The sequence below is a fragment of the Acomys minous genome, assembly GCF_964271855.1.
Source record: "Acomys minous genome assembly, chromosome: 8".
Taxonomy (NCBI): domain Eukaryota; kingdom Metazoa; phylum Chordata; class Mammalia; order Rodentia; family Muridae; genus Acomys; species Acomys minous.
In genome coordinates this window covers 82,628,095-83,152,947 of record NC_140489.1, presented here as the reverse complement: position 1 = coordinate 83,152,947, position 524,853 = coordinate 82,628,095, and the positions used below count along the sequence as shown (strand labels likewise).

At 44.3% G+C, this 524,853-nt stretch overlaps 1 protein-coding gene, 2 long non-coding RNA genes and 1 pseudogene across 17 annotated transcripts; 3 read left to right on the top strand and 1 right to left on the bottom strand.

The window, feature by feature from the left end:
* Positions 1–10,069: 10,069 nt before the first annotated feature.
* LOC311602741 lies at positions 10,070–79,115 on the top strand. Its single transcript, XR_014780831.1, has 3 exons — positions 10,070–10,231; positions 71,621–71,791; positions 78,870–79,115. It is a non-coding gene; the product is annotated as an uncharacterized lncRNA (long non-coding RNA).
* A 27,675-nt stretch (positions 79,116–106,790) lies between these two features.
* On the top strand, positions 106,791–510,472 carry MYT1L (myelin transcription factor 1 like). Of its 13 annotated transcripts, none has more exons than XM_084791226.1 (25): positions 106,791–107,203; positions 147,109–147,204; positions 221,991–222,098; positions 312,509–312,645; positions 353,242–353,394; positions 361,587–361,641; positions 361,815–361,848; positions 362,179–362,241; positions 388,437–388,801; positions 403,816–404,787; positions 409,446–409,580; positions 413,429–413,519; positions 415,052–415,159; positions 421,504–421,718; positions 428,755–429,005; positions 431,100–431,336; positions 433,600–433,721; positions 434,581–434,649; positions 469,799–469,861; positions 477,599–477,682; positions 479,382–479,603; positions 496,011–496,102; positions 499,453–499,562; positions 507,186–507,329; positions 507,633–510,472. In XM_084791226.1, the coding sequence occupies exons 6-25, from the start codon at positions 361,587–361,589 to the stop codon at positions 507,771–507,773; spliced, it is 3,573 nt and encodes a 1,190-aa protein (XP_084647352.1). In that variant the 5' UTR covers positions 106,791–107,203; positions 147,109–147,204; positions 221,991–222,098; positions 312,509–312,645; positions 353,242–353,394; the 3' UTR covers positions 507,774–510,472. The 13 variants fall into 13 exon arrangements, with proteins under 13 accessions (XP_084647352.1, XP_084647354.1, XP_084647358.1 ...); XM_084791228.1 differs by lacking the exon at positions 106,791–107,203 and adding an exon at positions 111,766–112,033; XM_084791232.1 differs by lacking the exon at positions 106,791–107,203 and adding an exon at positions 113,306–113,731 and having other exon boundaries at positions 508,357–510,472.
* LOC311604124 (large ribosomal subunit protein eL15-like) lies at positions 113,339–166,666 on the top strand (annotated as a pseudogene). The gene is made up of 2 exons: positions 113,339–113,527; positions 165,209–166,666. The product of its transcript is annotated as a large ribosomal subunit protein eL15-like (transcript).
* On the bottom strand, positions 411,070–420,379 carry LOC311602740. Of its 2 annotated transcripts, none has more exons than XR_014780829.1 (3): positions 420,086–420,379; positions 413,933–414,156; positions 411,070–412,936 (listed from the first exon to the last, which is right to left on the bottom strand). It is a non-coding gene; the product is annotated as an uncharacterized lncRNA (long non-coding RNA). The 2 variants fall into 2 exon arrangements; XR_014780830.1 differs by having other exon boundaries at positions 411,070–412,933.
* Positions 510,473–524,853: the final 14,381 nt, after the last annotated feature.

Genomic DNA, 524,853 nt, shown 5'->3' with positions numbered 1-524,853 from the left:
AAGTGTACCTGTGATTCAGACCCAACCAGGAGTTAACAGAAGAACGAAGCAGACACAAGGATTGCCTCTAGAGAAGGGGCATGGGAAAGTGCTTTTCTCTGCAACATACTGAACTGAAGAATGACACAGAGAGGAAGAAAGAATGGGGACACTCCACAAGATTCATATTTAGAGGACCTGGATAAAGTACAGAACCAGAGACAAATAGGACATGAGTGGGTGGAGCTTGGGAGATGGGCTTGTGAGGAAGCAGAAGGGCTGTGTTCCCTAGCCACACTGATGTTTATTGTGCTATGCATCTGGAAAGTTTTCAGTAATATGAGGCACAAGTGCTGAGAATTCCAAAAGAAGACAATGAACTATCTCAAGTGACCAATACAGAATTACCCTTAAATTCTAAGAGGGGTTGTGTTTGTGAGAAAAACCTCTTCTAGAGAAGACATCAAGTCACTGACAGCTACACATTTGTGCTGAGCAGAATAAACTTGTTCTTGATCTTGAACTTGCAGACAGGCCCTTTACCCAGGCTTTGAAGGCTGCACTTGTTTTCAGTTTGGCAATCAATAGCAGCTGTGAGTGCCCATAAGCCATAGAAACCCTTGGGATTTGGGTATAGCTTCTTGGTTCACTCGCAAATCTGAAGACTTGCCCCTGGTATATGCTTCTGTTTTTTCCACGCCACGTCTGCAGCACACTGGATGTTACATTCTTTAAGTATCCTTGATCTACCTGCTGGGAAGCAGCTAAGCCAGCGATTATGTGCAATAACCACGCCAAATAAATGAGGCCTGGTGCATGCTTGTAACTCATTTGGTGAAGCCTACATGGGCAGCCAGCCATAATGGGTTATGAAATAAAGGCACTAAATGCAAGGCAGATCAATAGAGTGTGGGTGGGGAATGACAGAGGAAAAGCTGTACACATGAAGGGGTGTCTGTCTGACCTAGGCCTTATGGGAACAGAGAGAGCTACAGCAAAGCCTGGACATGGAGGAAAGCCCACCTAGCGTTTGCTTTTGACCTCCACATTAATGCCTCTGGTTTGGTTTTACACAGGCCAGCTCACCTGCCAGTCTGTAAGTCTGTGTGATGTGTAGGTGCTTAGTGGCTGCTCTTAAGTGCATGGCAGAAGAGTCATGTGACTCCTGGAGCTTGGGAAACAGATTGCTTCAGCTCTTTCAGTGTGCTGGCATCATTTCTGGGAATCGCTCCAGAAGCTTCCTAGGTGTAGATGTGCACCACCAGTCTGATGAGAGACATCAGACACCTCCCATTCTCTACACCATTAGGAATCTTTGCTGCCCAAGATGGAGGGACCTGAGCCTGAGGCACCGTGGGACTCAAGGAACCAAATGACTAAAAGAATAAGTGTGTGCGCTGGCACAACAATCCGTGCAAAAGAGTGAGGGCTGCACAGCCCTTTTTACCCCTTAATTTCTTGGCTGATCTATGGTTCCAGTTCAATTCAAACACGTAATTGAGGCTCTTGAGCCCCAGCCACTGGTCTTTTGTTCCAGGATGGTGACTCTCCGAGCAGGAAACCCATCTGTCTTTCTTGACTTCGTTGCAGGCACTCCACATAAGAGATGAAGGCAATTTGGGAGCTGCAGCTGCCAGCCTGTTGTTTGAACTCCCGGCCCATGTGACTCCTTCCGGAATGTACAGAAGATGGGCCTGTGCTTCAGCCAGCAGTGCCGCTCCACACTGTGACATCTGGCTGGATTCCTGCTCAATTTAAAGCAGCTGCCGTCATCCTCCTGTTCTAACGACCTTCCTTATTACCTGACAATCTATCTGAACTATCGACTCATTTCCGACCTGCCAGTTCTCTCAAAAGTTATGGAAATGGTCTTCAAACTGCAGCTTCAGCATCTCCTCCTCCCACAGGCTGTCTGCACACCCATAGATCCTAGCACTGACAGGCAGGGAGGCCAATCGAGCATTCCGTGCACTCACAGGTGCCGGTGATGGAGAGGAATGCCGCTGTCACAGGCTAACCCCGGAGCACCTCAACTGCCGAGGCCAAGCCAAAGAGCATTCATCACTGGGCAGCTTTCGACCTCTTTGCAGTGTTCTGCCTTCCTTTCTGCCCTTGTAAGAACCGCTCTTCTGGAAACGGCTGCTCTGGTACTTTGCCAGTTTAGGAGGGATTCCCCTTGGTGAATGCTGTGCTCTGTGTGCAACCAGCTCAGTCCAGCGCGGACATAGTAATCTTCCCAAGCCTGGACTTTTACGAAAGAGACACTGGAAGAGTGTGGGGGGTATACACTGTGATTTGGCAGGAGGCTCAGCCCTCTATGCCAGCCATTCTTACTGGGCAAACCTAGAGGTCACTGACATCTCCGCCTCTGTGTCTCTCTGGAAGAAAGCCTGCTCAGCCTCCTAGTCCTGTCTGTCTTCTGATTTAGAGGTGACCATAAGGGGGCAAGTCAGTGTGCTGACAATTACATAGGGGATGAGAAGGTGGCTCATCTGGGAAATGTGTGCCTCACAAGGATCTGAGTCCATCCACGCCCCCGCATAGTAGCTTGGAGTGATGGCATGCATTGTTAATCTTAGTGCTGGGGAGGTATAGAGACAGGGCAGATTCCTAGGGAATTAGAGAGCCCTACTTCTCGGTGACATACTCTGTTTCAGATAACAACACAGCTCCTGAGGAGTGACACCCCAAGTTGACCTCTAGCCCTCACCACCCACATACCTACCCACACACATATGTGCCCATGCCCACATGACCACTCATGAGCATGGACACAGGAATATCTAATAATACACTAAACATCTGTTCCTTTAATTTCATATTTTATGAAAGGTTCGCTCTTAACTCTCAGGAGTGACTTACTTAATAGAGAAAGCAAACTGAACATGAATAATTTTAGCAAGACTGAGTTCTGTTGACATAGGAGATAGATTAGCATTCACCTTTCAGGTTGCATGTATATGTGTGCAGTGTGCATAGGTATCTGTGTTCACACATGCAGATGTGAACATGAGACTGACATGAGAGTCTTTCTGGATCACTCTCCACTTTACTCATTGAAGCAGGGCCTCTCAATTGAGCCCAGAGCTTACCTGTATAGCGAGTCTGCCTAGTCTACTTGCTCTTGGGATTCCTTAGTCATTCTTCCAATTAGAGGCACCAGACATGCCCACATGGCACAGGAAATATGTGGCAAGCCCTTCAACTGATGAACCATTTCTCTGGGTCTGGGTTGTGCTTCGTTGCTATGTAATGCAAGACAATGGTAAATAGTGGAAAAGAAAATACAAGCTGAGCAGTTCGGCATGGCACACGGGGCTCCAGCTTGAGACACAGTGGCTTTCCTTTTGGACTCTTCTTGCACATCATGAAGTTTCACATCTCGCCTATGCTGGCTTTATTTAGACACTTCAAGTAATGTTGGTTCTGTCCTGAATCACAGCAGAGCAGTTTGTGAGTTTGTGGCAGTGTCTAGGGTTCTCCAGCTCTGCTAACTGCCTGGGCATCTTTCTCCTCTGTGTCACATGATATTTTGTGTTTCCCTGTTAGTCATTTATCATGTTCATTAAGGTTATTTTCTACAATACTATCTGCCATCTAGAATCTGCAGGACTTGAGGTGCATTTTTTTAAAAAAAATCTTGTGAAACAATGCATTAGAGCATGTTTTGTACATTGTAAACAATTGCTGAAAAGAGGGGGAAAAAGAAATGTGGGGAAAAAAGAATCTAATGAAAACAAGGAAATTATGAACCAAGGAGCAAGTAATGAGATAGGAAATAGCTCAGGCTGAAAGAATGGCAATTAGCAGGGATATTGAGGAGAACTCAGTGTGGTCTATTCCACACTTAAAAAATTAATTTTTAACATTCATCTTGAAGTAGTATAAGACAATATAAATGTTGCAAAATTATTACATGGTAGAAATTGTAAATTAAGCAAATCTGCCCTTGATTTTTAGGAATAACAGGCTTGAATTTTTTAAAAAGTTACTCAATCTAACAGACTTGAGTTAACTTTTAATTATTTGTTTCTGAAATTAAACACAAGGCTGTGATCAGATTGTTTTTATTTATCAGTAATTAGTAACTTTTGTTATTGACTAACCAATAAAGAATGTACAAAAGTTATTTGGGCTTATTTTTTAAACTAAAAAAAAAGTGTCATCTTTATGATCAGAGAGATGGAAATAAGCAACATTTAAGTAGATGCAAATGCAACGCCATTTTCCTGCCATCTAAGTCCTCTCTCCAGGTTTGAGCACTGTGCAATGCTCAAATTATTTCCCAAGTTGGCTGAGCTGTGTTATATTCCCACCCTCATAGAGGTCACATGACAGCCACATCACAGAAGTTTTGCTTGGGTCAGCATTTGCAGCAAGAAGCTACTGTGTTAGGAAAACAGAGCAATCTCAGTATGATTTTCACTGCCCTTGCCCAGTCATCCAAGTCACAGAACACCATCTATGAGTTTGTTTGCTGATGTGAGGCTTTGGGATGCTTTCTTGACTGGACAGCTGTTATTACTTCCTAGTGGGTGTCTGATTCTTCTGCATCTACTAGGGTGCTCCCTATTAAGCCATGTGGGTGATCCTTCAGTCACCCTGAGATTCTGCTGCACACTCTGGAACGCTTCCATTGCTCCCTCTGGGATGAAGACTCCTCAGCATGTGGATCTAGTCCCACCCATCTTCCAAGCTGATAGGGCTCTGTGCAACACCTAGTTAGTCATGCACAGTCTGCCGGCTGGTATTACCTTTTGGCAGTTGTGCCTCCCCCAGGGTCAGGTTCCACATATTGGTCCTTCTGCCTGTCGTCTCTGTCCTCACTTCCTTTAGCACACCCTCCAGGCCAGTGGTTTCCAACCTTCCTAATGGCGTGACCCTTTAATTCAGGTCCTCATGTTGAGGCAAACCCCGACCATAACATTATTTTTCTTGGTATTTCATAACTCTAATTGTCCTATCGTTATAAATCATAATGCAAATATCTGTGTTTTCCAATAGTCTTAGGCAACCACTGTGAAAGGGTCATTCGGCTTCCAAAAGGGTCATAACCCTTAGGTTGAGAACTGCTATTCTAGACTTTGGCACATACCATCACCACACTTATGGAAGTCTCCCCTGGCAAACAATCCTATTCTATTCTTTCTCTATCATAGATACCTTTCAGATGCCAGACTTTTACTTTTTGTGGGGTTCTTTGATTCAGGGGCTCTACTTTCTTGTAGCTATTCTGTCTGCCTTATAGGCATGGGGGATGCTGCTCTTACTGACTCTTATGTCCATGGTACCAGTAAGTAGATTAGACCTTCATTGTTCTCAGTGCACCCTTTATCAAAAAGAAGTTCAAAACTAAATTTTTATAGATGTTAGAGATGGCAGAAATGCTTAGTGTTGAACTGAGGGATAGTGGGGAACTGTTGGTGGTGGGATGTGGAGTCCCTGTAGAGAAAGCTGAAGCATCAGGGGCTGTCCCCAAAGCTGATGATGGATCAACAGTCAATGGACTTCAGACACTGGACCACCCATGTGCTTGAATGTTTGCTGACAGCATACATATCTTTCTGAACTTTTGTTGACACATATATCATACAAAACCTGTTTGTGTGTGGGGGAGGGTACATGAGTTCATGTGTGCCTAATATGAGTATAAGTATCCTATTGTGTATGTGCACAAGTGTGTCTGTAAGCCCATAAAGGAATCACATGAAGCCAGCTGAGGAGTCCAGTTGATGCAGAACAATAGCCAGGATGAAGAAGAGATGATGTCTTCTCCTACTACAGGACTCTCAGAATCACTGAGAAGAACTGGGCTTTCCTTAATGAGAGGAACCTGAACTCTGGCATGTGTATGACAGAACAGTCAGCACACCATTGATGATGGCTCCATCCTGGCAGCCAGAGGACTCTGGGGAGCATTGACACCTTCTTACTTGTGTTTGCCTTACTTCTCATACCTGGTACAATGTTTGCATATAAATGCATCTGACTCAATTGAAAATTTTAAATTTCCTCCTTATAGCACGGATCAAGGATCTCTGCTGGTTTCTTTCCCCCAAAGATGGAAATAAGGGAGTTATGGGTATTACTTTTTGATTAGTTTTTTGTGAGAAAAATACAAGATTTTATTTTGAAATTGCCACAGGCAAACTTGCCAGATGAGAAAGTAGTTTCCCTGCAGTAAGAAAGAATTGCAACTTTATCACATGTGACCAGGCCAGTGGGGTCAATGGAAGCAAGCCTGCTCGTTTCTGTTACTGGCTTTCTCTTGACTCAGTGTGGTCTTTCGACATAAATGGTGTTCATATATGGGTGGCTGTCACATCTCTGCCATTCTCAGCTCCAAAGATGATATGTGAGGATCAGCAAGCAACCTGTGTCCATGAATATGATAGAAACATGGAAAACCCCAACATGAACTACACAGTGAGCCACACACTGGGGCTGGGCTTTTCTCTGTGGGCTCCTTATACAAGTCAGCCTGTATTTTAGCTGTGCTCCTGTGGTGCCTGTCTTTGAATGTGCAGACGAAAGGAAGCCTAACTAAAAACCAAAGATTCCCAGATTTTTTTCTTGTACCACTCTTGTGTTGCCAATGGCTCAGGACAGTTCTCCACACCTGACACAAGCCCTGCCAGCCCCGTACCACTTCTTCCTCCCACATCACAGACCAGATGTGGTGCCACCTAGGCATCCCAGAATATTTGGGGCCTTATGTGGACTGTTTTCACTCCCTGCGTGAGAAGGAAGCAGGAAAGCTTGTCATTTGCCTCATGGTCTATCCTCACCAGGGTTCCAGAATGGTGCTAAGGAGATGGAAGAAAAAGGACCTGAGGAGATGCCAAGAAAGCAGACAATGCCATGTCTATTTGTAAACTCCCAGCTGTGTAGGACAAAAGGGAAAAATCTGTGTTGGATTTTGTATTAAGTGTAACACGTGCACTTGGTAAATACGGAATCTTAGTGCTAGCTTCAGCATTCTAATAGAAAACCCTTACTTTAACATCTACCTCAAACATCTGATGCAGTGCTTCAGTGGTTGAAAGGACTGGCCATCAGTGAGTTTATGGAGGGTAACCAGGACAAAATAGTCTTAGTTCTAAAGCTACTGGCAAAACAACACTCAATTCCAGTGCCTGCCATGCAGCAGTAGGAGGTGCCTAGCACCTAGAATGGAAGTGGAGGAGCTTTGAACAGCAGGCATGTGTCATCTCAAGTTGAGAGGATGGTGCCAGCCACCAGGCAGAAAGTGCAGAGTTGTGGGAAGCAAGCCAGTCAAGAACAAAGTACCTGGAACCTTGCGTAGGAGATGAAGGCTCAAGCCCAAGATCATAGCCTCCAGTTCCCCAGAGCATCACGGTAGCTCCTCGCTATGGGCTTTTTCAGTGAGACATCATGGGATATGGAAGACTCTCATTCTCTGTCACCTTTATTATTGACTCCTTCAGTGGAAGGTTGCAGGCAACAAAGTCCATGTGTTCTGTCCTCTCTGTTGTGGACTCCTTCTGCACTGAGACACTGGGTGTCACAGACAGGTCCCTCATACTCTGTCCTCCGAAGGCATCAACATGTGCTTTCCATACATCACTGATCCTCCAGCCTTCTTCTGATGCTCTGGACATCTGGCCTGAGAGCTACTCACCTCCTGTATACCCTCAAGAATCCATCCTAGCCTTTGCATTTGACATAGCAAATGCAAGCTAAAGGCTGACCCTTCTGTTTACATGGATCAAAAAGGGCAAATGTGTCTTTCATTGGGGCAAGAAATATGGACGTGTACTGTCTCTTCTTTGTTCCTGATATATCCTTAAACACCAGACCTTAAAGTCATGTGCAAGTCTCTGTCACGTTTTCATGATGCTTTTCTCCCATTCTGACTCAGTCAGTATCTAAAGGGTCTCATTTGTATATCGTGTGTAATACCTATTTAAATTACATTATCTTTCCAGATAGAGTTGCACAGACAGGCAGAGTGTAAGCCCTGGAAAGGGTAGGATAATTTTCTAAAGAAGTTAGGATATATCCTGAGGGTAGAGAGGAGCCAGTACGTAATTTTAAAGTAGAAATGTTTAATTTTTAAAGTGGAAACTCACAGGATGACACGTGTGTAGAATGTGGGGAACATGGATGAAGAGTCAAGGCTGATGTCCAGAGACTGGTGTGTACTTGTTCATCTTTGTGAGAGTTGAGGGGCCATGAATCCGGTAGTGATGGCTGAATTCAGGAGGTAACAAGTACTATCACTTACCAGGAAATATCACGAGGTTCAGAAACAGAAGCACCAGTCTAGGGAACTTACCACAGGGGTGGAGTTGCTTCTCAGTTTCTGATGAGGTCACACTCTGAGAGCCCCATTGGAAGCAAAACAGCAACAGCATAAGTAGGTATGATACACTTGAGGCACTAAACGTCACGGCTTAGCATTAGGACCCTGTGGTGTCAGGTGTTCACACTCACCACCAGAGGATTGTCTGGGAGCCCAGCTTGCTGCCATGTGTGCAACGTGAGTGGTACTGCGTTTCCCAGCCCAGAAAGACACTGATCCTCAAATTTTGAAGTGTGGTTTCTGCCGAATGTGTATGGTTTGGTATCATCTTAAACCCCAAAAGTCACAGGTTGGACAGAAATAAGTCAGGACTGTCTGGAACTACAGGAGTGACTGCAAACAAGCTTCAGAGTGGGGAGCACGGTGTTGCAGCAGTCTTCAGATGACCATAGACGAGGTGGTAGAGAGGTGCTGAGCGTGAGTCTCACTAGGGATTGAGAGGGACCTTTGCTGAGGGCGCTGGGGACAGGGCTAGAGAGTCAAGAAAATGGGGCTGGTGAAGGATGGCGGGATGGCCAATCTACACAGGCAGATTTCTCTCATTCTCCCAGTGAAAAGGAACACAATCATGATAAAGAGGATGAAGAAAGGCAGCAGCTGCCAGGCGTTGGGAGAAGCTGACGTCATGAACCCCAGCAGAGGGGAAAGGTGGGAATAGGTGTTCACCAGAGGAGGATGCAAGGTTTATATTCAAATCAGCCTCTGCGGCACCAGGAACTTGTCTGCAGGAAGGGGAAACAACATTTGGAGAGCTGTGTGAGGTTGGTACCCCAAACACTCAACAAGAGCATGAAATGGGAGAAGGCAGGATGAGGCGTAGCAGAAGTTTCCAGAAAGAGCCACCTAAGGGACCCTTTGCAAAGGAAGGGAGAGGACTCTCTAGGGATCATCTCTCAAAGGTTGGGGGAGGGGGCTTAAACCTGTAGGATGTCTGCTTTTCTAAATCAGCAAAAAAAAAAGAAAAAAAAAAACCCAAAAAAACAAAAAACCAATTGCATCATGTGTGTAACAGTCAATAGAATCATTCCTCTGGCTGACATATGATAAAGTCACCAAACCTTTGGAGAGTGACCGTCTTTGTTACTTGTTTCTTTTGTATTGTTGCAAGTGTATCAGAGGATTCGAGAGCTGTGGTGTGGTTTAGAAGCATTGCCTCTAACTCTAATATTCTGATATGTGAGCAAATTAATAAGGTCGTTTTGACATCCCGAATGTGCTATTTATTTTTAATTAATAACCTTATTTTTAGAGCAGTTTTAGATTTAAAGAAAAATTGACTAGGAAGTAGAGTTGTCACTATCCCCCCATTCCATCCCATAATTCCCACTATTATTAACATGAATTAGTGTGCTGCATTATTCCAGCTGAGAAACTAACATTGAAATATTTTTCAGTCTACAGCTTGCATTCGAGTTTAATCTTTGTGTTTCAATGTCTACAGCCCTAAACGCCCGCTGGGCCCCCCCCCCCACCAACTCCCCACCCACTCATCTCTCCTGATTTCATCTCTTGATGACCACTAACCATTTTACAGACCCCAGTTTTGTCTTTCACAGACACCATACCTAGTTTGCAGTCTTTTTAGACTGATGGTTTTTTTTCCTATCAATATACTCGTAATGTTCCCCTATCCCTGCCCTGATTAGCTTTAACTGTCACCTGAGCAGGGGATCCCAATGGAGGAATTAACCAGGTTGCCTTGTGGGCACACCTGTGGAAGATTGTCTTGATTGTTAACTGATGCAGGAGGGCCCTGCCCATTGTGGAAAACAGCATTTCGTGGAGTACATGGTGCTGGGCTGTAGGAAAGAGCTAGCTGAACGCGGGTCTGTGAGAGAGCCAGCAAGTAGCATTACTCCATAGTTTCTGCTTCAAATTCCTGCTCAAGAACCTGCTCTGATCTCCCTCAATGATGGGCTGTAACTTGTAAGTTGAAATATGCCCTTTGTTCCCTTAGTTGCTTTTGGCCAGTGTTTCTTACAACAATAGAACACAATTCTAAAGATGTCTGTTCCTTGGCTTAATATCTCATTTCTCTCTAGCGATGAATAGCACCCCATCGTCAGCCTTGACTTTGCTTATCAAGCCACTTCCTTACACAAGGGTATCTTGTATGGATCTACATTTTTCAGTTCACTCGGGGAAATGCCAAGGAAGATGGTTTCTGGACCAGGCAGTGAGACTACACATTGTATGATGACAACTCTTCCAAAGTGGTTGTAACATTGTGCATTTCCATCAGCATGAGTGAGGGCGGTGGCTGTTCTACGCTTGAGGCAGCATTTGGATCTGAACCGTTCTTAGGGGTGTTCTTTAGCATCTCACCGCTACTCCCTCGATCTGAAATTCCCCAATGTGATTTCCATCTACACACTTATTCACCATCTGTGCATTTTCTTTCAGCATCTGTTTAGACTTTGGGGGTACTTTTTTTTTTAATTACATTGGTATGCATTCTGTTTGTTGAGTTGTGTTGCTTGTATGTTGTAGATCCTACTACATTAGCATATATGTTTTTGCCAAGATTTTCTCCCTGTGCTGGTTAGCTTTTGCTGCTTAACACAAGAGTCACCTGGGCCAAGGAACCCTCAGTTGAGGAATTGTTTCCGTCATATTCATTTGTGGGGCATTTTCTTGATTGCTAACCGATGCAGGAAGGGCCAGCTAATCATGGGCAGGAGCACCCCCACCCCGGGGCAGATGGGTCTGGGCTACGTAAGAAAGGAAGCAGAACAAGCCAGAGGAAGGAAACGAGTAAGCAGCCTCCCATGGTCTGTATTTCACCTTCTGGCTCCAGCTTCCTGTCTTCAGTTCCTGCCGTGGCTTCCTTTGATGGTGGGCTGTGCCCCATAGACCAACCAAGCCCTTTCTTCCCCTGAGTTTCTTGGCCAGTGTTTCATCATAGCAACAGGGTAGCAAGCTAGGACATTCCCCCAAATGTAGCTTGTCTCTCCATTTTTCTAACAATATTTTATACAGAGCAGAAGTTGTAATTTTATCTTAAATTCTCCCATGGATCATACTTTTATGTCATCATTGCATTTAAAATAATTTTTTAAGTAATTTGGTTTGAAAAGGTCTTATTCAGGCTATCGTTTTCATGTGTGCTTAATTTGACAAGATTGAAAAATCAAGGATTGTGACTATAATTTTTGAAAGGGACAAACTTGACACTATATATATGTATATATAATCTTTTGTCATTTTGTTAAGTTTGTGTTGCATTATATTTCTGATAATGTTGTTAATGATTTTGTTGATTACACTGTTTTATGGCTGATTAGGTTGGTGGTTGTTCATGCTGATGTTGGCTGTCCTGTCCATGATGCTTTATTATGATCATCTTGTAATTGATTAAATTGCTTTGTTGATGACCAAGTTACTCATGCTATTGTTGCCTGTTGATGATAATGCTAATACTATTGGTGGTGGTGATGTGGTTGTGCTAACATTAGTGGTGATGACATTGCTTGTGTGAACATTGGTGGCGATGATATTGGTTGTGTTACCATTGATGGTGATGATGTTGGTTGTGTGGCCATTGGTGGTGATGACATTGAAGGTGAGAGTAATGATGGAGGTGGTGATGTTGGTGAATATGACATTGGTGATAATGACATTGGCAGTGATGATGTTTCTGCCTCTACTGCTATTGATCAGGTTTGTTGGTGGTGGCAATGTTGATGTTGGATGTTGTAGACTGTCCTGATTCCTTTTCCTGTTGCTATGATAAAATACCCAGGAAGAACAACTTAAGAGAGAAACTGCTGGTGGGCAAAGTGGTGTGAGCCTTTAATCCCAGCACTCAGGAGACAGAGGTGGGCAGGTCTCTGAGTTCAAGGCCAGCTTGATCTACATAGTAAGTTCTACGAAACCCAGAGCTATACAAAGAAACCTGTGCCACCATGCAGTGTAGGCAGGCAGAAGACATACCATGTGGCCTTCCCACCATAGGTACCACTACAAGATGCATGTATGTGGTGGAGAGATGAGAAAGGAAGAGAAGTAGACTAGTTTGAACACTATTATGAGAGGCAGGACTGGAGCTAAGAGGGTGATGAGGAGATATGAGGAGATATGAGGGTGGTGAGGGACACCCTGCTGTGAATAGCCTGTGCTGCCACCTGAGGCCTTGGTGAAGTCTCAGCTCATGCTGCTGTTGAGGGTTTGTTATGTCTGGATCTATTGATGTCTGTTTTGATGTCCATAGTTCATGGTACCACCAAAGGCTATACTGACATCACTGGTCAGGGCTTCCACCTGGGACCATGTCACTGTCCAAGGGATGTGCAGAGCTTGCCCCATCCCTCCCCTGCCACAGCTCTCTGGTGAGCATGCTCTGTACCTCACCTGGGCAGCACAGCAGAGCCAGCCCTGGTGGCAGGGGCATGAGTGAGATGGCCCCACCCCTTGCTGGCTTCAGAACTTGGGAGAGCAAGCAGGGGCAATGTTAGAGAGCTTGCCCACACTGGTGATGTGGGAGAGCTGATGGGCTGCCCAACTTAGCTACCACCCAGGACCAGATCCAGGCCTTTGAGTTGGCTCACTACTCCATCTGTGAACTGCTGGAGCACGTGAAGGGGCAGATCCTACAGATCCAAAGCTGCAGTATCTCCGTTACAAAGGGCAACAACAGGATATGCAGTAAGGATTCAGTATTGATAGTGTAGCAGAAGCCAGAGGGCTCAAACCAGACCAATGACTCACTGAAATTAACATTTGCAAGCAAAGATTTGTAAACAAAAGAGTATATTGTGTGATATACTGTGATACATAGCAGCTTCTTTTTTTTTCCTTTTTCTTTTTCTTTTCCTTCTTATTTATTTTTATTATTTGTTTTCTTTGTGAGGGGGAATTGTAAGGGCAAATAGTGGATACAAAGGGATGGGAGATGAGTGGGATTGGTATGCATGATGTGAAATTTACAAAGAACCAATAAAAAGTAAAAACAAACAAACAAAAAGAAAACAGAGAGGGTAGAGAGAGGGAGACTGGCTCCCAGCTAAAGGTACAGTCTTTTATAATGAGGAAGACATGTCTACAGGAGCTGGAAGCAGCTGGACATAATGTATCAACTGTTAAGAAGTAGAAGGAAGAAAGTAGTTGTGCTCAGTTCCCTTTATCCTTTGATAGATGCCAGAATCACCTGCTCAGGAAATTGTACCACCCACAGTAGACGGGTCTTTCCACCTCAATTAACTTAATATAACAAGAACAAGTATGCCCATAGTCTACCTCCCAGGTGAGTCTAGATCTTACCAAGTTGACCACTGGGATCAGCCATCATGGGGATAATGGTGATATAATAGTGCTGTTCATTATTTTATCATTGATGATGCCATTGGTAGATTGACATGATGCATTCGTGGTGATGGTCGTTGTTGTCAAGGCTTAAAGTGTTTTTGTAGACAATGGTGTTGATAATAATAAGTTTGGTTATTGTTAATGTTATTGTGATACATGGAGGTGATGGTCCGTTTAATAGTGATGATGGTGATATTGCTGCTGCTGATTTAGTTGATGCTGTCTGTATCCAGTGGATCTTTAAGCAGAGACTATGTCACTCATTTCACCTTCACCATCTAGTACTTTAAATCCTGTGAGCTAAAAAAAATTTTTGAATTTAAAAGTGTTGATTTTCATAGATCTTCTGCCTTACCTCAGTCTCTTGATGATAATACATCATCAATAAAGTCATTATGAAAACTGGTATTTTTCTGTTTTGTTGCTAAATCTACACTCCATTTGGTTTTCCCTTGCTTATGTTTTTAGTGCTGGCAGTCCTTATCCTGTTTGGATATGTGGACAACACTTAGTCTTGGCACATGTGAGGTTGTATGGCTCTTTGCTTGGAGCTGCGAGATTTACTCTCAACATTTTAAGACTCACAGAATATTAATTCTTCATTTGGTATTTCCTGAGAAGTCACATAAGAGCCTCTGATTAGATCACCCCCATCCCTGTCTCTTCATGTTTCCTCCCGTGGGGCACTATTAGGGATCTTGATGTTTCCTGCCTTCTTGTCTGTATTCCTCTGTTCACCATGTACACTTGCTAAGAGGTCAAGGAGGCCTCTCCCCAGCACAGCTGCACCACTGGCGAGGCTTTGTCTGGCTGACCCGAGGACCTGTGGATAAACGCATCAAGTTCCCTCACTAACTTACAAATGTACCAGTAGTACAGGTTGCTTCTGAATTTTATCTTGAAGACTTTAGTACCACAATACTTTTTGATAATCCAGTTGGCTATACCGTAAACTTTGGTCCAGGGCATGTATATGTACCTTCTAAATTCCATCTGAAGGAGGAAAACGAGGCTCAGTGATTTCTCTTGGTTTTGAATTATTTCCTGATACCGTGTTGCCTCCATTTAAGCTCACATGCATTTGGGAAGGAGACAGAAAGAAAGAAATCAAAGAAAATCTATACTACTATTTTCCAAAATATGTCCATAGCAAAGACCAGTGGGTTTTTTTCAGGTTACACAATTCTATCCTTACAAACAAATATTTCAATTTTCCAAGGCATTTTGAATGTTAAAAGAAATGGCAAGATTGTAGCAAACCATAATGCCCAGAGTCATTCAACTAGAAGACAATAAAAAAGTGAATGCCCCATGAACAAAACTAGGTATGTGATTGACAAGGCTACACTTTAGCACAAGACACGCAGAGAGGAGTCTGCCTCAGGGAGTTCCTATTCAGTGAATGAGACTCCAGGAGTTGAAGGTACTAAAAAAAATTTTACTTTGTCTTCATTCTCATTTGCTGGCTACAAATTTGTTTAAATTATCTTCTACTTTTCTCTCTTCAAGGACCAGTGGGTTTTTTTTGAAGTTGTGTATTTGATTTTTTTTGCTTTTGTTTTTGTTTTTTATTAATTCATTTATTCCAATTACAACTCAATTGTTCTTCCATCACTTGTATCCACCTGTTCCTCCCTCCCACCAATCCCCACCCTATTACTCTGCCCTAGGCCCTTGATCGAGGGGGATCTCTTCCCCCACTTTATGGTCACAGGCTATCAAGTCTCATCTTGGTAGCCTGCCTATTCTTTCTTTGAGTGCCACTGGGGCTCCCCACCAAGGGACCAGTGTTTTTTCACCAATAAAAGCTTAACAATTCATGAAGTCGTGTCTTGTTGGTGGATTTTTAAAATATCAGGTATTACAAACATTCTGTATGCCCACAATAGAAAAAAACAAGCAAACACAGAAAACAACAGCTCAACTTTCTTCAAGCAAGCCTTTCACAAATTCACTGTTCTATTTAGAAATAGTTTAAAAATACTTCCTTGAATATAATATTCCAAAGATGTACCCTTAAGAAAATTCTTTATTAATTTATTTGGAGAGGAAACAGAAGACAACATTAGTTCAGGGAGCTTTTCAGACTGGTTTCAGTTGAAGAAAATCATGTTCATCATTTGACGTTGGTAGCAAGGCCTCACTATAACTTTCTTGGTTATAACTCATGGAACAAAGACCTTCTTTATTAATATTTTAAGGAAAAGCAAGCACTTTATAGGAAATGCTAAGTCATTATTTTTGTGATTTCTTCTGATTCAAAATATGATTTGAAGTCAATCTTAATTAGCCCCAGCATTAATCAGGACTCCTTTCTATGCAGCAATAAGAATTCCTCCTAAGAAAGGTGTTTCTCCAGGAGAAACCCCCCCCCCTTTTTTCAGAGAGGCCACTCAAATTCCCCAGTCTTAAGTAAACAACCCCCAAATATTTTATGAACACTTGTCTCACTTTTTTAAATATAAGAAACTCCTCCTTTTTAGATATTTTATTTTCAGTTTTTCATTGTGTGTATGTGTGTGAGTTTAAGCATGTGGGTAAAGACATTGTACAGACCAGAAAAGCATGTTGTCTCTCCAGGAGCAGGGAGTTGCAGTTAGTTGTGTGCCTCCTGACATAGCTGCTGAGAACTGAACATCAGTACTCAGAAAATTTGGCAAGCAGCATTCAACTGCCGAGCTGTCTCTCCAGCTTCCTGCCTTTTTGGTTTCATAGCCGTACCAGGAGACAGTATCACAAAGGACACTTGGCTATTCGCTTGCTCACTCTCAGAGCCCATTAGCCACAGAGCAACCTCATATGAGCAATGAGGTCATCTTGCTGTATTCAGCCTGTGTAAAGGGGCCCAAAAGGTGACAGGTGCAAAGTCAACACACTTGCTTGTGTGCACAACATGATGACACAATGACATCAAGTCAGCCCCCAGTACATAAGAACCATCTAACGTTCTCAGACTGGGCAGAGCCCAAGGTAAGCATGCTGAATACACCAACAGGACTGTGGTGTGACTGTGTCCTGTGTCTCTGACGTTCAGCCCACTAAGACAGGTGCTCTTGCTACTGAGAAGTGTTTATGGAAAGCACAAAATAACCCATTAATTAACTATCAACTTTGTCCCATTTTGATGGATTTTGTCTTTGAGTTTATTGCCCAACATACCAATAATCATATAACCTAGGTCACACGTGCTGAGGTCATCGGCTCTGAGTGGGTCATGTAGGGGATTTTAGGTCCCACACCAATGGACTCCAGAAATAGTGCCTAGTTCAAGTAGATTCAGTTAGGTAGCATTTAAAATTACAAATGAATATCCCTAATCTAGGCTGCCTTTTTAAATGAAAGGTTTAATTTTTTCCCAAAAAATTGTTTTGGTTTAGTCAGTTCAAAACACATCAATCAGACTGTTCAAATTGTGTCTGCTTTTAATCAGTCAGAGATGGCAATGATCAAGAAGAAATCCCTTCTCATTTAAAAAAAAAAAAAGGGAAACAGCTGACTGGATTAAGAAAGGCCCTTAAATTATGTGTCTCTTTGTGATAGGGGATTTGGTGTGTGAGTATACCCATATAAATGGGTGTATGTAGGGGATGTGTGTTTGCCATGTGTATAGATGTGTGTTTATAGGGTAGCTATATGGGGTGTAAGTAGCTGAGTGTTCATGGGTGCCTATGGCATATGTATATGAAGGGCAGTATGTATATGGGGTATATGCCTGGCCTATATGTAAAGGATATGTATACAGGGTATTTGGGGTGTTTGTGAAGTATGGTAGTTTGAAGGAAAGTAGCCCCATAGGCTATTTGTTTGTTAGAACTGTTGAGGAAGGATTAGGGACTGTAGTCTTATTGAAGGAGGTATGTCAATGGCGCAGGCTTTGAGGTTTCAAAAGATTCATACCATTCCAAGTCTCTCTCTCTCTCTCTCTCTCTCTCTCTCTCTCTCTCTCTCTCTCTCTCTCTCTCTCTCCCTCCCTCCCTCCCTCCCTCCCTCCCTCCCACTTGCAGCTCAAGATGTGCATCCTTAGCTGTTCCATTTGCTCTGCCATCATGAACCCTTTGAAAGCATAAATCAGTGCTTTCTAATACAAAAGTAACTGAGGCATGGGGTATGTGTGTGATTGTGGAAGTGTGGAGTATTATGTGTATGGGGCATATGCTAGGGATATGGGCATGTGGGATATATGTGCGGGACGGATGCCGATGGGGGTGTACATGTGGAATGTATGTAGGTGTGTGGATGGGGTGTATGTTCGGGTCTGACTTATTGTCAGAGTACACTCTGCCCCCCATGGCTCTGAATCCACTTCCTGTTATCTGAGAGTCAGGATCTGGGGAAGCAGCAGGAGTAGGTGACAGTTCGGGAAGATCAAAGAATGAAGCAAGGCTCTGCGCCATTTCAGTGACAGATTGTGGGAAGTCTTAGGAAATCAGAAGCTGGAAAATTTTTGAAGGATTTTAAAAATCTTCACTTTGAAAGTTCATTAGTCATGAACGGTGAAGGCCTGAGTTGTGTGGATATGGACCTATGGACCTTTTAAAAGACTCTGCAAGTTAAGAGTGGCCTCACCAAGTGCCCAAAGCCACAGAAAGTAGCCATGCAAGTGTGCAGAGAAAGGTATCTGCAAGCAAGACACAGGCACAACACAGCCAGTATTAGAGACAAGCCCTTGTGTATATGGCTGTTATATCTCTTGCTTAAATTAGAATATCAGGCAGCTTTTGTTTTAAAGCTGTTCTAAATGCTGTTTTAAAATAACAGCATTTCAAGTTAGAAAATAGATCGTTTTCCTTTAATAATTAGGATCCTTTAACATTTAGACATTATGTTCCTTTGAGAGAAATGTGGGTCAACTAAAGCACTCATATCATGCTGGTAAGCATATCATATAGGCAACTTTGAAAAACAGCTCTTCATTATGCAAGTACATTGCCCAGATGTGTACACTGTACCCTACAGCTTTGCTTTTACATACATGTCTAAAATGAAACACACTGGAACACATCCACAGGAAAGGTGACATTTCTAGTATTTGTACACTCAAATAGGACATTTAGGTAACCAGTTTTGCTCTGTATGCTTGCTTCTCCAAGATGTGATGCCTCATGCCAGAGCCCTACACAGTGGGGTCAATGAGTTGCGAGTTAGAATCAATAGACTGTGGGACAAAGTGAACATCTGTTCTATATATGTTGAATATCTTAGATATGTGTTGCAGGGACACAGACGACTGTGTAGCATATCCATATAGAACAAAGGAAGACTTAAACAGTCAGCAGCATAGGAACCCAGTGTTTGGTTGATGTTGGGAAATAACGGCACAATGAGGTATAGACTCAATGCCTGGAGGAAAGCGCAGAGTCAGCATTGTGCATGACTAGATTAGCTTTGTCTTGCGGAGGATCTTGCCCCTGGGTGTGGAAGCCTGTACGTACATTTATCGCTGGACTCATCACTCTACCCACCACACCATCTTCAGAAGGTGATACGGAGAATAAGCAAAAACAGTGATTTTTTTCCCCCTACTTGATACTGTTTCATGCTTCCTTCTCAGTGGACCCTCCCTGGTGTATGTTGGTATATATTGGCAGTTCATATTTCAGATCCTTTTCTATTCAGGCCCCTTGTAGGTCATTTCCCTATGACCCACAGGAACACAGATATTCTCTGTCCATAACATGAAAAATAAGGCATATGACCTGAAGTTGAGTGTAACTCAGTGTAGACCAGGTTCATCATCATCTCAGAAGGCTTAACCCCCTTCCCCGCTCTGTGATATAGCTGCATCTATTACCTCTTGCTCCCACATCCACAGGGACTCTCATCTAGGTATCACTTGGGCTTATTCTTTCCCTTCCTCTGTCAGCTACTGTAAGTAGTGATGGATGATGTGGGAATCAAGGCTGCTTGTCCGTACAACTTCATATTGCAGTCAGTTGTTCTGAGGAAAGCAGTCCACCATACCAAGGCCATCCTGTTCATAGGTATCTTAAATCTGATGGGAAACAGATTGTGTTCATGTGGGGTTATGAGACTCTATACGCTATCTATGTTGCGTGGCCCCAATTATTTCTCTAAAGGTGATAATTCTCCGTTGTACAGGAAATGGCCTTGCATCAGACCTCCAGTCTTTTGTTGTGACTTGACTTTGACGTGGTAGTGAAGTCCACAGGATGAGAGATTGCAGCCCGCAGCTTCATTGCTAATCTCTTGACTGTATTTTCAGAAGGAGCTGGCAATTCAAGGCTTGAATGTACTACAGCCTTGAGCTTCTTCAGTTCCATTTCCTGCTTGAGTTTCTCCCAGAGCTAGAATCCTTTCATATTTCTGGGTATAATGGCCGAGATGGCGTGATGTTGATTGTGCTGGTAAACTGTCATGTGCTACTTGAATGCAAAGTTAATGTACCATGTACTTAACAGACTCACTCAGTCAAAATGGGAAGGGTGGCTATGGTTGGACCATCCAGACTCTACAGAAAAGGTGATATTCTCAAGTACAGGCAAGCATTTCCCAAGCAGGTTGTTCTGCCAAGTGCTGTGCAGAAGCAGCAGCAGCAGGCTCCTGACTTTGCAGAGAGTGTGTCTGCTATGTTCTGGAGTGCGGATGGATGACACCCATGTCTCTTGCTAGCCCCGTGAACAGAGTCACAGAGAGTTGATAGATATGATGTCGACAACCTGTATCTCTTCACATCATTTCCTGACAGAAGGTAGAAATACAATGTAGCTCAAGAGAAATTTAAATGTCTGCTGCTATCCACCACCTTTGCAGATGGTTTTTCTTACTGCTGTGGTTTAAATGTCATTCCACATCCAGCACTGAAATTTCGCTGCTGTTGTAGCAGTTTCAAGAGGCAAGATGTGTGAGAGGTGATTTGGTCATGTGTGTTCTATCTTCATGTATGGGATGGAAAAGTTTGTCTCTCTCATGACATTCTGCTTGCCATATAGTGACCCTTGCCAAATGCCAAGTCATGAACTCAAAACTCTGGGAGAATACATTTCTGTTTATCATATACTTCCCTGCCTCAAGTGTTTTGTTATAGAAGGATAAAACAATAATGTACCTCCTCACAGAGGAGACTTTTTAATTCTTAGTTTGTATTTTATTTATAAGAGTTTGTTGTTTTGTTTTGTCTTGTTTTTGCATGTATGTCTGTGTACCATGTGCATGCAGTGCCTGTGCAAGCCAGAAGAGGGCATCAGATCCCCTAGAAATGAAGTTCTAGATTGTTTTGAGCCTGCCAGGCAGGTGCTGGAAATTAAGGCCAGATCCTCTTCAAGAGCAGCTAGTGCTCATAAGCACTAAGCCATCTCTCCAGCCCTAAAGACCTCTTTATAAATGGGCTTGCAGCTTGGTTACTCTGTGTTGTTGTCGACTCCACAAATGCTCTTATGACTCTTCAACCTCAAGGCACTGAGAAACTCAGCAGAATCATCCAACAGCTGTAGCAGCTGTTAGAGTACAGTAATACATCCTGGGATGAGGCTCTGTTTATTTACTTTAGTGTTACGATGTAGCAGTGTAGTTTCAGAGTCTGCATTCTCTCCTCTGTTCTGATGTGACATGCCAACATGGAGGTGAGCATCACATTAGCTGCCCAGTGTCTTCCTACATATCCATCCAATGACTTGAAGCAATGGTAATTTGGTGAATTGTAAGACCCAATAGCTCATTGGCAAGCAGGTCATGGATCAGTAGTCTATGTGTCATCTGGTCACTTCTGCCTTGATTCTTAACAGAAGAGAGAGTTACAGAGAAATTCAGGTGGTTCTGAACAATCGTCCCCCTTTCCTGGTGTAGATGTTCCTTGAGGAAATGGCTGACATGCTTACCTTTGGAAGATGTGAGGATACAGCCATGCATCCTTGCTTTAGTGCTTCTCAACCATTCTTGAGAACATGAACCTCTTCTTCAATCAACAGATCTTGAATCCAAAACTTACCTTGTGTCTGCAAGCTGCACAAGGGGACTATTGCTTTCAGCTTCCAGGCCATGCACCCTCAATTCCTTCCCATGGTGTGTGCAGGTGAGAAGCAGCTTGATAGGCTCCTATCTATTTCATCCCCTGGGAGGGCTATGTTCTCTTCTGCATCTTCATAATAACTGAAGGTCAGGCCTGTTGCCTGCCACTCCAACCTTCGTGGGCTTGATGATAATTGCATCCACCTGGTTTCTGATCGAGACGCTCTGACATCTGGTCTCTATTTTTACAGAGTTCTGTCATCTGAATGGTTTTATTGAGCCTGATTCTGTAATCATGTAGCCCATATCCAGTCTGGTCTGTAGAGGACAATTCTAGAGAGCATTGGTGAGCCAAGTGGCCTACTTCCACACTTTCCTTATTGGTTGATAAATTGTGACTGTGACAGACCTTCCTGGTGGCCATAGCCATCTATCTGGTCAGTTCTCCAGCCTTACACAACACATCCCTTCCACTTTGCCCATTTCTGAGTCACTTGTCTCTCCATTTACAGATTGATATTTTAACTCACTTAGCACAAACTGCTGATTTGTCCATGTTTCTAAGGGGCTTCCCTATAATAATTGTCCGGCATGTCACACCCCCCCCCCCCAAGGCTCAATCGTGTATCTCCAACTCTTTCCAAATCATTTAACTTCCTTCAGATCAGATCTCACCCAGGTCCCCTTTACCAAGCATCCAAGAGTGTAGTCACTCACACTCTGCTCTGGATTCCCCCAGCGCCAGCACATTCTAGCTGGTTCTCGTGGGTATTCAGCAGGCCCGTGCTATGCTGGCTAGAGCATGTTCTGCCTTATTTTGAATGGCCAGGGGATAGTGTCAGGAAACTCAGACAGATGCACAGTGGCGTTGGATAGGACTGGAATCTGCATTTAAAGTAGGAGCAAGTGCTTACTCTTAGCCAAAAGGGTTGGATCAGTCTTTGAGCTCCAAACATTCTTAGGAACCACGAGAACATAAGTATTTTTTTAAAAAAAAAAAACAACCCCATATCTTTATCTCAAGTATCAGGCTTTACTTTCTTCTAACCATAAACATGATGAACTTTTGTACCCACCAGAGCTTGTACCAGCTCTGAAACATCTTACCACTGGGGGCATTGTCTATCATGCTGAATGCTTTTTCAGTGGAGAACTTGTAATATGCACAGCTCTCTTTCAGAAGGGTTATACAAATGTCTTTTTCTGATCCAGAATCAAAAAGTAGGTTTGGGAACACAGTGAGAGGATATTTTCAAAACACCAAAAGTAACTCTCTGCTATAATCTTGCCGTTCAGAGGGAAGTGGGCACTCAGGTCGGCTTCACACAAACACTGGCTGTCCTCCTCAAGGACATGCTTTCCAAGGTAGGAGTGTTTGATACAATAAATGAGTGAGGCACAAAGAGCCATGGAGAGCATGAAAGTGGACCCGGGCTGAATATTTTAAAGTGTAAAGTCTCCATGGTAAAACGGTCACACTGGGTGGATAAAGAGTTTAACACACTCGTCACCTGACATCACTACCTGCTGTTGTGGTGGAAGTTTCTGAAATCCTTCTTCATGAGTTGTATGCCTTTGGTATAGTTGTACTAACTGCAATCCTCCTCCACATATAAGATCCATTCATTACCTGACACGAGCAGCCTAACTGCCCGTCTATAGCATTTGACTAGTGTCTCCCCATCTCCTCCCTGCCCCCATCCCCACAGGTTCCTGCTTGACCTTTATGCATTCAACATTTATGTGTCCTAATAAGGGATCGCATAAAGTGAATCATGTGATACTTTTCTTTTTCTATCTGGATTATATGTCACTTGGCCTAATGCCCTGTGCTTTTATCCATGTTGTCTTGAATGCATTGGCATCTGCCTTTCCCATGCTGAGGCGTGTTCCCATGCTCGTGGTCATGCCATGTCTTCCCCACACATTCCTTGACTGATGGTCACTTAGGCTGTTTCCACATCTTTGTTACTGCATCAGATTCTACCATGGACATAAGTGTGCTGCTATTACTGTTTTATTTTATTCTGCTGTATATACAGAAGAAACATGAGCAATATCTCTATATTTAGTTTTTGTTTTTTCAGAATCCTCCACACTGCTTCCCCTAATAACTAAACCTATCTTTCACTCTCAAAATATACCTTCACCCACACATTTTTCTTTAATCCCTGACAGTACTGACCCGAGAGACATGAAATCATGATATCATGCTTTGCTTTTTTTTTTTAAGTTAATTTATTCTGGTTACATCTCAATGGTTATCCCATCCCTTGTATCCTCCCATTCTTCCTTCCCTCCCATTTTCCCCTTATTCCCCTCCCCTATGACTGTTCCTGAGGGGGATTTCTTCCCCCTGCATATGCTCATAGGGTATCAAGTCTCTTCTTGGTAACCTGCTGTCCTTCCTCTGAGTGCCACCAGGCCTCCCCCTCCAGGGGACATGGTCAAATGTGAGGCACCAGAGTACGTGAGAAAGTCATATTCCACTCTCCACGCAACTGTGGAGAATGTTCTGGCCGTTGGCTAGATCTGGGTAGAGGTTTAAAGTTTATTGCCTGTATTGTCCTTGGCTGGTGCCTTAGTTTGAGCGGGACCCCTGGGCCCCAATATTTTTTTGAGATAGGATCTTGCTATTTAGCTCAGGCAGTACTTAAACTCATAAACTTCTTGCCTCAGCCTCCCAAGCACTAGGATCACAGTGCTCATGCCAAGATAACTAGTGAGTCTGAGCTCACTTTCGTATGTGTTGACCCATGCTCTCATTTGAGAAATGTCTGTTGTGGAACATGGACTACTTTTAATCATGTTACTCATTTGTACTGCTGCTTTTGAGTTGTGAAGCCCCCTAGAGTTTTTGAAGTTGACCTGTACTCAAATGTACTTGTCCACCCTGCTAATTGTCCCCTGTGCTGTGCAGAAGGTGTCTATTTTGCCTTCATCCCACTTGTTGCCTGAGCCTTTGCATTGTAGCCAACAACTCTCTCCCAAGGCCAGTGTTAATTTTTTCAGATGTTACACTGAAAATTTTTATCCCGTGTTGGATCCGTTTTGTGTGTGTATGCTGTGAGATGGTGTCTACTTTCATTCTTTTAGTAGATAATAAGTGATTCAAAAGAGAAGACATTTATTTGAAAGTCTGAAAATATCCAAGGAAAGAACCAGTAAATGGGAATATGGATGGAGTCGGGTCGTAGAATTAGAGTTGACCAGGTTAAAAGTACTCCCCAACCCTGGTAAGAAGGAATGGGAATATGCATTGCCATTTTCTTCTGCTAAAAGTGAAACAACTGATATTTATTTAGGAAATAACAAGAATGAGAATATAGTGATTGATAAACAATTGAAATAAAAATAATCAATCTCAGAGAGTAGAGAGATGGCTCAGTAGTTAAGAGCTCATTCAGTTCTTGCAGAGGACTGGAGTTCGTTTCCCAGCACTGACACTATGTGCCTCAAAACCACCTGTAACTCCTGCTCCAGAGGATCTGTAGCTCTTTTTGGGCCTCCACAGTCACTGTACACACACACACACACACACACATACACACACACACACACACACACACATGCACACACACATTAAAGTAATAAAATATTTTATAAATCTCTGTCCATGTAAGTAAAGACGAGAAGAGTAGAAAAAAAATATGTGTTAAAGACAAAATAAAAAGAAAAACAATGAGCCTCACTATATCAACAGCACTACAAACATAAATATTCTGTAGTTTTATCGCAATCAAAGGACCCCAGAAGAAATTTGAAAAAATAAGATTTAGTGCATTTTTTAATGGGAGATTATGGAAAACAGGACAGAAACATTAAAAGGAAAGTGACACAAAAACGTCAAAAATAAAACAGCCACAAGTCATAAAAAAGCTTAAAGTGAAATGTTTTTAACACTATAACTTCAGAAAATTTAATAAAAAACATGCACATAAGTGGGGAGGGGCCCTATAGCATGAGCTCCACGCTTTTTACCATAATAGTCTTAAAGTAAGTACATTGGGTAAACTAGAAATAAAATGTCTTGTTTCAACTAACAGTGTTTATCTGCTATTGGTCCAGTGCGTTCTTGATAGTGGTGATTTGAATAGGAATGGTACTCAGAGGCTCATATATTTGAACGCTTGGTCATTAGGGACTGGTACTACTTGAGAAGGATTAGAAGGTGTGGCTTTGTTAGAGGAGGTGTGGCTCTGTTGGAAGAAGTGTATCACTGGAAGTGGGCTTTGGTTTTCAAAAGCTCAAGCCAGGCAACTCTCAGCTCCGTCTCTAGGAGCATGTCAGGATGCCAATTGCCATGCTTCTCAGCACAATGATAATGAACCAAACCTCTGAAACTGTAGGCCAGCCCCAATGAAATGATTTCTTTTATAAGGGTTGCTGTGGTCATGATGTCTTGTCATAGCAATAGAACATTGATCCAACTCAATAATCAAAGGGCATGTATACCATTTGTTCATTTATTTGTTTCTTGGTTGTGTGTAACTTGCTGGGTTGACCAAATTTGCCTGGAAATCAGAGATCTACCATCTTCTGCCTCTCAGTTAGGAGAAAGTCTGGTAACTGCATGGACCATGACTGGTTCTTGAGTGTGAAGAGTATCATGGGACCATAAGGGAGAATTTAAAGTGAAGGGATAGGAAGGATAACTGCCACATACAGCGTGGTGGGGCCCAGGCCTCCAGAGATGGTTTCATTCATATACTGTCTAAGCACTGCAGAAAACTCAGCTACACACATTTACCATAAATAAATTTCAACAAATGCCCAAGTAGTTCATATGGTTCAGATCACACACATGGACCAAAATTCAGTTAAGTTAAAAACTTATCGTTAAAAAGTGATTAACAAAAGCCTTCCAATGCGTTAATATATTTTTAAAATGCACGTGAAAGTGCCCATAAATCAGAGAAGAAATTACAGTGATGAGAAGACAGCAAGCCCCAGCTTTGTGCTTTGTGCCACACACTGTGTGTGCCCTGTGGCTGGGGACCTCTGACTTCTACATTTCAGTGCCAGCTCCTGAAACAACCCTCTCCAAAGAGCCCAGGCACAGACACGACTCTGCTGTTTAATTGCCCCTGAGGAATATCTGTTTCCACCTTGCATAACTTCGCTAGCACTCTCTTAGTCACACTGGCTCGGTTGGTGTCCCCAGAAGGTCACCTCCCTCCTCCATTCTCCCACAGCACTGTGTCTCCACCCACAATCAACTCAGTGTCTCTCAGACTCTCTAAGAGCCCTTCCCTCTCCATCTCCAGCTAGGGTCCTTCCTTAGTGACTCCAGGGCTCTTCTCCACCCTGGGTGCCTTATTGCTGCTATTCACTCTTCCTACCAAGGTCCACAGTAAGACCCACTTCCTGATTCCAGTACCCCAACCAAGTGTGATTCAGACTGTGGGAATCCCTTGAATGGTGCAGGCTGGGCACATGACCTAGAAAGCAGCAATAGCCATGGCTAGTGTTAATGTGAGCTCGATAGAAGTAGAACCTAGAATCACTCAGGAGAAGGGACTCGTGAGGGACAGGGACAGTATTCCAGGCATGGTGATATGTGCTTGCAATCATGGCACTAGGGAGGAAGAGACAGATCACAGGCTTTCTGGACAGCCAGCTTAGCCTGTTTAGTGAGCTCAGGCCAGTTTATAGACCCGACTCAAAGAGTGTGCAGACGCACGCGCACAAGCTCGCGCACGCGCGTGCGCACGCACACACACACACACACACACACACACACACACACACACACACACACAAAGAAATGACTGACACCTTGAGTTCTTGTGTTTGCTTCAAAGAAGGCTTACACTGAAGGGGGTATAATGTCTGGAAACCAATTAGCATGCTTCAAAATGACTGTTTTTCCCTCTGTGTGACAAGATTTTTTTTCTATTGGTTGAGGAAGGGAGGCCCTAAGCAAGGTGACCAGGAGAAAGACTAAAAATAAACGGAATCATATGGCACTCCTGAAGGAGTCTGTGGTACGCAGGATGCAGCGACAGATGAAGGCACAGGCTGGTCTGCCGCCTTCCCAGACAGTAGCTTCCTTCAGTGGCGGAGATGGAGAGAACACTATGGCTGGTAGGAGCACCTGGCGGGTGTGGCACTGGCTGAAGCAGAGAGCTGCACAGGCTCAGGGCTCTAGGTGCCGTCCATCCACCTCAAGCTTGGGACACAGAAACTATGGTCTTACCGCTGTCAGACCCGGACCTATAGGCTGCTGCTCTCCAAAGGGAGGGGCGGGGACTAAAAGCTGAGAGAGCCAGTGATGGGGTAATTAGCTTCTGTAGCCCTTGTGAGATGCTGTGTGGGGGAGGAATGCTGGGCAGTACCTTGATGTTGCCAGCGCTCTCCTGTTCTTTCCACAATAGCGCTTCCTGTTAATTATTTCCTTTCAGTTCTCTGTGCAGTAATAGCCTGCAGTGGCTTAAAATCTTTACACTTCGATGTCCATATCTAACACCATGGAATCTTGCTTCATCCCTCTCAGCAAGGCTGTTTTCCTCCCTCCCTTACAGTGGCCCATGCTCTTGACTTCTTTGAGGGGTGCATGTTTTTCAGCCATCACTGCCTTTTCCCTTCTCCCAGCTTATCTTTTACTAAATCAAAATAATAATTCTTTATATTATTGGTTTTTTTTTTTTTTTTTAGCAATAATGACATTGTTTCCTGAAAGGCACACCTGCTACCTATTTCACCTTGTGACTGATCTTCTGAGTCAGGCTTCTGCAATGGGCACCAACCACACCCCTCACATGCACATGTTAAAGGCTTGTCGGCAGTGCTTGTCTGTCCTCTTTACACTTCTGAAGGCAGGTTATGAACAGGAATGCTGTATGATGACCCCACTGACCTGGAGGCCTGCATCCTATTCGATAAGGCGTTACAGCTGTACCCTCCAGAAATACACAGTTCATTTGGGCATGCAAAAGCTGATATCAGAAGAGCCCTTCCCTCTCCATCTCCAGCTAGGGTCCTTCCTTAGTGGCTCCAGGGCTCTTCTCCACCCTGGGTACCTTATTGCTGCTATTCACTCTTCCTACCAAGGTCCACAGTAAGACCCACTTCCTGATTCCAGTACCCCAACCCAGTTCAGACGTTGTAAGCAATCTGAAGAACCGTTTAAAATATTATTTTTAAAGACAGCTAGAGACTTAGGAATATAAAGGAGGGCAAACAGCAGTTCCTGGTCTCCAAATACACTTGCCATTGGTTTTAAGTTGAACCATATCCTTTTCACCTGATAGTGCACATGTGGAAGTCCTCAGGCCCTGTACCTGGGACATGACCATATTCACACACAGGATTGCTGCTGAGTCACTGGGTTGAGGAGGTTTCCAGCCTAATGTGACTATAGCTTTTATGACAAGGAGAAGGTACACATGAGAAGTGGTACAGGTGGCCCTGATGGCAGACATTAGTACAGAGATGCAGCCCAGTGAGATCAAGGTCGCCATTCACTTCAAGCAGTAGAATGAGAAGACTTTTTCTCACAGGCATCAGAGGCAGTGCAAATTTACCTACACCAGACATGCCCAGCCTATGATTCTGAAGCCACATGCCTCTCAGGAGAGCTATGAGAGCATGTGCAGATGACAATGCCGTGTAACATTACCAAAAGGTTTGACTCTCCAAGCCCAGACCTCCGTTTTTGATCAGCTTTTAGGGCTTTGAGACAGTTGCTATTACTATAAGTTACCAGTTCTGTATCCTTGATGTGGCTGACCTAGGCTCTCACCCAAGCCTCTCACATACCATAGGCAGAATTTGGGGTGTGCTAAGTATAAGTTGTGACCTCTTCATTTCTGAAAAGCTGAACCCTGGCTCTCTCCTCTCACCAACTCCCCTGGCTTTGCGTGAGCCTCTCACCCTTTACTCAGTCAGCCCCAGCACCTCTTACGTGAAAGATGAGGAGGACCTGCCTTGTCTGTGGTTTCCAAGAATTTGAATTTGACCCTTCATCCTCCTCCATTGCAAATCAGCTCATGCACATCTATCTGGGAAAAAAATGGGACATTTGCAAGTTGTTTTCTTTCAATAAGTTGCACAATAATAGCAGCTCACAATGGCATTTTGTAGGTGAAGCTAATTTCAACCATTTTTCACTTAACTAGATAATGTTGGGTAATTCACATGAGCGTGTTAAGAACACATGTTGGCCCTGAATATTCGTGGGATCTTCTAGTTTTGCTTATGATGAGAGCTTAGCATAATAAATTCTGAAACTCTATGATTGCCTAATATCAGCCTTTGCTGAGGAGGCTGGACCTGCTAAGGAAAGTCACTGGAACCAAGACCTGTTCAGTAGGCAAGCTTGGATCAAGGCATTTAGCAGCAACTGGTAACCAACCAGTGCCCGGACTGAAGCTGCGTGGTTTGTCTGTCTCTAGTGTAGTGAGCAGCTCTTGAAAATAGGCTGACGTGCCTCGGACTTGCAGTCCTGATCACAGACAACATGCAAAGAAAGGCCTAGAGACTATGAAGACTTTCACAGGCATTACTCTAAGAGATGGGTTGTCTGTATTCCTGCCTTTAAAGAACAAGTATTACTCTAAGAGATGGGTTGTCTGTATTCCTGCCTTTAAAGAACAAGTCTTCTCATGTTACCAGTCAGCAGATAGATATTAGATAGATAGATAGATAGATAGATAGATAAATAGATGAATGTAGATAGAGATAGAGATATATTTAACCTCTGTTATGCTTACTGCTGATTCAGAGAGCTGCCAGCTTGCATGTTATCCACAGGGCCTCAGCCTGGCTTTACTGCTGAGCAGCACTAACTTTGGAGACCTAGTGGGGGGGGGGGGGGGGAGGGATTGCTCACAGTACCTTACAGCTCAGCGCAGTTCATTGAAAGAAACATAAAGCAGCCCAGGGAATTAAAAGAGATTTGATTTTCATTCAAAGTTGCATTCGCTGTAATACTTTTTTTTTATTGATGCAAAATATCTGACAAAGATGACTCAAAAACGGTTTATTTCGTCTCACAGTTTGAGGTGGTATGGTCCATCACTGCAGACATCTCTGAGCACGAGTGTGAGGCAGCTGCTCACACTGTGTGCACTCAGGACGTAAAGAATAATGAAGGCTGGTACTCTGTTTGTTTCCACCTTTTTACTCAGCGGACAGTGACAAACCCATCAGATGATGCCACACACATCTGGGTTAGTGGTCCTTTCCTCAGTTAACGCCATCTGGGAATACCCTCACAGATATACACATAGGTCTGTTTCTTAGTGATGGTAAATCTGGCCATGTTGAAAGTAAAGATTAGCTATCACAGAATATTCTAGGAATGTATTCTCCCATGTGAAAAATATTTCAACTGGAAAATATACCGAAGGAGAAGGAAGAGGAGGAATCCATATTAGAGTTATATATTCTTTAGTGATAAAACAACAAATTGCTGATTTTTTAAAAAATCCTAAGGGCTGACTTTAACCCTGCAGATTAAATTAGATAAAGGGCATTTTACCCTAGGATGCCAATCTTTTGAAGTGTGTGATCTTTTTTCCTCTGATAAACATAAAACCAACCCCTTTCTCTACATCCTTGAGATTCTTACAATTCTTAATATTAAAAGATGTAAAAGGATAAAGGTGATGGCTGACTTTTGCTTGCTCCCTCACTTTCCAAAAATTGTAAAAAAAGCACCTGGGACCAGGATGCTGTAGACAAGGAAGCTCTCCTGCACTGCAGCTTGTTTCTCTGGGTCTTCACCCAAGAGACACCAGGAACAATGAAATCAGAGAGCCACAGAGAGAGGCAGGGCTCTGTCCATGCCCTCTAAGCACACAGACAAGGATTTCCAGGTTTCTAAAGAGAAACTGTGGCATGAAAGAAAGTGAAAAGCCCCACACATGATGGAGAACATTCCCCAGGGACAGTGTGAAAAACCCTCCTCAGAGGGACAAGAGAGACACTGCACTCCTGGCATGAGAATGAGATATGAAAAGAATTGAGAGTTTGGGAAAAGCAACAAATGTGGCCATCAAATTAGATCATCTGCAGAAAAATTTAGAGTGAATGCAGCTGAGAAAAAAAAACACACCAGCTGAACAATGATTTAATGTATCGTTGTCAAAATCTGACCGTATCTTAGAGCACAGGGCAGGAGATGAGCATAAAGAGACAGCAGGAAATTCAGAGTAATACTTAATGAAGTACACACAGGGTCAGGTAAAACTCGCCTGGGTACTGATGCTTAGTTGTGGTGGCTTTGCCATACGTTCTGAATTGGGAGCTGCTGCACTTTTGGCTTTTGCTTTCTTCTCTCAAGATTTCTTGGGACATTCGGAGTCTTCTGTGGCCACAAGAGAATGTTAAGATGCTTTTTTGTGCATAAAAAATACAATTGAGATTTTTGATAATAATCTCATTTAAATCTGTAAAATGCTCAGGGTAGCATGGGCTTTGGGGCAGTATTAAGTCCATAAATATGGAATCTCTTTCAATTTATTTGGGAATACTGTAATTTTAAAAAATTGTCATTGTAGAGAATGTTCTGAAGGACGGCAGGTTACCAAGAAGAGACTTGATACCCTATGAGCATATACAGGGGGAGGTAATCCCCCTCAGGAACAGTCATAGGGGAGAGGAATAAGGGGAAAATGGGAGGGAGGGAAGAATGGGAGGATACAAGGGATGGGATAACCATTGAGATGTAACAAGAATAAATTAATAAAAAATTTTTCATTGTATCCATCCATTGCATGTGGTACTGTGTTATACACAGACATGTTCACACACCTATGCACGTATTTACTATGTGTTAATTCCACTCTTCCGCGTGCCCCTCCCTTTAGCATTGTCTCCTCTCCCTCCCCTTAGTCTCCTTGTTCCCTTAGACAGTTCTTAATCTACTTTCATGTCATAGATACATGATTTTATGAATCTATATAAAATCTAGAAAACACAAGTGAGAGAAAATAGATCATATTTTGTCTTTCTGAGATTGAGCTAATTTGCATAACATGATTGTCTCCAGTTGCATCCCTCAAATGACAGATTTCCATTCTGTATGGCTGAGGAAAACTTCCCTGTGTGTGTATCCCACATTTTCTTTATGCCCACTTGGTGGGACACCTGGGTGCGTTCCATAGCTTAGCTGTTCCACATAGGGTTGCAGTGTGAGCCTAGCTGAGAGACGTAGTATTAACTTCACAGTTTTTATGCTCCAATAAGTGAGATTGCTTTTATAAACTTTTCAGTTTTTTCACTGTGTTTGGCCCAACAATACTTTAAAAGTAGATGTCTTTTTGCTTATCTTTATGTGTATGTATATGTGTGTCTGTGTAACTGTGTAGCATGTGTATGCAGGTACCTGAGGACACCTGAAAAGGGACAGGTATCAGATTGCCTAGAGCTCGAATCATGTATTGGTGAGCTGCCATATGGACACTAAGAACCTGTGTCCTCCTCAAGGACAGCGAGTACTCTTACCCTCTCCCCTGCTCCCTAAGCTCTAATGTGATGGGGTTTGTACCCTGCAACTTTACTGAACTGAACACATTCTTCAGTTCTTTCTTAGGTACTGAGGAATTTCTTTTATTCATGTCTCCACCTAAGATTCTGTCTTTACAAATAGTTCATTTGACTTCTCTAACTTGGATAAGAGTTAGTTTTAAGTTGCCTGCTCTCTCTGGCTCGGACTTCCAGTACTGTGTTCATTAGAACTGGTAAAAGGAGGCTCCTTGCTTGAATCTGAGGCTCATTGAATATGATGTAGCCATGAACTTTTCATCTGTGACCTTTATTAGTTAAGACAATTTCCTTCCAGTTCTAGTTTTCTGAGCATTTCCTCCATGAGCCTGTGCTTAATTGTGTCAAGTATTTTTTCCTCGTTGATTGGGAAGATTGTGTGGGTTTTTTCCCTTTCATTTTATTAACATTCTTTTTCATATATTGAACCATGTTGCATCTCAGAAATAAATTGTTTAATCCTGACATATGATCATTTCAAAACATCCTTTTAATTTTAGTGTCATTTTAAAAAATATTATTCTATATATTACTTTTGTTCTTGAGAATTTGATACGTGTGCATATTGAATTTTGATCATTTTCACTACTACTGAAACTTATTTCAGTAAAATTCTACCACTTTGTGCTCTCCCCCCCCTACACACACACTGAATTTAATTGATGTTACTTTTATGAGCGTGACTTGGAGGTTACTTACTGGAATATGGACAACTTATTAGTGGCTATACCAATGGGGGGAAATGAGATCCCTCTCTTTCAATACCAATTAACTGTTCCATAGTCCTTCAATGAGGAGCAGACCCTTCCCCAAACATGGTGAACAATGGAGAAACCCAATCTAGCCCAGGACTCACGTGGTTAACCACAGCCGCAGTGAGTTCATGCCCAGTCACATGCAGAAGCCAATGTTTTGCAACGCTTCTCCACAACTTCTGACTCTTACATTTTGACACCCCCCTTCCTTTATGTTCCTTGAGCCTTGGGAAGGGTAATACTGATGTCCCATTCATGGGCAAGCACTCCACAGCTGTTTATTCTCAACACATACCACTTGGCTGTGAGCTTCTACATGGAATTCCAAGTGAGATGACCCAGGGCTCTATAGACAAACGCCACATGTACTGCCTCATATGTTGAACCTAGCTTCTAATTCTTAGGCTAGTGTGTTTACATTTGACTGCCCATAAAGATCAGGAAGCTTAGAAAGGTATTGTTTAAGAGTAAGGGATGTCGGGGGAAGGCCTTGAGGAAGAGGGTAAGGCAGAACATGTGTGAAATGAAAGTAGAAAGGAAAATGTTGTGGGTGTAAAAGTTAGTCAGACATGGGACTTGGAGATAGAAGAGAGAAGAGGGTGGGAAGAAGGGTTAATTTAACCTTAAGGACATATATAAAAGCCTTGTGGAAATCTGATATTATATATATATAGTTTTATATAAATAATATATCAAGTATACATAACTATAAACTAATACATAAAATTTTATATATTATATAACATATACATATATACATGCAATACATATTTATAAATTATATATATTTATAAAGTTTATATATACACATACACATATAAAGTTTTAATGGCAGTAACATTATGGGTAGATAGTTCTCCTCCCTGAAGCCTAAGGTTAGTAAACAAAAAACTAGTACCAGGTATAGGAAGCCTTCCTACAAGCTGTTGGACAAGGAGTCCCAGTGACTCCAAAACATTTCAGACTATTGCCAATGCCCTTGGTTGCCAGTCAGAGCTATATCACAAATCTCTATAGCTGAAGATACCACACATGTGGGCTGCAGGACAGTAGGGAATTAAGCCAAGTCTAGGTGGAGGTTTCTTCTGTGATGACTAGCTTTCATGGCCATTTTGTCCCCACCACAGCTCAGTGTCATTTATGACAGTGTCTGCCATTTGGCGTACTCTTTATTATGACATTTTGAGGAAATGAATACTTTTGGGGTGTGCATTTTGATTTGATTTTAGGGGAATATACTGTAAGATTATTTCTTATTTGTTTATTAATTCACTTAAGATATTTAGCATTTATCATGCCCAAGACTTTAGCTCATTCACAGAGTGTCCCATGGCAACAGCAATGCTATTAATCACCTGGAATTTTCTCAGAGCAAAACATTCATAAGAAATATCCAAACAGAGGGTTTCCCTCCCTTCCTCTTCATTATTACTTGTATTCTTTGTCCACCAGTCCATGGGTAATTTTTTTCTCAGTGATGACTTGTATGAGCTCCACCTTCAATGCTGGTTTCTCTAGTCTCATCTCTCTGTACTTTTCAGTCTTCTGAGGAATGATGACTCTAGAGATGTCCCCCACCCCATGACACCACAACCTCCTGGATGGCTTGTACCCAACTGGCTCTTTTGTAATCTTCTCACTAGCTTTTCCCCTCCACCCAAACCTGTATCTTAAGTTAAGCAGGATAAAATCTGGATTCTAGCTGTGCCTTTATGTACACTCTCAGACATTTGAGAGGGCTAATATTCATTGTCAATTTTCATGGCTTTTAAATCACCTGGGAAGTGAAGACTTTCATAGGACATGCCCCTTGGGCTACTATGCAGATATAAGTGAGTATATACCATTTGACTCTTTCTGCTTCTGGGTTAACTCACTCATTATGATCATTTCTAGTTCAATCCATTTGTCCACAAATTTCAGGAATTCCTTGTTTTTAATAGCTAAGTAGTATCCCATAGTGTAAATGTACCACAATTTCTTTATCCATTCTTCTACTGAGGGACACTTAGGCTGTTTCCATGTTCTGGCTATTATGAATAAGGCTGCTATGAACATGGTTGAGCAAATCTTGTTGTGTGCTGGAGCATCTTCTGGGTGTCTTCACTTATCAGGAAAGTAGGACAGAGGGAGGACATCCTATTGCAACTCTAGGTGAAAGAAGCATGGGAGAATGGGGTAATAGAAGGATCCAGAGGGTCCTAGAAACCTACAAGAAGAACATTATGACAGGCAGATCTGGGTCCACAGGTCCTGCTCAAACTATCGCACCAGCCAAGGACAATACATGCAGTAAACTTCAAACCCCTACCCAGATCTACCCAATGGACAAGACATTCTCCACAGTTGAGTGGAGAGTGGGGTCTGACTTTCACACGAACTCTGGTGCCCCATATTTGACCACATCTCCTGGATGGGGAGGCCTTGTGGCACTCAGAGGAAGTATAGCAGGCTACCAAGAAGAGACTTGATGCCCAATGAGCATATACAGGGGGAGGAAGTCCCCCTCAGTCATAGTCATAGTCATAGGGGAAGGGAGTAAGGGGAAAATGGGAGGGAGGGAGGAATGGGAGGATACAAGGGATGGGATAACAATTGAGATGTAATATGAATAAATTAATAAAATATATTAAATAAAAGAAAAATAAAAAATAAATCACCTGGGAGACTTGCAACACATGTGTGTGTGTTTGTAAGGGTGCTTCAGAGGATTAACTGATGGGGAAAAGATATGTGCCAAATAAGGGTGGCATCATACCATGGGATGGAGCTTAGAAGGAATAAAAGGAAGGTGAACAGTGGTATCATTTCTCTCTGCTTCGTGACCACTGACTCAGAAACCCCATGCTTTTACCCATGCATTCTCTGCCATGATGGATTCTTCCTTTTGTTATTCTTCTTTATTTGTTAGATTTTTATTCTTCTTTTTGTTAGATACTTGGGATGAAAATAGTAATGAGCATGGTGCTGCTCTCTGCTCCAGTAACTCTGTGGTGCCGTTTTTATGCTGATGGTTTTTAGATCCATTTGCCCACTCAGACATCTCCTCTAAAAGCAGCATTTACATGCACCCAACTGCTTACCTGACATTTGCATTCCCTACATGTATCTCAATTTAAACATGCTCAGAGCAATGTCCTAATGTTCTCTCCCTGCCTTCTCCTTAGCATCCCTATCTACCAGGAGCTGAAGGCAGAACGCTATACTCCACCTGCAAATGCCATCAGTTAGCAGAGTCTGTAGTGTTTCTGAAAGTTGTGGGTCTTACAGCTTTCATCATCTTCACATTTCAGCTTGCCTCCATCTCTCACCCAGCTGTCTGCAGCAGGCTTTTGCTCATCCATAATGCTTCCACTCACCAGTGAGAAGCATATTAGGATTCTATGGCATATCAACAGCCTTGACACCATAACCCCAATGCAAAGCCTTCTGTTTCCAGTACTGGACCATATGCCCTATTGTGTCACCCTCACCTCTGCCTCATGTCCACAGAGCAAACATCACCTTGAATTATCTGAGTTTTTAAAAATTATTTTGGATGTATTTTTAAGTGAATGAGTTTCCCCCTGTGTATATGTATGTGTAACATGGTTGTGCATGTCTCCCAATGATACCAGAAAAGTATCTTGGTTCTTCTGAAAATGGAGTTACAGAAGTTTGTAAGCTGCTATGTGTTGGGAACTGTAACTCGATCCTGTGCAAGAACAGTCAGTGCTCTTAACTGCTAAGCCATCTCTTCAGTCCCCTGCACTTTAATTTTTAAGGTATAGTTTTAACATAAAGAACACCCCTAAATTACATCTGTATATATTGTACTTTTATTGTTTACCATGAATATACTTTGAAGACCATTTATTAAATTATAACAATCATTGAGAAGAGAGTTTTGAATCCTAAGTGAGCAGCATGGATGTAAGAATAGAGCTCACTACAGTTGACAAGTGTGTGGCTAGCACGCAGCTCATCATGATGAGGCAGTGCTAGCAGCAACCAAGGCCCTTCTCATCTTCTCCAAAGTAGCCTTTGTCTGGACCTCTTACCCTTTAGATCAGCTTCAGATGCTGAATATGTTCTCCGAGCCTTGGTCATGTCACTCTGCATGTTCTATGTGAGTCTATGCTGCTGAAGCTTGTGTACCTTGTTGCTGTGTGGGATTGTACTGTGGGAATATGCCACCCTGTGCTTAACCATTCCCTTGTTGGTCCCTTGACTGAAGGCTCCAGGGACTGTTAGAGACAGTCAGTGTCTGAACACATTTGGTTCATGCCATTTGGGAGCACACATGCACATTACTCCTGGGTGAAACACAGTAGAGACATTCTGGAGTATGAATTTCTGGGAAACAAATGCTTATCTTCAGTGAACACCACTGATATGCATCCATCCCGTCATCCAACCCTTAAGTTGTCTGGGCTGCTGTGATCTCCCCACGTACTCACTGTTGTTATCTCTCTCTCCTTATCTCTCTGTGTTTCCTGCTTCAGTCCATTCCGGGGAAGAATGTAAATAGCATAGATTGTAATATAGTTTGTATTTTCTGATAAAAATTATATAGAAAACTATTTTTAAATTTTTACTTGGCTATTTTTAAGCATCTAGAGTAACATTTTAAAAGTTTTCAATGGAACTATTCACCTTTATTATTATTCTCATTGTTTTTTGAAATTATACATTTTGGTTTTTTAAAATTTTTTATTAATTTATTCTTGTTTGGTTATGGTTATCCCATCCCTTGTATCCTCCCATTCTTCCCTCCCTCTCTTTTTCCTCTTATTCCCCTCCCCTATGACGGGGATTTCCTCCCCCTGCATATGCTCATAGGGTATCAAGTCTCTTCTTGGTAACCTGCTCTCCTTCCTCTGAGTGCCACTAGGTCTACCCCTCCAGGGACATGGTCAAATTTGAATGCTTCTTATAAGACAAAATTGCATGTATTCACACATATTTATGTGTATGTGTGTGTACATACATTGTGTGATTTGATGTTCAGAGTTTTATAGTGTGACAATAGATCGTTTTTCTAAGTACTTTTAAATGTGTCTGTTTGTTTGTTTTTTCTGTATGTATTTTAGTTCTTCTTATATGGGTCTGACTATTTTGAAGCTCATCTAGCTATGGTATCAGTCAGGTTAGGCTGCTCTGACACACACACACACTGTGCTGGCTAATTTTATGTCCACTTGAAACAGGCTAGAGTCCTCTGAGAGGGAATCCCAATTGAGAAAATACCTCCATAAGACTGGGCTGTAGGCAAGCCTGCAGAGCATGATTGATATGAAGTCCCCAGCCCATTGTGCGTGGGGTCACACACTCTTCTAGATAAGAAAGCTGTCTGATCATACCATGGGGAGCAAGCCACTGAGCAGCACCCCTCCATGGCCTCTGCATCAGCTCCTGTCTCCAGGTTCCTGCCCTGTTTGAGTTGCTGTCCCGACTTCCTTCAGTGATGGACTATAATGTGGCAATAGAAGACAAACCCTGTCCTCCCCAATTTGCTTTTTGGTCATGGTCTTTAATCACAGTAATAGAAACTAAGACACAAACAATGAGAAGCTGTACAAACAACTCATTTGATTTTCAAAGTTCTGGACTGCAAGACGTACAAGATCCAGGTGTTGATGAGGTCCACTGAGGGTCTTGAGGGCCATCAGTGTTATCTGTAGTTTTTACCTGGTAAAAGGCAGGAAGAGTATCTCTGGGGATTTTTGATGGGGATGCTAATCCCATTTCAAGGGTCCCATCCTCTTGACCCAATCACCAACCAGATGCCCCCACCTCCAATAGCATAACATTCAGGGCATCTTTCATTTTAAAAATTCAATCTGCTAAGGCACAAAGGGTTTTAACATTAATGAAAGTCCATCTTATTAATTTTTATCTTGTAGTTTGTATTTTTGATGACATATCGAGCAAACTATTGCCTGCTTTAAAGCAAAAATGATATATATCCACTTTCTGAAAAGAGTTTTATAGCTTTAACTCTTGTAATAAGGTCTGTGGCCTATCTTTACTTAATTTTTATATATGATTTGAGGTGAATGTGCAATTATCTCAGGACAGCTTGTCGAGAAGACTATTTCTTCCCCATTTAATTGTTCTGGTGCTATGTCTGAAAATCAATTGACAATAAACGTGTGGATTTATTTCTGGGCCCTTGGCTCTATCCATTGATCTGGGTGTCTGTCCTTAGGCTAGCGCTGAATGCCAGCACCCACCGTCCTGATGACTGTGGCTCCATGGTTTGTTTGTAATTGATAGGTGTGAATCCAGCAAGTTTGCACCTTTTAAACATTATTTTGGACCATGTGGATTTCATGTGAATCCTATGATCAACCTGTTAACTTTAGCAGTCACTGGGACTCTGACAAGTCCTGTACTAATCCACAGGGCATGGTGTCACCTGCTAATGCTTACCTGAGCCATGGCTACATGATGTGTTTAATTTTGGCTCCTTTCGACAATTTTTATAGTTTTCAGAACATATGATTTTCTTTTGTTTCTAAGTATTGTATTTCCATGCTGTTATGAAAAGAAACGCATGCTTAATTCAGAGATTAAGATTTTCAGTGACAATAAATTGGATGCTGGTGGTGTTGACAGTATTTGGCTGTTGCCTTGGAGTCTCATTCAGACCAGATTATATCTACAAATAGAGGTGCTTCTACTTCCTCCTTTCCAAGCTGTGTGCTTCTTACTTCTATTTCGCATAACTGCCCTTGTCAAGACTCCAGTAAGATATTAAGTAGAACTGTCAAGAATAGGCCTCTTTATAGGATCTGAAGCTATAAGCCTCTTATCAAGTAGCAGGCATGCCTTTCTACACTGAAATCACAACTATAAACAGAGACTGCACCACTTGAGTTAAGTCCAGTGTATGCTTCTGCTGAGTTATTTTTAAATACCCTTGGCCAGGTGAGCAACTTCCCTTCTGCTCATAGTCTTGAGATCTTGATGTTAGGTGGTCTGTCAGAGTTCCCATCTATTTTGATGCTCAGGTCTCTTGTCCCTCATCATATTAATGAATGGCACCATTAATTTTCCACGTGTTACACAATGTTCTAGGATAAACTCTATTTGTTCACCAGACCCATTTTTAAGTATATGTTTTAATATTTAGCACGTTTTTGTTTTGTTAATATTTAAAGTTGTATAGATGGAATTTGTTTTTGTTCAATTAGGGATTTAGTGAAATCTTAATGTTTCTCTTGCTGTGATGAAACACCATAACCATAAGCAACTTGGGGAGGAAAGGGTTTATTGTGCGTATCCTTCCATATCAAAGTTCATGATTAAAGGCAGTCATGGCTTAAATTGAGGAGACAGATACACACCCAGCAACACTGGAGACATGACAAGCAGGAAGTAGAGACATGGTGCTGGATAGGGAGTCAACATAACTACTGTACCCCTTGCCTTAAAGGAACACAATACCATACCATAATGGTCATGTGTCCCCTGCAAATGAATACTAATGTAGTATTTTGAATACATTTCTTTAAAAGGGCAGGACCTAGAGGCAGGAACTTAGGTAGAACCCATAAAGGGTGCTTCTTACTGTCTTGCTTCTCATGGCATGCTAAGCCCATTTTCTTACAACACCCAGGACCACCAGCCCAGGGGTTATCCCACCAACAATGGGCTGGGCCCTCTCACATCAATCGAGAAAATACCCCACAGGCTTTCCCAGAGACCTATCTGGTAGGAGCATTTCTCTCAGTTGAGGTTCCCACATGACTTTTCGCTGGTGTTGAGTTGACATAAAGCAGCCTGCATAGGAAGGTAGAGCCAGGACTGTCCAGGCCATTTTCCGAGCTCACACATCTAGAAGGTAGATGAGAGTAATACAGAAGCCCAGCACACCATGAGTGGAGCTGACATGTGTGGCTACAAAGCCACAAATTCTGAGTGATACCAAGCTTATTGACTATGTCCATGACCTCAAAGGACCCATGACCTTCTCAGAAAGGGCATTTACTCAAAAGAGATAATCTTAAAAAAATTGTGTCAGGTTATTTAGAGAAAGCTTCACTATACTAAAAATAGTAAGCATCCTGTCCAAAGGCAGTCATCTCACAACATAAGCATGTAGAAAAAAAACCCTCTACATCTTAAAAACTTATAATTCTGAATTGTCACTATGACTCAGTAAGGGAGTGAAGAAAGTGTGGTGGGCTGAGTTGTCAGCTTTGACTCCTCTGTTATGGTTGTTACACTAGCACTTCACCAGTGACCAGGCTATGGCTCAGTGTGCTGACATCTGCCTTTACATAAAACTTCAATATAACTTTTATTTGGCTGCATTTCAGTTAGTTACACAGTTTTGCATTTTCCATTTCCCTTAATGTCTGGAACAGTGCTGAGTGTTTGTTAATGTCATTTGTTAAATGCATGTAAGATTAGTTTATCCTTTACAAACACTATACAAATATGAAATACCAATAACGATGGACACAGGATTAGACTTTCAGTGAATGTGTTAAATTTAACAACTCCTCATAGTTTTTGTTTTACCAGTTCATCTAAGGGTCATGTTTGTGTGCAAATTAGAATATACAATTATGTCCTTAATCATTTATTAAAGATCATGGTGATGTTTTAAAGGAAATATCTACCCAACATACTCTTGAGAATCTAGACTTCTAAGTGTCTGTTGGGTTTTCCTTGGTCTCTGGAGTAGCCATATCATTCACCTGTCTCCATGGCTACAGATAACAATGATTAAAGACATTATAAATGGGAAACCTGAAGTTCTTAGGAAGACTAAGGGCCCATGATCCAAGTATCTTTTGGCTAAAAGAGACTAAGTCCTATTCAGGAATGCCTATCTACATCTCAGATCTGACAGGTCAAGGCTGTACTAGACATCCCAGCACTGGCAAAGGGACTGTGAACATCAAAAGTGGCTTAAATTGAGGAGACAGATACACACCCAGCAACACTGGAGACATGACAGGCAGGAAGTAGAGACATGATGCTGGATAGAGAGTCAACATAACTACTGTGACCCTTGCCTTAAAAGAACACAATACCATACCATAATGGTCATGTGTCCCCTGCAAATGAATACTAATGTAGTATTTTGAATACATTTTTTTTTCTACCTAGAAGTTTGGTTTAGGATTTTCTTGACTCTTAGAAATAAAGATAAGCCTTAAGAATGGTAAGCATGCACCATAAAAAAAAAAAAACCATCAGTTCTGCACTGATAGCAACTTCATCTGGGGTTGAACCCTCAGCCCAATAGAACTGTTCCCCTGGGGTCCTTTCTGGTAGCAGCTGTGTTCACATTACACCTGCAGTAAATGTGCTATTCAAGCCGTGAGCATTCAGACACGATCAAACCATCATAGCTGTACCCTCCAGGACCAACACCAGGAGTCTTACACAGTAGTCACATCAGCTGCACAGGACAGAAACTCTCAAAATTGGGGAGTATGGTCGCCAGGGTGCTGTTATCACATATTTTTAAAAAATGCATGACAGATAATACTCTTCTGTAGTATTCATGAAGTGTGCCCCAGGAACACTGGTCACATCAGTGGGAGTAGCCCTGTCCTCCAGTCACTATTCATAAGTAAGAAAAGCTTATACAAAGAAACCAGAAGTCGGGGTGGTATGAGTGACCCCGCAAACGACCTGGACCTTTCCTAACATCTGTCTCAACTTAGTGACATAACTAGAAGAGAGTTGGGTGCAACTTCCAGGGATCTTGAAGAGCAGCATGGCTTCCCTCTTGATGGGTCAGACGTTTAGATCTCCCCAGACCCTGTCAGAGATTTAAGCCTATGCAGACTCTTTCTCAAAACTTGCAAATCTTTCACTTTTCTTCCCCGGACCTGCAGGCCCATGGTTAGCCCCTCTCATGCTGGCTATGCATGGCTTCAGGCTGTCTGAGGCCTCTTCAGGCACTGTGAGATGGTCACCATCACCCACAGCCTCCACCCAGTAGATGCACTGGCATCAAACAGCAACATGACCAAGGATCCCTGAGTTCTGAGAGAGAGCAGTCAGAGAGAGAACAGCATGTGCATAGCAAGAATCACAAACTCAGAAGGCAGGAAGGAGAGAGAAAGAAGCACACAGACCCCTGGCTGCTCCTTGGGAAGCTATAAAGACCACTGGGGATGGCGGCATCTTTGAGGGAGACCAGTGAGAGGAGGAGAGGGAGAGACTTTGGGGTTCAGCTCCAGGAGGCACAATGGGGAGAAATGTGTCTGGTTAAGATTCACTGGACACTATGAGAAAGGTTATTTGTTAAATGTTGTCAAAGAATAATGAATGCGTGTTAATAACTGTGCTTTCAGGATGTGCTATACGTGAATAGCATCATATAGGAAAAATTGCTACTATTAATCTAATTTTGGAGAGAAAGAAGTATGCCTCATAGGTGCAGGGAGGGTTAAGCCTCCTGAAAACTAACAGCTAATTTTGCTGGTAAAGAAGGACAGAATTTATTAGAATTTTTAAAAGGACATTAAGTCAAATAAATGAGTGTTTGGATCAATACATGATTAATAATAATTTAAAGAATGAGGTGTGTCATTTTCAATGACTTTTTATCATAACTTTCAACTTGCTATTTAATGTGTGCACTGACTTGTGAGGTATGGTATTACAAGTTAGGACCTGTCTGTACTACTCCACAGTTGAAAAAGGCAGCAGCAGTGTCTCCACTTCCTAAAGTGCTATTTCTACTGGAATCTTCAGACTCTGCTCTAGTTTCTCTTAAAGGCACAGTGAATTGTTAGTAGTCAGCTTCATCCCCCAACTATGGTGGCTTGGGGATGGGTACAAAGAGAAAGCATTTTCTGCAAGGGAAATGGTCACCCCTACAGCACAAGGGGCATGGGCTGCAGGGATAAGATAGGTCCTTAGTTGAGCTCTTCAGGATGCTTGGCTCTGGCTGGGTGTTGTAAACCCCACACCTCACTTTATACTCACAAAAGCCTGGAAGGGAAAAAAAAGCCTGGAGAGGTTTTATGCCCCTCCCCCAGTTCCCTGGATGTCCTCATGCCTGTCTTTGGGGCCATGCTCTGCCCTTAGCCTTGCTACTGAACCCCAGCGGTTTCTTGTTTACAAGCATATTTCTATATGACATAAACTCCACTTTAGACAGCAGGAATATATGCCTGTTAATATCTCTATTTTCATTTGTAGCTTACGATACATTTATAGAAAGTGCAGGAATCATTTATACCCATTGTTGGAGGTAATGCACTTCTTCTTGCTGCTCCACACCCATTCTTCGTTGTCTCAGAGGCATCTGCTGGGATGATTACCAGCATAAACTCTGCTGTGGTGGCATACACCTGTAATCCCAGTTTATGGGAAACTGAGGCAGGAGGCTTACAAATGTGGGGACAGTCTGGGCTACAGAGCAAGGCTAGCATGGACAACTTAGAACCCTGTCTCAAAAAATAAAATAAAAACCATTACTGTGTTAACCAACAACTGATTTAACAGATAAAACATTCACAATATTCCTGAGCATATAACAAGTAGCTGTTGTTGTTTGGACATTTGTTTCTTTGTGATATAAAGTATTTTACTACTAAGACACTGTAGTAACACCTCATACAATTACACAGATGTTTCTTAACTTGACAGATTCAACCATCATCTGTACATTGTATTGGTAAGGAGGAAAGAGTTTTAGGTCCTCAGCCCTCTGTGCTTCTGTTAACAAGATTATAATGAAGATTATCCAGATGAATAAATATTGATTGTTCTGTTTGATCACTTCCTGGAGCTGTGGAAACAAAGTGCCACAAACTGTGTGATGAAATCAATAGACACTAAGTCTAACCTTGTAGCTTAGATGTTCAAGGTGAAGGGCTTTGCTCCCTCTGCCAACAATGAGAGACTTCTCCTCTGCCCCAAGCTCACCCTTGAGGCTTACTGATTGTCTGTGGTCCACCCTAGCATGCAGTATAGGACAGCAAGTGCTGCTGTCGCTGCTGGTGTTTTCCTGGCATGCCTCTGTTTGCTCCTCGCTCTGTGAGGATGTGATTTATCTTGGATCATGACCTCATCTTAGCATGATGAGTTCTTATGGTGTAGCCATTTCCTCTAATTAAAACATGGGAAATTCACTAAGACTCAGGAAGTAAATAAAAGTCACAAAGCTTAAGAAGTCATAAGACAGAAGATCCACAAAGGTTGTCCCAGGGTTAAACAAGCATAGTTTCTGGGGAGGGAAACTCACCTGGCTGAGTTGCCTGCAAGTCCTGGGGCTCTAGGACAGCTTTCATGCATGTGCCCCATAGTGGGGTGGCCTTCATGTGATGCAGCTTCTTTTGAGTAGCCCATTCTTGTGAGTGGTGTCCCACCTAGGCTGCTGAAAGGAATCCCAGCAAACTACTGGTTTATTAAGCTAGAGTTGAATGGAATTGTTTTGTTTTGTTGTTTTAAGTTCACTAACTTAGATAAATAGAAATCTGTTCATGTCTCCTTAGAATAGTCACATAACATACCTCCAAAGACCATCTCTCCCTCTCTCTTCCGCCCTATTCCATCCCCCTAGACCTCTGACAGAAGGGGACCTCCTCCCCTACCATATGGCTACAGCATATCAGGTCTCATCCAGATAGCCTGCTTCCTCTTCCTCTGTGTGCCACCAGGCCTTTCCACCAGGGGGACTGACGTGAACATTGTTGTTTTCTGTTTGGTTGGTGTTTTAGATAGTATTTCACGATGTAGCCTTGGCTGGCCTGGAACTCCCTATGTAGACCAGGCTGGCTTCAAAATCATGGAGAACTGCCTGTCTCTGTCTACAGGGTGCTGGATTAAAGGTGTGTGTGTGTGTGTGTGTGTGTGTGTGTGTGTGTGTGTGTGTGTGTGTGCGCGTGCGCGCGCGGGCGGCATTGTCTCTTTATAGAAGAAGACATGGTGATCGATGTTTTGTAATTCTTGGATTTTTTTTTAAGTTGATTTTTTTTTTTGCACAATCATTTGACAACTTATCTAGGTATAGAATTCTACATAGAAATAGTTTTCCTTCCACATTTAAAGACAGGACTGTTGTTACTATATAGCATAAAGGACTTGGTTCTTCAAGTTTTGATCTCTCGTATGGAACTGAATTTTTTCATATCTGTCTCTGAGGAAGTTTAATAAATTCTCTCATGCTTTGCCCATCAGGGGACAGATCTGGAGAACATGGTTTAGTTTGACTTTCACTAATTCAATGTCTTTCCCCAATATTCTTGTCCCCATTCTCCACATCCTTTTACATGTGAAACATCTTTTCTTATCACTAAGTGCTGGAATTTATGTTTTCCTTCTTCATCTTCTGTCATATCCATTTACTCTATGCTAAACAATTATATTGTTTCTACTGAACTTTTATTCTGTGTTACAATATGTTTTTATATGCTAAGAAGTACCTAACATGCCCGCCAGCAATGAGTTATCGGGCTGACTGAGGCTTCAGGTAACGTGGGTGGGACTGGCCAGCTCCTTGGTGGTTTATTCACCTAAGACACTGTCAGTCATTCGTCTCAGGACCCTGAATGTACTTGGATGAAGGCAGGGCCAGACAACTCCAACAAAGAATCACCATCTAGTCTCCTGCTTTGTTCATGTGTTTTCACTGTACATTCCAGTGGCTAAACAGCTAACCATCATAGGAGCTGCCTTCACTGTCATATTAAAAGACCATCCTCCTTTAAGTCTTTCATTTTACCTCTTCACATAAAACAAACATATGTCCTAGTCTAAGAGGAGCTGATGAGCTGATGGGGATGTTGGGGAGGGTGATGAAGAAATAGTGATCAGGGAAAGGTCCATACAGATGCTCAGACAATGCCTCAGCTATTGTAGCCTTCACACACAGCATCTTATTTTCCTACACTTTGAGTGAGACCTATGGGTGACTTCTATGGATACTTCAGTAGATCCCACTTTCTTGTCACCCTATACAGGTATTTTATTTGGGGCTTTATTGCCTACTCATTACTACCACATCCCCACCCTCCTACCCGCCTCAATCCCACCCCTCCCTCTATCGCTTTAATAAATCATGACTTTTTTTTTACCCACATTTTGCATTCATCCGTTCAGTTTCGGTGGACTAGAGAATTTTTAATTTCCCAGTATGTAGAAAAAGAATGTTTATAGCCATGTGGTCATTCAGGCTCCATCAGGAAGAAGACATTGAGGGTTATTTTGTATTCTATTATGTTTTTAGGAACTGGAGATTTGAACATAAGATAACCACATGTTCTCCCACTGATCTGGACACCTCTATCCTACAGATTGTCAGAGTTTTCTCTCCTTTGTGGAATCTAACATAACTGGAGTGTGTTTTCAATTGGATGGAAGGCTCTGCATTTTTATTTTTGTTGTTGTGCTTGTTTTCTTTTTCCTTTTTGTTTATTTGTTTGTTGCTTCAAGTAACTCCAAGCTGACCAACAGAACTATTAAAGGAAGTTTCCCTTTCCCAGTGGCAGGGGAGACCTCTCTTAATCTGCAAAATGTGTATGTAGGGTTCAGCTCCCCGGCTTCCTATTTCTTTTCTCTGAAATAGCATCACTTCCACTTCTGTTATTAAAAATATAGCAGTCTGCCTTCTGAAACCACAACATGAAAAAAGTACAACCCATGATATCAGGAGCATGCTTTCCTTTCTACTGCAATGTGTTTGCCTTCCACATCCTACAGTGCATATCTGAACAACTGGAAGACCCAGTATATATTACTGAGCCATCTTCTTCCATCACCACATTATATAGTGAGCACTTTACCGCATTAATTTTTCCTTTACCATGTGATTTGTAATTGCTCGTGGGGATTTAATCTTACAGATATGCCATAATTCACTTCTTTAAATAGTTTGCCAACAGTGAGTATTATGTAAATTTTAACTTGTCTATTTTCCCGTGCAAAAACAATTCCTCCTTCTAATTTGTGAGTCTTGGGTGGCTGTGAATTAACTCTTCCTCGCTCCCTGTTTACTGGATGTATTATTGGTGCTATGATGATTTTTTTTCCAGGCTGTGGAGTCTTTCCATAATAATTGACCAGTAGATTCTGTGTCAGAGATGTGTTGACTCACATCTGGACTGGTATGCCATGCCTGCCAGTGCCCCACAGGCAGCTGCCCACAGTGGTCGCTTTGCTGTTTAGACAACCTGACCCACGTGCCCAGCCTTCTTCATCCTCTGCAGGATGAAGCTCCTGTGCTGCTGCTCCCCTAGCTAACTCAGTGGACTCCCTTTTCTCATTTCCTAGGACATCGCCTTCTCAGCGAGGCATGCCCTGAGTGTTCCCCACTCTTTCTTCACACCTTTGATCCCCTTTGTCCATTCTGCTAGTGGTCTTTTTTTTTTTTAGAAAATGATAACTTTCAGTTATTTATCACTTTTATGTCACAGCCCTTCTCTCTGAAGAGAGATATCTTGGGTGAGGGGCAGTACTCCACACTATTTGAGACATCAGGGTTGCTTGCTGGGTCCCCTGAATAAATAAAACACACTGTTCTAATTCTAAAATACATTTTTTAATCAGTCAGCACAAACAGTGGACTTACTATCAGGCTGTAGGCAGGGGGTGAGTTGATGTCTGCTGCCAAGGGTTTACCAGCTGTGTGAACAGATAAAAGAGGCAGAAGCCACCTTGGTGTGTGCACTCTGTGTCTGCTTCCAGGCTTCCAGGGCACCATAGGCTCCGGGAGGAGCTCAGAGAGTCCAGGGAAAGCATGCAGGACACATGAAGAGTGATGCTGAGAGGTGATCACTCCTCACGTGGACAGTCTAGGGGGAGACAGAGCAGGAATCCCACCCCTGACCACAGTGAAGCTTTCATGAGAAGTTTCCTCTTTCCTAGAAGGCCTTGGGGAAAGGGCAGTGGGGGTGGGCATTTAGTGTTTATGAAGGTGACTAGGCAGACAGATATGGAAAGGTACCTTGTGTAAATATTGCCTTCTCCAGGGTGGGAAGCACTGAGGTCCAAGAACAATTCTCAGCATAGAGGAAGAAAATGCATCATAGCAGTTCACAGTGCAGCCATCTGGGCATAAGGTTGGGTGCGGTGGCCGGGGGGGGGGGGGGGGGGCGAGAATCTGCGTGTAGAAAGAGGAGAAAATGTCTAAGATGCTCCTAGATCTCCGATTCCGGAGGCCATTTAACTGAATTAAACAATGGGTCTAAAACTTTAACCTGTTGCTTTGAACATGCAAAACTCAGAGTTAATCTCCAGTGCTACAAAAAAAAAAAAAAAAAAAAAAAAAAAAAAAAAAAAAAAAAAAAAGAAAGAAAAAGAAAAAAGAAAGAAAAAGAAAAAAGAAAGAAAGAAAGAAATGAACAAACAAGTAAATACATTTAATATGACAATATAAAAATAGATGTTTTAGATTATATAGCTTCAGGTGATGGCTGAAGCTAGGGGTGAATATGATTATCCAAGATGAACTGTGGGAAACCAATGAGCGTGAGAAGAAATTATGAAAAAGAAAGTCCTCATAAGCAGGGTAAGCAGACGGAGAAACAGGAACCTCACGAGAAAGGGACTAACTAGAAGGTAAAAGGGATGGAGATGGGAGCATGGAGGGAGGCCAGTTATCCAGACACTGGTGACTGCGTAACAAGATTAACAAATAAAAGAAGCTGCGAAGGGGAGAGGGGAAGCCCTTCCCTGCGTGGAGGTTGCACAATGAGCAGGTAACACTCAGAGCAGAGTTTGCTAAGAACGACAAAACCCTTCCTTATCCAGCTTCATCATGTAAGGAGTGGCAAGGTACACAAATGTGTGCTAATGCCCAATAAAGGGCCTCACACATTGTGACCCTGCAGTTTTATAGGCCTTTTCTTCAGCTCTCTGGCTTGCTCCTGTTCTCACGAGTGCCTTTGCGTTTCTTAATAAGCAGATTATATTTCTATTTGCAACCTTGTGTCCCCGATCCGATTCACTGGCCTCTGACACAAGAACCTCTACATTTCAACAGATGCCCCTGGAACTCAGATCTGCACCTGTTACAGAAGATGCTTGGCCTCTGGCGGGTCGAGCTAGTAGGTGACAGAGACCTTGGGAAGGCAAATCCTGTGGCATAGCAGAGAGAAAGTGGGTTACCATGGACCCTCATTTCCTTTTTTTTTTAAGTTTCTTGACTCTTCTTAATTTATTTTTGTTTTTTTCTCCTTTATTAATTTATTCTTGTTACATCTCAATGGTTATCCCATCCCTTGTATCCTCCCATTCTTCCCTCCCTCCCATTTTCCCTTTATTCCCCTCCCCTATGACTGTTCCTGAGGGGGACTTCCTCCCCCTGTATATGTTCATAGGGTATCAAGTCTCTTCTTGGTAACCTGTTGTCCTTCCTGTATTGTCCTTGGCTGGTGCCTTAGTTTGAGCGGGACTCCTGTGCCCAAATCTGCCTATCATAATGTTCTACTTGTAGGCTTCTAGGACCCTCTGGATCCTTCTACTTTGCCATTCTCCCATGCTTCTCTCATCTAGAGTCCCACTAGAATGTCCTCTCCTCTGTCTCAGTTTCCTGGTAAGTGAAGGCTTTCGTGAGACATGCCCCTTGGGCTAATATGCAGATATAAGTGAGTGTATACCATTTGAGTCTTTCTGCTTCTGGGTTAACTCACTCATTATGATCATTTCTAGCTCAATCCATTTATCCACAAATTTCGGGAATTCCTTGTTTTTAATAGCTGAATAGTATTCCATAGTGTATATGTACCACAGTTTCTTTATCCATTCTTCTATTGAGGGACACTTAGGCTGTTTCCATGTTCTGGCTATTATGAATAAGGCTGCTATGAACATGGTTGAGCAAATTTTCTTGTTGTGTGCTGGAGCATCTTCTGGGTATATTCCAAGGAGTGGAATAGCTGGGTCTTGAGGAAGCCCTATTCCCATTTTTCTGAGATAGCACCAGATCGATTTCCAAAGTGGTTGTAGTAGTTTGCATTCCCACCAGCAATGAAGGAGTGTTCCTCTCTCCCCACATACTCGCCAGCGTGTGGTGTCACTTGAATTTTTTATCTTAGCCATTCTGATGGGTGTAAGATGGAATCTCAGAGTTGTTTTGATTTGCATTTCCCTGATGATTAAGGAGGTTGAGCAAGGGTATTCAAATGGGAAAGGAGGAAGTCAAATTATCCCTATTTGCAGATGATATGATAGTCTACATAAGTGACCCTCAAAATTCCACCAGAGAACTCCTACAGCTGATAAACACCTTCAGCAAATTGGCTGGATACAAAATTAACTCAAAAAAGTCTGTAGCCTTCCTATACACAAATGATAAGCTTGCAGAGGAAGAAATTAGGAAAACTACACCCTTCACATTAGCCACAAGTAATATAAAGTACTTAGGAGTTACTCTAACTAAGCAAGTGAAGGACTTGTTTGAAAAAAAATTTCATAACTCTAAAGAAAGAGATTGAAGATGACATGAGAAGATAGAATGATCTTCCTTGCTCATGGATAGAGCATAATAAAAATGGCCATCCTACCAAAAGCAATCTACAGATTCAATGCAATTCCTATCAAAATACCTACACAATTTTTTAAAGACATTGAAAGTTCAATTCTGAACTTCATATGGAAAAACAAAAAACCCAGAATAGCTAAAACAATCTTGTACAACAAAAGGTGCTCCGGAGGAGTCTCCATAGCTGATCTCAAACTGTACTATAAAGCAATAGTAATTAAAACAGCCAGCATGGTACTGGCACAGCAACAGGCTGGTTGATCAGTGGAATCGAATCGAAGACCCAGATATGAATCCATACACATATGGTCACTTGATTTTCGACAAAGAAGCCAAATCCATTCGATGGAAAAGGGATAGCATCTTCAACAAATGGTGCTGGTCTAACTGGATATCTATGTGTAAAAAAATGCAACTGGACCCATATTTGTCACCTTGTACAAACTCAAATCCAAGTGGATTAAAGACCTCAACATAAAACCAGAGACACTAAGTCACTTAGAAGAAAAAGTGGGGAAGAGCCTGGAACATATTGGCACAGGAGACAACTTCCTGAACAGAGAACACCAACAGCCCAGACAGTGATGTCAACAATTAATAAATGGGACCTCATGAGGCTGAGAAGCTTCTGTAAGGCAGGAGACACTGTCAAGAGAACAAAGCGACAGCCTACAGACTGGGAAAAGATCTTCACCAACCCTACATTTGACAAAGGTCTAATATCCAAAATATATAAAGAACTCAAGAAATTAAACACCACCAAACCAAATAACCCAATTGAGAAATGGGGCTTGGAACTAAACAGAGACTTCTCAACAGAGGAATATCAAATGGCTGAGAAACACTTAAAGAAATTTATTTTTGTTTTGTTGAGATGGTGTCTCATACAGTCGAGCCTGGTTGAACTTGTTATGTAACTGAGGGTGACTTTTATCTGATCCTCTTGCCTCTGCCTGCCAAGTGCTGCACTTACAGGTATGTTCCACCAAGCTAACTTGGGGATTCATTAATGGCTAAGAAAGGCAAGGACAGTGATATACACAGAAAGGAACTGAAGCCTTTTATCCCATCAGTTAACTTCAGTTTCAAGGTTTTCTTAAGCAGAATCCTAGCCCATGTATTTTTAGGTGTGTGCACATGCATACGTGTTTTGTGAGCACACATCACACAGGTGGTAGTCAGAGGACAAACCCCAGTGTTGGCCCTAATGCAAGGAAGGGTCTGTTTGTTGTGTTTGGCTGTGTGGCTATTTCCCCTGACTCACAAGCTTCTGGGGATTCTATTGTCTCTGCCTCCCATCTCCTCATAGGAATGTGAGGATTAAAGATGCATGTCAGGCTCTTACATATTTTCTGGGGATTTGAACTCAGGTCCCCAAGCTTGTGTGACAAGCACTTTTAACCACAAGTCATCTTCTAAAATCTAGCATATTGATAAAGATATTTTATTCATGTATACCACCATAGAACTCATCAGTGACTTCCATGGTGGCATTTGAAGGTACATCTGTGTTTTGACCACATTCTCCTTTCCTTCCATTACCCTTTTTTGTTTCCTGATTCTCTCACTCACTAGGACCCACCCCCTTCCCAAATCATTCCTCATCTATGTTGTGTGTGCCTATGTGTGTATGTGTGTATGTGTATGTGTGTGTGTGTGTATAGAAGTGCGTTGTTTCAATGTAAGTTCTATTTTAAAGCAAATCACAGGTCTCAGCAGTGTGACATTTTGTGTCCTAGGCCATTCAGGAGAGTTCTCAGCTTCATGCTTCCCTCTTGCATATCCATTACTAGACTTATCATGGGGGTTCTGTAATAACTGAATGGCTTACAATGGAAAGCCCCTGTTGCTAAGTTCCTGGAGGTTCTCACATAACCATTCATTTAAGTCACTGTCTTTAGACAAACTGCCTGAAGAGGTGGGCTCTGCATCAGTCCATGACATCCCTCACTGTCTGGATCACTTGCAGCAGGCTGACATCAGGGGCCAAAGAGCAGCAACACTCTCTGTGCCATGAACAGAGGGCAAATGGTGTCTCCAAATGGTTTCATGGCTGCCTCCATCTGTGACCTAAATCCAGTTTGAGCAAGTTTCAAAGAAGATGGCTCTCTAGAGTTCTTGACAAGCTGGAGTGGTGATCAGTAGCTCCTTCCTGACAGATCCGTGTCACCGTAATGATGCCTTTGATGGTACTGGTTGTCTGAAAAAGCAGTGCTGGATCAAGCCTATCTGTGGCTCTGCTGAGGGAGTAGGGTACCACCACCTCTTTCAGCCAGGTCCAATTAGTCACGTGGCAGGGTCACTGCCAATCTTCCTGCTATTCTACATGCAGCCACATTGCTTCACTAACATACACTGCCAGTGGTCAGCAGGCCTGCTGAGTAGACCACTGTTAAACAGCATGCAGCTTGGGCCCCAGAGTCAGGACAGAGACTGGGAAGCAAGGTGTCTGACAAGCACTTAGCAAGCACGGGCTCCTCTGGTACTTAATGGTTAACAGCTCCTCCTCACAGAGGTAGGGCACTCTCACCTCTGGTTGTACAAGAGGAAAGCAGGCCAGGGAGAGAGGAGCCATACAATGGTGGGTATTGAGTGGAGAAGCTGAGCCCACACTAGGCATCCTGGGCCACACCTGCAGCAGTGCCACCCAGTGTCCACTGTTAAATGCCTGGATTCAGCTAACAGTACTGTTACTATCACATCACCGTTCAAGCAAGTAATCCTTTATATCTAACCTCCTGATAAAAGCCAGAGCATTTTTATACCATACTATTGATTAAAATCACTCCATCCCCTCCACACCCCAACCAGTCTAAACACAGAGGATGTCTCTTTAAGACTCACTAACCAGTCTAAACATAGAGGATGTCTCTTTAAGACTCGCTACTGGAACTGCCTTACTAACACTTCAGTGAGGAATCTGAACCATCATTAAGGAAGCTGCAGTGTCTCTGCACCCAGAACAATGCAGAAGGTCTAAGCCCTCTGCATTCACTGTAACAAAACACCCTGTGTGCTCCTGTGATCTGCGCTCGCCCCGCATGAATGGAATGTCAAAACCCCAGCTTTTGGCCTGAATATTAATTAGCATTTAAGACTCATTAAGCTGGTTTTAGTGATTTATTTCATTCTGTAATTAGATATTATAATTAGATTATATCTATCAGATTTTCAACTTTCCTTTAATAAGAAACTGTTCAATACATAGAGATATAAATTTATCAAATTATAACACCTCATTTGAACTAAATTGTAAATCCTGCTTTGAAATATTTGAGTGATAGCCTAATGGTGGTTCTGCCCTTACATATGAGTGTATATTTTCTAGGTGGTCAGTGTGCCCAAGCGGAATGTTGGGATCCTTGGTGTGTGACATAACTGTCTCCTTCAATTACATTTTGACCTTCAGAGCTCATAGAGATACGTGAGGCATGATACCATGTCATCCTTTGTAGTATTCCTAAAGCATACTTCCCTTCCTATGGAAACAGCATAGAGGGAGACATAAGACAAGCTAGAAGCTATGCTTGGGGGTGGGGCGGGGGACAGGTTCTATGAACTAATACTAAGAGTAGGAGTTTAAAGAAAAAAAACTAACATTTTACAGGACACGAGGAGGTAAATATGTTTAACAACAAGGTGAGTCTCCACTGCAAGCTGAGCAAAATTAGAGTTGGTTGCATCACACACACACACACACACCTGCACATACACTTGCACACATTTGCACACACATGCACATACATATGCACACATCTGCACATGCACAATTGCATTTTCACATACTCACATGCACAGGCATGCATACATGCACACACTCTCCCTCTTTTGGAATGGAGATAGTGCAGAGCTGCCCTGGTCTGGCTGCCCAGTAGGTAGTGCAGCCATTGTTCCTACCCAGTGCTGGTGTGGTGCCTGGTTCCTATTTGATGCTTCTTTTGGGGAGGAGAGCAAGCCCCTGCCACTGGGATCCATGCTGGAGAGAAAGGCCCCAAGGTTCAGGAGTGGCTCTTTCAGGATCAGGTCTATTTTCAGGTAAAGACACGTAAATGTGGACGTATGGTCTGAAGCATATTCTGAAAATGGGACAGAACATTTGATATTGAGCCATTCAAGACATATGGACTTTGTGCTCAGTGAGGATCTAAATAACTAACTTTCTTTTTTTTTCTTAGCAAATATATTTTATTATGGATTTATTAACTTTCTTGGTGCCCAGAGGTAGCCCTAGGAGCTCTCTAATCCTGACACAAACTGCTTGGAGCTGGCCAAGGTGCTGAAGACACCCAGCCAGTCAGTCTCTCTCTCTCTCTCTCTCTCTCTCTCTCTCTCTCTCTCTCTCTCTCTCTCTCTCTCTCTCTCTCTTCCTCTCCCTCTCCCTCCCTCCTTCCCCCTCCCTCTATCCCGCCATCCCTCTATCCCCTCACATCTCTCTCTTCTCTCTCTCTCTCCCTCTCCCCTCTCTCTCCCTCTTCCTCTCCCTGCTCCTCCCTCCCTCCTTCCCCCTCCATCCCACCTCACATCTCTCTCTTCTCTTCTCTCTCTCTCTCTCTCTCTCTCTCTCTCACACACACACACACACACCGGGGGAAGGGGAGAGAGAGAGAGAGAGAGAGAGAGAGAGAGAGAGAGAGAGAGGGCGGGGGAGGGAGGGAAGGAGGGAGGGAGGGAGGGAGGGAGGGAGATATGCTTTCTCCCAGACCCTTTTAAGGTAGGAAAGTTTATTGAGTTTAATGGCAGCTACTACTATTTTCTGTACTTTAAGGGGCACTTTTCCGGTGATTTTATATAATTAAAATGTGTATCTTGGAAAGACTATGGCATGAAATCAGAAGACATATACCAGTTCCCCTTTGGTTCTGGACAAGCCAGAGGGGTTGAACTCAGCCAGTGTGGAAGACTAAGAGAATTACTGTTGCAATTAGATTTAGTGGTATCAACAAGGAAACAATGCTGGAACCAGTAAGAATAAGAATATTGAAAAGGTGAAGGAAAAAGAGGGTGAGTGGTACAGTGTTAAGAGGAAAAACTCTAGTAATGGAACAAACCAAAGGCAAGGCTGGGTGGAGGCTCATGTGACCTGCTTGTCTAGAGCCTGTCCCTAGCAAAGACAGGAAATGGCAGGAACAGTGAAAGAATGTCTCCCAATATCAGAGAGTCAAAGGTAATAGTCCTAGAGTGTCACCACTCCTCCAGGAGACAGCTAGTCTTCTGGAGCCAGGAAGAGTCTAAAACCCACTGAGGCCAGTTATGCTGGTTCACCTTCAAAGGTTTCCTCTTAGGCCAGGAATGTTCTGGACAGAGGTTCACAGCCTAGATCAGCACCACCAAGTCCCTGAACATTGAATCCCAGAGATTTATCTAGATAAGTGTGTACCTGCACTTCACTGAGTCAGGCTTGGGTCTCACTGCAACTTGATGTTTTGGAGCCCTGTGTTACTTTCTTGAGCATATCGAAATACATTTGTCATTTTAACCCAGTTTCATCTCTAATCTCTCTGCCATTCATTGCAAGATCTGCAAAGGAATGATCATATGGACTCTATGTTTCTAAAACACCACAGATTTGCCATGCCAGTGACTATACATGAATGCACCTACCCCGTTTAGCCTCTCTGGACATCACCCTAGCTGTGTATTTGATTTTATCTTCTAAGTATGTCTAGAGATGTTTTATCCCCATTGAATATTTATTCATTATTCATGGCATGCCAGTTGATATAGCAAGCACTACCTCTACTCTCAGAAAAAAGCACCAAACACATTTAAACCTTTGGTTTATATTATCTGTCCAGGTAAGCATCAGGCCTTTGTGATACCATGTGAGTAACACAGAATGCACTTGAAGTCAGATAGGCCAGGGGTGCTGTCCTATGTAAGTTACATGATACCTTCATCATGAAGAGGAAAGAACCCTTTAAACAACAGAGATGGGAATCACATTCTAGACGGGGTGTCTGGAGCCATCTTGAAGGATGGAGAAGATGGATTCTCACAGGGCATAACAAATTGATGAGGGCTAATCTAAGGTATAGTTGTCAGAGACACAGAGCCAAGTCTTTCTGCTGTAAGAGTTGGGCTCAATTCTCACGTTATTACTTTTGATTTAAGACTGGGAGTGTGGTTAGCTTTTGAGAGCCTGATCTGTCTCATGTAGCTGCCACTAACCTTAAGTGGTTATTGTCACATTTGTGCCCCTTGGGACTTGACTAGTCAGTTGTACTTAACTAATTTAAACATAAAATGTGAGCTCCATTCACTTGTTGGAAAACTGATAGATGTGTTTAGACCATCTCTGGAATGACTCACCTTTTTAAAGTATGAGACTAAAACACAGAGACTTATTTCTGATTTTAAAAACTGGTATTCAGATTGTAGTGTGTTGAAGGTCTGCAGGACATCCTGGACTTTAAAGACTTCATATAGAAATCGAATGCACATGTCACAGGGATAGTCCTATGTGGGTCAAATGTTGACATGGCATTTTAGAAGTACTGCATTAAATAAAACATACTATTAAAATACATTTTCAATTATGTAGCTACTAAAACATTTCAAATTAAGTATGAGGTTCTTTTATGGTGGACAATGGTGGTAAAGAACTAGGTTGTCACACTTTAAGTGGATACAGTGCGAGTGTGTCACTCACAAATGTGCACTGAGGTAGACTGCAACCATGCATGGAGGTGATGGGCAAAGAAGACATCCATCACTGCTTAGGGTATGTCATGCAGCAAAGGTAGTTCCTATCCCAAGGCTGCACACCCTCTGTGCACTCCTTCTTCTGTTCACCCTCTATAGCTTTCTCTTCTGGGAACAGCCAACTTTTCCTCAGTCTTCAACCTCTATTTTTACCTCAAGCATTACCTCAAGCATCCCCCAGAGTTTGTGTCTCTGACTGAGGGATATTAGCCTCTTCTATACTGATCCCCGTTTGCCCAACATCTATTCTGTACTTTAATGTATGTGGTATGAGGCAGGCTCAGTGTCCTTGCCAGGGTCTGTGATACAGGGCCTTGCTCTTTCCTCTGTAGTGATCAAACCTTGCTGCCTGGCCTTCCCAACCTCCTCCAGCTCTCCTAACATCCAGCCTCCTGAGTCCACCCATCAGCGCTTAGATGCTGATCCCCCCGTTGGCTCATTGCTGCTTATCGGGGTGGTTGCTGGGAGGTTTCCCTGTGACTCTGAGTACCCACTCACCCTGCAGGACGTTCTCAGGCAGCTTTGCCTCTGAGCTTTCTCTGCTTCTCCAGGTACAGCCTACCTGTTAGGTGTTCCATCATCTGGCCCATCTCTCCCTGCACTGACATGAAAGCTCCTAAATCTTCCATCTCCACTCAGGGCTTAGAGAGTAGCAGAGTGTCACAAAATTCCAGAAGAGTGGTCTCAACTCTAGTCTAAATATTCTCTCTTTTTCTCTCCTGCTCCTTCCCCTCCCCTTCCCTCTTCCCCCTCCCTCCATTCTTTTCTTTTTTTCTTTTCCTTTCCTTTTTGTTTGTTTGTTAAACTGAATGTTGATATGCAATTCAGGATGGCTTCAAACATATAATACTCTTGCCTCAGGCTCCTGAGTGGTAGGATTCCTGGTACGTACCTCCCCCCCCCCCCCTGCCTGCCTCCTAGAGTAGTTTTCTGAAGGTCATTTTTCCACTGTGAAGTACCTATTTGCCAGAAGCTTGTCCTCTGGGGATGTATTCTGAAGTGACAGTTCATCACCTGACCTCAGCCAGAGTCATTGGCCAGGACACAGATGGATTAATTGTTGTCTTACAGTTTCTCCATCACCCACCCTAGCCCATGAAGCCCTTCCCAGCCCACCTATGCCTGGCTTTGGGCAGCTCCAAACTCTAGTTCTGCATGCAGGCCACAGGTAGGGCTTCATGGGCAGAATCATGGAGGGTGGGGCTGTGGCAAAAGAGGGGCATCATCAACCTCTGAGGAGTCCTGTTTTCCTAGAAGCCCCATGGCTGCCTGGCCCGGTTCTCTCTTCTGGGTTGTCTGTTACTCACACACTTGGAGTTTCTTTATATTTCCGGGAGGAGCAATGTATTAGCCCTAAGTATTGGGGTTACTTAGAATCTCTTTGATTCTGGGCTTATCTTTTCCTACTGTTTTTTATTATTATTATAACTTATTCACATTACATCCTGATTGTAGTCCCCTCATTCTTATCTTTCTATTCCCATCCTCCCTCCCTCTTCCACCCTATTCCCCTAGACCTGTGATAGGTGGGGTCCTCCTCCCCCACCTTCTGAGCATGGCTTGTATCACAGAGCTTTTGTGGGATTAATGAAGTTGAATCAACTCATGTTGGGGCCAAGGCTTTTATTGAATTATTAAAATATGCCCACTCAGGGCTAGGGAAATGGCTCAGAGGATAAAACTGCTTTCCCTCCAAGCCTAAAGACTGGAGTTCAAATCTCCAGAATCCACATTAAAGACAGACTCGGGGTGCAACTATATGTGATCTCAGCATCCCTATGGGGAGATAGGAGATGGAGACAAGAGAAGCTTTTGAGCTAGTAATCTGCCATACATAGCAGAGAACAATGAAAAATAGATACCATCTCAATCAAGGTAAAAGTGACGGTGAAGTGTGCTCTCAAACTGTGAACCAAATTAAACCCTTTCTCTAGTAACTTGCTTTTTTTGGCTGCTTCTTCTTCTTCTTTTTCTTCTTCTTTTCTTCTTCTTCTTCTTCTTCTTCTTCTTCTTCTTCTTCTTTTTCTTCATCATCATCATCTTTGTCACAGCAATGAGAAACAACATTGTAATCAGGGTGATGCTAAATGTCTAAATAAATGTAGGTGCTCTTAAGACCTTAGTCACATTGAGGCTCCTAATAACCAAGACAGATATCTTTATATATTTGAGTCCTTTAAATTGACAATGTTATGATTTTATTTATAGAATTATTGCACGTGAGGCTAGAGAGATGACTTGGGGGTTAAGAGAATATGCTGCCTTTGAAGAGGACCAGAGTCTGGTTCCCAGCACCCAAATTGTGCAGCTCACACCCACTTGCTCTAGGGAATCAGACTCCTCTGCTGTTCATGGATACTGTGCTCATGTGCTCATACTCACCCATAGACACATACGTGTGCACCTTCACGCACGCACGCACACACACACACACACACACACACACACACACACACTTAAAAATAAGAATATTAAATTTTTAAATGAATTCTTGCATGCCTTTAGAGCAATGGATCACAAGCTCCCTGGTGCTGCGTCCCTTTAATGCAGTTTCTCGTGTTGTAGTAACCCTCAACCATATCAATTTTTGTTGTTGTTGTTGTTGTTGCTTTGTAAGTGCAATTTTGCTATTGCTATGAATAGTAATGTAAATACTTTTTGGAGATAGAGGTTTGTCAAAGGCGTTGGGACTCAGAAGTTGGGAACTGCTGTTCTGAAGTTAGGTTTACTTTCTTGTCTACTGTTTTAATTTATATTTTCGTTTGGGAAGGTTGCATTGATACTGAATCTTACTGTATAGTCATGGCTGGCCTGAAACTTGTTATGGAGACCAAGACTAACCTTGAATTTGCAGAAATCCTCCTAAGTTCCCCTCCTGGGTGCTGGGATTGCAACCGTATACCACCATATTTTGTTTTACTATTTTAGTTATAAATTATGAGGACTATCAAGCCAGCTCGAGGTATAAAAGTCCTTAGGATGCACATGGTGAAAGAAAAGAACTATTAGCTGAGAAGTCAGTTACCCTCTGACCTTTCTCCCCAACACACATCATTATATACATGCACACACAAACTTACTTACAAAGTGAATAATGAAACGAATCTTTCAAATTTCTATTTTTATTCACAAAGTCACAGCAACCGAAATAACTTACTCTTCTAGCTAGAAATCCTAGTAAGATGGTAAACAGGAGCAGTGCTAAGCAGACAATTCATCTGGCTTGTGGTCCCAAGTGTGACGCTGTCTTTGATTCACTGCTCAGTATCCCAACAAATCCTTGAAGCTCTGCCAGTGGGACAGAGTCCAACCTGAACTCACAGGAGAAGGAAAGGAAGCCCATTTCCAAGTGAAATAACAACCTCAGGCTCTGTGTGATATTCAACCAGAACATAAAGCAAAAAAAAAAAAAAGTTGAGAAGAAAATCTACAAAAGGCCAACAGACAGGTAATGGTGAGACTGACACAGACACAGGGCAGGAGTGGCATTATGACAATACAGACATGAACGGGTGTGTTTCATGTGTCTTGTGTTTAAATGGTGGATACTGTGCAAGGGCAGGTAATAGATTTTTAGCAAAGATGGGAATGATAAATATAAAAATGAAATAAAAAATCCTAGATGTGAAAGGACACTGAATGATGCTGAGAGCAGACTTAGCAGAGGGACCCTCAGTGCTGGGGAGGAGTCTTTGCCTCTGAAGGGGCACGGGTGGAGTCTCCTGATGGCCAGTGGGACAAAAGAGGGCAATGGGCAATGAGCAATCAGAAGTCCCTGGGGCTCTAAGAGAGTTCACAGGTCAAAAGGCATGTGCCTAAAGCAATAGAAAAAGTAGGCAACAATAAAAGGACAAAGAAAATACCTAAGAAAGTGATGACTGAAAATATCTAAAAGTAGCATAAATACCAAAGTACAGACCTGTCACTTGAAGGAACACTCCCAAAGCAGTTCCCAAACATTGAGAAGAAAATTGAAAGGAGAAAACAAGCAATTTCCCAATCATGGTAGGGTAGCTAAGTAGAGCTCCCTTTATGACTCAATAGTCTCTCTCTCTCTCTCTCTCTCTTTTTTTTTTTACTAAAGAGAATTAATGTTTATATATCACTCAAATTTGTCATCTGCATCCCTGATATGCATGTGTTAGAGACAGTTCTCGAGGGATGATAAAGACTAGAGGAGATCACAAAGGCCTCACAAAGCTTCACCCCACCATGTGAGGCCATGCAAGAAGATAGCCATCTGGAACCCCAGCTGTGGGATTCCCACCAGAATCCAGATATGTCTGCATAGATTGTGGGGTTACCTCCTCCCTCCTGAGCTGTGAAGAATAGACGTCTATTGCTAAAGCATCCAGTATGTGCTGTTTTGTTACAGCAGTCTGAGCCAATATTAATAGGCATTTAAAAACACATCGCACATTATTGTAAAATACTCATGATTTTAAGCACTTATGATATAGATATTAAAACACCATGTCTATGAAACTATTAAGTAAGACGCACCATGTTTTATATGACCAAAATTCTATAGGATGTATGTACCAACCATAGTAGAATCGGTTGAGATATATTTTGTTAGCAAGAAAGTTCTCTTCCAGTTATTTCTGGGTGGGTGGTATGCTGCTATTAATTCTGGGTATCCTAGGACACAAAAGAATACCAGAACTCATCACTCCTCTTCAACTGGGACTTTGTGCCTATTGGCCAGCCTTCCCCTCCATTCTGCATCCATCCATCCTCTCATGTGTCTGGTTTACATGCGGAGCCCAAAAAACACCAAGTTAATTAGAAATAATCCATGCCCAGAAAGTAGCACTTTTTCCCACTGGGCTGGAGAACCCAGAACATTTTCTCACCACATAGGCTCAAGGTGTTTCTGAGAAGCTAGTTGGGAGAGGGAGCTGGCCCTGACATGTGCAGCTAAGAGAGCTTTGAGGTCAGTGATTCTTCCTGGTTTGTGCTGGCTATGATGTGCAGAAGCCGTTCTTAACAACGACGTCTCCCTGCTCTTGTCTGACATAAACCTGAAGTGCAAACAAAAACATGGTGCTGAGGAGCGAAGACAGCGAGGAAGATCTGGGAGTGAATGAAACCCATCTGATTGGCACATGTTCTCACTGGATGGCATTTGCCTCTTTGGTCACAAATTCTCCAAGGAAGCTTGCCTGGATTATTTCACCATTAGGTCCCTGAAACTTTCCAAGGGTAAGCCATGAAAGGTTATTTTATTTTTTTAATTATCAAATGAAGCTGGAAGAGATGGCCTGGACCTATAATCCCCAGATACTCAGGAGGCTGAGGCAGGAGAATTATAATTTCAAGGTCTGCCAGGGCTATGGGAAGAGTTCACAACCAGCCTAGGCGACTTAGTGGGACGCTGTTGCAAAGTAAAACAGTACAAAGAATGCTGGCGATGCATCTTGGTGATAGAGTGCTTGCCTGGCAGATGAGAGGACTAAACAGGAAGATAATTATGCTGCAAATGGGCGAATCTAAAAGCCTGAGATTCTAGAGAATTATTAAATACTAAAGACAGGCTTTTGTCTCTGTGGGAGCTAGGTCCCTCTCCCCTCCCCCACAGGCTATTCCTCCATCAATATTACTATATAAAGCCACTGTTAAACTGTGGCTATTGAGTCCATAGAACTCTGTCTTGGTTGCAGCTCATTTGCAGAGTGACATGAAGGATCTAGCTGCACCTGGTCATTGTTAGAGGTCCTGGTCACTTTTCTCCTCCTTGATAGTTCTGTGATTATTTTTTGAGCAATCTACATACAGTTTTCTTTCATGGCTGTACTGATTTTCATTGCCACCAACTTTACATTAAAGCTTCTGGTTCTCCATACCCTCCTCAGCCCTCATTTTGATGGGTAACAACCACCTCGTCGGGAGTGAGGTACATTGCATAGATGTACCAAATTGTCATACTCATCCCTGTAGAGGCAGAGATACTGTGTGTTGATAAGCATACACTCAAGTGTCCTCTCTTTGAAATACACTTTAAGAAAAACATTTAATGAGAACTAGATTTGGGGAAGGGCACCTGGAATGAAAAATTCTTCGGGTCTTACAGTTTATGTCACCTATCCTCAAAAAAATCCCAATTTTATAGCACTTCAGTCAGCTTGCTTTTCTTCTATGAAGAAACATTAATAGAGTAGAAGAAGCAAAAGGTGACAGGTTTGCTTCATCTCAAAGCAGGTCTAACCCTCTGCATGTGTATGTTGGAGAACTGCACCTGTCCTAGCTCTGCTCATTAACACCCCACTCTGAGTTCTGACTGTGCTTCTGTCTGTGTTCAGACCCAGGGACCAGAAAGAGCCAGAGTCAAGCCACTCGGAAGAAATGGGGACACAAGTCACATAGAAGCCTGACCCGCCATCGGCCACCTAAACCCAGACTTGAGTCTCTGTGGAAACTTAATGTTGAAGTACGTATTATGTGGTTCAGGGCAAGTTCAGTGGCTAATCAAGGTTACTGATTACTCATGATTGGATTATATGGAGAGGCACTGGCTCCACCTCTTTGTCTGAGAACTCCATGGAAGTTAGATGAGTGAGGGTGGATGGAGGTGCTTGCTTGTGGATCATTCTGGATGGTCCTTTTACAGACTTCAATACTTCTAAAATAACTCAGTAAGTCCTGGGTAATCAAGGGTTAATGAGATAATTTCTAAGTCTATCAAAATGGCTTACTGCTTTTTGAAAGCATGTAATGGTCTTGCTAGAGAGAATGTCAGACACCATGTGATGCACATCTCATTTTCTATAGACAGAAAAACTGAAGAATGAAGGCACTTGCTCCAGTTTATGCAGCTAATCAGAAGAGAGCTCAAATTAGACACCTGGCTTATGGCTCATAGAAGTGCACACATGCAGCCAGGGATCATGGGCAAGGAGCCCTGTAACACTGCATCATGTCACATAAGTCAGCTTGGAGGCTGTTGGGCTGATGTTGAAGAATACGTTATCCTGTGGGGACAGTGTAGTAAATGGCAAGTGTGTTCTCAAGTGTGCCACAGAGGATCATTTAAATTTAGCCTGAAATGTGGTCCAAGCACAGCAAGGATGTAGTAGCGTGTAAATCCCAGACTGTCGGATCTTGACAAAAAGGCACCCAAAATGCCTTTCAGATTCAGATTCTGATCATCCGTTCCTGTGGAGGATGTTCTGAACACTTTTGTGTACTCAGTAAAGAGCCTGGGCTCTTTACTAGGAAGCATCCATATGCAGATGCATAGAAACCCCTGCCTCAGAGGAGATGTGTCACTGAGTGAAGCACGGAAAGTAATTCTAGGAGGTGTGACAACCTAGAGAGTGCTGTGGGGAAAATAAGGCAGAGAGAAGCGACAGAGGCCAATGGAGAAGAAATGAAACTAAAGATGGCATCAAGGACATGTAAAAAGGGGAGGAATGGATATTCATGTATGTATGCACGCCTGTGTACATGTGTGCATGCCAGAGGACAGAAAGCAAGGAACATGGTCAAAAGAATGAGCCATGGTAACCAATGCTTATGGGAACTGAGAGAAAATCAGGAGGGGGCGGAGGGACACAGAAGGCCTTTTACCTCAGGTGCATTTTGATCCCTGGATTATTCTTGGGTGTGATTTCATGCCTCCTATGACAAACATTTACATTTAATTTATAAGACATGTTTGTTCTTGTTGGATGTTAGAACATGGCAATAGAACCCAATCTGGTCAGTGTACCCTGAATCTGGATATGGCCTCTGCCTCGCTTTCATGCTTTCCCACATATAATCTATGATATGTGCCAGGAAATTGTGTTTCCGTTGCTTTGTCCTGAGGAAGCTCTGGGAAAGGGCTGCTCTGTTAATGTTTAGTATGTTCTTCCTGACATTTATTTACATGTTTTCCTGAACTCAAACAACCTTCCTTGGGTCATTGCTGTTTTTCTTATATTCGTGAATAAAAGAACACTGAAACTCAAGTAAGATTGTCTACAGCATTAGACTGTAGACCACCCCATTCCTTCAGGTCCCCAGATCCCAGGTCCAGCAGACAAGATCTGCACATGTGGGCTGAGAAGTCCACAGGACATGAATTTTCACATAGGCAACAGTGCTGCAAAATGTCTTGACAGAGGAAGAGTAAGGAGCCCAGAGATTGGGATGGGATGAAAAGATCGTAAGAAGTTTTGGTTTTGACTTCTTTTCAAAAATCAAGTGTCCATAGGTATGTGGATTTGTTTCTGGCTCTTCAAATCGATTCCATTTATCAACCTGTTTGGTTTTTTTTTATGCCAATACCATGCAGTTTTTATTACCATTTCTCTGTAGTACAGCTTGAAATCAGGGATGGTGATACCTCCAGAAGTTCTTTTATTATACAGGATTGTTTTCACTATCCCAGGTTTTTTATTTTTTTCCATATGAAGTTGATGGTTGCTCTTTCAAGGTCTGTAAAGAGTGGTGTTGAAATTTTGATAGGAATTGCGTTGACTCCATAGATTACTTTTGGTAAGATGGCCATTTTAATATGTTAATCCTACCAATCCATGAACATGGGCGATCTTTCTATCTTCTCATATCATCTTTCTTTCTTCAGAGACTTCAATTTTTTGTCATACACTTGCTTGGTTAGAGTTACAGAAAGATATTTTATATACTATTTGTGGCTATTGTGAAGTGTGTTGTTAGCCTAATTTTGTTCTCAGCCTGTTTATTGTTTGTATAAAGGGGGACTACTGATTTTTTTCAAGTTAATTTTGTATCCAGTCACTTTGCTGAAGGTGTTTATCAGCTGTAGCAGTTCTATGGTAGAGTTTTGGGGGTCACTTACTTACACTATTGTATTATCTGCAAGTAGCGGTACTTTGATTTCTTCCTTTCTAATTTGTACAGATAAGATGTGCAGGGATAAAGGTGCAGCAAAGATTGAGGAAAGGACCAACCAATGACTGGCCCAACTTGAGACCCACACCACAGGAGAGAGCTAACCCCTGAGCCGATTGATGATACTCTGATATACTTGCAGACAGGAGCCTATCATAACCATTCTCTGATAGATTCCACCCAGCAGCTGGTCAAAATAGATGCAGAGCCCCACACCCAAACATTAGGCAGAGCTTAGGGAGTTTTGTGGAAGAGTTGTGATAGAGGAATCTAGAGAGGGTCAAAAACTCCACATGAGGACCAATAGAGTCAACTAACTGAGGCACATGGGCCCTCACAGAGACTGAACCACCAACCAAAGAACATGCATGGGCTGGATCTAGGCCACTTACACATATATACCTGATGGGCAGCTTAGTCTTCATGAGGGTTCCCTAGCAATTAGAGAACAGACTGTCTTAGACAAGGACTCTGTTGTCTTCTTTTGCATCACTTTCCCCTAGCTGAGTTGCCTTGTTGGGCCGCAGGGGAAGTCCCGATGTGACTTGATGCACCCAGGGCAGATTGGTAGGAGAGGCTCCTCTTTTCTGAGGAGAAGGGGAGAGAGGAAAGGAGAAAGGGGGAAAGAGGGTGAGAGGGTGGGGCCAGAAGAGGAGAGAAATAAAGCAATTACATAATGAAAAAATCAATTAATTAATGAGAGAAAAAGAATTTTAGTTTTCTCAGACGGTCTCCGTCTTCTGCAAAGAGAAGCTTCTTTGATGAAGGGTACAGGCTATGCTTATCGGCAGGTGTAAGTTTTAGAATGTAATTAGGAACTATGGCCTGGTAGACGGAGGATATAGGTGGTAAAAGAATGACCTCACTAGCCCTGGACAGTAAGCTCAAGTTTCAATACCAGGCATGACCTTCCTGCTATTGAGTGGATCCTAAGTCCAATTATGCAGCTATGGGTTACCTCTGTATATGGATGAATGACACTATTGTACCTGGTACCTTTAGAGTTATTTTGCCATGCTAGCCACTGTTTTGGTCCATGGGGATCGCAAATAAATAGGACTATTGATTACTTCCCTCTCTTAGCAGCCTGCATCATACTTTCTGCTACTATGTAGGGCAGATCACAAGAAAGAGGCTTTTAAGTTAGATCCAGCTCAAATAACCCAAGTCTTCTGTTCTAAGTCTAAAGGGTGTCTTCAGCATACTTCAACATCTGAGGCATCCAAGGGCAACATATTGTTGGGAAGTTATTTGGGCTACCTCCTCACCAACAACCCAAGCAAAGCTTTCTCATGTCTGGTATAGGGCTTTTGTTTGATAGTTGCCCTAATTAGGATTTCTTTGCTTTGACAAAATACCATGACTAAAATTAACTTGGGAAAGAAAGAGTTTATTTCAACTTACATTTTATAGTACTTACCAAGGATAGCCAAGGCAAGAACATGAAAGCAGAAACTGAAACAGAGACCATGGAGGAATACTGTTCCCTGGGTCATTCCTCATGCCTTGCTCAGCCTGCCTCTTAATCAACGCAGCTTCACATGCCCAGGGGAAACACAACTCAGTGGGCTTTGTCTGTCCCTTCCAATAACTAGTCAAGCAAGTGGTTGACAAGGTTGCCAATGGGTCAGTTTTGTGGAGGCATTTTCTTTAATTTAGGGTCCATCTTCCCAAATGGCTCCAGCTTGTGTCAAGTTGACAAAATAAAAAACAGCACAACAGTCTATAGCTCTTCTGCGGGACATTGTCCACTTAGGTGGCATAAAATTATATATACTATATAATAAAGATTTATATATTAAAGATTTTGTATATATATTTATAAATATATATCTTTAATCTTTAGCATGTACATGTGTATGCATATGTAACTAGAATCTAATATGATTCCTTAAGTATTTGTAAAGTAGTATGTTGAGTCCTTTGGGCATGTGCCATGGAGTTGTATAGCTGGGCCATATGATAGGTTTATTTTAGCATTTTGAAGATTCTGATTTCCAGATACTTATTGAGGATACTTATTTCCAGAGCAGATGAATTAGTTTGCATTCCCATCAACAGTTAATGAGAGTTGCTCTTTCCCCACATTCTTGACAGCATTTGTTGTCAGTCGTTTGGTTGATCTTTGACTGGGGTGAAATGAAATCTCAAAGTTATTTTAATTTTTATTTCCCTAATTGCTAAGGATGGTAAATACTTTTTGAGTATTTCCTGACCATTTTTATTCTGAGAACTGTCTATACAGATTCCTGGCCTATTTTTTAATTGAGTGATTTGTTTTCTTGGTTCTTTTCTTTTTAATTTCTTTGTATACTCTGGACATTAACTCTTTGTCAGACGTACAGCCTGCAGAACACCTCAACTGGACACAATGCAATTCAATGGGTGTATACATCCACAACCCAACTCCTGCACCTGGGGCTCAGGGACCATCACTGAAGAAGTGGTGGGACAATTGTAAAAGCCAGAAGATCAAGGAATCAACTATGAGACCATGACTCCTAGAAAGGGCTTCCTAAGCAAAACTTGAACAATGTCAATACCAAAAAGGATGCTAATTCAGAAGGGATAAAATCTCACAGGGTCCCACTCCTAGAGAAAGAACTACAGGCAACTAGTGACTACTGAGAGAGAGAATTAGGATGAACTAGGATGAACCCCCTAATTGGTTATCCAGTATAAAGAGGTCAGCCCTGACATGATGCATACATATACAACAAAAATGGACTTATATGTGTGTATACACATACATACATACATACAAACAATGATAATAAATAATATGAGGCTATCAACACTTGAGAAGGGGGACATGGGAAGGATTGGAGGTAGGGAATGTGGGAGGGGCTGAAGGGAGAAAAGAGGGGAAGTGATGTAATTATATTTTAATTAAAAATATTTGGATGTGCAACCAAAGAAGAAAAGAGAAACCAAGTGGCATGGGGCTTTGCAGACTACTTGTCATGTGCATCCTATGCCAGAAACATAAACACATTTGCATCTTCCCATAAATCTAGATTTATTAAATAATAATACATTCACAAATTTTAGCTATTTCAATGACAACAAACTTGCCAGCCTGGCTGAGACGAATGTGGGGTTTTTTTTTAACCAGACTTAATTATTAATATTAACTCTCACATCATATCGCATATTGTAGGTATATATACATATATGCATGAGTATATATGGGTTATAGAGTGACTACAAGTTAAAGAGCCTGCAGCAGAGTTGAAGGGGGTCCGAAGCAGTCTGAGAAGAGGTCTGTGTACATAAGACAAGAAGGCAGACCATTGTAGGAGGGAGATGCTGCTGTTCTGCTGGAGTTGGGGGTTTAAGAGAAAAGCCGTTTCAGGCCAACCCTGAGTCTGAGAACAAGGTCCAAGTGAGTGAAAAGGTGGATGATCAACAGTACAGTAGGCTGCATCAATGGAGGGAGTTGGGGTGAGGCTGAGCTGACTGAAGCTCCAGGAACAGTAGGGGAGTCCTCTGCTTATAGTCCTTGATCCATGTCCCAGGTATCTGATGATAATGCTATGGGCCATGTCACCACAGAGGTAGGTGTCTACCATTTAATGGGATCTAGATGAGAAAGCTATACCTTTTCCTTTGTCTGTAGTATTTGTTAATTCTTAAGCATAGTTTCTCGGGTATGGTTTTAATATGTCCATATGCCTCTATAGCCTTAATTCTCCCCCCAATGAACTTACAAGGTGCTTCCCTTTCTGCCATCAGAAATAACTCATTTATCAGTCTGTACTGGATGGGTGGTGCCTGACAGATGGTGTGATTTTCACCCAGGGTCCTGAAGTTCTTTCTCCTTCAAGTTGGAGTCTCCAGGAGCGAGGCTGGAGGAATGGGGGAAAACCACCATTTTTATTGTATGGAGTAACTTGGAGTAAGACACAGCATACTCTCAACAGTATACCCTCAACACCAATAATGAAGACTTTGTCTTCTGTTTTTAATGAGGTAAGCCATTTTGTAACTTTGAACAGACTGGAACATGGTTTAAGCTCTAGAGAAAAAAAATGTTTTGTTGTTTTGATGTTGAGTGGAGGTGCTTTGAGAGAGGTCAATGCAATGATGGTGACTTTCACGCTGGCAGGTCCTGAATGGGAAAAAAAAAGGCCTAGTGCTAGGGGGGTATTCCAAGATTATATTTCCTGTGCTTTGTTCTCAGTTGTGAGAAAATGGGCTTATCCCTCATGGAGGTGAGAAGGCATATAGAAATGGGAATTTTGGATAGGAGACAGAAATCATACTTAAATTTGCTTTAAGAATAATTCCATATTAGAGTGACCTCTCCAGGGCCAACCAGGAACCTACAATGAAAAATCTCTTCTTGTAAATGCCACTCAAAGTTGGTGCTTACACTAGATAGTTAGAGAGGTACTAACCGAGAGGCCATCTCTCGTGGACCACTGCAGAGGTCAATGTGGAGCCCGCAGTGTGGATACCTGGACAGGAGATGATGGACAGGAGAGAGATGATCTTTCCCAGCTTGGAGGCAGCAACAATCCTGTGTCAGGGATGAATGGAGCAAAAGTCACATAATCTAAAAGAACTGTAATTCCCTGGTTGTACGTGAATGTGTGTGTGTGTGTGTGTATGTGTGTGTGTGTGTGTGTGTGTGTGTGTACACAGAGGGACTAAGAAGGGGCTTAGGCAACACTGTGATGATACGATTCTTATTACAGGTGAAGAAGCTAGAGTCACCTGGGAAGAGGGAACCTCAGTAGGGAAAGTTGGCCTGTGGACAAGCCTATGTATATAGATATAGATATAGATAGAGATATAGATATAGATATAGATATAGATATACATATACATATACATATACATATACATATACATATACATATACGTGTGTGTGTGTGTGTGTGTGTGTGTGTGTGTGTGTGTGTGTGTGTGTAGATATCTTTGGATTGGCTCTTTGCTCTTTGGGAAGGACCCTGGACGAAACCATCCTATATAGACACTGCCAGCGCAGCAGGAAGCAACATCACTGTAGGCTTGCAACAACCTGGGGCAGCCTCAAGGGCACGTGGACAAAGGTCACTTACATGTGTCTTCCCTCCTTACTTTATCCTGGCCATTTTGCATTTATACCTTTAAAATATATTTCCTTAATAAATAATTTAAAGACAATTTAGGATGAAAATACAAAATTAGTGCAGAGTTTTCTTATTCTCTGCTTTTAAAAATGTTATTGTTGGTTTGGGTTTCTTTTTTTTAAGAATAATTAGAGGTTAGATTTTATTTATTGAGATGGATACATAGTTTTTAAATTTTAGATATTTTATTTGTTCTTATTAATTATTATTGTTTAACTACGCATATTTATGAGGCACAGTGTGATAATTAGATGCATAAATCCAATTTACAATTATTATGTCCTAACTCTTGACAGAATACAGCCTTCAGTTTGGAGTAAGTCATAGTTTATTCGTGATCCAAGTATGGGTGTGCATGACTGGAGAACACAGAATATATGTGTTCATGTGCCAGAAGACATGTCGCAACAGGGGAAGGGTCGCACATATCTTTCATAGTCACAGAACATAGGAAAGTGGCGAATCAGTGGACTTAACAGAGACAAAGGTGGGAGCCACAGCAGGAGAGAGAAAAGCAGGAAGTCTCTGCCACAGCCTCACGTGTCTGAGACAGAGATTCATGACTATGTCTGGCACCGAAGCTGTTCTTGAAATCCCGTTGACCCAATGACTTAGGCGCCATGGTTGAATAAATTCAGTAGCTTTGTGGGTTTGAATCCTAAACAAACAAAACAAGGGAAGATTAGCAGGAGCAGATGATCTGCTAAAATACATCCAACATTTATTTTCCTGGATTTTAGGTGTGCTAAGAATGGCTACTATAGGGAGCAGAAATAATTCAAGACAATATGATTCTGGATCTGCAACATCCCAACTCTCTAGTCATCATCCCAACATCCCAACATCATCTAGCCTTTTAGAATCTAAATAGTTATAATTTTTTTCCTAGGAAATTCAGTTCACATAAGACTTTCATCTCAGGAAATATTTTAAAGGTTTTTATTAATATGTAAATTTTATATTTTATATGTAATGACATGGGAATGGTTACATAAAATTGTACTTCTACAAAGTATCTAACTTGATTCTTGGTTTTGAATCATGTAAAGGTTCACATGTACAGAATTTCTCACCTATTTCCTTACCAAGATTGGGTCTTTTCATCTACCCTTGCTGGGGCATTTTGTTTTTCTTCATTTTAATTACACCTGTAGTAAATTCCAGAAGTCATCTGAGGTCACCTTCTTTCTGTGTACCCTGGGATATTCACTGTAGCTGGGGCACAGCCCCCCCCCCTGTAAGCAGGTTCTTGCCACTGCAGAAGCACACAGCTTTGACCCTGGAATTTCCTTGCAGGAGCATGCTCTAAGATACATTTCTGCAGCAACTATTACAGTTTTCTGCTTCTATTTGCAGCCATTTTTTAAAAATATTTTTTTCTGGGAATTTGGTAATTTTGTTAAAGTCTTTGCTAGTATGGCTGCTTAAGTAGGTTTTTTAAAAAGATTTATTCTCTTTATATTGAGCTATTGTAGCATCAGTCATGGCAATGTTTGTACCTCATCTCACCTTCCTTCATCATGCAAAAAAGTCTCACTTTATTTTCCATACTTTTAGTTTTAGAATTGAGTCATCGATTTCAGATTTGCTCTCGGTTATTTCTTTTTCTTTCTATTATTTTATCTTCTTCAGCTAAGGACCTTCAGGCCACCCTCCTAGACCTGCTAGCACTAAGGTTATAACCGGCCTTCAAGGCAGGTTCACCCTGGGCTTGCATCTTGTGCCATTTCCCTGGGTTCCATATGACCCCCATGGGTTTATAGGGTCCTGCTGTCCCTGGGTCCCACTTTCTGGTTGTTGTTTAGTGCTCATTGTTTGACAATGCCTGGACAGTCTTTTAGAACACCTATTTTGAGATCTTTATACTCAGTGACAGTCATGTTGGTCATAGTCATGAGCCACAAAGTTTCTGAGAACTGACCTGCCCACCCCTTTGCCTCCTAAAAAGCTGTAACCCACTTTACATGTGGTTGTAACCCTAACAAGGAACGTGGATCTTGGGCTCTCTCTTTGCTGATTTTTGCTTAGGTAGTTTGGATTGGAACTCATGATGTTACAGAATTTATGCTGAATGTGAATGCTAAGTGTTTGGACCAGGATATTTTCTGAAACACACATTGTCCCAGGCACCATTATGAATCTATAGGTCAGAATTTGTCATCAAACAAGCCAGTGAGTCCAGGGCCTTTCAGCTTTGTCCAGGGCTCACTCCTGACCTCAGCCAGCTATAACCTCATCGCCCCCAAAGGAAGAAGGCTGAAGCCTTTTCTGAAGAGGAGTTTCATGCCCCGCGTAAATGCTTGGATGTATGCAGAGGGCATCCAGGCTAACAAACAGCTGGAGCTAGGATGCTACACACCTGCTTCATTACAGACATCAAGTCTCTATGTGACTCCTGCCCAGGAGCCAAGCTGCAAGCCCTCAACCTAGGAGTGTGTCCTAAGCAAGACAGCTGATTGTACTCCCCAGAATACTTACCTGGGCCAAGTCTGCTGTTTTGCAGAAATAACGGCTGTGTTTTCATAACAGAGACTCTCAGATGGGTTGTGGGGCCACTTTGATGCTGGTCTTTGCAACATCTTACTCAACTTGAGAGCATCTGTGTGAGGCTACAGCATTTAGAGTCTTAGCAGCATGAGGGGACCCACCTGAGATCACACAGCTACTAAACTGCAGGGAGGAATCCGAAGATCCTGATTTCTTTTCATCTCCTTGTACTTCAAGTCATGTGGGATACTCGGTCATGGTTCATGCTCCCATGGTTTCTATTCAGCTGTGGTCATGGCACAGGTGCAGTGAAAATTGCTTGCTTCTGGTGGCAGACTCCTAGTTACAGCATCAGGCTCCCTTCACAGAGAGACAGTATGCTCTGTGGGAAAAAGCAGGGGTTCAGAGAGAGCCAAGCACAGGCACCCATAGACCACCATGGATACTAATCATGTTCCCCAAAACAAGAGAGAGCCAGGGAAGGCTTGGGTGAGGGGCGGCCTATGTTAAATGGCTCCTACCATGCTCTAGGGACATTCTGACTATGACGGCTATGAATGTGAGAGAACACTGGGGTACCTCCGTCCCATCCTCAAGGTCTTGTGTGAATTTGAAACTGCTCTAAAAAGCATCAAGACTTAAAAAGAAAGGTAGACCAGGACACCTTAGTGGAGGTGAAATTTAATATATGATTGGCAAACTGTGCCTATAGACAAATTACAAATGTGTCAAGTGGCAGTGAGCTGTGAAGTAAATAAAATGACATGATTTTGTTTTTCTTCGTATGAGTGAAGGCACCTGAAAATTATAAGCAAGAGTTATTTAAATAAGTTGCAAACTCCTTTGGATCTCGGACATCCTGGAAGCGCGGAAGTTCAATTCTGGTCCTAATGAGAATGTCTTGGCTCCTGAGAGTTCCACTATGGCATGAGAAGCCAAACAGGCCCTAGGTCTGTTGGTTATGTGTGTGTGTGTGTGTGTGTGTGTGTGTGTGTGTGTGTGTGTGTGTGTGTTTGTTTGTTCTCTTTTGTCTGAGTTTGCTTTGCATCTGTGAGTGGCTCAATGTTTGCCATTAGGGGCTCTGTTGCACACGTTGTCATCCCCTGTCCCTGGCCACCTGCTCTGTCTCTGTAGCCCGCAGGTCTACCACAGTGCCTGCTCTTTTGTTGTTTTTTTTTCTTTTTCTTTTTCTTTTGCCCTTTGGATTTTCCAGATGGTGTGTCTCGCACGTCTCTTAGTATTTTAGGCGGACCCCGCTTGCAGCGCTGCTTGTCACTGCTCTGTGTTTTATAGTGGAACTAAAAATAGTTTAAATCTGAGGGGAAGTCACGGTGTTGGGCCAAATCCAAGCCTCCAAAACTCACAGGAGTTCAGTCATCACTCTGAATTTTTATTTTATGTTTGTACATGACTTGGGCCTCTGTGAAGTGAAAGTGTAAAGCTGAGTCTCCCGCTAGGAACACACGACAAACCTCAGTGTGAACTGGTGAGCCCCACGCGGTGGAGCCTAGAACTTGAAGGTTCCTCTCCGCCCAGCTGTCTTGTACAGTGACTGCTGTTTGAAACCATCTTTAAGTGTTTTCTTCTGATTTCCTCTAGTCTTCTATAATTACTAAATCAAGTGATACTCCATTATTTTGATGTAGAGGTCATTAATTTCAGTCTTTACTCCCAATAATTTATCTAATTAGGTATTTCAAGACTTAGTTCATCATGGCTTTTTGTGTTGTTTTGGTTTAGGATATAACAGAAGTGATCAGGCCCCAAAATTCTGTTTAGTTTGATTGCTCAAGGTGTGGTTCCTGATTTTGCTGGTTGGATGTAGGATTGCATGATACTCCAAAGTGACTTGGTCATAAAATCACTGACTTGCTATGCTGTTTGAACCACATAGTCTGGACTGACTACTAAGCTTTCTTTGTTATAGTACCCTAATTCTGGTGAATGGTCATAAATATTTACCTTAAATATATTTTATTTCTTTTGTGAAGGAGCTTATAAAATCACCCCTGGTCTTCTATTTGTATAGTTTATTCTGCCAAAAAAAAAACATTTAAATTTGCATTTCCTGATTATTTTCAGGCAATAAATTCACTTGACTTCCTTAAGACTGCTTTAATACCAGTGAATACAGGACCAATAGTAACATGTGTGCATGTGTGTGCAAAAGTTTGTGGCAGCAGAAGTGGATTATATGTGTATATATGTGAATATGTATATATATGTACATATACATATATGTACTACTTCTTTACACAGTTGCTGCTACCAGTGCTAAAATGCTGGATGAAAATATTATATGGAAAAATCCATGAAAAGTAAATATTACTCCACATACATGCTGTTTGGAACAGTGCAATAAAATGTTTTGTCTTTCCCACAATGAAAATCTATCCCTTGTTCAGTGTATACGCCCTGCCTATGATGCTTGTGCGTTAGTGACCTGGCAGCCATCTTGGTTTATGACAGTATTCCAAAGTTTGTGTTCAAACTGTCTTTTATTTTCATTAATAATAGTTTCAAGGTTCAAGAGTGATAATGCTAGCAATGTTATGATCATATGTGGTTAATATTGAGCTATTATATTAGTATTCATTGTTGCTAATTCTTACTATACCTAAATTAAAACTTAAAATCTGAGCTAGGGAAATAGAGAAGAAGGGGAAAGTATCTGACTTCGAGTTCCTAGAATCCAAGTAAAAGGCAGCCACGTCACAGTAGCACCTGTAATCCCAGTGCTGCAATGGGAGGTTGAGGAAGGGATCATTGTGGAAGCTTGCAGCCCAGCCAGCTTATGGCAAAAAACACCAAAGGACCCTGTCTCAAACAAGGTACAAGTCAGAGACAAACATCCAAGATTTTCCTCTGACTTTAACACATGCATTCTGTCGCGTTCATGCCAGCTCTTTCTCCCTCCCTTATACCTAAAAACACCATACACACTATTAAAGTAATATAATAAGTAAAGCCTGTGCCATATTTATTTATGCAGAGAAATGGGTGTCTATTCAGTTTCAGGCACCAGGCACCCACTGCCCAGAACACTGTGTTCATTACAGTGAAAAGCTAACCAACACAGAGACACCATGCATGTCTGTATATATGCTTATGTACACATTTTTGTGTGTATATGGATCATACAACTTTATGTGTAGATGTACATTATATTGTATATATCTACATGTATATGTACATGCAGGGATGTATACGAATTATTTGTGTGTAGGTTGCTATATATATATGTTGGTATATTGATATGATATACATATATTTATATGTATTTATATGTTTTATGCACATATAGATACATGATTTTATTGGGTTTGTGTCCTCTACTATCAAACTGTTCTAGGAAATATTCCAGTGTACACTTTAATTTTCTTATTTGCACTCTGACATGCTGTAATATTAAATCCCAAGTCTATAATCTTTCACCTTTACTTCAGAGATCCGATCTCCTGGTCACATGGTGCGTCACCCAAAGTTGTCTGCCCTGAGACACCCTGCCCTGACCCAGATGCTGGACAGACACCAGGCTTCTGCAGCTGACCCCTCATCATGTGCGCTCAGCCTTCCCTGCTGTGCCTCTCCACGTGGCCCTCAGCCGCAAGATGTACGTCGGATCATCAGTTCTCTCAGACCTTTAAGTAAGTGAGGCCAGGGTCCAGCTCTCGCGCCCACATCTTCTCCGAGGTCTGAAGTTGGATCGGGTCTTGACCTGTGATTTGGGGATTGGCAATAAGTGTTTCAGCTGGCACTTTGGAGTGAAGTTGGATTGGAGGCTTCCTAAGTTGTGGTGGTGATGGTGTTTGAATATAAATAAAGAGTTGTAAATATTTAGTCAAGGTTAAAGTCCTTTCTAGAGCTATGATGAAATGTCATCCTTGTTTTGGCATCATTCCGAAAGCAGCTAACTATATTCTGAACTTGTGGGATTGTATGGTAAGTCTTTATAAAATGGAATTTCTCCTATTAGTCAAGGCTGTAGTTGATACTCTCACCTTCGGTAATAGGACAGTGGTGGGCCTAGAATGGCTGGGGATCCCAGTAAGTCCCCAGCTTTAGGCTCTCTTCTAGAAACAAGCAAGCATTCAACGTGGGGAGTAAAGAAAAATCTTCACCAATGGCTAAGATTCTGTCTGGTGCTCTTTTCAGCCCTGTGCTAACTGACCCTCTCCCCCTGTTCCTCCCAATAAGGCCCGCTGTGCCAGGGCTTGCATCCAGAGCCCTGCATGGTTCCTCAGTTAGTGAGGAATGTTTCCTAGGCTCTGTCTCTGTACAGTGCCCTTGGCAGAGGTTGAGACGCCATGTAGGCATTCACACTGTAGAAGGTGGCTGGTACATTCCGAGAAAGGAGTCTGCAGGGCAAGCATCCATCAGAGCAGAGTGCCAGGATTCTGCTACAGTAGAGGGTTTGTATCTGCAGATGCCCACACCCCTGCCTCACTGCCTCACCATTCAGGGGTTCAAGCACCGTCCTGCTATCCCGCAATTAGACCTCACTTGTCATATTGTTTTTCATCCCTGTATGCCTTCAAATGTGTGCATATGGAAGTCTATTTAATTTTTCTTTAATGGCTAACTTTAAAAAGATTAAGTGGATATGAAAGGCAGCCTAGCAGAGCTTAATTGGCCTTGCAATTTGGGGTGCAGGAGCCGGCTCCCTCCCAAGGTCGGTGCTTTAGAAGCCCTGTTGATAAGAGTGGCTGTGGGCCACTCCCAAGCTGCATGGTTAGCGGAAGAGGAGTCAGGTACTAGTAGCCCAGGTGAATATTTGATTTCTGTCATCTTTAATGCTCATTTCCATTTGTCTTTCACGTGCTAACAGTTTGCCATCTGTATTCTAATCACTGCAGCCCAGCCCAGTGCAGAGTTCGCTGGTGAGCTGTGGTGCCACTGCACATACTCAGGGTGACACTAACTTCTGTGGATAAGATAGCAAGCCCTCAAGAGCTTTGGCTGATTAGTTTGAAAATGTTAACCTCAATCCACCTAGAAGGACTTAAGGAGTACTTTCCTTTTCTACATAGTTATTTGTCATGTGACTGACCAATATTTGGGACATAGGAAATTGTTTTTTATCCCACTTGGCATCAGTGATGACCCGGAAGCAGTCCTGAGAGCCTCCCTTTCCTAAGCAGTTTTCAGCTTGGTAGTGTGTTTGCAGTCATGTTTATCTGAAGCCTGTACATATTTTAAATTTTCTTTAGTGAAGATATTAAGTGAAAGGCAGAGGCAGGGAAATGAGGTGGACAAACAAGCCTGTCAATCATGACCATGGAAAGCACTAAGAGCCACATAAAATACCCACAGAGGAAGAGAGACAGATGATCTCTGGCTGGAGGTCATGAAGAAAACGGGGCCTTGGTCCTGTGTGGCCAGGGAGGCAGCTTAGCCCACCAGGAGCTGGAAAGGGCCAGCAACTCCAGAGCTTCCAGGTATGAGCAAAGACTCTGGAGATACTTAGGCTTCACTGCTGTGTGACAGGAAGACGAAACTATGGCTCAGAATGAAAAATTTGGAGAAAAGATGTGGAGGTCATTTCTACAGTGTTTGAAATGAAGAATAGCACGGAGCTTGTGTTTCTAGGCATCCTGTGAATGTAGTCCCTGAAAACACACAATCTTGTAGTCACTTTCCATTACAGCCTTAGTTGTGAACATTTATCATGCTCTAAATTTGCAAATGTTTTACCTCAGAAAAGTCACATTGTCTGGAAGTATCTTTTTGTATTCATATATTTCAAACATAATATTTGTCCTTCAACCAGACATGCTAAAATGATAGTGACTGACAGATAGAGGTGGATCCAGATGATAAAGAAATAAAACCTTCATATTAAAAATAAATTAAGATATTAGTATGAGCCTACCTTTAAAACTTAAAAAAAAATGATGCTTTAATATTATTTAATCAAAACTAAACACTTGTTTGGATTTACAGATCAGGCAGCTACACAAGGTTTGAGCAAAACAGTGGCCATCCATCCGTCCATCCCAACCATTGCACTCACCCCGTCATTCCCATCCATTCATCCATCCATCCGTCCATCCCAACCATTGCACTCACCCCGTCATTCCCATCCATTCATCCATCCATCCGTCCATCCCAACCATTGCACTCACCCCGTCATTCCCATCCATCCATCCATCCATCCATCCATCCCAACCATTGCACTCACCCCGTCATTCCCATCCATTCATCCATCCATCCATCCCATCTATCCCATCACTCCCATCCATCTATCATCCAACCATCCCACCCATCCCATAATCCATCCCATTCCATTCATTCATCTCATCTCTTCCATCCATCCCCTCCACCCTTCCCATCCATCCCCTCCACCCTTCCCATCCATCCCCTCCATTCATCCCATCCATCCATCCATCCATCCATCCATCCATCCATCCATTTGCAAAGCTCCTCTCTCAGCTCTTATTCTAATGTGTGCCTCTGTAGTACTGAGTGGGTTCCCACATTGCTGTTTCAGTGCTCTGTGTGTGTGTGTATACGTGCGTGTGTGTGTTCATGTCTGTGCATGCATGCATGTGCATATGTGTATGTGTGTTTCTCTGTAGTGCTGGGCAAGGCTCACATATTGCTGAGTTTTTGTATATGTATAGAGGTGGAGAATAGAGGTTTGCATATGAATGCTTCTACACATGTTTATCTATGCAGAAGGCAGAGGCCTATATTGGATATCTTCTTCAGTTATAACCTCATCTTTAAAAAAAAAAAAAAGAGCTGAAGAGATGGCTCAGCCCTTAAAGGCTAGGCTTATAATCAAAAATAAAATATATCACTTTGACAAGGTTTCTCACTGAACTCAGAGGTCATGATTGGCAAGGCTAGCTAGGCAATCTGCCCCAGTCATCCAATTGTCTTCATCTTCCCAGAACAGGTTACAGATGCATGTCATGCCTGGCTTTTATATGGATGCTGGGGGATCCGAACACAAGTTGCCATGTTTGCACCGCAGGCACTGAGGATGTGCACAGGTCTCATAGGTTGTTGTTTCTGTTGGTTCTTGTTATAGTTGATCTATTGACTTTCAGGTCTGGAAGGTGTGAGGTGTTAGATTCCTTATGCCTACTCCAGATACACAAACACTTTTCCTGAAACAACTGTCCAAATCCAGTTGATTTCTAGCTTTGAGAGGAAATTCCTAGCATTTTCTCTGTCATTATCAACACCCTTCTCTTAGGATCCACAGGATTACTGGTCTAGCACAGCCATTGTCCCTCTAGACTCTTAACCTGATGCCTAGCTCATCTAGTGCTAGGAAATCTCTGCAAGCTCATGACTGCAGCCTGTACCCTGTTTTGCCTAAGCTGGCCACCCTTACTGGCTGGAGCATATTCTCTGTGGCTTTATAAAAAAAAAAGAGAATGTAAATAAATGTAAATAAATTCACATTATAGTTATCATCAGCTGTTTATGACTAAACTCCAACCTTGAAGGCACAGCTGAGGGGCTCTGCTCAAACGGGAAGGCTAGGTCTGAAACACAGTAACACTGTCAACAAGGTCTGCAGTTACTTTGTCCTCTCACCTCATCCTTGATGCTTCTCCCAAGGCCACACCTGCATTCTAAGAAGAGAGAAAGGACTACTCCCCATACCAACATTTTCTTTTTATTTTGGAAGAATAGAAACTTTCCAGTAGAATTTCACTGACTCTCATTGATCAGATTTATTCTCAGGTATTATAATTACTTCTCACACCAATAACAATTATAGTTCATGTGATGGAGAGAAGGCTGTGCAGTTAGAATATTTGCTGCTCTTGCAGAGGACCCAGATCCACTTCTCAGCACCTATGTGGCAACTCATAATCATCTGTGTGACTCCAGTTCTAAGGGATTCAATATACATCAGTTGATAAGGAGAGAATGAGGTAAATAGACCACAATGTATAATAGTGCATCATTTATGCCCAGACATACATTCACACATATTCATGTATGCACTACATGTACCTTACACACACACATTCTCTCTCTCTCTCTCTCTCTCTCTCTCTCTCTCTCTCTCTCTCTCTCTCTCTCTCTCTCTCTTCTCAGTCTCTTACTGTGTCTATCATTGATTCATCTGGTTGTCAGATTCTAGACTGAAAATGAACTTTTCTTCAATCTCTAAAACCCTGTCTTACAGCAGCCCACACAGAATGTTGATCCATAAACATGCCCTGGAGCTAGGTCCTGGCTTTCTGTGATTTCTCCCCACCCTCCCATGTGATAGCATTCCAGGGTGGCTTTGCCTTGGCTCTATTTGGCCAGCCATTTTGGCCCTTAGTGAGGCTCTTTAGTCTTTGCCCGTGTTTCTTCAGCTGTGAACACACTTTGCCTTTAATTTTCAGGCACTTCTTCACTCTTTCTTTATTCTATTTCAGTCTCCAGACACTGGACTTGTTTAACCCTTCTATTTTACTATTGTTGTATCTGTCTTCCCCCTCTTTGTCTTTTTTTTTTCCCATGTTCTACTTTCTAGGAAAATTTTGCAAGATTATATCCCAATCCTACTACTGGGATTTGGTACATCAAAATTTAATATGCAAGGGATCTTTCTGTCTCTTTGAATCTCTTTCCTTTTCATATAAACTCACATTTCTATTTTAGGCATGTATTATCTCCTCTTATGTCCCAAGACTATCATTTTCAAAGTTTTTTTTTAACTTTTATTTTCCCCGAGTATCTTGGTTTTCTTTTCTCTCATTGTGTGTGTGTGTGTGTGTGTGTGTGTGTGTGTGTGTGTGTGTGTGTGTGTGTGTTGTCTGTGTGTTTTGTGTTGGGATATTCTCAGACCTTTGGAAACCCTAGGCTCTCAAATGCTGACCTGATGCACATTCCTCCATTTGAATTTTGATACTGTCATTGTTTACTCTGTTGCTGGCCTTCTCTTCTTAGGCTTGTGTCTTCATTTAATCTTTACTCTCACTTTTGTGAGCTTTGAGAGTAACCAGCAACCCACTGAGCTGAGGAGAAGGAGGACTGTATTTACCACTTAAGTAGTGTGTTGTTTATTTCCTCTTTCCCAAGGTCATGTTGGCACCCCCTAACAATGAAACAGCCGGAGAGTATATTTTTGTGCTTATTGAAGTAGAATTCTTTCTTCCTACCCCAATGCAAATCCAGAAAGATTTACTGAGATTAGTTCACAGAACTCATTCAACCAGACTTCCTGACTGCAAACCGGTGGTCTGTGATTAACTAGATCATGGCTTTTGCCATGAGTATTTAGGAAATGGAGTTTCTGTTAGTCTATCTTCACAGTCCTTGGCCTTGAAGTCACATATTGTCCTATGCATGCTGTGGTCTCTGGAGAAGAAAGCCCTCCCCATCCTTCTCCTATCCTGCCCCGCCCCAGCCCCAGTCACAGCCTTCACCTTAGATCCACCTCAGTTTCCATGAGACCCCTTCCACCCTGAGAGCAGACATCTTTGACTAGTGTATTTCCCTGATCACATGGCGTAATTAAGACGATTAAAGACACACAGAACCTCCACAGTCCGTATGTTAAATGTCCATTTACTGCATACAAACAATGGAACAATGAGTGGGATCACAAAAGGCTGACAAATATTAATTCACAGCTACAAGGGCAGAAGACGTGATCTTAGGCAGTGCTGAGGAGTGACCACCTCATGTTCTAAGACTAAGGGAAGCACTGACACTGAGACCCACAATGGACCACGTGATCACTAGTGACATGTGTCTTTCCTACTGTGATCTCAAGTTTGGCTGGGTGAATAGATTGACACCGAAGGAGGCAGTGTATCACTGGTTGCTGCAGCTCTGTCGGCTGGAGCAGGAACCCAGGACTAGGAAGCCCCTCGGAGTGCAGACCATCTCTCTTTTTACAACTTGCTATAGAAGGATTCCCAGACTTCTCACAGAGGTGACCAGCTTCAGGTCCAGGAGGAAATGTACAAGACGAGCCTGGAGCATTGCTTAGTTCTAAAAGGAAGAATCACTTCGACATAGAACAATGGGACATATCAAGTAGACCAGGTGCCCTCTAGCGCTCTCAGTGACCAAAGCTGAGCAGATCTGAGCAACACAATAAATATCAAAGCCCTGAACAGATCTCAGAGTCCACACTGACACACATGAACATGTGAGTAAGGAAGTAGGAGGGAAGAAGCCGAGGCTGAAGAGGATCATCATCCAGAACTCTGGCCCCTTCACCTAAGCTCCTGTGAGGAACCCTTCACCCAGGCTACCGTGAGAAAGCATTCACCCACACTCCTGTGAGGAGCTGTCCTACTGTCTCTACCTACTCAGTGTTGGGGTACAGTGTACATCATCATCACACCTGGCTGTCTCCTCTAACTCTCAAGGGAAGCAACATGTGTACAGAGATTAGACTTTTCTTCAATGGGACTAGGAAGCAGAAAGTGCACTGCCCCTAGAAAAGGAATATATAAAACTCAAACATACCCTGCATATGTGGTATAAAAGGAAAATAAAGGAGTGTAATGGCAGCAAGCCAACCTCCAGGTCAGCCTGAGGGAGCACACGGGTGAGAGTAATTCAGCCATAGGCTGGGCTGGAGGGCTCAAAGCCATGGTGGAGAGGGCCAGAGATAGAAAAGACAGGGGACTGGTGACAAAAGGCAAATTTGTGTGCTTCTGGCTCAGATAGAGGAAAGAAAAGAGACCTGGACAGTAAAAGATGAAACTAAAGGTAGCTGAGGATTAAGAAGGTCACAGGAGCTCCAACCCACACTCTCAGTAAGAGAGAGGAGACTAACACCCTATTATAAAGCCACTGTGGTTGAAACACCCGGGAATTCCATGGTGGAGGGGGAGCTACATCAACAAGTACTAGGGTCTCAAGATACTAAAGACGTGGGTGTAGTGGCTGTGAGTAAATCACACACACAAAAAAAATCTCTTTTAATGTTCATATTTAATCATCCAAACACTTATAGGAAATATTATTTGAGCTAAATATCCATCAATATGGTTCAGAAAATCTACCAAACATCAGTAGAAAATAAAACATTGCAGACAAAATGAAAACCAAATTTATTTATATCATTACACATTATAAAAATTAAGAATAGAAAAAAATAAATGATAATTTGACTACAAAATATAAGTCTTGCCTAAATCTCAAGAGAAATTGCTAAAAAGAGAAGAAATATGTTTAAAGAAAATATCCCTTGTTCTCAGTACCTTCAATGTAATTTATAAAATTCAGTGAACATAATTATGAATAATGAAAAGTTGGTACATGTATGGTGATATTTAGAATGTGACAGAAATATTAAGCAACAAAAGAATGATTGTATTTTAGACTATCTTGTTAGTTGCAATAGAATGTGCAAAGCTGAACTTGGTCATGGTCTCACAGTACTACATTCTTAAGTTCTAATCTAGCTTATTTTTGAAGCATTATAAATTTATTTATTCTTGAAAACGATAAAGTACTGTAGATAAACATCAGAAAAATCCCATTATTACTGATAATAACATGGTAGGTAAGACAGAGGATTACTTGTCTGCTTCCAATATCACCTTTTGTGTGTGTGTGTGTGTGTGTGTGTGTGTGTGTGTGTGTGTGTTCTGAAATGCCTTCCTGCCCCCCTCATTTTTATTAGTTACAGGAGAATTGTGTGCAATGTATTTGTTCATATTTACCCCCCCCCCAACTCCTCCCACAGAAACCCCCCTTCCCTGCGGCTGGCCACTTTTTGTCAGTATACTAGACCCAGTTGTGAGAAAGGATGCTTAGCTGAGGAAGTGCCCCTACCAGATTGTCCTGCAGGCAATCCTGCGGGACATTTCCTTGGTTTGTGGGGGAGCAATGTGGGCAGGTGATCCTGGACTGCATAACAAAGCAAGATGAGCAAGCCATGCAGATGTATGACTGTGGTCTCCACTTCAGTTCTTGCCTCTAGATTACTACTTTGAGTTTCTGACTTGGCTCCCTTTAGTAATGGGCTATAACCAGGAAGCCAAATAAATCTTTAACTCTCAAAGTTGCTTTTGCTCAGTGTTTTACCATAGCACTAGGCTAAGACATGCATGTACCCAAGATCATGTCCTCTTATTTTAAAATATAGCCTATCAAATACAGTTTGTGTTTTTCTTATATTCTTAGGTGTGGGGTTATCTTCTGGAGTGTGGTACACCTACCAGGTATAACAGTCTTAATGAAAATGAAAGTTGTCTCTCCCAGAAGCTATCAATTGCCAAGAGATCCTCAGCTAAGGGTGGGACTTTTTGTCCATGAGTTTATGTATGCAGTTGACCTGTTGTGTCCAGAAAACCCTGTGTCCTTGTAGTCATGCACCTCTTCGGGCTCTTAAAATCTTTCCATTCCTTCTTCTGTAACGAGCCTTGGAAAGAGGAGATGTGATACAGATGTCCTGTCCAGCGATGAGTATTCCACAGCTTTTTTTTTTTCAATAGAACTCTCCTGTGTCCTTTCCAGATTATTAAGTGACCCCCTCCAGAGACAAGGAATTAAACACATCCTAATCAGAAACAGGGGACCACCAGACCAAGCGCATCCTTTCTGCCTTCACTCTAAAGACACAACACCTTGCCAACAGATCTCTAGGAATGCTTTAAAGATTTGTATGGTTTGAGTATAGAGAGCTATATAAGAAGCAAACTACTAGATCATCCGTGCTGCTAGGCTTCCTCAAAGCTATTCTGTTTCTAATGGCATGAGCAATTAGAGGACAGAGACAATTCTCCTCTGTGTCCTTGTGTGCTTACTCCCTGTAACATGCTTTACGTAGATTTAGAAAGGAAACATGGATAAATAATTTTTGCTTTGGGGAAAGTTTGCCTTTTTACAAATCATTCTAGTTTAAGTAGTCTGTTGAGAAGCATAAACAAGAAGCTTGACCCCCCTTATAAGATGGCAGAAGAGGAAAAGGTAACAGGAGCCCACCATGAAATGTGTTCAGAATAAGTCCTCTATGGAGACTTTACTACCCCCTTTCGTTCTTAGAGACACTGCCTACACACAACAAGGTAAATTAAGATTAATGGAATTTGAAGTTGTATCTAAAAATCTGTTTTTCAGAATTTCTTTAGGTTCCTCTCCTGAGTATAGTCTTCCATCTAGGTATGGTTCAATATGGTTTGGCCACTTATAAGATGTACCCTAGATATCAGTGCCAAATACTTTGCTACTCTGAAACTTTTCTTTGCCTTTTGAAAGCACCTTAGTTTGATGATGGCAGCAGCGGTGGTGGTGGTGATTTGCTTCTCAGTCAGTCAACACATTAAGTAAGCTCCTCATCATTCCATTTTAGGTTTCAGACAAATACACTAGGTAACTGTTGAATTCTCTTGGAGCCAAGAAATATGCCCACTTGACAGCTCTGCTTAGTCTGAGAAGTGTTGTGGGAAATTCAAAGAAGACCTGAGGAGCAAGGGAATGGGTGGTCCTATGGGTCTGAAAGAGAGTGGGTGTATGTGCCTCCAACCAGGTACGGAGGTGCAGAAGTGACAGGGAGGGAGGGAGGCCTTGGTATACTTGCACGTGAAAATTAGGTTATATTTATAGAATTTTCCAAGACATCTGGAACAGATATTTTTATATCTAGCACAAATGTACAGAGCTCAGGTGATAGTGAGGGCAGAAAGCATGTCCAGCTGGTGAGTGAGTCAGATGTGAATAGCTACTGTATGTACAATACAACTGTATTGAGAGTACACAACTGAAAAGTAAGGGAAGGGAGAGGATAGTGCTTAGTGGCTACCATCTCTGATTATTGTGCTATAATCCAAGTAGAAAAAAAAATAAGAATAAATGAGACAAGTAATTGTAAAGAAAAACTAAACTTTTCACAATCACATTCATCAGTAGGGTATTTAATATTGTGTCGACTAAGAAGCATTAAAAAAGACAGTGCTCATGAAATATGCCTGTTCCCCCATGTGTCCCATCCAGTATGGGTGTTGGATGCAGAGAAAGAAGATAGAGGTGTTAGCTGAGATGACACACCCACCTGCCATCATGAATCAGAAATGCCTTGATACCCTATGAACATATAGAGGGGGAGGTAATCCCCCTCAGGAACAGTCATAGGGGAGGGGAGTAAGGGGAAAATGGGAGGGAGGGAAGAATGGGAGGATACAAGGGAGGGGATAACCATTGAGATGTAACAAGAATAAATTAATAATATAAAAAAAATAACCACAGAATGAAGTATATTATACACATTGTCATTTAATAGTGTAATAAAGAGCACTTGAAGAAAAAAAAAAAGAAATGCCAGTGTAAGCTTGGAAGTTGTTCTGTGCCTTGGCCGTGCAGTGTGGAGCAGTCGGATGGATGCTGGGAGCATCTCAGCAGGAACAGTGTGTCACCAAACAGACCTCATGGCTCTTCCCAGCAGGAGTGGAGCCTCCCAAGAAGGCAGAGGAGAGACAGAGCAGAGTGGATCTGAAACTCTGGAAGCAAATAGAAGCCACTAAGATGACTAAGCTCACACCATGGGCCAGTAGGCCAGTTTGGAGAGGCCCCAACTGGCCAGGGGTCAAGCAGCTTGAACTTCCATTCTAGCATTAGCAAGTGGGACTTCCTATCTGAACTCACTTATTAAGATAATTTCAAAAGTCCAACCAGATACTCTTCAGGCTAACAACCCTCACAACAGTAAGTAAAAGGGAAAAGTGAAGGACTTGTAAATCTTTCCTATTAGGGAGCAAGTATAAAGAGGGAGCACTTCCTTTTTAAAGACATATTCCCTCTCACAGAGGAGAAATGAGTAATAAATCTAGATTGCCTTTTTCAGCCTCCACTGAATATGCATATCTCATTTCTGAGAACCAATGACCCAAGGCATCACCAGTGTGTGGCAGACATTGTAATCTTGTTGGCAGTAACACAACCCACTAGGTGCACACTGAACAACAAGTGTGTAAAGTTAGGGTGTGGCACAGGGAGATATGGGGAGAGTGAAGTGACCACAGAGGAGTATGAAGATGTTCCAGCCGACTGCCACCTTCCATTATGATCAGAGGTGACCGGTGGTTTTGCTTGTGGTGACTCATTGGCATCAGCTCTTGTTCCATGTTATTTCCTGCCTCTGTGCTTTATTATCTGTGTCTGTGATTTATCTTATAACATCAATAAGCTCAAAAGACAAAACAAGAAAAGACTTACGTACTTACATTTTGACATCTGGAAGAGATTAAGATTGAAACAAAATGGCATTAGCTCATGATGGCATGAGTTGTGTGTGTTCTAAGCTACATACATAGTTACTTACAAAGAAAAAAAAGGAAAGTGTATTACAATATGCATACCACAATGGAAATATATGCTGTTAATCAATATGTTATCCTCATTGCTTCATTTTTTTTATTTTTTATTTTTTTTTTTGTCAAACACGTTTAGCATTGGCTTTGTCTTTCTCTTGATATGCTGTTTAGGTTTTGTCAACCTGTTGTGTGGAAAAAGGGCAACCTAAGTGAGGAACTGCCCCTATCAAATTGACTTTCTCAATTGTTGATTAGTGTGAAAGGGTGCAGCTCATTATAGGTGGTGTCATCCATGGGCAGTTGGCCATGAGTTGTATAAGAAAGCAAGCTGAACAAGCCACAGGGAGCAAGCCAGTAAACAATGGTCCTCCATGGTCTCTACTTCAGTTCCTGCCTTCAAGTTTCTTTCCTGTCTTCCCTCATTAATGGACTGTTACCTGGAAATAGAAGATGAAATAAACCCTTTCTTCCTCACGTTGCTTCTAGTCAGTGTTGTATGGCAGCAATAAAAAAACACACTAGAAACAGATTCCCTCAATGTTTTTATTCTCCTTCTTTACGTTATTTCTCCAAAGAGGAAACTGCTGTTGTTGCTTGTCACCACACACCAACAGCACCTGTTGGCCTTTCTCAAGCTCTTACTATGTGCCAAGTCCGCCTCATCCCTCAGAGCTGTCTCACAAAGAGGACAGTGTTGCCCCATTGCCCAGCTGAGTCCAAGAGAGAGACATAGAGCAGCAGAATAGCTTACTTGTGGTCTTGAACTGAGTGGGCAACTGTTGAGAGACAAGGTGACCCAGCAAAGTATGTGTGGAGAGTGTCGAGACAAGCCTTTTGGAGGCCCACAGAGAATGGCAAGTGAGGCAGCAGCAGCTCCTAAGGCTCCTGGAAATATCCTGATCCACTGCACAGTGTTGATCTGCTAGGGACTCCTAGCTCACTACTGAAGTCTCAAAATGGACCTGAAGCTAGGGCAGTAACTGCTTCTTCCTTCTTTACAGAAGTCTCCTGGGGTAACGCCACCCCACTACCATACATTTCCTTCTAGCTACACCAACCTGATTGATTGCTATTGTTGCTTGGGGCTAGCATGGGATGGTCTGATTGGCCCTTCAATCTTTTAAAGGCTTTCACATTGCACAACAAAATTAGATCTGCACCTTGAGTCTGGTGTCCAGAGTCTGATTTCCAGGATTCTGCATGGGATCCATCACCATTCCACCCCCACCCCCATCCCTCACCCCCAACCCATTCCTGATCCCCACAAGTATGGAAGGGAAAACAACCCTGTTGGGTCTCTTACCCAGCAGGTAGGGCTGGAAAGGGAGAGAACTTGGACCGCTGTTTCCTCTCCCTGGGGGTTGAGCAGGATGGTGAGTGTCATCGGATCAAGGTCTCAACTTTACTGTGGCAGGTTTCTCTTCTATAGAGTATAGGGAGTGGGCAGGGCATGAGGCATCAGGAGATATGACGTCTCCCAGGGCATAAAGTGGCCTGATATTGTGGGACCAATTGGTTTGTGTTGCATGGTTGTTGGCAGTTGGGGCTTCCACCCGGATGGACCATACTGAGTCATTCCTATGTGGAAGTATTTACCAGAGACTGCTGCTGAAACTCAAGCCAGGCTCGGTTCTTTCCTCAAGGCCTCAGAGGGCTGACAGATTCAGCCATAGGGTCCAACACAATCCCCATTCATAAGTTGGCCTTCCTACCTTTCTCATAGTTCTAGGAGTTGTAGACTGTGGTAGATTCTCTACACCTGTATATTAGTGACTTTCTTCACTGCTGTGACTGAATACCTGACAGGAAGCGGCTTGAAGCAGGAAGGCTTTGTTTTGGCTCACAGTTTAAGGAACATGGCTTGTCATGGTGAGGAAGGCATGCTGGCAGCAGTGCGAGGTGATGGTCACACCGAATCCCCATGCAGGAAGCAGAGAGAGGACAAGAAATCTGGTCAGGCTATGAAACCTCAAGGTTTGTCTCAGTAGCCCACTTCCTCCAGTTGGGCTCTACCTCACAACCCTCCTAAACAATGCCACCATCTGAGCACCAAGTATTCCAGCAGTGAGCCTGTGGGCAGCATTTCATCTTCAAACCCCAGCACAGGACTATAGGGTCTGCATTGAAATCTTCTTAATAGGTAGAACCTCTAGATATATTTGAGTATAAATTGTGGACCCAAAGGGACACAGTTTGTAGACAGCCTTGCTTCCCTTGTGTTTTTAGGCCTGTTGTGTAAATAATTAAATCCTCTAAGCCCCTGACTGAAGTCAGTTACTGAATACTGTTAAAGACTATGTCTTGGCTTTTCTCAGGCCTCTTTATCAATTACAAAGATGAACAATCCTACAATATTACTGTACATCTCTTAGTTCTACTCATGGAAGTAGAGGGATGGCACTAATGGCTTTGATCACCCTTTCAGATGACTTGTGTTCAGTCACCAGCACCCAGCAGACTAATAGAAACTACCTGTAACGCCAGCTCCAGGAGTCTGATGCCCCTGGCTCTATAGGCACCTGCGCATGGATCACATACATTCACATAGACACATGCACATGTATACACACACACATGTACACACAAATAAAAAAATTTAATCCTATACATGTGTTGAAGCATTACATAGTACTTGTGTGTATGTTTTTATGTCTTAATAAATCAGAATTTTAGCTTTAAAGGCTCTATGATTCTGTTATTCCCAATCTTTACAATTATCTTTTTCAATTATAATTGACAATTCAGTTCTGGTTATATTTTGTATCTTGGGACTAAATATTACAGGAAGACAGGATTTTTTAAATGTAAAGATAAATGCACTTATGCTAGGTAAAGGCAGACAAATGGTTCATTGTCTTCTGACTAGTGTGGCTGATCTGACTAGAGAGTGGGTAAGAGTGTGTGAAGGCAACAGCATAAAACCAATTGTAGTCAAGTTGGTTATAGAATTTCATGCAGGATTTTAAATTCATGATGCATATCTGCCATTTCTAGTTGATGACAATAGGAAAAGACTTGATTATTAAGAAGATAATAATTCCTGTTGCGCAAGCATGAAAACATGAGTTTGGTTCTGCAGCACTAATGGGAAAAGAGTCAACGGTAGTACTTAACTCTCTGTGACCTGACTGCATGAGGTCTGTGGATCCCTAGATCTTTCTGGTTGCCACTCTAGCCAGCTGGTGAGTACAGCATGTATTGGCAGGCAGCTTTTCAAGAGATAAGGTAGAGAGTGATCTGATAATTGTGGAAGACACAGAATACCAAGGAACCTTTAGTCTCCACATGTACACATGCACACACACACACACACACACACACACACACACACACACACACACACACACTAAATCTAAGAGTCCTTAAGTAGTTGCACCATAGTTTTAATGCAGAGGTACCTTTTTACCCACTGAGTCTCCTCATCAGTCACCCCAGTGGCTCCTCTGGGTGCCCACTTACTGTGCACTTCCTCTTGAGCAGCCTTCTTAATGCAGGCTCCTCAGTGCCTTCCTGAAGGCACTCTCTCACAGCATCCTTTGAAGAAATGTGAAAGAGGCCAATACCTACTGAAGACCTACTCAGCATCCTCTACTAACTATAAGCAGGTCTTGATAAGGTCCATGGGCATCCCTAGGGTACCATTCCATATCCATGTGGAGCTTACATACACATTACAGTTGCCTTTTTAGGAGTCTATACTTCTGCTTTGCCAAATGCTTTAGTATCCCTAACTTTTAATCTCTTTTATAACCTCAGGGATGCAAGGATGCCAGAGAGAGTTTAGTGAGTTAGTTTTACAAGATCTAGGGTTCAATATAACCATGCTTTAAAAAATAATTTATTCAGATTTCATACCGATTGTTATCCCCTCACTTGTATCTTCCCATATATTAGTGGAATATGTGTGCTTAGGTAGTTTTGATAAGCATAAGATAACTTTCCTCCTATTACTTACCTTTTAAAACCAGTTTACTAAACATACATTGGAAAATTCTGGTTTTTTGTTTTAAAGACTTATTTTTTGATTATATGTACATAGGGAATGTATGTGACTACAGGTAACTTCAGAGGCCAGAAAATACTGTCAGATACTCTAGAATTTAAGTTATGTATGGTTGTGAGCCACCTGATATGAGTGCTGGAAACAAAAAAACTGTGTAAGAGTAATAAACAGTGTTTTTAACCACTAAGCCATCTCTCCAACTGATGATGATAATGACAATGACAGCGATGATGATGATGACGACGACGATGATGATTATGATGATTTGATATCACCAAGCTAGTAGCAAATGTAGCATCATACTGCTTTATTTACTAGGGTTAATTTTTGTTAGTGGTTTGGGCTTTAAGCATTCCATCCCCTAAGAATAGAGATGTCCATGTATAAAATATAGATATATCAGAGAGCCAGAAGGCAGGGCAGCACATCCTGAGCTACTTAAGTCTTGTTTTAAATTCATATAGACCTGATGTTTGGCCCTGTGAATAAAATTGGCCCCCATTAGGCTTATATATTTTAATGTTTAGTCATCAGGGAGTGGGGCTACTTGATAAGAATTAAGTGTAGACTTACTGGAGTAAGTGTGACCTTGTTGAAGGAAGTGTGTCACTGGGGGGTGGGCTTTGAGGTTTCAAAGCCTAAGCCAGGGCCAGAGTCTCTCTCTTCCTGCTGCCTGTGGATCCTGATATAGAACTCTCAACTCTCTCTCTCCAGCATGATGTCTGCTGCAATGCTTTCCCACCATGATGATAATGGACTAAACCTCCAAATCTGTAAACCAGCCCCAGCTAAACGCGTTCTTTGGTAAGAGTTGCCCTGGCCATGGTGTCTCTCTTCACAATACTAGAACACTGACTAAGCCACCATGGTGGAAGGGAATGGATACACTTTGGCATGTGTTAGGTTTGGGTCCTGATTGGGTCATTCACTTTACTATGCACCCATGTCTTCTGACCTTGGCAGTAGATGAGACAAATGTAGGAATGATTTGAAGAAGTGTTTCCCTCTCTGGCCACCATGCTCCCACTTGTGAGAGAGTGATGGAATCCATGAACCTCTTCAAACTCTGAAAAATCCTTGTTCCAGTTTCAGCTTGTGTCCAGTTGAGTTCTAGTGGCCTAGAGATGAAAATTTTCCATTTTCTTTTATCCATGCATTCTTAGATGTCTTCAAGTGTGGGGCAAGGGAGCATTAGAATAGGCAGGCGGGGACAAGGGAAATATCTGTCCAGAGTAGAGTGGGGTCCAGGCATGTCCAAACCCCTGGAAATATTGTTCTAAGTTCATCAGGAGTAGGACTACTGGCCCTACCCCCTGCTGCCCCAGGCCTGCATGTCCTGGTATGTAGCTCTGCACCCTCACCTTTTCCCCACTGGAGAAGGTCACATAGCTGCCTTTTTCCCTTACAAGGTCAGGCCCTATATAGCATCTGGAATTCCTCCTCGTGCAAATGAAGTATCCCCAGCACCCTGGCCCCAGCTAATGATGTACACTCTCCCTGATAGCTCCTACCTACCCCCAAAAGTTTAAGTAGCCATCATTTCCCCCAATTAAAGGAGCTGTCTCACTGAAGATGTCTCCCAAGAAGTCTCTTTCTTGTCATACTCATCACTGCCTGAGGTCTCTTTCACTTCTGCCATTCTAGCCTGCTTCCCCTCTCAGGAGCCACCAGCTGCAGTAATAGGCCTATTTTGTCTTAAAGGGCAGGGAAGCTGAGTCTGAACAACATTCAAGATGCTGTGATTATAGCAGAAAACCACTGGGTTTCTCCAAGTAGGTCAGTGTTCCACCCTCAGTGATTAGGCTACACATTAGCAGATCTTTGTCTGTCTGTCACGTCTACCTCCTTTTCCTTTCCTATCTTCCTCACCCCTTGTTTCTTCCTCATTCTTGCTCTTTAACCTTTTTGACTCTCTCTCTCTCTCTCTCTCTCTCTCTCTCTCTCTCTCTCTCTCTCTCTCTCTCTCCCCCCCCCCCCATATGGTGCCCAATCAGCTGAAAAAGCTGCACAGACGTCATTAGTTCTGGGGGTGGGGAGGGAAGGTGGAGGGAGGGAGGGAGGAAGGGAGGGAGGGGGGAGCGAGAAAGGAGAAAGCTGCAGCAGCTTGCCCCTTGTGGAGTGGAGTCCCCACCAGGGCAGCTCTATTGATTTCTGACTCACAACTGCAGCAACAGGACTGCCAAGCAGGAGGAAAAACCACGTCTCAGAAGCAGGGATTACAGGAGAAAGGAACAGAAAGGGTGGTGCTGGTGGCTCCCCCTCAGAATCACTTATCTGTTACCAAGAGAGCAGTTGAGAGAACGACACTGATATCTATGCTAGACATAAGGTGAGGTCAAGGAAAGGTAGCAGAATGAAACCCTCAGCAGTTGGACCCCTCAAACACGGGTGATAATTGTGCCTAGAAACACTCAAGGCAGAAGTAGAACACTGCACCTGCTTTAGGGAGCCATAGAAACACTAGGAGCCTGAAGTAGAGCAAGATCTCCCAGCTCCCAAATGCAGGCTATCTGAGCCTTTCCTATCCTGTGTGGCTGAAGGTCTCCAAATGTAGTCTCAGTATGTGCACTATGAGACTGAGTCCAGCCCTGGGACCTGCCTAAGGCCTCAGTCCCGCTGTTCTATCCATGGGCCTATAATTCTGAGTGGTGCCTCAGAAGCCTCGTTTGCCTTGTATTTCTCTCTCCCTTCTCTCTATGCAGCAGTCCTTAGTGTTTCCACCATCAGAATCAAGGCCCCCAGGCATTCTCTATTTGGTTACCCCACAGTGACCTAATGGCCACAAAGAAGTGAAAGTAGGGAGGACCCAGCACTCTGCCTTACCTTTCTGGCTCCAAACTCATCCTGAACCTCAGTTAAGTCCCGGTAACAGATTGCTGGCAGACACCTGTACTTAAGGAGCTCTTACTCCCCATTTCCTTGCAGGGGTCTGCCTTTTGCAGGAGTGAGGGAGGAAACTGTATCCTCTGTATAGATAAAAGATTCATCTGACATGAGACAGAGAGTGGAGACACACAGTAGTTCATAACATCTGAAGGAAAGCCAGGCTGGGGATTTGAGCCTTTTGGTGAAGGGAGTCTGTTCCCTATGGTTAGATTTCTGATGCTTTGCTTTGGAGGAGACTCTTTAGGTCAACCACATATGACATCATACTTTTGCCCAGCACTGTCTTTTGCTTCAGCCAGACTCTCATCAACCAAGAGGTAGTGAGAGGCTTACCTTCTACCTCACTACTCCTAATCCAATGGTTCAGTATTAGAGCTTCAAGGAAGAGATTCTTAGTTGTTGAAAATATCTTGTTTCATCTGTTATGAAGTAAGAAAATGCAGGAAAGACTTGAAGCACCATTGATCAAGTATCACCTACCTATCTTTTTTTTTACTTTATTAATTTATTCTTGTTACATCTCAATGGTTATCCCATCCCTTGTATCCTCCCATTCTTCCCTCCCTCCCATTTTCCCCTTATTCCCCTCCCCTATTCAGTCCCCTATGACTGAATTTAATACTATTCAGCTATTAAAAACAAGGAATTCCAGAAATTTGTGGATAAATGGATTGAGCTAGAAATGATCATAATGAGTGAGTTAACCCAGAAGCAGAAAGACTCAAATGGTATATACTCACTTATATCTGCATATTAGCCCAAGGGGCATGTCCCACGAAAGCCTTCACCTACCTATCTTTTTCATGTCTCTACTACATGGTAGTAGAGCATATGATATCCTTGTTCCTAGGAGACAAACAAGCCTGTGTCTGGTATCCACAAAGTTGGGGACCTTCCCTTTCTAGTATATCTTCTTGACACATAGCTGAAAGACTGTGTGGGACAAGATTATCTATGTTCCTGAAAAGTTTTTCCTCAGAGGAACTTTTTATTTTTTATTTGTTTGTTTGCTTGATTGTTTGTTTGTTTATTTGTTAAGGCAGGGTTTCTCTATGTAGCCTTGGCTGGCCTGGGCTTGTTTTGTAGACCACACTGGCCTCGAACTCATAGCCATCTGCCTGCCTCTGCCTCCCTGAGTCCTGGGATTACAGGCTTGTGCCACAGCACCCAGTGTGGCACTTTTTATTATAGATGATTTGGTTTAAGGATTGACTCATTTCTGTGATTTGATGGAGAACTTTGAATCATTGTTCATTCAGACCCTTCCCTGTTCACAGATACCAAGATTCTTTAGCTCTCAAAGTTGAGGATCATTCTTGGTCCAGGCCAGAAGGTCAGTCTACCTGGATATCATGGACAATTTAGTTGATTTACCTCCAAATTCCATGAGCAAGTCCCCTTCTCCCTGGGTTCCAATACTAAGTGAAAACCTTACTCTTGTCTATCTACAGAAATTTGAACTTCTATTCCTAACTTTCTTGAAGCCTCATTCTTCAGCATTGGCAGAATGAATGTGTATACTTACTTGGCATTGATGGGCAGATATGCTGGCTGACTTGAGCACTGTTATCAGGGTGACTGACGAACTTGCAGCCTCATCCACTAGAGACAATACCAAAACCATGTCACAAAGCTATATCTTCAGGACAGACACTGCTGCCCCCAGTATAAGCCCTGGAAATTATCTTCCCTCTCCAAAACCCAACTGTCCTACCCTGCCATGACTGCCACTGAAAAATCCTAGAGGACTATACTTCTTATGGTAACAAACGGATGGAAGACTATATACTCATAACCCACTAGAAGTGATGGCGAAAAACTATGTACTCAGACTTTTCATGTAAGAAGTACTCCTTACTGGTGGAGTTCAAATATCAGGAGGTTCTTGATGCAGAAAAGAGGTCCAGGCTCTGGGAACTAATGAAGAAAGAATGTTCATTGCAGAGAGGACAAGGAGCCTGTTGATATTTTCCTCTGGATTATGTCTGTCCCTTACTTTGCTAGCATGGCTTCTGTGGTTTTCTGTGTTCTCATTCCATGATGCTTTTCAGTTACTGTATCAGGTGATGTTCTCAGAACAGTGCAGAAAGACATGACATTACAGAAGTCTGAAATGATTTTCTCCCTCCTTAGTGGTGCTGCCCATACACAAGTCGAAACTCCAATGAAAATCCTATTGCAAATCACCTATTCTTCCACAGACAGTTGTATTGAGACACATCAATCCATTTCTTCATAGGGATTGATCTGTAGGGAAGTTACACTGATGATGTAGAAGGAGAAAAGAGATATGAACACCTCAAGTAAAATAAACCAGATGATAATGGTTTTTGAAGGCTTTGTAAAAACTTTTGGACAATTTAGATATTTAATTTTAGGCTCCCATGCATGAATTCAAAGTATTTTCCTTTATAAATGTATAAATAGTGTTCTTAGAACCATGGGTGTGGAAGTAGAGTGGGATTAAAGGCAATTTGATATTATAAGGTGATCTTGAGCCCCTGGGTACAAAAGCTAGATGCTGTGGCTTAAAAGTGATGTGTTTGGGGTCAATTTGATAAGGAATTACATTTTGATGTTTAGTATTAATTGTCAACTTGACAAATCTAAAATCACATGGACCTCTGAGAATGCATGTGGGGAACTATCTTGATTCTGTTAGTAGAGGTGGAAAAACTTGTCCACTGAGGGTGGTACCATTCCCTAGGCAGGGAACCTGGACTGTTGGAGTGTGGAGCATAAGCACTAACAGCACACATCCACTGCTCTCTGCTTATGACTGTGGGTGTTATATGATTGGTTGTTCCAAGCTCCTGCACCTTGACTCCCCTACTTTGCGGGGCTGTAACCTAGAACTGTGAGCTAAAATAAGCCCTAACTCCATGAAGTGGGTCTTCCTTTATTTTGCAAGTTAGCTTTTTCTTTTCTTTTCTTTTTTATACCTTATTCCTTTTGCTTTGCTGCTGACATACTCTGAAAGTGTTCCAGTTGGGATTAATTCCTTGTGATAAAATGAGGCTTCCATCTCTATCATTTGCCCTATATTAATAAAATAGTGCTTATCTCATGTTCCTAACCTGGGAAGTTATTTCCTTTGGGGGTCCCATGGCAGAGGCTGTGCTGTGCCTGTTTTTGCACCGTGCACATCTGACATAGTTGTATCTAGAGCCCAAATTTTAACCATTTATTTCCCACCTATAATAAGGCTGTATTCTTTTTTAAACCCATGTTCCCTTTAGATGTAGCAGTTCTTGATCACTGGTGTCAACTCTATTTTTTTTCTTGCAATGACAAAATGTCTGAGAAAAGAAACTTAGAGAACTATTTATTTAGGCTTACACTTAAAAAGTATGTATAGCCCACTGTGGCAGGGAAGGCATGGTAACACCAATATGAGGTAGCTGCTCCCACTGTGATCACAGCTGAGAAACTATGAAAAATGAATGCTAAAATTCTACCTGTTTTCCATTTTATTTAACTCAAGAATCCATCCCATGAAACCATGACCCTCATATTTAGCATGGGCCTTCCTGTCTCAGTTAACTCAACCTAAAATTGCCATCAAAGGCTTAGATTTTTTTCAAAACCTACTTGATTTAAGCTTCTTAAACACTTCAACCTCACTTCTAACCCACTGAATAGAGGAAGGGAAGAAACAATGTTAGTAGGAAAAAGGGATTGTGGAGCTGTTTAGATGTAGTTCCCCAGGCCAATTACACTCTAACTTGTCAGGCTAGCAGCTGCCCAGTCCAATAACCAACACCAAGCAGCAACGGGAATCTGTAGCTCTGGAATGATCCAGCAGAAACAAGAAGGCTCTGTGGAATGTGCACTTCAGAGTCCACAGAAGTGGCCAGAATCAGCTGTGGTACCATGAGAAGTTCTCTGGAATGTTTTTCTCTTTGAAGTGAAAAACCAGTGAAGACCAGAAAAGACCAGCCAAGTGTTCTACGATGTAGCAATGCAAACAGCCTCATCCCCCTGTCCATGGTACTTTTTATACTCCTTCCAACCACTCCACGCCCTCTATGGGTCTGCTCCCAGCAAAACATCACATGCCCTCTCACAAGACATCTTCCAGAAAAACATCACATGCCCTCTCACAAGACAGCTTGCAGCAAAACACCATATGACACAACTAAATCTTCAAAGAAACCAGAAAGTTCCACTTCAGACATTCCCAGAAATTTGTCATCTAAGTGACTTTAATCAATTTTAAACATTGCAAGTCCAACCCTTGTCAACTTGACACCCAGACATACCACTTTTAAACCATAACCTTCCATTCTTTGTCCCCATGAGTTCATGGCCATCTCATAAAGAAAACTACATGCATTACTTTTTTTCAGAAGTCCCCATGTTTTCAACACTGTTCAAAACGATAGTAGAGAGTCTCTTCAGAGACTCAGGCAGTGCCTCAACTGTGAGCTGCTGTATCATCTAAAAACAGGTCACATACTTCCACATATACACGTTCAGAATAAATGGTCCCATTGCAAAAGGGAGCAATGGTTACATAGCAGAAAAGAGCACACCAAAGCATGGCTGAAAAGCAGCAGACCAAGCACCAGATCCTAGAGTTCCATGCCCAGCATTTGGAGCTCAATCAGAGTTCCAACAGCACCGGAAGACACCACCCTTCTGGCTTTCCCACATGCAGCCTCTCACTTGAGCCAGATCTATGCTGCCTGCAGCTCTTTGGTGAATCTATCATCTCCAAGATCCTGGGGACCATGACAACTTAGGTTTCCCATTCACATTCTTATACAAAGAATTTCTACTGCCTTCTTTGCATGGATTCTGACTTGGCCACAAATCTCCTATCCTTAGGGTCTCTGTAGAACTGTGACATAAGTCTCCATACTCCCTACCCTTGCATCTCTCATGCCAGATTCTACTGGTATCTCAGGATCCAGCCTTAATGCCCTTGAACTGCAGTTGTAGTAGCTGCTGTGTGCTGACCTTGGGGAAACATTTCCCTGGGTTTAATTGTTAATATTTTTTATATTTTAATTAAAATATAATTATATCATTTGTTCCTTTCCACTTCCTGGCTCAAACCCTTTATATAATACCCCCCTCTCTTCCAAATTCATGTCTACATAACAGTAATAACCTAGGTTTGTTTTTTTTTTTTGTGCAGGAAACCCCTTCAGCAGCATTTCTACCTCTCCTTTCAAATGAGTTTGTATGTTCACAGCCCGAGGCTCTCCTCTGGTGAGCTGTGACCATGGGGTCATTGCAGAAGCTCCCTCATAGGCAGGCCCATAAGTTTTTCTCCTAAGTGATTCTAGATGTTGTCAAGTTGACAGTCATTATTAACCATCACACCTATATAACCGTGGACAAACATGAACTAGTTGTGAACTTCCTGCAGCAAAACCAGGTAATCCAGCATCTAGGCTTCTGTGGAAGCCGGTCCACTTCCAGTGCTCTCATCTGTGGGCAAACTGTGCATCTGAGGCAGCATGAAGGACCTTGTCTGTGCACAACATGTAGAGACCAGAGTCTGTTCAGAAGTCTGGAGAACAGAGAAGCTATCCTTCACAGCCACTGAGAGACACACTTGGTTCTTAATTGGTGCAGTATGAACATTTACCCAGCAGGTCCAAAACATGGCCTGTGGTTTACATATATCTCCTATTTTAAAATGTAAACAGTATTAGGGTCTAACTTTCTTTGTCTTAAGTTGGAGGGTATAACTGTCAGAAGGGGGCTGTATATTCAAATTTATTTTCTATTACAAATAAATAAGAACAAGTGAAAGAGGTAAGCTTTGTGTTTCCTACTGGAAGCAGGCTTTAATTTTTGAAGGAGGGTTCTAAGAGCAAGATGCACTACATTCTAAGTAATTTGAGGAAAATTTGATGCTTGAATGTGAATAGTTTTATTGTATAGTTTAACTGTAAACTGTGGGTAGGTTTTAGTTGAAATGGTCTTTTGAGTGTCCCCCAGTCTTCATGCCCCGCTGCAAGCTTTTACTGTGCACTGCAGAGTGCTTGGTGTCACTTTTGAAGATACCATGACTTGTCAGGGGCATTCACATCATAATTGCCAAACATAGGCTGGAGCACAACATAGGCGTTTTGCTCTTGCTCCATGATTTCATGCTTTATTTCCCGTTCCCCCTTCCCCTCCCCTCCCCTCCCTCCCCTCCCCTCCTTCCCCTCCCCTCCCCTCCCCTCCCCTCTTCTCTCCTCTCTTCCCCTCTCTTCTTCTCTCCTCTTCTTTTGTGATATGTGTGCTGGCCTCTCCACCTCTGAAGATATGCAGGGGTGGGTGGGAAGAACACCAGTGCTTTCCAGGGAACCTGACTAGAGAAAGGGCAGTTCCTGCTGATAAGATGAGGGTGAGGGCAACGCAGTAGCAGTATGGTCAGAGAAGAGTCTTTTTGCAGGAGACTCCAGGGACAACTCGCCTTATCAGCCTTCTGTATCAGGGAGAGACACCCAGAGCACTTGGTGACCAAACCTACCCCCCCCCCCTCTCTCTCTCTGTGTGTGTGTGTGTGTGTGTGTGTGTGTGTGCGTGCGTGCGTGTGTGCGTGTGTGTGTGTGCGCACGCGCGCGCACGTACATCTCCCTCCCTCCCCCTCTCATACACACACATACACACAGTTATACACAAGCAGTGTTCTCTTTCTATCTCACTTGCATCTGTACAGATATGTACATATGTGTTAGAAAGCATACACAGATATATACCTGTGATTTAAAATATGACAGCTCACTACATTGAGATCTCTTTCTCCATCTAAGACAGTATCGGGATGGTAAATTTGAAGTAGAAAACTAAATTCACCACTCACTCAAGTGAAAGTCAGCCAGGTGTGCATCTATGTCATTTTGTCCGTGCTCTATTTTGCCAGGCTCCCTTAGGAATGCTGTGGTCTTGGTACCCCATTTGAACCTGGAGATGGTGCCCCTCCCCGTGTCACCTGGATGTGTAAAGTTGCCTGAGATGTTATTGTGTTTATGTTCCGTAGAGGATGCTTTCCCTTTCATAGGAAGGAAAGCAAATGCTCATTGTCACTCTGTAGTGACCAAGCAACCTGTGGATGGTCTACCACCTACATGGATGCCCATGTGGGAAGAGTGAGACCAATGTTGGGGACACAAGAGAATATATGCTCCCATTTTTTTTCTACTGACTGTAAATGATTCCTATTCTTTGCTTCACAGAACATCCGATATGGTGCCCAATCAGCTGAAAAAGCTGCACAGACGTCATTAGTTCTGGGGGTGGGGAGGGGAGGTGGAGGGAGGGAGGGAGGGAGGGAGGGAGAGAGGGGGGAGCGAGAAAGGAGAAAGCTGCAGCAGCTTGCCCCTTGTGGAGTGGAGTCCCCACCAGGGCAGCTCTATTGATTTCTGACTCACAACTGCAGCAACAGGACTGCCAAGCAGGAGGAAAAACCACGTCTCAGAAGCAGGGATTACAGGAGAAAGGAACAGAAAGGGTGGTGCTGGTGGCTCCCCCTCAGAATTACTTATCTGTTACCAAGAGAGCAGTTGAGAGAACAACACTGAATAGTCCCTGAACTTGGAGTAGGACGGATAGGAAATGTACAGTATAAATGAGCTCAGAAAAAAAAAATCTGGTTTACCTTTCAAACTGTTTTTGTTGTGTGTGTGTGGGGGGGAATCTTTTTGTTGTTTGTTTTGTTTTGTTTTCTGAAAGAGAGAAGATGTAGTGCTTTCATGTACCAATGCCTTTAAAAAAGAGAATCTGAAATTTTTTTATATGAGTATTTAAAATATGGCTTATTAAACGGAATCTTCAAAGCTACACCTGAGAATTTTCAAAATAAATGAGATTTATTTTCGATAAATTTTGACCAATTGCAACACTTGGTGGCTTCTGCTTCCCACTTTTAGCCTGTATGTTGCCTGAGATCTGGGGAACAGAGACAGTCTGGTAGAAAAGCTTCAAGAGAGAGCAGGCGCCCACCTGGGCTGCTTCTAGCACTGGGCTGTGAGCCAGAGAGGCACAGCACTAGATGACCCCCTCCCCCAGCTCTGTGGCTAAGGCTTAGGCTTGAAATCTGTTTCTGGTCTTGGTTTTTTAGACAACCTCCACATCACATCTGAGATTTAACCGTCAGTCTCCTCAGAAGAAAGACAACGAAGTTCAGTTTTAAAATAACAGCGTTGTCAGGCGGGCTGTCTGCGTGTGAGCAGTGGGAAATTAGAATCGAGCAATCCGTTTCTTCCCCCCCCCCCAACCCCCCAACCCCCGTGGCACACACATGTGAGTACACTCGCGCATGCACGAGTGCACGCGAGCACGCGCGCGCGCGCACACACATATACACACACACATACACACACGTAGCAGTGGGTTAAGGGGAAAGGGTGATACCTTTTTAAAAAACCGAAAGGCAGTAAGCCATTATTAGCACGAGCTATATTGAGCTTGCTTGTCAGACAGGCAACAAAGCTGAGCTGCAGTTCCGCCCAGACATGTGCCTTGCCATTTTCATTTTAATCAGCCTGCTCAGGATGGCTGCTGATTCATTTTGCAGGATGTCCCCCTGGGAGCCAAGGTGGAAGCCTCCGGCGAGCTTCTCTTGCATCTAGGCAGGATGCGGCAGGGCACACGGAGGGGGAGAGTGAGGAGGAGGCTGTCGGGAGGGGAGCTCAGGCAAAGGCTCACTCCATAGTTCAATATGGCTAGTTAGCCGGTGCTTCATGAAACCCAGGCTACTGCAGAAAATATAATGACAGAAAGAGAAAAAGAAAAAAACCGTCAGATCGTGGGATTGTCATTTCATTTTCCAGCAACCGCCACCCCCCTCCGCAACCCTCCCCCACCCCCACCCCGACATTAAGTGGTTTGGAATGCTGACTCTCCTCATGGTCAGCATATACATATATACACATGCATGCGTGGTGTGTGTGTGTGTGTGTGTGTGTGTGTGTGTGTGTGTATTTACCTGGTAACTAGCTGGGGTGGTATACCTGATTTAGCTGCAGACTTTGATTTGTAGGACTGACAACCTTATTATGCAGTGAGCTTATTATTGATATTATTCTGCTCTCGGTTGCCATGGCCACCTTGTGAGAGACATTCAATTTTCTCTCTTCCATCATCATTATCTATGAGGCCATCTGTTGTGGAAAATGAATTCAGCCTCATTTGCATGACTGATAAGCAATTTTTTTTTTATCTATTTAACAGAAGGTCATATGCCGGGGATTTGGAGCTCATGAAAAAAAAAAAAGTGGGAAAAAAAAAAAGCCTGGGAGAGGATGAGTGGGGCTGTGTGCATTAGGGGCTGGATGTGGAGGTAAAGCAGATCTCTTAGGCCCGCTAGCCTCTCCTGCTGAATGTGTCACTCCTGCCCAGGCGACATTTTTCCCCCTAAGCTACTGCACACAAAACAGAGCGAGAAAGCTTCTCCCTGCAGTCTTCTTGGAGGCCTCCTGCTTTTTCACCCATTGTTGGTGGGTGTATTTCAATTTTTTGATTCCCTGGACTGTGGGTTATGAAATCAATGCTCGCTGAAGACAAAAGCAGCCTTCCCTGCCTCTCGGTGCTATGCGTGGTCCTCCTCGGCCTCCCACTTGTGGGGGAAAGGGTTTTCTCTTTCTGTGTTTTGAGCCAGCACAGTTACCAAAATTGAACTTGCCGTCACTTGTGAGCGGTGTGGTCATGGTGTGAGGTACGTGATGCTCGTTAGGGTAATTCTTTGGACTCAGGGGTCAGGATCTGTTTTGCTGTAGCTCAAGGCTTCTGCTGCAGCCCCTATTGTTTGCTCCTTTTTAAAGTTATTTTTATAGCATGGCTGGTGGCTGAAAGGTTTCTGAGGGGCAGGTCTTCAGTCCTCAGAAGCTTGTTTTTAGAGCAAAAATGGGTAATAGATTGCATGCCTGGACAATGATTTTGTTTATAAAAAGAAATAAAAATGAGAAAAACTTGCTGCATGTCTGGAGGTCAGTGATTTGAACAGAAGTAACTTCCTGAGAGTGGCTAACTTCACTTTACAAACAAGGGAGGATTTTATACAAGGGCTGCGGGAATATTAGCTGCTCCTGAGGCACTGTTGTATTTGTCTGATTATAAAAAGAAAGTTGATCGATGTTCACTCATCTGATAAACTCAAATAAAGATTTTTAACAATAACCTCAATGTTTGAAGTTCATAATAAAAAACAGCAATTAATTTATAACAGAAATATGCTTTTAAAAATCACTTCATAAACAAAAAGTTGTCTTCACACTCTAGCTTTCAGATAGATCTGAAGAAACAATAAATAATATAAATATTCACATGAGTGTGAAAGATACAAAATATACAGGATTGTCTGAATTTATCATTAATTTAGTGATGGCACATTTCTTATACTATTGAAACTATATATGCTATAGATCATTGTTATTTCTTTAATTAGGATAAAGTAATTGGTATAACAACTCTTTTGTTCAAGTGTTTATACTTTTACTAACACCGCAGACAAAGCACCCATAACACCTTAACAAGTAGGAGTTTTTCTAATTGTTCAAGTTCATAAAAGAGAGTACCTTTTGAAATGAAAAAGTAAGGAATGTTTTACATATAGATAGGTAGATGCTTATTTTTAAAATTAGAGTGTTGTACTCAAATTTCCTTTTGAAAACAGTATCATAAGATTCTTATAAGTTTTAAGCTCCCTAAAACTTTGAACCCAAAGTATTAATGGTACATTTTAAATAGAACTATGCAACATCCATCTCCCCCAGAGAACTTTACTGGTTTTCCTTTCTCAGTTGACCCGAAGGAACAAGAATGATTAAATTGCCTCAGTGCAGTAAGTCAATTGGTTGAAACTCTCCTTAAAGTTGTACTTTGATATTAATTTTATTTATTGTAATCCTTGTTTATGATAGGTCACTTCAGGGGTGTTTATATGATGGAGCAATACTTGGTACACTTTTTAAAAACTCTTGCTGTGACCCTCCTTCTCCTCATCAGCCATTTAAAACATATCTTAGCTTGAGTTTGGGGAAAATAAATTAATATTAAATATAAATTACACAGTTGAAAGCCTCAAACTGTAAAATTTGGGCAGTTTGTAAAGATTCTTGAAATCATCTTCCTCACAGGGTGAGCAGCAGGGAGGTGGCTGGATCCACAGTGTGCTCTGAAGGGCTGTGTGGCTGCCTTCTTTTGATTTCTACCTTCAGCCTTCAGATTTGTGAATCAGATCTGTCAACTTCTGCAAATCCCTTGGACAGAACACAGTTGATTTCCCCCTCCCCTCCCCCCCCAAAGTTAATCACCCATCTTGGTTGGCTTCCTCCTTGCCTCCCTGACATTTGACTGCTGCTAATTCACTGATTAATCTCATTAATGTGATTATAGCAGGATTTGGAGCTAGCCGCCATTGTGCTGTAGACAGTGCTATTCAGGCTGAGCACTTTCCACCCCATTCAGTTTGCTGTGATTTTTTCAAAGGCTGGTGGAGGGAGCCATTGTGATAGGGTTTCCTGGCCTCCTTTCAGCACCAGGAGCTGTCCGTGGCAGATAGCAATTGCATTCAGCAGCGACTTCCTACAGGTTCACTGCCGATGTGAAAATGGCTCACTTTCATCACCTTAATGACGGTGCTCACTGAGGTAGAAGTCGAGTGGTGTTTATGGTCACAATTGGATGTTTTGAAGATGGTGGCAGCCCAGATCTGTAGCTGATTTTTTTTTATTTTGTAAAGACATTTCAGCTGCTATTGCATACGCATGTTTATGAATATCAGACCCACAGATCAGCTAGAATAACTCATGTGCTTTTGGGGCTTTAAAACCAAAAATACTACTACTTTGGAAGTGGACACTTTTCACCTCCTCTTGTCTGGCTTTTAATACAATTTCATTTTGTAAAAGATGGGCCAGGACAGTGTTACCCCAGGGCAGGAAATACACATGGCTGCAACATTTCTATAGAGTGAAACTTGCACCCAGATCCACTAACCAATGCCAGCTTCATGGATCTATGTTTGAAGCTGAGGCCAGGGTGGAGGCCCAATAACTTGAGAATGCTTATGACTGATACACAAAAAATTCTTAAAGGGACAGGAGCCTACAAGTTTCCTTTTGACTATATAGCTTTATGAGCTTGGTTTAAAAGCATGTAGTTATGGTCATGGGATCAATGCTCATTGATGTGGCATCTTTATTAATCTGACCATGTTTTTGTACCCAGTTTAATTTAATTCTTACTCTTTAAAACATTTTTTTTACTTCTATTAATTGTTACAGGCTATCCCACTCTCTGATGATACCTGTTCGTTTCCTTTACCAACTTTCAAAAATAAATGTAAATAAAAGTTATTTTGAGATGTTAAAGATTTTTTTGAAGTCTTTCTATTTGCTACTATTACACATAGGATTTTTTTTAATAATGAATTTTTAACCTGAGTATTCATTTGCTTGATTTGCTCTACTTAGGGATGTACCACATGTACAACTTTAAAAAGACAATTACATCTGAAGGAAATTATTTTTGCTAACAAAGTAATTTTTTTAATGTCATATGTTTAAACCAAATATCCCATGTTGACGTGCAAGACAATCTACTCTGATGGAGACCTGTTGTTTCAAACACAGGTCTCTTCTAACAAATTTTGCTTGTTCGCTATGTATTTCAGTAGCCATATTTAAATTTTCAAACTACTTAAAGTTTTAGTCACTCTTCTGTTTTTAAAAAAAATCTACTTTATGGAACAAGAGGAAATAATGAGGTTGCCTTGGTAGGCAACACTCTGCCTGAACTTGAACTTGAACTCAACTGGCTGCCCATTTTCCTCAAGGGCTACATTTCCTAATCAATAACTAGTTCCTCAAATGCATCTAATATTTGGCAAGAAACTCTGAAAAGTCCCCCCAGAATCCTGTCCAGGACACAAGTGAATGGCAGGCAGGTAGGAAAGCTCCAGGCTGCATAGCTGAGCTCACTGCAGCCTTCTTTCCTTTCATATTTTTAAGAATCTCTCTCTCTCTCTCTCTCTCTCTCTCTCTCTCTCTTTCTCTTTCTCTCTCTCTCTTTCTCTCTCCTTTTAAAATTGTGTAGTATTCCTTGACAAAAGTAGCAGGAGGCAAACTTGAACAAACACTTGCAAAACATCAATGTTTCTCACAAAGCTAGGTTTCATCCCACTGTACAATACAATGCCTCAGCTGATACCCATCCCATCCAAATGTTTTCCACTCTAAAGACAGCTGATACCACAAACTTAAACAATAAAGTACCGTATATGGGGTTTGTTCTGGTGTGTGTGTGTGTGTGTGTGTGTGTGTGTGTGTGTGTGTGTGTAAGGGTGACATTTAAATAACATACATGGCTATTATTTTTAACAAACATTTTAAGTTGGCATATCCCATATATGAATACATTGCCTAAAATAGTCTTAATTTGCACTGAGAGTAGTATTAAGGACTCTACATCTTGGCATTTACTGTGTGCTCTTTTTCTGAATCAGATGATTTTTACAAAAACAGCTATATGTTTCCCCATCAATAAGCCATATTTCAATGCTATGTGACTCAATTCGAAGTATCCTTGTGTTCTCTTCCTTTCTCCTTCTCTCGCTCCCTCTGTGTCCTGGCCTCTCTTTAACTCTGCTTCTATTTCTCTCTCTTCCTCTGTGTCCTGGCCTCTCTTTAACTCTGCCCCTGTTTGTCTCTGTCTGTGCCTCTCTGTCCTGCCTCTGTCTCCTCCACACCTGTATTGTTTCAACATACACAATGACTTTTCTGTGAATGTTTTCACAATGAAAAGTGTTTTTTAGCTTTGACATCCTAATGAGCCCTCAGGGTATCTGCAGAAGTAATCAGAGATGGCAGAGAAAATGTAATCCAGGTGTTGGAAAACTAGGAAGAGAATGGATAAGTGCTTATTTATTGTATGAAAAGATACTGACTAACCTTCCTGCCTCAGGGTGCTGGGTAGGAAGTAACTGTTGTGAATGCTAATTGCTCTCTAAGACAGGAAAAGCCCCCGTGTGGGGATTACTTGGGGGGGGGCGGGTGCTAGGGAAAGGGCGGGAGGTATTCTGATGGTAGTGGACAGCGCATTGTCTATGGGAAGATGGAGGGACACTGGGTGTCCCCAGCAAACCTCCTTGTGGAGAGCTGTGGAGGTTTCCATCAGGGCACTGGAAAGGGAGCACGCAGTACCCTGTGTAGTAACCACGCGCCAGGCAGATGCTCTTCAGAGGAATTGCCTCTGAGAGCAAGAAGAGGGTGTTCCTGGGACCTAGGGACTGCTGTCAGTCTCCCTCAGAAACCAGTCTGCACTGTGCCTATGGAGGCCCCCAGTGGCTGGTCTGTGGGCTCTGCCTTGTACTCCTGTGCACAGGGCTGACAGTGCGGGTCCTGATGGGAGGGGTGGAGGGAATGCAAACACAGAGGGATCTGTGACCGCACGTGCCTGGGGCTCTCCATGGCAGCTGAGGAGCTGCATGAGTGAGACAGACTGCTGAGGAGGACTTGCTGATGGCCACCATCTCTTCTGCAGAGAGGTACTTCTTCCCTTTCATTTAAAAGTGACATGTGGCTGCTTATTTGCTTGGCTGCCGCAGCTTCCAACTCCTCTGAGTGATTTCTGATAGTCTCTTAAGTACTTCCCACAGCCGTTTCTCCACCTGCCTGGCCACCTTCCACTCTTGTTTGGTTGCACACTATGACAGAACAGCATGGTTTGGGGTACAAAGGGCCAACAATGGACTCTCTTGGCTATAGTTGCCCCTCAGGTTAACATGCCGATGAGCTGCTTGTCTGAAACCTTCCCAGAGTTGTTCTCCTCAGGAGTCTGGATAGTCATAGCTAGCTTCCAGGAGAAGGGAGGTACCAAGCAGCCTTTATGATTTAGTGTACCTTCACAGTGTGCTAAGAGGCTGGTGAGGGGAAAGGGGACAGCTACTTCCACAGAAAAGCATTTGTTGCTTGCCCAGAGAGGCCATTTATAAAATCAGCACTTTGGAAAAAAAAAAAAAAGATTGTTTTTAAGTGCTACAGAAAGTCATATAGCTAGGTTCTCTTTTGTGTTTTTGGTATCTTACTGGGTCTGTTCATTTTTTTTTTAGGATAAACTTTTTCGCTTTTATCCTCTTCTAATGATACTAATGTTGTTGTCATGGCTGGGAATGCTAAAAGTTACTCCGGAAATAGTTCTGTCTCTTGTTTTAAAGGAAAATGATAAAAGGAGCTTGTGCCGGGTAGGGATAATGTAGTGTGCCTGCAAGCCAGGGAGATGGTTGGAACCCCTCCGTTAACTCTCTGGTGTCCGTTCTCCCGGTCTTAGGAAGTGGCAGAGGAGACTCTTGTGCCTTTTTGTTTGTTTGTTTGTTTGTTTTGATGTGTAGCTGTAGTTCCAGTGAAAACACCAAGGTTTCTGCTGACTTTGGAGGGATTTCTTGGACCATGATATGCATTTACCATAACATCAACGATAGGGGAGTTTTTCTGAGACACATCACCTAGCGGGTAGCAGCCAACAGCCAGCCTGCGTATTTACAGTTCTCATCTATTACATTAAATACAGCACTGCACATCATACACTCTGCTCTAGAGATTTAGAGGCCTGTGGGTACAGTGTAGGAAGCACACAGCACACATCCCAATCTTGCCTGACTGCTGAAAGCCCAGTAAACAGGAAGGCTAGAAATTACTGGTTTTAACTCACAGCTGTTAGGTTGAGAAACATCTAGATCAGCGATGAAGTTAGGGTTTGAGAAAATGGCTGCGTTTTGTATTGCTTAAAGGACAGCAGCCCGCCCGAGCAGGGTAAGTCAGCAGGATGCTCCCGGTGTGCCTCTGCGGCAGCGATGTGGTCTCTAAGGAAACCTGTGCCTGATGCTCGCAGCCTGGGCAGTGCTGGCGGCCCAGGGCCGTCTGTCTGCTGCCTGCTGATGGAGGCTGCGCCGCATCCACCAGGCAGGGCTCTGCACGCATGCCCGTCTTCCCTGGCGTTTAGTGGTGTCAACTTATTAATTTCCATCTTCGACTTCAGGCCTGTTAGTTTCCTGTCTGAAAGCATTATTACTTTTGTCCATGTGGCAAAATAATTAGCATACAGATGAGAAGTGGCCCCGTGTCTGCGCGCCGATAGAGAGAAGATGTGCGGTTCGAAGTTGATTGGATGAATGGAGAACAAATGGTGGGCGTTCAAAAGCATTAGAAGAGTTTGTAGTCGCGGAGCAGGCTGGAGAATTTTCTGGGTGAGTCCCTAAGATGGAAGGCAGGGGTGGCTGGCTGCCGTGGGAACAATTGCTTGTCAGAGGCTGGCTTAGCTGAAGGTGCGGAGAGGGACTGCAGGCGCAGAGAATCCATTCTTCAGGTTTCTCTTTGAAATCCCCTCCAGGTAAATGCGTCCTGTTGTTTCTGGAGCCTTGGCTGCGCTTCCCAAAGTGGAGCAAAGTTCAACTCTTAAGGACAGTAACAAAAGAATAGTCTTTTGCTGGTGCTTGGGGTGGCCTCTTCATCCATCTTCCATGCATAAGTGTGAAGTGAAAATTAACTGTTTAGAGATTAGTGTTTTCAGAAATTTACAGCAGCCATTATTCAACGTATTTAATTAATATTTTCTGGGACAGTGTATGGAGACCAGCAGAATTAGCAAATGTTGTTTTGATGAAAGGCCAGATGTAATTAGTTTTGACTAGTATATATTTTTCCTAGCTGGAAGGAGATTTTTAGTTCATTTAACCAGTTACTTATTGGGGACAGTGGAAACTGAGCTGTTTTTTTTTTTTTTTTTTTTTTTTTTTTTTTTTGGTAGGTTTGTAGGATGCATAGAGGGCAGATGTTAAATGAGTACAACCTTTGATACTGAGTTCTTCTCAGAATGAGATTTTTTTTTTCAAATCAGTTGTCTGAGTTCCTAAGTAATAATGAAGCTTCCTAGAGCCCTGAGTTTCTATTGTCAACAGTGGCATAGATTTCTTATATAATTCTGGGACTAGCATGCTGGGGCATGGGTGTTTTCAAATTCAGTTCAAGATGCTTCTGGGGAGAGTCACTGATGAAAAGTGCTTTCCTGTTTTAAGGATCCCTACCCTTCTCAGGGGGAAAGGCTTGCATTTTAACTGACCTAATTATGTAGTTTGTTTTTAAAGTCAAACTTCAGTAGAGACCACGATCTTTTAACTGTATTTCTGTAGTGTCTTGGGTATTTTAGAGCATGCCATGTTCTCATTTGATTTTTTATAAAGCTTTATCCAAGTGTTGCTATACTTTAGATACGACAGTGAACATGTAAAAGAAAATACAACTTATGCGGGGGGTGGGGGTGGGGGGGCAGGGAGTGAGTAGGGTGTGTGTGATTTGTTCTGTTTCAAAAAGTATGATGCGCTTATAAAAATGAAAACAACAAATACCTTCAGTGACCCAAAGCTTCAGGTGTGACCCACCTGAAGCAGGCGTGTCTTGATTTGTAAAACTTCTCTGGTCATTTTCCTGCCTAAATTGCAAGTTTCTGAATATTCACATTAAGAATTTTTTTTTGCCTAACTAGAAAATTCTCAATTCTATGAATGCATATGTACATACAAATGTTTTTTTTCTATTGCCTTTTTAAAATTAGCTAATAAGCTAGGATGAGAGGGAAAAGAAAACAACTCAGGTTTTAAATGTCTAGCCCAAAGTAATGAATACCCAGGAGTTCTCCTTTTCATGAACTCCTATCTAGAGGGAGGCTGTGGTGCACTCCTTTTTCGATGCTACTTTCCTTTCGGAGTTGAGTATATCTTTATGTGTAAAATAGCTCTTTTGTTTTCTGATGGGTTATAACTTTCTTGGAGCGGACACCAGCCTTTCTTTTTTAACCTCTTCTTGGCCATTTAGAAGCAGGGAAGCCCATGACTGCCACTTACCCATGAGGTTTTCTTTGTGCCTGGCTGCCTCTCACAGGTAAAGTCCATTTTTTTTAAAGGGCCACAATTATGTCACAGGAGTTCCCACTTGAGGGAGTTACTTTTACCGCTTGCAGTTCTGTCAGTTTCCAAGGCTCCTTGCAGTAGATAAGGGCTTGCTCCAAAGACAATGAAATGTCTCTGAGCTGGAAATGCTCATGTGAGCAAGCCTGAAAATGTGATTTTTAAGGGGACTTTTTATTTTTATTTTATTTTTTTAACTTTACCTCTGAGGTTGGATATCAACTTTGGGAGAGATTATAACCTCCTATAGCTAAATCATGTCATTCATCGATGAGATTCCATGTGTCAGGGACCCTGCCCTGGCTGCTCTGTGGGCAGTGGTCACACTGGGGAGATCTGCATCTCAGGAGCTCTGCCCTGTGCCACATGTGCTGCCCACAGGGCTCCTACTGCCTATAAACTGAAAAAAAAATGTCAACAGTTTTCTTTCGAAATGTCATTTGACCTTATTTCCTTTAAAATCCTGTGCTGTGGTGTTTTTACACACTAAAGAGAATGTGCTTTACCCTTCCGTGGGCTTTTATAAAGTGTAAAACATGTATTTTTTTTTAATTTGCTGAGGTAAAAGTGTGCAAAGGCTGTAATATTTATGTCATTGGGTTAATACATGCACCATGTAAAGCTGCCGTAGATGTATGTGTGTACTCATTAAGACAGTTGTAAGAACTTTGTGACTCAATATTGTATGCTGCCTGCTTCCTACTGAAGTCCGATGGCTGTGCAGCACACTCCCTCAAATTGCCTTGAGAAAATCACCCCAACTGAGCATTTGCTTCAGATGTTTTCAGGTGGAGTGTCAAGCTTGGAACTCTAAATCAAACAACTCAGGGATGAATAATTTATTGGGGAGGCAGCTTCTTTTGGTACGTCGGCAAGGATTTTCATTGTAGGGTTTCCAGCTCCAACATGGCCTTGAGAAGCACCTCAGCCATTGTCTCAACTGAACCTTAGTGTGTTCTAATCTGCACTCACAGAGTGTCTTTTTACAAAAGTCAGCGCCACTTCTCAGTCCCTGGGGCTCCTACATCCCTGAATCCTATAGGCAGGGGACAATTCCCAGAGATTGACTTTGAATTTGGTGCTGCATCCTCTCCCTGGTCCACGCATCCCCCTAGCCTGTGCCATCTGAGCAGGAGCCGAATGCACCGCACACTGTCGCCATGAAACAATGCTAGCCAGACTGGTGGTGGAAATAATCCAGTCTGCAGGGCACCCCATAGAGAGCCATCAAACCGAGTCTGCTCTGGAGCTGTCTATGAGAGTGTGAACATTCAGAAATCGATGCTGCATCTGCTGGTGGACCCTCCGGTTCCCTGAAACCCCCACCTGCCTAATGCATCTGGGCAAGAGCTTTCAGAAGCCAGCTTCCTTCAGGATAAATTTAATATGTCTTGAGGGCCAGGCGCAAGCAAATTGATTCTATCTCTGCTCTGCAGCAGGAACACTCGTAAACATCTGTAAGGATACAGATTCTCAGCAACTCCAGGATGAGAGGGTGCTATTTCGTGAAATATTCTAAGCCTACTCCCTTCATGCCTCATGCCAGCATGGCATTTTTTAATTAGGAAGTTGATTAAAAAGGGCATGGCAGACCAGGATGTATGGTCTTTTGGCATTTGTCCAGCTGTTTGTCTGTTTGTTGATGGACTAGTGGAAGGGATTGCTCATCACCCATTTCAGGAAATAGGGAATTGGGACTGTTACAGGGCAGAGGTGTGGCAAGAATGGGGCAGTCCTGTGCTGTGTTCTGAAGGCAGCTGATGTTGACTATCTCTGTGCAAAGCTTTCCTGCAGACAGACTTGCTGGCTTCCTCCATGACCCAGGTCACGTGCGCTTTGCAGATACCTGGGAACGCCGGGGCAGCTCTGTGTGTTACACTGAGGAATTCTGGGCTTCTGGCTTTCCAGTAGTCAATAGGAAAAGTCATAATCATTTGCATTTTCTGGACGGACATCTCTTTTGGCCATATTTCCTGTAGGCTGCCATCAGCAGTGATAGCTCTTCTAATCTCTGTGGTGCAGCACTGTTAACCTCAATAGGAACTGGTTTTGTTTTGGCTGTTCGGTTTTTTTTTCCCTCTTCCTTTCTTTAAAGGAATTTTTTTTCTTTACAGGATCTTTTTAGAGCTTGAAGTATATTATCACAGGAATAAAATTTTATGCCTACTTGTAGTATTCCCATGGCTAATGTGGTGTGAATAAGTACCCTGTTATGAATTTAACCCTGTCCATCCTCCTCATTGTTTAAATACTTCCTGAGACCAAGTGTGCCTAAGAAAGTAGAAACAGATTGGCAGCTAAGACTGACACTGAGACCCCGGAGCTGAGGGAGAGGCCCTAGGGCTTTCACATGACCTCCAGGGAGCTGTTCAAGGCTCAAGACAGGGGACACAGGGAGATGTCTTCACTCCAGTGGGACTGATCAGCTGATTGGCAGCAAGCCTGTCTTTTGTTCTCTTCCCCCTGAAACTCCGGGCAAGTTTGCTAATTATTTTTAGATTCTGCGTTTTAGGAAAGTTCAGTGAGAGATCGCCAGCTCTCAGTAGCCATGGTGGGCAGCCCTCTCAATTTCAGCCTCTTGTAGCAACACTGACACAGTGAACACTGAAGATGAAGCCTGTGGCTTCTTAAAGTCAGTTTCTTCCTCCACTCTTATGCCACTGCATATGTTGACCTCCTACTGTGTGCAAAGCCAAGAAAGAGAGAACCTTCCTGGTAGTCAGGACCTAAGTGTCTGTCTGTCTGTCTGTCTGTCTGCCCACATGCTAACAAAAGGTGATGATATTGCTTCAGGGCAACCTTTCCTTGAATAGATTTGGAAATAGATTTTTGTTCTTTTGACCTAAACAGCATGGCCTGAACCCCTTGTTTCTGCTTCCTGGTGGTCTTCCCAAACATTAGCATAATTCATAGCATTGTGTAACTATTTCTCTAATAATTACATATTTTAGTGTCCCCCCCCCTTCTCATTGGAGCTAGAAAGAAAAATTCAGCTTTTTGGGGGGAGGGCTCTGGATAGCTGGTCTTCTTTCCCATGGTTCCTCACACATGGGGCACAGAGTTAAGATGACCAGCCTTTTCTCATTTGAGAATCTGAGACAGTAAACACAATGCCGTTTTGAGGAAGGAATGTTGGTAAATGTCAGAATATCTACTTCTCAGTTTCAGGACACTTCACAGCTGTGGGCAGTAGGGCTCAACAACAACAGCTTTGGGTGGGGTGTGGCTAAGGCCTCTACTGCTACCTGAAGCCAGCCTGCCAGCAGACAGGCAGATCTCTGGGCTATCCGCCATCCCTGTGAGATGTTCAGGATGGGCTGTCCTGCCACTGTGCAGCCAGCTGAAGAGCCATTGGCTGCAGAAGCCTTTGGCAGCAGGAGGAGGAGAATTCGAATGAGAAAGTGGTGAGGCATTTAGACACTCTGACAGGAGCTTGCTATCCAGCAGATACCCCTGGACAAATCTATAGGTTCAGGGTTAAAATCCTGCCATCACATCCTTTAACAGGCAAGTATTGTCTGAGTTAGATTCTCTCAGAGTAGGAAAAATAAGTGGCGCGGGCATCAAAAAGCCACGTATCTTTGCTTAAAGATGGAATCATATCTCATAAAGCAAGAGGTATGGGTAGCTGCTGGGTACCCCTCTAAGACAAGACAGAATTCCTAACCACGTAGATTCCAGTCCCAATTTGGCTTGTCTTTTGTCTTACATGGGATGTTTGACTCTAAATTAAAATTCATGAACTCTTCAGAACCTCTCAGCTCCCTTTCCTGTGATTCTGAGAGAAGCCATGATGGTCTTGCTGCCCAAATATTCTTCAGCTAATTTGTTGTTACTGGGATATTGTTAGCTCCAAAACAACCCTTCTCCCTCAGAGACCCATGGCGCACGCCAAGCTGTGTCATGTCAGTCCCCCAGGGACACTCTGGCACACCTGTTTACAAACGGGCTGGGCCACCTGTTCCTCTAGCTGCAGAGTTAATGATCAGAACAGGGTCTGATCACCTGGATCATGTAAGTGGTAGAGGGCCATTGTGAGGTGGCAGGACACTTCTAATGCCAATAGCTGTCTACTCAATTTTGAGTTAGGTTAGAGAATACACTCAACCTGTAATCACAGCCTGAATTAAAAACATTGTGATCCAGAGACTAGATGTGGAATGTGTGTCAGATGTGGTTCAGCCAACGAAATCTGATCATTTTGATAAGTTGCATCATTAAAATGAAGCAAATGCAGATAAAAGTTTCCTTTCATTGTAACGACATTGCTGAGGAGGAGGAGGGTGTTTGGGCCATAAGCTGTAGAAAATAGCAGCATTAATAGATATGTTAACATAGGGGGATGTCCTGGGGGGGTCTCAAAGAAAAAGAGACTATCCCTTTAAGAGTAAGGGGTGCATTAAGGGGCTAGAGGAAGAAAAGGGAAGGGAAAAGTGATACAATTATATTTTAATTGAAAATGTATTTCTTTTTTACAAAGGTCTTTAGTAAAACAAACAAAAGTATCCTTGCCTCCTTTCACAGGTTTGTCTATCTCCAGTGTGGCTTGTCTTTCACTTCCTCTGGTGATAGGGAACTTGCAGCTGGGGCCACATGCTGCCTCTGTCTGTATCATTTTTGGGTTTTATGTGTAGTCCTAGTTGCTTCTGCCCCTAGGTTTTGTTTATCATAGGGCAGGCAGGACCTGGAATGTAGTTAAATGGTTTCCTTTACTGACTTCTTTGGTCCTTATGGAGAGTCAGAGCTTCACCCATGCCTGGTTCGATTCCATCAGCAGGACCGTGTGTGTGCTGTAAGTTTCTAGCTAGTTCCTCGGGACATTAGAAATGAGTCATCAATCTCCTTGATTATTTTTCTATGAGCTTCTACTGGAAGGCCTTTTTACCAAGGACCAAACAGGTAGCCATCCTTTCTTGTTTCATTTGGTTCCACATCCCTTTTACTTTCAAAATGAAATTTCCATTTGTAGTTCACCTTGGCCTGACCTGTAGCCCATTTGGAAGGTGCTGCCTGGAAGGCCCTGTGTTGTATTCTTGCTTCCCACAAGACTTGGGGGTGACTTTGAGCACATCGACTAGCCTCCATTTCTTTGTGTGTTGTTTCAGAGGAGGGATTAGGGCCCACTGCTTCCCAAACCTCCTTCTGATCCCCACTGCTGGAAGGAAAGCAGAGGCCTGGAGCATTCCTACCAGATGTTCTTGCTGGGGATAGCCCAGTGCAGCCTCCTCAAGACCAGGGAAATGACATGTCATTAACACAACGGTGAAACTCACACATGGGCCTAACCTTTAACTTTCTCTTATGCTTCTTCCTTTGTCAATTTGATCTGCATTATTCCTGTGACTTGAAATAAAGCCACACATTTGACAAATATTTCTTTATGGCAACTGTAGATGAACGGGCTCCCTGATAGAAAGCACAGGCATCCTCACTGGGATGATGCTGGGGTCATCTCTTGGCTTCTCTTAGCTCCCTGAGTCCCATGGGTCCTACTTCTCATAAAGCAGGCAAGGCAAATAAAGTTACTGTCTTGGATGTAACAAAGCAATGTGCTGTCTTTGTGGCTTCCCAGTCTTTTCAGAGGCAGCATTTAGGGTCTGCATGTGTTAATAGGGGAACCCATTTTTAGATGAAATCAGGTGCATTCTGGGTGATATGGCTATAGATGGGGAACACATTTTTGGTAGACAAAATCCATTGCACAATCCACAGCCTAATTCTGATGGCCTGCAGTAGAAAGCACAAACAATTGTAATTACAAGCAGAACCTGTGGGTTCAAATAAACACCACTGTTTACCACCACAGCCAATGCCCTGTTCAGTAGCACCTCAACTCCTCTAGGGTGTGTCTGCAGAGTGTCCCACTGACACACCGGGCATGGTGCCTGCAGTGGGGAAGGACCACAGGAGAGATACTCCAGACCCCAGCTTCTCACTAAGGTCGTGGAACCTTTCCAGGACACTGGTATTGGTGGCTTTCTAAAATAAAACTGAATATCGTGGGGCGGGGGGTGGGGGGTGGGGGGGGTGGCGGAGCAGCATGCCTCGGTAGGGGCAACAGGCCAGATTCTTCCAGATAGTAATAAGTTACTGTATATTTCACAGTGCCTGAAGGCGTTTGAATGTTTCTGTCAGGGAGAGGGGTTTGACATCAGAGGACCAACTCCAATGTGAACTCTACTCACTGAACACCTGCCCATAAAGGTCACACACCACCTCTAATATTTCTGCATGTTTATGCATCAATTTTAAATTGGGGAGAGTTTTTAAAAATACATGTCCAGTTTCATAAAATTATCCAAACTTTCAAAAAGTCAATATGTGTCACAGAAGACTTCCCTCTGCATATTGGGGAACAAATCTCATGGTAGAAGGGGTGAGAAGGTCCAGCAAAGGAGAGTGACCCAGTGTGTATAGGAGGGACAGTAAGGAAAGACTAAACACTCTCTGCTTGAGACACAAAGCAAGGGTAAAATTTGCTGCCCATAAAGATATGCCTAAGATAGGAGTTCCCCACTCATGTTTCAGTTCTGGTTTAAAGTGGGACCAACTAGGAGCAAAAGTTCAGTACTGTTGAATGACAAGGACCCATACTTTGTGACTCAAGTCCCAGCTAGGTGCATACTACAGTAAGAAGCTAAGGAAAGGGGACTCTCAGGAAAGCAGCTGTGGGCAAAAGGAACACAGCCAGGATGTCGTTAGAAAAGTCATTACACTGAAGGTTTCTGGGGTCCTATGCAAAGGCTGTAAGAATCTTCAGGACTACTAAATTCTGTAAGATTCGCATCAAATTACTGTAGGCATTCCTGATGCCTGCCTCCTCTCTGAAAGTCACTTCTAGCTAAATATGTGGCAACCTAGGTTTATTGCTTCTGCATTACCGCTTTTTAAGTACATAGTTAAAAATGATTGAGTCTTAATCTTGCAGTCCTCATTAGCAAACTCTGTATTGTTTCTTTGTAAGTCAACTGGAAACATTTTTGAAGATATATTTATTTTTGTTTTGTGTGTGTGTGTGTGTGTGTGTGTGTGTGTGTGTGTGTGTGTGTGTGTGTGAGTGTGAGTGTGCATGCGTGCGTGTACACCATGGGCATGCCTAGTACTTGTGGAGACCACATAAAGTCATTAGACCATCGGGAGCTGGAGTTACAGATGATTGCGAGCCACCATGTAGGTGTTGGAAGCTGACCCTGGGTTCTCCCTGGAAGCAGCAAGTCCTCTTGAATGCTGAAATGTCTTTCCAAAAGCTGAGCCATCTCTCTGACTTTTAAGCTGGGGGAAAAAAAATAAGAAAATAATTAAAATGTGGATGAGGAGATGGCTTAGTCAATAATGAAACCTGCAAGCATGGGGATCTGAATTCGGGTTCCCCAGCACCCACATAAGAAGCTGAGAATGTTGGCAGGCATCGCAGAGACAGAAGAATCCCTGGGGCTAGCTGCTCAGGCATTCTACTCAACCAGAGAGCTCTGGGTCCAGTCAGAGACCCTGCCCCATTACGGTGGAAAACTACTGAGGACAGCACTTGCCGTCAGTCTCTGGCCTCTATACGCATGCTCACTGATGTGCACACATAGCAGCACACACACACACACACACACACACACACACAATATTATTTTTTTAAAATAAAGAAAACAATGGAAGCAAGTACTTTTCCTATGATCTGCAAATCTCTATGTGCACCTGTGAGTTCCCTTCATAGAGGCATGTTAGGAAGATTTGTTTTTAGTAATCCCGAGAACAGGGCAAGGGCAGAGTCCCAGCATTGCTTGCCAACTGAGGCACAGGTAGGCAAGCTGGTCAGTGCATATCTCACAACAGCTCTCAGCTTAGAAAGACCTCCTGGTTTCAAAGTAAGAACAGCTTAACACATGGCTCACAGACTAGTGGCTCCACTTATTCAATCTTTTCAGGGTCAGATGGCAGCAGTAGTGTGGGGTAGCGCCATGGTCTCTTATGCCTGGGCATATCTTCCCTCCATCTCCCAGTGAAGCATCAGACAGGCTTTCCTCTTTACACACTTGTAACTTCTTAAAAATAATAGTTATTTCAGCTGAGAATGGTGGTGCAGGTCTGTCATCCCGGTTCCTCTACTGGGGAGGCAGGCACCAGAGCATCACAAGTTCGAGGCCAACTTGGCAGCTTAGTGAGAGCGTGTCCTAAAATAAGATGTCGGCAAGAAGATGGAGACATCCCTCAGTACTGGAATATCTGCCTGGCTTGCGTGAGACCCTGGATTCAGTCTCAGTACCTCACACAAAAATAAAGGATCTCCGTCATGTTAACATAACCTTCTTCAGAGTGTCTGAATAATCTGCTTTCAGATCCTGCTTAATGTAACCAAGCATCCCCTGGACCAGACATTGGGCCCTCTTGCGGGAGCTCCTAAGTAAGCTGCCACTGTGGCCCCGTTCCTTGTGGTTCAGATAGACAGGATGGGGAGGACATGTTGGGCTCTTTGCATCACTTGCGTTGTAAAGTTAGCCAAGCCCCCCAGAAAGTGGTGTACCACATTTCATGAGCATAACTTCTGTGTATACATGTAGTGTGTGGGGTGGGGTGCGGGTGTACACATGCTCAGTGTCTCTGTACATGCTCATGCGGTCTCCATAGGCTCCAGGCTCATTGCTGCTCCCATTCCTCTCCCCTGATCCTTGGAGCCCAATCCGCCTCCAAGTCAAACTTCTTCAGCTTCATTCATTATGTGCAAATACCAGCCACTCACCTACTGGCTGACTCAGTACCAATGGCATTGCCTTTCCTGCAAAACCTGCTTCCTCTCCATCTTCTTCTTCTTCCTCTTCTCTATCTACTTCTGGCCAGAGCCTCTCCGTACTCCCACATATTAATGTCTCTCTTTCTACCTATTCCTTCCACGCCTTTAGATGAAATGTCTTTGATATAAATAAACCTCCTATCACAGGTTAGACAGAGAAGTAGATTCTTTCTGTCTCTCTGTCTCTGTCTCTGTCTTTGTCTCTGTCTCTCTGTCTCTCTGTCTTTGTCTCTGTCTCTGTCTCTGTCTGTCTGTCTGTCTGTCTGTCTGTCTGTCTCTCTCTCTCTCTCTCTCTCTCTCTCTCTCTCTCTCTCTCTCTCTCTCTTTCTCTCTCTCTCACACACACACGCAGCTACAAGCAGTGAAAATCCTCAGTAATCCCTATTTGCCCATTATGAGCCTCACATGAGGATGTGTGAGAGGGACCAGACCCAAGTGGAAGCAGGTGGGAGTGTGGCAGGGAGGCACACCAGCCTCCCAGGCGACTCTCCGCCCCCCCCCCTGCTTCCCATTAGACTTTTCTATGGACAGCTTCCTTTCCAAACCCAGGCTTCAGACTCTCCACTGCCCTCTCAAGATCAGATAGCCCCCTACCCCAGCAGCACTGTTGTATACACGGAACCTGAAGCCCTTGTAACTGACCATTAAGGTCCATACACACTGCAGGAGCTAATGGGAGGGCCTTGCCCTTATAAGGAAACACATGGAATCTAACTTGCTCGAGCATGCCCATTATCACCTGAAGCAGAGGCACACTCCTTCACTGATGACCCAAGGCATTGCAGAACTGGAACTAGGTGGAAGATTCAAACTTTTCTGATAAAATGTGGCTGCTTGCTAATCATTATGGACAGCTGTCCATCAAGCCTGATGCAAGCAGGGTGCAGCATAGATTTCACTGTACTGCATGATTCACACGCCAGGTGGAGGCTTCTCTGACTCCATCCTTGCTCTACTACCCTTTCTTCTGCCATGTGCATTTCTAAAAGCCAGTTCTAGTCAAAGAGATGAGACACTGGGACCTGCCCTTGTCTCCCATCATGCACAGCACCTGAGGGTTGGCTTATACAAACACAGTCGAACATGCCCACTCCCCTTTTTTCTCCCCGACCCTGGGGTTGTATTTTCCTCAGAGGATATCATCTGGTGATGTGCTTCATAGTAGAAACGTGGGTCTAGGGCTCTCAGCTGAGACAACCGCGGAGATCAGCTTTGCTGAGCACCTCACATCTTACAACCCCTTTCAACACTAGATAAGGAGAGCTGGGGAATGTTTATCAAAAGAGGCAGAGCAGTGGCCTCCTCCAGGACACAGCTGCCTCTGTCTAAGTATTTTAGCACAGAATCCGCAGGCTGGGTAGAGATGTGTGTGGCCAGCTCTGAGGGTGCTACTCTGGGGGAGCGGCTGTGGGGGAGCAGCAGCGTGGCTGGTGTTATCTGCCTACATGGAACAGCAGTTTCCCTTTCTGATGCCCTGCATGAGCTTGTTATCCGAATGCCAGCTTCTTCATTTGCCGTGAGTGATCTTGAAATTAGATCTTTGTGTACGTTCAAACCCAAGGCCACATGTGAGACCAGTGAGGTGTCAGGAGTGCGGAGAGACCAAATGCTAGATCTTCAGGGAGGACCTAACAGGTTCCCTGGATCTGAATGGAGCTCAAGGTTAATGTCTGTGCTTTTTTTTTTTTTTTTTTTTTTGCTTTGTTTTGCTTTGTTTTTGTTTTGTTTTGTTTGACTGTGCTATGTTGGTTTTTCTGGCTGGCTGTGGATTAGGGGCATGGCTGCAGCAACCCCTTTGATCTAAATGATTGTGGTGAAATCGTTGCTTACACAAGATCATCTTCAGGGGATACACTGTGTAAGGAGAAGACCAGGCAATGCTGCCCTTTAGTCAAGGAAGCTGTCATGCTCTGTGGGAGAAAGACACTTCTGTGGATGACCCAGCACAGTTTGCAGTGTGAAAAAGGTAGGGAAGGGTTGCCAATCAGGTGTTCTGCTTTTCTCAGAGGAGATTTTGCCCTGCTGGACTGTGGTTGGGGTAACATATAGTTGATGTGTGCCACATTCACAGAGGGGAAGTGAAGATATCTATAGCTAAAGACATGGAAAAAAGTCTGATCAGGCAAAGTGAGGTCATCAGTCTCACAAGAAGATGATTCTCTTCTCTTGGGGTAACTTAGAGAACTTTCTGGGTGAGAAGGCAGTTTCTGTATGGGGACACCAGAGAGCCACCTAGGAGACAGGTGGAGTAGGTCATCGTGGGTCAGAAGCCACCTTACAACAGTCTCTGGTGATGAGCCTGTGACTTCACTCTCCTGATAACGGGAAATTACGAAAAGCTTTTGTGTGGCTGAATGACAAGGCCAGAGCTTTTCTCTGGGATAATTAATCTGGCAGCCAGTCAGTGGCTACTTCCTGCCAATTGCATCTCTAAAATAGCTCTCCCAACTGCTGCATCCCCTCCACCCCTTGCATGCTTTCCTTGGGACTGTCACTTATCCACTCATGCTATCCATTGCACAACCTGCCAATCATCCATACTCTGTGGTGTGGGAGACTCCCGGAAAGGCTACAGTCGGCATCTCATGGTTGCATTTCTCTCATCTGTGTCAGACAGCACTGGGAGGCGGATGGCTCTGTCCGCGGTCTGTGTGTGGGCCACTTTTATTGTTCCTTCAACTCATGTGTCCTTCCTCGTTCTCTGCATCCCGTCACCCTTCAAAGACATTTCCACAAACCCTTCTGTCCTTTCCCAGTGGCATCCATCCTCTCTCCACTGAGTGCTCACAGGGAAAATTGCCTTGTATTTGTAGGTGTACGTATGATGTTGCTACCTTCCCAGAGGCCAGGACAGTTTACCAGTTCTGTGGGTATGTGTGTGTCATGGTATATGGCACGTTGGTTTGTGCTCCTGGTTCACTATATTACACCAGCAAGAGATGCAGGGCATCTCACCTCAGTGTGGATGCTGAGACTGAGGTGCTGCTATTATAGGCATCTCACTGTCCCACGTTGTCTTCTTTACTTTTCCATTTTGTGCTAAAGCATCATGATCAAGGTAACTTAGAAGAGAAAAGGTTTAATCGGGGTGTATAGTTCCAGGTGGCAAATGTATGACCATCATGGCAGCAGGCTAGCAGGCATGGCTGGCTCTGGATCAGTAGCTTTAACTGAGAATGGTGGGCTTTTGAAACCTCAGACCCTCCCCCATGCCATGATGTACCTCCTTCAACAAGACAATACCTCCTAATTCGTCCAAATAGCTCTAACCACTGGGGACCAAGTATCCAAACACGTGAGCCCATGGGGCCATTCTTCTTTTTTTTTTTTTTTTTTTTTTTTTTTTTTTTGAGACAGGGTTTCTCTGTGTAGCCTTGGCTGTCCTGGACTCACTTTGTAGACCAGGCTGGCCTTGAACTCACAGCCATCCACCTGCCTCTGCCTCCTGAGTGCTGGGATTAAAGGTGTGTGCCACCACGTCCGGCTCATGGGGCCATTCTTATTCAAACCACCACAGGCATTTGCAACCACACTGATGATTCAGATAGTAGTTACTTCCCTCAGTAGAGGACTTCCTGTGTTGGCCTCTGTTCCACTGTGCATCCTGACATTTAGAAATAGGTCACTATGGAGAAAGAAATCACAAGAGACCCTGTCGCTGCCTGCTTTGTATTACTTCACCTATCCTGTGAAGGTATTGGTAATTTTTCATCACTGTGACAAAATACCTGAAGAATCAGTAGAGGCAGAGAAAGACTTATTTTTGTCACATGGTGTCACAGGTGTCATTCCATGGCTGGCTCCATCAGTTTTAGGTTTGTGGTAAAGCAGAAACACTTGGCAAAAGGCAATGGTGGATCCAGCCTGCTCATTTCCTGTCAGCCAGTTACCTAAAGTTGTGGATCCATGGATTAACCTATCATCAGATTCTTCATTCTCCAACCACCTGGAGCTATCAGCAGCAGCAGGCAACAAGCCTTCAGTGGGTGAGCCTGGGGCCATTTGTATCTAAACCATAATATCCTTGAACTTCCTGTGTGTGATGTCTCACACAGGGAAGCCCCAGACTTCTGCACACCTTTTCTCCTTTATCTGCTGTGAGAGCCACGTGTTCTGCCTCATCCTGACCCTTTGATACCACTTAGATGATAAATATTTGCATGTCTGCCTTGGGAGAAAACACACACACACACACACACACACACACACACACACACACACACAGGGCCTTTGAGAAAAATCATGATTTTTGGGGCTTTGCCCAAGAGTGACAGAATCAGAGAGGCAGCCACCCTCTGACCTTTTGGGCAGAGGCATGACAATTAATTTTAAAGACTTATTCAAGCAGAAGGTCATCTCTGTCCTCAACACTTAGTCTGTCCTGATTAAAAGGTAGGGTGTGGGAAGCAAGGACAGACACAGAACTCAGGTGCCGCAGACCAAGGTTAGGCAGAAACTGAAGCTTCTGGCCTGAAAGAAGCTCCAGACCCCGCTGATACTAGGTCCAGACTCAGGGTCACACAGGAAAAGAAGCTGCATGTCTTCTTTCTCCAGATTCAGTAATGCCACCTTCAGAAGTCTGAACAGAAATGTCCTTGAACTTGAAGTTGAGTGCGGTGAATCCACTATCCAAAACCAGCAGTCAGCTTGACATCTTGGGAGTGGAGTGTAACTTAATGCGCAGTGCCTGTGTGGCACCACAAGGCTCTGGATTCTGCTCCCCATGCCAGAACGTCATCTCCACTCATCTTTCCTACCACAGAGGTTCCGCTCCCGAAACGTACAGCGTATCTCCTATTTTGTGATTTTTTTTTTTAAACTAAAAGCTGCTCCAATAATTGCTATAGTGGGACTGAGCTGGATTAAAGTTTTGTGTTTTTTTTTTTTTCTGGAGAATAGATCTTTAGATATCTATATCTGGAAATAGATCCTCCATATCTGTGTATTTAAACTAACAGTTGCTTTGAAGGATTCATTTCAGCCATTGAATGTGAAAGAAGTAAGTAGCTTAGTGGGACAGTGAAGTACACAGAACTCCTTCAGCTACTTGCCTCAAATGTTTCCCGGGAATCCACCATGTCTTTCTTGACTTGCCTGGCTCTGCTAAAAGGAGATGAGGTCAGGTGGGTGTGCAAAGAGTTGCAACAGAGATATGCAGCCATCACAGTCAACTTCACCTAATTTCCAAGGCAGGTCCAAACTCCAAAAGTCACAGAATAAACTTTGTAAGGGGGGGGGGGAACATGTGGTTCCAGCAAGAAAGTGCCCGCCTAATGTAAGTGCAGCTATGAGTTTGTTCATCAGCACCATATTTTTAATTAATTTATTCATATTACATCTCAATGGTTATTCCATCCCTTGTATCCTCCCATTCCTCCCTCCCTCCCACTTTTCCCCTACTCCTCTCCCCTATGACTGTGACTGAGGGGGACCTGCTCCCCCTGTATATGCTCATAGGGTATCAAGTCTCTTCTTGGTAGCCTGCTATCCTTGCTCTGAGTGGCACCAGGTTTCCCCATCCAGGGGATGTGGTCAAATATGGGGCACCAGAGTTCCTGTGAAAGTCAGACAAATGGATTGAACTAAAAATGATCATAATGAGTGAGTTAACCCAGAAGCAGTAAAAGTCAAATGGTATATACTCACTTATATCTGCACACTAGCCCAAGGGGCATGTCCCATGAAAGTCTTCACTTACCAGGAAAGTGGGACAAAGGGGAGAACATCCTATTGGGACTCTAGGTGAGAGAATCAGCACCATATTAAACCAAGCGTGATGGCATAGCACTCCAGAGATCAAGGCAGGAGGGTCAGAAGTTCACGGCTATCTTCAATCACATACAGCCTAGATTACACAGGACCCTGTTTCAAAAAACCAAACACAAAGTTTTGTCATTTTTACTTGACCATATGTAGCAAACACACTATCGTTTCTTGGTCGCATAGAATAGAACAACTGTTAGTTGGTATTTTTCATCCTAAATGCATTCCCAGCATACATCAGGTTACACTGACCATATCAACTCTATGCTCTGCCATCCTCAGAGGCCAAGCATTTCCTCCAAATGCCATGTCTGTGGTTTCGGACCCGAACTAGAGGAAACTGGAGGTGTTCACCAGCCCCAGCCCACTGCTTGTTTCTGTAAATAAAGTTTTATTGGGCATTGTCATGCTGTCCACTCGTGTACTGTTGTGACTGTTCGGGTCATGGGGTTAGCGTGCCTAAGTGTTTTGGTCAGCTATGATAGACTCACAGAGGGAACCCACTCGCTCGGTCTTAGTTACCAGGAATGAGCTTAAAAAAAAAAAAGCAAAGAGCTAGAGGGATAGGACAGTGGTGCCGAGGTCACGCTGAACTCAGAAGAGGATTCAGTGTAGAAAGTGCAATGAGATAGCACTGTGAGTGGGAGTGGGGCTCTGCTCACATTATCCTTCTCCTGGGACTGTGACCAATCTTAGAAGTCCCTTCCCTCCAGCCCCAGTAGGGGGTCTCCTCAGCCCAATTCTCTAGCTTCCTAGTTCCCCCATCTCTCAGGCTGCTGAACTTGACCACACATTCCTCTGGACCATGATGTTATGACAAGAATACTCACCCCCCCCAATAGGTCTTCACACCTGCAGGGCAGCTATCTTAGACTAGGCTTTTCTTGCAGACTTCCGTAGTGCATGAGGTTCATGCTCTTTTCATTGGGGTATGATGGCGGCTCCTTACTTGTAAGGCTGTCAGTCCTGGTATGGCTGCAGTACGTTAGTCTCCTATCTTACGTCTTCTTCTTTGTTCATTGCCTCTCAGTAACTCCAACTCAGCTATTTATTCTGGAGTAAAATAGTCTTCAGGAGATAGGAGGCAGGGCCTTTGACTCCTGTTCTTAGGGTGACTGTGGGCAAGCCAGGCCACTGCGATGCAGTAGGTAGAGTGATGTATCCTTGGGGACCACCAATACTTGATATACACTGGTTCCTGGAGTGGAGCATGGTCTTTTACACACTGCTCTAGGATACAAGGTAGCAGCCACCATTTTTATTGTTAGTGGCTTCTCTTACTCTCACAGTCATGACCTTGTGGCTGCTCCTAGGACAGACAGTGGTCTGATGGCCTTTTGTGACCACATGACTCTTCTCAGGAGATTGTCATTTGGGATGGCTTGATGAGTGCTGTCCTTGAGTGTTGTGTTTTCCTCCCTCCCCTGAGTACATCCCTTCAGTGGAGATCTGGTGGACCCAGGCATCCAAGTCTTTCTTCCCAGCTTGCATCTGGCTAGGAGTTGTGATTCTCCTCAGGAAACAGCAACATCTAAATTTAAATATTTGGGGACATTGTCCTCTATAGAGGGTAATACTATAAGGGTGCTCTTGTGAGTGAAGGAAGAATGGTTAGTGGGCCGAATGACAAGTGCAGGTGCCCAACCAGAAGAAAGGATTTGCAGCTTAGGTATGCTGAGCCATAATGACACCATTCTGGGATTAGCCTGAAGCCACGGTTTTTCTGATATCTGTGAATATCTGAATATGAAGAATTAACTTATCAAGGTGGCTATAAGGACAAGAGGTTACAGGACATGTTTCTGAGGCACAAAAGAAGTTCCGCAAACTCTAGTACTGAAGACTGTCATTTGTGATGTTTTATTGTTTTTAACATGCACCCAAGAGTGAGCCTGGTTAACACATGTAATAGTAGATACCAGGGAAATGTAAGCTGAATGGCATACAGAATGCATGAAAATAAAGGGATTTAATTCTGACAATGACTGAGAGATTTCATAAGCAGCCTTGAAACAGTCAACTGTCCCCACAAGGACTTGGCTCCCCCATCAGATCATGCTTGAGTTTACCATGTCTGTTATTTCATTTTCAACCTTGATTTCAGCAAAGTTTTAAGCAAGACAAAGATCCCATTTCAATTCTTAAAGAGTTCAAGCATTCGATCCAGTTTCTACTTTCTGTTCAGTCTCAGTCATTTGAACACATAGAGCTGTCGATCTTTCCAGGATGGAAAGAACTCATTGTTCATTGTGAGCAGACACCAGCCACGGGGATGTGCATATATCAGCATATTTAGTAGCAGGCACAGTCGCTGCAATTTGACATCTCAGTCAAGTTTGTCTTGAAGTCTGGCAGCCCCTCCTCCTCATTTCTAAGGCAAGTGGTCCCACGCTTCCAAGCTCACTGTGCACAGATACCCAGACGCATAGTGGAGAACAGACAGCATCATTGCTGCACAGATTTCATCTATTGGTCCAAAACATTCTGAATATTTAGACAACAGTTCCTGGCTGATTGGTAAGCTAATTCCTCTTTTATCGTAACCTTTGGTTCTTCAGTTGGGTGACATGTTTGCAGGAGGACTTTCTACTTCACCCTGTCATGTCTGTATTCCTATTTGTGGAGCGAATGTTGTGAAGTCTGTTGCTCCATGTGAGGATGCTCTGCAGTGCTGGTGAAGCACACGCATGTTGACACAGCAACCAAGGAGGGTAGTGTTATCCCCTTATGGACATACACTTTGGAGTAGGAAGAGGAACCTGTGCATACCCATGCCTCATTCCTAGAAGACCAAGCCATGTCTTTGCTATAATCATTACAACAGGATTTAACTTAGCACCTTAATACATGTTCAAATGCTTTTGCTTGGTTACATGTGCGTGAACTTGATATTTGGGCTCAGCTTAGGTTTCTATAATATTTCCTTATTTGATCTTCCAATTAAGAAACACGTTTAAAATGGTTAGATTTATATAGCCTCCAAATCTTGTTTTATTCCTCATCAAAAAGCCAAGTGCTGAGAACAACACACAGCACCTGGTAGGCCTCAAGTGTGAGATGAAGACTTGGCTAATGGAGTGATGAAAACTCATCTGTCCATCCATGTATGTGGCATGATGGGTACCCAGGAAACAAAGGGGGGATTTCCAACATGTCTGCTTCCAATAAATTTTCTTTACAGGGAGGAAAATTGATAGAAAAAGGAAGGAAGAAAAGAAGGAAGGAAGGAAGGAAAACAGAGGCAATCAGAGAGACCAGTAGAAGAAAAGTCAGGAAAGGGCAAACAGGGGTCAGAGCCAGGCATGTCTCACAAACACCAGTTGATAAATGTTTGATGCAAACCCAAGAAGTCCTCTCTGAGTAGAAAGAGAAGGCTTACATGTTTAGGTCCCTGTGGGTGGTCTATGCATCCAAGAATAGCCAAGAAGAAGGGTGCAGTAGCACTGCTGTACCAGATGACATATATTCCGTCAGTCCTGGTTCTGATGGTCCCTGGCACCTGTGCCTGCTTTGTATGCAGGACAAGGTGGCTTTGAATCCAGTGAACTATGAGAGAGCCACCCCTCACATGCTGCCAGATGTGAGCTAAATTATTTTTTAAAGTTAATTAATTTATTCTCTTTATATCCTGATCATAGCCCCGCTTTCTTCTCTTCCCGGTCCCACCTGCCTCCATCTTCCCCAATCCCCTCTCCCCTATACCTCAGAAAAGGGGGTTCCCTTCACCTCTCAGAAAAGGGGAGCCCCAATCCATCCACTCACCCTAGCTTATCAAGTTGCATCAGGACTGAGCACATCCTCTTCCCCTGTGGCCTGGTGAGGCAGACCCGCCATGAGGGAGCGATAAAAAATCAGGCAACTGAGTCTATGTCAGAGACAGCCCCTGTCCCCTTACTAGGAAACCCACATATAGCCTGAGCTGTCCATATGCTACATCTGTGTAGGGGGCCTAGGACCAGTCCATGCATGGTCCTTGGTTGGTGCTTCAGCCCCTCTGAGCCCTGGCTAGTTGGCTCTGTTGGTCCTGTGGTGCTCCTGTCACTTTCAGGTCCTTCTGTCCATCCCCCCACTTTCCCACAAGACTCCCTATGATCCACCCAGTGTTTGGCTATGAGTCTCAGGATCTGTTTCAATCTATTGCTGGGTATAGTCTTTCAGCAAAATTATTTAAGACCATATAAAGGAGAGAGGTATGTTTCTCACTCATGAGGAAAAAGGAAAAATATATTACAATGCTTGCTCGTAGTTGAACTTCAGCAGGATTGGTTTGTGGACAATTTTTCACAGTATTTAAAATTGATTATACAAGTCTGAGAGTTGGGCTGGACTCTTCTGCAGTCTAGTAACTGTTCAAGAAACAAAGCAATTGGTCCACATATCTATATGGCTTGCAAACACATATTTGAACATCTTCTGGTTAAAACACATGCTTTGACTTTCTATAACGTCTAAGTAGTTGTTATACAGAAGAGAAACATTTTCAGAAAAGTATTTTGAATTTTTTATTTGTACAGTTCTTGCTTTGCTGTGTTCCCGAGCCTGACAGCATCTCATATCCTAGTAGTAACCCTACTTCAGGCCAGGTTAACCACTTTGGGAACCACTCCAAGGTCATTGCTGTCCCAAATAACATTAACAGTGCCCCACCCCCTCTTTAAAGTTAATTAAAAAGGACAAAATACATCAGGAACCTAGTAAAAAAAAGTTATCTAGAACTGAAACATAACTTATGAATCTGACAAGTGAAAATTGTAGTGACATTGGGAAAGGCTGTAACTGGAAAGAAAGAAAGAAAGAAAATTGCCTGAAAAGGAAGCACTCTAGTCTCTTTGTTTAGGAACCTCCTGCTGTCATTTTTAAGGAATATATTGGTTAGTTCTAAATAAAACTGAGGAAAACTAAATGATTAGGAGCTTGAGATTTTGAACTTCCAACTTCATTGGTGATTGTGACTTCACTTGAAGGAAGCCTGGTTAGAGAGGGGGATGAGGGTGGGGGTGTTCAGAAGATGAAATCTCTATCCTGTCGCTGTGCGTTAGAATGAAACAGCAGACCTCACTTCCCAAACAGACCCAGTGCACCACACGCTCTGTGCACACAGAGACCCATGGCACGGTCATTTGCCAATCACCAACGGGGGCCTCCCTTTCCAACAGTTCCAACTGAGCTCCAGCTGAGCTCAAGGCTTGCTCTCACAGGGACCCGCCCACAGGAACCCTCTGTGAATCACTGAGCAGAGGCATGGTTTGGGGAGACCGTGGGCACGTCTGCACCACGCAGTGCCAGGACTTCCCACAGTCACTGGATGTTCTGTATCACGAAGACTCTTGGTGCCTCCATGGGCAAAAGCACACTGTCCCTGAACAGGTCGTGGCCCTTTGCAATGAGCACAGGAGTATTGGTGACAGAGTGACATGGCCGACCCTTGCTGGCTGAGTGTGGTGCAGATGCTAAGAAAGCATCTCCTGTCCTGTGAAAGTCTGTGTTTTGGTTCACAATTGTGTGGCTGATGTAGGAAGCCCTCCCCTACATGTTTGCCTCCCTTCTTGTGCCCTCCCAGAATTAAGGCCATGACAGATTTTAAGGTTTTTAATTTTAAAGTACAGAATCTGATTTATTTCAGGTATTTACACTGTGTGAAAACTTATAAAGCACTATATCATCATGGCCCTTTCCTCTATGGCAGCTGGCAAAGGCGGTCCTTAAACAGAAGCATGCCCCGTTCTCAAAGATTATTCTAGTAGATGTGTGCCCGAGGAGTACAGCTATTAAGCTTTATAGAATGATTCCATGCGGAGTTGTTTATTGCCTAGGTTTTCATTGTCCTTTGTACTCTGGTGTCACTTCTTCCAGAGGAGGGATAGCTTTAGCTGTGAGCATCAGTCTCTCACAGTTCCTCTCATTGCATTGACTCAGCAGAAGGTTACTGAAAAGTGTATGTGCCTCATCGTTTGGGAAATAAAGTGTCTCTGGTTCTGTTGTGACCCAAATTATGACTTCACTTGTGTTCGGTCCACAGGCATAGTGGCTAGGACGAATACGTGGGAGCATGTTAAGGACAGGCTGTGGGCCTTTGCTGCTCTGTGCTCCCTGTGGAGTCAGCTCAAACAGCTCTAGCTTACTTTCTTCCCACATTCTCTTGTCCTGTAGAGTGTGGAGGACTGTGGGATTAAAGTGGAAAGGAGAAAATAAACCAAGGGCTCACAAATGTGGAGCACCATTCTGGGGATGAGAGGGGTACGCTGAGATGTTATGCTTTTCCCCCCAAACTCGGGGATTCTTTTTCTTCACTTAAAAGACTCCCAAAGACAGCCACACTCCTTCTAGGCTGCCTCCCTCCCTCCCTCCCTCCCTCCCTCCCTGGGAAACCACTCATATGGTAGCAGGAAGAAGGAAGGGGGCGATAGTTCCTGCTATGCAAGGCAACACATTTGTTCTTCCTTGAGCAATCCTTGGAACCTTCTGGAGCTGAGGCCCTGGAGCATTCTGCGAGGTACAGAGCTGCTGGCATGGCAGAGGGAACGCCCGTGCTGAAGGTTAGGGATTTGAAAACCTGTCTGGAGGAAATTGGCTCAGGTGCTTTGGTTGTCTACGGAAGGCACCACATGTGTGCAAATACCATGGGTAGACTGGAGTAGAGGGGCAGTGCCCTGAGTTCCGTTCAGCTCCTCACATGGCACCTGGAAATGTCTTATCTTACATCTTTCTGGTGCTCATCCTCTTGGACACCTGTCCCAAGCAAATCTCCACCTTCACTTTGTGTTACCACATCACTGCTAGGGACATTAAAATATGACTAAATGATGCCAACTGTAGCAGGCAGGCAACCAGGACTCTATAGGTTGGGTCTAGGACAGCTGACACCAACTGCTGACTTGCAGATGTGCCTCTAGAAAGCAGAGAAGCAAAGGGATCATTGTGCTGAGGGGTAAGAGTATAGTTTGTTTAGCAAAAGCTGAGACGACATGACAATAGCATTATTCCTGTCCAACATCCCTGCCAGACACACACACACACACACACACACACACACACTCATTGAAGCCTGGGTACCACAGTTGTCTTCAGTGGAGCCTGAAATATTAGGATTTGTGAGGAGCACATGTGATGAAGTTCCCAGGATCCCCTCTGTGGGCACCACCTCTGAATGAGTTAAAAGATATAGCCCTCTCCGGGTGGGTGTGGTGGTGCACACCTTTAATCCCAGCACTTGGGAGGCAGAGGCAGGTGGAATGCTGTGAGTTCAAGGCCAGCCTAGTCTACACTGTGAGTCCAGGACAGCCAAGCTACACAGAGAAACCCTGTCTCAAAAAACCAAAAAAAGAAAAAAAAAGATATAGCCTTCCCCATGACCCAGCAGTTACCCCTGAGCTGTTGATGCTCACTGGATGAGGTATGGGGTTACTCTGGCATTGCCCGCCTGCCGGTGAAGAGATAAAGCTTCTCTAATGCCTCAGAGCACAGAAGCTGTGCTCCACCAAGAGGAGCTTCCCGAGCAGAAGCAACACAGGAGACACAGGTGTCTCCTTGTATCTGGTATCCAGACCTAATCAGCAACTACATCAAACCAGCTTCCTAACTCAGATTGCATCATTCTTCCCGGATGGAGCTTGTGACATTAGCCACATTAGCTTGGAGAAAAAGGAAAATATGTACAACCTTTGCAGACAACCATCCCAATACCAATCAAAGATTGGTTTTTGGGTTTTTGTTTTGTTTTGTTTTGTTTTTTAGTTTTTTGTTTTTGTTTTTTTTTTTAACAAAAAGGGGGAAACTCAAAATGGCTATAGCTGTTAATGTGAATTTCATTCCTTCTTTTAAAATGAATACAAGTGCTGCAGAAGGGGATCAACAAGCAAGCCACACGCTTCTCCCCTTTGTTTTGAGTGGGTCCTCCCAGGATCTCAGGTGCCCTGTGTTCCAGAAGGCTAGACAGTGGGGCCTCCAGACCCTGACCACCTACAGTGTCTCCTGGCTGGGACTCAGCTGTAGGTCTCCAAATCTGGAGCAAACTTCTCTGCATGTTCTGTCTCCTGTTGGATTTTTGCACACCTTGTTCCTGAATTTCTTGGCTCATGGTTTTTGGATTTCCACATTTTGAAAATAAAATGGCTCTGGGGATAGCATCTCTTCTCACTGCCCCTCTCTTTTCCTTACCAGATGGTTTCCCTCCCCCATGATGTGTTGCTGCTAAGTAGGATGCAGCAAGAGCTAATGATGGAAGACAGCATTTAGCTTGGTGGTCTCACAGCATGCCATTTGTTACAATGGAGCACATGGTGGTGCAAGCCTTCAATCCTAGCATGCAAGCATTTGGAAGGGAGAGAAGGTTGATTTCTGAGTTCAGCTTCATCCTGGTCTACAGAGCAAGTTCCAGGGTAGCCAGGGCTACACAGAGAAACAAAACCAAACCATGCCAAAATTTCCCAGCATGCTTTGGGCACTCTGGTATGCTGCCACTGTCCCTGCAGTATGAACCAAGGCCTGCTGTCTAAAGCAGGCTTGCCTTCTCTCACCTGGCGCAGAAGTCAGTCCTGTGAGCACTGCTCCTGCATAGCTGTAGCCATGCCTGCCACTTCCTGAGCTCATCTGTGGCAGCCTCAGACCTCAGGTAATCTGATGGATGAAGTAGCATGGCTTCACATGGCCCATTGTCAGGAGGCCACGCCCAGGGAAGGGTATTGTTCGCATCATACCCTAGTGAGCTCTAGTTCCTTCGCAGTCTGCTTCTCTGTCTGTAAGGTTAGCTTCTTCATGACAGGGTTATGATGATATGATATGATGATAGGATATGGTATGGTATGATATAATATGGTATGATATGGTATGATATCGTATGATGAGATGACATCCTATAATACCCAGCAGAATGCTATGCACATGATTAAGGCTTTCAAAAAGGACTTAACAACTGATTTGTTTACAAGGTAAATGATGCTAGAAGGCCGGACAATGTCATCACACCTCTGTTCCATGTTTCCTGATTTGAATGCTGCCACGCTCACTGATAAGAACAGATATCCTGTTAAAATGTGAAACATATTTAGACCAGTTTTTTTTGTTCTCATTTGTAAGAGAGACAATCCCGTTTGGGAGGTTGTTTTCCTCCCATCCTTCTCCTCTGTCTCTGGTTCACTGCCTTGAGCTGAGATTTTTCCAGGCTTCTTGCCCTCAGCTGAACTGATAAAGGCCGGGTATCAAGTTAGACTTCTGGATGAGGGCTTATTTTGCTCAAGTCAGAATTCGTAGGCTCTAGCTTCCTGCCAACTGGCTTCTCCCATTCTTTCTAAATTGAAACATGTCTAAAATATTCAACAAGGACAAGGGGCTGTTACTGGGTTTTGGTGCCTGAATGAGTCTGAGAACACGCAAGGTGCTCATGTTATCTCTGGACATGCTTGGATGATAAAGAGCTTCTGAAGCACAGTCACACGACCACAACAGCAGCTGGTTGCTTTCAGCATCTGTGGTCCCGGTAAGCCTCTTCCATCTCTGGGAGAGTTCCCAGTCTCCTCACCCATCCTGGCCTGAGATGTGACACTGATTTTATATTTTACAGTGGAAATGCAGATACCTAACAGAATATAGCTTGGCTTCCTCCCTTTCTTCCTTTCTCCACCCGTGTTTATCTTGCTGCTCTTTTAAGGTCTGAACCCCAGCAGAGGTTGTAGGTAGTCCTTGGCGCCTGAGGCTGACAGCTATGTGCAGAAGTGGCCTCAGCATGCTGGGATTCCTAGACCCAAGCCTTAAGAAGCTTAAGTCCTTCCTAATAACCTTGCACTACACTTTCCCCTCGGGGTTTATGCCTCAAATTAAAAAAAAAACAGTCTGACATAGGTGAGCCAGGAGAAGGCATTGTGGCCAGTTGGGTACCTGTGGGCTGGCCCTTTTGCCTGCCCTGGGCTAAGGGCAGGGGCATCCATGGTCTCCCAGGAAGGTCTGGTTAGCCTGAGGGCTAAGATTGGCTCTGCCACAGCTGAAGGAAAAAAAGAAAGAAAGAAAGAAAGAAAGAAAGAAAGAAAGAAAGAAAGAAAAGAAACATTCTCAATATGCATGTGCTTTGTTCCTGCATCCCCTTAACTCTGCTCTGTGTCTAAGAAGCCAGGGCCATGTGAAGGTAAAAATGCTCATATCCAGCTCTCTTGGCCTTCTCATTTCTGCGTCTCAGAATGACAGTGTGTGTCATCGCATAGAGTCTGTGGGCATGTCAGAAGTGAAAGCTCATTTCTCTGACAGCTGGGCTCCAGGGGCACCGCTCTGAAGTCTGTAACTCCCTTTCTTTTCTGAGATCTCTTGGTGAGCATCCCCTGAAACACACACACACACACACACACACACACACACACACACACACACACACACACGCACACACACACACACATGAGTGTTGGTTTAGCTCCTTGTCCTTATTCTCCCTCTTATGCCTTTGGATCATGAGATGACGCAGTTTCCATAGCAAGTGCAGAGCAAGGCCCATTGCATCTGATCTCAGATGTGATTCTGGAGCTGCACCGCTGAGCAGAGCTTGCATCCTCTGCACCCACTGTTTCTGGGTGACTTCTCAGCTGTGAATCTGGCTCCTGGTTCCTTGGTCTTCTCCCAGGCAGCCTTAAGCTTTTCCTGAGAGCAGGCTTCGCAAACGTTCTCACAGAGAGCAAGACTCGGTGGCGGTAATGTAGCCTGGCTCCTTCCGTTCTCTCTTGCGTCATTGGCCCCTCAAGTGCTTGGATTATAGGTGTGAGCTGCCATCTCGGGCTGAAAACAGATCTTATGCTATTGGAATGCAGGAACACTTTATAATTTTATTACTAATGTAAAAAATGCTCTCCTGGGACTTAATTACACACAATGCTTTGTAAGACAGCACCTTCAGCGGCAGCCCCTTCTCTGCATCCATTCCCACTCCCTGTCACTCTGCAGGAATTCCCTGCCTGAGGTCAGCAGCAGAGCCTTCACTTGTCTAGACACACTGTCTGTCTCCTTGCTCACTTTCAACTCAGCTCCTTACTTCCCACTCCACACCAATAGGGGGAAGCAGAGAGCAAGGCAACAGGGCAGGCTCAACAAGGATGGGGCCTCCAACTCCCCTACAAGTGTTACTCAAGGAAAGGATCTGGGCTTGATAGGGTGCTGGCCATGGATGCTGCAGTCTTAGGATCACAGCTTTACACATTTTGGGAGGTAATCCAGAAAAATCTAGACAACTCCTTGTAGTGACAATGAGAATGGTTTAGGGAAACCTTGGTCAGGGGGTGGGGGTGGGGGATGGGGGGATGCCCCTCCTCCTAGGCAGGAGTTGACACCAGGACCATAAGTTGATAGTGTGGGAGCGGGGAGCATAGGTAAGCAGCAGCCACTCACCTGGTACTGCTGTTAACTTACACACACACACACACACACACACACACACACACACACACACACACACACATTCAGCCATACAAACCTCTCTCATCAAAAACGGGCTACCTCCCATTTAATACATTGAAGGTACACCATCATCAAAAACGGGCTACCTCCCATTTAATACACTGAAGGTACACCACCCTCTAGTTTGTATTCTGGCATCTGTAATGGGCTTCTCTAGGACAAAGCCTTCCACCTTCCCCTTCCCCCGGGCTGAGCTCCTGCCTCTCAGCAAACAGTGTCACCTGCTCTCACTCTTTGTAAGAACAAGATGGTGCTAGCTAAGTCCTCTAGAATGGTGGGACAGGGGTGTACAGTGCATTTGGGCTTAGCATCTCACTGTTGTGAGCTCAGGATTCAAGCTCAAATTAAAAAATAAAAATCACCGGTGTGGTAGTCAGGAGAAAGAAGTGTGGTACTATAGCTTTGTCGATAAAACCCAAGAACAGCCAGGTGTGCTGCCTCATGCCTGCAACACAACACATGTGAGGCTGAGGCAGGAGGATTACCGTGAGTTTCAGGCCAGCCTGGGCTACAGGGCTTCTGATGTTGCTTTGTTGTCTTATGCATGCTCTGAAGTCTGCTTCTTTGAGTTTTCTTATATGTGAGTCTGCTGTAGTGTTCACTGAGAGGCCTCCTGAAGGTTGACTGTGATGCCGCAGGGTCCCAGATGTGGGGCACAGAGTGTGAGTATCCTTGGGCTTTCCTTCCTTGGGATGAAGGACTCTGCAGGTTACAGAGCTCTCTAGTGAAAGCTGCAGAACAATGACTCTCAGCCCAGTGTGTACAGTGGAACAACTGAGGAGCTTGTGTGAATGTATGTGTGCATGAGCCAAGTGAGGTGTGTGTGTGTGTGTGTGTGTGTGTGTGTGTGTGTGTGTGTGTGTATAGTGTGTGTGTGTGTATAGTGTGTGTGCTATGCACATGGAAGCCAGACATAGACATCTGGTGTCCCCAGTCTCTCTCTACCTATTAGTTTGGAACACTGTCTCTCGTCTCTCGCTGAACCTGGAGGTCGCTGCTTGGCTGGACTGGCTGAGTAGCAAGCACTAGGGTGTTTACTGCCAACCCCAAGTTTTATATCTCTGTTGAGGATCTAAACTCAGGTCCTTATGCTTGTGTGGCAAAAAAAAAAAATTATCAACTAAGCCATCTCCCCAGTCCTCTGTGTCACTTTTAAAACATATCCATCCTGGGCACCACCCTGCCCAGTCAAGTCAGATGCCTAAAATTGCTTACTGGGTGGTTTCATGGATCCCCAGGTGACTGTTCTATACCAAGTCTCAGCACTGCAGTGTGCTTCCCACCTCTTTTCCTGTGTGTGTCTGTGTGTCTCTCTGTGTGTGTGTGTTTGTGTATAGAAGGAACTTATTTGTAAGGGTAGGGCATGTGGACAGCAGTCCTCTGCCTGGTGTTGGAGTGCATAATTGTTCGGAATTAAGCTTGAATGGTTCATTTCATTGGTCTCTTTACCTCACATCTTGTTATATTTCCTTAAAGTTATGTCCTTAAGTCACACAGACCAAATCAGCATAACTGGTTCTCATTGCTGTCCTCAAACATAGCACCCTTGTAGGGCAGCAGAGAAAGGCTTCACACTCCAATGAATAAAGAGATGCTTTATCAATGGAAGCAGAGCTTCTCAGGTGCACTCTGCTCATGGGATCCTCAACAAATCTGTGTTCCATCGACCCTTCAGTGTGATCTTGGGCACTCAGGCAGAGATAAGGCTCCTTGAACAACTGCCTAAGGCTGTGAGTTGATCAGAAAATCTTGATTTATTGCTATACGTTGTGACTGTTTGCCTGGCCTTGAACCCAGACTCCTGGAGGATCCCAAATCCAAGTGGGGAATGTCTTCTCTAGGAAAGAAAGGACCTCTCAGCAGCACCTTTGTTATCTGCCTGTAGAGCAGGTTGGAGTAGAGGTCAGTAGGGGCCTGGTGTGGGCAGGAAGGGCTGCAGCTGATGGTTTCAGACTCTCTAAACTCAGAATTGGACCTAAAGCTAAAGAATTTCCCCTTTTCACATCTCCAGAAAATACTAAGAAAGTTGCGTAGCCACCCAAGATCAAATGGTGCAAACTACCATGCCGACACCCCTAGTTATTTAGAAAGGGTCTGGGGTCACCCCCTTTGCCTGCTTTTATTCTCTGGGTGGCATCAATGGGACCACTGTGCAGAAGGATAGATGCTGGAGCCCACAGGTGGAGCCACTTGGCGAGGCTTTATGGTGTTGCCATTGGCAGCTGCTCTGCACTCATATATTGGCAGATATTTTGTATTTACTTCCTCAATGCCTAAATTTTCCATAGATGTGTGTGAAATTGGCCCACTGCTATAAAACTAGCCTGAAAGAAGTCAAAATCAGTAAATATGGCATTTAAAAAAATTGTATGAGCCACTACCAAATCACCATATTTGAAATGTGGGGGAAGATAGTGTAATAGCAGGAGAAATGTGAAAAAATAAATAAACAACTTTGCAAAGAACAAGCTTCCAAGCTCAGATGCAGAGGCAGGACAGGACCTAATATAGCAGCCTGAGACAGATATACCATGACTGCCTGCCAGGCCTTATGTCAGGAGCTATAGTCCCTTTATGGCCTCCTTTTGTGGACTAAGAACACTGGGTAACAGAACACTACAGAAAAACAAGTTTAGTAAGCAAGACAGTAGTTTATGCTAAAAAGTGGAAAGTCTGTAAACGGGTGAATTTCTAGGAGAAAAAAAAAACCTTGAGGTTGTCTACTTTTTTCTGAACAAGCTAGCCATTTTAAGAGGGATACACCTACACTGCTGGGCCTGGCTAGAGGGGGGTTACATCACTGATGAACTGGGATCCCTTCAGTCTGGGCATCTATGTGTGCCTCTGTGGGAATGTGAATCTAGCTCAATGAATGTAACATGAGCCTTGTTAATGAGCCTTCAGAGTGGGGAAGGTACAGGAGAAATAAAGTATGCCATAAGATTCCATATGTTCCGAGCACCAGTCACTATCGATGGTGACAAAAACAAGATGAAATTATGCTTGTTATAACAATCACCCAGCCTCCTAACTCGACACAATGGCCTCAGATTTGGGGTGAAGAATGAGGTCTTGGGCGCTTTTTCTCTTCTGTTTCCACTGCGTCGGGAGGGCTGTAGATGACCCAAACACTTAGTAATACTTTGCTCACTTCTTTCAAAATTTTCTCTGTTGAGAAGTATGGTGCGTCATGAGGGGGTAGTGGTAAAGATGGCATAATCAGAAGGCAGACCACCAGAATTCAAAACCAGTGCTTACACTGGCAAGCTTAGTGATGGTAGCCAGTTCCTCAGGGTCTCGGGACCTCACTTCAGTCTGCTGTAGTGTCAGCATGATGATGTCCCTATCTTGCTGGGAGGACTCAGGGATGTGACACTTGGCTGGACTGGCACATAGTCTCTATTTCAGATCTCTAGCAATGGACTAGATCCTGTAGTTCTGTGGCAGTATGGCAGGCCAGTCAGAAAAAGAAACATCGTGAAGAGGTTGAAGGTTATGAGTTTTGTTAAAGGCTGTGGAGAAGGGTGAATATTTTTGCTGGCATCCACCATCAGCACCGTCTACAAGAGATCAGGTTGGTCTGGCTGCCTAGGCTTGCGGTTGTGGTCTGTCTAGAAGAGATGGGACAACCACACCTATTTTAAAGGCAGTTTGAACTGAGCACTATTCAGCCAGAATATATATGTATGTTCCGGGGAACCCAAAGCTAGTCTTCAGAGTTACATCTAAAGCTCACACTCATTTCCTCATGTCACAAATGTCAATGTTGTCTTGTGCTTTTAAATTGTGCCATTCTCCTTCTTAGGTAAACATTTTTAATTTTACATCTGTTTTTAAGAAAGACTGGGACTGACCTCTGTTCACTGGTGTTCCTTTAATTCACTATCATCATCAATGTACCAAACTCTCCCACATACACACAAACCCATACACACAGTGCTACTCTCTCACACTCTTACACATGCACCTACTGTGTACTGGGATGCTCCCAGCACTCAGTGGTAATAGCAAAGCTTAGCAGACTTGACTCAGTAACAGTGTTTAGTAAAATGTCTTCGCTTCTTCACGGCTACTTGAAGTGTATTTTATTGCATATATGTATTTCTTTGTTTATCTTTGGGGGGGGTCATCTTGGGACACATATGAAATGATATAGGTGTGAGGCCAGAAGATAGTTAAGGGGAGTTGGTGTCTTCCTGCCCCTCCCACCCCCGCTGCTATAGGGGTGAGTCCTGGGGCTCAAACTCAGGCCAGGTCTTTAGGCTTGGCAGCAAACACCTTTAGCCCACTGAGTCATCCAAGCACAGAAAGGACATTTAAATGTTATTTCAGTAAAAAAGGAAAGGAATAAACAAATGCGCAATGATATAGGAAAAAAGAGTGATTAGCAATTTATGAAGCTTATGTCCTCAGAAACAGCTCACCGGAACAAGTGTGACTTTGGGGTAGAACTGGAAGGCATGGAGTTGAGGGGGGAGATGGATCAGTTAGCAAAGCACTTGCCTTGCAAACATGAGGACCTGAGTTTGAGTGCCATATTAAAAAGCCAGGCATGGCTGCGTTGCATGCTAGTAATCATGGCACTGGGTACATAGCTCTTCTCTGACCAGCCAGCCTGGCCTACTTGGCAAATTCCTGGTTCAGTAAGAAACTTGGTCTTAAAAAATAAGGTGGACATATTCCAGAAGAACACTGGAGGTTGGCCTCTGGCCTTGCATTCATATACATATGAACACCAATTCGTGAGCACCCACACATAAAAAAAGCATGCTCATAGGGGCTGGAGAGATAGCTCAATGGTAAGAGCACTGACTGCTCTTCCAGAGGTCCTGAGTTCAATTCCCAACAACCACATGGTGGCTTACAGCCATCTGATTCCCTCTTCTGGTGGGTGTGAAGACAGAGCACTCATACATATATAAAATAAATAAATATTTGTAAAAAGCACGCACATACATGTGCAGACACATACATAGAACACAATATGGGGCATGATGGTAGATGTGAAGACTGTGCACAAAGTTGGAAATACAGAAAATGTTTCACATTTCTTTTTCCTCCCACAGAGTATCTAAAATTGGAATGAATCTAGCTAATGGTTGGAAATGTTGAATTAATGTTCCAAAATTAATTGTCCTTTCTTTGAGTGGCCTGGAGTTCCATGTAAGCCTAGAACTCAAGGCACAACAGGAACTTCCTCCCCCTACCAGGTTGCTTTGCTTTTATGTTTTCAATCCTGTTGTTTCTCTCACAGAGATGGTCTTGGCATGGCCTTAGATATACAAGCTGATCGGGGGGGGGGGGGGGAAGGGGGGGCTAGGTTAAATGTCTACCTTGTGCAGCAGGTTCAGTGTGTGTCCTGACATGATCACCTCCTGACCCGTGGCCCTCACTGAGGCACAGAGCCTCTGACCCTTTTCCCTTTGTTGGTGGCCTCACGAGGAAGCCAGAGACCCCAAGCCTGACCTGGTTCTTTCATTTTAGCAGAGAGTGCGCCTTCAACACCTTCAACAAACGGAGATAGAGAGCCTGTCACTGAGATCATGGCTTGGATGAGCTGTGGCAGGCAGGTGTAAGGCAGTCTCCACTCACTCACTGAGATAGGTCAAGTAGCCAGGAAGTTGGCTGTGCTCAGTGAATCCTGGACAAGACTTTCAGTAATGAATTCCTCTCCCTCTCTCCTGCACAGGGGTCACACAGAGGCTTCAGCTGAGGTCTGGGGGTGTGCAGTTCTCTGCTGGGCCTTGCCCTCCCCACATTGACAACTGAGGAATCACAGAGTATGGTAAGTTCATTCCAATAGAAATTTGTGTTTTCAGTAGGGCTGTACTGTTACTTGAGAACCTACAGAACGTAGGGCATAGGAGTGGCCATGCTCATATGAGGCCCAGTTGAGTCAACGTCTTCCCCACTGTAAGCATCTTAGATGCTTATGTCTAAGGCTTAGATGCTTATGTCAGTGTAGAGTCAACCAAACGCACTTGCTAATTTCATACATTTGACTTTCTCTTGTATACTTACAATGATACAAGCATGGTTTGTATCCCACACATTTCAGAAATAAGCCAAAATCCAGGAGAGAACACTTCCCATGAAGAACACCTATGTTTTACATAGTACTTAGATTATTTTTTCCTTTGGGTGATTTACATGTATCCAGGGTCCTCTAACTCAGAGCTGCTTCCATTTTCTTACCTTTAATTGTACTTCAACTCAAGTGTCTGTCCTGCTGGGCAGAAAGTTGATCTGCACCCTCTTCAGAAACTAGGTTCACTGCATCCAGCCACACCGACAGCCCAATTTGGTCCCAGAGCCCTCCGTTTCCACTGTTGCATCTTTGGCAGTCATATTGTTGGCCTTGATCTACCTTGAGATGGAAGCGTGTTGAGTGCCTGGCCTGTAGGACAGGAGGCATGTGAGGTCCTCCTACTGTTCCGCCTGCCCCATGCTCACACTATGGAGGACGCTTGGGGCCTCTGGGATTCTGCTTTCTTCTCTGAGCCTGGGTGGGTGAAACAGGACAGCGTTATTCTTATCAAAAAGACTAATTTAATTCTCAGCAAGGCTGTGAGAAACAAAGAAATCTTCCAGTCTCTCAGGCTTGGTACTCTCTATTTGCTTCACAATTATTATTACTTATTTATTTTTAAAAATCCTACTTGTTGAGTTAGTCATGTCATCACTTTCTCACCCTGGAGACCTCTGTTATCCACTGTTGTCTTTTGAATGATGATGCCATGCACATTGGTACCAACTTGCTAGAGAGATACAGTCTTTTAAAAATGGTTTTCCTTTACATGATTAGTATATGCACACTATAAAAATTAGATATTAAAATGACCTAAACAATAAAGCACTGAAAAACTCAATTCAGTTGTAAGTACTGTGAACGTTGGTTTAAAATTCCTTGTAATTACTGTATAACCTTAAATCAAACTGTGTCATTCTGTACAGTTTTCTTTACTTTCCACATTTTTCTATATGAATACATGCATTCCCATGGCATCATTTTTTCCACGGTGCATGATATCCATTCTCAGACTCCATAAATGTTTGCTCTATGATGCTTTCTCAAACCAAACAAGACAAAAATCGTGGCTGTCTACCCTGCTCCTATAGTAAGTCCTTCATTCTCTGGTACCCACATAGGAACTCCTCTTCTTTCTCCTGTACTCTCCTGTTCAGGGTCTGAATCATGACAGTGCTCTGCATATACGGACAGACATTTCCCTCCACCCTATGTGCAAAAGTCCCAATCAGGAGCATCCCTGGAATACAGAGAAAGTAAATGCTGCCAGGAGCTTCAAATCATAACACAAGGCCTCAGTCATCTCTATTGGAGCCTGCAGTAGCCCTACAGCAATCATGCTTGACAAAGTACCAATGAAAATAAATGGCTAAGAGGGTTGAAGACCAATGTCCATGGAGCTTCCTGTGCCACTCTGGCTTGTAGTAGGGTGTGATGACATGGCCCAGGGACTCTCCTAGTGTCTATCACAGGGACACAGACTTGAGGGACAGGGAGAAGCACACAGATGTCCCAAGAAATACTTGTAGACAGAACAGGCAGACAGGTCTGATAATGTCCTGAAGCAACTCCCTGGTGTCCCGTGTATGTTTTTCCTCTCTTTGACTCTGTCCTTAAAGGGATACTACATCTTCAGCTTCCTGTTGTTTCCTTGTTTCCTTCTATAGGGAACACATGTATTAAAATATAACCATCAATATACTTATCCTTAAACTTAAAGCCTTAACTATTTAGAATATTTACATTGTACTACAGATTCATGGTATGGTACAGATTTGGGGGACTGTTCCAAGCACTTACTGTGTTTGTGTTTAAGAACAAAGTCTTTGTGCTTAGAGTCTCTGTTGCAACATTGCAGGAAACAATGGCATGGTTTCTGGAGTTTACCTTCATGACATAATTCTGGAACAATTTATAGATACAAATGGCATTGACCAGCTGACAGTGTTCAAGCTAGCTGATGGGTTTGTGGAGTTATTATATTTCTGTCGATATTTGTGTTTGTTCAAAGTTTTCACATGCAAATATTTCAATGAATGAGAAACTACATGACAGTAACAGAGCCATCTGTTGGCACTGGGCTGATGAGAGGAAACCTAGTTTTCTATCTTGGAATGTGAGATCAGTGTCCTCTCTGAGACTCAGTTTACCCATCTGTCAAGTGGATCTGGAGACCACAAGGTTATATGGAGTCTGCAGGAGTTGATGTATACAACATGTGTGTACATACTACATATCCAGGCTGCAGATTAATATAGTATGGTTGCTATCTTATCTTGCCTCTTAAGTGGAGGCATGTGTTCACTTTCTCTCTCTTAGACTGATTAATTTTACAATTTAAAGCCAAGTGCAGAACTGAACTAGTAAAGGTCTTGCTCGCTATCACAGGTTATGTTGGGTAGACTACTAAGGGTATTTTGAAAAAAATTTTATTTAATATTTTAAAAATAATTTACTAAGAAGAGTACAGGGGTGTTTGGACTGAATGATAAGTCATGGCTCTGGTTTTGTTTTGTTTTGTTTTTTCTTAAACATCTACCATTAATTTTTATTTATAACTTAATTTCTCCTTGTAAAGAGTGCATAGCTCTTTTGATTATTACCCTGTGAACTCATTCACCCTTTTATAAACCAAGAAGGACAGTGACATGGCCATTCATTAATATTAATTTTTGTCTTTTACACACTATTTAAACTCTCTCAGCTAGTCTGTGAATGGAGTCAGAGTTAGGAATTTACCAATCACAGTCCCCAAGAAATTAACAGTCTTTTTACTGAGCAGCAAAGTGAAGGTTTGAGAAGCTGCAAACGCACGTAGGAGTGATATCTCTTACTGTCCTCCGCTCTGGTCTATTTGAGTGTTTCTGGCTTGCCTTCCTTCCAGTTGTGAGGTCGCTTTTTCACCCTGTAGAACAGCTGTCCTTTCTGCTGCAGAAAACAAACAAACAAACAAATGGCTTCTCTGAGATTTACCTCTGAGAACTGCTTTGCTGAAATCATTATCAGGTATGCATCGTGAATTCATGAGTAGAGATTAAGGACGCTGGCAAATTAGTCAGAATTTCACATATAAGACAAAGACAATCACAAGTGGTGAATGCCATGTGCCTAGCTAAACCCTGGGACTCTGCAGCTGCTGAGCCGAATGGACAACCCAGGCAGGGCTTCTTGGAAGGGCTGAGTTAAACATGCTTTGTCTTGAAATGGGAGAACGAAGCAGTCAGGAGAATGGACGGAAATAAGGGTAGCATATGAACGCTAAGCCACATCTCTGAGTGCAGAGGGTGAGAGGGACCAACTCTCAGTCTGTGCTGAGTGACTGTGGGACTCACTCCCCAAAGTCCCTCTTCTTGGGTCAGTAGCTTAGTTACAATACAGCGACCCAAGGGGCGTGAGGGCCACAGCAATGTCAAGATGACCAGGGGGAGGTAGATGTTAAACAGACAGCGATGTCTGTACCTGACTTGATTGTCTGCCAAAGCTCCCATTCTTGAATTTGTCAAATCATCTCTCCGTCGTTGTAAAAATGACTTTATTAATTAGTAGTTGCCATATCTGTAAAATTCAAATACTGCTCTATCTGTGTACCGGCCGCTGGATGGTTCTGATAGGAAGAACGGGGAACCTCATGTGGGCATCCGCAACCTGGATCTCACTCAGCTGCGAGGTGCTATGTGCAAAGTGCATTTCCTCATGACAGATGTGCTAGCCAGGTGCTCTCCGAGGAGGTGTGGGAGGAGGCAAGCCGTGCCCTGTATTCTCTGTGCCTTACAGACAATGGTTATAGACAGACTCTGATGAGCAGTAACAGTCGTTTGGACCCCTGCTGGGCTGCATTCTCCATTAATATGTGTGCTAAGGGTCTGTGGTGTGTTGGGGAAGGCCCTCCACAGAGCTCTGAACATGGAAAAAGAAGCGGTGAATCGAGCACAACCTGACACAGTAGTGAACAGTCAGGGCAGCCAGTGGGGGATGGGACCATTAAGCATAGTTTTGAAGGACAAGATTCTGGCAGTGCAGGCAAAGCGGGGTAGCAGAGAGTTTCCCTTGACGTGGGTACATGAGCAATACAGCAAGAAACTGGAAAGGAATGGGTTGATTATCTGAAGATTTGTGCAGAAGGAGGGGCTGGAATGAGGTCATAAGGAACATGTGTGTGTGTCGGGTTTGCTGAAATTTGTCTTACAGGCAGTGGGGAAACGTGTGAAGTGAAAACTGTCAATAGTGAACACAGAAATAAAGAGAAGGCACTGGAGAGGGGAACAGACATCCCAGATAGAATCTGATGTTTGGATCTTATCAACACTGTGTAGACTAAATTAGCGTGGTCCTCACTATGAACTTAAGAAAGCCACTCTCCCTCTCCAAGCTTTGTGATCTTTGTGATGCTCATCTGAACCACACCCACATAACCCCTCACTGGGTGCTTGGTTTGGGGGGGGTGCCTTGTTGGTGTACTTTTAACAAGAGCAACTATAGTGCTGAAGCAAGCAGTATGGTGAAGCTTCTTGCCACCCAGGCTCCAGTCCTGCTTTAGAGGGAACCTCTGTACAGTATAGACCCATCTCTAGCTCAGCTGCACCTGTCTGCAATAACACACACACACACACACACACACACACACACACTCATATCTGCATGACCACCTGCCCTTGAACCTCCTATTCAGTCATCGTTGCAGGCAGAGCCCCAAAGTCTGCTATGGCGACATCCAGGTGTTACCACAGCCGTATGTCCTGTGTGGAGCGCTCTCTCGCTGCTCTTTTCCAGTGCCGTAGTGTGTCTGTCTGTGCGATAGCACACCTGTCTTGACATGTCACCATCAGCATTGCTATTCCCGGCCCTGGAAACACTCATTGAGCTTGCCAGGTGTTTCTTGGGTGGGGCTCTTGGGGGTGGGGGGGCATCTCAGGGAGAGACCCCTGGATCTAGCTATGGCTGGCTTACACCCGCTGGGAATCTCCTGTGGGGCCTCCCTATCCATTTGTGTTTTCCATCTCTTGGTAGAATGTGCAGGAGTGACGTGGGAGCTTGCAGGAGAGGCGGCTTTAGTGAGATCTACATGTGTGATAGACAAGCGTGGTAGCACCCTTAGGGCTCATGTAGTCTGTACCCCTGGGCTGGGGGGTGATACTATTGACTGCTTATTTTTAAAAAATAAGCTTTAGTTACATGAGACCTCCTTTCTCAGACTATTCCCCCTAGTTACAGAAATTACTTTAGAAACAAACAAACAAACAAACAAACAAAAAACCAACCCGAACTCTCCTGGGACAGAATGCATCCAACTCTGCAAATAGAAGCCAGCACTGTTTACACGGTAATTAAGGGTGGCCCTATCCCTGTCCTAAGGTTTTAGAAGAAAAATGAATTCATATTACAAACAAACTCCAATGACATGTGAGTACTTAAAATTCAATAGACTCCTCTCTGCTCCTCACCCTCCCTCCCGTCTTTCCTTTCTTAGTCTTACCTCGGGCTTGCCTTTCTCCTTTTCATTTACACAGAGAAAGATCTATATTTGAGTCCCAGTTCTTTGTACTCAGCCCATAATCACGTGCTTAGTGTTCTCGTGTGTCTTGATAGCATTTAAGGGTTTTGCTATTGTTGTTACATTTGTGTGTGTGTGTGTGTGTGTGTGTGTGTGTGTGTGTGTGTGTGTGTGTATACGCATATCATAGCATGCCTGTGGATGCTAGAGGTGCGTTGGTGAGTTTTCAGGAGACAGTTTTCTCCTGCCATCGGATGGGTCCCAGGGTCACCCTCGGCTGCAAGTGCCTTTATCCCCTGAGCCATCATGCCAGCTTTGGTTTTTAAAACTTTAATAAAAGGCAGCAGATTTAAACCACCAGGAAAAAATGACTTCTGATTTGCAACCACAGGAGTGGGTGGATGGAAAGTTATGTTACATAATTCTCACCTCCTGGTGCTCATGGAGCAGTGACACCGTTGTCTATCCAGGTTTGTTTTTCTTGCTTCCCTAGTGATCATCCAACTTCCAGCAGGTTAGTCTCAGTGCTTGCTTTGCGGCTCTGCAGGTTCCTACGACCACTGGCCTGGGCAGGTGCATACAGAGCTGCCCTGTGTTGCTCTAGGCGTAGATACTTCGTGTTTGCTGGCTGCTCTGGGAACACGCCCCACGCCACTGTGTGGGCAAGGCCTGGTCCTTAGGGGACCACTTTCAAGGGAGGAGGGATATTGCCAGACTTCTGGTGCATACATTTTAAAAGCTGAAAAATACTAACTCTAGATTCTGTAGGAATGTGGGGGACTGGAAAGCCCCATGGAGCTGTACCATGTACGCCACACCCACCTTCCTGCATCCCAAAGGTTAGATTTGCCAATAGTCACTTCCTTTTTTTAATCTCTGATTTTTTTTTCTGATTACTGAACTCTTTTAATAGCTGAACATTATCAGTCTTATTTATTCCTCTGCTCAAAAATAGTCATAAAGCTTGTACCCAAAACCTAAGAATAGAATAGAAAACAGACCCAGAAAACAGAACTCTAAGGAAAACACATTTTAGCAGGTGCATGTTTGAGAGGGCAATCAAGTGCATTCATTAATTAATACTCCTAAAGCCTTTGGTGCTCTATAGGATGGGCACTTCAGGAGGCTCCCCTGGCTTCAGATACGGAAGGAAGAGTTGTAGAGTGAGGAGTGGCGGGAGATGCACAGAACCATAGCTGCAGAGACAGGGAGAGTCTGAACAAGAGCTAAGATGGATAGGGGCAGGTGTGGTGAGAGCACTCCAGATGGTGGAGGCTCTACTTTTTGCTGTCCTGGTGGCTGAAGAGTGAAAGAGAAGAGGGACACTGCTTGCTAAGAGGCAGAGGGCTGGAGGACGAACAGCTGCAGATGGCAAGTTCAGTGTGAAGCAAGGCAAGCAAGCACAGGGTAGTCTAGTGTACTTGACAGAGTTGCTGGGGCCACCCGTGGATGTGTCATCCAAGAAACACTGGTGCTACAGACTAGGATTTTGGAACAACCACATTCAACGCTGAACTTCCAGAGATGATAGAGGTCCAAAGGTCAGACCAGTCTGTGGCTAGGAGAAGGAGTCAGAAAGATGGCAGAGATGGATAGGGGATCATCAGGCAGGGCCAGTTGTATGACCCCGTTAAATCTTACAGCAAGTCGGATGGGATGCAGACAGAATGCTTAGCCTGAGATGGTTGAACCTAGGGCAAAACTGACACTGCCCAGAGCGGTAACTGTTGGGACTTTTCTGGGCACAGCCTGAGTAAGAACAAGGCATAGATGGATTGGCCTCAAGGAATGGGCCATCTTTCTTATGTGTCTTGGTCAGAGTTTCTATGGCTGTGATAACCATCAACTTGGGGAGGAAAAGGTTATTTTAGCTTGCAACTCTCAGGTCATGCTCCTTCAATGGGAGAAGTCAAAGAAGGAACTCCAGGAGGAACAGAAGCAGAAACCATGGGGAAGCATTACTGGCTTGTTTCCATGGCTTATTCATTCTGTTTTCTTGTGTTATCCAGCACTTTCTTCCCAGGGGTGGTACCACAGTAGGCTGGGCCCTTCCACATCAATTATTAATCCATCAATCACATGGGATGTCTGTAGGCTAATCTCACAGAGTCACTTTCCCAACTAAGATTCCCTCTTCCCAAATATGTCTGTTTATAGGAGTTGAAGGTGGTGAACTAGGGTCCTAAGAAGAAGGGAGCTCAAACCTGGGGACCAAGATGGAGGGAGAAGTGTGACTGAAGGGAAATGGTGTGTCTGTACTTGAGAGTGTGACAAGAAGACAGTTATTAGTAGCAACCTTGGCTGTGCAGCTGACAGAGGGAGGGCCGGCACAAGAGATGCCTAGGTACGATACAAGAACATTCAGATACAGATGATTGCAGAGCCTTGTGCACAGAAACCTGAAACAAACAGGCCAAGAGGCAGAGTCCCTGCTGGCTTGGAGCTCAGGGGGGAGCAGAGGCTCATACTTTCCCAAATCTAGAGGCAGCAAGAAAGTGAAAACCTCTAGTATAGACAGTGTTCCCAGAAGGCAGCCAGATGTCAGGGTGGGCCAGCCGGCAGAACAAATGGACATGTTGCAGTTGATGGTTTCAGGGTCTCAGAGGTGGGGGAGGTTAGGCCATGTTAGACACGTGGATAGCAGGGTCAGAGTAGAGGAGTACCTTGCAAAGAGAGTTCAGGTGACAGGTGCTCTGAGCACTAGTGCATGTGGGTCCAGTGAAGCCAGAAACTGGCCAAGCCAGGTGTAATGGTCGCTCGTGGCTACCACTTTGGCTAGATTGAGAGACACGTAAGAGATCAGTGAGACATTCTCCATGAATGTCTGTGAAGGCATTACAGATGCTAGTCTGAAAGAACCAACTGATAAATCCAGAAATGCAGTCAAGTTCTAGGTAGATGACTGGAAAGCAGTGGAACCTGGGAGGCAGAGCCTGGCTGAAGGAAGTGGGTCATTTAGACAGGTGTCCTTGAGGGGTTTGTCTTGCCAAGCCCTGCTCTGTTGTGGCTTTGCTCCGCTTCCTGTCTGCCAGGATAGAATAAAAGTCCTTTTGTCATAGCAAGGGGAAAAGTAATTCACACCTGTGACTTTGCAGAACTCACTGCACACGCTGTGTCCCCATGTGACACTGAAGAAGCTTCTTGCAATCTCAGATTTTCTCTGAGATTTGACATCACACACCAGTGGGCAAAAGCGCCATGGTTGCAGCCTGAATTGTGTAGAAGTTGTCACTCGACTGTGACAGCATTGGAAATGAATCTCGAGGTGGAGCCTGACCCAGCAGGGCTCTCCCTGAAGGCGAGGACACAAGGAAGTTACCATCTGCAAGGAAGGCATGGCAATTACCAAACCTCAGGTCACCTGGTGTCTAAGTCTTGGCCTTCCACCCTCCAGATCTGGTTTTTACTCTATGAGTTCCAGAACTGAAGGCCCAAGTGATATGGCTCAGGATGATTATATCACACAGCCCCGCAGAACTCTCTAGGAGGAATTCAGACAGACACAGCTTGGGAGCAGACTGAGACCTGAATAATCCAGGGTCAGCAGGATAATAGTACTTATCCACTGGCACCCTAAATTCAATCGTTGGGGTCCATGTAAAGGTGGAAAAGGGGAACCAACTTCCAAATGTCTTCTGGCCTCCACAGTGTGCCATGGAATGCATTCAGTTCATCCACTCATCCAGTCATTCATTCATTCATTCATTCATTCTCTCTCTCTCCCTCTCTGTCACACACATACTAAATAAATTTAATAAAATATTTGAAACTAAGTAACATTTGATTAAAAGAATGAATTCCAGGTGTTAGAAGAAGATGGAAGATTTTCAGCTCATCTTGCCCCCATGGGGCGCCACTGCTCATGTGCGTGAACCTGCTTTCAAACATACTGTAATTGCCTGTGATGACTACAATGAGCAGATGGAGAGCTCCATGGAACCAGGCTAAGTGTGCTCTGTCTTAAAATGCTCATTTAAAACCCTGCATTCTTGGCACTGTGTCCACTTCTGACCTGGTGCAAACTGTTGAAACAAAATGAAGAAAAATTGCCTGTGAGAGGCTCACTATACATCAAAACACATCACATGAGGCATAGCACACTGAGGGCAAGGGTTCACAGGTGACATGCATTTATATATATTATACGTTATATATATATATATATATATATATATATATATATATATATATATACATTATATATACATTATAATATGCACGATTACAATTTGCAAGGGAGAAGTCAACATACATGCACACTCGCACATTTATGCAGAGTGTAGCCTATGTGGCCCAAGAAGCCTTTCCTACTTGACCAGACCACAAGAGCTGCCTCATAAACCAGAAAGGAGCTAAAGCTGTCATGAGGCCTGTGTCATGGTCAAGAACTTACATATTCTGACATCTCTGTGTTAATTAACTGGCCTGGAAGGGTGAGACTTGAACAGGGGCAGGTGTTGCCAACTCAGAAATTATTGAAGGGGTGATGGACAGGACAAAGGTGCTAGGCTTACTCTCATGAACATCTACAATCTCATGCTAGCCCAGAAGTATGTGGTATCCAACCAAACTGGATTAGGAATTCCAGGGAGCCTAGGGCCAAGAATCACTTTCTTTAGGGTAGGTAAGGCAGAGTGTCTAGAGCCAGCCATGCACTTTCTGTATTAAGTACTTTTGTGTAACTGCTTATCATCTTCTGTGTCCATTTGTGGCTGCACTTACATATCACCTGGCTAAGTTGAGTCTCAATTAAGAAGATTGGCTGTAACTTTTTTCCTGTGTCTGCATGACATCTCTTGAGCAAACTTCAAGTTTGATTTAGATCAATGACTTACTGGCACATCCTATTCATTCCTATATCTGACATGTAGTAGAGACTCAAAAAGAGATTGCAAAAAGGATCAACACTGATGTCTGATTGAGGTCCAAGATACTAGGATGACACTAGATATAGACATCATCTGTTGAGATGGTCGGCTCAGGATGCTCCAGCAAGTACCACATCCATGGTCTCCTTCATTCTCATGGTTCTGGAGGCCAAATCCAAGAATAGGACACCAGAAGGTATATGACACACATGAGCATGTATATACAGAGAGATTTCTAAGTACATGCATATCTATGCCTACAGGGTGTAAAGATGTATGTATAAATGTACATGCATGAGTAATAATATTTTGTTGAGAATGTTAAGTGCCTGTGGAGATGGAGAAAGGAGACATCTGACTTTGTCATAAATAAGAGATAACTGAGGCTAAAAGATTCCACAAAGACCCACTTGAAAGAAATGGGCTTTGCGGGATTCTGCCTTTTTGATTAGAGCAAGGCCTTCTAGGCAGAAGGTACTACAAGGATTAGTAGCTGAAACCACAGGTATTACTCCATCTCCTGGTATTTTGGAGAGAAAGGAAGGCAAAATGGTGGCTGTGTGGCCAAGATGCTGCAGAAAGGTAGTGAATATGTGAGTATAGCCAGAGTCAACGCAGATTTCAAGGATGGAACTCTCTGCCTCAGCAGTGGTTCTCTGTGGCAACTCAGAGGCAAAGCAACTAGGGATAATCTTTGCAGAAAATTAGCTGAGATTAGATATGTCCAGGATGGTATGACCACAGACCTAGGGGAAATTAGATACAGTTCCCATTGTCTTACTTAAGTTTTTCATCTGTTAAGAGATGACAAACGTAGCTCTTGATTGGAGGGGAGGAGGCTGGGAGAAGCTACCACATTGCTGCTCTGATTGGCATCTATTTTGCTTTAACAAATATGTGGTCTAAAATACCTTTACTGGATTTTAAAAGTTTAGTGGGAGGGTGGTGATGCTTCTAAATATGTGGAGATGAAGGTGTGTGCCACATGGCATGGGGAGACCAGAGGGCAACATTGGGTGTTATCCTTAGGAACTTCAACCACCTCCTTTGAGAAGGGTCTTTCATTGGCTTGAAGTTCATCAGCTAGGCCAGACTAGTTGGACAGCAAGTCCTAGGGAATCTCCTTTCTCTACCTTCCCAGCTCTGAGATTATAAGGCTACTTCTGCACCCAGTATTTTTAAAAAAGTTTTGGGGGCCAAAGAGGGGTCCCCATGCTTATAAGGCAAACATTTTACCAACTGAGTCTTTTCCTTAGCCCTTTATACTAAATTTTTTGGGAGAGTTTATTCTCCATCAACCATCATGATATCCTTGTAGAGACTGGGTCTAGAGACTATTGCCTCTGACCTATGTCCAGCATATGTCTTGCCTACAAGCTCAGCTGATAAACATCTTTCCATCCTCCCTAATACTCAAGTACCTCAAGGAACAATACCAATAAAGAGAGACTTGTAAGAGATAAACCAAGGTGGGGGTTGATCCAAATGTCATTTCTCTCTGCCTTGAGAATGGCTGTTTGCTTTATCCCCTTCCCTGCAGATTTATTGCACAATTATATTTTACTTAGGCTAATAATTAAATGAGTGTGAATTCCCTGAGCATATAATACTTGATTTGGGGCAAGGGTATTGTTACGTCTCTGTGAGGGGAATCTAGCCAGGATTACCAACTCGTGTGAGTTACCTCCAAAGCTGGAAACAGATCCACAAAAGCAGACCATTACCTGTGGATCACAAGTAGTTTCATGTAGATTTTCACACATGAATGTGACTGTCTTTATTTGCATTTGTCAATTTGCTTGCACCATGAAGGCTAAAATACTCTTTCTCCTAGTTATTTGGCGTTAATGTTGGAAAGTGATTTTGGTTATGGTGGTAGCTTGTTTCCAAAAGAAATCCATGAATAATTTTCATACATTACATTTTATTCTAATGCTATATATTTTGGTTTTAAAATAATAAAGTGTATGTTTCAATCAAAAATGTTCCTAACTCATCTTCCTGGTCTTTTTTTTTTCTTATCTGATAAATCTTCCATAAGAAACTGCCCAGTTAAAGTTCTTCAGTTAGGTTAATAATAATTCTACTCATGGCTCTGGTTTGTTTTTCCACTTAAATTACTATATTTCTTTTTATTTTTATTACCATTTATTGACTGTACAAACTTATATACTTCACACACATGTATGACATACTGTGATCTTAAATCCCTTTAGTCATATTCTGCTCCACTCACTGTGTACCCCTCTCTCTACCTCTGAGCCCTCATTCTACCTTCATACACTATCTCTATTGTTTTCTTCCCCCTTCATTATTGTTGTTACACACACACACACACACACACACACACACACACACACACACACATGTAATTGATGAGTCCACTTAATGTTCCTCATATGTATATGTTTTTAGAAATGACCACTTGCAGTTGGATAACCACCTGGAACACTCATCCCTATGGAAGACTAATTCTCCCCTTTTCAAAAGTCATTAATTGCCTGTAGTTCTTTATTGAGGGTTGGGGCCTCATGAGATTTCCCCCATCCATGCTATCATGTCAACTTGTGTTGGACTTGGCCAGGTCTTGTTGAGATTTCATAGGTGCAGCCTTTCTGTCCTATATAGGGAGACACAGTCCCTTAGCAGACATCCTGCTCAAGTCCTATGCTTACTATAATGTTTCTTCCCATACTTCTGTGGTGTTCCCAGAATCTTAGGTATAGAGGTTGTGTTATAGATGTGTAAGGAGCTGGGGACACCAAGTTCAGTTATTCTCTGATTATGACCAGATATGATTTTCTGTGATGGTCTCTCTCTGCTGCAAAAAGTCTTTTATTTGGTGAGGTGTTAGGGATATATTTATCTCTGGGTAAAAGGGTAAGTATCTATAGTGGTTAAGAATTATACTAGTTTAAGAATTTAGGTTCTTCTCTAAAATCCATGGCTGGTACTGTGAGCCTTGCCAACTCTAAACGTCACTGACTCTTCGTGAGAATGTACAGGGAATAGATTTCTGTACTTCGGAACTTGTTGCATTATCTATGCTTTTACACAAAACCATGCACACACATCTGTGTGTGTGTGTGTCTCCCAAGTTGACAAAGATTAGATGAAACAACATTCATAAAATTACTAGACTATTTAGAACACTGGGGTATTGTAAGAGGGGTTCATGATAAGGCTGTTGAGGGCTAACATACATGCATACAGCTAGTGGTGGCACCAGCAAACCCACAACTGAGGTTCACCCACCAGTTACCCTAGGGACCGTGAGCATACCACAACTAACTTAAGGTCTTCTACCCTTCAGCATTTCCATGTCTAATTTAGGTTTCAGATCCCACTATCTCCTGCACCGGTCTTATCCTTTCCAACATCTTTGTGGATGGCTAAAGACACCAATTACTTTCCATAGGTCTCAGAAAGCTCTTTTGTGTTTCTGTATGACTAAATTCCAAGTTGTCTTAATGCTGTGGTAGACAGATCTATACCATGAGCATTTGCTATGGAGGGCCATGTTCTGGATGCTGAAGGATCTGCTTGTGGCTACCCAGAGTAAGAATACAGTTCCCTCAGCAGGGAGCTTTCCACTCACGGGCACTCAGATCACCTGGGCAGTACAACACAAGGTGGCCTCACTGAAGGCTTTGGTTACTGTTGCCTGGCTCCTCCTCTGTTCTTTTAGGACACCACCAAATGCCTCACCTTGAGCTCAAGGACAACAGTGTATACTGCCATTCATTAGCTTCGTTGTGCTGTGCACTGAGCTAAGTACATCACTTAGAGAATTTCATTTAGTTCTGATGGCAATGTTGGAAAGTAGATGACATTGTTCTTAAACACAAAATAGAAGACAACCAAACAAAACTCCTGAAACGCAATTGCACAGCGTTTTATGGAGGGAAACAACAGCATAATGTGCTCAGGTCTGACTATGTTCCAGGTTTCATGACTTTATTTTCCTGTTTTTTTTTTCATATTTACTTTTAGTCTTTGTGCCCTCTGTGACACTTGTCCTGCTATCTTGCAGAACTGTTTTGCTTGCTTTGTCTTATGAGTTGCTAATTGATTGAGATCCCTCAACCTTGTTGCTCTGTGATTGCCCACCCAGCCTTTGAGCAACCAAACTGTGCCAGACAGTTGTAGTGCCACGAGTCACTAACCAGATCACAGCTTACACAATGACCTTCCAGTGGCATTCAAGGTCCAGCTCCCTCCACTACATCACCCTCACTGTCACTCAGCAGGCCAGGTGCAGTATTAATGCTCATACAAATGAGTGCTCCACGCCAGAGGATATCACCATGGCCTCAGGGTCTAAGATCATAGTTATAGAATCAGAATGGAGCCCATTGAGGCCAGCCATGAGAGAATCAGCGTGTCAGTGCTGGCTTTTGCTGAGACAGAGTTGGATTATGAGATTGTTTAAAGTTGACCTCAGCATTGCAACTTTCATTACAGTAGTAAGTGACTTATAGCACACAGATCTTGTGCACTCAGATGTCAATGTGGGGTTTTGGAATAAGATGTTTCCACTGATATCATGGGGGCACTACCTAGATATAATAAATAAGAATAAATGAAAAGACATTTATTTCTGAAAAAGCAGTTCAGGGCTCTGAGCAAAATGGGACTCCAAAGAAAGCAGAGACGTTTGGTCCCAGGAGCGTGTAATCATTCCTACAATCATGTTGAGGTCCAGCAGCACAGAACGAGCAAGTGGTGAATTCCAGTAATTGTCCACATTCAGTACTGGATGAAAGTAGGCTTCTTAGTCAAACCCACGGCCCATTTGAGTCTGAGTTCAGATGCTAGCCCTTCTCCACAGGACCTTTGTCCACAAATTAACTCTGCTAAGCCCAAGTCTTTCAAGAGAAAATCACATATAGCAAGACTCACTTCATGGAATCTCTCAAGGACAGAATCTCACTGGGTACACACAGTGGCGGCACCCGCCTAGACACAGAGAACACGTGCACACGTCCAACCCTCAGTGCCTTCACTCCTGGGTGCCAGCAGCAGCCAAGAGCTCTGAACCATCTCCTGTGAGCAAGACAGCTGAGGTGATGCCAAGTATCACGTAAGCCAAGGAAGAGAGTAGGACCCTGGACACTGGGCTGGGTTAGTTGACATGACTGGTGTCAAGGGTGGGTATTGACCACTGTGCCTCAGAGCCCAGCGCGCTGCCAGCTGATCTAACTCAAGAACTTTGCTCCTGTCAGCATGAAATGGGTTTCCTGTTCTCTCTGCTTCTACCCTTGTTCAGGGGGCCATCTAGCAGCATGTCTTCCGCTGGCTTTGTTGGGCACGTGGTCCTTTTCTCCGGGATACTAAACAGCATGCATCCTGAAGGCTGGAGCTGAGAGAGAAGGGTGTTCCAAGAGCTTCACCTCGAAACTCCATCTCAGCTGCCTTAGTGTAAACCTGCAGTGTTCTGAAATTCCGAGAGAAGATTGCTCAAGGACAGTGATGGCCACACAAAAGGGGGTTTATGCTGAAGAGATGGCTCAGTGGTTAAGGGTGCCCACCTCTCTTTTAGATGACCTAGGTTCAGTTCTCAGAACCTACATCAGGCATATGGCAATTACTTCTAACTCCAGTTCTAGGGAATCCAACAATCGCTATCTTCATGTAAATTCCCACTGGAACATATATGTGTACATAAACAAAAGTAAAACAGTTTTTTCGAAGAAGGTAAATTTGGCCATGCAGATAAATAAATAAATAAATAAATAAATAAATAAATAAATGTGCCTTCTCTAAAATGTATATCTAAAAATAATGACGACTCTCATCTAAAAACTAGTAGTTTCTATGTGCTTTACATTCGAAAAATGTGCATTTTTTCATGCTTACTTTATGGAAGTTGTTTTATTTGTTTACTTTGAGTTACTCTCTCTCTATCCCTTCATTACAGAACTGGATTTTTTAAACTACTTACAATGTTTGTATCTTACCCTGGTAGAGCCTTAAGTTTTTTTTCTGGTATACTGAAATGAACAAGAATTCTGCCCATACTAAAGGAAAAAATAGGCTGTAAGAAAGTGTCTTTACCTCCCATGCTTATGAAGTGGCAAAATTAAGTGTAAAAATGGCTTCATTACTTAAAGTGAGCTACAGATTCAATGCAAAATTCCAATAACATTGTTTACATAGCCAGAAAAGACAATCCTAAACTTCATAAAAGAAGAACCAAAGACCCCAAATAGCCAACACAATCCTAAACCCTACAACAATGCTGGAGGTACTAATACAGAGCCATAATTACAAGGTCAATGTGGGATTGCCGCAGTAACAGAAACTTAGACCAACTGATGACCCCATAATAAACCCACACAGCCACAGCCACCTGATTTCTGAAAACAATGTCAAGAACACACATTTGAAAATGGACAGACTCTTCAACTACTGGTATTGGGAAAAGTAAATATCTACATGTAGGAGAAAGAAATTAAATCTAGACCATACCCCATGATAACCAATTCAAAACGCATGAGAGATTTTGAAATAAGATTCAACACTTTGATACCACTACAGAAAAACAGGGAAATTAGTTGAGATACGAGAACAAATGAGGAATCTCTGAAAACTGACTTTAAAAGCACAGGATATCCCAAGAATTGATAAATGATATTATATGAATTTAAAAATTTATGCAAAACAAAGAAAATAATATCACCAGAATGAAGAGATTACCTATAGGGGAGAATCTTTGCTAATTATGTATCATATAGGGGAGTATGTCAAACACCTTAAAAATCAAACAACACAGAACTCCTCTCCCAAATCTTCTAATCAACAAATGGACTAATAAACCAGATAGAAAGTTTTCAAAATAAGAAACAATAATGGCCAGAAAACTCTGGAAATTGCCCAATATCCTTAGCCATTGGAAAATTAAAAGTAAAAATACTTTGAGATTCCATCTCATCCTAGTCGGCATAACAAAAAGAAAATGAAGACAACGCTAATGAGGATGTGGGAAAGGACCTCTCATAATTGCTGGGAGTTGGGAATGTGAACTAATCCATGGAAATCAGAATGGAGGTTCCTCAGAACACTGAAAGTAGAAGTAGAGTAAGACCCAGCTATACCACTGCTAGATAGATGCCCAAATCAGCATGACAAAGAAATATAGGGTCATTCATGTTTTTGTTGTACTATTCAAAATACCCAGGAAATGTGGCAGCATAGATATCCACCAGCAAATATATAAATAAATAAATAAATAAATAAATAAATAAATAAATAAAGTGGTGCATGTATGATGGTATTTTATGTAGCAACAAAGAGAAAAATGAAATGATGGTTGTAAGAGAATGTATAGAACTGAAGATTGGGAAAGGCTTCTTCCTTTCTTCTGGCAGTAGACATCAAGCAAGCCAAGGTGGGGACATAGAAATACATCCAGGAGCTATGGAGGAAGAAGCAGTCCGACATGATGTTCTTTCTTCCGAGTGTCACTGCTGGCAATACTGCCAGCTCTCTGAAATGCACAGGGCTGCCTGATTCACACAGCCTGATAAAGTGCAAAGGCAGGGATGCAAGACAAAGCAAGGTTATGTCATTTACAGGATTCATGTCCACTGTGGTCATTGCAAATTCCCAGTACCTTAGGGCAAGTCTGCCCACCATAGTGTTAAACAGCTAGAACTGGAGAGCTGGGCACTACTGTGGCGCTTTGCCAGTCCTGAGTTCTTACAGAGTTGGCAAAAATTCCACATATAAGTTGTTTGAGGTTGTCCTCATTGATCCATTCCATAAAGCTATCAGAAGAAATCCTGACACCCAGTGGATCACCAAACCAGTTCACAAACACGGAGAGATGTATGGGCTGACATCTGCTGGCCACAAGAGCCATGGCCTTGGAAAGGGCCGCAAGTTCCACCACACTATTGGTGGCTCTTGCAGTGCAGCCTGGAAAAATTATAATAGTAATACTCTCCAGCTCCACTGTTACTGCTAATACACGCAATATTTGTAAAATTCATGCCCAATAAACAATTTAGGTTAGAAAGAAAGAAAAAGAAAGAAAGAAAGAAAGAAAGAAAGAAAGAAAGAAAGAAAGAAAGAGAGGGAGAACTGGATATCATCATGTCCAGCGGAAAAACAAACTCAGTGACAAATGTTTTCCCTCATATGTAGATTTTAAATTTGAATGTGCATATACGTGTATTCGTAAGTGTATAAGTGCGCTTTGTGTGTGTGTGTGTGTGTATGTGCGTGCGTGCGTGCACGTGTGTGGTATAGGGCTTGAAACTAAAAGGGGCCCATCAGAGGGAAAAAGATATTGAGAAAAACAAAGAGGGTTGTAGTATATTAACAAGGAAGCCAGGCTGGGGCGGGGCAAGAAGTGAAGGGGATATATGGGAGAGGGAAAAGTAAGAACAAAGGGTGCATGAAAATGCCAAAATGGAACCCAAAACTAATAAGCCAATTAAAAACATAAATGAAATGTAAGTATTTTTAGGGCAAAATTTATTTGGTTTTAGTTGATATAAAGCTTCAACGGGGCAACAAAGATGGTCTGGCCAACACTTGTTATGGCTTCCATAATTGGGAGTGAAAATATTTGGAAAATCTGAAAATTTCCAGAAGTTGAGAGATGAGGAAACATCGTTACCTTTGACTCATTCATTCAATTTGGTCAGTCAGTCAGTCTTTCACTAATTCATCCATCCATCCATCCATTTATTCTTTTCTTCCAAAGCTGATTTAGGGCTTCCTCTAGAGAAGACACATCCTAGGTGTTATGACTCAGGGAAAACACAACCTACATAGACTCCCAGCCCAGTGGAACTCTAGTTGAGGGAAGACCTAGTCCCATGAGCAGATGGTAGAATTCCCATTACTTTGCTTTGAGACAATCCAGATTTTTTCATGCTATATTTTTACTCAAAAGAACATAATATGGACTCATGACATATTCAAGCTTTATCTTATTTCACTGATTTGTTTCCCTGTGGGTTGAAAAATTAATCTATATTCTTTTAAGAACAGAATATAGTCTCAGCTCTGACTAGTTCTAGAACATTACATATTGTAGCATAAATGCCCTGAGGTGGGTTTGTCTTCTCTCACCAGAAGGACATAGCCAGCAAGCCACTTGTTACAAACTTTAATAGTTGAAAAGATCATCATAAACTTACTAACTTGCTGAGCTCTGGAAGTTTCACCATCTGCAATGTCTTGCTTACTTCTGGTTGACTTCCGGCATGGATATGTAACATATCAAATTCTGCTGTTCATCTAATTGGCCAAATCTAAACCCTCCTCAGCCAACTCTGCAGTGATACAAGTTTTGGGGACTTGGAGATAGAAGATAATTTTATTTCATACCTACTGGAGATGGAGGATTAATGGATAGCCCTCTCCCGGGGGCCTGGATAATCATCCTCTTAGTTCCATCCCAATGATTCTGTTTCTATTTAACATTAGGAGATGATATAGTTATGTCCCTAATTCATAATAGGCCTTCTTCATTTCCTATTTGTCTAAAAGACTGTAATCAGATTCATGATGCAAATGAGCAAAAATATCAAAGGATGTATGTGTGTAAGTGCAACAGCAATGCAGTCTTCTGCTTTGCTTTGATGTTTCCAAGAACAACAAAAGAAGTTGTCAGAAGAAAAGACTAGAGATTGTTTTATAAATATGATTTGGAAACACACTCATGTGTGCACGCGCGCGCACACACACACACACACACACACACACACACGCACCAGCCAAGGACAGGCTGAGGGACTGATGAGGCTGATGTGAGGCTGACACGGGAGGGAGGAATTCAGGGTATCTGAGTGGCCCACAGAAAAGGGTCCATGCAGTGAAGTTAGCTTTGTGTGTGCTAAGCTGAAATTTCAGAAAAGAACATTTAAATCCAACAGCAAGGAAGAGCACCCAAGGGGAACATATTTGAAGTTTTTGTATAATCTCATAAGAGAAATGTTGAAAAGTTTTCCCAGGGTTTATGAAAATGAAAGAAGAAAGCAAATAGCCACTCTTCTTCTAGGAGCCAAACTCAGCCTAGAAGTATCTCCCTGTAAGACCCTGAAGACTCAGCAGTGTTCTGTGTAGACAGGGGAGCACTATGCTACTATAAATAAGAGATGAAAGAGAAAGGAACCTGAGAAACACTTGTTTGGGAAAGTTTAAAGAAATCCATCTGTTCAAGAGGTAATGAAATTAACTCTGCCAGATAGTAGCTTCAGTGTGATAAAAAAAAAAAAAAAAGGTGTGTAAGGTAGACAGACCCTTCAGAACATGTTGCTGTATCAGAGAGGCTTGCCTAGAGTTCAAGGGAAAGCATGTGTCCTTGGCTGCTTGAAATTGGAAGCAGGAATGACTCAAGCTTGGAGGTTGTGAGAAACCATAACCACAGTTTCAAGTTCTGATTAGACTCTCCATGGTCCAAACTCTCCTACCCCCATTTGAGACACAGCAGTAATCTTGGAGCTGAGTATACATTGAACATTTAGGTGTTTCCTGATTTTTCACAAAGATTGCCCATTTCAAGGATGAAGTCATGGAGGCCAAGAGGGAATAAGACGGGCATTTCATGTATCACTTAGTTAAGAAAGGTCCAACTACAAAAAAAGACCACCCACAAATCTCATTCTTTCTCATGCGTTCCCCATGTTTTCCCACCCAGCAAATTTGGAAACACTAGGAAAGGAAACCATATTGAGGAAAACCATGGAGCCAAGGACACTGTCTTAGTCATGGAGAGTCTTCTGCTCTGTCACCAGAGACTCCCTGGGGAGAACTCAGTAAGAAGTCATGTGACAGAGTGACTGTCCCAGACATTTCCACACAGATGAAGTTAGGCTGTCCACATAGGTAAAGTCATGGCACCCCAACCAGAGTTGCTAATGTCTTTTTTTTTTTTGGAAGACATTGATGGCTCAGTCAATACGAAGAGCATGACTGTGTGCATCAAACCAATGAGATCATAACGGAATCAAGCCCATCCTTCAAGGACGTCCCATCCTTACAAATTAGCATCATTAACACAGCATCAGAGAGGCACAACACTGGCCACATTTGCTATTTTCCAAGTGGTCTCACTGATCCTAGAGATATGGAGATTTCTAAGTCACAATCTTCCCTTTAATAAGAAACCTGTGTCCTCTTTTTTCCTCAGTTCTGTTCAGAAATAACTACAAATGGGAATTGTGTGGACTTAGAGTGGTCAGTGTTATAGTTTCATACAGGTGGGCACTGCAAAATCATTACCTTAGCAAATGTCAAAGGTATACTACAGCATCTTTAACATTGTCTCCATACTCTGGTCTCTTACTGGAATCCTGTGTCCTAAGTGACAACTCTCCATCTCAGACCCTTGACCCAGCACCTCGCAAACACTGCTCTACTTCCTGTTTCTGTGGATTGGCCTTACTGAGCTTCCAAATGAGAGATCCAGAAGTGTTTTATTCTCCGTAGCTGGCTTATTTCCTTTTACACACTGTCCTCAGGGTTTTCCAGCCACCTATCACGGTAGTGTCCCCATGTATAAACCAGTGACATTCCAGTGTGTGTACCCCACTCCTCTCTACCTGCCCAGTTGTCACATGATACACACAACCTGAATGTGTGTCTTCCTATTTTTTTAGCCTCTTAAACATATTTTAGAATGAACCATCAGGTAATGATATTATGTATTTTAAAACTTACTGGCCTTAAGCTAAATGGCTTCTAATTTCTAACTCATACTTCTATGCAGGACTTACTCCTTTTCTGGTTTTTGACAATTTTATTTATTTTTCTCATTAGTGTATTTACAGAAAGGAAAGTTGACCCTGTGTTCAGGAGGTGGCGTTTTTTGAGTCCTAGCACAGAGTGAGATAACAGAGGCAGCAACGGATCTGGGATAGGACAACAGCCAGGTTGTCTTCCTGACTTAGTGAGTCTGTTGTCACAAGGTGATTTTTGCAGGAAGAGATGGATTCTCTATTTTGAAAAAGGAAAGCCTTTGTTAAAACATTTGGGGATTTTTCATTGTGGCCTTGAATGTAAAAAAGTAAGATATGTTTCTTATAATTTTTGTGTTTATTTATTTATTATTTATTCATTTGTTTATTTACTATCCATTTGTGAGTGTCTGTGTGTGTGTGTGTGTGTGTGTGTGTGTGTGTGTGTGCCACAGCATGTGTGGAGGTCACAGGACAACATGACCCATCATGTGGGTCCTGAGAATGGAACTTAGGGCCCCAGGTTTCGCAGCAGGTGCCTTGACCTACTGAACTAGCTCACTGGCCCAAATGACATTTTTTTCATAAAATTTTATTATATTTTTAAAACTTTTTCTTAAAGCCATAAGTTGTTTCAATGATCACCAAAACTCCTCGGTCCAACTTTTCAGAAGATTGTATTTTTCACAATCTCCAGACATTGGCTGATTACTATTTCTTTCTCTTCTGTGGTATAATAGTACGTGTCTGATACATCACTTACAGGTACTTCATGGTCACCTTCCAAAGTGGTAGACGTAGGAGAAAGCAAAGATCCTATGCCATACCCAGATAGGTGGGCATAGAAGTTACAGATGCTGCAAATACAAACACTAAATTCAATGTGAAAAGACCAAATGCATGGGCTGCCTTCCATATAAAAAAAAACCTTACTGTTTAGAACACTTGAGGGATATGAGTTTAGTTACAGTAATAGCTTGCTACTTCCTTTATGTACTTTTCTCAATGGGGTCCTGTCATCAGTAAAGAGTGACATTCAGGAGCCTACTTGAGAAGCAAATTTGTTTAGAGGTTAAGATGTTTTTAGGTCTAGATAGGCGTTTTAAGTTGATAATGACAATATGTGTTGGAGATTGATTTACATTCAGAAATTTAGAAGCACCAAGATAGGAAAGACGTTTCCTTCAAGGATGTCAGATACAAATAGCCAAAACACTAAGAATGTAACATTTATATTATTTCTGATTGCGTCATGGTTCTTCTTGTTATAGGTAATCTATTGTACATATGTGCAATAATATAAATGTATATGTAAAAAATAAAAATAAATAGATAAAAAAGAAAAGCAAATTATTGGCCCTCCCTCAAGTTGCACAGTGGAAAGGGGGAGGGAGTACAGCCTGAGTTTAGTAAGCTGCCCAGCTGAATCAAGGCCAAGTTTAAGACTCTTATAGTGGTAGGGGGCTGACCATATGTACATGTGCAGGGCCCCACGTACAGTCTCACATGTGCATGTGTCTATTTGGACATTTAGCAGGATTCTGTTGGCACTTGCCCACTCACACATGTAAATGCATGTGAATATCATCAATTGCGCTGTACCTCTACATGCCAGCTTCCCTCATCTGTCACTGTGGACACGTTATGTCTTTGCCTCTAGTACAGCTTTAGCTACCTGACAGCAGCTCCTGGCCATAACCAGTTGTTCCTGTTATCTAAACAACACACACACACACACACACACACACAGCCTTCATGCTGTTGAAGAAACCTTCTTATTGTTCTAGACTGTTTCCCCATCTTCTATTGTGCAGTCTTCTGAAAAATTTAGCCTCTTTTGACCTGTTTTCAGGGGAATGACTGAAAACTGGAGTCATAAGCTTTTATTTTTAAGCAGCAGATAGCAAGCAACTATTTTCAAGTTTATACTGTCTGGTCCCTCTTGCAGCTTTTTAACTCACAGCTACAGCCTGTGACCTGAGGGTTTGGGGACAGCTACAGAGATGATAATCAATGCTCCCATTCTGGAAACAAAGCTCTTGCCTTTTGGAAACACTGCAGTGTCTCCTGAGCTCCCCATTCTGAGATGCTATAGAGAAGCACCACAGAGTGAATAGTTAATACACTCTGCACGGAGAAGGGTAGAGGCCATGAGCACACCCAGCCAGGTAAATGCCCATTTCTGTGACATGGCAAATGAGCTGCGGTGTCCTTGGCCTTGCTTTCCAACAGTGATCCTTTGGGGTGATAGGGTATTGAGGAACATGGCACAGCAGGCATTCATATGTACACAGGGTGCAAAAAGTTGGAAAATAAAACATGGACCCAGCCTGAGTTCTGAGGATCTATTATATTCTAAAGAGTCATAATTTCAGGAAATAGCATTCTCCATAAAACCTTTTGAAAATCCTAACCTCAAATGGGAACTGGTTTAATTACTGCTCCTAAATTCATTTTTGGATTCCCAGTAGACAGAGTGGGGTCTCCATCCTGGTACCCTTTCCTGCTCCCCTTTGATGGGCTGAAGCTGCATGAAGGATGAGCCCTTGGCTCCTTCACAGTCACTACTGCTATGAGCACATCTGGTTTCAAGTGTCTACGGGAAATCAACTGAAGACAACTACGTCTTGGAGATTTACCTGATGCATTAGATCACTTGGGACAGCTTCCGGATGACACACCAGTCACAACAGATGAAACTTGGGTCTGGAGCCGCATTGTGTTCCAGACCTTGGGATTAAAAAAAAAAGTATTATCCCTTTAAATAAGGCTCACTAAACCCTGTAATGGGGAAACTGAGGCACACAGAAGCCAAAGTGCTTCATAAGATCCGACAACCAGGAGAATGTCTACTGCCTCAAGTTGACGACATCTCACTCATGGAAGAGTACCTTCCATGCAGGAGAGCCCAATGTTGTCCTGGCATCACCCTCGCAGTTAGCTTTACAATTAGACTCAAGATATATAAGAACAAGTGCTGGAGAGCTGACTCAGTGGTTAAGTATACTCAATGCTACTGCAAAGGACCAGGCTCAGTTCCCAGCACCCACATCAGGTGACTCACGACTGTCCTTAATTCTAGTTCTAGGACCCCAGTGCCCTCTTCTGGACTCCATGGGCACACACACACACACACACACACACACACACACACACACACACACACACACACACACACACATATATTGCATACACAAACATACAGGTACATGAATATAAAACAGAACAAATATATTTAAAGGTTTATTAAAAGTAATAGTATTGATGGCTGTAATCACTGGGCTACTGTTGAATCAATTGATCTCTAGTATTTTCTTCTGAAGAAGCAGCACAAGGTTCCAGGGACATAGAATTCTCAAAGATGTCAGAACAAGTAAGTGCATAGGTCAAGACTGTCACACTTCAGGACTCACAAGACTCAGTAGCAGGTTAAGCCTGTGCCTCAAATGCATCTTCTGCCATGGACTCTGTGGCCCACTGAAGGCCTTGGCCCCAATAGCCATTCTTATCACCACTTTCCATATTGAATAGTCAGATGAAATTTTGCACACAGCTTCTAAAGGCAAAGGTGTTTTCTTTAATTTCTCATCTCTCTCCTTACAAGAATTTCAGAGTAGCACTGCCGGAGGGTGCATCTCAACTCCCGCAGGTAACCTGGTTGCCTGAAGAAAGCATTTCAGAACTCTGAGTTCTGTTTTCTGGAGATCCTGGGCTGTAGGCCATAGTTAAGTCCCAGGAAATGTCCATTTGGTGGCTGTACAGGCTTGCCAAACACGTTGTCTTTGTGGGTTGTGCTGGGTTTCTGATGTCAAGCTCCATTTTGGCGATCCTGTCTCTGGTAAGCTGGCCCTGGGGCTGGAGTTGTGGTCTGAGAAATATGGGTTCCTGTTAGCAATTCTTCTCTCTGTCTCTCTGTGTCTGTATGTCTCTGTCTCTCTGACTGTCTCTGTCTCTTTGTCTCTCTCTGTCTTTCTATGTCTCTATCTGTCTCTGTCTCTGTCTGTCTCTCTCTGTGTCTCTGTCTCTGTCTCTCTCTCTGTCTCTCTCTCTCTCTGTCTCTCTCTCTCTCTGTCTCTCTCTCTCTGTCTCTCTCTCTCTCTCTCTCTCTCTCACACTCACACTCACACACACACACACTCACACCTGCTCTCCATCAAGGCTGCTTTTCCCCTTACATCCACTCCCTCACGAAGGATGTGGGAGTGGGATCTGTTCTGCCCACTGCACAGTGTTGTGAGAACAAAAAGGAGATTGGAGGGGAGGGATTTTGTGCTCAGTAAATCACTGGGGAAGGAAGCTTTCTAGTTCTGCTTTCTTGTACGTCTACACACCAAGAAGCTCTCAAAAGTTCATTATTTACTTTTTCAGAGGGACACACAAGCCAGAATACTGGTTAGTCTTTAGGAAGTCCCTTTACAGCAGAGACAGACTGCAATTTCCCAAATTATTGTGTGTGTGTGTGTGTGTGTGTGTGTGTGTGTGTGTAGGCTTGCACAAGTCTCTGTGTCTATGTGTCTGTCTGTCTCTGTTTCTCTGTGTCTTTATGCCTGTCTGTCTTCGTTTCCCTGTGTCTCTCTCTGTCTCTATGTCTGTCACTGTTCCTCTTCCCCGACCTCCCCCGTTTGTCTCTCCCTCTCTGTCTCTGTCTGTCTCTCTGTCTCTCTGTCTTTCTGTCTCTGTCTCTCTGTGTCTCTGTCTGTCTGTCTGTCTGTCTGTCTTTCTGTCTCTGTCTCTCTGTCTCTCTCTGTCTCTGTCTCTCTCTCTCTCTCTCTCTCTGTGTGTGTGTGTGTGTGTGTGTGTGTGTGTGTGTGTGTGTGTGTAGATAGGTATGTAGTAAGGAATGTGTGTGCACACTAGTTGAATAAGAACCTTCATTGACACTTGTCACCTTCTACCTGGTTTGACACAGGATCTGTCTTGTTCACTGCTGCACATACCAGGTAGACTAAGCCACAAACTTCTGGTGATTCTATCTCACCCTCTCTTCTCCTGGTAGGATCATGCAGGGACTTGATGCATATGCTACTACATCCAGTGGTCATTATCATAACGTCTTTTGACAAGTTTGAACATTTTCCACATGCACCCTTAGTACACCTCCCTGAAACAAAAACTTACTCAAAATGACCACACCTAGACTGTGTGGCTGATTGTAATGGAGTTTGCATTTAATCACCTTTTAGGTATATCTGAAATTCAGCCATTCAAAAGCTGGCATCTTCTTATTTGTGGGTTGCTTTACCCTTGTGTGAGCTTTGCTAGAGAGAAACTGTGCTGGCAAGGCTTGCCATTTGAATGGATAGCTTTTGTGATGTGTAAATTTTCTACATTAGGCATAATTTACCAGTCATCACTGTTTGGTGTGTTGCAGTAAATCACAGGGTGTGCAGAATCCAACTCAGACTCCCTGGGTCACTTGTATCTCCCTCCTGAACCAAAACAAAACATACAGAAAATCCAAGAAAGTTATATGGCTTCTGTGTATTCTACAAACAAGTCTCAAGTATCCATGTAAACTAACCCAACCTGAGAGATGGGCCGTGTCATACCAGGCTTTTCCTGAGTGATCTTGTGTGATCAAGTGAGATAAACCTGATGGTCAATGAAGTTTCTTGTTGCCGGGGTTCCCAAGGAAGGTTGTAAGTTTACATGATGGCTGTCCAAAGCTAGATTTTAGAATTTTTTTTTAGCTCTGTTAAAGTGTGCATTTAGGAGGTGTTTTTGATTCCAAATTAAGAGATATGCCATGCCATGGTCTGATTTAAGCCTTACAAAGATAAGTTTGTATAGAAGATTATTTATTTCACAGAAGAATCATTCTGTTTGCAAAAGAACTCACTGGGAATGTCTTTGAATAGCGAGCTCTCTTAGGGCTTTTAAATAGGATTAGCCTTTCCCAAAAGCTTGGTTCTTAATACTCATGTTCAGAAAACTGGAATAGAATATAACTTTTGCTTAACACAATTTCAATTCCTCAGCCTCAACTTGCTTCTCCTTTCTGTTTTGTCTTCTTACTTTGGGAGCCTCTCTGTTTGTGCTTCTTGTCTGGACTGGCTCTCTGTGGACCCTTCTTTTCCTCCCCTTGGTTCTGCTGGATTTGTCCTGAGAGTTCTGCTCCTCTAGGCCTACTTTAGTTGCTCACCTTCACACAGAGCCCAGGCCCCCCTCCCCTACAGAGCTCAGGCCCCTCTCCCTCACTGCAAGAATTTAGGTACCACCTCTACAGGTACACTCCTTTGATCTCATGACTTAAATGAACCTTCTGTGATCATACTTTATATTATACTATGATTTAAATATGTGTCCGTATACTAGAAACTAGCTTTCCTCCCTAGTGACCCTGTTTCTGTGCTGCACTTCCACAAGGGATACATCCCAGACTTCAAGACTGTCTAAAGCCACAGATGGCATCACATCCCACACACTGCCTTTGCCTCTGCACACCTATCTGTGGACATAGGAGATATTAGTACTGAAATGATAAAGTAGAACTGTACACTGCAATGCATGTTCTATAACGCAGAAAGTCTGGAACATTCCATTTAATGCATGGCAGCCACAAGCATGGACAAAGAGGAAGTTTACTCTTCCAGTGTGAGAGAGAAAGATTCACACAGGATGTGGTCTTCTACATTGATTATCAATGTTTACATGATTCAAAATGAGGATGTGTAGTTTCCTTTGGTAATATCTCATGGGATGCTCTTGAGCCATCTTAGCATGAATGACTGCTGAACTACTCGTGACACTTATTGATCAGAGTGGTCCATGTAGCCTGCTCATCTTGCTTGCTCATCCATTTGGGAGATATATAGTGGACCTAATTTTTGAGAAACTATGTGGTTGACAAGGATTTGCAAGGATGTGAAGATAAATTTAATGTCTACTTTTATAGTCATTATTAGGAAGGTTTTACTCACATCAGACCCCTTAACAGTTCATTCTTTTTTCTTTTTTTTTTTTCTAAGTGGTAAAAGGCTGGTGAGACGGGAAGGGGTGCTTGCCACCAAGCCTGATGATCTGAGTTCAATCCCAGGGATTAAGAGAAAAGCAACTCCCACAAATTGTGCTCCAACTTTCACATGTACACGGTCGCATGCATACACATGTACACACACACACACACACACACACACACGAATAAAATGTAGTTAAAAATTAAAGCAACTGGAGAACAGACTACAAATACTATTCTTTCTGTCTCCCTGTCATCACTTCCTTTCTCCTTCCCTCTTCTTATCCACCCATCCATCCACCTATTCATTATTCCATATATACTGAGTACTTCATTAAATACAGTGAAGAAAATGGTCTAAATACACTCACATCAGCCCTTGGCTTCACAGAGCAGCATGAGACAATGTGGGGCACTACTGAGGCTGTTGTAGGTGATGGGGCTGGGGGACACCTGATCTTCCCTCTTGGCACTATTTATATGTTACTAAATAAACCTATCTGACTAGAAACTGATTTGCATCAGTCCTTTGTACTATAATATACTTTTCATCTCCTGGACGTGGTAGGAAGGGAGGAATACATTTAAGTGAGGGTTGCTAAGGGGCTCTGGAATAGACTCTGAAGCTCCTCGCCTTGGCTTGTGAAACTCAGGTATCACAAAAGAACTGCTTGCATTACATCTTCAAATGTCAAAGGGAACCAGAGTCCCTGCCTTATGCTCAGACATCACTATACCTTGATTTCCCTCTGTCTCAGTCTCCAACTCTAGATGACCGTCACCTTCCCCAAACCCCACTCTATCCCTTGCCAAGCAGCAGGAGAAGATCCATCGATGGAAGCTCAAGATGCTCTTCTGGTTGGGTTGCTCAAGCTCATGGAAAGGGAGCAGGCCCACATGGCCCCGCCTCATCTCTGGTTGGTACCTTCCCCTCCTGGCTCTCATACGTAAAACAGCTAGTTGACTGTCTCTCAGCTACCGCCCTCGTTGAGGCTGCTTCTCACTTTTTTGTCACTTAGCTGTAGTTTGGACTGACAAATCCTCCTATAGGAAGGATAGAGTCACTGATGACAACAGATAAAACCCACTCCGTCCTCACTGCCCCAGCACTGCATCCCCAGACACTTTCAAGTGACTACCACAGGGGCACTGCCCACCTTCCTGGTTTATGATGGAGGTGTTCCCATCTGCATTCTTGTCTCATTTTTCAGTGGCAGCTGGCACTCCTTAAAGCTCTTTAACACTGTTTCTTCAAATTTTTATTTAATGTTTCTTCTTGACGGGTACATTGAAATAATCTTACCTGCTACTAATATATATATACATACATATATACACATATACATACACACACACACACACACACACACACATATATATATATATATATATATAACTGCAAGAATGAATAATATAAAAGAATATAATTCTGAAAACAAAATGTTCATCAAGTAAGAAATAGTGGCATCGTGGCAAGGTGCTGTCTCCTTTCTCCCTCTGAATGTATGCAGGCTAATGCTTCTTACCTGGCATGTGTTACATTCAGGTGCCTCTGAATGCCACAGTGAGGAGCTGGTGTAGCTCTACCCTAGAAATACCCAGTGCCTTTTACTTCTTGGGACTAAGTTAACTTGCCTGTATCATGATTTAACAGGAAAACTAACATCCAAGTAGGAACACCTGTTTACCACAGGTTTTTGGTGGCTAGTATCCAGGCTCAGTGGGGCAGGGAGGTATGGTCATGGTCACACAGGGCTTGTCTCATAATGTCTGACCCATCATGATGCTTGCTGTAATTCCAGATCCCCCAATTATAGGATAAAAAGAAGGGCCTAACATTGTAAATATGGAAGTAAGTATAGGAGTAAATATGTGGGAAGAAGTAAAAAAATGAAATCATTTGACCCATGGCATTATTTTTCGAGTGGAGAGTGGGATATTACTTTCTCACATACTCTGGTGCCTCAACTTTGACCATGTCCCCTGGAGGGGGAGACCTGGTGGCACTCAGAGGAAGGACAGCAGGTTACCAAGAAGAGACTTGATACCCTATGAACATATACAGGGGGAGGTAATCCCCCTCAGGAACGGTCATAGGGAAGGGGAATAAGGGGGAAATGGGAGGGAGGGAAGAATGGGAGGATACAAGGGATGGGATAACCATTGAGATGTAACAAGAATAAATTAATAAAGTAAAAAAAAATATTAAAAAAATAAAATAAAAATAAAATGAAATCATTTCATTTGCAACAGGATGCATGGAATGGTACACCATCATGTTAAGTGAAATAATCCAGACAGTGAAAGACAAAAACAAATAATTATGTTTTTTCTCAGATGTGGAACCTACACACACACACACACACACACACACACACACACACACACACACACACCATGCAACCAGAAAGGGATTTTTGGAAGGAGGAAGGAGACTAGTGGGAAAGTTGTAAGGGATGGTCTTAGGGGAGAATGTAGCTAAAATTGCTTTGGGGAAACCCATCGCTTTATACAGTGACCACAGGCTAGTAAGTCGATTTTTTAAAAGAATGGATGGTAAGAGACTGAGGGATGCTCATTATAAAAAGGATGAGTGATATTGATGTATAATGTCACCATGAAAACAAACCAGTTACCTGAGGTTTAAGTCTATGGCCAGGGCTGCAGTGAGTCCTATGTAGGTATGGGGGTCAGGGCAGACACACTAGCCAGTCAGAGAACAACAGAAGGCTAAATAAAATAAAAAGCACCCAACTGGCCAGAGGACCTAAGAAGTAAGTTAGTGTAGATACAGTACCAATGAGGACAAGCCTAATGATGGGGAAACCCAAAACAGTGTGTCACGAACCAGGATGGAGCTGTAAGTTGCTAGAACTAACTAGGAAGAAAATAGAGTTAGCATATACTAACAAACATATTAATAGGCAGACAGTAGGCCAAGGAAGAGGCAGAGGGATAAAGGAAATACAGAGAAGGCTGAAGCCTAAAGAAAGAGCTACAGAGCGTGTCAGGACTGCAGATAGAGGGAGCCAGAGCCTGAGGCCAGACAGTCCAAGAAAGTAGCCTCAGAAAGAAGATGCAGCTGAACCATCACTGCATTGTCACATTAAGACAAGACTCAACATCTGTGTGGTACTTTGGATGTGAAGTGTCCCCTACAGGTTCATGTGTACAGACACCCAGTCACCAGCCTCTGGGGGTGTTCAGACAGTTGTGGAACCTTTATAAGGCAGAGCCTGTCTGTAGGAAGCTAATCACTTCCTGTCTGCTCTCTCTGCTTCCTGACTGCAGACACAATGGTGATCAGCCACCTCACACTTGTGTCGTCATGCCCTTCTTGCCATGATGGACTATGTCAGATGCTTCCTCCCTTAAGATGCTCCTTGAAAGGTATTTGGTCACCACCATATGAAAAGTAACTGATAAACCTCTCTTTCCAAGACAGACTAAATTTATTCTCTGAGCAAGTCAGTAACGGTTGTTGCTTTCTTGCTTACCTTAGAGTCTTAGATGCCCTGAGAACCCAGCTAGCACATCCCACCGGCCTGCTACATGCAGTACTTCCTAAAAAGGACCACACAGTAAGAATATGCAAAGCTGAGACTTGAGGGGTGTATATATAGTGGCAACACACATTTTACCTACCCAACCTCTTCAGGTCCTTTTCATCTGAAATCTCTTCCTAGCATAGTGACCAGCCGAGCCACATGTGGTGAACCTAAAAATAATTATTCAAACTTTTCAGAGTCTGCCTCACTGTAAACACATCACCTGTGACACCCCTGTGATAGTAATCTTGGGGTTCAGTCCAGGGGCTCTCTGTCTTGGTCTACAGACCCTCAGCAGGGCTTCTTCCTTTTATTTCTTCAGAGCAGGAAAGCCAAGACAACTGTGAAATTACAAACCCATTCAACACTATTATTTTTAATTGAAATGGCCTAGAAAACAGCCACATGCATGAGTTATATTCTCTTTGCTTCCTACCCTCGCAATTCTCATTTGCGAGGGATAGAAAGACAAGTGTGCATTAAGGAGACAGATGTGTCCCTGCATGCCACAAATGCAGCTTTTTGACCTGATATATATGGGCAAGTTGCCATTTAAAACTTACCAAAGAGATTTTCATAGCAAATTGAGTTCACGTTTTATCACATAAAATAAGCAGAGGCTCAGACAGGAGCCTCAAGCCTGTCTGTGAATGTGTGTTCTCTGCCGCACTCCCCAGCCCTGACACGGCTTCATGCAAGGGAAACACGTGCTCAGAGACCTCTGCATAATGAGAATATTTCCCAGCAGTGACTGTCACTCCTTTTGATCCAAATACTATTTTCTTCTATCAAAGATTTCACTTTTATGAATATGGATGGGTGTTTTGCCTGCCTGCATGCCTGAAGAAGCTGGAAGAAGGCATTATATACCCTGGAACTGGAGTTGCAGGCAGTTATGAGTCATGTGGGTGCTAGGACTCAAACCCAAGTCCTTTGGAAAGCAACCAGTACTCTCAGCCGTTACACCATCTCTCCAGCCCTCCAGATACTATTTGATTGGGCAAAATGCCATTGAATTGGTGCACCAAATGGCTATGAGTTCTAGGTCCTCTTTGTAGCCCACTGTAGACTTCCATTCCACAGGGTGTCACTAAGAGAGAACTGTGCTAGCCTGTATTCACATCCCTTCTGTGCACCTGCGGTGGCCGATCCTGCTTTTCTTTGAAATCACCCTCATAAGGCAAGTTGGATTCTGCTTGTTCATTTATGCCTACCTGAGACCACCACTTTCTCTTTCCACTTCATGAGTATAGCAATGTGGTCAGCCTCTAAATTCAGCCAGACCCACTCTAGGGCCATGGGACACAGAACCCGTTCAGGAGCCACAAGAAGCAACTCAGAGATACAAGAAGGGCCACAGAGCTGTTGAGATCCACCAGCTCATCGTCATTGCAGGCTGCAGGACTGAGGCAGAGGAGCAGGCCCCATCTCCTGTAGTCCCATTGGTACTGTCCTCAGTGAGGGAGCTGCCACTGCCCTGTGTCCCCTCTCTGCCCCTATCTTGTTCTGCTTTTAGTATTTGGTGGTAGGAGGCAGTGGCTCCTGTGCTCAGCATGACCTTATCCAGGAACTTCTATATTTCCATTGCTTTAATTCTACCATTTTTATTAGCGTATATTCCTTCTACAAATTAATAGGTTCTACTATGGCATTTTTTTCATTCAAACAGGTCACATACTTTGATCATACTCACCCCATTATCTTCTATCCCATTTCCTGCTAGCTACTTTCCTACCCTTTCATAGTCTCCATAATCTGCACACAAAACTCCAAAAACAAAAACAAAAACAAAATCCCTAGATTTGATATATGACAACATAGTACTTTTCTGAGTCTGATTTTTGCTTGTTTTGTGGGAGTACGTCTTAATATAAATGACCTCTGATTCCACCCAGAAGTAGATGACATAATGTCTTTTTTTGTGTGTGCTGAATAAAAATCCACTGTGTATAAAGTGTTTTGTTTATGCACCAACTTGCTGATAGAAGCCAGGCTAGTACCATGTCTTAGTTGATAGGAATGGCAGTACAGTAGTCATGGGTGTGCCACCATCTCTGCACTGTGCTGACGCAGAATCCTTTGGGGATGGTACCACAAGGTTCTTCTTTCAGTTCAGAGAGGAACCTCCATACTGACTTCCACAGTGTCTGTACCAGAGGACCCTCCCAGCATCAATGTGAACAACCCTCTCCTCTAACCCTCAGCCCCAATTTTCACCAGCATTTGCTGTTTACTAACTGGTAGCCATTCTGACCAGAATGAGAGGTGCTGTAGTTATTGTTTTGATTTTCATTTCCCTGATGTCTAAGGTTGGACGCTTTGACACTTTTTAACCTTTGTGTTTTAATTTTGGCCATTTATATTTCGTCTCCTGAGAAGTAGACAAGGACCTTCTGAGAATAACTCCAACAGCTCAGGAAACAATGCGAAAACTAACAAACAGGATTGCATTTAGTTAGAAAAGCTTCTGCACAAGAAACGTATCAGAGTGCTAAGGCAGCTGTACCTTCTTGTCCAATTTGTTTAAAAATGTTTATATTGACAAACCATAGTTGTATGTATTGATGAGGTGACCAGTGATATAATGACTTTAAGGGTATAGGATGATTAAATAAAGCTAGCTAATACCATCTCGAGTATTTAACTTTTTATGATGAGAATATTAAACTTTAATCTGTCAGCAATATTGGAGTGTGTAAAGCTCTTAGCAATATTCATTGTAGTATACAATTGATCTAAGAGAAATCAAATTTCTACTTTCCTTCTTCCTGATGCCTTTTCCCACCTCCCCACCCAGTCTTGGATAATTACTTCCTGCTTCTGGCTTTGCTTTTAACTTTCCATTGTCTGACTACACTTTTGTTGCTATAATGAAGGAACAGAGTCTGGATACTTCCTAAGAAAAGTGGATTTATCTATCTCACAGTATTCAAAGTTAAAGTGCACGAACAGTGGGCCCATGTGCCAGCGTCTGCTGAAGTCTTCATGGCAGATGGATTTCAGAAAGAGCCTCAGACATAGAAAAAAAAGCCAGAGAGCCATCAGATAGGGATCATGAGAGACTTGTGGATCAGGATTACTTTTTCTATAAAAACCCACTCTCCTAGGAGAGAGCTGTAACCCACAGGAACAGCATCAATTTTTTTGAGGTTTGTACTCCAAATGGTGCAATCATCCCCCCAACCCTACTTTAAGATAAAGGCTCCAGCAGGTTAGCAATGTAAACCAACACATGCACCCTAGGGGATCTCACACCCACCTAATCCAAACTCTAGCACGAGTAAGTACTACTGACTGTTCATGGCTTATTTCACTTGGCATAGTATTCTCCAGCTTGGTCTATTTTGTCACTAAGACGGGCTGTCTCACTTGTTCAGGGTGAATAGCATCTTGCTATGCACACTGTACTTTCTTCATCCAGTCCATTCCTGGTGTGCACTTATGTTATTCTGTGTATTGCTATAAGTGACTCAGAGTAGAAGACTGCGGGCTCCGTGCCTCTGTGCAAAGGGCAGTTCTATCCTTTTAGCCTGAGTTTCAGGTCAATCAAACAATGGGAAGGAGAGATGCCCAGGGAATGAACTGGACCTGGAGTTAGAACTAATCAAGTCTTGACCTGTTCTAGCTGTTCATAGCACCTTGAGAAGGCCCAGCTCTAGAAAGCAAGCCCTTTCTCTAAGGATCCCCAGGTATAACATATGAGAGTTGTAAAGAACTTACTTTCTCAACTCACTCACTCAAAAGTGTTACTGAGTGTCAAGTTGACAAGGATGGGCTCTGAGCTTGTTGTAGTGACTGTCCATTCTCAACTAGATTGCACTTAGAAATGCCTAGAACATTAGTAAAGCACCCTTGGGTGTGTCTACAGGCTTTGAGGGTGGGTTAAATAAGAGCCTTGCCTTGAGTGTGGGCGCAGTAACTTCTGTAGGGCCACCTGGTGGGCCATGCTGATGGGCCATTCATTCCCTCTCCACTCCTCAGCCACCATGACGGGAGCTTCTCAGTTCCACCTATCAAACACCAAGAAGTGAAACCACTGGAACTGAGAACAAAGAAAGCCCTTTCTCTTTAAGAAAAAGAATTTGCTAACCTTCTACAATAATGAAGGAGTGCCTAAAAGGAGGCACCCAGAGAGTACCCGTGTGACCTCTATCAGCCCAGGGACTCCTTATTTTATGTTTTGCTCCACAGAGGCAGTCTGCAGGCCCACTAGTGACAGGAAGCAGAGAATAAAGAGAACTGGGCCAGAGGCAGGGGAAAGATGATCAAATCTAAAGAAACCGGTTGGCACAGATGGCAGCAGTAGACAGGGAATCTGAACTTATGTCTGTGCACCTTCCTCAGCCCTGAACATGCCCCTCCTCACCATTGACCAGGCCCCTCATCACCACTGACCACGCCCCTCCCCATCCATGACCACTCCCCCTCATCACCACTGACCATGCCCTGACCCCAGTGATGACACCTTTTGCACTGATGATCACATCCTTCCTCATCACTACTAGCTTTGCATAGTTTTACCACTGAGTATGTCTCCTTCTACTACCCTTGATTCTCCTCATGCTGGCCTGACCCATTCCCACCACTTACCACACCCGAATGAAAGCATGTCACATTGCCCAGGTAAAGCCACTGTCCATCAGTCACATAAAAAAGCTCAATGTGTCCCTCCCATGTGGGTACACTGCCTGTCTCTGGATATAGTCATTATAGGATAAGCTCATGTGGTACCCCTGGTATTCATATGGGATTCATAACAGCCCTTAGCAGTCGTTTCACCCCCTTTGCAGCTGCACACACTTGAGGAAACTGAAGAGCAGGTGGCGACTCTGACTCCAAGCCCTGTGTGCTTCACTTTGGAGTGAAGCCAGTGCCACTCCAATGCCAGTGGCACTGTCTGCACACAGTTCTAATGCCAGTGGAACACTGACATTGAGATCACTGTGTGCGGACGGTGGAGGCAGAAGGCTTATGTGCTCAGGGAGGCTGTCCTGCTTCTTCCCTGTTCCCACACTAACTCCAGGGGTACAGGAGCCTGCTGACCAACAGTGAGGGTTCTCTTCACCCTCACAGTGCCCATCTCTTCCTTTCTAGCTGTTATACCTGCTTCCTTCTTAACACAGTGTGTTTGCAACCTAGACTCACCCTGCCTCTCACCCAACAGGTCCCAGATGAAGTCATCCCTCTCACATCCAGCAGGTCCCAGGCTAAGGGCATTCCGTCCCCTCACCCATCAGGTCCCAGGCTGAGGGCATTCTGTCCCCTCACCCAGCAGGTCCCATTCCATCCCCTCACCCAGCAGGTCCCAGGCTGAGGGCAGTCTACCCTTTCCCTTTCCCAAAGGGAACCCACAGAAGTATGGGTTTTATTGAGTGTTCGACACTGTGTTCTCTATCCTAAGAACATTTTCAAAACTGTGGGAAGTTTACAAAATCAATTTTCAGTATTTCTGGATTAGGCATAAGATGCGTGTCGCTCTGAGGACTGCTGTGACCAGTTGCTTGTTCTGCTGACTTTTCAGATCTCACAAAAATCAGAATCTGGAGAAGCAGACAAAGCCGACATACTATGAGTATGGTGGCCAGCAGCGAGCGGTCAAAGCAGGTACATAGAAACTCAGTGCTCCCGGCAATGGTTGTCACTCTCTGGGCATGGTAGCATATACTTGTAATTCCAGCACCTGGAAGGCCAAAGCAGAAGAACTATTAGTGAGTTTAAGTCCGACCTGGGCTATATAGTGAGACCCTATATTAAAACAAAATAGGTATCATTGTCTATTTTTGTGTATACCACTTCCCCAATGAGCCTAAGATAGCTTGATTCTCTCAGCCTTGTAAGTCTTATAAATTAGTAAATGACAGACAGACAGGCAGACAGATGACAACAAACCAAATGGGTAGAAGAATATATAGATGACAGCGGAGATTTCTCACATCCTCTCCTGTGGCGTGGCATTTCCTCTCATCCTGGAATATTTAGCTGCTGTAGTTCTCTCTCCATCTGACTCACTAGAGCTCTGCAAGAACCAAAACAGAAGGCAGAGGAAATAACAAAGCCGAGCTTGGAGTGGGAAGGCTTGCAAGGGTGCAGCCTCGGTTTCCTCTTGCCATCTCTGTGTATTTGACAGCCCTATGCTGTATGCTGCCTCCACCGGCATGGGGGGACTTCTCCAGAAGCCTGGTCCATGTCTGCGCATAGAAAGTTTATAATGATGCTCAGTGAAGCCTGATTCCCCTCTGACCATGCCTGTCATTTCTGCACACAGGAAGATCCCAGGAGTTTACCAGGTCCCCTTCATCCACACGTCTTGACATTATGCAAATAGCTATGACTCAAAGGTCAGTCAGGGACAATGGCTTCCGTGGTGGAGTCTCTCAGCACAGTGAACAGCTTGCTGAGTGACAGCCACAGGCCACTTTAGGATGTCAGATTTGCAACCTGTGGGGTCCTTCCTCCTGAGGCTGCTGCTGGCAGGGGACTTTCCATGGCCAGGTCTTGGGCAGGAGCTGACTGTTCCTGTCATACAGCGGGCTGTCATGCAGATGACTGTTCCTGTCATGCATGTATGCAGCTCACTGGTGGCCATGGATACACAAAAAAGTTTCTAGCATCACTATCACAATTCAGTGAGACACATAAGTGGCCCCTCAAAGAAGAGTCACATACTAGGGCTCTCCTCCTGGATTCTGCTTCTCAGCAAATCCTCCAGGAAGGGCCACACATATTGTATGGCATGCCTTCTGGTGGTTTAGTCTCAGGACTAAATCAATGTTAGGTAAATTCCTGCTGGCAAAATAATGTGGGACCTTTGAAGTGCTAAGGGCAGAGCAAGTAGCTGCTAATGGAAGATGTGTCCACTTAGCACCTATCACAGACCAAGCCTCTGGACTGCTGGGTATCTTTACCAGCTCTACAACTGGTTCCCTCATAAATGAAAGTTGACTGGCAGCTGATTTCTCAACTGAGTATTGATCCCTCACCATGGAAAAGGGTAGCTAAATGAAACATAAGATCCCCTCTACTGACAAGTCAGGAAGATGCTGAGCATCATATAAGTCAAAGGGAAGGGACTGGTTTGCAGTCATAACTTACATGTAAATGAACGAGTAAGCAGGAATGTGAGAATTCCCTACAGCTCCCTGCTTAATCAAAGCAGTGATTTAGAACAATTTGGTTTTTTTCTCCAGAGGGAGAATTTATACATTATAAATTAGCAAGCATGGTTTTTATTGTATTTTTATTAGTGTGTATTAATTATATAAAGCCATGGGCTTCTTTATGGCATTTTCATATGTGTGTGTGTATGTATAGAGTGTGTGCTCATGTGTATGTATGTATGCATGTGTACATACACATTTGTGTGTGTGTCTCTCTCTCTCTCTGTGTGTGTGTAGGTACCATACATATGGTGCTTTGCTCCTGTATATCCTCCTATACCTACACTTATTTCCACTGCCTGTCCTACTGGTCCATGGTTTTGTTCCAGGTAAGGCTTCACATTGTGGCAAGAGGATGAAAGCTGTGGCATAGACACACAAGGGTTCAGATTTCTTTTGGGCTGTGTATTGTCAGAGCTGTCTGAGGTGTTGTCCATCCTGTGTGGGTGGGTGGGAGGTCCAGCGGCTTTATATACAGACACAAATAGATACAGATCCTCGCTGAACACAGTGCTCTGCCTGCAGTGCCTGCATGTTGAATTGATGTCCCCTGCATTGCTGCTTCTCTTTTATCAGCCATAGATGATGTAATATCCAAAGCTAGCTGTTTCTACTGTTCAAGAGTGTTCAGGTTAGTATGGCACTCTTGGCCAAAGCAAGGCGATACCTTTTCCTCCAGTGATATTATTGCAAGGGCCTCATTCTGCAGGAGCATCCTCAGTGTTGTGCAAAGCTGTACAGATATTGTTTGTGTGGTACATCCTGACAGTTCCCTGGGAACCTCCAAACTGAAAGCACAAGGGAAGCGTAAGCACATATGTGTCTACACACCAGTCAGATTCCGTATTTTCAAAGAAATGAGGAAGCAGATCTAGAATAACTAATAAAATGCCATATAGAAAACGATATATAAATGTGTATAATATATAAAAGATATCATATGATATAGGATATATTTGAAAATAATTTCTTCTATACTTTTCTAATAATGTGATTTTTATTTGTATAAATATATTTGTATATATATATGTTTTGGGGTTTAGATAGATATTTTAAGTTGATAAATATGAGATATGATAGATATTGATTTACATTCATAATTTTATTTATTTATTTTATAGAAAAGCATTTATTTTTTATTCAATTAATTTATTCAGATTACAACTCAATTGTTATCCCATCACTTGTATCCTCCCATTGCTCCCTCCCTCCCACTTTTACCCTATTCCCCTCCCCTAGGTCTAAGACTGAAGGGGACCTCCTCCCCCACTCTATGGTCATAGGCTATCAAGTCTCATCTTGAGTGCCTTTCTTTGAGTGCCATCAGGCCTCCCCACCAAGGGGAGGTGGTTAAATATGGGGCACCAGAGTTCATGTCAGAGTCAGTCCCCACTCTCCACATAACTGTGGTGAATGTGCTGTCCATTGGGTAGATCAGAGTAGCTCACAACCATAAATACAGTCATAATTTTTGATGCACCAAGATAGGAAAGATATTTTATTCAAAGCTGCCAAATAAAAAATAGCCAAAATGCTATGAATGTAACATTTATATAATTTCTGATTGTTTCATGGTTCTTCTTGCTATAGGTAGTTTATTGTATATATGTGCAATAATATAAATGTATGTGTAAAATGCTTAAATAAATAAATATTTATGTATATGCATACATATAAAGAGCCTAGTTCAAAAATACAGACGTAGATGTGCGGGTGCTTTTGCACTCACAGGCATGCTGGTAAGGACCTCTGATGCATCCCTATGAGTCCCCTCAAGACTCCTCCAGTCAGAGGGATGAGTAGAAGGGTCCTCACTGGCAGAGGAAGGCCACTGCCATTTGACCCTCTCCTTTTTCACTGCTTCTTTTTCTCGCTATTAGTCTGTACCTATTCTAAACTCTACTTCACTTTGTAGATGAGAAAGTCAACAGTAATTAAATTAGCACCCAGCATTCTATCCACACTATCACACCAAGGATATGTCTATACCCAGATCAGGGACAACATACCCTTCACCAATATCATTGGTGGACGCTTCCATCTCTGTGAAAATCCAGGCCAGTGCAGACATTCAGAATCTGGCCTGAATATCTAACTAGGGAGTTTAGCCTCAGTACCACTTGAGACTCCAACTGGGCACAAGTTTGCCATACAGACTTCAACCTGTAAAAGGTGATATGCTTAAAACTCATAAAACAGATTTATAGTCATGCCTTAACTAGGAGACAGTTAATTTATCAGGAGTTCAATTTTAAAACTGGCCATACAATAACTATGTATCTCATCTCTAAATGATATCAAACATTTTGAAATCCCACTACCTAACCAGATTAAGATTTCTTGCCCAAACTACAGATCTGCAGGATAGTTGATAAGATCCACCTCTCCGTGTGTGTGTATCTGGCATAAGAGGAACTGACATGTAAACCTGAGCTCCGAGTCTGATGGACAGTAACAATCGACATGCTAATCTCCTTTCTTTCCTATTCTGAGTGATATAAATTAGTTTTTTAAGTAATTAAATAAAGTTATTTAGATAATCTAGGAAAAAATACTTTAAAATAGATGATGAGTGTTTACTTCAAGGGAAAGACTGTAAATGTTGTTTCAAAACAATGGTGTGGAGTACATTTTAAATCTCTCCTCAGAGGAGTGTTTGTGAGTGTGTGTGTGTGTGTGTGTGTGTGTGTGTGTGTGTGTGTGTGTGTGTGTGTGTGTGTGTGTGTGTGTTTAGTTGAGAACAAATAATAGGGGATATTGGACAGGGAGTGTTTTAAGAAACAATTGTCTCCTCCACGTGGAGCAAAACACAAACGTGAAACAAAAGCAGCAGTGTGGGGCAAGGTTGGGAGGAGGTGAGAAAATGACTCACACGGGAGACCTCACTAGGCAGCACCATTCTATAAGTCCTGCCCTTTCCTGAGCTCTCCCTATCTACCATCCTCCAAGGTAAGCCCCGCCCTTGCCTGGGCTCTCCCCGCCTACCATCCTCCAAGTTAAGCCCCGCCCTTGCCTGGGCTCTTCCTGCCTACCATCCCCCAAGTTTGGCGTTGTTTCTAGGAAGCTTGCAGTATGATGCTATGATGAGAAAAGCTTAAACTCTCAGGAATCTCAATAGACATACCAAGCAGAAAGTGAATCCAGGAGTCAAAGTTCAGAGGTGAATTTTCAGACCGGAAAGATTCCTTCATGAGTCATCCATGTAGAAGTGGTGATCAGAAACAAACACGGAGTGGGAGGAAGAGACCGGGTCTGGAAAGCGGAGCTCTGTAGCCTGAAAGCTGACATTTAAAGTGGGATAAGCAAAGGATCGCCTCTCGTTTAGAAATCCTCCTACAACACAGACCAAGATCTGTGTAATATATACCTTGTAACACAGAAACTATGACTAGCCATAGATATCTGTACACTGTTAGCAAATTGTATGCACATGTTGATATAATTCCTAGGATTGTAAAATCCCATAAGTGTAACTATTCTTCATGCTTCTTATTCCTACTCTCAGCCCTGGAGACCACAGGTCATGCTGTCTGCTGCAGACTCGTCCCTGGGTTATGGACCTCAGTGCAGGACTCTACAACACTGACATAGGGATCTAAGAAAGATTTCTTGAATCAAAATCAGCAAAGCTGTTGTTTTTCTAGGTTAAAATATTTACACAGGTACAAACACTTCTTCTTTTTACTTGTCATCCAGGTGTCTGGCATGGTGTCCTGAGAGAAAAACATAACAAAACAAAACACAAAATGGAGAGCTTGGCCAGGGACCCTTCATTCTTCCACTGGCTTTGCCATCTTTCTGTTGTGGCTACTTATAAGGCCCCTACATTGGCTGTATGAGTTCTTCTGAAGTATTTTATAATACTGTAATATATAATCCTGTAATAAAGCAGGATACAACTAGAAATCACCAGTAACACCACAAGTTCCACATGTAAGGATGTGACAGAGTTGTCAGTCATAAAGTTGAACTGTGTATTTTCTTTTATGAAAAGACACATACCCAAAAATTGCTGATAATAGATGCCAGCAGTGAAGTACAGAAACAGAAGATACTTTTGGGGAAAAAATTACATTTATTCTTGTTTCAAAGTAAAATTAAGTAGTAATAATTAATGAGAAAGATTCACTTTAAAGGGAACATTTTGAAAAGGGATATTGCTTTGTAACCTTTAAAAAGGTTTTGATGAGTGATATGTAAACCATTAAAAATGCTTGTATTTATACAGTTTTTTAAATTGCTAACAAAATTAGTGTGGAGGTGTAAAATTATCAAAATTTAAGTCAAAGCCTATAATTTTGAGCCAATTTGTTACATACATATAGGTGAATGTTAGATTGATTCACACACACATATAAACATATACATGTATATATGTAGACCTACACACACACACACACACACACACACACACACACACATCTTATAGTATTAGTAATGGACCATTGCATTTCAGAAGGCTGTAGCTAAATTTCAGTTGAACTGAGGCCGGCTTATAGACAGACATGAAAAGCAAGCTTCTTGACTCCTTGTAACCAAAGTGGAGGTTTACTCCCATTTTAGCTGAATGTGTCTTTGTATGGTGTCTCTCCAACTGTGACAAGTCTCAAAATCAAGTGTCAATATAAATTGTTCTTAGAGATTGAAACTGCTCTTTCATAGAATTTCAGACACAATTTTTGAAAATAATGTCATATTTGAAGATGGTTCTCTCATTTTAGAAACTTTATATTTTGAAAGAGAATAGAGCTGATATATTCATAAACTTTGTCGGGGATAAAACTGAGGCTCAGTTACTTTGTTTCTTTTGGAGGGATTCTGCAGTCATAGCTGCTGTGGTGACACAGCGTCCCCTGTGTGTGGAGTGAGATAGTGACAGGATCAGAGGCTCACTGCATGCCTGGGCTGGGGGGCAGGCACTTTCCCTTGTCCCCGTCCCCAGGCATAAAATAATCATGCTTCATTGGTGTGTGTGTGTGTGTGTGTGTGTGTGTGTGTGTGTGTGTGTGTGTTTCTAGAACTTCAACTCAGGATCCCACACATACAAGGAAAGTATTCTAACACTTAGCTGTATCTCCAGGCACAGAAACCTTGATCAAACTCTTGCGAAGCTTGGGTTCAAGTCTTCTTTACAAAAGATATGAAGTTAGCAAATTAGCTGATTACCTGATTGTGTGCTTAAAATGGGTTTCAAGATATCACATTGCATAGTAACTGACATTGCATAATTAAAGAAGCCTAGCCTGTGTCTATGGTATAGCTCCCTGGGTTCCATTCTCAGCACTAACAAAAATTTTTAAAATATGTTGACCTACATAGACAGCCAATTTAATCCACTATTTCAAAATGCTTTTCTCTTCATGAAGGACAGTGAAGGGTCAATACTCCTCCTAATTCATGGCTGGAGTTGCGGTAAGAACAGACCTTATTCTATGTGGGTTTATAAATATAATTTGGGTAAATAATAACATTAAATCCTTAGTAAATGTGCCTTACAATTGGCTCTGCATGTTCAATACACTGAGGACCACTGCACCTCTGGGAAACGCAATGTTTGCTTGCTGTAAGCTTCTAGCCACCACTTTTCATAAACTACCTACAGCATCCCCGGTACTTTGTGTGTTTCTGCCTGAAAGCACCCTGCTCAATACGTGTTGTTGATTCATTGATGCTGAACTATCAGCAGGTCTTCCTTCGAGTCACTAAAGTAGGCATACCTGATACACCCGATCTCACTGTAATGTATAACACAGCTTTCTCCTTTCAGGAGCACCAAATAGCTCTTCACTTTAAATCTGAACAACAAAAAGGATAGCAACATGTGTTTGTACCTTAAATGGACTGTAAGAAGGACACTTGTCTGTGATACAGTGAACTATAGAAATATAGACCCTACAAGGCAGTTATGTTGGTGGTCTTAGGGAGGGTGGACTGGAGAAAAGCCACATTGCAGATGAGTTATCTGGAGTTTACAGTTGAGGGAAAATAAATTAAGATGCTTTCTTCTCTCTTTTTTTTTTCTCAGTGTTGTGTGAATTTGATTAAAAGGATTGTGCTATATTCTACACATGGTACTAGATACAATGATAGAAAGATCCACAAACATAGGCTTACCCGTGAGGGAATTACAAGTGAGGTTGGAGTATGGACCTCTTCTGATTTAGCCCCCTCCTGAAACATCCACCTAGTGTGCACAAAGTGACCTGAACGTCGTGCAGCAGTGAGCTTCTACTGCGTTATTTGTTGAAGGATGACTGAGGTGTCATGAGGTAAACAGAAAAAACAAACTTGAAAACCTGGGTTGTCTCTGAAAAAGGGGCTTAGCTGGGAGGTAAAAGTTATTTTTTACATAGTGAAAGGAGAACAAAAGCTAACTTAACAAGAAAATCGGCTGTTACATGGTGACTTTTCTGTTTCTTTTATAGGAATTTTACTCTTATTACTTTCAATGAAAAATTGTGGTATCTGCTGTCACAGTGACGTCTAGGTGCCATTAAATAAATATAAGGCTTGGAAGAAAAGATTAGGAACATTTTTGCCATTAATAATAAATTTTAGTGTAAAGATTTTAGCCTAAAATGTCACTAAATAGAGACTTGAAAAGCCTAAGGACTAGATTTGGGATCAGTAGTAGAGCACTTACCTAACATAAGCTATAGGTCCAATTCTTACCACCACAAGAAATAAAAATAAGTCAGCTGCTAATTACAAATAGAATCCATAGGATTTAGAAGGTTGTTAAATGACAGCTTCAGTAATACTAAAGGGAGAAAAACAGAGCTCAACAGGAGGAGGGCAACTTTACCTGGGTTCCTGGGAACTGTGGGAAGGGCAGGCCCTCTCATAACCTGCGAGTCCCATTGCAATGGCATCACAAAGCTGTTAAATACACCCAAACACCACTGTGCTTCAAAGTTAGAAGCTTCTGAGATTTCAGCTCATTTTGTCCCTTTTGTGGCTGGTGTGATCGTGGTCAGGTACCATGCAAACCATTTAACCTTAGGGCACTGCTATAGATCAGGTCTTTTTGGTCTAGCCTGCCACAACTGTGACTCCATGTTGATAGGCTTGCAGATATTTCCTACATCATCCAAGTCAAGAACCTCAGGTTTGCTTCATACCAGAACTGTCTAGATATGTGCCGAGGGCTGCCTTACTTTCCCAAACATTTTGGAGTTTGGGGGAAATCCCTCTTCAGAAGGAGTCTCATTGTATCGTAGAAAGATCCAGCCTGGCAAGTCTTACTTCCTCCATGATTCATTTCCACAGTGTTGTGAATGTCATCTATTCCATGCCGGACCACGTGCCAGCTATATGAAAGAGGGATTTATGGATATGATAAAGCTAAGGATGCCGTGATGGGAATGATGTTTTAGATTGTAGGGGAGGCCTGATGGAAGGGCATTTTCAAAGAAGGAGCTCTATAGTCATGGAAACCAATTGAAGTGGTATGCCAAGCAGGCCAGGAGCCAAGATGCTAGTGGCCTCTACAGTGTGGAAAGGCAAGGGTGGAGACTTTCTCCTGAGCCTTCACAGGAAGTCAGCCTTGCCGTTTTTCTTTTGTTTTGGACTTTTGCCTTCCAGAGTTGCCAGATAATAAATACATGTTGGTTTCAACCACCAAACTAATTTGTATGGGAACTCGGTGGTCTTAGGAAGATATGGACATTCCAGATCAATCTGCAGCATGTATTTAAGTTGGCGATAAAGATAGCTCATGACATCTCCGCAGGGTCATATGTCTCATGTGTACAAATACTCTGCCAATAGTTAAGTTCAACGCAGAGGTCAGGGCTTTATCTTTTTTTTTTTTTAGTTTTTCGAGACAAGGTTTCTCTGTGTAGCTTTGGCTGTTCTGGACTCACTTTGTTGACCAGGATGGCCTCGAACTCACAGCCATCTGCCTGCCTCTGCCTCCCGAGTGCTGGGATTAGAGGCGTGCGCCACCACTGCCCGGCTGCCTTTATCTAAATGAAGACAAACACCCAGGAAACCATGTGGTTTCCTGGCTGAGTGCCTCCCTTTCTCAACTCCCCAAGCTGTATGTTTGTTATAAGTAAAAATTAGAACCACGCTGAGCTTTTGTCATTGTTTTGTTTGCTGAAGCCCCTCTTAGTGGGCCTTGGCATGCTTCTCCCTCTCTGGAAGAAGTCAAGAAGCTTGTCTGCACCGTTCCCTCCTTCTGCACACAGGGAAGGAAGTGACAAGCAGGTGACTGACTCTGTCAGCTAGTTCCTGGAAGAGAAGACAATGGGGTGCTTTAGAGAGAGAAGGGTCAGTGAAGCAGAGAGCACATTAGACATTATAAGTAAACAAGGCCAAGGTATGAGCAGGAGCCCAACCCACCCAGTCACAGTATGTAACTGCTGAACCAAGAGCATCTGTTGTTCAACACATTAAAGCAAAGCACATCTCTCCTGAGATCCTAGGAGTTGTAGGACAAGAGGAGACCGCACTGCCCCGTGCAGCCTCTGCCACAGGCTCTAACATTTCCTCTGGCTCAGTAAATGAATGGTGATGGCAGCTCATGGACCATCATTATTCCCGAGCTACCCAGATTGTTTGTATTTGGTATCTGCTTCTTCCATAACCTAATTGCAGTCAGTAGTCTACTGTTAATGCAAGGGAGATTTTAGAGGCTTAGCTTCACAGGCTAGAAAGGGCAATAGGAAGTCCCTGTCTCAATTTTGTGATAGACACAGTCTCTCTTTAGGCTCTGTAGAAATGGACATTTGCAAATATTTCCTATCAAGAAGCATATTTGCTTTTCCAAGGATAGACGAGCGTGTTATGATGAAACCGGACACGCATTACCTTATGATCAGGGACAGTGTTGTTAAAATCTCATTGTCCTGCTGCCCTCCCACTGCTTAACCTTTCTATGCCTACATCTTCCTCAGTAAGCCAATTAACTAGGCTGCGATGCTATGAAGAGCAAACCTGCCCTTCTCTTGGAGCCAATCCTTCCCTCCGGTGATCTCTACAGCATTTTATCTTGTATTCTTGTGAAATCTTTTCCAACTCTTGTCTCTCATTGCAGGTACTCCTGCCCAGGCACAACTCTGACTTAGGACTTCACTCATTGCTTAGTTGGTAGGAGTGATCTTTTAAGTGTTGAATACGTAGTGGGCCTCAGTTTTCTCCTCCATAAAAGGGCAGGTCAACCTAGATTACATAAGTACCTATGAAAATTGCCAGGTCGGCTCTAAAGACCTGCTACGTGGGCTTAAAACAAGTCTCACAGGCCACAATCTCTATTTAGGGCCAGGCCCAGGAAGAAGCATGGCTAATAATCCTACCCATAATGCTTGCTTAGTTTACACTATGTTTAACTCTTTCATCTTTTACTTACTGCCCACCCCTTTATACTCTTAAATTTAAGGTGGAAGCCATACATATGTATATACAAATGCATTTGTGTATATGGTGGCACATGTAGAAGTCAGAGGACAACTTCCACTGCTATTTCTTAGATACCAACATCCTTGTTTTATTGAAACAGAGTCTCTCATTGGCCTGGAACTCACCAAGTAGGCTAGGCTGGAAGTGCTAAGAATATAAGAATGAGCTACCATATCTAGCTTTATTTTAAAAAAAAAAATGGGTTCTGAGAATTGAGCTCAATTCATCAGGCTTACAAGGTGAAGCATCCCTCAGCCCTTGGCTGTGGGTCTTGGGTGTCAGCATTTGGTTGGTTGATAATCGTTGTTGTCAGTCACTCCTCTTTTCTATGACTTTTATCTTACGTTTGTTTATTATACTATATGTTTCCATCCAGCTACATATTCTTTGCCTCTGTTTATCTGCCATGCTGAGACAATAGCCTACACTCTAGACTGATTAACACTTGACATTTAAGGTGGCTCAGCCACCTCCCAGCATCAGCCACTTTGCCTACAGCCACTCTCATCTGTGTGTGAGTAAGGGATGGGATGCCTCCCAAAGCACAGATGTTCATTTGTTACACCTGGTTATTTCCCTCACATACATTAAACCTCGTGAGATGCTCATATTATTTGTCAGATGATCACCTTCCTGTTCAATTTGGGTGGTACTCTATTCCTTCACGCTTCTCTGAGTCACATCCATAATTTTCCTTTTTAATAGAAAATCTTTGATGATTTCCCTTAGTTCTGATCTGTTGGTGCCATTTCTTCATTATTCTTGCATCTGAAGATGCTCTTCCTTTGGTTTCATTTTGGAAGAACTTTTAAAATCTAACCTCTGTATAAATATTTTTAACATAAAATACTATTGTCTTCTGTATTCCAGTTTTGCTGAGAAATCAACCATGGTGATTCTGATGTTTGCAAACACTTTCTTCTTGGCATTTGGTTTCCATTAGTTATTGTCTTTGTGGCTACCCCATTTGGGATTCTAGAACACTAAACTTGTGGATGGATGTCTTTTAACCCATTTGGAAAGTTCTTAGCACCGATCTTTCTAAAGACTGTTTTGCTCATTCTGCTCTCTGGGGTCCTTGTGTGCATTTACTTCATAGCTACCTATACTCTTTTTTTGTTGTTGTTGTTTCATATCATTCTATCTGCCTGTATTTTAATTGCACCAATTTGTTCATTTGGGTGTGTGGGATGGTGTGAGTGTGAGTGTCCATTTGCCACAGGTGTATGTGGAGGTCATGAGAGAACTACAGGAGTCAGCTTTCTCCTTTCTCAATCCTGGAGATTGAACCCAGCTCCTCAGATTTGATGGAAATGCTTTTACCTACTGAGCCATCCCAGTGGTCCCATCTATATACCAATTATTGGTTTTTCTCTGACCCACTTCCAATTCACTAATTTTTCTTTTAGTTCATAAAGATATTGCTATTTAACCCTATCAACTATGTTCCAACTTTCTATGGTTTTCAATTACAATGTATTTATTTATTTACTTATTTATTTAATACAGTACATGACTGTGTAGCCCAGGCTGGCCTGAAACATATTATGTAGCCCAGGCTGGCCTCAATGTATCATCCTTCTACGTCTATCTTACAAGTATTAGAATTACATTAATCACCATTTTGTTTATTTCCTAAAATTTAACATTTTGTTAGATCCATTAAATGTTTTCATGATGACTTGGTTCCTTTCAGCTATCCCCTGTGTCTGTTTTATTGGCTGTCATTTGAGAGGTGTTGCTCCAATGTACCTGTGTATATGCCTGTCTTATTTTTCTTTGCTTGAATTAGGGACACCATAAAGGGTATATTTTCACTTTACTCTGAGATTGTTGCTGGGTGACCTTATCTAGCAGTATGTTTGCTTTCACACTTCTCTTGAAGGCCAGGGTTAAGGACAGGATGCCTCACTCCATACACCTCCATTCCTCTTGAAATCAAAGCTGTGGTTCAGTTACCATGGGAACCACACTATTTCCTGTTGCCTTCCTACCAGAGAACAGCCCTAACTGAAATCCTCTCACATTTTCCTGCAGTTCCTTTCCAGTGGTCCCTTGAGATCTGGCTAGAGGCCCTCAGTACAGGTACCTTTGCGAACTCTCAGATCATACTAACAACTGATGGACTAACAATTGAGATATAATATGAATAAATTAATAAAATATTTTTTTAAAAAAACAACTCTGTCTCCAACAAATTTCTCAAGCAGGGGACCAGTGCTAAGTACAGAGCCACCGCCCCAGGCTCCTCTCTGCCATGACTTGTGACTGTGCAAGCCATGGTTACATTCAGAGGTCATCATATGCAGTATGATCTTTTCCTTTATTCTTGTATAATGGTTCCTCACCAGTAAGATCATATGTCATTACCTGTGCAATCTGCCAGGGGCAGGTCTGAAGACTGGGAAAAACTCTTTCAGCACCAATTTGGTAGCATCACATGTTAGAGGGGGATGATGGTCCATATTACAGTAGACGTGTGACCACATGAATCCATCGACTTGGCTCTCAGAGTGCTCGGGTCTGATGGGCCTGGATGGTCCTCCTGAATGTCTAGATTTGGAGTAGCTGTGTAACCTCAGTTCCCCTGGAATGGTTGGTAGGCAACTACTTCTCTCTGCCTCCTTAGCATAAGGAAGGATGCTGTCCATTGGCCTCTCAAACGTGACCCTGTTCTTCCAGGGTGTAGCATATGGGGCTCCAGGGCAAGTATTGTTCCACTTTTCCCACCCCTGTCACATTGCTTCCAAGGGAGATGCCCCCAAATCTCACTTCCAGGGTGATGGAACTATGACATCAAAAAGGTTCCAGCATGTTCTAATGAGAAGCACTAGGTGAATAATCTTATCACTATGGAGAACAGTATTAATTCATAAAACAGGATAATCACAACTAAGATCATTTCACTGACTTAAAGAAAAATATAATTTTTACTAGACCCATTCCATATAGAAAGGACGGCAGATATTTTAAGCCTTGACTATATACAACCTTGAGCTATTTTTTTTTATTCTGAGAAATTATGTAAGTTCAAATAGTATCCAGAGGGATCTTGTTCTCCCTCACATTTCAAAAACCACATCCATACATCCCAGGGTTCAAGGCACGCCAACCTGCTATTAATCTACTCAACCTTGGAGCATTCCAAATCTGATAAAAATCACAGAATTAAGTAATGAGCAGCAGAATGCTGAGAATTCTAATTCTTATTCTTTGGTCTTTTTTCTTCTTCTTCTTTTTAGAATTTATCAGCTACTAGCAGCACACCCAGGTTTACACCCTAGACTGTGTGAGCCATCCACTGGAAAAGATCACTCAGACAGGGGTTCAAGCCAATAGAAAGTCTTTATTAGCTGGCCAGTGACTACACTGGGTGTCAAGACCCAAGTGCAATCCTGAGTCTTCCTCAGGGTGGGCTCCTAAGGACAAAACCACATCATAGGTTGACACACCTCAGTTAACAGTTAGGCAGAAGCAGGACCACAGAAAGCAAAAAGCAAGATTTAGTGCATTCAGGGACTTCCCCAGAACTGTGATTTTGATGAGTTAGCTTAGGTCTTTGTTCTTGTTTTGGCAGGTGTTGCTGCCCACATGCTGGTTTCCATGGTCTGACTGGTATTTCCATTGTGGCATCAATTGTGCTAAGAGCTAGAGCTTACTAAGAGAGCCTGCTAAACTCCCTTTGGCTCTATGAACATAAGTCAAATGTTGGCTTATCTGGGAGAATGGGGTTAGATCGTCTCCTTAGCATTAGTATTTTAACAAATTTCCCTATTTTTCATAGCTCATAGTAAGAAGTTGGACAAGCAGGGTCCTATAGTGTAATCTGTGATCAAAGGGATTAATGGCCTAGTCATGGCTCTAAGTGCAGAGTGCAAGAGAACCAGGAAAACAAAGATTTGTAGCTGTTGTTAGGTTCTCAACATCTCTTTTCTCTCTCTTGAAGGTTACTTCTGACCATGGCTAAACTTTTTCTAACTATCCCTGACTGACTGGCATAGAAGCAATCAGTTTCTCCCAGTGTCACACAGAGACCTCCTTGTCTCCACTTTGATGCTGAAGAACAACCTCGGCTAAGGAGTCTAACTGGACATCCAGATAGAAGGCGGAATTTTCCAGATGGCCCAGATATCTGTCTATTGAGTACTGTTTATTTCCTTAAACTTTTTATCCCCAATAACTAGGGCTGAAGTTCCCACTGCAGTGGAGCCTGAAATGCCTGCCCCACCAACAGGGCAACAAGAATAGGGATAGCTCATAGTGCACAGGGAAGCCCAGAATCTAGATTTAGGTGGTCCCTGCCCTCTCCTCCATTATGGATGAACACCTGTGGTATAACATACACAAGATGCAAAGACATAGAGTCCCCTCCAATGTAAACAGTTCAGAAGCTGTACTCTTGGTTAAGGCATTAGTGAGAGCAAGCCAGACAGTCTGTGGGTCCTGGAAGTACATTCAGCATCTTCCTGGAATTAACCTGTTGCGCATGGCCACAGGAATCTGCTATCTAGGGGGTTTCTTGGTGACTCCAGGGTGAACTTAGGTGAGTCCTATTGGCAACATATTAGTGTTGGAACTGGAGCTTATGTTTCATGAATTGTAATTTCAACATGATACGGGGTTTAGGGCCCAGGCATAGTCAGCAGTCCTGACCTATGTCTGGTTGAGAGTGGTCAAGAAACGGAGACACTCTTTCTAACATCTTGAACACTAGCTTCTGCTTTCTCTTAGACCTTTATCTTTGAGGTTACCAAAGGAATTTCTGGAGAAATAGGAGTTTGGGAGCTTGTTATCTTAGAGGGTTCATATTCCAGAGGTACCAAAATGGATCAGTTTGGGCCAATGGGCCAGATGATCCTAGGCGTGGGTTTCTTTTGGATAGTAAATTTGCTGTCTGAATCTGGACTGTTTATGTATAACCTGACTACTCAGGTTCTACTGGTTTCCCAACAATGCTCTTCAGCTTCCTGCCAGACCCTAACATTTATGGGTATGAGATTGCAATGCCAGTGACCTCAGGTGGGTGGTGATGGTTTCCTTTTTAGGCCTATGAGATCAGTGTGCCCCTAGGAGGGCTCAGTTTAGCTACCCCATGGAGCACAATAGTTTTCCCCTGGCCTCTAGCACCTTGGGAGATGTCATCAGCCAGGCAGGCATAGTACCGGTTAGATCGGAACTCCTCTTCACTGGTGGACCCACAGCACCAGAGATGTGCTCCTCTCAAGATATGAATGAACCATCTCCACTAGCCTCTGGATACAAAATTTTACAGAAATCTACCTGGAAGGTTGGTTGGGTCTCAGTGGATAGACTGACTATGAGTTCCCTGGTTCCAGGCTTTCTTAATTTCTATACCCAAGGCTCTGGCTTATGGGGGCTTAGGGTCTTTTCCATGGGGAGACAAAGTAGGAAAACCATAATTATAGAGCCCAAGTTAATCTACCTTTAAGGGATTGGAGAACTCAATAAAGACTCATCTGTCTTTATCTTCTGTAGCCTTTGGCTGGGTGCGGTGGGTCCACAGGGTGACACCAAAGACCTTCGCTGCTGGAGGGGTATGGGCCTTTCCTAGGTTCTAGTTCAGGATACTCTATAGCCACAAGGCTGGAACTCATGGACGTGGTCAAGGGCACAGCCTCCCAAACTGTCTGAGAATTAGTCCACTTGGCCTGTTGGATTGAGGAGGAAATAGTTAGGAGTGTCTACCTTATGAATGTCTTGTATCTGGCTCATTTGGCCCTCTGGAGGGCAAAAGTAAGAGGTTGGCCCAATATTCACCAACCCAATAGCTTGTTCCACATCATACAGGTGGCAATGTAGGGACCAAAGTGCATCTGTGGGTAGGGTAATGGCACTAAAATGCCAGAATATTGGCTCTATGGCTAGCCTTGTATGGCGTTTGCAGGAGGCCACATCTGATGCTTCCAACACTAGAACCTGTGACCTCGCTGTGATCTCTCAAAATAGCCAAGCATTTCATGATTCATAGTTAGCAATGCCATCTAGTTAAGGTGATGCCTTCTGCTCCAAGGTCCACACAGACAAAATGACTTTCTAACCTAGAACTGGACTTAATGCCTGAAGGTCCAGGGAATAGGCAGCCTGTGGCACAGCGCTGAAAGCTCTAATTATCATAAGCAGGCTTTGCCAGCACACCAGCTTTGATGGACAGGACTTGTTGCCATGACATTGCCCAGCCAGTGGCACTCACTTCCCCCTCTGCAGCAAAGGTAAGATGCCTGGGTTCTAGACCCTGATCTCAGGAAGGGCTTTTCTTCACAGGAGAGCTCTATGTGTGTCTGCTCAGGCTTACACCCAAGAGTGTCAGTTCAAAGTCTAAAAGGCAGAAGACGAACAGCCAGAAGAACTGCACACAAAGCTATTGAGTGCAAACTGAGCCTGTGACAGCTGCTACCCAAAGCCTGTTCCAGCAGGTGCTTCCTATACCATGGGCACTCAGGATTCAGGTTCAGGCTTCTGTTGCTTGCTCTAATGCTGAGGCTCTTTCTGGAAGGCAAAGTAGTAAACAGCAGTAATATATGACAAATATCTAACTACCATGCAAAGGTGAGGAAAACAGCGCAGTGAAAAACACTGGCATCTGAGAGGCTTGTCCCATGCAGCTTTGTTTGCTTATTTATTTGTTTGGTTGTTTTTTTTTTTTTTTACTTTTGGGCTTTGTTTGTTTGTTTTTGTTTGTTGTTTGTTTTTTGTACAGAATGGAGCATTTACTTCAGGCCATCTTATTAGACCACACCCTAAGTATGTCTACACTGCATCTGTTTCCCCTGAAACTTAGACTACATGACAGTTACATTCATATTTAGTTGAATAGAAGATAATTCAGGTCAGCCTGTGGGTTCTAGAGATTTGACACCTATGGGAAAGATAGGTTAGAGCATAAAGCCAAGATGTTTCCATGGATACATACTGCTGTCTACCCTGTACCACATAGGGGCTTCTCACTGAGCTAGATGGCTACAGAAGGGCAGTCACCATACTGTCCCTAACCTCATGAAACTCTAGCTCTTTACCTGCTGTCTTCTGCTGAAGGACAAGGGCTAGAAAGGGAGGTCTGACTCTGCTCTTTGTGTCTGCATAGTCTGCCCTTGGTGTTCCCACCCATGTAGATGAGGGCCAGCTTTCATTCTGGAAACCCATGCTGTGCCCCTTGCAGCTGTAGTCTGCCTCTCTCTGCCCTGGCCCCAGCCAGACTGCCATCACCAGCACTTCCCCTCCCCTAGGGGGTCTCCTCTCCTGGGAAAGTAGAAGTCACACCTTTTGCAGATGCTGCACTTCCCTGCAGCGATGAGCAGCCTCAGTCAGCCCCTGGCCCCTCCCTGGTGCTTCATTTGCTGCTCTATTTGCTTAGTTAGATTTAAAAACTGCCTGGCAGGAAGCCCTCCAACCTGCATAGGAGATGTGGTGCTGACATTTTTCCCAGGTTTCTGTTCCTGATGAAACCCTGATGGCATTTGCGTCACAAATTCAGAGGCTGACATCACTGGGTCCTATGACCTGGATCCTAGCCCACTGGCAGAGTGGGGTCCTATGAGAAGGCTCCTTAGAGTTCTGACATCACCCTCCCCACCGTGTACCCATGAACCATGCCACGAACTCCTGGTCCACTCCATGTTTTCCAAAAATGCCCACAGTGACCATGTTCATCGTCTGGGCACCACATAGGAGTGCCCTTAGAGCACTGACAAAGGGATCTGGCCTGCATGTGGGTATGGAAAAGGAAGCATCAAGTGCTTGTGGAAAGCATCATGGCAGCATCGTGGTAGCATCGTGTGTTTCTGAGATACGATAGCCCTTTAATCATCCGTGCATCTCCTGAGGTCCTATCAGACAATGAGTGCTTCCTGTGTGCCAGGTCCCGTGGAGACGCCACAGGGAATAAGGTGGATGAGTCTCTAAGAGCTTTCTCTAAGGAGAAAAATGGGGGTAGGGGCTAAAGCAATATTTGAGAATTAAAAATTGACACTATGAATAAAAAAGAAAAAAATCTCAGCTACAGAGAACAGCATCAAATCTAAGAGCAGAGGGAATACTCTTAAGGCATAGATAGGCTGTCACTGTCAGCAGTAGCAGCCTATGCAAGGGCCCTGAGGCACATAAAAGAGAGCGCTCACTGTATACTTGTATATATGTGAGAGCTTCAAACTGCCTGCAAACACCACGCCCATTCATGGTCTTCGTACTCTGAGGCCCTCAGAATGGCTTTGTTTATGATGATGTAGCTCCACTTAAAAATGTAAATGGAGATATTATTAAACATTATTTATTTGCTTATTTGTTCATTAAAAATAATTTAAAACCCATTACATGTTAATAGAAGCAATATATATTTATGAAAAACAACCATGTTTTCTACAACAATTACCAGAGAAGACCAGTGTTTCACACTTAGAAATCCCCTTCATGTTGCAGTCTCCTGCTCTGCCTCACCACGCTGCGTGTGTGGTTTTAGAGGACACATCCGAAGATCATGTTGTTGGGCAACGGAAGACCTTGGCCACCCCTCAAAGGTGCAAGGCCGTCTGAAGGCCTAAGGCCACACTCCAAGAGCTTCTTCTCTCGGAGACTCTGCTCTTGCGTCAGGAGTGGGAGGAACGTTCAGAGCCATCTGCGGTCTTGGTAGGAGCAAGGTCACAGAAGCTCCACAGGTCAGGGGAAGCTGTTGAAGCTCCAACAAGAGGATTAGAGGCAGCTATGCGCAATCTGGCTTCGCCAAGGTCATCTTTCCGCCCAGTGGAGCATGCGCAGAAGAGCAGGACTGCCCTAGGAAAAGCAGCTTGGAAACTGCTTTCTAGAAGGCTCGGGAACAATAAGCCAGAGCCTTAGCTGTGAGCAGTACGCCGCAGTCAGGTGTAAATGATCCAGAGAGGTCAGGCATGGAAGAATCTGTCTAGCACTTAGGAGGTGAAGTGGAGAAAAAGAAAACAGAGGAGTGAGGGTTTCCCAGGCACAAGGTTTCCAGATTTTTACATGTGGTCGGACCATTGAACACTCACAACACACACTGCTCAACCCACGCATCTGGCCAGTCTGTCAGAAAGAAGGCAGCATCTTCCCTCAGTGTCTCTGAGTCCTTTCATCCATAAATAGGCACCAGGCTCAGAAAACATTATCATCTGTGAGACAGATCCCCATTATGGGACCACAAAAGACCAGGAAAACACAGGACAGGGAGTGAATACAAAGAAAGCAGGCTTCCTCTGAGGTCTGGTCTGCCCCCTGGTTGTCAGTACAGTGTATGGCTCCCAGAATATCTGGTCCGGCATACCAACCAGGGCTAATTTTCTAGGCCACTTAAATAGGGAAAGCAGTTACGTGACCTGGTGATGCCAGGGTGGAGTCTCAACAAGGTAAACGCTACATGACTGACTCCCAGGTGCCTGAGGGCAAACCTGCGACACAAAACCAAGCCCACTCAGAAACAATCCCAGAGGGGAACAGTGTCGAGCCCCATCCCACAGCAGCACCTCAATTTCCAACCCCAGGGCCACAGCACCATTCACAACCAGAACTGTAAACAAAATAGTTGTAAACTTGGCTTCCACCATGATCTGTTAGTACATGAAGATTCAGTATTTGTGGGGCTTAGTTCAGGCATGAATACAGGTTTGTTGTTGTTGTTGTTGTTTTGGTTTTTTGTTTTTGTTGTTTTTTTAAACATGCAGGAAGCATCTATATACATGATTCCTACCAGGAAACAGATTTTGTGTGTCTGCTTGTTTGTTTGCAGTACTGAGGCATGAACTTGGTCTTGAGCGTGTTCTCTGCCTTTGAGTGACAACCCCAGCCGTCTTAAACAAACAGGCTATATTCAAAGATGCATGTACACATTATCAGATTAGTTCTCCAAAGGATATTTTAATCTCAAGTTTTATAGTTTAATGTGGGAATAAGCAAAGGTGTGGTATATAATATTTATTTAGCATAAATAAATTATAAATAATTAATATATATGTAATGCTATATACATGAGGAAGGATCTGAGGGCTTTTTAAAGGATGCTCTTGGATGTTTTATAAAGAATTAGAAATGGGATTGGGATGATAGCTCAGCGAATAAAATGCTTGCCTTGCAAGTATGAGGACTTGGGTTCAATCCCTCAGGATGCGTGAAAATGTAAATAAGTAAGCAAGCCAGCCAGCCACATATGGGGCACATGCCTGTAATCCCAATCCTGGAGAGGCAGACAGGTAGATCCCTACATCTCAATGGCCAGGCACCCTGCCTAACCTCTTTGGTGAGTCCCAGGCCAAATGAGAAACTTGGTCTCAAAATAATGTGAATTATGCCTGAGGACCGGCAGCACAGTCTGACCTCTAGCCCTGACATAAATGTATATATATGTCATGCACACCTGCACGCATAGAAATATAACAGGCACAGGTGCATGCACATGCACACACACACACACACACACACACACATACACACACACACACACACACACACACACACACACGGAATAGCAAGCAAGCACATAGTCTGCATGTGCAAATTTGAAGTATCTTTGGGGTGCTAGAAAAGAAGGCTGGGTTCAAGATGAGCTGTCCATCTTGTGAACAGCAGCTCTGGCTACAGTGAGCCTGTCTGTGTGGAGTTTGATGATGAAAGCTGCAAACAAGGGTGTGGGACTTTGACGGTGTATTTTTAGCTGGCTCTAAGGTATACCACCCCCCCACCCCTTATTGCAGACTTATTTTTAATTCCCCAGAGCATGCTCCCTGCCACTCATCACCACGTTTGGGGCCTGCTCTCTTTCACTGGGGCTGCACTGCCTTCCTCTGGGTGCCGCTCATCAATGCAGAACTGATTTGGAGCTGAACTGTGTAATAATAAGGCTTTCAGCGCCAGCCCCACACTTGCCTTGTAATTAAGGCCTGATGGTTGTGTTGACGGCAAATGAAAGAAAATGGCTTTGTTCTCTCTTCCCTGGCTTGATTGCGGGTTCTCTCACTCACCTGAATTCCACCCATTCTGCTTTGTGCCTGTGATTGCTGGAGGACCATAATTGCAGTCCCAGCAGATGACATTTCCAGGAGGTACAGTTGTGCAGCTCCAGGGGGAGCTGATGGAGCTGGGCCTGGTGAAGCCCTTCCAGGCTAGACTTAGGAAGTGCCTACGTGGAAGTGAAGCGTGACCAAACCCCAGTGCACTCCTCTGATGCTTGCTTTACCCAGAGATGCATGGCTGCAGCCTGCCTCGCCATCTGCCTGCAGCTCCAAAAGACAGGCCCAGCATGAACACTGTTGCTAAAGTTCAGTACGGGCTTGGGAATCACACCTTTGAAAGTCCTTTAGGGCTGAAGAGATGGCTCAGCAGTTAAGAGTAATTGTTGATCTTGTATAGGATCTGGATTCTGTTCCTAGCACCCACATGGGAGATCACTATTCCTCCATTTCCTGGGAATCTGACGCCCTCTTCTGGCCCCCACAGGTACACACAGGCAGACTTAACACTTATGCATACAAAATAAAAATAAATAGACCGAGCCTGGGGTGTTGCCTCCCTCTGTTTAAGGTGTCAGCTCAAATTCCTAGTATTCATGTAAACCATCAGTATGGCAGCTCGAACCTATAACAGAAACAGTTCAGGAAGCAGGAACAAGAGAATCCATGGGCTATCTGGTCATCTGGTCTAGAGGAATCAGGTTCAATAGGAGACCTTGTCTCAAAAAACAAGGTGATTGGGGTTGGAGAGATGGCTCAGTGGTTAAGAAGTACTGACTGCTCTTCCAGAGGTCCTGAGTTCAATTCCCAGCAACTACATTGTGCCTCACAACCATATATAATGTGATCTAATGTGCACTGTATAAATAAATAAATAAATAAATAAATAAATAAGAAAGTGATTGAGAAAGACACCAGATATGGATCTCTGGACTACGTGCATGCTCGCGCACACATGAAACACATCCACACGCAAACACACACACACACACACACACACATACAAACAAACGAACAAAAAATACATAGGTAAAATCAGACTCCATAGAGCTGTCACGATACACTTCCTTTCCTCTGTAAAGTGCATTCCTACAATATATATACAGCTTGAGATGGTGTTTACTGACGCTCTATACTCATAAAGACCACATTTGTAGACATCCAGAGTACATAACCTGCCAGCCTCCTAGAGCTGGTTGACAACTTGACCACATGTGGAATCAACTAAAACTCAAGCAGCTGGGAACACCTCTGGGAATTTTTTCTTGATTAGATCATCTGAGATGAGAAGATCCACCCTAAATCCTGACCCTTTGAGTTTGGAAGACCCACCCGAAGTCTGGGCCACACCTTCTAGTGGAAGCCCACATCAAATAGCATAAAAGAAGAAGGCCCCTTCTTGTTGCCTGCTTGCCCTCACTCTCACTGGCAATCTCTTCTAGTTGGCTGCTGAATTATTCCTTCACTACTATTAGAACTTACTTCGTTGGAACTCCAACAGGGACCAAAGGCCAGCTAAGACATCCCGCCACATGGAGGGACCAACTACCTACTCTTCCTTCACCTTCCCATTGAGAGACAGCCATTGTTTGACTAGCCCAACAACACCTGTAAGCCGTTCTTAATATATCCTCTTCAAATATATTTATTTATTCATTGTATATGTATACATGTACACACACACACACACACACACACACACACACACACACACACACACACGCATCTTCATTCTGCGAGTTCTTCTCTGGAGAATTCTGACTAATTCAGGTGTTGTATGGGCCCTTGGTATTTGGACTTGACATGAGATGCCCATACTTAGAGCATATGCCTGAATCAAATGGACTATTCAAAACTACACCAGCTTCTCTAGGCTATCACATGGGCCCTCCCACATTGGTAGCATTATCCCAGGGTAGGCTTCTCTCACGTGAGCATCATATTTGCTCGGAGAAGCTCCATTCACACTCTCCCACTATTGCAGTTGTCACTCACAGAGGCGAACAACCAAACCTCCTTTCTTGGAGGCTGACTCCATGCTTATCTGTCCCTCTGCTCACTCACCTGCTGGACAGGATTCTCAGTGGAAGGACTGTGGTGCAGATCTGGGGGTTGGCCCATCCCGAGGCCGTAGGCATGTTCCTCGCCCACTTCCATTCTTAACATTCCTGCCGTAAAAAGACAATTTAAACCATCTGTTATGGTAGATGCCTGCAATCCCAGCACTTGGAAGGGAGCTGGGGGGGTAGAATAATCAGGAGTTCAGTGTCATCCATGGCTATGTAGTGAGTTAGAGGTTATCCTGGGATGTCTCAAGGAAACAGAAACAAAAACGGAGGAAAGAAAATTCAGGTATATGGCGGAGAGCAGCAGTTGTTACCTCTTTTTTGTTATCTTTATATTTTTATGTAAGGTTTCTCCAAGTATCTACATTTTTGTTGAGCTTTAAAATTTGCATAAAGTATAATAATAATTATATGACAGTCCAGCTCAAGAACTGAGCACAGTTCACAGGTCAGTATGACTTCAGGCATGCACCTATCTTCATGGCAAGCCCAGTGTTCCTGGACCTATGCGCATGTAGACGGAGTTGCCGGGAGGCCAGTTCCGGGTTTTGTTCAGAGAAACTTCTCTTAGACGGACCTGGAGGAGTGCGTTTACTCAGCTACTTCTCAACACTGATTCCTCCCATCTTTGTGTCCCTAAGACACTGAATCACTTGTCACTTAGACTCTAGCACCACTATCGACTTAGGTCAAAGTCTACCGGCCATAGGATGCCTCAAGCAAGCCTCCTATACATATACTTTATATATGTAAGGCCTCCTATGCATACACCTTACCTTCACATGTACCTTGACCTCTCTGAAGAGCGTGGTGACCCTAGGCCTCATGATGATATCCGTGTTTATAGGCTTGTCCAATAAACTTATAGAGGTTGGTAACTTTTGTGGGCTGTGTCTTGTTTACTTTCTCTTATATTTACCTGAGTTGACTGAACAATGAAGGAAATTTTTTTCCAAGTGCCTGCCTTTTCCACCTCCCTCAAGAACAGTTTCTAATTATCTTAACCAGTCTAACCTCTCAGAGAGCGGGACACCCACAGACACCATGGCCAGTTTTTTTTTGTAAATCAGTTTGGTAGAAACAGTGTTGCTATAGGTTGGCTTTGCATATTGTAACCTACATATCCTTTAATCAATGTTAATAAAGTCAAAGTGAAGATCAGATCTTGTTACAAAATGGCCCTTGTTGACACTGATGATAATTTGTAATCTGGCAACATTTTAGAATTCAAATTTAAAAGTTTTTTAATCAGACCATTTCACAGAAAGTATACAAAAAAGTTTTTTTGTTTTTTGTTTTTAACTTCTGTGATGCTTTGCAAAATCGTGTAAAAAAAAAAAAAATGAACAGGTTGTGAAGGCCAGAAAAATCCAGGGCTCTTTATTTCCTAGATTGAAGAGGATTGCATGGGGCCATGATTGATGGGCCAGTGTGCTAAAATCCTGTGCTGACAAGTTGGGATTCACTGGGTCATAACTGCAGATCCTGGTTGTCAGGGTCCAGTCTCTGTGGATGGATATGCGCACAGACCTGGCAGGCAGAGATAATAAGTAATGTGACCAAGCTCTGTATTCACCAATGAGAAATGAAGAGTGGGCTCAATCCAGCTCACAGTTGGGTTGTCTGCATGCAGTGCAGTTTATCTGAGTCACATCATTGTTGAACAGCATTGCTAGAATGCAAGCAAGATTTATTTTAATAAAAGGTACTATGTGCTGGGGGCTAGAATGCTTGATGAACTCAGCATGTAAGGAAAAGGTCTCCAGTCCCCACTTATGTTCAGTCTGTTGCTATTTGCTGTTCATATTAAAGGACAAAGGTGGGAACACATGTACGTGCAGTAGCATGTGCATGTGTGTGCTCATGTATGTGGAGGCCAGGAGTTAACCTTGTGTTTTTTTCCCTTGGGTGGATCTGCCTTATATTTTGATACAGTCTCTTATTGGCCAAGAACTTACCTCTTAGGGTAGGCTAGGTATTCTGTGAGCTGCCAGGGTCACTCCATCTCCAGCCCCCAGAGGCGACAAGTACATGCTGCTCTAACCTGCCATTTCGCATGGGTTCTAGAGACCAAGCTCAGGTCCTCACACAGACACAGCACCCTGTCCACTGAGCCCTCTTTGTAGATCCACTATTCACATTGCTCAAGGCTTTTCCTTCCCTAAAGCATCTGCTTGGCCCTCCTTACCCTGGGTGAAATGCCCCCAGTATGAGATGTACTTTCCCCCAGGTTTACTGTCCAGTACCCCATATACTTATAGCTTCCTCTCTTAAGATATTTGCTGATGGTGTGACCCCTCAGAGTTCTACCTCCTACTAATTTGCAAACCTTTGCAGCTCCAGGGAGGCTCTTTTCACCTCTGGGTGAGCATGGCATTAAGCATGCCTCTGCCACAGTATTTCCAACTCAGAATATGATGGCCCAGTTAGAGGCGAGCCTACAGGGCGCTAGGCTGTGCACTCCTTATCTTGTATCCTGTGATTCTCTCAGGTGGCTAAACCTGGCTCCCTTGCTCTTCCATTATGCTCTGTTAGGAAGCCAGTACTTACCAAAAGAGCCAAATGGTAATAGTCAAATGGAAAGCAGAGAATGCCTCTTCTATTGATTGCTCCCAACTAAGGTATCCCTGATTCCACTGAATGATCTCTGGTTCCCTTTCTCATGAGAGAATAATTTGAGGGGCAGACACACACACACACACACACACAGAGAGAGAGAGAGAGAGAGAGAGAGAGAGAGAGAGAGAGAGAGAGAGAGAGAGAGGCAGAGAGGCAGAGACAGAGACACAGAGAGACAGAGAGGCAGAGAACATGAATCAACAACTAGCCCACAATAATTTAACTGTCCTCCTTATAATGACTCCACATTCTAGCTACCCCAGAACTGGTTGTACTTTAAGAACCAAAAGAAGCTAAATTCTTTAAAGCAACACTGAAAGGAATGGACTTCTGGTATATGATTTTAGGAGTTGACACACACTGGTTTAACATTCTGAAGGTCTGTTCCACCCCAAGTTCCTCAAGGCAGATCCTGCAGGCAAGAACCCCCTTCTCTTTGGTAAGGGTTCCCAGGGGATAAGTAGAGTCAAACCTGGGGCACAGTGAATACTTGCCCCCAAACTTGTCCCCAGTCCTGGAGCCGATGGTAGGATGGAACCATGGCCATGCTCTGCTAGGACACTTTTGGTCCACACTAGCTCTGTAACCTCACGTAGGTCACCTTCCTGGAAATCAGCTTCTCTACACACAAAGCTAACTGAAGTTTCCTTGCCCTGTGCTCAGGATAATTTTGAGGATCAGATAAAGGAATTAGTGTGGAAACCCTATCTTTGAAGGTTCTTTATCGCAGGGGATGCAGTGAGCCGGAGGAGCAGGTACAGCTGTGCAGAGGAGCCTCATTGTCCCAGGAACACCCTGATGCAACTTCTCTGTAGGAACAGTGGTTGCAGTTGTAGATAACTAGTAAGTTCTACCTGGCCCAAGGCCTTGTTTCCACCCAGCAGGGCAAGTCTACAGCAAGAGTTGTATATGAACTCTTGTCCCCATTGCTTTTACTCATGTGCAGCTGTTGTTTAAGTTGAACTAATAGCATATATAAGTCATGTTCTGCAAACAAAGCTCCCCAAAATCCAGTAATTTAACTAGATTTTAACAAGTTTTGCCATTGCAAATGACTCTTCTGTCCAGCAACTCTTTGCAGACATGCTGGAATCTGGTTAGCAATTAATAACACCATTCTGGATCTTGCTATGTCTCAGAAACCACCATTAACCATGCCCTTGTGCATGTACCCACACACATGTCCACTCCCTTTTTTTATATACCTGCTACATGGTCCACTGTAGTGTCTTCTGACACACACTGTCACTTCTAGGATCTCATAGCTGAATCAGATAGCCCTGGGCTCCAGCTTTGTCTTTGGTATTTTCTCCAACTGATTTGTAAATGTTTACAAGTGTGTGTGTGTGTGTGTGTGTCTTAAGTGCTATGCTTGGTGTCCTATAAAGGATTCACAAAGTCTATTTTACTGCTTTCTAACTCATATTTGTAACAAAATCTTTTCCCTCTGGTTCCTGGTGATCCTTGTCTCCCAGAAACACAGCATCTTTGATAGCAACAGCAGAAAGGGGAGTAAGAGAGCAGCTAGAACTCACCTGCGTGAGGGACTGGCCAGAAGATGGCTGTGCCCAGACTTTAGAGAGCAGTGGCACATACCACACACACACACACACACACACACACACACACACACACACACGGGAGGGAGAGGGAGGGAGGGAGAGAGAGAGAGAGAGAGAGAGAGAGAGAGAGAGAGAGAGAGAGAGAGAGAGAGAGCCCAGACACAAACATCTATTCTGCTCTCAAGAGAAACCAAGAAGGGAGATTGTAACCTAGGAACTGAGTATATAACCAAGCTTTAGAATACCTCAAGACCAGGATGAACCTACTTTCTTTTCTAGCTCTGTTTCTGTCTTGCCTGCCTTCTATTTCATGGCCTCAGTTTCCTCGCCTGTGCAATTGGCAAGATGCTATCCACAAGCTTGTGTGTAAAATCACTTTAAATGTTAAATGGTGATACAAGTGTAATAACTGTAATGTGATAATAGTCACTATCGTAACCATGTATTGATGGCAGGTGTGTGACGTCATACAAGCAATGGCACGGAGATAATTCTAAGGGTACAGAAGAATAAGAGACAGTTAAAGTACAGGTATGGAGATGATGGACGCTCAGTGAAAGGAGGCATCATCGTGTAAACCAAAGGGCTTCCAAGGGGGGAAAGAAGGAAGGCAAACAATGTCAGAATCTTCTGCCTTGGCTTTTGTCATTGTTGTTGTTGTTGTTGTTGTTTTGGGTTTTATGTTTGTTTGGTTAGTTTGGTTTCTTGGTGGGGGTTGGTAATTACTTCTTGTGAACCTATAGGTATAGGGAAAGAAATGACCATTTGGTACACCAATTGCCAAAGGGCACTAGCAATATAAAAGTTTAATACACAGATGAACCACTTTCAGGGTCAAATGCTGGCACAGTGGTAAGCAGCCTTTGTATGAAGATTCATCCCTGCACACCTACACAACTAGACACCATCCATAAGATGGGATGAGCAAAACCCAAGATAGTCCTCTTTGGCTGTCATTATCTTTACCTTTCACATTCTGCATGGAGAGTTACTATGTTCTTGACTGTGTCTGTTGTTAGCACAGAGTCTTGGAGATAAATCTTTACTCTCCATGGATGATCTCGATGACGACACCAAGAGCCAAATGTCCTCTCATTGCTGCAGCACCCAGAGTAGAGGATGGAGTCTTCAGAACTAATCATTAGTAGCTTTATCTGTTAGTAATTACTGATATTATTTTGTTTAGTCTAGAAGAATAGACCATAATGCTCCAATAGAGCTTCACTGTGATTTCCTTGGTGTAATGTTTCCTGGTGTATACTTAACCAAAAGGCCCTAGGACCAGCCTTAAACTACATCTTGTGGCAGCAAATGGTTTGAATGCCATGTAATTATCATAGTTTTAGGAATATAAGTTTTTAAGCTAATTCATTAATCATTCGTTTTTAAATTGTATTTATTTATTCAGATTACAACTAAATTGTTATCCCATCACTTGTATCCTCCCGTTCCTCCCTCCCTCCCGCTCTCACTCTATTCCCCTCCCCTAGGTCTATGACAAAGGGGGACCTCCTCCCCTCTATATGGTCATAGGCTATCAAGACTCATCTTGGTAGCCTACTTATTCTTTCTTCCAGTGCCCTCAGGCCTCCCCATCCAGAGGAGGTGGTCAAATATGGGGCACCAGAGTTCATGTCAGAGTGAGTCCTTGCTCTCTACATAACTGTGGAGAATGTCCTGACCATTGGCTAGATCAGAGTATGGGTTCGATCTTTACTACGTGTATTGTCCTTGGTTAGTGCAATAGTTCGAGCAGACACCCCCTGGGCCCCGCTCCACCTGTCACGATGTTCTTCTTGTAGGTTTCTAGCAATTGAAATGTCTATCTTTGAAACTAGTAATGATACATGATATCATTTTGGTCTGTTACATAAATGCATATGAGTTTGCTTTCATAATAAACTTGTAAACAATTAGAGGATCTACAGGAAAAGTAGACATGCTCCCCCATTCCTCTAATCTAACTTCTTTCTGCGGATGACATCTGTTGGCCAATGGTTCTATATACACCCTCATTGAGATACCGTGCATGTGTGTTTATCATGGGAGCACAAGGTATGGCACTGGGCCTTGGTTTGTGCCCCAGGCCTCAAGTGGCTGTGTCTTGTCCTGCATTAGTCTTCTCACCTTGCTTGTCATACACAAGGATCAATTCTAGATTCACGTTTAAGCTAGAATCACTGGATCAGTTCAGCACTCAAGATTTTTTATTATATGCAATATTGTAATGACAATTTTTAACATATATTTATGCACACATGTGACTAAAACATATTTGGTAGACACCAGGAGCTAAAATTGTTAAATCAGCATATTCATATTCAAAATTAGCATACATGCTGCCAAAATCCTGACAAGGGTGTTCCATGTAGACCTGCTTAAACCTGCTTGAGAGTTCACTTTCTTTGTCTCCATCATACCCAGGAGACAGGATAAAGCCCTTGATATTCCTATCCGTAGGCACTAAGGGTCCTGGTGGCTCTGACCACACCACAGTGCATTCAGGAGGCTTTTTATGCATCAGTATTGAGATTATCACAAAATGGAGATTGTGCGTACAGGTCTCAATGGAGGGACACATCTTAAGCTAGAAGGCAGGTTATGCATGGGATGTCTTTATCTATGGAGACCTCCACGCTGCAAACTTTGAGCATCAGTGTCCTTTATGTTATCGTTTAGAACCAGGGTCCCTCATTAAATCAGGGTTTCATTATCAGCACCAATTCTACACAGAGTCTAGGGAGACTATTGTGATATGCTAAGTTCTGTCAACTTGACACACAATCTAGAATCACCTTCGAAGAAAGCCTGGTTTGGGAACCATCTAGATTAGGTGGCCTTGTGGGTATGTCTGGGAGGAATTTTCTTAGTTGGATTATCTGAGTTGGAAAGACCTCCCTGGAGTGTGGGGGGCACCCTTTCATGTACTGTCATCACTCTGAGGCAGGAGGACTGAAATAATGGGGCCTATAATGGAGGCACAGACTAAAGTCTCAAGCAACAGTCAACTTTATTCAGAGCTCTGGACAATTTATACTCTGAAGGTTAAAAGCAATCACATAGGTTCTCATGAGTTCAAACTGTATGCAACCACAAGGACCTGTTTTTCCTTCCTTCCTAGAGGCATATAAAGGATAGTTTAAACACTTAATTGAATAACAGTAGCAAGCAATAATGATTAAACTGAGGTCACAAGATTCTAGTTGTTTTTTTGGGTTTTGTTTTGTTTTGCTTTTGTTTGTTTGCTTGCTTGATTACTTGTTTGTCTGAGTGGTCTCTCAAGCATGGGGAATTCTCCTTACACAGCTCCATTCCTGGACCGTGTTCTAACAATGGCCCCAGTCCTGGACTGAACAGAAAGAAAGGGAAGTTAGAACAGACAAGGATGCTTGAGCTGCTCCTCTCTCTACTCTCGGGCATGGACACGACTCCCTGCTTGCAGCTCCTTCCACTGTGAATTCTTTGCTATGGTTGTCTCTGGCACGGAAGTGTGAGCTAGACTAAGCCTTTTCCTTCCCTGAGTTGCTTTTGTCGGATATTTTATAACAGCAACAAGGACAAAAGTGGGGCAATGTGACAGAAAAATCTGCACATGGCAAGGAGGCTTGGATTCTCTGAACTTACCAAATGCACAGCAACACTCAAAATATTTGATCATGTGAACCAATCTGTGATTGATTTGGAGTCTAATCACATACAAAAAGGTGTGTGGCATTTAAACAGGGTAAGAAATGTTTTGCGATTGCTCTACTCTGATGCTGTCATGTGATGTGCTGTGATGTGCCTTCCTGGCTTATTATAGTCTATTTCCTGCAAAGGTTCCTTCTCTTCTCTTTGAAATCTGGAAGTGGACATAGTTTGAATTTCATAGACATGAGAAATTGAATTCTCTTCTCAGAAGCTGTTCTAAAACAGAGTGCACATAAGTATGGGGTGGGGCTCCTAACATACAGCTAACTTGGCATGAAGGGAAACACAACCCTGTTCCTACAGGGAAGATGGTGAACCAGAAAGTTCATATAAACTATCAGCAAAGGTCCTTCATCCTGCCTTGGAGTATGGTCCTTCCGTTAGTAGAAACACAGGAAGAGGAGGCAGAGATGGGCATGCAAGTCCTCAGGATGTTCACTCAGCCACGGCTGCCCACCACAGGCAGCTGGGGCGCACTGCTTTCTCTCCACCATCTGGACTCCAGACGTGACCACTAAACCATAAGGAAGTCCTTTAGAAATTGCCTTTCAGGTCCAGATGGTACTAAGACACTGGTCTAGGAAAGCAAACCATGCTCAGGACAGAGTCCTTGGGCTGTGTCTCGGGAGGTCTCATTATTAACTCCGCCTCAGTCTACTGAGGAGCCTGCTCTTCCCTCTGCTGCATGAGGACTGGCAGGCAGTTGTCTGGCTCTTATTGTTCAGTGTTGCAAGGCTGAGGAAGACGAACTGTCAAAACATGTCCCTCATGTTTTAGCCTAGCTCATGCAGAACTTTGAAGAATGAAAATTTTATTTTTTTTTCTTATTAAATTATTCTCTCTTATATTACATCCTGACCACAGCCTCCCCTCCCTCCTCTCCTCCAGGTCCCTTCCCCCTCCTTCCCCACCCTCTCCTCCTCTACCACCACTACCCCCTCCCCCCCCATCCCCACCCACCCTGAAGAAAAGGGCAGGCCTCTCAGGGATATCAGCCAAACATGACCTCAATTTGCAATAAGACTAGGTATACCGAGGCTGGATGAGGCAACCCAGTAGGAGGACAAGGGTCCCCGAAACAGGCAAAAGCATCAGAAACAGGTCCCACTCTGTCTGTTAGGAGGCCCACAAAAACACCAAACTATACCCAACTGTAAAATATGCAGAGGGCCTAGATTAGACCCATGCAGGCTCCCTGGTTGTTGGTTCAGTCTCAATGAGCCCCTATGAGGCCAGGTGTATTGATTTGGTGGAGGGTTTTTTATGGTGCTCTTGACCCTTCTGCTTCCTACAATCAAGAAGAAAAAATTTAAAAGCTAAAATCATTTCCACTCCAGTGGAAGTGGTGCAGTGATGGTAGCCCACACAGATTTCATCAAAGCTGAAGCATCCTGTACAAAAGACTTCTGTGCTGTGAGGAACCTCAGGCAAGCCAGGCCTGTAGGGCTTAATGTTCGTAAAGTCAGGTGCTGGCACATGCTGAAGGGACCCAGGAGCTGACACAGTGCAGGGAACATCTTTGAGGCCTGAGACTTGGAGGGCCTCATCATTCGTGTCATTAGTGGGGCCCGTTAGAAGCACTGTGAGGCAGGGAACATTCTAGAGCCATTCCTAAAGCATTGCAACCAATGCTCAGAGCGTCAAATGTGCCCAAGCCAACTAAATAGAAGAAATGCCTCGAACCAGAAACACAGCTTCCTGCAGGAAACAGCTTCTCGGCCAGCCATTCATGCCAAGTACACAGCAGGGCACTGGGAATTCTTTGAAACAGTCTGGGGTGCTGTGCTGGCTAGTTTTATGTCAACATGATACAACACTGGAGAGAAGGGAACCTTGGTTGAAAAAATGCCTCCATAAGATCCAGCTATCGGCAAGCCTGTAGCGAATTTTCTTAATTAATGATTGATTGGCGAGGGCCCAGCCCGTTGTGGGTGCTGCCATCCCCAGGCTGGTGGTCCTGGGTTCTATAAGAAAGCAGGCTGAGCAAGCCATGACAAGCAAGCCAGTAAGAAGCACCCCTCCATGGCCTCTGCATCAACTCCTGCCTCCAGGTTCCTACCTTGCTTGAGTTTCTGTCCGACTTCCTTTGATGATGAACAGTTCATACATTGAACAAACCCGTTCCTCCCCAAGTTGCTTTGCTCATGATGTTTCATCACAACAATAGTAGCCCCAACAAAGACAGATGCTAAAGGATGAGTCTTAAATTTAGTCCAGCATCACATGTGTTGGGTAGAGAAAGTGAACTTTGGTGGTCCGGCTGTTCAGAAGACTTCCCACCACTGCTGACCCAGGCAAGTCCTGTGACCCCCATCTGTGAAAAGAACAGTAATACCATTTAAAAGGGAGGGGCCTGGACTCTGCATGCTAATTGCCTCCCCATAATCTGACCTTGAGAACAGGTACCAGTTGCACAGAAGTTTAAGAAGCCAGAGTGCAGAGATACCCCTTAGCTGCTGAGGGCGAGCCAGCAGCATGAACGTGGAGGAGCTGCACTCTGGACCCTCTTGCCTTGCAAGACTGAGGCTCTGGATTCTGAGCTGCAGTGGTCAGTGCCCAAGGATGGAGAAGGTGTCAATTGTTCTGAAGGAATGCCTGAGTAGCTGACTCCTACAATGGATTACTGATTTATGGCAGTTAGGACATTTGCCACCATTCTGTAAAAGTTACATGTGCAAATGCACTGTGAATAAAGGAGCAGCCATTGCTGAGGAAACAGAAGCATTTTGTGCACCTGTAATATGTGTGTGTGCATGTATGTAGGAGTATATATCTATGTGAATGCATGTGTGATGCATAGTGAGTGCATGAATATATGGGAATGTGCATGTGTGCACATGTGTATACATGTTTGCTTTGTGAGCATGCATGTACATATGTGTGTGAATGTGTATGAATTGTGCATGTGTGTGCATATTTGAGCATATATGTATTTGAATGTGCATGTGAGATTATATGTGCCTCTGTGGGATGATGTTAGTATGTTATATTTATATGTGTGAGAATATGCATGTAGCTGTGTATACAAGAGTATGTAGATATAGATACATGAGTGCCTGTGTGCATGCATGAGAATGCTGAGTACTGTAGCTAAGGAAAATCCGTAGTAAAATACTAAGCCTTTAACATGTTTAAGCATGTCACAGAATCTGGCAGACTAATGGTTTTAGACTTAGGAGCAGAATACCAACACCATTTATCATCCCAGTTCTCAGCCTGATTTGGGTGGTGGGTAATCGGAAGCTTTCTGAGCTCCACGTGGTATTTCCGGATTCATCTGTCTTTTGCTTGTTTGTTTACTGTCCTCTCATTGGGTTAAGCAGGAGAATTGCTCCAGCAGGGCTTTGCAGACCCTGTGTATTATGTAGGAGACTGGTGTTGGTCTCCCAGCCCCGTGGCTGAGCACCCCAAATGCTGACTTATCTCCAGGTATCCTGTGAGAAGTGGAGCGTAGTGTCTTTTAGAGGATTTATGGTAACGCTGCTGTGTGTGGCTGCTGTAAACTGGAGAGCCCTGAGGGTCTCTTCATTCCCTGACACACTTCACTGCCGCCCATTAACACCTCGGCTGTTATTGCCATAGACTGGATTTAATGAGGCCTCTGAATTGGAGCTTAGCATCAGAAACAATGGCTTCAACAGCCAGGCACCTACTCTAGCGCTCTCTCTCTCTCTCTCTCTCTCTCTCTCTCTCTCTCTCTCTCTCTCTCTCTCTCTCAGATTCTCTAGCTTTCTCTCCTTTTTGAAAAATGTATTCTTTCTTTGACAGTATCATTCTAAATAATCTAGATATTTAAAAATCATAACCACGACAACATTACAGAAAGTTAATAAAATATATTCTAAATTTCCACTCATGAAGAAATTTTCTTTTGTTGTTGTATTAAAGATGAAGCAGGGTGACATGTGGCAGTCTCCTGGGCATTGGCAGACTATGTTTTGTATGAGCAGAAAACCCTAGTTTCCAAGAAATTAACATATAAAATATTTCTCACCTACTGCATGGCTTCCTAATTTCATCAAAGTAGTGACAGAGATAATAATTGCATAGCCTGCCTGGAGTTGGCCAACCTAAGCATTATTATATGCACTTAGTTTTAGCCTCAAACAGGACATTTATTTGAAACTGAAAAATAACTCAGATTTCAAAGTGAATTAACCAAATTGTTTTTTTACATGTATGTATGTATGTATGTGTGTATGTATGTATGTATGTATGTATGTATGTATGTATGTATGTATGTATGTCTCTATTTATATATTTGTGTGTGAGCATGAGGAGGGCAGACAACAATCTGTAGAGGTCAGTCCTCTCCTAGGCATCTAACTCTGGACATCAGGCTTGGTGGTAGGTGCCCTTTTACACACCGAGCCATCAAATCAAGTATTCTGGGCAAAACCATCCACACGCCTTCTTAGCATGTGGATGTCTGTCTTTAAACACAGCTGTTTTAAGTGTCAGTGCACAGGTCAGCCCTGCCTTTGTTTCCTGTCAGTAACTGTGTCCTTTTTGTTCTGTTCCTTAGGAAATGAACACTAGGACGAACTGGTGAAAACATCCAGCTAGCACCTCCAAAGTCCCGTGGTGGAAGCCAGCAGTGCTGGTCCAAAGAGGACCCAGAGTGTGAACTCAGGTACCAAGTCCTTACCCATTTGATGCTGTGGGGAAGAAATTAATGTTTCCACACATAGCCATTTCATACTTACAGAGCATTTGCTGTTACATGGGATGATGCTCTGTTGTTCTTGATATTAAAGTTACACATGAGTGACCTGATGGGAGCACATAGCACCCTGTAGGTGCTGTGGGGAGCCCGTGGGACACAGCAGTAAGAGAATGAGACTGTGTTTCCTTTGAAATCAGAACCTGTTCCACAAACAGGCTTGACATTCAAAGCAGAGGATGTCATATTTTGAGTTCACAAATCCTGGTTACAGGCTCAGATCAGTTGGGATGGCAGTGAGAATGCAGCCAGGAGATCACTGGCAGGTGTCAGAGCCAGGGGTCTGGGTGAACATAATGTGACCCAGACCAGCCTCTGGGCATGTGCAGTGACCGAGCTTCAAAGCCTCTGAGACCGTGCTACTGAACTCAGCAAACTCTCCTGGAGAAAGAGAAATGATGGCAAAATGTCAGCTATTCAGGATGCTCTGTGTGGAAAACTCTGGTCTGCCTGTTCAGGTTCACAGTGCAATAGTAATTTGTTTGTCTGCCAACTACCCCATTTGCCTGTCTGGTAATGGAACTCCATCCCACACTGTGGAAATGAGAGGCTTCTATTGACTCCCATATGCTGCAGCCTGGTGGGGCTGCTGTCTTTAAGAGCTTCGTGAACTGCAGTAATAGGTCACAGTCATTCCCATTATTTTCCCTTCTACACCCCACTCATTTCCCCTCAAGAAACCCAGTGTGCTCATTGGTTCAGCTTGGGAAAGACATTAGGTTTAATTGTACATTTCCTTGCAGCTCAACACACACACACACACACACACACACACACACACACACACACACACACACACACCAACTAAACCCTATTCATGTTGAGTGTTAACTCATACTTGGCTCTTAAAATTGCTACATTTCTGAATTTTAGGTTTCATGCATACAAGCTTCCTGTTTTTGTTGAGTTTTAGTGATGAGACTGTGTAGTTTTTCTATCAAAGTAATATTTTAATGAGTCTTTATTAAATTGGTATTTTTAACATTGAATAAATGTTCCCATTTAAATGAGGACTATCAATGTAGTTTAATTAAAAGTGCTCAAGACAAACCTCATTGGAAAGTAAACAAAGAATCCAAAATAAAGAGGTAGCAGCTAGTTTTGAAAGAGCAATCCATGTAGGTGATGATGAACTTGGCCTTCTATAGGCTCTCATCCAGGGCATCCTTTTATTCTGCAAGATATATCTTGCATGTGTATGTGTGTACATGCATATGTATATGTATATGTATATGTATATGTATATGTATATGTATATGTATATATGGATAGAGCAAGTTGTACTTGCTCCAAGAAGAGAAAATGTCCTTGGGCTTCTTAAAGCCTCTAATCTCTCATGACTTTCCCTATGACTGCATGTGATTCATTAAGCAGGCAGGTCTGCGCTAGCAGACAGTCCTGAGTGTGAGGGCCCCTGGCTTCCATATCCAGTCATAAAGTAGTAGTAGTCAAAAGCACAACTGACACCTGTATCTCACATGGGGACTGCCATTCGGTCCTTAGTACCTGTAGCTGCCTCTCATGGTGGCATTGGTAGTGACTGAAGGTGAAGGTCATGTGTGGAATTATAGAAAGGGCAGGAGACACTGCCAATTGGGCTGTGAATCTAGGAACTGTGGCGTGAGGGGGTTTTGTTGTTGTTCAGTTGGCTTGGTCTTTTGAGAAGGGTCTTCTCCCTCCTGTAATCTAGGCTGACCTTAGATTTATGATAATCCTCTCACTTGTCCAGAAACAAAATATCAGGGTTCGCTTGATTACTAACAAGATCACAGTCTGTGGGTGACTGTGGTACAGCTCAGGGTGACAGACTGTGTTGCTTAGGCACCAGTGCTATGACTCACATCTTAAATGTCTCCCAAAGGCCCATGTGTTGAAACCCCCAGCCCATGTGCAGCAGGAAGGTAGAACTCTCATGAGCTGGGGCAGTAGGAGAGTAGGGTAAAGAGGTCCAATGACTACACATGTGTGTTGAAGCTCACAGAGTTTGCATGTGTGCGCCATTTCCACTTTTGTAAAAGTGTGTCAGCAGGCAACATTCACCTGCATGTGTGTGCGTGTGATTCATGTACTCCACCTGAACACACAAACAAGTTTGTGCCCTTACAGCGAGAGGGGAACCTAAACCCATCCTCTTCCACCACCACGTTCTGGCTGTGTGGCAAACGCACGTTCTCTTCCATTTGGTTCCATCAAGACACGTCACCTCACAATAGAGTTTAAAGCCAAGGGCCAGTCCATCACAGGCTGACATCTCCAGGCTGTGAGCCAAAACAAACCTTTCTTTTCAATCAAGCCGACACTCCCTACCATTTGCTATAATGATGGAGAATAACATAATGCAAGCAAAGACTAAAGATTTTAGGAGCTGTGCCTGAGGAGTCCGTGAGGCCAGGAATCAAAATGTGAGACCATTGTACAAAAATGAGCCACAGACACTACCAGGCAGGGCTGATCCCAAGAAAACTCTATTTGCAAAATGATGACAGGTGCATCCAGATGGCAAGGATGGACCATCAGAAATGCTAGTGATTCTGATGGTTTCTGAGGTGGGAGCCTCGTGCTGATAAAGTCAACAGTTAAAGCATGTTGAGGGTGTGTCCATCACAAGCTCTTGTTAAAAGGCATGCAAGTCAGGCCCCATCATGAGCCAGTGGCTGCTGTAAATCCCACAGTCTGTGTGGACCAAGTAGGTTCTGGGAAGCCCTCAAAATTCAGAGGGGTTTTTAGTATTTCCATGGCAACACCGTTCTGCTGACCACCTTGAGATCCCTCAGGTGCATGTCTCACTGCTGTGAAAATAACCGACAAAAAGCAAGAAAGCCATTTATTTTGATGACATTTCAGAGGAATCTAGGCTATGCGTGGAGAGAGAGAAGGCATGGAGGCAGAAGTCGCATTCCGTCAGCAGTCAGAATGAAGGCGTTCTGCTGGCCTTCTCTTTTTCCCTGGTTATTCAAGCCAGCATCCCGGGATAGCCTCCTTCCACAGTTAAACCTTTTTGGACACATCCCAGGGGTGTGTCTGCGAGGTGATGTCAAATCTTCTTAAGTGGCAACAGGGATTAACCTTCACGCTAAGAGAAGCTAGGCCCTGCGACTCGGGTACCCAGGGAGGAGAATGGCTACAAGAACCACAGGCAGCATTGGAAAAGGGCCTAAGCCTAGAAGCTCGCAACACCTGTGCAAGTGGCCCCGGGGCAGTGCAGGAGCCAGGCTACTGTGCAGGGCAGCATAGCATGACTCGATAGAACACAACTCACTCAGCCCGTTTTCCCAAGTACTATGTACTAGGAAAACAAAGAGAAAGATACAAAGAAAATAAAACACTAGACACAGAGAGAGTTATTTCAAATGCTCATCTATCACAAGCTTTGTAAAAAGATTAATTTCAGGAAACTTTATATGATACTGTAGACCATTTTCAAAGGCTGTTTTATTGAGAATAAGATTTTGAAGCACAAGCCAGGCATAGTAGTATGCACCTTTAATCCCAGCACTCAGGGAGGCAAAGGCAGGCGGATCACCATGAGTTCAAGGCCAGCCTGGTCTACAACGCAAGTCCAGGACAGCCAAGGTTACATGGGGAAACCCTTACCACCACCACCACCACCACCCCCAACGCAAAAAGATTTTGGAGCATAAAATTTTAGTGGAAACATAGATCACCAGCTGACTTCCCCGTTGAGGGGGCCTGATTGCAACACACCCTGGATTATTTCATAACAACTCCATGCAGTACCTGAGTGGGGGAAACAGCCTACAGGCTGTGCTGTTGTCACTCTGCTGCAGAAGGGCCTTGAGACACAGGGCAGCATAACACCCTGTGGCATATGGATGGCATCTCCCAAGAAGTCAGACAAGTACTGTTGCTTTTGCCTCATAAAATCTGAGCCTTGGTTTCCCCAATCCACTAAAGAATAATAGTCACTTATAGCTTATAAGTGAGAAAAAGTCTAGAGAGGACAAAGTTGATTCCTGCAACAGTGTGGTCTTGGCCTTTGCTGCTATGTTTGAGATGAAGGCGGGTTGGAGAGAATCATCCGAGTCAGTGACCACGTGGTGTCTAGATCTCTTGGAAGGCTGTTAGGAAGGTGAATCTGCTCACCACAGCTTTTTACAAAGGAGCAGCTCACTGCTTGTACAGTGAGTAGTCTATACCAGACCTCACGCTCTTATCTTGCCTCTGCGATCCTAGTATTCCCAGACCAAGCAGGCTCGTGCAGAGCCCGGAGCTCCAACAAGGCAGGGCAGGGCAAGGCAGGGCAGGACAAGGCTTCTCCGCTCCAGCCTTTAATATGGAGCTTGCTCTGTATGGCATGTGGGTGGTTGATCTCGGCACTGAATGGATGATTTTACAGTGAGGCAGTGGCTGCCACTACGAGTTCCTCACTCAGAGGAGCTGTCAGAATGACCACTGGTGAATATTATCCCTGTTCATACTTGGATGCAAAGTCTCTTAACTGTCTTTGTAACAAATGTCTGTAGCTAGGGGTCAAAGGTCAAAGAAGCCATGCCTCTTACTCCCACCCTTCTCTGCAGTGTTTTTCTCACTTGCCCCTGAGTTCTTAATTCCAAGGAAGCACAATGCATCCCTTCATGTGGGCTTGACTCTCTCCCCTCACCTGCCACCTCCTAGAACCATCACTGCTTTCTAAACTTGACTTTGAGCACCTGCATAGTGCAGGTCCTGAGATCCACACATGATGATCCACTGAGTGCAGGGGCCCTATTTCTTGTGTTTCTTTTTTTCTTTTTTTTTTTTTCTTGTGTTTCTTAACTCATTGATTCTTGGAGTAGTACATAAAGAGAGGGAAGTCTGCCTGTAACTAAATTAAATAGACACTTCTTTTCTTTTATAATAAACTATCTTTAGATAAATTATTCCAAATCTCTTGTACATACAAATGTATGCTGTGCATTTGTTTGGTGTCTTTAAGCTAGCACTGCATACCAGATACTAGACAGGAAAACGGAACTAGAATTCTACTGGAAAGCTGTTGGTATTGAACCATCGAATGAGGGTGAGGGTGGTGTTGAACCATTGAATAGGTTTATTTCAATGTATATATTAAAAAACTAACCACATCATAGAAAGAAATATCGAGTGTTTAAAGTGACCGGTGCAGTGTGGTACCAAAGCAGGCGAATGTGCATATCTCTGAAAGCCGATCTATAGAAGGCTCTTCTGTAAAGTACTGGGGCTTCCCCATCTTCCAGTAAGATGCTGGGACTCAGGAATGTGAAGCAATCCTGTGGGAGCCCCGCAGAGGTGGCACTGTGAGTTCAGATGTAGTTATCTAACGCAGATGGCTTATAGCTGAACTACTACAGGCTGAGAGATAGGGATGAGAGAGAGTACCCACTGGACAGAATCCATCAGGAGCAGTTGAAGGCTTCAGTGAGGCCAGGAAATGTGTGATAAAGATGGAGATGTAACCTGTGGAGACCTAGGATAAAGAAGTATTCAGAGCACCCACCCTCTGGACGGTGGGAGGAGCCTACACACTCACCTCTCCCATCAGTTGTGTGTTTGACATAGTGGGACGGTACCATGTCACAGGGCTGTTAGCATCCCATACAACAGTGCCCGAACCATGTAGCTCCATGGCTGCACACATCCCAGACCCCTTCATTACTATTCATGAAGAACCAAGACTCACTGGCTTTACCATAAAAGACCGAGGCAGAGCTACCCTGATTTATATCCATGCCGTGTGCTCAGCTTTTCCAATCAAAGTGCCTTCACTTACTTTGCAGCTGTGTCAGAAATGAAGCGGTGCTCTGTGAGCCACTGCAGGAGGATTTCAAGGACATTTTGTCAAAGAAAAATGCAAGATGCAGAAGAGAAGTAAGGCTATGGCTGCACACATGTGTATATTTGCTTAGATTTGCATAAAGCATCTAGGGATGACAAGGAGCAAGTAGAAACGTTTGTGTGTGCTTCTGCAGATAATTCAGGATCCAGAGAGAAATCTCTCATTGTTTTTTCTCCACTCATTCATCAGTTGCTTTTTTACGTCTGAAACATGCAAATGTGTTTCTTCTTAGTCAAAACAAACTTCATAAGAAACCCAGAAGTGTTTTCAAGCAAGTTCCCTAATGTGCCCTTTAGGGCCTCTGAATTGACAGATGTGAGCAGTTCAGCTTTACCCACGGAAACCAGCAGAGCTCCTGAATGCAGATCTGGGCTTCCAACTCTGCCCCTGAAAAGAGGGTTACAGTCGTTCCCTCATGATCAGGCCACAAGGATGTCTTCAGAAGCCTGCTCGGCATTGGTTGTTAATGCACAGACTCTAGTTGGTCTGAATGGTTAAATCCGACTTAAGAAATAAGTTAAAAATCAAGGTATGGTGGTGATGGCCACATGGGATAGTTAAGGATGGAGGGGTGTGAGAAGGGAGGGAGGAGGGGAGGAGAAAGAAGGGAGGGATAGGAGGAAAAGAAAGGGAAGGGAAGAGACTGGGAGGAGGCCATAGAGGCGGGAAAGAGGGAGAGAAGAGGGAGGGAGAAAGAAGGGGAGATGAGGGGGGAGGGAAGGGAGGGAGGAAGACGGAGGGTGGAAGGAAGGAAGGAAGGGAAGAAAAGGAGAGAGAGTAATAGGATGGAAGGCATCATCTTGGCTAAGAACATGGTTGTGTGGTTGCCTTCCCAGCAGCTCTCACATCTCACTAGTGCCCTGATCCCTAAAACTCTCTAACGGCAACTTGATTTACAGAATCTTCAATAAGAGATTATATATTACATTATGTTCTTACTTGATAATTCAGTAAAATATTAAGGGCAGTGTCTCAACTTACTTAAATAATGTGGCTTTAAATATAACACTCAATATACTGTAGCTGTGGAATGGAAGAACAGCAACAGTAATGGCAGAAGTTCCTTAGAACTAAAGGGGACCGTGGCTTGTATTTTAGCTATATTTTAGATATTAAAAAGCCATGGAAGATAGATGGACAGATGAGAAGGTACAAACATCAGTCATGAATTTTATTATATGTATATATGTGTGTGTGTATATATTTCTTGTTGTTAAAGTATATATTATGTAGGAAAATATAGATTTTTTTTCCCTTAAAGGACAAATATTGAAGTATTTAGGTATAAGTTGTTATGATTTGGGCATCCTGCTTTCAAAAGTCAAAAATTAGTTTTTGAGTGTACAATGATTTCATGCATATGAGAGTACTGTATGTATGAGCATATATAATATGTGTTATATGTTTATGGTGCATGTGATATTCACATGCATGATTGCTGTGTGTTTTCCATATATTACGTGAGCATACATGTAAGGTATGCACATATGTTGTCATGTATATGTGAATGGGTGCATGTGTGTAGTATGAGATCCATCTATGCTTGCATGTATGAGCAGCCATAAGTAGGCACATCTCTGCCTCTATATATGTGGGCATACATGTGGTACGATTTAATTCATGTACTCCAAACTAACAGTATCATAATATATAGGCCATAAGATCACAAGTTAACCTTAATACATAGATTTTTTCTTTTAAATTGTGTTGCTAAAACATTCATGTAAATATCACTGATGAAGAGGATATCGAACCCTTCCTTTGTTGCTACGTCAAGCTGAGTCTTCCTGTGGGGAGAGTCTTGAGAATCTGCTCCTAATTTCCCTGGAGAGATGCCTACCTTTCTCCCAGAGGCTCCTTGTTGAAACACCAGCAAGCTGCCTTCCGCTCAGTAACAGATGACAAAAGCAGCTTGCGGGGTGGATGTTCGTTTGAGGCCATGGCATTTGGCAGTGATGATGAGCCACAGACGAGTTGCCCGCACCAGCCTTCCCCTAGCTACAGTGCTGCATTTCCATACTGGTGCCTGGTAAATGGGGATAAACTTTACTCAGAGTGATGCTAGTATAAGGACTGTGGACAGGGCTGTGCTGCCCATGAACAAGGGCCATGAACAGAGTTCTGCTTTAATGTGGTGTATAACTCTTCTGGAAACACCCTCTCCATGTCTTCCCTCCACCAGCTACAAAAGTACGATGCAAAATGCCCCAACTTAAGAACACCATTTCTTCTGACTCTTCTCAAACAGAGAACACAATGATAACTCAGCAGGGCCTGGGTGTGGCTCTTATGTGAGACACCCTGGGCAAGAGCTTTTGTCCTGGAAAAGCCAGAAAAACTGAGGCTGGCACTGAAACCTCAGCTTCCCCTACCGCCTTCCTTGCTCATGGTGCTCAAGCCACCTTCCTTGGCAGGACAGGTACAGCCTTTGACTGTCACCATGAGAAACTGCAGGCACTGCGAGTGACAGCTGAAGGGTTAGAGCACTGCAAAGACACCAACCACATGAAGAAGGAAGGGGGACGGGTGGAGAAGGAGCACGGAGAACATGGCCATGTGACAGCAGTGTCTTCAACATCTGTTGGCCTGAACGTGTTAGTTCTTAAAAGCCACAGAGGCAAGGCAATCATAGGACCCGGATGCTGATGAGCCACCTTCCCGGGGCAAGGTCATGTCCACTATTCTGGGCAAATCTCTGGTGCTAGCAGGCACTGTGGTTACATTGTTGTATTCGTTACTTTCTAATACAATGATAAAATTCCATGATCAAAGTGAAGAAAGAAAGGATTTATTTTGGCTTATGGTTCTAGAGGGATTTTTGAGAGGCATGGCAACAGTCCGGGCAGAACGTTGGCTGATCACCTGTTTATCTGCACACAAGAAGCAGAAACAGAAAAACCAATTAAAACACCAATAAAGCCCTTGAAGCCCACTGCCAGTAAAATACTTCCTCCAAGACTCCACTTCCTCAGCATCTCATACGCTCCCCAGTGTCACAAACTGAGGACCAAGTGTTCAAATACATGAACCTGTGAGGCACATTTCTCATTTAAACCACCAGGATTGGCTGCATTAAATACCATCCTATATGAATAAGGGAAACAACATTATTTCCCTCAATGTCAAGGGTAGGCAGCAGGTAGCTTTTGTTCTTGTTAATTCCACAAAATTTATCCCAGGCTGCATTTTCTTTTTTATGTGGCAACACCAAGGTCCCCTGATAGACCGAGCCAATGGGAGAGGCAGATCTCATGATAACATAGCGTGGGAAAGCCACATTATGCTATTTCACTTGAACTTTATTTATTACTGCACGGGGCTTAGATAAAATCTATGCAGCAATGCATCTTTACAGTTCAGCCCAGCAAGATGGCTCAGTGGGTAAGGACTCTTGCCTCCAAACCTGATGACCTGAGTTCAATCTCTGAAACTCACAAGACAAAAGGAGATACCAACTCTTGCAAGTTGTCATCTGATTATCAGATGTACACCATGGTACATAGTCATACATGTGCACTCGTGTGTGTGTGTGTGTGTGTGTGTGTGTGTGTGTGTGTACCATATGAGTACATGAATGTAAATATTTAATGAAACAAATCTTTACAACACTTTTTCCCAAATTTGTGGCTGATTTGTAGTTACATAAAATAAACACTGAATCTGAAGGGATGGCTCAGTGGTTAAGAGCATTGGCTGTTCTTCTAGAGGACCTGGGTTTAATTCCCAGCACTTACATGGTAGCTTACAACTGCCAATAGCTTTAGTTCCAGGGGATCTGACACCCTCACACAAATACACATGCAGACAAAACACTAACCAATGAGCATAAAATAAATAAATAAATAATAAGTGTTTTAAAAAATTATTATTAAAAAAGGAACAGAAACCAATGCAACTCAGGCAGGAAGGAGAACTCACCTGAAAACACACACACACACACACACACACACACACACACACACACACACACACCAGGCAGTAGTTTCTATTTGAGAACTTGGAGAGGTACAGTCAAGTGACCCCCAAGTATCTACAAAGGTACAAATGAGTCATGCATCCAGAGAGAAAGTGTCCCAAGTATCTGTAAAGTTCACAAGGATCTGAATTAACCACGTTAAAAAGTGACCCTGACATAAGCAGCCATATACATCATAATGCACAATTATTCCTTGTATATTTCAAACCAGAAGCCACCCACTTTGTGGCTCCACCATCTGGTGTCTGTGGCCTTGTAGAAAGTATTGGGGGCTGCTATGAGGAAGAGCGCAAGATGGCTGGGGAGGATGGGCATGGTGCAGTATGTCTGGGGCCTAAGGGAATGATGCAGGATGTTTGAGAGGCAGTAGGAATGGTGCAGGATGTTTGGGGGAATTGTGGGGATGGTATCATATGATGGGAGATGGTGCAGTATGGCAGAATGCTGTGGGTTGATATGGTATGCCGTGAGATAGTGCAGTATGGCGGAATGCTGTGAGATGGTACAGGGTGCGTATGCTGTAGGATGGTACAGGTTATATGGGGAGCTGTGGTAAGCGTGTAGCATGTTGGGGCACTGTAAGTATGGTATATGTTTCTTGGGTGCCACAGAGATGGTACAGGATGCTCAGCTTTAGCCCTCTTTTCCTCAGACATCAGACCACAGGCCATACAGTCAACCTGGCTGCTTGTAAATGTCTATGTGCTCAGGAAGAGGATAGAGAGAGTGGGTAGCGCACAGAGCTGTGGCTCTGCTGTCAGTCCCATCAAAGACTGACAAGGGCGTGATCACACAAGTCCATCTAGTGCATGAGTGTTCTCATCCTGCTCCCATTATACTGATTCAACACTATTGTCCCAAACAAATGGCATTAAGATAATCTGGTGGCCCATAGGTCTGACACCAGGCAGCGCCCCAGAGCTTGCTGCTCAAGCTTTGGGTGCAAACATCACGTCACCTTCTGTCCTAGAGTCCTAGTCTGTGCACTTGGAGCTCCACCCATGTGCCTGTGTCCTGGAGCAGTGAAGCACCTGAGACAGCTGCTTCTGCTAGACAGATGTGGGCTGCTAGCCCCAGGCTTGCCCCTTTCAGAGAGATTCTGCAGCCACAGACACGAGGACCTCCGAGAGTAGTTTTTGCTCTGCAGTAGAGTTGTCCCACAACATCACAATTCTCAGCATGATGGCATGGGTAGTAGCAAATTCTGATGTATAGAAATAAAGACAGTTGCCCAGAGCTCCACCTCTCTGAGGCCTCTGGGTACCAGCTGCATTTTACCTGGTTACCAAGAATCCAGCAAGCCTGCCTTACAGCCATGGTATGTTCAGTTTCATCACCTGAGGCTACAAATATAGTTCATCCTCCACTTTCATTTCTTTTGATATTGTTTCTTAAATGTAAAAACCCTACACAAACCTTCTAGCCTTTTGATCTTTTTTTTTTTAAACTCTTTACGGTTGTACCATGGAAAGGTACAGTGAGGTGCACCAGGTACACTAGGTAGAGTGACGTGGTAGCCAGCCTTTTCTGTCTCCTTCCTGCCATTTTCTCTTCTTCCAAAAATGCAGATTACCTTGAAATATCCAAGTTGTCATGTAACTTACTAGAAATAATTCAGTACATTTTTTTCTACATCATTCCGTTCCTTGTTTGTTTTGTTTGTTTTTGTTTTTCAAGACAAGGTTTCTGTGTAGCCTTTGCTGTCTTGGACTAGCTTTGTAGACCAGGCTGGCCTTGACCTCACAGAGATCCACCTACCTCTGCCTCCCTGAGTGCTGAGATTACAAGTGTGTGCCTCAGCATCTGGCTTCTGTTCCACTTTTCAACTCTAATTCTCTCCACAAGTCTAGCTAAAAACAAGGAACAACCATGCCACAGCCTACATGCAATGTTATCTGGAAATTTCCTCTTCCAAATAATTGAGTCCATCCTCTTTTATTTCAGCCTCACTCCAAATTTCAGGACGCAGACAGAGAGTAGACAAATTCTTAGCTAGAATAGCACATGAACGGCCTCTAGCCTAGTTCCCAGCAACCACCTTGTTCCTATCTGAAACCTGAGGAACACGCTTAGTGCCTGCTTTTCTAGTCTGATCTGTACTCCCATTGGAATGGCCCGGTAAGCTCTGATTACAGCCCTCTAGGGCTCCTGGAGGCTGCTGCTCCATTCCTCCCACACACTGTTTCAAAACCCTAACAGTCACACAGGTTCATCACAGCAACACCACCAGTTGTCAGTATCAATATGTTAATTGGTTAATTTTCTCACTGCTGAAACCAAAAGCTAACGGCAACAGCTATGTGGAAGGCATGGTAGCTGAGTCAGCTCCATCAGTGATAAGGTAGTGAGAGGTACCAGCTCCGTATGTGTTAGTGAGTCTGGAAGCAGAGAGCTTGGGCCAGAATCATTCTGCTAGGTAGGCCACCATCCCCTGGTTACAAACTCTCCCCAAATAGCACCAAGATAATTCAAATCACAGCATATCTTCTCTCTGTTCCAGGACCACCTTCCCAATAGCCCCGTGGCTACAGTGGGAAGCTCCGTGGGTTCTCCACAGTCCTGAGCTGCACTAGCAAATTCCAAGAGGAATCCGTAGCTTGTTGTAGCCATTTGTCAATTGCTCATCTGTTAAGTCAGTGATTTAGTTTCTATGAGAGCAATTGTTACAACCATAGCCCAGCGCTGTGTGGTCAGTGTGCCTGGTCACTGAGAGTCAGGAAAATATACCTTGTAGTATGTGAGGTGATTGTGAACTCACTAAGGTAAAACACCCAGTGGTGTCAGCTAGGCAGGTGCTTTTGCAGAAGACCCAGGGTTGTGTGCTGAGCCTTCTCCCCAGGGCTTCTCCCGGCAGGTAACAGTAGAGAAAAAGGTCTGTGCACTGTTCGGACCATGACCTGCATTCTTTGGAACCCTGATGCATGGTGAGGCAGGACCTCTTCTTGATTAGTGTAGCTTGCTCACTGCCAGCATAAATGGGGATCAGCACTCCTCTAGATGTCGCTGACCTGGACATTGCAGCCCTAGCTCACATTCATGCACACTCGGCATGGCAACAGTCTGGAAAAAAAAATTGGAGACTCAGTGTTTAGTGTTATCTTTGTCTCAAAAATCATGCAGCGGTCCTGAGAACACAATACCCAGAAATGCACCCTAGAGGATGCCCTCCAAGCAGGTGCAGATGGCCTTATACCCTGGTGTCCTTCAATAATGAACACAGGTCATTCCAGGGTGCAGAGACCCAGATCCACCTGCTCTTGTCACCTGCTAATGAAGGACGTGGTGTTACCACTTATTTTTCTCCTGATTCTGCATGCCAGCAGCAAAGCCCGTGTGCTTAGCTTCGGGTGAATAAGTAAGTCTACACGTGTTTGTGCATGTTTGTATACCTGTGTGTGTGCACATATGCATACATGTGCACATATACACACGTGTGCAGACAGTGGGCTGAGAGCAGAGCCACAGTGAGTAGACAGTGGGAGGCTGACAGGAATTCCAGTTTGACTCAGAACACTGAGCAGCCCTAGCTCACGCCTTCTTCTTTCGGACATGAAGAACTGGGAAGAAAGGCGTGATGCGGCTGTGCACATTTCCAATAGGCCCCTGCAGGCCTTGTCAGGCACAGACTGGGGATGACAGCCTGGAACATGCAAATTACTGTCGAGGTGACTTTGTGCCAAACACGCTGTTTCACAGCTCCCCGTGAATCTGCCAAGCCTCTCCTTGCAGACAGGAAACAATGGCAGGGAATCAGAAGGTTCTTTCTCTTTCAATATGCCTGGCAAGGGCACATTGAAGGGTTTATCTCCAGGATCCCACTCTTCAAAAGCCCCTGACTGGGCACTGTGATCTGGGTGTATGGTGTATTGGGAGTGGGGTTAAGAGAAAGCTAAGCTCTAACTCCTGTAGGAAGAGAGTTGGACCTTAGGAGATAGACTGTAGTGGACAGAGTCAAGGGTGACAGAAGTTGGCTGTGGGGTCCTCACTGTCGCATGTGTCCTTTGCTTTTCTGCTTGTCTGTGATGTTGGGGCCCTGGAGAGGCTAGCACCAGGGATCTACTGTCTGTAGGCGGTTCGGGAGACAAGCCCAATCTCTTCGTTAGAAAGGCACTAGCTGCTGCTTGTGAAACCTACAGACTAGCTGCTGTGATAACAATGTCAGCATGAAAACATATTTCTATGGCAACAGATATATTTTCTTTTAAATTAAAGGAGATAAAAAGCAAAGTGTCCGCGCCTTGTAATGAAGTAGGTAGCGGTGTCAGGAGCGAAACAGTAGTGTTTGGCTTCACAAAATCTTCATAAAGCATCCATTTCTCTACTTTTCATCCTCTTGTCTTTTCTCATGTGCTTTGACATCACCCAAACTTCTTGTGGGGCACTGATGGCAGTGGCAGAAACACAGAGATAAGATAACCTGCTGCTGTTCATCCTCAGGGAAGAAGAACAGCAACACCCACATAAAAGCAGCAGACTCCTCCCTCTGGACACACCCACCCCAATTTGGCAGAAAAACTTAAGAATAAGTAAGGGTGATATTACAAAATGGTTGCTCGGCTAAAATCTAGTCCACAGACATTTGATTGTGTAAGTGTGACTTGATGATTCCTGCGAAACTGATGAAGCCACACTGTGAACTAAGCCTGACTGACACAGGGACCCACCATCTTCCGTTTGAAAGGGCTTCCGCTTTTGTCTTCCCTTTCCCAGATATGCTTTTAAGGGCTGAGGGCTCTCCTTGTTTTGTCAGGTGGAGGGTGCTCTGACCTGCTGGTATTGTGTGCTGTGGAGATGCCTCAGACTCCGATAAGCAAAGCACCACAGTTATGCAAATTGACTGTCATATCCTAGTTTCCCCCACAGAATATGTATTTTGCCAAGCTAATTGTAACTTGATCAAAATGTTATTGTGCCCAAATGAGCTTGAATGAAATCTTGGGAATTCCTCTCAAATTGTTGAAAACAAAAGAAAAACAAAACAGAAGCCAAAAAAAAAAAAAAAACCCCAAAAAACTCTGTGTGTGTGTGTGTCTGTGTGTCTGTGTGTGTCTGTGTCTGTGTCTGTCTCTGTGTTAGTGTATGTGTCTATCTGTCTGTGTGTTACATGATTTTCATGTGTGAGTACAAACATAGAGGGCAGAGGACAACCTGACCTGAGCCTTCCTTTTGTTCGAGACAGGCTCCCTCATTGGCCTGGACCTTTGCCAAGTAGGTCATGTTAGTCAGCCCGTGAGCTTCAAGGAATCAGCCCTATCTGCCCTCCTGCCATCCCTGGGCTCACAGACAGGGTCATTGCACCCCGTTCCCCAGTGGGTTTTGTAGATGTGAACTCAAATCCTTATGGTCTCTTTACCAACTGGTCAATCCCTGTCCACAAAACAGGTTTTTAATTTTTTAAAAAATAAAAACCTTGACTAAGTCTGATTAAAATACCTTTGTTGTTGTTGGGTTTTATTTGTTTGTTTGTTTCTTGTTGTTTTGGGGGGTAGTTTGTTTGTTTTCTTTCTTTCTCAGCGCTCTCTATGACCTCCCTAGGACCTGGCCACCTCACCAGGGTTTTATCTCATGATGCTCTAGCCCGGAATCTTCTGAAAACCTCAGTCCTTCTCTGGCCTGGGAAAGTGCTGCCTGAAGGCCCTAATGTCTGGGTAGGAAATACTACCTCTCCCTTCTCAGGTAACCCAAGGAGAACTGTGAAAGCACCAGCTTTGTGTCCCTTTGTGACAAATGAAAAGGCTTTGATGGCTCTCATGAATGGAGCACAATGAACATCTAATCTACATTTGGTTTTTAAATTTGATGTTTATTTTCTACACTTGCAGGAGGAAAAAAGAGCTCTCCTTTTTATTAATTAAATTTGTTCTTTAGTAAGCTCATAAACGTACATAATACATTCAGCTACTCCCGCCTCCCACCTTCCCTTATCTTGTTCTCTGAAGATATGACTGATGTCTCACTGACTCCTCTGCCTGCCTTGAAGAATAGGTTACCCTGCCACACCATCCAGCTCCTGAAGGAGAGGACAAGCTCTCAGCAGGAACCTCCAGATGGAGCTGAGAATGTGGGTGGGCCCCTAAAATACAAACCCATTCCAGAAAGCCTGTCCCTGGGTCCTTGAGCCAAAATGCAGTCATGTTTTCTGAGGACATCCCAGCTCAGCGATCCCAAATTTCATTTTATTTTTTTTTTTACATTAGGTGCTTTTGTTGTACACTTTAAAAATTGACTTTACTCTTAAAAGCATCTCATTTGAAGCGATAATAGTTTATTCTGGGTTACTTGTCTGTCTACCTGCCTGTCCATCCTAGACCAGATGCTGCTGGTAACAAGGCTCTTCTCTTTTGGTCACTGGGAAGACGTGAATATCATCTCTTGTCTATCCATGAGCAAAGTGAGGGTCAGAGAGCAAACCACAGAACTGGGTTGCACAGACAAGGCTTTGAGCCACCCAGTGCCTGAAAACAACACTCTGATGGGATTGAAAAGTACCACCCTCAGTGTTGTAGGGAAACAGAACTGAGGGTAATTGATGTCACTAACTCTCCAGCATTCCGGGATGCACCCTAGCTGGCTCTGCACAACATGGGCATAAGGCTATGAACAGAGGGCTACACTGTGCCCAGCACATCCTATTTAATGTGCAATAGAGTTAAGACATCTAATATCACAAAGGACAATCTGGTGTTTTAGAATTCCCAGGCCTGCTTTAAGCCCTGGTTCCTAGACTTTGGGTAATTTTGACTTCATGCCTAACTCAGGGGCTGTCCTGGGGTTAAATGAAGCCAATATTTAGCATCTCTGCTATAGTAGCTAACACAGGAGGACCCATCAGAAAGGGGAAGCCCTTGCACACAGCTGTTCTTATGTCTTACACAGCCCACGTTTTAAACAGAACTTCTGAAAGGATCTCTGTTCCACACTAAGAATTTTGAAGACGGGGAGGCTTTCTCATGGCCAGTGAGCCAAACATACCATGTAGAGGCCTCTGTTGTCCCGTGGATCCTGAACTCCCTCGAGCGGGATGCTGTCTCCCTCTGACATTTGAGATGTTCAGGGTCCATGCCTTCTGCAGCCCACACACTGAGGGGAGCAAAGCTATCTTTGTCCACATTTGAGCTGGGCTAGCTCTCTAGGTCGGCAATCAATGATCCCAGGTGCCAATGAGGGCTGCTTTTGTTAACTAAGATGGTATTGAGTGAATAAATTTTAGTTTACATTTTATTCAGGCAAAGCAGTTGATTGACCAGAGGGCTGAGCGAGTTTCAAACCTTGGGGCTGAGAAGCAGAGGAGCCGAAAAGGTCTCTTGCGTCTCAGAGTCCACTAAAGCTCTGGCCTTCCCAGGACAAACCCAAGGGCAGGATCAAAGTCTCCCCATAGACATTGCTCCTGAGCCTCCACTGAGAGCTTGTCACTGGAAGCTACCTGCAATTGGTGGCACTCAGAAGGCTGCTAATCCCTCTTTCACACCAGGCTCTGCCCTTGGCTGGCTCTGGCTCTCACTAGCACTGCACCTGGCAGCCTACCTTTCCACGCCCCATTTTTTTTAGCTTCTTTTTAGAGTTTCTGCTTCTTATTGGAACGTTAGTCCTTACTGTGTGCCTCCTAGGGAGGACTCTGTACCATACTGTGTGCCTCCTAGGGAGGACTCTGTACCATACTGTGTGCCTCCTAGGGAGGACTCTGTACCATACTGTGTGCATCCTAGGGAGGACTCTGTACCATACTGTGTGCATCCTAGGGAGGACTCTGTACCATCCTGTCCACCCTCATCCTAGCTTCAGGCTCTGTGGTTCTCTGCAAAGATTCACTCCAAGTCAGTATGAGGTTTGACCGGCCTTTCCCCGCAGTGACTGAATCTCTGCAGTGCTAGGTCTGTGAGGCTGACACCTCTGTGACTGCACTCCTAGGCTTGCAAAGGGGTCCCTGCCTTCCCTCAGTAGATGGGCAGAGCCGATGTCGGCTCCAGACCGTCTCTGTCTGCATCTTTCCCAGCCCTGCTGCTGGCACAGCTCAGATTTTTTTTTTTTAATCCCATCAGGACACGCCTCGGGGGTTCATTTAGCATTCTTGAGTGCTAGTTTTTATTCCCGCCAGTCTATCCTTTCCTAGTACGTCACCTAAAATCTGAATGCATCCACCCTGTTCTATTCTTGTTATTTTGTGAAGTCTCCCAGTCCCTGAGGGACTCACCACCTCTCTACCTACAACTTGACTCCAGCGCTGAGCATTAGGGCTTGCTTCTAAAGACACCACTGTGCCTTGTGCAGACCTCTGCTAAGCTGCCCATCTTCTGCCTGTGGCGACAGTTCTGCATTTGCTTTTCTTGCATTTGTGATCTGAGAAACAGTCCTCCTGGCCAGGCAGACCCACCTCCTCCATGGCCAGACTCTTGTGGGATTAATATGCTCTGCACTTATTTCAAATATTACATAATATTCCTTATACATACTTCCTTCTTTTTAATACTGGATTGAAGGCTTTGGTAGGGCATGGAATAAATCCTTTTATTCTTTTCTCAGCTTTTGCCCGTGAAGTCTGCAGGACACTGCAGAAACTGTTGGTTCCTGATATTGAATTCTCAAATCTCACTTCACTATTTCTTTCTGAAACAGTGTGCCTCGGAACTGTTTGCAACCTAAATGGCTGGTGTGTTTCCTCCTTCTTTCCTGCTTTATAGAGACCTTTTAGAGTCTACTAATCACAAAAGCCTCATTACCTCTCATTGGTTCACAGCTCTGAAGACAACTTCACTTTTTAAGCTATGATGCTTTACGTGTCACGTATAATGAAAGATGTGAAAGCTGGACAAGTTAGAAGTCTTTCTTTGTAGCATCTCCTAAGAAGGTGGACAATACAGGCAGTGAACTTCAAACCCCTACCCATATCTAGCCAATGGACAGGGCATTCTCCATAGTTGAGTGCAGAGTGGGGACTGACTTTCACACCAACTGTGGTGCCCTATATTTGACCACGTCCCCTGAATGGGGTGACCTGGTGGCACTCAGAGGAAGGATAGCAGGCTACCAAGAAGAGACTTGATACCCCATGAGCATATACAGGGGGAGGAGGTCCCCCTCAGTCACAGTCATAGGGGAGGGGAGTAAGGGGAAAATGGGAGGGAGGGAGGAAGGGGAGGATACAAGGGATGGGATAACCATTGAGATGTAATATGAATAAATTAATAAAATTAAATTTTAAAAAAAGAAGGTAGCATCTTCTACTAGCTCTCTGTCAGGGTAATGGCTGCTCCTTGCCACTTCTTTCATGAAAGTTCTTACTGTAGCATGACCACCCTGCCTCGCATTCTTCAGACTCACTCCCCAACCCTCCTTCTCTCCCTCCTTCCTTCCCCCTTCCCTCCTTTATATTATAAATTCTCCCTCCTTCCCCTCCGTCGTTTCTACCTCCTCCCTCATCACTCTTTCCATCCTTCTCCCATAACCTCCCCTTCTCCCTCCATTTCTCATTCCTCTCATCCATCTTCCCTCTTTTGTATCAGAAACCCAGCTGTATGTCTGGACCCTCTGAAGAATAAGGAGACTAGAAGAGTGAGGGATAGGATGGTGCCATTAGGGGATCCAAGGTGTGAGGAGATGTCTTTGTGCCATTAGATATGTGTTCAAAATATACTTAGTAACATCATAATCTGTGGGATAAGTTCTAAGATTATTTTAATTTTATCCAAATTGATGGTAGTCTGGGCTCTTTTGGATGGGAGGCTAACAGAGCCTCCAAGACAAGCTTTGCAAGGTCTGTACTGGTTTCCAAATCTCCTAATTTTCTTAGTAGATGGGAAGCTAAAATATAAATTTATCTTTCTTCCTGACTTTAGCAATAGTTTCCTTTGCTGAGCTCAACCCTATCTCAGAAACTTACAGTGGAGCATATCCTCAGCAGGATGAAGATGGTGGTAGTTCTGGGAGAGTGGCCAGAGTGCTCTGGATACCCCAGCCTGTCCTATCAACTGGTCCTTCAGGCTGCCTCCCAAAGCAACTGTGTGGTGGGACCTTTGCTCCCCTCTGTCCTCTCAGGTCTTATTCTCAGATGACCCTACTACCCACGTGAAGGAGCAAGAGATGACAAGTCAGACAGGACAGTGAAATGAGAGGAGAGGCCCATTCTTGTTAGATCTTGGGATGTGACTCTGAACCCTTAACACTTGTTGATAGGAAGGTGTTGAGTGACAGTAACAAAGGAAGGGAGAAATGGAGAATAAATAAAGGGATGAAAAATATCTTGGCTGACAAAATGTTAGCAATAAGCTTCCCTGCCTTCCCTGTGGCTCTCACATCTCACACCTGCTCTGATTCCCTAAAAGTCTCTAACTTGAAACTTGATTTATAAAATTTTCATTAAGAGATTATGTGTTACATTATGTCCTTACTTGGTAACTGGAGTAACAATCTTAAGGGCAGAGTCTCGACTTATTTAAATAAAAAGGACTCCTGTTTGGTGTTGATTGTTGATATACAGTCTCAAGTTGATCTGAGTGCTTAAAATCAGAGGTAAGAAGTAAGAAATAAATCAAGGTATGGTGATGAGGGCCACATGGAATGTCCAGATAATTGGTGCTTGGCTCTCAGTTCTGTTAAGAATGGCCAGAAAGTCATAGTCTAATAACACATGTTTGCCAATAGTCCTGTGTTTGTTCCTCCCAGCCACTGAGGAAAGTTAAGGACCAGCAACAGCAGCAGGCAGGACATCCTGTCTCCCTCTTTCATCAGCTGACCGAGAGGAAGTAAATGGAGTGGTGAACCCAGCTACTTCTACAGGAGGTAGTTGCAGTTGAAGTAAATCTTATTCACTCAGGCTAATGGAACTTGGGAAGCTAATTCTCTTTCCTCAGTGAGGTTCTCAGAGCCTGAACAAACTCTCACTGAACCCAGTATCAGTGTCTTCTTAGCCAACCGGGCCTTAACAAGAAGATAATAAACATCAAGGGACAGCAGGACAATGTTAAGGAGACATGGTGACGTGTTCAGGGTGCCACAAGCAAAGGTCACCTTCTAGAGACTCACACACTACCTTACCCTATTAAAGGGATTAAGATGGTGTCAGTGTCTGCTTTCTGTTGCTGTGATAAAAGATTCTGACTAGAAGCAACTCCTCCAGAAAGGAACGGTTTATTTGGTTTATAGACTATAGGCCATTATAAATACAGTTGAGACAGGAATTTAAAGGCAGGAACTAAAGCAAAGGCCATGAAGGACTGCTGCTTACTGGCTTGCTCCTGTGATTTAGTCAGTCTGCTTTTCTTGTACATGCTAGGATTTAGGGATAGCACCACCCATAGTACACTGGGCCCTTTCTCATCAATCCTTAATCAAGAAAATGCTCCACACATTTGCCTACAGACCAATTTTATGGAGGCATTTTCTTAACTGAGGTTCCTTCTTCCCACATGACCCTGGTTTGTTAAGTTGATAAGAATAAAAACAAGAAGCTATCCAACACATGTAGGATAGAGAGACAGAGCTCAGTTGATAGTGTTTTGCCTTGCAGGTGTGGGAATGGGGGTTTAGGTCACCAGAAGCCACGTGAAAGATCTGAGTGTGATGCATATACCTGGAACCCCAGAAATGGCAAGATTGGAAGAGATGGGCAGTCGCTGGACACTTACTGGCCAGCTAGCCTGCTTGGCAAAGCTCCAGACCAAAGAGAGACCCCTACTCAAACAAAATATGAAAGGTACCAGAGGACTGACCCTGGAGGTCTTCCTTTGACCTCCACAAGAATACCATGCATAATTGTGCCCACATATGTACTCATGAGCATGTACCTGACCAGCACACCACTACACACACACACACACACACACACACACACACACACACCACACACACACTATATATATATTGAGACTTGTGTTATGGGAAAAGTAGCTTAGCATTGTCTACGCCAGTGTTTTCACCCTTGTCTTCACCTAGAACCCTCTCCTATATAGTATCTATAGGCACCTAGTGTTCTGCATAAGCTGGAAAATGAAATAGTGAGTTAGAAGCTACCAGGTTCTCTAAACCATTAGCACCACCTCCAACTCCCACATCTCTAGGACCTAGAGAGGCACCTGGCATTTTCCAGCCTCTTCCACCTGTGCTACTAGCTCTCAACCATAGCTGTCATGTAACCCACCTCGGAAGTCCAAATAATAGGCTCAGGTGTAAGTGAGATGGCACAGGGGGTCCCTGGAGGGGCAAGGCATGACTCCTGTCTTCCCCAGCCAGAGGCCACTGCTCCCTGTCTCTAGCAACTTCTTTGACTAACTTTCAAAGCCACAGGCTCAGCTGGAGTTAGAATCAAGGAAAATGAAAGGCAACACGTATTAAAATTCAAACTTGGAAATCCTGGTAACTGGGAGACGCAGCACCAGATGGACCCGTGTCTCAGAGTGACAGTGAGCTGCTGTCTAGTGCAGGGACTCCCAGGTGGACGGACTGTGTGCCATGGGCCCCAGCTGTCCTCGTCTGGGACACAGACACTCTGCCTTCCTGTGCCTTTGGCTGCCGTTACAGCCATCACAAGCAGGTTGACAGCTTGTCGGCATTCTGACACGCTCAGAGAGCCTTGCTGCTCTGGGCCTGCAGGTGGGGAGGCATAAAACTCCTTTGGAGCCACTTTGCAGGTCAAATGATCAGATTTCAACATCAGACTATGTGGCCAGCCTGACAGCATGCTTTAGGTTAGGATGAGCCAATCTGTGTGTGTTGGGGGGTTGTATTGGGGTACGCATCTAAGTGTGTATGGGCAGGTGGAGATCTGCTGTTGTTAACCTCGGATACTGTTCAGGAGCCCTCCCCCTTGCTATCTGAGGCAGGGGTACTCACTGCTCTGGAAATCTCTGGTTTTCCTGGGCTGTATGTATGGTCAGGAAGCCCAGGAGTCTGCCTGTCTTTACCTCCTGAAAACTGGGATTATATGTGCACATGACCACACCCAGCTTTTCTTCCCGTCTCCTGGGGCCTGAACTCCATTCTTCGTGTTTGTATGCAAAGCACTTTAATAACTGTGCCATCTCCCTAACCCCCAGTGATACTGTTACCCTTCCACAAGGACAAGTCATGCTTGGGACACAATAGAGGTGGCTTCTGATAGCGATAGCACCCCACCCACCCCTGGACACACACCTGTCCTCTAGCCGTCTTCACTTCCCAGGGCTAAGGGGCTCTGACCCAGGTCTCCATGGCCTGGGCTGGGTCTGCACTGTGTGAGGTGCTGACTCTGAGCATGAACAGTCTGTCGCTCACAGTGGCTTCTCTGTGAATGCATCCCGGCCCCTTCAGGCTTTCCTCAGATGCCGACTGGAGAGCATCAGGCTGAAAGGCCGTCTGATTGTGGCATTCATCATCGCTGCAAATTAGCTCTGCATTAGGAAGGATTTGGTCATGGAATGCTGGTCTCCAAAATGCCTCTGTCTGAGCAGGTTGCAAGGCACCCGGTCTTTTCAAGCCTGCCAGCCGCTGGAGCTCAGCTGCAGCTCTGGGTGGCTCTGAATGCTAATCACTGCGGCAGCCCAGTTGTCACTGAGCCTTAGTGCTGGAAAAAAAAAAAGAAAAAAAAAAAAAAAAAGAAAAAAAGCCATCCAAAACCATCATGAGGCCAGGAGATGATTTCAGATGAGAAGCAGCACATGCTCTGAAAGTCCTTTTCCTTTCTTCACACAGCACACTGACAAAGTGACTTATATTCAGAGCTGGTGGGGGACGCTCAAGGTCACAGCAGACACTACAGCGGTTTTTGTTGAAGAGGCAGCAAGGGAAAGGCATTCCTGAGTGATCACATGTGGAGCTGCTCCCTGTTTAAATGGGGACATCAGCTCACGGAAGAGCCTGGAACATTGCGGCAGGAGAATTAGGAGCAAGCACAAAGCAATGAGAAAAATCCTCACTGTAAAGCTGTACTGCTAACTCCAGGATGATTTTTTTCCCCCTGTTTGAATCCCCAAAGTAGCTGCTTCTCAGCAAGCTGGATTTCCTGCCACCACAGGAGACAACCCCATGTTACTCCGTCTGTCTCCACGTGGCTAGGAAGCAGATACAAATGCTAGGCAGAGGACAGTGAGCTCTGCCTATTGTTCCCAGCGCTCCTCTGCCCAGTGGCAATGCTGTGTCTCTTGCAGAGAACAGATGTCCTTATGGCCAACTATACCTCTTTCCTGTGGCCTTCAAAGGCAAAGGGGGCATGTTCCTAAACCAATCACAGAACACTTTATAAGGGCTATTTGAAAACCATAATGCATAGCCCTGAGTTGCTTGCTTATGGCAGACTCTGGAGAATGTGTGACCCGCACAGTGTCACAGTAGCCGGTCTCAGATGCAGCCAGGCCTTCTTCTCGTTAAGCTCTCTGAACATGTCCTTATGGAGATCCCAGTACCTGCAAATGCAGGGTCAATGCATGTCACCTTGTACCCTCACTTCCCAGACAGAGAGGACACAATCCATCCAGATGTCCTGTTTTGAAGTGACTATTGTCTAACAACCTTGCAGTGCCACCCTCTGCACTTCCTGGGCCCTCTTAAATGATTAATAGCTTTAAGTTTGTGCTTTAAAAAAAAAAAAAAAAAAGAAAAGTAGGTAATTTACATATTTACCAAAATTTCATATAAAATTCTATATGTAGATTGCACAATTAGTTTTTAAATCTGCCTGAAGCCATGATATTATGTCTGCTTATCTGGCAGTATGTGTGTGTGTGTGTGTGTGTGTGTGTGTGTGTGTGTGTGTGTGTGTGTGTGTGTGTCCATGCATGCCTGTGTGGTTTTGTTTGTTTTGTTTCCTAGTAGAATATGAAGATTTCTTCCCTTGTTTCCTGTATCATTTCCTATCCTTTTCATTGTTAAGATGTGCTACACCCTTCCTAACTGTGATTCGCATCCTGCCCACGGAGACCCTTTTTATCCCACCAGGGTGTCATGGCAGACAGGTTCAGGAACAACAGGCAGAAAGCTGTGAAGACAGAACTGTGTTAATGACACATCTTTTATCTACAGTGCCCCTCAGGCGTCCATCTCAGACAGGGAAGAGCTGCTTCTAGACAGCCAGCTACCTCTGTGTCATATGTTCCCAAGACTTTCTAGGCCCCATGTGGTCTGGGGCTCTGGTTTTATTTATGCATAATAATTCACCCTCTCCCCCCCCAAGCACACACACTGTCTATGAATACATATTCATGGAGTCTCTTGTATGCTGGTTTTCAGAAGTGAGCCAGGAACTTTCTGGTCATGGGGTTGTACTATCCAATACCTTAGAAGATTTCTTCCAGGCTCTGTGCCTGTAAGCACACAGATACCCACAGGCACACACACTGTGTATACACATATGCACTCACATTACACACACACATGTACACTGTACACATAGACACCCACACTCCCAGACACATGAAGACAACTAGTCCTTATGATCAGTAGTCATTTTCTACCCAATCCATTTTCCTTTTCCTCAAAGGAAGGATCATTGGAATAATTATCTAATGAAAGGTGTCATTCATTGTAATATTCTGCTGGTATGCACAACAACAACAGGAACGGTGCCTGGCACTGAAGTTGTGAATGTGGTCTTAGACCAGCTAGAGCAGCAAGATGCCGACTAACTTGAGAGAATCGTGAACAATTAACTTTGAAAAGTGCATTAAAAAAATTGCCGTTCTGCTTTGGCCCTGGAGAAAGTTCTCCACTAAAGGTAAGCATATGCACACGGGCCATTTCCAACTTCTGAGCAGGTGGCATTCTAAAAGTTGGTTGGAAAGTCAGGTGTTTGGGGATCAAAACGAGTTTCCGCTCAGAGGCGGCACAGAAGCTGTCTTCAGACTCCCACGCCAGCCTGTGAAGTCATTTCCCACTTTACCCAGGATCGCAGTATTAAAGGAGGGGGTCAACGTCTGAGCTTTCCCTTTCTCATCTTCCTACTCGCTGTGTAAACAGAGCAGTTTATGCAGGAGCAATGAATTGGTGGTAAATAAGTCCGTGTTTCAGAAAGATGGAGTGGGGGCAAGCCTTCATACAGATTGGCAAGTTTTGCTTTGGCTATCAGATGAAAAGGGGGAAAATGAGATGCCTACTGATTAAGGCTTATCAGCATTTTGCCTTCCCTTGAGAGGGGCTTGCATGGGAGATGCCAACAAGGGTTCTAAGGGTGTCCCTCTATACAGTATTTAGGCTGCTAGGTGCGCAGCTGGGAGAGGAGAGTGGGGGATGTTTTCAGCTCCCTAACTGGGATTTCTGCCTTCCTTACTCTCACAGTCTCTCCGGTAGGTAGCAAATATATAACTAGATTCTGCTGTCCAGTGTGCTACTCGGGTCTTTCAACCACCCCCGTGCTGTTCACATTCACCCCTCACGCTTCTTCCAATGACACGCCATGTCCCAAGTGATTTTATTCTGTGTCTTGTCACCCTAGTGAGCCCCAGATACAAGAAGGAGTCCGTATCTCCCTGGAAAGTACATAGGTGCAAACACAAAACTGCCCAGTCTGCCAAGAGCACCTTAAAGAGAAACACCAACCTGTGCACGGCAGGAGCCAGACTGCAGGACTCAGGAAACTGGAGGATAGCTCTGTGGAACACCAAGGGGAGGAGGGCTGTTTAGTCTGCCTGTTTGGATCCACTGGGTGATGCTATGGATATAGAGATAGCATTGAGTGTTCCACACATGAATGTGTTGACACAGGTTAGCAAGGACCTGGGCTTTGTTTCTGCCCTGGGGCCCTTTCCCAGGCCCTGACTCCTGTTCAGTTCTACACAGGGCTGTGCTGGTGTTTTGTCTGAGTCATAAAAATGAGGGCGCTATCTGAGCACAATTTCTCTGTTAGAGTATCTGCCACATTAGCAATGTGCATAAGGTATGTGGTGAGCTAAAAACTGGGAAGAAGTCATATTAAAAGAGAGTGGTGGGAGGAAGAATCCCTTAATAGTGCCTGGCACCTTCCCTGGTACCAGTGACCCCTGAGAAGGTTAGCACCTTGTGATCTTAGGAGGGACCATGACCATGAGCAGTAACAACCACAGCTAAGGGTCTAGATGTAGGAAAGACCAGATGTGTTCCAAAGCAACAGGGCAACAGGTAGGAACCAGGTGCATGCAGAGGGTGGTGGCTTGCTCCTGTAATCCAAGAAGCGGAGGCTAGAGCACTGCTCAAAGTATGATGCCAACTTGGGTTATATAGTGAATTCCAGGGCATTATGGGTTACAGGGAGGGACTCTTCCTCATTCAGAAAAGAGGGAAAGAAAAAGGCAGAGTAATGACATCATCTTTTTAAAATTCTTTTTTAAAATTAATTTATTCAGATTACATCTCAATTTTTATCCCCTTGCTTGTCTCCTCCCATTCCTCCCTCCCTCCCTCTTTCACCCTATTCCCCTCCCCTAGGTCTGTGACAGACGGGGACCTCCTTCCCCACCATATGGTATCAGCCTATCAAGTCTCATCTTGGTAACCTTCCTATTCTTTCTCTGAGTGCTACCAAGCCTCCCCACCAAGGGGAAGTAGTCAAATATGGGGCACCAGAGTTAATGTCAGAGTCAGTCCCCACTTTCCACATGGCTGTGGAGAATGTCCTGTCCCTTGGACACAGAAATTATAGCATATTAACTTTGACCTTGAAAGAAAAGAAAGCAAAAATGTCACTTTTAAGGCAAGATTTTTATTATATTAAAATAGAAAGAAACTATAAAACTTCTTAGAATTTCAAAATCACAGATGAAGACATGGTTAAGTTTGTTTGTTTGTTTAACTGTGAGTTTTTAATTCTCAGAATTCACTTAGACCCTTTGCCTAAAACTGTGCATTGTTTCCTTGTGGCATAAAGAAGATATTTCTGGGCTCAAGTTTGCTCTGGCCCCCACTGTCCTGGTGTTTGGCTAAGAATCTTGCTCTTGGTTCAGTTATTCATTCTATTTAAGTGTACAGCCTCTGAGACTGATACTGTTTAAAAGACTCATATGCATCCTCAAAGAATGAATATTTGTAATTTTCCAAAAATATTATTGGTCCTGGAGATATTTTAAATAGATTTTAAATAAACTATCTTTGTTCCTGATGTTAGGAATTTGACCACACTATCTCTCTGTCCCTCCTTCGCTCCCTGCCCCCTCCCTCTGGAGCAAATGGGCAATTGTAGTAAAAAAAAAAAATGGCTAGCAGTAAGTAACAGAATACTCTAGAATAACTCAGAATCAGAACTCTTAGCTCTTAATATTTGCCATACATAACAAGGGCTGTGTATAAAGGTGGAAATGTCAATATATCCTCTATATTGCTTTTAGAAGGTAGGGACAAGGCACCCTGGGGATGTCAATGGGACCACAGTGAATAGCCAGATACTGAGGGTTGCAGTCAATGCAAATGTGTTGACAAGCAAAACTCTCCATATGGTGATCGGCTGAAAGACTAGGCTGAGCATGGGTGTGCGCCCGGTTACATAGCATTTGCATATTTTCATGCATGTGCACACATGCATGTGCTATGTAGAAAGGAATGCAATGGAGAGTGCTGTAACACTAGCAGCTGCTACCTCCCTGAGGTGAAATCCCACAGATTTACACTGTTCCTCATTTCCCCACACTACACAATGCTGGAGTCTTACACAAACGAGCACACAGCCGCAATGCAGCAAGTGGTACTAGGATTCAAGCATGTTTTTCTGAAACATGAGATATTTTAAAAGAAACAAAAGTTCTGTATATAAGTTCATAAACATCACTTAATTTTAGGAGATGAATTAATGACAACATAAGGTTGTTTAATACAGAACAGCCAAATACACTGAACCTCTACTTTGCTTTAAACTAAGCTAAATGAATGATAATAGATAGATGATGGATAAATATAGATAACAGACACATGAAATAAAAAAATTAATTTAAAAAGGAATAAATGTCCACAAAATATGGTAAATATTTTACTTGACAAGTTCTTCTGGAAATGGACTAAACTGCCTTCCAAATACATAGTCCTTGATTGTGTGTGTGTGTTGTGGATGTGTGTGCTGTGAGGGTGTATTCCCCAGCCATGTGCATGGGGGAGCCAGAGGGGGCTGTCCTGTGTCCTACTTAATCCCTTTCTGCATATCTCTATGCACAGAGTCCCCCAGAGAACCTAGAGCGTCTATTCTCTTGGCTAGCCTTGCTGGTCAGCAAAGGGCAGCAATCCTCCTGACTCTGCCACTCTTTAGCACTGAGCCCCCAGCTGCACACTGTCATGCTGAGCTTTTCATGTGGGTGCTAGGTACTGGAAATCCAGTCCTCATGTCCCAAGCACTATAGACACTAGGCTGTCTCCCAGCCCATAGTTCCCTGGTTTGTAACCTCTATTAAATGTTCAGCTGTCTGACAGCGTGCTGCTAAAACATCTTGTTTAGGCTGAGAACATTTTACCTCTAACGGTAGCACTTTTGAACACATGCCAATAACTTTTCTATCTCTTAAGCTGTGAATTACAGCCTTCGAGTGCGTATATCAGATGAGCTGATTAAATGCTACTGAGGAATAAGCACATTATTCTTTCCCACTGTGGGTCACCCTTTTCTGGTTTAGTTTGTACTGCATGCATTTTGACCTAGACTGTATCTATGCTCTGAAATGCTACCCTTGAAAACAGAACTAAAGGGACTCAGCAGGTAAGAACGCATACTGCTCTTGCAGAGAACACCACGCTGGTTCTCAGCACCACAATTGCTGTGCACCATCACCTATAACTCCAAGGAGACACAACACTCTCATCTGGACTCTGCAGGCATCTGTACTCATGAGTGTGCATGTGCAGGCACACACATGTACAGAAATAATAATAATAATAATAATAATAATAATAATAATAATAATAATAATAATAATAATAATGTCTTTAAAATGGTATATATGCAAACAAATATCCATTGATACACTATAGCATGAAGAAAAGAGAACAAGAAAGGGCAAATGTAAGGAGATAAGAAAGGACTGAACTCAGGTAATAGGCATGAGTCATGAAAAGATACAGGTAATTGTTTTCCTACTTCTAATTTGCCATGGACTTTGTGGGTTTGGTGGTAGGTGAGTATGTAAAATAGTCCAGACTAAACGTGTAAAGTGTAATGTGAAGCTGTATAGAAGCTCACTGAGTTGTACAGACCTTGGTTAACTTTGGTGCATGGTGTCTTTATTTATTTACAGGGATTTTTTTTTGTAATAAGATTTATAAGATTTAAAATAATAAAACCCCTCAAAACAAAAATAAACCAGCAACCTGAGGACATTCAAATATGTTTCTTTCCTGAGACTACAAGTGGTTTTAATCAAGAAAATGACTTTCTGGAGGGGCCCGGGGAGTGTCAGGGACGGGCCTTAGAGCCTCAGCAAGTGCCCTGCACTGAACCGGTTCCTGAGCTCAGAACAGTTCATTTTATTCCTGCAAAATTATGCCATTAGCCAGCAAAATGGAAAGATGAGCATCTCTTCCGTGTTCTCTGTCCCATTTGCTCTTCAGCCACATTAGGAAAGCTCCCTTATGCAAGTTGCTGTCTCTCTCGGGCCCTATTCAAGCTATGTTTTTAGCTCATCTCTTTTAGTCTTCTTGGCCTATTGGGGCTACCGTGCAACCAGACACGCCCAGCCTGCAGCCTAGAGGACAGCTACACAGAGCAGCTATGAATTTAGCCCAAGAAACATCTGTAAACATACTTAAGATTGACAGGTGTGTGACTCAGTGTGGACTCGGTAGATGATAGCTAGCATCATCTAGTAAGGCCAAAAGGTTAGCAAAACACCTGCTAATGAAGAAAGCATTCTGAGACTACAGCTGGGTCTCCAGTTCTGAGTTGTGGACCCTCATTACCCAGGTGCCTTTGCACCCTCTGATGCTCTTCCCAGAGACCCTCAGTTTAAGCCAACCAGCAGCTCCGCCCTGCTATCCCAACCATCCATCTTATCCCCATGCAGCAGGTCACTGTCCTCACTGGCTCTGAGCTCCTCCTGAGCACAAAAGCAAAAGAAAGAGGCCTACAGCTCTGTGAGAACAAGGCTGCCCCTGTGCTGACCCAGACACCAGTGAGAAGGCCTGTAGGTCTAACAGTCTACCCTTGGTGTGGGTGAGGCAAGGCTGAGTTCTGTGACTGCTGAGAAACATCTAGGCAGTAAAAAAAAAAAATTATATAGATTTGCTGAAATTGAGGGTTTTATAATCAAAAATGAATAGAGAAAGAGAACATATTGATTTTAAACCAACAAAGAAATTGGGTTAGGCCGGGCAGTGGTGATTGACTTACTCTATCCTCTTGGGGGGCGGGCGGGAGGGAGCAGTCCTCTGCATCTCTCTGCAACCTCTGCTGTGGGCTGGGAAGGCGTTTGCCTGTCAGGAAGACTCTAGATGCTGGCTTGAAGAATTGAGCCGTTTCCGGATATCAGACACAATCTTGTCGGTGAAGAGCAGATGAATTTACATTCCTCGCTCTTTGGTGGCACTATAACCCCTAGAAACCACAGAGGGAGGCTGCCTACAGCCCTTCCCCTGCTCTGAAATGAACATGTCACTACCTCTGCTCAGGCATCTCTTCAAATAGAGCCACAGGATGGAGAGCCTTGAAGGAAGAGGAGGACCAGGACCTCAGGCTACGAAATGGTTAGGGTCCCTGGAGATACACAGCTAATGGAATGGAAGGACACAGTAACCTTTTACCGGACACCTTGTTACCATCCTCTCCAGGACTCTCTCTCTCCACATTCTGGTGATCCTGGGTTATCACCATTGTATGATGATCAGAATTTGTCCAGAGAACAGAATTCCCAGTATGCTCTACTGCCCATCCTTCTATTTACCGTCCATCACCTTTCCCTTTCCTGTGTGTGTTGATTCTTCTATCATCCCTATCTTCAGTCAACATATGTGGTCCATACTCAGGGATGGTTACCAGGCGGGTTGTTCTTTCTCTGCAATAACACTATGACAACTTAGTTAGTTGCTGAGGGAACTTAACACTTATGGACTGCAAGGAGGGCCCACATTCTGTCAGGAGGTGGGAAGGGTCACACTGTGTAGGGGTGGCCCAGGAGCTGAGGCAGCCAAGACTGAAGTTGAGCATGCGGGCAGCTCTGAGGAGGTGCCATAGGTCCACCTGAGCAGCCATGGCTTGGGCTGGGAAGGCAGAAGGACAAGAGGGCGAGGTGCACCTGCAGTTTGTGCTAAGGAGTTCTACTGTGGGTCAAAGAAGCTTGTGTCTCTTGCCCCACCAGACTGCTATGACAATACAGGCAGGGATTCATTTCTCAGTCATGGATAGTGGAAACCCAAGAGTTGGGGTCTGTCGAGGGCCATTTCCTGACTTCTTGCCCTCTTGATGTGGTAGAAAAGGCTCTTTTTTTTTCTACCTTTAAATATTTACTTATTTATTATGTATACAGTGCTCTGCCTACATGTACCACTGCAGGCCAGAAGAGGGCATCAGATCACATAACAAATGGTTGTGAGCCACCGTATGGTTGCTGGGAATTGAATTCAGGACCTCTGGAATAGCAAACAGTGCTCTTAACCTCTGAGCCATTTCTCCAGCCCTAGAAAGAGCTCTTATCTCTTTTTCCTGCAGGATGTTAGTTCCATCCAAACGTTCATCCTCGTGACCTCAGCTAAGCCCAGTTTCCTCCCAAAGGTATCACTTTGAATGTCACTGCAGAAGCTGGGGTTTCTTCCACAGGCTCTGCAAGGACAGGAGCCTTCAGTTGGTGGGGTGTTGGGAAGCATGCTCCATTTACTTCCTTTTGTTTGTTTATTTGGTGGTTGATTGGTTTTAGTTTGTGGTCTGGAATTAAACCCAAGATCTTTCGCATGCTAGGAGCACACTGTACTTCAGCTCTTTAAAATGCTTTTTTTTTTTAAAGATAGGTTCTCACTGAGTTACTTGTACAATTCATGCATGTAGTGTTAGTTGGCCTTGAAATTTCAAACTTCCTGCATTAGCATCCTCAGCAGCTGGAATTACAGGCCTGTGCCATGAGACCCAACTGAGTTTTGTTTTAAACTGGGGATTTAACAAGACCTGTAGCCACAAGGCAAGCACTATACTACTGAGCTACACCCCAAGCCCATACTTGTTTTCTACTCATGTTGTTCTATCTCATCTGGGAAAGTGGACTCAAGGGGGCCAAATATAGGGCAAGGTGCCCAGGTATGCAGCAGTGGGGACAAATGAGGAGGGCCTGAGGTGGGGTATAAACAGCGAGGAAGGACAAATCACCCGGGAATGAGCCATCAGAGAGAATGACCATCCTACTGATAGCGACTGAATGGACAGTGACTGAGAGAGGCTGGAGATTTGGGGTTTCTTTTTGTTCTTTCGAGACAGGATTTCTCTGTGTAGTTCTGGCTTTCCTGGAGCTCGTTTTGGAGACCAAGCTAAAGTCAAAGTCAGAAATCCACCTGCCTCTGCCTCCCAAGTATGCAGTTAAAGATGTGCATCGCCAAGCCTGGCTTAAGGCTAGGGAATTTTTAGGAGAAGGTGAGAGATATTTTTAGCTCAGGTATTTGCAAAGGATTAGAAGGCTACAATCAGTAAGAAGAGCAGGTTCAGTGACTGTGGAAAACGGAAATTTCATTTTAAATATTGAGCTACAGATGTTTACCAAATCATTTTTCTATCTTTTCATTGTGTTGTTCCGGGATGGTTGGTCCCATGTTTGTACAAGCATGGCGCACATGCGTGCTCCTGAGCCCTGTGCAATGGGAAAAGCCAGCACAAGACCTGGGAAAACACAAGGCTGGACCTCTATTCCACGTTTGTCTGAGTGGGCCACGCCTTCCCTCTAAGGCAGTGGTTGTCAACCTTCCTCCTGTTGCCGTCCTTAGTTCCTCATGCCATGGGGACCGCCCCGACCATACAATTATTTTTCTTGCTACTTCTTTATTGTAATTTTGCTAGTGTTATGAATCCTAATGTAAATATGTTTAGAGATAAGGGTTTGCCAAAGGAGTCACGACCCACACATCGAGAACCACTCCTCAAGGGGCGTCCAGAACTAGGCCTGTACATACAAGAGAGCCACCCAACCACCGGCTGTGGCCCGCGGGTTCTCGGAAAACTTGATCAGTGTCTGTTTTGTTTTAAACTCAAGCACACATAGAGTTATGAACTGAAGGACTTTGGGGGGGGAGGCTTTGTAGTGTTTCCTTTTTAAATTAATGCACAAAATAATGGGTTTTACTGTGGGCCTTTCCTGCATACCTTGTTTTGATATTGCCCCCCCCCATTCCTTCTCCCACCTCAGCCCTCTCTTGCGGCTTCCTCCCCCATACTTTAATGAATTCTTGATTCATGTGGCTATCACTATCCTTTTCTCCTTCTCCAGCTCTCTCTTAAGGTTTCTTTCTCCCCTTTCATAGCATCTTTTCTAGTTTCACAACCTCCATCCACACATCCACACTTGCTGTTGCATCACTCTACCAGGAAAAGACACGTGTGTTCCCGAGCTTACACTGGGCAAGCGTGAAGAGGTTAATTCCCTTGGGTTTTAACCCACAGGAAGGAAAACTTAGACTTAGAAACAAATGAGGTAAGTAAGAGCAAGAGTCACTTCTTTGCCTTGATTGAGTTTGTCTTGCTAAATTTACTATTTTATCAGACGCTTGGATCCATATTGCCCTGATCTACAAGTGGAGCTGTCAGGTCTGATGTTAGCACTGTGCTGGTGGCCTCCCACAAGTCATCACCTCTTTTCATGGGGCTGTGATCGGCCAGACCTTTCAGAAGCGCGTTTGGAGATGTGTGCCATGTGGGTGACATTAGCCCACAGCCGTCAGCCTAAGAAGCGCTCCTTCTGTGTGCATCCTCTGCCTCAGAGGGTTTGCACAAAAGCACATTAAACAGAAGACCTAATGTCTCCACCTTGTTCCCACATTTTCCCATAATTATCAATTATCAGTCAAAACGAGGAAGGAAAATTGCTGCGAAGAAGAGAGAGGCTGAGTTTTCTTAAGATAGGAAGTTCGTTCAAGTCGGAGTTACCAAGAAAGCCTCGCAATCTCCAGCAGGGGGCGGTGAGAACTTGGAGCGCGGCAGGTGCTCTGAAAAGCTGGACTCAGGTCCTCGTGGCTCTGCAGCAGTAAGGTAACCTGCACAGAGACCTGGGACTCTGGGGAACTGGAGGCCCCGTGTTTACTGCAGGAGGCATGGTGTATAAAACGCAGGTCTCAGGGAGGGACTCCTGGGTGCACACGGCAGGGTCTCTTCCCTAAAGAGTGGGTTAGAAGAGTCTTCAGTCAGGAAGTAAGGATTCTCATGCCACTGCTTTCGCAAATCATTTCCACGCAAATCGTCAATGTCAGCCAGGCAATTTTTCAGGAAGATACTCTACCCATTCCCCCCTCACCCCTACGTCACAAGCTAAACTCAGTGCTATTAGCCAAACTGCCAGCCTCTTATTTAGTTCTCAGTATGATTTGCCATCGGTAAATCTACATAGGCAAAGGCTAATGGTGAGCATCATTATAGACCTCGTCGTGAGTAAACTCTCTCGTGGACCTTTCATCAGTAAAAGCCATCTCTCATAACAAAGCAATTTTACAGAGATGAGGCAATGTCTGCTGGGATTATGAATATGCAAAGCTCTGACTGTTGTATTCCTTTTGTTGATGTGCCTCTGGACTCCCAATGGCCTTTTTATAGAGTCCTCTAAGTAGCCTGCGTCACGGTGCTAATAGACTGGTCTCTCTGCGTCTTCATCCCAAGGCTGCATGTAGACTGCAGGCTCTATGGTGCATCATCTTTTGCAGGTGTTAGTGGTCTCATGTTCATGTTGGTTAGGAAGGAGAAAAACCCAAATATTGATGCTCCAGGCATGGGCTGTACCAAAAGCTTCCTCAAAACCATTGCAACACAAATCACACCTATTAGAATAAAGCTTCACAAAATATTTAGAGATAATAATACATTTCCTTTTAAAGTGCAACTGTCCCTTGGGTTAGGTGTCTAAGAGCAGAGGAATGGATAAAGAAAATGTGATATATGTGCACAGTGGAAATTTTCAGATATAAAGAAAAAAAAGAAACTGTATCACTTGTAGACACCTGGATGTAACTAGATATAATCATATTAAGTGAATTAAGTTAACCTCAGTTTTGCAAATGTTATGGTTCCTGTCATTTGTGGGTCCTATTTTCTATAGATAGATAAAATCAAGTGTATCATACTGCATGAAAGTAGAAACCAAACTTCCCAGTGAAACAAAAAAGGCTTGGGGGAGAGGGGTGAAAGGAAACAGTAAGGAGGTGGGTGGGGGTGGGGGTGGGGGTGCAGGCTGTCCAACACACAACATGTGTTTGTATGGAACATCCTAGTAACACAGTAGCATATCCAAAGTATACAATGAAACCTTAAACATATGTGTTTATGTTCATATATATATACTTGTGTGTGTGTGTGTTTGTGTGTGTGTGTGTGTGTGTGTGTGTGTGTGTGTGTGTGTGTGTGTGTGTATACATGAACTGTTTCTGAGACTGATATTTCTGTCTGGAGTCATTTAAAAAAAATGTGTCTTTTTGCCTGAATTTCCTTCTGGGATTTCAAGAACAGGATTAGAATGAATAAGGGGAGAAAAAAAAAAACTACATCCAGAGCTTGTCTCACTCACTCCTCTTCCAGAAGTTCAAGTTTGCTTCCACCAAAGTGCCTGTGTGCACACAAAACACTTTTGTATCTTGAACAATAGGTTTAAGCTGTGAGGCTGTTCTGGGAAACCTCTTCTCTGTCATGTACCACAGGTGCCTCTCTGGCTCATGATACCATAATCTATCGTTTCTTTTCATGAAGAGCCACAGAACATTACACTGTGCGTTTTACATTTGATTTGTGGTGCTGTCCCCTTGTTAGTTAACCGTAGGTGGATTTCTGAGCACTGTCGCAGACAGCACTGGGGTTGTGTGCCTGGACACCTCCTTCCTTCTGCAGGAGAGACTCTGGGGTGTGAGGCATCGCTGTCCGGTGTCCTGCCTGCCCAGTGCTTAGTAGTTGTGCTGACTGCCAACAACCTTTTGAAGTCTTGTGGGTTTTGTTGGTGAAATTGTCAGCTTGTTTTTAATGTGTGTGTGTCACCTGGCTGCTGATAAGCTTGGACATACTTTATGAGATTTTTCTATTTTATTTCTATGTCTCTGACCTTTTCTTGACCCCTGTTCTACTGGATGATGTTTTTATTGTCAAGTTTCTGGCTTTCTGCATTGGGAATGGTGATGGTTTTCATGGTGCCAGCGTTTCCTTCCCATCCACTTACTCTGCATACAAAGCGTCTTAGCATCTGGGGCTTTTCTCACATAGGGATGCTTACTTTTTAATGTAGCCAAAACCATCCACTCTGTGGTTTGCTTCTTTCTTATGGCATTCTTCCTTGTCCTCAGTAATAATCATACCAACTGCTTCCCCAATGCCCTTCCTGCTCCTTAAAACACTGGCTCTTCACTAGCTAGGAAGGGTATACCTGTATATGCCGTTCCAGGTTGGTGTGATAGTATTTTTTCCTCTATAGATTCTCATATAGAATGCTTCCTTGAGAAAAGCCACCTCTATGTCCACAATGCACTGAACCTGTATCATGTATTTTCCACATAGAACTGGCTATTTTGAAGTATTCATCTCTCCAAATGATCTTTTTTCCCTCGCTTCTGCCGATCCCATACTGAACACTGGCTTTACACTAAGTCCTCTTAATTGTGCCCTAATATCAGCAGCGGCACAGCCTCTGTCTAACAATGACAGCTTATTTGTTGCAAACTTGAAGATGTATTATCAGATACACAAATCCCCAGTTAACCTACTTAGAGGCCAACTATAGACAGGTAACCTTGTACCTGAAGCTTGAACATCTTTAGTCACCTCACCCCTCTCCTCCACATGAATCCTGTCTTTCCTCTCACGATTCTGTATAGTCTGTCTGTGTATTCCTGGCAGTCAGCAAAGTGAAGTCGGGTTTTGTACCATTTCTATGTCAGTGTGAAGACAAGAAGAATGAGCAGTGAGTAATCCTGGTGTGTTTCTTCAGCCTGGCCACCTTGTAGAGTTCTTTACCCTTTTAATATTCTTGGGACGAGTCCCTTCTGTTTCCCTGGTATGAGATAATTTCATATGCAAACAAAGCATATTCTCTTTCAATATTCATGTGAATATGTTGGGCGATTAACTCCTAGTGTTAACTGGAGCCCCTTGAATAAAAGTGAGATAAGGACATCTCTCTTTTCCTGCTGCAGGGCTGTTAATATTTCACATTTAATACAGCCTGTGCCACCGAATTAGGTAGATTTTTGTATCTCTCCTTTGTTTAAAACTGCAGTAGAATTGTCCGTTGCTTTTCTACCACCTATACAGACTTTCTTTAGGTTCTTGGTATAATAACTGATGTTGTGGATTTTATTTGCATCAGCAGTAAACAAACGGACATACGTCGTTGGGCTATTATTAGATCATACTATTTGTACCAACAAGTTAGGTGCCATGAATACCATAATTCTGATGTAGAACTAAGGGTTTAAAAATGAAAGCATTTATTTATATATCATAGTGACTGCCATGGAACCATCTAGGGGGTCTGTAGTTTGCTTCACTCTTCTTTACTTCAGAAAGGATGTGATTTGGGGGGCATGTTCCAGTTAAAAATAATTTCACATGGGCTATTTCATTCAGTCATCACAGCAAATGTGCTAGGGAGTGCTGTTAATATATTCATTTTTGAGAGACTTGGATGGAATTAGTGATGTGTTTAATTGCATAGAGCTAATCATTGACTCTATTGTCTCAAGTTTAGGCATACAACATTGAGCAACTGTGAGTTTTCCTGTGTACATGAGGAAATGCACCTGTGTGATGAACCTTCTAGTCAGAGACATGAGAAAACTGGGGTCTCTAAATTTGCCGTTACCTTGTGCATTGCTTAGGGGTTGAATGGGTCACTAGAATTTACCTGGGAAACAGCAAAGCTCAGACTGTTAAAAGTTATATTGACAGAAAGAATCCAGGCACAATCAGATGTGCTGACACATACCTGTGACCCAGGACTCAGGAAGTAGAAGCAAGATTTGGAGTTCAAGGACAGCTTTAGTTACAGAGAAAGTTCAAGACTAGCTTGGGCTACATGAGACTCTGTACAAACAAAAATTGTGTCACATGATTCCAGGTATATAAAGCTCAAGAAAAAGACCTAAGTGGAGGTGATGCTCCCATCACCATCTGAATAGTGGCTCCTACCAGCAGTTATAGGGAGGGCATCTTGAACCTGGGGAATGTCTCATTTGGTGGAATGCTCTTGAGAGTGAGCTGGTAACAGTGCATATGCATGCATACAACTACGCAGAGCTCTAGAGCATACATGAGGCCATCTTATGGCCTTCATTACCTGCATATTACATTTAGGCAAACTATTTTTAGATAGTACTTCCTTTGCATTTAAACGAAGAGCATTGTCTTTAATAATAAAGTGCTCTGTCCAGGAGAAAGGATGGCAAAGTGTGAGTGTTGTGGCACTAGGAACTGAGAATGCTGGGCCAGCATTCTACAACTGAACTTTATCACCAACCCCTTTGTTCTTATATTGTGCCCTGAGAAAGGGTCTTGCTAAACTTGGGAGGCTGGCTGTGAACTAACTCTTTGAGACTAAAAGGCTTGGACTCCATTTGCCTCAGGCTTCTGACTAGCTGAGCTAATAGCCTTACACCACTGGGCTCAGAAAAAGAGATGTCCATGTCATGTGTCCCTTCATGTGCCTTCATGTATGAGCAGCCAAGTTCAATCCTAACAGAGAACTTAAAGGTGAATGTATTAGTTTGGGCTACTGGCACATGGAAATTCATGTCTTTAGACATATATAAACCCAAAAATATGCTGACTAGAGAAGCCCTGGGGGTTCTCACTATGGAAAATATTGCTGGTGTAAAACATGCAGAAACATCTTTGATTATATGATATGAACACAATGGTGTGTGCTGGCTGTAAATCTCTGAAACTCAAAGGGATAAAATTCCACTAGTCAATAAGCATTGTTTCTCTGGCTGTCCCATGTTCCAAGAGCCCTCAGCATACAAGTACTGTAGTGGGTCCAATGTGTCACTTAGGCTTGAGCCTAGGATGCTTTCCCAGTAGCAGGCATAAGCCATGCCTTGCAGGTAGATCTCTCCAGAGGAAGGAAGGCCTGGCGGAAATTCATCACCACACCTGAGCACACAGCTCTGGGCTCAGAAGAGGTTGGGAACCCATTTCCTACCCAATCCTTCTTATCCCAATATTATCTCTGTGCTGTCTCCTTAGGCTCACCCATCTCTGACCAATCCTATGGTATCAAGGGTAGGAAGGGGTTTCTTGACATACAGGATCTGATCAGGGCAAGGACCTCATAGCTTCTGAACAACGATGAAGTCAACACTTGCAGTGAGGGCCCAGAGAAACTCTAGCAACAGTCATAGTCTCCCCAAGTGGACCAATAGGAAGACATCAATCACAACAAACCTACAGCAAACATTGAATGTGTTTTGTGGGTGTTGGGAAGATGATACAGTGGTTGGTTTTTTTTTAGGTTGAGCAGCATGTCATACTCCCATGAGTTTGTAATCTCCAACCAGAGAGGAAGAAATAGCAATCTCTAGAGCTCACTGACTGGCCAACCTAGAATACCTACATTGCCCCTGTTTAAAAAGATCAAAGTGGACAGTACCCAAGGTTGTGTCTGTTCTCTATACATGTGCATATATGTGCACACCTGAACCTTTTTGCATGGATATACACACAAAGGAACATTATGGATAAAAATCAAACTTGTTTATTGAGATGTCTATAAATCTTAAAATATTCTACTGTCATAAGTGCTGTGAAATTAGGGCAACTAAATCACCTGTCCAGCAGGTGACTTTCTTCTCTGATGACTAACAGTGTATGTATCAGGGATACATAGCAAGTGGGAAGCTGTGCACAGGGACAGTCTGCTCACCCCCAGGCCCTATTCTCTAGACCCAGTTCGGCCATTGTGGACAGCGGAAATATAAAGCAATAAACTCAGAATGAATACACTAAACCGGTTAGTCTTACTACTGACTCCAGATTTGTGACCCTGAGAGTGGAATGCCTATGTCCCTTTATACCTTGTGAAAAGCCAACAGAAGCGCAACTGTATTCCCCTTTATGCTTTATTCTGTGTGCATTGTTTAGGTTGTTTCATGCCATTAGCCATGTCATCTGTTCTCCCATTTTGTTCTTCCATTATTTGCAACCTGAAAAAAATGTGCTAAAAAAAAAAAGGCTATTTACAATATTCCTGATGACTTATTTCAAAGCCTGAAATATTTTACATTTTTAATTATTTCCTGTCCCATCTTTTTTGTTAAGCTTGGGTGCTCACGTAAAGTGGCTTCCCACTGCTGTTTGTACTCATCTGACCATTACTGGTCGAACAGCTTCCAGGATTTTGAGCACAGATCCTTGCACCAGGCTACCAGAGAGCCAAATGTTTGCATTACCTGCTCTGTGGTGCTCATAGTTCATTGGCAGATATGAACAGACGTCATCGTAGTTTTTAGAAAGTAGCACAAGAAATTACCACTGAAAGGATAAGCTGGGATGGAAGACAATTTCAAAGAGATATTCTTTGTAGTTGAAGCTAGTTACACAGAAACACAGCTCTGACACAAACCACACCTAACCAAGTGGGCATTCATAGCGGTGGAAATTAGGGCAAGTGGGAGGGGCGGGGGAAGGTAAAGTCACAGGCTGTCTCTGGCTAGTGTGAAGAACATTAGGCAGGAAAGTGGGGATGACTTTTCTTTGTAGTTCTACTGGCTTCAACTTGATGTGAAAACCTCAACTGATGCTGACAGTTTGTCTCTTACATTTTCCATTCTGTGGAAATTCAGTCAAGAGGAGACTTGTAGGGGGTCAGCCAAACAATGGAAGCTGTGAGGAGCAGAGTGGCTGGGGTATCTGACACAGACAGGCCCTTCAGGTGGCAGAGAAGCACAGCAAGTTTTGCAGTAAGTCCAGAATCTTCCTCAAGGGCAGAGAGGAAGAACAAGGGTGTGAAGTCTTGCACACTGGAAAAAGCTGCTTGAGGCTCAGCAGACAGGGTCAGCAGTCAGGCAGTATACCGTCATTCTCCTATTTCATCTAAAGGACTGGAATATTTTACAGTTGAGTTATTGAATATTAATGAATGAGTTATTCCTTAAAATACAATGTGTCTCATGGATGCTATGTGTGTGCTCCAGCCATTCAGAAGGACATAGGCCATTTTCCTCAGCCCTTAGCAAGATATCAGACATATATCAGCATACTGAAGTAACAACAGCCTCCCTGCTCAGGGCATGTGTGGCCAGGTCCTGTGATAGACTTCCTGTCACTTGATGCCTTACACCGTCAAGCTCCATGAAATGTTATAGATGAGTAAACTGAGGCAGGAATAGGCCCAAATGGCACCTATAGGTAGAGGTAGAGCTCAGACTTAAGCCTCTTCAGTATGGGGCTGGTGCCAGTGCTGGCTGCCTGAAAGAAACACTGGCAGCCATCGTTGGGTGATACAACGATGAATCATGGGAAAATCCAGGTAGAACCACTGCAAGGTAGAAGGTACCCACAATAGTTCAAAGGAAGACCACTGAAGAAGACAAGCAAGACATCACTGTGTCCTAACTAGAGGATGAAGGATGCTGGAAAGGCCCTAACTAGAGGATTAAGGATGCTGGAGAGATGCTGCATCTTCAAGCTCTGTATCAGACTCTGCGTATTTGTCAGCTCACTTTCAGTTACAGGTCCAGGAAAGCATCCTGGACTTGGAAATGGTAGTGTTGGGATAGCATGTCACCACTTTGCTTCAGAGCAGTAGATAGACAAGGACCTTGTCTGAGATTCAGAATGCCTAAAGCTTAAAAAAGAAGAAGAAGAAGAAGAAGAAGAAGAAGAAGAAGAAGAAGAAGAAGAAGAAGAAGAAGAAGAAGAAGAAGAAGAAGAAGAAGAGGTGCAGGAAAATTGATAAAAGCCATAATCAAATACAAAAACTGTACTTGTCTCTAAGTATTACATGGGTGGGATGGTGTGAAGTAACTCTCTCTCCCCCGCCACCCCATATTTTTGTTTTGTTTTGTTTTGTTTTTTGTTTTTTGTTTTTTAAGACAGGGCTTCTATATAGCCCTGGCTGTCCTGGAGTTGCTTTTTTGTAGACCAGGCTGGCCTTGAATTCACAGCAGTCTACCTGTCTCTGCTTCCCTGAGTGCTGGGATTATTAGGCGTGCACCACCACGCCTAGCTGATATTATGTAAGTCTTATAGTTGAACTATAAACTACTAAATTTTCACAGGTAGATCAGTCAGTCTTGATCAGAGACTATACCTTGACCTTTATGAAAACAAAAATCCCACAGGTCACCATGTCAGGTGACCTAGCTTGTAGTGACAGCTAATGCCACCTGGAGACTATGAGGCTAACACTCAGAATCACTGACTTCAAGTTGAATTGTGTGGCTGTGTTCATGAGATTAAAGCTCAAGTCACATGGTAATCACTTGGGCAAAGGTAGTTGTTATGACAACGTTGTGCCTACTATTCCATACTTCTCTATTGTACCTAGGAAAGGATAACACACAGGTACATGTGCATAAATGATGCCCATTGTATCCGTAGTGGGTGGGCAGTGCCCAGCCTGGTGCAGTCTTTTGAAATCCACTGCTGATTGTCAGAACTAGGGATGTAGAAGTTTTTCAGAGTCACTTGTTTTTCTCTGATGACTCTGGCTTTGTAAGGTGGAAGGCTCCTCTCAGCTCACACCTGTTCCTTCATGCTGAACAGCCTGCTTTTAGGCATGATAATTTAGGTTTGAGACTCAGAAAGACCCCATATTGACTTTACAGCTATTTTTTTCTTCTGCCTAACACAGTATGAAGAAGAGTGAACAGGCTTGCTTTCTGAAATAAGCGGCAGCCTGCATGTCTCAGAGCTTGCAGGCAGATGGTGACTAGCATTACATGAACCACACAGGGAATTAGGAGGAGCGGAAGGAGATCAGGTGGTCAGTGGGGCTGTAGGAGTGAGGAATGCCCATTTCCGGGCTTGTGGGAGATGGTGAAAGCCCTGTAGTTAGGCTGAATTCCTAACAGAAAAGATTGTTTAGCTCATTTGATACTGAGAAACAATATGTATTGGTTGCTTTTCTCACTGCTATGATAAAACATAAGGCAAAGGGCAGCACAAGGCAGGAAGGGATGGGGCACAAGTTTGAGGGGAGGGCTGTTGTGATGGGGGAGGTATGGCAGCAGTAGCATAAGGCAAATGGTTACACTGCATCTGCAGTTAGGAAAGAGGGATGAAGGTTGGTACCCAGCACATTTTCTCCTTTTTATTTAGCCAGCATCTCCATTTAGAGATTGGTGTTGCCGAGGTTTAGGGTGGGTCTTCCTACCTCAGTTCACCTATTATAGAACCATTCTCCCGAACCCCCAACCCCCAACCCCATACACATGCCTAGAAATTTGTCCTGCATATGATTCTAGACCCTGACAAGATGACAATCAATTAATAAAATCTATTTTGTCCTGCTCTGGAGGGAAATGTAAGCCATCTGGACTAACACCTCTGGCCCAGGGGAATGTACAGCCCCAGCCCATCCCAGAGGGTCTATAATGAGCCAGACCATCTCCTGGACTGGACTTTATTTTCCTTAAATATTAGATATTTACTACACACACACACACACACACACATACATACACACACACACACACACACACACACACACATACACAAGACCAGGGGAGGGGGGGAGGGGGTTGCTTGACTTTTTTGTTTTTGTTTCATTTTGAGTTTTTGTTTGTTTCAAGACAGGGTACCTCTTTCTGTAGCCCTGGCTGTCCTGGACCTCGCTTTGTAGACCAGACTGGCCTTGAACTCATAGAGCATGTTTTCGTCTTTATTACAGAAATCATATTTTCCTAGGATTGAAAGCAAAGGCTCCATGTGCACTGTGGAGTCAGTGTGTCCAAACAGTAGCATGTTTTCACTCGGACACTTGAAGTAATGACTCACCATTGGACTCAGGCTTGTGTATGCAGGACTGCGAGCACAGCCGTATCATTGCTAACACTGTGAAAGTGAAATCGGTGTTGCCGCACCTGTGCCAGTCCAAATGGGATCCTGACTCTTGTCACTAACAAAGGACAAATAAGTGACAAGCAGCAATGATACCCGAGCTGGCCTTGAGCTAAGGACATGGCCTAAAGGTAGAAATGACCATTTCATTCCTATTGCAGTATGGAGAAATGACATTTTAATCCTTGAGACACATTTTGGAATTCAAGCACTTAATCCATCCAGTACTCCAATTTGAGATAAATTTTTAATATATTCATTACACAAAACCTGAGTTTTTAGTTTCCCTTAATTGCTCAGTGGTAATGACTTCCAAATACAATGAGATATTTATGAGTTGCCACCCCGCACCACGTTCTCATGGAGTGCTACTTATGAATGGCAAACACAGGCTTCCAAGTGCCTCGTAGATCAAAAGCACTGTGTAATTTTAAAAGCAATATATTATTACAATTAGTATTTGCTACTATCAAACTGACCAGCAAGTTGTCCCCATACCACTTTACTATGCCCGTGCCAATATCCGTTTCATACCACTGAAGACCACACAGGTAAAATCTCCTGTTGGTTCTAAATCAGCATCCATTACAAACAAGTACATTCCCCATTCACAGCTCAGTAGCTCGGTATCACCCCATCAAACACTCACTCACATAGGACAGTGCTCAGCTCTCCAGAGGTGATGCCTGTAACCAGGGAGACAAGTGTGTACCATGGCAGGAGCTCCTGCCTGCCCGTAAGCACCTTGCTCACCTTCAGCTCTCCTGACAGGGCTGTCTCTATCCTCTAGGACTCCTCACAGATGTTCAGTGCTACAAACTCAGTGAAACTGCTATAGAGGAAGTGGGAGAGGGGAGAGGGAGAGAAGGGGAGAGGGAGGAGAGGAGGGAGAGGAGGGAGGGGGAGGGGCGGGAATTGTTATGTTTAATTTTTAACTCATTATCAGAGAAATTCCTATTTCATTTGAAAAAATAAACTGAGCAAACGTCCGAAGCAGTTTCTAGTGACTGGTAGTCGGTACCTAGGAGGGGGCTGTCTGTGACTCCTGGTTTTAAATTTTGATCAGCTCCCAAGCACACTGTGAGCATGTCCATAGCCCGCTTTGTTTGTAGTGAGCACCTCTGTGGTTGGCTTTTCAGCCTTTGCAGGCAAGCAGTTTCTCTAGGAGATTGTGGAGCCACTGGTGTCTTTGCCAGAGCTGACTCTACCCTCGTGATTGTCATCTCAGTATTTGCATATCTCCAGTTAAGATTTCAGTATGATATGCTTACCTGATATATTTCCCATTAGTATATAGCAATACAGGTTTGAATTTTTAAATTTTTTCCATGTTAATATCTTGAGCTGGTTTGAAGTACATTGTTCACAGGGTCTTGTCTGAGTTTCTCATTTTCTTTTTTGTTGTTTGTTTGTTGGTTTCATCTTTTCAAGACAGGGTCTCACTACCTAGCATTGGCTGTCCTGGAGCTCACTGTGTAGACCAGACTGGTCTCAAAGTCACAGAGATTCCCCTGCCTCTGTCTCCCCAGCACTGGGATTAAAGGCGTGCACCACCACACTCCAGGAAGTTTCTCACTTTCATGGAGGTGCCAACTATTTTTAGGGAACAATTTTGTCCACTGACTTCTATTATAATTTTCTATATTACGTTGGGAGTCACTAATGTGGTTCGTTTAGATACATACAAGCACATAAGGAATTCCTGACAACAAACAACTACTTGACCCTACCATGTACATGAGACTATATGCTGGGCACATGCCTGCACATAACAGCAAAGAGCACACTGCAAGCATAAGCCAAAGAACTACAGGATGCATGAAGCATAAGAAGCGTGTGTTCACTAGTTTGTTACTTATTAATTCGGCACGTGTGTGCATGTGTCCTACAGTGCCCTCACGGGAGTCATTTCTTTCCTCCCACCATGTAGATCCTGAGAACTGAGCTCATGTCATCAGGTGCAGTTGACAGCAAGTGCATTTACCTGCCGAACCATTTCAAACGCCTCAAGTCATTGTTGGAATAGACACAGGTTCTCGAACAATTCTGAGAATTGTCACTATTTCCTTCATATCATCCGCTTCCTTGTTATCTCATACCTTGTCTCATATTCCTCGTTGCCTCAGTTTATCCTGGTGCAGTGCCTCTGGGCATAGCTCTCTTGTTCAGTTCATTCAGTGTAATCACCTAGGAGTGCAGGATTAAGGAGAGAGAGAACAAACAGCAGTGTGTAACACCCAGCGGCAATGTCACTCTGTCCCAAACCAGGAGCAGGGCTGGGACTCAGCCTGGCAACCTCTGAATGTGGCTCTTTAACTCCCAACATGCTTAATCCTACAGTCCACTGTCTGTTTGAGCCAGAGCAAGGGTACAGAGGGCCTGTGTCCTATGATCCAAATTCATTCATCCCACAGACTTTCTCTACTACAACCAATTTTACCTGCTTTGTTTTTGCTTGATTCTTCACCACTAGATTTTATTCAAAAAAAAAAATATCGAATGCAGTATGGCGATCTTACTTGTGTTTGTGGAGGATAATTGCTGAATCTCTCTGGGAATCACAGGAGAAGATACTAAGGAAGGGAGAAGAGTCAGGTGGCCACTGTCTGGGTTCAGAGGAGACCCCAGGGTTTACCTGAAGGTCTGTGGAAGGATGTGACAAGAAGCTTACACACACACACACACACACACACACACACACACACACACACACACACACGAGGGGGGGGGCACCGGAGGGGAGGAAGAGGAAGAGGAAGAGGCAAAGGGAGAGAGAATTTTGTCTTTATAACAGAAACCAAAATTTTCTTGGATTAAAAGCAAATACCACATTGACTTTGCTGTTATAAATGATGGCAAGAGTCTGGCTTTCTGTGATCTCAAGGATTATAAGCCTGAAAATTCAAGCCTTGCTGTAGCTAAGTTCCCCAAGGGGTCAAGAGCAGAGGATGGAGGGAAGAGAGACAAGGATTTTGGCTTAAAGTGAGTGTGAGGTGTGAACATGGTCCAAAAGTCCTTAGACAGACTGTCCTTCCAGTGGCTTCTGTCACAGCCTTACAGAGTTTGGGAGAACAGAAGTGCCCAGTCAGTGCTAAGCCGAACAATCTCCACATAGCAGTGTAGTCTTAATCTCTCCTCCTGACTGAGCGACTAGACATTCAACCCAGGTCTCAAAGCCTCAGTTTGCATGTGACTCCTTTCATGGTAGCCTGTGCTTTTGGCACCTGGCTGCATGGTTTCTTCTCTTCTCACAACACTGTGGGTTCCAGGCAGGAAAGGGCAGTGGGTCCATTTGCTGCCTTCTGTTCTGCCCATCACCACAGACTGGCACTTGGTAGGTACATGGTATGTAACCTGCACATTAATGTCAAACAATCATAACACTTGAATGTTTAACAATAATGTGTTCTTTATACTATCCCCTTGCTCTTTGCAACCTGTAGATGGCCTTACAGTCACATACATGGACAGGTCTCCATGTCCCTGGTTTAGGGACTTCTCAACACATTGGAGACTTTGAATCCATGGGTAAAGTTTAGCCATGGAGATCCTTTGAATTCACTTATTAGAAATAAACATTTTAACTTCTACTATGTGTTGTGTCTTAGGTACTAATAACATAACAAAGGATAGTTGACAAATATCTTTTCTTGGGGATTCACACCTGGTGGGTCACTCCACCTCAGAATTCTTCTTGGCTATGGTTTTCTGTCTTCTGTCTTGGATTGGTTTCAGGGCCTCCAGAAAAATAAAGCAGATGATAAGGAATGTGATGGGTAGAGGCACAGACTGAGACCTTAAATGGGGGGGGGGGGGAGTTGTATAGCACATCCTCTAGTTCTACTGTATCAACTTGAAAACATAGTAGGTCTCCATCAGTCTATTTCATTGTTGCTTTTCATTTGGTTCTAAGCTTAGGAGGTAAGAGATAATGTTGCTACTACAATAGGGGCCATGGCAACAGGCATGGTCTCCAGAGCATCAGTATCCCAGGTTGTGACCTTAGCAACCACAGAATAGGCAACAAGGCCAGGATTCCCTGAACACATTGTGCATCACATGCTGGAGTCAGATGCTGCGTAAGGCACTTGTCATTCATCCTTTTCCTGCTATTACCCCTTCTCTATCAAGCTGATTGTCAGTGCCCGTGCTTCAAAGAAGGTGAAGCTTCATCTAAGCCAGGTTCAGGGGCCTGCTTGTGGGACATGTAGTTCAGGGCTTTTATTTGAACCCAGTCTTAATTTTTATGATGAAATCACTTGTCAAAGCCAAAATGAGGTGAAGTACAAAGGAGCTCTTTTGTCAGTCAACAGTGGCCAACAGAATGAAGATGCTTCTGTGAGGGGCCTCCTCCCAGAAGATGCTTGCTTCACAGCACACACTCCAGTGTGGTCCAGCGTTGCCAGGCAGCAGTGTGACCTAAAAGTGATGGATGCAGAACTCAGACGTCATCAGGAATCTGCATTTTCAACCATGGAAAGTGTCCCTGCTTCCTCTAACACCCTGAATATCTTGTGCCATGCACAGTGAGCTCTTTGCAGAAGGAACTTTAAAACCATTCAGATTCACTCTTTATGTTAGTATTGTCAATTTTGGGTAAATGGTAAATGGAGTAAGTTTGGAAATGTGCAATGCTTTTCTTTGATAAACTGTGGGAAGCAAATTTGAGCATGGTTTATTTTCTAACCCCACTTGGTTTTACTTGTATATAAAGCAATGGTCTTTCTTGCTTCTTTTAGACTAGTAGCCTTGGGCGCCTGCCCCAGTCTTGTGGTCTAGTGTCCTAGGGTGGGACAGTTTTGGCTTCGGGAAGGAATACTTCAGCATTAAGTTCCGAATGCAGAGAAACCATGGCTGGCTTTTACTCCTGCCACTCAGAGCACTGGTTCATTTTTAGCCGCTGACTTAGGGATTCATTAGGGGAGAATAAAATTCCCCTGCAGTTTCCTGTTTCTGTGTACAGTGTGTGGCAAGATCCAGAGGGGACCTGGCTGGTTGCTGTTTGCTTTCCAATACATCCACTACAATGAGATGGTTCTACAAGCTCCATGTGAATTGGGCATCACTGACTGTGCTTGGAGGGGAGGCCAGGAGGGATCTGCTTGGGCCTCTAGTCCTTTCTGTCTCTCCCTGTGATCTATTCCCATGTCAGTCCAAATGTCCATTTGATAGACCTTCATCATTCATTTCTCCAGCTTGCTCACTAGATGTGCTTTGACAATGACAGGCTTCCTTCTGAGGAAGCCAAAAAAAACTCTGGTCAATGTTCACGCAAAGAACAACCCAGAACACACTTGTATGTGGACATGCAGAACTCCTTTGTCCTACTGACTCATGAGTGACATGACAGCTATGGGTTAATGACATGCTCCCAGAGGGTCACATCCACTCCATCAGTAGCACCCAATGTGTGTGCATGCACGTGCACTGATAATGTAGGTAAGGACTTAGAGCTCCAAAGCTAGATTATTATAGGGAAGTTTGAACATGGCCTTTTGTTCTGAACACTTCGAGATATATTACACATAAATGACTGAGAAGAAGACAATACCCATAGGCAAGACAACTTCTTTTACAGGTTTTGGGTGACAAAATGTTAGAGTCATCTTCTGGACACTGGCAAACACCAGGCCTCCATAGTGCTGATACCTCCATTTCCTACCCATCAGGAGGATAAGCTGCCCATTGCTCATAGCTGAGTCCATCTGGAAGAATAGTACACAGTTAAGAGAAATGCCATCCTTGAAGTTACAGCCCTTTCAGGATACCCCACAGGCATTAACTGGGTGTGTACAGTTGTTGGACACATCCTTGCATCTTCTAAGGGAAGTTTTGAAGGTTTTCCCTTGCTCCAAAGACTAGGCATTGCTAATCTTCTTCCTAATAGGAGATCTACAATAATACAAGGATGCCTTCTATGCTCCCAGGCCCCACTGTTTGCAGGGTACTCAGCATAAAAGGAAGGACCTTGAAAACCATAGGGCATGATACACAGCCTACAGGAGGGGTCTGGGAAAGGATGGAAATTGTCTAGACAGGAAAAAAAGGAAAGGTGAAACAGAGGTGAGAAAGAGAGAGGCTCTTCTGGGGCTGAGCAGACTGACTGAGCAGTCAGTCACTAGGTTTTGGAAACATGGAGATCCTTAGTAAGTGGTAAAAACCAATTGCTATGAACTGATTTAAAACAAACAGCAAACAGAAACAGACATTGAAATGGCTTGAAAGGTGGTCATCAGGCAACTATGGGCTTTATTTTTAAGAAACTACAAACAACTAAAAACAAATAAGGTCGAAGAAATATTTCCTTAGGGGTTTTGTTGTTTCTACAATAAAGGATCAGAAAGTATATTTGCATGCACTTTAGACAAGACATTAATTAAAATCTGCACCTCCTCTGGCCAGTAGTGCCTATTGACTGGAACCCACAGCCCAGGGTCCTGGTTGCTTGGCACCAGAGAACATAGCTCCTATTGGCTTGGTTTACTTATCTAAGTATCATCAGGGACATGTAAATGACACCTGTCAGTGTACCTTCATGGCTATAGCACTGTAAAGAATTGATTTAGAATCTCTTAGCTATGAATTTATTCGAGAAGAGGTGTGTGTGTGTGTGTGTGTGTGTGTGTGTGTGTGTGTGTGTGTATGTGTGTGTGTGTGTTATATTTGTGACTCTTCCTGCCTGAAATTATATTTCTACACATGACTGATTTTCTTTTTCTGTGAACATGAAAATGAGACAGAGAGGCAGACCAAAATTGAAAAACAATTTTTCATTTACACAGGCATCATCTAATACATTTTTAATTAAAAAATTAATCCAGATACCTGCTCTAGATGGTTCCTATAGTTTTGGGGCCCCTATCCTCTTAGAACATTTCAATTTTTGGAAATTGTAATTGGCACTTTACTTAAAATTACTTTATATTTTTTCTCTTCTAGTTTTTGTTTTGTCTTTTGGAAAATGTTAAAGAGAGGGTATGTTATAGTCTGTTCATTTTGTCTTTTGATGCTTAAAATCTACTTTGGCCAACTGGAGTTAAGACATTCTACACATTGGTAGCTTGTCTCAGCCTCCAGTCTGTGCTGGACCATCCCTATCCCAACTTGGCTGTCACTGAAGAGCTCAATGGTTTCCTGAGTTTTGGGGGCTGTAACATGAGAGGGGTTGGGCAAGCCATCTCAGGACAGGGATATCAGCAAGTGTGCAGTCTGTGTGGACTAGTAGCTCCTGGATGGGCTTCACACCCTCCCTCTGCAGGGATGGCTCAAGCATCAGCACTATGACACTGGAGTTGCTTTCACGTGCATTTGTACGCAGCGGTTCAGACAGCAGTGAGGGAGAAATTTCGGCTTAGCATTGATACTAGATTGCTTTACACTCTCCTCCTGGGATCCTGTTCTTATCATGGTGCCCCACCATGGTGGCAAGGATGACAGGCTGCTCTCAGACGGAAAGCAAGAACACCCTGATTTGGATGAAAAAGATTACTGAAGTTCAGAGTCACAACCCAACTATAGCAACATGTCCTGTGGGGTGACTGCCACTGATGCTGGAACCTTGAACTCAGCCTCACACTTTGTTAGGGTGTTTACAGCTTGCTTGTTTGTTGTGTTAGCCATGTGCACGGCTCTCAGATTGCTTTCCATGCACACCTCTTGATACAAGGCAGTTCTTGCAACAGCTCTGAGAGGTAGAAAACATCTCTGCCCTATGGACAATGTTCTTTGGCTTCTGAGTGATTCACTAACCTGAAAAAGCCACCAAGGACCAAGACACACTGAAAGTCATCCCTGTTTTGTCTACCCAGTGCTTTGCTATTGGGCCACTGCACTGAGATGCCAGGACAGGTACAGAGTAGTGTGGGTAGCACTAGCCACAGGACACAGGGACAGCCTTGAGAGCACAACAGCAATCCAGTCTTGGGCATATTGAATTCAAAATGGCTCTGAAGTGTCCTGCACATCAAGTGCTTGTAGTTGGCTTTGCTTTTCAAGAGACCAAGTGGGCTGCCTGGTGTGTGGGAGGAGCTGTTTAAATCATGCAGTTATGGACACAGCAGGCTTCAGCCTTGGAGATGAATTCGGTTGCAGTCGGGTCCCTATTTATAGAAGGCAGACTCAGCATATGGCCCAGTTTAAAGAGTACAGCCAGTGACAATGAACACTCCTTGCACTTTCTCTAGAAGTTGAAAGGCATCCAAGGCGGCAGGTACATATGCTGTCCCTACTCTAGGCTCTTCCTGTCGTTTCAGTGTGGAAACCCCTGTCTCCATGAGCCAGGCCGTGTGGCACACTTCCCTGGGAAGCTGGGTCCCCATAATGTGGCCAGATCTGGTGCCTATTAGAATTGCCTCCTAGCTGGAAAATGTTTAACTTTGTTTAACCCATCATTGTCCCTCACTATCATGTGGGTCATGACCCCTTGGGCATAAAGATGAATTGTGCACTTACCCTGGTGTTTGCTGTGTTGCCTCTACCGAATAAACCCTGCTCCTATCTCCTGTGCGAACCCAGGTCTGAATGCACACAGGTTCTATTTTTATACTATGCTACTTCAAGCATCAACTTGTTGGGGTGCTCAGAGCTAGCAAGGGCCTCATACTGTTCTCCCTTCCCTCAGCACCTATTCATTTTACAAATGTGAAAAAAATACAAAAAGAGATGTGTAAGAAAGGCTTACGGTATGCCATTGCTTCTTATTTAAACATCTCTGAGAACTCTATCAGGAAAATGTTGTCTGTTATTACCATCAGCCCAGTCCACTCTTATACACAGTTGTGGGGTTTTTAAATTAGCATTTTGCTGTATTAAAAAATTCAAACCTAAGAGTTTATTGAACCCCAAAAGAAAGCAAATGTTTGTGTGATGTAGACGTAGAGAGGAGAGAAAGCAGGGTGCAAATAGTTTTGTTGTCCCTAGGGGCAGGACAGCGAGGACCTGACACTGCCTATGTAGGCATTTACTTTTCTCTAAGGCAGCAGAAGCTGTGACCAGTATAGAAGGAGAAAGTTCTTTGGGACATCTCTGACCCTAGTTTACAGTCCTGTACTGTGCATTTTGTGTGGTCACAGCTCACAGAGGTTCTGGCTTCCATGGCAGCCATAGATCTTTCCTGTTCCAGGTCAAAATACTTATTCACTTCAGATGGCACCACACACACACATGAGAGCTTTTGCAAAAACTACCCTGCTAAATTACATTTTCTGAAGATTGGATCATTCTTGTCTTAGGTATAAAATAAAATCATCAATAAATAAAAGTAGATGTCATTACAGAGGATGAGAAGATGAGAGCCTCATTTTCCAGTAATAAAAAAGGTTGCAGCTAAGATCCAATCTATTATCTTGGATAATAATGGTAATGTCTCCCATTGAAGTGTTTATAATGGGCTGAGTGACCTGGGATCCCGCTCTGGGTGGGAAGATTTCTCCTTCAGGAGGATGATTGCTGTGGATGGAACAAGGAACCTCTCTGTGGCAAAGGGCAGACCCAGCTCTAGACAGTCCCTGTGGCCTCCTGCTCCAGAGTACCCCCAGAGTCTGCAGGGCTCCCAGGGAGGGGCATGAGGCAATGAGGAATGTCTCATGTTATTCAGATTTTTTTATTGACATACTGCAGAGGGAAGTCCTACAAGCCAAGCATTAGCCACGCAGTCTGCCTCTTGGGCCACATTCATATGATGGCCACTGGACCACAGGGCTCTCTAGGATATCATCCACCTCCACTGCTGGACTCACCCACTTCCACAAAATCCACTCTTCATGTTTCTTTTAGTTTTTGTTGTTGTTGTTGTTGTTGAAATACTTCACTGCAGTATAAATTTTGACTAGGTGATTCTATCTTCAATATAGTAGTTTAGACTTTGGTATTATTCAGAGCAGAATAGTTTCCAACTTCAGACCAAGACTCAATACCATGGGAAATGCTTCAGCTTTCTTGGTTGTCTAGTTAGCACTGTTTACTTATTATTTCACGCATCCTGAGCTTATCAACCATTCGTCCCAACTGCTGGGTACCCACTGTGAGGATGTAAGAGATCCATAACGTAACTTGGACAGCAAGGTTTGTTATATATTCAACAGTGTAATACCATGTTAGTGACAGTCACACTTGCTTAAAACAATTGTCACAAAGTGTTGACATCTCCTCATTTAAAAAATGTGTCAGGTGTTACCTCGATATCTGATGTTTGGCTCTGTTCTTCTAGAGCCCAGAAGCATGGAGCTATGGCGGGACACTTTCCCGTCCTCATAGCTCTGTGTGCCCAACAGTGATGTGAAGGTGTCCCTCAGGTGGCCTCATTTCCTCACCTGAATCCAAGATGATACCTTCCTACCAGTACTCACTTGTGCCTCTGCTTATGTTCCCTTTAATCAAAGGAGCTTGCTAGCCATGCCAGAAGCCTCTGTAAAAAAGGAAGGGCCACATGGAAATGAGCCAGTGATGTGGGGCCATCCAGATAGTGCAGTGTTGTTGGGCAAGCTTGAAGGACCACTTGGCAAAGTAGGGGCAATGGAGCATGCACAAAGGACAATAGGAGCCTGTTTCAATGTCCCATTCAATCTAAGATGGCAGTACTCAGCACATCAGATGACATTTTGTCCTCTTACAAATGGTGGCCAAGTAGTTGTTCAGGAACCATCCCCTCTGCCCTGCAGCCATTCTGCCACTGCTGTTCCTGCATCTGTGTCTCTACTTCTGCATCTCTAAAGGATGAGACTGGGAGGGGTGTATACTGTCACCTAGCTCTCAGGACAAGCACTGCGACCCAGCACACATAGCAGCCCTGACAGAAGCAGGGATAGCCTTGTTTTAAGTGACTGGGTGGGATTAATTTTTCAAATTTGGGTCCTTGGAAAGGCCATTGTGAATATATTTGTTTTGTTGCTGGATTATTGCAGTGTTGGGTGATTTCTTTTCCACCCACACACAGAGATTTCTTTGAGAATTAAAGAGGAAGTAGGCAGGCTTTCTCTGGCACATGCAGACATGTGGAAGAATTTCTAAACCTCCTCTTGGGGACGGTGTCCATAGCAACAGAGTCTGTTCTGCAGAGGGATTCTCAATTAGCACCAAACACAGGAGTATTGCTTGCCAGAGTTCCTAGCCAGAGTGGTCACCATCACAGAGCCCAAGGTGGGCTGTGACACTGCGTGATAGGAATACATCACTGTTAAACTGCTTGCATCTATGATGCACAGGGCGTTGAGACCCTCAGACCGCCTTCCATTGGCTGGCTGTACATACTATAACCAGGTATCAGCTGTCATTAGAGCAGAGTAAGGACGAGGGCCTGGCTCTGGGGTGACCTTGCAAAAGTGACTTCGTATCCGGAGTCAGTGATTTGGGGGTTAAATTAATTAGATCTCTATGAGGTCATTATATACTATAGAGATCTAATTAACTTCATCTGTGTATCCCTGGGATGCATTGGCAGATGAAAAGGACACACAGACTGCCTCTTACATGATAAAAAGGGAGTTTGGGTATTCTTTTGTTACATAGCCACAAAAGCTCTAGAAGGATCTACAAAGAAACCAGCGATGTATACATATTTAGAATGACTGAGAATTAGGCAGATGAGCAATTAGCAAAGAAAAAGACTTTTCATAATAAATCCCAGCACACCATCTAATCCTAAACCATGCAGACATCTAATCAATAAAAATTTAACTTCCAAAGAAAATAAAACATACATTTACTCCATGGCCTTCAAGTTCATGAGTAAACTATAAATCTTACTGTTCTAAGGTGTCATTCAAGCATCTATTGAGCACCAACTAGACTCATAGATCTTTGCCTCCCCCCCCAAAAAAATTATACATTTCATTTAAGGGGAAGCCTTCATACAGCAGGCATAACAACAAGGAAATGCATTTGCATAGCAGTGAAAGGGCTGGGCTGAAGGGATTCCAGAAAGAAAATGACAGCCGCTCTGGGGGATAAGGAAGGCTTCTGAGATAATGTGAGCCGAGAAAGGGCATGCCAGCAGGGTGACGAACGTGTGCTTAATTTGCTCGGCAATCAAGAACCACTGAAGTGTTCGGAACGGGAGAGACTAATCATAGATCCTGCCTTTCAAGAAGGTGGTAGCTGGTGATCCTTTCACAGGAGGATTTACGGGGACAGATTACAGGAAGGGCTCTAACGGCGGCGTTGTCTCTGCTAATCTTTAAAACACCCCTATCAATGAGTAGATGGAAGGAAGGGTGGAGGAGTGGATGAATGGATGGATTTATTGCCTAGCAGAGCTCATGGCTTTTGTAGTATTAAAGTTTCATTCCACATATGTTAAAAATGGGTCTTAGAGAGCTTAGACAGCCAGCATGTGGCCACGGGAATATCACACAGGAGTGGAGGGGCTGATCCTTGACACTGAAGCCAGCGTGCCAGGCACCTGGGAACCGCACACTGAGCTTGCCAGTGGGGGAAAGGATAATTACTACAAATGTGTGAGTTAGTTCTAAAAACACCTTGAATGTGGAACTCACTTGCTCTCAACCTACCCAGAAACATATATACGTCATATAAAATATCACACTACTCCTGTTTTTTTTTTTTTATTGCAATGATTCTATGTTATATTCCTTTGAAGGTCCATCGACAGACTTTGCTGGGCAGCCAGCTGGAGGAATCCTTACCCCTATCAGGTTTACAAACATGCTGTATACACAGGCAGCAGGCATTTCTGATGTGCGTGGGGATGTGAATTCTGGATGATGACTTCCATTAAGCCAATGCATCCTTATATTGCTCGTTTCCTTGTTAGTTATCAAATGTGCCAAACAGATAATATTAGCTCAACCTTTAATGGATCCACATATCTGAGGGGAGGCCACAGACTATGTGCATGAGTCTGGCGTGTGAGTTTCCAACCAGGACCTCACTGAAGAGACCATTGCGCATACATGGGCTGGGAGCGCAATATCAACTGTCAGGGCTGGTGAAGGGGAGATGGAGAGGAGAGGGGGTGGGGGGGGTGAAGGGGAGGGTGAGGTAAGAGTGAGGTGGAGTATGAGGTAAGGGTAAGGTCAAAGTGGGATGAGGTGAGGTAGGGTGGGGGGGTGAGGTAAGGCTGAACTAAGGTGAAAGGAGGGTGGGGTAAAAGCAAGAACGAGGTGCAGTGAGTAAAGGCTGAGGTGAAAGCAAAATGAAGTGAAAGTGAGGCGGGCTGCGAGTACAATTAGGGTGAGGTGAGGGCGGGGTAAAAGTGAGGGTGAGGTGGAGTGAGGGTGGGGTGAAAGTGAGGGTGAGGCGTGGGTGGGGTGATGTGAGAGTGAGAATGAAGGTAAAGATGAAAGAGAAGAAGAGGATGAGGTAAAGTAAAATGAGGTGAGGCTGAAGATGGGGCTGAGGTAAGGGTGAAGACGAAGGTGGGAATGAGGATGAGATGAGGGTAAATGAAGGTGAGTTAAGGGTGAGAAGGAGGCAAAGGTGAGGTGGGGTGACGATGAGGGTGAGGGTGTGGTAAAGGTGAGGTGAGATGGAGCTGAAGATGAAGGTGAGGTGAAGGTGTGCTGATGGCAGCACGGTGGTGAGGGGAAGGTGTGCTGATGGGAGCACGGTGGTGAGGGGAAGGTGTGCTGATGGGAGCACGGTGGTGAGGGGAAGGTATGCTGATGGGAGCACGGTGGTGAGGGGAAGGTGTGCTGATGGGAGCACGGTGGTGAGGGGAAGGTATGCTGATGGGAGCACGGTGGTGAGGGGAAGGTATGCTGATGGGAGCACGGTGGTGAGGGGAAGGTGAGAATGAGGTAAGGGAGAAGTGAGAGTGAGGTGAGGCTAAGGGGTGAGATAAGGTGATAGTGAGGTAGGGATGAGGGTGCGGGGAGGTGAAGATGTGGAAGGAATGTTTCCCATTTCCCTCCCAGCTCCCAATCCTCACATTCCATCTCCTGGAGCAATAACCGTGTGTTTATTCTCCTGGGTAGCAGAGGCCCTGCATCTGGCTGACTAAGGCACCCAGGTCCTTCATAGATTCATCTAGTCATCGTCCACTCAGCCTCAGCCTTTCTTAAGCCTTCTCCCCAGGCTCTCAGTTCTGCAGCGACTAAGAACCACTCAGAGATAATAGCCATACTGCTGCCATTATGTTATGGCATTTCCATCAGAGTTTAAATGAAACAAAATCAGTCTGGATAAGCAGGTGGCAGCTTAGCCACCTCGTCCCAACAGTGAATGACAAACAGGATCTGAGGCCGGTTGTAAGTAAGTCCGGGTGACATTTAACAGGCAAGGGTTGCAAAAGGTGAACGCGGGGAATTTTCTGTGACAGCCCCTGCTTTCTGGTAGTATCTCCTGAGAGTCCCTCTGTGATCTACTTACCATGCCCTCTCAGAAGCTGTTAGGGTTTACGGAATGGTTTCCCAATGTCCTGTCTTCCAGACTTCCTTTCATGCTTTTCAAACAGAATAAAAACAAAGAGGTCAAAAGGAAGCCGCACGGCCTCTGTAGGGCTAAATCTAGATCTTTCATCTTCCTGAAAGCCGAGGTGGTCTGCTGAGAAGCTGGACTGAACCTACCCCTGTGAGAAGGTCAACAGCTGACAAGCACACCAAACCTGCACCTATGGCTTAGTAACTTACACTAGGGAGCGGTCGCCATAGCTAAAGAAATCCTGTCGCAGCGCTGGGTGAATGTGAACAAAGGAGCTGGCTGGGCTTTCCACCTCTGGGGAAGCCACTGGGTCTGCTCTACGCAGCCTTGCCTTTGTTTCCAGGTCACCAATGCTTTTATTGTTTCGCCTACTGGTGCTGTGAGGAGTTCTGAGGTCCCTGCTGGGCTGGGCTTGCTGTGGGAGGATACAGACCTCTCGGCTGTCAGCAGGCTGCCTGGCTCCTGGGAGGTCATGTCAGGCCTGGCCATCTAACTTTAGCAGCTGTTGGCATCTCTCTGTGTCCTGATAGGCAGCGATGCAAGCAAAAACATTACAGATCCTGCTCCCTCTGTGGCTTGGCATGGCCACATGTCCCCATTACAGCAAACAAGAGGATAAATCATGATTTTTTTTTTTTTGCAAAGGTCTCCTATGCATAAGCTGATAGCCAAATGAGCTGCCAGTCCTTCCCAGAGTGTCCTAGGATCCCAGCCTCTGTGTCCCGGGTACCAGAAGCAATTTTCTTTCCTCTATATTTGCAACACCAATGTGTTTCCACACACCACTAGATACTCCCCGAGAGAACAACTGCCTACTATCTAGAATGAGACAAGACGTGTGGTTCAGAATAATCTACTGCAGCCATTCATTTGAATTCCACCTTGGTTGTTTGTGTGACCGTCAGTACCAACACTGTGTCACCTAAACCTAACTCTTGGAGTTGCACAAATTTATTTTTATGTCCAGATTATTTAAAAATCACAAGATTATTTGTGGTGGTAAAAAAAAAAAGATAAAATTTTGTCTCCAAAAGGGACAAAATGAGGCCTGTAGGTACCTTTGTCCAATGTTTAGCTATTGGAAGCCTGCCCGGGATTCTGTTCCCTCCCATCGCTGTGAGTGTAGCCTTAGATCAGCCTAGGAGTCGTGCACAGATGGGAGTATTCATGGAGAACTCTTCAGCTGCAAGCACACAGCCTCCAGAGTGCAGAAGTCTCTTTGGGAGCCACACACAAATGTAACTTGGGGATATATTTAAATATAGGAGCTTCAAAACTGGTTTTGTCTAGCCGTGTGAGAAAGACTGCGCACAGAGGCGCTATCTCTGGTGCTTTGGGCTTGGCAACCACAACTGGTGACCTAGCATTTCCAATGGAGGCTGATAAGGGTCTTAGGTAGGCAGGTGCTGAGGGAGGCTGACATGCTTTGTTTTGGTTCCCAATGGGACAACCTTGGCCAGGACGTCTTCTACTGTGCATCACCTAGAACAAGCCTCCATCACTACAGAATTGCATTTCTTTTGCAGAGAGATTTCTAGCATTGCTCTTAACATGTTGCTTATTAGGAGGAATAGTCCATGATGCTCTAGCTGGCAAACAAGGGCAGTATTAATAGCTAAAAATGCCATCCTTGAGTGGGCTCCACTACTAAGCCATGTACTGTTAAAGACAGATGGCTACTGCTCCCAGCAACAAACTTCCTATTGACCAGGTCCCTGGGGTGAACCCCACAGTGACCTTGATTTTACCTCAGAACATCTCATGATCACTGGCCTTTCTCCAGAGAGTGCGTCCCATAGGAGCCACAGGAGGGATGGTATGGAAATGGGGACAGGGTGCAGAGGAACAGACATCTTGGCAGTGAGTGAGGCATCTTGAGAGCCCAAAGCTGGAGGAAGGACCTCACTACCTACTGATGCACTTCCATATCCAGGAAAGTGAAGAAAAGGAAGGAGGGAAGCCACGGGCATGATGGAGTACCCACAGCATGGACAAACAGCCACGAGGCATTGGGAGGGGCATCCCAGTGGAAGGGATGCGCTTGCTGCTCATCCCTCTAGCCTGGGTAGATGCACATTCTGTATGCGCAGTGACAAGAGCTGGGACTCCCAGGCCAGATTCCTTGATCTGGGGCTGTTGGAAAAGGTAATCTTTGTACCCAGGGCCCCAGCACTACTTCTTGTTTGTGGGACAACAGATGACCCTTGTGAGAAGAGTCCATTCATGATGTGGAGGGCATCCTCCCCTTGGCAGATACTGTTTTTTTGTTTGTTTGTTTGTTTGTTTTGGTGGTCTGATTCCACTGCTACATCTCACAGAACAAGCACCCAGCTGTCCGTCAGGCTCATTACTCAGCACATCTCTTAGGGCTCTATAGAAGCAGCAGATCTGTTTCTCTGGCATTTCATGAGGAAACTAGAAAGCTGCTTCCAGGTACAATCCCACCTGTGTTTTCCTGGACATTGATCAAGAAACAGCACAGGCGCTGTGGCCTCGTGCTTTTGCTTCTAATAAAATACCAACCCAGGCCACCCAGCCTAATTGTGAAGCTCACACTGACACTCCCTTTCTTTTCTTTTTTTTTAATCTTAATTTAAATTTTTTATAATGTATTCATATTACATGCCAACTGTAACCCCCTCTCTTGTCTCTTCTCCTTTTTACCCTCCCTCTTTCCCCTTCCCCTCCCCTAGTCCTTTGAGAGGGGGAGGCCTCCTCCCCTACCACCTGACCCCAGTGTATCAGGTCTCATTAGGACTGCCTACATCCTCTTCCTCTGTGACCCTGCAAGGCTGCCCTGCCTGGGGGCGGGGGGGAGGGAAGTGATCAAAAGGCGGGCACCAAAATCCATGTCAGAGATAGCCCCTGCTCCCCTTACTAGGGGACTCTCATGGAGACTGAGCTGCCCATCAGCTAGGTCCTCGTGCATTATTCTTGGTTGGTGCATTGGTCTCTGCAGGCCCCCTGGGTTCAGATTGGCTTTGTTGGTCTCCTTGTAGAGCACCTGTTCCCTCCAGGTCCTTCCATCCCCCCACTCTTCCATAAGACTCCCATTGCTCTGCCCAAAGTTTGGCTGTGAGAGACTCTGTTTCTTTACATTACAGGGTGCTGTGGCCTCACAGGGCTGCAGTGACTACACTACGCCAACAGAGCGAAGAGGCACATTGTCATTAATAGTTTAGAATCTAGTGTCACTTTGTTCCAGCAGCTCTGCCCAGTTCAGATCAGCCCTTTAAATGTGCACTGGCCATGCTGCTATAATGGTCCCTCTCCTCACCTGTGATGGGGACTTTCTTTATATCCAATACATGCTGCAAGGGGTAAACATATTATCCTACTCAGGACTCCAGGTCAGTACCCTGTCCTGAGCATATTCACCACTCACTCACGCTTAGACCAGACACTCATTGACGGCATCTTCTAAAAGGCGTTCTCCCAGACTTAGCCTACTGTGTGCAGCCACTTTTTGAGGAACACTGTCTCATGACTTCGCAGTTCTCTTATGTCACCTTCTATGTTGCCCAAGCTGAAGTAAGTAAGCATTCTGCACACGTGGCCTGCAGACCAGGGGCTTCTCTGATCAGTTCTCATGCTGTGTACTTGGCACAGATGGTGTCCATTCACTGCTTACCCCAGGCCACCCTGCTAGCTGCTTTTGGGTGTATTACCTCCTGTCTTCTTTCCATTTCGTAACAGCAAGTGCTATCTGGATTTCCATATTGTAGGAGAAGAAATAGGCTCAGAGAGGCCGTGGTGGTCACAGAGCAGCATGCTATAGCATGGTGGTTTCCAGGGTGAGAAGCGCTCAGGGACATGATTCCTGTTTACAACTGCTGTAGATTCACTGTGACCTTTGTAGTCTTCCTTTCCCTCTCTGATTTGATTGGGCTATAGTACCTCTGACAAGCCTGGTGGAGATGAAGAGGTTTCCATAAAAAGGAATCTGCCAGCCATTAACATGACACATTGTAGTTGGTCATAACAGGAGCATCTCTTGCTTAGGATTAAGTGCTCATTTCACACATTACTATGTACCTTTGAAAAGTCACTCTTGCCTCAACCACATGGGTTTTCTGCTAATTGATAGAGACACCAATTTGCCAAAAACTGTTTGATACCCTTGGTCACCACAGGCCACTTAGAAGCTGTTTTGCCCTGTCCCTTGCACTTCCATCTTCAAAGCCTGGCAGGGCAGCTTCACTTCACCTGCTCACCTTGAAAGACAGCCCTTCACCAAGCATGGAAATTTTCCCAAAGAAAATAGGACAATCATGGCAGCATGAGCTCCTCTGCTTTTGTCTCTTGCCTTTTACTCACTACTCTAACTGTATGTATGAATACACAATGTATGTTATTGAAAGGAATAATGCTCAGGCCAATACAATTATGTTTTTATTTTCAGTCTCAGCACATACAAATATGCAGATAGCTTGAACTCACCAGATGTGGCTGAACGCTCTGCTGACATGTACCATCTGCAAACTGTCCTGCACCTGTCACCGCCATGCTATAGCGCTGAACACATGGTGATGCTAAGCACCCCATATACACTGTTACCTGATCTTCGGTCTGCTCCTTTATCAAGTCAGAGGAGTCTTTTTATAAAAAAAAAATTTACTAATTAAGTTGGTTCTCTGACAATTTCATACATGTACATAATCCATTCTGGTTACTCTCTCCCAATTTTCTCTTATGTCCCTCCCATCTTTCTCCATCTCATTGCTACCTGTTCCTTTCCCAGATTCGTGACTTTTCTTTTTGTTTCATGCCCATCTAATTGAACTGGGGGCCATTTAATCATGTAATTATTAGATTAGGAGCATCCACTGGAGCCTGGTGGGGTACCAGTGAGTATACAACAGAAAGTAATGGCTCCCCTGAACCTATCCAGGGCAGTGAGGGCTAGGGTCCTCTGAGTCCCTCGCCCATCCTTTCCTGACTGCTGGTGGCCTGTTCTTAGGTAGACCCAGTGAAGTCATTCATTCTAGCTGAAAGGTCATGCTCACAATGGCTATGTAGTGCTTAGAAGGTGGCATTTTGTAGCCCAGCTTCTTCTTCCATCTCTTACATTCTTTCTACCACTTCTTCTTAGACAGTTCTTGAGCCTTGAGAGGGATGCTATGATTGCCTTGTTTAGGGCTGAACACTCAGCCGTCCTTTATTATCAGGATATTGTTTAGCCACAGGTTCATTGCTGTTCACTCACCCTAAGGGGGATGTCTTGGTTAGGTGTCTATTGCTGTGATAAAGACCATGACCAAAAGCAACCAGGGAAAGGGAGAAATGGTTTATTTAGCTCTGAAGTTATGTTCTGTTGAGGGAAACAAAGGCAGGATCAGGCAGGCCCGGAACATGGAGGCAGGAACTGAAGCAGGAGCTGTGGAGGAGTGCTGTTTACTGGCTTGCTCTCAATGGATCGCACAGCCTGTTTTCTTAAGCAAGCCAGAACTGGCTGCCTAGCAGTGGCACCACCTACAGTGGGCTGGGCCCTCACACATCAATCATTAATAAAAAAGATGTCACACAGATTTGCCCATATAAGCCAAATCCAATGGATGTATTTTCTCGGTTGCGGTTTCCCCCAACAATGTATCCAGCTTATGTCAAGTTGAGTACAAACTGAACACTAGGGGGCGTTGATTGAGCACACAGCTCTGATTGAGGCTGAGCGTAATAACTGTTTATGGGAACACTTAATATATATTTAGAAGAAAATTCAACACTATGCCAATTTAACTGAACAACAGAATTAAGATTCCTCTCTAGGACCTATGATCTCACTACCATAGGCTTTTGATGGAGTTTACAGTAGCAGGTATAGAGTCTCTCCTGTGAGGGAGGGACTCAAATCCCATCATAGAGCAGTTGATTATCCCCATAACAGTCTTTTATTAGCAGTCAAGACCCCAAGAAATACAATTATGCTGGCATAATCCTCCATATATTAAAGAAACTTTCACAAGGGTCCAATAAAACCAGTAGCAATCGTGTGTGCAAATTTGAGGTAAGAAATATTAGCTACCGGTTAATATGACATCTACTTCTATCTTGGATAAGCATGCCAGTGTAGGAATGGGGAAGCTGGGAAACCGTAACACATTCTTAGGATGACACACGGAGTGTGAAGCTGAAGGGTAGGGAGGTAGGAAAACAGCAAACATCTTGTAGGTAGGGCTAAGTCAGTGCTCTGGGGCATGTGCTGAGCTTCTTGGATGTTCTGCAATGTGGGCTCCCAGAAACATTGCAATTGGGCCACCTGGATCAGACTCAACTCCACTAATGTTTACTGGTGTTGTTCTGAGCCCAGGTGAGGCCTGAGGACTCTATAATGAATAAGACCAATTCTACCAGGAACCTTGAGAAATGTAGGAGTAAGAAGATAACTGTAAATACTCGTGGCAATGGTAGGCTATAACAGGTAATCTTAAAGAAGTAGAAACCACTGTTAAGAAATTCTAATTCCAAGGAGATGGTCATGGATGGGGAAGGCTGCATTTGAGGTAAGCTCTACTGTGAACATGCATTCATGAGATGGAGGAACATCAGCCCATCTAAAGCTGTGAGCAGGTCAGCAGTGAGCATGCGTGAGAAAGAAAGGCTGGTGCCACTTGGGAATGTTGTTCTAGGTCCCTTACACAGGCAACCTACTGACGGCAGTGCTGAGAAGAGTAACTAGGTCGTAGCATTTCTGTGAGACTCATCCATAGACGTCGTAGTATGTAGGAGGACAGGGATAGAGGCATGCCAAGAGTGCCGCCACTGCAGGAATAAAACTGTGGACATGAAAGAAAGAAAAAAAAAAACGTCAGTGTGTGAGCAGTGCTGGGCGGGGCCCACAGACACAGTCAGCAGATGATCTTCCCACTGTGATGAGGGAGGGTGACCCACGTCCCAGGTGTGTGAAGAGCTGAGGGTTGGATATGTGGCTGCTGATATCCAAAGCCTCTTTCTCTAGCATTTGCCTCAGGTATATTGTAGATTACTATACCACTGATTTTCATTTTTGTGATAGTGAAAGGACAGCTCACTGGTTTTTGCCACATTCTGATCTTGATGAGCATGTGACATCCTCTAATTATATGATATAAAACCAGGAAAATGGGCTATCAGGTCCCTCAGAGGTTGTTTGCCCCTTCTCTGCAGGTAAGAATGGAACACCCTTGTCATCTCTCTGGGTTATCAGCCTGCCTGTTGACGCGGCTTCCTATATCCTGCATCCCAATGTCCTGCTGCAGCCTCTGACACTCATGACTTCTTTTCTGTCCAACCCTGTTCCCTTCTAGTGTGTCCCATTTCCCCTGAGTCTCGACACTCCACTCTGAGAAGGCTGAGATACCACATTCTGCTCCAAGCCATTCCGAAAGAGTAACAAGCCTTGAGGAAGAGTGCCTGTCAGTGGCAGGTGACATTTTGAGCTAGTCCACCTTGGGGCATTAAGTCACTTCTTCCAAGGCCTCTGTGTTTATGTACATGGGGGTGGAATTACCCTGAGAAAAATGATGATAGTGCTGGCAACAGCTTGTCAGATTTCCCTAACCAGCTGATTCCCTGTACTGTGGGGCACCCTGCTGCTAAGATTCTGAACATCAGGAAGTGTGAATTGCTGAAACCTCATCCTTCAGGCAGATGCTATACAGGGAAGAGCTAAGCAGGGGCTGGCATATACAGTGACAGTTTGAGAAACCAGCAGCATTTAGATAGGGCAGATATTGCTTCAAAGCAGAATTCCAACTGGCTTGGAGGTGTTGTGTGAAGGCATATGAATGCACCTGCTGTGCTATTCCTGCAGCAATGCTGGGCTTGTTCTGGCCATGTAAGCTCCCAGCTCCCAGTATGATTCTGGACTCTTTGCTATCATGAGCAAATGTCCTACTGATGTGCTTCTGCCCTTGTCAGGCTGGCAGTACTGGACAGTGAGGTTGCCTAGGCTTACGGGGTACAGATTCTGTGCAGCATGTCAGACTGTCACTGGCTTTACTACTAATTGGGAAATGGGTCTTTTTCCATTCAGAGGAATTGGGTGAGGCTCCAATGCTTTTTTGAAAGATTAGGGGAAAAATCTAATCTATCATGAGTTTGTGTTTTGTGAAAAGCATTGTATTTGTTACCTCTTGCTCGCTGACGAGACAAATATCTGACAAAAGCAACTTAAGAGTTAACTGTAGCTCATAGTTTGATGGTACAGACACTAAGCCGTGGGAACAGGAGCTGAGATGCTTGTCATTCTGTGGCTGCAGTCAAGAAGCAGAGAGGAGAAAGTACTTCAGCTCAGCCTTTCTCCTTTTGACTCAGTCTGGGACCTCAGCCCCTGGAACAACGCAGGGCCACATTTAAGTGGCTCTCTTTACCTCACTTAACCAAATATAAGTAATCCTCACAGATATGCCCATGTGCTTGTCTTCTAGGTAATTCTAGATCCTTCCAAGCTGATGAGATTAGCTATATCCAGTATTAAAACAGAATCGTTGGGCATTATTTGCAGAACTCTGGCCCTCACTGTATGTCTACTGGTTTTTAAGTTCTGAAAAGCATTTTCACACTACGCTCTTACATTTTATGTAACATTTTGGGCAAGATGCTTTTAAGGGTAAAAGCAACAAACAAATTTAAGTAGTGGAATACTGTGCGGTACTGGTCAGGAATCCTGATGCATGGCCTTGATTTACATCTGACTGTGGTTGCTGTTACCCAGTGCCTTAATGTGTGCCGCTGTAACACAGGAAAAGGGGAATATCTATTAAATGACTTTGATAAAGATTAACCAATGAATTTCCCTGAGCTCTTGGGTTACTAGAGTTCTCTGCAACATTATATAGTACTTAGCTCCTGCCCAGCATCATCTTTTGCTGTGAAAGCTTGAGTCACTTGAACCTGGTGGACAGACCTTGCTTCTTCATTTATGACTAGCCTAGTGTTGCGGGAGATGAGGGATTAAACTTTCTAATGACACAGGCATCATATTGAATGGGCAGTACTAGCAACTAGGAACCTCATCCCAATTGTCCTTTTGGATAGTTCAAGGATAAAAAGGTCAAGAAACTTCTGAAAGTCTTTTGGACTAGACTTTTGACATCCCGAGTCTTCTCCAGAGGACTTTCCACAGGAGACATCACCATTCCTTAAAATATGATCCCAGCCAGAGAATGTTGCAAGTCATAGTGGACAAGTCTTGTCACCTCAATATAATCAAGCTGACTTCCCAAGGCATTTCCAAAGGCTCATTCCCCAGGTGACCATAGATTCTGTCCAGTTGCCATCTAGCACTAACCTTCACACACACACCCTGGACGTCATGACCAGGTTTCCTGAGAGGTGATCAGCAAGGGGAGCCAGGAGTGAGTCTCAGAAACTAAAACTAAGATGCTACAAGAGGAAAAGGAGACCATTTTCATTTGCTCTTTACATAGTGGAAACACACACACACACACACACACACACACACACACACACACACACACACACACTCAAACTCAGAGACCCACCTGTCTCTGCTTCCTGAGTGCTGGGATTAAAGGCATGTACCACCATACCAGGCCGGAAACGTGTATTTTTAAATCTCTGTTGAGAATTAGCCTACATATTTTGAAATCCAGTCATTACAAGAGCACCACCACTCAGTGACTTTGAGGATAGCCACAGAGCTGTTCACTATTGTTGAATATTTATCTACATTACAGTTTCTTCAACAATCCAAAAACTGCTGAGACTTTTGCCCTGTTGATTTGTCTATTCTAGGCCTTTTACACAAGAAAAACCAACTGAGGGGTTCATCTGTGTGTGATCAGCTTCTCTCATTAGCGCTTCCTACATTCTTCCTGATACGGTGTGCATCAGAAACTCACTCCTCTTAGTGGCTGAGTCCACTGGTGTGCATCTGTGTGCACCACATCCGTTCAACCACTGTAGATTTAATTAATTGATTAATTAATTATTTATTTGTAGGCTTATAAATGCCAAACACTGATTCTAGCTCCTTTCTTTTTCAAGGTTGTTTTGGTTATCCCAGGCCCTTGCATTACCATGGGAGTTTTAGCATTGAGGTAATAATTATATCAAGTATTTTTGAGAGAATCTTCTGATCAATAAGGGGTATTAATACCTTAATAATAATCCATGAACATGATTATGTCTTTCCATTTAATTTATGTCTTCCATTTATTAAAATAGTATTTATGTAGGGCAGTGGTAGTACATGCCTTTAATCCCAGCATTCGGGAGACAGAGGCAGGGGGATCTCTGAATTCGAGCGAGGCAGATCTCTGAATTCAAGGCCAGACTGATATACAGAGCTAGGTTCAGGACAGCCAGGGATAGATAATGAAACCCTGTCTCAAAAACAAAATAAAACAAAAACAAACCCCAATATTTTATAGTTTTATTATAAATACTTGTATTTCCTTTTTTCAGTTTACTCTCAATTATCTTATTGTCTACACTGGTAATATGAACAGAATTTTTTATCCCAAGTTTTTTTTTATTTTTAGTTCTACTTTTCTTAGCCTGTTCTAGGTACTATATAAAAAAATCATTAAATTAATGGCTTATAAATAACATAAATTATTTTTTACATTTCTGGGAGTTGAGAAGTTCAATATCAAGGCATTGATTGGGGCCTATTTCCTCATGGTGAATAATTATCTTGTCCCCGTATCTTCACATGGAGTAAGGAATTAAAGGAAGTTTTCTCAAGCCACTTGACAGGGTCCCTCCTTCGTGACCTAGCAGAAGCCCATCCCGCATACCACCCTTACAGCTTGGCATTGCAACATAACGCTGTTTGAAGGATTCACAAATTCAGACCATAAAAGCCGTGAGTGGAAATATAGTTCGTTCTATTTTATTGTTCTATTTTTACCCTCCTAACTTGCTAATTTTTGAGTTCTAGTCTTAAGAATTCTCCATATATGCATGGACCATCTGATAAGTGAAATATTTTACTTCTCTTCAGTCAGATCTACTTTATTTAGTTTACATGCACAGTGGCTGAATAGAAGTGAAGAGAGCAGGCACTCTTGTTTGTACCTGGCCTTGGGAAAACCACTCATGATTGACAATGGTGTAAGCGGTGGGGTTTTCATGCGCACATCTTCTCCTATGGAGGAGGTTCCTTTCTACAGTTTTCAACCTCTTTCAGTGGGCTGCTCACACGTCTGTATGGCCCTCACACTGCTGCTGGCATGTACGGCAGCAATTATACTTTTAAATGAAGAATTCACCTTATGTTCTGGAGGAAAATCCCATTGGGTCAAAATGTATAACCATTTTTTTTATATTGCTGGATTTGGTTGTTAGTATTTGTTTGAATGTCTTTTAGTATTTATAAGGGCTGTCTTATATTGCAAGGGTTATTTTAATATTCATGAGGGTTAGTTTACTATTCATAAGAGTTGTTTGTGTGTACTTTGTTCTTTTCTAGTCCTGTCCATATCTTTTAGTAGAAGGGCAATACTGATCCATTAGATAATTAGAATAAATTAAGATACATTCCCTCGTCTCTAAAATTTTAGATTTTGTGTAGGATTACTGTTACTTATTCAAATTTTAAGGGGAAAAGTTCACCAGGGAAATAAACACCTTTAGCTTGTTTTTGTTTTTTACTGTTTTTTTTAATGTTTTTGCTATTTCACATATGCATGCCTTGCATATAGACCAGCTTTTTTTTTTAATCATTCAAAGGTATTAAAATATTATTTAGATATCTCTGCTTTGGGTGAGTGTTGAGTGTTACTGAAGTTATATCTCTTTCTTCAGAAGTTTTAGTAGCTTCTCGTCCCTGGCATCTATCTTACTGACATACAGTGGCCCACATTCTTCCCCTACGGTCCTTTTTCTTTCAGTAAATAAGCAGAGATACCTTTTCATTCCTCCCTGGTTTGGGCCATTTTCAGCTTCTTTCCTTTTTCTCCTGAGCCGTCTAGCTGAAAAGTTTTAATCATTTCCAGAAACTTGGCCTTGCTACTGCTCTGTGTCCTGCTCTTCTGCTCTTCGTGTCTCTTGTCTGGTCTGGAGTGTGCCCACAGGCTCATGTTTTAAGCACTTGGTCCCAGTGACTGGACTACTGGGCAGCTGTGGAGAGTTTAGGTCTTAGAGTGTAAGTCACCAGCACTAGGACTCTGAAGGTGGCATGGCACTCCAGGTCCCACCCAGCTCTCTGCTTCCTGATGGAGAACACTGAAGCCCCAGATTCAACCTTCCACTGCACAGATGAAGGCTCTCTGCATTGCCTTCTCCCCGTGAAGGACGGAAATGCCCTGAAACCACGAGCTAACGTAAATGCTCCCTCTGTTCGGTTGTTTCTCCCATGTTTTAGTTACTACTAAGAAAAAGGTTGCTAAAGGTAAACTGTTTTTAAACTGCAAGGTGCCTTTTTCCTTTATTTTATGATTGGATATATTTAACCCTCTCCCCCTCTCTTTCTCCCTCTCTCTCTCCCTCTCTCTCTCTCTCTCTCTCCCCTCCCCCCTCTCTCCCTCTCTCTCTCTCTTCAGTGTGTGTGTGTGTGTGTGTGTGTGTGTATGTGTGTGTTATTTTTGTTACTGTTGTCACTCTTGGATAGTTGGGTTTGGCTCTTATTTTTTTAGTTTTTGAGAGGGGAAGCAGTTGAGTTTTTACATAACTTGTTGCAAATGTCCATCTAAGCACTGCTTCATCCCGGATACCTTCACCTCAGTGACATTTTCACTTTCATTTTGTGCAGTTTCTAATTTGTCTTGTGATATTTTTTTTTCTTGGCTTATTTAAGAGAGCTTCACTCTGCTTTCATGCACTTACACATTTTCTTTTCTTTCTTTCTCCCAGTTCCTAGTTTCTTTTTTAATTTCATCTCCTTAAAAGAACATACCCTGTGGGCTTCTAACCATTGAAGCTCACGGAGATTAGAGTTACTGTCTGTCCAGCAGATCCCTGATGCACACTTGTGGATGTGTGGTTTGCCATTACTCAGCGAGGTTCCTTGTTGGCTGTGCCTAGTTGTGTTGCAGTATGGCTTATGGTTTTGTAAGCCATCTTCTAATTTTGTTTGTCCATTGTCAAGAGTGATGACTCCAGCCATTGTTTCTGGTCTTTTTTCCCTTGTGTCTGGTTTTGTGTTACATATTTGGGATGCTGCTGTTTGCTTCATGTTTGATAGCATTTATGATTGTGAGCCAATCCTGACTCAGCCAATAATGTACAATTTCAAAATATCTTTCTTCTCTATAATAGAATATTTCCTCTTCTATCTACTTCTTTATTGCTAGAAAAGGCTCTTCTGGTTGGTTATTGCTTTAAAAGAATGCCATTTCTAGGCTTTAACCTTCAGATTATTTTCATCTTTCAACCAGAAGCATATTTTTAGATAGCATTAGTGAGATCCTACTTTTAATCTGTTTTTCCAATCTCTATTGATTGAGATGTTTAATTTTCTTAGATTTATCACAATTATTGGTAATTTAATATTTAAACTTTAAATATTAGGGTTTTTCCATACATTCTGTGTCATTTTTTATAACTGATCCCTTGTTGCCTTATCTGTTGCATTAGCCCTTCTTTTTTGTTCCTTTTCAATTTAGATTATTTATTTCCCTGTTAAATTTTTCTCTCAGCTGTCCTGCAAAAGCACATCATGTATATTAATACTAACAACTTCAAAAGGGGATTAAAAATTTTGCTTCTAACATGTGTTGGATGACAAAAAAATAAAATCAACAAATGTTGTTTACTGTGCTCACTGATGGGCACACTCCTAAATGTGGCTTTGGGCCTCCTGAAGGCACTAAAGAACTGTGTGCCAACTAAATAAAAAAGTGACCCTAAAAAAAAATAAGAATTTTGCTTCTAAATACTAATATTCACTCCGTCCACTTTATAATGTTTTTGTCCAACAAATTACAGCTTTGTACATGAGCACAATTTAAAATTATTTTTAAACTTTATGTTACTCAATTTTATGTTTAGGATTGTTTCACTTGCATGTATGCTTGGGCACCATGTGAGTGCTTGGTGCCTGCATGTCAGCAGAGGGTGTCAATCCCCTGGAACTGGAGTTAGGGAGAGTTGTGAACAGACACGTGGGTGCTAGGACTTGAAACCAGGTCCTCTGGAAATACAATCAGTCCTCTTAACCACTGAGTTATTGATCTAGTCCCATATTTTCAAATGTATTGATTTTTGCTGTTCTTATAGCAGTGAGATTATTACAAACAATATATATGTATACTGTCTTTCGTAATATGTGTGCAGTCATCCTACCCATGTGGTTTTATGTCCTTCCAATTAAGCATAAAGAACCTCTTTCATTGTTTCTCACAGGGCAGGTTTCCCAAGAAGTTATCTGCTAGGTTTGTTTACTTGGGATATACCAACGTATTTTGTTGTAGTCAGGGGTCAGATCAAAAGCCCTGAGCATGCTATGCAACTGCGCTGCCACTTCTGTGAGCTATATACCTGCTCTGTCACTCCTAGATGCTAGTCTATACTGATCTACACCACAGCTTCTTAAACTGTAGGTCTCAACTCCACATGGGTTCATATAGCTAAATATAGGAGTCGCAAAAGTACTGGTAACAGTTTCAGAATGCGCAATGACCAATGATTTTAAGAATTTGAAGTTTAATGAATGCATAACAGTACTGGCACATGTTGTGTCACATGACTTTACTACAGGCTTGGTGCTGAACACACGTGGACACACTGCACTGTGTACCCCATCATGCCACACAATGCCAACAGATGTGGCCTAGAACACCTGTCCCAGATTTGAGATCATTGTGTATTGTGAACAGTAGCATTTCTACTGCACTCACAGTATTTTCTGCTCTTACAGAAACAATGTCTTGATTATAGAAAACAAAGGGTTTTAATGGTTTTCTGTCATTCCTCAGCCTGTAAGTAGCAAATTAAGATAACTTTGGATTCTATTGTATTGAAGTGATCAACTTTGTAAATTTCTGACTTGTGTTTTATCAAAATCTGCTAAACGAATTTTGGCTTGGGATTAGGACTGATTTTCCAACAAGCTTTCAAATGACCCTAAAATATGTCTACCATTTCTACTACATATTCATGTGAAATAGTATTCTCAGAATTAATTATAAATTCAAAATATTCATGGACTCTGGAAAATATTGAAGATGCCTCATCTTCTGTGGTATCAAATATTCAGTTATGATTTAATTCTTGCACATCCATCCTGCTAGTATGCAAAACTGCTTTATTTTTTAGTAGATGGTAGAATTACATGTGTGCCAAAGAATCATTTTATAATATATTAATTTATGGTTTATTATTGGTAAAGATTTGGTTTTTATACCCATTTTATATACCCAAAGACACATACAAATCTTTTGGGGGAAGAAAGATGTCTGAAGGAAAAAGTTTTAAGCCCTGATCAAATCTCTAGTCGTAACCTTTATTTTTAAGGAAAGTTTGGCTAGATGGAAAAATTGAGGCTGACTCTGAAGCCCTTGCTCACATGGCCTCCACAGAGTCAGCTGTGATCACATGGTCTGCCCTCTAGGAAGTCATTTTTCTCTCTGCTTTTCTTCATCTTTGACTCTCAGGTTGGCCCTGATGTGCCCGGCCGTGGGACCCCCTTCTGTTTATTCTGATGTTGCTTTGTTAATATTCTTTAACATAGAACTCACTTAAGAAAAATTTCAGCTACTATTTCTTCTGGTATTTTTCCAACCCTTTCTTTTCTCTTCCCATCTTGATTCCCACTGGACACCTCATGAGAGACATAGTGAAACTATAGACATCTTCAAGGCTCATTTACTATCTCTCCCTCCCTCCTTTTGTTCCTTTATTTTTCTTTCTATTTCTTTCTTCTTTCCTTCCTTCCCTTCTTCCCTCCCTCCATCCTTCCTTCCTTCCTTTCTTCCTTCCTTCTGCTTCACAGACCATGCAGTCTGCCCTTTACCCTCCTAAGGACTGTTTCATTTTGCTGTAGCTTCTTTTTGTTTTGTTTGTTTGTTTGTTTTCCCAAGACAGGATTTTTCTGTGTAGTCTTGGCTGTCCTTGACTCCCTTTGTAGACCAGGCTGGCCTTGAACTCACAGGAATCCACCTGCCTCTGTCTCCTTGAGTACTGGGATTAAAGGTGTGTGCAACCATGCAGACCTTCCCTGTAGCTTCTTAACTCCAGAAACTACAGTTGGGATTTTTATGCATCTATGTAATTTGTTTCGATAATGACCTCACTACTTGTCCTTTCCATCATTCTCTTGAAATTTTTCCTCAAACTTTCTTTTATTTGTTTGATCATATTTATTACCAACTTAAATTTATTGTCTGCTATAAAAATGTTGAATAAGTCTGTTCAAATACTATAAAATTTATGTTTATTAGAAGGAATTACAGTCTTTTAATCTCCTCTACATTATAAAAGTTTTATGCACATGTTTTTAACACACACACACACACACACACACACACACACACACACACACACAGAGCATGGTAAAAATTTTGTTTGTACAAATGACCTGTTACATCCTTGGATAACTAGCCAATGAGAAAAGGCTGAGGTCAGATCCCAGCTAGCAGGAAAAAGACACAGTTATGCCTGCATTAGAATAAAAGCCAAGTGTGTGTGCTCCTTGGCTCTGTGTGCTTCCTCCTCTGCGTTGGTGAGCAGACCCCTCTTGGTCAAGAGTAAAGTTCTGATTTGTCAGGACACTTCATTTGGAATGGTGGTCTCTTTCCTTGCCACCCTGACCTCATTCCTAACACTACTAAATCCCAGCTGTGAGCCTCCCTAGGACAGTTTTTTTGTTGGATGCCTTTTATTTTCTTGTGTCAGCATCATCATACTTTTGTTTCTTTTCTTTGTCTCTGATGATTTTGAAAGTATTTTATAAGCACTCTGCTATAAATTCTCCCCTTCCTTAGGCTTGCCTTTTATTGTTTGTTTTTGTTATTGTTGTTGTTGCAACGTTTTGTTTGATTGTTGCTTTGTTTTCCTTGTTGCTACTTATTTGATTGGTTATTTTTCTGCACATCATTTTTTATAAGCTGCATGGTATGAATACTGAGTTCTCCATGAGTTCATATTCTAAGTTCATAGGATTTACCGATTGCTGTTTTCCAAAGCGATACAGTTTATACTGTATCAGTATAAACTACTGGTGTTCTAAGAACCATAAACATAGCTCCTTAAATAGAGTGAGTGTCTTCAGCTCCTTGCCAGGGGTGTCTATGTGAGAAGAGAGGGAGCCGCTTAATCCTTAGTCCCTGATTAGTGAGCCCCAAGGTCATTCCAAGGTTTGTTCCTTCTGTCTTCTTTGCCTTTCCTGAGCACTCTCATGGCTTCTTAAATCTCTGGGCCTAGGTTTCCTGAAGTTCCTTAAGACTCCCAAGCTTTCCCTCCATCTCCAGGCTTCTGTTTATCCTATAGAAATCACAGCCTTGGGCAGAGAGAAGTTGGCTGCATTCACTGTTGTTTTTGCAGTGCCCTCAAGATAGGTCCCTCAGCACTCTGTTTTGAGAACAGAGATTTGCCATGGGACCCCAGGTTCCCAGAAATGCTGAAGCAAGTTAAAACTCACCAAATCTCTCTGTCAAATCTCATTCATGCAGCCCTGGCTACTGTCACTCTGCTGGGATAATGGGAGCCAGGAGCAACAAGTTAAAGTTCATGGTCCTCACTGTCTTACCAAACCCAGTCTTCCAGTGCTTTCTCTTGAATTGATAATTCTCGATTCATTCTGTGGCCATGCAATTACCACAGTTCTGATGTCACTCTCTGTTTCATTGTTTTTATGGTTGATTTTATTGTTCTGTAAACCCATAGGTTATTTAGTTCTCCAGGTTTTTATAGCTTTGTGTTGGAATTCATGACATGGTCCCAGTTGCCTTTGAGGCTTATGTGGTCAGTCGTGTGATGCTCCTACTTAGTGAAGGCTTATTCCTCCCTCATGCTGCATTCCTCCTATTTGAACCTCATTGCTTGGTACACAATGTAACATGTAGCCTCCTGTTTCCCTCAAGATGCTGAACTATAGCTGTTTACCTTCTCCCAGGTGGACCATACCTTAATTCCTGCTTTCCACCTCCTGAACTCTTTAGTTCTGCAGCCACAAGTAAAGAGCCTGACCCCAAGAAACAGGTGGTCCCTGGCTGGCTAAGTTTGCTGGAACTGTGTGCACAGGTGTAGTGCTCATTATGCATGTACCAGGCATGCAGCATCTTTGTGGTGTTTTCCATTATCAAGCACATCATGGCATTTTCAGTAGAATGTCTGACCCACCAAAAGCAAAACTCTGTGTTTCTTCAGATTCCAAATGTTAATGAATTATTGCAGCTTTGAACAGGAAGCATTGGGGGACATCTGTCACCTATTCCAAACAACCATAGACACCTGCATTCAGAGACACAGAATCCATTGACGTGAATGGTAGACAGCTAAGAACTGCCAGGACCCAGGGGGGAACAAAGCCCAAGAAATGATAGCTTTACTTTTGGAGAAGGCAATCAATTAGATTCTAAGACAACAGAACCTCAAAGTTATAAGAAGCAGAACCCATCAATGATACATACAAGGAGTTATAATCAAGGCCTCACGTGAGAGCCAACTCAATGATGAGTGAAATACTGTCCCATTCGCATAACTACCCTACTTCTCAAGGGATGCCTGGCAAGTTTTGAGAAAGGAATATGACTTTCCCGCCCCTGTGTTGAAACCCACATATCTAACCAACCCACTGCAGGCATCACCTGGAAGCCAGAGTGAAAACCTCAAACTTCCTACTGTTGTGACCTGCTGCTCTCCAGTGTTCCAGATCTTGATAAGTGCTGTATTTTGGAAGTACAGTGTTCCCACAGGCTCATGTGTTTGGTGTTTTCAGCATGTGGGGAGATTGGGACATTTTGGGATGTGGGGCCTGGATGAAATACACACCACTTTCTGGGTACATTTGAGAGAAGAAGCCTGGTCGCCTTATCTGGAGCTCTCTACTTCTGCCCCTCAGGCAGTATGACCAGCCACCCCAAGTTGCCACATGCTAAGCCACTGTTCTCTGACTTTACAGACTGCATCCCCTCAAACCGCAACCAAAATCAGTCTTCTCTTCATTTGGCTGCTTCTGTAAGGCGTTTGGTCAAATACGGTAGGCCTCTGTCTTCATCCTATGCACGCTGGTTGGGTCCCTTCATCTCATGCCCTCCTAGCTGTGGGTGTCTGCCTTATCCAGGCTTATTCCTCCATCATTCCTCTATGAGCCAGCAAAAGAGAAATTGATAGCCTCAAGCTTATTTTCTAGGCCCTGTACTTCAAAGTCACTATGAGGTCAAAGTTCAAGCCACTTCTCTCTCTTTTTGTTGGTGTTGCCGTGGCTGATTCTACTTGGGTCTCAGGGTAAAGTCTACATTTTATTAATCGCTCCCAAACAGAAGAGTCTCTCTCTTTCTCTAGTGAGCCCTCTGCCTTCTGTGCTTCCCTACAGTGTTGACCTGTGGTTTAGGGCAGTAATCACCCAACAGTAACACCTCCCTCCACCTCTTATCCTTAGTGCTCAGGTCATCATGAACCTTGTGGCAATATGTCTGACTCAGTAAATCAATGAAAAACCCCACTGACAGCGGAGGTCTTCTACCAGCCAGGAGCTCACATCACTGTATGCATTTGGGGTGCAGTATTGGATATCCAACCCAGGGCATCATTCATGCCCATCCAACATGCTACCATTGAGCCACATTCCATAGCTGCATGCATCTTAAAGTCACAGAACTGGATTTTAGCTGTATGCATTTTACAGTAACAGAACTACTTTTCTCTTCAAACCTTTTAGAAATACATATCAGCTTTTCCACAACTAGAATTTGTGAGGTTTGGACAGACGTTCACATTTTTGTTGCCATGGCATAAGTTAGAAAGCTCTCAGAATACTCTCTTTAAAAAAACAAAACAGCCTATGTCTTCTTTTGCAACTGGTGTTGTTAACACTACTAGTAAAAATTTTGATCATTCCTACATTCTATTAACATTGACTCATACTTCCTAATGCAATTTTGTCATTAAGAATTCAAATCAGAGACATTTATTGTGCCTGTGTATTTAAATAGACGTGGAGTGACTTTTGTAAGAACACCCAAATAGATACTTTGGAAATGAAACCTATGCTTACTCTGCCCCTGTTCCTTTAGCTCTATGTTCAAATGAACATTATTACTTTTTAAGTTTTTATTTTTGTACATATACATTTATATTATTGCACATATATACAATAGATTACCTATGGCAAAAAGAATCATGAAACAATCAGGAATTATATAAATGTTACATTCTTAGTGTTTTGGCTATTTGTATTTGACAGCCTTGAAGAAGACATCTTTCCTATCTTGGTGCATCTAAATGTCTGAATGTAAAGCAATCTCTATCACATATTGTCATTATCAACTTAGAATACCTATCTAGACCTAAAAACATCTTAACTCCTGAACAACTAAGCCTCATTGTAAAACTCACCTACCTGGTCTTCAACTCCCTCAGAGACTTGAGAAGGAGTAAACTTGATTATCTGAGTATGCCAGGAGTGCAGGTTAGGAGCTTTCCAAATGAAAAGATGACAGAGACAGTTTTCTACCTGAATAGTCACCCAGAACTCTCTATAACTTTGGAGCATCTTCTTCAGCTTTCTGGCCCAATATATCTGACAGACATATCTGTGAGACAGGAAATATTGAGGACTTGCTTACCCTGTCTTGGCAGTGTTTGGCTGTCAACTCTGCCTGCATAGAAGCTTGTCCTTTTTTAAGACAGAATTCTGTCTGTGGTAGAAATGAGGACCTTTTGCCCAGTGACTGGTTTGCCACAATCAAATGAGCATTATTACTTTTTAAAAATTTTTATCTCTACGTTAATGAATTGGTAATAACTAATGTTTGGCTGTTTTAGGTTTGGGAGTGGTATGTCAATACCTCATGTCCTGGCTAGTTTTATGTCACCATTGCTAGAGTCAATAGGAAAGAGGGATTCTGTGTTTCCTTAATTAGTGATTGAAGTGGGGAGGTCCAGACAATTGTGGATGGTACCATCACTGGGAAGACCCTGGGGTGTAAAAGAGAGGAGATGAGCAAGCCATGAGGAGCAAGCCACTAGGCAGCTCCCTTCCACAGTCTCTACTGTGGTTCGGCCTCCATGTCCCTGCATTTGAGCTCCTGCCCTGATTTTCCTGGATGATGGAATACAAGCTGTGAGATAAGTAAATTCAATCCTTCCCCTAGTTGATTTTGGTAATGGTGTTTTGCCACAGCAATAAAAATCCCAAGATCAAATTTTGTACCAGAAGTGGGGTATTAATGTGACAAACCCAACCACATATTTTTGGGGGGATTGTGGTGACATTTGAACTTTGGGCCAGAAAAGCCACTGAGTGTTCAGAGCATAGTGATCTTTTGTGGAAACTTAGACTGTAATTCTAAGAGTAGTGCAGATGATGGGAGCTTGGCTTATGAATTCAGAGGAAAACTCACTGAGAGGAGGCCAAAAGTGGCTGCTGGTGAGGGTGTAGGTAAAGAGCTAGCATTTTGGAAATGCTAGTAACATGGTAGAACCACAAAGCATTCAGGTGTAGAGTGGAGCTGGCCTGAGCCTCCTCTGAGACAAGCTGCATGGCATAGCTTAAGAAGTGTCACTGGCAAGGTCCCTTGAAGCCTGAAAGATTGTGAGTCATCCCCGATGTCAAATATTGAACTATTTTCACTGTTGGATTTGTGTTCTGCCTTGATTTTGATTGTGTCTGCTACCTGATTCTTCCTTCTTGGAGCAAGACAGCATTTGACTTGCTTTTTTAGCTTACAGACCCTCACAGTTCAGAGACTTTGGAATTTGAGAGAGATTGTATACTTCAGAGAGATTTTGAACTTTGAAGGAGAATTTTTAAAAAGACTAAACTTTTAAAGCAAAGACTGAATTTTTTTTAAAGTTATACTACATTCATATTCTGATATTAATATGAGATCTTGAGGTGAATAAAAAAGAAAGGGTTATTTTTAATGGTGTCATAGCAGTGTGTGATGCTGGCAAGGAATTAATTGTCCTGGATAGTTTTATGTCAACTTGACATACGTTAGAGTCATATGGGAAGAAGGACTCTCAATTGAGAAAAATGCCTTTAGATTTGCCTATCAGCAACTCTATAGAGCATTTTCCTAATTAGTGACTGGTATAAGAAGACCCAGCCAATTGTAGGTGGTACCATCCCTGGGCAGGCGGTCCTGTGGTGTAAAAGAAAGCAGCTGAGCAAGCCAGTAAGCAGCATTCCCCCATGGTCTCTGTATTAGTTCCTGCCTCCAGGTTTCTGCCCTGACTTCTCAGGATGATGGATTATAAACTGTAAAATGAAATAAACCCCTTTATCACTAAGTTGGTTTTGGTCATTAAGTTTTTTGAAATGTTGGATTTGTGTCTTGCAAAAGCACAGCCCACAGTTCTTGCTCTACAGAAGGGGAGTGATGTTGGACTTAGACCTGGAGAACTGGTGGAAGGCTGAAAGCCAGGGAGACTTGTCAACATCACCACAAGTTTCTGGGCTCAGGCGTTAAGAGCACTTATTCTTGCACAATGGCAGACTGCTCAAGTGATGAAGGACCATTGACTCGCCCTGTTTTGCTGCTTGGGGAAGAAATCTAAAAACGTTAGATGCAAACAGAAGATTTTAATCGTCCTGGACACAGGGTGTAAGGAAAGCTCCAAATTGAGCATCCTCAGGAAGAAAATAAAAAGGTGTGGGAGCTTCAGATGGCTGAGGGGTTTTGCCAGTTCTGCCTCTTTTGCTTACATTCCTATTGGTTAGGGGGCAAAACAAAATATTCTAATATTTAGAAATTACTTGAAAACATTATTCCCCAAGATCCCTTCCTTAGGAAGCTATGGGACAATTCTTCACAGAAAAGACAGCAAAACAGACAGTGGCAGACTGGGAGGTGGCAGTCACAGACTGTATGACCTAGGGCAGGGATCCTGGGTGTTGGCCAAACATGTCCCTAGTGTAGCACTGGCCAAGGATCAAGGGGCAGAGAGGACTTCCAGATGGAGGTTTGCAGTGTCCGCTTGTTAGATGAAGTGGTTACTTAATTCTGAGAGAGTTCATGCATGAATTCACCCTGAGGACACAGTAAAACAGGTGAGTTACTTGACTGTGGAAGGAAACAGATATGGGTGAAAAGTATGGTCTAATGCAAGCATGACTCAGCTGTCAGCAGGGTCCCCTCTGTTAGGACTGTGGAGTGTTCCCTAGCATCTGCATGCTGACAAGCAGGGATGTGCAAGGTATGGGTTGAGAGATGTGCTCAGAAGGTTGACAAGCACCCTCCAGTCTCTGTAGTGGAAGCTAACACTAGGTACTCCATCCTTGGAGACCCACAGAGATGCATTCATTTCTTCAGGAATTTGGAGATAAAAATGCAAAAGGAATGGCTAGCACACTTGGAAGTCTTTCCCTCTGGGCCATGAAAATCAGGGGAATGCATATTACATTGTCTAAGATCAGTGTGCTCTGTCATTCATTATGATGTGCTGAGAGCAGCCACAATTGGTGCAGCTGGCGACAGACTCTCTTAAGTTCTGGGACACATAGGGTTGTGTCTCAGGTCCTAGGCAGGGTAAGTCCATCATGTGAGCAGGAGGAAGAAGGAGAATACAGACAGCTCATGCTTTCTCTCTCGGGCGGGAGATGCGGAGGGCTGCAGCCTCCCTCCAGGCTCATCCATCTGTGAATAGTCGTGTTTGGCAGCTGATACATGCTGGCTCCTCAGGAGCAGAGCGAACCAGCAGGAGCGATGAGTTCCTCCTGGCTTGGGTTGTTGCAAGAGGTGGTTTCCTGACTGTTGCCATGCTAACAAAGGTGCTAAAATAGCTGTTTCAAAGACAGTTAAAAAACCGAATAGCCTAGAAATGTCTCCCATTCAAACAGCACTAACTTGGTGCTCTATTGGAGCTGTCTGTCTCTCTTGTGGCTGTGCCCTCCAATGGAGGTCACCCCACAGTGCTCATGCAGCCATTCAATGGGCTGTTCTTCAGCCAGGGGACTCCATAGTCAGTCTAAAGGTCTGCTGTTTCCTTTTTACATAACTTGATACTGTTGAAATCATAGACTTATGAACCACACCACTTAAACATACAAATATCCAGGAGCCAGTTTGACACAAAATGATTTGCCCCATCTCTCTACATTACAGACATATGCTCACTGTGGTTGTTTCCAGATATGGAGTGTGTACATGTGCATGTGAGTGCATATACTCGTGTGTATTCAGTGCACATTCACTTGCTTGTGCATGCATATGAAGCCAGAGAACCACCTCAGATACCATCCACCTTGGCCTTTTTGAGGTAGGCTTTCTACTAACCTAGAAGTGCAGATTTTCCTAGCATGGGTGATGAGCAAATTTCAGTGATCACCCTGTCTCTGCCTCCCGAACAGAGGCAGAGTGTGTCCCACCATGTTCAGTTTCCCAGTATTTTTTGTTTGCTTGCTTTCTTTTCTTTTTCGAGACAGGGTTTGTTTCTGTGTAGCCTTGTCTCTCCTGGACTCACTTTGTAGAACAGGCTGGCCTCGATCTCATAGAGTTCCACCTGCCTCTGCCTCCTCAAGTGCTGGGATTATAGGTGTGTACAACCTTGCCCAGCTTCCAGCATTTTTTTAGCATGTGTTTTTTTTTCTTGGTTCTCACTTGCATAGCAAACACCTTACCACTGAACCATCTCTATAGTCCCTTTGATTGTTTTTATATGAAAAAGAACAGTGGAGTGAAAAATATAATGCAAACCAACTGTTTGCTGCGCACTGAGCTTAAAGACTGAGAAGGAAACCCCAGTTACATTATACACGGCAAACGATTTGCAAGCATCAGCCCGGCGGGCGGGGGGGGGGGGGTGTTCTCCTCTAACTCATCCTTTGGAAACAAGTCTTAAAGATGGCAAAACAAAGAATATAAGGACAAAGAAGGAAGGAAGAAGGGAAGTAAAATAAAAAGGAAAGAGGAAAGAAATAAACAAACTTGACTTTCATTTGCCCACAAAGCAAAAATGTTAGAGTTGGTTGTCTGGTTTTTTTTTACTACTATTTTTTTTTTAACCATTTTGCCAAGTTTGTCTATTTCAGTATATAACAAGCCTAAAGAACAAAATGTGCAGTAATCAATACTTCTGTATGTTGGGACAAATAAAGGTTATTGACCACATAGTTAATTTCAAATAAATTAAACATCACACACCCTTTTAAAGAAGGGACATTAATTATTCATTATTTCATGAATATTAATAAAAACTATAATATTAATTAATAACTCACTAACCTAAAGCTAGGCCTTTACTTATGGTTATTGTTTTATCATATGTTGGATGAATGACTTTGTGACACACTTCACAATCCATTTTGTAGAGCTACATTCTGAGATCTCTTCTATCCCCAACCACTAATTGCCAAGTGCCTATATATATACTCAAGGAAGGATACAGACCTGTAAGCCCCTTCCCCTCCACACAGAATATTAATGGGCTCAACGTTACACACGTCTCATTAGAGAAATCACACTCATGCAGCATCCACTTTGATGCCTTTACCCAAGATGAGAACCAGGGATGTCAGGGGCATAGCAGTACCTCCTGTGCTAAGCAACAGTCTTGACTCAGGGTAACAAAGTCTGATAATGTGGATCTACAGATCTCCCAAAGAAGAAAACAATGACTGTAACTATAAGACAGAGTAGCTGCCACTCTCCTATAGTTCCCAGAATCCTCCCTGGAGCTCCCAACATCCCCCTGTAGACTCCAGAACCCTCCCTGTAGCACCAGCATCCTCCCTGAGATACCCAGGATCCTCCCTGCATCACTAAGCATGGCCCCTCCTTCCCTGAGCACATATAGACCATGGTTGTTTTTGCTGATTTCATCGTGAGTTCTATGACCTTGCCCCTTGTCTGTGTCCGCACTTTGACTCATTCTTGGTCACTGTCATGTGCTGAAGCACCTTTGGGCATCCATAAAGAGCAGTGAATATAAGTTCCCCACTCTCTTGACCACTTGGCCTTACCTGAAAAGAAAGGAAATGTTTTTACCTACTCTCCCCACAAAGGACAGTGAGGCCACAGAGTAACAACATATTTGAAGTCATTTTACAGAATGCAAAGTACTGTTATTATTTTTACTAATCCCCAGTGTTAGGAATAGAAGTTGTATTATATGTGTTCATATGTGTACTTTAAGTGTATGGGGGAGTTTTTGTGTCCATGTGAAGGCAGACCAGAGATCCGCCTCAGGTGTCATTCCCCAGGATGCTGTCCATGCTTTGTTTTGAGACAGCCTGGGACTCCATGATTGTCTAGACTGACTGAACTTCAAGCTGATGAAATCCTCTTGTCTCCACTTCCTGAGCACTGGGATTCCAGGCAGGAGCCATGATGTGAAGCATCATGATATGGGCTCTGGGGGGTCAGAGTCAGTCTTCTTGCTTGTAAAGCAACACTGTACCAACCGAGCTTCCTCCTCAGCCCAGGCGGGAAGGCATTCAGTCTTCCTGACAAGCCAGGACTGAGTGGGCTGAGCACCCACTGGGAGCCACGAAACACAGATGAGAAGTTAATGAGTTAGATTTCACCAAAAGTGCAACTTCTCATCAACAAAGAGCCTTGTTACGACATGGAAAGGAGAAACAAAAGACTGGTACAATATTTGAAAATCTTGTTATGAACTAGCACTGAATATTGTAACACACAGCTGGCTTTTGAGACGCAACAGTTTACAAAACTCTGTAAGGAAATGCACAGAGGCCTGGACTCATATGTCACTTAAGATGACAAACCACGCAATGTTCAGTCCCAGGATCTAGGAGGGGAAGGGTAGGTTTAACCCAAGGAGGCACCCACACACCACCAGAATGACTGATGAGATGACTGGCCATAGCACCACACTTGGCCAGAGGCAGAGACTGATGCTGTGCCGATGGTGCGTGACTTGGCACAGCATCAGTGGAAAGTCTTTTAGTAGTTCCTTTAAAAAAAAAATCAAGACTTACAGTTCCTAGGTAGCCTACTACAGCCTCTCAGTTATTAGCCTGGAATATTCCCAGGAAAATGTTAACCCTGTTTTGGAGAACACCAGACTAGAATTACCCAAGTGTCCTTCAGAGGCTAGCCACTGGACCATGTACCATGGGATGTTGTTCAGCCATGGAAAAGAAAAATCTACCAATGAACAAAGCAACCCGGGACTCCTGGAGGTGGGGGAGCTAATTAAGAAAAGCACTTCTCAGAGGCAGACATATCTCTGTGAGTTCTAGGCCAGCTTGGTTTACAAAGTGAGTTCAGGATAGCAAAAAGCTACACAGAGAAACCCTGTCTGGAAAAAACAAACAAACAATCCCCCAAACAAACAAACAAAAACCAAAGACAAAAGCTACTTTTAAGGCCATGTAGTGGAAGAATCCATTTGAAATATTCTTGGCATAACAAAATATAGAAATATAGGTATCTTTTCAGGGTCTGGGGGCCAGAGGTGATAGGAGCTAAGAGGAAGCCTTGCTATAAAAGAGTAAGTAGCCCAGTGTCCTTGAATGACTGGTGTTCCGCATGATGACAGTGCCAGTGGATGCCCCACCTACACACACGACAGAGTGATATAAAACTGTACACACAGTGTTAGCCAGATGTCTGCCAACTTTCCACCTCTGTACAAAATCCCCAGAATCAATAACTTAAAAGAGAAAAGGTGACTTTTGACTCCCAGTCCTAAATTCAGTTCAATCCCAGGCAGACCACTACTGTAAGCCTCCTGTAGGGCAGCCAGGTGCAATAGAGAGGAGTAGGAGGCAGATCAAGCACCCTCAAAAGGAGCCAGGGCATCTCAACTCCCTTCAAGGTCACTGTGGTCTAAGAATGTCTGACCAGGATCCAATTCCCAAAGTCTACAGCATCAGTACCACACTGAATACAATATTTAACAACACACACACACACACACACACACACACACACACACACACATGCATGCAGTGGCAGATTCTCAACAGCCAAATTATGACACATAAAGAGGCACATACATACACATATAAAACTTAAGCCTGCAGAAGGGCAGGATGACCCAGTGCTTCTCTGGGTAGATGATACTCTGTGGTTTTTGCCAGAAGCCAGGCATGCAGAGGGAAGGGCAAGTGAGATTGCTGTAGCATCTCTTCTAACTGCATCTGTATCCTCAAACCACAATTTTGTTTAAAACACAAATATGTAGAATATGGTTACAAAAAAAAAATCAAATTCCTTAAAGAAAAGTACTCAGATTCTTTTCTGGGAAGTGAGAGAACGGAGCAAGGGAAATGGTGGGGACAGTCTGCTAAATTGCTTGTTTCTGCTGCCTGCTGAACACTCCACTTAGAGCTCATCCCAGGATCTAACAGAAGTGAGCACATAGCATATGGGGCAACCAGATCCCCCATCTTCACCAATATTAAGCACCTGGGCATAGGTGGCGTCTTATGATCCTGTCAACTTTCCTGTGAATTTTACATAGTGCAAGATATTAATCAAAGCATGGTATGTAGGTATGTGTATGCTAATCTACAGTTTTATGTGCACAGATTTATGCATGCGTGTACACACACACACACACACACACACACACACACACACACCCTGCAGGAGCAGGTAGACTACAATCCATTTGTTACAGAATGCTGTCTTCTGAGCAAGTCAGCCTCCATCTTCATCAGAGCAGTTGTGCCTACTTGCAGGCGCTCAGCAGCATCTGCCTGTTGACTGTTGCCATTCCTGGGTTAGGACAAGGGGCTGGGGAAAGTCACTGAGCCTTCACTTAATCCTCTAAACCTTCCTTCCAGCCATCTGTATGCAACTCTCCCCTAATCCAACTTGGCCTCAGGCCTCAGGAGGTGTTTGCTAGAGAAGCTTATCTGAAGGGATGATGTCATCTGTGTGGCAATGGGGAAGCCATTACCAATGCTAGGTGAAGACTTTCCACTTTGAGGTCACCTATGTTCTGCATGCTCTCTGAGTAAAACCCAAAACATTCATTGGCTCTTGTTCAGGTTAGTTTTTGTCAACTTTCCACAGTTAGGGTCATCTGGGAAGATGCAATAGGGCCCAGATTACTATGGATGCTACCACCCCTGGGCAGGTGCTCCTGGGTTGTATAGGAAAGCAAAGTGAACAAGCCAGTAAGTCTCAGTCTTCCATGGTCTCTGCATTAGTCCTTGACTCCAAGTTTCTGCCGGGGCTCTCTCTGATTACAGACTGTAAAGGGTAAGATGAAATAAACCCTCTCCTTCCAAGTTGCTTTTGGTCATTGTGTTTGTCACAGCAATAGAAAACACTAGGGCATTTTCCCAGGGAGAACTTTGATGGAACGGTACATTGGTTTGTCACTGGAGCCTCCTGAGAATGGGCTGGGAGTTGTTTATGTCTCCCCAAGGAAGGAATTCTCCTAGTATTGCTCAGTGGATTTTCATTCTACATCTCAGAACTGGGCAGACAAAGATTTGGGTTAGAAAAAGGAGGAACTGCAGAGATGGCTTTCCTGGCCACCACACACTTCCTCCTTTCCATGACTCTCCTGTGCAGGAAGGTGTGCCTCCATGCCAGTGTGCTCAGAGACCATGAAAGGGCTGAGCTGTGGATCACCTGAGGATGGCAGGCAGCTGTCTGGGATGCTCTATGGCAGCCCGGACAAAGAACTGAAAATCACTGCCAAGCCCCTCCTGCTTTCCCATTTTACCCAAAGAATTCGGTTTTCCAGATACATTCATGTTAATAAAAATTCTTGGTCCTGACGACACTCAGAATACTTCCTGCAGAGGGCCGCAGCCTGCTCCCCTGTGTGTCACATCCAGGCTTCCTGCCACCTCCCAGGGACTGCAGGGATAGGAAAACAGACTCTTCCCAAGTAGTGACAGGCCACAATTTATAAAATTATCCATTTGTAACAAAAAGCTTATTGTGGTAAAGGTGGTGTCCTTGGACTACCAGAAGTGAGGCCTGCTGACATTAATAACATTTTATATTAAAAGCCATGATATTAATCACAGCATATCACTCAGTCCTCTAATGTGTACTCAATTTCTTGTTTGCCCTCTGTTGGTTTACTTCTAAAATATATTTAAATCTGTTACTCAGTGCTTGTTGTATGAAGAGTCGATATCTCCTTTCACGAAGCACTGGGTGCCTACAAGCCATTTTGTAATAGCTCAGGTTCCATACGTTAGTAATTGGGGCCATTTTGTAAGTACTAAGCAGGTGTTACAAATAAGCACATTTCAAGCGTCAACAAATAAAAGGTTTAGAATATTCCTTAAGATGTTACTGTGCACCTTCCTTTTAACTGCCCACTAGCCACGGCCTCAAGTCCCTTGGGAAAAAGGTCTTAGTGAGGAATTATCTGGATCAGGCCGGCCTGTGGGTTGTCTGAGGAGTAATGTCTTAACTGTTAATGGGAGGCTAACCCTGAATGTGGCCCTGCGTCATGGACTGGGCCTGAACTCCAGCTAAGCACAGGAAGCAGCTATCGAGCTGTGTGCTGGGATGTGTTGAGACCTGCATGAAAGGAAGGACCACAACCTGGGATTGTAAGAGAAAGTACGTTCGGCCCCTAAGTTGCTTTGGCCCAAGCACTTTATCACCACATCTGAAACTGACCTGGGACACTTGCTTTCTGTCTTCCTTTTAAATCAGCAAATAACAAGCTCTTGCAAAATATTTTAATGCATGTGGCCACAGATAGGTTTACTGTCCTCTGAAGTGAGAATAGTAAAATATAGACTATGCTGCTCTAATTAGCCTCACACTCTCTCAATGATTTCTAAGCCAATTGCAAATAACTCTTTTAGCTAGTTTTATTGAAATGTGATAGTTTTATACTATCTTCACAGTGCAACATTAATTTAACTTATTTCCTAAAGGGACTTTTCTTTAAGGAATGATTGATCAGAAATTTGTTGTGATATGGGGTCAGTGTCATCATCGCCCCACAGGACGCCTGTGTGCTTAGCCTCTTATTACCTCCCCGCTCATCACAAATGCAATGCAAACAGTGGTCTGTGCTAGTAATCACATCCCTCATGTAGGATTATTGTTTTATTGTGACTATCCTGTCTTTCTATTCTTCTCTAGAGTGACCAAATCTGGTAGAAGAAGGGAAGATGTAGTTAACCGAGTCCGGTCCAGTGTTTGTGTCTCTCACATTGTCAACAAAAGAAAGGCTCCAGCTGGTCCCCCAGACATATGGAGATTCCAGGAGCCACGTAAAGGTAATGCTCTGCCTGCCTTTCTGCGCCTGAAAGAAAAAGGGTTTGTACATTTGCCTTAAAAGTTGTTCATTTGAAAAAAAAAAAGTTGTTCATTTGAAAAAAAAAAGTTGTTCATTTGCATGAGCATAACAGTATGTTTGTGAATGGAGGGGTTTTAATTTGCTAAACCAAGTACACTTTACTAGCAACGACAGAACTCGGTGTAAAGTTGGAGCATGCTTCCTGTTGCTAAAGCAGGACCCAGGAGTACTCTCTGATCCAACCATAGTGTTGTCTCATGGTTGCTGTTAACTGGCATGTCCGCTCTTCACGGAGAGGTAGCAGCTCCTTGGTGCTAACTCCTGAGAAGTTGGATTTGTTTCCATTCTTAGTTCTGTTCAGGGCTTTCATGGTTAAGGAGGGGTGTTTTTATTTAGGGCCTCCCTGCATGGGAAGGATGTCACAGTCTTCATTGGTGATGCATCTTTCTGAGTACCACACTGTCCCCTTAACGGAACTCCAGGTTATGGCTGAGCTGCTTTTGTCAGAAAAATGAATGATGGTGGAGTAACACAACATAGCATAAAAGTTCATCTTTGCTGTGCGGAGACACGCAGCTCAGGGGTCCTGAAAACACTCACATACTTGTGTGGCCTTCACCAGCATCTATTTTCTAAGCTCCACATATCTACAAATCTCATTTTGGTACCCACGATGCATTTCCTCCCAAGCAGCACCACACCTCTCCTGACCATAGGATCTGAGGCTCCCAGCTCCTTTGTAAGGGTAGGGCCATGATGCATCTGTCCATCAGTGACTATCCTGTTTTGCTTTATGTACTCTTCTTGGTATATTATGTGGCATGTGTCAGAATTGCCTTCCTTTTTAAGGCTGAATGCTATTTTAGTATATTCTTACCACTGGACACACTGAGCTTCTCTGGCCTTCCTCAATCAAGACAGATGCTGCCGTAACTCAGGGTGGAGAGATACAGGTCCAGGTCACTGCTTTCAACACTTCTGGGTATGCTTCTGTAAGTGGAAGTGTGTATCACATAAATCATATAGTATTTTTAAATCTGGGAGGCAATGCCGTGATTTTTGTAGAGGGTATGCTATTTTGGGCGCCCATGAACACTGCATGGTTTTCAACTTCCCTAAAACCACAGCCATCCTAATGAGTGCAAAATGGTGGATCATTGTAGTTTTGATTAAAATTTCTATAAGGATTAATGGTGCTGAATGCACTTTCATGTACTTTTTTAGGAAATTGCATTATTTTTAACCAAGTACAGTGGTTCATACTTGTAATCTAGCAGTTAGGGAAACTGAGGCAGGAGGACCACCATGAGTTTGATGACAGCCTTAGTTACACTATGACTTCCAGGCAGGCCTAGGCTATAGAGTAAGGGCATATTTCAAAAGCCAAGAAGGAGGAGAAGGAAGAAAGGGAGGAAAAGGAGGAGGAGGAGGAGGGGAAGGAGGAGGAGGAGGAGAACACTATATTCTCTTTGCAGATATATAAACTTTAATTGAGGCATTTTTGCTGTTGAGTTGTAAAATCTCTTTATATATTGTAAATACTAAGTTTTTTTTATCAGAAAATGAATTTGCAAGAGTTTTCTCTCATTTCATGAGTGGAGTTCACTCTGATGATACTGTCCTTTGAAACATCAAAATTCTGTGATTAAAAAAATGACACAGTACAACTTATTTTTTCTTTATTCCCTGTACTTCTGGCTTCATATTCAAGAATTGCCAGGTTTGGTGCTATGAACTGTCTATTCCACATTATCCTAAGGGTTTTTACAATTTTAGCATTTATGTTTATCTCATGATCCATCAGAAGTTGGTTTTATTATAGATTTAAGGTGAGTATACAGCTTTATTTTTCTGCACATGAATTTCCAATTTTCCTGGATTCATTCATTGATAAGACTGTCGTTTTAGTCTTTTGGTATTTTGTCAAATATCATTTGGCTTTGTATGCAAGATTGGGGACCAAACCCCAATGTTTTTCATGAGTCTTTATCTCCCTCACTCCCCCCAAATCAAGACTACACTGTTTCAATTATAGTAGCATGGCAGTAAGTTCATTGGCTACTCAGAGTCTTTTGGGATTCCATGTGCATTTTGGAATTTTTTTTTTTTATAAATTCTCTTGAGGTCTTGATAAGGATCACATTGAATATGTGAATTGCATGGCTATGATTCTTAATTGGATACAAACACTGTTTTCACTCTTTCTAGTAATGAGTTTTGGTATGCAATTTGTATATGTATCAGGACTTTTAATTATTTTTCTCAATCCAAAAAATAACATTTATATTTTCTTACACACTTTTTCTGAGTCTGGCTTGGTAAACAATAAGCGTTTCAAATTCTGGCCTGAAGACGTTGTTTCACTCTTGAAAAACTCTGTTTGCTGGTGGTAATTGGGTGGGTGCTGATGATGGCTGAACATTCGCCAGGAGTTTTACCACTGCATGAATAGTGTTCATCATAGTGGACGAGAGACTCTCAAACATAGGTGTTTCCAGGTCATAGGGCATCTTCCATTACCACAGTCAACACTAACCATGACCAGAGGCTTGAGCGAGGGAGTAATTGTGTGCCCCTGTCAGCTTCCATAGGCTGAAGTTATATAAGCCTGCACATATTTACCCCCATAGCACAACCACCAACTTCACAGAGGGGAGGCACCTACTAATTCTCAAAGTGCAGGAGGCTCCATTAACTTAGCAAAGAGCCTAGGGTAGTCGCTGGAAGTAGCCTGGGTATGCATGTACCAGCCTGAACAGAAGAAGAAAGGAAGTTGTTGCAGATTCAGTTTCAACGTCTATTACCAATGCCAAGTAATCTTTAGATTTCAGACATTAATCGAAGTCCATTTCCAAAGTCCATTAAGAAAAACATCCAAAACTTAACCTTAAACTGGGCAGGCCGGTGCACACCTGCAGGCTCAGGGCTGGGGAGGTGGAGGTAGAAAGACCATGTTCAGCCAACTTCAGCTATATAGTGACTTCCGGGACAAACTAGACTATATGAGATCTAAATAACAACAAACCAAAGTTAACTGAAGGCTGTGCTGGGTTCTAGGAGCTTCTGTAAAGGTGCTGAGGTACAAACCTGTGCTCGTGGTCTCTGCACCTGTTTTTCATTTTCTCAGCAGTGCCAGAAGCTTTCTTGTCTCTTGAAATATAAAAATAAATAAGAGGAGGCTATTTCTTCAAAGGGCTCCTGAGCAACCCAGAAAAGGCATGCGAGAGAGTTTGGGACCCAATCCGTTTCCTGGTTAGATGGGGAGCTCATTTGCATCATATTAAGTCAGCAAGAGGTCTGTGTACATGGCAAATTAGGACAGCAATGGCTTGGAAGTTACATAGCTTCAGTCCATCCTTCTTAGATGCACCATAGAACAGATCGGTCTCTCCAAAAATGTATGCATCCTACCAATCCTAGAAATGACAGGTAACTCCATACTCTCATCTGCTGGTCAGTTCATCTACCTTTAGGGTCCACACCATTGTAGATTTCCCTGGTGCATTTCTTTCAGCCTTACCTCAGCCAACAAAGGGATAAATGCTTCTTGTTAAGCAGCAATATTATCTACAACCCAATCCTACTGCTTTCAAGGTCTCTCACTTTTCACTGTGTAGCCCTCCAGTGCCCAGCCTTGTCTGACAACAGAAACTAAACTTCTTTAAGCATCTCCACATAAGGACCTTGGGCTTATTCTTACAGGAGACATAAAAGTGCCATGGAATGACATGTAGACCAAGAACATTTTTTCTGTCCCAATTACCACTGTGATTCCTGGGATGTAAATGTCTGTGGTGCCCTGCAACTGGTGTAGAAGACATCCAAGTCATTGCAGAGTCCAAGTAGAAAACTCATTGGGCTTCCTGTTCCCATGTTTCCAGAGGCATATGTGGACTACATTCTGAATGGTGACAATTTTAACAGGGATCACATATCCAGAAGGATTCTGACTTAGCTCCAGACTTAGAAATTGGTGCTTCCCTCCTTTGAGAAGAAGTACTTACGAAGTTAAGCAGTATTCCTTGGCTTTAGTCTTGGTGCTTCCAGTAAACTTTAACTCAGAGACACCCCTTTAAGGCCTTAGTTGAGTAGTAAGGGGCTGTACCAAGATCAGAGGAGATGAGTTCCATCGAGAAGGCTGCAAAAAGCAATAGCAGTAGCTAAACATGTATTCATGCCCACTTGTGTCAACCGATATTGAATGTACTGCTCAACTTACTTCATCCTCAGTAACATGTGCAATTAGGGCTTCTCGCCCACATTTATCATCATGGCTTATATTAGAGCACAGTAGCGTAGTGTACACAGTGGTGCACAGTCATGGAAACTTGAAGATTACAGGCGAGGAAAGGACCCAGGTGGGATTAGACACAGGTGAGCATTTTACCTTTGAGCCCATGTCTCTGACTACTGAACCACTCTACCCAGCTATGCCGAGCCAGGTGTCCTGGGTGGTTTGCATGTGTATATGTGCATGTGGAACGGATTGTGTATACGCACAAAGGCTTGCAAAGCTGCTGGGATGCCACTAAATCAAGATGCCTCACTCTATGGTTCAAGGCTCTTAACAATTTTTGTTTGCGGGTTATTATCATTTCTTTGAAAACAGGGTCTCACACTATAGTTTATTAGTGTGCCCTGGTACTAGCTATGTAGCCCAAGCTGGCCTTGCCCTCATGACAATTCTCTAGCCTCGGCCTCCAAGAGTACAAAGATTATGGATATGTCTGCTTCACCACTCTCATAGATTTTTTTTTTGCCCAGAAAACAACCTAGTAATTTTGAATCATGTTGTCAGGATTATCTCTAAGTCCTTTTCAACTGTTAATTGTGATCCACTTGTAATGCTTTATAGGAATCCTTGTGACTTTATTACAATGTGATGTTATAAATTTTACAAAGAGTTAAAAATTCATAAACTTGTTTTGGTTTGATTTCCCTGGAATTTACATTAGAAAATTATAGGCACTTGCCTTTCTTGGGACTTGCATTTTTAACATGAGAGGCCACCAGGCTTCTGGAGAGTAGAACACTAGGTAAACATCCCTGTCCTCCCTGGCATGTGACAGAAATGGCTCTCTGGGATATTCTTTTCTTCCCCTTGAGAACAATGAAGCTGCTGGGCAGAAGCAAAGCTGAGATGTAGGCAAGGTCTCTTGGGCCCATCCATCCTTGGTGGTGGAGGAGAAATTCAGAGTAACATACTACAGGGGATGTAGGTAACAAGGAAGACAGAAGGCAGGTGCCAAACAGAGTGAGGGCTTGCTGAGTGGGTGGCAGTCAGCCACACGAGTGTCCTGTGGTACACAGCCTATGACCTAGCTCCTCAGGAAACCTGTGTGAGCCTGGAAAAAAGATTCCCTAATAAAGAACAATATGCATAAGCAAAATTAGATGAATGTATAAAGAGAAACAAAAATACAAAGATCGAAGAAGAGCGGGTGCATTGCTGCTGAAATCTGTGGTGGGGGAAAAAAAAACCTGTCCTGCTGGGAAATTGTTCTCTAGTAGTTAAGCTAAATGATGACTTGTTTACTGTTTTCATATTCTCTCCCTAACAGCACTTTACACCCTCCCTTTGGATCTTAATTTTTGTTTGACAGAAAGATTGGGTACCATCTTTCCAGTAGGGATCAACTATTATTAGTACTTCTGCATATCCTGCTGAAATAGCAAGTACCGTATTCCATTTCAGGGTCTTTAGTTAAGCCTTCCTATCTATTGTCAATGGTTCCCTTTATATGGAATCAACCAAATTGGACTTTAAGTTCTGTCCAAAAATAGAAACATGTGACCATGGGCTGGCAGGCCCATGGCAGCCCAAGGAAAGATACCCAATTGCCCACACTGGCCAAGGGAGGTTGGAATAAAGACAGCACTATGATGGATGAATGTGTGATGGAGATATGGGAAAGATGGAGTACCCAGCGGAGAGACAGAAGAGAAAGTGAAGCCAAGGGTTCTACACTATGGAGAAAGCTGAAACTGGGAACTCAACAGCAGTGCAGAAGAGGGGATATGAGAAGGCAATGGTGAAGTGCTGGCCCGGGATGCTGCCAAGGGCCACGTCTGGGTCTCTGGTCCTGCTGCAGCTAGGGTCTATGCCAATGTCTGTGCCCCAAGTTATCACCAAATGCCAAGTGGATGTCCATGGTCTGGGCTGCCACAGGAGACCATGTGGATACTTGAAGGCTCTGCTGTCTTGAGGAGACATATTGATTTGAATGGCCTGGGCTGCCATCTGTGGCCATGTAGATATCCAGGCCCATGCTGCTACTGGAGCCCATATCGATGCCCATGGTCCTATGGCAGCTTGGGTCTTTGCTGATGTCCTAGACCTGTATTTACCACCAAAGGCCATGCAATTGTCCCTGGTCTGAACTGCTATCTGATACACTGTGCTGAACTGGCTTCACCCTTTACTGGCCACCACACTTTGGGAGAGCTAGCACGCTAGAGCTGACCCTGGCAGCTGGGGAAGTTAGGGAGCTAGCCCCAAGGATAAAAGGGTGGGAGAGTTGGCCCTACCTCTAGTCAGCCTTGGGGTAACTTTGGTGAAGGACAGATGTCTTCTCCCCATCAGTCCTCACTGCCTGTGGCAGGTGGGACAGCTGATACTAAGGGTATGGGAGTGGGAGAAATGGCTCTGAAGTCATGAGAGCAGGAGAGCTGGCCCTGCCCCTTGTCAGCTGTGGCACTGGGTAAGGTAGCCAGAGCAGTGCTGGAGAGCTTGCTCTGGAGATGTGAGTGCAAGAGAGTATGTGGGCTGACCAACTCAGCTACCTTCCAAGGCCAGATTTATGGCTTTTAGTTGGCACCCCCAACACCTACCCCAACTATGATCTGCTGGAATGCATTAAAGGGCCAGTCCTATAGATCCAAAGCTACAGGATCTCCATGATACAGGGCAACAACAAGATATTCAAGAGGAGTCCCAATGAGAATCCAGCATAGATAGTGTTGTAGAAGCCAGAGGTCTGGACACAGATCAATGACACACTACAACGAACATTTGCAAGTAAAGATGTGTGGACAAAATGGTACACTGTGCAAGATACTGTAACACATAGTACACCTTCCACAACAAGATTTTAAAATCTTATTTTCTTTTATTTTGTGGGGAGGTTGCAAGGGCAGAGGGTGGATATGAAGGGATGAAGAGATGAGTGGGATTGGGGTACATGATGTGAAATTAACAAAGAATTAATAAAAAGTTTTAAAAATAGAAATATGTAACTTGGTTCAGTATAAGAAGCATTGTACAACACATCTGCCAAAGAGTACTAATGTTTAGGGAAATATAGTCTTTCTCTTTGCACCTATGAACTCTATCATACAGCCAGATTGTCCAGGAGCTCCTAGAATCATCCTTGTTGGGATGAGGCTAGGTGCACAGTTTAGTTTTCTTTTGGACATACTAAAATGAGCATGATAAAAACCACGTTAGCCATATTCCATACAAAGCCTTTATAGATTCAGAAACCCATGTAAAACACTTAGGTAGAAATGAAACCCTATTTGTTATTCATTAACAACCAGTTAAGTCCAAAGGGCTATTATTTTTGGAGCATCAATAATATAGAAGAGAGAAGACTGAATCTTCCCTTACAAGAAACACTTTCAAGCTAAAGTAAAAAGAGGCCTAAGTCCTGGGTTAGATGTGGTTCTAACTCTGTACCTGTGAAAAACCAAGTAAGAAACACCAAGGCCGGCCTGTCACAGACACAGGCGATGTGAGATACTGAATGGAGGGTGGTGGCAGTAATCATAGCACACAGTAGGTGGAGGCATACAGATTAGGGGGTTAAGGTCATCCTTAACTACACAGCAAGTTAGAGGCTAGCCTGAGCTACATAAGACACAATCATCTCAAACAAAACAGAACAAATAAAACATTAAATTTGACAGGAGAAGTAACTGGAAAGGAGCAGGTGATTAGCAGACCTTCTGGGTTTCATGTCAGAAAAGATGCTCATACTACTACAGTGGGATTTGATGCCCAGTTTTGATGACCTGTCCACTGACAACCATCAAATAGGTGACAGTGCTGTAAAAGTGTGGCATAGCCACTTGACATACCACAAAACTCAGGGGAAGCATGCCTTGCACAGCCACTCCACCTCAGCTGTCGCATGTGCAGAGCCTGCACGCTGGGGACACAGGCCAGTCTTAATGCTTTCTATGTTCACTGCGTATACTCAACAACTTCCTCTTCTGTATGACAGTCATAATCACTGCATTTATACCCCAGAAGGCTTCAGTAAGGGCTGAATGCGTTTAAGTGGCACTTGTCACATAGTAAGCCTAGTAGGAGAGTGGCTAAGTTTGTGACGTTTATTGACGTTTACTGGTAAGAGCAGAATTTGAGGAAATAACACATTCATCCATGGGAGACTGGCTAAGAAATTGTGCTGCATTTATCTCATGGGACACTATGAGATTTTAATGAGTATGATTATATGAACCTAACCAATCATCTTAAGATGCGATGTTACACAAAACACAACAGGATACAGAGCTTTATATATAGTGTCACTGTGTGTGTATTTTAAAAACACGCTTATCTGTGAGTGGTTTGCAAGGGAAATCAGGGCCTCAGGGGAAGGGAACTGGAGGGGCTCCTTCAGAGGGGAGAGATTTCTTCACATAGCTTACCTTCAGATGTTTACAGGCCACTGCACTACGTACACCTGTGTTCCTCCTTAGAAGTAATAATCATGTTAATATTCATCACATGCTCACAGAGAAACTACAGACCAGCATAATAAAAGCACCCCAAAGACACAAACTGATTGTATTACTGTGGAGTGAAGACTCCCACCCTGGCAATGATGTGCTCCCTAACCATGTGGGCAGGGGCACACCAGGAGAGAACGCAGAGGTAGAATGCAATGGGAGAGTGATGTTGTCAGCACAAAGCAGAGACAGTTGGCCCTCTAAGAGAACAGGGCTCTCACAGAGAGCCCCTCATTGCAAACACATGTGAGGGCTCATGGAAAGAGGATGCTCCCTCGGAATGAGCAAAGGCACTTGGTGAGAATCACAGCACTGGCTTGGGAAGAGGCAATGCATGCATGATGCAGCCCTGTGAGGCTCATTCCCATTTTTTTTTTTTTAAAAATGCTGCATGTGCCTCCCAGGGCCTCGTGAAGAAACAGAGAAGGAATCAGTCCACAGAATAGCGTCTATTCATTCTCTTTCCAGCATGGGGTTTTGTGAGCTAGTGGGTGGTTCTGAGGATGACCTGTAGATTATTCAGCTCTTACACACCCTGTTTTCCTTGTACCACTCTGTGGGTACCTGTCCTGGGCCCAATCCCAGCAGGCTACCGGGCCAAGGCCTGCTGCTGCTTCACTAACTTGGAGGGCAGGCTACACCCATACGGGGCAGCCCAGCCTGCTGGAAGCCTGCTTCAGAGCCCACGCTCTCCACAGAGTGACGGATGAGGCTCATCTCCCATCGTTTCATGGGAGAGCCACATGCATAACTCTCATTAGTGCTAATGGCAGCTTCTTACATAAATTTTACGGGGCAGGAATGTGGGAGGCAAGCCACTTTCGTTCCTCACAGGTTTTCTTACCACAGGCTTCATTCCTCTAGTCTGGAGCTGGCTTCTGTGTGTTATCAGGTACCTTGCACTTGAACTGCCAACTCTCTTTACTACATGGAGACGGACTGTAAGCAGCACTCTGCTCACGTGTTCACACACCTCCTACTTGTGCCATCCGCCTGGCAAGCACAGATATCCAATTAGTGCAACTGATCCAACGAATCCCCATGTGTTGCTTGTACCTGCTGTGAATGTCACTCTGCTCAGTGATAATGGGGCCTGGTCCCAAAATAGAGGGAGGGGGTAGAGGGCCAGGAAGACAGAACCCTTAGTGAGAGCTGAAGTATTTTTATACCAGCCCTTTCTGAAGGGAGAGCCAGCCTGTGATGCCAGGGTGAACTCAGGAGGAAGTGGCTAGACACATCCATCACACAGTCTCTATCCTCTCTGGGTTCAAGAGGAAGAGGCTTGACATGTTCCTGGCTCCTGTTATCCAGTATTCACTATTTCCCGAAAAGGATATACATATAAAGTATAATGTGGTGGCGCACGCCTGTAATCCCCAAACTCAGGGAGGCAGAGGTAGGTGGATCTCTGTGAGTTCAAGGCCAGCCTGGTCTACAAAGTGAGTCCAGGACAGCCAGGACTACACAGAGAAACTCTGTCTAGGAAAAAAAATATAAAAGAATAAAAGCAGATTTTAAAAAAAACGAATCAGTGCTTGCTCTACAAAATGGTGATGCCTGTCATCCTCCCTGTTGTATCTTCAGCTGTCACCTTGACCTAAATCTAGAGTCACCTGGCAAGAGGAACCATCAACTGAAGAACTGCCTCTGACAGATGGGCCTGTTGCCATGTATCTGTGTGATATTTTCTTGATTGTTGATTGATGTGGGAGGGTCAGGCACACTGTGGGTGATGACCTCAGTAAGTAGGCCTGGGATATATAAGAAAGGCAGCTAAACGAGAGGCTAGAAGCAGGTCCACAGGCAGCACTCCTCTCTGGTGTCTACTTTAGTTCCTGCCTGAAGATTCCTGCCTGGAGTTTCTGCCTTAGCTCCATGAGGGGATTTAACCCTATAATTCCAATAAACCCTCTTCTCTCCAAATTGATTTTGGTCTTGAGGTTTATTCCTCTTGGTCCAAACTGTGGCCTCATGCAAGTCACTGTCCCTAGGTATTCAAATGGCAAGACATTTGCACACATATTTACAGCCACACCTTCGTCTCCCCATCCCACAAACAGCCCAGGGCACTGACGTACTTGCTTCAGGCCCTTCTACAGATGCTGTAGATGGGGCATGTGGGGGGGCACAGTGCACAGAGCAAAAGGCACCTTTTGTGAGCCTTCTTTCAGGTTGGGATAGAGGATAACCCATGGCCTGAGCACATCACGGGAGCTGGGTCAAGCACCACTGAAAGGAAGCCCTGCTGTTTGAGGAAAGAAGAGGGCAAGGCCTGAACAGCCCCCACAGCATGACCAGGAGATAGAATATAAGCTGCTGCACTGTGAGCTTGGCACTTGTGTGTTATCTCACATGACCCTTTTTATGTACCTGGAGTGATGGCAGTCATGATGACTGCACATCCAGGGGAAGTTGGACACCTTCTCAAAGACATAGGTTGGTAGCAGAGCTAAGCTCAGGGTGGAATTTAGGCTCTGAAAGGCCTGACCTTAATTAACTGTTGCCTTGTGTGACTCGCTAGGGGCCAGAGCGATGAGAAACTGAGGAGGGAACAGACAGAAGTGCTCTTCAGCAGCAGAGGGCCAATACAAACTGCTGATGCTAGTTTGCTGTCACGTTCTCTTTTCCTGATGCAACAGGAGGAATAGTCTCTGCAGACAATGAGAAAAGAGGCAAGGCTGAGTGTATCTGGGAGAAAAGCCAGGCAGGAGGCCAGCAAAGGGGTCCGGCAGACACCTGGCTGCCAGGAGGCACCAGAGACTCATGTGAGTTGGGTGTGGTCTTTTGGTATCTTCTAGTTTCACACTAATGAAGGCACAGTAGGAAATAAGACTGAGGGTTGTACTTCTTTGGAGAAAACTGCTAACAGACAAGCCAGGCAGTTCACAGGCTATTACAATGACTCTAAAACTAGCATGACCAAGATGAGGAACTGAGCACAAGCAAGAAAATAGATTCATTGCATGAAACATTGGACCTTGCATGGCTGCTCAAAAGCTTGTTGAGGTCAAGGTGTGGGAGAAAGAAAACAAAGAAACTAAGGAAGTAGAGCCTTGGTGGAACCTGAGTCTATGGTGACAACTGTGGCATTGCAGTGGCCAGGAATGGGTGGCAAAGGAGCCAAGGGATCCAATCTTTGGATGGGCCATTGGAGTGGGACAGACATCCTGTGGATTGTTGCAGAAGGTGTCATGGCAATAGTCATTGTGAACTTGAGCTGAAATCCCCAAGGGATTTCACACACAGAATATCTGTGAGGTTCAGGTGAGCGGAGATTCAAAGCTGCAGAGAGAATGGGCTGGAATCTAGTATAAGCATTCCCTTCCAGCTTGTACCCAGGTGTCAGGCCTGCCAGAAGGTTCTGGAGAAAGACAGCATCAAGAGGCCAAGAATGTTGGGTACAAGGAGAGGACTCCTGAGAATGATCCAGAGATGAGAGTTCAAGAAAGAGTGAGAACTGCAAGTTGGGATGAAGGCATAAGAAGGTAGGAACAGCTGGCCTGAGATACAGAGCCTAGCATGGCAGCAGCTAACAATGTAAGGGTGCCAGCTGGGAGCTGAGGATAGAGGCACAGGCCATCAGCCTGGAACAATGTTTGGAGAAAGAGTTGGAATGCTGAGGCTGGGTCAGGCCCTGAGTTGAGTGCCAGAGCCCTTCCTCCATTTGTGCCAAGTCTCCATAAGAAAATAATGAGTGATTTCATGGGATTTCTGTTGTAATTTATCGTTCATCAAGGATAATGTATGAGAACAGGGTTTCTGGAAGACATGCATGTGACTAAATTTAAAATTTGTGGCATTGCCAGTTGAAGTACCGAAATAATACTCAAAATGTGACCTAAATTAGACAGGTTATTTTTCAGATGTGTCCCATTTTCAGTGCTCTTCCTGAGTATGGCATCAGGATGCAAAGCTACCCATGGCCTCAAAACTCTACCAGTGACATTGGCTCCATAAGCTAGAGCCATTGAAAGAAGATGAACTACACAATTTCTTCACGATGGCTTCAGTGCAGGATATCTGAACAAAGAGCCTTTCACAGCCATTGTGCCATGAGTTCAAAGACCTGTGTGTGCTGGGTGAATAAGCAGGATTTGGCTACACACCGCTCAGCTGCAGATGTCTGACTTCAAACCATCTGCTAAGCCAGATGTGGTATTACATGAGCATAATCCCAGAACTCACAAGGCTGAGGCAGGAAATGCACTGCACTTTGAGCTAGTTAATATAAGATGACTCTATAAAGCACAGAAAGTCTGCTTAGCCTACAAAGAAGAGGAAAACTTCCAAGGAAGCCAGGGCACCTGGAGAGGGAACAGAGCCATGATACACCACTGTCAACAGCTGGACAAATGGGTGCTTCTGGGCAATGAGCTATCGAAACACTCACTGCCCAGGCTTAGGTGGGCAATGGCAGAGTCTTTCTGATGTTCGCTCATTTGATAAATAACAAGGAATCTCTTTTTAAGTAGAATACTCAGTTCATATCTAGGTCCAAGGTGCCCTGCAAGGTCTTAAGGCACACTCTGACCGAGGTCAGCAGACCTGTTATTCCTCCCCTCTGGCAACTGAACTCGGAGGGAGGATATTAAGGGAGAGACAAGGCGTTTTAGGCTGGCTGCAGGAGACCCTGAGACCAGCAATTTCAGTCTCCACTATTGCACATGCAGGCCACACAGTTAGGTTCCTACTTTTCGCCAAAGCCCCCCAAATAAATGCAAAATACAATGTAATCAGAAAAAGAAAATCCAACCATTCACCAAGAGATGATTTCTATTCACCTACTATGTGAGACTGTGGGAGGGTCAAATCTCAGATATGTTCAGTTGTGTGCATGTAGTTTACAAACCAACAGAACTTTCATGAACAGCCAGCCTAAAACACTCCACTGTTCTTTACCAAGACTTTCTGTCTCCTTTTGCTGTTCTTACTTTTCTGTTTCTAGGCACATTGGTTACTATGGCGATGGTGTCACTGGGAGAAAGTTTATAAATGTAATAGGAATCAGTTACTCACTGATAGCTTTTAGCTTCACGTTGACATAATGACTGGTGAGACAAAGGACTCTGTCCCTGAGTACAAATACTTCCACTTTAGATGTTCAGGTAATTGACCCCAAGTAACCAGCCTGCAACAAAGATTCACAGCTCGGGATTTCACTGACTATGAAGTATCATAATACTTTTTCAAAAATATCATGTTTATAATTTGATCTAACAGGAGGCCAAATGATTGTATTTTTAAATGAAGCCATATTTCAATTCTCCAGAAAATGTTGGATTCCCAACCTGAAAGAAATGCAGATTTAAAAAAAAACACTTGTAATTAGTTTTCCTGTCTGAATGACACACAGGTGCATGTCTGTAAGTACATATCCCTATGCCAGGTCAGCTGTGAGTGAGAAAGGTGCCTGAGTGTGTGCATGTTCCCATCTACACCAATTCCAAGGGAGAGGGACCATTTTTGGATCACCCATGGTGAAGGCCGAGACTCTTCTCCATCTCTGTTCAGGCCCTTGCTGTCCAGCCAGGGGACACTCTGGGGAAATGCCTGCTATAGGCCTGTTGTATGTGCTTGATATGTGCACATCAAGTACTGTATGCATGTGAAACTTTAGTACCTACCAAGAACCCAGAATGCACATCCTCAGTATCCGGTATTGAGAAGAGACCTGGCTCCACCCCGGTTCCCACACACACATCCTACTGTGGAATGCTAAGGATAGACCCCCTGATTCATATACGCACAGACCAGTGTCCACTGCATCGGATAAGCCCTTTGTTCCTAAACATACAGGTGACTAATCAAGATACCAGGGCAAGAGAAATTAAACTGAAGCGAGCAGTGTCCTCCCATGCCTATCATCAGCTCTAGCCAATGCACTGCAGCTAGGTTCCTTTCTCCACAGGAATGTAGCCACGGTTATCCCTACATGGCCAAACACTCCCCCTACCGCAGACACACACACACACACACACACACACACACACACACACACACACATACACAGTCACAAACATACAGCCAACATGCTCTCTCCATGTACAGATCACATTTCACAGGAGTATAGCCACGACTGTCCTCATACAAAGCAAATACGCAGTCCTAGTATTTCTTATATCTGCATCATCTAGATACCCACCTCTCTGGGTAGCTAGACATGATCCATGATCACCTGGCTCCATCCTACATACACCTGCACACGTAGCAGCCGTTTTACCTGGAGCAGCCCTCCTTGTTCCTCACTGGCCGTTCTCTACTGCACAAGGTCTAAATGCATGCAGAGTGAGCCGGCTGCCTCAGTAGTCTGGTATTGACACATCTTTTTTTCCTTTTAGTTATTTTAAATTTATTTATTTATTTATTTATTTGTTTATTTATTTATTATTGTGTATACAGTGTTCTGTCTGCATGTAATACCTGCAGGCCAGAGGAGAGCACCAGATTTCATTGAAGATGGTTGTGAGTCATCATGTGGTGGCTGGGAATTGAACTCAGGACCTTTGGAAGAGCAGGCAGTTCTCTTAATCTCTGAGCCATCTCTCCAGGCCCCGGTATTGACACATCTTGTCTCCACCCAAGTGCCCAGTCTTAACTTTTTCTCCTGTTTTAATGGGCAGAGAACTTGTGACCTTCTCTAGATTCAAGATCACATCCATTCTTTATCATCTATCATATTAGTTATGAATGAGTCACATTTTTCCATGTTTAATCCAATTTTGGACATTCTATCAAATGACAAACTTTCCATGTTCTAATAGTAAGGAGGCCAACGTTCTGGCTAGTTGGCTAATTTATTGAGGTGGTAATACATCTGTAGAACACAATAAAATCATACATAGAGTTATCATGCCACTTTCTTTGTGAGGCTGAGGCTTAAATGCTACAATTTATGGGAGAAAGTACTATGAAGCACAAAGTAGTTTTAATTATCACTAGCATCAGGGTAGACATGCAGTGAGCCTCTATGCATCAGCAGGACTTACTGGCTGTCTTCTGAGTACTGTGGTTGTCTCAAGTCCAGGAAGTAAACAGAGAGCAAAGTCAATAAACAGGAACTCGGAGGCCACAGAGTACAATATCACTGTGATAGTGTGTGCAGGTTACTAAACAACTGTGGTCCAGTGTGTCCACTGATGATTAGAGGACCGTCTAACAGAGACAAGGTCCAGGATGTCAAGGAAGCCTCTGGGAGGGATGTTCCTGAACCCAGTCATGAAGCTAAGAGGGGTTTAGTCAAGAGAAAAAGATGGAGAAGTGTTCACTTGCAGGCTGTGTATGGGAGTGGGTGTGCAGTGTGAAGAGACTCAGCAGGAGAATAAGCTCAGGAGATGAAGTAGGGCTTCACTGTTACCATGCTCAAGGACTCTCATAGAAGTGACATCATGTTCTGAAGGCTACAAGAATAATGCTAAGCAAATAGGCTCTTGGGATTGATGGTTCATCATAACATGGCGACTGGAGAAGACAGGCTGCTGGCAGGGATGACAAGGCACTAGTCAGACCAGCAGGATATCCTGGCAAGGGGTGGCAGCAGGACAGATAGAAATAGGCCAAATGAGAGATAGCAGACATTGCACACTGACTGACAGACCACTGGGAGACAGTGGAAGGAGGGTGGTGGTGCCATAGAGGCAAGTCAATGGACAATCAAGCTTCTCTGTTTGCCATTGGATCTGATGGCACCATTCACAAATGTGGGAAGAAAGATGAGCTGAATAAGAAGGGATTCTACACTCATCTTGGGTTTACAATCTATCTCCAAATCCTAACTTGGCTAATGGGATAGACATACTTTCTCCTAGTAAATCTACAACAGTGCACATCTCTGGGATATGAGATAGCAAGTCACTGAAAAAAGTTTCAGGGCTCATCAAAGTAACTGGACATATTTTCAGGATGCCTACTTAGCAAAAAAATCTAGACCAGAATTCAGTGCTCCTGACACTCTGCCTGTTCTGTTTTCCCTAGTTAGAGTCTGGAAGTACAAGTGTAGGTGTTCATTAGCAGTGAGATGACACCCTTTCCAGGAGAATTCCCCAGTAGATAACCTCCAGCAAGCATGGCACGATCCCATCCCCCCATGGCTGCTGGGACCAATCACAGTGTCCCTTCACCATTACTAATGGAGACAGGACAGCCAGGGAGAGACTGGGACCCATCTTCCCTGGAGAGTTCAGGAAATGGATGCTGCTTACTGGTGACTCTATTTGAATAAAAGGCACAAGATGAGACTTAGAACTTAAAGGCTGACTCCTGGTGTCTCAAATACTGAAAAAAATGAGGCTTTTCTTCTCACTGGCAAATACCATGGTACATATAGTGTGGAACATGGCCAGTCTCCTCCTGAAGCCTCTCTGTCTCACAGACAGCTGGGCAGGGGAGTGGAAGGAGTGGAGCTCATCAGAATTGCCTCCAACTGCTTCCCTGTATTAGTAAGTCACATGACTTTTCTCGGCCTCATCTTGTAACTGCAATTTGAAAACGGTGGTTACGTAGACCTGGCATTTGGTCTGGGTGTCTCCTACACCACTATTTCATATATGTCAATTACTGCGATGTAAACTGGGGAGGAAAGTTGCTTGACATGGAAGCACAAGGGCCTGACGTCGATATCCATCATCCATGGAAAAAGCTAAGCATGGCAGTACATGCGTGCGTACACACGCGCGCGCACGCACACACACACACAGAGAGAGAGAGAGAAAGAGAGAGAGAGAGAGAGAGAGAGAGAGAGAGAGAGAAAGAGAGAGAGAGAGAGAGAGAGAGAGAGAGAGAGAGAGAGAGAGAGAGAAATCCCCACAGACCTGGTGATATCTATGTCTTTAAAATGTAGAATGCTAGAAAAACATGTATTTCACATAATTTAGTACAGACTTCATGGATCTGATTTAACTTTGAAAAGTGAAAAGCAAAGAGACTATATACCCAGGAGACCTGGTTTAGTCATCTTGGCTAGAAGTCACAGCAGAGGCATCCTCACACAGTCTATGATAGGAAGCAGCTATGAATCATATCTGTCTGCTGTGGGTTGCACAGTCCTATTGTCTACATTATCCTTACAAGGGTTTTCCCAAACCAAACTTAGTGTCAAGGCTCCACCGAAGAAAAGCACGTTAGTCACTCTTCCATTGTTTCTAAGGCTCCACATTCCATTCACAAATAAAGCTAAAATGCCTTCAGCTTACTTCTGTTTACATGGTAGTGAAGACGGCTAATTTCTCATTAATATTTTTGTAAGATTTAGCACATAACACAATAGCTGGCAAGAGTGAGTGTAGTCATAGGGTCTAATGAATGAATAACAGTTTTCGTGGCAGACACTCCTAAAAAACACACGGTGCTCTGCACCGGCCTGTTGCTGCTCCAGTGTACTCAGACAGAAGGCAAGTCACTCCTGGGTCTGGGGAGAAGGCTCGGGGAGTAAGGCCTGCTGAACAAGCACTGAGGCCTGAGTTTGGGTCAGTTGCACAGTGTGAAACTTCAGGCTCTGAAAGACAGAGCCAGGCAGACCTAGAGAACTCATTGGCCATCCAGGCCAGCCAAAATGGTCAACTCTAGTTCGGTGAGAGAGGCTGTCTCAATGGGATAAAGTGGAGAAAGACAGAGCAAGACACCAGATCTCCCCTTTTGGTTTCTGTGCATACAGGCTTATCCATCTGCACATACACACATGTAAACCTAGCTCCAACTTCAGGTCACTCAGGTGGAGACAGCCTCTGTAGGAGGAGAGGTCATCAAGGTGCAGACCCCATGTGCCCAGGGAGCCATGAAGAAGCCCAGCCATGATCTTCAGAATAGCCCAGAATGGGGCTGAGCGCTCCTTTCTGAGGGAAACTGGTAAGGCCTGGCTGCTGTGCTCTTACCAAAGAGCTTCCAATGGGGAGAAATGTATAGTTTGCCGCTATGGCTGGTGTTTAGTCCAGACTCCACTCTCTTTCTGTGGATCCCTTTGTACCACCCTCCCACACAGTTCCTCTTTTCGGTGTCCTCATTAGCTTGGGCAAGGCTCCCACTTCCCTGCATTGTCATATTCCTTACCTTCAGTTTCTGCCCAGTCATAGGCACAGTCTTCACATCTGTAAAGAGGTGGCAGTGGGACAATCATAAACAATCTCTGCTGAAACAGCCCATACTTCTCTGCACATGCAGGTCATGTGCTAGAGAGCCCCAGCAGAGCTTGTCTGGCCATGCATGTGGGCACAGCAGAACCTCAGCAATACACGTACACACTTACAAAGCGTTGTGCAGTGGAAATAGTGAAGCCCAAGCCACAAATTTACTACTGTAGTTAAACAAAACTTAAACCTTCAGTCCCTAGTGTGGAGCACCACACACAGTAGCACTCCATAAACGTTTGTCAATGACCAAGGACAGGTGTTGGTGGTGTCACTTTACAGCACCCATCTTGCAAACCCCAGCTCTGGCTGTCTGGTTGTCTGTCTCTTGTTTCTGGTATCTTATGAGGCACATAACTGACTGTTTTAGATTTTTGTTTTGCTTCGTGTGTCATGTTCTGAATATTGAATTTGAATATAATTGCAATGGGTCAGGCAACCTTTTTAAATTTTTTATCTGGTATGCGAGTTTGAGAGCCAGGTGTTAAAGAATGTTCTATGTAAATTTATGCAAATAGGCATGCTAATGAACCTGCACTATTGCTGTAGGCTTTTGGTAAGTGTGAGGGTTGCCACTCTGTCACAGGGCAGTCCACCAGGGAGCTTGTGCAGTACTGTGAGCTCAGTATGACTGAGGCGTGTCTTCCCTGATGATTGCTATTCTCTAAACTTCCCACATCATTCCTGGGGATGACAAAGATCTCACTGGCTGTCTTCCAACATGTGTCCATTCCATGTGGAAGTCAGTTTATAACTTTATGCTTACTAATTTGGAAGCCAGCTTCCATTCAACAAATACTGTTGGGTGTTCTATGGGAATTTCATGCTAGGCAAATATAAGGGAGCCCTTCCATTGAGGGCAGAAAGCCACCAAGCCTGAGAGTCATGCCATGAATGGAACACGCATGCCAGGCTAAAACTATGGTGGCTGACCACCATAGCAGCACTAGGGACTCTTGTGGGACTATATGTAGGTGCATCTGTGGCAGAGACACAGACCTCAGTTCATCCTGTTCTACTATGTCCAGGTTTTGAGAAGACATAACCAGTTGAGGGAACAAATAAAACTTACATAGACCTATTAGACCCATCCTGCCTGTCTGAGGCTCCAACTGCCAATTGTCCTGTACATTGGGTTTCTGTCTTCAGTTTAGAGTCAAGTGTGCCCACGCTGAAACAAATAATAGGCATTGGGTAATATAGATTTCACAGAGGCCGAAGGATGGCTAAGATGTGAAGGTAAACAGAAAGACCCCTCTGATTCAGCAAGAAAGCAGAAGAGACAGTCTGGCTAATGTTCAGCTTCAAGAAAAGATAACTGAGGAAATAAGGATGACAGACTTGGCTGGTGGGTTGGTTGACAAGATATGAGAGATCCTGCAAATGAGCCCACTCAACTGAGGGTAGGGCCTGGGAGAAGGGTATAAGGCCTCCAGGACACAGCATGTGCGTGTTGGGACATGAGACCTGGCCTAGAGGTAAAATGCCTGGACTGAACCTTAAAATACAGGGCAGAAGCTTTGATAGAGAGCAAAGCAGGCATAGAGAAAAAGTCCTATGGGTTGTCTAATTAGGGAGAAAAGTTAAATTAATTAAGTGAAACTGCCAAGATTGAAAGTACAGACTCAAGACCAGAATCTTGGGACCACTTTGAGCTGTGGGCAAGAGTAGGAAGAACAGCTTGAAGATGGTCAGAGGGTACCACTTCAGCCAGATCAGGAAGGGACTTTAAGGCCAGGGAGCAACCCAGCTGAGCAGATACCATGGAAGGCTGACTTTTGAGAAAATGTTGCTAGGCAGAGTAGTGGCAGAAGGTAGATAAAATATGATAATTTTTAGATTACAGTCATGATAAAAAATTCAGAATTATTTGAAATTGGCATTTGTTTGGAGGGAAGTATTTTAAAACACATGTAAAATATCTTCTCAAAAGAGAATCCAAGCTTTCCAGATATATATAAAAAATGAGCTGACAAAATAATTCTGCCCTCAAGTTTTGTTTTAATCAAGGGACTTTAAAATTAGTACATTAAGAAAGGTTCTTTGTAGCGTGAGTAGGGGGTAACTTACCTTACTGTCTATTGCTTCCAGGGGTACCCTAACCTTTCAATAGCTTTGCAATGATGTTAGAATTGAAATGGCAATTAGCAGAGATGCAGTCTCCACTCTTGTCTCTGGACAATGCAACCCAAGGCCAAATCTTGGAAAGGGTGGAACTCATTGGTCTAAGAACAGGGTTCTCCCACAGCCTCACCTGCCTGGCACTGTGCTTTGAAAATCCCCAAGCACTTCATTGATGAGGTAAGAGTCTGGGTCTAGCTCCACACTCCAGAAATCAGGGTGTGGTGAAAATGGTCTCCTTGAATATTATACCTGAAAGCAAATTCTAGGAACTCCACCTAAATACTCTCTGGGCCAGTCTTTCTTGAGAAACCTACCTGTCTTTATTTTTACCTAAGCATTTTTCTTGCTTTTGATCCTTGTACCTGTGTCTTTTAGTAAATGTTGACTCTGAGAAGCCCACACCAGGTTCTGCCTGTGTTTCTGAGCTCTCTCTCTCTTGTAGTCTTGAAGTCTCTTTTTATATATTTATCTTTAAGAAAACCTCAACTCTGCTTCATAAAAAGTACCTTCTGGCTACTAAGACCTCTCCTGTAAGAAAGGGTCTCTGACAGTATGCTGAACTGAAGACAAGAGAATAGATGGCCCTACTCTGTGGACAGGACTCAGCGAGGTCTCAGAACACAGACAAGCCAGAGGAGGCTATGGCCCCTACACAGCATCCAGGTGGCTGTTGGCCAAGTTCTTCTCTTTTCTCATAGCTCTGTGCTAGGCTGAGCTGAACAAGTAGCAGGTCCACTCCCATGCTCTTGTGAGAAGGCCACAAGTATCAGGAGCTATGAGCGACTCTATTCTACATTCTTTTGTTAGCTCTTTTCTGACCCCATCCAGGTAGGTCCACAGTCCTGTATCTCCTGGCCACATGACTGGCATCAGTTCCTACCAGCGTATCATTTATAACCACAGGCAATTCTCTACCTTCTCCCTCTGTCTTCCCTCTGACACAAAAGGGCTTATGGAAAGGTCCAAACAACTCAGTTCTGATTTGGTTAATTTTAGATGCTATTGGAAGAATGTTAAGTCTTCAAGCCAAGGAAAAGGTTCACCTGGTCTCTGAAGACCCCTCATAATGAAAAACCTCTAGTGGGAAGTAGACAGTTTCCCATCCCCCTCAGCCTTCAGCCTGGTCCATAGTACCACATCCTCAGGTTCATGGCCAGCATGTGGCCATGGCCACCTGATCTGCATCTCCATTTAACAGAATGTCCCAAAAAGAGCCATCTTCAATGTTACCTGACATCAGACTAAAAACAAGCCTGGAACGAAGAGAGGGGACTCACAAGCGGTGCAGCCCCTTTGAGGCAGAGGACAAAGGATGAACTCAGTGCCTTCAGCGTAGCCCCTATAGTCACCCACGGAGCCAACTGCAGACAGTTTAATTCTCCTATATCCACACAGCGTGGTGGACCCATTCTAGAGATCTTCAGGGCTGGCTCCACCTGTGAGGGACAGTCTGTCCCTGGAAACACAAGGCAGCTGACAGTAAGTACCCAGCTGGCTTTGTGTGCCTATGGCCTGGGAAAGCATTACCCTGATCTCTCCCTGCGTCCTCATGCCATTCTTCCTATGCATTTGTATGGACATCCCTTTTGCAAGAGTGCCTGCCATCTTAACTAATGAGATCTAAAGTCACTTAGTCTGTGCTGCCATACTAACATGCTCAGGACAGACTAATTTATAAGGAATAGAAAAATGTGCCTTCGCATCATTCTGGAAGCTGGGAATTCCAAATGCAGAGGGCCAGCAGGCTGATTATCTGATGAGAAAAGACATACTGGAGCCTCACGCAGCAGAAGATTAACAACAAATGCAATCTCACTCTTACAATTTCCACCCAAAGGCTCTCTACCTTATATATTGTCATCTGTGTCTGGCTTCTGTTTTAGTTATCATTTGATTGCTGGGACCAAATACCTGACAAGGAGAAGCTGAAGGAAAGCATGGTTGATTTTGGCTCACAATTTGAGGGTACCATATATCATGGCTAGAAAGGCATGATGGGACATGATGAGTGGGACAGCCGGTCACATGGCATCATGTTCAGAGGTTTGTCTCTTAGGTGATTTGACAATATTAACTATGACAGGTTCTAACGTGAATAGTCAAACCATTGCAGACTGAATCTCAAAATAAGGCTAGTTCAGAAATTTCAGGGTAAGGATCTCCACATGTGGATTCTGAGGGACAGAGCTGACCCCATCACCATCAGTATGATGTTGGCAGCCTTCCTTTTGCAGTTCAGGGGGCTAGACCAGCATCTCTCAGAACCAACTTTTCTCTTCTAGATGTTGGGGGGGAAATGCCTAGTTCTAAGTCATTTCAGTGACCCCTATTAGATCCTCACACACTTGCTTTCTGGGTCTTGTAAACAGCTCTCAGGCATAGCAATACTCTAAGAACGAAATGCTACCATTGGCTTGATGTGCACACATCCGCGGTGACTTTCTTTTGCCATACTTGACTCATCTGACCATATCAGCTCCTAGCCTGGAATTTAGTGATTTTCAGAGGACAGAATCAGGTCACAGCACTGACATTACGCAGCAATATACTGCATGCCTGTCTGGCCCCAGAGGTCTGGTGGGCTGGCAGGCAGAAAGGGAAAGATTGAAATCACTCCCAAAAGCTATTCTGACATCACTTAATGGTTGAGTTTCTGTTTCCTTTTATCTAAGAACTTCAAAGTTAGTGCCTGGAGACTGTGAGTTAGCGGATGAAGATTGACTAGTCTGCAAACTGAAGAGCATTTACTCCTATGGGGGAGATGCTGACCAACCCAATATATAACTGTTTGTGTGAAGCCGTTCGGAGGATGTCCCCAGGTTCACTGGCATACAGTTTCTTTTCTGTATGCAGAGAGGAATCTCGAGTGTTCTCTGGCAGAGATCCTCTCCCATTCTGGAATAAATCCTACCCATTTTTAGTAGATGCATGTCTGTGGGGTTGCCAGGGCAAAGTCAGGGCATATTTAACCAACATTCTGAGGCTATTCCGTCTGCAGCTGACGAGGGTGCCAATGTGCTCGTGTGATATGAAGACATCTGCCTTTTAAGCCATATGAGCAAATGCTCCCCCCCACAGGGTTTGGCCCATTCTGTGCCTGCTCACACTAAAAACCATTTTTGGAACTGCAGCTTATTTAAGTGTCCATGCCCTGCTCAGGCACGGTGTCCTGGTCCTAGCAGGGACCCAGCATACCTATACATGCAGTAAATGAATGTGAGCACAAGTCATGCTGCCTTCCCCTCTCTAGGCATCTTGAGATCAGCAGGGTCTCAGTGAAGAGAATAAATGACCTGTTTCCTAAGGACTGTGTCCTAGTCTACTCTGCTACTTACCATCTGTTTTCCAGAATGTTCCAGATCAGGCAGTAGGAGTCTACTTAAAAATAAATTGTATCACTCACTCTCCTGCTTAAAGTCCTATATCAGGCTCTTGCGATGCTCAGAATAAGCCCCAGGCCTGCCCTAGGGTGTCAGAATTCAGGCTGATGAAGCCTGCCTGTCCCCAACCTCATGTAGGTCAGGCTCTTCATCCCTGCACTCTGACAACTCCAAGCTCACCACTCTACTTTCTGACCCCATACCCAGCACCTCGTCCTCTTGGACTGTATATTTTTGGTTTCCTCAGTCTGGAAGGTTCTTTGTTGGTTTCTCACTCAGCTTATCTGTCTCTTCCTTCCAGGGTTACCCAAGTGTTACAATTTTCTTCCTTAGAAATGTTTGTCACCCACCAGGCCTTGCCAGACAAAGTAGCCCATCCTGGGAGCTGTCCATCCAGCCTCTGCAATAACCCAGTTTTCTGACTGCTGGAGTCTGAGCCAATGTCTGCTATTTCACAGCTTCCCTTCCCTGAAAGAGCCATCCCAGGACAGTGGTGCTGTGCTCACTGGGACTGTGCCCACTGGCGAAGTTCCTAGTTTATATCCACCCCAAATAAACTTTGGCTAATTAAAGATGTACATTTTTAATTCACATATTACACAAAGATTCGGAGAAAAAAATCCTATAGTACGTCTTTTACCATAGATAAGGCAAAACTTCTTAGATGCAGCAATATAACACGTGGAACTTAACAGAAAACAAGACAGTAGTTAATAGAATTAGGTCAAAGTTCAAGAAAATCTTATAAACAACGCTCACAGACTGTTGGAGATTGCAGGAAAGACCTGATGAATTATACAGAAAGATCTATAATGGTATATAGCAACACAGAAAGGCAGGGATCCATTTGGGTAGGGCAGAAAAGAAGACAGAAATGTAATCCATGCAGTACGGCAGACATTAGCAACCTGAGTCGTGAGCATGCCATCCAAATGGCAGTACAGTCTAGAACAACCAAGTAGTGGCAAGGGGCTCAGAAAGCTTGACTCCACGTGCTTTTGGTAAGTAGATTGCAGGATGTGATGGCCACGTATTCAGCATCTGTTAAATGTTGTAAATGTAATGTCTAAGGCCACATGCATAAAGAAACACACAAAAAAGTTTTTTTTTGACGTGAGGACTGAGGAGATGGCTCAGTGGGGAAAGAGCCTGCAGTGTAAATGCGATAAACTGAGATTTTGTTTGTTTGTTTTTGTTTTTTAATCTCAGAATCTACATTAAAAAGCCAGGCATGAAGGCCCATCTAGGTGCTAAGAGCGTGGAGACAGGCCAAGCCCTGAGATTCACTTGGCTGACTTAACCAAATGCTGAGTGTCAGATTCAGTGAGAGACTGTGTCTCAACAAAGGAAAAGTTGAGTGTAACTGAGGGAAGCCACCTGACGCTGAGCTCTGGACTCCATATATATGTTCATGCATGCACTCATGTAGTACTGCCCATATATATATATATATATTCAAACATACCAAAAAGTACACAAAGTGGGGAGGGGCGGGGAGAAAGAGAAAGGGAGAACTTTATGAGAACATTTTGTGCTTAGTTGGAAAATCCCAAATTCCTTTAAACTTTTTTATTATTATATTATTTTGTGTACATGGGTATTTTTCCTGCGTGCATGTCATATGCATATCCCAGAGGACAAAAGAGAACATCAGATTCCCTGACAGTGGAGTTGCAGGTATTGTGAACAGTCATGTGGATTCTGGGGTCAAACCTGGGTCCTCTAAAAGAGCAACCAATTCTCTCTTAATTGCTGAGACACTGCTCCAGCCCCAAGGAAAGATCCTAAATTTATGCTAGTCCTTTGATAGTTTCATAAATTACATGTGGCTCTATTACTGAGTCACAGCTAATGATGGAACAGAGGTATAGCTGGTTACAGTGTGGTGAGATTGTTATACTAAGTAAGTATGATTTAGCAGAAGGAGGTACAAAGTATACAATTTCTTCTAAACAGATAAAGTGAATCCTGGGGTAAGGTGGAGGTTGTACCTCCATCTGATTAAAGCCATGTTTGTACTACATATGTCTATTCATATAGGGTAACTGCAAGTACTAGTATGAATTATGGAGTATTAGCCGTCATGGACAGAAATCAGTAAGAGAGTCTGTCAGTGGGGACTGTGCAGTGACCTCTGGGTGTTTGACTTAACTCCAGCAGTATGTTCACGGGTCATCTAAGCAGGCTTGCATTAAGGTTAGCTGGGACACCAAGACTCTGAACTCAATTTTTCATAAAAAGAAATGATAGTTGTCTCAAATGGAAGTCAGCAGCCACTCTGAGTGGGACACCCCCCCCCACCCCCCCACAGCTGCTTATCCAGTGATGGTGAGGTGAGCAGAGCGGAGGGCCTGAAGCATTCTGTGTCTGAGGAGTTTCTATCTTGGGACCTCGAAAACCAAATGCAAATGACACCAAGAGTGGGGTCTTCTAGCCTCTGTTAGATAGCATTCTCTGTGGGGTGCACTGACCAAGGAGTCCACAATAGTGTGAGAAATACTACCAGGGCCCATATGACACAGGCAGATTGTTAGCTGCATACATACTCCTGCTTGAATGGGCCTCCCTCAGAACACAATGACAGTTTTTGTCTGGTGGGAATAGCAGGAAGAGATCTGGCTACTAGAGGCTGGCTGTGGGATATAGAAATGAAGAGATAATGATGGGGCCAAAGCTTCCCAAGATTGAAGGCAGAAATCAAGCAATCGGTTGCCATACCTAATGACTACAGTTAAGAATAACATGTATATTTATAAATTGCTTAAAGAAGAGGTTTCCAACACCTTCAGCACACATGCACCAAAGTGGTAAATTATCAAGACGCTAGGTAGGTTTTCATCTGCTTGATTTGCTATCCTACATAGTATGCACAGGTCAAAACACCGCCTGTACCCCATGTACATACATGCTAACAACCTAACATTTAAAAATAAGACTGTGAGAGCTGAAGAGGCGACTACTCAATGGCTAAGAGTACCTGCTCTCACAGAGGACCAGAGTTCAGTGCCCAGCACTGACGCCAGGTATCTGACACTGTGTGCTTACACATTCTTCAAAGTTTTGGACAGCTAAGATTTAATATGCTATTTTCTACAAGTGCCTATTTCCGAGAAAGTACTAAGAAGCAGTTAACCCAATGACAGTACTCTGTCATTCTAACTCCACAGACACCCGAACACATGTCCATTGCATGCTCGCGCCCCCACCCCCCCACACACAGAGGCATGCAGGAATAAGCAGGCACATGAACTCACACACTCACACATATACATGTCTGTGTAAATAATATAATAAATCTTTTTAAAGTTTATAAAATTAAACAACCTTCTTTACAAATACAAACAAGCTTTATTCTACCCATGGACTAAAGCCACAGTGTGTAATCCTTTCAGAATCTTGAGGCCTAAAAGTTTTTTGTTTTGTTTTGTTTTGTTTTGTTTTGTTTTGTTTTGTTTTGTTCTGTTTTTGTGGACTGTGGCAGCCCTCTGTCACAGCTAATGCCAGAGACTGACTCAGGTCCTTCTATTCTCCACAACTGTGCATCTTCCTCTGTGTTTGATTCTCCTTCTTGGGTATCAACAGGGTAGTGAAGAGACCCAATATGTCCTATAATCCCAGTTAATTGGTATCTGAAGGATTGATGACAAAGGTATATATGAAAGCAAAATTTCTGTTAACTCAAAGGTATTGTATGTCATGAGGGTTTGCCATGTGTGGAGTCTATGTTATCAACTTTAATCGGGCTTGTCCCATGATTACTACATGGAAAAGAAACCCTCTCATGTGCCTTTGTGTACATGATAGAGACATGCACCATTCTACCTTTGAGAATGGTATATAAAATGGAACACATACCAAGTAGCACACCTCTGTTATAAATTAGGTTAACTGGTTCTTAGTACTTTCTCGGAAATAGGCACTTGTAGAAAATAGCATATTAAATCTTAGCTGTCCAAAACTTTGAAGAATGTGTAAGCACACAGCCTCAGCATGGAGCCCAGCACTCACACAAGAGAGAACAGGGATGCAGTGGCTCCCCCTGAGGCCCACTGAACGGGCCTTCGTCACTCAACACCTTCTCAATCTCACAAAATGTCCAATCTAGACTCAGGACAGGACACTGGGGTGTCAGCATTTGGGGATAGTCCTTCTCACCTTCCTACTCAGGACTATTGCTCCTCGGGAGTGCTGTGTCAGCTCGGGTGGAGTGTGAATACAACAGTCTGTCCTCCCAGATGCCCAGGATGTGCAGGAATTTGCATTTGTAATGCCTTCACCTGAGACTTTAAATGATATGAACCAATCTCCTGTCAGCTGCAGCTCCTGACCCTGTAGTCTGCCTGCCTTGCCACCAAATGAATAAAAAGAAAAGAATATTTGTCATTACGGTCTTCACGGGCTCAGCAGGCCCCCTCAGTACTTCTGAATGAGACCCCTTTCTCAAACAGCCACAGGAAATAAAATGTTCCAGAATTAACAAGGAAATGTTGGGCACTTTTTATTTATGTAAGACCCTAAGCTTCCAAAATGGCTTCTGTAGAACCTTTATCTCGAGTGTTAAAATTGTGGTGTTGAAAGAAAAAGTGAAGTCGGCAGCTTATTCCAAATGCCAGCACACATGTTATTCACTTTAGCAGAGGACTTTTCAGTCTTAGAGACACTATTGTGTGCTATTCATTTCCGGGAGGGTGATATGAAGTCTTTTGTGTTTGTATTTGAACGTAAAACTGAGTTTCCTAAGAATATCCTGTGATACCAGTGTACTGCAGAACAATTGTGAAAAATGCATGCAGACACTCCCAGGAGTTCTGATTTGAGCTACTTAGACATAATATGCCCCTGAGAAGTCAGCCATACACACAGCCGCCGATACCTGCCCAGAATATGAAGTGGCTTATAGCTGTGTCCAAATTCCAGAACCGTATTCTAATAGCAGGTATTCCCTGTGGCACCCTCCACTAACTTCCCTTTGGGAACTTCTCAGGGACAGACTAAATCTACACTAGCAGCAGATGGGCAAGTGGCCACGTTGCCAAAGAGGAATGGCAACGTGTTACAAAAATGCTCAGTGACTCTCTGCTTCCTGGTTGGCATGTAGCGAATTGTCTGATGTTTCCACACGTGCTTCTGCCACCATGATCTGCCAAAGCACAGTGGGTCAAACATCCATGTACTAAGTCCTCTGGAATGCTGACCCAAAGAAAATGCTTTCCCTTGTAAGTTGTTTCTGACAAGAACACTAAGGAAATCAATACCAGACAACATCTGGCCACATGGTCCTTAAACCTTTGGAACTGGCGTGCAGAAAGAATTTCAAACAACTGGAAATGCAAACTGAAAAAAGCACAAGGATGCCGGCGGCACGTTGGTGTGCTGTTGTGCTGGGGGTTCGGCAGACAAGCATGCTGGCAGGCCCAGGGAGGACCACACTCAGAATGCTTCAGGTGAGAATAAGGATTACGTTGAGCATCTAGCTAGCCGCCGAGGAAGGGACAGCCTGGCAAAAAGGTTTTCCCTGTGTCCTGAAATCTTCTGCAGAGCTGAATTTAAAGGTAATCATCTTGTTAATTTGGTGAAGAATTTTTCAAGAAAACACAATGTTTAGATTGTGGTGACTTATTTCTAGCTGCTTTTAGCCATATTTATAGTGAGAATCAAGAAATGAAAAATATATATATAACAGAAGGATTTGGAAAGTGTTCTGTCCAGCCAGAGAAGGTGTTAAAAAACTGTGGACCAAGAAGGTTTGACCATTAAAGCTACTAGCAGATCCGTTCAAGGTGTTCTAGCACTTTGCTTAGGGACAGTAGAAAAGTTGCCTCAGTGGCATCTCAGGAACTGGCCAGACCCCACCCATGATGGATACAAGGGGTGGTGCAAAAGCCTGAGAAGAGTGATTTTCCAGGTCATTCTGCTCACGTAAGGCCATTCAGAGAAACACTGTCCCAGCTCTAGCCGCCCACACTTCCACACTGCTGTTGCAAGGGAGCCCAAGTATCATATGAGCTGGTGACAAGCACTGGCATCATCCATATGATGTTGATTTTGGAGACACCGTCATGAAGGCTTCCACCAATATCACAAAGGAAGGCCTGGAGGGTCAGGCTGTGCACAGCAGGGTCAGAGACCTTTCAGGCAGAGCATAAGAAAGGAATGCGTGAGGTTAAAGCCCAGGACATCAAAGGAACATAAAATGCCTGCCAAGAAAATTCACAGGTACTGAGTGGAGCTCTCCCAAGACAAGGGCCATATGGTCTGCAAATGAGAAAGCCAATAGGGACGAGCATGTCCAAGCCTGCTGCACTCACATCATGATACCATATGTCCCACATTCTAGCCATGAAGTTACAATAGCTGATGTCTGTGCTGCTGAGTGTCAGCTTCACATTGTTTTCACTCTCCCTCAACATGTTCCTGAATCCCCCTGACCTCCCCCCCCCCCAACACACATTTTGCAATGTGAATATTTTATACCATTGCACACTGGAAATTTTTTTTTTTAAATTACAGGAGCTCTCAGCTTGATTCTCAAAAGGGACTTGAAATTTAAACTTGTGAACAATGCTGAAACTGTTAAGATTGGGGGATTCTTGGAGATAGGCTAAATGCATTTGACATTTTGAGATGCCCATGTGTGTTTGGGAGCCAGGGGAAAGAACTTACGGTTTGCATATGAAATACCACCCTTAGGCTTATGTCTTGAACACTTGGCCGCCAGTAACTGGAACTATATTGAGAGGTTCTAGAATCCTTGAGAGTCAAGGCTTACCTAAAGGATGTAGGTCATGAGTGTATGTGTGTGTGTGTGTGTGTGTGTGTGTGTGTGTGTGTGTGTGTAAAGGTCACACTCTTGAGTTCCTAGTGTCTATGTGTCTCTCGCTGTCTTTTCTCTCCTCTCCTTCATTTCTGGTTGGCCATGCACTCAGTAGCCTTCCCCACCTCCACACGTTCCCATTGTTATATTCACAATACCATGATGTCATGTCACCATGGGTTAAACCCCCTGAGATCATGAGCCAAAAGAAATCTTTTCTTACAAATGTGGCCAACATGTTGGTGCATATTCATAATCCAAGAATTCAGGAAGTAGAGGAGGAGGATTATGAACTCTAGGCCACCCTGGTCTGCAGTGTGAATTTCAGCTGAGTTTCAAGGTGAATAGGCTGGCCAGTTACATAGCAAACAAGATATCAGGAAGAGAGAGATAGGTTTCAGAAGGGAACAAAGAATATATTAGCATATGGAATAGAGGTTATTCATGTGATATTTGAGTAAAAAACAAAAACAAAAAAAACCCTGCTACTTTCTGTCTATGTCCTAAGAACTTGCATAGGGCTAAATTAAAATGAATGGTTTCCTTTCTTTAACACAGGAAATTTTAAGACAGCTTAATGTTGAATGTGAGGAATAGTCATTGTTGATTATTATTATGCAGGTCTATGATGAGCAGGAGCAAGTGAGGCAAAATAAATAGGGGGGGGGGAGTACTAGGAAGCTTAATGTTACCGCCAAGACCCTACGCTGAAAGAGAAAATGTTACTGTTAGCAGACAAGCACCACTGAGGGCAGGCCTCCTGCTCTGGAACAAGTGAAGGGTGCCCTCAGAGAAAGACTCTGCCCAGCTAAACGTCCAAAAGGTTGTATGCTAGGAAGAAATTGCTTCCACATATGAAAGCTGTTGCTAATTTGGTCAACCAGGGCAAGGGGTTCATGCAGAGGTGGCCGCTGAACTTGGCAGTGTCATCCATGTGGAGCTAGCTTTTGTGGGTTGAGGGATGGATGAGTGGTGGGATCATAGATTCTTCTTCCACAGTTTCAAAGAGCTGCTGAAGCCAGGCAGTGAGAGGCAATGCCCGTCACTGTAAAGGGCTCTGAGCAGCCACTGCATGAAGCTGTGATAATGAGTCCTGTGTCACAATGAATATTCCAAGACATTTTACATGCTAGAGCCTTAAGACTTCTGCCAAGGAGTGCCTAATGCAGGAGTGAAACAAAGCTGGAGGCGAGCCATCTAAGTCCTTTTAAGCGAAGTCCAGTCCCTGGACATCAGCTTCCCTCACCATTTTGGACTCTGCCCCTGCGAAGTGAGATCCATTTGCAAAGAACCAGACCCGCTGTAGTTAGCCTCTCCATGGCCCATTATGCCAAGACGCTTTACCTGAGGACGGTAGGGAGCCCAGGTACCTTAGAGCCTAAAGTACTTGGTCCTCACTTACCTCCTGTTTTTCATGAAACCTAAATAAACACAGATAGGTGTGCATATTATATATAACAATACACAATGATATATTATATATGCATATAATTATTTCTATTTTGTCGTCTTCTTTTCCTACTGTTCCTCCTCCTATTTTCTCCTCCACTGCAGCTTCTAACCCTGGGCTCCTAGCCCTAACTTTCCTTAGCTCCCTTCCTCTCTCTTTGGCAGGGTCCTACATCACTAGCTGTACTAGGGGGTAGGCATAGTTCCTCTCCACCTTGGGTTGCAGTCTGCGCAGCTATCTACCAGATCCTCAGACTATGGATAGGAGAAAGTCTGGTGCCTGTTCTGGGCCAGGACACATGGAGGACAGTCCCCCCAGTGAGGTTGCCTGCTACCCCTGAGGTCTGTTCATCCCTTCTGTGCCTTGGTCAGTGGTTTCCACAACACCTAACTTCCTCTGCAATGACAGCCTTTTGGTAGTATGGCAGATTATCATTTTTACTCAGAGCCCTGGCTGCTGTGAGCTTTAATTAAACCTCTGTTGGGAAGGAAGCTGGCAAAGGCCCCTAAAAGGTAGCTCTGGAGGACAAGGCTGATTATCAAAGTATTAGATCTGCTGTTAGTGAAGTGGCTTAACCCTCCTGACTGGCAGGGGTGAGGCAGGATCCTTGCACATCCTGCCCCAGAGCCAAACAAATGCAAAACATGATGCCCTTCACTCCCTCTCGGAAAGGTTCATTTTCATTTACAAGGGGCAATGAGGCGATATGAGCCTCTTCACAGTGAGCGGCCATTTACTAGGCAATTGGGTGTAGAAAGAAGGAGGTGGGCAGCTACAGCCCACCTGCCTTGTCAAAGGAATGTCACTGAGCCCAACAAATGCCTCTAGGCCACACTGAGTCCTGAGTGGCCTATGTGGAAAGGATGCTCCTGTTACTTGACACAGAAGTATGGGACACACAGGCCGTGGCAGCAGAGGACAAGAGCACCACAGAAGTCATCAGGATGCTCCCTCCTGATAGAGCCCCTGACCTCCTCAAATACCTAGGCTACTAGAGTACACGTCTTTCCCTGAACATGAGCTAGAAGTCAGTGACTGGGGGCAACCTGCCCCCAGGACAATCATGAGAGATGACACTAGCTCCTTCCTCTGAAACAACTTGACCTTCAAACAACGTTGTAGTCACCAGGGCCTGAGAAGGCATGAGTGCATGAGAGCCTGTAACCTTGAGGTGGCCAAGGATTCATGCACCAGGCTCAGTCCACTGCATAAGCTGAAGCCAGAGCTAAGCAGGTCATCTCTGCACCCGAGGGACACCAGCTGGCTGCACAGTGCTGCAGGGCTATTCAGAGGCAGAATACAAGGTATGGGGCAGCACTAGTAAGCCAGCTTTTGGATGCCCCTGCCTTTGTGAGAAGTTGTGACTCAGGCAATGAAAATTTACCAGTCACTCAAGGAAAGTGTAAAATACAAGGAAGGAACAGAAACTAGATCCCAAGGGGCCTGACCCCATGAGGAATGCTTTTTGAAGGCGCTCAGGGATGTTTAAAAAATGGAACCATAATTTACATACCATAAAACTCACATACTTTAACCCTGATGTCTCTGTTCAGTTTGGTATTTGGGATGTATCTTTAACCACTGGGACTACATGGTACACTTGAGCATATTTTTTTTTTAAGTTTGATAAAATCCAATTTTTAAAAAATAACTGCTCTTGTCTTTTGGTGTCAAGGCTCAGAATCAGAAGATCTACTTGTTTTCTTCTGTTTAATGGTTTTACCTCTTGTACGTTAACAAAATATTTTATTTTATGTGTATGGGTGGGTGTAGGTCTGTGTACAGTGTCCATGCAGTGCCTGCAGGAGCCAGAAGAGGGCACTGGATCCCTGAGACTGGAGTTACAGACATGTATGAGCTGCCATGTGGGTGCTAGAAATCAAATCCAGGTCCTGTGCAAGAGCAGCTGGTGCTCATAATTGCTAAACTATCTCTCCAGCCTTTACACTTTGGTCCTTACGCCAATTTGAGATCCATTTTATATATGGTATAAGATAAGGGTTCAAATTCATTCTTTTTGTGTGGCAATACCATCTGTCCCCAGTATCAGTTTTTAAAGGTTTTCCTCCCCCTTGAGTACCCTGGGCACCTTGGTGGCAAAGCTGTTAATAGCAAACACCTGGCAGAAGGTAGTCTGGCCTTTTGTTCTGTGTCCTTGGCCTGATCTCTCACTTGGTGCCATCCCTTCTTGTTTCTGTCATGCTAAACGTTCTGAAGAGGAGGAGGGTGTGAGTCCTACAATACAGCTTCTCTCTGTATTGTCTGCTACGGGTATGGTTTCAAATATTAAATGCTACAAAATCAAAAAGGGCAGAGCTGGGCTGAAACCTTGTGCTTTCTATGCTAAAACATCATGCATTAGAAAGGAGGCTATCACTACACAGTTGCAATGATGAGAGATCTAGCCTTCAGTAACAAGACTCCACTCAGAGAAATGGATCTACAGATGGCAAGGTAGGCAAGATGCTGGGAGAAAAAAAAACTATTTAGAGTGTTTCTTGTCCTAATACTCTACCATAATGAGCAGCAGGCCCCCGTCAGCACCAACACAGCAAACCCCCTCTGGACTCAGACCCTCCCATATGCCCAGAAGGCAGATCCTCCTCCAGACCCACGCAAATCCTCCTCTCTGCCCCTTTTGTGCTTCTTCTATACCCAGACTGCAACCTTTCTCCACATCCAGGCAGCAGACTCTCCCTTGCACCCAGAGACCAGACTCCACAACACATACACAACAGGCCCACAGCAGACACAGCGGAACTGCCTCTACAGTCACACAGCAGGCCTCTGCACTCAAACAGAAGACCTCCAAAACAACAAGAAAGTATGCCAGCCTCTATACCCAAACAGTAAAGCATCATCTACGCCGTGCCAGAGGGCCCTCATCAACACTCAGATGGCAGTACCTTCTCTATATCGGAAGAATAGGCCCTCTTCTACATACACACCGAGAAAGCCCTCCTCAATATGCAGACAGCAGGCTCTGCTCTACACTCAGACATCAGGCCCATCACATAGCAGATCTTTCACTAAGCCAAGACAGCAGGCTCTCCTCTATTCTCAGACACGGGATCCTCCCATGTTTGAGAGGGCAAATCAGCAGACCTTCCTACACACTCACACAGTGGAGGGCCCTCCACCACACCCAGGCCTAGGGCCTTCTGGATGCACGCAGGAGCCCCCTCACTATACACAGAGAACAGGCTGTACTCTGCATCCACATAACTGCCCCTCATCTGCACAGACTGCAAACTTTCATATCCTCACAATAAGGTTTCCTCTGTATGCACAGCTGACGCTCCTCTATACCCAGACTGGAGGTTCTTCCCTGCACCCGGACAGCTTCCCTACCGCTTACCCAGTCAGCAGACCGGCTCCCACATCTAGACAACAGGCTCGCCTCTACACCCACAGTTTTCCCTCTCTACCCTCAGCCACCAGCTATACACAAGGCTTTTCACAGTCACAGTGAACCTCCTTTGTAACTACTTCCTTCAGCTCCTTAACTGTTGGGGTGCCTCTGCAGCACAACCACCTTTGACTGTCTCCTGAACTTAAATACTGTCTCAGAGCTGTGCTTATCCACCCACCCACCGTGCCCACCATGTATCACCTTCTGCTCGGGGAGACCAGTTAGAGCCTGCATTCTGACACCGTGTTGATCTAGTCTTTACTCTGTGGTTGAAATAAGCAAAACACGAAGACAGACTGATTAGGAACGGCTTCGAAATTAACTTTAAAATGTAACTCAGTTGGTAGAGTCTTTGTGTAGCCTGTATGAGGCCCTGGGTTTTGATCCTCAGTCACCTGAATTCCCAGTACTTGCGAAGCAGAGGTAGAAGGGTTAAGAATGCAAGGTCATCCTTGATAAGCAGCAGGTTTGAGATCAGTGCTGGCCAAGGTAGCGAGCACAGTAGTTACACCCATAATGTCCACACTTAGGGGGAAAGAACATGAGAACCGTCCCATGTTCAAGGCCAGCTTGGGTTAGACAGCACATACTGAGCCAGTCTCTCTCAAAGAAACCTATAATAAGACTAAAATGGCATAGAGAATATGTAGAGGTAAGCAAACTGCCATGCCATCATCACACAATACTGGCTGATTACCTAGAAAAATAAAGGGTATGGAGGAAGATATGAGTGGGAAGAGGTTAGAAAGAGGCAAGTTTGGTGACAGAGGCCAGTACAAGGTCATGTAGGATGTACTCTGGTGGCAGGCCCCAGTGTCACAGGCCAGTGCTTCCCAGGTGACCAGGGCTGAAACTCTGCATGGGAGAGGGTTCCTACAGATTCCATAGTATACTAACACTGAGCATTAATGCAGAGAGAGAGAGAGAGAGAGAGAGAGAGAGAGAGAGAGAGAGAGAGAGAGAGAGAGAGACAGACAGACAGACAGACAGACAGACAGACAGACAGACAGAGACAGAGAGTGTGTGTGTGTCACATCTAACTCCAGGGCACCAGAGGAGCATGAGGATCAGCTCCTTAGGCTCCAGGAAAGCTTAGGCTTCTGAGTAGCCAGACAACAGAGTGACCCTACTAGGGACTGCTAGAACAAAGTCACACCCTAACCTTCTTGGACAAATAAGTGTCACACTGAGATCAGGGCCTTGAACAATCACTAGGGTTCTCATTCGGAAGAGATCTAGAGATGTCTCCTCAAAAAGAAAAAAAAATCCAGGAAAGAGATAGCTGGACACAGAGCCTTGGATTTACTCCAAGAATGGTCCTCTGCCTTAGGGAACCTCCAGCTGCCCTGGGAGGGTGATCAAGAAGTGACTAGTGCGTCCTCCAGATAGAGGACTCCAGGGAACCAAGAGCAATGTACAGACATGCATGGAAGCCAGGGCTCCCAAAAGAAAATAAACAGAAATAAATTAGGTGCGAGACCTCATTTTCCTGAAATTTATTTCCCAGAGGGTATTCCTGCCACTGACTTACTATTTTTACAAATGAACTAAGAACCAAGAAAGAGTGGAGGCTCTGATCTGGCCACACAAGGCAAGACTCCTCCCACCCCTCTGTGGCTACAGGGCTTCTGCTTTCTCTGATCCTGGCCTGGGGGACAATAGGCTGCCTTCACCAGTGTGCTGTTCTGAGCCAGCTTAGTAGCCTGCAAGAAGGAAGTCTCAATGTCATTGCCTACTCTTCTGTGCCTCTGAAACATCCTCTCACACAGCTTGTTAACAAAATAAAAACCCACAAATGAGTATGCTTTATGTGACAGGTGTAACAAGTAGGAATCTCAGATCTACTTTCATTTCTGCCAAAAAACGAGCTGTACCACAATTGGTTTGCTTGTCACTCGTTAATACATGATTTAATTGTTTAATTTTAAATATTATGAGCTATCAGCATGTGTTTCTTGGTATTCTAACATTCAGTTGAGTGTTAGTTGGTTGTAGGACACTTCTTTTTTCAGAAGAATCTAAAAGGCGGTGTTAGGTTATAATTAAACTACTGCCAATGTATTAACTTGTTTCCTTCCGTATCTCACTGATGTTGTTTCTCATTTATTGATTATTCAGTTGTAACCTTAATGTTAGCCATAGATTTTCTACAGACTCAAGAATACTCTTGGAATTTCCCCATTCTCTTTTTTCATACATTCTATTTTTTTCTTCATACCCCAAATTATTTTTCTGTACATTTTAAGAATGACTATGTTAGCCTTAATCTCTATTATTTCTTTAAGTTTGACTATGGGAGTGTGTAGCAATATTTCATGTATCTCATTATACTGAGATGCTAAGGGTCTCATGGAAGATGAAGAACACAGTCCCAGTGAGCTCTCTCTTGCCCATCACTAGACACATCCTGTCCAGACCCAGAGACAAGAGTTTAGTGGAAAGAGCTTTCTGCCTCTTCATATTGTCACACTTGCACATGAATAGCCAAGAATCAGAGATGCTTACACACTAAAAAAAAAAAAAAAAAAAAAAAAAAGTGGTGCCCAGGGGATCTATCTTTCATTGAACACTTGGTAAGGGGCTGGATTCTTTTGGTATATTATCTAACTTAGAGATTGAAAATTTCAGGAAGTTCATGCTTATGAAACAACATACATAGGCTATGAAATAATAAGTGAAGGTGAATAAAAACCCAATTCTGCCTGAACTAAATCATTTAACTATTCAACATTTTACTGGTTGGTTGAGTCATCACATTATAACCCAATTAAAACTAGACACCTTTTCCTCTAGTCAATGGGATTGGGATTTTCTGGCTTCCTTTTTCTCTCTGCTCTCTCCATCTCCATCTCTGGTTCCCGTCTTTTGTTTCTACCTCATCTCTTTCCCTCTTTCCCATTTTCCTTCCTCCCCATCTCCCTTTCATCCTCTTTTCCCTACCCTTCTTTCCTTCCTCCCTTCTCATATGCATTAGCACCATGGGGCATATCAACTGGGAAACCCTTCCTGGTGCCTGCCAGGTTCAAAGGACTGTGCCATGACATCAAGGAAGGACTCTTGAGAAATTCAAGTGAAACTACTTGAGCAAAAGTATAACATAGGATATTCTGCTTTAAATTTAAAAGTCAAAGAGAAAAAAAATCTGGTCGAATTTGCTTCTAATTTGTGTCCAGTGTGATTAGATTCTTGGGGAGATATCTGTGCATAGACACCCACTTTCTGTCTATGTAGATGAAATTATCTCTCTTAGAGAATGAGGTTTATAATGGAAGGCTCTACAGCCCAGACCCTAGTGTCCAACCTTATTTGAGGAATGCTGATTTCTAGGCCAAATGCAGAGATGTTGAGTCCTTCTTATTTATCTCATCCACTGAGTTTGCTGCTCCTCAGAGGAGAATTTCCAATGAAGGTGAGCTTATAGTTGGGGGCAGGTAGACCATGTCAAGCTGAGGAACTGAACTGTAGACATCTTTAAGTTCCAAGAGAATCTGTAGGCATCTACCCATAGAGGCAGCTTGCCATCCTCAGGAGAAAAGCCTTTGTCCCTTGATTGGTTACAGTTTAAGATAACCCAGAGGTTGCAGCTGCAGGGAACTGCACAGCAGTGGCTCAAGCTGAGCTGCTTGAGACAAGTGCAACCATGAATATCCGGAAATACTGAGGGGACGTCAGTGCCATGCACTAGGGCTCCCCTAGGGTTACATCACACTTTGCCTCCCTCCCCTGGCCCTCTCCCTTCTTTACTCTTCTGGGAGGATGTGAACAAGATGACCATGCTGATGCTGCAAGCCTTGGGGTTCGGGGGCCACTGTCCCACTAGCTAGCAAGATTTGGACAGAGATGGGATACCTCCTTGAGTGTCAGGGTTATTTTATTTTATTCATGAAATTGGCATAAAGTTTAGAGGAGACAAGGGATACAAAAATATTCCTTAAAGTGTTCTATCCCTGGAGGTATGTATCTCTAGGAGACTGACCAGTTCATTTGTTCGTTCATTCATTCGTTCATTCATTTGTTCCTTCCTTCCATCCTTCCTTCTTTAGGGGGTGTACATGACACATGTGCATGTAAGTCAGATGACAACTTGAAGGAATCAGTTCTGCCCTTCTACCTTGTAGGTCCCAGGGATCGGGCTCAGATTATCTATCTTAGCAGCAGGTGCTATCTGAGCCACCTCACTAGTCTGGCTCAGATCAGCAGCCTCCAAAGTCCTTGAGGAAATCACAAGTAAATGAGGCTTACAGAGTGACTTCTAGCATGGAACTCGACTACAAGGCCTCTGTGAGGGTAGAATTCTATCCCAGACTTAGGAAGTAGGGGCTTGGATGATTGTCTGAATGTGCCAGCCTACACAGGGGCCAGGGAAGGCCTGGCCTCAGAGCTGGAAGAATGGCTCAAATGCAAGGACATATGGCTAGCCCATGAGTATTCTGGTCCCTGGAGGAGGCAAAATGTCTGTCATGAAGGATACCCATTTACATTATCTTCTGATATGTTTGTGAGATCCTTGGGTGCTTAATGTTTTTCCTTTTTTTTTAACAGATGGAGAAATGGAGGCACAGAGAAATTAAGTGACTTGGCCACAGTCACAAGCTGGGGAGGACCAGGGAAAGCCTAGAGAGAGCCGGCTCTGGGCCTGCATCCTGCCCACGGAGTCACCTGCCTCCGTCCTCAGGAGAGAAGGCTTCCTACAAGGTAAGAGCCACTTGTCTCCCCAGCATGTGCATCTCCTGTTCCCACACTGAGTAGGGACTGTTAGTGTGCAGTGCTGTGAGGAACACTGTCCCAGACCACGTCAGTGAGGAATGAGGTCCATGGTTGTTCAGCCTGGGCACCTGACCCTCTCTATCCTGGCAGAGTTGGGTTTCCACCATCCTTACAAGACCTCAAGTGCCTCAACCTGGGTCCCCGTAGTTCTGGGTTTCCTACCTCCCCATCATGCCTTCCCTACCACAGTGCTGCTCTCCCCTGTGAAGCCTTCACTCCTGACTTTACCTTGGTCCTCACAGACAGAGAGTGCTACATCCCTGGAACTTAGAAAGGAGTGGGAGGTGCTTCCCCCAGCAGTCAAGAGATCTTCTCTTGGTTGTTCCTGTTGCAGCCGCCCTGTGCCTTTCACAGGCTTTGGCGCTCAGGGCTTTGGAATACCTAGGCAACTTTTACCTCCTGGACCTTCACTGGGAACCATGCTGTGTCAGGCAGGGCGGGGGAAAGGCCATGGACTAGCTGTACACTTGTTTCCCTGGCTGGATACTCTGCTCTCTACTCCCACACAAGGTAATTCCAGTGACCCTCTGACACATGCCATCAGCCCGCCACACAGAATCTTACTGCCATGCTGAATGTCCATTGCTTTTCCTTACACAGTTTCTAGAACGTTATTCCTTCCTGTCTTCTGTGGATGTTTCCTTGGGTTATTTTCCTGTTCTTGGGGGAGTCTTCTTTGATGCATTTGTATCAGCTCCATCCTGGAAAGCTCCCTGCAGTGAGGCGTTCTCAGATGGAGAGGTGCTTCTGTCATGGGAAGGGCACACTTGACATAGGAACTGGTTTCAACAGGGACAATCAGGTTCCATTAACTGGTAGCAAGCCATGGTAGGGCACCATCTCTGGGATCCACAGAGATGACAGCTCATGCTCAATATATGCTGAATGGTTTACTGTTTGCAATGTCCTTCCAAGTCCGTCCTCGTCTTTTGTGAGCATTCACAGCCACCCGACCCTCACGTCAGCTTATGGGAAAGTGTGGCTCTTACTCAGTAGACTGGATGATGTTAAAACTGAGGCCTAAGGGGCAACAGGGTCAGGGTAGGAGAGGCTCCCTAAGCTGCACTGTGTGTGCTCTAAGCTGCCTCCTCTTCTGACTCCCTCATCTCTTCACTTTATAATCTGAAGCAATTTATCTGTGCTGACAATCTGAGGGGTCTTGTGTTTCTTCCCCTTGAATGCTAATATAGGTCACAGGTCACAGGTCCTATCACTCATAGGCACAAGCTTCTACAGCTTCCTATATTCTTCTAGTATTTTCTTTCTCCTAAAATCTACATAAGTAACTTTGGGTGTGGACTCTAAGAAAATTGTAAACTAAAGGTTTTCTAGGATAATGTCACGAGGGTAATGAAAGGTTTGATCAGTAGTTTTATATGTCAAAACATATGTGAATTTTAAAGTGTAATATTCTTATGCTGATAATTAAAATTAATTCAGGGGAATCCAAGGTAGAAAATGGCAAGTATAAACAGCTCCCACCTCTGAGAACTCTGGGTCATCATGTGATTATGAAACTGAGTGTAAAAGTGCATAGACTTTACAAATGTATCAAACTTTGTTTTTAAAGGAAGACAAAGAAACAAAGATCAGATGACCCAAAGGCCAGCACACTGACACTTGGTAGCTGAAGTGGGCCCAAGCAGCACCAGGACTTTGTCTTACTAAAAGAAAGGAATAGACAGGGCCATGTGGTAGAGAGTCTTTCTAGAAATGGGAGCATACTTGACTAAAAAGTACATAGGCTTTTTTTGTTTTAGGGGTTTTTTTTTTTTTTTTACATATTTTAAGATAAACTGACATTATCTTTTTGGAAGATTTTTTAGCACTTGCATAAAGATGTACATATTTATTGTGACTTATTTTCTGTAATGAAAGAAATCAAACCTACAAAATAAAACAACTGATCTCTCTATCAGCAGAAGAAAGTAGGGGCACGTCAGATGCCTCTAAGCAACAAGGACAGACATGAAAACAGCAGGTCTACACATAGGAGATGCCCTCTGCTATAGCATGAATGGGGCTGTGGTTGGGACAAATTGCCTGGAAGTTTGTTCACAAAGAGTAAACATGCAAAGGAAAGGCTGGGCCATGTCCATCATGTTCTGAAGCCCAGCACCAGGATCGGCCAGGTGAAGAGCCTTCTCTGGGCAAGGCAAGGCGAGGCAGCTGTTGATTTTATCCCATAATGACAGCCAGGTCCCTGTTCTTTGTACATCTCCTGTAGATGGGACAGATGCAGAGAATGGCTTGTCTCTGATCTGAAGATATGGATGATCTAGTGGGAATATTTGGATGACCTCATGAGGCAATGCAATGTTGGGAAACTTGTTTAGAGTTAGTTTCGAGAAAAATAAAGAGATTAAATTTATTCTAAGAAGATTGACAAAGGACAAATGAGTGATTAACATGGACAAAGAAAGCTTAGACACTGGAGTGATGGGTGGCTTCTGGAAAAGATGGCATGCTCTGAGCCTTTACAAGAAGAGCCCCCATCCTGCCTTTAAAGTCATTGCCAGTCTTCAGGCTTCCAGCATCCTTGACTAAGACCTGGTATGGATGTCATACTGTGAAAATCACACAAGCCCTGCATATAGGTTTAGGTCTTGCTTCTTCATAGTTCTTTAAAGTCTCTGAGAGTCAGCCAGCTACTGTTCTTTAAAACAGTTGTCCTCAGAGCTGAAGGAGGCCCATGACAGCATTCCAGGCTTCCCCAGGAGTCCTGGTTGCTGGACTGTCCTGTGAACCAGCTCAGACCACATTGGGAGCAAGAAAGTTGAATTCTATAGTGTGTGAACAGGTATCATTAGTAAGGGACAAGGACAGACCAAAATCTCAGGGTCAGTACAGGACAGTGTGCACTGTCCTATGGGGATGCCAAGTCTCAGCTCTCACTAGAGGTGACCAAGAGAAAGTTAGGAATCTTGTAGTATGCTCTTTGTTCATGGTTTAGTCAGCAGCCTCCCAGACATGAGCGCAGCTGCCACATCTCAGGGCAAGGCAGCTGGGTTACATGTTTCCATCCTATTGATGACAAGAAGAAGAGGGATGGGGAAACAGACAGACATACAGAGGGTTTTACTCCTCTGTCTTATCCACCTAATATCAATTTCTACCCAATAAGATTGAAGATTAAACAAGTTGAGTAATGCTACACTTACTGGTGCTGTGAGCCAGAGCCCATTGGTCTCTTCTGACTTTTCTGTAACCTCTTGAAAAACCATGCTCCCTCTCATTTCACATGAATATCAGATCTAGGTCCTCAAGACCAAAGGCGTGATCATACTTTGGAAAGCCACTTTCAATTGCCATAGCACTCTACCTCAACACTTGGCAGGAATGACCAGAGTCTATGATTTCTCATTCTTGCTGACCTTTCCACATGGGTTTTTATGAACCAAATTTGTATGAGCCTGAGCAGAGTATGGACACATGTTCTGTCGTGGAGCAGTATGCATACATGGGGCGTCTGTTACCTAGGAAACAGAATAGTGCTAGTGGGGCACACCAAGCCACACAGTTGCATCCTCAAACCTCTTCTATCCAGAGTTTCTGCTTCTTCCTGCATGTCTTCCATGCAATTTGGCCTCTGCCCCTACTCTAATCTGCCCTCTCAGTGTGGCTACCCATCAGTGAAATAAATCTATTTGAATAGCAAGAGCTGAAGACAGGGTCAGCAGATTGGCAAAATTGAGACTTGCTTCCTGAATAACTGAGAAGGGATAGGCAGGGTTAAGAAACAGCTCGGGTTTGGGGATCTAGCTCAAAGGCACCCAAATCCACCTTACAATTCAGGACCTCCTGTGGTCCTGTCCTGCAGGGAGGACCATGGAGGGGAGAGAAGGTCCACATGTGGAGATACAGGATAGCTTGGTCTCCACAGTCTCAGTGCCCACAATGCAGCTCCTTCTTGGGTTATGGTTGTGACCTGCAGGTAGAACAGAAAGCAGCCTCCAAAGGCTCCCATGGATTCCACAGACTCCATGAGGATAGAATACATGTAAAATATCACCATCTCTTACTGAGGCCCAACCTGAAGAAAGTGTCTTTTAAGATCAAAGTAGTAAGATAAATTCTGATTCCAAATGTGAAATTTACATGCTGGAATACACATCACATGCTCTTTCTTCAGTACATCATTTCCATTCCTGATAGCTTCCGTGGGCAGTGGCTGCCTCCTCCTCCTCCTCCTCCTCCTCCTCCTCCTCCTCCTCTTCTTCTTCTTCTTCTTCTTTTTTCTTTTCAAGACAGGGTTTTCTCTGTGTAGCCTTGGCTGTCTTGGACTCTATTTGTAGACCAGGCTGATCTAGAACTTACAGCTATCCCCCTGCATCTGCCTCCCTGAGTGCTGAGATTAAAGGTGTACATCACCATACTTGGCTAAGACTTTTCAAATAATAAAGGCACTTAAAGTTCTTTAGAAAAAAATCTATTGTTAGTTTGAAAAGAAACAGGCTTAAGGGAAAAAAGAATGGATGCTAAAGTAGTCCTGTCAGTGTGGATTTCCTAACACAAATTCCCAAGGGGCCACTGAAGAGCGATCAAGGAGTGGGGTAAGCATATCCAGTCACAAAGAGGGCACGGCTGGGGTATGGGATCACGGAGCCATTGTCATGGCTAAGGAAGCTCCTGCAGCTTGGGCTAAGAGCTCCTGAGTCATGAACAGTCCAGACTCTGGTTGCCACTGATGGTGCTCAGTGGAGGGGTTACAGAGGAAAACTAGCCATTTTCTAAGATGGCAGGGGTTCAGGACATAGAACTGAAGAGAGCATATGAGGAGCCTGCAGGAGTACCTGGCCTGTGGCTGCACACTGTTAGGTGTGACATTAGAAAATGCTATTGCATAATATATCCATTCTGCTGAATCTGAACCATACTGTTGGCACTTGCTGAACATCTGTAAGGAAAGGACGCAAACAAATTTGAAATGATTTACCCTGTGATTTCCTCAGCTAAAAGGAAAGAAAGAGACTCAGCATTTATTTAGTGTTTGCTGTATGTAGAATGCTGGGCTTGACAGTTAAGAAACATATTTATCACTTCATCATTATTGCAACAAATGTTATTTGATAGAAAACAAAACACATTCTAGAACTACTGTCATCCTAACAGCATTAGTGCTGGATAAACCAGCAGGACCAAGAAAGAGAGGGGGAAATAGAGTCTGTGATGATGGAGATTCAGCACAGAGCAAGCGAGGCCTTTCTGTGTAGCTAAAGTAGTGTGATTGCATAATAGGCAATTAGAGGGAAAATAGCTGTCCGTTTCCAGTGACCTATGTGTGCAAAAGGGCCAGGCATGGTGGCACATGCTTTTAATGCCAGCATATGGCAGAAGCTTGGTCTACAGCCAGTGTTATATCACATGGCCTTGTTGTTAATAATAATAATAATAATAATAATAATAATAATAATAATAATAATAAAGGATCATAAGTTTATTTTTGGATCATTAGTTTAAATACAAATAACACAGTTCTTATTTGGCCACTGAACTATTAGATAAAAAGCCAGCGTTCCTATCCCATGGCCGTGGAGAGAAACAGGGATTGCCATACCTGGGGCTAGACACTGTTTCCTGAATTACAGCCAAGAACATCATAAATGTAGGTTTACTTGCCAGATTGTGAATTAATGTGCCAGACAAAGTGGTAGCTGTTCCCCTCTGAAATCAGGTACAGACCCTGTGGCTGGTGGCCCTGAATGAACGCCACAGTACAGCCTGGAGGTTTTGGCATGCCCTGTGTCCTTTGCCTGGATTACTTTCCTCCTGTCCTACTTCAACCTCAAGCATCTGATTATCTTCAAACATCAGACCTTCCATGCTTCACTCTAGATTTTACTATCCCTGGATGAGTATTGCTCAGCTCAATTTACCCTCACACTTATTATTCAATTTTAAACTCCTTAAAGCCCCTCCCCCAGCTCTCCATCTCCTGGACAACTTTACAGGGTCTTAGAAGTTACACTGTTTCTACAGAACATGAAGTGTTTCCTCACTGGGGGCTTTACTCACTGTCTCATTGGTCCCATTCAGCTTTGCAAAATCTTGGGGTATTTTGAAAAGTCTCATGTTGAATAGCAGTTTTAAAGCCTCTATCCCTTGGGTGTTGTTCAAACTACAGCCCACACACTGAGACGGCATGCAGAGGCTTTTAATGCTTAGGTAATAAGAGTCCAACTGAACAGAGGCCATGGCAGTACTAGGCCCAAAAGACTCCCAAGAAGCTCCTCACCACATGCAACCTCCTCAACAGTCTCTTCCGTGCCTTTATTGCATCTGTGTCTTCCCTCTAGACAGTTATGTCCTAGGAATAAGGGGCCAGTCCACAAGGCTAGCTGGGGCAGCATCCCAGCCAGGCCTGTCTAGGCAATCTTATGAGTCCCCTTAATCCAGTCTTCACCTACTGTCTCAGACTGCAGTTAAGTCACTCTTCCATATTTCTATGAACCACCCACTCGTGCCACGATGGCCTCTGTCCAGTTGTGCCCCCCTTATGTTCCTTCAAGAGCCACTCTTCCTAACAGATGCATGAAACGTTCCTTTCAATACACTGTCTTTCCTCTGTCTTCTAGGCCTGCAGTTTCTTAGAAAATGGCTTCATCCACCCACCCAACTACCTACCCATCCATCCACAAACAGGGCTTCAAGTACCTTTGTACAGGGATGAGGTGCAGACTCTTTCCATACGTGGATATACGATTCTCAAGTAACACAGCATTCCATGAGCATGTACTTCCATGAGCTTTCCTTTTCTGAAGCCATCCTCCGTTTCCTAAATAGGGTGCAGCACTGTATCTGAAGCAGATAGGTCTCACGAACAGATATTCAGTTCACTGAATGAGCTCATGTTTCTTATTGTATGAGGTGTCCTGGTGACCCCATGTTATATCCATATAGAGTAAGGCAGACACTTCAAGTTGAAGCAAAGGGAAGCCCACCCACTAAGGGATGCCTCTAGCAAGGCCATGTGCATCTGTTAGGTGCTTTATTCTAACGTGTCTTTCTAACTCTTTCCATGGAGCAAGTGGCTTTGATACATGGTACATTAGACAAGGCATGGAAAGTGACATGATGTCCCCATTTTCTGCCCAGGAATACAGCTCGTCCATACAAGGGATGGCAAAGAAATCACAGATGGGGTTGACAAATGATCATCTAGTAATCTGAGAGATGTGTTTACTGTTTGTGTCTTATCTTCACTATTTTTTTAGCAGCCCCTCTGGTTTGTTGAGTGTAATTCAATACATACCTATTTGGTGAATTTATATTTGTATCTAAGACATTCATATGTTGTGGAAATATTTGAGGAATAAGATATAAGTAAATATTCACCTCATGGTTATCCATCCCTGTGGCTTAAAGGGGACATTTATAGCATCTCTGACTTTCCCATCTATATGTTCAGAACTGTAGAGTTTTTCACAGATAAAAGAAATGCAATAAAGTAAATCTCCTTACAAGATTACTACAAGGTTTTAATTAAGTAAAACTTGGACATTTAATACAACTAAAAAGAGGCTAGCAGAATGTCACTTATGCCATCAGGGGCTTCCTTTCCATGTCAAATATCATATACACAGTGTGTCCTCAGCCACAGGTAAAGATCTATGTACCACAAAAGAACCTGGGCAGTTTAGATTGGACAACATGAAAAGGAAGCCCCCAATAGTAGGAGTGATAGGATTCTCACTTCTCTTTCCTCTAAACTCTTATCATATTAACCCAGTCATTCACAAGGAAAATCTAGATACATTTTGCCTTTTTGTAAACATAATGGATGTTGACTTTGTTCTTCATACAAATACAACACACACACCCAAAGGTGTCCTAATCAAACCCTCAAGAGGAGAGTTGGACCCTGGGAGATCCATCCAAATCTGTGGCTGGAGAGTGCAGAGACCTAGTTATGACAAGTTTCATGGTCACTTGTCATCCCTAAATGAACACACGACTGTTCAGCTCTTGCTCATCCACGCTGCCCAGTGGAGGCCTTCCTTTATAGAGTACGCAGGATTAAGGGCCTATGACTACAGTACCAGGGACAGTCAGAAGTGCCACATACAGCTGGTCTGCATTCACAGGACAAGGGCACTGACCACCTGAAAATCTATTCCCAGATGGACGTGGACGCTGAGGAGAAGCGCCATCGCACACGGTCCAAAGGGGTTCGAGGTAAGTCTGCATTTCCCCGTGTCCCTGAGGCTGGCTGGGGAGCCTTCATCCTGCAGATCTGCTGTGGCAGTTCACTCTGACCTCCCAACACCACCACCCTTCTGGTAATTTTCCATGAAAGAAGAGTACCTGTGACACACAATGAATTTTTATTGTTTTCCATCTTTCTGCAGTTCCTGTGGAACCAGCCATACAAGAGCTGTTCAGGTCAGTGCTTTGTGGGTGGGAGCTATCCCCAGCAGCAGTTTAGAAAATGCACCTGTGAATGGGTGCATTGCACTTACAAATGGGCAGCTTGCTCATAGCCCACTATAGTGACAGAGCTAATTCCCCTGAAACTGCTGAGAAAAAGCTTCCCTGTATGTCCTCCCTTGGCCAGATCTCTCTCCTCTCTTTCCTTTCTCCTCTCTCCCCTCCCTCCTTCTCTCCCTCCCTCCATCTGTCTGTCTCTGACTCTCTCTCTCTCAGAGGCCCATCACCACAGTGCCTACAGAAGCCTGCCCATTCAGCTATGTAATCAGCTCTTTCCTGTTGCAGCTGTCCCACTCCAGGCTGCGACGGCAGCGGTCATGTCAGTGGCAAATATGCACGACACAGAAGGTAATGCCTGCCTTTTTCACAATGTGCTCTCAGGTGGCTTGTTTAGAGACCCAATGCAAGTAAAGAGATGTGGGTAGGTGTTTGGGGACCTAACGCATGCCATCCTAGTCTCCTTTTCTCTTCCTTCTCCATGTCCTTCTACCTCTATACGATTCTCAAAGCATCAGCCGTGTCTATAGTCTATATCACAGTGTCAGTACACAAATTGGCACAATTATGCTGAGCCTCACATTCTCGCCTGTGAGCCCACGCTCAGCAAACAGAGCCTTCCTCTGATCCATGAGGAAGCTGATCCTTCCCTCCTCATTTCTCCCTCCACTAGCTGAGGATGGTGAACCTCGGGAGATAAAAATAACCCAGGACCTGCTGAGCTTTGTGCAGTAACTTTGGTTCCACCATATAAGAGATCTGCTGGGACACACAGACTGAGCTGAAACCCAGACAACTGCACAGAAGGCTCACACAGGGGGTTAAAGGTCGGACAGACCACACCCATAGTCCTGGGGACAGATGGTCCTGTTACTCCCACATCCCTAATGTTGAGGTGTGTGGAGACCATCTGGAAGGAAGGTAGCTAAAACTGCACCAGGGCAAGAGCACCTTACGCACCCCTGTAGGCAGCAGTCACCCCATGCTGTCTTCACATCTGCTCCCACAGGAAGCACAGGTGAGTCCTGCTAAACGAAGGTCACAGACATGATAGGTGAGGAGAGCTGGACAGTTGTAATGAATGATCCTGTTCTCACTTCCTTTTCACAAGTCCACTTGTAAAGACTACAGTCAACCTGTTCTACAACCTTTGCATGGCCAGACTGCCATCATCTGGATTGGGCGCTGCTGGGGAAACTCGGGGTGACCTCCCTTCTGTCCTCATTCTCTATTTCCTCTCCAGTGAAACATTAATTTGTGGGTGAAATCAAGCCATTATTTTGATTGTTACTTTGGAAAATTCAAAGGAAAATTCATGAGTCTTCCCCACCCCACCCCCCGATCCCCATGCGGGCGCAGAAGGACACAGGGAATGGTTAACGAGCATCTGTCATTAGATGGCTGTCCGCCTTCCCCCAGGACATACCGAAGGAGGCATGGGCCTCTCTTCTCTAGGGATTTTTTTTTGTTTTAAAATTTATGTTTGATGTGCTAAATCACTATTTAGACAATATCAAATTGTAAATTGCTGGTTCAGGTAGTGAAGCAGGTAACTAAAATATAAATGCCGCTTTGTAGAGAAGTACACATGAGAGGTCTTAGTCTATTGCTGAAAGACCGCATTGTGTGCACAACAGAAAAATCATTGGCAAACTGTGAGTGACGCCTATTTTCTCCTAATCAACTCTTCATTAGCTGATAGTTAGGGTTTATCACACTCTTATGAAAATAAATTATTTAATTTGGTTAACAAATTTTAACTGGAATTGTGCTAGATATCATTTCATAGGCAGAGTTTTATAGAGAAAAAGAAAGAACAATCATAAAGATCTGGTAGCAGACACTCGTTGTCCATTCTGTGGACAGATAATTGCTGCACGTATGGGATAGTATTGTGATAGTTCGAGGCATGCTCACAGCGAGCACTGATCAAGTCAGAGTGGTGGCTCTTTCTTCCCCTAGCATCTCTATCATGCGTTCAGAATCTTCACAAAGGGGTTTCCTGGAAGGTATAGATTGATGTGGCCATGAGTGATATGTACTCACATCTGTCATGATCTATTTCTCTGTTTACACATGGTTTCTGAGGGAGACCTGAGGCAGTTTTGGCCTCATATTCCATTAAAGTTGATCCTGGCATGAACTCACTCAGGTGGACTGTGAGAAAAGACACAGAACAGGGTCAGGTAGAAAAGTTCCCTATAAGCCTGTTCATGTAAAAATGATGGTACCGTTTTATCCTGACTCATTCCCTTCAGTGTGAATAGAAATGCTCACCAGAAGGTACACAGGTAATGTCCTAGAGGTGAAAACAAATGGCTCCAGTCTGGACACCCGGATGCTGGTCTCCTCTGTACCACTGATGACCTGAGGCCTCAGGACAGGGATCTGGGTGGCTGTGGCCTCCAGGGTCCTCAGGCCACTGATGAGAGTGCTCAGCAAAGCCAAGAGATGATGCATTTTTAACATCTTAGGGCTGCTGGCATGTCAGTTTTAGAAGAGCTTGGTTGTGTCTAGCTTTGACTTTTTGGTTTTAAAATAACTTCTGGCTGCCGTATTTCCTCTCCGGAGACATGTCCATTCTCGCTGCATCTGCAGATGGGCACCCAGGGCAGTGGTGGTGCTAGTGCCCAGGGAGGATATCTGATGTGATTTAGACATGGCGCTTGTCGGGAGTAGAGAGATGTGGGAGCCACAGCCTGGTATGGGTGAAACTAGCCGCCCTTTTATCCTTTTCACAATATAGTTCTTGCCAAATGCATTCTCCCAAAGGCTGCAATTTCACTTCACTACTATGGCCCCTCATATGTTGAAACATCTATTTGAACATGCACAACATGATTTGAGGCAGATGTGGACAATCCATGTTTTAAAAAAATAAATATCTGGGGAAAATAATTACCCATGGAAAATGGTGCCTATTATACAGTCCTTTGTTTTAATTAAGAAAATTCCTAAGAAATGCAATGCTTTCTCACCCTGTTAGCTTGCTGTCTCTGTGCTTTCTGAGCACAGAGGCTCTGAGGCTCTGAGCATCGTTCAGGCTCCTTGTGGGTGCTAACTCTGTCTTTCAAAGCAGATGGGAAGGATAGGTGTCCTGGGGTGATGGAGACAAGGGTGTGGATTTCAGAGAAATGGACAACAGAGAAGAATCAACTACTGGGTAATACCTGGGGAAGGAGACAGTAAGTTGAGAAAGTAATTCACCATCTAATATTTGGATTTAAATATTAGAGCCAGAGTAGGGTTATACTATGCATTTGAAGATATTTTACCTAGATTTCTAGATTGTGTCTTAACAAAAAGATAAACTTATAGGGATGTGTTTCATTTGTAGTTCATAGTAATTCATTGTCCCTGGTAAATCTGTGTACAACTGAACAATTAATTGGCAAACTGAAAGTTAAGCTAATACAACATATAAAGGAAATAGAAGCATAGTTTATCAGAAATGCAGGATACGTCGTGGTTCATATAGTACTAAAGTCAGTATAAGTCTCCTGGCAGCCAGGGCAAAATGAGAAAGATGGCTGAATCCCTCCCAGGTGTCTGACAGCAGCGTTGCCATGGTCCTTCTGAGGGATACCCTCTTGGCACTGAGCACAGTGCTATCTAAATATTGAATTACTGACAACAGGGGTCCAGGCTCAGCTGACATTTTAGTGCCCCTGCCAGGTAATGTGGGCTTGGCTTCTCGGAATGCTAACATAGAACACATGGTGACCACCAGAACTGTCACTAGTCTGTGGACACAAGTCGCCCTTTGTCCCACCTGTGGTTTCATGTCACTAGCTACGAATACGACAAAGTCACACATGCAAGGACGAGACCTGACAAAGTGTACACTGAGAATTGAAGGCAGTTCTAACATTCTAAACCTCTAGTCTCTTCTGTGTACAGCAAAGATGGCCTCCTTGTGTCACCTACACTGTTGCACCCTGTGTGGCTCTGTGTGTGCATCTATCCTGCTCCTCTACTACGAGGCCTTCCTACCTTGTGCTAAGACGAAGCCAGGGACACTTAAGAATCCCAAATGTATGGTCCAGTTGGAGCCTCGCTTCTCAGACATGTACAGCAAACCTTAGTCATTCTGGGTTCCTGAAATCATAGGTCCCAGAGCCTGGCTGCCACTGCACTCTCTGCCCCATATGCCCAAGCTGGCTGGTGGGACCTGTGGGCATTTAAAGTGCCAAAGACCAGAGCTTTCTTACATGCCAGCAGTTATGTGTTGATAAACAGGTGGTGAGGGAAATGATAACCTCTAATTCACGGGAGGATGTTCAGCAAGTTACTACACGGCTTCCTCCTGACCTCACTGAGCAGGTGAGGACCCATGGTTTAGCACCTCAGCAAGTGGCTCGCCGTGAGCAACTCTGCAAGCACAGAAGGCCTCTGCATAGGCTTCTGAAGACCCCAGCAGGGCAGGCACAGGGTGGGACCTATTTCTGTGCATTGCTGGTGCACCTCCGCAAACTGAAAGCTGGTGATCTGTGACTGGGTTGCAAACAAGTGAAAGAAACCATTGCCAGCCTGGGCTGTGTGAGTGTGTGTGTGATCCTGGTGTGTGTGTGTGTGTGTGTGTGTGTGTGTGTGTGTGTGTGTCTGTGTGTGTATGGTCCTGGGCTGTGTGAGTGTGGGTGTGATCCTGGGTTGTGTGAGAGTAGGTGTGATCCTAGGTTGTGTGAGTATAGGTATGATCCTGGTTGTGTGAGTGTGGGTGTGATCCTGGGTTGTGTGAGTGTGGGTGTGATCCTGGGTTGTGTGAGTGTGGGTGTGATCCTGGGGTGTGTGAGTGTGGGTGTGATCCTGGGGTGTGTGAGTGTGGGTGTGATCCTGGGGTGTGTGAGTGTGGGTGTGATCCTGGGGTGTGTGAGTGTGGGTGTGATCCTGGGGTGTGTGAGTGTGGGTGTGATCCTGGGTTGTGTGAGAGTAGGTGTGATCCTGGGTTGTGTGAGTATAGGTATGATCCTGGGTTGTGTGAGTGTGGGTGTGATCCTGGGTTGTGTGAGTGTGGGTGTGATCCTGGGTTGTGTGAGTGTGGGTGTGATCCTGGGGTGTGTGAGTGTGGGTGTGATCCTGGGGTGTGTGAGTGTGGGTGTGATCCTGGGGTGTGTGAGTGTGGGTGTGATCCTGGGGTGTGTGAGTGTGGGTGTGATCCTGGGGTGTGTGAGTGTGGGTGTGATCCTGGGGTGTGTGAGTGTGGGTGTGATCCTGGGGTGTGTGAGTGTGGGTGTGATCCTGGGGTGTGTGAGTGTGTGTGTGTGTGCGTGTGTGTGTATGGTCCTGGGTTGTGTGAGTGTGGGTGTGATCCTGGGTTGTGTGAGAGTAGGTGTGATCCTGGGTTGTGTGAGTATAGGTATGATCCTGGGGTGTGTGTGTGTGTGTGTGTGTATGTGTGTGTATGTGTGTGTATGGTCCTGGGTTGTTTGAATGTGGGTGTGATCCTGGGTTGTGTGAGAGTAGGTGTGATCCTGGATTGTGTGAGTATAGGCATGATCCTGGGTTGTGTGAGTGTGGGTGTGATCCTGGGTTGTGTGAGAGTAGGTGTGATCCTGGATTATGTGAGTATAAGTATGATCCTGGGTTGTATGAGTGTGGGTGTGATCTTGGGGTGTGTGAGTGTGTGTGAGTGTGTGTGTATGGTCCTGGGTTGTGTGAGTGTGGGTGTGATCCTGAGTTGTGTGAATGTGGTTGTGAGTGTGGTCCAGATACCTCATCAAGAAGCTTTGTCATTCATCTGGAATGACCCTGAGACAGGAACTACAAAGCCAGATTCAAAAAATTTCCACAGAAATCTATTTTTCATCCTTAAAATACTTGTTACTTTATTTTTATTAATATCTTTTTAATTTTCCCAACAAAATTTTGAAATAATAATGATATTTTGTTAGTATTTACTACAGAGTGATATTAAATACTATGTAAGAACTGGAATTTTAACGTTACTCACAAAATAGCTAGGTGTATACACTTGAAATGAATTAGATTTTCTTGTGTATAAATGATCTCTATACAAGCCTCCCATATTCCCAGGGGCGGAGAGTAAGGGTCTCAGAGCCTGGACACATTTGCTCCCTGTGTGTTTCCTGAGCCTTCAGGACCAATTTGACAGTTAACCGATGTCCTTTACACTGAACTCTTTATGAAAAATTTTAAACTACTTATTAGTTAAGCATCGGTTCCTGCTTAACTAATGAGTTAGGCATAAGTCAGCCTCGTAGTCTGTGTTGCTTCACAGGAACCCTGAAGTCAGGGGATGAGAGCAGCTATATTTTAGCCCTCTCCAATTTAGAAAACACTAAGCTAAATCTTTCAGTTCACATTTTTAAATTTACAACCTTCAAATGGTAGCTTTGCTTTCTTTCTCTCTCTCTCTCTTTTTTTTTTTTTATTAGGAAATTACTGGATCCTCTCTGGCTTGTTGTGCATACTCCTTGTTCAAATTCTCTTCCATTTCACGCACCTTTCCACCCACCAGCGTGATTGCCAGGGCAGCCGGTGGGTGAATAATTGCCTGTCTACACAGGAGCTTGCTTGGGAGCTAAAGTGGAGGGCTGGCTTCCTGATGTATGCACGCCTCATTTGGATTCTGCCAACAGCCTCGGGGTGATATTATTCATGCCTTGACAGAGAGCACTCACTAAAAGCTTTGGAACCCAGCCAGGTACTGGCTGAGAGATAGGGGAGCATTGCAGCTTGCAACTGAGAGGAGCATCCATAATCCAAAAAAAAAAAGAAGGAAGAAAAGGGAGAAGGAACAGAGAGAGCCCCTATGCTATCCTCTTTGCTTTCCCTGGCTTCATGTAGATAGAAATTTCATTTGCATTGAAATAAAACACCCTAAAAATAATTGCATTTTTCCCAACCACGCTTGAAAGTTTAACACAATTTTCTACGTTTAATTGCAAAGCTGATTTTAATTAGTAAGGCCCCGCATGTGAAAAATGAAGATCCACTTGGGTGCATGGATACATTGCAGCGTCTGCCGGATGTTCTAATTAACGACGGGGCTGCCTTGCAGCAGGGCGCGCCGTGGGATGTTTATAAGGGATTCAGTGCACACAGCCACCTAGCCAGCCTATCTGTGTTTACTCCCCTCCGTTCTTTATGAGGCATCATTGTGCCTGCCATCACCTCATCCATAAGCTTTATGACATGCCTGTCCTTTTTACTGTTTGTCACCAATTCTGTAAATCACAAGTTAGGGCATACATATTTTAACATTAATTTGAGATCAGACCACAGCAGCACAAGAAAGAAGTGTTGAGACTGGGGGATTCATTTGGATAAAGTAGCTGGCCCTGACCACTGCTACTCAGGCCCCTACTATGAGCTGTATCTGTGGAGATACATTTGGGCACCGTCACTTTGGACTGTGGTAGCAGTTAACCTTTATTATCACAGTAAATCCTTTATTTTAAAAAGTCTCTTGGCCATTTTCCTAAGAAAGCAGTCAGCCTGCTATTGTCTGCCACACATCTGGCCCCTGCCTCCTTTGTGACTCAGTAGAAACACACACACACACACACACACACACACACACACACACTCATAATATATTTACAAATATTCTTGATTTTTGACAAAGTGAATATATATTTTAGGGGGAGGTAATCCCCCTCAGGAACAGTCATAGGGGAGGGGAATAAGGGGAAAATGGGAGGGAGGGAAGAATGGGAGGATACAAGGGATGGGATAACCATTGAGATGTAACAAGAATAAATTAATTTTAAAAAGGAGAAAAAAAGAATAGAAATTCTATATTCAAAGAGAATGACCATAAATACTTTCAGATAAGGAGCTTATGTCCAGGCAGTGGCACTAAAGGCTGTGATCTGAATAGGTCATGTCTGGATTCAGCAATTACCTCATCCTGACATCTTGCCTGATAATCAGACATATGTGAACTTAACAGCTTTGGACCATCAACAGAATGGATATGTAGTGTGACTGAGGCTGATGCTGACCTGCCAGCAGGTCCACAGTTCACTCTTAAATTCATCTGTACAGGAATCATTTAAAAAAAAAAATAGCAGCCACTTCTTAGATCTCCTGCCCAGAGATGACTTCTGAGGAAGTCATGGCTTGCTTATAGGCAGGTGTCAGAAGAGCTGGCCCAGCTGTAGAGTAAAGAGCAGTATCCTTCAGACACCTAGGAGATGCGCTGGCTACATCTTCTTAGGGGCATGTGCCCTATTTATTAAAGAGGTAAAGAGATAGAGATGGGGAGGAGGGAGGTGAAAGAATGAAGGCTCCTAGTTAGGCTGACTGCTCCAGTACGGGTCGATTCAGCACCTCCAATCAGTATTTAGTCCATTTCATGTTGCTGTTACAAAATGCCCCAGGCTAGATCTTTGACAGAAAGGGGTTTGCTGATTGGCCTTGTATGTGCGAGCCTGAAAGGAAGACCTCACACTAGAAAGTAGAGGCTGGAGAAGCCCAGCAGCTCAGGCACTAATCCAAGCTCTCCAATCCTGAGCCCAAAGGTCAGTGTCCTGCATGGCTGGATCTCCTCACTAATGCTTCTCCTATGAGGCTCATCGTTTTAAAGGCTTCAACATTGTGCCACCACAGTGCACCCGAGTGCAGGAAAAGCTACTTCCAAGCCATGGCACATACTAGAGACTTTCATGGACCCCAGTATTAAGAGCAGTACTGCCTTCTTGTTCTTTACATCCATGCACTACTAATGCAGTTGCCATCGTTTATATTCACATTGAAAAGACTGAGAAATAATTGGAGGAGCCATCAAGACTCTAACTCTCAAAGATCTGTTATTTTGTCCTCTGTGCTCTCCCCTGCCTTACAGAGAACAGTGGCTCCAAATTGGTACTAAATTATGGTTAGAGAAAAAAACTTCAGGCTAGAGAGATGGCTCAGCATTTAAAGGCTAGGTTCACAACCAAAAACAAAACAAACTTCAAAGTAAAAAAAAAAAACAACCCCCAAAAAACTTTGAAAGTAACCAACCCTTTCTGACTGTGGCATTGCCTTCATGCAGTGAGATTTCAGTATCTGTGTCGCTTTGATGTTGCCAGGTGCCCATATTAGCTTATAAGATACACACACACACACACACACACACACACAACCTGATGGCATAGATGCAGAGGTGAACCCACCCTAGAGGCCACTACTCCAGCTCACCTTCCATTCTTCTGCAATCACCTCATGCACACTGTAGAAAGAAGGCTATGGCTGTTCCAGACTCAAAAACACTTCTGGGACACTGACAGCTGTTTTTTATCTCTCTAGGCCTCCACAGGATCTCCTGATCATTCTGCGCCATCTCTGATGGGCAGAGTCCCCATAACCACCCAACCCAGCTAGGAAGCTGGGTGGTGGTGTCATTTTCCTTGAGCACAGGGCATCAACATTGCCTAGAAACTGAAAAGTCAACCCTGAGCTCCTATCCAGACCTATTGGATCAGAAACTGTAAGTGGGGCTCAGCCATCTGTGCCCCATCTGTTGCTCTGAGTTTGACAACGACACCAAGAGAGCATTGTTGACCATACAATCTCTGTAGAAAAGGATATGGTACCTGGGAAGGCAGTAAATAAAGCTCTCAGTAAGGACCAACCCATACCAAAGCCTGAAGAAGGCCAACCCAGGCTACCTCATCAGTCATGATTCCATCTGAGATTTAACAGTGAATGAGGATTCGAGTCCTAACTCCCTGATATGATGTGTGTACAGAACAGGAACTCATATTCCAACTATGAATAGCAGCCCTGTACAAATGGGATGGACACACCTCTGTGATCCACAGAATGTACAGCCCACCTAGTGTCTCACTCTGTCCCCGCAGCCCCACCAAGTATCACTATCCCCCCCCCACCGCAGAAAGACACACACACTATCCCCCCAGAAAGACACACACACCAGCATGGTGACTTTGACTGAGGTTTCACTTTGATTTATACCACAGATGCATTTCTGTAGCTGAGCACTGAGGACAGTCTACAAAACGTGACTTCTCCCTGGGGAGGAGAGGGCAGCCATTTTCAGGGAGACACAGGGCATGAAACAAGCACTTTTCCAGGGTCAGCCACTTCTTGCTACCTGCAGGTCCTGAAGGGCAAGCACCATACTCTGTGGCCTAAAAGGTATTGTGGACACCCCCCACTTTTATGTAGCTACTTCCACTGCCTTCTTAGAGGCCAGTGGATAACAAAGGAGATGTATCAAGGCTGGAGGCTAATCAGGATGCGTGCTGGGGATCATGAAAACCCTTCAGGATTCCCTTCTTCCCCACTGAGCAGGACCTGTGTTGCCTCTGGAGTTTCTCCTGTTTGAACACACTGGGATAAGCTACCCTCCCTCCCATGGAGAGCTCACAGTGCCTCTGTGTAATTTCAGAGCTCCGCAACCAGCTCCTGTCATTCTGTGGTTACTCTGTAGGACTGTACACAGCAGCTAAGGCTATATGGGATGACACAGAAGGATGCTGCCTATACAAAGGGATTCATTTCCTGAGACTCCAGGGAGAACAGAGCAGGGACACACAAACCTCCTGGATGCAATTCTCTCCATTAATAATTCATCTTCCTGCACTCTTGCCTACTTCTTCTCATCACAGCCAATCAGGTGGCTTGTTGAGCTCTGAATGAGTCCTTAGCTCCCAGCTGGCATGAGAAGAGAAGCAGGGGAACAGAGGAGCCTGACTGTCATATTCTCCCTCAGAAAAGCGAAGGGTCCTGTGCCCACCAATCTCACCAAGGCAAAGAACTGGGAAAGGAGGTACAGCTGGGCCATGCAGCAATATGGGAGGGCCTTCTTGTGCCTAGGAGCAGGCCTGTGGTTATGCCTCCTAAGTGTGACTGAGATGCACCCTTCACCAAGCCTCCATGGCTACCACTGCTCTAGAGCCACAACTAGCATGGTGCTCAGGGACCGTGAACCCATAAGTGGCCACAAGAGCCTCGTCTCCCACTTGTCCTCTCCTCTACATTTTGGCATAGTGTAAGCAGGAAGGGGACAGTGGGCATAGAAGGGCTTCTGGGAGTCAGCAAGGCTGATATAGCCGAGGTAGTCTCCAAATCAGGCAGGTCCTAGAACCACCAAGCTAAACCACCAAGAAGATGTAGCAAGTTTCTTCCCCCCTTTTCCTTTATGGTCTCTAGGTCCTTAGAATCCCCTGGAATAACAGTCCCAGGAACAGGAGCAGTGGCCTCCTGAGATACATATCGCACCCCAGATCCCTGTGCTGTGTGCCCTCCTATTACTGGGACTCAGTCCGTTTAGCTAGTCTTCTTTCTCTGCGTTTCTTCCTATCCAACCCAAAGATGACCTTTCTTTCCTTCAGCCCCACTCAATCTTCCCACTTCCCACACCCACTTACTCTAAAGGTGGGCAGCAGATCAGGAAGACAAGGGCAGGACCTATAATGAGTGAGGAAAAAAACCAGTTTTCCCCACTGTCCCATTGCTAGGGGGACAATGACAAACTTCTTGCATTAACCCAACTTGTTTCTAACAAGTTTGAAAAGGTGAGCAGAGTCTTCTACTCCCTCCCCACCCTGGAAGTGAGTCTGTCCATCAGCTATCTTTGGGCATACTCAGTATTTGCCCTAGGCTTACACAGGCACTCACAGGGCAGCCACAGGGCACTGGGAAGAGGAAGGGTCATGGGCTCCCCGCTTCTGGAATATTTGAGAATCTGGGTGGCTGAACAAGAATAGAGTGTGCAAGTGCCCCTCGTGGCCCCAGGGATGCAGCTGGCAGGAAAATCCAGAGAAACACTGAGACTGGCGCAAACTTAAATTTCAAATAAAGGCCGAGCATGCTTCTCAAATAAAGCCAAGTGTGAATTCTGGCAGCCCCACAGAAATGGGTGCTTGCATCACTGTCACGTTGGAACTCTAGTCTGGGCACTCAGTTTCTATCAGCTGACCTGCTCAGGGGTGAGAATACACTTATTTTCTTGTTTGTGGCTTCTAATATATCATGGCTCTTCTTTCATAGGTTGGCTTTACACTATGGCTATAACTTTATAATTCACTTTTATTTTTTATGTTTATGTAATATGAGCCTTTCCTCTTGTCATTAGATATTGTCATGGTGCTAGGCTTCATCCTGAGGCTGAGCTGTAGCTACTGTGATTCTCTTGCAGTGGAACATGCCTAACGGTTAGAGCGGTCCTTTTGCCAACACCTTCAGGGCTTTGGTTTCTCCTGGTGGCGGAAAACCCTCATGTGGCTGGGTAAAGGACATGGGGACTCAGTGCCAGCTGTAGGACTAGGTGAGGCTATAACATGTCCCTAGTGTGGAAGAGCAGGTGGATCAGGCTGTAGCATGTCCCTAGTGTGGAAGAGCAGGTGGATCAGGCTGTAGCACGTCCCTAGTGTGGAAGAGCAGGAAGCCCTTATTGTTCCTTGGAGACAGGATGCTGTGTAATCACGTCTAAAGTGCTTCTTGCTTATCCAGGAAACTGCCCTGTGAAAAGAAGAGTCACTGTACTTAGAATGTCTGCACAAGAGCACTCTGGGAGACAGAATGGCAAGCATGTGGAGCAATGCCTTTCCCCTTTTGAGAATGAGCTGGCCTCCCAGGGTACTTACTCTCAGCTCTGACCTCCGTGTGACTGTCTCTGACACCTAGGAGCAGGGAAAGAGCAGGTTACTGGGTAACAGGCAAACATGCATTCCAGAACTCAGCAGTCACCCTCTCAGCTTCAGCTCTAGGCCCAGGATTCGGGGGAGGAACTGAGGGATTCCCCATCCATAGCCACCTTAAACCGTAGCTGATGAGTCATCAGCATGCCCTCTGGGCATTTCATATCAGTTGTGTTGGGCTGGAGCACAGCCATAAGAGGCCCTCAGGCACTGGGTCAGCTACGCAAAAAAATCCCTTTATCCCCTGCACCAAGCTTTGGCCATTGGGTGGAATATGGCCAAATACGTGGACAGAGCCTGAAGGTTTTCACTAGGGGCCACGAATCATGCTGAGACACCTAACGGAGCCTGTGATATATGCTGACCCCTCACCCATTATGTCAGACTCCTTCAGGTTAATGACAGAAAAAAGGAAACATTTTTTGTCTCTCAATGGTACAATGAAGCAATCCAGGTTTTTGCAGACTCTTGCATAAGGGGGAAAAGACCCCGCAGAGCAGGGGCTGTGCTCACCCTATCTTTTGGTACTCTCTGAAGCTTCATATAAGAGGAGTGCCCCTCCCCACCACCACCACCCCCGCCCTGCCCGCTCTGCAGGCTCAGCAGGCCCTTCCACCTAGAGGGAACTTTGCTATCACACCAATATTTGGGATAACGTTGAAGTCTTTCCAAATCCTGGAGGCCTGTTTTCCGGAGGCCACAGTCTAGAGCTTGTCTGCCCCTACTAGACCTGTGCCTAAGAAATGCTTTTGGGTACACGGTATTCTCATTAGTTGAGTTTTCTGGAAAATGAGCCCTTCTGCTGTGCTGCCTCGTAAGGCTGTATCTCCTGGCTTTCTCAGCATAGGCAGTACTGATGAATGACCTCACTTCAGGACTGGCAGTGGGCCCGGGCCAATCAGGGTCCCTTGCCTGTCAGAGCTCCTCCAAGGTTGAAGCCTGCTTCTGACACCTCAGAGATGCTTGAGAGAGAAAGTTTCCGCAGTGCAGATGACTATCACCAAATGTCCAGGGAGTGTAAACACAAAGGACACTAAGGGCCAATCTTTAAACCTGGAGTCCTAAAGACATGTTAGCCGCCTTCCCTGAGTGTCTTCATGTGCAGAATAACATCCAGTTCCTCCTAGCTCTATCACTCAAATGTCTTCTGGTTCCTCACCAACCCAGAGCATCATCACAACTTTCCTCATTACAGCCCAATGCAATGCTCTGTTGTCTCTGGCGCTGATGAGGCACTTGCTGCAAGGTCACTGCCCACTTGCAAAATTTCTTCCCCAGGAGACTGTGCCAACTTCAAAGAAGACAGGTGAACTCTGTGTGTGCTCAATGTCTCGCCTGATGCGGGCCTTTCATTCAATGTTTCTGGGACACTTTGTAGCCTTGGAAACGAAAGGGCGGTAGATAAAATGTAAGAGCATATTTCACGGGTCAACAGACTAGGTTAGGTCCATTTCTACATAAACATCTAAACATGTGACCTGCTGCCACTCAGAGGTTCATCCCATTACCAGCACTGAGTGAAGCTAGCTGAGGACCTAGACTATTGTTCCTGTTCGTCCCAGAGACACTGTTTTACATGACAGTCATTTGAGGAGAAACAACTTTAAAGTGGGCTAAGCATCTTCACCCTAGGATGACCCTTCCTAAAGGAAGCATGAAAGCCAGTGCATGGCCAGTCAGTGCACAAGGAGGACATGGCATCCCCAGGAAGCCAAAGCCCCCCTTCCACAGAGCCTATTAGCTTCTGAGCCCAGCAGAGGCCAGAGCTCCTGTGCACTCCCACCCAGAGCTAGCTTCAGAAGCAGACATACAGAGAGCAGAGTGGAAGCATTTGTCCATTTGAGCTTTCTCCCTTTCCTGAGACAACTCAGCTCTGGGCTGCATCTTCAGGAGTGTGGCCAGGGATTTCCAGAGCTCACACTGGGTGATCACCTCTGATGGTAGAGTGATGTCCACTTCATCATAGCCTCTGCCATTTCATTCAAGGTTCTGACTTTGCTGTTTTGTTTGTTTGCATTTTTCTACTGTTGGTGCAATGCCACAGATTTTTTATATCAACGTTCATCTCCGCAGCACCTATCAAACCCTGAGAAGCAAGCATACCTAAAGGAGGCAAAATTCTAGACACTGTATACTTACTCACCTCTCTCCCTAGAGCCTGCTATCCTTCCATATTCCTCAGTCTATAAAGCTGATCTATCTTTAAGAGAATGTGGTGAGCCCAGGGCACTAGAAGCTGTTAGAGGGGACATCATGGAACTGAAGAATGAAGGGCCCTCAACAATCAAATGAGACATGGTCCCTGCTCTCACACACATATACCTGTACACACACACACACACACACACACACACACAGTGCCCTCATGCCTCTGTGCCTTCACACATGCACACTGTCCTCACACACACTGCCTTTTCTTACATACATATCATAAGCCCTGCCCTCACAGGAAGGACAGATTTCAGCTCCTTGGTTATCTTATGAATTCTCTCCAGGATAGAGAAGCACTGGCACAGTGATGCCTGTAGCTCCATCTAGAAGTCATGTGTTAGCACTGGTGAAATCCTAGGAGCTCCTGGGCCATGGGGACACCGCAGCTTTGAGTACAATGGCATATAGAGTAGAAGAGTCCTTTGCCAAGGACACAGCCACATTGTCCACCAGGAACCCAAAGATACGTCTTTTCACTGAGCTGAAAAGATGCAGAGCTGTACTTCGTGTGCATGTTCCACACGCCCGTCACCTTTCTGATCAAGCATATCAGTTTCAATGTGCGCATTTTGTTCAGTAAGAGAAGATGGAAAATGATCCTGCACGACAGTCCAGCTAAGTGAGTGGACTTTGTTCCTCGCAGTTGTCTGTCTGGACATGTTCCTTGAAGCTGATGTAACTAGAGTATCTAACAGTGTGAACTAGAAATACAGAGTGTGGCTAGGTCCCTAGGAGACATTTTTCCCTCTGAATAATATACATGTCAGTTTTCATTTTGACAGAGTAGAAAAAAATGTTTCTGACAGAGTCTGCTTTAATGCTTGACCTTGGGTGTGCCACTGCATTTTCTAGGTCAAAGGTGGATTAGATGGGTTTTAAGGTTCCTCCTCTGTACATGTCAGCGGTGTGATAGCCTACTAAGTCATATTGAAATGAAGACTTCCGGAAGACCCCTTAACTACCCGAGCTCTTTGGTTAAAATAGAATCTCACTTAAAGCATATTCACAGTAGTCTAAAGGCACTCACAGACCAGATTAATCTGCCAGCCTTACTGCCAAGGAGTGGCTTGGCTGTTGGAATAGTTTCAATATCCTCAGCATTCTAATCTTGCAAATGTCAAGGGCAATCAATACATTTTATGGGCAGAAAAGACGCTGCACGGGTTTTACTGAAAGGTAGGAGCTGGAAGAACCAAGCATAAAAGCTCGTAGGCCAATGCCAAGCATCTCTGCAGTCAACATCAAAAGAGACGATTTGAATGCCCTCTCCCCTCGTGGCAGTATCCCTAACATGAAATAAAGCCATTACATCACTACCATAAGGCAGCACCAGCACATGTGAAAGAGTCAAGGTAGTTTACAATAGATAGGAAATATCTCCTTGCAGACTAGAAGACTTCTGTTCTTGAGTTCTAGCCTGATCAGGGCTGACTTGACAGAGAACCAGGAACTTGAGGTGAGCCTTAATGATGAGCAGGAGTGGAAAGCCCCAGCAACAGGAATCACTGATGAACAGAGAGCTACAGAATGGGAAGGATGAAGAAAGGATGGCTGTGACAGCGGGCCCAGACAGGACAGCGACAGAAGCTAACGTGGAATGAGGAGATACAGACAAGTTATCATTTCTTAACTCAGTAGCCCTGCCCTAGTTCAAGGGATGGATAAGTACACTGATAGACTGCACTGCTGTGCAGGCCTCACTTGAAAGCTAACTGGGAATCTGGCTTCTAAGAGCAGAAGCTTCCAAGGGAGAATGACAAGGAGGGAAAACCACCACAGTAGAGTTATCAGAGCTACAAATGTGATGGAAAGTTCTGTCTAACCCAGCCTAGTCTTTGCCCCTGCTCTGGGCTAGATCTTCTGCTGGCAGAGGCATAGAGGGCAGCCAAGAGCAGCTAGTAGAGAAAGCCTGTGAAGCTTGACTGTGCATGGGAGCAGGAGCTTCTTGAAGCAGGGGTGGGAATGGTTAGAAAGCAGGGATGGCTCTCCATTTCTGTAAAAAGCCTCTGGGCTCCATGTGGCCAGTGAACCAGTACATTCCATATGAGCCTAAACCCACCATCTAGTGAGTCCAACAGGGTTTGCCAAGGCATCACTTGAAACCAAGAGCAGGCAAGAGGACAGACAGACCACAGCGCCTGCCTGGAGTCTATGTTCTGGAATCTGGGCCCTGCATCTACCAAGACTAGGCCTGTCAATTGGAGTTTGAAAACACACCCCTGCAGAGTCAACCAGTGTTCCAAAAGGAAAGAGTGAAGCCTTCCACAACAAGCAGCCAGGCAGAGGAGCTTCTCAAGTTGTTGTACCTAACTTCACAGCCAACAGTCTCCCTGTGAGCTCCAATAGACAGGCAGAGGGTCAGACATGAGAACAACTTGATACAACCAGAATTAGGTGTAAAGAGGATTTCCAAAAGATGATAATATTCTCAAAAATGGAAATATAGTTTATTTAGAAAATAACTAACTTTAAGAAAACAAAAAAATAATGTAAGTGTAAGAAATAAAAGCTTAACAAGATTGACAAGAGCTTGAAGAAACAGCCCACTAAAAAGATGAAATTATAAAAAAAAAAAAAATTAGGAGAGCCGAACAAAGGCAGTCAGGGAACTAGTCAAAGATATATACCCTCCAAATAGTGACTGTACCAGAAAGCAACAGTGGGAAGTGCATAAGGCCACCCCAGCCACCCAGATCTCACTCCACAGACCCACGTGACAAAGGTGCACATTACCTTCCACCAGGAAACTGAGAGATCTCAGTCCTCAGAGCTGAGGATGAGATCGCAAAGGGTGTCAAATCCCACCTGCACTGCCAGCTGCACAGCATCACAAGACACCAGGATACAGAAAAAAAAGGAAGCTTTGAGGGAAATCTCTGCAATTAGAGTCACTCCAACAATTTTGCGCAAGGGTAGAGCAAACACATTTCAGGCAGGCAAGGGTTAAGAGCATGTGCCTCCGTGTACCCCGATTCATTGAGTCTAGCGCCTGGAAGATGGCTTCCAGTGAGGGCAGCTGGCTGTCAGAAAGCAGAACCAGCACAGCATGAAGCAGGAGAGTCCCCAGGAAGTGGACCCATGGAGCCTGGCGTGAACAGGCACAGGCAAAGATGGCTTGAAGAAGGCTGACCTTGTGTGTGTCAGCAGGGCAGAAATGTATACTATACATGGGAGTGTCTAACACCTGACAGGGAGTTGGAGAGTCAATTAAAGCACACATAGAAAAGTAGACATATCCAGAACTACAGTGGTAATACGCAAGAAAGAAAATGCAATCACAGTACAATTGGCACTGCTACCTGGGCAGAAGCAGGTTTGCTGGTGGTCAGGGGATTACCTGTGCACTGGGCATGCACCTGTCCATCTGTGGAGGTTCATGTGGAGTTCCCACCTCCCAAAGGAGCACAGTAGGCAATGCTTAACCTAGCACTTACTCAGAGACCGTTGAAGAAGCAAAGAAGACATGTGGAAGATTACTGGTTTTCAAGCTGACTCTTTAAATTATGTGCTAATAAAAACCACTGTAAAAAGCAGCCATTAGAGTGTAAATAGGATAGCCTGGGGAAAAGCTATAGAAATCTGACAGGCCTGAGAAAAGTTGCAACTTGAGAAATTGTACTTGATTTCAAACAGGACTTTAGCAACTGGAGGAGACATATACATAAGAATCCTAAGGAACCAAATATCTGCCAGAACTGGTTTGCAAAACAGCTCAAGCTCTGAACTGGGTTCTTGGAGTGACCACAAGAGTTACCTCTACTGGTTTTCTTGAATTGAACGTTATCTATCGGGTGGGTGAAAAAAAGTAAAAGGTTATCGTTATTTTAAACTTTATTTATCTCTTTGAATTAGTGTTCAAGGCAATAGTTTTAATGGAGGACTATGTCATGTAAATGCAATTTTTTTTTTCGAGACGGTCTCTCAGTGTAGCCTTGGCTGTCCTGGACTTGCTTTGTAGACCAGGCTGGGCTCAAACTCACAGCGATCTGTCTGCCTCTGCCTCCCGAGTGCTGGGGTTAAAGGCATGGGCCCCCACACCCGGCATAAATGCGTTTTTTAAAAGCTGAATTGGAGTGAGACTTCTAGAAGTTGATGTTTTTTGAAATCTTTAAGTAAGAATCAAATATACATTTTTGAATATTTTGATTAAATATTTTCAATGCCTAGAATATTTATGATTTATGACAATTTAACTAAATGTGGCTATGAAGTTTTCAAATAAACTAGACATTTATTAAACATCCTCTACAGAAGACAGCAAACAAAATTAAGAACATATACTGGTACACAGTTACAACTGAATTAGTTCTGCTAGTGTTTGGTTAGGAATATTATGAAGACGTCTGAAGTTCTAGTTCTTTAACTGTAGAATGCAGTGGTTTAAATTCTTTTGAAAGTATCTTTAAATGGGTTTTTTTTTTGTACTCTACAGAGTCTCGAAACCAACCAGGAATCCTCAGCACTGTTGGACCCCTCAGGGGCTAATGCTGGGCATCTCCTGGATCAATTAGAGAGCTGGGCAACCAGTGCTGAGTCCTTTAGCAGTCTCCAGAGAACCTAAGTCCTGGATTCCCCCTAGTCATAGGGATCTTGATGCTATTTAGGTCTCAGGCGTGTTATGGCCAGCCTTCCCTCAGGGATGCAAGAGGAACAGGGCTCCTGGGTAACAGGCTCGGCCCTCCTATCCCTGCTACTTCACTCTCCTCTCCATGGATGCTTGGGAGCTGTGTGAATTGTATCTTTATGAGTCTGTACATTTGCATGTCTATGTCCTTTCCTCAGCAACCGGGGCATCTCAGAAAGCCCTGGCAGTCCTTGCTGTCCCTCTGCCTCCATTGAAACTGCTTTCCAGCTTCTCCCCCATATTAACACTCGTGGTACTGTATGTTCTGGCTGGAGGATAGTAGGCAGTAGGTATGTCTAGAAATGCTATTGGGATGGGCAGCAGTGGGTGGTGACGCATAGTTTAGCAGTGGTGTTTTCCTGGAAACAACAGAGTGAGGGCCTTAGACAGAAGGCCATCCACTGATGCCCACCCCAAACCTCATTTCCAGCCTGACTTTTCTGAGGCCACCTGTCAACTGACATCTACAAGGGAATGCAAGTTTAGTGCACTAGCCTCAGTTGGCTTTTCTGCTCTTTGGATATCAGTTTCCTCCTGGGTCCTCCCCATCAACTGTTGGCATCACTGCCAGCCATTCATCACTTTTTACTCTCTCAGGGCCTGCCCTCACCCCACTACCTTATCTTGACCAAGGAGGACCAGAAAGCTAGCACCTTTCCCAGCCGTCTATCTCATTACTCACGCTGCTGCTCACAGTCCCTCTGCCTCTGTCTTTCTGTGTCTGTCTGTCTCTGTCTGTCTGTCACTGCCTCTCTCTGTTTGCCTCTACCTCTCTCACTGTCTCTATCTAACTTTGTCTGTCTAAATCTCTGTCCACCTCTCTGTTTTTAGTCTTTCTTCATTTGTCTTTCCCTTTCCCGGTCTGTGTCTTTGCCCCTCTCTGTGTCTGTGTCTGCTTCTCTCTGTCTCTCTCTGCCTCAGCTTCTCTTTGTCTGTCTGTCTGTCTGTCTGTCTGTCTCTGTGTGTGTGTGTGTGTGTGTGTGTGTGTGTGTGTGTGTGTGTGTGTGTATGTATCTGTGTGTCTGCCTATCTCTTCATATGTCTTTGTCTCTCTGTACCCATCTTGACCTCTCTTTATCTACCTCTGTCTCTGTCTGTCTGTCTCCTCTTACCCACCATGTTTCCCTGTGAAGTATTCTTCCCCCCACCCCCATCCCAGGAACCTATCTCTGCTGTCTCATGACATTAGGCTCATGTGCACTGCTCAGGAAAACGCTTCCTGCATAAATAAGCAGACAAACTCGCTCAATCTTCATGCAGCAGATGCTTCCTGAACGCCTACTTATTACATAAAAGGCTTTATAGAGAAAGCACCATTGTTAATGGCCCTTATAATAACCCAGTAAGAAATCAGGGCAGGATTTGCAGATGTTAAAAATCAGAAATCCTGACATGGACAGAAGAGGGTTATAGACCCTGCCTGGTAGTGCTCAGAGCCAAGGTCCTAAACAAGGTGGTCAAAACCTCTGTCCCTTCAATAGGGAATTCAGAGTCCTACCTCACAGGGCCACTGTAAGGGCCTAATGGTGATAGAGGTATATAACAGCTACTTGGGAGACAAAGACTGAGGTAGAGAGTTTAAGGTCAGCCTGAGCCTATTAGTGAGCCCTGTGTCTCAATAAGAAAGAAAGAAAGAAAGAAAGAAAGAAAGAAAGAAAGAAAGAAAGAAAGAAAGAAAGAAGAAGAAAGGAAAAAAACACAGGAAAGAAGGGAGGGAGAGAGGGGAGAGGAAAAGACATACAAGAAGGAAGGAAGGAAGGAAGGAAGGAAGGAAGGAGGGAAGGAAGGAAAAAGTGAACCAAAAATTTGTCTCAGTGCTGTACTAATGTATAAGGCTCTGAGTTCTACCTATGGGAGCATAGAAAATGAAGAAAGCAGTATTCACATATGCAGTGAGTGTTCCATCAGTGATAGTCTGGACTGACCACCAGAAAACACCATTTATGGATGAAGTAAATGTTCTGCCAGTGACATCATAGGCAGAGCTGCAGCTAGAACTCAGCACTTCAAGATTGTGACTTATTGCACAATGAAAACATTATATCTCACACAGGAAATGATCACCCATGGCCATAAAGAGCCACTAGAAAGATCTGAGCTGGCTTAACAGCACTGCTTACCTACTAGCACACCGCACTCCATCCTCTCCTATTGGTGACTCTGGCAGAGACCATGAACAAAGGAGAGGTTGCCAGGCTCCCTTTTAGTTACACATATTCTATTCCTGTTTAGTACCGTATAAGGAAAGCACAAATTAAAAAAATAATGACAACCCAGGACCCCACCTTGGAGAATCTGAGGTTTTACATATTCAAGTAACCCATCCCCGAGAAGAGCACACTACAGAACACACAAAACTATTCAAACAACTCAAAGACAAAGGTGTGTAAGTGTTTAAAAGCTAAGTTACTTGGTAGGATCGAGAGGCTGACCTGGAGGAGAGTGGGGTGACCGCGCCTGGGCCTCCCTGGTGGCTTCAGATTGCTAGGAAGAGGTTAAGACACAGAGCTCAGACGGCCCATTTCTGGTTAAGCATTATTTCCCTTCTCTCTCTCTTTTCAATGTTCTCTTCTATCTCCGGAAAGAGACAGTACACATAGTTTGAGGTAACTCTAGAGCCTGGATCTTTGCAGTGAGGCTGTAGCTATGATTGTGCTTGGTGCCTATATTTAAAGTTACTTTATGGAACCACTGTGGAAAAATTGTAAACTTGTTTTGGTCAGTGAAATACTATTGAGCTACAGTGAAGTCAGCAGTAAATGTACTTCCCAATTCCTTGATGTCTCAACTATGTATACAAATATAAAGATAGTCGAATTGCAGTGTTCATGTTGTATTTTATTTGAACTGATGGGGCCGGAGGAAAGGAAGAGCAGTTCAGCACACGGCATATGAGTTTGGCTTCCAGGGCCACATCTAGTCTCCAGAGGTGCGGTGCTTGGAGACCAGGGAGAAACTTTTAGTACATACCTGAGACCGTCATGCCACTGCTCCACCCCTCAGGGGCAGGCGGCTGGCCTGCAGGACACTCTTCCTATGCTCTCGGGACTAACGGGGCCTTCTAAGTTTTCCTTCAAGAATATATGCTGCCTCCCAAAGTCCAGGCCTCTTTACCATGGTCCTTCCTCACCCTCACCTCCATGATACCCATCAATTCCTTCACCTGCCCATTACACACTGAGCAACACAGAGAGGCTGCAGAGCTCTCAGATGATTGTCCAGGGATGCTCTGTGTGATGGTGAGATCCCTCTGCCCTGACCATATGATAACCACCAGCCCCGTGTAGCCCTGGATACTTGGAATGTGGGTATTACAGAACAGAAATTGGACTTCTAACTATGTTTAACTCAATACCTGCATATGTTATGAGGCTACTGTGCTAGATGCTGCAGCTCAGAAACTAAAGGTCAGAAGACTACAGGTCCTTCTGTCGCCTCACTTTGGAGAACAATGAAGGCAGAATGTGAAGTGTAAGCCCGCTAGGACATGGTCCACTCTCATCCTTCATCAGTGAGAACATAGTAGGTTGTCCTGTGAATGTGCAGTGAGCAGCTACCTCCAGACAGGTTCCACTGGCCACTCAGAGGTGGCACACACCTGGTGAGGCTATGCTGCATGATGCAAAAAGATTTTTAAAAAATGAGTCTCTGGATTGCATTCTAAATAGCAATTGCTCTTGGATACTTTCTGCAGAGGGAGCATGAGGAGAGGAGCCAAAGATGTTAACTGTAGCTCTGACCTGGATGGCTTTATGGCTGCGTCAAGCACTCTGCCACTGATTCTACCTGGTTTTCTCACTCTGAGGACATCCCAGAACTGTGATTTTGTTGTCATTCAGAAAGCCATGAGTGAGTTGATGGACAGGAGCCCAGCTGTGGTAGTTCACAGCACTCCAGGTGCCTAGGTGAGGGTGAAACATCTCTCCTCCTCCTCCCAAGCTGCCACCCAGCAGCAGATGGCACACCCACAGAAACATGAGTTTGGCAGCATCTACAGCGCATATGCAGTTCCAGAGTTTTCCCAGACCTCTGTTGACCTAAGCAGGCTCCTGAGTCAGCTTCTATCACAGGCTGAAATGTATCTGTACTCAGACTGTGTTGTATCATTAAAAGTAGACACCAGGAGCAAGCAGGCAGTGAGAGAGGTAAAAGAATTTGCATATAGCTGAAGTGAGACTATCAGTGTGCCTTAAGGACATAGAGGAACACCAGGGCAACAAACAAAATGAACTGGCAGGAAACGTTAGTGTTTGACGCCAGTGAATTCTACTGTTATCACACTGAATCCGTATTTCCCACAATGCAATTCAAAATATAAGTAGGCTGGAAGACAGCCTAAATTTACATGGTATGTTCCAACAAGGAGAATGATCATCCTTGTCAGTCTTAATGACCTCAAATGTTAGGACTGTGGAGTTCTAGTAGCCCCTAATTGTGGAGATGGGTAGATTAACACCTTGCTATAGAGCCTCGGTGTGTTGAGTGGCATGTTTATGAGGTGCTAGGTCCTTAGCACTCAGACTCATATGAGGGTCCTATTACCAGCCTGGAGTTATCCTCAGTTCCTGTCTTCTCAAATGAAAGACTTCAACCAAGAAATGCGGATAGTTTCAGCAGCTTATTTAGCAAGAAGAAGCAGAGGTAGTGCCCTCCAGACAGCACGGAGGGGTGCAATGAGAGGGCTTGGATTTGTTACCTCTGCAAGACTCTTAGGAAAACATACATTAATCACATTTATGAAGGTGTGATGTCCCCTTTTCCCTTCCTAGTGATAGTGAACCAGACAGATCTCCCTCTTAGGCTGTTTCTTCCCATGGTCCTCTTGCAAAGCCCACACATATGTGAAAGCAGCAAGTAAATGGTATTATAATAAACTCTTTGAGTCTTTCAAGGCTCCTGACCTTTCACTGGTGTACATAAATAACAACTGGGAAGGTCCTCCATACCTTAGTTTCTGATATATCAGCAGAAACTGATAATGTTTCAAGGACACTTAACCATAAGGGGACTTCTAACCACTGGGAGACACAGCTGTCAAGATGCATCCACATGTCAATGGGAGCAGAGGCCACTGTGTTACCATTTGCAACAAACTTTGTTCCAGACTGAGGACTTAGTTTGGGCCAGGCACTGAACCTACCTCCTCATGTTTATTGTTTACATTGCATGATTGAGGTACCAGTATGAGATGAACGTGTTTTACAGTTTCAGCTGGTGATTCTGAGATACAAAGTTGAACATCTGCCCAAATTACTCAACTGATAAGCCCTACCCATAGGCAAGCTCCATTGCCATGTTCGAGTATGACATACACTGCCCTCCAGCCTGACTCCAGTGTACACCCTTGCCTCTTTTTATGGAGGTTGGTGCCTCTTACTACAATGGGGTCTCAGAGTGCAGGGGATGCTCCCTTGGGCTGTGGTGTGCAGTATCTCTGGAGTCAGACATTGGGCCACCCTCCTCAGGACTTAGCCCATTCCACTGCCTGGATGCCACACAGGCAACCCTTTACTGGCCATCTCCAGCCTCACTCACCTCAGTTCATCATCCTAGCAGTTCACTATGGCCTGCCCAACACACAAATCAGCAACTGCCTGCAAGAGCTAAGAGTCCCATAATCCGCCCACTAAGTGGATCTGCCCCAGCCTGACATAGCACACGCCCCTCCTCCCATTATTTTCCTCTTTCCCTTACTACTCTCAGTTCCCCAGGACTTGTGTTTCAGTTTATTGAACTGTATTCTGCTCTCTCTTATGTTTATATTGTTTGCAGATTATTCTGATACACATTCAAGTGTCTTTTTCTCTGCCAGATGGCACTTTTCTACCCTTCAAAATCTCTTCCCAGCATTGCGTCTTCCTAGAGGCCCTCCCAGCATCTGATCGCCTGCCCCTTGGATATGATGCCTTCCACATAGTATATGAGATTATTCACCACACCTAATTTACTCATTTCACTGAACTGTTTCAGTGCCATGGTGTTTGTGTGTTTGGGGTATATGGTATAAAACAGTATGGAATTAGAAATAATACCACTGACATGTCAAAGTTACTACTGAGCCTCACAGCCTTGGAGCAAGGATCTGGCCTTTTGCATCAACACTGCTGCATAACACGGAATTTCCAGAGGATGGCACTGGTTGGCCAGGATCCATGATCATGTCACTATTTTTAGGTTCCACACTGAACCAACCTAAGTCTGAAGGAATCTTCTATGGCGCTCTCCAGTTGAAAGGGATGGCCACATGACATTCCAGACACATGCATTATTTCCCATAGCATTTTTGTCACTCTGTCTGCTCCTTATTTCTTGGAGCACATACAGGCTTTCTGAAGAAATAAAAAGAAAAACTAAGCAGGCAACATAGTTTGGAAAAACCCATCCTTCCTCAGGGAAAGAATATAAGCTCCAGCTTGGAGAGAGGGTCTGGCCCAAATTCATCTTGATTTAACAGCAACTGCCAATAACCCCTAAGTCGTTCTCTAAGAGCTGGGATAGAACTGACATTATCTAAGACTGACATTGGCCAGCCTTTAAATATGGCAGCTCCTGTCATCAACATCTGTAGTTTGTCTGCTTCTAGCAGGTTTTCACATCTGATGATATTATTGTATCTTCAAAATATACAGATCCAAGTATATCCAAGTCCTTTTGAAGGATACACAGCTTATATTTTACATAAGTCAACTTATGTTAATATTGTGTGCATAATATACACACATTTGTAAACATCATGTGTAATATAGATCTAGTAAAATGAATCTTGACATTCAACCACCTGAGATGCATCTGGAAGAAGGTTTCTTAGCCATCCTCCTGAACTAAGGTCTCCATGCCATTTGGAATCATAGTAATGGTGAGCAAGAGGTCTCCAGTTACATGTTAATAGTACTTAGACAAATGCAACCTGTACTTTGTTGTCATGTCATTTTTCATTAGGAGACTTATGTGTGAGAGAACAGTAGTGCCCTGCCTGTCTGCATTTGCATGGTGATATTTATGCCCAATCTCAAATATTTGCAAGGCATCCCATTGCACTGATATTCAGGCAGTAACATAAATCTCTTTCTATGTCCTCTTTTCCTATCTTTTATCAGTGTGTATGGTTGTCCTTTGGCTAAAAAAAGAAAAACGCAAGATAAACAGCCCCAAGAACCTGCTCCCAAGCGAAAGCCATTTGCAGTGAAAGCAGATAGTTCCTCAGTAGACGAATGCTATGAGAGTGATGGTACTGAAGACATGGATGATAAGGAGGAAGATGAGGAAGAGGAGTTCTCTGAAGACAATGATGAGCAAGGGGATGAGGATGATGAAGATGAGGAAGTGGACCGGGAAGATGAGGAGGAGATCGAGGAGGAAGATGATGATGATGATGACGATGAAGAAGATGGAGATGATGTAGAAGAAGAAGAGGAGGAGGAGGATGAAGAGGAGGAAGAAGAGGAAGAGGAAGAAGAAAATGGTAATCTTTAACTGTTAACAAAGTTTAGGTCATGCTTTAGGGCCAAGTTTTTGCATGAATTTTCTAGTGTTAATATCCTTGGCATTCTAACAATTATAGGACTAAGTTTGCTCAACACCAAATGGATAAAATTATGTGAACTTAAAGCTTACCTCAAATTATTCCTTTAAGTTATTTTCTGGAGTTCCTATTTCTGACAAATTGTTATTTAGATTGGTTGTTGTGGCAATTTGCTGAGCTATTTATGGCCAAATGTAGGAAGAAACCTAGTCTAGCATGTCTGGTGTTTAAGTTGTTCTGTCCGAGAGGTACCATGACTGACTCAAGCATGGCTGCTGGCACAGCCTTAGCCTCTATGCCTCCAATGTGTGAGCTGAAGAAGTAGATTCTGTCTGTTGATTTTCACAGCCATAATGTGGCTGGGATAAAAAGAGATGTTACTTAAAGGAAATAAATAGTAGATTGGTTGTGTGCTTCTCAATTTGAAAGCCAGGTTTCTGCTCTGAGGCAGAATACTGTGAGTTGTAGAAGCAAAGTACAAGCTTTACTTACTGGGCAGGGTATGGGATGCTTCTATAGTTCATGCTAGAGGATTCACTTTTTTGTCCAGTTTTTTGTTAGAATGCGACTCAAACTTATGTTTTGGAACCCTATCCTAAAGGTCTCTTCTTTTCTAGAAAAAAGTGGTGGTTTTCTTGTGATCCTAGATAGAGCTTTTGTTGGGTTAGAGTTTGCCTCATAGAAATGCCAAAAATGATAAGAATACTTTTTTCTCACCCTTGTCCCTTGGGCTCAAAACATGTTCAAGAACATGAATTCCAATACGGCTAACTTCCAGATACAAATCCATGATCTCATCCGTTGGAGAGAACACACCAAGATGTTCAGATCACATAAGTGAGCCAGGCGTCACTACTTCTATGTTCAGACACAAATGAATGCACCTTGTTGTAAAGGCCATTTGTGTTAGGAAGCATGAACTTTATTGGACAGTCTTACATGGTTACAGAGGCTTAGAGATATGGTAACAATTTGCTACTCACATTCTCCCTCTGTTCTTTCAGAAGCTATTACAGAACGCTGTGAGTAGAAGCTTAACAAGTTACATCATGGCTTATGCCGATAATTACTGCAATGCTACCCAGTGTGCTGTGGACAAATGTGCTGACATCACTAATGATCTGCTGAGAATTAACTCATAGCCCTATGTAATGAAATGTGTAGAAAGATGGAGACCAGTGACACAAATATTTAGGGACACGTTATCAGCCGTGTGCAACTCTAAGTGTTATCTTTAGTTGTCGGAGTTAATGAGTGATTTGTATTTGGCTGTGCGGCATCATTGCAATCATATAAAACACTCCCTTCCGTATGTATTCTCATCATGTTTGGGAAGTAAGAGGCACTAATGTTCAGGGTTATGAACATTTGGAATGCACAAAGAGGCTTGTCCAAATTTAGAATCTGCTCCACTTTCTAAACTTAAGTGTTTCAGTTTTGTTTGTTCATAATTTAGATAATCCACCTTTTAAGTATACAAAGGACATGTTTTTTGTTTTGTTTTTTTAAAATTTATTTATTTATTCATTCATTCATATTAGATCTCAATTGTTATCCAATCCCTTCTATCCTCCCATTCCTCCCTCCCTCCCACTTTCACCCTATTCCTTTCCCCTATGACTGTGACTGGGGGTGACCTCCTCCCCTGCATATGATCATAGGGTATAAAGTCTCTTTTTGGTAGCCTGCTATCCTTCCCCTGAGTGCCACCGGGCCTCCTCATCAAGGGGATGTGGTCAAATATGGGGCACCAGAAAAAGGACATGTTTTTGAAGGTACTCAGAAGTCTTATTTAAATATATAACAATGTAACTATAGAGGCTTAAGTTTTTCTTGATGTTTAGCACCTATAGCATAATGAGCTAAACAGCAAAGCAGAACCAAGAAACTTTAGCTGGGCTGACTCAATCAACTGGACATAGCCAGCAGACATCGCACAGGATCATCAAACAAGCAATCTCAAAATAACTGCACAGGCCCCAGAGTTTTAACCGTCGAACACACCTGCCCTGGCACCTATACTCAGGCACTCAGCATGTGCTGAGTATGCCCATGTGTGGAAGCAGAGGCCCCTCAGAAGAGAGCAGGGCAATCCTAGATAAGTAGTCAGCCACTGGGGTGCTGCTTTTAGAACTCAAAGCATCTGCTTTCCAGATAAGCATGCTCTACTTTTCCCTGTCAGGCAACTTGAAAGACCCGCACTAAATTACCGAGGAGATGCTCAGTGCACGATCTGCTGTGAGATTAGGTTGTTTGACCCCAGTGAGGCAGGTATGCCCTTACCAATGTCCTTGGAAGAAAATGAGGCCCCCTGCCCCCTTCCGAGCACTCATTCATATGCTTCCTAGACCCAGGAGCTGCTCTTGTGGTGGGTCATCCCCTGTGGTTCTGACTGTTGTGGGTGCTCTGGAGGGGACACCAAAGGCTTGTTTGATTTCCCAAATCTTTGACCATCAATGAGCTGCCCTACAAGCCTCCTGGAGAATCTGTCAAAAGCTTCTGCAGTGGGGAGAAGTCTCCACTGAAGAGCCTGTGAGCTGGTGTTCCAAGACACCGTTTAACTAGCACCATGCAGCGATGTCCCAGTACTTTACCCTCCAGGTATTTTATAACCAGAGTTGGGAATCTCTATCAAAGGAACGCTGGAGCTTTGTTGATAGAACAGCTATTCTTCGTGATCAGACTCTAGGTTGTGCTTACATTGTTAAAAAGAGGCTTTGAGAGGCAGAAATCTACCAGGCTCCTATTTTCATATCCTTACTGTGTGCACCCTATTTTTCCATACTGTGGAAGTCAGTGCCCAAATCTCTATGAGCAAATGCAGACTTGTCACAGAATAGCCCTACCACATGTATTTGAAACACAGCGAATGCAAGATTCCTGCACTGTGAAAAAGCCACCACTTTTTAGTGCCAGTCGCCATCCTGAGGTTTTTGTCTCCATGTCCCTTGTTGACACTAGACCCTTCTCAGGCTGGGGCTGCAGCAGATTCCTCTAAGGCTGGCGGCATCTCATTTCTGCCATAAAGGCATAGACTGTGATCTCAAATGAGAAGCAGTGAGGACAGACAGACAGCCTCAGGAGAACTTAAAGAGACCATGCTTAAACCATAATTTGAACAAATGCCAAAACAGAGCAGATGATGTACAGTATGAGGAAGTTGAGGCAGTGATATGGGCAAAGGGTAAAAACTTGAACTGCCATCTGCCTGAGGATCAGACATGAATGAAGCCTTGCATTATCAGTACTGATTGGGTACTGTTGTATCACCCCAAAATCATTTCCCTTCACAATAATTTGAAATTTTTTTTAATTTCAGGTAAAACACATTATACAAATCATCAGATTATTATGAAAGGAGCCCACTAATTATAGAAGAAACATTATTTATAACATGAGAATTAAGGATCTCATTTCAAAGGTCTTTGAGCATTGCAGCTACACATAACCAGGGCAGCCTTGACATGTAGTGTCCTCAGAGGACATGTATTTATAAACACTCCATTTTTATAAAGTGGATAATCACAGGCTAGTTTCTTGCACAGAGTCTTCTTTTTAGAACACACAATGGAAAATGCACAATAACTATCCAATTCCATGTTTATGAAATAACAATTGTCTATCCTAAAGATGAGTTACCACTCTGTGTCCATAGAGTCTTTATTAGCAAATTTGGAGCACATACTATGACTATGATCCCTCTAATGAGAAACACAAATTCACTGCATAGATAACACATAGAAGGTATGGTTTATTTTCACACTCCATCCACCAAAAAGCGCAGCTGTTTAAAATATTATATGCAGATATACATATATTTTATATATGCATTTATGCATGTCCTTTGGATCCCATGTTTCATTTCTCCTTAAAGAAGAAGGTGAGTTCTCTGAGGACGAACTAGGCAATGTGTGGTCTAGACTGGACAATGCAAAACCACTACCCTCCTTTATCTCACACAGTTTCTTTAAATGCTCTGCTGCTGGTACTGATAAAATGCTGGGGTCCCCATGTGACATCTGCCTCTGGCATCTCAGGACTGCCCTGAACACTGCTAGACTGTCCCCACAATCACTGGGTGAGTCAATTCATGTGCCCCTTCAGTTAGGGTGCCCTGGCCTTCCACATCCCACATCAGTGAGCAGCCATGGGTGTGGCATCCCTGCAAGCTCATTTGGAGGCATGGAGTGCTGTGAATGTTGATATTAAGAACCTTCCCAAATATGCTAGACAGTTGCTGAAGGCCAGATGGAAAGAAAACACACGATGTGGAGACAAAGTGGGAGGAGGAGTGCTTTTGTTAGAGCGATGTGACCTCCTCTGCTGTTCCTGAAATAACTGCGGGCCTGGCAGTTCACACTTGCAGCTTCTGACTTGGGACCCTGTTGCCCATGAGGCCATCTTGACTGGAATGATCTCACTCCACAGTAACTCCATTTCAGAGACCACACAAGTGCGCACTCCTCCTCACAGAAGCGGCTTTCTAATTGTAAGCTTTTCTGGGGGTGTGTTTTCTTCCAAACAGTGATGTGTAGGGCCCCCAGCTGCACTCAGGTTCTGATCACGTGTGAGGCAGTGACTGGTGTGGTCATGAGGGAAGAGGATAAAGGTGCTGAGCAGTCTGCACTGAGGCCCCACAACTCCCTAGTCTCCCCTCAGGGCGTTGCTCTCCATATTGATTAGCCAATTATCCTTCTGTATCTTTCCCAGGGACAGGTCCCTGATGAGGGAAGCAAGCTGAAATGCAGACAGACTGTGAAAATCAGAATTAGCCAGCCAGTGTTCTACTGTAGTCAGCAGAAAAAGCAATGAGTTCTGAGACCAGCACAGCACAGAGATGATGTGTTTAGTATGCAAGGCTTCACCTGAGGAAGGCTGTGGTCACAGTTGGGAGAAAGAATATGGTGGATTTTATCTTCTTAAAATTAACCTTCTCAACATACACAGAAGTCTTTTGTGGGGATACTGGGAACGCAGGTGCACTGAAGTAGATGGCACAGCAGCTTGAGAATGAGAAAGCCTCTGGTAGGATCTTTCTAAGTGTCAGTCCATAATAATAATAATAATAATAATAATAATAATAATAATAATAATAATAATAATAATAATAATAAAAAATCCTGCTCCAGTCAAGTTTTTGCTTAACTATAAAACAAATTTTATCAAATCAGAAAATGAACTTATAGTGCTTCATACTCTTAAGAGGCAAACACATTCCTAACGTGATAGAAGCTAGCCTTTTCTACAGTACTGAAAACAGGAAATCACGTGGCTTGTTAGAGTCCACTGCAGAGAATCAGCAGAATAGTGTGTCTTGTTCACTTCATTTTTACCCCAAGTACTGTATGGTCACAGTGAAGCATGGCACCAGGGGGAGATCCCAGCTCTGCCCATGCCACTCATCTTGAAAAGGTCACCCGGCCTCTTAGGCCTCCTTGTAAAATAAGACTCACCCCTTCACTCTTTCCTTGTTTTGCTCTGCAGCCTAAAGCAGGCACAAGACATAAAAGACAAGCCCGAACTGTTTGCAAATGTAATGCTGCAGTCATAATCAAAAGAGACTGTATGATAATCACCCCTGCATTTACTCAGCTTTGTAAAACCCCCAACCAATGGCTTTGCCTACTTGGAGCACTGACCTCGGCACGCCTGCTCTGCCCTGGGGATGATCGGGGTTCATAAGACTATTTTCCTAGCTCCACAGGGGAAGGGGCGTGCCTAAGAGATAGGCAACAAGGAAGAGTGTTTTCTGCGACCGCACCAGGACAAGGTCTCAGAATGCCTGAACATCGTCTCCAGCAGGCTGTATGTTTCCTGTATACTCAGAAGGTACTGGGCTGGCTGAAGCTTTTATGTTTAGGTTAGAGTTTTCTTTTCTTTTTTGTTTCAATAACGACCGAGTAAAATAGGCAAGAGCACATACACAGGCCTGGAAGAATGAAGAACTGAGCAATGCACACTGAAGTGATAGCTTTGAGAATTCAAGCTGAAGACAAGAACACACTTGGATGCTGAGGACTGGTAAGCCTCTGCCAGGGACGAAGAAGGGTTCCCTCCCAAGCCAGCACTGTCCTGTAAGTGGCACACTTCCTGCAGCCTTGCTCTGGAGACAGAAGGGTCAAGATTGCCCCACCCCCACCTACCCCTTCCCTAGGCTACACAGCCAGACTAACACCTGCTTTATGAGCAAGCAGTCCTTAGGGTTGGCCAGTTAAGGCTAACACTCTGACCTGGAGATGAAAAGACAGACAGACAGAAGGTGGGGAATAGGCAGAGACAATGAGTGACACTGAGAAACAAGCAGGCAAAGAGGCAGAAAGACAGAAACAGGCAGAGGGAGGAACAGACAGTCACCAAGAGTGCAACAGGAGGAACTGGTCAACATGTCATTGTCATCTCAGAGAACTCATGGATGGGATGATATGACTATACTATTATTTTTAAATCTTCAAATCTAGAGAAGCCAGTGCCCAAGTGTCATTAAGAATCTCATCAAAACCTTATGGCTAAATGAAATTTCCTTCACATTCCTTTAACTGAGTTCCCTAATGAATGAAAACTTTAAAAAAGAAACACAGTTAACAGTTCCTAAGTTAAAAGTGGCTTGGTTCCCTGGTAGAAATTATTTCTCCTTCCATCTGCCTCATTTCATTGTACAGGAGATTTTGTTTTACTTACAAAATGGACAAGGTAGGGGGCTACAGTTGGTAGGAAGCTTGCCTGGGATTTATGAAGCCCCAAGTTCAATGGCTACTACCATCTAACATGGAAAGGATTTGTATAAGACTGCAGTTCCCGCACTTGGGAAGTAGGAGCATGAAGTCAAGCAACCTATGGGTTATTGTTTCCTCTAGGAAGCCTCATTCCTCCGCACTGGTCTACAGCCCTAGAATCAGTGTGCTTAAGTGTGAAACAAGGGTGCTGAGGGCTGGATCTGGCAGCTTCAAGGGCCCTGCCTGGCTATTGCCTGCCTCCTTCACGTGGTTCACAGGCTCTGTCAGCCAGGGAAAGTCAGAGGAAACAGCCTTTAACAAGGTTGGGACCCAAACCACTATGACTCCTACTATAAGAAGCATAGCCAGCCTTATGACCTTGAATTCAGGAACCAGAAATCCTTTTTGGATGATTTCCCTCATCTACAAGGAGAGAGTGGCATGTGGACTGCAGAAAGGTATCAGAAACCACAGTCCTGGGAAATTGCCACCTCTCGGAGCAAAGCTAGCTAGTGGGATTACCTTGAGGTTGCTGGAATCACTGTTCCCAGTCCTCACCACTTCTAGCCTCTGGCAAAGGTCTCCTTCCTTATGAGAACTGGCTTCATCCTCCCGCTCTGGCTTTCTGTCCTCCCTACAGGCCCATCCAGCTTTTTTCTTCTTCATAGCATGCAATGTACTGATGCCGCAGGGTATGTTCATGTTCTATCTGTTTAATGCCTGTAACTACCGGATGTCATCTTTTTGTTTCACTGTTGAGTTCTAAATGTGACTTGATACATGAGTGTCAATGAGGGTCATCCCCACCCAGTATTCCAGGAATGACTCATGCAAAATGTGACAGCCATAGCATTTGTCTTCAGCCTGGTGACAAGGCCAATCTTACACCCTTTCCAAGGGTTCTACCTGTTTCTGTTTAATTAGGAATACTAGAAATGCCAGGATTTAGTTGGTGTAAACGGATGGTTGCTAGAACTCCATGGGCACCTCTTTATCCTAGGTAGCCATTAATTACTCTCTCTGTACCTCAGTTTCCTGGGACAGACTGTGTGGAAAGTATGTTTCCATGATCAGCTGAGCAGCTGACATCTTAGCATCTTTGGGAAGTTTGGGGAACATCCAAACCTTTGCTCCCTTTCATCAGAGTATAAACTTTAAGACAATGTCAGGAACCAGGATCACTTCTGAGCAGGTGACTCAGTGGGAGAAGAAGGTGTCACAAGTAGGCAGCTATGAGCCAGTCTGTGTACTCTCAGTCCTGATTTGGTAGGCAACGCAAGACCATGTCAGAGCTTGTTCAGGAGTGACAGAGGCATTGGCCATGCCACAAGCTGGATTGATTTACAAGGTTAGATTGACAGCAAAGTGCAACCAGGCATGGAGCAGACAAAATCAACTACTGAGTCTGTCTTCAGACAGGGAGCTCAAGTTCTCAGTGCACTTGGCTAGGATTGAGAATGAAGTCAGAGCAACATAGCTTTCAGAAAAGAGGCTGGAAATTCACTTGGAGGAATTGGGTGTGGCACATCAAAATTATGTCAGTATTTAGCAGCAACAAAAGCAAAGGCTCATGGGAATGAGCTGCTTGAGAGTAGCAGATAGGCAGATATGAGAATCGGGATTTATGGAGACTGGAATTGCATCTGTGTTCAGAATCCTCCTGCCAGCTCCAGTGCTGCCCTCCCTAGATACCACCTACTTGTCCCCCGTCAGCAGCTCCTCTTCTCCTTCAGGTGGGACAGAGGGACTCCTGAAGGAAAATAAAGTAGTCCTTGTGGAATGGAATCAGCCTGTATCCTAAGGACCTCAGTCTTGAGAGGCAAAAGCTTCAAAGGTGGAACCCAGGAGTAGGTAGCATCTTCCCCTTCAGTGACAGTGTCAGATACAGGAAGGACTGTGATATAAACCTCTGAAAGCCTTGGAAGGAACCAAAAGGGAGCCTGCAAACTTCTCATCCCCTACCGCCATCTACCTGCACAGTTATTCTATGGGGAGGAATTACTACCAAAAGGTCCTATTTACATTTGTTTTGAAAAGTCCCTCTTAACCATACAAATTTCACTGACTATAAGAAATTAGAGGCAAATATCAGCCATTCATTTTCAAGAGAGAAGGCATTTTATTACTATCTGAAAACAAACTCCCCTCCACGGCTCACTCTCCAGGTCACCCCTCCTACCTCTTCTATTTGGCTCTTGTTAGACACATGCTGTCCCCCTAAGGATACTGGTCAGATAGGAACTAGCACTTGGGACTCTGAGAATGGGGAGAAAGGGTTGGGTTTGAGACAACCCTGCTCTCCAATCCTCAGGATATCTACAAGTACTGGGTATGATAAAACATCTGGAGATGGTGGAGAAAAAAATCAGGTGGAAGCTAGAGACACTTTGCCAAGGAGGGCATGCTGATGGCAAACAGGGTGCCTGCCTTTCTCCAAATGTGATGTGAGAACTTCCCCCATGTTCCAGCAGTGAGAAGGATTTTAGTAGGTTCAAGTTACAACCCTTAAGAACACAGAAAACCCTGCATGAGATGTGAACACAAAATGCTTCTTACAAGACCAGCAACAAAGCAAACAGCAACATTACATAAAGTGTAATTAGAAAGCAGGAGAGTTGTAACTGTGGTGGCCATAGTTAGAACCATCTAGGTCTGATGTGCCCGTGCCACTCTGTCCCATTCCCACCCTCCTTGCATCAGGGGCTGTTGCCTAGCTCAGCTGAACTCCTGTTGGTCCACTTAGAGCAGGGCACTATGATCCTGGGGCTATGGAAGGTACTATATCCAGAAACTGTCCTGCCCCCTAAAGCAGGGATGGATGCCAAGAGGGTGGGGGTCCCATCCCCATGAAGTCACAGTCTGGAGGCTCTGAATGCAGAAGCCTTCATACTGAAAAGCAATGGGCTACAGGACAACTTCTCTCCTACCATCCAGGAAGATGTCACATGTGCTGCACCATGCACCTGGGGTGGTAGAAGGAAGACGAGAAAGGAGATGCATGCTGGCTGTGGCCTGCCTCAAGTGCAGGGGGTGTGACAAGAGCTCCTGGGTTATACTTTGCAGAATTATGGGCCGTGAAGATCTGCCCTCTGTTAGCTTCTTTAAGTGCTTTTCACCTGCTTTCCTATCTCATTTGGTTAGCCTAGGGCTGTCTTGAATATCCATCCAGAGTACAGGCCTTATCTAATTTCCTAACCTTCTGTGATGGTTACTCTCCATTTTTGTTTTGGGATTTCCTAGAGGACAGACTCTGGGTCTATCTTTGAGAGAGATTCCAGAGATGTTTGAAGAAAGAGGGAAGACCTGCCCTGAATTGGGTGGTGGGTACATCTCACAGGCTAGTCCTTGACTAAATTAAGAAAAGACAGGGCAGGGGAAGCCAGGTGAGTTGCTTCCTAATTTGTGAAGGGTCCTGACTACATGCTTTTGTCATATGCATCCATCATCTTAATTATGAGTCAAAATAAGTCCTTTCCCCCTTACCTTAAGTCTGTCAAGTATTTAGTCAGAGCAATGTGAAAATTAATACACCTTCTCAAACCCAAATGGACCTAAATTGCATTAGTCAAGACACTGGTCGGTAGCAGGCCAGCTGAGCTGGCAACCCCAGTGCAAGTCTCAAAAAGTTGTGATTGAAACATGTCCTCAATTCCTGCAAGGCCAATAAGGAGTATCAAAGGGAGAGAAAGCCAGAAGACAGATGCTGAGAATAGCAGTAGTCACCCGAGGGGGTGTACAGCAGAGATCTGCCTTACCTGAAGAGAGAGAACTGTATGTCTAGCTCCTAGTCTGCACCAAGCCCACTGTGTTCCTCTTCCAAGAATACTGCAGTCTGGTTTCTATGGAAACAGGCAGTACAGAAGACTGGTGAAGTAATCATGCACAGCATCCCAGTATGGTCTTTCAGTTCTGTCACTTGAGCACATGTGACTTGTATCTTTCTGTAGTTGCCTTTCAGGAGTAGTGGCCACCAGAGAATCTTTCTTGGGGTCTCTACAAAGGTCAGAAAGATAAACAGACCTCTACCACCATAAGACTGGCCTTGTGTTCTTCTGAATTCCATTGGCTAGATAAAACACACACACACACACACACACACACACACATACACACACACACATACACACACACACACACACACACACACACACTGCTCTTTACTGTCTGTGTAATGTGTATGTACGTGGCTTTATCAGTATCAAGTATTTTAAAAGTTGTGTCTTTTAGAGACAAACTCTAGTGCAAAGCCAGCATATGAAATTCCAGCCATTCTAGGAAAAATTTTCAACCGTGTGATTTTTGTCTGTGTAGTATAAAAATCTTCTAGCACTCAAGCTCAGAGGAGGTGAGTTGTGGAACCACATTGATAAAGGCCACACAGGAATCAACATCACTTGTGTAGCAGCAGTTAACACTGAGGCAGGTGGCCAGCTGGTAATAACACAGGCAGATCCGGGCTCAGCCACAAAAGCACCTCTTCCTCTGGGCTCAGTTCCATCCTTTGGAAGTGGATCAACCCAAGCTCTTCTAATTGCCGTTTCCATATAAAAATTCTATGGTTTGCCTGGGGAACCCCTGGGAATGGACAGGTTGAGAGGTGGTTCCCAGTCTCAGCCTATCCCTGGGGCTCTGTGAGATGGCGAATCCCAAGCACAGTACTACAGAGAGAACACAGCATTCTTTTTTCTCTGCACACCTTGATATTCACGTTCATACTGTCCACTTAGAATATAAACATGTGCATTTATTTTCTGAAGAGTGCTTTGTTCATTACAAATACATCCCCATCTTTGAAAAAACATTAATCACTAGAGAGAAACAGGAAATATTGACTCCTAAAAGTTTGGTGAGCTGGAATATTTGTATCACATTTCTATTCCCTGTTTGGTACAGAAAATTCTAGACTATTTGCCAAAACCCATGGCTATGATAAAGTCTTCTCAATGTTAGCCTCAGCAGAAAGACAATGAGGTGGTAAATGGTTTGAATATGGAAAGGCAGACATGGAATTCTAAATGCTCATCATGACACTCCAGGCAAGGCTTGAGGCAGGGCCTTAGCTTAGAAGCTGTTTGCTGATGGCCTGGAGCCTGTTTCCCTCCATTAGGCCATATAACTAGGAGTTGACTTTAGGGGAGGCTTTGAAACAGTTAAATAATGGTAACTGGAGGAATTCTATTAAACTCTAAGGATTTGGCCCTAAATGTCACATTCTCAGCCATTTCCACATTTGCTGCTGTCACTCACGAGGCCTCAGATGACATCAAGCATTACTAACTTGAAGAAAGGCCAAATCGTGCAGCACGCTCCATCTTCAGATGCATTCCCCGTTGCCTGTTTCCAGATTCCCTCCTTGAATAGGCTGGCTTTTCCAGGCATCTGCTCTGGGAGAGAAAGTACCAGAAAACAACTACCACCCATGCCAGGCATTTAAAATTCGTGTAGTCTGTGTGCCTCACTCTTGAGCTTGTAGAAACATTCCAGGAGAGGCCAGGCAGATACGTATGCCTGTCTTACAGATGAGGTCATCATGACTCTGAAAGGCCACTGTCCTCTCACAATCAACAAGCAGCAAAAGAGTGATGGGTCCAGTTGCATAGCTTCCAATTTCTGCCTCACAAGACCACCAGCGCATGTGCAGTGTTCTCCTGGTGCACTTTCCTGTGAGAAGTGGGCCTGCTACACGTGTTAGAGAAAGCCTGGCACTTTCCTGGCAGTTCCTCAGCTTCATGGGCCAGCATGGCTGGAATATTATGGGATACTTAACCATTTTTTCATCTTCTTGGGGAAAGGTGACACAGATTGATAACAAAGGGGTAAGATGTACTCCTTAGGCATGTCCTGTAGAAAGCGGAACAGGCAAAATATCTGAGAACAATCCTGAGGTGAGTAAGTGGAGAACCAACAGCATTATACTGCCACATTTGCTGATAAAGGCTCATGAGAGCCTTGTCCTTTTCCAAAGCAGAATTCAGTTTGAGCTTAGATATACCAATAGAGATCAGACAGGAATATGTTTTTGGTCTAGTTATTGCATTCAATGACTTCCTCCTTCTTGTGTGTGTCTATGTGGGCACACATGTTTGTGCCGGCGTGCATATGCATTGCATGCACATATGGCAGCCAGAGAACAACATAAGGTACCTTCTTCCATAACATTCCACCTTATTTTTAATTGCAGGGTCTCTCGCTGAACTGGGGCTCACTAATCAGGCGAGGCTGGCTGGCCAGCACGCCTCCTGTCTCCACTTTCTCTATGCCCAGATGACAGGCATGTGCCACCACATTTGGCTTCTCTGTGGCTGCTGGAGATCAAACTCAGATCCTTAGGCTTGCATAGAAGCACTTTACCAACTCAGTTTTCACATGGGGTAAAGAGAGGATGTCCCCAAACTGCCCTCAGACCTTCAGACAGATATTGTGGCACATGTGCCTACATATAGTCAAAGATACACTTTAAGTGTTTTAACATTCCAGCTCTTGGTACACACTGTCCGCTTCCAAATCATGGTTTACAAATTCATCTCATGGTTGATAATCTACAGGTAATGGTGGCAATTACCCAAGCATCACAGTTGCTGTATATGAATAGAACAGCTTTGTCCTTCCCAAGGATGATCCAGTTATACCCCCATGAACGTAACAAAGTGTATAAATCAAAAGGAGAATATAAAAATCACATTTCCAAAGACTCATAAGAACAAGGTGCACTTAGCTTCCAAAAGCTGAGCAGCCAGCCAGCAGCAAGGTGTGCATCTGCGATTAGCCTTGCCACATTTGTGATTATGTTTGCTAGTTCTGTTTTCTTTCTTTCTGCTGCTCTTTGATGACAATTTTATCCTTATAATAAGGAAAATGGCACAGGCAGAGTGTGGTGAAATGAAGATGTTTGTGTCCAGAAAGAGAGAATCTGGTTCACACAGCAAGAGGTGCCCTCTAAGTAACACATGCTGGTGTTTGGAGAATGGGTCAGGTCCTAAATATTTGTTGACTCCAGGTGGGATGTTATTTTCAGTTATTGCTATATTGAGCTCCAAATCTCTTTTTTGCTAACATGAACCTTTTCTGCATAAAATCCATGAGGAAAGCACCAGAGGTTCAGTATCTCAGCTTTAGTCAGCTGGTGTTTGCAGCTAGTCGATATGCCTCATTCCTCTAAGTCATTATGAAACTCTAAAAGATCTCTGGCATTTGAATCATGGAAACAAAGGACAGATGTGAAATGGCATCCGTTAACCATCCAACCAAAGGGGAATGCATTTGAAAACTCATTTATTATTATCTATGTTTCGCAATGCAGATGACAGCAATTGTGTAGAGTTGTGAACAGAGATTCAATCCCAACTGCTCTGTGAGTGAAAGCCAAATGGGTTTCTGATGAAATAGAGGGGTTTGCGTCATGCCTAACATGGACTTTGAAAATGACTTTCTCTAAGTATTTTGAGGTTGAGTATATCTTATTCATGTTTCTTCAAGCTGATGAGATGGGAGAATGTATTACTACAATATTTCAAATTAAATGATAGACTGAGTGTCACAGTAAACCAGCCTCTTCAGATCCACTGACCTGTGGTCACTATGCATGACAATTTGTCCAGGTGAGGACAGGAAGCCTTTGTCCCCTTCCTTCCTCCTGTCACTGTATATAGCTCCTGTCACTTCACTGTGGGCCTTGATACACTGACTGGAAGCTATCACAATCAAACTTCTCAATTCAGTGTTCTTATGGCAGGGAACTTCCTAACGGTGTCCCCTCTGTGTGACTTCAGAAACCTGGGATTGTCCTCTATACTGCCTAGGTATATTTGGAAGCAAGCCACTTAAAGGAGGTTACAGAGAACCTCTAGAGTTAGCAAAAAGGAAAGTTCAAGAACTTTTAGAAAGTTCAGTGATAGTACGGATGTAGTTGGTAGGCCAACCGTTAGCTGTGAATAAAGCTACGTAGGTGGTAAACCAAAGTATTAAAAAACAAGAAATGCATACTTTTATGTTTGTCATGTTTAGTAGCTAACCTTAAGGTTAACTAAAAGAGTGTATAGCTCTCTGTGGATTTCGTAAGTTGGCCCCCTGTTCTTTAGCATGACTCATTTTCTTTATGTCTACATTTTCTACCCAGCAGCAGATGTCTTATAAGGGTCTCTTCTAGGACAAATAGGGTGAGCTTGCTGTCCATGCTACAGCAATGAGCTTCATAGACTAGCCACTCTTCTCTTTCCCTTTTTCTTCTCTGTTTCTTTACAGAAGACCATCAAATGAGTTGTACTCGAATAATGCAGGACACAGAAAAGGATGATAACAACAATGATGAGTATGACAACTATGATGAGCTGGTAGCCAAGTCGCTATTAAACCTTGGCAAAATTGCTGAGGATGCAGCGTACCGGGCCAGGACGGAGTCAGAAATGAACAGTAACACCTCCAATAGTTTGGAGGACGACAGTGACAAAAATGAAAACCTCGGCCGGAAAAGTGAACTGAGTCTAGATTTAGACAGTGATGTTGTTAGAGAAACAGTGGACTCCCTTAAGCTGTTAGCACAAGGACACGGTGTTGTGCTATCAGAGAACATCAGTGACAGAAGTTACGCCGAGGGAATGTCCCAGCAAGACAGTAGAAATATGAACTATGTCATGCTAGGAAAGCCCATGAACAATGGACTCATGGAGAAGATGGTGGAGGAGAGTGATGAGGAAGTGTGTCTAAGTAGTCTAGAGTGTCTGAGGAACCAGTGCTTTGACCTGGCCAGGAAACTCAGCGAGACCAACCCGCAGGACAGGAGTCAGCCACCCAACATGAGTGTGCGCCAACACGTCCGGCAAGAGGATGACTTCCCTGGGAGGACACCAGACAGGAGCTACTCAGATATGATGAACCTTATGCGGCTGGAGGAGCAGCTAAGCCCTAGGTCTAGAACGTTCTCCAGCTGTGCCAAGGAGGATGGGTGTCATGAAAGGGATGATGACACCACCTCAGTGAACTCAGACAGGTCTGAGGAGGTGTTTGACATGACTAAGGGCAACCTGACTCTGCTAGAGAAAGCCATTGCCTTGGAGACAGAGAGAGCCAAGGCCATGCGGGAGAAGATGGCCATGGACGCTGGGAGAAGGGATAACCTGAGATCCTATGAGGACCAGTCTCCAAGACAGCTGGCTGGGGACGACAGAAAATCCAAATCCAGTGACAGCCATGTCAAAAAGCCATACTATGGTAAAGGTAATATTTCTACCTAACGTAAGTTGCTCCAGGCAAATGTGAGCTAAGTGAGAGATACTGATAACAGTCTGGTAGACTATAAATCATGATCTATCTCATTTTGTCTAATGTCTAATGCACATTCTTAGAATTTATGCTAGAACTATATCATATGATAATTTGTCTATAGAACAAATAAAATATTTGTCTGAGAAATATATAAAACAACTAAATGTGCTGTCATTAGAGTAGATAGAGAGGATGAAAGTGTGAAAAGACATTAGTGGAGAAGGCAGGGCTAGTGCACAGACACACCTGTGATAGAGACCATTAGGGCCGAGCCGTGCTAATACAAAGGAACCATAATCTGGGCTGGATAGTGGCAAGAGTTTAGGTAACAATCAGTCAATCAGATAGGAGGCACTTTCTTCATAAACTGGATTGAGTAGATGGCTTCATGATTTATAAAATTATCACCTAGTGACAGTTATTGATGAAACTGCCCCCAAAGAAAATACCCAAAAGGAATTGAACAGCAACAAGATGACCGATGGTGTGAGATAAGGACAGTGACTGCACATTAATTATCTATGAAAGTTAGCTAAGGAAGCCACTTGCCATGCAAGACACGGAGTAGCCACGGCTGAAACCAAGAGCAACTTCTCTAGGATAGTCTTCCCCTTACTAGCTCCATCGCATTGTGGAAAGTTATGTCTCTATTTTCAAGTACTGTGTATTGTTTTTAAAAAAAAATCTCAAAACTATCCAGTATGCTGATTTAACTGACATTTACTTTATGAGATATGTGAGCAGGTATTTGCATGCATCTATATATTTAACTTAGCCAACCCGATGGGATGACTTCATGTTCTTGGTAGCATCTATATCCACCTGCAATTGGGACGGATCTTGATTCAACTTCACATAGCAAGCACTTTGGTATGGTTGATTCCTCAGACTCAGAACTAAGAAAGAACCTAGATAAAATATGAAATTGGTAGTTCTTTAAATCCTTTCTGTATTATCACCCAAAATGTTCCTGTTTTCTGCTCTTCATTTTATTATGTATATTATGAATACTTAGTTTCCTCACTATGGACCTGATCGTGAGATTCAGGAATTTCGTTTGAAAATCAGTTGCTGAACAAACTTAGAACAATCAGGAAAACTGCATCACCTCTATCGTGGCACTGGTGTGTACCTTCCTCCTCTGAGCGTGTGTTCATAGCTCCATGGCCAGCTGGATATCGCTATGACAATTCCAAGCTGGCAGCAGCCTTAGCCAGGGCTCTGAGTGTTACCGGTTGACTAATGCCTGGATACGGGCTTCCCATTCACGACAAAGACAAGCAACAGAAAACCAGAGGAGAGCATACAAGGACGGCCAATAAATTCTGGTGTCCTGGAGCTGCAGGCTTTCCTTGAAACACCATAAAATGCTGCACAGATGTATTAAATGATGGAGCTGGCCTTTGAATAAGACATGATGAACTGAGATTTTTAGTTGGAGTTTTGAAAATGATAAAATTCAAACAATTTGAGAAAGAAATCCATGCCTTCCCATAAGACTGCTGTTGTTCAGACATTTTAGGCTCATGTTTTAGAATTCTAAGTAGTAGTTCCCAGATCAGAACCCTGGCCTTGAGAACGAAAATGACTATGATGATGGAGGCAAATTAGGCATCAGAGTCTGCATCCCCATGGCTTCTCTGGTTCCTCTAGTCCTCCTAACACATGACACTTTTTGCCTTGTTATATGTTGCTTTACTTTTATGCAAAAACATGGAATTTGTCCTGATGTCTTCCCCTAGGTGTGGAGGGGGCAGTAAGTACTAAGGTACATTTTTGTCATGAGAAAGGGAAGTTTGGGAATCTGAACTTTCTCATGAGATAGAAGTCACTGGTCACCATTTCTCTAGTTTCCCAGGTTGGCTTCTGAACAAAGTTATTATTGTTATCCATTAACATGTTCCATGTTTACTTTACTATATCTATAGTTATATTCAGAGCCAAGCAAACACACACACATGCATGCATGCGCGCGTGCGCACACACACACACACACACGTGGAGTTAAAGAGATTGAAGCTGGTCTGAAAAACTAACGTTATGGGACCATATCTCACCAACGTGCTTGGAGCTGTCCATCAACATACTGTGTTGTGCTTTTCTGCTCCTTCTGTGAAGACAGCACATGTGCCTATTCTTATTCCACACATCCTAACTGAAAAACCTTTATTAAAGTGCTAACATGTAACATCTCAGGATGTAAAGTTACTAGAAAAGGACTTCCTTTGTGTTCCACACAACTCCCTGCCCCTCTCCACAGAGCAGAAGGGATATAGGATGAATTCAGTACACTTTTTTTTTTTAATGTTAAGTTATTGCAAGGTTTCTGATCAGATTGCCTTGTCCTTTTGTTTGCTTCATTTTTTTTTCCTTCTTGTTTGAAAAAATGAATTGGGATTTCAAGAAACAAGGAATCAAGGAAAAATAATAGTGAAGGCAATGGCAGGCTCCATCTCATCAGTGCATCAAAGGGAGACTGTGCAGGAATTGGGGATTTAGCTCAGTGATAGCAAGCATGTATCCCTGGGCTTGGTCCTCAGCTCTGAGAGAGAGAGAGAGGAGAGAGAGGCAGGGGAGAGAGAGACTATGCTCTTCCAATCTCCAGACCCTGAAAGTTTTGAGCCATTTTAAAAAAATATGAAAATCACTTAATTTCAAAACTGTTTCAAAATCTGTGAAATCATGTTATTTGTGAGAAACAGCTGGGTCCTGATAAAGTAGTTACTTAATGATTAAAGTTAATAACAGTTGTAAGTTGTTTTTTATGCTGTACAAGTCATTTGTATCTAGTTAAAAGTCTCTTAAATTTATTATTTTAAATCATTAATACTGTCCTTTGAAACTGTTACTGTGTGCTTACTATTTTATAATGACATAAACTTTTTTTTTACTTTTTTAACCTTTATCAATATAATGAAAATAATCAAAGAGCAACAGAATTATAGGCTTCACTTTGTATCTATATGATTTTTAACCAAAATGCAAGGACCTACTCTTAGGCTGGCTGAGGCCATGAGGCAAGCATAGGGGGAGGACAGCAGCTGGCTAGCCAGAGATGTTTGGTCCACACCAGTGCTGGCTGTAAAGATTCTAGCACCAGACAGGAACATTATGTTGATGATGTGTTAGCAGAAAAGAAAAGGGGAATGTCCTTCACATAGACGTAATAGCATCTGTAAGATGCGGGGAGTTGTTTGTCTAGTTCACATTCTTGTAAGTGACACAAGTGTAAGAGTTTTTTTAAAATTCCAAAACTCAAGCCAGGTATAGTGGTTCACACTTGTAATCTCAGCATTTAGGAGACTGCAGCAGGAGTATGCCATGAGTTTAAAGCCAATCTGTGTTACATAGTTGAAATCCAGGCCAATTTGGATTACAGGGTGACAGTCTGTCTTAAAAGACCAAAACGAATAAAACTCAAACTCAAAATTTTTTTCTTGATATAAAAGAACTCTTAACCAAAAGTAATGCATGCATTTTCTAACAAGTATGATTGGCCTAATTAATGAAATATTCATATAAAGGAACTAAACTCCTAAAGAAAACTTAACTCTAGCATTTACTGGACCAAAGCATCAAGCCAGCATTGGTGATCTAGCAACTGATTTTCAAATACTTATTCCAAAACAGTGTGTCACAGTCTATGATTTAGAATTCAGATGAAGCTGGCCTCAAATACTTTCTAGAATCATTGTAATGCATGAGGGTGAACTGTGGTTGATTTGGATGTAGAAAGACTCTATTAGGATATCGTTACATCTTTGGCATCCAGCATTCAATTCTGGACCAAACGTCTGCTCTGATTGGCTCTTGGCTGGCGCTGCAGAGAAGCTGGCAGCGCTCTAGATCAGCCCGACCTCCTACTTTGTGTATGCATGCACAGCATTACACGAGCCTTCCTCTGGTTCCAAGTACAGACGAAGAAATCAAAACAAATGGTTGCTCCAGCGGCTTCTGAAGCGTTTTTTGATTGCCCATCACCCTGCCAGGTGGGATCGCCACCCTTTCCGTCATTTGCTTACAGTGCCTTCTGAGAGTTCAGTTGATTTTCCAAAAAAAAAAAAAAAAACGTTCTGAATTGCTATGCTAAGACACAGTGTTGCTTAACTGCAGAGAGAAAAGTCTGCGGGGAAAATGCTGCAGTTTATGGCATACGAGAGCAGAGCACTCCAAAGAGGGAATCAGGTGAACTGAGCAGCACCTCCCTCTGGTTGAACTGTATGGACAAATTGCTGAATGAAAACAATATGGAGTTTTGTTCTCTAAGAAGGTCACTGTCTCATCACTATTTACATTGATTTCTTTGAGCAACACAGCTTATCATGTAACACACGGGAAACCAATTAATCAAGAGTTAAGGTTAGAGATAGGTGCTTTACTTCCTTTCTTGGATGAAAGATGAAACCTTTTATGATTCCTGATTATATTGTATAACGTTGAAAGTATCACCTACACCCAAAAAGCTATGGAGCAAAAGCCTGATGTCCCAGCCGGTCCCTGAAACCTGCTTGATTTCTTTGTTTAGCCAAGGTCTCTTCAGGTTGCTGGATAACCGCATGAGTCTGCAGTTGGTAAACGTTCGTTTTCTTGACACCTGTTGTCGCTTTTAGATCCCTCAAGAACAGAAAAGAGAGAGAGCAAGTGTCCAACCCCCGGGTGTGATGGAACCGGCCACGTAACTGGGCTTTACCCGCATCACCGCAGTCTGTCTGGATGCCCGCACAAAGATAGGGTCCCTCCAGAAAGTAAGTCGTGTCTCGCCGCTCCCCGGGGCGTGCAAGCACTCAGCCTCTGTCAATCATCCCCTCCCCGACTTCATCTTCATGGCACCTCAGTGCAGCTGTCACTGACCAGACTCTCTCTCAGCCTGGAGGGCACCTCAGGAAGTTTCCTGTACACCCTCTGGATATTCCGGGTCTCAGCTCCCAAGTGTGGCTCTCCCTGAAGCTGTCTTCCTGGAATAGGCTCCCAGGCCCACCTGGGCTTCCCTTATTCTGTTGTCCCAGGCAGGTCATTTCTCTACTTGTTCTCACACATTACAGAACGGAACTAGCTAGCCTATAAAAGAGCCCATCCACACTGGCCTAGAAATCTCAGGACTAACAGGTCTTGGGATTCCTGTCCAAATTTCTCAACTACTGCATACTGTCCACTCAGCGTTTCATAGGTGCCCTGGCATTTGCACACTAAACATGTCAAGTGAACAGGTTTGGATCTGGTGGGGTTTTCTTTTACATATCCTTTCTAGTAGACAGGTTCCAAGGCTATGAAGTGAATCTGTGAAAACAGTGCTTCTCTTTTAGATCTAAAATGATACATATCCTTCCTTGTTTACCTTTCTCTTGGCAAGAAGTCGACCAACTGTGTACAATCAGTGAGAATCAATCATCCAAGGGACAGACTCAGTGTCTGGGATGAGTGAGGTGATGAATGCCCACCATGAACCTACAGCACGCGGTACCCACCTCTAGCTTCCCAGGGGGAAGGTGGCTCACTCGTGGTGTACCTAGATGACCAACTGAGTGGTCAAAGGCATTTTGAGGAGCGTTCTGTTACCATGGGCAGTCTTGAAATCCTTGAGAAGCAAACCTATCAGAAGTCAGGCAGCTCTTGGATTAGTGCAACAGTAGAAACAGGGAAAGCTAAGCATTCTCTGGTGAAATACGCCCAGATGCTATTGTGGCTCCAGGTTCTCAATGCCTACTGAAATGGCATGCTTATGTTTCCTGTAACTGACTTGAGGACGATTATAAAAAGTGGTTAAAAAAAAAAATACACAAATCCAGGTGTGTCTACAATCCCGTGTGTTACATGACAGGGAGACGCATGGTTGACGACAGCGGCTTCCACATGTGAGCACTGTGGTGGGTGCTTGGCTGGCAAATGCAAGCACTGACCCATTCAATGCCATAACCTGCCCCCCCCCCCAGGGAGCACTGCCCTGTTTACCAGATGAAGACCATGGCACTCTGACTCCATCCTCTTTCTCTCTCAAGGGAAACACACTGGCTGGCAATAGGTGGCTCAGTACTTTAAAGTTCATCTGAGCAGGTGTTAAATGGGCCTGAGCTCAGCTGTAAATCCAGGCCAATCCCCAAACCCACCATCAATCCGAATGCCAGGCCTGGTGTTGCCGTTTCAATTCTAACTTGCTTCCTGGCATCAGGCATGTTGCAGGTTCTCAGGACAGAAGGCAGCAAGGCTGAGCGCTAATGTTTTAGGAGGAAGAGTTTATGGGATTTTTTTTTAATCCAGGACATAGGATTTTGTCTTCAAGATCAATCCTTTTCGATGGATAAGAATTCTCCTTGACGCTGTATTTTCACAGGCAATGTCTAGATGTGGTTCAAGTACAGATTAGGCTCTGTTGGGCTGGAAACTGAATAGGCCTGCCCTGGTTGGCCACATGTGGACCTACCTTAGCAGGCAGGAAGTGAGACTCAGGTCTCGCCTGGTCTTACAAACTCTCTGTGTACAGAAAATCATTTCTAAAGACAGGCATGGTATATTCTCATAATCCCAGAACTTGGGAAGCAGAGGCAGGAGGCTTGAGTTTGATACTAGCCTGGTCTACATGACACCCTGTCTCATAAAAGGTACATGTGGCATTGGGGTACAAAGGGACTCTAACTACTTTCTCATGAGCACTTCTTTATAAAACTGCAAACTATAAAGGTAAATAGGAAGTAAATAAATAAATATTTTATAGTAGCAGAGTCTGTTTTTCTGGCCTGGCTTCCCCATCCATTTCTGCCCAGATGAATTCAGTGAAGCTGCTACTGTGACACACAAGCTGGATGGCAGAGGGTACCTCTTCTCAGAAGGAGACCCCAGCTGAACCACACAGAACTTCTGTCACCACCCCACACCACAGGCTTAAAGCATGCTAGGTAGTACGGGAGGGTGTCAGAAGGAGGGTTTTGAAAACAGGAGTGAGTTGCCAGGGAGAAAGGCATGAAGCACAGGCTTACGTGGAAAGGTAAGGAAATGGAGGAAATGCCGGGGCAGCACGCCAGCTAAAAATGGCATTCTGGTAGGAAGGCCATGGCTGAGGTTCAAAAGAAGCCTGGGAGGAAAGGTTAGAGGTCACTGGGCTTCCTGTTTGAAAGCCTTCTATAGATGCTTCAGAGAAAGACTGGGAAAAGTAGTAAGGGGTGGCACCACAAACGAAGTGGAGAACTGGTTTGAGACAGAGTCCATAGAGGCAACCTGCAGGCTGAAGAAGCAGATGCTGCTACAGGTGTGGACTGCACAAAGTGTCTGAGTCTCCACTCAGCAGGCTACAGACATAGCCACTTGAACTCTGCCACACAGCCAAGCCTGAAAGGTGTTTGCTCTCTCCAGGAAAGAGGTTATAACAGAAATATTTAGCATAAAAAGAAAGAAAGGCTTGTGTTAATGTAAAGAGAAATGTGTGCCCTTCTAGCAGAGCAATAGGCTAGTGGAAAGACAGGTAAACTCTCAGATTTCAAAGAGAAGGGCACATCCTTCTCTGAGACAGGGATGCCTCAGAAAGGGGATCTCCTAGGCCCCCTCCATGCCTGCACAAGAAACAAGATGAATGCTGACATTTCCTCTCCAATTCATATTTACTGAGCATTAGTCATATGAGATGTTTTTCATGAATTCAGCAGTAGTAAAAAAAAAAACCACACACACACACACACACACACACACACACACACACACACACACACACACCAAACACGGACAGGTGTGACAGTGAGGGCACATGGAAACTGCACACAGGGCCCAGCAAGACACTGACTGCTCCGAAGGATGAAAGTCATGCGGAATAATGACAGGTGTGGGCAGATGTGCCTCTGAGCAAACCTCATAGGACCACCTGACCCCACGCAGGCATTGTAGGCATATACGACTGGGGTTTGCAGATATCTAGCTCAGAAAATCAGAGCATATGGCCAGCAGGTACTTTTTGGAGTCAGTTGTCTTGACAGAGGATGGAGCTGTCAATAAGGACCAACCTCCCTGGATGCCAGCAGGCAGTGTCCTCGAACTCTGGAGGCCATCTCTCTCATCTTCCTATGTGTTACCTTCATGTGGTGAAAATGCTGAGATCTTGCTGTTCTTGCTCATTCTACTGAAAGCACAAAAAGATAGTAGTAAACATGGTTTATCTAAAAAAAACAAAACAAAACAAAACAAAACAAAAAAACAAGGTTTAAAGTTCTGCTCACTCACATCAGACTTTCATAATCCCATGTGTTTCCAAAGCACAGGCATGTTTTTTAAAATGCCCAGGCTATGTGCTGTTACATGGCTGATCAGCATCCCGTGCTTATCTATGGAATACACTAGGGTGGCCCTTGCTTTTGTCCCTCATGGGGCTATTCAGTTATGGCGCTCTCTGACCCCAACAGCTCCCCGCCAGCGCACCCTGCTTTGCATGCCTGAGGACAGTCATACACCCTTCTCTCTCTTCCCACGTGTATTTCTTGGCCATGCACATCACAGACATTTGTAGGACTGTTTGTTGTGAACTAATCTAGCCTGTTAAAACAATTGCATATCGTACTCTCATCACGTCTCTCTTTTAATGCTGGGCTATTTTCTTTGCCTCTCCTTTGTCAAGTTCTTGCCATGCATGAAAATGTTCTCAAGTGTCCCACTCCAGGCTGCACAGGGCGAGGGCATGTGAATAGCAACAGGAACTCGCACAGAAGGTAAGCCACACTCTGCTGGGCTCTACGCTAGGGGGAGCCATCCTCAACCCTGCCCCATGGGAGCTCTTTGTTGCTAGCATCCCCCTCCTTTCCCAAGGAGACTGGCAAACCTCACACATTGCCCCTAAAGACACAGTCATACCATGTACAGGCATGTCAAAGGCTTGGTGGTCCTTTTCTGAAGATTCAATTTCTTCAGTTGTATTGCCTTCCTTAGTATAATAGAGCACTGTACCCTCCCAAAGTAGCCTTCTTGGTACAGTATCTAGGATGGAAGCCACACCCACATACAATGAAAGTACCAGAAGGGGTACAGCAAGGTTCTATCACCTTCCCACATGGAAGAGGGTGTCTTCCACCTACCATGCTGGACACTGAACTAGAACCCAGCAGTGCTGATGCAGATAACTAACCTGGCTACTCTTGAATTTGATGAATCCCCTGGCCCATGGACATCACTGAAATTTGAGCAGATGTCCAAAAGCATCTGGTAGAGGTACACCAGTGGTGACAGTAGTCCGGGTCAATGGCTTGAATTACACTACTGATAAAAATATTCATTGTCAAGTTAGAGCTCTTGGTGGTGTTCCAGTTTTCTTCCTCATCCTCTTCAGACAGAACAAGAGGCGCTAAGTCCCTGTGAAAAGCCAGGGGACATGAGATCACCTGTTTTGCAGTAGCAGAGAGTGATCCTATTGAGGTTTGTCTTGCTGTGGCTTAGGTTTCTTTTTCAATGGAGGAAGGAAACTTCAGACAGCAAGAAGCTTGGTTACGGTTACTGGTGTTAAGTTTACAATAAAACAGGTCCCAGCTCTATGCCCTGGGGGGTTCTCCGTACTCCTCTGCAGGAGCTGCCGAGGTGCAGATCCCTGCTGAGTGCCCTGCAATGGGCCCACGGTGTCAGTTCTTTTTTCTGCCGTCAGTACATGTGTGCACATGGATGGATACCCACATACGTCTAGAACACACAGAGGCAGGCATACAGATCCCATGGCCTCTTGAGGAAGCAGCCCCCACAAGGACACCTCACGGCTTCCCCTGCCACCCTGGCCCACCTGAAGTTGTGACTAAATGCATTTGACTGCAGCCCAGGAGGTGTTCCTATTGTGCCTCCCTCTCTCTTTCCTTTCTTTGGTGTGAGCTGAGGTCAGTTCAGAGTGCCACCTTCTGGTATAGCCATCTAACTGTCACTTTTAAGTTTGTCAAAAACTTCTTCCCTGGTAGCTACTGCCTCGACTCCAGAGATGGCCAATACTCCAGAATTTCTGCCTGAAATTTTAACCAGTGTGCGTTACATTTGCTTCCTGGAATTTGGCACGCTCCCTGGACAAGACTTATGCAGCCATAAGAGCTGTGTGTGCCAGAGCGCAGGAAAAAGGCACAGCACCAGGAAGGCTGGGAAAAATCCCCTAGCTCCCTCCATCCACCTCAGGGTCTTCTTGACTGGCTGAAGAACAGAACATGGTGGATGCATCAGCGTGTGCCAAACAATTTGAGGCCATTCAAACTAAATCCTCTCTCTGTTATTGTAGCCTATCGGGATGCCCTATCGCTGCTGCAGAAAAACTGGCAAAGGCCCAAGAGAAACACCAGAGCTGTGACGTGTCCAAATCCAACCAGGCCTCAGACCGAGTCCTCAGGTACTCAACAGAAGTGTGTCACTCATGGAGTTCCTGACACCGAGCAGGGACAGTCTTGGGGACACTCCACAGGCTATATGTGCTTGCTCTATGCAGAGGGAAGGCATGCCACATTAGAAAGTGAGGCCTGTGACCTCTGTCATCAAAGATCATATGGCAGCCTGGAAGTCAGTGTAACTCCCAGGACTCCAGTCACTCAGTGTGACTTCAGAAGTGAGAGAACTAAATACGTCTGTGTGATTTGTAGCCCTGACAATGTATGATCATATGAAGGCTAAATAAAAGAGAAGTTTTAAAAATTATTATTAATATTAGTAACCCAATATAAATTTATCCTAGTTTAGAGTGAGGTACAACACCTGCTCATGGGTAGCACTGTTCTTTGTGAAAATGCAAGAATAATGCTGCCCCATTAGCTATGCTTGAAGTTTTAGGTATGAAAGGCCACCAAGGTTGCCATCACCCCGTATCCTCATACACCCTAAGATGTGGGCGGAAGTAGGTGGCATCACTGCCATATGACAGGCAAGACACTCAGAGTGCAAGGGCTCATGACTTAACTGACGTCACTTAGTACTGCATGCTAAAGTGGAAAAGACCCGAGGAGCAGGACTGAGGCCCCATTTTCCAAAGTTGGGAAGATGACTATTGGTAGAGGAAGATGTCTACATTCCTCACAGATTCCACACGCACCTCATGAAACCTGTGGCAGAGAATGTACGCCTGCTTTCTTACTCAGTCTCAAGACAAAGTCTTTGTCTCTGTGTACAAATGCTACCTTTCATCCTAATGTTCGCATTTGAATATAGCCAGTTAGGTGGATGCCACACCCCAGCCAAATCCAGGGTCAGCACTAAGATATACAGGCTGTCTCTAAAAAGGAATGATGGATACCGTTCCATAAATACAGCCTGTGGCTTCCACTAAAGGTATTTCTTTGGGATACATTATTTGCAGAAAATCACTAGGCAAGGGATAGAAATGTGTTCTTGGTTCTCAGTATTTCATGATTTTTAAAAAAAGTAATTAAACTTCTTTTCTCCGTTGGTTAAAAAGTTAAAATATTTAGAGAAAATTTAAAATACTTAAATAAAAATAAGAAAATAGAGGTAGAGAGACGGCTCAGTGGTTAAGAGTACTGGCTGCTTATTCAGACGTCCTGAGTTCAATTTCCAGCACCTACATGGTGGCTCACAACCATCTATAATGTCACCGTCTGTCTGATGCTCTATTCTGTCATGCTGTCAAACATACAGATAGAGTGCTGATTTACATAAATAAATAAATAAATCTTTAAAAGAAATAAGAAAATAAAAAATAGCAATAAGCCCTCTATTTCAAAATAATCCCTCTCTAACTCTTGATATTTCTATGTATTGTAATGAGAACCTAGAACTTCCTGTCTGCTTCTTGGGTTCCTATTTACTGTCACACTCATACTGTGGATGTGACGGAATAAAACAAAACAAGTTGTAGAGCATCTTCCTCACCTCCCAGCTCACTAATCATTGGTAGCGAGGGTCCCCCACCCCCCTAAGCTGTTTAATGAAAAAGAGTCCTTAGCCAAAGGAAAGGAGGGAAATCCTGAACAGGTTTTATAGCTGGACGCATTCACTCATTTCCTTCTGCCTGCTTTGGCCAGCCCTGAAAGGTCCACAGTGTCCCATGTACTTTCACGATGGCTACTCCGAAGATGTGAGTGCAGGTAGCAGCTAGAGTGCAGGAAGAATGAGCCTACCTCCTCATAGCAAGGGCCGAGCTTGGGGCTCTTGAGATACTCCTTGGCCAATGAGACAAATAAGTCATATCATCTCCATTCCGATGTCCAGAACTAAGGTACATCCTATCCTATTTTTTTCTGTAGTTTTGTGACCCAGGGTCCCTCCAGGTTGATGCAGTGGAAAGATGTGTGCAGTACCAAATTACTGGGAGAGAGGACAGTAACTACACACATGCAGGCAATCTTCCTTATGTGCCCCTGGATGGTGTATGCGGGAGGGGGGTGGGGGAGGGTGCAGGGCAGGCCTCTAAATAGAACCAAGTCCTCTCCAGCTACCCATAGAAAGCCGAGGAGCTCCACCTACCACACCTTAGGCTCTCTAGACAGCACATAGCCTCTAAGAGGAGAGTGCTCATCTTCCCCTGATCCCTACATGTTTTCCATACCTGTCAGGTAAACTGGGGTAACAGGTGTGAACCCCTATAGAACAGGGGTCAGCCAAGCACCTCAGTATTTTCCATGTCTCACTGGACAAGAGAGAAAGGATTAAACTTTAAGCCTGCAGTAATATAAGTAGCCAAGACTTTTTTTAAAAAAAAAGAGTTTTAAAAAATCATTTGATAAATGGTTCAGCTGGAACTTGACACTTGAGAAGCTCTTTGACTAAGGGACAGTCCTTTAATCTGCTGTTGGAACCATGGTCCTCAGTGCCATCCCTGACGGTCACATTCCTCTGCTCATCACTCTGATTTGGGTCTAACCTTTCCAAGGCTCAGGATCAGCTTCCGCCAGCTGTGACTCTCTGGCCTTGCCATCAGGTGAACAGGCAGCTTGACACGCCCTAAGGTCCTAAAAGTTCCCATTTCCAAAGGTGCTCACAGCTTTCCCACTTCCCCTGCTCAGGCTCCGAAGAGGTTTCCTTAGAGTGTTCTCATCTCCCCCTGAGGTCTAACCTGAAAGTGTTACAAACTCTGCAGTACCTACTCAGATGTGGCCTCTTCTACCGCCAAGTGTAGAACCTTGTGCCACCTGATCTTTCGAGGCAAAGCCTAGTGCTTCATGCATTTGGGAGACACTGCCCCGCCTCTCAAACAATAGCCTATCAATTGGTATGCTATTTTATTGCTTCAACAAGAAGTAAATGGGATGAATTGGTGAACTCAAAACAAGTAAGCTGGTAATTTGAGAATGTGTATTTTAACCATACTGTGCCACCATCAAAGTGGCACAGATGTGCAGTCGAGTAACATATAAAATCCAGGTCACTCACAGGCATAGCCCTGTGGTAGACTGTCTGCCTAGATTTCACCAGTAAGGGACTGAAGGTATGACTCTAGTTTAGTGACAGCCTAGGACGCATAATACTCTGAGTTCTAGCTAGCATCACAAAAATAAAATAAACAAACAATAAAACAAAAGAGGACATATTTTCTGTTAACTATAATTAAACATAAATTTAATAAATAATTGGTGAAAATAGTTTATGTACATAGATGACTGTTGTCAAAAGTTGTAATAGCAAAAAAAATCTGAAAGAAAATAGTTCAGTAATATAATATTCATATTCTAATACCACACAGTAAGAGCTGCCTTTAAAACTTATGTGATTAGCAGGGGTTAAGGAGCGTGAAGTTGTCACCTCCTGTGGCAAGGTGGGATTTCCAGTGGAGGGAGGGGGACACTAACCCACCCATAAAACCTTCAACCCAAAATCTGTCTTACCTACAAGAAGTGTAGGGATAAAGATGGAGCAGAGATTGAGAGAACTGCAAACCAATGACTAGCCTAATTTGAGACCCACCCCATGGGAGAGAGTCAACCCCTGTCACTATTAATGATACTCTGCTATGCTTGCAGACAGGAACCTAGCATAACTGTCTTCTGAGAGGCTTTATTCCAGCTGATGGAAACAGATGCAGAGACCCACAGCCAAACAATAGGCTGAGTTCAGGAAGTTTTGTGGAAGAATGGGAGGAAGGATAGAAGGAGCTGGAGAGGTCATGGACACCACAAGAAGACCTACAGAGTAAACAAAGATGGACTCATGGGGGCTCACAGAGACTTAAATACCGACCAAAGAGCATGCTTGGGCTGGACCTAGACCCCCTACACATATGTAGCAGATGTGCAGCTTGGTCACATGTGAGGCCCCAAACAATGAGAGTCGGGGCTGTCTCTGACTCTGTTACCTGCCTTTAGATGACATTCCTCTAGTTGGGCTGCCTTGTCAGGCCTCAGTGGAAGAGGATACATTTAGTCCTGCTGCAACTTGAGATGCCAGGATGGGTTGGTACCCTTTGGGGGCCTCCCTTCTCTGAGAAGGAGAGGGGGGGTTGAGGGAGAGGTCATGAGGATGGGACTGGAAGGAGAGGAGGGAGGGAGCTAAGATCATGCTGTAAAGTGATTAGTTACAGGGAAAATGAAAAAAAAATATGAAGAACGAAGAAAATTCAAAAGAAAATTAAGTTTGCCCAAGTTAGTTATTCTATATACTTTAAAAATCATGGCCAATGATTCTAGATTTGTTATATTAACGTAGTTCACTGATTTGAATTCTAAGCAACTATTCGTAGGTCATTTTATTTTTAATTGTCATTATAACACAAGTGAATGCAAACCATATGCTATTTTAGATAATATTGAAATAAGGAGACATTTTTATAAAATTGAAATTGTATATATTTACCAATGCTGTTAGATGCACAAAAAAATTTTGAAGAGGAAGCTATGTATATCAAATACACTGAATTCCCAAAGACGTTTTGTAAAAATAGCAAGTTACTTGTATGTTACATATAGTATGTATGACATACTTATTAATAATCTTGTCTTTTGATACTTTTAATTTGTATCTACCTAATTGTTGTAGTATTTTGTAATAAAAATCCTCTACCAAAAAAAAATGTAAGTGATTAAAAAAAATGGCAAATGCTGCGTGAAATTACAAAGTATGTCAAACTTTCAAAGTACTTAAAAGTTATAACAAATTTTTAACAGTTTTAAATCTGAAAGGCTTCTGGTTTAAATTATTTTTAGCAGTTATAAAATTTTCTAAACATGTTTCCAATGAACTGGGGAGACCGTGGAAAACAGACAAGGACGTGGTGTTGGTCGGCATCCTATCACCACCCTTTGCTCTCTGGCCTCCCAGAAACCCTCACATACGTGGCCACGCCAGCCTACCCAACAGCTGCCATTTTACACACCTGAGGTTCAGGAAGTGAAACCCAGTGAGGTGCACCAAGTGTTCCGGGCTGAGGACAGGCCGTGTTTCTGGTTGATGGGCCGTGTTTCCAGCTGGATGAATACTGGTGGTGTTTCCGGTCGGAACAGGAAGTGTATCCCGTGGCGGTACAGGTAATATATCCGGCCAAGAAACAGGTTGTAATTCCAGCCAAGGGGAGGCAGTGTTTCCGGCTGAGGACAGGCAGCATATCCGGCCGAGGAACAAGCAGTTTATCCGGTAGAAGTACAGGCTGCTTCCTAGTTGGTTTCGGCGGCAGTGCTTAAAGATGACGAACCGGCAGCGTTTTCCTGTGAGGTACGGGCAGTATTTCCAGATGTGAGTCCACTGAGCAAGAAAAGGTTTCTTGTCCCCCGTGACTTTTTAAATAGTCGTGACCCAATACTAATACATGGATTTACTGTATTTTTCCCCTGCTATAACTCCCACTTTTCTTGGGGCCTCATTAAAAAAAAAATTGCCATAAATCAGAAGTGGAATGATCAATAAGTCCTCCTGAAATTAAGGAAACTTTTAAATACATGTACTGTTCAAAAATGGTGATGTATTGGAGATATCTGCCTGCGAGCCCTTTTAGCAATATTTTACCTTAGAGAAAGTTTAAAACGATAGGTGATAAAACAAGATTGAGATTCGTAAATACCTTTCCACATCTATTATACAGAACAGAAATTGGTTAAAAAGTATAAGGGAACCAATGTACAACTCCTTTTATGTCTTAAGTGGATTTCACTTATGAAATAGACACAGTACAGACCATCAGTAAAGAAATATGAATCAAAAACTCCTCCATTTAAATATTTTATCCTAAAGTCTAAGATAAAGGACTACTAAATTTAAAAAAAAATTGAAGGAGCATGAATATTTGATCAAAGATTTTTCTACAATTTCATTTTCATGCCCAAACTAGATAAATTCTGGTCCAGTTCTGTCTCATTCTATGTCCCTATGTGTGTCTCTTTCCTCTTATTTTTAATGAAAATTTCTTAGGAGTCCATGCCATTTTGTGTGATTCCTCTACTCTTTGTAACATCTACAAACACAATGCCTGTATATTATTCTGCCTCAACCTCCTGTGTCACATTTTCATCACCATTGTTCCTGAAGGTGAGAGAAAATGATAAAATACATTTTAATTATTCTATTCTTTTTATTTCCAATATTGACTTTTAGGCAGATACTTTATTTGGTATAATTAATTCAGACTGTCTTTTGTTGTTGTTGTTGTTGTTTATTTTGTTTCCTTAAGTGGGAGGCATAAAGTAATCCATGAACGTTTCTGAGTCCTTGATACATAAAAGAAATCATGCGTACCTGAATTATGGTGCATGCACAAGCCATGGAAAAGCAAGCTGATGTTGGTTGTCTGTTTATTTCCAGGCCCATGTGCTTTGTCAAGCAGCTTGAGATTCCACAGTATGGCTACAGAAACAATGTCCCCACAACTACGCCGCGCTCCAACCTGGCCAAGGAGCTTGAGAAATATTCCAAGACTTCGTTTGAGTACAACAGTTACGACAACCATACTTATGGCAAAAGAGCCATAGCTCCCAAGGTGCAAACCAGGGACATATCCCCCAAAGGATATGACGATGGTAGGAGGTGCACACTCTTATACATGAGAGACACGTTGCCATTGATGATGTTGTTGTTATGTGTATCCATGTCCTGCAGATCAGCCACTGTTCATGCTTACCCAGTGGGTGTCAGAGGCACAGCACACATGGCAGAGGCCTGTGCTGCAAGGCCCCAGGCCCAGGAGGAGCAGGTGGACACACCTGTGGTGGGTAGAAGGGGCACAGTTTTCTGCAGTGACTCCAAGGCATTGGTCTTTGGCTGCTTACAGGGTGAAGAGACCCTGGGATCTATTTTGGGATGTGGCTGAGCTGGTACCGTTGTCTAAAAACAAACACCCAAGACAAGTTTCACTGGAAGGAACAGGTTGAACCCTTTTGAGAAGCTCCACATTGACAGTGCTCTTCAAGGGTACACATTAGAAGCCTCTGAGGAGAGGGCCTTGCTCAAGGTCTCTGCACAGGCTGACCCTAGACCAAGCAAGGTGGGATCCCTGGGGATCCTCCATGTACTAGTATTTCTTAAAAGCTATACAGGGCTCTTGATACAGCCAGAGCTGATGACTTCCACCCAGCCAGCATCCTGCGCAAACCAGGCCTGAGTTTCTTCTGCATCTGGGTACCAGGGAGGAAGGCCAGCTTCAGTATGGGACACTTGACCCTGAGCCTTGGGGTCGCTGCCGTCTTAGAACTCATAGCACAAATAACCTATGAGTCATCTGATGATGTCAGAGTCTCATTTGATACTTCCTTGCAGATGGAGGAAGAGGGGATTTTAAGAAGTTAGGACCCCTCTCTGAAAAAAAAGAAACTTAAACTCATACACACATACAAAGTATTTAAAAGAAAGGCCTGGGTATTTTAAATCCTTCAAACAGCTCAATGTAAGCTGCTGCATACCTTTCTAAGCTGTGTTATTCTTACAGATATAATCATTTGTTTTCTGAATGAAATTTAATATTTCTTTGATATCACATACTGGTCATCCATGTGTATAAGTTCTTCAATATTCAGACAAATAGATACACATAGAGTCAAAGTAGGGCTACAGGTATCATGGAAATAAGTATTTTGGTTTTTCTTTTTTTCTTTTCTGTCTGATTGGTAATAATTGTTTGCTGGTTTCAAGTCTTACAATTCATTCGCTCAGTTGCAAATGAAGGAAATTATTTTCACACAGATGTAAATTCAACTGATAGACTTTCCTATCCATTGGCATCACATGGTGATTCACTTACTCTTTTCATCAGATGTTCATTTTCACACTCCTACTCCACGGCTGTGGTCCAGGTCAATGTGTTTTGTCAAGCAGCTTGGCAAGGCTTTCCCCATTTACTTTACTGACTTTATCCTGGGCACACATGGAGAGTCATGGCTGACCACAATGTCTTAGAGCCATATACCTTTTCCTGAACTGTAAGTGAATCTGTTTGGGCTACCTCCATTTTGCACTTTATGAGCTGCACTGTCCCGGACCAAAAGAACCTTCTAGTGTGTTCACTTCCCTGAGAATAGTGGAGAACTGAGAGACTGGGAGCTCCTGCGAGAGGCTGCTGTGGTGATCAGTGGAGATAAGGTAGTTCATGGATGCTTCCTTCCCACCATAAAGGCAGCTGTAGTTATTGGTCCTGAGTCTCTCAAGCCCAGACAGATAACTGTCTTGATAACGTGGGTTGTGAACTGGAGGTGAGCCATGCTTTCCACTGATCCACCAGAAAAGGCCAAGCCATTGAGCATACTTAGTTAGACCACTACCTTAGATTCTCAGGAGATCAAGAAAAAAAGGAACAGCAGCTTTCTGCCACAACTTTCTGATGAAGCAAATAAAATCTCTCATTGTCTCCTGCTGTCTTCACTGGCAGACAATTATTTCTAAAGAGGGCCTACCCTGGACAAAATTGCTAAATCATAAGGCTTTGTTGCAGCCCCTGCCCAGCGAAGCCACCTCATGCCTGGGTACCAAAAGGTAGAGCCCAATGTAGTTGACTATGACAGCATCCCTGGTTTGCCCCAGACTTCTTTCAGGCACACAAAGAATGTACCTCCTGCTCTTGGAGAAATAAGAGAATCTGGTCTGACATAGAATGTATCATTCTTAAGGACTGGGACCACTGACTAGAGATGCAGAGCGGTGTGTCTAAGCCTGCCTACCAGCTCTTCAATACCTAGCCCCTCCCCACCCGCCCCGGGAGCCAGCAGACCTTCCGTCAAGCACCTGCTTTTCCCAGATACCTCACCAGTGGCTGCTATCTGACCAACTCCAGCCACTTGGTCTGTCCTTTTTGGCAGAAGGGTTTAGAGGTCAGATGAAAAATACAGGTGTGTGACGTGTCTTCCTGCATAGGGAAGCATGGTCTATTCTGTCCGAAGGACCGGATGAGTGACACCGGATGGCAGACTATACCATCTGGAGTAGGCCTGATGTGCAGGGATGCCTGTGGGTTTGAGAATGCACAGGTGAGCTGGGGAAGCCAGAAAGAAGAGCAAAGGTCATTTGTAAGGGCAAAGAAAGCAGCCTCCTCCTGTCGTTTGTCACAATGTGGAGTTGGACACCTCACATAGGAAGAGGATGTATATAGAATGAGGTGGAAAGGGAGGGGAAGGGACAGTCCATTCCATGGGTGTGAAGTTGGCATCTGCCTCCCCTACATCATGGGGCAGCTAAGAGTGGCTCTCGTGGCTTTAAGTGTTAACAAGAAAATCAAAAGAAGGGTGCCTCGTGACATGGAAATTATATGAAAATGTAAATTCCATGTCTGTGGTTATGAACCCATGGTCACGGTCCATCTCACCTGTGGTCCATGTTGTTGCCTAGGTCAATAGCACTGCTAGGACTTAAAATGATGCCCGCTTGGACCTCATAGCCTCAAATCATTGCCACCAGGTCATTTGCAGGACAGATTCTGGCCTTGGGTGTTGCATCTTGGACACAGCTCACCACCTTAGGTTTGCCTGGTTATGTCCCAGGGTTATGACAGCTCCCACTCTTTCTTTTTCCCTTCAGCTGCTCCCCCTTCCAAAGTCTTCAAGTTCAAGCTTCTCATTAACTCTTAAGTCTTTGCCTTGTCACTCACAAATGCCAGTATACTTTCTAGACCAGCCCACTTATTTTAGCCTAGACTCCAGGACATCCCAGACACCAGCATACAGCAGCTGGTCCATCAACTGAGGTCCTCCACATTAACCCCTTGTGTCATGGATTTCTCTGCCCACCAAAGCCATGCCTGGGGCTTGCTTGCTAGTCTTCCTGCTACCTGAAAAAGCTTTCTGTTGGGCTCTTTCTGCCACATTCTTTATGCAGCACCCAGTGTCTTGCTGCCTTCCATTCTATTACAGCAGCTACCTGTGTCCTTTGCAAACAAAATACCTGCCTTCTGTGTAGCTCTGTGTCCCATCGCTGGTCTATTCACCCATGAGCATACCACTGTGTTAGCTCCCAGTGGACAAAGTGCCTGGTCCTCAGAGTCTCTAGACCTTGTCATAGAGAGTGAGCCAGGAGGGCAGTGGCCAGGCAGAAGGGACTCTGACAGAGTTGAAAATCAGGCCCTCTGCAGGGGTGGTCCCCCAACATATGCAACAGAAGAATTCTGTTTTCCATGGAAGATTCTGACTCCTCACCTCTGCCTGTTTGTAGTACACAGCATAGAAGTTAAGGGCTAAGAGTTATCTCCCCTTCTGAAAGGACCCACTGTAGTCATCAGTGCCCACCCACTACATTCCTCTCTGTCAGGTTTTCATGGAAATTCATGATTGTATGGTCATGTGCATATTCCCTGAAGGAAACTGACAATGTAAAAGAAACAGACATTCTCCAAGGGGCATGAGAATTTCCACAAGAAGAGTAGGCTGCTAAGGGGGTTCTAGCTGCAGGTTTTGTGTTGGTTTTGACACTAGGTCTTTAGTCTTTGAAGGCAGCCATGTTTAGCATCGAGGATCTGTGATGTTATTGTATCTTCTTCAGCCAGGGTCAGAATGCAATCAGAAGGTGACAATCAATGTGGCTGTCTCTAGCTAGCAAACACTGGTGGCTTCTTAGGGGAGAAGCCTTTACACTTCCCATTTCCCATCATCTGCTGGTACCTAGGATACATATTTTAATCTGAAATTGGCCTTTTTTGCTAAGAAAAAGAAAGTGTACTATACCACTCTTATTCTGGTAGGCATGAAGTAAGACAGTGACAGGGTCATCCCAGGCAGATGCCCTCACTGTGCAGTACTTTTGGCCTTAGCACCATGAATGAACACCATGCTGAGGTGCCCTTACTGACTCAGACTGACAGTTCTGTGGATATGCACCAGTGTTAGCAGAATGAAAGACATTGCCTTCTTGAATTAATTAAAACACAAGCAGTATTAATTTAATTTTGCATAAAACAGAAAGTTACTCTTTAGACTCAGTAAAAGGAGCAATACAGATGTGACTATCACTCTGGCTGTATTATTGATGGAAATGGACAAGTGTGTATAGAAGTTACTGGCAACTCACTCACCTGCTTATCGTCTGAACTGCCCACTTTTCAGAGTGGAGGCATCATTTCCACAACTTAAACCACTAGAAAAGTACATGCACCACCATATTTATACTTACAACCTCAAGATAATGGAAAATGGTCAAAGTACAATAAGAGAAATGCAATTTTAAATGGAGATGTAAAGATGTATCTTAGCAAATTGTTGCCCAAATATGTAGTGATTTTTGAGCAGATGAAATAGTGGAGCAGGACATTGCTCCTACACTGCAGCCCAGTTGCTTCTCTGGTTTTTGAGCAGATCTAATGCTGGGGCAGAACGGGACACAGTCCTCCTGGACTGCAGCCCAGGTGCTTCTCTGTATCTGCTGCCTGCCCTGAATAGCCCCAGTGTCTACACCTGTGAGGCTGGGATGTAGCAGCATCCATAGGGAGGTGGGAAGCTAGAAAATCTGGTACACTTGGCCTGAGAAGCAATTACCATGAGACAGGATGCTGCAAGACAGAGTTAAAATCCCAGAGACACCTGCCAGCTCTCCCCTAACACTGCACCCACACAGCTAAAGTGGGGCCACTACACAGCACTGAGTGGAAATGCCATTCTCCTGCCCTGACACAGCCCTACAGGGTGAGACCCTGTCTCAGAAACAAAACAAGAAAAAAAATGAAATTAGTGGTCTTTCCTGGACCAGTAGCTACCCATCCCCATTTAAAAAGAAAACAAAATAAACCCCTGTTGTATTGTGGAGGTAAATGCCTGGAGCAGTAGCATTTGATGTGGTAGGCAGATGCAATAGGCTCTTTGGTTCTAGACCAGCCTCAGTTATATGGTGAGCTCTGTCTCAAAGACAACATCAGATGTGGTATTGGGTTTTTATACCATTTTCATGCTCTTTTTTTCTAATCAAAAAAATTGAATGATGCAGAGTCATTAACTTGAGTCCACATCCACAATATTTCAAAGCATTGCAATGTCACCCTCTGTGTCCATGTCCAGGCCTCTGGCTAGTGCCCCCCCCATGCTGTTCTTGCTCAGTTACTCAGGGGCTCACACATGCAGTTCTACAGTCTTGCTAATGGGGTTTGCAAAAGAGAGAGAAGAACATGAACAGGTGGCCACTGACCTCTCATCCTACCCAGAGCAGGAGTTGCCCCTGTGCTGCTCAGGCTGATGGCTAAGTCATAGTGCAGACTTAACTGTGTCCGAGTGGCTGCTTGTCCTCTATGAGCTTTGTTGGAAAGTGCCTGTGGCCCCATGGGAAGAAGTTGCTTGTGCGATTTGTTTCCTAGTGTAGTGGCTGAAATTAGAATGAGGTGGTCACTCTTGCCCCAGAATCTGGTCATAATGGCCTTATCTGAAGTACCTTGAGTTTTATTAAAATGTTTTCTCAATGTCTGAGGCTTGAGCATGCAACATTTAACCCAAACTTATGATACCATTTTGGGTCATTTCACTCTTCTGTGTTGGAAGATAATTTTCTAGAATGGATTGCAAAGCCCGTGTTAGTTGTGTGAGAAGATTTATGGTTCATTTTGTGTATTTCTTCCTCTTTGGAGGACCACTGCCAAGATCAAGCTCTAGGTACAGAGCAGCTATTGACCCTGAGGTCACAAACCAGGAGAGCAGTGGCCAGCTGTAAGGCTCCTCACAGACATGGGTATATTTTCCACAAGAATGACCAAGGTAGTCATTGCCTGTGAGGGGACAACAGCCCTCAGGCCAAACACATCCCCTCCCCACAGTGCCATTCTTGTGCCCTTAGCAATTCCATTTAGGTAATTCCTCGCTCTGAGGGGGCTGGGCAGGCTATCTCCAGTGAAATATCTAGTCTTGGTGAAAAGGAATATTCTATGAGCTCAACTAGCAATGCTTCTGTGCTCATGGGAAGGACCCATCCGAATAAATGAACCATGAAGGAGAGCCATTTAAACAGCTTTGGCAATAAACCCTTACTCCCAAGTACCTATTGGTTGTTTATGAGGGTACTGGCATGAAAAACTGTTAATCAAGGTGTCTGCAAGGAAAAATCTACTGCAGGCAGATGAAGAGCTGACCTGGGGGCCCTCTGGTGTCCCATACTCATCAGGGACAGATTTCTGTCCTCGAGCACATGCCAAGCTATTATGGAAGTGTTTGCCTCACAATAGCTGGTATGTATGCCCGACCAGAAACTTACTTTACAAAGCCCATAGTCCCCATAGCCTCAGTGGTTCTTGTGGATTCTGAGAATCTGGGTCAATTATATAGGGGACACTGAACCCCAGTTGGTATTTTCAACCACATATGGTTAGAAAGAGTGGTCAACCTCTTGATAGATATACCAAAGAAACCAGTCACAGTAGCCTGTCCTACCCAAGTGGGTAGATGCCACAGCAGTCATGAGTAGCCTATTAAAAGAGTGCTCCTCTCCCAAGGTCACCCCAATTCTCTGTTCATTCAAACATGTACAGTGTAGAAGGAGGCAGAATCTGGGCTCCTCATAAATAACCCCCATTTCTGTGTGTATGAAGACGGGTGGGTCGGGATCAGCTGTGTGTCCAGCCTCCTTGGGTACAGGGCCTAACCACACTGTCCTCTGTCTCTGCAGCCAAGCGGTACTGCAAGAACGCCAGCCCCAGCAGCAGCACCACGAGCAGCTATGCACCCAGCAGCAGCAGCAACCTCAGCTGTGGTGGTGGCAGCAGTGCCAGTAGCACGTGTAGCAAGAGCAGCTTTGACTACACCCATGACATGGAGGCCGCACACATGGCAGCCACAGCCATTCTCAACCTGTCCACACGCTGCCGTGAAATGCCGCAGAACCTGTCCACCAAGCCGCAGGACCTGTGTACCGCCCGGGTATGCCCAGGGCCCAAGCTGTGTCCCATGGGAGCTGGCTATGAGTTTGCTCACTGCCAGCCTTACAGTCCAGTGCCTCAAAACAGTGGGCAGGTACCTCGGTCCCTCGTGTCTGAGACATTAGCACAGCCATCACTCATGACCTTTGGATCTCAGTGGCAGAGTGCACAAAACCAAAGGGAATTACAGCTTGGCATTTAAAGATGGTTTGGTGGCAGCACTGTTAGATAATTGTGAGGCTGTCCCTTCCCCACACGCCTAGTAGGTCATCCAGGACACAGAAGCAAAGAGGTGACATCTGATTGCACCCTTGATAGTCTTTGGTCTCAGCCAATAGTGTTTCACTCAGTGGCACTTTCGGTGCCACAGGAGACAGCAACATCCAAGGAAGGTTTCTATTGTTTAATTTTTCTTGTCTGTTAAATAAATTGATTTATTGTGAAATTGCTTTTTATTATCTTTTAATTTTGAGCTACATGGTGTCTATGTGTGAGTATGGAGAGAAGCGGTGACAGTGTGGTCCATGTGTGGAGGTCAGGCTAAGCAGCAGAGGTTCTTTCCTCTCACCATGCGGCACTCTGCCCACTGCAGCACTGCTGCCACTCAGAAGAGGGGAGGCAGCCACTAGGATAGGCAGGGAGGGAGCGAGCTATCTCTCCAGGGCTCTAGGCAGGAAGCAGCACGGCAGCAAGTAGAGCCTGTGCGCCAACCACCTGCCCTCTGCGTATCTGGGGCTTTGTGTGTAGACAGTATTTGGCATACATCATTGTGGTTGCTATGAATGGGGAAAGGACACCCACCCTATGGTTTGTTCATGCTTTCATTCCTTTGATATTTACTCCACAGTAGTGGGATGGTATGAGGGGACATGTACTCCCCATGTACGCCTGGGCCACTGAAGGCCAGTACAGAAGCCACTCCTCCCTGCAAGAATGAAAGCAGACGCATCCACCAGGGTTGTTTGGTTTTTTCCTTTTGTAAAAATACTACTAATATTAGGATAATGGGCCCAATATGATGTCATCTAAAATAGTATCAAAGCTTGGAATCTGGGGTGCTTTGACAGAAATCTGGCAAGACAACATGTGAAATATATGATGAGCACAGATCTGAGGAAAGGACCCTTGTCTCCTCGTTTCCTCTGCCTTCCCAACCAAAGGGACAGACATCAGAGGCCACGGGTTGCTTCAGCTGGAAATCAAATTTCTCCTTGAGCTCATGAACTGTCCTAGGAAAATGGAAGTTTATTTTGACTTTGCTTGTTCACTGCCATCTAAATAACTTCACCCATCTGCCAGCAGAGCGACTTTGAAAGGCTAGGCCTGTGTCAACACACATGCGCACGTGTGCTTACGTACTTGTGTGGGTGTGGGTGAGTGTATATTGTCTCACTTTTCATTTTTTACCCGTGTGTTTGTGTGTGTGTGTGTGTGTGTGTGTGTGTGTGTGTGTGTGTGTGTGTGTGCTCTTACTTTTTTTTTTACCCACTTGATGTAGTAGCAGCTATGAGGGCATCCAAATCAGCTCAGAGCAGAATTCCCATAATAGAGCCTTGGGAACTATAGTGCACACACCTGTTTTGAAATGGAAATCTCTTGGCACTGGACTTCATGTCAGAGGAAAATTCTAGTTCATTCTCCATCCTTTCTTTGACATTCAAATATTTTCCTTTTCCTTTTCACCCATTATGGAATTATTGTCATCAGTGGAATGAAAAGGAAAAATTAAGCTACTATATTACGGATGTATGGGAGGATGGAGGGTGGATATGCGGAGGATGGATAGATTGGTGAAAGGTAAATGAATGCATGGATGATGAAGGGAGGGAGCTGGGCTAGATAGATAGATTGGTGATAACTAGAAGGCTATAGCGATAAACAATAGATGCGTGGGTGGGTGAATCTTCTGAGCAATTTCTCAGGTAAGCCTGTGGTAGCAGATGTGCCTGCAGATCATGACTGTTCACCTGGGAGTTGATGAGGGAGCAATGGAGGGGTTATAAACTCAGTCTTAGCTAAGGGTTGTCCTTAGTCATGGAAGACAGGGTGGAAAGGCAGTCGGGCCCTCCTGGGTTATACATCTTTCTTTCAACAGAACCCAGACATGGAGGTGGATGAGAATGGCACCCTGGACCTGAGCATGAACAAGCAGAGGCCTCGAGACAGCTGCTGCCCAGTCCTGACACCCCTGGAGCCCATGTCCCCCCAGCAGCAGGCAGTGATGAGCAGCCGATGCTTCCAGCTGAGTGAGGGGGATTGCTGGGACTTGCCCGTGGACTACACCAAAATGAAGCCTCGGAGGGTAGATGAGGATGACCCCAAAGAGATCACCGTAAGTCCTTCTCCTTGACCTTGCCTAGATTTGCTATGAACCCCAGAGGGGCCTTGGGGAAGAAGAGTCATTGGCACACTCTTCCAGAGAAAATGTATTTTCTCCCTAAATTTGAACTTTAGCTGACAAGAACTCAGCATTTTTGGTTGACTCAGGGGAGATATGTAACTAACATTGATTTGAGAGAAACAGACTATGGGCTCCTTCAGATTTTATTTTCTAATAAGTGTGCATCATTACAAATTTCTCTAGGGAAATGCAGAAGAGATCATATTACCTTATTTTCAAACAAAACAATACTGCATTTTCATGGGGCAGCATAAGCAAGAGGATCAAGAGTTCTGGGCTAACTTGAGCTATATAGTGAGACCCAATTTCATTAAAAATGAAATAAAATAAATGCTTATTAAATATATACTACAACAAGCTCAAGCATTTAGACTATACTTCTTACGTAGCATACCTTAGTACAGTCATCTGACTCCTTGCTTGTGGGATTATTTTTAAAATGCCTATATTAGAGTATTTTTAAGTAGTTTGGGTTTTCAAAATAATTTACTACTGGAATATAATACCACTTGGACTAAAAAGATATTGTTTTTCTTTTTTGTGCACTTGTGCTTATGGGTGTTACATATATGGGTGCACCTGCATGCAGCACTCAGAACAGGGAGTAGATGTCTTCCTGGGGCACTTATTGCCTTCAGACGGGTTCTCTCGTTAAACAGGGAGCTTACCATTTGGCTGAGCTGGCTTGCCAATGAACCCTGGAGGTTCTTTCTCCTTTCCCAAGACTGGAGTTAACAGTACCCACAGCCATACCCAACTTCTTAACATGTGTGTCTGGAATTCAAACTTTGGATCTTGTGCTTGGAGAGTAAGCACTCTTACCCACTTGGCCATCTCCCCAGCCCCAAGAATCTCTTTCCTTTACTGGACACTTTTTTTCACTGCTCAAATATGAAAGTTCTGAAGTCTTTGTCCAATGTAAGAAGAGTGGAAGTAGGAGCCCACTTATCAAACCAACACTGCCTTTGCGTGGGAAAGGAACTGGTGAAGAAGCCTGCTTTTGAGCCCTTTGGCTTTTTGTGCTGTGTGGTTCTTGCTGGCCTCATCAAGCCATGGTGACCTCTCTGCCTGATCCTCACCCCATTCTAGACACAGATGAATGCACTAGCTCACTCACTCACTCAGCTAAGGCTCTGTCTTAATTCCTTTTCTATTGTTGTGATAGCATGACCAAGGCAGCTTACAATTGAAAGTGTTTAATTGGGCTTACAATTTCAGAGAGTTAGAGTCCATGATGGCAGAGAAAACGTGTGGTAGCAGGAAGTGTTAAGAGCTCACATCTCAAACCTCAAAGCCCACCCCCATTAACACACCTCCTGAAACAGCAAGACCACAGGAATTCTTTCCAAACAGTTCCACCAACTTGTGCCCAATTATTCAAATATATGATTCTATGGGGCCATTCTGACTTAAACCACTATAGGCTCTTATCGTCAATCTTCAAATTGAATTAGATATGTAGGCATTGTAAAAATGGAATCAAATTTGAGTGTCAAGCTAAATTTAAGGGTTCTTTTGTCCCACAGTTAAACCATGACCATTAAGAAAGAAATAATAGTTTCTGGATTTATTTTAATTAAATTAAGACTCCCTCAAGTGACAAAAGCATCTTCATAATAGAGCATTCAGAAATAAGCTTGCCTTTTAGCTTGTAGCATGTACTTAGGAAACATGTATACTGAGCATTGTCCTCTCTAGGAAAATCTATGTTACTGTGCTGACTCACCAAAAATAGGTACTTTACGTTTTAAAAATAATAATAATTTAAATTACAACATTAACATAGTTGGTCTTCCATTGCCTTGACATAGAAAAGTACATGTAGGTAAAACACTAACCAGTGACTGGCAAAATGACCACTCTAAAGGGTTACAGGTCCCTGTTGAATAAAGCGGTCTTTTGCAGTATCCATGCACGGGCAGCTCTTTGCTGGACTCGAGATGCAAAAGAAGCCAGGTGAAGTTTCTCTGGCTTCTAGAATGTCCACTGGTCCTGAACAAGAGCCTTGTAAAGTTTGAGCAGCCCATGGACAGTTCACCTTGTGTTTTCAGAAGGCCCTTATCACAATAAAGATGCATTTGGGCTTTAAATATAAGATAAGCAGAGAACAGACAGGGCAGCCCTACAGCCGGGGACCGACAGCTGGTGAGTCGTGTTGCTGTATGTGGTTGTGAAGCCATGTTTCTGTCTGCAGCCAGAAGACTTGGACCCATTCCAGGAGGCCCTGGAAGAAAGAAGGTATCCAGGGGAGGTGACCATCCCAAGCCCCAAACCCAAGTACCCTCAGTGCAAGGAAAGCAAAAAGGACTTAATAACGTAAGCACATCATAAGGTGACATGCTGGTTCTTCATAATTCTCCCTTCTCTGGCTTCCTTTTAAAGAACAGACTTGTATATGCCTTGCCATTTGAGCATGCACGTTTGCGGCCCAGAGATCTCTCCCGCTGCAGTTGAGCGGAGTCCGAGGCTGCCTTGCGCCTGCTTGTTCTCAGCGATGCTCGACTGTGTGGAGGCGCCATTTCATTTAGCCCTGTGCATTTTGCAGCTTTCTCCAGGGTGCTTACCTCCTCTTGCAGACATTGCAGCTAAACTGGAAACAATGAAACTTTTAAAAAAATTTTTTTAAACATACTTACTATTCTGGCTGTCTTTGTTTTTGTTTGGTGGCAGATGTCCAACTCCAGGGTGTGATGGGAGTGGTCATGTGACTGGTAATTACGCCTCACACAGAAGGTGTGACTTCATTTTTCTCATGGTGGATTCTGTCTTTCCAATTTATTGTTTTCAGCTTACCTCAACAATGCTGTCAAAGTACAAATGTTGAATTCTGTGTCACCCCTCTGAGTGCTGTATGCTGCCCTTCAAAAGTGTGCTAATTTACATGTTACACCATGATTGTTTACTTTAGACCACCTAAATTCACAAAATTCTCAAAAAAAAAATTAAGCCAAAGAGAATGTGTATTTCTCTGATTTTTAAAAATTGGTTACTAACAGAAGTGCTTTCCTAAACATATGCTTAATGACATTCAGAGTTAATAATACAAAAATTCAGTATACAGCACTTGCCCATTGCTCTTCTGCATTGAACTTTTAATTTCAACTTTGTGTTGTGTGATTCTGGCACGGCTGCTACCTAGGGGTTCACTCACTGTGTCTCCCGGCCTGTCTTACAGTCTGTCTGGCTGCCCCCTGGCGGACAAAAGCATTCGAAGTATGCTGGCCACCAGTTCACAAGAGCTCAAGTAAGCATTTCATGACACTAACTCTCTTTTAAAAATCTCTTTGCTGTTAGTTCACAGAAATCAGTGTGCTGTTTGAAAGTGAATTGTCTGTGAAGGGTTGTCCAGTAACCTCTGTGCCTGATGTAGTTGGATGGTCTCTAGTTCTTTCCTATCTGGAATTTCTTATCTGCAAATATGTATGTACTCCCAAGGAAAAATGTCTCAGTGTCACACAAACGTTCAGAAAAATCACTGTATAATATTTAAAACAAACAAACAAAAACAAAACAAAACAAACAGATGCCAGGGATAAAAATCTACCCAATAACAGCCAGTTCCTTAAACTTGTGTTGTTCATTATGAACACTGCCCAGGCCAGTGACAGTTCAGCTCAGGAATCTCTGTGGTATTGGCACAGAAGTACACACACACACACACACACACACACACACACACACACACAGAGAGAGAGAGAGAGAGAGAGAGAGAGAGAGAGAGAGAGAGAGAGAGAGAGAAGCTATCACTACTCTCTCTGTTGTAACTTTTAAGCATAAATCTGGCAGAAACTATGAGCCCAGTGCCAGCACAAGCAGACTGAGGATGTCCTCCTGTGGGATGAAGAGCACCGCACTCAGTTTCAAGCAGGCTATAGAAGGAGCCAGTGAAAGTCTGAAAATAGCATTGAAGCCTTACTCACTCCAGTCAGTGTAGACTTTGAGGTGTCTATAAGGATAAAAGGCCAAACTTGACAGCACAGTGTGATGACAGCAATTGTCCCTCAAATGATAACCTTTGCTCCCATGACCTTCCCTACCATTGTGTCCTATGCTTAGTTAGAAACATGCTACCCCACCCCCAACCATCCTGTCCCCTAGCCCCATGACCATAGTCCAGGGGTGACCTAAGTGTAGCCTTCTGTTTGACATCCATGTCATCTTTTTCAGGCTCCCTGTCCAGGGCCCTAGTGCCATAGACCACCTGCTCATGTTCAGTGACTTCCTGAACTAGCCCTCCTGTCGCACGCAGGACTCTTGCCTTGCCGTTGTCTTCCTGAACTAGCCTTCCTGCCAATTGCAGGACTCTTGCCTTGCTGTTGTCTTCGCAAACTGTAAGCAGCTGGAGGGCTTCCTCTCACTTTACAGTCTAGCAGCATTTAAATCAGTGCCTGATGGACAAATAGCCTTAGCACCTCAAAGCGGCAGCCTTAGGAGCAACAATCCAACACACTTTACTCAGGCGTCTTCTTGTCGTGGCTTCATCCCACATTTCCCTCATGGTCAAAATGTGACCAACTGCGCTTGGATCTTGCCAGCACATCAGGATATGGCAGCATTCTTTTGAATCTCTTGATGAGGAGTTCTTTGCAAAAGCCTGGCATGTCTCCAGTTCTAACAGGCCACCTGTAAACAAGAAACTAGCTTTTGCGTTACTTGCACATTGCTTCTGACTGCTTAGTGTCTTGAGACCTGGGACCAGAACTTTTTCTGATGGCGTAGTTCACGTTGGTTTGCATCTTTTAGTGCTGGGCTTGACGTTTTCAAACATCTAAAATTTCAGGCAGATCTGCTGTTTCTCCAAGCCACAATTCTCCTTGTCTCAGTTCGTCTTGGGAGATGGCTGGTCCTCTCCCCAGCATCCTCAGAGGAAGGAGCTGCACTGACATCCTCCAGAGAGCATAGTCTTGGCCAGTGCCTTCCTTTTTTCCTCCTGCCAGAAGGTTGTACGATCCAGAAAACAGACAGCTTTGCCTTGTTTGGGTTCATCTAAAAGTTATACACATTTTCTATGCTCGTTTTTGCAAATAAGTCCCTTTTTGCTTGACCCCTGCTGGGAAATCTTTGCTTAATTCCTGCTGGGAAATCCAAACTTGACTCATTTCGTAAAATGATCTGTTTCTGTTAATTGAACTTCAAAACTAAGGATTTGGTGTCTTCTTTAAAGAGACTGAAACATAAAGCAGCCAATTTTTACTTGACAATATGTCCTCTACACACAAAATAAATAAACAAATAAATAAATATACCATTATTATAGCCTTCTCTTTCAGCCTTTTCATTGATAACTTTAGTATATTACTTTCTTATAGAAGTCAGGAAGGTTTGCTGGGAGCTTTCCCAAACAGAGCAGCATAAGCCATCTTCTTAAAGATGCATAGCAGCTTAGAATAAGTCTTGATGTGCGTATTGCAATTGTATTAATATTCCCATAAACTTTGGTCACTTTTATGTAGCATCTCACCTGAATAAGAAACTGAGTTGAATCCTTAGTTATTATTCAGGCAACACTGTCTACTTATCAATAACTATGTTAGGAAGTGGATCTCAATGACCTCAGCTACCACATGAGGTTTTGAAAAAAATTTTTATCTTACCATTTCCAACACTGAACTTTTATAGGTGACCATTAGAAGAACATTCTTAGCCATGGACAAGATGAAAGTTGCCCAATGACCCACTGATCAGAAACTTTTAGACATTATAGGTAACATTCTGTTCACTCATACCACTGTGGGGTAGTTTTAGGAAGAAATCAATAATAAATCAATAATTCGTGCCTAATTATGTACAATGTGTAAACTAAAATGCATTAAAATGTTACATGCATCTTACCAGCACTGTGGAATGGCTCCCGGGCCCCTTGTATCTGTTGTGCACATCACAGGTTCTGGGCAGGGATGAGGGAGACATGAGGGCCCGAGGATGGAGGACTGTTCATCCAGGTACATCCCTATTGACCCTGCCTGTGAGACTGAGGCCACAGCAGCGAAGGACAGAACGGTGAGAAGTAAAGTGACCTTTGAGGAGGAATCAATAATGCAAAATCGATTCTAAAGAGACTTTTCTCCTCTTGAAATGTCATTGTCAAAAATTCTCCAAAGGCAGCCACAGCCAGAGTGGCCTCTTTGAAGAGCCATAGCCTCTTGGACAAGGACCCATATGGGAGTCATGTTCAGTGGCAGACACTGGCAGATGCTGGCCTGTGTGGGGTTTGAGCCATCTTAGTAACCAGCCTAAGGCAAGCAAAGCAGCTTTAGAGAGGAGCCATGCACTCTGACAGTGGCCCCAGTGTGAATGTGCTCACTAGGAGAGCAGCTTTGGACTGAGGCTGCTTGACTGGGGATTCTATCGCCATGGGGATGGGGATGACTTCTTGCTTGAATTTGGTATCTGCACATATAGATTCTAATCTCTATAAGCATGAACCTTGGGTTCTTGGGGTATAGATATACAAGAATCTTAGCCAAATGTAACCGTTAAAAATCAGGTTGTATTTGTTTTAAAAATAACCTATAATTCAAAGAATTAATACAATAAACCATAGCCAAAATATTAAATCTCTTTTTTTTTTTTTATCATTTTTGGCTTACATGTATTGCTAAGGCCCTGGGCAGGGGCAGGAGATTATTCACACGGTCTAAACAAGGGTGTGCTGGCTAAGAGATGGGAGACTCATCCATTTTTAGACCTGCAGGAGATCATCCTCATTTGGAGAGTGCCTTGCTTCCAACAGTAAATCCACAGAACTTTGAGTCACATCTGCCCTCCCTTTGGGTCTCCTATTAACAGACAGCCATGATTCCTCAGCAGAAAGGTGTGTTGACCTCTGTGTAAAGTTAGCTTCTTTTATGACCAGAGGTTGTTGTGAGACCTGGTCTCCCTTGAAGGCAAGGGTAGAGCACACTGTTCATATTTCACTGCCGTGCCCTGTTAGGAAAATGGATTTGTTCAGCAGCTGGCTTGGCCCTGGGTCCCTGGGACACCTCCTCTTGAGAGGACTGTGTCTCTGATATAGGGTATAGTTGTCCTTCCATCTGTCACTCAATATCCAATCTGTTGGGCCTTAGGTCCTACTGGCCCTGAGATTTAGCTCCTGCTCTCATTCTTTGTCCCTAAGTTTTAGGACAAGCTATATCTTGTCACAGTGCAACACTTATGCTTGTCAGGGTCTTGACAGTTAACAGTACTTCTTCATAGTTTGTCACCTTTGTGGAAAAAAAGCCATAAATATGCTTGGGTTCATTTTACAAGTCTAGGAACACAGGCAATGGTAAGTGGGCCATTTGGCCAAGGGTCACAGAAGATAAGCGGCACTGACAAAGCTTGAGCTGAATGAGCTCTTCACATGGGATACTGCCTTCTCAGAATCCCTGTGCCGGCCTGATTTCCCATGAAGGGTGAATGATGGAGGCTTGGAGAATTGCTCAGCTGATACAGTACTGGCTTTGAAGCACAAAGACTTGAGCTTATCAGCTATGAGTCTAGTCTAGCAAGATGACTCAGTGGGAAATGTGTTTGTTGCCCAATTATTGCAACCTGAGTTTCATCTCTAGAATTCGTGTAAAGGTGGAAGGAGAGAACAGACTCCATAAAAGTTTCCTTTGTCTTCCCCATGTGTGCCATGGAACACACACACACACACACACACACACACACACACACACACACACTATTACACATATACACATGCACTATTACACACATACACTAAATAAAATAATGATTTTTACATAACTATGACTATAGCCAAGCACCTTCATGCACACACAGCAACACACACATAGCAACACACACACACACTAACAACGTATACATCAGTTCATATATACCAGTGTCCATGGTAAAAATCTAAATGTAATTAACTTCTCACAATTATTAAATGCATTTTGTTTATGGTTCAGGAAGAACCTAGTTCTACTTCCTATAATTCAACATCTATAAGAAGTTTATGATACTTGTAATATAGAATTTTAGAAGTACTCTGCAAGATATGGCCTTCAGAAGATAGACTATCATTTTATCAGAATGATTCAGGTCAACTAATATCAGTTCGATATAAGAAATGTAGTTAGGAGCACTATTGTGGAATTCTAAAATTAGAGTCTTGGTAGTTGGCTTTAACCATGCACACATGAAGGAATATGCAGCTCAGTAAGTGATAACCTGAAATGGACTACACAGGGAATAGATCACTGAGTCCATGTGAAACGCATAAAGCAAAACGGCCCATTGTCTCCCTGCCCCTCTGATGCATGTTTATGCCCCGTGGGAAGCACTCCCCAAGATAAACTTCTAGAAGCCAGCAGAGATTCAGAGAAAATTCTAGACCATAACAAGTATCTTTACCCTGACTTTTCTTTCTATTTCCTCTCTGTAGATGGAATGAATAAGTGGGAGCATTCCATCATACTCTCCTGTAAACACACACACACACACACACACACACACACACACACACACACACACACAGTGAACAGAGATCTATGCTGTGCAAACCTCAGAGTTTACAAACACAGCTTACCTTTGCTGTGTGTTTGTGCCTCACCATCTCCAGTGCAGATTACAGTAAAATTCACAGAGTAAAAAATCAGATTCAGCTACTATAAGGAAAATAGGCATCATGACCAAGACCTACTCTTTTTGGAAAAACTTGCTGTTGCATGAAATTCAGAGCATAGACCTTCTAGCCTACCTGCAGGTAATCTCTTCTGTGCCTCAGTTTCTTTATCTGTAGCCTGGGGTAGCTCAGTGGGCATCAGTGGATGTCACTATAATCAGCAATGTAAAGATCCAGCAATCCCTGGGCCTTTAGAAAGCATCCCCCACCTTGGACTCAGAAAGGGAAAATGAACAAGGTAATTGATGTTTCTGAAATGACAACATCCCTTGTTCTTTGGGAAGTTACTGAAATAAGAACTTCATTCACTCAGATCTTTGGGAAAAAACTTAACATCATATTCTTGAAGGCATATGGCAGCACACACCCATAATCTCAGCACTCACTGAAGCAGGAAAATGGCAAATTCAAGGCTAGCCTGGGCTACATAATAAGAGCCTATTAAGAAGAAAAGAGGGAGGAAGAAGATGATGATGATGATTATAGAAAGGATGGACACTGTTTATTTACACACTTCGTGTGGGGAGTAGGAAATCTAAAACCTTACATGGAATGTTCTAAACATGTCTACACAGTGTGTTTCATGGGCCTGTTTTGTTTTGTTTTTGAGACAGGGTTTCTCTGTGTAGCCTTGGCTGTCCTGTACTAGCTTTGTAGACCAGGCTAGCCTTGAACTCAAAGAGATCTGCCTGCCTCTGCCTCCCTGAGTGCTAAGATTACAGGCATGCACCATCATGCCCAGTTCATGGGCCTGTATTACTATGCGTTTTGATTGTGGTTGCTTATTACAGTTCTCATCTGTTCTTTATTTAACTCTCATATGAAAATCTCAGCCAGCCACCTTGGCCCCCTGGCATCCCTGTCATTACAGCCCAGGGTTTCTTTGGAAAGGAAGATACTCTAGAACCCCCTGAGCTCATAGGCTTTCTCTATGGAAGTACAAACCATGAAAAGATATTTTCAGAGATTACTCAGTATGGGTCAAATTCATTCATTCATTTATTCAGGCATGCATTCATTCATGCATTCAACACATTTGTTCAGTCATTTAAGAAGCCATATTCATGTACTCCTAGCAGACCAAAGGGAAAGACTGCACTAATCCAGAGACCCTCAGAGGACAAGCCAGACAAGGGATATCAGATCATTACGATAGGCCAAAAAGTGCCTGGGAATTAGGTGAACTTGGGCTACATTTGTTGGGACAGTCAAGACCACCTAGCAAATAATATTGGGAGACACTCACACCAAGAAGTTGGTATCGTGGGACCAATGCTATGATACCAGAAATAACTCAGCATAGGGAAGAGGATGCAGTTAGCTAGAGATGGCAACAAAGATATAGCCCACGATAAGGTGATGAGCTAGATGTTGTCCTAAGACTCACCAGGGACTAGCTAGCAGGGATACAAGCAGTATCCTGCAGGGTTAGAGTTCAGAGACTGAACTATAGCAGAAGGATGGAGGAGTTGCGTCTCCACAAGAGACCCCTAGAGAGGGCAGAATGAAGGCTCAGGCTTAGAAAAGCCTGAGAGTTTAGATCCAGAAGCTGCCTGGGAAAGGAAAGGGAACGTGCATTACCAAACTAACTCCCACCTTCTAGCACTGCTCCTACCGTGCCTGGGGCTACAGCCGCAAGTCCAGGGCAGATGTGGCCATTGTGAATCAGAATGTGGGCCAGTTTAAAACAGTGACTCCTCATAGGAAACCAACAACAATTATCCTTGACAGGAAGGTGGTTTTTAAGACAGGATGGGAGTTATGTAGTCCATGTGCTCATGGGAAATGCTTTGGCACCATCTGAAGGAGCAGTAGAGTTAGCCCGACTAAGAAGGCCCTCCTTCAAACTCTAGTCTCCATTTTATACATAAAATGAGTTCCTCACATTTTTCACTAAGATCTTATGATCTTTTAAAAAATTAATTTGTATATATATGTTTGTGTTTCATCTGTTATGTTTATGTACCATTTGTGTGCCTGGTGCCCGAGGAGACCAGAAGAGGGCATCAGATCCCCTGAAAATAGAGTTATAGACCTTTATGAGTCTCCATGTGGGTGCTGGGAATTGAACCTGGGTCCAAAGAAGAATAGCCAGTGCTCTTAACTACTGAACTATTTTTCTAGCTCTATCATCAGGGAAGGAGGGTGGGAATAAGAAGATAGAAGCAAGGGGATAACAATCGGGATGTAATCTGAGTAAATTATAATAAATTTTTAAATGTAAAATTAAAAAAAGAGAAAAAACTGAATATAACACAGGCAAGATCTCCCCAAGTTTTACACAGCAATGAAAAAGATCAGGCAAAAATTAAGCCATTCTTGAGATTCTCAGTGGGGGACTTGACTTCCCAGCCTGGTCAGGGACTCACTTAAAATATCCACAAATTCATGAAAGAGAGCCTGGCTTTGCAGACACTGGCATCCTGCTGACCTTTAATTGGCTGCATTTCCTGGGACCCACTGTGAATATCTTTGCACTGCAGCAATTCACCTGCTAAGCCTGGACTTAGAGAAGGAAGCTTTGCTTCTTTCCTCCACTGGGATGAGAGCTTGCTCTCCATCTTTCACTTAGAACTAACTTGGTAGTTGTTAGGTTTTTATCATGACAGACTTGGGGAATATTTTAAATTCTGAGTAAGATCATGAGGCACACTTCACTCCTTGCATAGAAATCATACAGCATTTAATTCAGATATCAAAAACTACTTATGATAATGCTAAGTTTCAACCAAAGGAAAAGGTGGCATTAGTTGTTTCTTATTTGAAAAGAGTATTGTAATTATATAGTGTATTTGATGCATATTGTCCAAATGAAAATGACATATTCCTTTTCATTTTGAGTATGTACTTTTAGAAATATTTCTATTGTATTTGAACTTCTATTGTTGTAAGTGCATACTTTAAGTTTATATACACACAGGCACACACACAGGCACTTTGTGATTGTTGGACTAGGCACTTTCCTTTCATGACACACAATTGTCCGAGTGCTCTTCATATTTCATTGCTTATTAAATCTGGCCTTTCCTACTCACTAGGAATGAGCCTATTTGACCTCATCCTTGGCTCCTCTACGGTGAGTCTGAAAAGCAAGAGTCTTTAGATTTCTGGGAGCTTCTAGTCCATACCTGAACCCCAAGCATAATGAGAACAGACAGCCTAGTCATTCATAGGCAATCAGGCTGGACTTCAGTTGTAAATCTGAGGTTTTCATAGTGTAAAGACTTCACTAATTTACAGTTCTCTAGAGCAAAGTGAACAAAATTAGAAATGAAGTAGACCTTCCCTTTGGGAAATTACTGACAATTTTGTAGGATTTTTTTCTCCTGACACATTCAGGAGCAGCCAGGATTCTTTTCCAGCTTTTTCTGGAGTGGAAATTTTTGACAGACAGGGCCGAGACTGCTTACAGGCATGAGAGGACTCGGGAGGAAGGGCTCTCACAGCAGCACCACTGGATTGAACTTGTCTGCATGTCTGCTGTGCCAAACCACTTACCATTCACCATGGCCTGTGCTCTCCCCGGGTGACAGTCTGAGGATGCTCACATATCACGTGCTCCAGTCCTTTGCTGCACTTTTGCAGATCTTTCTTCTAACTACTGGACTTCATCTTGCTCCATCTGAAAATACCTGAGTCCTACAAGTTAATATGTTTTCTGTATTTATAATTGAGATGCGTAAACATCATGTTTCTCTACAAAAAAGAGATGAAGAACATCCTTAGTCATGCAAAGTGGTTTGCTCTGCTACTCCAGCCTGATCTCTTGAGGAGAAATATTCAGTGCAAATACCTCTGATAAGAGGAAAATATAATTTGACAGAACTTTCTGTAATAACAGAAGGTTTATTGTACACTGACCCACACAGTAGACACAAGCCACCCGAATTAGGCTGCTCTTTGTAGTAGGTAGCATTTTTCCCTCTCAAGCTTCCAGAATAATGACTCATGAGACTCAAGATAATTATTTACAAATACCTAAGCCATATGCCTAGGGTCTTCTCTGACTAGCTGATAACTTCTTTTTTTTAGACAGGGTGTCTGTGTAGCCTTGGCTGTCCTGGACTCACTTTGTAGACTAGGCTGGCCTCAAATTCACAGAGATTCATTTGTCTCTGCCTCACCCAGTGCTGGGATTACAGGCTGTAGCTGAAAAATTAAAATAACCCATTATACTAATTTAAATTCTGCCACATGGCTGGTTACCTGAGCTCAGGCATCATGTTGAGTTCGCATCTTGTTGGCTGAAATCTCATACACTAGGCTCTATCCCAGAATCCCTTCTGCTTGTTAGATGTCCTACTTATTTCCTGCTTCAGCCATAGGCCATGGGTTTTTCCATTGACAGGTCTTGCATCTATATAATACAGAAGAGATTCCTTATAAGACTCTGCCTGAGGACTGAGTTCTTTTTTTGTTTGTTTTTTAAAGTCCATTGGTGTTTTGCCTGCATGTACATTAGTATGAGCATGTCAGATCTTGGAGTTATAGACACTTGTAAGCTGGGAGTTGATCCTAAGTCTTCTAGAAGAGCAGTCAGTGCTTTTAACCGCTGACCCATCTCTCCAGCCCCAAGGACTGAGTTCTTAGTTGTGTTTAATTTTTATTATTCTCTGGGGCTTGGGATTTCACTCCACTTGTAGAGTGCTTGCCTAGCATATATGAAGCCCCGGGTTCATTCCTTAGCACTGCATACATAAAGGATGATGGTAGGCCATGCTTGTAATCCCAGCATTCAACGGGTAGAAGCCGAGGGATCAGGAGTTCAAGGTCATCCTCAGCTACGTAGCATGAATGTATTAATCTAAATACCCACACAGATCAAGTAAGCTCCATGCCATCCGTGTCGGCACAGCTTCTTTCACATTGTCCTTACTCATTTTACATTCTAATCAGTATGTAGGGCTATTTTATTTCTGCAGCTGACTAGACTATGCCTTGTTTGACATCTCAGCTCTCCGGGTTTTTGTTATACTATTAGTGAATGGCAAATAGATTAAGGGTTTTTTTTTATGTTGTTCCAGGCATATTGAAACCAACTATGACACGAGTTTCATGGTATTACTGTTCTCAGAGGAATCCTTGCATGTTACATGGGAAAATAAATGGAAACTTCACTACTTAGAACCTATAAGAGAGTAACTCATAACTGAGTATGAAGCTCAGTTCTTTATTTTGGTTTTGTTGCCCACCTTTATTGTATTCAGGCATGGATAAAAGTCTGACCCAAGCTAACCAGTTATAGCAAGAGGCTTCAGACACCCTTCTAGTAGGAAAAGGCCTGACACACTTAGCAGATGCATTGACAATCACTGAGGCTTTGCTAGAAGCCAGTCTTCCGCTCAGATCTGGATTATCTTCTTTGGAACTTGCTTCATCCTGTAATGTCTTCCTGTAATGACAACTCTACATGAAAAGGACAATGCTGCCCACAGCCCATGTTTCATTCACATCTAAGTTATAATGCAGTTATGGAGTTTAGAATACAAACATGCATAGCATATATAATCTAGCTTTCTCTTTATTATTTTGTGTGTGTGTGTGTGTGTGTGTGTGTGTGTGTGTGTGCGTGCGTGCGTGCGTGAAGTGCATATGTGTAGATGTCAGAAGTAAGAATCAGTTCTCTCCTACTGTGAGTTCCAGGGATCAGACAGTAAGCTCATACTCACTGAAGCAAATCCTCAGATCTAAAGTAACTTTCAGTATCATAACCAGTAGAGGGCATGTGAATTAGCTAGCCTGTGCAGACGCTTGGCTAGGCGTTCCTATCCTATCCCACCCCAGCACCATTACAGTATTGAGGTAATTGAAAAGAATGGCTGCTTCTCATTTCCTCTACAGCTATCCTTCATGTTCTCTTTCTGTGGTCAGGTATGGGTGATGCTTTACTATTCACTTCATTAGGATTAAAAAACACAGTGTATGTGAAAGACAATGGGGACTTCTGAAGTTGGACTAAGTGCACTTTGCATTATGGTATGGCCATGAGTCTCAGGGCCAGGGAGTAGAACGCAGTGGTTTGAATGAGAATGGACACCATAGCCTCATATATTCAAATGCATGGTCCCCAGTTGGTAGAACTATTTGGGAAGGATTAGGAGGTGTGGCTTTGTTGGAGAAAGTGATGTCAGACTTTGAGGTTTCAAAACCCTATACCATTACCCTCCCCCCTCGTGTGTGTGTGTGTGTATGTGTGTGTGTGTGTGTGTGTGTGCGCGCGTGCGGCGCGCGCCTTGTGCTTGTGGATCAAGATGTAAGCTCTAAGCTGCTGCTCCAGTGCAGCGCCTGCCTGTCTGCTGCTGTGCTCCCCACTATAATGGCCATGGTCTTTAACCTTCTAGAAATGTAAACCCCAAGTTAAACATTTTCTTTTATAAGTTGCCTTGGTCATGGTGTTTTGGTATAGCAATTGAAAATTAAATAAGAGAGTGTATAAACTACTAACTACTGACATATGTGAGGGAGAAAACACTATTTACTAAGCAAGGAAGTTTTATATGACTCTGAGTATAAAACTAATACAAATTTAAACAGATAAATCAAGAAAAGGAAAAATATTAATAATCAAATGTTGGTGGGTTGATTAGTCACAGTCTTGCAGTGTGCCTTTCTGCTTAACAGAGATGTCATGCTCTTATATTTGTAGCTGTATAATATAGAGTGACATTTCCAAAGTTTTCATCCTAAGAAGGCATTGTGAGAAACATAAACAGTGATGCCCAGAGTTGCTCTTGTAGGTGTCACTGGGGAGAGCTCCTGCTACATCGCATGCCCGATGTGTGATCTTGTCTCCTCTGGGACTGAGACTCGCATGGGTAGATCCTGATCACAGGTATGCTGTAAGGAAGGACATACATCCTAGCTTGCTTCGCCTTTGCTGTACCAAAACAGACCAACAGCAACTTGGGGACAAAATGGCTTACAAGTTATGGTCTATCTTCTTGGGAAGCCAGGATCTCAATCAGGATGTCAGAGGCAGGAACTGAATCAGAGGACACAGAGGAATGCTCATTACTGGCTTACTTTCCCTTGGCTTTCTTAGCTATATTTTTTATATAGCCCAGGCCCTCCTGCCCAGAGATGGATGAACACTCTGATGTTAATTATCATTCTAAGAAGATGATCCTACCAACATGCCCTCTGGCAAATTTGATGAAAGCAAATTCAGATTCCCTCTTCTCTGGTGTTTTGAGTTTGAGTCAGATTGACAAAATCTATGACAAGTACCACAGAGAGGCCTAAATGTGCTCCTCTGAGCTATAGAAATGGCAGCAGGAGTCTGACTGATCTCCTGGGATTTACAAGTCATACCTGTTTTTAGGAGACTCCCTGTTATAATGCATAACCCAGCCCCCTGCCTTGCCTTCTGACATCTGGAGACCACATGTGCATATTGCCTGCATACGTAGAGCATACCATCAAAACCAGTACAGGGGGCCAGAGAAACTCCTTGAACATAACAGTAGTTCGATCTACTAAAAGATTGTAAGTCTTTATAGGAGAGCTTTCAGGGGAAAGGTAGCATTGCCCGGTGTGCTTTCTCACATCCCTCTTGTGGTGGGAAAGCAGAGGATCTCCATGGACACACAAAGCAGGCAGTGGAACAGAATATGACAAATGGGAGGAAATGTGCTCCATGAATAAGGTCCCAGGAGACAACTGGCACTGATGGAGCACCAGCCTCCCTATCAGCACTGGCATGGGTAGATCTGAGTACCAAAATAAATAAATAAATAAAAATAAAAATAAAAACTAGATCTCTGGCTCTCTAAGAGCCCCAAACTATTAGAGATTGCATGAGTATGATTGAACCCTACCTTTCCTTTAATTCCTAAAGGACGAGAGAGTACCCAACTTTGGGGAGTCATGAGACGGGACAGGAAAGTAGAACCTGAGTATGCTGCGTCTGCCCTGTGGATTCTTTCTGATTAATATTCTACCATCAAAATCATAGGAAAGAAGGAGTGAAAAGGAATGTCTTTGTGGAGATTCCTGGGATAGTAGATCAGACACTGACAGCCTGGGCTTCTGTCATGACTAATGCCCGTCTAGAGTTAAGTCTGTGTCGCCTGATGAATGTAGATTCATGAAAGGGGAAGTAAAGAATCTTCCTCCAAAAGAGAAAGACAGGTGCATGTTTTCAGAGTATTTAACCTTTAGGCTTGAAGGATGGTAAGGAGCTCAAAGCATCCCTAGTTCCTTAGCTAACCATTTAAGTTGTATGCATCCGTGAGAAATGGTAGATAGACTTTGTTCGCTTGCTGTTCAGGCATACATCCTGTTTATCAGAATCCAACCTGTAATCAAAAGTGCAACAGCATCTCTTATCATCTTGCACTCATATGCTCCTGAGAGTTCTGGCTTCTTCCAGTAGACAGCATGTGCCCTCTTGCTCTGTAGTCTTCTGTGGCCTACGACCCAGACTAGGAAGTATGCTCTATACATGTGGCCATCTTTCTCCAATATGTTCAACCCATTGTTAGAAGTCCATGGACTAATAAGTTAATGAGCAAAATGAGAGTATTCTTATTGTAGAACTCACTTTTGTGAGACTCCAGAGAATTTTGAAGAACTCTTGAGTGCAATGGATGGGTCAATGTACATACCAGCCAGCCTCTGGATATATAACCATTCCTAAGCGATAAAACTTGAAAGTCCCCTCTCTTCGTCTTTTTTTTTTTACGTTCTCTATTCCTCTCTCTTCTCTTTTCCTCTCTCTCTCTCTCTCTCTCTCTCTCTCTCTCTCTCTCTCTCTCTCTCTCCCTCTCTTGGGTACCTCTCCCCCCTTTCTTCTTCCCCATTCATACTTAATAAACCCAACATAATAATAATTTTACAAAACTTGGAAGCATTGTCTAGGAGGTTCACCACGATCTTATTGCCTAGGTGGAAATGGACCTAAGATTATGAGCATCATGTGACATTGCTTTCTGTACAGGGACAAAGAATAGAGCAGTAACCATAGGGGCAATCAGGTGGAACCCAGGTGGTGGATAACAAAGGCGTGACTAAAGGGCGACACACATAGAATGATTCTACATCACATTGTGCTGCCACGGCAACATCTCAGCCCTGAACCAGGACCAGCAGCTACTGAGCAAGAGTGGAGGATGCACAGACATTGCCCAGTACTAGACCAAAAACTGGAATGGAAACTTGCCCTTCAGCATTATGCCCAGATCTTCAACTACAGTTATCACTGTGTAGACAAGGTAGTCAATGTCACCTGAAGTCAGCAGAGTGACATTCCTACCAAAATAAAATCAGTCTTCAAACAGTGAAGAAGCAATGCAACATGACTCCCCTTCCTCTGTGAGTAGCTGACACGAGTTCTGCAGAGCAGGAAGCCAAGACTTCCTGGAATCAGCCACTGGGACTTTTACATTGAAACTCATATGTGCTTGCCAAGTCTCAAGAACTGGGTTACTTGTGGGGAGCAGTGTGATGAAAATACAGATTCTGAGCATTCCCTCTGCCCTGGGGTGAGTTGAATAACCTCTTGGCTCTGCCCTCTATCCTCTCTCAAAGCCCTGCATCTTGGTTGAGAGTTCCTGGGTGCTTGCTTATGTTCCTGCAGGATTATGCAATAGAAGCCTATGCTCTACCAGCATTCACATGATATTTACTAGACTGAAAATAGTAGGCAGCTAAGAGATTTTTCTGCTTAAAACTCATCAGACCAAATAGCTTTGAGTATATACTACATCCCAGAGCCTGTCACCCAACACTAAAAGGTGTATCTGTTGGGTATCTGGTTCTGTTTGCTTATTATAGATTATGCGTGCGTTGTTTTTAGTTTAAGTTCACATATATGAGACAGTATTTCTGATGACTCAGTTAAAGGTAGGGCTCCCGACTCTGGGCCTGCTGTCCAGTGCTCTACCCCTAGAATCCACATGGTGCTTAGCCACAGTGCGCACTGTGTGGACTTTAGTGGATGGCCAAATTGTCACTTCTAGTTGGTTTATTAACTCTGGCCTTCCTCACAAGAATTCTTTACACAAATGATGATGCCACATTCATGGTAAAGTTGTGGTTCTGCCAAATCTCATTGTGCTACAATACAATACACTACAATAACTGATTTCTGTCTTTGGGTGGCCTTGGGGACTGTGTCTCTTTTTTTTTTCCCTTCTATTCATGACCGGAGCTGTTGCCACAGAAACTACTGCAGTACCACATAGGCATCAAAGTGAGCAGCTACCTACACCAAGTAGAGACAGTTTTCACTACTGTTTTTTTCTCTGAATGTTTCCTTTAAAATTTTGGTCCATATGTTTAAATGATATTGTTAAGGTCTTCTCAAAGGCCTAAAGGTATATCTAAATGTGAGTGATGTTAGGGAAATTGCACACTTACCACACACACACACAGCCCATACAGAGCATTTGTGGCCTGAGCCCCTCAGCTAAAGGCCGTAGTTGGGCAGCAAGCAGGGCCAAGGTCGGCACAGACTAAAATGCAGACTTCCAAAGTCAGACCTTGGCTTGGTCATCTCAGCCCTGTAGGCCTCATGAGCTGCCCCCCTTTCTTGTTTCTATATACAAAGTGAGGGCAGTGTCAGCAAATTGTCCTAAAGATCATATGGATCATATAAGATTGTCATAAAAATCAGCACAATACTTGGAATATCACCTGATGCTCACAAGCTATGCACATTGAGCTATGCTAAATAACTTCAGGTTGCTACTGAGCGAGGCCAGAACCAGCCCAGAGAAGCAGAGTAATAGGACGTGAAGCCTAAGACCATCTGGAGGGAGGAGACTGTATATCAGGAAAAAAAAAGTACCAAGATGATTAGCACACCAAAATTTAACCCATTTCCAACAAGGACTGAAATAAAACTTTCTACATTTGAAACTTCAACAACCAAGATCAAAATATTTCAAAGATAAAAGAATTCCATTTCCTAATATGTCTTTTTCTCGCTCTTGTCTAATATGGTACAATTTTAAAACTCTTATATCAGACTTGCAAATCAGGTTTAAAATCATCAAATAGAAATGCCCATCAGCACGTCAAATTCACTTCAAGTCTAATCCTCGTTTGCCACCACCCCACCCCAAATTCAGAAACATTACCCAACTGGCATATTTTGATCATCTTTATTCTCTGTCATATCTTTGCTTCTCTAACTACTTTGGATTCTTGCTTCATTTCTCTTCCTTTTTTGGAGAGCATGTGTTTTAGGATGAGAACATAATGGAAACGGAGGCACTTTGTGTTTCTGTGGATCAGTGTGGATCAGAACCCCTAGTCCCAGTGTTATAGTCACCGAGAAACCCTGTCTCTGCCTTCCACCTTTTGCAGATTCCAAACCAGGGCTGCCTGGCTTTAGAGCTGTTCAATCAGACAACAGATTAACTTGTTCCTCAGCCTGCCTTTGGCACCTTCCAGAGCCTAACGCAGTACCACCTTGGCTGGTTGTCAGTAACGCATAGGTATGCTCATCCACGTCCCACTCTCATTCGTCTGTGATTCAGCTGTGGGATGGGTGGGGCTCTCACACCTCAGGCTCAGACCCAGAGCACTCTGGGGAAGATGGCCTAGGCGTAAACTTGCTAATCCTTCTGAAAGTGTTCCTTACCGCTTCATCTGCACACCTAGTTCAACCAGGAGTTCCTCACATGTCTGCTCTGTGCTGGGCCTGATGAGGACAGGCGACTGAGAGAATGGCCTTCTGGGCATGTTAGCCCAGCAGCTCAGCTGGCCCAGGGACTCACAGTTTTATAATAAAGAACAAGGGACTCAGAGATCCTGAGCTGAGACTTTGTCCTCCCTGAATACATGGGCTTCAGCACATTCATGAAGCTTTCTGAGTTTCAGTTTCTTATCTAGAAAACACAGTAATATCTGCCCCCAGCTTCACAAAGTGCTTGTGGGGCCAAACAGATATGCATGTGCCTGTCCCTCTGCAGAACCCAGAGGTTGTATCATGATCAGCAGCAGCAGGGAGCCATGGCCGCAGAGAACTCAGTTCAGCCAATGTGGTTAGCCCAGAACCTGCTCTGTTGCTCCAAGTTCTTCTGACATCATAAGGGTCATCTTGCTAGTGAAGATGTTGCCTGAGCAAAACAGAAGTTTTGGGTTGAAATTTTAAATCATCTGAAAAAAAAATAAATTTTAAATCATCTGGTTTTCTTTTTATTTTATTTTCTTTTTAAATGAATCTTAAACAGGTTCCTTCCTTCCTTCATTTCTTCCTTTATTTCGTCCTTCTTTATTCTTTCTTTTTGCTTTTTTTTTTTTTTTGAGACAGGGATTTTTATGGGTAGCCTTAGCTATCCTGATTCACTCTATAGATCAGGCTGGCCTTGAGCTCATAGAGCTCCACCTGCCTCTGCCTCCTGAGTGCTGGCATTAAAGCTGTGCACTGCCTGGCTCATCTGGGTTTTTATTTGCACAAATTATGGCCTTCCTTAGAGAATTGTTATATGCATGACACACATATTAACACAATGCAGAAACAAGAAATCTGTGGCTTTTTGATGGGCAAACAAATTCCTATCTCCATGTGGCTCACATGGGTCAGTCTGTCAGATGTCCAGCTCCTCTTCCATGGATACTAGATAACACAATTGGTTTTCAGTGTGTCCCTTTTGTCATTCTATGGCCTGTGGCAGAGGGCAGAGCGGATAAGGCAGGAAAGCTGGGGAAAGAACCAGAAAAGTACATGTCTGGCTGTGTGAATGGTTCCTACACCATGCACACTATTTCACAAGCAGCTAACTATCCCAGAAAGGTGAGTTCTCTGAGGCATGACTTTCCAACACAAACATTGCACTTCAATAAATTTGCTGATGCTGCATTCAACAAAGATGTGATGTTAACTCAGTCTTTCAAATCCAGAGGAAGAAATATTGCTGCCCTCCTTTTTTATCCACAATAAGCACTGCTGATCTGTATAAACATATAGGTCCTTCTAGAGCAAAACAATTCAAATTCTGCAAGGGGCCTGGCCCAGTGTGGTCTTATCCTCAGGGGAGGCATTATGGTACCCAGCTCAGATCTTATTTCCTTCCAGATAGATAAGAGACAGAGAACAGGCTGGCTGAGTATGAATTCATATCTGATTTCTCTCCATCTTCAGAGCAGAACACTCCCTTCAGAGTGGACCTGTAGAAGCATGGAAGCCATATCACCATATCTCTATGGTAAAAGCCACACATACTTACTTACACATGCACACTTGCCCTCACAATGCACACACCCACTTGCATATATGAGCACACATGCATGCACATGTAACATGTGCATATATGTGTATACATGCATACATTGTTTATGTACATTGACATATGAACACTACATATGAATATATACATATGCTCATTTGTATACATGCAGTATGCATGTACACACTATATACATACACACTATCCTATATGATATATACATATACCACACCTATAGACAAATATGCCCACATATCATGAATATATAATACATACATAATGCTCTCTCGTGCATGCACATGCGCACACACACACACACACACACACACACACACACACACACAACCAGCACAGAAGGATAAGCCTAGAGCGATTCATGAGGCTGAAGAGAAGATGAGGCCTCATGGCTCAGGAGACCCTCCTCCCAATGCACTTTGTAGAAGGCTGTTCACTGGCTCCTTGAACCACTTTTAAAGTGAGCATAGGGCAGCCCTTAAGCATCCGAAAGCTTAGAACTGTAGTGTACATGCTTTAAAGAAGGCACAATGGCATGTGCAAAGAGAAGGGCCACGAATGATTTTGACCTACACTCAACATAAAAATGCCAACTGATTTCTGAATCAAGGTGACTGGGACACTCCCCTGGTGGCCTGTGACACACAGTCTGTCCTGTCTGTCTGGAGGGTAACCTCTCTGTCTAGAGGCCCCAGAGTCTAGGATTCTATGGAAGCCTGTGAGGGCAAGGGCTGGGCTTCATATCCTAACCAAGCCTAGTCGTGTGCTAGAGACTGCCCTGTCTACAAAGCAGCCTCTCTGTCTAGGGGGCTCAGAGCCCAGGGGTCTGTTAATGGATTTTGTATTTGTACATCTTCCCTATTCTCCACACTCCTTATAACACACAGTGAGCTAAGCCTACTTTATTGGAATGTCCCCACCCTTCCTGGGAAATGAGGCCACCTACCCTCAGAGCACCTCCCTATCCCTTCAGTGCTGGCTGCTCAGTACCTAGGAGCATGATCTAGCCTTTAAAAGGAAACACAAAAACCTTGCACATTGTAGAATCAGCCTGCACCACAGGGATGACTGAGGAAACTGGGAGCCTGGCAACCAGGTTGCCATAGCAACTCCCTCCCTCTTCCTGCTTCCCTTTGCAGCCTCAGGGCAGGCCTAGCCTGGCACAGTATGCACAAAACAGACAGGATGTAGACCGCCCCCACTGCAGCAGGAGGTTTCGGAGCCACATCTGCCAGCATCCTGAGTGGAAAGGAGGCCCTTAGGCTGCTCCACACAGGCACTGACCATGTCATCACTGCAGCCTTATCGTCTGAGAGAAACCCAGTCATGCAGGACTCCCCTCCCCCCCCAACCCCCCCCTCCCCCCCTCCTCTCTTCCTTTTTTCTCCTTTCCACCCTCCCTCCCTTCCTTTTCACACCTATTCTTCCCTTATAGCTTACATAAGACAAATCATTATAGAAATCTGATTCTGTTCCTAAGAGACATAATTTTGGTATTAGCAGGTGACACTTCTGTTAATATGCATTCTAGGGCAGACACATCTTGAAAATGATTATTTTATGAGTGGCCAAAGCCCATTAAAGGGTCAGTAAGTAAAGATGCTGTTAATATTTGTGCTGGATGAGTCAGACAGTCCACAGCATATATTTTATTCTGAACAACTGAGATTCCTGTATTAATGGAATATAGTGAGTTCTGTGAAGGCTATGTACAGCAACTTCCTGAGCCTATATGTTTGCATTAATGAGAGTATTCATGTTTAATCACCTAACTTTTATTGCACACTGATCCTGCAATGTCCCAGAAGCCTAGGGCTGCCCAGGTCCTGCTCTTCCCTAGATTTACATCTCCCCCTGAGCCTATGTAGACTCCCCCTTCTTGCCTGGTGTCCTGCCATCATCCTTCTGACAGAACTTGCTTCCTCTCCCCAAACATGCTGTTTCACCCTTGAGGACAAGAGTGCTTGTTAAGACTGGGTAGTTGGCAATTCAGAGTTAACCTGGCAGATGTTTGAGGCAAACTCCCAATAGTGGAGTCCTGATAGAAAGGGACGTATCAGAATACACATGGTGAACCCTGGAGCCAAGGGAGAGTGCCTCTGAGTCCTGATGCCATTCACCTGGGCCCTGAGCGTCCCTCCTGCCTCCCCAACACTATAGCTGGGATCTGAAGAGTCTCCTTGCAACTCAGCAGCCTGTAGTCCAGGCTACCCTCTTTCCCTGAGCTGCTTTTCCCGGAAGGCCTCCCTCTTGGCCCGTGTCCTATCTTTTATTGTCATCATCTACAATGAGGAAAATGTTCCGACTACCCCCTCCTGTCAAAACTCCCACTGTCCTCGCTCTCCCTTTCCTGAACCTGTAACAAATAAATGTCCTTAGGCATGCATCTACATTCCAATATGCCTTCTACCTGGGCTTGCTCCCCTCCTCCCCTGGGTTCCTCCCTTCCCACCCTCCTGTTTTCTACTGCTATTTCCGTTTGATTCTTATATTTGCCTACAGTGCATGTTCTCTCTCCCCAAGCCTCTTTTCTCGCTGCTCGCTCCCTCCCATGCACACACACGTGCATCGGGAGTAATGCCTTGACTCTAAAGCTGAACAGGTGGACATTCCTCGTCTTGGGAAAAATCCCTCATGCTCCTTTACATCCTTCCTGAGAGAAGGCAGCAGCTCTGTGCTAGGAAAAAGAAGAGTGAGGATCCGGTAGCATCTGGACAGCTCGCTTCAAGCCCAGTGACTGGGGCTCTGAGTGTACGGTTGTCTGAATGGGTATCTAGACCATGGCGAGCCCCATCCCTCCAGAGGTCACAGGTGTCCTTCTGCCCAGAGAGCACTAGCTGGTCTCTAGGAAATCACCAAAGGGCAGTCGCTACAGGAAATGTAGGGATCTTGAAAACTGATCTTAAAAATTAAAGACAAAACAAGATCTGGACTTGCATACCCCTCTTCTGTGGCCCTAATTATAATCCTGTATGCTGGTATGTGTGTAAGGATGGATGGAAAGCTTTACAAAAATTCCACCCTGAGAATGTGGAGCTTCAACACTAAGTAGGCCTGTCTGGGTGTGTCTGTATCCCACAGTACTGTGAGCTCCACGGTGTCAATGAGCCTGAAAGACTAGAGTTTCTGAAGGGAACCGGCCCTGGACTGCACACACGTCTTACAGCCTACCTGCCACATGGCAAGTTGTGACTAGATTCTGCTTTCCTGGACATCCCTCAGAGCAAAAGCTGAGCCCTCCAGCATAGTGCAGCCCCTGACCTAGATACCAGGAGCCATGCCAGGACTCAGCAAAAAAGCCTCACTGCATAGTGAGCTGGCTCCGTAGAGAAATGGCCTTCAGTACACATCTCCTGGAAAGATGTACACTGGGCCCACAGAGCAAGGACCTCCAGCAGATTCACAGTGAAGGCTCTTTCTGGAAAGAGAGCCAAGGGTGAAGCAAGATGCGGCCTAGTTATGGAGGGGACAGCTGCGCCATGACCTGAATTCCCTGCAGTCCAGTAGACAACAGGAAGGACTTTCAGACAGGATATACCCTAAAGCTACAGACTGCCTGCACTTTAGGTTAGGTCTCCAAGTCAAAAAACAAGAGCCTGGCTGTCCTGCAATTGGCAGGTCCTGGTGAGGAGGGGCTCACTAGACTTCCCACCGCCCTTTGCCCTAGAGACCCTGAGTGACAATGTGGCGGGAGGAAGGAGTGGAGTCCTGGCCTAGGGATCTTCGTCATGGAAAGTAGAGGGCACATAGACACAGCTTCCCACACAAGTGTGCAACTGGAAGCCACAGAGGGATACCCGAGACCAGTTGTTCTCAGCTCTAATTCTGCGACCCTTTAATACAGTCCCTCATGGTGTGGTGACCCCCAACCATAAAATTGTCTCCTTGATACTTCATTACTACAACTTTGCTACTGTTATGAATCATAAAGTAAATATCTGATATTTCTGGATTTCTGATAGGCAGCCCACATGACCCAGAGGTTGAGAACCACTGCCCTAGAGGCCATTGGAGATTGTTTACTAGGAAAGACCAAAGGGGCAGAGTCACTAACTCTGGGGACCTTCCCCTCAGAGTGGCTGTGCCTCCAGGTGTCTGTAAAAGGTTCCTACACACATCTACCCTCAGATATCAGAATGCCCCAGGCTTCCTAAAGCATGCCGTAGATAGAGATGAGTATTTGTTGTGGTCAGCTGTCCTGGGCTATTAACACACTTGGACTCTCAGCCTACAAGGTCTTTGAGGTCATCAGTAGGTGTTGCTTTAAATCACCCCAAAGGGATCTCACACATTCTTGAGGTTACCAGTGTGCCCTCTCATACCTTGAGAAAGGGTGTGTGTATGCATGTGTGCTTGCGTGTATGCGTGCATGTGTGTGTGTGTGCACGTGCGTGCGCGTGCGTGCGTGCGTGCGTGTGTGTGTGCATGTGCGTGTGTGTGTGCATGCGTGCATGTGTGTGTGTGTGCGCGCGCGTGTGCGTGTGTGTGTGTGTGTGTGTGTGTGTGTGTGTGTGTGTGTGTGTTAGTCAGCCAAGGTCAGAGTACTCTTCTGAGGGGTCTAACGCCTGTGAGCAAGAAGCAGGAGGTCTCCATTCTTTTGAGACGTGCTTTCCAGACATATTTGTGACTGGACGTTTGTTCGCCTGAGTCCTTTTTTTCTCTGAACAAAATGTCCCCCATTACTTCCCATTCAAACAGTACTTCTGATCTTTTTGGAATGTGGTCCTACCTGTTGCTCTCTCTAGGAGGGTACAGGAGGGGCAGGTGCTCCAAGTTGCTATGACTCCACTGTTCTTTTACAATCTGGTCATGGAAAAGGATGACAGGCACAGCCATGATCTTGAGGTCCTGGGTCTCAGCAAAGCTTTCTTCCCACTGTCTGCCATGACTTGCTTTTGACTATGGCCATGGAAGCTCATCTGTTCTTCAGGCAGCCTATCTTCCCAGTCTTCTCTTAGAACAGACCCTAGATGAGAGATGCTCTGTGTTCTCTAGCAAACCCTATAGTGGACAACACTTTCTTGGGTGCCCCTAGGAAGAGGACACGTTTTCTTCCATTCCCAGGCCTTCTAAGTTAGCAACCTTTGGTCAAAGCACCTCCAGGGGTTAGAAGCTTTGAGGAAGATACTTGCCCTTCTCCCCAGGATGTCAGAAAAAGGACTGAACCCTAGAGTGAGCAGAGCCATAATGGGCCCCTGCCTTCTGGATGTGGAGACCATGCAGTAACATTTAGTCCTATGTGTTCTCAGCCCTCAACAGCTTTTCAACACTGCCTTCCACCTCCTCTTCCTCTTTTCCTTGTACCACACTCACTGCACCCTAATTCTTGACTTTCTCCTACCATTGAACACCCATCAGGGGAGCATACCTCACCCAGTCCAAGTTTAAGACATGGGTTCTGTGGCAGTTACACTGACCCCTGACTCCAGCTCCAGGACCAGCCCTCCTAGAACTCAGAGGGAAGGTATGGGAAGTGGGCCATGCTTGACTGTTAGTTGTCACTGATGGCTCTTGGCCACTTGACCACAATCTCTCACACTCTCCCCATGCCATGAGCAAGGAGAGTACAAGCAGAGTGTCATATGAGCATCTGGAGTAAGGACTGGGTGCATGAAGCAGTGATAGATGCAGGCATTTAGAAAATCTGCTCCTGACCTAGCGTGGGGAGTACAGCTACGATCCCAGAACATGGAAAGCTGAGGCAAAAAGATCACACGTTCAAGGCCAGCCCTAGGATACACAAGAACAACCTTGTCTCAAAAAAGAAAGACCAAAAAAAAAAAAAAAACAACAACAACAACAAAAAGATTCTAATCAAAGAAAATTCCAGAAAAGGAGAAGATAGAAAAGAGCTTTTTCTAAAGCCTATCTCACTGTTGTAGAATCTTTAAGTTTGGATCTGTTTTCTTCCCTGTAAAGTAAGGAATTTGATGAGCTTTTTTCTAAAATATATTACAAAACCAAGCCTGTGGAAACTCTTATTGACTTGAGCAAACAAATTGTCTTAAAATCAGGGAGAAATGTAGGTGGTTTTGATAGAAGGATGGAAATTTTTCATGCTAAGGTACTAAAAGGTAGAAAGTGAACTGAAAAAATGAGGTTTAAATGAAGACATAAAAAAGTAAACAAAGCAACAGGATCTAGGGAGAAGACATCGGTTGTCGGAGAGTCCAGGACAGCATGAAATGGTTAATTCCCTCGGGCTTTATGTGAAGTCAACTGGGGGCTTCAGAAATGAAAAGGTCCTGATTGGGTGTGGTAGTGCATGCCTCTTCCCGGTCTCAGAGACTGAACGAGGAGGATGTGAGGACTGAGGCTTGTCTCAGCACCATAGAAGACCCTGTGTAAATATCCCAAGTGAGTAAATAAATGGCCTACAAGCATAGAAAATATAGCAAACAAGCATGAGATTATATACTAGAAATGAGCATTCAGTGCCACAGAAAACCCAAGTGCACCTACCCAACAGGTGGCTCAGTCATTCCTCTGCTGTCCCAGGAAGCCCAGGCTGAGGTCAGCAGCCCTCAGAAACTGACCTGATTCTAAGTGATTCACACTCCTTCTGCCTTCAGCTGAAACGGAGCATTGAACCATCTGGGGTCAGAGAAGCACAGCTAACTTCCGGTGCCTCCATTTGTGCTTATGGCTTAAGCAGTGGCCAGACATACAGCATGCCCTCTTTCATCTACTCCCAGATCTGGGTGGGAGCCAATGGGATGGGTCTCTCCTACACTCTGAGCCTTAGCAGCCTCAGGAAACTTGTCTGGTACATTCTCCACCCTGAGCTTATGTGTGAGCAAGTGCAAGCTGCTGGTAGTGGTTGAGGTGGAAGAGCACTGTGGATGCCTTGGACTGTCTGTCATTCTGTCTGGTATGGAGAACTTGACTGTTGTCATGAGAAACTCTGGACATGGATTTCCATCCCCTCCCTTCCCTGTCCCCTCTTAGTGACCTCAACTGAAAGGTATCATGGATATCTGACAGCTCTGCTTAAAGATTATTGGGTGTGTTCATTGGTGCCTTCTCATTCCTTTGTGAGAACACTTTAGGATTATGTCATTACATGTGGAGTAGACTAGATGCAGTTGTGTTTACACACCTCCACCCTGCACCTGGGGCACTAGAATCCCCTACAAAGCCTTCATAAAACTCTTTAACTGGGGCACTGACTTAGGGCTCAGTATTATCAACTGAAGGTGAGTATTTCTCAGCCCTCCCACCCCCCCCCATCTTCCAGCACTGGATGAAAGTCCCTTGCATGTCAGATATGGAGCCCCGGCACCCACCATGAGCTAAGTGGTATGATATGGTCTTTGCTCACCATAGATGGTGAGAGGTTAGGAATGGTGGTTTCTGTTGCCTTGAGCCCGCTGCACTAGTCACCTTTTGTATTTTTTTTTTTTTGCATGGGTTCTGACTGCGGCTGCCCCGCCTCTTGTTTAGCTGGTCCCCTGCTGCTGGACGTGCATGTGCTCTGGCAGCAGTTTCCCATGGACACATCCTGTTAAGTGAATGGGACGTCAGGATGTGCTAGGTACGTTCTGCCGCCCTGACAGGAGCCCACTGCTGATGTTCCTCGGACATCTTCCAGCCATGCAGTAGGTCACAGTGTTGGCACCCAAGGGTCCGTTAGGTGTCTTCCCACAGACTCCGAGGGCAGCATGATCCATACATATGACTTGCGAGTTAAGACTTGTAGCTGCATGACCGAGACACAAGAACAGAGCTGCATGCAGCATGCCAGTCTAGCTGCCATGCAGCCTGGGTGCCACCCTTGGGCCAAGCCTGAGCTCCAGTGGCCCACAGAAATGAATCAAACACAGCCAGGCTTCTGGTCAAGTCTAAAATGGTTCCTCTATCCCTAACACCAGGGACACTGTGGGACCAACAGAGTTGAGTCCATGGCTAAAGGTTGCATTTACTCAGTGCATGTCAGAGGCTACCCATGCTGATAGCAAGCTTGCGATCTCATCAGCATTAGACTGACTTCAAGAAGTTCCTATTCCCAATGGGTTGTACCATAAATCTGGGATCTAAATGCGCTGTACAGAATGTCTTCTATATTCTGGCTAGGACAGTGATGGACAGCATACACCACAGTGGTCCACAGGACTACCATGGAGCTTGGGTATATTTTTACCATACTGTATACTTTGGCATGTTTAGAATATGGTGTTACAATGGCGTGTAGCACCCAATGCAGTAACGGGCCATCCAGCCTTAGAACAATGGAGCAGGAAGCTACACCATGCAGAAATGATGGTAGAGCCATGTCATTTAGCAGGCTATACCACCTAGGTCCGTCTCTGACATTGGTGCAGTGACAAACCACCACTGATGTACCTCAGAACATGTCCCCAGGGTTAGATGACCACTATATTGGTCCTCATATAACTGACAAGCTTCTCAACCCATCAAGTGGGTATTCATTTCCCTCATGGAGGTGCAGGGTTCCCTGAGCCTGTCAGCCAGGAGTCACTGCCAGGCCTCTCAGACTCTTTTACATGATGACGCATATGCATCAGAGGCCTAACCCTCTTCAACACTTTAGCTCAAAATTAAGTGAAGGGCATTTAAACAGTGATTTCCTATTTATTGGTTTGGTTTTGAATGTAATTACAAAAGAAAAGGCTTAGGACCCAAAAAGAAGTATTTCATTTTTTTGTGCGTTACCTATGTCAGCAAATCTAACCGAATGGCTACTAATATTTTGGAATGTGCAGGTTTTCTCAGTATAGCTGCATCCTGAGTATCACGCTTTGGAAAACCTGCATTGGAGCTTCTCTGCATAGACTTGGGCTGACACAGTTCCAAGGCTTGCACTTGCTAGCAGCACTCTGTGATCTCAGCATTTTCAAATAACACGAAAGTCCTCCACCCACCCTCCCTAGGAACCTCTGAAATAGACAGGACAGAGCAGGGCAGTACAGACAGCAGAGAAAAGGACTTCTGGGAGAGAAATGGGCTCCGGAAGGAGGAGGAAGGTGCTCCACCCAGGGAGGAGTCATTAAGAGGTTACCTGCCCAGCCCTGATGCCAGACCCACCGAGCTATGTTATAGCTGGACAGCATTCCAAATCTGCACAACTGGGGTAGAACTGCAGATGAATAGAAAACTATCAAATACCTTACAAATTGAAAAGCTACTTATAGATGTGTCTTCCTTTGAAGTTGAGGTAATGTGTTTAAGAAATGTCAGGCGCCATGTATATTCCTGATAAGTCACCTGGTTTCTTTCCATTTCTGAGGAAAAAAATGTAAGATTATAACATAAGAGTGAGCATATGACATTTGTCTATTTAAAATGTCTTTATTGTTTCTCTCTGCATTTCTTCATTGTTTTCATATATATGACATAAAAGATGAAAAGAATTATACTTTCAGAGCCATGTTTATTTAGAAAGGAAAGTGTTCTTAGCTGGAATATAAGCAGGCAAAACCTTGTGTCCAGAACCACTGTATGTTATAACTGTAGTTAGCACCCAGAGACAGGGCCTACTTTTACATTTTTATTTCTTTTAAAATGAAAGCACTAAGGAAAAAGGGTTTTGTTTTTTTTTTTTATGTTTTGTGTTTTACTAAACTAGAACTGCTATGAACTGGGAACAAAGGCCGTACTGTAAGGGGAGCTCTTGAAAGTCTTCGAACCCGCAGAGTACATCGGTTCCATGTTGTACGTGATTATTCCAAGCATTCCGTCTTCTCTGCAGTTTGGCACCAGCCTCAGAGTTAAAGCATTACTAAAAGTCACCCTTTAGGGCCAGCTCAGCCTAAGGACAGCGGGTCCAGGCAGGAAGCGCCAGGGTGGCAGTGCTGGGGACAGCGGGTCCAGGCAGGAAGCGCCAGGGTGGCAGTGCTGGGGACAGAGGGTCCAGGCAGGGAGCACCAGGGTGGCAGTGCTGGGGACAGCGGGTCCAGGCAGGAAGCGCCAGGGTGGCAGTGCTGGGGACAGCGGGTCCAGGCAGGAAGCGCCAGGGTGGCAGTGCTGGGGACAGCGGGTCCAGGCAGGAAGCGCCAGGGTGGCAGTGCTGGGGACAGCGGGTCCAGGCAGGAAGCACCAGGGTGGCAGTGTTGGGGACAGCGGGTCCAGGCAGGGAGCACCAGGGTGGCAGTGCTGGGGACAGCGGGTCCAGGCAGGAAGCACCAGGGTGGCAGTGCTGGGTACAGAGGGTCCAGGCAGGGAGCACCAGGGTGGCAGTGCTGGGGACAGCGGGTCCAGGCAGGGAGCACCAGGGTGGCAGTGCTGGGGACAGAGGGTCCAGGCAGGAAGCGCCAGGGTGGCAGTGCTGGGGACAGCGGGTCCAGGCAGGAAGCGCCAGGGTGGCAGTGCTGGGTACAGAGGGTCCAGGCAGGAAGCGCCAGGGTGGCAGTGCTGGGTACAGAGGGTCCAGGCAGGAAGCGCCAGGGTGGCAGTGCTGGGGACAGCGGGTCCAGGCAGGAAGCGCCAGGGTGGCAGTGCTGGGGACAGCGGGTCCAGGCAGGAAGCGCCAGGGTGGCAGTGCTGGGGACAGCGGGTCCAGGCAGGAAGCGCCAGGGTGGCAGTGCTGGGGACAGCGGGTCCAGGCAGGGAGCACCAGGGTGGCAGTGCTGGGGACAGAGGGTCCAGGCAGGGAGCACCAGGGTGGCAGTGCTGGGGACAGCGGGTCCAGGCAGGGAGCACCAGGGTGGCAGTGCTGGGGACAGCGGGTCCAGGCAGGAAGCGCCAGGGTGGCAGTGCTGGGGACAGCGGGTCCAGGCAGGGAGCGCCAGGGTGGCAGTGCTGGGTACAGAGGGTCCAGGCAGGGAGCGCCAGGGTGGCAGTGCTGGGTACAGAGGGTCCAGGCAGGAAGCGCCAGGGTGGCAGTGCTGGGGACAGCGGGTCCAGGCAGAGAGCACCAGGGTGGCAGTGCTGGGGACAGCGGGTCCAGGCAGGAAGCACCAGGGTGGCAGTGCTGGGGACAGCGGGTCCAGGCAGGAAGCACCAGGGTGGCAGTGCTGGGGACAGCGGGTCCAGGCAGAGAGCACCAGGGTGGCCGTGCTGGGGACAGCGGGTCCAGGCAGGAAGCACCAGGGTGGCAGTGCTGGGGACAGAGGGTCCAGGCAGGGAGCACCAGGGTGGCAGTGCTGGGGACAGCGGGTCCAGGCAGGAAGCGCCAGGGTGGCAGTGCTGGGGACAGAGGGTCCAGGCAGAGAGCACCAGGGTGGCAGTGCTGGGGACAGCGGGTCCAGGCAGGGAGCACCAGGGTGGCAGTGCTGGGGACAGAGGGTCCAGGCAGAGAGCACCAGGGTGGCAGTGCTGGGGACAGCGGGTCCAGGCAGGGAGCACCAGGGTGGCAGTGCTGGGGACAGCGGGTCCAGGCAGAGAGCACCAGGGTGGCAGTGCTGGGGACAGCGGGTCCAGGCAGGGAGCACCAGGGTGGCAGTGCTGGGGACAGAGGGTCCAGGCAGGGAGCACCAGGGTGGCAGTGCTGGGGACAGCGGGTCCAGGCAGGAAGCACCAGGGTGGCAGTGCTGGAGACAGCGGGTCCAGGCAGGGAGCACCAGGGTGGCAGTGCTGGAGACAGAGGGTCCAGGCAGGAAGCACCAGGGTGGCAGTGCTGGGCACCATTGTGTAAAGATTTCTAAAATGAGTAGTTACTTCTACCCTGAGAACTCATTAATCACATGCAGACACTTTGCTGCTCTGATCTGGGAGCCCATTCCATGTTTAGGGGAGCTGTCTCACCCAGCAAGGGTCCTGGGTTATGTACTAGTCACAAACTGTCAATACCATTCTGGGACCCTGCACTTGGGATGACTTGACATCTGTCTGACACTGTGATCCTTTTTCATGTACATGAAGGGAACTGACCCTAGTGTGTTAGCATGTTACACCCAACCAGAACATGTGGGCTTATGTGACTCCTGCAGAAGAGATATGGGGTGACAGATGAGATGGAGAGCTGCTAGCTTATATCACGTGGCCTTGGCATGAAATGGGGTCCCCTCTAGCCCATAGCAAGCAGCAAATGTGTTGCTCCATGAGTACTCACTTAGCCCGAGGGTGTACCTGTCATGACATCACATACTCCATTGACCAAAAGGCATGCCTGTCATGACATCACAGACTTAACCAGATGTCACACTCACTTAACCAGAGGGGATACCTACCATGAGGCCACATCATCACTTAAACAGAGGTCACATGTATCATAATGCCACATGTTTACTTCACCAGGGGGCACACCTGGTATAGTGTCATCCTCACTTTATCAGAGGGCGTGCCTGTCATGACATCATCCTTTATATCCCTTAGCATAATTCTAAATGTTGTTTTAACCCTCATACTATGCCTTTGTAAAGAGTGTGGGGACGATACAGAGGGAGCACTTCAAGACACTTAAAAATGATTAATGAGGAAGACAACGGCAGTTAGTAGACGCAACTGCCTCCACTCTCTCCAGGCTATGGTTCTAGAAAGAGGGTACCACATGGGGCTGTGTAATGGGGCTTGAGTCCCATGGAGGACAAATTCATGTCAGAATTGAGATGTGCTGCCTTTTGTCCCATCTTTGTGGCAAGTGCTAGTGCAAAGTTCTCTAGCTTTAAGATTATGTATTTCAGTTCTCTGATACCCAGCTCTTTCGTTAGAAGATATGTCTGATACTCTCTGGGTAGGGGTGGCCGATGGCTGTGCTTAAGTAGGCCCGATGTTTACTCAGTGGTAAATAAGTAAAGAGGCAGGAGGCAAAGGAACCATGGGGTTCATTCTCCAGTAAGTAGTAAACAGCTTCCCCGGCAGCAAACAGCTGTGCCCCAGGGTCAGAACGAGCTGTCCGTGGGAACTTCTGGGTTAATATTTTAAAGATTCTGCCTGAATCTGCATGTCTCTCCAATTAAGCACTATGTAAGACATTTTAAAAAATATTTTTCTGTCACTGTTCTTCAAGACCAGTGTTCTCAGCCACAGAGCAATATGTACCACCAAAAATTATTTGCCCTTAATACAGCAAACACAAAACCGAGTGATAGCAAGAAGTCCAGGGTGTTTTGTCTCACAGTCTGAGAAGCAGCAGGCATAGAATGAGATGACTTATTCATCGTTTCCTTTCCCTGAGTGGTTTTTACTCATCGTCCCATTGTGGTAGAAAAGAAAGAATATACCAATACAGCCAAGCATTTTGTTTAACAAACTTCACATCCTTCACCACAAAAGCCTAAAATATCCTCGGTGCTGCTGTCTGTCCGTGGCAGCTATTAGGAAAGCAAGAAGGGCCATCGAGCAGCGTCCTTTAAAACCTCCCTTAGCCTGCCAGAAGCACTTCAGTGCTGACAGCCAAGCCATTGCCTCCCCCAAGGGAGCTGAGGGCTGTTTCCATGGAAACCCAGCCCATCTCTTCTGTGGTTTCAAAACCCAAGCTGTGCGCACAGGCTGCCTCTGATTGTCCCACGTGGGCCTCCCTTCCTGGGAAGATGTGCTCCTAGAGGGATGGTTGCCAGCGTGACAGGGAAAAGTGGATTTCACACACCTCCTACCACCGAGGCCTAGAGCAGACAGGCCTGAGAGGCAGGTTCCTTTTTTTAGAGGAATCATCATTCCTTCACTCAAGGCTGCAGAAAATTGTGGTTTTGAATATTGAGATTTCTTAAGGCTGGAAAATTTGTATGTAAATCTATGAGTTTAAGAAAGCCTTAAAGTCTTGAACAGTCAGATAGGAATGAAAGCCTGGAGCCACTGCAGGGGACAGCAGATGAAGCAGACAGCAGATGAAGCAGCCTGGGCTCCCGTTCTCGGCCCAAAAGCGCCACCTGCAGGTAGAGAGTGGCAGCAAGCACTTCCGCCGTGCTGAGCTCATGCAGTGCGTGGAGATGGGAGCAGAGCCCCTGGGCCTGGCCGCCTTTGCTGGTCACGGAGAGAGTCTCTCTAGGCCCCATAGCTACCTGCCTGGCTGCTTAGCAGGCCCACAGCCTCATGGCTAACAGGTGATCTCACCTGCATAGGTTCCAGAAAGAAAACCTGACTGGCGGTGTTTTCTCTGCAGAACAACGAAAATCCTGAAGGTTGAGAAAATTCTTGGTTTTGTTCTTCTGAGGTAGAGACAGGGCATTTTGAACCTCTGTATTTCCAGGTGATGAATTACACTTTTGTAAAGAACAGCCTAACACAAAAAAAACTTGCTGTTAGGGTTTTGTGGGTGGAGGTCGTAAGATCTAATCACCATCGCTTTCTTGGTTGTTACATCACATTTTGATTTTGCATTTACTCATCCTAAATAAGTAGACTGTAAATTAACTGTCTCTAGGTTTTAAAATAGGAAGAGCTTTAAAATCTCCCTAGAGTAGAAAACAAGGCCAAGTCTATGTTACTGGTGGGTAGGAAACCCCGAGTCTCTTGATACACCTCCAGACAGAGCTGTTATGATGTCAGTGTCTCTCAGGATGATTTCACTGCTCCCAAGATTTTCTCTCAGGTGAGTGCCTCAGCATTGGGGAAATCAACCACTAAACAAGTCTACTGAATTGTTCCTCAGAAAATACTCTTAGCCACTGAAGGGCGGGTCTTATCATCACACAGGAAATGAAGACTTACCCAGTTAATCTGTTCAAACCCAAGTCCCCAGCCAGAGCTGGAGCTGCTATTGACAAGCAGCGTTCATGAAGAACAACCTCAGCCTCGCCCTGTAGCCAATGGCTATTTGAAAGCTCCGTCTTCCCCCTGCGTGGACCGAAGCACTCCACAGACACCCCCACTGCCCTGCCACTCAGCGGCTTTGCTCCTCCATAACACAGGCCATAAATTAAACCCTCTCCTTACATATGGTGCTGACGTCTGTGTCCTGAGATCTAGATGCACATTCTCTTTCATAGGACTAGAGGGAAATTAGACATTTTCTAAACCCTGAAAATTGTTTATGCATCCCAGTGTGGCAATCTGCCATTCACACACTTGAAACTTGTCCAGTCCCTGTGTGCCCACCTGCTCCTTGGCACGCCATCCAGTCTAGAGTAGGCACATCTGTGGCTGACTAGTCTGCCAGCCTCACTATACCAGGCTTGTGGGCTAGCCTCAGTTTTGTACACTAGTAGCCTTCCAGTCTCACCTCTATACTGGGCTAACATGCTAGCCCACTCTCAGCATTGCTAAGAGCAGAGGGAAACCAAGGCCGTTGGGAACAGAGCACATCTGCTGACTCTTTGTTCTTGACCTGGGTTCGGGCTCTCACTGGGAAGGCATGAGCACACAGAGCACAGTCTTCTCTTCATAAACAGATGGTGTCTTGTTCACTGGGTCACCGAATATGAGTTATTTAATGGAAAGGATTTTTTCTTCTGTCCCTTAGTTTTATCTTCATAGTGGTACAAAAGCAATGCAGTTGCTTTGAAAACCATGTTTAAAATTATTCCTATCTGCTTGTTCTTGGGATTGTGTATTTAAGAAGTTATATGGGTGATTGGAAGACAGCTTTGTGGTAAAAGTGATTGCTTTGAAAGCATTCAGACCTTAATGCCATCCCAAGACACCATTGTAAAAATGAAATTAAAAGATTAATACCAGACCTGATGACATATGCCCATATTTCCAGCACTGGGAGGTAGAGACAGGTGTATCCCTCGGGCTTCTAGCCAGCCTAATCTACTTGGTATGTTCCAGGACACTCAGGGGCTCTGTCAGAGAGGGGGGTGCAGGGGGCAGAGGGGGGGACAGTGTCTGAGAACTACTAATACAGATGCTTATCCCCTGGCCTCCCCATACACATACCCTAACTTGTACACACACAGCTATAACACACACACACACACACACACACACACACACACACACACACACACACACACGTTGTTTGGAAACAATGATAAAGCCCTCAATAATGTAAGCTGGCCTTAAGATGCCAGATGAATTTGTTTCTGTGGATTTAAAAAGACTCTGTAGAGGAGCCTATGGCTACATGAGATCCCTATCAGGGCATCTGATATGCAAATGCACTGTCTACGTTATACCCCCAAAAGAAAAGGAACAGGCTGAGGTAAAGCAGACCTGCAGACGGGGCCGTGACTAGAGAACTGCAGGCCTTCCCTGCCCACCACCCCCAGCACAGGTTCCAGCTATTGCCTTTCCTGGGCTCTAGGATCCCCATTCTGGGTAGCATTGTGAGGACGTGGCAGGGAATCCTTGTGCATCCCTGGCTCAGTCTAGGCCGTGCCCTTAGCCATGATGCATCTCTTTCCACTCTTGTATCTTGTCATGTGTAAATTGTGATCGCAAGCCCTGCAGTAACCGGCCTTGGCTAAGTCAATGGAACAGTAAGGGTACAGAAAGGCCATGATGGGGGGGGGGGTGCCACAAGCCTAGTGACAGAGGACACTAGGTGCTTCAGAGACTGAGACATCCTGAGTGGTTACAAAACTCCATGGTCCTTTGGGCATGTCCTTATGCTGGGAAGGAAGGATGTAGAGATGGATTTGGATGTGGTAGTGGTCAGCAGTGAGCTAGAGAACTCCCAGATCAATCTAGTCTTTTAGTAGTGAGGGTGTGCCATAAAGAGTTGGCCTTTTGGATAAATAAAGTCTGTTACCCAGGAGGGCTGATTTCCTTCAAGTAAATTACCCCATTTGCATTTGTACTTGTAGGTGCCCCACCCCTGGCTGTGACGGTTCTGGACACATCACTGGCAATTACGCTTCTCATCGAAGGTATGTAGACTCGTCAGAACCATCCTCTCTCTTCAGAGCAGCAGCTCCATCCTGGCAGGCAGCACTCTTGGACGAGTACAGGCTGGCTGCAGACCTCATGTAGCTATCCTCACCTAAGGATCTGATTTTGGGGTCTCAGCGCTGTCTTCCTGGGGGTGCTAAAATGGCCATTTCTCCTTGGTCTGTACACCACTCTAGAATGGCAAGAGGGAGGCCACCAAAACATTTCCAGTCCTCCATTCTAGAACAAAGGAAAAAGACTCGTCTCCAAGTGTCTTATCTCTGAGAACGCCCCGTGTGGACAAATATTCTCAGATACACAAATGCTACTGGTCCCCTTCACATTAGGATTTGAAGCATAAAGCTGTGAAGTTTCTATAAGCAGAATTGACTGCCACAAAAAGGCTTAATTTTAAATTTTTTATTTCTCACAATGAGAGCAGATAGGCTACAAAATGACACAGAATCAGCACCTGAGCTGACAAGAGGCCTCCGCTGCCTGCCATTCCATCAGGATAGTGGAAGTGCACACCTTTTGATGGGTGTTAGTTATGTTGAAAGAACAAAGTTGACAATACCATCACAGAGTAAGGGGCGGTCAAATACTTGGTAAAGACGGCAAAGTGGCTTCTCACTAAGGAGCCTGGGTGCAGGCTCAGAAATCCTGCATCAAAACCTCAAAACCTGACACCTGTAAGGACAAGTGGGCATCCACTACCAGAGGGGCGTCAGCAGATGACAAGCCATTATCAGGACTCAGGACTCCTGTTGACCTGATACCGTTACTGCTGAGGGCAGGCAGAGTATAAGATGACCGTGAGGCAGGCATCAAGGGCCTAGGATGCTAACTAAGCTAGCTTGGCATGGTTCCTGCTCACACTTCACTCGGCAAGAAGGTGGGACTTCTCAGGCTTTGGTCACAGAGCATGGTTTTTCTCACATTCTGAGAACTTGGCAGTCTGTGGAGCCATCCCTGTCTGTAGAAACAGAATGCGCACACCATCACGGTGCAAAGAAGCACATGGTCTCCACCTGGCTTTCCCAGCTGCGGCGATGCTGGCATTTGTGAACTGGCAGTCCTTTGCTCTGAGGTCTCCTTCAAGCTTTAGGCTGCAAATGTACCATGACCTCCATCCTTGGGTGCCAGTCAAAATGTCTCCAGACTTAGCTCCACCAGGTCAGGAGAGGTCGCTCCTTTGACTTGTATTCCCAGCTATGCAAGATAGAGTGAGATCTCTCTGAAAGGCTTTCCAGAATAGATGGTTGGTTTATATTAAAAAAGAGTTCAAAAGCAGCAAAGTTAAATGAATAAAGTCAGGCACATTCTATTCTAATCTTTAGATTAATTTACCTTAGAAAACAAATGCCCCTTGAACATTCATCACTTTGTAAATCTGGTAGCTTCCTGATCACCCTACACCCAATATCTTGTTTTCTACTTTAAAAACAGTGGTGTTGTGTACCTACCCTTGAGCGTAGTGAGTATACGCATTTTTACTCACTTGGCTTCTGAGTTAGAATGGTAGGTATTAGTAAAATACAAATGCCTTTAAATTGTCATGTAGAGTTAGTCATGATGGTTGACATCTATCTGTACCCAGTACTTGGAAGCTGAGGCAGGAGAATCACTAAGAGTTCAAGGCCAAGTTAAGCTATATAGAGAAATTTTGTCTCAAAATAATGTGGGACTACTGTATGAGTATGTATGTGTAGGTATGTATGTATCTGTGTGATGTGTGTATGTGGTGTGGCATGTATGAACATGTGCACTCATATGTATGTGTGTTGTATATTTTCATGTATATGTATTGTGTGTGTGCATATTTATGTATATGGGTATATGGTATGATTTAATTATATGTGTAGTGTGGTATGTGTATGTGTGTTGTGTGTCTTTGTATTCATGTGTGGTAGTGTTCATATGTATGGATGTGCATGGTGTGTGTGTGTGTGTGTGTGTGTGTGTGTGTGTGTGTATTTGTATGTCAGGCTTATATTTAAGCTATGATCTGTGGTGAAGTAAATTCAGGCTTTATCAACAGAGTTGCAAAGCAAATTTGATTTTGAGGAGAAAACTTTGGGCAAATATTGCCTTGTGGCAGTTTTAGCAAACAGAAAGTGTAGTGTATTGAAATGTTATGTAGTAATGAGTTCCTTTACATAGAAGTTGAATAGAGTCATGCATATTAAGCAAGAACATTGCATCCAGTTCACAGATCTTATTTTCCACTAAGGAAAGACTATGGTCACAGCTAAATAAGCAAAGGTCTGTATAAGTTGAGTAAAGACAGAAGCCTACAGCTAGATGAGTACCTTCCTCAAGATCATTGGTCCTTAGCCACAGGGTCCTTAGGCTCTTCCTTCTCTTTTATGTACCTGAATCCCTTCCCAGGAACATAGGCCATGAGATACACAGTGCAGAGACCATAGAGGAAAGTTTGCCTAGACAGGAATGCACTGGATTTCCCCCCATGTATGCCACAGGTCAGCTCAGTTTTGAGTTCAGAGCATCTTCATGCCACAGTAAGAAGTGAGGTCTCAGAGCAAGGATTCCAAGCAGGCCAAGGATCAGAGCCAATGGAGAGCTTCTGGTACCCATGGGTCTGCCCTTCCTGGCCATAGAATGAGTGCACCCATCACCATGTCTGGAGTTACAAGATGGCCCCTGTTCTATGACTCTAGACCCTGGAGGAATACACAGACTCCTTTGTAATTGAAATGCAGTGGAGGCTTGTCTTAGTCTGTGTTCTATTGTTGTGAAGAGACACCACAGCAACTTCTATAAAATAAAATATTTAATTAGGGTTTGCTTGCATTTTCAGAGGCTCAGTCTATGTTCACGGATGGAGCTTGGTGACACACAGGCAGACATGGTGCTAAAGAACTAGCTGAGCATTCTCTATCTGGATACACAGGCAGTAGGAAAAGACAGAGAGAGAGAGAGAGAGAGAGAGAGAGAGAGAGAGAGAGAGAGAGAGAGAGAGAGAGAGAGAGAAGAGAAGAGAAGAGAGGAGAGAGGAGAGGGAGAGGAAGACTGGGTCCGGTTTGGGCCCTTGAAACCTCAAAACCCACCCAATTCCCCAGTGACACACTTTTTCCAACAAGACCATGCTACTCCAATAAGGCCATGCTACTCCAACAAGGCCATGCTACTCCAATAAGGCCACACCTCCTAATCCTTCCCAAGTAGTGCTGCTTCCTGATGAGTAAGGATTCAACCGTATGAACTTCCGGAGCCACCATTCTTATTCAAAGCACTGCATGGCTGTGTGCCTCCTCCTGCTTCTCTCTACACACTGAAGCACTGAAGCTGTTTTGGGGAGGGGTCTAAGGAAAGGGAGGCTCTAAAAGACAAACTAGAAGAGCTGTTATCAAGTCATGGTATCTACCTCAAGTGTCACATGAGCCCAGAAGAATATCAGAAGACTACAGCATAAGGTGCGACCCACAGGGAAAGAGTGCAGCCAGAGTCATGCCAGACAGCATGCAATTGGGACTTGCTTGGTTTAGTTTGAACTGTGGCAGCTTCCAGTCATAATGTCGTATCTGAACCCCCACACCCACACTGAACTCATCTTAACAAATATCTATAGTCTATGATGTTTTCTGAAGCTTTCGTCCATCCTCCCTGCCCCCCTCCCCGTCCTGCTGTCCTGTAGTGGCCTGGGAAGCTTTCACAATCTGCAGTCTTCGGCTGGCTCATCTTGGAATTCTTGATCATTTCCTCAGCTTCTCAAAGATCTTGTGTGTGCCATTTTTCCTAGCCTTCATGGGAGCCTTCTTCATCTGCAGTTCTGTTTTGTTCTGTAACACAGTGGTGCAGTGGCTTCTGAATGCTCCTACCACACAGGTCCACTGTGGTTCCCTTGTTCTCTGTCTGAGCCTTCCTACTAGCCTTTTCAACCAGATCATACAATAGCAAGACACACCTAAGACCCCTCAGCTTCTACTTTGTCTCCCACTTCTGTGCCTCCCATTTAAGAACCCCAAAATCTTAAGGATCAACTAATAACCTCCCAAAACCCAGGACATGGTTTTCTATGTAACAAGTATTGCACTGAGCTTCATACATATATGGTCTCAATGCCTGTGGGACTATTTTTACCTTACTCGAAATGAATAATTGAGGCTGGGGTGCAAATTTGCCATGCTGTCACCTCAGTATTCTCTCGAGCCCTTTCCTGTTGTCTTTCTATGAGGTGAAAGACCCAAGACTCCACCCACAGGATGGTGGTACTTCTACCCTGTTTCACTGTGCCCTGAGAAGTCCAGATAGTGATTATAGAGGCCTTCCCTGCCATTAGGAGAAAAATTACCTGACACAAAGATAGGGATAAAGACAGAAGCATAAGCATCCAGGAGCACAAAGAGGAAGGCTTCTTTGAGGCCCACAGAATGAGAAGGTTGGATCCTTCACTAGGGAGCTAGGGAAAGTACAACCTGGACCTGCTGGCCGAAGCTGCTCATATGCTACAGGGAAGCCCTTCACTTACCAGGGGAGGCTAGCCGAGCCACGTTCTGGCCTGGAGGGGACACTTCTCATCCAGACAGACAGCTCCCAGCTGGTGGCCTTTAGCCTTCTCCCCTTACCTGAGCTGGCTAAGGCCCACCCTAGTCTGTCTCTCTATCCTAAGAAATCAAGTGTTACAATGTTATAGGTTTTTTTTAAAGGCCTACAACAATTCAGTAATGGACCTACATTGGCTATTTTCAGTTCTAGGACCATGCAACACATCACTCCACAAAGCATCAACTGCTCTGATGAGTCGGACAAAGAAGGATGTTGGTACACAGGGGAAAGCAGAACCCGCAGCTCAAAATCACATTCCTAGTAAGGCAGGAGACAAAGCAATAGGCAAATTACTAAGGACAACTGTGTCTGGTCCTTTCTTTAGGGATGGATTTGAGCAAGGAAGTTCCATCTAACCCTGGTTTAAAGTCAGGCAAACAGCTTAGAGATAGGAGCATGAGTATGACGCCCTGAGGTCTACCACCAGACCCTTCTGTGACTGTCACATGTTTCAAATGTATATAGTTTCAAGTAAAAATATAAACACCTAATGAGTCTCTGAGTCAATGGTAGTGAATTATGGGAAACAGTTTCTGCTTAGTAAATATTTAGTAATTTTCAGCGTGATTCCAAATGTTAGCCCAGGATTCCAATAACTTAGAATCCCACATATATTTCTCGAGCACCTACTACATTCTGGAGGTCAGGGAACAGTGATAATTAAGGGACAACTACTCTATAGAGGGAAGAGATAGTGTTGCACAAGTCTGGGCAGGGCCTTGGGCAACTCCAGGCAGGAGAGCGAGTTGGATATAAGGACTGGTCTTTGAGGATGAGTTAAGTCCTATATCCTCCAAGATGGGACTGGTGGCACACTGGTCATCTCCCCAACACAACCCCTTTTAACTTATATGCAACTATATTCAGTACAGAGAAAACTCAAGGGTATAGGAAGGAGAGTGTCGGTGGCCAAAAGTGAGTGGCCACATCATGGTCTGAGTGTGAAAGCTGCCAGAGAGGATTAAGACTGGTTCTGCTCAAACACATTGCCTCTGAGGTTCTTGCAATAAGACACCTAAGCAAGGAAGACATGACAGGAAGATGCAAAGGTTTCTCTCACCAGGCAAGAGAAGTCTGCCTTCACTGAAGGAGTCAGGAAAGAAAAATATTTAAATGCAATATTTAGAGAGGAAAGATGGACCTAGAGAGTGGTATTAGCTTTCCTGTGAAAAATGGTGCATAGAGCCTTAGGCCACTATCAAAGGTCAGACACCTGCAATTGTGTGTCTATCACTGAGCTAGAAACAGAAGGCAGCTGGCTTCCTGTGGGTGCCAATTTGGATCCTAAGGAAGGACTAACATACTGTTGAATCTCTGTACCCTCCCTGGCCTCCTGTTCTCCTGTCCTTTCTATGGGGGATCTCCTAAAATCTTGGTCCCAGAACTATGATCAGAGACATGGTGAGGTACCACCAGCACTAGGAGGGACACTTCTGCAGCCTGGCGCCATTCCCACACCGACCTATAGTAAAATCACCATGGGAGTCTCCAGAATCTATGAAGAATAATAGCTTCATGTCCATGCTTCACATAAAAAATAGAGAGTCTTGAGTCGAGCCGTAGGTCAGGTGGCAGTGTGTTTGCTTAGCATACACAGATCCCTATGTTCAGTTCCCAGCAACACATAAAAGCAGGTGGAGTAGTGCATGCTGCCCAAATCTGAGGAGCACGGTACTAACAAGGTGGAGACAAGAGAATGATAAATTCAAGATCGTCATAGGCTATATAGCAAATTGGGGCCAGCCTCAGCTGAGGGGTGTGTGTGTGTGTGTGTGTGTGTGTGTGTGTGAGAGAGAGAGAGAGAGAGAGAGACAGAGAGACAGAGAGAGAGAGAGAGAGAGAGAGAGACAGAGAGACAGAGACAGACAGAGACAGAGAGACAGAGAGACAGAGAGACAGAGACAGAGACAGAGACAGAGACAGACAGACAGAGAGACAGAGACAGAGAGAGACAGAGAGACACAGAGACACAGAGAGACACAGAGACAGAGACAGAGACAGAGACAGAGAGTCACTAGAAAGCCCTTGACAGTGGCCCTGGGAGCGCGGGGCTCAGCTGCAGGTAGACATCCGTGTGCTTCCATCAGACAGGAAGAATAATATGGGTTCTCTCAAGCTTCCAGTCAAGTACTGAAGTGCTGTCTGTGAGAATGAAACCCTGTAAGCCAGGGCTTGCGAGCCACTAAGCCCAAGTGGCAGGGACACTGGACCTCACCGTGTGGGGAGAGAAGCCTGCCTCCTGAGTCCATCCTTCCCCGTTATGCTGATCACTCAACAAATACTCGACTGTCACCTGTTCTGTGCAAGGCCTTTGAGTAGGAAACATCCAGATAAATACAAGGTGGCTCACACATGTTTGGGACCAGCCTCTTAGGAGCCTTCGGAGGAGGGACAGGTGAGCAAGAGAAGGCCAAGGGCTCCTTTGTAGATGTGACCATCATGTGGAGGCCAAAATCATGAGAAAAGAGGCAGGCAAGGGCTACATGAGGCTAAAAAGAAGGTGAAGACTCAGGGAGAGAGCCATCAGGGGACACAGCTAGAAGTGACAGAAGAATGAGTTGGGACAGTGAGGGAATGGACAGCCGCACGGGCCAAGGCCCACACTGAGTGTCCCAGCCTGCCATGTAGGGAGAGACACTCAAGAGGGGACCCAGCACATGAAGATTCCTTGAGGCAATCTCCAGGGCCTCTATGTCCCAAATCTAGAAAGTAAACAAACATGTTCAGACTCCAACATCCTTTCTGCTTGGCTGAGGTGGACTAGCTCCTAGCACACACCTGGGCTGCAGGGCTCTCCACAGCATCAAGATGGGCCTGTCTACACTTCATGTCACTTCACCATCCCTCTCTCCCTCCCTCCCTTCCCCCAGAACCTTCTCTAGGACCTTTTTTTTTTGACTAGTCTTCACTGTTGTCATTTCTTAAGCTGGCCACTCCCCATGCCTATAGCACTTAGTCTGCCCAAGGCTCTTAACCTCCATGAGAGGGCACTGACAGAGTACAAAGGCACTGAGAGGACATGGCAGCTGTGTCCAAAGTGGCCTTCCCCTCTAGAGTTTTAATTCATCCCCAAATCCCAGGCTGTAGAGGGAAATTGGATCACTGGTGAGGAAGTTTTCCTGGTGCCTCAGTTGGTTCAGTATATCTGAAATCTGTCTCTCCTTCAGCCTTTCTGGGTGCCCAAGAGCAAAGAAGAGTGGCATTCGGATAGCACAGAGCAAAGAGGACAAGGAAGACCAAGAGCCAATCAGGTATGGGGGCCAGCAAGGGCCATGCCCATTGAACATCTGTGAGAAAAAGGGCCAGCATGTTCTAGAAGGCATCTGCTAAGGTTTCACTAAGAAACTAGGCCAGATGAATCTAAGCCAGAGTACAACTGCTACCTGGCTACAAAGTTTCAGATGTCCAGCCACAATCTGTGTCACCAAGTGATCTGTCCAGTGACCTAAATCTCAAGAAATGCTCCCTTCCCAGAATACACTGGGGACTGTAAACATAACACTAAAAGCAGATTCCCTGCATGCAGCTTGGTAAAGCCAGAAGTGCCTTGCCTCTCCTAAGGTGTGCTTGGGAGGGAGCTACATTGCACCTTCCTCTGCAGCTGAAAGGGCTAGTGGGTATGCTCCAGTTTCATTTTCAGTTTCTATTTCTCCCTACATTTCCTCCCTCCAAGGGCCCCAAACCTCACAAGGTAAATCTGGTGGGTCTGCATTGAAGTCTAATACACGTACTTTTAGAGATAAGTTTTAAACCAAACAAAAATCAATGAAGACATAGGTCACTAAGCTAAAATAATATTTATCAAAAATAAGCATAAATATGGAATCTGTGACATACAAATTTTTCTCCTCAAAAAGAAATATGGAGTTAGAGTTAAAGTCAGTTGGTGGAGTGGCTTGCCTGACATGTGTGAGGTTCAAAACTCAGCACTCATAAGTGAGCATGTGTGGTACAGACCTATAAGATGAAGATTGGAGAATCAGAAGTTCAAGGTCATCCTCAGCTACATAGCTAGTTCTTCAGGCCAGCCCATGATACATGAGACCCTGTTGAAAGATAGAAAGAAAAAGAGAGGGGGAGAGAGAGGGGGGAGGGGAAAGAAAGGAAGGAAGGAAGGAGGAAAGAAAGAAAGAAGGAAAGAAAGAAAGGGAAAGGAAAGGAAGAGGAGAAAGGAGAATTAGGAGAGCAGAAAGGAGGGAAGGAGAGGAAGAAGTGGAAAATGAAAAGAAAGTGCAAGCAGACACACAGCCCTGAGCAGCAGAGGTTGGGAAGTGAGCCTCAGCACTTTCTTGGCTGAGCCTGGTCTCCTCCCACACAAGCAATCAGCAGTACACTCCCAGGCGGGGCCTCCAGCTCCTTGAACCTTCCACTCTAGAGCTGGAGATGCTGCCCCTGAGGTGTGTCATCTCGTCTAGCTGAAAGAACACCTGTGTCCCCCAAGAGCACAACCACATAGAGTGCTTCCTAACACTTGAGAATGCTAGTTATAACATTGCCACTTTGTTAGCATATATTAATTGAACTCCTACACTGACCCATCAGCTTTGCATTTCAACAGCAGAAATTCTGGCCAAAAGTGTCATTTTCTGCAAACACCTACATCTCACCAGAGCTCTTTGTGTGAGAGTCACTCTACCTCCCGAATCACAGGACATACTCCCTGTCAAGTCTGTCAGTCTCCAAATGTCCATTTCTAAAAGGGTGAAATGCCACATGTCCCCACTAGGTGGTGTCTTTCTAGGTCTTCTTTGCTCTGATTCTCCTACTGCCACCTAAGATTACAGACATGTGCCACATCTGGCTCTTCCTGTTCCCTTCTTGTTTCCCTTTTTCTTGTGAAATAGAGGATACATGTTTTTGTTTTCTTTCATGTGGGGTGACTGTGTTACAGAGTCCATGATGCTCAAGACAGTAAAGACAATGAAATTTTGCTTTGTGTCTGTTGTCCAGGTGTCCAGTCCCTGGCTGTGATGGTCAGGGCCACATCACTGGGAAGTATGCGTCCCACCGCAGCGCCTCAGGATGCCCCTTGGCGGCCAAAAGGCAGAAAGATGGATACCTCAATGGCTCCCAGTTCTCCTGGAAGTCGGTCAAGACTGAGGGCATGTCCTGCCCTACACCCGGATGTGATGGGTCGGGACACGTCAGTGGCAGCTTCCTCACACACCGCAGGTGAGTCCCTCTGCACATGGCAGACACACTGTTCAGCCACAGTGGTGACTCTGGAGGGAGCAAGTTTTACCTTCTTTCTCATTCTCTATTCTAAGAAAGCCAAGACCTAAAACATCCACCAAATTAGGGGGGAAAAAAAGTGGAGATCTGGGGAAAGATATGCAAAGCTGCAAATTTATCTCAAAAGCACACACCGTAGCCACATCTACCTACTAGGGCCATGTTTTTCTGGGCTTTGTTTTGTTTTTGTTTGTTTGTTTTTAGTATCAGGATTCACAGTAAGAAGCAGACTTTATCTTACATGAACCCACAGGAGCACGCATAGATACTGTAGGCTGAAATATGTCTTGCTTAGAATTCCAAAGTAGCCCCCTCCTGGGAAAAGAGTGTATTGCTTGTCATAGTGGCCTTGTAGTTGGCCCCTGTCAGACACATGAAAAAACTCCCAGGAGACTCACTCAACCCCATTCATTTTTATTTGTTTAATTTAAATAGAAGTATGATTCAATTATCTTGAAAGAGACCTGTTTTGTGGTGTGTCTTGGGCTCCTTGGGAAAGCACCAGTCTCAGTGGCAGCTAGTCTTATAGGAAAGCCAGCAGGACCCACTAGACTTGGTGTCTGAGTATCAGGGACTCACATTGCACAGTGTCAGTGCCTGTGAGTTGGGGAGGAGTCACAGTGGTTCTTCTGTGCAAATACGAACACACACCTGGGTCTGTATAAAACTACCTCAAATAATAAGCAGGCATTGGTATGTGGGCCAAAGAAGTAATGCCACCTTCAAGAGTATGTGACACAGAGCTGGAACGTTTTGAAGCCTTTTTTGTTCATGAAGAAACTTCTGGGCTTGAGAGCCGACTCAGTGGATAGAAGCATTTGCTGTGCAAGTGTAAACACCTGACTTTGAGTCACAAAGGCCATGCAACAAGGAAAGATTGGTCCTGTGTGTGTGTGCATGCATGTGCATTTGAGACAGAGAGAGAGAGAGAGAGAGAGAGAGAGAGAGAGAGAGAGAGAGAGAGAGAGAGAGAGAGAGAGAGATTACTTAAATACTCAGCTTAAAAAAAAAAAACAAGGTCTTTCCCATAATATAGTCTCCCAACTACCTTCCAAGGCTAGAGAATTTTGTTTTCTCTCAGAAATTTCTCTTATACAACAGTAAGTATCTACAAAGTATACCTATAATCAGGCCTAGGCAGTTAGTTCCTGTTCATACAAACAGGTCCTTGTGTAGACTCAAGAAGACCCACCTGTTCACAGCATGCCTGGGGCCAGCAGATATCAGGGCAATAAGCCTGGTGGTACCCAGCTGCTTCCCCTCTCCAGGGCAAGCCTCTCCCACCAGGCACCACTACCTGCTGCCCTTAGATTCAGATACTGAAAAGAAGGCTGAGGACTCTTCCTCTCCAAACACCTGCATGTCCATGTGTCTAGTGGTGTGTCAGCAACACTGGCTTAGCAGGCTCCAGGCTCCAGCAGTGGTATGTTTATAAAATTTGAACAGATAGTGCCAAAATGCCCTCCACAAAGTTCCTCTTCCTATAATTTGAGCTAATAGTAACATTTTGAAAAAATGTTTAAAAGCCCTTATGTCAGTCAGGTTATGTTTTCTAGCATGGCAAAGATGAAGCTTCATACCTTGACTGAAGCTAAGCATCCTTGGTTACAGACTAACCAAGCTGCAGACATGCTTAAGAAGAGGTGGACCATTCTGTGCAGCCCTGCCCCCAAAGGAGCTTCCATCTTAGGTCTATCCATTTTACTCTTAGTAGCATGTCTGTGGTGTGGTGGGTGGAGTCTACTCCGTTCTCTAAGGCTGCAATTCACTTGGCACAATAAAATCTAGAAAGTTCCTGCTGTTCACAGCATGCTTTCAAGGCTTCTGAGGAAAGAAGGAATGCTGGAGCTCAGGCTCAACAGAGAGAAGCATCCAGGGGTTCAGCCCACCCACCCATTTCTCCCTAAAGGTACAGCATGGCTATGAGGCCAGCTCCTGCCTGTTCACCACCTCCTCTGAATCTTCTCCTCAAAGGTGCATGTCACTGGGGAGTCCATGGGGCTCACCATCTTCTTGCCCCTTCCTCACAGTGCTTCTCTCAGCTCCTCATTCATAGACATGGGGCTGTGGTATGAGAAGAAACACATCATGGCATGGTGTGTACACCACGCATGGTGCATAACACATTCTCTGTGATATGTTCACTTTCATTGTTGCTCTTTTTTCGCAAGGGGCTTATCCTCATGGGTCCATCTGTGGTCAGAACATCTGACTGTTACAGCTAAATGCCACTGGTTGGGTCAAGGGGTCCACGTGTGTCCTGAGAACCAATCTAGGCTGCTGGTCACATGATTCCTGGGACCTCTGAATAGGTGGGAAATTGTGATGGTCATTTGTCAAAGCCACTAACAGGAGCCTCTCAGTTATTTCCAAAATTGAGGGCTATGCCTAGAGACAAAGGAAAAGCCCCCCCAAACGAAGTTAGAAGATAGTGCTGTAATGACCGTGTTGTCAGATATTGATGAAGAAAATCATGGCTTTATATAGGAGAAAACATGGGACAGGAAAATGATTCTCACTGTCCCTGGCAACCTTAAAGCCCAGCCATATCAGGAGAACCAGCCAGGCCAGGGTGCAATACAGTGCGTACATAAAGTAGGCTCCATCAAACAAGTGTTTGGATGCTCAATAGGGCCAAGCCCCATGCAGGCTACTGCAATAAGACATGGACTTGAGGACTGAACTCAGAGCCACCTCTGAAGGTCTCAGACTCAGGGCAGACAGAATGGGACACATGCAAAGAAAAGGCAGAGCAGAGTATAGCTTGAAGTGGAGAGCCTCAGTGGAAACTATGGAAGCTCCCTGGAAACCCCAGGCATTTTGAGAATTCCCCCTAAGGAAATGTGGCCTGCAGCTATGCTGTCTTTCTCATGAACAGCTAATGGTGCCTAATGGTGCATCAGCCACTCACTAACTCAGGGACATAAGTAGAGATGCTTCAACAGAAGAGCCAAAGGAATTCAGGTGTGGCCTGCAAAGCTGGATCTCCAGGGGTGTTACCTAGAGAAGAGAGGGCTATACTAAGAGGAGGGGGGTTGTACAGCCACTGGGTAACCCGAGATCCAAAGAGAAGGGAACCGTCCCCAGGTGGTGAGTGAGCCAGGATGCAAGCAGAAGATGGAGGAAGTCACAATAGGGAAAAAGAAAATACGGCGAGGGCTCTAGATGAAGCCTAGATTTTGTAGTTCCACCAAAGGCACAGAAGACTAGAAAAGAGCTAAGAGGCAGAAGGAAGAATCAGAGGGGATGTTGAGGAAGAGGCCCATAGGTCCCAGCCACAGCATTCTAGGAAAACGTGGAGCACAGGGTCCAAAAAATAACTAAGTTTTAAAGTTGAGCATATTGATGAGCACCGGCAATTTTAACAAAATGTTAAGAGACTAAAACCATTCTCTATGCGATGGAATTGAAGCCTGAAATTGAAATTGAGGCATTGCCTTGGGGGTGCTGATGAGAACCATCTCCTGGCTTGCATTGTCTTCATGGGGTATCGAGAAAATATAAGTCCTCTTTTTATAACACTAATCTCATCAGGTCAGGGCCCACCACCTCACCTCATTTAGCTTTAATGGCCTCATTAAGGATTCTGTATCCTAGTATAGCCCACATGGAGTAGGTTCATGGATATGTGGACTTTGTGAGATGGAGAGACTTGGGGATATAGTTCAGTTGGTGCCTCTTTCACTACATAAACTGGGTGTGGTGGTACACTCCTTTAATTCTGGCATTTGAGGGGTAAGAGAAAGAGGATCAGAAGTTCAGGGTTATCCTCAGCTGTATACCAAGCTCAAAAACAAAACAAACAACAACAACAAAGCAACCAAACTGATGTGAACTGGGATACAGAGATGCATCAGCGACTAAAAGTACATGGTGCTCTTCAGAGAACTGAGTTTAGTTCCCAGCACCGCCATCAGCGGACATAACCACTTCCTGTAACTCCAGCTCTAGGGGATCAAATACCCTCCACTGGGCTCTGTAGGCACCTGAACTCCTTTGCATGCACAGACATATGGCTTACACGCAATTAAGAATAAAACTAAATCTTAGTTTAGAGTGTGAACTTTGAATCACACAAACATTGACACTGTGACAGAGGAAAGCTATGGTGCCTTCATCTTAAGTGTCTTGAGATTTTCTGTCACATTAGAACAGAAATGTCCATCTGACAACTGGAAATAGAGTAAGAGAGAGATTCCTAGTAAGATCAGTATCTGGTCACACAGAATCCTGTGGTTATGAGGAGCAGAAGCAGCATGGGAAGAGTGGTACTCAGGACACCTCTGGAAGCATCTCCCAGCTAGTGGACTGGTAGGGTCAAGAACAAGATATCAAGGTCACAGTAGCATTGAGACCAGGCTCCATGACATGGGAGGACCACCAGAAAAGACTGACATCACAGACACCACATGGCTGAGAGGGCTTCAGAGTAGAGTTTTAAATGATGGCTAAACTCCCAAACTGGAAATGTTCCAACCTGGGTACCCCTGTCATCCTACGAAGGGCTTAGGCAGGGGGCTGGAGGCCAAAACCAGACAAGGATAGGTCCAGTCCTTAGCAGTGTCAAGGTAGTCACAGTGGACATTTCTGAAGTTCAAATCAAAGAGAGGAGAGAATGTGACAGGAGGTGGGGAGAAGGGGCCAACATTTGCTGTCAGAAAAGAAGAGAGAGAACAACTGAGGACATGATGCAGTGATCAGATGAATCCTAGTCTTAGTGGATGTCGGAGAGCCAAAAATGAAGAGGAGAATGGTGTGAACATCTATGGGAGCAGCCCAAGGGTATCCACAGTTAGATGGACAGGGGCATATGGCGAGGTGCAGCTAGGATGTTCTGAACTTTCTTCAGGAAGAATAAGAGGAAGGGCTTCAAGATGAACACACAGCTCCAATCAGGTTCCTAGTGTTCTGGCAGATTCCGGATCACTGCCATCTCCTCTTGCCATCAACATCTCTTGGTATGTACAATAGTTTGATGCGTCAGGGAAGGGATGTACGAAGAGAGAGCTCAAGTGTTATATAAGATGAAAGCCTGTGTTCCCTATCACCACGTGGATCTGAGGGCCTGGGATGTATAGTAGCCAGGTGAGCTTCACATGATGTGTGCAAGGGAACGGGAGGGAGGAGACAAATGCAGGGAAAACCTCTGCCATCTCTGAGCTGGCTCGAGAGCCTCCATCTTCTGGGAAAGTTTCAGTAGAGTGGGCAGGAGTCAGAAAAGCCAGAGATATGCACACATTAGTCTATACCTGCAGGAGAGGGGTGCAGAAGCAGAGGAGGGGGCGGGTAGGCTTCATAACATCTGCAACCTACTTTCAACACTGCCCCAACCCAGGAGGCATCCAGCTGCAGGTCACCTGTGTGTTTGATGTGTGTAGACTTATTCCTGTTTCCCCAGCAGTTATACAGTTTTGTGTTTCAAGATTTGTTTTTATTTTTTATTATGTGTATGTCTATGTGTCTTGGGGTGGTGGGGATTTCTGTGCATATATAAATGCAGGTATCCATGGAGTCCAGATGTCAGATTCTCTGGAGCTGGAGTTACAAGTGGTTGTGAGCATCACTATATAGGTGATGAGGAACTGGAATCGGGTTGCCTGCAGGAGTAGTATGAATGCTTAACTACTGAGCCATCTCTCCAGCCCCTCACACCCCCCTGAAGCAGTTACATTGTCCTGAGTAATATAAATGAGCTAGGGGAGGTTTAAGATAAAAGGCATAGTGCTATGGTAGACTTTGTCATATCCTCAAGGCTCAAGGTTCAGTTCTCAGTACCATAGAAAAAGAAGTAACTGAAAAGGAGGTTGGGGTATCACATGTGAATACTGCACCATTTCATAAAAGGAATGTGAGTTTTTGTGAGTATTGATGTCTGACTGGAGCTTGGAAACCAATCTCCTCAAATACTGACGGGCAAGTGCATGCAAAGTTCACATCTTTATTTACTGTCACCTCAATTCTATTCCACAAGGAGCCTCAGGAAAAAAACTCAAAAATTATAGTTTAGATTCACACTCTAAAACCAAGTATTTTCATAGGTAAGACTTATGTTTTCTTTGGAGGAGTTGCTCAGCCCTCCCTGGCCTTGACTGCACAGTTAGTCCTCTGCAGCCTTTCTAGAGTGTTTGCTTCATTTCCCCAGAACCTCAGCAAAGCAGGCTCTCACTGAGACATTTATTTCTCTCTCCAAATGGCAGACTACAAGGGCACAGGAGAGCAGGTTTCAGGTGTCTTCAACACTGTTTCCAAGGGATGTTTTATCCACAACAGAGAGGGTTGTGGTGGCAGTGGTGCGGATAAGGTGGAGTGGGTTTGGTTGTTTTGGTATTTGTAGTGTTGTGGTGCTTGTAGTGGTGGTTGTGGTGATTATTATAATGGTAACCATCATGGTTGTGGTGGCTGTTGCAGTGTATGGATTATTCTGGCTATGGTTGTGGTACTTGTAGAAGTTATGGTTATGATAGGTCTTGCCTTATTGTGGCTATTATAGGGCCTATGACAGGAGTTGTTATAGTGCCTGTGATTGTTAGAGCTGTGGTTGTGATTGTGGGGGCTGTAGTGGTGTCAGTGATTGTGGGAGCTGTGGTTGTGGTTGTGAGGAATGTAGGGACACTGGTTATGGTGTTTGTGATTGTGAGGATGCTGGAAATGGTTGCTGCAGTAATGGTGGTTGTGATATTTATAGCAGTAGCAATTGTAGCTGTGTTATAGTGCTGGTGGTGGTGGTGGTGGTGGTGGTGGTGCTGGTGGTGGTGCGCAGGTGGTGGTGGTGGTAGACACCACAGTGATCATTACTGCTAGTATAACTACCATCATGTTAGAAATCATCACCATCCCCACAAGCACCACAGCCATACCACCTGATGGCCACCATCTACACCCACACCTGAGCAGTCTCTACACCTGAGCTACTCTCTCTTAACTGTTCTTCTCATGTGTCAATGCCACTGGAGCAAAAGCAGATTGTACGTTTAGTCAGGAAGAATATGGCAACATTTTGCAAGAAACCAAATGTGTCACCAGATGGGACTGATTTCCAAAGGTCACCCATGTACCAGTGTACACTGGGGAGTTGAAGTCATAGAAATGTGCCTCCCTAGCTAGAGTAGAAATATCAGAAAATTTGAAGGCACCCCATTCCAGTCCTAAGGGCTCTGTCACCCCAAGCTCTGCTCTGTCCTCACAGGGCCGTTTCTCCATGTATTGTTGTCGGATGTGGGTAAAGTTTCATTAGGGTCCATACTATCTTGATCTAATCCATAAAGACTCTATTTCCAAATAATGCTCACATCTTGGAGTATCAGTTTTTTCTATCTGGAGATCCAGTAATCCAAAGGCACTAAGCCTTGTCTGAGCCCCCTGAACAGAAAGAGAGGAACAAAGGGGAGCTAGTCTTGCTGTCTGTGAGACTCATGGTTAGAGGTAGCCTAGAAACTACTCAAATGGAGATTTAGCCAGAGACAAGCTCTTGTTCTGCAAGCATAAACCCTTGAAGTGGCCCTTGGGGCCTCTGAGTCTTGCTGCTGTGCCCTCTGCTACTTTGAGCCCTTCCTCTTTGATCTGCGCCCACCCCAACTTGAATAAAGAGTCTCTCTGAGATCACTGAATCCCACTTGAGTAGCATGTAGAGCAACACTTAGTTCAAAGTGTGCAAGCAGTACCCCCACTAAGTACTTGAATCTTACTTCTAAGATGGACACCTCGAGAGGAGAGATAGATACACAAGCCCCTGAACCAGTGTATTAAATTACAGGAACATATTGCCCATCAGAAAGTTTTCTGTGTCACCTCTGTGTCCTGGTTTAAACTCCATAGACTGATACATACTCACATGACCAATTCCCATAGTGAACATGCAAAACACAGTACAGTACAACCTAATACAAAGAGAACGCATCACATCTACAGACACTGGTACATGCAAAGGTGAAACAAGCTCAAGGCTCAGTCAGCCTCTTGTTGAGCAGCTGAACTGGGGGTGTGGAAGTAAGAAACAGAAGGGGAAAGGAAAACAGAGAAGAGAAAGACAAGAACACATGCTACATACTCCCACAACCACATGCCTCTAGGGTGTTGAGGGAGAGGCCAGCTGAAACTCTACAAGAGCGGGTGGGCTCTTGAATGCTGGGCCATGTGCCTCTGACACCCCAGGAAAGGGAGAGCAGAGAACCTTCCAAACAAGCGCTCTGCAGGCTGGAAATGGCCAAATCTCTACAGAAAACAGAAACTTGAGGTCCAGTGGAGAGGTCCTGCCTCCTTCTTGGCCTCAGATTCCAGCTGAGGCCACTGACCACTCCTATGAATCCACAGTCTCTGCCAGGTCCAGCTCTTTGGAAAAGGGCCTGGCTCCCCAGTAGAGCCAGCAGCCAGGCAAGCAATGCTCATGGTCAGTGGCACTAGAGCAGGAACAAGAGCCAAGAACCACTGCCAGTTCAAGACAGTGCTGGGTTTCTTGACAAAAGCTGAAGCAAACAAAAGGAGACGAGAAACAGAAAAACAAAACAAACAAACAAAACAGAAATACCATGGAAACAAAAGAAAAAAATTCAAGTTTATCATTTGTCATCAGGCAGAAAAGGACAGAAGGAGTATTAAAGTATATTGTATTTATAACCCAAGGGAAGAGGGGACAAATATATCTTTAAAATGTAAGTGCAAAGGATTACCTGCAAAGATGCAAAATTGAAGATGTCCCCTATAAATTGTAAAGAGATAACAAAATGCCATAAATATACTTCAGAAGACTGAATGAGTAGTTCAGGAGGGTTAGTAGCCAACTTCTAAAGAGTGCCTGAGGTGAGGGTGGTGAAAAACAAAAAACAGAGACCTGAGACATGAAAGAAAGAATATTACCAAAGTAATAAAGCAAGAAAGGTTTCCAGGGTGAGGATCCTAAGCCTGTCAGGGGAAAGACCTTGATGAGGAACCAGGAATGAGGAAAGACCCCCAGTCAGGCTTTCCCAGAGAAATGGCTCCCGGAGGTGACGTGGATGGGACCCTGGCAAGAAAGGGCTTCTTCCACCTGGCCTGGGAAGCTGGTACATCCAGCCAGGCTACACTGACACTATAATCTCAAGCTCAGTTCTCTCTCTGGGAACCTGTTTCTTCTCAAAGTCTGACATTGAACTTGCCCCTCTCCTCTGCTGAAATCAACTGATGTGGGTATTTGTCACTATAGATTCTTTACAATACACAGTGTTGTGTTAAACAGTGAACCACTGGAACCTGCAGCCTTTCCACACAGACACACAGAACTGTCACAAACAAAATCCAGGACAGGGAAGAGAGGAGAAAGAAGAGGGAAAGGGAAAGAGAGAGAGGAGAGGAGAGGGGAGGGGAGGGGAGGAGAGGGGAGGGGAGAGGAGGGGAGGGGAGGGGTTGAGAGAAGAAGAAGGGACAGGAAAGGAGAAGACATGAGTGGGAAAGGGAGTAGGAGAAGAGAGAGGAGGGGAAAGAGAATAGGAAAGGAGGAGAAGAAAGAAATGCAGAGGGGAGGAAAGGGAAGGGAGGGAAAGAAATGGGGAGGGGAGGGGAGGAGAGGAGAACCCTCATGCATTCTGGGTGACACTTTTCCTGTTTCCACTGAACCAGCCCAGCCCTGTCATCTCTCCAACCCTCAACATGCTTTCCCACACCAGCTTCTACTGCTCTCTAGCTTTCTCCCATAGCTCTTTGTGGGTGCTCTCTATGATACAGGCAGCAACACAAGCCTCAGCACACTGTCCTTAAATCCAGTGCCCTCAGCAGATAAGTCAGGTCTCTAGCCATCAGCCTCTGCATACCTCTGCAGCTACCTCTATCACTATCACTGACCATACCTGAACTCAAGGCTGCCCAACTCCACCTTAGCCACAGCTGCTCTTACCCAGCAACCAAGTATTCAAAGGTAAATATCTGCCAGACTTTCCATCTCTGTTTGGCCAAAGGTCAGATCCCAAGTTAGGGAGCTTACAGTTCACAGAGGTCTGGACTCCAGACCTACCAGGAACCCTGCCAAAATCATCTGTCACTCAGAAAAAGTGCAGACAGCCACAGAAGACAGAGGATGCAGGCTGGTGCTTATCACCTGTTGTAGCACGGCAGCTTGGAGGGATCTGTCAACCACTGCTGCTGCTGTCGTTAGGACCTCCTTTTATCTAGTGAGTGCTGTCGCACTTGGGGCTGCTACAGAAATACTGTTGGATGAATGTTAGATGAGGGTATGAAATCCAATGACCATACAGGGCTTCTTATTTTCTTAAGACTGGACCTCTCTCTGTAGCCCAGGCTGACATGGAATTGGATGAAGATCTGCCTACCTCATGTGTGACTATATCCAACTCCTAGCAAGGTTCTTGACACTCCCTTAGTGTTTCTGTGATCACTACCTCTCAGTAACTCCAACAATGATCTCTTAGGCAAGCACCAGCCTCATTGGTGTCCCCAAGATTTGGAAGGAATATTTGTTTATGAGATTGAGGAGGCTACCAGGGATTTCACCAACTGAAACAGCGAAGGCACAGGCAGCAGGAACTTGGTTCTGCGTGGTTGGTCACACAGCAAATTCTAAGTACATACCATACAAAACAGTGAAGGCTGCTGGAAGAGAGCTGGCCAACACAGAGACAATGGAGGCTGCCCCACCCCATCCTGGAAGCCTCTGGAGGTCTGAATCTAGGACTTCCTGGTTTGCCAAGCAGACGCCAGTGGACTCTCAGCCCATGCTTCCCAGTGAGTCGCTCTGCAGACGGCATCTCATCTTGTGATCATCTAAGGCAGAGGCACTGGTTGAATTTCACTTCCGCCCTTAAAGAGTCCATTCCAGCCCCTGAAGCCCTTCCTTCTCTTACTGTCTCCACCCAGACTGGACTCTAAACTTCATCTGGATAAGGAAAAGTCATGCATCTGACTCTGCTGCAACCCTGCTACCTTTCAAGGCTGTGTTAGGTAGCTGTCCTCAGAAGGGAAAGTGGGCTTTTCATGTTTGCCATGGCCCTGGCTAGAGCCGTGTATGGGAGTGGCCATGCCAGGATGTCTCTGCAGACACTGCATAGCTCCTACTAAAGTGCCCGAGGGAAACCCCATGAGGCCCCTAACATGGCAGAGAGAAGGTCTTCCCAATAGGTGTCATCACTCAGCAAGACCCCAGAGAGCTCCCAGAAGGCTGAGTCTCCCTTAGTGTAGTCAGGGAAACAAGCAACATCAACCAAGGCTCTTCTGGGTCTCTGAGCTGATCACTCAGTTGGTGCCACTTACAGGCATCCAGCCGTTCTGTTCCCCAGGTAGCCTGGCTGTCTGCCTGGCACAGAGGTACGTGAGGTTTCTCTCTCCCCACAGCTCTGGGGCTTCCTGTTTGGCATAGAACTGAAAACAAAAATCTTTCAAATTATGGATTAATAGGGATCACAGGGCTCCCTTCTGGTTGAGATGGAGAGAGGCAGGAACTCCATGGCGCTCTCCATTTTCTTGCCCTTCCTCACGGTGCTTCTCTCAGCTTGTTATTGATAGGGATGGAGCTGCAGTGTGGAGAAGCAGCACACCATGGCATGGTGTGTACCACATGCATGGTGTGCATTGTATGCTATGGAAAGCATGAGCTACTTCAGGAAGAATCAAAGGCAACTCAGCAAGGAGTCAAGTTACAACAGTGAACAGAGCACCTTGGGCTGTTTAGAAGACCGACTCCAAAGCCAACTCCTGCCTCCTGGGGACACCTGCTCTCTAACCTGTCTCCCTCACATCCATCGCTGCCTCCTATCTATAAAGTGAGCAGAGTGGACATGGTCAGGCAGCCTGAGTCTGAGTCACATGGTCTATCTAGACTTTCCTTCAGATCACATCTCTGTTCCTCACGGTCATATCCTGCCCACTTTGATCGTGGGCACATAGGTTGGTTTCCCTACCTGTATGCAGCTGAAGGCTCTCCAGGAGACTATTGTCCTGATAAAGACTGGAGGCCTTCTCTCCTCATTGTGCAGAGACTAAAACTCTTGCTGGATTCTGAAATGATGCCTGTTGCCAGATGTCTGGGACCCCAGGCAAGGAGGAATGTGGGAAATGGGCATTAACTATGAGTTGCCCAGAATCTCAGCATGACAACTGTACATCGAGGCTCAAAAGGCACCCATCTTTATTAGAGTGAGCTTCCACAGCAGACTAAGCTCCTTCACTCGGAACTTACCCTCCAGGGTAAGGAGGCTGGCTGGGTAACCCCCCACTACCATAGGGTTAGCCTGACCCACTGCCTCACAGAGGAGACCGCACGAGCAGCCGGCAGATGGCAGCATGCCCACAAGGAATCAGACTACACAGAGGGCTGAGCGGAGAAGCTCAGAGCTCACTTCCAGATTTGCCCTGTGAGGAGATGTGCTCATGACGTCGGAATGGCAGGAACCAAATGAGCTGGTTGAGCAGGAGGCAGCAGTCTTTGGGGTCTTCCTTTGTTCCCTGATTCAGCTTCCCAACCGTCCACCCCGGCCTGCCTCACCGTCCATATGTAGCACTGTTTTTGCCCCTCCCATCAGGCAAATTTATTCACTGATGACAGAGAAACAACATAAAAGTGCTATTTCTAGGCTTTATGTTCAGTTCGATGTGAGATGACATTTTTATTTCCCTTATGAATGTAAAAAGGAAAAGTTTGAGAGTCTGGGCAGTAAATACCTGAGAGCAAGACTGAAGCAGGTGGCCCAGAGTCCACCTGGCTTCCTCCTGACAACGCCAAAACAAGGAGCACTCACTGCCTTGAGCTAAGAAGTCTGGAGTAGCCTGGTGCAGTGCCTCCCCACCCCCCGCCACCACCTCCCGCCTGTAATCCTAGCACTCAGAGAGGCAGAGGCAGGCAGATCTCTGTGAGTTCGAGGCCAGCTTGGTCTACAAAGAGAATCCAGGACAGCCAAAACCACACAGAGAAACCCTGTCTTGAAAACCAAACCAAAACAACAACAAGAAAAATAAACAAAAAGGAAGTCTGGAGCTCTACTCAGGAGCCCTTGACCCAGATGATGGTAGAGCAGAGCTACTGGGCAGCATTTAATACTGGTTGTGGTAAAGCAATACAGGTCAGCCCTGGGAACTCACTGGAAAGGGGTTCTGTAGCCTCAGTTAGCGAAAACAGAAGAAACTAGGGACATCCTCATAAGTGGAACCCAGACCAGGTCCATTGAAAGCTGAATCTTGGGATAATGTCATCTGGTGTCATCTGTCCCTATCATTGACTATGTGCAATTTTTCTAATGTCTGTAATTCCGTGTGTGATGTGCTCTTGGTCTAGGACAGCCTGAAATGCACAGGTATGATGATGTCTGGGAATATGATCCCAGCCTGACCTAGGTGGAGACTTCCTGAAGCCCATGGTCCTATTTAATAGATAACTGGGTGTTGTTTTTTTTTTTAAAGTTGAGTAGTCAATACACATTGCTGGGGCAGAAAAACAAAACCAGAGAGCATCATGAGTATATGGGGGAGAGCAAAGGGGAGCCACCAGTGTGCAGAACCTTAAGCTGGCAGTGTGGATACTTAGGAAACACTGGTCTTAAGAAGCTGAAGCAATGATCCGAGGTCCCAGGACCATTGCACAGGATGTATGTGGTATGTTGGCCTCAGCCCAAGAAAAGGCCCTGCAGTTCCATTAAGGGATGCACATGGGCCCCATGGAGGGTGACTGTAAAAACAAGAGGAGGCTTAGGATTCATCCTGAGGCTGCAGCATGAGTCCACAGTAAGAAAGGGAGGCAGGCCTCCGGAACCCAGGACGCCACACTCTGGAGTCTTCTGTCCAGATTCCTGGCCTCTGAAAAGCTGTTGCAAGAATGGCCAGAGGCTTGCCTAGGAGAAGACAGTGAGTGTCATAATTTGGGAGACTCATGCTCTGTGGGGCTGGGCCAAGCCTGAGGCTGGAACAAGGTGCTATTCTGGGAAACACAGTCCTGGGAATGTCTGCAGGAGGCTTGGCTAGTTCCTCATGCCCATGCCCAACTTGCCATGGAACTGGGGATGGGTTCAGTTTACCCGTTTTTTGAAAACATCAGCACAGAAGCTCTCATTTCAGGCACCTGACTAACACAGGCTAATGCATCAATATGCAGAAGTTACTACACTCATCAGATAGTGTGCCCAGTTCTACTCTGATCTTAGTCTCCTCTCACAAGTAAGCCAGTCCAGACCTATACAGCACATGCCCTTTGATGCATCCTAGCCAACAGCTATTGGAGATTCTACAGATCACACTGTGGCTGAGGCCTCCTATCCCTGGGATGTTATACCTATCACAGTGGCATACTCCAACCATTACATACATGTTGTTGTCAAAGCTGTAGACTGCATCCCACCCCAGGCAAAGCTGGTCACATCTAACTAAGCTCAGCACTTATGATTATGTATAGAAATAATGCTGATAATGTAACTGTGAGCAGGCAACTACTGCAGAGGCTGCCTGTAGGAGACTTCTATTATTTCAGAGTGAGGCCCTTGTAATCATACAAAGAAAATCTGACTGGAAAGCAATTGTGGTGTCCCATGGCAATGTCCTCACCACCTCATGTTCATACAAGCACTTTGCTTGTACATACCATCTTATGTTGTATTTATCAAAACACACAAAGGGGCCAAGGGAATAGGACTGTGTCTGTTTTGTATGAACTGGCAGCAGCAGGTAAAGCCCCGTGTGGCTGACTTTTCAGGAGCAAAACAGGCCCAAAGCAGTCTCCTGCCTTCAAGCTTGGTAGCTGCAGACAGGCTCCCAGGAGGAAAAGCACTGGGCAGTGGACTTAGTCTGTTTATTTCCAGAAAGAGAGAAGTGTGCTTTGTTTCCTTATCTCCTTGGCTGGCCTTCAGCTCTTATAACCGAAACTCTTCTTGAATTCCGAATCCTTCTGCATCTACCTCCCAAGTGCTAGGATCATAGGAACATGCCACCATAACCATGCCCTCAGGGCGTGGGTCTTCACAAGTCTTCCACTGCTCTCCTTTCTATAGTAAAAGCCTGAAGATGTGGTTTTTACCAGGACTCTGGGAACTTCAGTTTCAGCACTCTACTGCTGTCAGACTTCAGAACTGCACTGTGGTCTATACATAGTGCAGGACATGGGCCTCTAGAGGAATCCTGACTAGGTACTGGCCTGTGACTGCCTGATGGGCTCCTCCTTTCCCAGTTGTACTGCCAGAGGAAGAGCCTGTGCTTTGATGGGTGTGAGGAAGCCCACCTACTCCATCCATGGGAAAGAGCTCTGCATAAAGGACATGCTGACTCCAGCAGACATGCAGCCAGAGAGCCCCTATGGGAAGGTCCCATCAGACATGTCCATTAAAATGCAATAAGGAGCTAGGGTGGAACTGGACTAGGCATGGTAATTGAAGACTCACACGAGAGGCATGTGTTTATTGCTGTGACCAAAAGCAACTGTTGGGAGCAAGGGTTTCTTTGGCTCACAGTCCAAAGGAAGCAGTCCACGGTGGCAGGGAAGGCATGATGGCAGCTGTTCAAGGCTGTTGAGGTGGGGCTGGTTCACATCTGGGAACATCAGGGTGCAGAGAAAGGGAATGCTAGCACCCAGCTTATTTCTTCCTTTTTAAACCCCTTTTATTTAGTCTAGAATCCTGGTAAATGGAAGGGTATTACCTACATTTGAAATGGTTCTTCCCTCCTCAGTTAACTCTCTGGAAATACCCTCAAAGACAAAACTAGAAGTGCAAGTTCTAGGCAGTTCCAGATGTACAGTGGTGATAATGCAGAGGAGCCATACAGCAGGGGCCGCATGAAAACCAGGCTGCACAGCTGCCTGAGTAACAAGTCTGGTTTCAGAAACATTGGTGACAATATTGTAGTTGACTTTTTACCTACTTTCATCCTAAATAGTTTGTGGGAGGATGAGACAAAGGGGGCTTTCTATGGGTAGTGGTAAAAAAAAAAAGCTGGGTAAACATTCTTACACTACTTTGTTTGCTTCTATGTGTTTGAAATCAGGTTGAACATAATTGTTGTGTAAGTTTGATGCTATTCATAAGAAGCAACTTTTAAAGGAATATAAAGGCTGCACATAAAGGAATATGCACCCATAAAGGCTGCAACAGTCCTGTGAGTTACATGGGGAGATTGTGTCCCCTTGCTTCACATCCCTGCTCTGGAGACCACACACCAGAGGCCACACTAACCATGCAGCCATGATCAGCCCATCAATGTGCTCATATACGTACAGGCCACGTTACGCTTGTATGTATGTGCTGGCACATGGCACCTTTGCTCTGAATTTCTCAGTATCCCTGGATAGCAGTTGAACTGATAAACACTCTGCGATACCTCATCTGTCACTGCAGGGCTTGGGCTCTGCTGAAGCCCATGGCTAACAATTATCTCTTGTCTTATCAACAGCTTGTCAGGATGTCCAAGAGCTACGTCAGCAATGAAGAAAGCAAAGCTGTCTGGAGAACAGATGTTGACTATCAAGCAGCGAGCCAGCAATGGTAACTACACCCTGGGGTCCCCAACACTTCTGCTGGTTACAGAGGTGGGACGTCACTGCATCTCAGCTCAGCATAGGCGACTTAGCCCACTGTTCTGAGACCACAGAAACAGAGATCATTATAGACCCCACCCGCATCCCATGTCCCAGGATCTTCAACACTCTGGTTCACCAGAAACCATGGCACTCCTTTCTTTCCTCTTTCTCTGGGCCCCCATCCCTAAGCCTGTAACCTAGGGGCAGCTCTACAGCACTAAGGACACAAGGCAAGGATGGCAGCCTCCTTCCTGCCCTCTCCTCTCCCAGCATCTTCAATAATGGATTGTCTTGAATTCATCTGCAAAATCCATCCCTTTCAAGAGTTCCTGTTGACTGCTCTGTATATGTATACAAAGTTTAGCAAGGAAAATCAGATGCCCTGGGAGGCTTCTGTAACCCACACTAACCTGTAGGTCTGAGACATGCCCCCACGGTCTATCCTTGTGACTGTTGGATTCCATATACATATTTCAGCTTGCAAGCTCAAAGTCAATGCTGTGACACTTTTGAAGTCATCTAGAGCCAAGTGTGGAGAGAAACAGCACCATAGTGCCAAAGACAGTCCCAGACAAAATGGATGGGTGCTCTGCCCTATTGTCTCAGGTCTCAACCTGTAAATGAGTTTCTTCTCAGGATATAGCTACTTGCTTTCTTTGTTATCTGCTGCTGATTTTCTTGTAGAAACAGGTCCCCAGGCATAGAGATGAAGCACTGCCTAATGTCCCTGAGAGCATGAAGCCATATGTCCCTTGCAGGGATTGTATGCGGATGCTTCCTTCAGGGAACGTTAAGGTGCTTCAGGATATGGGTTTGGTTTTGACCCATGGACTAAGAAGTGTTTATTCAAGAACACATAGAACAGGGCTAGGGAGATAGCTCAATGGGCCAAGTACCTGTTGTTCAAGCATGAGAACCCATATTTGGATCCCCAGAACCCAAGAGAAAAGCCAGTAGTAGCACATGCTCCTGTAACCCTGGAGCTGTGGGTTTAATTAAGAAGGAACACATAGAACATGTGAGCTGTTGAGAAGCTGATCAAAACCAGGATGTCAGAGGCTGGAAATGCTGTGTACATCTCCCCAAGACCCATGGCTCAGCACTTACTGGAGCTAGTTCCAATAAGAGACCTATGGCTCATCACTCACTAAGCTGGTTCCACTAAGAGACCTATAGCTCAGCACTCACTGGAGCTGGTTCCAATAAGAGACCTATGGCTCAGCACTCACTAAGCTGGTTCCAGTAAGAGATCCATGGCTCAGCACCCACTAAGCTCATTCCAGGAACCACTAAGCAGAACCTGCGAGTGAGATTAGCTAAGAGGTAGGGGCACCTTCGCCAAGAAGCTCTACCTATACTCTTGGCACTCAGAAGCCTGAGTCTCCCTGAAGCCAGAAAGGTAGACTCCCTGATTCCCTTTGCATAACATATCCTAACTGAGAGCTCTGGGTGCACTATAAATGTAGTGGCCATGACTGAGAGATCCTCACATCAAAGTGGTAGATCCACACTGTCATCCCAGTTCAGACCCCAGTCCTTAGGTTATAGGTCTGGTCAGTGGCTGTCTCCTCTAACCCTAGCTGAAGGCTGATTGCAATGTGCAGGTACATTGACTGTAGTCATGCCCTTTCTGTCTGCCATTACAGTGCATCTGCCTACAGAACCCTCTTCTCTGCCAGTGTCGGGTATAAATACTAAGGTCTGCCCCTTTGTTCTCCAGAGACATACCCCTATATGTGGTGCAAGCCTAGGGACGTGAGGTACTATGAGCCAGTGTCCTTTCTGCCTAACACCAAGCTCAGGGAAATGGAGATAAACTGTAGTCTCTGCTCTCCAGAAGGCCTGGAGCCTATCTGCATGCTCTCTCCTTGGAGCCCTAAGCAGTCAGCATAAAGAGCTTGCTTTGAGACACCTGCAGGCAATACTCCCCTCTCTCTTGCCCACAAAGAAGCCAAGTTCCTTGACATAAAGAAGATAGGCACTGAACACCATGCAGGCAGCACACACTGAGAAGGCACTTAGCACTGCGTCTTACAGACTAACCCTGATGCTAAGACAGGAGTCTCATGGTAGGTGGCTCTCAGTCTGCACCTACTGGATACTCATTAGTGCAGGAAGTAGCCATTGGACAAAGGTCAGTTTGAAGGAGAAGAGACTGAAGATGCTCCAGGGACAAACATGCATGTCCTAGAGTAGGGACAGCTCACCCTGGACAGCCTATCCAGACAGAGTGGGCAGCCAGCTCTCAGCTTCTAACTTCCATTCCTCAATCGGCAGCCCTGGTTTTTTTTTGCCCCCCCCCCTCTATTTTATAGTAAAACATTTTTGTTCTGTTTTGTTTTCTACCCACTAAAAGCAGAGGTTCTACCACTGTAGACATGTCTCCTTCCCTTCTTGTCTAGGACTCTTGGCCACATACTACCTCTCTTCCGCCAGGCATCACTGTATTTGGGGTGTCTCTGGCCTCCCTCTGGGCCCATCTGTCTGCAAAGGTTAAAAACAGATTCTGTAAGGCCTGGACTACTGCATACTTCCCCACTGGTCTGCAGAGGATCCTTTACTGGGGCAGGTGACCAATGCTACCCACAATCCCAAGACTGACATGTTTGAGGATAGTGGCTTCTGTGCTCCGTGTGTCTCCAGCCATGTAAAACAAAATAACCCCAATCAAGAGAACCCTGGTCATATTGATATTGGTGATGCAAAATTGTCAGCAGCAGAGCACAGCAGATCAGATATTGTAAATACCCTTTGTAAACACAGGTAGTTGGCCATGTGCCTGGCTTTGCCATGGCTGGCCTAGGGAGCCACCTAGGCCCTTGCATATTGGCAGTTGCTGGCCTGGACTTCTCATCCCAAGATAGTCAGGTTCATACCCTTCCCAACTTCTGAACAAGTCTAGGGTCAGATTCTCTTAGGGCTCATTATGGAAGCCTGACATGCTCAGGATGACAGAGCCAGAAATGAGCAGGGTAGGATGCTAAATGCAAGAAGTGATGGGGAATATAACTTGGTGAATCAAGGGTCAGCAAAGTACCTTTGGCCCAGAGTTAAAGGACCAAATCCTGAGGCTCTGAGCATTCAGCCTAGAACTCTATCAGTACCAGGGCTCTATCTACAAGGTCTTCCCTTTCTCTAGGTACCTTGGTGGTAAGGCAGGCAGGGGTGCAGAGATAAAGACATATAAGCTATGATTATAGTGACACAGCTCCCAAGAAAATTCAACTCCAAATGGAAAAAGAAGAGAAAACATCGTATCTCTGCTGAAGTGTTTTCAGGCACTAGGGCCCTAACATGATGATGTTTCCATTACAGGTATAGAAAACGATGAAGAAATCAAGCAGTTAGATGAAGAGATCAAGGAGCTTAATGAGTCCAATTCCCAGATGGAGGCTGACATGATCAAACTCAGAACTCAGGTAACAGTCTGTGAAGCCGCAATTCTCGCTCCAACGTGGCTCCCTGCTTCTTGTTCCTCAGTGGCTTCTGCTACTATTGAAAGAAAGTGTCCTCGTGTGCCTAAACTGGCATGGAGTTCCTGGAATCCTCCTGTTTCAGCTCTCAGAGCTCACAGGCGTATGCAGCATGCCTGGCTCCAGCTCTAGCTCTAGTGTGAAACTTTTCATTCTCGTTCTCACGTAGAGTCACAGTCCTTTTACTATTATTATTATTTTAATTTTTGTTTGTTTTGTTTTGGTTGGTTGTTTTTGGGGTTTGTTTGTTTGTTTGTTTGTTTAGTTTCTCTGTGTAGCCCTGCCTGTGTAGAACTCACAGACCGACCTTGAACTCACAGAGATCCTCCTGCCTCTGCCTCTCTGAGTGCTGGGATTGAGGGCGTGCGCCACCACACCCTGCAGTCTTACATCAATGTCCAACCAGACTTCTAATCCTGTGACAGTGCCTCAATTCCAGGGTTACCCATTCAGCCTCAGTTCCGGGTCTGTCGCGGGGCCTCAACTCTAGTTACAACAGGAAGCCTCTGTTCCAGTTGGAATGTGCGTTGTTGCTTAGAGAGGGGCCGAAAGCAGCTCCTGGAAGAGCTGTGGTTTCCTTGTTTTCCCAATTCTCCTGCTTCGTTCCCCTGCTGGGTGGCTTTGCCTTCTGCAGAATCGAGGCCATAGGTTGTCCACCTACCTATGTGTGCTTCTGTGTTCAATCAGATCCATTTGTGACTATCTGTTCCCAGAGGATCAGCTATTCTGTGAATGATGGAAGATGTGAGTTGTCTCTCAAGGTGCTTTAGGCCCTAGTGTTATTTGATTGTTTTGCATTATCTACTGTGATCCCAGAAGCTCCTAAGATTTCCGAGAAGCATTGCCTATTGCTTGGGTGTCCAAGCATGTGGCCTAATGGGAAGCTGAGCCTATATCTCTGTGTGAGTTCCCAGGGTTTCATGGCCAGCTAGGATGGTGGAGGGAAAACTTCTTGGAACACTCAGATGAGCATCTATATACAGAGGAGGCTTCTCGTCCCTTTGTGATAATCACTGCAGCACTCTCTGTGGCAAGTGTCACCATGGACACACATGTCACACATGATAGGCCATATGCACTCAGGTCCTGGGTGAAGCACTGTACCCCCATGGCTCCTTCATACTCTTAAGCTACACATTAACAGAGGATTTGAGGCAAACTAGAGATGGATTAAGGCTGAAATCACTTTTGTCAGGGTCACACTGGAACCAGGAATAAAGAAAGTCATAGCCAGTACTCAGGGCTGGGTTCCACCCAGATGACTGGAGTCCTGCTCAGGAAAAAGCCAGACTTAACTTTGGCAGAGAACTAGAGAGTAAAGCCTAGAAAGTAAAGGGGAGGGCTGGGTATGGTGGTGCACACCTTTAATCCCAGCATTTGGGAGGCAGAGGCAAGTGGATCTCTGTGAGTTCAAGGCCAGTCTGGTCTACAGAGGGAGTTCCAGGACAGCCAGGACTACAAGAGAAACCCTGTCTTGAAAAACAAACAAACAAAAAAGGAAAGAAAACAAAAGGTAAAGGGGAGGTATGTGTGAGCATTTGTGTGTCCCAGATACTTGCTCAATGACAGAAAACTCTCTGTGCTGTTCTGAGGGAGGTGCTGAGGGCTGTCATCCACAGTAGTCCATTTCTGTTGCTGATGCATGCAGTGCTAAAGAAGTGCATGGCGTAAAGAAAGCATGTCCAGCTTCACTCATGGTTTTGGAGATCCATGGTGACAACCTTCCTACTGAAAGAGTCCCCAGATGGTCTGGCCTGTCACACGGTGTGGGACAAAGGGGTGTGTGTGTGTGTGTGTGTGTGTGTGTGTGTGTGTGTGTGTGTGTGTTCATCCAACTGTGGGTCCACCCACCCTAATGACCTTTTCTCATACTAGTCAGCCACACAGGCTCCATTGCTAATGTCAATATCTGGATTAAGTTTCTCTCTCCTCACTCCTCACTGTAGGGTATTTGTTTGATTGTTGTTGTTGTTGTTTTTTTTTGGGTTGTTGTTGTTGTTGTTGTTGTTGTTTTCGAGACAGGGTTTCTCTGTGTAGCCTTGGCTGTCTTGGACTAACTTGTAGACCAGGCTGGCCTCGAACTCACAGTGATCCACTTCCCTCTACCTCCTGAGTACTAGGATTAAAGGCATGCACCACCACTGCCCGACTTCACTGTAACTTTTAAATGTCACCATGTGAAACCCGGGACACTCAAACCCCATCTAAACCATAGTACCTCCTCTAACCTGAGGCCACTGTTGTTAAGTATCCAATGTGCTCAGTTCACTGTCCACTGTAAAAATTCAACTTGAGCCTACCATTTGGTAATATACTTGAGCAGAGTTTCTGGTCTGTTCGCCAGCCTTTGAACCTATTCAAACTTGAGTCAAAGGTCCTGAGTACCCAGACACCTCTCTGGCTAGAAAAGTGACCAAAACCAGTACGTACTTTGCCCCAGTTCAGTTGTACTTAATGCAGCACAGGTATTAGGGCTCAAGGTGTGCTGGGCACACAGCTTGAGTCTCAGACCTTGAGTCTCGATCTAACAAGTTAAAGGTCAAGACATCTCATTCAGTTCAACCCAGTTCTCACCCGCTGTACATAAGTCTTAACTGCTTATACAGTGACTCAAGCAGAGCACTACAAAAATGAGCTGGGCACATCTGCTACATATCTGTAGGGGTCTAGTTCCAGCCCATGGAAGTTCTTTGCTTGGTGGTTCAGTCTGTGAGCCACCGTGGGCCCAGCTCAGTTTACTCTGTAGGTCTTCTTGTGGTGTCCTTGAACCCTCTGGCTCCCTCAATGCCCCCTCCTGCTCTTCCACAAGACTCTCTGAGTTCAGCCTATTGTTTGGCTGTGGAATTCTGCATCTGTTTCCATCAGCTGCTGCATGAAGCCTCTCAGAAGACGGTTCTGCTAGGCTCCTATGTCATCGTGTGGGTTCCCTAACAATGGGAGTCACAGCCATCTCTGACTCTGGTGCCTGCCTTTGGATCCCTTTCCCCTAGCTGGGCTGTCTTGTCAGCCCTCAGTGAGAGAAGATACACTTAGTCCCGCTGTGACTTGAGGTGCCAGGATGGATTGGTACCTCTTGGGGTCTTCCCCTTCTCTGAGAAAAAGGAGAAGGGAGAGTGGGGTGCATGAGGGCGAGGCTGGGAGGAGAGGAGGGAGGGTGCTGGGATCAGGCTGTATAGTGATTATATAAATAAAAATTTATAAAAATGGGCTGAGCACACTTTAGACTAAGGGAAACAGAAATTGAATATATACCCAAGGAATCAGAAAGAGGAGACTAAGACTCATGGGACAAGGCATCGGAGGAAAGTGACGTGGGTATCAGCTACCCCTAGGTGGTTGTAAGATGGCCCGGGAGAAAGGGAGGAGGCCATGGGTGATAGGAACAGGATATTTTAGCACAGAAAATGCAGGAGCAGAAGGAAGAGAGTTCAGATTACAGCCTGCAAAGAACTAGTCCCCTGTGGCCACCAGTTGGGCTTAGCAGTTTTGTTGTACATGGATAAGAGCAAGAGATGCTAGAAAGTGAGAGAAAGGAATCATGTGTTCAGACCAGATTGCTGATGAGAAATTACCTGACATCTGGCCCTGTCCTTTCCAGCATTGCCTCTGCTAAACTGGCAGGGGTCAACCCTGCAGCTGGTCTTCAGCTGCTGTGTTTCTGCGCTGCTCATCAGAGTGTGGTTTATTCTCTCTGTGACCTAAAATTCTCTACATTCTTTAAGACTCATTCTTAGTCTAAAACCCAATCAACTCTCTCAATCCCACCCCAGTCTCATGTGGTGGGAGACAGCGGAGGAGTACTCTGCTATGGAACATTCCTCAAGTCTCTTTCCTTCAGTGACCCCGTACTGGGTACATGTCCCTGTTTTGAGCATCTTCTGCACATGTCTATGAAGTGTGTCTCACTGGCCGTGTACCTCAGCTGCCAGGAATCCTTGAACAAAGGGAGTTGGCTTCTGGACCCCTCAGCCTTTGTCATAGCAGTTCTATTCCAGGTGAAAGCAGCATGAGACTCCTGGCTGCAGCCATATAGCGCTATTCAGTACCATGTGTGAGTTAAACACTCTGAATGCATCACAAGATGATATCATCCTTTGGGGTTTACAGTAACCATTGAAACAAGAAAAAGAAAAAGAGGCTCACATGTCTCTCAGAACTGGGCCTTGAACTGTCTTTGATCTCTGTAACTCCTTCTGACAGAGACCATCATGGAAAACATTTAAGCCCAGAGGCAGATGGAGCCAGGCAGGCAGACATGAGATTTGCTCAGGAGGAATAGATTTGGGGTGTATGCTCATCCTTTGAAGACCTTCATCCTGGCTTAAAGCTGCCCCAATCCTCATGACCTCCTATCATGATCACAGAGGACTGGAGGAGTCCCAGAGCTCAGATCCATGCTCTTTAGGGAAGAGGCAATATTCTTCCCTGAGGTCCCAGCCAAGCCCGTTCTGACCCAGCCCTCAACCTGCAGCCTGGCTCTGAAGGGGGTACAGACACTCCACATGCCTGAGCCTGGGGTTGGGATCAAGATGCCCTCCATATACTCTCCCCATAGCACTATGACTCTGAGATTGGCCACACTGTGCTCAGTAGCTTTGACACCTTCAGTGGAATTAAGCACCATAGGAAAACAGATATCTTGTAGCCAGTGTACATAGAGGCTCCTGCTTACCCAAAAAAAAAAAAAAAAAAAAAAAAAAAAAAAAAAAAAAAAAAACACAAGGAAACCTGAAAAATTAGGAAAACAACTAGAGGAAGGAAGGCTAATAGTCTGAGTGCACTCCCAGAGTCACAGTACCTTAACATGGGCCTCAAGTGTGTGGATCTGAGTTCACAGGAGAAACTGAGTTCAAGGCCCACTTTGAAGTTGAAAAGTCAGGAGGAAGGAGGCCAGCTTGTGAGACTTAGAGGTACCCACAATTCTATGTCTGTGTGCCCAGACACCCCTAAAATGCCCATTCACTCTTCTGAATAGTCCGGGTACCCCTCTAAATGGCCCGAGTGTGCATCTAAATGGCCTGGGGATGGTTGGGTTAGTCCACACCTGGAAATTGAAACTTTTAGGCCATGGGTGCAGCTTGAGCTCCTTTCTGATTGGACCTGTGCTAGACCTGCCCACAATCCCCATAGTTCCTTGCACTGCTTAGTGCCACTTACACATAAGAGGTGTTTATCTTGAGTACAGTGTAGCTCAAGCCTCTATAGGTTCTTCTCAGTGGTGTGCTTCAGACAGCTCCTGGAAGTGATGGGGCATCTTTGGCTGGAAAGATACATTAGCCACCGTTAGTCATGTGAGTGGGAAATGCATGTTGGAGGGGAAACTTGGCTGAAGTAGCCCTGTGAGTGCTGGTGGGTGTAGTCAGGCACAGACAGAGGCTTGGCCCACTCAAGTTGCTCTGACCATTCCTATGAAGTCAGGCTGCCTGATGTAAACTCACTGGACAGCAGAGAGAAAGCCAACACAGAGAGAAGCGGTGCTAGAGCCCTGCAGAGGTTTCCTGGGGGTGGAGGGCCACCAAAGCACAACTATGTGGGGCTGGATCCGGATGACCTATGGGGCCAGTAGTCAAAATAATTGCCTGTCCAACAGAGAAGCCACAATATCCATTTAAGGCACTACCAGGGTTACTGTCTACCCCTTCTCTTCTCTCCCCTTCTACTCTGCCTCCTGCCTGAAATGTTTGGCAGCTCTGGCCACCTGCCTCCTCCTTGAATTGTATTTTATTCCCAGAAATCATGCTTTTAGGAACAGTTACCTGGAATGCAGGAAGCCTTGGGTTCCATGCCTATTACCCCACTAAATGTATATAGTTAGTTCCATGCCTATCACCACACTAATCTTATATAATCACACCTGGTTCTAATACTGGCACTTGGGAGGGAAAGGCAGGCAAATCAGTGATTCAAAGTTCTCCTCAGCTACATGGCAAGTTTGAAGCTAGCTTGGCTACATGAGACCCTGTGTCAAAAGAGAAAAGAAGAGTTGGGGGAGATGGAAGGACCCTGACCAGATCCATATTCCCTTTACTTCTAATAGCCCATCAGTCTACACTGGCTCTAAGAATCCAGCTGACTGGAAAAACTCATCTCCAGCTGTGGGTCCAAGGTTAGCTGCCTCTGGGACTCCTTCCTAGTGATGACTCACACATTCACTTCTGGGCCTGGGAGGTGTCACAGGTATAGTGTCTTAGTCAGTGTTCTATTGCTGTGAAGACATACCACAACCATGGCAACTCTTACAAAGAAAAGCATTTAATTGGGGTCTTGCTTAGAGTTTCAGAGGATCAGTCCATTGTATTATGCCAAGAGCATGCTATCAGGCATGGCAGGCATGGTGCTACAGGATTAGTTAAGAGCTACATCTTGATCCACAGTCTGGGGAGTGGGGGTGAGGACAGAATCAGAGGAGAGGAGAGAAGAGGAGAGGAGAAACGGGGCCTGGCAAAGGCTTTTGAAACCTCAAACCCCTGCGACAAACTTCTAACAAGGCCACACTACTCCAACAAGGCAACACCTCCCAATCCTTCTCAAGCATTGCCCCTCCCTAGTGACTAAGCATTCACTACTATACGAGCCTATTTGGGGCCACTCGTAGGCAAACCACCACTAATGAAAACATTAATTTGACAGTAAAAAAAATTCTAGAATGTAACCAGGGAATACAGAGGAGGAAAGCCTATGGCTTCAAGAGGTCCCCCGAGTAGGACAAAAGGAACATGTTCCTTCCATGAAGAAGTCCCACTAACACTGCTGCTCTGCTGAAAACCTCTAAGGATGCCATAGGCCCTGATGATAGCTGAGAAGTGAGAGCCTGGAACTTAAACGAAGAGCAGTTAAAGGACAAGAAGAAAATGAGGAAAGTAAAGAGTATGTGAAAGAAGACTAAAGACTCCAGCTCTCCCAGACTTCTTCAAACAGTAGTTCTCAGCCTGTGGGTCACAACCTCTTTGGGATTGTGTGGATTGAGTGGCCCTTTTTACAGGGGTTGCCTAGACCATCAGAAAACAGATATTTACATTATGATTTATAACAGTAGTAAATTAGAGTTATGAAGTAGCAACAAGAGTAATTTCATGGTTAGAGGTCACTACAGCATGAGGAACTGTATTAAAGGGTCCCAGCATTAGGAAGGTTGAGAGCCAGTGTCTTAGAAGAAGGAATATGAGCCAAGAAACGAGTACACCACCTGCATACACCCACGACACGGACGCAGACACAGAGTATTTGTCACAGCAGACCGTAACACCACAAAGGGAAGTGAACATCCCCAATTCTAGAGAACCAACGTGATTCCCCACAGGACAGCAGGGACAGATGGGGCAGATGAGAGTATCCAAGCATCCAGACTTGAGAACATTCAATACAGGGAGAACAAGCAGTCACTCAGGCCACCTCCATGGTGGCTGTGGCAAGCACCATGTGTTCAAGTGTACTGAATCAAAGGCACAAGTTCAGGTCCCCAAGATGCAGCCTCTGTGCTTGAGCAGGAAGCATCTGTCCCTTGTCCTTACAGGCAGCGTGCATGCTCCCAGCAACCTGCCTCATGTTACATGTCACCCAACTGTGTGATTTCAGATCACCACAATGGAGAGCAACCTGAAGACGATTGAAGAGGAGAACAAAGTCATTGAGCAGCAGAATGAGTCCCTCCTGCACGAGCTGGCCAACCTGAGCCAGTCCCTGATCCACAGCCTTGCCAACATCCAGCTGCCTCACATGGTAAGTGACTGAGCGCAGGTGAGCGCCACGGAGCCTCCGCAGTCCACCTCACTGAGTAGATGTCTGTGTCCATTGTCCATGGTCCTTCAGCTTTTGGTTGTTTTTGGTCACCACCCTGAAACCATACCGTTAAGTGCTAGAAACATTGGTGGGGCTGATCGTATAGCATTAAGTGTGCTCTGAGGAGGCCTGTTAAGTATTTTGGAAACAGTGGCTCTATGCTATGATACTGTTTTATGCTTTTGTGAATATACTATTCAGAAAATAAAAGTTGTATATGAACTACTATTTAATATCTCGTAGGATCCAATCAATGAACAAAATTTTGATGCTTACGTGACTACTTTGACGGAAATGTATACAAATCAAGATCGTTATCAGAGTCCAGAAAATAAAGCCCTACTGGAAAATATAAAGCAGGCTGTGAGAGGAATTCAGGTCTGAACAGCTGCTGTAGTGGTGACTCATGCTTAAAAAGGATGCCTCTTGTTTCTTGCTGCTGTAACTTACCAGAAAGTGTTATATATTTATTTCTGTCGGAACAGTGTTATGCTACAAGACTTCATAATGGTTTTGTGTGCTCCCGAGATAGTACCTGCAGACTAGTTTTGGATACATTCACATTTTGTACGTTTTCATATAAGCTGACATAGTGTGATTTGCCATGTAATGTTTATAGCTGCTGCTGTCTGCGCATTGGGGGTCTCTATATTTCTGAAGAGGTAAGCTGATCAAAATAAATAGAGTGTAAATTCTTTTTAATGCTTTAGTGATTAAATGTTTTAGTATTTTGAACTGAAATGGACAAAAAGAAAAAGGAAAAATAGCAGGTTTGAATGACCACTTTGTGGCCTCATGGCCACTTTTAGACATTATCATTTTGCCTCAGGTTGGAGGACTTTGTGGAATTTAAGAAATACATTTTGTGTGCATATTGTTTCATAGCAAGAATTGGTTGCAAAAAAAATGCTTTATTTTTGAACAATGCTTGGAAATATTATGTGACTTTTTTGTTTGTTTGTTTTAGGAGGATGGTGTATGGTGGGGGCAATAAATGAGGTTTTTTGCATTCCAAGGAAATGGCATATGGATTAACTATAAGAAATGAAATAAGTAATTTATTGTAAGACAACATCAAGCCATGGAAACTTGGCAGAAGATTCAAAGCAGCTTAAACAGCACTTTTAATTAACTCCTAAACATTACATGGTGGGACTGTGGAGACTCCGTTAAGACAGGAGCTTGTCAGAGGTGGACAACATGAAGATTTCCTTTGCGTTTCAGTAACGTTTGGAGCACCCTTCTCTTATTTCTCCTAGACCCCGTGCCCCTCTGAACTGTTGCCACAATATAGCTTACCTAGCAGAAGCTGATTGTTTTTCAATTTGAGCAGAAAGGTAATTTAAGAATTTATCTCCCCTTTTCACTTTCAAAAATCATCATCATACGTTATTCTTGTTTCACATCTGAGGATGAAGGCTAACGGCTGTGATTGCCCTGGTTACGGGATGGGATTCTCTGCTGGGCGGGTGGGAAAGCAGCTCTATCCTTCCCTCCCCCTCCCTGCCCCAACTCTGACTTTGAATAAGCCTTGGTCCTATCCAGAACACTCTGGACACCGAGGCCAAGGACGTTCACACTCTGCCCTCGCTGGGTCCAGCCGACTCCAGCATCTGCACAGCCTTGTTTGGTTAATGGTGACCTAACCTGAGAAAGAATGCAATCAGATTTTAAAGTAACTAAATATACTTCGGCACTTTTTGCTTTAAACTAGATCATCTTAGACTTGTTGATACCTTCGAAATTTGATGGTTTCATCCCAAATGACTGCACTATATGTATGCATACGGCCACTTTTGATTGCTGTGCCCCTTCTAAGTAGTCTTTGACAATGTGTTGTGTTCCCCGATGTCGACTTGATTTCCTTTTGGTAGCATCTCTCTCTTCCATGTCTTGATGTTATGCAGGAAGTACAAAAGTACTTTAAAATTTTGTTATGAAATAAAAAAAAAAGGATGGGTTTTGTAAAAATAAAAAAAAATATTTTTAGCAGAACAGGACTTACAGGGTCATTGTCCCCACAATGTGCCAGTCGGCTCTTTGCACTCGCCTTGTCCTATATATCCGTACGGAGGTGTGCAATCCTGTGTCAGTCGCCTTGTGACACTGAAGTGGATGAGTTATAGAGGAGGCCCTCAAGGCTGACCCAATACGGTTACTAAGGGAGACTACAGGGATCTCACGACAAATATTCTGATACAATACTCAACCTCGGTATATATATGTATGTGTAAATATAAGAATATCCCAGCGGCACTTTATACTGTTCACTGTACAAAAGCTTACAGTTTTCCACAAGGACTTTAATACCTAGCTGGGGAAAAGATTATGTAATTACTTGGGGCTCTGCAGGACCTTCTCTGTCCAGCGCCCCCTTTCTGTTGTGCGATTAGTTGTAGCTGCCATGCTCAGAATTGCCTTTTTGAGAGCTGAAGCAAGGTGCTTACTGTCACCTGATGCCATACACATGGTCCCAGGCCCTCACTCGGGGCAGGGTGGGGCCTCTGTTCATAGCGGCACATGCATTTCCCCACCGCGTCTTGTCTGCAGCTTCTTGGCCAATGTAGTAATGCTTTTAGTAGAGTAATAGGTAGTATCAGTTTGGATTCTTATTGTTATCACCTATGTACAATGGAGAGGGGTTCTAAGCACAAACCTGCTGCTCATGTAACGTTGGTACATAATATCAAATCAAAAGTTATCTGTGACTATATATAGGGATCACACAGTGTCACATGTTAGAATGCTGACCTTCCACATGGGGTTATTGTGAGTCATCAGAGCATATTTATTATAACTTATTGTTCATATTCATTTCTAAGTTAATTTAAGTAATCATTTATTAAGACAGAATTTTGTATAAACTATTTATTGTGCTCTCTGTGGAACTGAAGTTTGATTTATTTTTGTACTACACGGCATGGGTTTGTTGACACTTTAATTTTGCTATAAATGTGTGGAATCACAAGTTGCTGTGATACTTCATTTTTAAATTGTGAACTTTGTACAAACTTTGTCATGCTGATGTGAACACATCTTACTCTGAATAAAAAGGTGTTGCCACGTTTGTAGCACGAAGGATCTCTATTGGGTCTGAGTCTTCACTGGAGCCTGGAGTGCCATCCTGGCTCCTGGAACCCACGCCCCAGGTCTCTTGCTTTGGGCTCAGCACTGAGGGTTTGGGCTGGAACTTGGGGCACGCGTAGATGGATATGAATCCTCAGGCATCCTGCTTGCTGTGCTTCCCAGAAGGACAATTTTGCCTTGTTTACTGTTGCTCCTGTCCCTTACTCTGCCCCAGCTGAGAGCCAGCCTGAGCACTTGAGGTGGCTTAGGTGCAGATGTCCCTTAGCAGCTTGGCATCCTTCTGCAGCTCTCACCCTGGGAATGCCCTGCTGCCGGTGGACACAGGCCGTGTCCAGAATGCCCACTTGGGACTGCAGCGGCCTTCACAGGTTTTCCTTACCTAGAATACAGCCTGTGATCACAGGCACCTGCTCTGTCCACTTTGAATATAATAGATAAAATAGATACAGATAAAAAAATAGGAAAATAATAATCCCAAAATCCTATGATAGAGAAATGAGTGAACAGTTCTGAGAAATGCACTTTGCAGAGCATCAGAACAGGGATACAGCATCAGCTATGATGAAGGAAGTCAAGGGTAAGTGACCAGAACCCAGGAGGGCAGAGTCAGGTAGGCTGAGGGCATGCAGGAACTCAGAGTCAGAGCCCAGGGTTGGGGTAGGCTGGAGACACATAGAGAGCCCAGACGCAAAGCACAGCTTGAGCAGAAAGATAAGGCAGGAAAATACTCCCAGGCCACTGCCCCAGGAAAATCAGAAGAAGAGGGTTCTTTGGAGGATCATTGCTCCCAGGACAGTACCTCTGTGTAGGCCAGCACAGGCAGGATTAACAGTGAGGAGTGCTACCCTTTACTTGTGTCACAGAGCTCTTTGTCTGAAACTTCCCAGTTTTCCCAGACTTCCCAGTCTCAAGGAGAAGGGCTTGATCATGTATTTCTCACCATGAATAGAAAATTTGATTAAAAAAATTTTTTTTGTCTCTGTGTATCTCATTCTGTAGACCAGGCTGGCCTCAAACTCAGAGATCTGCCTGCCTTGGGGGCTCCCAAGTGCTGGGATTAATGGCATGTGCCACCATTGCCTGGCTTGAAAAAAATCGATTTTTATAAGCACAATACCTAAGCACAAGAATTGGGGCTGATGAGGGAAGAAGCCGTGGTCTGTGGCCACAGCAGATGCCTGGAGTGCCAAAGAACAGCATCGCATCGTAGTGTCCCTTCCTCCACAGGATGCAGGACATGGCATGGCAGGGCAATAGGCCATGGGCAATAGGCACTCACCAACAGGGGGTCCTACTGAGTGCCTAGCCACACCTCCTTGGCCACTCTCATCACTGGATGTGGCAGCACCCTTTCCCAGGCCCACAGCACAGCCAGAACTGAGCTTCTCTTCTGTACACACTGACCTTATACTCTGGCAGCAGGACACACCTCTTGCCTGCCTCCTCCCAGTTGATATCCAGACAGACAGACAGACACTGTGGTGCTTGAACTCAGTGAGATTATACAGAGGAGCCAGGGTCTCAACCAACATGCAATTTAAATATGTGCCAAGGATTACATTTTATCTATCTCAAGTGCACCTTCTCCCTCTCCCTCTCCCTGGCCCCTTTCTCTCATACACACACACACACACACACACAGAGAGAGAGAGAGAGAGAGAGAGAGAGAGAGAGAGAGAGAGAGAGAGAGAGAGAGAGAGAGGAGTCACCAAGGCAACTCTGAGCAAAGTGAGGACAGGACAAGGATCAGGTATATCCAGTGCACAGTAGACACAGCGGACAAACCTACCGCCCTTTTGGGCTCATTGAATTCTGACCCATCCCTATTTCAAAGGTCTCCAAACTCTGAGGGCTCCATTTCCCACTCTATAGTATTGCTTCTCTCATTTATGTTGCCTCAAGTCATTTTTCTTCAGCAAGGCAAGGTAAGAAAACAAAGAATAAGTGAGTATCAACAAAATCAGTGGGTTACCTGGGGGAGGCTTATGGATGGAGAATATCTTTTAAAAGAGGGAAACAGGAGGGAAGAGACGAGCATGGGATTGCAAATCAGTCACTTCCCAGGACCTAGGAAATGGCATGGTCTCAGGTAAGTCACAGCCATCTTATCTTTGTCCTGCTAGGGACTCAGTGATGCTGGGAAGGAGAGATGTGCCCCATAGGCCCTTGTATTTGAATGCATGCTCCCAGGTAGTGGAGTCGTTCGGGGAGGCTGTGAAACCTTTGGCAGGTGGATCCTTGGTAGAGGAAGTGTGTCACTGGGCTTGGGCTTTGAGAGTTCACAGTCTCACCCCACTTCCAGTTTGTTCTCTCTGCCTCATGTTTTCAGTTGAAGATGTGTTTGCCCAGCTTCTTGCTTTTGCTGCCTGCTGCTGTACCTCTGTGACCAGGACAGACTCCGCTACTAGAAGCAGTAAGTCCAAATCAGTTTGTTCTTTCATGAAGTGTTGTTGGTTGTGGTGTTTTATCACAGCAACAGATAAGTAATGAATGCAGGGTCTGGGTTTGCTCTGACCTCAGGTTCCTACAGTTTGTCCACTTGAGCCCCAAACATTGTGTCCCCTGGTGGCAGTCCACCCTGCATGGTGGTCAGCAGAAATCAGAAGAACTAAGGCTGCTCGTAGGTGCTGGCCACAGCGACAAAGCGAACAGAAGCTTCAGCAACTGTTTTGGCTAAGGTTCAGAGTAATTTTTTAAAAATTCTGTTCATGTATGTACAAGCAACAGATGCTAAAACAATTTTTCGTCTAATATTTGGAGGGAGGCACAAAAACACCTCTAAAACCATGTGGGGAGTGGGCTCGGAAAAGATCTTACTAAGTTCCCAAGTCATCAACACAAACTGGGACTTTCCACAGTCACCTTAGAGTAGGGTCCTCTGGGCCCCAGAGCAACAGTCACCCACAAAGTCAGGTTTGCAGAGGCACATCTGATAGTGGCCTGCTTCTTAGAAAATATCCCAGGAGAGAACCCTGGGCAGGGGACCATGTTCCTCCCTCTATACTTTCCCGCAGTAGAGCAGATAGTGGAGTAAGGTTGCAGAAGTGGAGTAAACAGAGTGTCACTGCCTTGCTCCCCCCTCCACTCAAATGACCCATGACAGAGACACAGCTCAAAATACTGAAACTGAAGTGAATGCATTTAAGCACAGGCTGAGGCCCCACCTGTCAGGAAAGGATAAGGACAGCCTTGCCCCAAGTCCACCTTAGCATGGAGGATAGCCAGCAGTGGTCTGGGAGGGCACTGGCTTCATTAAGGAAAGATTCAATGCAACTGCTTGAACTTGGGCTTCCCAGCAGAACTCAAAGGTGATTCTGCACTTTACCGGCTCCCAACCCTGTCCTGGGCCCATGCCACTCTCAGGGTTCAAAACCTTGGTAGACCGGGAAGGCCATTTCCCAAAGTGACTTGAGAAAAAGCTCCAGAGTGGAAGCTATTGGAGACCCAGGGTGGGAACAGACAAACGCTGTATGTTTGGAAGCACTGGAGCCTGGGTCTGGCATTGTCACTGCTTCAGAAGGGCTGGAGCACGGGAGCAGCGGAAGTGCCTTCAGGAAGGGGAGGTTCCAGCTGAGCTGATGGCAGCTGCTAGCCTCCAGAAGATAGGAATGGCCCTAGGTTTCATCCCCAGCAATGCATGAACTGGATGTGTTGGTGCATGCCTGTAATCCCAGAACTCAGGACCTAGAGGCAGGCCGATCATATGTTAAAGGTCATATGTAGGTATATAGTGCATTCAGGGTCAGCTTGAGCTAGAGATGTGGTAGAAGGGCACAGAAAGAGAAAGGGAATGGGAAAAAAGAAAAGGGGGTACAGAGAAATAGGAGGGAAGGGAAGGGAAGGGAAGGGAAGGAACTGGACATTTAGGTTAGGTTAGGTTACTCAGTTCCTTAAAGTCTACAGTGTAACTGAAGAAAAACCAAAACCATACATATGGCTACTGCTAAGACTCTTGAGAAACTCATAGTAAGCCTACTCTCTTTAGAAGCCTACAAGCGCACTTGGGTGTGTATCATCCTTTCCCCCAAGCACCCCTCGTTTTGGTAATGCTTGTACCTAAATATATGTTAAAATATTGTCATAACAAATTCCAGTTCTTCATTGACTTTTTCTAAAAAGAAATACAAAACAAAATAAACAAGCAAAAAACACATAAAAATGGAAAAGAAAAAAGTTCTGGCTTTCAGAAAAAAAGCCCTTGGGCTGCTCCAGGGGGCAGCATGGAGCTGTCTCTAGCTCCCAGGCTCTTGGCCCAGAAGCTGAGGCATACTAGCTCATAACTGACAGCTGCCTGACCAGGGTGCTGGAGGGGACCAGCTAGGGAACAAAGCTGGAAGGCAGATAGTGATAGCAGCAGGGCTGGGACTCTGAGTTGTAGTGAGTCTGGTCTGCCGTTGGAAAAGGAGAGATAGTGGGTGTCCTTTCTCGTCTACCCCAAACCCACTGACTCTCAGAGAGGAAGTGAGTTTAACCAGCACATCAGGTAAGTCTCACCTTTTGCTACAGTATGTGTTTGAGAAATATTCTGCGGAGGATGCAGGGATGGGGGCCCTGAGCCAGGGATCGTAGCTAGCTAGTGAGAGTGGAGCTTGGGGTAGGGAAGTGGTGGTGGTTATAAACAGAGTGGTAGACACACCGCTAGTGGGGAGCAAGCAGAGACCACAGCCAGTGGAAAGAGATACAGATCTGCTCTCAGGACACACAACCAAGCCAGCCCATGGTAGTACAAAGATGCAGGGAAATACCTCAATTGTGACAGAAGATTCTGTGGCTGGAGCTCAGAAGTAGGTGGCACCAAGTGCTGTGAATGCAGAAGCCAGAGGTGGCTTAAGGCTAGCTGCTAATGAAGAGAGGGAAGGAAGCTTGGGGTGTGTGTGTGTGTGTGTGTGTGTGTGTGTGTGTGTGTGTGTGTGTGTGTAAGGGGGGTTGTAATTTTAAATAAATTCAAACCAATGCTTTATAGTCTATTAGCCTCTGCTTCCTATGACTGCTTGAGGCATGGAAGTCACCCCATATCTGGGTAGCTGGACACTGCACATCTCCATCCGCTAAGAAAGCAGTGTCCCTGGAAGGCTGAAGGCAACCACTGAACTTCTCACCTTACCAAGCCTGAGTCCATGGTGGGGAATGATGCTTCTGATCTTCAATCTGTGGGGTAATAAGAAGCTATGTAGTATCTATCCGTGGTGGGACAACTCTGAAAGGGACAAGCATGCAGCATCAGGACTCTTGGACAAGCAAGCACAGATCATTTACTATAAAGTTCTTCCTTTACTTGGTAACTAACAGCTTGGCCCAGCTGGTCCCCAGCCTCCCTCTGTTACTGGCTGATACCAGGGAAAGGAAGAGGCATAAGCCCACTGTATCTAAAGCTACAAGAAATGAGACTAGGAGAATAAGAAAGAAATCTACTGAGTTATATCCCCAGCCCAGGTTCCATTTTGTTTGTTTTGTTTTTTGTTTTGTTTAAACAAACAGTCCAGGTTTGGGTCCATTTAAGAGAGCTTTATGGATCTTTTCTGGTGTTTTTTGTTTGTTTGTTTTGTGTATGTGTCTCCTGACTGTCCTGGAGCTTACTATGTAGACCAGATTGGCCTTGAACTCACAGAGACCCAGCTCCCTCTGCCTCCCAAGTGCCGGGATTAAAGGCGTGGCTGAATATGGTGTTTAAAGAGCCTGAAGGTGTTAGTTTACAGAAAGGACTGGAGGCTAGAATACCTGATATTCATTGTGAATGCCTGGAGAGCCAAACTTGGTGCCAAAGAATACAAGGACACTATGTTGTCTCTGTGAACATTGTCTGAGTTCTCTATAATAAAATGGATTACTCCTATGGTTTAAAATCTCCCCAATGGAGCTGGAAGCTGAGTGGTACGCAGAAAACCAGGAAAGAGCTCTCCACACAACTGTGTAGATTCCCTTCTCACCACTTCCCAAGGCACTATTTCAAACAATGAAAAACATTCAGGCAAAGTCAAATCTTACCACCACAGAGATCCAAAGTCAAAAGGATAAACATGGAGGCCATGACAAGATGACATAGTTCGCACAGGGAACTTCATACTCAAGACCTTGCTAGGAACCTGCTATTTATCTATAAAAATGTGAGGGTCAAAAACTGATCCCAGAATCCCTTATTCCCTGTATAGGTTCTAGCTCTAGTCTCACACACCAAAGATCCTACTGGAGAGGAAGCCGAGACCCATGGCATGACGTGTGGCCTCCTTGGAATTCACCAACAGGAAGGAGGCTCAGTGCCAATCTCAGCATTTGAGTCTCTCCTGAGCATAACTGTTGTCTTGTAGCATGTCTAAGGCAGACTCTAAATGGGAAGTGTTTTGAAACAAGGAAACACAGGCATTCGGAATCATAATGGGCACTTCTACTGGTTGATGTCAACAACATGACTGGTAAACCAGGAGCTCAGAAATGCGAAGTCAACCTTGTTTTGTACACATGAGAAATAAGGAAGAGCTAGGATGGTATCTTGGTTGGTACAGTGTTGCTCTGGCATGCATGTGGCCCTGGGTTAGAGCTAGGATGGTAGTTTAGTGGGTACAGTGCTGCTCTGGCATGCATGAGGCCCTGGGTTAGATTCCCTACACTATATAAATGCGCATGGTAGTGAGGACTGTAATTCTAAACACTTAGGAAGTGGAGGCAGGGAGATGACAAGTTAAGATCATTCTTAGCTACACTGTGAGTTTCAGGTCAGTATGGCCTAGAGACCTGTCAAAGAAAGGAAAGGGGAAGGGGGGGGGGGAAGGAAGGGAGGGATGGAGGGAGGGAGCAAGGAGGAAAAGGAAGGAAAATAATTTTTTTCCCAAAGAGTCCATGTCCCTTGCATTATCATTGATGAAGACAGTTTGGTGTGTTAAAAGTGCAGACTGCTCCAGGGGCTCCTCACTCTGGTCCTCACTCGTCCTCTGTTTCCAAGCAGGGACAGCTTCCAGTTGTCTTTCAGTTTCTGATCAGTCTCAAGGCACACTCTTCCCTTTTCATAAGTGATTCTTAAGTTCTGAGTGGTCAGTTTGTCCAAAGCTAGGAGGCTGGCCTTGTTGGAGCTGGCTTTGGTGACAGCTTGTTTAGGTTATGAACTCAAATAGAGAGAAAAGGGAACCTCACATTTTGACCCATCACCGCAAGATGACTTTTGGCAGCCACAGGGCAGGAAGCTTGGATTTTAACTCCCGGATGAGCAGAGATTTGGAGCCCAGTACTCAAAATTCCTAAGTTGCTGTGTGCTGTGGAGCCATTAAGAGCACTCTCTGAATTTGTGTTGATGTCCAGAGAAGGGTTCTAGAATTTTCTCATAAAATAATCTCATTAGTTCTCTAGCTGGGAAACACAGCATTAACTGAATCCTACATCTTAGGAGGTGTGCTTGGCATTCCTTGGCTGCTTGATAAGAGCCTGGGGACATAAGCTGCCAGGTACCTTGAGATGCTGACAAAAACTCCTGACAAGTTAGGAAACATGCCTCCAGGGGCCACTGTGGCACTCCATAATCAACAAGGGCTTTGCAACAGCTGGGCGTGGTGGCTGTCCACTCACTTCCTAGAGTACTTAGCCAGTCAGCAGAACCCAGGTTCATTTTAGGCAGGCTCTGATGATGCCTTCTAGTCAGTGACAACCCTCGGACTTTGGCTGGGGAGCCAGTCTGTCTGGGAGTGGAAGGCGGGGCACGACAGAGTTACAGCGACACTCCTTGCCAGCTCAGCTATCTGCTCAAGGCCCAGGCTCTTTTTCCTTTTATAAAAATAATTAATCTAGAAGTGTGGGGCTTTTCTATGTTTCCCAGAGCCTCAGTTTACCTTGTGAACCTGCTTATGGTGGTACAGCAGGAGACAGTCCCTCCAACAGTGTTAGCAGCCTGCAGAGTTGTCTTGTGGAGACCTCTCTCCTCCGTACAAAGCTGCACCAGTTTGAAAGGTTCTAAAAGGCCAAGTTCTGCACTAAACTTCATGACTATGTTATAGATAGAAGCAAGTTATCTTATTTTTAGTCCCCTGGGAAGCCACTTTTCACCCATTCCTGTATCTCACCTGTCATCGTTGTGAATTCCAAGAGCTGGAAAGTGTATTACTAGCGGCCTACTAGCTTGTACCAATATAAAAGCTAAGGATCCCATCAGAGAGCAGCTAAAACCTGTGGCAGGGTTTCCCTGACATGGATGTAACCCCTGTGCTTGTGGTCCCCACTAATGGATTTGGTAAATGTTTTGATTGATAAAGTTCTTTGTTCTGTAACTAATAGCATCTTCTGTGAGGTCTGGGGATGTGGCTCAGTTTGCAGAGCATTTACTTAGCACCTCAACGACCCATGAAAGGTCTCAGGAGGCCTCTTTGGAGCCTGCATTTAGCTCCAGTTCTGGCCCATTTTCAAGCTTGGAACTGTTTCTCTTTTTGTTTAATAAACTATTTCCTTTTCTCCAAACTCAGATCTGACCTATAACATCCTTTTGGGACCTCTCAAGTTACATCTTGACAGGTTGCTAAGAATTTTTTGTTGTTCTCTTTTGATAAGGGAGATTATTGGGTGGCTCCCTGGGTCCCTTGGATACAGTTACAATCTGATAAGATAAAATCATCAGGCCTGGGCTGCCCAAGGGGATTAAGGCATATCTTTTTACCAAGAATGAGATTTCTGGTGAGATTCCTAGAAAATTGCAGGTTTACAGATGGAAAAGGGAAAAGGCCTTTGACACTTAGCCCTTATGTGTTGTTCGTAGCTGTTTGAACATTATTTTAAATAGAGTTGTATGAAATAAGTAGCCAAGCTACACAGCAAATGTTATCAATTGTGTTGGGATCCTTGAGTCTCACCTAGAGTCCAGGCTGAGAGGCCCCGCCCCCCGCCCCCCCCCCCAGGTCTTCATGCTTTCCCCTCTTTCTGTCCTTCTTCAGTTCCATTTTATCCCCCCTTTTTTTTTAATGGTCTCGGTGACCATTTTGTCTATGCTATATGGTTCTCGCCTACATAAAATGTTTCTTTTTACAGTTTCAGACTGAAACAATGATTCTTAATAATTCACTTTAGATTTCTAAGGCTCTAATCAGCTTCATTTTGAAATAATGATAAACTCACAGAAAGCTGCAAGCTCAGTGCTGAGGCCCCTGGGCTTTTCCCCATGCCTGTGCACGCATGGATGATGCTCTTCAAAGCCATTGCCTACAGGCGGCCGTGTGTTGACCCTAACACTGGGGCTCATCCACGTTCTCTTTATTGTGACTGCAAAGGGCTCTGAGCCAGCACTTGGGCCCTGTCCACCCACTTGCTGGTCATCTTACACTCAAGCGCTGTTTTGTTTCTTTTGAAAAGCAGGCCCTGCCGTACTGTCTAGGCTGGCCTCAAACTCCTGGTCTCAAGTAGTCTTTCTACTTTAGCCTCCTGGGTATCTGCAAAGATAGGCACACACTAAGACCAGCAGCCAGCCAAGGCTGCTTATCCTCTGGGCTGTGTTGTTTCTCCAGCGCTGGGACTTTGCCATCAGAACAGTGGACAGCTTGCACATCGTAGGGAGCTGAAAAGGAATCCCTGTTGACTGGTTCCAATTTCTGCCCTGCTTTGCCCATCCTGTATTTGGGACTGATCTCACATGGGGAAGCACCAAAGCCCACAATGAACTGTCTGCTGTCCAATGCCATCCACTATCCCCTCCCTTTCCTGTTTCCTGGATCCAGGATTGGGCAGGGGCAGAGCATCCATTTGATGGGTATGTTCCTGTTGGGCTTCTTCAGAGGTAAGTCTAGCCAGGATGAGGTTAAATATAAGCCCCGACATAGGGCTATGAAATGGAGACCTTGAATACTTCCTGCCTCTGCTGACAATAGGGACTCTGTGGAGCTTTCCTTGGCTAGATTCCCTGTTCTACCTCACTTCCTGCTGGGTCTGGAGTACAGCCTGAAGACCTTCTCTGTCCTTACCAAGGGCATGTGTGCCCATGTTCAGACACAGGATCCTAGGGGTAAGGTCAAAAGTAGATCTTCCCTGGGAGTCTCCGAAGAGAGCCTGCCTTCCTTCTGGCTCGGGACCATGGGAAGGAACATTTCTGATGTTTGAATTATGTAGTCTGTCCTTTGTCTGTCTCTCCTCTCAGCTATGGGCACCTAAGGTGACCCACCCCCCCCCCCCCCCCCCCCCCGCTCTCCCAGCAGGCTGTATGTGTGTATGGTGACTAACTTTGCCTGGGAGTCAGGCAGAGGAGTCAGGGTGGCAGGTGGGGTGGGGCTGACTTACTGAGGATACTCAGGCATTCTCACACCAAGATCCAGCCTCCTCCACCAGAAGGCTCCCAGGGCTAATGTGTTCACACTCAACACAGACCACACTGATCCAGGATGAAGTCGGCAGGCACCTCACATTTGCCCACCTAACCCTCTCTGACTGTGGGGAGCAGCTGTCGTCCTTGCTTTAGAGATTGAGAAACTGAAGCCTAGAGTAAGTCAGAACCTGGGAAGGGGAGGGGGGCCACAGCATTGGAAGCTGTGGCAATAAGACTGCCTCCCCGTGAGCCCAAGCTCAGCTCAGTGGAGCAAGAGAAAGGATTATGATTGTGATACCATACTGAGGCTGGAAACAGAAGATGTGGTCCGCATCTCAAGGGGATGTAAGGTGCATGCTGCAAGACTAGAGCAGTGCAGTAGGCAGTGGGGACCTGGGTGGAGTGGGGGTGCTCTAAGCATTGGTCCTCTCATCCACAAAGGGATGAAACATGGAGGACGGTAGTCTGAAGAGGGAGAGATGCATGGGCACCCCTCCCTTTGGCTCTGAGACTATTGAAACAATGATCCTAGGTGTTGGAATTTCCCCAGCAATCTCATGCTGAAGGAGAGAAAGGCTGAAGCTCTGTTGCTTGCCAGCAGGGGCGCTTGTCTCTAGGTCAGAGATCTCACAGGATTCTGACAATTTGTAAGACTATGGTGCAACAAAAATCAGAGACAGGGAAGGATGGATCAGCGATGGGTGGGAACCACACCTTGGCTAGGACCACTTAGTAATACATTGCTTCTGGTGCCCTGTTGAAACCCAGACCTCTCATCAGGACCCTGAAGATGGACTGGTGGAGGGGAGGGAGGCTAACTGGAACTACTTATTTTTATTTTCTCTTCCCAATGTGGCCACATTTAGTAAATCCTCATCTGTTTAATTAGCATATTGAAGACCCATGGCTGATTCTGTTAGGGTTGCCAGGGCTCAGGCTTTGAGCCGAGCTCTCTGATGACAACATTTGAGTCAGAGGTTGTCATGGGGCTCTAAGATGGAAACACCTGTATGTGTATGGTTGAAAGATCACAAGATAAGTGGATGTCAGGAGCCAAGAATAGCTGTGAGGGGAGCAGGCAGTGGGACAGCCACTGTCCACGTTGTCTCAGTTGGCACCATCACTGCATGGAGGCATTAGAACCTAGCATCCTGGAGCTTGTCAGTCTCTTTGCATGAGTACAGTCAGCACCTGAAAGAAATGTGTGCTGTGGAACAAGAAACAGATTGTGAGGCTGTGGGGCAGACGGAAAGACTTCGACCTTGCTTATAAGAGGGAAGTGGGACTTCCCCTGGGTCAGAAAACTCACCCAGAGGTCAGTGTGGAGGTGTGAGGCTCCCAAGAGCCTCTAGAGGGCACAGGAAGGAGATGGTGAACAAACAGCATGGGAAGGGGCCCAGTGTAAGAACTTCATTTGGAAAACACACCTTCCTTCAGTCCTTAGACATGGTCCTGGCTCCTAGGCCCCCTCCCCCCACTTCACTGTTTAGAACTGTACAGTTGGCCATATGCCTATCAAGCATCCTCCGAGACACAGAAACAACAGGTTGGATAAGTGGAGAGGAGGATGAGTGTGAGATGGATGGAATGGAATGTGAGGAATAGAAGGGGAAATGGGGGAGTTGAAGAAATGGGTGGATGGATGGGTAGCTGGATAGATGGGTAGGTGGATGGATGGGTAGGTGGATGGATGGGTAGGTGGATGGATGGGTAGGTGGATGGATGGGTAGGTGGATGGATGGGTAGGTGGATGGATGGGTAGGTGGATGGATGGGTAGGTGGATGGATGGGTAGGTGGATGGATGGGTAGCTGGATGGATGGGTAGCTGGATGGATGGGTAGCTGGATGGATGGGTAGGTGGATGGATGGGTAGGTGGATGGATGGGTAGGTGGATGGATGGGTAGGTGGATGGATGGGTAGGTAGATGGATGGGTAGGTGGATGGATGGGTAGGTGGATGGATGGGTAGGTGGATGGATGGGTAGGTGGATGGATGGGTAGGTAGATAGATGGGTAGGTGGGTGAATGAATGGAGTGGGTGACTAAGCGGATAGAAGGGGGATGCTGAAAGAGTAGGGAGAAGGAGCCAGACGTGGTAGTACACACCTTTATTCCTGACCCTGGGGAGGCAGGGGCCAGCCTAGTCTACAAATCGAGTCCAGGACAGCCAGGGCTCTGCTGAAGAAACCTTGTCTTGAAAAACAAAAGCCGGAAGAAGGAGCCACTAGATAGGTGGCTGGGTGGGGAACTGTTTTAAGACAATGGTTGGTGTGGCCTCTAGGGAAGATCGAGAAGCTGGAAACTGGGGCAGGAACGAGTGCTCAGCAGGATTTCTTCTTCTTCTTCTTCTTCTTCTTCTTCTTCTTCTTCTTCTTCTTCTTCTTCTTCTTCTTCTTCTTCTTCTTCTCCTTCTTTTTAATTGTGTCTCTGTGTATAGTGTATGTTTGTGGGGTTTGTACCCATGTATGCATGTGGAGGCTCGAGGTTGATGTCTGATCTTCACTACTCTCCACCTTAGTTTTTTGAAACAGAGTTAGACTGAGTTAGGCTGGCTAGACTAGCTGGCCAGCAAGGTCCAGAGCGCCACTTGTCACCCTCCACTCTGACCAAAGCCCACAGGCTAGGGTTATAGACCTCTTCCACTATACCAGAATGTTACATGGATGTCTGAGGGCCAGACTCAGGTCCTTCTGCTTGTCAGGAGGTGCTTCCCCGACCAAACCATCTTCCCAGGACTTTGTAGCACAATTTCTTCTCTGGGAAAACTCGGTTTTTATTCCCAAGATCTCAGGTGATTTAATAAGATCAAACATATGAGTGAGAGTCATCTCCCTTATCTAAGCCCACTGGCCAATTTTAACCACATCTACAAAGTACCTCTAGGGGAACATCTATTCTTAAAAACTCACAGGATGTTCTTATCCAGCCAAATGGATATGTAAAACCAAACATCACCAATGACTTAAGAAGCAGCAGCTGTACTGAAAAACAAGGTGTGTACTTTGTGACACCTGGGAATGTGGTTCTTGCTATGGGTGTTTAGGATGTCAGGAGTGGGACTGCTGTAGTAACAACTTGGTGAGACGTGTGACTGGCCTAGGGACCCTGAATTTGTAGCCACTGTTGAAGGCAAGGCTGTCTGCACTGGCGTCCATCAGGCCCAGGACTTGTGCTAACTTTAAGAGATAAGTCTGGTCTCTATCACAGTACACAGACTAGACTGTCCCGTCTTGTCCTGTGCTCATCACATTGCAATACATATCTGGGAATTCTGCCCTCACGGAAACTTACCTCTGTTTCTGCAGGAGCTCAAGGTAGTGAAGGTGAGGCGCCTGCAGTTCAGCCGTTCTCACTCTCAGGAGCCACTCAAGAGAGTCCTGAAAAGTGGATGGCATGCTCCGGGCTTAGCAGGAAGGCCTTAGCTCTGTTCTCTCTCTGGAATACATGCTGCAGATGGTTGGAAGGATGCCAGCCAGCCCTGGAGAGGTCCCAGTGACTAGGGACTGGAGCCTCGTCCAAACAGCTCAACAGCTCCAACAGTTCCTCGGTGGTACAGCCTGCCAGGAGTGCAGCTGAATCCTCAGAACACTGTCTGACTGGGACCCGTCCCTTAGCAGTCCCCTGATGCTTGACCTCAGAAGCACCCCTCCCATCAGCACTGTTAAGAGATAGAGGGTCACTTAGTTGTGGCCCTGCAGTTTAAAATCAGACTCAGGGTCCCTTCTCAACTCTTGCCAGTGAACATCCAGGCCGCTCCCCCCACCCACCTCCCCCAGTGGAGTCTGTGTATGTTGGTAACAGTGGAGTCACAGCAGTTTGCAGGTTGAGACACATCTTGTGTGTTGTCTTGTCAGCAAAGCGGCAAAACAACTGAGGGGAGAAAGAACTGCGTTGGCTCAGAGTTTCAGAAATTTCAGTCTCTCTGTCCAGAAGGGCCTGGCAGAGCTGGGCACCATCCTTCACATAGCCAGAAATTACATCCTAGGCAGATGGACCTTTCTCCCCATCTATCCTATTGCACTGCCAACCTACAGGTGTCACCCTGGCTTCTAGTAGGTCTTCTACTTTTAGGTAACCTTTTTGTAAATTTCTCTTGGACACATCGACACATC

Excerpts from the sequence above, each read along its gene's own strand:
- MYT1L (XM_084791226.1), top strand. The coding sequence starts at position 361,587 with ATGGACGTGGACGCTGAGGAGAAGCGCCATCGCACACGGTCCAAAGGG. Across the intron at positions 362,242-388,436 it reads AAATATGCACGACACAGAAG|TGTGTATGGTTGTCCTTTGG; the intron begins GTAATGCCTGCC and ends ATCTTTTATCAG. Across the intron at positions 479,604-496,010 it reads AGCTTCCTCACACACCGCAG|CTTGTCAGGATGTCCAAGAG; the intron begins GTGAGTCCCTCT and ends TCTTATCAACAG.